The sequence below is a fragment of the Muntiacus reevesi genome, chromosome 3, assembly GCF_963930625.1.
Source record: "Muntiacus reevesi chromosome 3, mMunRee1.1, whole genome shotgun sequence".
NCBI lineage: Eukaryota > Metazoa > Chordata > Mammalia > Artiodactyla > Cervidae > Muntiacus > Muntiacus reevesi.
In genome coordinates, this window is record NC_089251.1 from 86,029,853 (window position 1) to 86,578,200 (window position 548,348).

Below are 548,348 nucleotides of genomic sequence, written 5' to 3' on the forward strand. Positions count from 1 at the left end.
GTGTGGAGAAATGGGAACTCTCCTACCCTGTTGGTGTAAATGTAAGCTGGTGCAACCATTATGGAGAATAGCGTGGAGGTTCCTTAAAAAACTCAAAGTTACCACATGGGTCTGTTCATACATATTTTCAGTAGTAAATACTACAGTACTACACAGTCAATGGTTGGTTGCATCTGCAAATATGGAGGAATCGCAAATTTGGAGGACCAACTGTAACTTATACTTAGATTTTTGACTTCCAGGAGGGTTACAACCCCAATCCCCTCATTGTTCAGTGGTCAACTGTACTCTTATGTGATGTTATAACTGTGCTTCTACCATGTGAAAGGTTAGGTGGACTCCCCAAACCTGCAACTTGAATCTTAGCTTCTCTTCTGCTCTCCAAACCTCCTTTCTAACTGACTATTTAATACTAATATCTTCACTTACACATTCCATAGTAATTTTAAATTCATATGTTCAAACAACTAATTATCATCTTTCATCTAAAATCTTTTCCAATTCACGTTTTCTCTGTTTTTGATCTTCCACAAAGCAGAGCAACACAGAACATTGTAACTTAAGTTTCTTCAGACTACTTTGCCAGCCTCATGTTCATCATGCAGTTCATCCTGTGCAATCATATTTGTACAGTGTCCTTTTTTTAAAATCAAAATATAGTTGATTTACAATGTTCTGTTAGTTTAAGGTATACAGCAAAGTGGTTCAGTTATACATATGTATCTATTCTTTTTCAGATTCTTTTCTCTTATAGGTTATTACAAAATGTTGAGTATGGTTCCCTATGCTATACACTAGGTCTTTGTTGGTTATCTATTTTATATATAGTAGTGTATATATGTTAATCCCAAACCCCTAATTTAGCCCTCCTTCATCTTTTCCCTTTGGTAATCATAATTTTGTTTTCTGTGTCTGTGAGTCTATTTGTTTTGTATATAAATTCATTTGTATCATTTTTTTTTAAGATTCCACTTATAAACAATATCATAAGATATTTGTCTTTCTCTGTGTGGCTTACTTAGTATAATAATCTCTAGGTCAATCTATATTGCTGCAAATGGCAGTATTTCATTCTTTTTATGAGTAATATTCCATTATTCCATAATGGTTGTACTGATTTACATTCCAAACAAAAGTGTAGGAGCATTCCCTTTTCTCTACACCCAATTCAGTATATATCATTTGTACATTTTTGGGTTGTGTAGAGAGAATACATCATTGTAGAGTTTTAATTTGCCTTTCTCTAGTAAATAGCAATGTTCAGCATCTTTTCATGTGCCTATTGACCATCTGTATATTTCTTTGGCAATATATCTGTTTAGGACTTCTGCCCATTTTTTGATTGGGTTGTTTGGGGTTTTTCTGATACTGAGTTGTATGAACTCTTTTTGTGTTTTAGAGATTAAACTGTTGTTGGTCACTTTGTTTGCAAATATTTCTCCCAGTCTTTGTTATGCAAAGCTTATAAGTTTGATTAGGTTTCTTTTATTTATTTTTGCTTTTATTTCTTTTGTCTTGGGAGAGTGATCTAAGAAAATACTGCTATGATTTATGTCAGAGAATGTTTTTCTCTGAATGCCTTCCTCTTCTAGCTGTATGGTGTTATGTCTTTAAGTCTTTAAGCCATTTTGAGTTTATTTTTGTGTATGGTGTGAGGAAGTGTTCAACTTCGTTGATTTACATGTGGCTGTCCAGCTTTCCCAACACCACTTGACAAAGAGAATTTCTCTACTATCTGTTCTTGCCTCCTTTGTTGACTGTACAGGTGAGGATTTAATTTGGGGGCTCTCTATTCTGTTTTATTAATCTATTTGTTTTTAATGCAATACCATCCTGTTTTGATTACTATAGCTTTGTAGTGTTCTCTGAAGTCTGGAAGGGTTATGCCTCCAGTTTTGTTCTTTATTCTCTAGATTGCCTTAGAAATTCTGGGCCTTTTGTGGTTCTGTATAAATTTTAGGATTATTATATTTCTGTGAAAAATGTCATGTGTAATTTTATAGGGATCATATTGAATCCGTAGATTGCTTTGGGTAGTATAGCCACTTCAACAATATTAATTCTTTCAATTAAAGAACATGCTACATCTTTCTATTTCTTTTGAATCATCTTCAGTTTCCTTTATCAATGTTTTATAGTTCTCAGCATATAAGTCTTTCATCTGTTTGGTCAGTTTATTCCTAAGCATTGTGTGTGTGTATGTCTGTGTGATGTGGTCTTAAGTGGAGTTTTTAAAAACTTTCTCAGATATTTTATTAGTGTAAATAAATGCAGCATATTTCTGTATGCTAATCTTATGTTCTTCTACCTTACTGAATTCATTTGTCAGTTCTAATACTTTTTGTGTGGAGTCTTTAGGGTTTTCTATATAGAGTATCTTGTCACCTGCCGGTAATGAAAATTTTGCTTTTTCCCTTTTGATTTGGATATCTTTTCTTTTTCTTGTTTGATTGCTAAATCCAGAAATTCCATTACTATGTTGAATAGAAGTGGTGACAGTGTGGGCATCCTAGTCTTATTTCAGATTTTAGCAGGAGTCTTTCAGCTTTTCACCCTTGAGTAGTATGTTGGCTAGGGTTGGTCATAAACAGTTTTTATTGACATATTTTTTCTATACCCACTTTGGTGAGAGTTTTTTTTTTATCATGAATGGATGTTGAATTTTATGAAATGGTTTTTCTGCATCTACTGATGAACTTGTGATTTCTGTCTCACTGATGTTGTGAATCTCAGTGATTTTGCATGAGTTGAAACATCCTTGTGATCTTGTTGAATCCAATTTGATCATGGTGTATAATCCTTTACATGTACTGTTGGATTTGGTTTGCTGGTGTTTTACTGAGGATTTTTGCATCTATATTCATGAAGATATGGGCCTGTAATAATCTTTTTGGGGGAGTGTTTTTGTCTGGTTTTCGTATCAGGGTGATGGTGATGCCTCTTCAATCCTTTGATTGATATAAGTTTTCCTTTGTATGTTTGGTAGAATTCCCCAATGAAGCCATCTGGTCCTGGACTTTTGTTTGCAGGGAATTTTTTAAAAATTACCAATTCTATTTCAGATCTAGTGATCAGTCTGTTCAAATTATCTTTCTTCTTGATTCAGTTATGGCAGGTTATATGTTTCTAGAAACTTGTCCATTTCTTCCAGGTTGTCCATTTTGTTGGCATATAAATGTTCATAGTATTCATAGTATTTTTTCATGTTACTTCAGTATCAGTTATTTCTCCTTTTTCATTTCTTATTTCAGTATTTGAGTCCTGTCACTTTTCTTCTTGGTAAGACTGATTAGAGGTTTGTTGGGTTTTGTTTAGTTTTAAAATTTTAATTTCCTCTTTGAGTCATTAGTTTTTTAGTAGAATGTTTGATATTCATGTTGCTGGTTTTTTTGTTTCTCTTCCTGTGGTTGATTTCCAGTTTTATGCCATTGTGGTCAGAAAAGATTCTTGAAATAATTTCTACCCTCTTTAATTGTTGAGCGTTTTGTGCCCTAGTTTGTGGTCTATCCTAGAGAAAGTTCCACGTGCATTTAAAAAGAATGTGTTCTGCTTTTTTTGGACCTAGTATTCTATAGATACCAATTAAGTCTAAGTGTTTGGTCATTTAGGATCTCTGCCTTACTGATGTTTCTGTCTGGAAGATTGTTGTCAGTGATGTGTTAAATTCTCTTATTATTGTATTCCTATCAATTTCTTCTTTTATGTCTGTTACTATTTTTATATATTTAGGTGCTCCTATTTTTCAAAACTGGAGTATCACTGATTTATGGTGCTTTGCTAATTTCTGCTCTAAAGCAAAGTGATTCAGTTTTACATATATACACATTATTGTTTAATATTATTTTCCATGATTTATCATAGGATACTGAATATAGAGTCTTTCCTATTGTATATTCTTGGGGTTACTTCTGGGCTTCGTATTCTGTTCCATTGAACTATATGTCTGTTTTTGTGCCAGTACCATGCTGTTTTGATTACTGTACCTCTGTAGTAGTATTTGAAGTCTGGAGGGTTATACCTGCTGCTTTGTTCTTTTTCTACAGGATTGCTGTGGCATTTCTGGGTCTTTTTGACTCTAAACTTTAGGATTATTCTAGTTCAGTGAAAATTTTCATGGGTAATTTAATAGGGATAGCATTGAATCTGTAGATTACTTTGGGCAGTATGCCATTTTAATTATATTCTTCCTATAGTAGAGCAGGGAGTATCCTTCCATTTCTTTGAATCATCAATTTCCTTTGTTAATGTTTTATAGTTCTCAGCATAAGTCTTCAACCTTCTTGGTCAGCTTTATTCCTAAGCATTTTTTTTTTGGTGTGATTTTGAAAGGTATTGTTTTTTCACATTCCTTTTCTGATATCGTTAGTGTAAAGAAATACAACTAACTTCTGTAAATCTGTTACCAAGTCCAAGCTCATTCTGTTCACTGCACTACAGGCCAGTTAATTGGAGATGAGATGTTGAGGCAAGGAATACAACTTTATTTGGAAAGCCAACTGCCCAAGATAGCAGACTCATGTCTAAAATAACCATCTTATCTGGGTCTGGATGCCAGATTCTTTTATAGAATGATGTGTGTGTGTGTTGGGGGGGGGTGCTGGGGAGAGGTGAGGAGGTAAAGTTTAAATGGCCATGAATCTTAAAAACATCTCCTGGAATAGCTAGCCTCGGGACAGGGAGGTGTTAACTTCTTTCTTCCTGTGACCATCCATCCCTGTGGACAGGGCTTTAAACAAAGGCATTTGGTTTAACACTTGGGCAGAGTGGATAGGGTTCCCCAGGGCAAGCCATTATGTATGGACAGTATTCTTTTAGTGAACAAAACCAATGAGAAGCAAAAGTGAAAGTGAAAGAAACAGGTACAACATGGACTCAGTTCTTCCCTATAGTAATTCCCCACTGTCACTGTCCATCCCATAGTCTTGTGGGGGGAAAAAGGGGCCAATGACCATTCTAATTGTTTCTGGTTGTGTCTTGTCAGATGAATTTCTCTGGTAGTGTCTGCCATTGGTGCCAGTCCTGCCAATGTTACTTCTTCTGATCCTATATGGGAAGTTTCTATTTTATACCTGTAGACTTAAAAAATATTTACAACCTAAAAGGTTTTATTTGGTGGGAATTTTGAGGACTTCAAGGCCAGGAGGCAACACCTCAAGTTAAGGAATTCAGTGCTTTTCTATGTACGGGAAGATGTAAGAATCTGGGATTACTGAAATCATTTCCTTGATATGCACCTCTGCTCTCTGGGGTCTGTATCCCAAGTTTCCTCAGGGCTCACCATAGGGAGTAGCAGTAGTCTGATGGCTGCTGGATCGCAGGTACTTTTCTCCTTCCTGAGTTTCCTCAGGGCTCACTGGCTCATGTTAGAGGGCTACCTCAGATCCTCTCCTCTCGGTAAGAAATTTGACCAAGATTTGGAAGAAGACATTTCATGATCACATTTTGTCCCATGGCACTGGGAGGTTCATCCCAAATCAGGAGAAAAATTTTGATATGCCACTCCAGGTGCTAAGTTTTGGATTAGACTCCTATCAATAATTAAAGATTCTTTGGATCTTGTCTATGATCCAGGAGACATTTTCCCTTGTTGCCTCTTCCCATACCTAGAATCACACTATTATAATTATCTTATGTTATAAATGTGATCTATTTCCTCAAGATGTTTAGCCATAGAGGTTTTATTGGAGGCTTGGTTACACACTGGGTACTGTAAGAAACAACACTCATAAATTAAACAGGATATAAGTAATACAGCTTGCAACACTGACAAAAACAGTGCAGCAGGGAGATAACAAAGCATAGTTTGGAAACAAAAAAACAAAACAATGATTAGTATAACTGGTTGTAATCCATTGCAATAATTGAGTGACCAAAGGAACCATAACTGATTTAATGACCTATCTGCAGTTTCACTGCAGCTGTGTGTGCTTGGACGTGTGCGTACTTGAACATGTGTGGCTTTGAGATAAGCATTTGCCACTGGCAGGATCAACTACGTAGAGAAAAAAATAAATGTTTAAATTCTGTTTACAGAGGTATAATCTACCAAATTACTCTAAGTCATAATTAGTTTAAGGAGAAGGCTTTTTTAACACCTGGAAAACACAGATTAAGCCTGTAATATTTTTTTTAGCTTGAAACCCTAAAAATTATACCCATACTTATGAACTGAGATGGTTGAACCCTTTTAAACTAATGTTTATGGAAAACAAGTCAAGTTTTATTTTACCTTCTTTTTAAAATTTGCATTTTAGAAGGACAGCAGAGATGAGGGTTCTTTTGAAGACCGGACAGGATGTTTGCATCTCAAAGATACATGTAAGCTTTTTCCTTTGTTTAATACTTTCAAGCCTCTTGAGATTAACTGAGAAGGTTTTGGGAGTGGTAGAAGGATTGGTAGGCTTTGGATTAGTTTTGGAGACACACTTCTGGTCATGTAAACACTACATTGGTAAACCAAGGACAGATTTGGTTCGGTTTTTTCCCAAAGAATTGGGAGGCTACCTCAATGATCTTCAAGGACCCATTTACTTATGTTGCAAAGTTTTACTTTTCCTCATTTAGTTTAAGGGAGAAGGCTTCTTCTGAAATTCCTATCAGGTTCTGAATATTAGCTATGCTTAGTTTAGTCAGACCCATGGCTTCCCATTTTGTCAATTTATCTACAAACACTTTTGAGGATCTTCCCTAGGTTTTAACCAGTGGCATTCTAGAGGTTATAAGAACAAATGGTTTTGTACTTCTCGCAGAAACTCCTGTGTCAGGGGTATGAAACTGTTTACCTCAGATTGGGACCTGAACCCATGTGCTGGGACTTGAACCCAGCCAAAACCCACAGTACCTAGTTTCAGAACGTAATGAAGCTCAGGTTCTTGATGTCTCATCTCAGAAAGAATTCAGTGAGAGACAAAGTGATAGCTAAGAAATAGATTTATTTACAGACACACACACTCCACAGACAGAGTGTGGGTCATTGCATAGGGCGAGTGCTACAGCTGGGAAGTGTGGTGTGGTTAGTTTTTATGGGTTGGGTAATTTCATAGGTTTATTTGAAATTTGAGTGGAAGGATTATTCCAGCTATTTGGGGGAAGGGGTGGAGGTTTCCAGGAATTGGGCCACCACCCACTTTCTGGTCTTTTGACCCTGCCTTGGAACTGTCATGGCACCTCTGGGTGTGTCATTTAGCTTGCTGACTGAGAATCAAGGTCCAGTTGAAGTTGACTTGTCTGCCATCTTGGACTCAGTTCAGTTCAGTCGCTCAGTCATGTCTGACTCTTTGCAGCCCTATGGACTGCAGCACACCAGGCCTCCCTGTCTATCACCAACTCTCAGAGCTTACTCAAACACATGTCCATAGAGTCGGTGATGCCATCTAACCATCTCATCCTCTGTCATCCCCTTCTCCTCCCACCTTCAATCTTTCCCAGCATCAGGGTCTTTTCCAATGAGTCAGTTCTTCACATCAGGTTGCCAAAGTATTGTAATTTCAGCTTCAGCATCAATCCCTCCAATGAACATTTGGACTGATTTCCTTCAGGATGGACTGGTTGGATCTCCTTGCAGTCCAAGGGACTCTCAAGAGTCTTCTCTAACACCACAGTTCAAAAGCATCAATTCTTCAGTGCTCAGCTCTCTTTACCATCCGACTTTCTTTATAGTCCAATGAGTCAGGTACTGCAATGTAAAACCCATCATTCTACAAAAGAGGTAGGATGAAAATTGGATTTCTGGGAGATGGAGCAAAATAAGCTCACCCAGGGACTGAAACTGCATCTCTTATGTCTACCTGCACTGGCAGGTGAGTACTTTACCACTAGCACCACCTGGGAAAGCCCATGGCCTGATCACATCCAATTTACTTTGATACATGGACCTAACATTCCAGGATCTTATGCAATATTGTTCTTTACAGTATTGGACATTACTCTCACTACCAGACACATTCACAACTGAACATCATATCTGCTTTAGCCTAGCAGCTTCATTCTTTCTGGAGCTATTAGTAATTGCCCTCAACTCTTCCCCAGTAGCATATCAGACACCTTCTGACCTGAGGGGTGTATCTTCTGGTGTCATATCTTTTTGCCTTTTCATACTATTCATGGGATTCTTGCAGCAAGAATACTGGAGTGATTTGCCATTTCCTTCTCCAGTGAACCACATTTTGTCAGAACTCTTCACTATGACCTGTCCACCTTGAGTGGCCTTGCACGGCATGACTCATAGCTTCACTGAGTTAAGCAAGCCCCTTCACTACACCTAGGATGTGATCCATGGAGGGATCACTCCAGTGATTACCCAATAACTCTACCACTAATGTCCTTGTCCCTGCAGTGAGCCACAGTGGCCCTTAGCTCCCCAGGAGACCCTCGAAGACCAGCAGGTAGGTCTGGCCCAGGCCCCTATGAAGTCACTGCTTTTCCCCCTGGGTCCTGGTGCACATAAAGGCTTGTGTGTGCCCTCCAAGAATGACATTTCTGTTTCTCCTCCTCCTGTGGAGCTCCTGTTATCAAACCCTGCTGGCCTTCAAAGCCAAATGTTCTTGGGGCTCCTCCTCCCGATATCAGACCCCTAGACTGCAGAGTCTGATGTGGGGCTCAGAACTCTCACTTCTGTGAGAATTTCTGCAATATAATTATTTTCCAGTTTCTGGGTTGCCCAAGTGGTGGGTATAAGATTATATCATAAATGTGCCCCTCCTACCATCTCACTGTGACTTCTCCTTTGTCTTCGGAAGAATATCTTTTTTGGTAGGTGCCAGTCATTTATTGTTGATGCAACATTGTTCAGCAGTTGTGATTTTGATGTTTTCATGACAGGAGGTAAGCTCAGGTCTTTCTATTCCACCATCTTGTCCCCAGATTGACTAGAATCTTTTCCTCTCTTCTTGCCAGAGGTTTGAGTAGTGAATCTGAGGTGCTCTAATATATGTTTACATCATTCTTATTTGAGAGTTGAGATGATTAAAAGTGCTTTTAGTGCTGCACTTATTAGAGCAATTCCTAAACCCATGGTTATGGTTTCTCCCCACAAAGGGGGTCACACGTCATTAACAGTCATGTAGCATTAACTGTCTTCTTGCACTGTTGACCTAACTGAAATGTTCATGAACCTCATTTTTTTACATTTAGAGTTGTTTCTGCCAACATGAGAACATTAAGTTATACCAGGAGAATTCAAATATATGTTAGAATAGGAAATAGTCTCTTGTGTGTGAAAACACTAAATTATGGCATTCTTTCAAATCTATAAACATTTTTTTAGAGACATAATGAGGTTGTGCAAAAAAAAAAAGTTTATATATTTAAGGGTTTGCTTTGCTGGGTTTGTACTTAGTGCTCATTTCAACTAATATGGCAGAGTTCAAGAATGTAAATTCAAATTGCATAGGCTTAGATAGCCAGGTCTAGTTTTGGAGCAGTATTTGATTTTTATGCCAAAAGTATACAACGTTACTGATTGCTAGTATTTTATGCTACAGAAACAGTCCTGTGGATGGACAGAGGAAGCAACCTCTTATTCAGGCAGTTGGAAAACACATATATTAGCATAATGGGCTATATAAAATTGGACTAGAAGGCACTTACTACATGCCTGTCTCTTCATGGCTAATGAAATAGGAGGACAGCCACAGAATCCCAAACTTGAGACTTGGAGGACAACTGGGCTCTAAAAGTAAAACTGCGATAACTACTGAAAAGAGTTAGAATAATCATATGTATTACAAAAACCTTCTAGGACTGTAAAACAAAACTTAGCTTGAACTGTAACTTCTATTTTGTCTATGTATCTTACTCACATATATAGGCATTTCCTGCTTACTGTCAATTATCTCTGAAAAATTAAAGTTTCTGTGTGAAAATGCTAAAAGAATTTGATACACTGCAGCTAAAATAGGTTTCTCAGGTGGTGCTGGTGGTAAAGAACCTGCTTGCCAATGCAGGAGATTTAAGAGAGACAATTCGATCCCTGGGTTGGGAAGATCCCCTGGAGAAGGGCATGGCCACCCACTCCAGTATTCTTGCCTGGAGGATCCCATGGACAGAGGAACCTGGGGGGCTACAGTCCAAAGGGCCACAAAGAGTCGGACACAACTAAAGTGACTTATCATGAATGCATGCAGCCAAAATCCCCCACTTTCCTAGAAATAAAACACAACGTAGTGATGCTAGAATGTATTATGCTTAAAACACCTTGATCATCAATGAAGTTTCCTTAGTGTGTAGTAAGTAGTCTTTTCTGTTGTGACCCACTCATGTGGGTTCCTTTTCCACAACTGGACATGTGCTCAGTCTTGTGAATCCGTACCTGTTTGTATATTTTCGATGGCCATGGGAAACACTGTGGAAATGTATTCAAGAGCAGCACAGGAGCCGTGGCTGGTCACACCGAGTACAGTGTGCTAGGCCTTTCAGTGTCGGGGATGTCTCAGGGTACATCCCCTTGGTCAGTAGTGTTTGGGCTCTTCAAACATCTGTGATTCCAACTATTATATTTGGGATATAACTTAAGACTGTGCCAACATCATTTAAAATGCTATATTGAATTGTGGGGGGTATAAATTTTCCTATATAAATGTTAGTTGAAAACTGTTGATAGGTACATTCTATGATGCTGGGGTATTGTTTTAGCTTTCCAGTGCTGCTGCAACAAATAACCACAAACTTAAGTGGCTTCAAACAACACACATTTGTTATCTTACAGTGATATAGATTAGAGGTTGATGCAGGCTTCACTAGACTAAAATCAAGGTATCTGCAGCATAGCATTCTGGAGGCTCCAGATGACAATAACTGCACCATGCTTTTTCTAGCCGCTTGAGGCTATCCACATTTTTTGGCTCTGGGTGTCTCCCCCCTTCAACCCCACCTTCAAAGCTACCAGTGGCAGGCAGTCTCATGTCCCATTTGACTTCTGTAGTCACATATCCCCTTGATGCTCCTCTTCTGCCACCTTTTCTTTCCATTCTTGTAGTTACGGGGGGCCCATCTAAATAATCTCAACTTTAAGGCCAGCTGATTACTAACCTTAATTCCCTTTTGACATATATGGTAACATTCATAGGCTCTAGGGGTTAGGACATGGATGTTTCATTTATTTATTTAATTGAAGTACAGTTGATTTACAATGTTGTGCTAATTTCTGCTGTACAAAGTGACTCAGTTATATACATATATATTCTTTTCCCATTATGGTTTATCTCAGGAGATTAGATACAGTTTCCTGTGATGTACAGTAGGACCTTGATGTTTATTCATTCGAAATGTAATAGTTTGCATCTACTAACCCAAACCTCCCAGTCTATCCCTCTTTCCTTCCCCCTTGGCAACCACAAGGCTGTTCTCTCTGTCTATGAATCAATTTCTGTTTTGTAGATAGGTTCATTTGTGCCATATTTTAGAGTCCACATATAAGTTTCATCACATGGTATTTGTCTTTCTCTTCCTGACTTACTTAGTATGATAATCTCGAGTTTCATTCGTGCTGCAGCAAATGGCATTATTTCATTCTTTTTTAATGGCTGAATGGAATTGTACTGTGTGTATGTATCACATCTTCTTATCTATTCATCTCTCAATGGACATTCCGGTGGTTTCCCCGTCTTGACTATTGTGAACATTGCTGCTGTGAATATAGGGATGCGTGTGTCTTTTTGAATTACAGTTTTGTCCGGATATATGCCCAGGAGTGGCATTGCTGAATCATATGGTAATTTTAGTTTTCTGAGGAACGTCCACACTGTTTTCCACAGTGGCTGCAACAATTTACATTCCCACCAACAGTGTAGGAGGGTTTCCTTTTTTCCATGCCCTCTCCAGCACTTATTGTTTGTAGACTTTTTAATGATGACATTATGACTGGTATGAGGTAGTACCTCATTGTGGTTTTGATTTGCATTTCTCTAATAATTATTGATGTTGAGCATCTTCTCAGGTGCCTACTGGCCATCTATATGTCTTCTTTGGAGAAATGTCTGTTTAGATCTGCTCATTTCTCAATTGGATTGTTTGATTTTTCTGTTGAATTGTATGAGCTGTTTGTATATTTTGAAGATTAAACCTTTGTTGGTATCCTCACTTGCAAATTGGGCTTCCCTGATAGCACAGATGGTAAAGAATCCACCTGCAATGCAGGAGACCCTGGTTCAATGCCCGAGTCAGGAAGATCCTCTGGAGAAGTGAAAGGCTACCCATTCCAGTGTTCTTGGGCTTCCCTTGTGGCTCAGCTGGTAAAGAATCACCTGCAATGTGGGAGACCTGGGTTTGATCCCTGGGATGGGAAGATCCCCTGGAGAAGGGAAAGGCTACTCACTCCAGTATTCTGGCCTGGAGAATTTCATGGATGCTATAATCCATGGGGTTGCAAAGAGTTGAATGTGAGAGACTTTCACTTGCAAATATTTTCTCCCATTTCATATGTTGTCTTTTCATATTGTTAATGGTTTTCTCTGATGTGCAAAAGCTTGTATGATTAGGTCCCATTTACTTGGTTTTGTTTTTACTTCTATTACCTTGGGAGACTGACCTAAGACAACATTGGTATGATTTATGTCGGAGAATGTTTTACTTATGCTTTCTTCTAGGAGTTTTATGGTGTCATGTCTTACGTTTAAGTCTTTAAGCCATTTTGAGTTTATTTTTATGCATGGCGTGAGGGTGTGTTCTAGCTCCACTGATTTAGATCCAGCTCTCCAACTTTCCCAGCACTATTTGCTGAAAAGACTTGCCCTTTTCCAATTTTATATTATTGCCTCCTGTGTTAAAGATTAATTTACCAAGGGGTGTGGGTTTATTCCTGGGCCCTCTATTTTGTTCCATTGATCTGTATGTCTGTTTTTGTACCAGTATCACACTGTTTTGATTACTGTGGTTTTGTAGTATTGCCTGAAGTGTGGGAGGGTTAGGCCTCCTGCTTTGCCTTTTTCCCCCTCAGGATTGCTTTGGCAATTCTGGGTCTTCTATGGTTCCATATAGATTTTGGATGATTTATTCTAGTTCTGTGAAAAATGTCAGTTAATTTGATAGTATCAGTTATAGTGTTAGTAGCTCAGTTGTGTCCAACTCTTTGAGATCTTGTGGACTGTAGCCCACCAGGCTCTTCTGTCCATGGGATTCTAAAGGCAAGTATATTGGAGTGGATTGCCAGAGAATTTGATATGGATTGCATTAAATCTGTAGATTGCTTTGAATAGTAAGGCCATTTTAACAATATTAATTCTTCCAATTGAAGAGCATGGGATATCTTTCCATTTCTTTGAATTCTCTTTAATTTCCCTTATTAATGTTTTATAGTTCTCAGCATATAAGTGTTTCACCTCCTTTTCCACATTTATTCCTTGGTGATTTTGAAAGATTTTTTAAAAAAATTCTCTGATACTTTATTGTTAGTATAAAGAAATGAAACTAATTTCTGAATATTAATCTTGTATCCTGTACTTTGCTGAATTCATTTATCAGCTCTAGTAGATTCTGTGTGGAGTCCATAGGATTTTCTATATATAGTATCATGTCATCTGCATATAGTGACAGCTACATGAAGCTCTTCTCTTCCAATTTAGATACCTTTTACTTCTTTTTCTTGTTCGTTTGCTGGGGCTATAGTTTTCAATACTATGTTGAAGAGAAGTGGTGAGAGTGGGGGCATCCTTGTTTTATTCTAGATTTTAGCAAGACTTTTAGCTTTGATCATTGAGTACTGTGTTGGCTGTAGGTTTGTCATGAACAGCTTTTATGATGTTGAGATATCGTCTCTCCTTATGCACTTTGGTAAGAGTATTATAAATGGATGTTAAATTTTATCAAAATTTTTTTATATCTATTGAGATGATAATGTGATTTTTTACTTTTCTTTTGTTAATGTGGTATATTACATTGATTTTCATATGTTGAACCATCCTTATTAAATTGGAGTGAATCCTACTTGGTTGTGGTATATGATCTTTCTTATGTGTTGTTTGGTTTGCTAATACTTTGTTGAATTTTTGCAGCTATATTCATCAAAGATGAATAATTTTCTTTTTTGGTGGTCTACTTGTTTGATTTTGGCATTGGGGGATGGTGGCTTCTTAGAATGTCTTTGGGAGTGTTCCCTCCTCTTAATCTTTTGAAACAGTTTGAGAAGCATCAGTGTAAGTTCTTCTTTCTATGTTTGATAGTGTTCGCCTGTTACACCATCTGGTCCTGGGCTTTTTCTTGTGTGGATTTTTTTGTTGTTGCTATTGTTGTTACAGATTCTATTTCACTTCTAGTGATTGGTCTGTTCAATTAACTACTCTTCTCGATTCAATTTTGTTGGGCTGTGTGTTTCCAGGAATTTGCCCATTTCTTCTATGTTGTTAAATTTGTTGCCATATACTCATTCACAGTATTCTCTTATGGTTTTTTATATTTCTGTGGTATCAGTTGAGAATTTTTCCTTTTTCATATCTTATTTTGTTTATTTAGGTTATATCTCTTTTCTTCTTGGTGAGTTTGGCCAGAGCATTTTCAATTTTGTTTACCTTTCAGAGAATCAGTTCTTGGTTTTATTGGGTTTTGTTTGTTTTTTGTCTCTATTTTATTTACTTTCTCTCTGATCTATGTTTTATTCTTTTCTAATTCTTTTAGGTGGTAGTTTAGGTTGTTTATTTGAGGTTTTTCTGGTTTTTTTTTTTTTTTTTTTTTGAGGAAGGCCTGGTTTTGAGCAAGCCTGTTTTGAACAAGTTCATTGCTAGGAACTTCCTCTAAGAACCACTTTTGCTTCATCCCATAGATTTTGTATGGTTGTGTTTTGTCATTTGTCTCAAGGTATTTTTTTTCACTTCCTTTCTGATTTCGTTGACCTAGTGGTTTTTCAGTAGCATGTTGTTTAGTCTTTATGTAATCACTTTTTCTCATCTCTTTTTGTGTGGTTAGTTTTTGGTTTCATGTCATTGTGGTCAGAAAAGATGCTTGAAACAATTTCTATACTCTTGGTGGAGATTAATTTTGTGCCCTAGTAACAAAGGTCTGTCTAGTCAAGGCTGTGGTTTTTCCAGTGGTCATGTCTGGATGTGAGAGTTGGACTGTGAAGAGAGCTGAGCGCCAAAGAACTGATGCTTTTGAACTGTGGTGTTAGAGATGATTCTTGAGAGTCCCTTGGACTGCAAGGAGATCCAACCAGTCCATCCTAAAGGAGATCAGTCCTGGGTGTTTGTTGGAAGGACTGATGCTGAAGCTGAAACTCCAATACTTTGGCCACCTCATGCAAAGAGCTGACTCATTGGAAAAGACCCTGATGCTAGGAGGGATTGGGGGTAGGAGGAGAAGGAGACGACAGAGGATAAGATGGTTGGATGGCATCACCGATTCGATGCGCATGAGTTTGAGTAAACTCTGGGAGTTGGTGATGGACAGAGTGGCCTGGTGTGCTGCGATTCATGGGTTAGCAAAGAGTCGGACATGACTGACTGAACTGAACTGAAGTGGTCAATACTAGAGAATGTTACATGTGCACTTGAAAAGTCTGTATTCTGTTTTTTTGGCTGTAATGTCTTGAAAATAACAACTAACAGTTCTATTATATATTTCAGGATCTCTGCTGCCTTATTGATTTTCTGTCTAGAAAATCCATCCATTGATAATGAGTGGGGCGTTATAATCTTCTACTATTATTGTATATTCCCATCAATTTCTCCTTTTGGGTGTTGGTGATGAGTGTAAAATCCTCTTCTTGTATTGATCCTTTTATCATTATATAGGGTTCTTCTTTATCCTTCTTAGGGCCTTTGTTTTAAAGTCTATTTTGTCTGATATGAGTATTATGACTCCTACCTTCTTGTCATTTTTATTTGCATGAAATGTCTTTTTCCATCCCCTCACTTTCGATCTATGTGTGTCCTTTCCTCTAAAGTGAGTCTCTTGTAGGCAGCATATTGTAGGTTCTTGGGTTTTTTTGTGTGTGTTATTTTTTTTAAATCCAGTCTACCACACTGTCTTTTGATTGGAGCATTCAGTCCGTTGACATTTAAGGTAATTATTTGATACATCTGTATTTATTGCCATTTTAAACCTTGTTTTCCAGTTAACTCTATGCTGCTTCTTTGTTCCTTTTTCTTTTTTGTGGTTTGATTATTTCCTTTTATGTGTGTATTCTCTTTTTGGTTTTTGTGAATCTATTATATGTTTTTTTTTGGGGGGGGTTACCCTGTTTTTCAGGTATGTTGACTTCTTCCTATGTCAACTTGCTTTATGACTGATAGTCATATTGGCTCAAACATTCTAAAAAGAGATTCTAAATTTTCTTACTTTCCTTCCCCATACTTTATGACTTTGTTGTTTTTTCCATCTTCATGTTTATCCTTTTGCTGTTCTTTGTGTTTATCATTACTTTTACAGTTTTTTCCCCCTTTGTGATCTGTATAATGACTATATGAGTTACTTTGCAACTGTGATTGCCTCTTTCCTATATGTTCTTCTTTTCTGTTTAGAGAATATCTTTTAATATTTCTTTTAGGATAGGTTTAGCATTGCTGTATTTTTTTAGTTTTTGCTTTTCTAAATGATAATCTTACTGGGCATAGTACTCTAGGTTGCAGATTTTTCTCTTTCAAGACTTTGAATATATTTTCCCACTCCCTTCTGGCCTGCAGCATTTCTGTAGAGAAATCAGCTGATAAACTTATGGGGCTTCTGTTGTAATTAACTTTTTCTCCTGTGGTCTTTAGAATCCTTTATTTAACTTCTTCCATTTTTATTATAAAGTATCTTGGTATAGATTTGTTTGGGTTCATTTAGTTCGGGAACCTGGAGAAGGCAATGGCACCCCACTCCAGTACTCTTGCCTGGAAAATCCCATGGATGGAGGAGCCTGGTGGGCTGCAGTCCATGGGGTCGCTGAGAGTCGGACATGACTGAGTGACTTCACTTTCACTTCTCACTTTCATGCATTGGAGAAGGAAATGGCAACCCACTCCAGTGTTCTTGCCTGGGGAATCCCAGGGACAGGGGAGCCTGGTGGGCTGCCGTCTATGGGGTCGCACAGAGTCGGACACGACTGGAGCGACTTAGCAGCAGCAGCAGCAGTTTGGGAACCTCTATGCTTTCTATATCTGGATATCTATTTCCTTCTTTAGCTTTGAGAAATTTTCAGACATAATTTCCTCTTTTAAAAAAAATTTTATTGAAGTTGCTTTAGAATGTTATTTTCTGCCATACAGCAAAATGAATCAGCTATATGATTCATTCATTCATAATCTTTTTTGGATTTCCTTCCCATTTAGGTCACTGGAGAGCATTGAGTACAGTTGCCTGTGCTATACAGGAAGTTCCCATTAGTTATCCATTTTATATATAGTAGTGCATATATGTCCATTTCAATCTCCCAATTCATCCCACCCCACCCCCTTTCCCCGCTTGGTGTCCGTCCATACATTTGTCCTGTATGTCTTTATCTTTATTTCTCTGCTGGCTCAGATGGTAAAGTGTATGCCTACAATGCAGGAGACACGGGTTCAATCCCTGAGTCAGGAAGATCCCCTGGAGAAGGAAATGACAACCCACTCCAGTACTCTTACCTGGGAAATCCCATGAATGGAGGAAGCTAGTGTAGGCTACAGTCTGTGGAGCTGCAAAGAGTCGGACATGACTGAGCAACTTCACTTTCACTTTCTTTCTGCTTTGCAAAGAGGTTCACCTGTACCATTTTTCTATTTCCACATATGAGTTAATAAACGATATTTGTTTTTCTCTTTCTGACTTCACTCTCTATGACATTCTCTAGGTCTATCCACATCTCCACAAACAGCACACTTTCATTCCTTTTTATGGCTGAGTAATATTCTATTGTATATATGTGCTACATCTTTAAATGTTCATCAACAGAGGAGTGATAAATTGCTTCCCATGTCCTGGCTATTGTAAACAGTGCTGCAATAAACATTGAGGTGCCTGTATCCTTTGAAATTAATGATTTTCTCTGGGTATGTGCCCAGGAGTGGGATTGCTGGGTCATATGGTAGTTCTCTTTTTAGTTTTTTAAAGTTGATACAGCCACTATGGAGAACACTATGGAGGTTTCATAATTTCTTCAAATACACTTTTAATCCCCCTTTCTAGTTCCCTTTTCTCTTCTCCTTTTGGAATCTCTATTATGCATAGATTGGCACACTTTATATTATATTGTTTTAATTCTTTTCATTTGACTTTTTGTCTGCTGTTCTGATTGGGTAATTTCCACTACTGTAGTCTACCTTCTAGATCACATATTCTCTCTTCTGCATTTTTAAATCTTACAGTAGAGTATCTCAAAGTACAACAGCTGGCATACAGGGGCTGGCATCAAGTGAACAAGCAAGAAGAGTTACTGATCGGAGGAGGGAGAGGAAACAGGAGATGAGAGAGCCGAAGGGTCTTCAGCAATAGGTAACAGAGGGCAAACTGCATTTGCATTCACGCCTAACACTGATGGAACACACGCTCACCTCTTGGAAAGTTTACACCTCAACGGTTCATATGTAGGGGACTTACTATATTCATTCTGCTAATCATTGCCTTGAGCTCAGCTTTCATCTCAGCAAATGAATTTTCTAATTTTTCTTGGCTCCTCCTCATAGTTTCTAGTTCCTTTTTATAGCAATCTGCATTTCTGTTGATAGTCTTTCTTAATTCCTTCAGTATTTTCATTACCTCCTTTTAAATCTCGGCATATATTAGATTCAAGAAGTCTGTTTGTTCCTTCAGGGGAATTCTCTTGGTCTTTCAACTGGGAGTGGTTCCTCTGCTTCTTTATTTTGTTTATTCTTATTTTCTGTTACTCTGTGAGTTGAGAAACAATTATCTACTGTGATCTTGGAGGGCTCTTTATATGTGGGAGTGTCCCTGTGTAGCTTGTGTGGGTTTAATACAGTTTTGGCATGAGGAATGCTTTTAGTTTGGACGTCTCTTCTCTCAGCATATGCCGGAACATCATCCCCTTGATAGCGGGTGTGCACAGCCTGCACAAGCTCCTGGGAAGTCAGGGACAGAGAGGGGCATGGACATTTTAGGTGCACCATTCTTCCTATGGCAGAAACTAAAATCCAAAAGCCTGTCTTAGAAGAAAATGTTACATGGAGATATTTTCTGCTGAGTATGCCCATACATAGTTTGTTTTTTGAAAATTCAGATGTTCTTTATTAAAAATGATTCTGAAATTCAGGTTAAATAAGACAACTGCATGACTGTGGATGTGTATTAAGCAAGGCTTGGAACATCAAAAACTGTTCTTCCTATGATATCCACCTGTTATTTATTTGCTAGGGCTGTCAAAAGTATTAATACCACAGACTGGGTGGCCTAAATTTATTTTCTTAACCCATTATTGACCAGAGACATTTCAATATTCACTTACATACCAAGTTGCTGGCCACTGGTGTTAGTGTCTGCAAAAATCACCCAGTCGATAAAGTTCAAGGTACTGAAGAATTTTCTTCATAGGCACCTTCCTTGGTTTGCCAATGCTGGCTCCCTGTGTCTTCCCATGATTTTCCTGCATGTGTTTTAATTTCATATAAAGAGCACCAGCCCTATTGAATCAGGGCCCATCCCAGTGACCTTTAACGGTCATTAGCTCATCTAAAAATACAGTCACAGTACTGAGGGGACATGACTCAACATGAATTCTGGGGACACAATTCCACCCATAACAGTATATAACAAATTTAATAATTAACCTGGAAAAGACTCCACATTCATAGAAGACCATTGGTGGTGGGTGGATAACTGGTATGCATATGCTCATTGACGTAACTCTGAGGTAGAAATTTTCTAAAAAAAAATGGTGATTTATTTTGCTTTAACATACAGTGGTAAATATATTGGGATCATCAAGTTTTTAAAAAATTTGCTGGTCCTACTTTATACATTACAATACTAATGTAAGCTCATTCATTAGTTCTTCCATTTCAATGTAGGAAAGGGATCCAATTAACACCTACTAGCAGCTTGGCTAAGAATGGACATTAAAATCAGACAACACATCGTAAATATAAAAAGTCCTTTTCCCCAAATGTGTATAAAAGTTTTGAAACAATCACTGCCTGCTCCACAGGACAATCTGGATTTTAAAAATGTTCCAGACCTGGAATAGCATAACCCTGTGTAACATTACTTATAATAGTTTAAACAATATTTTATCAAGACTTTTGCACTTGACATTTGAAAAAGAAACAGTAGCCAAGTAACTGCATAACCACAAAATGAAAATCTTATAAAATATTTCCACCACTATTTAAATGCCAGATTTAATCAAGCAATAGTAAAAAATATCAAAACAAAAACATAATAATACAACCTTCTGTTTAAAATAACAGCACTGTTCTGCCTCTTTTCCACTGAATTTTACATATGAACAGACTATATATACTGTTTTTTTTTTTCTTTTTCAGAGAAATGTCCATTTGGTCTGTCACACCATTCAGGCTCACACTGAATCCTTTCTCTTCTGAGGATGTACAACTCCATGATGTTTCCTTATTTCCAGCATGTTGGGTTAGGTGCAATGTCTGAAGTATAATACATTTCTCTTTCTCCTTTACACAGTGCAGAGTATACAGGCTTAGGTTATGTTAGCTTCTCTTTTACTCCAGGTCACTGTCTTTTTCTAAATTCAAGGCAGTATTCAATGGAGTGCAGTAGTTTGGCTTGTCGGAAGGTACAAAGCCCGGCAGACACACACACTTATAGGACCCTTCGGTGTTGATGCACTTGGCATTCTTGCAGAGAGACATCCGGTTGTTCAACTCATCACATTCGTTGACATCTGCAGTAAGCCAAACCACGTAGGTAAGCAAGCTTTCACTTCACGCCGGGAGGAGAAACAATGAACAGCTTACCTGAGGCCTCTGCCTAAACACAGCCTGGCTGTTCTGTGCTCTCCCCACGGTAAACTGCGTAGTCTTTCCTATTACTATCTGTTTATGCAAGGTAAATATGACCTTCTACATCACAAAAAGGTGATTATCCAAGGGATTCTAGAATTTCTTTCCCTGTTATTTGACATAACAGGGACCATTTTGTCAGCTTGAGTTTTTATAGTCAAGAAAACTAGAACTATCCTGCTTCTAAATCCCTTTCTGCATATGTAGAACAGTTACGTTGTCAAGAAAAATAGAGCCTCCAAGACGCTTCTCTCAAGGCTTAAGTTACTTTCTGAGATTTCTTTCCACAGGAAAGAAACTGTTTTACGCCCTTGAAACGTGTACCAACCTGGGTTCCTGTTTTTGGACCACCACAGACTAACAAAACTGAAGTGGGAAAACTACAGGAGGGCGAAAAACAGCCACAAAAATAGGAAGAATCCCTGTAAGTCAGAGGTCTTTCAGCATGGAGGCCAGCAGGCTCAGGAACACAGCATCAATTACACAGAACGGAAAAAACACTCATTTACTTTCTCTTAAAGGTAAAAGAGAAGGCTACATGAGAGTTTTATTTAAAAACAAACCTTCTCCAAAATGGAAGTATTTTCTTTTTCATCTATATGCCCCTCATGCTGGTGGCAGGTATTGAGGGGAAAACACTATTTGCTACTGAGTCAAAGGCTTAATTTAAAAGAGTCAAAGTAATCACCCCAAATGTTCTGGTGTTTCCTCCATATGTACCATTTATATGAATTCTTAATACTTCTTTAAAAATCGTGGTAAAGTATATAGAAGATAAAATTGACCATTTTAACCATTTTTGAGTGGATAGTCCAGTGGTGGTAAGTACCTTCACACTGTTATACAATCGTCACCACTGTCCACCTCCAGAATTTTTCTCATCTTCCCCAACTGAAACGCTGCAAGTCTTTAATGTGCTAGACTAGATGATGTCCAACCACAGGGCATCTCAGGAAAAGGATAATTTCCCATCAGATACATATGGTTCTTACCGACACAGGTCATCTTGGCCATATCCAAGTGATACCCATCAAAGCAGTCACAGGTGTAACCTTCCTGCACCCTGACACAGCGACCATTTTCACATCCATTGAGGATGCCACATTCTTCAGCCTGCAACTCCTGAAAGCTGTTTAAAAAAGCTGGAAGGGCACAAACAGGAGGCAAGGTACAAATCTTCATCCTCTTACACCATTTTTTAAAAGAACATGATTATTAAGGTTATGGTTCATCATACATATTTCCAGTACCTTAAAGATAGCATTGAATTTTAGCATTGAGAGCAATTGATAGCATTGAAGTTTAAGCAAATATATTTGCACATGATATTGAGCATTTAAAGTGTATGTTGTTTTTAATATGTTGTACAGATTAGCCCCACATTTTGAATTCTGATGTTCTGAATCAAAATCACATAAAACAATACAGCAAGTAGGTACTTTTTTTTTTTTTTTTTTACTTTAGTTAACATTTTCTTGTCTAAGATTTTGTTTCCCAAGTTCCCAGTAGGGCACACGTCAAAACATCTTTCAGGATGGAACCAATGGAATTCACGATCAGCGTAGGTATTTGCTAGGAGGCACGAGCACTGGAAGCAGTGCTGTTGGATTGCAGGTTCCCAGAGCAGAGAAAAGCCAGGCTGGCCTTGCCTTAATACGGTCTGTTTGTTTGCTCTGGCTTTGGAAGGAGCCTTACAAAAGGGCCCTTGGGGGATCAAAGGCTAAAGGCAGTTAAAGGGACTCCAAACATCCTGATAAATGAGAAAAATACATCATACTTCTATTTAGAAAACCCCAAAACACTTTTTTAAGAAAACAAAGATGCTCTTGTTTAGTTCTGAATCAGTTTAAAGAGAGTCAGTTCAGCAACACAAAAGCAATGTAACCAGGCATTAAGAATATTTTAGCTCTCTTTATAGAGAGGAAAGTTGCAAATACAAATTCATGATGACCCCAAAACACGTGGCCTTTCATCCTCTCCCCTGCTTCTGAAGCTACTACCCAGGATTAGCTTTCAAGGGGGAAGAAAAACAATCTAGCTAGGGCCAGAACTCTCTAACTGGCCTTTCAAGTAATTCTCCAGCGGAACAGCAGGGGGCAGCAAAACATCACTGCCGATGCAGCTGTAAGGTCTAACATCATTTTGCAGCACAGGCTTTTCTTTTTTTAATCGAAGGCTAATTACAATATTGTGGTGGTTTTTTGGCCATACATTGACATGGCTTTTTACGTGTCCTGAGGTAACAATGTGGGATAAGAAGTAGAGCTAGTGAATTAACCAATATATAATTTTGTTGTAATTGATTTAAAAACAGCAGCATCTTGGACATGGAATTGTTAAACTGTCTCAGAAATGTAAATCAGGACTTGTTCATTGGGTTGGCAGCATAGGGGCAGAAGGAACTGTAAAGAGAAGGATGTCTGTGTGTGCGTGTCTTGGCTATACTCTAAGAATACATTGCCATTAATTCAATGGAACTGTACCCCCTTGCTAATACTTTAATAGTTTAGATCAGATCATGAATCATCTTAGAAGCACTATATTAATACTTTATGTACTCTGCTGTTTTATCTTGTCTGTAATTCAACATTAGGGGAAAGGAGCATTTTAATCATACCTCTGCCAATGTCATTATTTACAGACTTATTGCCATTTTTGTCTTTTCTGAAATTTTTACCAAGAGTAGCAAGATTTTATATATATATATATATACACACACACACAGACACACACATATATATATTTCCTTCCAGATTGAGTTGGTATAGTGTATCAAAATACTCATAGCTTTGGGACATTGAAATGGTAAATATTCGTGTGTGTATAAAAGCATGATACGTAACTATGACTTTAATTACATAAAAATGGATGCTCAGTTGTATAACACAAATGAGACTTGAAAGGACACAAACATAAACTAAGGATGACTTTGTTTTTTGGTTTCCTATAATGCACAAGCTAACTTTTAAGAAAGAAATATGGAAAAAACTAATACATCTATGACATGTCATTTTAAAACTTTTAAAGGGAAAAGAAATACAACTAGCCATCAAGACTGTCAGCAGATCCTGAAAGCCAGTTTGAGAAATACAAGAAAGTCAACCTATGGAAATACTTCAAAGTCCAGCTATCACAACAAAATCATTTTTACTTTGTAAGTAGTAAAAAAAAAAAAAAATTTTTATTAGAGAAATTAAAACATGAAATTAAAATTTGAAACTCCTACACACTCATTAAGCAGACGCCCCAAAATACTTCTACAGGACTCTGAAACACCAGCAAAGCACACAGCCCCTGCTCTAAATCGTGCTTGCTACCTATTTTCATAAATGAAATTTTACTGGAATCTGTTCACTAATATCTGTCTGTGGCTGCTTTCCTAATATCGGAGCAGAGTTGAATATCAGCTGCCAAAGAGACTATATAGTATGCAAAGCCCACAAACTGGGCAGCTATAAGAAAAGTTGATCTCTAACTTAAGGGAACACCAGTCATTAGCTCAACTTTCTTAAACAGAAAGACAGGACAGGGTGGATCACAAGGTTGGTAGAAATCTCAGCCTCTCTTTTACTACCTATCCTGTCTTCAGCAGGGGCAAACAACCTGTGATCCTGGTCTGAGAAAGAGAAGCTGTTTCTCTGTAATTCATAAGAATGTTAAAGGCCATTACATAGTTAAAGCTGGGGTCCTGGAACTGCATCACAACTTCCTATGTTGCTAAACAGAAAACTGATCTGATACCACTGTTTATTTTTTAACATTTGTAATGGGTGTTTTTTAAGTTTTAAAGCAATGACAGCATTAAAAAAAAAAAAAAGGTACATAAGCCAATACCTAAGCCAGAACATTTCAACATTAAAATCTGTGGCATCTGAACTGTAAGGCATTAGAGCACACACAAGCATGAGATTGTGTCCGAGTTACATATAGATTTACCCTGTTATTTTGGATTTATCAGCCAGGCAAAGCTGTACTTTCTTTCAATTTTAATATTTATTCTCTCTTTCTTTTTTAAAGTAAATGTTTACTGACCTATATAACATATACACAGAAATGTAGAGATCCTAAGTGCACAGTCTTATAGCCGTCAATGTATTTAAGCATATTTCTTGAAGTAGGACATGGTTATCTGTGGTTGATTAAAAGAAATAATCAAAGGTGTTAGAAGTTAGGACAGTGGTTACCCTGAGAGGATAGCTGGCCAAGGGCACCAGGGCCTTCTGCATGCTGCCAACGCTCTAGCCTCACTCAGATCTAGAAGACCCAACCTCGCTGGTTTAATAGCATGCTGTTTGAATGGAAATTTTAAAGCAGTTTTAGGTCAGCTGAGGGGTCAACATACTGCACTTTTCAAAAAACATAAGGAAAGAAAGGAGGGAGGGAAACCCTCTTGGACTCGAGTGGAAGCAGCTCCAGAGGCAGCCATGAGGCTCGTACTGCTCTGCGGGATACAGATCACGGCCAGGCTGCCGTGTGCGCAAGTGATGAGAAAGAGCAGCCTCACCGTATGTATAGTGTCAGCACCCTGGTCTGCAGGCACCTGGCCGCTTTCGGGAAGGCAGACCACCTCCTGTCTACTGATACTTCAATTTGTACCATCCCATTTTTCAGACTTCACATAACTCATCTGTATTTGCAAGCTCTGGTCTCTCCCACAGACACATTTTTTGCTTGTGTGGCTCCCCGCTCCAGGACACTCTGGTGGTACCTTCAGGCATTTACTTTCTAAATGGGAACAGGATTCACACATACACATTCCACCTCACACTTAAACTCTGCTCACAAATCCAGGAAGAGCCATCACACATCATCATTTCTTACTTAGTAAACCCCCTCACAAATGAATTCTAAAATTCATCTCTGACCAGGAGAGAGCAACTGTTTTACTTCCCATCTAAATGCTTGTAAAGATGCAACCAAACTACTAGGGAAACTCTGGCCCTTAAGCTAGGCCACCACTTCATGGGTAAAGAAATGACTGTCGTGGAAATTATAAGATGATGATTTTCTGTAAAGAAAATAAACATACAGTGTTCCCAGCAGTGAGACTCTTAATATGATCTGGTGGTTCTCAAACTTGAGTGTCCATAAGGATGACTCAGAGGGTGGGTCTCACCCTAGTTTCTGATTCAGCAGGTCTATAGCATAACCCACAAATCTGCATTTCTTACAAGTTCCCAGGCACTGCATTTTGAGAACCACTGACTAAACTTCAAAACCACAAGTTAGTTTCAGAGTAACTAAAAAAATGTTGCTTACGGTCCTGAATGAAGTAGGGATCAGCTTCGGGAGCATACTGTTCACTGACGTCAACCAAGGCATCCCGTCCATATGGCCGCCGGCGTCCCGTGACAGGGATGTTACACAGCTGGGCATAGTCATCTACGAAGGACATGACAACAACCGAGACACACCATCACTGTTTGCTCACACGTGGATGTGTTCACCCACTGTGTGCCCCTGCCTCCCAGGCACACTCCCCGACCCTGGAACATCTCAATATCCTTTATGGGTGCTCTGCACACCCACATACAATTCATACTCGACAGCACAATTAAGATTCCGAACAGTAGATGCCAGTAGTAGCTGAACAGTTGGTAGAATGCATCCCAGGAGAGTAAAGAACTGAAAAACCAAAGCATCGGAGAGTGCAGCAAGCCTCTGGAAGAATGGCTTTACCTGAACCCATCAGGTGTTTTCATCAAAACATTTTAAATGTATAAGGCAGTCATTCTTACAGATACACATTTTCCCACTCACTGGAAACAGAAAAATAATGCATTTCTGGTGATCCAAAAATGAGACACAACCAAGCAAGGATGCTACTGAGTACCATTTGAATTTAGTGGCTACGATTATACTTCTCTACTCAAGACCTGGTCCTTAATCATAACAGTCATCATTATAACAGTGATAATGAAGTAATGGCTCTAGTAGTAATAGCTAATAGTTGTATAATGTTTGCTCTGTGCCAGATACTGTTTTAAGCACTTAAAACATTAATTCACTAAAATATTTACACCACCCTATGAAAAACTACTATCACCTACATTTTGTCAACAGGAAATAGAAGCAGAGAGTGGTTAAATGACAGCTAGTATGAGGCAGCACATGCTTGACCTCAGTCCGGCAGCTCAAGGTTGGACACTTAACGTCTCTTCCTCTCCTACACCTATCTCAGCTCCTCTGTAAACCCCGTCCTTGCCTCTTCTGCACCTTAGCTAAATTCATCTGCAGTCACCACTTCTTGAGGTCATTTTTCCCTTCTCCATGGCCAACTTAAACCCCTCTTTTGGTCCTTCTCACTGGACCCACTCAGCACATGGGATCTTGGTTCTCCATTTGTCATGAGCATGGGGTCGCAAAGAGTTGGACACGACTGAGCCACTGAACTGAACTGATCACGTTTTCACTGCATTTCATGGTCCCAAGCTCTTTCCTGTACGTTGGAGCAGAATTATTCAGAAGATCTATAAAGGAAGGCTTTAGAAGAGACAGCTTCATCTTCTGAATGCACATTTTACAAAAACTGTACTGCCTGAGGACTCATCTAGCAGTTGGTGAAAATTCTGAGGCTCCCCAGACATCAACAGCTCTACCAGAACTGAGAGCTGCAGGTCAGCCAGCCCCAGGACTGGCTGGACACTCTTAGGGGCAGCAGTCACACTTGCCTGGATCACAGATTGAAGTTTTCCTCTATTTTGCTTCCTTCTGTAACAAAACTAAAGAAAAGCACTGATGCAAGAGGGTGAATTCTCAAGGCTTTCTTCCATCACCCCTCCTGAAAGGGGTCAAAGGTGTGTGGATGTGTATGCACATGCATGCATGTGTATACACACCTACACATTCTCTCCTAAAGTGAAAGAAGGGAGTGTAAAGACAGAAAAGACCCTGAACCACTAGACATGGCAGGATTATGGTTGTCCCTTCTTACAGTCTCTCCTTGTGGGAAGCATTCCAGGATCAACACCCCCTCCCGACCCCCGCCCCACCGAGACTGCCCAGGCACTCTTCCATGAAATCATTTCATGAGAAGTATTAATTTTATTAAGGAAAAAGCTAAACCTGGAAAAAGACCCTTGACTCGCAAAAATAAAGCTTCAAACAAAGAGAACACAAATGGTTGTCAGTTCTGCTTAAAGTCTGAAAGGGAAGAATAAAGGATTTCCCTGCGAGGGCAAGATCGCAGAAATGTTTACAAGTTTGACACGCAGATGTCATTCCTGTTCTCTCATGTCTTTTTATATACAATTTCTTGTACATCTGAAAGGGAGACTCAAGATTTTACGCAGGCAACAGCTGTGATCAAGAGTAGATATTACAATTAATTTGCGTTTGTATTTTATAAACCAAGTCCAGAGATGGCTGAGCAGCACACTCCTCTCCAGCACCTGGCGGTCAGGTCTGGAGCCTGTGGCTCTTCCCCTAGACCATGCAGCCTCCACCCTCCAAGCTCTCACCATCTAACATCACAAAAGGAAGGGATCAAACGAGGGAGGAGTGGAGGAGGAACGGACTTCTGTTCTTATGGGATGTTTAGGAACAGCTTCCTGGAAAAGCTAGCACTTCATGAGTGGGATTTACTTCATAGAAGCTATTTGGGATTTTAAAAAGCACTTACCCAAAGGCAGTGAAGAGGAACTAAAGAGTCTCTTGATGAAGGTAAAATAGGAGAGTGAAAAAGCTGGCTTAACACTCAACATTCAGAGAACTAAGGTCATGGCATCTGGTCCCATCACTTCATGGCAAATAAATGGGGAAAAATGAAAAGAGTGGCAGAATTTATTTTCTTGGGCTCCAGAATCACTCCAGATGGTGGCTGCAGGCACAAAATTAAAAGATGCTTGCTCCTTGGAAGAAAAGCTATGACAAACCTAGACAGCATATTAAAAAGAAGAGACTTCATTTTGCCAACAAAGGTCCATATAGTCAACACTTTTTTCTAGTAGTCATGTACAGATGTGAGAGTTGGACATAAAGAAGGTGAGCACCGAAGAATAAATGCTTTGGGATTGGAGTGCTGGAGAAGACTCTTCAGAGTCCTTTGGACTGCAAGGAGATTAAACCAGTCAATCCTAAAGGAAATCAACCCTGAATATTCATTGGAAGGAGTGTTGCTGAAGCTCTAAATACTTCGGCAACCTGAGAAGAGCCAACTCAGTGGAAAAGACCTTGATGCTGGAAAGACTGAAGGCCAAAGGAGAAGAGGGCGGCAGAGGATGAGATGGTTAGGTAGTACCACCAACACAATGGACATGAATTTGAGCAAACTCTGGAAGATGGTGAAGGACAGTGAAGCCTGGTGTGCTGCAGTCCAAGGGGTCGCAGAGAGTCAGACCCAACTTAGCAAATGAACAACAACAAAAACCCAAAGGCATCACAAAAGCAACCTGTGAACTGTGTTTGGGGACCACCAAGTGGTCCTTAAGAAAGGCTCTGAATGTGACCCAGGCTGCAAAGGGAAGCAGAGGATGGTAACGTGGGTAGGGGGACCTTTGGTGTTTGCTGCATCCTCTTTCCCTCCATCCCTGGATATATGTTTTTCTCTCAACTTTCTAGAACTTATTGTCCTTTGCTGCTCCACTTTCTCTAACACATTAACAAGCCAGATGTCAGGGTAGTTCTGGTCAGTTTTCAAAACCTGACTTCTGTGTCAGACGTACTCTTTTGTATTTGAAGATGAGCTGCAGTCCCATCAACACTGGGGCATGCATTTTGAGTTATTTTTCTGGGATCATGAATGGGTCTGTTCTAATCCATCCATGCGGCCTCTCCCACTGCACACATCTGCTCTCATTTTTGGCCAGGGTCAAGGTTGACATGAGCAGGGGGTAATAGAAAGAACATGGGCTTCCGAGGCAGAAGCGGGAGCTCAAGTTCTGATTGTGCAACTTAACTTCCCAGCTTAGCACTTGTGGGTAAGTCTCAGTTTCCACATCTGTCACATGGGGATAATTCCTGTTTGCCTCTGTGTTAAAAATGAGGTGAGGGTCTTCCCTGATAGTCCAGTGGCTAAAACTCCACACTCCCAATGCAGGAGGTGTGGATTACATCCCTGGTCAGGGAACTAGATCCCATAAGCTGCAACTAAGAGTTCACATGCCACAACTAAAGATTCTGCATACCAGGACTAAAACAGCCCGTATCACAAGGAAAGCCAAAGATCTCACATGCTACAACTAAGGCCCAGTGCAGCCAAACAAAAAACAGGTATTTTAAAAGGTGAGATGTTACATAATTGTTCATGAATTCTGAAGAACCAAGAAAATGGAGGTTACAGTTTTTTCTCTTTAGGTAAAAATCACTCGAGGCCCTGCTGAACATCTGGAAGTAAATGAGGATTTTCAATGACAGAATGATTGATAGAAATTTTAGTGTTAGCAAAACTTCAAAGGTAGTTGCCAATGGTCTAAGAATTGCACAAGAAATTAAGAGCAATGAAAGCACATCCTCTAGCTGTTTTTAGATATTGTTTCAAGATCAAGAATTCTTAAATAGATGGGGGGAAATTCCAACTCAGTAAATAGAGAAAGACATTCTCATGCATTTCATCTCAAAAATTAATGACTGCTTGGGAAAATTTAATCACTCGGTCAGACAGTGATAAGGTATGAAAAACAGCACATTTTAACACCAGACCAATAGAACACATAATACGGGGGGAAATTGATGTTCAGCAGTTGTTAGTCTATGCCTGAACCTTTCAGGAATGCCTCAAGTAGCCAGCGGGTTTCTCATTATCTTCTAAGGGACCAACTGGAATATCATGGAATTTTCTAGTGCGTCCTTAACAAGGCATGGCCTTCAGGGTCTGGACACATGCACTTTCTAACATGTGCTGGGTCTCTGAGCATTCCAAGCCACAACCAGAACCCATCGAGCTTGGAGGTACTCCGCCTTGTTCATCCCTAGGGTTGGGTCATGGTTATGGCTAGAGTCCAGTTTGGGGAGGCAGTGATTTGTGGTTGGCTGAGGGCATGGGGCCCACGAACAGCAGATCTCTGTATTTCCACAACTCCTGATGGAAGCCCATGAGAATCTCTTGGCTGCTACTTCATCCACTTCAACACGTAAAAATGAACAAATTTTATTTTTTTTGTCCCTGAAGTCTTTTTCCTTCCGCAAGATATCCCTTATTTAAGCAGGGTACTTAAGAGTATGCCTTACTTAAGAGTTCATATGGTGCAACAAAGATTGAAGATCCTGCATGATGCAACTAAGACTCAGCATAGCCAATAAATACAGATTTGAAAACAACAGCAACAGCAAATTAAGCACCTAGTTGTCTGGGGCTAAATGCAAAGAAAGAGCTTGTACTTTATAAAGCAAAAGTCATTTCTTTTTTATTATGATGAACACAAGCAAAATTTTATTCCACTACTTTATGAAAAGTCAATGTACCATCTCTAGAGAGTCACATTATGATCTGGATTGCTTTGTTTACTCTCTACTTTTAAAGAATAATCCTTTTCATTTTATACATTTCAATTAAAAATTTTATGGTAAAAAGCCATTGCTAGGGAAGGGGAAATTTTCCCACTGCCCCTCTTTAATTCTTTTGACTGGTCTAATAATTAAATTGATACAAGACAGATTAACAGGAGAAAAAAAAGCAATCTGTACCTATGAGGCCTCATTGAAATAAGACCTCCAAAGTAAAGAAAGCAGGCTGTTTTTTAAAAATCATTTTTAGACAAATAGACAATTATCTGTTAAGATTTGACAAAACAAATCTTAACCTTGAATTCCCTAACTGTGATAGTAAGGATTTCTTTCTTTTTTTTTTTTTTTTTTTTTTTTGCAAATGCCATTTCAGGGATACTATACCTGTCCGTCCAGGATCTAGCCAAACATGAATGTGAAAAGAAGTGGAAACAGTCACACCCCTAAGCCGCACTCATTGCACTCCCCACCTCAGTAGGCACAGCTGCTAAGCTCTTGATCAGAGCTTTGAATGACATACACGGATGGTGTGGGCCACCACCACGGGGTCTAAACAGGATCCAGGCCATGGCTCACACTCATTTCCCTGGCATGGCAGATTCACATGACACATGGTGCCGCTTTAATTTTAAATTGGAAAAAGAAAAGTTAAAAAATTGCCCCCTGGAGCCAGGAGATCTGAGGCCCCCACTGTCTACAGCAATAGGAAGCACATATCCTGGCAGGAAATCTCCATTCCTTTTGACAGACACATCTGCAGGGCTGGTCTGGACAGTCACATGTCAAAATGCCACTCTGGCACGTGAGGACACTGGGAGGGGAAGTCTCTGACTGAGGCAGATTAAATTCAGCTGCTTTTAGAAATGATGAAGAGGCAGTATTTTGTTCTCCACACATCAGGGCTAAAAACCGAGTGCTCTGAAGTTACAAGGGCATCATTTTCAAGTAAAGGAAAAGTAAGGAGCTGTGGCTGCGTTACGCAGGAGCAGCCGAGAGGAGCTACCCCACGACCAAGGTCAGGGGCAGCGGCTGCACTTTGCTGGAGGGCGTGAAGAGATACCCCACGTCCAAGGTAAGAGAAACCCAAGTAAGATGGTAGGTGCTGAGAGGGCATCAGAGGGCAGACAGACTGAAACCATAATCACAGACAACTAGCCAATCTGATCACAGGACCACAGTCTTGTCTAACTCAACGAAACTAAGCCATGCCATGTGGGGCCACAGAAGATGGTCGGGTCATGGTGGAGAGGTCTGACAGAATGTGGTCCACTGGAGAAGGGAATGGCAAACCACTTCAGTGTTCTTGCCTTGAGAACCCCATGAACAGTATGAAAAGGCAAAAAGTTAGGACACTGAAAGATGAACTCCCCAGGTTGCTAGGTGCCCAATATGCTACTGGAGATCAGTGGAGAAATAACTCCAGAAAGAATGAAGGGATGGAGCCAAAGGAAAAACAACACCCAGTTGTGGATGTGACTGGTGATAGAAGCAAGGTCTGATGCTGTAAAGAGCAATATTGCATAGGAACCTGGAATGTTAGGTCCATGAATCAAGGCAAATTGGAAGTGGTCAGACAGGAGATGGCAAGAGTGAATGTCGACATTCTATGAATCAGCGACTAAGATGGACTGGAATGGGTGAATTTAACTCAGATGACCATTATATCTACTACTGTGGGCAGGAATCCCTTAGAAGAAATGGAGTAGCCATCATAGTCAACAAAGAGTCTGAAATGCAATACTTGGATGCAATCTCAAAAACAACAGAATGATCTCTGTTCATTTCCAAGGCAAACCATTCAATATCATGATAATTCGAGTCTATGATTTGACCAGTAACACTGAAGAAGCTGAAGTTGAACGGTTCTATGAAGACCTACAACACCTTTTAGAACTAACACCCAAAACAGATGTCCTTTTCATTACAGGAGACTGAAACACAAAAGTAGGAAGTCAAGAAACACCTGAAGTAAAAGGCAAATTTGGCCTTGGAGTATGGAATGAAGCAGGGCAAAGGCTAATAGAGTTTTGCCAAGAGAATGCACTGGTCATAGCAAACACCCACTTCCAACAACACAAGAGAAGACTCTACACATGGACATCACCAGATGGTCAACACCCAAATCAGATTGATTATATTCTTTGCAGCCAAAGATGGAGAAGCTCTATAGAGTCAGCAAAACCAAGACTGGGAGCTGACTGTAGCTCAGATCATGAACTCCTTATTGCCAAATTCAGACTTAAATTGAAGAAAGTGGGGAAAACCACTAGACCATTCAGGTATGACCTAAATCAAACCCCTTATGACTATACAGTGGAAGTGAGAAATAGATTTAAGGGATTAGATCTGATAGACAGAGTGCCTGATGAACTATGGACTGAGGTTCATGACATTGTACAGGAGACAGGGAGCAAGACCATTTCCAAGAAAAGAAATGCAAAAAGGCAAAATGGTTGTCTGAGGAGACCTTACAAATAGCTGTGAAAAGAAGAGAAGCCAAAAGCAAAGGAGAAAAGGAAAGATATACCCGTTTGAATGCAGAGTTCCAAATAGCAAGGAGAGATGAGAGCCTTCCTCAGTGATCAATAAAAAGAAATAGAGGAAAACAACAGAATGGGAAAGACTAGAGATCTCTTCAAGAAAATTAGAGATACCAAGGGAACATTTCATGCAAAGATGGGCACAATAAAGGACAGAAATAGTATGGACCTAACAGAAGCAGAAGATACTAAGAAGAGGTGGCAAGAATACACAGAAGAACTATACAAAAAAGATCTTCATGACCAAGATGTTCACGATGGTGTGATCACTCACCTAGAGTCAGACATCCTGGAATGAGAAGTCAAGTGGGCCTTAGGAAGCATCACTATGAACAAAGCTAGTGGATGTGATGGAATTCCAGTTGAGCAATTTCAAATCCTAAAAGGTGATGCTGTGAAAGTGTTGCACTGAATATGCCAGCAAATTTGGAAAAGTCAGCGGTGGCTACAGGACTGGAAAAGATCAGTTTTCATTCCAATCCCAAAGAAAGGCAATGCGAAAGAATGCTCAAACTACTGCACAGTTGCACTCATCTCACACGCTAGTAAAGTAATGCTCAAAATTCTCCAAGCCAGGCTTCAGCAATATGTGAACCGTGAACTTCCAGATGTTCAAGTTGGTTTTAGAAAAGGCAGAGGAACCAGAGATCAAATTGCCAACATCTGCTGGATCATTAAAAAGCAAAGAATTCCAGAAAAACATTTATTTCTGCTTTATTGACTATGTCAAAGCCTTTGACTGTGTATCACAATAAACTGTGGAAAATTATTCAAGGTTTGGGCATACCAGACCACCTGACCTGCCTCTTTAGAAACCTGTATGCAGGTCAGGAAGCAACAGTTAGAACTGGACATGGAACAACAGACATGGTTCCAAATAGGAAAAGGAGTACGTCAAGGTGGTATATTGTCACCCTGCTTATTTAACATATATGCAGAGTACATCATGAGAAACGCTGGGCTGCATGAAGCACAAACTGGAATCAAGATTGCCGGGAGAAATATCAATAACCTCAGATATGCAGATGACACCACCCTTATGGCAGAAAGTGAAGAGGAACTAAAAAGCCTCTTGATGAAAGTGAAAGAGGAGAGTGAAAAAGTTGGCTTAAAGCTCAACATTCAGAAAACTAAGATCATGGCATCTGGGCCCATCACTTTGTGGCAAATAGATGGGGAAACAGTGGAAACAGTGGCTGACTTTATTTTTCTGGGCTCCAAAATCACTGCAGATGGTGACTACAGCCATGAAATTAAAAGACACTTACTCCTTGGAAGAAAAGTTATGACCAACCTAGACAGCATATTAAAAAGCAGAGACATTACTTTGTCAACAACGGTCCATCTAGTCAAGGCTATGGTTTTCCCAGTAATCATGTATGGATGTGAGAGTTGGACTATAAAGAAAGCTGAGTGCAGAAAAATTGATGCTTTTGAACTGTGGTGTTGAAGACTCTTGAGAGTCCCTTGGACTGCAAGGAGATCCAACCAGTCCATCCTAAAGGAGATCAGTCCTGGGTGTTCATCGGAAGGACTGATGTTGAAGCTGAAACTCCAGTACTTTGGCCACCTCATTCGAAGAATTGACTCATTGGAAAAGACCCTGATGCTGGGAAAGATTGAGGGCAGGAGAAAGGGATGACAGAGGATAAGATGGTTGGATGGCATCACCAACTCAATGGACATAGGTTTGGGTGAACTCCGGAAGTTGGTGATGGACAGGGAGGCCTGTGTGCTGTGGTTCATGGGGTTGCAGAGTCGGACATGACTGAGCGACTGAACTGAACTGCTACAGGAAGGTAATCAAACTTGTCAGTTGTCCAGTGTTGACTTTTCGTGGGGTTGACAGAATTTGCATTAAGAAAATCAGAAAAATTCTGCCCCAAAATGCCCTGGAAGAGGTACCCAGTTCTTATTATCAATGGAGTATAGGCAGATACTATCATATCCATATCCATAAAGGAAAATGGGTCATATTTTGCTGAAATTTCTAGACCAGGTGTTTTTCCTACAGACCTCCACATGTATTATTAATTGATGATGGTGTTTGGAACACATACACATCAGGATGTGGAGGAAGGAGATGGGGAGAATGAAGATTTATCCTAATGGCTGCTGAGCCTGCAGTATAGTAGGCATTTTTCTTTGAAATTAGTGAAAGCTATGGAATTAGATAAATGTTGACCATTTACAGAACATGTTGTCCAATACTGAGGACAGAGGAAGAAACATCAAAAAGGATTATCCTGGCAGCGCCACACCTTGTGGAATGAAGACATCTGACTGCTTCTGCTCATTCTCAGAGTAAACTCTTACCAATAGTGCCTGCTGAACAGACAGCATCCCTGCTTTTCTGATGTCAAAGCCTGCTGAGTTGGGAGAGAAAACTGGGTATCCTAAAAAGAGAAAGGACCTGGGTCAAAAGCCCTGAGTTCTAGTCCTACTGCTTCCTGTTCTTTGGACTGGATACCTTTCTCTGAGCTTTGTCTACTGAACAGAGATTATGGTACTCGGCCTTAGCAGCGTTAAAAGAAATTCATTGTTCCATTCAGAGATTGACTTACTCACTCATCCAACCAGAGGCTGAGAATATTAACAGGCAGAATGGGGTTTGGGAGGAACAGGAAGGATAAAATGACAGGCCACTGACATATGCACTAATGCGTGAAGAAGGGGCAATGCCTACAGTCAGTCAGGAAGAGCTGGGGAAGGTTTCACCTTGGAGGTGAGCATCTATAGGAAGCGGGTCAGCCAGGTGAAGAAGAGGAGGGATGCTACCTCAGAGTCCCAGGCATATAAAATGGATAAGAAAGCCTCGGGAAAACGAAAGGACTGTGTAAACCCTGCCTGATACAGATCCCTGTTAAGGGACAGTCGAAAAAAAGAAAGTTAGTGAACATGCACTATTATCATAGCATCTGTGTGTCAAGTGCTCTATACTTTTGCACACACTTTCACCTTTATTTATTTTTCTTGGTCACACTGCATAGCATACAGGATCTCAGTTCCACAACCAGAGATTGAACCCATACCTCTTGCAATGGAAGCATGGAATCCTAACCATTGGACTGCCAGAGAAGCAGAATCACACACTTTTCCCTTTAAATCTCAGAATCTGATGCAATACCTGTAATTAGCTCCTTTTGTTTCCAATAAGAAAGCTAAGGTTTACAGCACAACTGTCCTAGCTTAGTTGAACAATTTGACTCTTAGTCTGTCTGCAAAACCATGAACTTTCTGTTCCACAGCTGCCCTTCTGAAACCCTGAGAAGAAAATTATTAAATACATTCCTAAGACTATAAGCATCAGGTGAGTACTCAGTTTGGTAATAAGCATCTGAGACTGTAATTCCAGGGAGAGTAATAACCATGAATGCTGATGAGCTCAGCCCCACCAGGGTCAGCTTTATCATTAGCAGGATTTATGTTTATTGAATTTGCTCGATTTATTAGGTGAAAGAGATCAAATTGCTTAATGTTCAATTAAACTGTACTTGTAGAGGACAGGGAAGTAATGAAGTCTAAAGTCTTGGCAGGGTTTATATTCTGCGGGACTCCTGTGAATGTTAAGGCTCTAAGGAAACTCACAGGCCTTAGACCAATCAAGTTCCTCCACCACCAACCTTTACCTAGCTCTGCTCCTTCCAAGTTCAGTCACTCTCAGCGTTTTCCATCATATTGCTGTTTATGTAGCCAGACTCTAACAGGAGACAGAGATTTGTTGGGTATGAACGCCAAAATAATGGAGGCTTCGTTTAGAAATAATTTCTAAAACCTGGATTCAACATTTATAGACTTGTAATAGCATTAAATTATACCACACATAAAGACCTTAAAATAATGATTGATAACCTATGAATTTCTTATGAAGGCCTGCATGAAAGGTTTCCCCCATTTCTAAGTAAATAGGACTTTGGAAATAAAACATTAAATCTTGCATTGAGACAATCTCAAGATAAATTAGCAATGACATAACTTCTAAAATTTGATAAGACACAAGCCTGGACAATACAATGAACAGGCAAGTGGGAGAAAAGTTCAACATGCTAATTTTCTAAGCTGATCTATTTCATATTTTTCCAACTGGAAGGACATATGAGCTGTTTCATTTCCTCCTTGCTTACTTGTTAAGTATGACTCTGAAGTGACAATCTGAGAAGTCAACAATTAGGGAAAACAAACATTATATGGAAGGAATGCATTTTTTTCTGTTTTTTTTTTTTTTTTTTGCATTAACCAAATAAGAATTATTTTTAAAGTCTGAGCTATGTGTGTGCTTAAGAATAAAGGGGAGACACTTCCCTGGTGATCCAGTAGCTAAGCCTCCGCACTCCCAATGCAGGGGGGCCCAGGCTCAATCCCCGGTCAGGGAATTGCATCCCAGGTGCTGCTCTAGGACTTAGAATGCCACAAAGAAGACTGCAGATTCCGTGTGTCCCAACTAAGACCCAGTGCAGCCAAAATAAATACATATTAAAAAAAAAAAAAAACAATAAAGGGGAGGTTACACAACATAGGGAATATACTAAATGCCACTGAATTATTAACTATAAAACACTTACGTCATGTGCATTTAACCCCAATTAAAGAATAAGAGAAACAAAAAATTTATTCTTTGAAGTCCAGTATTCATCTAACCTTTCTACTTTTAATTGGTAAAATGAGAAAACAAGACTAGTTAATCTCTAAGGTCCTTTTCAGCTTACATATTCTATAATTCTAAGCAGAAATATTTTCTATTAGACTGCAAAATATTGGGAAGACAATTCTACAGGAGGCAGCGATCAAGACCATCCCTAAGGAAAAAAAAAATGCAAAAAGGCAAAATGGTTGTCTGAGGAGACCTTACAAATAGCTTGGAAAAGAAGAGAAGCTAAAGGTAAAGAAGAAAAGGAAAGATAGACCCATTTGAATGCAGAGTTCCAAAGAACAGCAAGGAGAGATAAGAAAGCCTTCCTCAGTGATCAATGCAAAGAAATAGAGGAAAACAACAGAATGGGAAAGACTAGAGATCTCTTCAAGAAAATTAGATACCAAGGGAACATTTCATGCAAAGATGGGCTCAATAAAGGACAGAAATGGTATGGACCTAACAGAAGCAGAAGATATTAAGAAGAGGTGGCAAGAATACACAGAATAACTATACAAAAAAGATCTTCATGACCCAGATAACCACGATGGTGTGATCACTCACCTAGAGCCAGACATCCTGGAATGTGAAGTCAAGTGGACCTTAGGAAGCATCACTACGAACAAAGCTAGTGGAGGTGATGGAATTCCAGTTGAGCTATTTCAAATCCTAAAAGAAGATGCTGTGAAAGTGCTGCACTCAATATGCCAGCAAATTTGAAAAACTCAGCAGTGGCCACAGGACTGGAAAAGGTCAGTTTTCATTCCAATTCCAAAGAAAGGCAATTGCAAAGAATGTTTAAACTATCGCACAATGCACTCATCTCACACACTAGCAAAGTAATGCCCCAAATTCTCCAAGCCAGGCTTCAGCAATATGTGAACCATGAACTTCCAGATGCTCAAGCTAGATTTAGAAAAGGCAGAGAAACTAGAGATCAAATTACCAACAGCCGTTGGATCATAGAAAAAGCAAGAGAATTTCAGAAAAAACATCCATTTCTGCTTTATTGACTATGCTAAAGCCTTTGTGTGGATCACAACAAACTGTGGAAAATTATTCAAGAGATGGGAATACCAGACCACCTAACCTGCCTCCTGACAAATCTGTATGCAGGTCAAGAAGCGACGATTAGAACCGGATATGGAACAATGGACTGGTTCCAAATCGGGAAAGGAGTACATTAAGGCTGCATATTGTCACCCTGCTTATTTAACTTATATGCTGAGTATATCATGTAAAATGCTGGATGAAGCACAAGCTGGAATCAAGACTGGCAGGAGAAATATCAATAACCTCAGATATGCAGATGACACCACCCTTATGGCAGAAAGCAAAGAAGAACTAAAGAGCCTCTTGAAAGTGAAAGAGGAGAGTGAAAAAGCTGGCTTAAAACTCAACATTCAGAAAACTAAGATCATGGCATCCAGTCCCATTACCTCATGATAAACAGACGGGGAAACAATAGAAACAGTGACAGACTTTATTTTTCTGGGCTCCAAAATCACTGCAGATGGTGACTGCAGCCATGAAATTAAAAGACGCTTGCTCCTTGGAAGAAAAGCTATGACCAACCTAGACAGTGTATTAAAAAGCAGAGGCATTACTTTGCTGACAAAGCAAAGCTAGTCAAAACTATGGTTTTTCCAGTAGTCATGTATGGATGTGAGAGAGAGTTGGACTGTAAAGAAAGCTGGAAAAAAAAAAAAAGCTGAGCACTGAAGAATTGATGCTTTTGAACTGTGTGTGGTATTGGAGAAAACTCTTGAGAGTCCCTTGGACTGCAAGGAGTCAAACCAGTCCATCCTAAAGGAAATCATTCCTGAATATTCATTGGAAGGACTGATGCGGAAGCTGAAATTCCAATAGTTTGGCCACCTGATGAGAAGAACTGACTCACTGGAATGGGCAAGATTGAAGACAGGAAGAGAAGGGGAAGACAGGGGATGAGATGGTTGGATGGCATCACTGACTCAATGGACATGAGTTTGAGCAAGCTCTGGCAGCTGGTTATGGACGGCAAAGCCTGACGTGCTGCAGTTCATGGGGTCGCAAAGAGTCAGACACGAGCAACTGAACCGAACTGAAATCTGTCCTTGAAACTTGTGGCTGTAATATGAGGTAGTCACCACCAGAGGGCACTATTGCCCGCACGTGGTGCTCACATGGCTGGCTGCAGATGACGACTGACAATTCTGAAATTGCACTGTAGGTAAACATGGACCGTCTAACCTCATTAATTTTCCTGCTGAGGAAACTGAGGTCCAGAGAAACGTAACGATATTCCAAAAGTCAAGTCAGGATAAAATTTCAAAATATTAAGTTTTTTTTTTTAAGTAAAATTAAATTATTAAATTCTAAGGGTAAAAATAATTGTGCTTTACGTTTTAGAACTGTTCAAAACTCTCTTGCTTAATATCCAGAAGTATAGATCTCAAGGTTATGAAATATATATACGCACTGCTGAATCACCATTTGAAGAGCACCGTCTAGGTAATTAAGGCAATGTGAAAGTACCACTAGAGGAACCCGGCGGGTTACACTCCGCTGGGTGGAAGAGAATCGGACAGTGAGCGCACACACAAACATAGTAAGTGGAATAGGTGTGTTTCACTTATTTACAGGAAACGCAATACACCTGCAAATCAAAACTGAACTATTTTAAGCTCTGTAACTCCTGGTTTATAACTTGCTCCTATATTGCATTTATCTTCATCTGAAATGACTCTTCTTACCTGCCCCCCTGATTCAGCATCAGGTACAGTCATAGTAGCTCTTCCTTCTGTCAGTGACTTACTTGGCTACTATGGTAGGCACGTACGTAATCGTGTTGTGAATGGTAACTTCTAGGGTTGAACAGTGTACACCCAGCACAACTGTCCACAAGAGCCACTGAGACCCGAGGCTCCGACCGAAGCGTAAAGGAAAGCCTTCTTGCGCCCTCAGGCCTCCCCATGAGCTCATCTTTTGTCATTTCTTTCTTAAAACACTGGGTTACTGATGCTGAGCAAAACAATTATCATCCTGGTTTCTGCTCCTTGCAGATTTATGCCAACTCACTTCCTAAGCACTCCATAGATGCTTTCCTCCCAGACAGTAAGAGGTACAATCTATCTGCATGAAGGGAGAGGAGATAAACTTTCCCTCATCCTTCCTCTGCCAGGCATGCCTGCGCTGGTCATGAGGTGAGCACATAAAAGGCACGGGCAGCCAGAGGCTTTATTCCAACCATACTTGTCTTACAAGGTCAATTAGGAAAGGGTCAAAGTAAACACACCATTATTTGACTTCAAAACCTCAAACAAAGAATAGGACTTTAAGCAATTACATACAGTGATTGTTCTCATAGTCCCACTCAGCACAGTTCATTTTCTTACCGTACCTTTCAATTATTAGTGAAGAGAGAGAAATGCTATCTGCAAAGTTTATTAAAATACATGAAAGTAAAGCTTCCACTAAAGAGCAAATCAACTCATTCAGGGTAACACCAAAAAGGCATTTCTAGAAAATTGAATGCCTATTCATAATCTCAGATTTCAGTTTTAAGTGAGTAAAAATTTGATTTGAGATCAGTTAGATTGCTTGTTAATGAAAAATAAAGTGCTGCTTTTTGTAATTGGATTTAGTTTGATCCTTGGGTCAGGAAGATCCCCTGGAGAATGGAATTGCTACCCACTCCAGTATTCTGGCCTGGAGAATTCCATGGACAGAGGAGCCTGGCAGGCTATAGTTCATGGGGTTGCAAAGAGTCAGACACGACTGGGCAACTTTCACTTTCACTGTTCATTTTACATGCATGTCTTATTTTCTCTACTTTAGCTCTACATTATAAAGATCCTAATAGATGAGTGCAATTATATTCATAATGCAAGTTATCCTCCAGTCAGAATATTTTCAGTAACAAAGCATGGCCAAATACCTTCTTAGCACTGCAATGTAGTATATAGTTCTTAAGGAAATAAGCTTTGAATAAAATGGATACTTCAAATCATACACAAACTAAAATTTCAGAAGTGTTATTATCAACTTTCCATCTGTCCATCAAACTCCCCCTGCATTTACGTGTCCTATATTGTTGAGGCCGCTGAGACAACAGCTCCAGCCTGGCTGGTCTGCCTCCGCTGGCGGCCCGAACCCTGCTGACTCACTCCCACTCCGGGGAACTGGGTCTGCAGTCCACTTCCAGGACACTCCTCCCAAGTTCATTCGCCAACAGTTTAGCAGGAAATGGAGTACTTTTTCCCCCTTTATAAGAGGTCCACCCCGCCTCCGCTTTTTAACTTTCCTTGCTCTGAGACAAACCATATTTCCTTTGCTAGTGTGTTTCTAATCAACGACTACCATGCCATCATAACCTGAACATGACTTACTTGCTCATGGCTTTCTCTAATGCACCTGCCTACGACAGTGTTGTTTAAAAAAACCCATATTTTGGCTTCATGTCTAGCGTTCTTCTCTGCACAGTCCCTATTTTTCTGCCTGGCCTCTGTGTCATTCATCCTGTTTATTCACTCCCTTTCACAAGTCCAATGTCTCTTTCCTGGTGGAGTGTTTCGCGTCCCAACTCCTCCCTGCGCTTCTCCAGCATACATCTGGGGAAGGAGAAGGAGCTATGCTTAGCTCCAAACCGAAAATAAAGGCCCTTGCTTAAGTATGTATTTGTATAGGATGGCAAATATTTTCTTTAGCTGGTTCTCAATCTTTTTTTCAATCCCAGTTGTGATGGCTAATGAGAGAAAGAAAGTGAAGTCACTCAGTCGTGTCCGATTCTTTACAACCCCATGGACTGTAGCCTACTGGGCTCCTCCATCCATGGGATTTTCCAGGCAAGAGTACTGGAGTGGCTTGCCATCGCCTTCTCCAGGGGGTCTTCCCAACCCAGGGACTAAACCCGGGTCTCCCGCATTGTAGGCAGACACTTTTACCATCTGAGGCTAATATTACGTGTTAAATCAGCCAGGCCATGGAGTGCCCAGATGTCACTGGTCAAACATTATTTTGAGGTGTCCCTGGTGGCTCAGTCGTAAAGAACCCGCCTGCCACTGCAGGAGGACGCAGGTTCGATCCCTGGTCGGGGAAGATCCCACATGCTGCGGGGCAGCTAAGCCCATGCACAACAGCTGAGCCTGTGCTCCAGAGCTGGGGAGCTGCAGCTGCTGAAGCCTGAGTGCCCTAGAGCCCATGCTCCACAGCAAGAACAGCCACCACAATGAGAAGCCCAACTAGAGAGTGACCCCTGCTTGCCACAACTAGAGAGAAGGCCATGCAGCAACAAGATAAAAAGAAATAAATACATATTTTTTAAAAAATCATGATTTTGGGTGTTTCTGAAATGGGATTAACACTGAGATTGGTGGGTTTGAGTAAAGCAAATTACCCTCCATAAAGTGGTTAGGCCTCTTTCAATGGGTTGATGGCTTAATTAGAACAGAAAGACTGGCCCTCCTCTGAGAAGGAGAATTCCACTGCCCAACCACCTCTGCACTTTGGGCTCCTTCTACAAATCCAGCTCTTCCTGATGGCTTCTGACCTGGAACCTCAGCTCTCCTTGGGCCTCCACAGCATCAGGCCACCCAATAGATTTTGGATTTACCAGCTTCTATAATCACGCCAAAAGATGTTCAAACTACCTCACAGTTGCACTCATCTCACATGCTAGCAAAGTAATGCTCAAAATTCTCCAAGCCAGGCTTTAGCAGTACATGAACCATGAACTTCCAGATGTTGAAGCTGGATTTAGAAAAGGTAGAGGAACCAGACATCAAATTGCCAACATCTGCTGGATCATAGAAAAAGCAAGAGAATTCCAGAAAAACATCTGCTTCATTGACTATGCTAAAGTCTTTGACTGTGTGGATCACAACAAACCATGGGAAAGTCTTCAAGAGATGGGAATGCCAGACCACCTGACCTGCCTCCTGAGAAATCTGTATGCAGGTCAAGAAGCAAAGTTGGAACCAGACATAGAACAATGGACTGGTTCCAAATCGGGAAAGGAGTACATCAAGGTTACATATTGTCACTCTGCTTATTTAACTTATATACAGAGTATATCATGCAAAATGCTGGGCTGGATGAAGCACAAGCAGAAATGAAGATTGCCAGGAGAAAAATCAATAACCTCAGATATGCAGATGACACCACCCTTATGGCAGAGAGTGAAGAACTAAAGAGCCTTTCGATGAAAGTGAAAGAGGAGAGTGGAAAAAGCTGGCTTAAAACTCAACATTCAGAAAACTAAGATCAAGACATCCGGTCCCTTCACTTCATGGTAAACAGATGCAGAAACAATAGAAACAGTGACAGACTTTATTTTCTTGGGCTCCTGAATCATTGAAGATGGTGACTGCAGCCATGAAATTAAAAGACACTTGCTCCTTGGAAGAAAAGCTATGACCAACCTAGACAGTGTATTAAAAAGCAGAGACATTACTTTGCCAACAAAGGCCCATCTAGTCGAAACTATGGTTTTTCCAGTAGTCATGTATGGATGTGAGAGTTGGACCATAAAGAAAGCTGAGCAGCAAAGAACTGATGCTTTTGAACTGTGGTGTTGGAGAAGCCTCTTGTGAGTCCCTTGGACTGCAAAGAGATCAAATCAGTCAGTCCTAAAGGAAATCAGCCCTGAATATTCATTGGAAGGACTGATGCTGAAGCTCCAATAGTTTGGCCACCTGATGTGAAGAACTGACTCATTGGAAAAGACCCTGACGCTGGGAAAGATTGAAGGCAGGAGGAGAAGGGGACGACAGAGTTTGGGACAATTGGACGGCATCACCGACTCAAAGGACATGAGTTTGAGCAAGCTCTAGGAGTTTGGTGATGGAAGCCTGGTGTACTGCAGTTCATGGGGTCACAAAGAGTCAGACACGACTGAGTGACTGAATTGACTGATAATCATGTGAGCCAATTCCTTAAAATGAATGAATTAAGCAGTCAGTCAATCTCAATCTCACTCTCTCCTATTGGTTCTGTTCTTCTGGAGAACCCGGACCACTACCCCAAGCTGTCCTTACTGGGACAGGGGAAGTTTGTCATGGTTGTGGTAGGCAATCTCAATAAGGTGAGCACACACCTTCAGCAGAAGGTACCTGATTCTTGACAGGAGTTATGATCCCTGGGTTGGGAAGATCCCCTGGAGAAGGGAAAGGCTACTCATTCCAGTATTCTGGCCTGGAGAATTCCAATATACTACAGTCCATGGGGTCACAAATAGTCAGACACAACTGAGCAACTTTCACTTTCACATGTAGGTATAGAAAATTTTTTATTAATGCTATCTTCTCTATTATTCCCTTGAAAGTCACTGCAATGGAAGATATTGCTTATAAAAACAATGCACGTTAGGAATACTCGGGATCCCCTGTTAACATGGAAACACAGAACGTGCCTTGCGTATCACATACGTGGCTATTTAGGCTCAAGCTGTGAGTACACATGTCTCATGTCCTGATCTTAATTCTCTAATAACTGACAATCACTGTCATCAATTTTCCTTCCCAGTATCCTGAGTTGGCCTACAATGGTAATGCTGCTATGAAGATAATGACATATATTAAGTTTAGAATATTAATACTTTACCATTAAGGTTTGAGAGTAAGGGTTTTTTTTTTTATTGTTGTTGCTATTTAATATGTCTAGAATGTTTAAGAAAACCATATACTGGATAATCTGATAGGCCTTGTGACCTCAATTTGAAATATGTAGGATTTTTATGTTGCATGAGTATTAACAGAACTCTATTAGGTCAGTAAATACTATCTAAATTCATTAGGGAATTCGATTTGTTGCATTTTAAGTTTGGTTTATTAGCTTTATAAGAGCTGCTTAAATACTTAAGGAGAAAATGCTTGTTAGGATTGTAGGCTGCCCTTTCAGCTCTATAAAGTGCTTGAGAAAATCAAATACATAAAGTTTATACATTAGAGGCCAAAGTGTTAAGAGATTTAATTAACAGAGTTTTGATATAGAAATAACTCTCAAGGAAAGTTTAATCTGTTCCTTGAGATACATAAACATCACAAAATAAAAATGGATCTTAACTTTATATAAAAATATTAGATTTATAAACAGAAGGACAAAATATTTAAGTTGAACTTAAAGTCTTAGGTAAGTCTAGATTTTAACACTGATAAATTGAATATACTGAATTCAACTTTGCAGACTTCCCTGGTGGTCCAGTGGCTAAGACTGTGTGTTCCCAAGGCCCAGGCCGGGGAGTGGGGGTGGGGGTGCGGGGGAGGGGGATGCTGGGTTAGATCCCTGCTCAGGGAGCTAGATCCTGCGTACTGCAACTAAGAGTTCCAATGCTGCAGCTAAAGGGTGCACGTGCTGCCAAATTAGAAAAGATCCCACGTGCCACAGCTAAAAGATTAGGCCCAACAAAAACCCCAACCTTGACCAGTCTCTTCCAGGCTTCTCTCAGACATCATAACCACACTGGCAGCTCGGGAACCTCAAGGGACATAAAAGCAGCAGCTTCTTTCGGAGGCTGCTGAGGTGTCTGGCTCTGTGTCAGTCCCCAAACGCACTCCTGCCCCCCCGTCGTCTTTCACTCTTGCTTACTTTCAAAGAGATTTCTAGCACTGTACAATGGGGAATAATCCTTAGCTCAACTCACTTCCTGGAACAAGATTTGATTTATAACCATTGCTAACACCTACGAAGCATTTCCTCCGTGTCAAGCATCTCACAATGCATGATCATATTTTTATCCCTCAGTCAATCCTGAGGCAGATGTTGGACTGCTATTTTACAAAAACGAGGAAACTAATGTAAGGATCACATTAAACACCAAGGTTCTATGTGCATAATTCACTACTAAATTTTATTTTGTAATAAGCCTTTCATAGTAAGAAAAGTATTTTCACTCTTTTCAGGAAAGTAAGGAAAAGCCTTCTAAATAAAGGTAAAGCATCTTTTCAAGAAAAAGCAATATAAATTGCTTACTTGCCATTCCATACCGTATTCAATTTAATCTAGTTCCACAGATACCAAGAATTTTGTCCCAAAAAAGTGGACCACTTACCGCTGAGGGTATACTCTATGTACAGAGTGTATATACGGCAACCACTCAATTGAGGAGATCTTTTGTCTCTTTCCAGTTTGATTTAAATTCTCCACTATCGTTTATTAACAGCTAAACGTTCTTTGATCATAATAATCAGGATTTGTGACCACAATGATAAATGCTCTCATACTTACAGAGTATTAATTACTATAACCTCAAAAGAGTTCTCAACTTGGGATAAAGGAAACTGAAGTAACTCGTCCAGTGCAATCGACAGAAGCAGTGCCAAAAGCAGAACGAGATCCCTGGACTGCCCAAACCAAAGGCGGTGACTATGCACTGTGCCTCACTTGTAGGATGTTCCAAGGTTATTATTAACATTCTTTGGAAACATAGTTCTTGGAAAAGCCTTTAAACCGTGACTGCTGAAAGGCCTTTTGCAACCACTGCCCAATTACAATATTTTTTCAAGTTTAGTCCATGAGTCAAATCCTTGTCTTCCTTCACACCTCCAAGGGTATTATGAAACTTGTTACACTAAGATCTTTGGGAACATGTAATAGCTGTGCACGGTTATAGAAGAAATCACTAGCTCGATTGTTCAAAGAGAGATTCCAGCTAACTTCACTCCTGCAAAACCATATAAAAAAACTGGGGGTAGAGAAGTTATTAGGAAGTATGAAAAATAGTGTGGCATAGGAAATGATGGATTTATTAAAAAAGGATTTCACCTGTGCATTTAAATGTGCAATACTAAGGAATGAACTTCCAGTTTAGCAATACAACATAACTTTATGTCAGTTCTACAGAATTTTACACTTCCTATAAATACAAACTGTATACCTGTTCTAAAATTTATGGCCTAGATGTTACATAGTAGGGTGTTCAAGTAAAAAATGAAATGAAAAAATATGTAAATAATTTAACTGAAACTGAAAACAGACAAACTATAAATAATTGAGACTGCATTTCAGACATGGTTCTTAGCAACTGCATTCTGCATATAATAGTTCCCTAAACTTTTTAAAAAGAAAGAATTAGACATAAATCCATATTAAAATCTATAGAATTCTCTACTAACAGAATTGATTTCAAATTTTTCTTATGCTGTAATGATTATATTTTTCTTCCTGTCCCTGAAGTGGTTGAGAGCATGGATCCTGCTGCCTGGATTTTACTCTGCCACTCCCAGGTATCTGATCATGGCAGGTAATATAATAATCTGCATTCCTGCAACGAGAGTTTTCAAATCAAATCTAACCTATGTATCTGTATCTTTAAACAGCTCTTCAAGCAAAATTGAGAGATCCATGCCTCTGCATTTCAATTAGTAGCAGTTATTTTTAAAACCTTTTAAAGCATTTGTCAATTTCTTTTGTGGTACTTCAGTTTCCTTAGAGATTTTTTTTAAACCCCACTGTCACCTTTCTATGCCTGACTTGCATTAAGTTATTACTTCAGAGATGACACCACCCTTATAGCAGAAAGCGAGGAGGATTAAAGAGCCTCTTGATTAAGGTGAAAGAGGGCTTGGCTTGGGCTCCCAAATCACTGTGGACAGTGACTGCAGACATGAAATTAAAAGATGCTTGCTCCTTGGAAGAAAAGCAATGACAAACCTAGACAGTATATTAAAAAGCAGAGACATTACTTTGCCTACAAAGATCCGTATAGTCAAAGCTATGGTTTTTCCAGTAATCATGTATAGAAGTAAGAGCTGGCCAATAAAAAACGCTGAGCACTAAAGAATTGATGCCTTCGAACTGTGGTGCTGAGAAGATTCGTGTCCCTTGGACTGAAAGGAGATCAAACCAGTCAATCCTAAAGGAAATCAACCTGAATATTCACTGGAAGAACTGAAGCTGAAGCTCCAATACTTTGGCCACTTGATGCAAAGAACTGACTCATTGGAAAAGAGTCTGATGCTGGCAAAGATTGAAGGTGGGAGAAGGAGACAACAGAGGATGAGATGGTTGGATGGCATCAAGGACTGAACTGACATGAGTTTAAGCAAACTCTGGGAGATGGTGAAGGACAGGGAAGCCTGGAGTGCTGCAGTCCATGAGGTCCCAGAGTCCAAAATGACTGAGTAAACCAGAGGTTAAAACACCGGGGGCGCAGTACACTGTACAAACCAATAGGTGGCGCTCTCTCAACACACTAAGTCTCCCTCAAAATTTCTTAACTTCTAAATTTTAGATTGGGCTTCTATCAAGATTTTATCAACTCTTTATGTTCAGTTTTCTCACAGTAAGTGTAATTATTTTAACAATATACTTAACGGAAGTCTATTATTTTAACAAGATAACCACAGACACTGGGATCCCTGAGCACTTTAGATTCCAGTGTTCCAATAATGTGTCTCATTTTCTTTCATTTGCAGGTCAATTGGTTTTTATTTCCATAGGATAACAGCAACATATATATCATGTACATTTTCTCAGAAAATTTAAGTTTATATTTTTAAGAGTAGCAATAAATAAAAACATTAAAAGTTTATTTAGATAAGTGCTAGGCATCATCAACAGTTTAAGTCACTGAGAATTACTGACTTGTTTCAATCCATGAATTCATCAAGAATGTATTGTTATCTAATGTTCTTAACTCTGATACAGAGTCTAACCTGGCTAAGCTCACTGTCTGGCTCTAAAGCTATATAGATTTTCTCTCTTAGAACACAGCAGAGTGAGGAGATGGAAAAAAAATCTCCGCTTTTTATTTCTCATTATCACTTTTATAGTCTAAGTGATACTGTTTATCTGTGATGAGCTGTGAGACCGTGGGGGTCAGGGACTGGAGTAACGCTAGGAGCACGGATTGTGGTTGAGTGCATGGATGCCAATGCCTGGATTTGAATCTGCTGCTTCCTGGTATCTGACCATGGCAGTTAAGGTAATCTGTGCCTCAGTTCCTCTCTCCCCAAAAGGAAGTAATTATATATCTACCTCATAGGATGGCTGGGATAATTCAGTATCTTAATTGATGATAAGCATCCTGAACATGCCTGACATTGAGCAATACACGTTAGCTACCATCATTTTCATTCAGATGGAGACCCAGAAAAACCAAACTCCATAAAACTCATATTCAAATAAACTCCAGATTTCAGAGTTCATGACTTCCTTCTAGCATGACACTGAAGGTTTACAGAAAGATCAAACAATGGCCACCCTCTGTCGTTCATAACATGGATACAATGGTTGGTCTTTCCTGACTCGGTTTTCCAAATAGCTTGTTCTCCGGCTGTGATAGCATGATAAGGAGTCCAAATGTGATGGTCCTCCCAAAGCAGTTCAGCACTTCCCTCCCCAGTCAAGACAAAAAAAAAACAAAAACATTATAAGAACAGGCAGGATTAGAGGTTACTGAGAGGGAAGGAGAAGAAGAGGACCCCGGGACAAGAATAAGAGAAATTCCAGAAGCTGAGGAAGGGGAGGCTGTCCTTATGCAACCACTTCAACAAACTCACCGCAGTGCTGTTCTCAGCCCTCTGAAACCTTTTCCTAAGGCCTGGTGTTTGGCCTCCCAGACTGTAGCTGAGACTTAAAATGGGACCCCAAGCAGTCCCAGAAATGTACTAAATGGTACAACAAGGCAAATCTCACATAAAGTTACCCTGACACGAGCCATCAACCTCCACTCACTCACTCTGCATGTGGTACCAGTCTGCATGTTGCCATCGAGCTTCAGAGAACACTATTTAGGGAGCCACTCCTGCCTCCCCCAACTACCAGAATCCTCAGATGCAGTTGCTGCCTTAGCAAGAATGAGTACCCACGACCTATTGGACCAGAAGTGTGAAAGCCTGTTCTGGAGCCAAGGCTTTACTTTGCACTGCACTTTAATGCTCAAAGCTGATGACAAGCACTGGATTTATTCCTTAAATTCCTCCAGCACTGTTTCCATCAGTAACTAATTGTTCCCCAAAGCAGGGCTGCACTCCTTGGGAAATTGGAAGGCTCAGTGACAGGCTGGGATTCACCCATGGCTTTTATCAATAGATAGACAACGTGGTCCTTTCTGAAATATCATATATCCCTCAACAGCATCATTTAAAAGGTTCAGTAGCAGAACAAGCAAATCAGTTTTAAAATTCACACATTCTCTGCTTCCTCTTTGAAAAATTAATAACAGCATTAAAGGCGGTTTTAACAAAATCAGGTTGAATGCTGTCAGGTATGTCAAGAACCTTGCTAGTGTGGTCCAGGGACCAGTAGCAGCTGCACTGCCTTGGGACTTAAGAATGCAGAATCCTGGCCACCTCCCCTCCACTTAGAAACTAGCATCTGTCTTTTTAAAAAATAAGATGGTCATGTACTTGGCATGCCCATTAATGTTGATGAAGCAGTGGTCTAGAAGAGAAAGTTTTACATGAGGATATTATTTCTGCATTTGTCTATCCTTAATTCATGTCCAGATGCTATTAGGTAGTTGTGTACTTTATAAGAACCCTGGATTTCAGTTACATTTGAAAATTCATTTGGCCTGAGTCACCCACAGTAGTAGCAGTAGGCACTAAAATCTTCTAATGCTTCCTACGTCCTTGCATACTTCCTGGGTAGCTCAAGCAGTAAGGAGTCTGCCTGCAATGCAGGAGACCTGGGTTCGATTCCTGGGTCAGGAAGATCCCTTGGAGAAGGGCATGGCAATCCACTCCGTATTCTTGCCTGGAGAATTCCATGGACAGAAGAGCCTGGCTGGGGCTCCATGGGGTCGCAAAGAATCAGGACATGACTGAATGACCAACGCTTTCACTTCTCACATGTGTCAAGCACTGTGCTAAGCGTTCACGTGTTAACGTATTTGATTCTTACCACAACCCTGTGAGGCAGGTGATATTAGTTTCATGGGAGGAAACTGAGGCCCGGAGAGACAAAGGAACAAGGCTCTGTAGATAGAAAGTTGCCAAACCAGGATTCACACCCAAGCAACCAGGTTCCAGAGTCCACGTGCTCACCCCTCAGCTCTGGCCCTTCTCGCCTGCCATACATACTCCAGCAGAAACACGCTCAGCGGGAGATGGTTTGGTGTAGATATGATCAGAACATCAGGTACAGCAAGGAAATGCCAGCTAACCACAGGGCTTATGCAAAAATTGCTTAGCTTTGCCATGGACTTCTCCCTGGATTCAAGGTATCCCTAAGTTTAGTCCAAGGCCCATAATTTCAGGGCTATGTAAGAAATACTCCTTCTGCGCTATTTACTTCCTATATGCCAACAGAAACAGAATAGTGGTTTTCAATATGTGTTTCTTGGAACCCCAGGGTCCTTCACCAATACGTTGAGAGCCTAACTTTTTGTTCTCCCTACAAGTAGCAGTGTTAATGAATTTATATACTGGAAGTTAAAATAATATTTCAACTGACAAAAGACTACCATTTTTTAAAAACAAAAGTAAAAATCACTGATTTTTCGGAGTTGACTAAGTATAGAGATTCTTTTTGGAAAACTTATCATCAGTACTATGTGTGTTTAAGTTAGGAGGAGTACAGTAGTGATGCTAAACTTTTTAAATTTGGCATGTGGTACCACTATTTCTTCATACCACATACTTTCCTAAAAAAATATTACACAGTATGTGTTTGTTCACATGATTTGTTTGAATTTACACTTAAAATTTTGTTTTGTAAAATCTCAGTTAAAAGTTGGAGAAGGACATGGCACCCCACTCCAGTGCTCTTGCCTGGAAAATCCCATGGACGGAGAAGCCTGGTGGGCTGCAGTCCATGGGGTCGCGAAGAGTCAGACACAACTGGGTGACTTCACTTTCACTTTTCACTTTCACGCATTGGAGGAGGAAATGGCAACCCACTCCAGTGTTCTTGCCTGGAGAATCCCAGGGACGGGGGAGCCTGGTGGGCTGCCGTCTATGGGGTCGCACAGAGTCGGACACGACTGAAGCGACTTAGCAGCAGAAGCAGCAGTTAAAAGTAACTGATGAGGGACTCACCTGGTGGTCCAGTGGTTCAGAATCTGGCTGCCAATGCAGGGGACATGAGTTCCATCTCTGGTCTAGAAGACCCCACATGCCTCACAGCAACTAAGTCTGTGTGCCACAACTACTGAGCCCAAGCTCTAGAGAGCCCTTGAGCCACAACTACCAAAGCCCGAGCACCGCAACTAGGGAGAGCCCACATGCAGCAATGAAAACCCAACGCAGTCAAAAATAAATGCATGTTTAAAACTTGATGTAATATTTCAAAATTAATTTCTAACACCAAAATAACTTGAATAGTCAAATCTAACTTGAACTTAGATTTGATTTGCAAAGGCACTACCTCATCAGATTTACATGCAGCAAATACTTAAATATCACAGGATCAGGACAGGGACAGAATAAAATGAAAATACGTGCAGAACCTTTCATAAAGGAGTTTCCATAACAGGAAGCATGCCAGAACCCAAATGTTGGGGTTGTAAATAGAATATGCAACAATGCTCCTACAAATCAGTAAGAAAAGACGCAAAGTCTGATCAAAGAAATGGTTGAAGGATAGAATAATTCACTAACAAAGAAATAATAAATCATCTATAAACAAGGAAAAGATGCTCAAATTCCCTAGAAATAAGGGAGATGCATATAAGATACCCTTCTTGAGCATATTATAACAATTTTAAAGATGACTAGTCTTTAAAAGTTATTGATGCTAACATGGTATGATGAAAAAGGCATTTCAAATACTGTCATTGGAGAAAATGTAAACTTGTATTTTTGGAGAATAAAAAGTAAATTTAAAGTTCACATACTTCCTGACCTAGTATTTTCATTTGTAGGAATTTTCTTATTGAGTTACTTCCAAAGCTACATATAAGATACATACATGAAGGTTCACTGCAGCATTGGTTTTCAGAGGAAAATCAAGATTGGGGCAGGACGAGGGTGGGGGAAGACAGTCCAAATGTCCAGTGCCAGAGGTGATTAAATAAACCATGGTACAGGCATACCTTGTTTAAATATGCTTTGCTTTACTGCGATTTTTTTTTTTTTAACAAATTGTAGGTTTGTGGCAACCTTGCATCAAGCAAGTCTCTTGGCACCATATTTCCAACAGCATTTGCTCATTTCCTATCCATGTCATGTTTTGGAAATTCTCACATTATTTCAAACATTATTATTTATTATATTCATTAGACTGATCTTCGATGTTACCATTGTAATTGCTGTCGGCTGCCACAAACCCCACCCATATGAGACAGCAAACTTAACTGAATGTTGAGATGAAGGACTTGGAATATCACGTAAAACTAGCTGAGAAAGCAGCAGCAGTCAATGACAGGATTGACTTGAATTTTGAAGTAAGTTCAACATTAGGTAAAAGGCCATTAAACAGCATTGCATCTCAAAGAAATCATTTGTAAAGAAAGAATCAGTTGAGATGGCAAACTCCACTGTTGTCTTCTTTAAGAAATTGCCACAGTCACCCCCGTCTCCAGCAACTATCCCCTAACCAGTCAGTGATTATCAGTATCAAGGCAAGACCCTTGACCGGCAAAAAGATAACTTGCTGAAGGCTTAGATGATGTTTAGCATGTCCTAGAAATACAGTGTTTTTAATTAAGCCATGCACTTTTTTTTTAGACAAAATGCTACTGTACACTTAATATACATAAATACTTTACAATGTAAACTTAAGTTTTATGTGCTCTGGGAAACCAGAAAGTTCAGGTGACTTGCTTTATTGCAATATTCATTTCATTGTGGTGGTCTGGAACTGAATCCATAATATCTCCAAGATATGCCTGTACAGATTGCCAACATCCGTTGGATCATCAAAAAAGCAAGAGAATTCCAGAAAAACATCTACTTCTGCTTTATTGACAATGCCAAAGCCTTTGACTGTGTGGATCACAATAAACTGTGGAAAATTCTTCAAGAGATGGGAATACCAGACCACCTGATCTGCCTCCTGAGAAATCCGTATGCAGGTCAAGAAGCAACAGTTAGAACTGGACATGGAGCCATAGACTGGTTCCAAATTGGGAAAGGAGTACATCAAGGCTGTATATTGTCACTGTGCTTATTTAACTTATATACAGAGTACATCATATGAAATGCCATGCTGAATGAAGCACAGGTTGGAATCAAGATTGCCAGGAGAACTATTAATAACCTCAGATACACAGATGACACCACCCTTACGGCAGAAACTGAAGAGGAACTGAAGAGACTCTTGATGAAAGTGAAAGAGGAGAGTGAAAAAGTTGGTTTAAAGCTCAACATTCAAAAAACTAAGATCGTGGCATCTCGTCCCATCACTTCATGGCAAATAGATGGGGAAACAGTGGAAACAGTGACATACTTTATTTTCCTGGGCTCCAAAATCACTGTAGATGGTGACTGCAGCCATGAAATTAAAAGATGCTTGCTCCTTGGAAGAAAAGCTATGACCAACCTAGACAGCGTATTAAAAAGCAGAGACATAAAATAAAATAAAATAAAAAGCAGAGACATTATTTTGCCAACAAAGGCCCATCTAGTTGAAACTACGGTTTTTCCAGTAGTCATGTATGGATGTGAGAGTTGGACCATAAAGAAAGCTGAGCACCAAATAACTGATGCTTTTGAACTGTGGTGCTGGAGAAGACTCTTGTGAGTCCCTTGGACTGCAAAGAGATCAAATCAGTCAGTCCTAAAGGAAATCAGCCCTGAATATTCATTGGAAGGACTGATGCTGAAGCTCCAATAGTTTGGCCACCTGATGTGAAGAACTGACTCATTGGAAAAGACCCTGATGCTGGGAAAGATTGAAGGCAGGAGGAGAAAGGGACAACAGCGGTTGAGACAGTTGGACGGCATCACCGACTCAAAGGACATGAGTTTGAGCAAACTCTGGGAGCTGGTGATGTACAGGGAAGCCTGGCGTGCTTCAGTCCATGGGGTCGCAGAGTTGGACATGATTGAGCGACTGAACTGAACTGAACAGATGCCTGAACATGCATAAAACAAAGCTTGCATATCCATTTAAAAGTTACCATCTTTCACCAGTTCTATGACACCCTACACTGTAAAATACATCCTGAAATAATAGAAATTAAGATGTGAAAAAACAGCTTGTAGCCATTAATAGATGCCAGTTATACAATACGCCCAATTTCAGAGATGCTGAAGAGTAAACCAAAAAACAACATGTGCCTAAAATCAATGACACAGATTTCAGCTTTAAATACTCTTAAATATAAATATTCTCTTAAATATAAATATATATTATCTTAAATATAGATATTATCTTAAATATATTCTCTAAATATTCTCTTAAATATAAATATATCTTAAATATAATATTTATAAATTTATAAATATTCTTATAAATATAAATGTATATAACTAATATAAAACTTAAAATATAGCAATAATCAATATATAGAATTAAAGATTTGGATGATGACAAAACCAACTGTTAATAGTGAATACTGTACAACATGGGGAATATGGTCAGTTTTTCACAATAACTATAAATGGAGTATAACTTTTAAAAATTGTGCATCATTATATTGTACACTTGTAACTTCTATGATACATCAACACTGTACTTCAATTTAAGAAAAAGAATGAACATTTTCAAGGAGCAGAGTCAGTTGTGATGGGGTAGGTGGAAGGGGACATAACCTCATAACTTTTTAGAAGTGTGTATATATATATATATATATAGTTTTTTAAAGTAAACAATAAAAACACTGCCTAAGTATACTTGAAAGATCTGAGCTATCCAAGTATCATGAGAAGATGACTCAAGTCATATATCTTATATTCACTTCCTCAGATTTCATCTTCCTCTCCTTGTGGCTTCTACCAGGAACAGAGGCAACAGTGATGCTAATAATCTGCCACACTCCTGGTTACCCTGCTCCACCTAATCCTCCCAGTTCTCACAACAACGCAACAAGATTGATGCCTTCACTTTATAAATGAGCTGCACTGGGTGAGGTTCTATTTCCCCAGTTCATGCCGCTGCTGTGGGCAGCTCTGAATTCCAGACCCACATTTTCTGGCCCCAGAACCCACCCTCTTTCCGTTTCTGGGCTACTAGCATTACCATCTCTATCTTTATGTGTTTGTTCTTCCCCCTTTGCTATTCCTTTTCCTTTTCCTTTTATGGCATTTCAAATTACTTTCTTTTTTTGCTACCTTGGTTTTAAGTTATTTCCAAGCTAAAAAGCTAATTTATTAAAAGATTGGAAAATTACATTCTAACTAACAACAAATTAGAGCATTTCCTCTTTCCAAGCAATTCTTTCCCTCTTTGCCATTCTGAGAATTTGTTCATGATGAACTCCTGCACTTTATATCCACACAGAATTTTTCTAGCTTTAACAACCAATTCTATAGTCAAAGACAAAAGTGCTATACCGAAGACTTTCAGGTCTTAACAGGCGATAAGTAGCTGCAGTGGTAAGAAGAGAAACAGGCGATCAGCACAGACCCCAACAGTCACCAAGCAGCCCAGCCTGGAGCCCAGAGCTGGTACCTTCAAGCCCTCCTCCAGGATGAAGAGAAGGCAGGAGACTGAGAGCTTTGCTGATCCTACTTTTTCGGTTTGACCCCCGGTTTAAACCTTGAAGGGCTTCGCCAGTGGCTCAGCAGTAAAGAGCATGACCGCAGCGCAGTAGCCACAGGAGACGTGGGTTTGACCCTTGACTCTGGAAGATGCCTTAGAAGAGGGCATAGCAACCCACTCCAGTGTTCTTGCCTGGAGAATCCCATGGACAGAGGAGCCTGGCAGGCTACAGTCCATAGGGTTGCAGAGAGTCAGACACAACTGGAGTGACTTGGCATGCACACACTACAACTTGAAAGTCAAGAAGATTTGTTCAAACACATTTCACTTACTTCATACTCGTTTCCTTCATGGTTCTGACCCTTCTGTGGAAGCGGGGAACCCTTCTATTCCACAAAGAGGTTGACATAAAAACTTGAGCTTTGACCTATGGAGAGTGCCTAGTCCCTGATACTTTTTGCTCTAAGCAGAAACTATCAGAAGTGAGAAGGACTGTAGGAAGAAAAGAAGTATCAGGAAATAAAAGTTCTCAAGACCTATGCCACCAACTGCTAAGATGCTTTATATTTCTTTGGGTCATTTATCATTCTTTGGAGGGAAATAAAATGAGGGTTTCAAAAATTAATGACAATGTCTGGACTGGAGGCAAACCAGGAGTCAGATGTTATGTAATCTGCTCTCATAATGTGCGCACACACACACACACACACACACACACACGTACACATGCGTGCACACATACCTCTCTGATGAAAGTAAGAGATCAGGAGTGAAGGCGAAGATATTTAAGTAAAAGAGAATTATCAGCTTCCAAAGGAGGGGAGCAGAACCGGGTCACAAACACCTCCAGCAGAAGGACTTGGCCGGGGCTCACCTGAGTCCTTCATGGGGCAGAGGGCGCACTGCATACCCCAGGCCTCCCCGTACAGACAGCAGCACTCCGTGTACGTCGTCTGCTTGCCGACCAGAGGCCGGCTACACACATACTCGTCACTCAGGTGTTCCCAGCACAGATCCTGGTAGACATCGGTTTCTTCAATTTGCTCTGAAAGGGAAGACACGGTTCCATGACAATTGCACTGCTGTTCCTATTTCATAGACACTGTGGTAGAAGCCAGCGAGTCTCAAAGTTTCCATCCCGATTTCTAAGCATGACTTCCAAGTAGAAATCTGAAGCCAGCCTGGTCTTTCCATGGATCAAACCTCTGTCATCTCCAACTGGGTGTCATTCCATCCGCTGAAATTCAACCTGCCCATCATGTTCCAATTAAATCCTTCCCTCTGTAGCTTCCACATTATGTAAAACCCTCCATGATCTTGCCTGTACTTCATAATCCTGATGGACTTCTTATTCTTCCAATATCTGATTTTTCACATTTACTCCTCTGTCAAATCCTACCTTTTCCTTCTGCACAAAATTTTGGGGATTCAGCCTTTTTCATCCATTTCATCTGTCAAAGCCCTGAACTAGTGACACTTCATCCTAGGGTTCTTAATTTTAACCTTTCTACTTTTCAGTAGATTTCAACCAAAGCAGTCTCCTGAATATGCTGATACACTGATCAATTAAGTTAATTATTAGGAGCACATCACCTTTTCAGGGATGAATAGGGACTCCTACCAATGGACTGCGGAGCCCTCCACCACTGATGAATTCCTCCCTCTGCTCTGCCCAGCCTCATCTGTGTCCTCTATCCAGTCAAGCAAACCTAATTATTTTCCCTTCAACTTACATCTTCCTCAGTTGCCTTCGAGGGTTAAATATGATCAACCCTCAGGTATGGAAGAGCTCTGCCATCTGCTCAGTCACTCCTTGTCCTGTTGTCCATTAAAACAGTATGTGCAGGGTGTTAAATCTGCATATTGATGATATGAAACTTATTCTTTCTCTTAGCATCTCATTTTAATTTTTTCAACATACCCAAGGAATCCGTTTTTCTATTTTCCGACAGCTCACATTTCAGTCAAAAGGAAAACCTTATGACATTTATTTGGACACAGACTTGCTTCTCACATCCAAACATACCATGTGATTCAGTTGGTCGGATACATCTTTTTTCCGAAGCATCCAGGACCATTGGGTGGGTACAGAAGCAGTTATAAGAGCCTTCTGTATTAATGCACTGGCCATCAATGCAACTGTTGGGGTCTTGACACTCGTCTATATCTTAAGAGAAAAAAAAAAATGAAAGAAAATCAGCAATCAGTTGCACCTCATACACTTAACCAAACTTAATACACTGCTAAATTTAGTCCAGATTTCAAGGTCTGCCACATTTTAATTAGCTACACATCATCATCCAAAAGAGAACAGCTCTGACTATAAAAATGTTAAACTGTATTGATTGGAAAAATAACATTGCCCTACAGCTGCTGACATTAAATAAGGAAAGAAAACATTTAAGAACAGGATATACTTAGAAATTTAAGATAAAATGCCTTTTTATGACAGTTTTAAAATTATTTCCTTTTGCTATGTTTTTCTGCATAGTATATATGGTTTTCTGCTTAGGCATTAAAGTCTGGGTCCGTATTTAAAAATGACTTTCAGTGTATGGTATGAGTGATGAAACAGGAGGCTCCCCAGACCAAAAGAACACTTCAGTTACACCAGTGACCTGAATTATAATTCCACACTGACTATTAACTCTTCAAAATCTATTCAAACAGTAGTTTGAAGGATTTTTATTTTCTTAAATATTGCTCAAGAAGAAGATGCATAAAACATTTACAGATCTTTTCAACATGGGATTTAGATTCTAAGAAACTTTTTATACACAACAGTACTATTTTTTCCCCATCTGTTTTCACAGCACATCACAAAATATCCTCTTAAAACTTACCAAAGCACTGTAATTTGACAGGATCATAGTATGTCCCTTGCTTACAGTAGCATTCATAACCAGGCTGAGTGTTCATACAGAAACCATTTTTGCAGATCTCTTGTCCAAAAAGTAGGCATTCATCTGCATCTATGGGGGAAAATGGTCATAATATCTCTATCACTGAGATGTTAAAGTGAGTGGTTAATAAGGAATACTCATATGTGTAGTTTAAATTTCACCAAAGTAAAAAATCTGGAATTTATTTTAGAATTACAGGCTAATAACATGAAATGTATAAAGCACATCGACTTTCGCTTTCTTCTTTTCCATTCCTTATCGCTAATCTATGGCCATTAGTAACAGGTCCTAGCAAAGTAGGATGCTTTCTAAAAAATCAAAAATCTTTGCTTTGTTGATAACCATTCAAGGCCAACATAATGATCAAATTTATATTGGTCCTAACGTACGATTTTTAATATTGTCCTGGAATAAAAGAATAAATCTATTAAAGTACAAAATTTTGTATTAAGTACTTTTACATATGTTACCATATTTTATCCTCATGACAGCCTTTGAAACATCATTTCAGAGGTGGAAACTCAGAATCTTAAGTGAAGTCCCACCATCATACCGTCTTACATGTTCTAATTCCCAAGCCACAGTTCTACCGAGAGATTACTGGGTAGAATTCGGACACAAACCATGCTTCTACTTGAATGGTAGATATGAACACTCATTGCAAATTAGTTTCTGCTTGAAACTGACCTTTATAGTTCTCACCATCAACGCCATAAGAGGATTCTTCCGAGGGGACAAAACCTTTCCCTCTAGGACACATTTCAGTGAATTCAGCTGATTTCAGAAGAGACAAGGAAAAAAAAGTTGGGGAAAAGAAAAAAAAGCATCTTCCATGAGTTTTTTTTTTTCCCCATGAGTATGTTTCAAATTCAGTTTTGCTTTCTCAAATTCAGTAACTTAAAGGCAAACCTTGCTATCTAATTCAGACAAATAAATTCAGTACAATCTCAGAATTACAAAGTAGGTGCAAATAAACCTAATGACTTCATAAGTTTACTTATAATTTTTAAAATACTTGCTAGTTCACTCATGTTATTTATCCATGTTTTACTTATAAGTGCTTGAGTGTTATGACTTATTTTACCATTACTATGGTCTCTAGTATTTTACCTGGAGGAGGGCATGGCAACCCACTCCAGTATTCTTGCCTGGAGAATCCCATGGACAGAGAAGCCTGGTGGGCTACAGTCCATAGAGTCACACAGAGTCAGACACGACTGAAGTGACTTGAGCACTAGTATTTTTTTTTTTTTTTTTTTTAAATTTTTTTTTTTTTAAAGTTCATATTTATTTATTTGGCTGCGCTGGGCCTTAGTTGTGGCATGTGGGATCTAGTTTCCTGACCAGGGATCGAACCCAGGGCCCCTGCATTGAGAGCACTGAGTCTTTAGCCACTGGACTACCAGGGGAATCCCTACTTGAGCACTAGTATTTTAAATTTTTAATAAGAATCCAACAAGAAAAATCTTGGCTTAAATATACAAGCTCTAATTAGGAACAACGCTGTGTCAGTGTTAGAAAAAAAATCATTGCTTTTACATTAAAAATGGAAAAAAACTGAATTATCTTTCTGATAAAATATCGTATGGAAAGTCACCATAACATCATATTCTGTGATAAATAGTAGTTCAAGAATTTATATTGAGGTGGGACAGGGTTTGGTTTCCAGCCTTCTAGAAACCCACTAGAAGGTATCTTACCTCAATCTGACTACAGCAGGTACCAGCAGATGTCAGTGCTTTGAGGCTTCAGTAACCCAAATGAGAACATTCCTAGACCCATGAGCAGCACCCAGCAGATACCACTGTGAACCCAGCACTCAGCCGACTCTTACCAGTGCCCAGAACCGGGCAGGGGAAAATCTCACAGTTATCGCCCCACCCGGCACCGGAGGTGCAGCAGCATTCCTGCTTGGTGACATTGGGAGCCAGCACGTTGTCACAAAGACTGGCGTCGTTTAGATTATAGTAGCATTCTTTCTTCTCTTCTCTGGGCTGATCTACTTCTGAGTCTAAAGAGAAAGCAGAAAAGAGCGTTGACAGGATGCATCAAATCTACCTGCATTGCAATAGAATCGAAACACAATGGACTGGATGTGCCAATGGCACTTCATTTACAGAAGGCTGCTTTCTATTCTGTATCAGATTCTTCCACTTCAAGATAAAAATGCACTTGAATCCTGAATTTTCATGGATTTCTAACCCACCCCAACGTGTAAATCTGTCAAAATCATTTCCTTTGACGTTAACCAATTACTACATTCATGTGAATTTGGCTGTGAGTACAGTTTCCATATCTGCTTTCTTGCCAAACATAGGGCCATTCTTTACTGAGCTATAACACCTACTTAAATCAATGAACATTTTCCCTGACACTGAACCAGAGATGTGAGGCCACTCATAATATTTAACCCTTAGATAGTTACTGAGTTAACAGTGCAAAGCAGAGGAAGACAACCAGAAAAACACTGCAGTAACCTGAGTCTATAAAATAATCTAACTACTCAAATTGCTGCAACTGCATGACTTTGAATGAAACAGTAATAGCCAGCTAAGCCTCAGGAGAGCATTTCAAGACCAGGTTCTAGTCCCAGTGCAAGTGTGTCCTAAATAATATATATTCCAACAGAGTCCATTTAACTTTCTGTCTAAAAAACAAGGTGATATGATAGAACACAAATGATAAAGACCTCCAGTGAATTCCCTTGTAGTCCAGTGGTGAGGACTCCACTTTCACTGATGAGGGCACAGGTTCAATACCTGGTTGGGGAACTAAGGTAAGATTCCACAAGCTGCACAGTTTGGCCAAAAAAAACAAACAAACACAACTCCACCTAGTTTCAGACAACACTAATGACTTACTCTCATCAGATTTGAAATCTATGAGCAAGTTTGTGCTTTTAAAAATGATTTTAAAAATCTATTACCTAGTACATGCTATAGAGTTCAAAGTATTGCCTGATCCAGTTAGAATTTATTAAGTTTTAGTTTTATGCTATGTCAAATAAAAAGTTGCTGTAATCAAGATTGCTGGGAGAAATACCAATCTGCATAACCTCAGATATGCAGATGACTCCATCCTAATGGCACAAAGTAAAGAAGAACTAAAGAGCCTTTTGACGAAGGTGAAAGAGGACAGTGAAAAAGCTGGCTTAAAACTCAACATTCAAAAATAGAGATCATGGCATCCAGTCCCATGATTTCATGGCAAATTGATGGGGGAAAAATGGAAACAGTGATAGATTTTATTTTGGGGGGTTCCAAATTCACTGCAGATGGTGACTGCAGACATGAAGTTAAAACACGCTTGCTCCTTAGAAGAAAAGCTGTGACAAACCTAGACAGCATATTAAAAAGTGGAGACATCACTTTGTTGACAAAGGTCCATCTAGTCAAAGCTATGGTTTTTCCAGTAGTCAAGTACTGATGTGAGAGTTGGGCCATAAAGAAGGCTGAGCCTTGAAGAATTGATACTTTTGAACTGTGGTGCTAAAGAAGACTCCTGAGGGTCCCTCAGGCAGCAAGGAGATCAAACCAGTCAATCCTAAAGGAAATCAACCCTGAATATTCATTGGAAGGGCTGAAGCTGAAGCTCCAATACTTTGGACACCTGATGCGAAGAGCCGACTCATTGGAAAAGACCCTGATGCTGGGAAGATTGCAGGCAGGAGGAGAAGTGGGCAACAGAGGATGAGATGGTTGGATGGCATCACGGACTCGATGGACATGAGTTTGAGCAAACTCTGAGAGACAGTGAAGGACGGGGAAACCTGGTGTGCTGTAATCCTTTATGTCGCAAAGAGTCAGACACGACTGAGCAACTCAACGATAACAATTGCCATCACAATTACTTATATTAATACCAATGAAATATTTATTAGAAATGCTATCTACAGATTCTTAACACAAAGAAACTATAGGAACAAAGGCATAACACTTGCCAGTGAGGGTAAGACTTTAAACTCAATACTTGCATTTTTAAAAAGTTGATAGATCATTATACCACTGGGAAAGTTTAATGATTTATTTTCATAACAGTTTCCTATATATTTACTTTGGCAGAGTTAAACTGACTGCAGAAACCTGATGAATACATCACATAACAAAGGTGTCCTTGACGTGTAACTTCATAAAATTCTATCAGAAGAGTTACTACCCTTCCTTTTCCCTTATGGCAGTAAAAACAAGCAAAACAGCAAACAAAGCTTCAACATGTATATTACTCCCAGAATGCATAGTATCAATGAGAAGGTAAAGGATCCCTCTCACCCTTGACTCCAGTTAATTCTCAGGTTATTCTATGTTTGACAGAATTCAGCTTGGACTCTACTTTGAGTCTTAATAGCTGATATCATATTCAAACCTAGAATTAGTATCCAGGAAAAAACTGAAATGCTGATTCCTATGCAGTTTATGAAGTGGTTTTAAATCATTTCTTTGTATGTGAAATTGGATAAAACCTGTCACATCCCCTGTGTCAACTAGCTGTTTTCGAGTGCTGGGGACAGAGTACTTTGCCGGATCTCGGGGAATGGATCACCACCACCATTTCATCCTCTTCAAGAGAGGCCCCAAGCTCTTCCATAGGGTATCATTGGGGAAAATTAAGGGTATTTTTAATTAATATTAAATCAATCATGAACCCTATAAAAATTTTATAAACTTTCTCCCAAGATGTGCAAATAAGTTGGCAGCCTATTACTATGAACAATTCCACTCATTGTATTCAATTTGCCTTAAAATGCAACTACTTATTAATGAATGAATGCCTTTAGAAATATAAATCAACTCAGCAACAGAACTAAAGTTTTGCCAATCAAGTTAACAGTCTGTTAAAAGAGTGCTCAATAATTGTTTTTCTCTTTGTACAAAGTTGTGGTTTCTATGACAAGATGGAATATTTTACAGTAACACCTCAATGAAGCCTGCTGTATTCATAGGTAATTAGAGACCACAGGCTTCTGAGTCAAAAACTTTATATACACTTAAGCACTATTTCTACCATGTTCTTTACATTCACAGAAATAAAATTTTTTTCTTTGGAAGGAAACTCTAAGGTGATTACATAAGAGAAATAATCAATATCACTGTATTATTCAGATTTTACATTGGCTATTACAAGTTCTGCTCTTATTTTCTTTCCAAGCAGTTTGAAAGTTCACTGTTTACACAGCTGAAATTGAGGATTAGTCAGGCCCTCATCTGAGTTTGGAAAGAGATGCAAATTCCTTTAAAAAAAAGAGAAAACAAAAACTGGTCCATAAAGGTCATTCTGTGAAAAGCTACAATTTCCCTATCTTCTTAACCTTTAAATAATTACCTTCCTAGAGCATTTTTCCACCAGGGCAACAATCTGATCAATAAATACATGTAATATTATTTCTTTAAAAAAATAATAAAACAACTCTATGAGTTTACATCACTGCTGCCAGGGGAGGAATTTTTCTATCACAAAATAATTTTGAAAGATCAAATCAAATGATGTAGAAGGTGCCATGCTCAGAAAAGAATTGATTCTATTTTCCTTAAAGATTTTGTTAATAATGTTAGCCATACTTCATATCTCATGCCATAGACTTTTAGGAAATATATTACTTCCCCTTCAGTATTTTTCATATTTGATTTTTCAATATGTATTAAGAGGCTGGCTTAACATCTGTGTATAAAAAGCAATATATGTGTTTTAATCATGGGGGTGTGGCTGGTGATAAAAAATGAGGTTTTGGACCTTCCTACTTGGGTGCTTTTTTTTTTGGAAGAAATTATTACAAATGTCTTTTCATGCAACGTGCAAAGTATTTAACTCTCCATGAGATAAACAGCACAGATTAAATAGCATCTTCATTTTCTGGAGGAGAGCATTTAGCTTGGGTTCAACGTCCTGTGCCTAATGCCTCCCCAAACCTCTTCTGAGGGGCTCAGCTTCCTAGCATCTCAATAAAGATGAGTTTATTTTGCTTTGCCTTTGCCCAGGGGTCAGCAGCTAATTCCTGCTGGCATGGAGTTCAGTGTTAAGCCCACGTACAGTGTGACAGTCTTCTGTTACTCTGGATAGGAAGGAGCGAGTTTGAGCAGTAGGTACCACTGGTGAATTGCCCTTTCTAGAAGATCTCCTGTTTCATCAGAAAGAGAACATGGCTGTTCACTTACGGGACTGTTTCCTGCTTCAGTCTTTCCCTAAATATGCCTAACCTTAGGTTTGCTGCTGGGGTGAGGAGATCTGCAACATTTCCTTGGTTACAGCGGACATTCCATTTGCAATATGTTCTGAAAGCCTTTAGATGCCAATCCCCTCCATGCCCCTGAGACAGGATGATGACAGCAAACGAAGAGTCACAAGTATGCGTGAGTAAACAATGCCCCCTAATCCTGAAAAAGACATCCATTTATAAAAGTCTGCGACAGTGATAATGTTCAGCAAACTGCTTTTCAACAGAATTATTTGGAAAGCTTTTATTCTCTTTATATTAAAATCATCACAGGCACTGTTTTATACCAACTCATACTTCTATGAGAAAAAGAATTCTAATGTAATAGTCCAAGAGTAAAAGAGAACGTGGAAATTCATTTCCCACCCCTAGTTTTCTCATTCAAAGACTTGGAAAACAAGAAGTGTGTGTGTGTGTTTCAAGTGGAATTTAGAAGAAAGCCGTTGGTAAGTTTCAGAAAACAGGCACTGACAATAGGAATGGGCCAAACACAAAGGGATGCAAATAAAAAGGAAGAGTGTAGAAAGGGGGTAACTTCAGATAGTAAAAGACATGGAAGAAATAAAAAATAAAGGTTAAAAAATGAAGTACAAGAGCAAAAATACTTTCGAAGTAGATTCTTCCACACAGTTGCCATCCTTAAAGAGGTCTATCAGGTGGGGACTCAGGCCATGACACTGCAAGAAAAGCAAGTGCTGGGCGTGTAAGCCACACTGCAGAGAACTGTGGCAAGGCTATCCTGGAAGGCTGCCTAGAGGAGCTGACGTTTTCAAATCAAGTCCTTGAAAAATAAACTTTAAAAAATTTGTTCAGAAACTAAGATGTGACAGGTGAGGTTGAATAAAAGTACAACTGTCCTTAGGTCTGTGGGGGTAGAGCAGGCACGGGAGTGGTGGTCTGTGGATGGAGTCTCAGAGGGGCCTGAGAACAGGCAGGGACACACGAATATGTGAATAAGGATAGGTGTGTTCATCACTCGGGTGCTAAGGCAGAGGACAACGCCAATCTCTACTGGAAGGGAAGGCTCCTCAGGGACTTGCCAGGTGGAACAGAGGATTTTTGGTTTTGCTTTTTTAGTGATGAAGAAGTTAGAAGATACTGGGAGGAACAAGCCTGGGAGAGAAGCAGGCTGGGGCGAGGGCGAGGAGAGAAAGTCTCATGGATGGAGGGGCTTCCCTGGTAGTCCAGTAGCTAAGACTTCATGCTTCTGATGCAGGGAGCCTGGGTTAGATCCCTGGTCGGGGAACTAGACGCCACATGCCACAACTAAAAATCTCGCATGCTACAGTAAAAATCTAACATCCACATGCTGCAACTGATACGTGGCACAGCCAAATAAATAAATATTATTTCTTACAAAGGCTTTGCCAGCAAAGGTCCATCTAGTCAAGGCTATGGTTTTTCCAGTGCTCATGTATGGATGTGAGAGTTGGACTGTGAAGAAAGCTGAGCGCCGAAAAATTGATGCTTTTGAACTGTGGTGTTGGAGAAGACTCCTGAGAGTCCCTTGGACAGCAAGGAGATCCAACCAGTCCACCCTAAAGGAGATCAGTCCTGGGTGTTCACTGGAAGGACTGATGCTGAAGCTGAAACTCCAATACTTTGGCCACCTCATGCAAAGAGCTGACTCATTGGAAAAGACCCTGATGCTGGGAGGGATTGGGGGCAGGAGGAGAAGGGGACAACAGAGGATGAGATGGCTGGATGGCATCACCGACTCAATGGACATGAGTTTGAGTAAACTCCAGGAGTTAGTGATGGACAGGGAGGCCTGGGATGCTGCGGTTCATGGGGTTGCAGAGAGTCAGACACGACTGAGCGACTGAACTGACTGACTGACAAAGGCGCACTGATGGAGATATTACTAGAAACTGGAGAAGTCAGGAGAAGAAAAGCGGGCACATCTGGGTGAAAGAAGAGACTCCTGAAAGCAGAATAAAGTGCCATGGAGAAAGAAAACCGAGACAGACACATATGGGTGAGGTGCAGCCAGCAACACAGAAGGGCAAGGGGAGGACGTCAGCGCAGCCCCAGCACAACACCGGAACATGTGCACGGCGGGGCCCAGTGAGGATGACCTCGAGAATAAAACCACATCTGCAGTGACATGTAAAGTGTCTGGAAACGTTTAAAAGGAATTGTAGAAACCATTCCTCTCCAGGCCCTGTTTGTAGCAAGTTCTATGAACCAAGGGCTTCCCTGGTGGCTCAGTGGTAAAGAATCTGCTTGCAATGCAGACTGAGTTCGATCCCCGGGTGGGGAAGATCCCCTGGAGAAGAAAATGGCAACCTACTCCAGTATTTTTGCCTGGAAAATCCATAGATAGAGGCCGTGGAGGGCTACAGTCCATGAGGTAGCAAAGAGTTGGACACAACTGAGCAACTAACACTAGGATCTAAAATATATTTCTAATGCAACAGTGTCTCTTATATTAAGAAGATAAAATGGTTTATACATATATATATAGGGTTTACTCAACTGGTATGTCATTTCATTCAAACATCAACACTTCCTATTAAAAGTTCATTTTAGATACTATATACAGCAAGCAGAAATTTTCATGAAAATAAAAGCACAATTTGGGAGTAAACTCCTCTCACTCTAGTTTTTGGAGGTGGAAAGAAACTTGACCCAATCTTTTTTTTAATAACAAGTGAGCATATTTTCTTCAGCCTTACCTACATTTATGGTATAGATCCACTACAAATACACAATAAGACCTCAGGAGTTTTATGACATTTTACAATGTTTGCATTCTAAATACTGTGGTTTCACTGTCTTTAATTTTTTTTCCTACCAAAGGTCTTTTTTCCCAATCAGAAATTATTTTAAAAAAATTCTTCCAAAGTTAATTTATTTTACAGGCTAGCTAAATACATTTTAAAAAAGTCACTCTGCCAACAGTTGAGTGATATTATACGTGGTCTCCTGCCTTTAAAAAAAATATGTACATACACAAAACCTGCAGTAGACCTCTCCAGGAAGAGGGAACAAGAACGCTGTTTGGGTTCAATTGTCAGAAACACAGGATGATCTGCATGAAGCAGGGACCTGCTTTTTTTTTCTTTTGCTCTACCTGTAATTTTAATGAAAGCACATAGGGGTACTGTCCCTTCTACCTAGACGTGTGAACAGACTATTCCTCAATTAAGTGTGGTCCATTATATCTTTGATAAAACGAAGAATTTTTATTCTACAGAACTAGGAATGAGATGATGGGGTAGAGAAGGAACACTCTTGAATGCAGAGAAACCTATTATTCAACAGGTACTGAGTGTCTCCATAGGGTAGGCACTGTGTAAGCAGTGAGCTGGGTGGCAGCCGATGCAAACAGGAATGACACAGCATAAAGCTCGTCACCCTGCCAGTGGATGCGAGGTTCCTGCTGGAGGCAGGAATAAGCAGTTGAAAGTTTTAAGGGCTTAAAACCAGATTTATGTTTTGAAAATATGAATTGACAGCAGTGTGGAACAGGAATCGATGAGATAAACAGGGAGAGAAATGAGGAGAAGGCAATCGCCGCAGTCCAGGTAAGAGATGCTGAAGGACTGGCCTGGGGCAGGGGTAACAGAGTAGCAGAGAGATTTGAAGGATACTGTTGAGAAAGAGTTGGCAGGATGTTACAGTGGCTTGGATGAATGGGGGTAAAGGGGGGGGGGGGTTAAAGTACGACCTCAGGATTTCCAGTATAGATGTTTGGCAATTAATGAGTATACACCGGGAAAGTAACAAGTTGAAAAGGGAAGGGTAATTCATTTGGTTTTGGATAATTTTAGGCAAAGATGCTTATAAGACACTCCAGGAAGAAGGCCCAATAACAAGTGGCTGGAAATAGAGGAGTGTGGCACAGAGGAGCGGGGTGGAGGCCAACATATTTAATTTGGCTCTCCGCACCAAGTAAGCAATAGTTGACTCAGAGAAGAGGTAAAATATCCCAAGAGAAGAACAGAGAGTAAAAAGAGGGGAAAATATGCAGCTCTCTGGGGCATTATTATTTAAGGAATGGCAATAGAAAGAGTTCAGAAGGAGACAGAAAAAGACCAGCGTAAGTGGTAGGAGGATACGGGGAAGAGTAATGTCCTGAAATCAATCAAAGGGAAAAGGGGGAGTGAAGATGAGAAACTGCCTTGGAGGAAGGAGTTTCACCCAGATGAAGGGTCTGGGGGCCTGATCCAGGACACTGAGGGTGAACTGGGACACAGGTCAGTGGAGGTGGCTGTGTCTCTTCCAAGGATTCGGAGGCCAATATGGGGCCAGAAATTACTCCTGGATGGTAACACAGCAGTGGCAATTTCTTTTTTGATGTATTTTCATATTTGCCAATTTTCTGAGAATCTGCATTGCTTTAAAATGAGAACAAAACAAAGAAATAAAGTAAAAAGGAAGCCGATTTTTAGAAGAATGAGGTATCAAGGGGTCTTTGACCTAGAGAAGCAGGATTAAGTGCAAGGATCCTAGAATTGGGTTCCTGGGCCATTCTGCCAAACATTAGCTATATGACCCTAAGAATAAGATTTAGAAATTCTCTATAGGCCTTGGCTTCCTTCACTTCAGTTCAGTTTAATAACTCAGTCGTGTCTGACTCTTTGCGACCCCATGGACTGGAGCGCACCAAGCCTCCCTATCCATCACCAACTCCCGGAATTTACTCAAATTCATGTCCATTGAGTCGGTGATGCCATCCAACCATCTCATCCTCTGTTATCCCCTTCTCCTTCCACTGTCAATCTTTCCCAGCATCAGTGTCTTTTCCAGTGACTCAGTTCTTCACATCAGGTGGCCAAAGGATTGGAGTTTCAGCTTCAACATCGGTCCTTCCAATGAACATTCAGGACTGATTTCCTTTAGGATGGACTGGTTGGATCTCCTTGCAGTCCAAGGGACTCTGAAGAGTCTCCTCCAACACCACAGTTCAGAAGTATCAATTCTTCGGCACTCATCTTTCTTTATAGTCCAAATCTCACATCCACACATGACTACTGGAAAAACCATAGCTTTGACTAGATGGACCTTTGTTGGCAAAGTAATGTCTCTGCTTTTTAACATGCTGTCTAGGTTGGTCATAACTTTTCTTCCAAGGAGTAAGAAAGCGTCTTTTAATTTTGTGGCTGCAGCCACCATTTGCAATGATTTTGGAGCCCCCCAAAAGAAGTCTGTCACTTTATCCATTGTTTTCCCATCTATTTGCCATGAAGTGATTGAACCTGATGCCATGATCTTAGTTTTCTGAATGTTGAGTTTTAAGCCAGCTTTTTCACTCTCCTCTTTCACTTTCATCAAGAGGCTCTTTAGTTCTTCTTCGCTTTCTGCCATAAGTGTGGTGTCATCTGCATATCTGAGGTTACTGATATTTCTCCCAGAAATCTTGATTCGAGCCTGTGCTTCCTCCAGCCCAGTATTTCTCATGATGTACTCTGCATATAAGTTAAATAAGCACGGTGACAATATACAGCCTTGACGTTCTCCTTTTTCTATTTGGAACCTGTCTGTTGTTTCATGTCCAGTTCTGTCTTTCTTGACCTGCATACAGATTTCTCAAGAGGCAGGTCAGGTGGTCTGGTATTCCCATCTCTTTCAGAATTTTCCACAGTTTGTTGTGATCCACACAGTCAAAGGCTTTGGTAGTCAATAAAGCAGAAGTAGATGTTTTTCTGGAACTCTCTTGCTTTTTTGATGATCCAACAGATGTTGGCAATTTGATCTCTGGTTCCTCTGCCTTTTCTGAATCCAGCTTGAACATCTGGAAGTTCTTGGTTCACGTACTGTTGAAGCCTGTCTTGGAGAATTTTGAGCATTACTTTACTAGCATGTGAGATGAGTCCAATTGTGTGGTAGTTTGAGCATTCTTTGGCATTGCCTTTCTTTGGGATTGGAATGAAAACTGACCTTTTCCAGTCCTGTGGCAGCTGCTGAGTTTTCCAAATCCACTGGCATATTGACTGCAACACTTTCACAGCATCATCTTTTAGGATTTGAAATAGCTCTACTGGAATTCCATTATCTCCACTAGCTTTGTTCGTAGTGATGCTTCCTAAGGCCCACTTGACTTCTCATTCCAGGATATCTGGCTCTAGGTGAGTGATCACACCATCGTGATTACCTGGGTTGTGAAGATCTTTTTTGTATAGATCTTCTCTGTATCCTTGCCATCTTTTCTTAATATCTTCTGCTTCTGTTAGGTCCATACCATTTCTGTCCTTTATTGTGCCCATCTTTGCATGAAATATTCCCTTGAAGGGATCTCTAGTCTTTTCCATTCTATTGTTTTCCCTTATTTCTTTGCATTGATCACTGAGGAAGGCTTTCATATCTCTCCTTGCTATTCTTTGTAACTCTGCATTCAGATGGGTATATCTTTCCTTTTCTTCTTTGCCTTTAGCTTCTCATCTTTTCTTAGCTATTTGTAAAGCCTCCTCAGACAACCATTTTACCTTTTTGCATTTCTTTTTCTTGGGGATGGTCTTGATCCCTGCCTCCTGTATAATGTGATGAACCTTCATCCATAGTTCTTCAGGCACTCTATCAGATCTAATCCCTTGATTCTATTTGTCACTTCTACTGTATAATCATAAGGGATTTGATTTAGGTCATACCTGAATGGTCTAGTGATTTTTCCCTACTTTCTTCAATTTAAGTTTCCTTATCTGTAAATAAAGCTGCTGGGCTGGAAAAACAGTAAGGTTTTTCTAGATGTAGACATCTAGGACTGTCTTGTGACATGAGAATAAGCTCTTACTATTTAAGGAAACCCTACCATGAATTATATACAGAATGCTTATTTTATAATCCAAATTATAACTCCAATTTATACATCTTATAATTTCTGACATTGCCTATGTGCTTTTCTTAAATGAAGAACAATTATTACATAATGCAAATAACCAGCCCAATTTATGTTTTATAATGTCTGATCTTGTTCATTTTCTTTTCTTAAAGAACACCTGTATTAATTATAATACATATCTTTGTGTTCTTTTCATTATACTTTCTATTTTAAAAATAACATTCAGTTCTCCCCCAGAGTAATCTCTGTGCACCAATCAAGCATTTTGTGGGTATGGCTTCAGTGTCCCACACAAAATATTTACTGCTTCTTTTAGAGTGCCCAAGGACATAAAGTTCTTATTGAGCAATTATCACAGGCACTGAGGAAATAAAAACATCAGGCTGTATTTCATAGCCATATCCTTACAGGTGCTGAGTGGTCCGCTATGGACCTTTTTTAGGTATTTCTGTTTCAGGTGCTTTTAGGCAATGTACAGCAATGTAAATTAGTGGTCAAAGGCCCAGGCAGTGAAAACATTCGACCCAGACCTAAAGAATTAGGTGGGAGGCTAGTAGTTCAGAAACAAAATCCTGGGACATTAAAGTTTGAAAGTACCTTCAAAGTCACCTGGGACAAGGCCCTACTGAAGGTAAGAGTCGTTCTGCCAGCCAGTAGGTGTCCGACCTGTTCTCGGACACCATTAGGGAAACACCCACAATTTCATAAGAAAGTGTGACCATCTCTAGCTATTGGAAAGTTCTTCTGCATACTGATCTGAAATCTGTCTTTCTGGCATCCACTCCTCAGCCCCAGTTCTGTCCTCAGTAATGCATCACTTCAGATAACAATGCTACTGCACCTTGTTGGAATGTCTGTTGCCCTGGGGACATTTAGAGCCAAGTATAAATATTATGGCCTACAAAGCAAATGTATCTTTTTTTCCTAATTTCCTTCTCAGGAAGGATGAGATCTAAGCTTTTAGTCTATCATGTAAAGAATGAAATTAGTTTGAATTCTTGATAAAAACCTTAACTTAAATATGGTACAACATGTTTTATTCTCAGTAACAGCAGGTTCTTTGACTGGCAAATGATACAGACTCTTTTAACCAACTTGTTAGATGAACAAATGTTCTCCTGTCCTCCGAAAAACATCCTGGCTAATGCCCACAAGCTAGTGGAGGGCTCATCGCCAGCTGGCTCTTCTCAGGTGGGTCCACACACTTCTGTTTTAATGTGTTGAGCAGTACGCCAACTGTGACTCAGCTATGCTTATTTTCAAACACTCTGTGCCAATGTAACGATTGTTGTAATTACATAAGTAAACTGCATATAAACTAATCAAATATGAGCGAGTAGAAGAGTTGTTTCTAGAACAAGTTTAAAGCTTTTAGAACGACTAAGGTTAAAAAAAAGTTTTAAAAAAAAAGTTATCAAACTAGAAGTGGGTAAGACAACCATAGAAAATTGAGAAAAACTGTGAAAACCTAAAGTGACTTTGCACTGATTTACTTAGCAAAGGCCTTTACATTCCTACTCCCTCTGAAGTGGGTGGTGTAGATAACATATAATAGATGTGGTTTATGCAAGACAAGCCATATGGAATACAAATGGATTTCTACTCAAAGACAGATCTCAGCTCTTCTTTAGAGATCGGGGAATAAACGTATGTTACATGCTTTAAGTTAAAACTTAAATATTGAAAAGACATATTATCATTTTTATGACTGCCAGTTTTAATCAGCTTTTTCAAACAACTGACCATTTTGTCAATTTGATGAAGCTTGATGAAGTCAGAGAGGAAGCTCCTCTTGCAGTTTATAGCTAATCTCCCAGGATAGAGAATTACTAAAATGAACATATTATCAAAGACAAACTTAAGACTCTATAAAATCAGTTCAAGTTTGCCAAGAACCATACAAATTGAGATATGGTAGAAATCAGAGTTGCCAGGGATGATACAAATTAATAAGCTTCACCAGTTACTAAGGCAGATTATACTGACATGGGCCAATAAAACAACTGAGTGTGTACAATATTTGGCAGAAACCAGAGAACTATGGGGAAAATAGGCAAGAAATTCAGAAATTAAAGGATCAGATATAATGTTAAGATGAAAGAGAAACTATGTATACATTGGCAGACAAGTTTTATGAAGCTGAATATTCAAAATGCTGTTCTTTGCAGAAGCAGGAAAATACTTAGGGAACTCTGGAAGAATTTTCCAGAAAGAGTCAGTCAATGAGAGAACAAGGAGATAAAGGGGGCAAAGCAGGTGATAGGGACTTGATTACACAAAAACTTAAAAAGTAGAGGATGAGGAATAAGGCTTACAAGACGAGTTACTATAAAGTTTTAAGTAGCTTACAGTGAGCTTGGGTTCCCTGGTGGCTCAGACGGTAGAGAATCTGCCTGCAATACAGGAGACCCGAGTTTGATCCCTGAAGAGATCCCTGGAGAACGGAATGGCAACCCACTCCAGTATTCCTACCTTGAGAATTCCACAAACAGAGGAGCCTAGCGGGCTACAGTCCATTGGGTCGCACACAGCTGGACACAACAGAGTACCTGACACTTTCACACTGTACAGTGAGCTAATCCAGTTCATGGAAAATGGTTCAGATGGTCTCATGATCTTATTAAGGCACTATTAATCTCTAAAAAAGAAGTGAGCAAACTTTAGGCTCACAGACATCTACCTTAACTGAAACTAGGTGAACTGAACAAACCCCTTCTTGATATTACTAAAGCATTCTAGCAAAAAAATATTTGAAGTCAAAAAACATCCACCATCTCCAAAGGGATCACGAAAGGAAGAGAAGTGCATAACCCTTATGTGTCTGGATTTTAATACTTCACATAGCACTTCATTATTAACAAATGGCTTTTATCTATATACTTTTTTTAAAAACCCATAAAGCTCTGTGAAGCAAATACAGCCTTTATTTTACAGGTGAGAAAATCAAACTCATAGATGTTGAATGATATGCTTAAGCTTGCATAGCCAGAAAACAGTTCGCAGATCAGAACCTGGTCATTCCAATTTAAGTATTCAAAAAAAGTGTGGAAAATAAAGGAAAGAATTAAAATTTCCAGTAATTCCAACAATTATATTTTTATGTCTTCTTTCCATCCCCTTTCTCCAAAGACTGTGATCACTGGACTATCTTTTCTTTTTTTCACTTGACATTGTATCGCATGCATTTATCATGACTACTAACCTCCATACAGATGAGTTAATGACTGCATAATACTGCATCAACTATTCCAGTCACAATAAAACTATGGGGGATGGTGCTACTCTATAGAACCAAAGACAAATAAAAAGGTAGTTACTTCACCAATCCTATTATTGGCCAGCCAGGTTTTTGATTTTTTTTTTTCCCCATTACAAGTAGAGTTAAGGTGAAAAGTCTCTCCTTTATGGCTCATAAGTTGCAGGGATGGTCATTAAAGTAAGAGCAACCCCTCCCTCCAGAAATACTTTCTTCTCTTTCACAGTGTTTTTGAATTACTGTCTCTACATTTAATTCTGCACCTATAACCTTTCTGTATTTAATCACTAAGAAGAAAACGTGTGTGAATGAAAATATTTTTACATTTTATTCCCTACTGCAATTACTGTCTCTACATTTAATTCTACACCTATAACCTTTCTGTATTTAATCACTAAGAAGAAAACGTGTGTGAATGAAAATATTTTTACATTTTATTCCCTACTGCTTGCAAAGATAATTGTCTCACACAGGACAAGTGTACCCTATTGAAGAAGAGCCAAAGCTTTCTTAGAAGTACGGATAAAATCAACTGGGATTGAGCAAGATAGTAACACATTCTATGTTTCATTTTATTTGGGTCTCAAAGGACCATTTAGTCTCCTACTTGCCTCAAAACACAATCATACTATAGCCACATGGCACAAACTAAAAGGGTGATCTGGAAATTGACTGATTTATCTGGAAAAGCATCAGCTCTCCATTTCAGAGTATGCCATGATGACACAGTCTAAATCAAATTTTAAACAAACATAATCACAGCCATTCTCTTGGCCAAATTCTAGGGGGTGTGAGGAGGGGCTGGGGGGGGACCTTAAGAATTCCAAGTGGAAGGAAGTCTTTGTAGATCCCAAGGGACCTATATGTTGCTTTTAATTTAGAAAAGTGTCAAAATACGTTTCTCCAAGGGCCAAGAGAGAAGAATTATGCAACTTAATGAGATGTTGCCATATTAAGCCCTGAGCTGATGGCTCTCAGTTTTAGGCAATTCCCAGCCAATGTTCTCATCATTTTGGATCCTTCACTCTCCCCACGGCGTCTCCGGGTTGGAAAGCACATTAGAGGTCATCTGGCTCCAACAGTCATAACCCACGTCTAAAGTCCACTGATAAGGCAGGCCTGGAAACAGCATGAACGCTTCCAGCAGGGTGGCAAAATATTTGGTCATTTCCTCCTCACTCCCAGAGTCTTTGGCCCAGACCTGTGTGGGTACAGGTCCCCGGGAGAAGCCCTCCGTGCAGACAGCATCACTCACCTGTGGAGAGCCGGGAGCGGCACTGCCCAGTCATGGGGCTATACTCCTGGCTTTCGTCAGCGCACACACACAGGAAGGACCCTTCCACATTTTCACAGAAGGCTTCACCGCATACCCCACTGAGCAGCTCACATTCGTTCACATCTGGAAAAGGGAGCACAGACCAAGTCAGATGTGTTCCTCACTCCTGACCATGCTTTGTTTCACCAGCTGTGCCATGACTGGTGGTGTCTGCTGGAACAAGGGGACTCCCCCCACCCCGGGAACAATCAAACCCTTCAGCTTTTGGGGGGACGGGGCTCCCACTGGCAATGCTGCAGGCTTTGGTTTGTGGGACGGGACAAGGAAAACCCAACGCAAGGCTTGCAAACTCCTACTCCGGTTTTAAGGAAGAACTCAAAACTGTACTGCAAGCATTGTATGTACACTTTGTTTAATTTTCACTTCCCTGAATTTTTGACATTATGAGGGCTTAAATAACTGGGTATTTCTGTCTTAGTTTTTAATTCAAGGAAAATTAGCAGCACTGGCACTTCAGAAACTGCCGAATTCTTGAAATGCATTTTTGGAAATTGTTTACAGTCCACTCACATGTCTAAAGATATAGTTCCCTAGCAGCCAAAATGTTCATAACTTGACAACCAGAAGTCAGGTTGGGTATCTCTTTGGGAAATGAAGGGACAACCCCTGTAAGTAGTTACTGGGTTACATTAATCTTCACTCTCCCCAGGAAGCAAACTGGTCCACTGATATTACCATGCCTTTAAAATTTCTGTTGGTGTTCCACAGTGTAATTTCTACTTCTGCTAGATATTTTTATTTTTAGTTAAATATACTTAACTGAAACACTAAAAATTCACAGATGAGTCCATTTTATTCAACAGTAAGCAAGTACATGGCCCTAAAGAAAGGCTAATTTTATGTTTGCCCTTGTCCAATACTACTTTTTATCTTTTCTCCTCTGAAGAAATGTCATTAATGAGTGCCCAGTAAACAAAGTACCTGACTTGACATCTGAAATGTTGATGTATTTTATGCATTAAACATGATTAAATGTGTACAAACATCAGTTTTCATGAGCATACTCTAAGATGGTCTATAGAAAGTTAAAAATTTGAGCAATTATCCAAGTCATTCAGGGGGAAAAAAATACTATTTTCACCTGCTATACCCAGTTAATTGGACAAAAAGTTTATCTCTGTTGACTTATTTGGATAATTACCTCAGTTTTCCATTTTACTTTGTATATAAACAGATGTAAATCCAATAAGCTGAGTTTTGCTTATGAAAAGATATTATGACAAAGTAAAGCAGAGAGTTGATATATTTAATCAACCTGGACAGTCATAATTTAGACCAGAAAAATTGACTTTAGATATTTGCCAGTTTGCATTTATCAATTTTAGGTAACTGTCAAATGGAATCTTCTACTTTCTAACTTATATTATTTCCATAGCTATTGAAATCTTTCCTACCAGATGGTATTCATTCAATCAAAAAATATTTTCTCGTTTACTTCTATGGCTCAGACTGGGGAGACAATGACGATGTAGGAAGCCTTCAGGGAGCTCCTGCCAACTCCTGCCTTCAGAGAGCTTAATGTCAAGTCATAGAGGCCAGGATAAGTGCTAGGAATGAAAAGTACAGAGCATTAGGACAGCATGCAACAGTGGACCTTAAGTGCAGTGGTGAGTTAAGGAAGTAATACTGGAACCAAGCTCCATCTGAAGGATGAATGGATAAGAAGGGTAAACAGCCAGGATCCAAGCAGTGGGAACAGAGAGGCCAAAGTTTGGTCCCAGAGGGCTGATTCATCTCTCAAACCCTGAGGAACACCCAGTGTGGTGTGGTACATGTAAGAGGTGCTCAGTTAATATTTTTCCAAGAGAACAGACAAATATAACAACACATGTAAGTCTATTAACAGGATAACAGATATTCCTTCTCCAAGGGTGGTATATTGTAGGTCGAAATGAAACATTGGCATGGATTTGGTGCACTCATCTGCCTGGTTAGAAATAAACATTAACCAAGGGCTCAGAAGATAAGTGGAGTCAGTGGTTTGACATCTGATACCACAATAGGTAACAGTAAACATTTACTGAGCACCTACAATGGGCCAAATATTAGGCCCAGTCAGGAGAGACAGACAGACAATGTTCTCAATCACATGGACCTTGTTGCTTTGGAATAGGCAGCTGCAGGCAGCACATACATGATTGATTTATTGCACAAAAGGATGTAAGTATTACAATAGAATTTACCCAAGGTATTTGGGAAGCAGGAGGAAGGATAGTAGCTCAGCTGGAAGGTGAGAAGTGGAACAGGAATGGTACCTGGGAGGAGATGACATTGAACTTCTGGCTTCAGGGGCTTCAGGAATGAATGGGATGGACTGAGGCTCAGGGAGGGGGAGGCCAGGAGGTTATTCTCAGCAAAAGGAGCAAACAACAGCCTAATCACTTCCCAGCTACATGAACAATCATAAGCAGTTTTATGCTGCAGGAGCGTAACCGGTGAGGAAGCAGGCGGTGAGGCTGAGAAAGTAAGTGAGGGCCAGACCACAAGACCTATTAAGTCGACATATTTAGTGAATGGCAGATGGTTTTTACCACTGTAATTTAGTGCATAGGAAACTACAGCAGGAATTGGAACAAGTGATTACAACAGTGTTACCTTAAAGGTGGTTACTATTCAAGTGATTTTATTGTTAAATTTGCAAACCAACTTTGTTTTCCCAGTTCAATCTGGATGGGAAATGAATTGCTGCTTTCATTGCAAATTTCCAAGCTAAAACATTGCTGACTCATCCTCAAGTGTCATCTGCCATGTAACGACCAGAGGCAGATTTTCTTAAATTAAGAGTAAAGAAAAAGCCTTGTTATCTGTGAAGTTCTGAATTAAATAATTTCTTTCCCATTTAATTGCTCTAATTGCAAGTATGCCTCATGATGAATTTGACTTAAAGAAATCACGGCTGATCAGAACATGACATAGGAAGTGGCTATTTTATGTGAGCAAGTGATGGACCATATTCTAGGACATCTGATGATACTCAAGATTCCTTCCAGCTCTGACAATCTCAGGACAGATGGAAGAAGTATGCTTGCACAAGCCAAAGCATCATTTTACGGGTGTCATTCCTGGAAACAGAAACTCCTGCCAACGCGTTTCCTTAAACGCACTGCCTAAGGGAGGTACATTTTGAAGACAGACAAGCTCTACCACACACCAGACTCTATTTCCTGTGCAGGAAGGACTGGAGCGTTCCGCATACCCAGCTAAGAGTTTAAACAGATGCTCTTTTTAATATACATTTAAATCCAAGTTATGCTTCTCTATTTCTTAACATCCCTAACCATTCCAGAAGCTGCGGGGTCACTGTGCACCTCTCCAAACCATACGACAAGATCAGATTATTGATGTCATTCTGCCCAGTTACCTTGCTTCCATCTCTCCTGTGGTTGATGGTTTTGATTTCTTCCTGATAGAGAGATGTCGGGAGAAAAAAAAATCTAAGCACTCACCCACACACCCTTGCCCATCCTGTGGGGCCTGAAAGCCCTGATAACAGAGGCAGCGGAAGGAGCCAGCCGTATTGTCACAAAACCCGTGACTGTCACAAATAGTGTTGTTTACACATTCATCAATATCTGCAAAAAAGACATGGACCATGAGACACAAAACACAGACAGACGACACTAGGTACTAATGGAGAGACAGAGGTGCTCAACACACCCTGGATAGTATGAGATGATCACGTTTACACAGAATGAACTTCGAAAACATTTTATATATCAATAAAATGTTTTGATGAACATATCTCAACAGACAAAATATTGGGTTCTATGAGAAAGAAAACATTTACTTTTCCTCAGGAAATGTTTTGAAACTGAAATGACTGCTACAATTGCCCCAGTCCACGTTTTCTAAATATTTTCGATTTCTTCATTTCCAAAGAGAGGATATTCCTGCAGTGGAAATATGTGCAAGTATTGTCACCTTTTTTTGATTGCTGTAAATACTAATAGTTCTATCTGGCAAATTGGCAGCTGAAATCATTGGCCTGCTTGAGCAACGATTTATTCAGTCCTAGAGATAATGAATGGACAGAGGAGCCTAGCGGGCTACAGTCCACGGGGTCACAAAGAGTTGGATACAACTCAGTAACTGAGCACAAACACTTGGTCAAGTTTAAACAGCATTCCCATGAAGGGAAGGGGGCAGGAGTAGAGGGAGGCAGAGAGGGAGAATCTGATCTGATAAGTTCAGCAATGTAGCCAGCCAGTCCCTGTTACTCTAGAAGAAAGACTTTATTCACAGGGAACGATTTCCTGTCACCAATTTATAGCCACTCGGATCCTAAATGTCACTGCTGCTCCAGCTGATTAGCCAGTGGCCAATTGTAAGTTCACTTTGTTCTCTATAAACTTAATGACAGTGGTCCTGTGCTTTCTATCTCCCGTTAACAGAAGTGTTCTCGTAGAAGTGACGTCTCAGTTTTAAAGTCACAAATGGACTTTTCAATATGGTTCTTTATCCTCAGCCACGCAACTCACTTTCCTCTCCAGCCTCCCATCCCCAGCACTGCTGTTCTCCTTGTTTGTGGCCACACTGCACATTGCAGCTGCCAGGCTCTCTGACCTCTCTGCCTCTCGACCAAACAGGTCCCAAATACAAGTTTTTTTGAGAAATGATCAAGAGAATATGCAATTATTGCATCCAAATACATGTGAAGAAGATCTCATGTTTATGCTGAAATAACAAAATGAGGTAACAAATGATAAAGAACATGACAAGTGAAATCACACTCGACAGAACTCAGTTTGGGCAAGTTCATATGAATAAAGTTAAGTTTTTCTAAAACTTCAAACACTGAGTCATAAATTTTTCAAAGAAAGAAGACGCATGCAATGATATTCAGCAGCTCTCTCACGTCTCTTCCTAACTGTCCAACACGATCAAGCGTAACTTCAGAGACAGTCTCACTTTTGAACTGTAAAATATGAGTGACTATAAAACTTTCTTAATTTTCTCAAAACGGTGTCCCTTCTCCTTAAGGCTGGGCCCTCTCGCCATGCCTACTGGTCACCTCTTCCTCCGATCCCACCTGCTCATCCTTCTGTTGCATCTTCAGTGATTCCTCCCTGTCTCCTTCCCTCACTGCTTTCAAAAACGTCACAGTCTCTTAGAAAAGCGTTCATTTAACCACAGTGTCCCCTACTGTGCTTTTTCCACTTCTTCTATCCCTGCAAAATGTATCAAAAGAACTATCTATGCTCACTGCTTTTATCTAATATACCTCTCATCAGTAAAAAGGAAACAGTAACAATATTAGTAACGCTAATAATACTAGTATGTTTCTAAAATTACTATGGTAATTTACAAAATTAAAATGCACAAGGCGCATAAAACACTGCCTACCATATAACTTAGGAAGTGTACATGTTACTATTACTATTATCATCATTACTCCTCTTCTTACTCTTCCTTTCCTGACCTACACTGTCTTTCTAACTCTTTATCCTTTGAGAAAAACCACCAGCAGCCAACCTATCATTAAATTCAATGATCATTTTCTAGTCAGTCATCATCACATCTGGTCACCTTTCTCCTTAAACTCCCTTTTCACGACCGCTGACGGAGGATTATTCTCCTTCTAGCTTTAGCCTCCCTGGCTCACTGAGCCTCACCCTCTCTCAGCCTGAAGGTGGGGCCTGGCAGGGCTCAGGCCGGCCCTCCCTGCGACCTGCTTTATTCCCCAAAACTCCCTTCTCTTCTGCTCTCCACCCTCTCCACAGACTTCACATGGCATGAATCCAGTCTTGGTCTCTGGCCAAGATCCTTCTTATTCTTGATCATGTCCATTTCATCTTCTGTTATCATCTCAAATGCACTATTCACAGTCTGCCTTCTAAACCCCACTTCCTGACCTTCCTGAACAATCTCTCTGACCTCTACCCTTTTTTTAAACCTCTACATCTTACCTCAACTTGAATGGAAAAACTCAACGAAATGATTTCACATCCTAAAAAAAAAAAAAGTGAATCTTCCCTGCAGCATCTAAGACAAAGAAGACACTCACTAAATCTCTCCTGATGGATTTTCAATGTCTGCATCAGGCTGAGATCACAACTGATTTACTAGTCATAACCACGAGAGATGGAATTGCACTGTGTCATCAAGTCACTTCACACCAGCCACTGCTCATTTTAGACTTCCTGAAATGGGTATGTGTTGAAGAAATTACGTTATTCATTGAACCACAGAATTTAAGGGCTGGAAAGAAACTCAGAAGTGCTCTAATTACCATTTGCATGCTGATGGTTTCCCAGTCTCTCTCAAGGGTCTGTCCTTTAGAACCCTTTATCTAACTAATATCTATTGGACACAGTCATAGTAAATGAACCCCCTACTGCTCCCCACCTCAGCTCACCTCCATTTCTCCTGTATTCCTGTCTCCTGAGAGCCCAAGCTGTCGCCCCAGCCAGGAACCTTAGTGTCAATTCTTCCTTCTCTCTACTCCTCCTTCCTTCCGAATCCTACCCTCTTACCTTTCCTGGTAATTCTCATCCCCCTAATCGGTTCCTTTATCTCCAGTTTTGTCTGCCTCCCTCAAATCCATTCTCTAGGGATTTCCCTGGTGGTCCAGTGGCTAAGAATCTGCTCTCCCAATGCAGGGAGCCCGGGTTTGATCCCTGGTCAAGGAACTATATCCCACATGCAATAACTAAGAGCTCGCATGCTGCAACTAAACATCCTGTCTGCCACAGCTATGACCCAGCACAACCAAATTAATTAATTTAATTAATTTGAAAAAATCCATTCTCCACCTAACTGCAAACCTGCGAGGGACATTCCCTCACTCAGAATGTTCTTTGCCGTTTTAAGGCTAGAGAACACAAACCACTCTCTATAGCAGAGTGCCGTTCATCATTGGGCATCTAGCTACACATCTGGCCACAGTTCTTAGCCAGCTTCTTTCCTAATTCATGCTTCAGCCCTATGAGCATAAGTACTAGAGTTCTTTGAAAACCCTATAGTCTTCAATTTCTCACACTTCGTGCACACACCTTTCTTCACTAGAAATTCTCCCCTCTGCCCACTTTGTTCAGAAACTCTCCCTGGCCCTTGGTCAGCCCAAGAGATACCTCCTCTGTGGCAGATTTCAGGGCCCATCCTTTATGCTCCCAGAGTATGTGGGGACAGTATAGGGCTTAACAAGGCTACTTTTGGGGGTAGGGAACCTTCAACTCAACCTCACCAGCAGCTTATTCCCTTCTAAATGGGACAGTGGACAGTAGAGGAGGACGAAGGGGAAATGGCCCCTAGAAACCCGGTGGCTTTTCGGTCCAGATTCTTGAACTAAAGTCTCTTGCTTTCCTTTTCATTATTTCTTTTATTCATTCAAGATGATGATTTCTTGTTAAAGACAGTCAGCTCAGGCACTGAATAACTGACCTTAAGGTGAACAAGTTCTGCATTGGTAATGAATTACTGGGCGTCTTGCAGTCTCAGATTTACTGTAACAGTGATTAACAGAGAAAGTTCAGATGAGCAATATTTTGGACTTCAATGAATAGGAAAAAATAACCTAAAATGCCTGGAGACCAGCTCTTCAACAACTAATATTTTATGAAAATGATATACTCTAACTCTCTGCAGTTTCATGCTTTCAACAATGAGGTGAGGTAATAGCTTAATAAGAGGATGTTTGTTTCATGTCTCTGACTAATGATCTATATTTAAAAGCCCCATTATTTCATTAGAACTTTCTTTGATGACAAGAGCTCTCAGAGATATTTTTCCACTGTTAGTACTATCTATAAACAGATTCATAAGAACTGCCACATTGAAGATTAACTCTAAGGCTAAAGGTTAAGAAAATGTATTATGCTAGAATAAAAGCCTGACCAAGATGCATACTTTAGTCCATTTCTGCTGAAACTGAACTTTGAATATGAAACTAAATTTTGAATGATTCAAATATTACAGATTTTCCTTTTGCTTAATGAAGGATGACTCTAGTAAGTTACTAAAAGAATTCTGCTTAGGCATCTGTAAAAGTCATATATGATATTGTCTATCACCAGTCACACTGTCTACCAAGTAAGTGATACAGGAGTAACTGTTCAGAGATCTCTCAGTTGACAATCCAGATGAAGCTGACACATCAGTGTAAGCACTGATTTCCCATGCACATTTCTGCTATTTATATTTTACTAAGCAAGGCAGATATAAACATTACCATTTCAATGAAAATGAATTCAAAAAAAGAATTATGCAGACCAAGGGAAGCAGATCATTGATGTGAATTCTCCAATAACAAGATTACCCGAAGGTCAGAAAGGGAAACAGCATAATCCTTGGCAAATGCAACTTCCAGGGGCTCATTTCTAAAGGAGCAGTGTTGCCAATGACCTACGCAACCATACACTTTGAGGATCTTAACCATTGCCCTACTTGGTAGACGAATGATCCTTGTCTGTATGTTTCTTTTTTTTTGGTGTATAATTGCTTTACAATGTGTTAGTTTCTGCTTTACAACAAAGTGAATCAGCTATATGTATACATACACCCGCCCCCTCCTCATGGGCCTCCCTTCTACTCTGCCCCACCGCATCCCATCCCTCTCTACTTAGTCCATTTTCTCAATGGACCAAAGGCTTTTCAAAACGTACTGATTGTTACTAGGGATTCTACACATAAGAGCAGAACTCCAACCTTGTACTGTCCCTCAACTCTCACTTAGGTACAGTGAGCTATGAAATAAGGTAAGAGTACAATGAGGAGACATGATTTTCTAAAAGGGGCTGAAGTCAGGTAACCTTTACTTACTAATAAAGAAATTACAACTGTGTTCAAAGACTTCAACAATAAAATACATAAGACATCAATGATCCATTAAATATTTTGTATTATATGCACAACAGTCTAAGTACATGGGGATAAGGGGGTATTTGTGTATATTCGGTCAATAAAGTGATGTGGCTTTCTTTGCTTCAGATACTTGTTTTGAATTAACAAGCCTTTTTCTCATTTTCTTAACATCTCCTGACTTTGCTTCATTGATTTTCCTTTTTCTTATTCCAAGCAGGACATATCCACCTATTCAAGGAAGGACCTCTCTGACAAGCCTTCTTTCTGCTGCCAGGGCTCTTGAGAGAGGGGGATGATGGGAATGGGGTGTCATTTTTGGTAAGGGACAACTCATAGGAAAATCTCCACAGCCCTTGCATTGTTGGAAAGAAGAAGCCTTCCTCCTGTCATCAGAGTATTTTTAGATGAATGAAAAGGTTCATCTCAATTCGAAGAGGCTTTGAAGATTACCTGGTTTGATTTCCTCACTTTAAGAACCAGAAAGCTGAAACCTACAAAGGAGAAGGAACTTGCCTCAAGGTTACCCAGTCAATCAGCGGTAGAGCTGACAAAGCAGCAGTGCCTAGTGAAGGAACAATCTTCTGAATCTAAGTTTGTGACTGTACATACCACATCTTATCTCCCACCATGGTGATGGTTATTGAAGGTCATCTGAGAGAATGAACAGAATTAACTCAAATGTGAGCCCATCAAGTACACTGGGATGTATGCACTTACAAGATGCAAGTCAGAAAACACACTCCTTGACTTACCACTTACTGACTTGCAGTTTAATCAAGTACCCTCCTCTTGTTCTTTAGCAAGGCTTTAACATTCAGGATCATCATAGCTGAAATCTAAAGATCCAAGGTACTGTAGGTGCTGAAGATACTATTTTTCCAGGTGACCCTTGCAAAGAAAGACCCGTCAAGCACCAAGGGTGTGTAAACCACAGAATGACCCAGGGCCATGTCTAGCATTGGTGCTCCTTGGATCTCTCTGTAAGATGGAATGACCCAGTGTTTCAGCCCAAGGCTTCCTGACCAACTGAATGGGTTAAATATTTGGCACTAGAATATTAGGAGAACAGAGCCACAGAAAGAAGGATCACACTGGAAGCGGGTGCATGACTCCCCCCATGAGGAGCCCTCATACCCTTTACTGAAAGGAATGGAAGCAGGCAAGGAGACAGTAAACCCCAGCCAAGAAGTGGGACTGAACAATGTTAAACCAGCTGAACAGATGCCCAAAGGAATTTTTAAATGGCATGGCTGATGGCCCAAAAGAGATTAAGGTCTCCCTCACAGCAGAGGAGAGAAGCCAGGATTAAACGGAAGATGAGCGCAAGCTGAAAGAAAAAAAATACAATTTAGCCAATAGGAAATTAAAAACTGGATTTGGAGACGATCCAGACAACACAATAGGATATGGAAAGTGCCTTTAAAAAAAAAAGGTTCACTGAGGTCTGGCAAAATCAACAAGGATGAAGAATATGGGCCTTATGTGTTATGGAAAATTACTTTGTTCTGGGAAATGGGGATGAGCCAGAAAACAGCAGACGGCATCTTTGTGCAGAGTGTGACTGCCATGCTGCTGCCAGACTGATGAGTGGGGGAGAAATCCTAAGAACCATGATGGTCAGAAGCATGTTTTGAAAGCCAGCAGCCTAAAGTTCAGCAATGAGAAACGACAGAAGTAGAGCAAATTATTTCAAATCCAACTTTCTAGCCCCCAAATTCTGGAAAACAAGGCTGGCCAATGAGAGGTCAATTTTTTTCCCCAGCCTTCAAACGCACTACTTTAAAACAGATTCACTTAAATCATTCTTTTAAAATTACCCAGAGCAGCCTCCCAAATGATATCTGAGAACTGCTAGAAATTCCCAAGAAACAAAACCAAAACTTTGCTCTGATTTTAATCAATCAATACATGGATAACAGATTAACCAGTCAGAGTTAAAGACAGACTAATGGAAAACCACCCTAAAGTCACAATCATCACCATCCCAGTCAACAAATCCAATGACATAGGATTCATCCTCAATCACCTCCCCATGTACAAGCATTGAGCTCCTCTGATTTTCTCTTTTGTTCATCTCCAAGCTCTCCCCTCTTCTCCAATCTTACTCAGGGCCTCCCCACTATCATTTGAATTCCTGCAAAGGCATTCCAACAGAGTTTAGGCTCTCAGCCACTCACTACAACTCCAAACCCATCCTCCACAATGAGAGAATGATTAACCTATTGAAATGGCCCAGTTGGTAAAGAATCCACTTGCAATGCAGGAGACACTGGTTCATTTCCTGGGTCGGGAAGATCTGCTGGAAAAGGGATAGGCTACCCACTCCAGTATTCTTGGGCTTCCCTTGTGGCTCAGCTGGTAAAGAATTCTCCTACAATGCTGGAGACCCGGGTTTAATCCCTGGGTGGGGAAGATTCCCCTGGAGAAAGGAAAGGCTACCCACTCCAGTATTTGGACCTAGAGAATTCCTTGCACTGTATAGTCTCAGTTCAGTTCAGTCACTCAGTTGTGTTTGACTCTTTGTGACACCAAGGACTGCAGCATGCCAGGCCTCCCTGTCCATCACCAAATCCCGGAGTTTACTCAAACTCATGTCCATGAGAGTCAGTGATGCCATCCAACCATCTCATCCTCTGTTGTCCCCTTCTCCTCCCGCGTTCAATCTTTCCCAACATCAGGGTCTTTTCAAATGAGTCAGCTCTTCGAATCAGGTGGCCAAAGTATTGGAGTTTCAGCTTCAACATCAGTCCTTCCAATGAATGTTCAGGACTGATCTCTTTTAGGATGGACTGGTTGGATCTCCTTGCAGTTCAAGGGACTCTCAAGAGTCTTCTCCAACACCACAGTTCAAAAGCATCAATTCTTCAGTGCTCAGTTTTCTTTATAGTTCAACTCTCACATCCATACATGAATATTGGAAAAACCATAGCCTTGACTAGACGGATCTTTGTTGGCAAAGTAATGTCTCTGCTCTTTAATATGTTGTCTAGGTTGGTCATAACATTTCTTCCAAGGAGTAAGTGTCTTTTTTATTTCATGGCTGCAGTCACCATCTGCAGTGATTTTGGAGCCTGTATAGTCTATGGGGTCGCGAAGAGTCAGACACAACTGAGTAACTTTCACTTTTAAAGCCCCTTCAGGTTTTCTCCAGGGATAACAGTACAAAGGCCCTTGCCACATGGCCTCTGGAAATCATCCGTATTCAACTTTCAGTTTATTTGCTTTTCTAGCTGACCCCTCTGCTCCTGTATCTTCTATTGCCCTCTTTCCCTGTCTACTGGGTCATTCTGTCAGGATCTATTAATAAAATTTCATGCTATTATCCTAAATAGGGCCTCAGGGCACACACTATCCCTTCAGCTAGAGCTACATTTCTCACTCCTTTTAACTGCCAAGATTCTGGACTATTCTGCTAGTTCTCATTTGTTCTTGGGTGGCTCCATTATTTAGGACTCCACCAGAATGGACTTTCATAAGGTGATCATTTTGGAAAATCCAAAGGACTTTGTGCCAGTACCATACTGTCTTGATGACTGTAGCTTTGTAGTAGAGTCTGGAGTCAGGAAGCTTGATTCTTCCAGTTCCATTCTTTTTTCTCAAGATTGCTTTGGCTATTTGAGGTCTTTTGTGTTCTCCATACAAGTTGTGAAATTATTTGTTCTAGTTCTGTGAAAAATACCATTGGTAGTTTGATAGGGATTGCATTGAATCTATAGATTGCTTTGGGTAGTATACTAATTTTCACTATATTGATTCTTCCAATCTAAGAACAGGATATATTTCTCCATCTATTTGTGTCATCTTTGATTTCTTTCATCAATGTTTTATAGTTTTCTATATACAGGTCTTTATAGATCAATGGAACAAAACAGAAAGTCCAGAGATAAATCCACACACCTATGGACACCTTATCTTTGACAAAAGAGGCAAAAATAGACAATAGAGAAAAGACAGCCTCTTCAACAAGTGGTGCTGGGAAAACTGGTCAAATGCATGTAAAAGAATGAAGCTACAACACTTTCTAACACCATATACAAAAATAAACTTAAAATGGATTAAAGATCTAAATGTAAGACCAGAAATTATAGAACTCTTAGAGGAAAACATAGGCAGAACACTCTGTGGCATAAATCACAGCAAGATCCCCTATGACCCACCTCTCAGAGTAATGGAAATAAACACAAAAATAAACAAATGAGGCCTAATTAAACTTAAAAGCTTTTGCACAATGAAGGAAACTATAAGTAAGGTAAAAAGACAACCCTCAGAATGGGAGAAAATAATAGCAAATGAAACAATTGCAAAGAATTAATCTCCAAAATATACAAGTAGCTCATGCAGCTCAATACCAGAAAAACAAACAACCCCATCAAAAAGTGGGCAAGGGATCCAAACAGACTTCTCCAAAGAAAACATACAGATGACTAATAAACACATGAAAAGATGCTCAATGTCACTCATTATTAGAGAAATGCAAATCAAAACCACAATGAGGTCAGAAGGCATCATTATCAGGTCAGAACGGTCATCATCAAAAAATCTACAAATAATAAATCCTGGAGAGGGTGTGGAGAAAAGGTAATCCTCTTATACTGTTGGTGGGAATGCAAACTGGTACAGCCACTATGGAGAACAGTGTGAAGATTCCTTTAAAAACTAGGAATAGAATTGCCATATGACCCAGCAATCCCACTGCTGGGCATAAACCCCAAGTAAATCAGAATTGAAAGAGACATGTGTACCCGAACATTCACTGCAAGCACTATTTACAAAGCCAGGACATGGAAGCAACCTAGATGTCCTTCGGCAATGAATGGATAAGGAAGTTGTGGTACATATACACAATGGAATATTACTTAGGTATTAAAAGGAACACATTTGATTCAGTTCTAATGAGGTGGATGAAACTAGAGCCCATTATATAGAGTGAAATAAGTTAGAAAAAGAAAGACAAATACTGTATATTAACACATATATATGGACTTTAGAAAGATGGTAATGATGATCCTACATGTAGGGCAGCAAAGGAGATACAGATGTTAAAAACAGACTTTTGGACTCAGTGGGAGAAGGCAAGGGTGGGATGATTTGAGAGAACAGCATTGAAACATATACATTACCATATGTAGACAGATGACCAGTGAAAGTTTGATTCATGAAGCAGGGCACTCAAAGTCTGTGCTCTGGGACAACCCAGAGGAATACGGGGGAGAGGGATGTGGGAGGAGGGATCGGGATGGGGGGGACACATGTATACCCGTGGCTGATCCATGTTGATGTATGGCAAAAAACATCACACTCAGTGGTATTTAATGCACTTGACAACTCTCCTCTTCTTAAAGTACTCTCTTCCATTAGATTCCATGGTCATATATGCTCCTGGGTTCTCTCTGGCCACATTTCCACAATCTTTCTCTTTCACTTGACCCCTAAATATGTTTCTCAGGACATAGTCCTAGGCCTTCTTTTCTTCTCATTCCATGGTGTCTCTTGATAGCCTCATCCATTCTATAGCTTCAAACACCATCTATATCTGAGGATTTCAATTCAAATCTCCAGCAAAGACCTTCTTTTCCAAACACCAGATCTAACTTGATCCAATTGCCTGTCACACCCACATGGATATCTCAAGGGCAATTCTAATTCAATACACCCAAATGATACTTTTGATCTTAAAATTTTTTCCTTCATTCTTTCACCATGTGAAGAAATAGTGCCACCAAATATCTACTTGCTACCTCCAGAACCAGGGATCTAGCCTCAATATTCCATTTCCTCCTTCCCCTCCATCCAACTCAACACTATGTTCTAACCCAGTACCAGGGTCTGTCTACAAAACATTTAATTCATTAATCTCTTTCCATAACACTGTGACTGCTCTAGTCTGAGCTACCAATATGTCTGGTCTGAACAACATCTAAGAAGATGCCCTTACTTTTCTATTGCCCTTTTAATCCCACTTCCAAACAGTACCCTGGGCAACATACAGTTTAAAAATATAGAGTATTGAATAACATCAAACCTAAGAGTTTATTTTATATACTACCAAAAGAGAGAAGAGCTCTGCAAATTCAGTTATTTCCTAGTGTTTATTGTTAAACAAATCACATCAACTGAAAGAAACATTCCTATATTAAAATGCAAAAAAAATACACATCTTATAAATGATAGAATATTATCACAGTCCACTTAAAAGCTGCAAGTATGTTTCAGTTATTCTTAGAATGATATTCAAACTTGCAATGTTTCCTATGAGGCTTTGTTCATTCTGTCCCTGACTCTTCAGTCTATCCCTCACTATGCCTCCCTCCAAGCACCAGGCATTGGTCATTCTCACTTCCCTGAAAACTCCTAGCACTTTCTTGCCTCGGAGCCTGTGCCCTTCTACAACTCCACCCAATCTCACTCTTCCACAGGTAACTCACTCCTCAGGGCTCAGCTCAAAAGCCGTCTTAAAGAGACCTTCAGGTGAAATGAATGAGCTTTCCCTTCTCTCTCCTCTCATTGACTAGACCATTCTTTCCCTTGCATCAGCTTAATGATATGCGGTCATATGTTTTTTGAAACGCTTATTTGAGTCTTTACTGCTTGCATCTTGCACATGCATTTCCTAGAGGGCAGAGATCATGTCTGTTTTGCTAATCACTGTGTGTCCATTGCCTTGAACAAAGTCTGGCACATAGTAGGTGTGTAATGGTAACATTAAACATAATACCGTTAAATACCAAAGCAAGCAAGCCTTTCACAATCTAGCCTTTGTTGACCTCTTCAGCTGTATCTTATGCATCACTTTACCCCCCATCTCACACATGCAACTGAGACGACTTGATAGGTCCCAAAATCCATATGGTTTTCATGTCTCCAAGTCTTTGCTCATGGCATTTTTCTGCCAGGACACACTCCTCTCCCTTTCCCCCTGCAGCTCTGAGGCCATATTTTTCATCCAGATCATCTTCCTTTGCCCTCCAAGCTCTTCTAGACTCAGCTGGAGCTTCTTGGAGGCATTTTGACCCAACCTTGAGTCAAAAAATGTATCTACACACACGCTCTTCCTGCCCCTCACTAAACACTTAGAAAGATCTTAAGTGATGACATTAGTACCAAATGCAAGGCTGAGCACTTAAAGCCACAGCATAGGAGAAAGAACCACAGATACACGGGGCTGGACTAGGAAACCACTAATGACCTCGCCACTTCCTGTGCCATACGAAACAACAAAGCTGACCTGCAGACAAGTTAACAAGATCAAACTAAAGCTGCCCTGAAGACAGTTTAAAAAGTAGAATTTATAATGTAAAAATCTGTATTTGAAATTTTCAAATGCCAACTTAAAACGCTCTTCTATATGAAGATAAAAGGACAAAGTGATGGGCAATAAAACATTCATTTTCATATCCCAGATATATGAAAGATTTAACTTTTTTTTAAAAAGCCCACAAAGATTAAAATACTATAAGAAATATAAATATACAGTTGTTCACAACAGGACAGGGAAAATGACCCAGTAGAAAGCAATGAAAAAATAGCAGCATTATAAAATTAAAAGGCAAGTTAAAGAATGAGAAAAACATTTGTAAAACACAGATAAATGATTATTATCCTTAGTACACAGAAATCAGAAAAACACATCAGGTAAGTAAAAAGAAAAAAAAACTCGCAGAAAAAAAGGAGATAAATATAAAAGAAGTTAACCCAATATTAAATGCAAATTAAATGAGATATTATTTTCTTATCAAATTAACAGAGGAAAATATGAATGTGAATTTCTTTTTGGAGAGTGTTAGAAGCTAGGAGGTCTTACTGGGTTCTGGTGGAAGCAGAAACTGGTACATTTCTGGAAAGCAAGGAACCCACATATGTTGTTAAGACCCATAAAGCTGCTAATATTCCTTGATTTTGTAATTAAACGTCTTAGAATCTACTCCAAGGATAGGATAATTGATGAAAAGAAATATTTACATACAAGTTTCTTCATAAAGCATTAAACAGCAGCAGCAGCAACAACAAAGGACAGAGTTTATATCTCCATAATTAGGAGCATGTATTTAAAAATATATGGTATAATCATATGATGGAACTATGCAAAAATTAAGAGGATATGAATATCAGAAAAATAAAGATAAAAAGCATATGATCTTATTATAACGTTTAAATACTGAAAACTATAAAAAAGAAATAGACCAAATAGTAACTGGTTGGTTGACAAATGTTTTTCTTTTTCACTTTTCATCATTTTCTAAGTTTTTCACAATAAACACATGTTACTCTTAAGTTATTTGTCTGCAATCAACTATCTGAAGATATGAAAGCAAAAAACATTCTACTTGAGTATGTATCTTAGTATATTCTACATTCTAACAGCAATGATAAAGTAAAACTGTGCAAAAGTAGAAGAGACATCCATAAATATTCTAAAATATTGAAAAACTTGTAACGTTTAAATAATTCTTCCAGTTGACAATTAAGAAACTGAATGTTGAATTTTAAAATAAACTTTTTTGCTTGAAATGATAAAAAATTACTTAAGAGGGAATGCTGCTGATCATTATTAAGTTAGGAAATATTTTAAGTTAAAAAACCATAGCAATTTTCAACAACTACAGCTGCAATTGAAAATAATGCAGCAAACAAAAAAAAACTTTATGTGCTTTGTAATCTCACCAAGTTTTTTTTTTTTTTTTTTTTTGCATACAAAGCTTTATTTGTTTCCTTTCAAAATCTCTGGAGACCCGGCCATAAGTACAGTCTTCTGTACATGAATTCAGAGATTCTGTTGAATGCAAAATAAATACTTTGGACCCAATTCCTTCCTCAGATATAAATGGTAAACTGCCAGTTATAAATATTTTCTCTCTGAAGATTTTACTTTTCTACTGTATACAGATAAGTACTGTATAGAATTTCACTTTTCATTATGTGAAAGTAGAACTTAGGCCAATATGTTTTAGATCCCAAACTTCATTTTTGGTGCATTTTATTTTCCTTTCATTCACTATTCCGTTAAAAAATCATAGGAAAGCATTCTTTCAAAACATATTTTAAAAAATAGGGTTGGGGAGTGATATAATAAATAATACTCTAAAATGTAGAGGTAGGAAGGAAAGGAAAAGGAACAAAGATGTGAGACAAATGGAAAACAGAGGCTGATGTCGATTTGAATCTTCCAAATACCAGTAGTTAAATGTATACAAACTGAATTGTATACAAGAATTAGAAAAGAACTAGTATATCCTTTTTATAAGAGAAAGAACCTTTATTATAAGAATACAGAAATATAGGAAATGATACCTTGTGTAAAATTTAATGGAAAGAAAGCATATGTAGCTACATGAAAGATACAGTAGATTTAAAGGTAAGATGCACTGATAGAAAAAGTGACACTTCAAAGAGAAAGGTTCGATCCACCAGGAAAATACAAAAATTCTACATCTAGTTTGACTGCCAGAAAATATATAAAACAAAATCCAGCAAACTAAAATCAGAAACAGATAAATCTCCATAATGGAGATTATAAAATAATCCCTCAGTAAATTATGTAATAGGCAGACAAAGAACAGCAGAGTTATAGATGATATGAACAACACAATTTACAATTTATTACCACTTCTATGTAGTAGAGGTACTAGAAAGTATCAGGTAAGAAAAGGCGTAATTATTGAAAGAAAAATAAGACTAACTTTTAAATAGTTGAAATAACACTTTTTCAGCTATAACATAATAGTTTAGGTACAAAATCCAAAAAATCTAAAGGTAAACTACTACAAATAAGTAAATTCAGTATTGTCATGGATACAAGGTCAATGTACAAAAATCAAATGTAGATCAAGACAGTATGGTACTGGCACAAAGACAGAAATATAGATCAATGGAACAAAATAGAAAGCCCAGAGATAAATCCACAAACCTATGGACATCTTACCTTTGACAAAGGAGGCAAGGATATACAATGGAAAAAAGACAACCTCTTTAACAAGTGTTGCTGGGAAAACTGGTCAGCCACTGTAAAAGAATGAAACTAGAACACTTTCTAACACCATACACAAAAATAAACTCAAAATGGATTAAAGATCTAAACATAAGACCAGAAACTTTAAAACTCCTAGAGGAAAACATAGGCAAAACACTCTCTGACATAAATCACAGCAGGATCCTCTATGACCCACCTCCCAGAATATTGGAAATAAAAGCAAAAATAAACAAATGGGACCTAATGAAACTTAAAAGCTTTCGCACAACAAAGGAAACTATAAGTAAGGTGAAAAGACAGCCCTCAGATTGGGAGAAAATAATAGCAAATGAGGAAACAGACAAAGGATTAATCTCAAAAATATACAAGCAACTCCTGCAGCTCAATTCCAGAAAAATAAATGACCCAATCAAAAAATGGGCCAAAGAACTAAACAGACACTTCTCCAAAGAAGACATACAGATGGCTAACAAACACATGAAAAGATGCTCAACATCACTCATTATCAGAGAAATGCAAATCAAAACCACAATGAGGTACCATTACACGCCAGTCTGGATGGCTGCTATCCAAAAGTCTACAAGCAATAAATGCTGGAGAGGGTGTGGAGAAAAGGGAACCCTCTTACACTGTTGGTGGGAATGCAAACTAGTACAGCCGCTATGGAGAACAGTGTGGAGATTTCTTAAAAAACTGGAAATAGAACTGCCATATGACCCAGCAATACCACTTCTGGGCATACACACTGAGGAAACCAGAACTGAAAGAGACACGTGCACCCCAATGTTCATCACAGCACTGTTTATAATAGCCAGGACATGGAAGCAACCTAGATGCCCATCAGGAGACGAATGGATAAGGAAGCTGTGGTACATATACACCATGGAATATTACTCAGCCATTAAAAAGAATTCATTTGAATCAGTTCTAATGAGATGGATGAAACTGGAGCCCATTATACAGAGTGAAGTAAGCCAGAAAGATAAAGACCAATACAGTACACTAATGCATATATATGGAATTTAGAAAGATGGTAACGATAACCCTATATGCAAAACAGAAAAAGAGACACAGAGGTACAGAACAGAGTTTTGGACTCTGTGGGAGAAGGCAAGGGTGGGATGTTTTGAGAGAACGGCATTGAAACATGTATATTATCTAGGGTGAAACAGATCACCAGCCCAGGCTGGATGCATGAGACAAGTGCTCGAGCCTGGTGCACTGGGAAGACCCAGAGGAATCGGGTGGAGAGGGAGGTGGGAGGGGGGATCGGGATGGGGAATACATGTAAATCCATGGCTGATTCATGTAAATGTATGACAAAAACCACTACAATACTGTAAAGTAATTAGCCTCCAACTAATAAAAATAAATGAAAAAAAAAAATCAAATGTAGCTTTATACACTAGTAAACTATTATAAGGGTTAAAAACCATTTTAAATACCATTTACAATAGTATAAAAATATTAAAAACCTCAGCATAAGTCTAAATATGTGGTGCAAGACTGTACACACAAAAACTGCAACAAAACACCTCAGTAGATGAAAGAAAATCCAAACAAACTGAAGGATATGTCTTATTTTTGGGCTGGAAGACTCAATATTGTAAAATATGAAACTTCCCAAATTAACCTGTTGAGTCAATGCAATTCCAGTCAAAATCCCAGAAGTTTGGGGGGTTTTTTGTTTGTTTTTTGGTGAAAATCAACAAGCTAATTATAAAACTTACATCGAAATGCAAAGGGCCAAGAATAGGCCTGACAATTTCAGTGAAGAACAAAATACTATCATTTAGAATTTACAGCACCATATATTTAAATTTACTATAAAGCTACTATAATTAAGACAGTATGCTATTGGTGCAAAGGTAGATAAATAAACCTATAGATAGAATGAAGAAGGAGGAAATAGGCCAATCTACATTTGAACACATGTTTCATGACAGAGTTACCATTGTAGATCAGCAGGAAAGGGGAATGCTTCTCAAATAGTGATGACCCAAATGGAAATCCATTTAAGAAAAAAAGTAAACCTTGACCACTATTTCATACCATATGCAAAGATCAATTTCAGGGCAAGGACAGTTCCAAGTGTAAAATATAAAATAAAGCTTTCAGAAGAAAATATAAAAGAGTATCAAAGATTACAAACACAAAAAGTACTGATCTCAAAATAATCAAAATACTAGAAATTTCATTAAGGACTTGGGTTCATCTGAAGTTACCATTGACAGGATTGTTGTATTTAGCATCTCCTTTGGAAGGGATGTGTTATAAAGAAGCAGACCAATGAAACAATACTGAAAGAGCCAATATAAAGGTACGAAAACTTGTTCTACATCAATCCTTACAAGAGAAAAGCAAATTGACACCATGATGAGATCCCATTACTTAGCATGACTAATCTTTAAAAGGACTAACCATTCCAACTGTTGATAAAGATGTGGCACTGGAAGTCTCACACTTAGCTGGTAGAAGTGTAAATTAATACACTGAAAAACTGGCTATGAAAATGAGACATACATATGATCTATGACCTATAAATTATACGTGTGCATGCTAAGTCATTTCAGTCATGTCCAACTCTCTGTGATCTTATGGACTGTAGCCCTCCAGGCCCCTCTGTCCATGGGATGCTCTAGGCAAGAATACAACCAAGTAATACGCAACAGAAATGAGTGACTATGTCAATCAAAAGGTATGCTCAAGATTAGTCACAAAAGCTCTATTCACAACAGTCCCAAACAAAGTAATCCAAATGCCCATCAACAATAGAATGGATACATAATTGTGGTATATTCATACAAAGAACCATGTGAAGAGGAAGTACTGCTACATGTAACACAGGTGAAGTTTACAAGCATACTGCTGCACAAAATAAGCCAGAGACAAATGAGTAACTACTACATGATTCTATGAATATAGTGTTCAAAAACAAGCACAAGAAAGCCTGGTAATGCAGACGGAACCGTGGGCACTGCTGTGTGTGGGTATTGAGGAGGGGATGGGTAATAATTGGAAAGAAGCTTGAGAGAGGGTTCGGGAGGCTTGCTACCAAGTGTGCTCACTCTCTGAAAGTTGACCAAAAGTACCCTATGATTGATTCATTTTTCTTTATATATTTTAAGCAATTTAAAATGCTTACTGGAAAGAAAAAAAGCCAGTCCACACTGCTATATTTCCTGGTTAAAGACAATCTTAACCATTCAAAAGCTTGTTCTATCTCTGTCTCCTTGGTAAGACTTATTAGACTAAAATATTAACGGACTTAGTAGTAATCCTGGTCGCCACTCCCTAACGGACCATTGTAAGTCATTGAAATTCTCTGAAACTTCAATTTCCTCCATATGTAAATGAAGTCAAATTATTTTTTTTCATACAGGTGAAAATGAGAACCAATGTAACAATACATATTTTCTTAAAATTGTATCATTTCTATGTGATCCACTAAGTCAAGGGAATCAATTGAATACTGTCCAGACTATGCTACTATTTTTTGTCTTGTAGAAGGTGTTTGAGCATTAATTACTATGGAACGAATTTTTTAATCGCTTCTTTAGAATTATAACAGCAATGATGTATGTTCAGAACGGACTGAAATTCTAATGTTCTAGGACATATGGTTTTAGAAATTATAAATATTTAAACAGGCAACAGAAAATGGGAGACCAATACATGTGATGTGTGAAAGGGAGGCCATATTTAAGTACTAAGCATTAATGATAAGACATTAGATTTGGGTCAGTTCAGCTCCCTAGGCCCTCACTGGCAACACTCCCTCCCAAGCACATCTGAACTGCTGAGAGTAGGTTCCTCGGTCTCTTCTCTTTCTGCAACTTGCATACTCTTTCATAAGTTTAAAATTACTACAGTTAGCAAATGTCTTTCTGCATGAGGATAAAATATAAAATTAATGAGCTCTTAAATTTTGTGGGGTTTTCTTGAAGATCTAAAAAAGTCCTAAGAACTTTCCAAATATTTAAATTATATCCCTTGTTCTCATTTCCACATGGCTTTTGAGGACAAGAAAGTGGAATAAATGTACAGAAGATGATTATCTCTATCATACAGACTAAGGCCAAGGATGAAAATCCTCATGAATGAAATCATTTTAAATCAACTGCTTAAAAAAAAAAAAACAAAAAAAAAACCAAACTGAAAAAGCATAGTTTCGCTTTTACATTTTGAACTGTATTATCAAGCTCCTGCAGTGAAAGACTTAGAAAATGGGGAAAGGGATCTGTGGCCACTTCTCCTCATGGAGGCAGCCCACAAAGCTCAGGTTCTGCAGCTGGAAAGGGCATCGGTGTCAGTAAACATCCCTGAAAGCCTCCCGTTTGCACTGGGTTCAGATCCTCCCCCTCAGAGAACAGGACATGAGTGGGGCAGAGAGGAGCTGCCTGAGGAAACCATTACAAGGGCCAGATGTTTGTTCAATTGTGATAAAACCTCGGTACTATAGGTGCAAATCCCAAACTGAGTATCTGTGACATTTAAGGAAAAATTCTGAGTTGAAGAGTAGTATATTTTTAATCAGACACCAGGCACTTTTTCTTTTCAGAAAAGCAAAAGCTATAAATGCAATAAATCATCCATGTTTCTTTCCAGAGAAAGAGAAGCACAGTGATTTCTGAACTTAAAAAGCCGTTTTCCTCTTATTTCTTCCTATGATAGACTGACAGAATGTTATATAAAAACAGAAATTTAAGAAGTATTTGAATTTCACACACACACACACACAATTTCTAAAAATTTATAGAGAAGAAATGAGAAGAAAGCTTAAAAAAAAAACTTTTTCTACTCCCAAAGGTAAACAATAATTCTAATTTACTGTCATGTAACAGAATATCACATAAGTGGGGTATTTAAATAAATTCTCCAAATAAATCCAAGGCCATGCAGAAAAAAATTCCCCAAATTTTAATTGCGTATTTCTTCTACCACAACCATGTGAAAAAGATACTATATGTGAAATATGTATCTTGTGTTTTCACATGGTTCAAGTTTTTTAAATGACAGCAATTTTGTTTTAACATATTTATTTATAACCATTTGGATTATCTTTGCATTCATTTAATGATTTTACATTTTTACACCTGAGCTGTTCTAAAAATACATATAATATCTTATTCTAACTTCAGAGCCATGCTGTGCATTTTCTCTTTTGATATAGTATTTCTTACACCAAGAGGTGCTGCCAGTGAGACTGGGAGAAAACCTTAACCACAGGCCAAACACATCAAACCCCAGATTCATCTTGCTGACACTTAGGCCCCAGAGGCAATGTGAGAGTAGCCAAAAAAATTCCCATTTTTTTACTATTATAATTTTTCTTTCTATATTCATATAGGATGCCAAGAAAGATGAGTTTTGAAACCACAGAAAACAGTACCTCTAGAAATAACAATGCCGATACTTAAATGCAAACAAGAGTTAGCATGGACGATCAGTTTATTGGTAACTGACACATCAAACACTTAAAAACTTGAAATACTTGGGGAGTAAACAGGGAAAGTCAGTCATATGGAATGCTTAGAGAAAACAAAGGGTGAGGAATTAAAGCAAATTATGTATAAATGAGTTACTGAACCATATTCTACGTGACTTTAATAAACTGGGATTTAAATGTAGAAAAAATATAGTAGTAATTAATTTATATCCAGACTTGGACTTTGAATTGCCAGACTATTTAATTCACAAATACACAATTGTGTGTTGCATATTTTCTGAGCACAGATCAAATAAAAATAAATAGGTTTTAAATGCCCCCTTCCTTTTAGGTACCCACATATGAAGGGAAACACATGGCAATAACTAGGGTGTCAGTATAAGAAGTGCTAAAATACTAACAATAATTCACATCCATCGAGCACATTCTAGGGACCAAACTCCATTCCAAGTGTGTGTTAATAGTTGCCAACACCCATTGACATACTTAATTCTTCCAAAAACTCCTACCAAAAAATATACTCGTATGCCCCCCCCCCCCCCCCCACCCCCCCCCCCCCCACCCCCCCCCGAGGTGAGTCAAGTCTACACAGCTTGAAAGTGCTGGAGCACAAGCCCATGTATTCAAATTCCACAGCCCAACTTTTTAGCCACGGCTGCACCCAGCTACTAAGCAGGGTGTGCTTTAGGGAACCAGATCTTCAAAAAATAGGAAAGGCTTTGCACTAAGTCCTTTCATTCATTCACAAAGTACTGGGTTGGCCAAAAAGTTCCTTTGATTTTAAGTAAAAATAAGAGATACTTTTCATTCTCACTAAGAACTTTATTGAACGCATTCACTAACCAAATGACTCTTTTGGCCATCCCAATATTTACTGGCCCTACCTAACATTCTCAAAGGCACAAAATTGTGAACAAAACAGACAAAGATTCATGTCTTATGAGCCTTAATGTCTAGCAGGAAGACTGGACAATAAACAAGACAAAGAAGTAGAATAAAGTAGTTTAAAAAAGAGAGAGAAAACAGGAATGTGGGGAGTGGGTGAAGGTAAGAAAAGGATGGTTAGAGAAAGGTTCACTGACAGATGAATAGAGAGGATGTGATACACATATACAATAGAATACTACTTGACCATAAAAAAGAACTAAATAATGCCATTTGCAGCAACATGGACAGAAGAGATCATCACACTAAGTGTAAGTCAGAAAGAGAAAGTCAAATACCATATGATATCACTTACATGTGGAATCAAAAACATGACACAAATGGACCTGATCAGGGACATAGAGAATAGATTGCTGGTTGTCAAGGGAGAGGGTGAAAGAGAGATGGATTGGGAGTGTGGGATTAGCAGATACAAACTGGTATATATAGAACGGATAAACAACAAGGTCCTATGTACAGCACAGGGAACTATATTCAATATCCTGTGATAAACCATAATGGGAAAGAATAGGGTTTATCACAGGATATTGAATATGAACAATATTCAATATTGATATTGAATAATGTCAACTATACTTCAAAAAATGAAAAAAAAGGACTTATTGAGAAAGTGACATTAAACAAAGACCTATAGTAGATGAGAGGTAACAATCAATATACTTCTTGTTAGTATAATAATTTCCTTATTTTAAGCTGCTCATTGCAGCCAAAGCAAACCAATTAATATTTAACCTACCTATATGTTTGTTGTGAAAATTAAAAGAGAAAATAGGTACAATATAGTTAGCATACATGCCTGGCTCCTAACAAGAACTCAGTGAATGCTGGCTATTACTATTACTGCTTTTGTTTTAATAAAGTCATGAAATCAGATATGTGAAGTTTCTCCAGTCTACTCATACTGGGTGTCCAAGACAACCACATCATACTTCCTGTTAAATGCCTACAAAGTAACTGATTCTGGATTCAACAGCATTACAATTTAGGTCTAAAGTACAAAAATATCATTGACAACAACCTTCCATGATATACTGAGAACTTGGGTTACTGATGACATCCAAAGATTCATCAAAATAGATGCAAGAAGCTCTCGGTGCCCAGACATGAGCTGGGGGGACACAGCAGAAGGTGTGAGGGGCAGCCTGCCTGTTCACAGACTGCCCTTTCTGGAAGCTTCCTGTCTATTTCTTGGCTGAAAGGAAAAGTGTTTACTTCTTCTATGAACAAATGATTTTCCATGGCTCTGGGGTATGAAAGGTCAGTAGCAATGAAAGGCTTAGGAAGAGTTCTCGAATTTTTTTGCCACCATTGTGAATTTCTTTATAAAAATGTTGATATATGGAGGACAATCATGCAACGCATGGAAAATATGTATTCCAGGTCCAAAAGCAGCTTATTCCAGCAAGATTTCCTCAGCTCTCTCCCTAATGATTTAAACATCCATTTCATTCACTTCTGCAGAAGTACATTCACAGAGGAGCAAGTGTGAAGAACAGTAGCCTTTATAGCAAGAGGCCACTTCCCTTCCTTACCTGGAATGCTGTCTGATCCTTTTTCACACAAGGGAGGGAAAGGATCCTGTTGTTAAGCTAAATTCCCTGTCTTTAGAAAAGAAATACTCTGGTTGTATTCTCTTATTAGATTTTTTTTTTTTCACTTTCCAAGCCTAAAAGTACTAAAAAACCTAAAAATCTTTGGGCCAAGTAGCCAGATGTAATATATTATTGTGTCAGGGTACTTCAATGTCCTACTTGGCTAAGTCATTTTCAAAAATATTTTCACTTTGGTGATAGACATAAAGTTCTATCTCCATGCCACAAAACCACCAACTGCCTTGGAGTGCTGTCAACATGATTTTATACTTTCTTTCTACACTGCTCGTGGAAAATGTACCTCAAAGTCTGAAAACAAAACCACACTCACTCCCAGTTCGTTTTTCTTTCTTTGATTTGGCAAAGGTTGTCCTTAGTGTATTTTCTGGTTCCCAACGCACACAAAATTGATCTAAGAGTTTGGACCCAACTTCTTTTCATCTTTCTGATACCACTGTTCTCAGTTAACTTCATGAAGCCAGCCATCCTTATCACTTGCATTTGTTGTGTTTTCCCACCCAAACAAATGAGTTATGAAGAAGCAGTTTACGGGTAGATATCTAAACAGGTTACAGGATTAGAGGCTTTATAGCGGTTCAACAATAGGACTTGACTCTTTGAGTGCTTTGGGTTTCAGAGTTAAGTTCAATGTTCCAAAGTCCCCTTCCAATCCTACAGTTCTCACTTTTTAAATCAATATGAGAGTTGCTTTGAATGTGAGAGCATAAGTTCCTGATCACATACTCCATCTGGGGTGCTTTTTTGAAAAGTAAGAAACAAACAACAACATTCAGGGGAAAAAAGATAGCAGTCGAATACAGAATTGAACCTAAAGGGTTTTTTTTTTTATGAAAAAAAATAATTTTTTTTCAGGTTAATTTCAGGCATGTCTGATTTTTAAAAGCAGACTTTAAAGAGCAGTTTTAGATTCACAATAAAATTTCACAAGAAGTTTCCTTATTCCCCTTGTTTTCCCAAAACCATCCCCTCCCCTACCTTCTCCCACTGTCAACCAGCCCCACCAGAGTGGTACATTTGCTATGACTGATGAACCTACACTGACACAACATTATCAAGCAAAGCCCATAATTCACATTGGGCTTGCTCTTGGTATTGTACTCTGATTTTTTAATCCCGTCTGGACAACAGAACTCACATGTTGGCAACTGGAAAGAGGCCTTCAGCAGACAATCTTACGTCCTCCTGTCTTTTCATTGACAGGCTATTATCATTTAGCCAGTCGAGGACTGGTTTGAAAAAGAAAAGCATTTAACATGGCTTCATCTGTTACTCAGACACAACTGTAGCATTACTTTCATTAATCTACATTTATAGAGGCAGAATGACCAGTTGTGACTACCCTAGTTTGTAACTTTCGTTCTTTGCTCTAGCCCTCAGATTCCCATTACTCTGCTCTCTTTCATGGGGTTTACCACTTTATAGCATATTATACAGCTGACATTAGTTTATGTCTCCAAGAAAGTGGAGATATTCTTTGTTCAGAGACATCACCTCAGTTCCTAGGAGTGGCCAGTATATAGTAGACATGCAATAAATATTTTTCAAATGGATGAATGAACGAGGATGCTTTCTAAAAGACATGATTTTAGGGAGTGATTTTGGTCATAGTTTAGAGGCCTAATTCGTCATGACTAACCAGGCTCCATAAGTCACGATGCTCCCTCTGTGCCACTAGGCTCCTCTGAGGTCCCTGCTAGACCAGTGTGGCGGTGTGTTATGTGAACAGACTAGAAACCACAGTGGAGTCTAGAGATGCCGATGTCCCCAGTTTCATCTTTGTCATACAAGGTCTCCATCGACATGGACAGCCAGCTAGGAGAGCAGAGCCATTCCTGGCCAAGAGCAGCCCTCCCAGAGGCACGTGAAGAGAGTGATGCCAAGTCAGAGGCCAGGAGGCATCTCTCCACGGGGGCCAGGGCACGGACACGGCGCCACTGAGGATTCTGAATGCCATAAGCTTCCCCAGTCTTCTTCCCACTCACTCACGTCCTGCTGCTGATGAAGAAACGAAACTCTGAGTCAGCTTACAAATGGGAGGATACATATTTTTCCTATGAACCCACACTGATATATCATTATCAAGCAACTTTGAATTCTATAATTTAAAAAGTGGGGGAAAATAAAGGAACCAAAGAAGTGGGACTTCTTAAAACAAATGGATAAGCCAATTTAAGATATAAAACAGTGAGCTGAATGAAAGAAATCAAAAGTCTCCTTTGCTTTTCCTACACAATCTCTGGCTAGAGGGTGTAAAGGGGGGTGGCAGGAGGAGAAGAACCACAGTTACGAGAAGAAAAGAAAGAATTACAGAAGTGGAAGTAAATTAAAAGGGCTTTGCTTCCCTGTACTTTCCTGACATCCACATGTAGGACTTGGAAAAAAAACCTCTGTGAGTTATAGATTATATATGACATACTGTACTTTTTTATATCCTTAAAATATAACCATGTTATATTATTTAAATACAAAAACATACTTTCAGTATGTACTATGTACTTATTTATCCCCAAATCTCTTCCTGGAATGTAGGTTCCACGTGGACAAGAACAGGGTGTATCTTGCCCTCAGAACACTAACAGTGCCTGGCACAGATAGGTGCTCTGAGTAAATGAATAAACAAATAGTTGCACACCCGCCACTTACTTCCTATTCCAAGTTCAACTGACACGTGTTCTTTATCTCATGAGGGAAAAGCAAGATGCTTCTCCAGCCTCTCCCACATACGTGCTCCCAGAGCACCGTAAGAGAAAGGATGGAGCCAGTGGTGCTGTTTTTATTTTCAAAGACTCGATCCTGCTCCTTGATACCTGAGACAGTTGATAGTGACAGAACACCTCTGCATTGTAGTTCAGTATCTGTGAGCAGATGCGGACAACTCTCCAAGTCATGGGGGAAGGGAAGGGCCTTCCTCCCCTCAGCTGGGCGGGATTCCTTCAGCCCTGCTTGAAGCAAGGTATGCCAGCCTGCGTGTCCATGTGGCTTCAGCTGCTTTAATGAGAAGTTAGGAGGTAAGCTGATGGATGGGCACGAAGCAAGAGTGCCAGCCACTTCTTGGTGTTAATTCAAATCCTATACACATCAGCTCCATAGCTAAATCCCAGTCACACGGACTGGCTTCGTCCTACACCACGGCCAGGGGTAGAATCAAGACATATTGCTACTGTCACAAGTTTCAAACTAAGTCCAAGAAAGAAAACTTGAGCCAGTTTAATCTATTGGATTAAGCCCATAAAAAATGAAAATCTTGCAAAGCTTATTCAAGAAAGAGATTAACGAGCCTAATAATGAGGGGGCTTTCTAGTTAAACTGCCAGGTATCAGCACAATATTCTCAAGTATCTGCTTTGTTACTTTTGTAAAAATTGTCCAGATTCTGGAGTAAAAAATACAGAACAGGGGTCAAAGACCGTATACTAAATTACAGGAATTTACAAAGCCCTAGAAGTTTCCTAAAAACACAGTTTAAAATTCAAATCCCCACCAAGTAAATGCCTAAACAAATTAGAACTGCAACTAAGTTACAGTGATTATATAACTTTTAGGTTGCAGAAATAAAGATTTTAAGACACAGATTTAAAGAAAAAGTACAAAGTACAAAAGAAAAAAACAAACGTGAGTATGTTTATACTGGTGTATGGCTTTGACTGGTAAGCACTTGAGATGACTTATACATTTTTTTTAAATACAGTTTTTTGCATAGCACAGCTACTGGTATCTGTAACTTGGACCATTGCTCAGTTACTAGCCATGTTTTAGAACTAGCTGAAGAAGCAAACCTGCACCCTTTTAGAAGGCAGGGAAATGAGCATTCTGAAAATTTCATTTTTTCAGTCACTCAAGTCGGCTAGCACCCTATCCTCTCTACCAGGGAATTCTGTGATCCCCCAGAAGGCCTTCATTCATACTCTTTCTTATGAGCTGTGGTCTTAGAGCTCTAAATATAAAATTAATCAAAGCTCAAACCACTGAAACATGGAGTAAACCTCTCATGGGCATCTTCTTTATGATGTTTTTCTCCATTTCCCCACTTTTGATCACTTCCAAACCCCTCATAATCTTTAAACCCTACCCTGCACGATCTCTCTTTCACTTGAAGCCAAATCTGGCATTCATGTTTTGTCTACTCAGCAGGAGAGCAATTTCAACAATCTCCTGCTTTTTATAAGATCAGTTTATTCTTCTCAATAAAATAATTAGTTTCAGATGAACCTGGTTGCCGGTCCTCGGCTCGATTCCACTGTGGAGTGAGTAAGGAGAGAACACACTTCCTGCTCCACTTCTTTGTAAAGCAAAGACACTAAGTCTTAACACAGGCCCAGAACAGAACCTTCATACTTCTTTAAAACAGAGCTGGGTTTTGAAACCTAGATTCTCAAAGGGATGGATGAAAAATTATGATTACAGGATTCTTCTCAGTTTACTTTTATAAAGGTTCAGACGAATTATTATTCAATTTATCAAACTATCATAAGTCATCAAGAATATAAATCTTGTGTATATAACCAGTGCTACAGCCCTGCAAACATAAAGAGGTTGCCAATAGGAAGCCAACATGTTATCTTAATGTCTTAACAATTTAATGTGCTCCTAGGATATAATAAATACTGAAAGGTAGGAAAATATACTGGTTCAGAGCAAAGAATCTTAGAGGAATAACTGTGGAAAATTTCTGCTGACAATGGTACAGAGAAAAACCAAGCAAGGCATGTTTACATACAGAATAATACAGATGATCTATATGAAACATAATCAAAATCAACAGAGTCTTGGGTTACGTTAGGGATGTTGCTTCATTTTCCGGTCTCCCACGTGCACCTAAAATCATCACCTCCCACACATTTTGATTCATTAATTCAGTACCAGTCATGGAATCACCTGTGAGTATTTTCACTGTTATAATAGCAGTTTATCCTGTCTGTAAATCCTAGCCACCTTGAGCTGCATTTCAGGGAGGAGTCCCCTTGGTGCATATGTGCTCCAAGGCCTTAAACTGTGAGTGCCTGTCAGTGTCTCAGAGCCTGTGCCGATTAAAATACAAAGGCATCCCCTCTCTGCTTTATCGTGCAATAATTACATGAGGTCTTACTGTTCTTCTTACCTTCACACGTTCGTCCGTCTGCAGAAATTGAGAAACCCTGTTCGCAGATGCAGTGAAAAGAACTGTCTGTGTTTAGACATTCTCCATGAGGACCACAGAGTCCGGGTTGTTCACATTCATTAATATCTGGAATCAAGAAGAGTTCCACATACTTAAAAAAAAAAAAAATCTGTTTTGCTTTCAGATGATATCAGATAAGACAGGAAGCAAAATCTATTACAAAATGGCCAGACGTGTATTTGGTGGAACACGTCACAGTTTGTATATACACCAGACCACAAGACAACCTGGACTGTCAGGAGAGAGAGATTACTTGGGTTAAATCATAGGAAATAGCCAATGTTCACCATTTTTATCCGAAAAAAAGCAAGTTCATAGGTTCAAATCAAGGGTACCCTTTAAAAAAAAAAAAAAAATATATATATATATATATAGGAGGCTTGAGGGTATCTAATGAATTAAGTCTTTTGTGAAATCTTCTTCAGTGTGAATACTGTGTTCCCCTTTACCTTATTTTACCACAATGCAAGTCCGTGCCTATCCATCCCTGGGAAGTGAACTTAAGGGCAAGGCTGGACATGTCTAACTGTGTCTGACTCAAAAATAGCACTTCTCAAATGTCTGAATATACAAAGGAAATTGACTCCAATCTATTTCACAGAAAATGGATACAAGAAATAAAGTACAAGAAAAACGTGGCCTTTAATAGTTGCACAGCTTAGTGATGATGAAATTAGTGGATGAGCATCTGGTGCTTAGGGTAGTACTCAATACCACCAAGAGTCAAAAAAGTGGTGATGATTATTACTAAGACTCATGAACAAATCATGCTGTAGCTGTGTTGACCATCTCATACTCTGCTTGTTCTCAATGCAGAAAGATTACGCTCCCTCTGGCCAGGGTGGTGATGTACTTAAAGGCTAATAATGCAGGAAGTTTGCTGTCCATGCAATGATGCTAAGAGCACCTGAAGGGGACGATGTCAGGAATCATGGAGAACGGCTCATCTGGTCACGATGGTGCTGACACACGTGACTGCCTGTGTGCACTCCTTTTAACTGCTGCTTGTCCCCTCTGTGTGCCTCTTACTCTGACTGCTTCTTCAAGAGAACTGCATATTTTAAGTCTGAGTCCACCTCCCAGTATAGCAAGTGAAGAGTGTGTTATGAATACCTGTCCACAAAAATTCTCAGTTTTGCTCATTCTGTTCTAACTGAACAGTGATTGATTAAAGTTCTCTTAGTCAGTTGGAGTCATGAAGGTATCACGTGTCCTAGGCACCATCCAAGCAGTAGCCCTACTAAGGTCATTTTCCTGTCTTTCTGAAGTCATTTCTTACTAAAGAGGTCCTCGGGCTTCCCTGGTGGCTCAGTGGTAAAGAATCTATCTGCCAAGGCAGAAGACCTGGGTTTGATCCTTGGGTCGGGAAGATCCCCTGGAGAAGGAAATGGCAACCCACTCCAGTATTCTTGCCTGGGAAATCCCATGGACAAAGGAGCCTGGCGGCTACAGTCTATGGGGTCGCCAAAGAGTCAGATATGACTTAGCGACTAAACAACAAATAAGCCCTCAACACATCATCTTAAAAGTCCATCTTTAATGTGGTACATACATATAATGGAATAGTACTCAGCCATTAAAACAGAATGAAATAATGCCATTTGCAGCAACATGAGTGGACCTAGGAGTGTCACACAGAGTGAAGTAAGTCAGACAGAAAAGGAGAAATATCATATGACATCTCTTTTATGTGAAATCTAAAAAGAAAGGATACAAATGAACTTACTTACCAAACAGAAACAGACTCACAGACTTCAAGAATGTTCTTATGGTTGCCAGGGGAAGGATGCGGGGAAGGGATAGTTAGGGAGTCTGGGATGGACATGTACACACTGTTATATTTAAAATATTTAAAATGGATAATCAACAAGGACCTACTGTATAGCACAGGGAACTCTGCTCAATGTTATATGGCAGCCTGGATGGGAGGGGAGTTTGGGGGAGAATGAATACAGGTATATGCATGGCTGAGTCCCTTCAGAATTCATCTGAAACCATCACAATATTATTTGTTAATCAGCTATACCCCTATGCAAAATAAAAAAGCAATTTTCAAGTCCATCTTAAATTCAATTAAAAACTTTTACTGAGGATTTCCTAAAAGATGGTTGAGTAGCAGGGGCCCACACCATAGTGAAGCTCACAGTATGATAGGGGAGGCAGAAACGAAGACAAATAACTATAAGTTGAATGGGAGCATGGAAAACATATAGATGAGGGGCCTTTACGTGACCTAGAGAACATGCTTAGCCACCAAGCTGGCAGCTCCCCTCCTCCAGAGGGTCACTCCTTTCCCTGTATCCAGGGTTCCTGAGGCTCTTCTTCATGTCTATTCCTCTCATCATGTAACGGGAATTCTGGCAATACTACTGATTTAGCTATCTGTATTTTAAGCCTGAACTCTTTACCCTTCCATCTGCCAAATATTTCAGGCTAGTTGGCTTATCTACTGCTGAACCTAACTAAGAAATCAAGCAGGAATTACTCATTTTCTTAACAACTCTCCCATTCTGGTAATTGTCACGAATTTTAAAATATTTCAAGAAAGAGCAATGAATCATTTTCTACTTTACTATTTCTTAATATGATTCCACTCTGTGAAATCCTTCCCTTCTTCTGTAAATTCTCTGGCTATGTTTGCTATCTACTGAAAATACCTTAGATTGTAATCTTCCCTGAACTCTGACCTTCTTTTACCCGTTAGCACTATTCTTTCTTTCCAACCTGCTGCCTGGAATCTGCTGCCCTCCACCTGTGCAACAAGATGCCATAAAGTTCCACTGGCCCGGGGATCAAGCCCAGGGTCGCTGTACATCTTGGAGAGCCCTAGAGGTTATCTAAGACCACCTTCTTATTTTACCTGTGACTCAGTGTGACCTTTTAAAAACTGTCAGACGTCGAAACTTTGCATAGGGAATCATGTGCATAAACATTTTTGCTTCAAGAGAAGTCACTGATTAACAAATAATTGTCTAAAAAGTCTGATGACAGGAACTGTAGACAAATTCCCAGACTTTTTTCCAGGAAACCACCAAGAAAGAACAACATGAATATCTGGAACCTGAGAAACATATGCATTTAATTTGGGTTGTACTTATTGAGGCATTTCTAAACTATGCTGCTAGTAACTCAGCTGAAAGTCAGACTATATTTAAGTTGGGTTTCTTTCATGGGTCCGAGATTCCACAGAAATTCACAATTTGGCATGTGTAAGTCAAAATGTGAAACTGAGTATATTCTGAAGCTCAAATGCATGCTGCCACATTCCTAAAGAGACTATTAACATAGAATTTCCATGCTGTCTGTGTATCATCATTAATTGTCCTGAGGGAAGATATTCTTACACTTTCAATTGAAAATGTCTTCCTGACTGTGAACCTATCTTCAGATTATTAGGTAAGATTTAAACTTTATGCTTATCACACATTATTTTTCATATATGTTCCATGGTTATTCACATTGTCATAAATTATGTTTTCAGCATTAAAACAAACTCTGAAATTTATGCCCACATACTCTACGTATTGTACTGGGGGGGGCGGGAAATCACTGAATCTGTCTTCTTTCCTTTGGCTATAAATGTAACCATAATTGGCATGGCAATGTAGAGAAAATAAAGGGGAAAGATCTTGGGTTCAAATCTCAGTTCAATTACTTCTTGGTGAGAAGCATGCTAATTAACTTCTCTGAGCTTCCGTTACTCAATCACAAGATGGATAAAAGCTTCCTCCTCAATTCTCTACAAATTAAGCGAGGTAACACAGTAACTGGCCCATAACAGGCATTCAGTTACAATCGTGTTGTGATCGGTGCTGTGTTCTCATTAGGACTTTGTGTCCAGTCAGTCCTCCTTTGTCCCCAGAGAATGCATTGTAAGACCCCCAGCTGGACACTTGAAATTATGGATAGTATCGAACCAGGGATACACTACTTTTTTCTTATATACACATATAATAAATTTTAATTGATAAATAAGGCACAGTGAGAGATTAACAACTAATAATAGAATGAGAACAGTATACCATAATAAAAGTTATGTGAACACAGTTTCTCTCTCTTTCCAATTATCTTACTGTGCAAATTTAATGCCTTTTTCATCTTGTAAGGACTTAGCATGCACTGTGGCCATGACTTTTGCAGTTTGAGAGTCAAAAGCAAAAACAGAACCAATTTCTTCTTCCCTCTTCACAGTATCACAGATAAAAGATTTGTTCCTGCCATTGATCTTAGCAACCTCAGAACAGGATTTTTTTTTTTTCTTTCCTTAGTAAGTCAAGAACTTTCACTTCTTCATTAAAAAAAAAAAAGAATACCCTTATGGCTTCTTTTTGGTATATCCAAATGGTTTGCCTCACTACCCGTGTTCTCTGGAACCTTTACGAGGTAAGATAAGAGTTGCTGGATCACAGGCACTTCAGTACCTCAACAGCGGATCTGAGGACAGCAGAGACGGCGACTAAGTGACTCACAGATGAGACGTGCTGGACAAAGGGATGATTCACATCCGGAGCAGGATGAATGGGATGGCATGAGAGTTCATACACTAGTTAGAACAGCAAGCAATTTTAAAGTTTGTGAATTGTTTCTGGAATTTTCCATATATTTTCAGACCACAGCTGGCTGCAGTAACAAACTGCAGAAAGTGAAACAGCAGATAAGGGGAGGAGGACAGCTGTTTGGGAGATCAAACGTGATAGCACTTTGGAAAAATATAAAATTCTGTCCTCTGTAATTATGACTAAATTATTAATCAAGCTTTTGGGGGGAGAGGAAAAGCTAGATACTGGGTAAAAACAGGGATCAGGAAAAACAAAAAAGCAGAAACATGTTATGGGACAAACTGAAATAGGCCCATGAGGATATGTAAAAGTGAAAAGGTAACCTAGAATCAAATACCAAGCTTGGCCAATGGAAGGAAAGTACAGCAAAGGACAGGTGATCATAGTTACCACAGAAGCACATAAAGCTAGGACGCAGCTCCAAAATGCATGAGTTTCAGCTAGTTTGGTGCAGTGCAAAGCAGAAACTTCCTGCACTTGATGTAGACTCAAAAAAATTATAATACAAATTTGCATAGGTCATTTATATATACAGTGGTAAAACTGTAAACTATTATCAGGAAGCAACACAGAACTGAGTAATTACATAAATTATAAAGCAGAGAAAGAAGTTTACCTTGACATCCTTTATTGTCATTTAGCTGGAATCCATCTGGACAAGTACACTCATAGGACCCTTTAGTATTAATGCAGTCTCCTCCCTGGCAAACACTCTTGTCCTCCAAGCATTCATTGATATCTACAAGTCAATTTACAAGATGTAAAAGACAAACTGTATTAACAAAAACATTTTCCTTATCTTTACACATTAGACTCACATACATAAACATTATTTTATATCTCTGGTAATGCATGATTTTAAATGAATGACTGTTTACCTTTTAGATTTATTAAAAATGAAACATTTTGAAAGGATTTTAGCTTTTAAAATTTATACAGTATAAATACATGCTATACAAGATCCTGTATTACACATCAAAGGAAAGATTTTAAAATATCTGGCATGCTCCCTGCCTCCAAAGAAAAATGATTGTACAAAAAAAAAAAAAAATCCCCAAATTGTATTATAAAAGTAAACACAAAAATATTGAGTTGATTTATAAGTTCAAAATAATTTAACTTAAGAATTGTCAAAGATATATGTCACAAGAATAGTACCAACTTCCAGAATCACATGAATTTAGAGAAGAGATACTGTAAAGATTAAAGGTAGCTTGTGTAATAGAAGGAATTTACTTGAAGCCTTGGCAGCAGGATGAACAGAGGCAGAGGGGTAATAAGAGGAGTTTTTGGAAGGCAAGGGAATGAGCAAAATCAGAAGTCACTTACTCAGAAGTTATCACAAACAGGTATAATGCTGTCTGGATTTTTATAAAGTGTATATACTTATAACATATGTCCAACTAAAAACGGTTTATGTAAGCACGAATGAGTCTTGACTGTGAGCATGTAAGACAATTAATGACCCTGCTCACTGCATGAACCTGAGGCATATCTTTCACAAGGGTTGTTTATAACCTCAATTACTCCTATCAAAGTTCATTATTCCTAACACACTCCATGAGTCCCGATTCTGTTGTATGTGTAAGATTCAAATTATTAGCACTGAGGAAAACTAAAGCACAAAACTTTCTTTGTTTGCTCAGAATTTGGTATGTTGTGCTATTTCTTGCAAATAAGATTGCTACTAAAATACAATTGCACTCATTTTACATGTTAGCAAGGTAATGCTCAAAATCCTTCAAACTGGGCTTCAACAGTTCGTGAACTGAGACCTTCCAACGAACAAGCTAAATTTAGAAAAGGCAAAGGAATCAGACATCAAATTGCCAACATCTATTGGATCATACAGAAAGCAAGAGAATTCTGGAAAAACGTCTATTTCTGCTTCATTGACTACACTAAAGCCTTTGACTGTATGGATCACAACAAACTGTGGAAACTCTTAAAGTGATGGGAATACCAGACCACCTTAACTGCCTCCTGAGAAACCTGTATGCAGATCAAGAAGCAACAGGAAGAACCGGACACAGAACAATCGACTGGTTCAAAACTGGGAAAGGCGTACATCAAGGCTGTATACTGTCACCATGCTTATTTAACTTCTATGCAGAGTACATCATGCGAAATGCCAGGCTAGATGAATCACAAGCTGGAATCAAAACTGCCAGGAGAAATATCAACAACCTCAGATATGCAGATGATACCACCCTAATGGGAGAAAGTGAAGAGGAACTAAAGCTCCTTTTATGAAGGTAAAAGGGCAGAGTGATAAAGCTGGCTTAAAACTCAACATTCAAAAAACTAAGATCACAGTATCTGGTTCCATCACTTCATGGCAAACAGAAGGGGAAAAAATGTAAACAGTGACAGACTTTATTTTTTTGGACTCCAAAATCACTGCGGACGGTGACTGCAGCCATAAAATTAAAAGACTCTTGCTCTTCGGAAGAAAAGATATGATAAACCTAGACAGCGTATTAAAAAGCAGAGACATCACTTTGCTGACAAAGGTCAAAACTATTGCTTTTCCATAGTCAGCTATGGATGTGAGAGTTGGATCATAAAGAAGGCTGAGAACCCAAGAATTGATGCTTTCAAACTGTGCTGGACTTCAAGTGCTGGAGAAGACACGTGAGAGTCCCTTGGACTGCAAGGAGATCAAACCAGTCAATCCTAAAGGAAATCAACCTTGAATATTCATTGGAAGGGCTGATGCTGAAGCTCCAATACTTTGGTACCTGATGTGAAGAACTGACTCATTGGAAAATAATCTGATACTGGGAAAGACTGAAGACAGGAGGAGGAGGGGACAACAGAGGATGAGATGGTTGGATGGCATCACCGACTCAATGGACATGAGTTTGAGCAAACTCCGGGAGATGGTGAAGGACAGGGAAGCCTGGTGTGCTGCAGTCACAGGGTCGCAAAGAGTCAGACAAAACTTAGAGACTGAACAACAACTAAAGTACATGAAAAGGTCCAGAAGAAGTACATATGAAGACTGTTGCAGCCTATTCTCCTTGCTGTCTGGTTTAAAATGTGGGCACATGGAATTAAGTATTTCTCATAGAATCCAAACAAATCATTAACTGCCCTCTGTACCATTCATGGGGTAGATAAAAGAGAAGCACCTTATAATTTCATTCTATCAAAAGAAATTATTACAAAGTTCACCCATTTTTAAAGTGTTTCTGAATACTGATCCTAAAATGTAAACCACAGCGGATGTGACTGTTACAACTAAAATAGTTTACCACATTTTTAGTGTTTCTCCAACTTCATTTAAGTGTAATTTACATATAACAAACGCATCTAAGAGTCCAATTCAATGAGCTCTGACAAATGTAAACACATTCTTGTGAGCACCATCACAACCACGGCACAGGCATTTCTGTATCAATTTATATCTCTTGGGATCCACTGTTGGATTCTTACATCATCGCAAATGGAACATTTTTTAAAGGAATGAATGAAATACCTTTCTAAGAATGTTATTCTGCAGTGACAGACATAAAGTCTGGAGAAGTTTTCCTTTGCCTTTTTGTCTAATCTCCATTCCTGTTAACCTTATGCCTTGGGTGTTTTAATTGCCATCAAAGAGTCAGCAGAGGAAATATGCACAATTAAGAAAGATAATAGCATGGAGGACTAAGTGTCTCTTACAAAGTCTGAATACACCAACAACTGGTTTATTCACTGGTTAAGATATATCAAGATTCCTAAAACCAAATTTAACTGAGAAAAGGCTCTTAGATATAAATTCTGTGAAAATAATTCTTAAGACCAAACTTTCTGCTAATTTCATGATTTTGAAGTAGTTGAGACAAATGGGAATATTCTAGTCTACTGTTGGTGGATCTTTGCCATAAAACATGTATTAAGGGAAAGATTTGGACCAACCATTACCAAAAAATGTACAGGCATTTCCAATGTCCCCAAAGGTTTCCTTGTACCCCTTTTCTGTGTGGCTGCTTCTGGTCAGCGTAGTGTTTTTGAGTCACCCAGGTTTGTCACATGCATCAATAGCTCTCCCCTCATTATTGCTGAGTAGTGTTCTGTTGTATGAATGTCTTGTAATTTGTTTACCCTTCACCTGTGCTGAGTACTTGGATTGCTTGTAGTTTAGCTATTGTGACTGACATTTTTATTCACATGAAAATCTTTGTGTTAACATATGCTTTTCCTTGAGTAGTTTCTGAGGGGTAGAATGGCTGGGCCACATAGTAGATTTAACTTCTGAAGTTTTCTAATACAGTTGCATCACTTTACAATCCTACCAGCAAGGTAGGAGAGTTCCAACTGTTCCATATTTATTCTAATAGCTTCACAGCCATCCTAATGGGTGTTGAGTAAGAGATCCACATTTAGATTTACCTTTCTTTCTTTGCTCTTTAAGAAACTGAGACAAAATAAGAAATTGCACCTATGACCATTAGCATTATGCAAAAAATTTCAAATCAAAATACAGCAAGTAGAATACCAAGGATATGAATTTAAGGAACAACACTCCATTACCTAGTATGCCCTAGCATAATGGAAATCTATCAGCTTTGTTCAACTCTCCCTAAAATAATTTTCTTTCACTTTCCAAAGTCTAGGAGAAATAATATATGTGAAGAAAGCATTTTTTAAAAGTTCAAAAACAATTGGACAGATTTTAAAACAGTTCATTACATTAGAATCTGGTTTAGTTTACATATTTTTGCAAGATCTCTATCTTAGAAAGCAAAAAAAAAAAAAAAAAAAAGTAGCTGGAATATTAAGAGAGCCCAATATGGGATGGTCCAGTACCGCTGTCGATGGTAATATGAAAGAGCAACTTCTTCTAGGAAAGAAAAGATTTCTTGTAGGAGGTGGCTATCAGGCTTTAAAAAAAGCACCAGTCAGTCGTGGTCACCTCTCCACTGAGACTGCTGGCAGTCACCAATGACCTCCACTTTGCTAAATCCCACCAACTTTTGGTCTTCATCTTGCCTAGCAGCAATGTTTCACACAGGTTCATCACTCCCTCTTTGAAATACTTCATGTCTCTTGGATTCTGGTTTTCCTCCTTCACTTGCCACTTTTTCTCAATCCCCTTTGCTTGTTCCTATCACCTCTTCACTTCTAAATGAGAGACAATGACAGTCCTTGGACCACTTCTCTCTTAGGTACATTCACTACCATAGTGATTCCATCCAACTTCATGGCTTTAAACACTGACTATATGCTGATGAATCCCGGCCCAGAACTTAACGCTGAATTCCAAACACATTAAGTCCAATTGCCTTTCAGATATCTTCATTTGGATATTCATCGTAGGCATCACAAACTTAAAATGCCTAAGTTTCTAATTACCTCCACAAAGGTTTTTCATGGAACACTCCCCCCATAATCAAATGTCATCATCTCAGACTAGCTTCTGCTTGCCTACTTATTTAAAACTGCCTCCTTCCCTCAGCACTCCTCATGTACCCTACTTTAATTTTCCCCTTAACATTTATTGCTATTTAACAAACTATACAGTTTACTTATTTATCATGTTTATTGTTTTCTCCCTCACTGAAATGTAAGCTACACAAGGACAAGACTTTTTTCTTGTTTAGTTTACTGCTGTATATCCTGCACCTAGAAGAGTGCCTGGCACATCCTTGTCACTCAAATATTTGGGTTTTTGTTTGTTTTTATAGTTGTTGTTGTTTTAAAAAATTTACTTATTAGTTTCTTTATTTCTCTGTGCCAGGTCTTAGTTGCAGGGTGGGATCTTTAGCTGTGGCAAGCAAGATCTAGTTTCTTGATCAGGGATCGAACCCAGGCCCCTAGCATTGGGCGCATGGAGTCTTAGCCACTCAACTACCAGGGAAGTCCCAAATATTTGTTGAATAAATGCATAAAAGAATAAACGGATGACTTTGACTTGGAAAGAAATGTCAGAAGGTAAGAAATACCAGCACGTCCCTGTTTCGACTTAGTCTGCAAAGAAATGAGCAACAGAGAAGGGCTGCAAGGAAGACGGATTATGAATCTTTTTCTCAGGCTTTGCAAGGGACTAGCATACAGCAACCACAGCGAGTTACTGAAGAAGGAGCAAAGGTAGGCACAGGAGCAGAGGCTGTGCCTGGAGGAGGACAAGTCAGAGGCAGAGCCTTTGAGGACTGAGATGCCAAAGACCTCGAGTAACCAGGACAACTGAGGCCACACAGCATCCCAGACTGAGTGACTGCTGAGCGTGCTGGAGCAAACAGCACACAGACATTAGCGCACTACTCGGGATTCCGACTCCATGAGCTGTCCAGCAGGACTGCGGGACGACAGTGTAAGGGAACACAGTCCCCGCCAGAGTTAGAAGGATATCACACTTGTAAATATAAACGCCAACAAGAAAGACGGCTCTTCCTCTCACAGCTGCGAGAGGCACGTGAACCGTGACAGCTCCGTTAGTTACAGGCGAGCACGACTAGGAAGGCTTGGAAACAGTGCTTGTTGGACGTTAGCGGGCTGAAGTCCTACTGTGGTTTCAAAGGGAGCTCTAAAGTCATTGAACGGACTCCAGTCCTATTTGTAATCCAGAACAGTAGAGAAATTAGCCCTGATTTGAAAAGGGTCTGATGATATGGTTAAAAAGAAGGTTTCTTTCTATCTTTTGAAGATAATCTTTTGATACATTTTCCAATTTCTTGTAGGGATATGGGTAACTTCAGATGTTTTGCTTCTTGGGTTGCTTTTGATGATTTAAATTCTCTTTTAAAAAGTACCTATTTCAATAATTTGATCTAATCTATTTTTAGATGCAAATGTACTACTGTCTTTTCATATTTTAATTTGCTCTATACTTCTCGAATCCTTTTGGATTTCTAATTTTTTCTTTCTTCTGAGATTTACACAAAATTGGTCCATTTTATTATGTAGTTTTTTTGTTTAATCAATTTCTACTTTTCTTTTTTGTACCTCTCAAATTTTTCTTTTTCTGAAAAGAAGCTTTCTTATGGAACGTATATACTAATAATGACAAGCAAGCTGAGTAAAAGTTTTTATTTGGCTCTTCATATAATGGTTCGAGAATAAAATATATTGGACTCCTGGTGAAATGGTTGCACATTAAAACAGCCAAAATAAGAGGAATATATGCTATAACAAGGACCTATTGCCCAAGATTTAGTCAATGACCTGGTTATCCTCTCGGCTAGGCCAGGAATTAGGGCAGAACACATACTGGTGTCAGTGGTGGCTTTCAGAGCCTTATCATGTGCCCTGCCACCTACCCACTTCTAGAGTAGACCCTTCCATGACTGGTTCCTGGGAATACAACTGCCTCTTCCATCCTGGAATGCCATTATGTCGAATCATCAACATTTACCCAGATATTGCAATGTTCCCCATTCACAGTCTTCAGAAAATCAATAATTACTATTTTGACTTATCACTTGATCATCTGCCTATGTTTTTAATAGGTACGTTGATTACAACTTTTCACTGGTTGTATCAACTCTTCAAAGAACATTACCACCTTAGGATAAAATCCTAGCAGATGATTCACTGATTCAACAATAATGTACATTTTAACACCTCGGAAACTGCCCCCACTTGCCCTCCAGACACTCCAGATAAGACGTTACCATCTGTGTCAAGTTCTCTGATCAGAGGAGAAGGATGTTGTATAATACAGTTGATCTTTCCCAACCCACGAACTGAAAAGTATCTGGGGCCACTGAAGTATGTGTCACAAAACCGGTCACTAAACAAGCTCATTCTCTTCTATAAAGAGTGAGTGGGGTTCAGACCCTCATGCATGCTCTACCTTACTGTATGAGGCAAACTCTGTTGTGTTCACATTCCTTGTTTCACGACTGATAGGATCTAACAGCAGCAAATCAGTAGATAAACTGGAAAACACACCATTACTTGGGTGGACAGTGAACCCAGAGAATTCACAAGCACCACGCTGGTGACAGGTGACTAGAGCAACCCCGGCCACTTCAGAGGGGCTCTGAGCCAAGACAGGTAGTGAAAGTGGTTAAAGACTCACAGTGGGATATTTTTTAGAAAGATTTTATGTGAAAAGCTCAAAATTAAAGTCTGGCTTTTAAAATTTTCAGTTATCTAGGAAATTAACTCGTCTTTGCTTACTTGGACTGTTGGGACCACCGGTCCTGCACCCCAGTGGATGCTATACATTATGAGATACTCAGGATAAACTATCCACAGCTGAGAAAAGTTACACTGCTTCTTTATGCACTTAGCTGGCGTAACTTTTCTAAAAAACTGCTCCGAGCAGGGCAAAGAAAACATGGATCCTCACATTTCTTTGCACTATTCGTGTGACCTCGGGGAAAATATCTCATAGGGATCAAAAGTCCTCAACAGTGAAGTCAAAAGTATGGCGTTGAGGACAGAAGCCAGGATGATGTTCAGATTTCCCTGATCCTGATGCTGGCATTTTATGATTCTGTAACCAAGAGCAACTCTCACCTTCACAGTGGTCTCCAAGGGCGGATGCTCTATAACCGTGGTCACAAATGCAGCGGAAGGAGCCCTCCGTGTTCCGGCACTGCCCGTTACTGCAGAGATGATGGTGCTGGCATTCATCAATATCTGTGAGCGAGAGAGTAAAAGAAAACTTAGAAGTGGTGCTTTAAAAGGGAGGTTTTTAAAAAACATTTATTTGCCTGTGTCTGATGGGATCTTCGTTGGTGCATGCGGGCTTCTCTCCAGCTATGGTGGACAGGTCCAGTTGCCCTGCAGCATGTGGGATTTTAGTTCTCCAACCAGGGATCAAACCTACATTCCCTATATTAGAATCCAGATTCCTAGCCACTGGACCACATGGAAATCCCTAAAAGTGAGTTTTTAATCATTCACGTAAAGGAGATCCGCAAAGCATCTGATTTCTAATTAATTTAGAATTTTTATCATGTGACTCAGACTGAGCTCAAGTAGAAAGGTCACTCATGAATATTTCAGTAGGGAAAACCAGATGAGCAATGAGCTAAGAATCTGTACCTATGTATCCACCGGGCACTGAAGAGGGGCACATACTTGGCTATAATCTGGGAATCACAATAAAGCTTCTTGGAATTCCTTCTATAGATTCAACACTGATAGGATCTCTGAGTTATCGCTCAGTGTTATCTCTGATAACACTCTGAGTTTAAAAGCACTATGGCCTATGATAGCCTAATGCAGCAATCAGCCTATCTTATATCTACGTTTCCTCTGAATCTTTCTTCCTTGATGCACACATCTTCTGCTAGAGATTATTTGTTCTGTAAGCACAATCCTGAGCTCAGACTCACACATGTGCCTGCATCATATCCACATAGAAAGGCAAAGTAATGTATTCCATATATTTCATCACTTATTTTCACCATTAGATTTCAAGTTTCTTGAGGCAGAGCCCATGTTTACCATACTCTTTACCGCTCTGCAGATGATCTACTATTTTACCAATCAGCAGGCACTTAATTCATGTAGGTTGCTGATAAACTTTGTTGATTATATTTACATATATGGGCCTACATCTGGCAATGTGATTCCTTATGTTTAATTGAAGGATAATTGCTCTACAATATTGCATTGGTTTCTGCCATACATCAACATGAATCAGTCATGGTATATATACGCCCCTCCATCTTGAACACCCCTCCCACCTCTTCCCACCCCTCTAGGTTGTTACAGAGCCCCAGTCTGAGTTCCCCGAGCCCTACAGCAAATTCCCACTGGCGACCTATTTTACATATGGTAGTCTACGTTTCCATGCTACTCTCTCCACTCATCCCACTCTCTCCTTCCCCCCGTCCTCCCGTGTCCATAAGCCTGTGCTCTATGTCTGCACCTCCACTGCTGCCCTGCAGGCAGGCTCATCAGGACCACCTTTCTAGATTGCATATATGTGTTAATATACGATATTTGCTTTTCTCTTTATGACTTACTTCACTCTGCATAATAGATTCTAGGTTCATCCACCTCATTAGAACTGACTAAAATGCGTTCCTTTTATGGCTAAGTAATATTCCATTGTATATATGTACCACAGTTTCTTTATCCATTCACCTGTTAATGGATATCTAGGTTGCTTCCATGCCCTAGCTATTGTAAATAGTGCTGCAATGAACAGTGGGGTACATGTGTTTTTTTTTTTTTTTTCCAATTTTGGTGTGACCCTATTGCTAACCTGGTGAGTGATTCTCCCGTGTCTGACTTATCTCTTGGAGTGACATCACAGGCTCTTCAAAAGAAAGGCCTATGAACATGATAGCCTTATTATGTGTGGACCTCTACTCTTACCACACATTCATTTGTACAGATCAGTATTCATAAAATAAAGAACTTTGAAAGGGACTAGAATTGAGAGCAAATCACCTAATTAATCTGTGTACATGAGTGTGCTTGTATGTGTCTGATCAGTCTTCACTGCTAGGTTAGGTACTGTAATGACTTTCTATGTTCTAGACAGCGATAATAGAAGGTTATGATACTATTGGTAGATCCCTTTATAGTATCATTATACCTTGTCTCTTTTATAACACTACCTCAGGAAACCTTTCTACTCATTAAATATCTTAAGTTTACATACAGACACTGATAGAAATTGTTTCCTTATAATAAAACAACTGATTATGTACCGTGTGTATTCTGTTCTTAAATGACGTTTCTTTTCAAGACCTCTGAATATCTGTGCTTGTCACAGGCGATACCACAGTATCTTTAAACTCAGGAAACATATCCTCCTTACTGAGAAGTACAGTTTACCCTTGAATAACGTGGAAGTTACGAATACTGACCATCGCACAGTCAAATGTCCACATTTAACCTGACACCTGTTCTTCTGTATCCACGTTTCTGTATCTGAGGATTCAACCAACCGCAGATGGTGTAATACTCTAAGTATTTACCAAAAAATCTGCATATAAATGGACTCATGAAGTTCACACATGTGTTGTTGAAGGGTCAACTTGTCATTCTGTATGAAGTTCAACGAAAAAAAACTAACTTTTTAAAGTCTAAGGTCAACCCCAGCAAGGCCCAGTACCCTCACTGTCACCTGTAGGAACAGAGCACATTGTACAAACTTTATCCCTGAGTACAAGGCAGACACTATTTCAGTCTTCCTAAAAAGTCTTTTTTTTTTTTTAAAGGAAAGATTTTAAAAGCTCGTGCACACAAAAACTAAATCATTAATATTCCACAACGTAATAGCAGGTGGACATAATTCCCTTGAGTGTTAATCCTATTGTGTGAAACTTTCATATAATTTTAATAGAACTGATTTTCTGCACATAAGGAATTACACAGGGAGCAAACATTTTTCTTTCCAATAGTAATGCCAGCCACTGATCACTAATACCATGTTTTTCAAATTCAACCTTTTTCGATCCTCTTTCATTGATTTTCCTGACTGAAGTGTAAGTACCTTGCTTTCTGGCACAATAAAACAATCATCTGGGTAGTTTCTCAGAAACACACTCACACACTTGCTTTACTGAGTGCACATTTTTTTAAGGCAGGCGCCTTAAACTGAAATCACAGTCGTTCATGTTGCCACACGCCTACCTTCACACTGGTCTTTCGCTGCTGACAGCTGGTAGCCCTGCCCACAGGAACACCTGAAGGAGCCGTCGGTGTTTCTGCACTGCCCATTTGTGCACATCGTCCCTTGTTGACATTCATCAATATCTGTAAACACAAGGACAGTTGCTTTACCTTAGTCTTATATCTAAACACCCATTAGCTCAAGTTTGAGACCCTAATCCAAGCTACTGCCCTCTAAGCCTTCCATTTCCAGGATGAACTTTTACAGCATGACCCAAAACAACAGAAAATTTTCAATAAACATTAAAAAAAAGTTCTGCCCCCTATAATGCATTCTGAGGTTATTATTGCAAAAATAATAGTACTTCTGCTATGTGAGGCACTATACATTTTAATTTGAATCAGCCCACTAATGTTCTTCATATCAACCTCAGTGTGCTGGACTGTAGAAAAGAAATAATTACAGATAGATGATAAATTTATGGTGAAATAAAAGTGCGTTCACTAAAACATCAAGCTCTTTGCCATGTCTCTCTCTCATACTCTGGATATAACACAAACATAATATGAAATATTTTACAGTTGATAAAGAAAGAATCTCAAGCACAAAATAATGGCTGTGAAACAGCTTGCAGACCTATGGAGTTTCAAGAAAGAAGGCAGAATTAAAGCTCTACCAAGAACTTTAGAAATCAAACCAGAATGGAGGCAGTTGTGGAGGGAAATAGACACTTCTATTATATTAGAAGAAGTTGGAAAAGTATAAGGTCAAACAGTTGTGGTAAAGGACACTGAGCTCATTTTCAAAGTAACAAGGAAAGCCAAGAGAAACGATCATGTTTTGATGTCAGATGTTGGAAAGTCAAAGAGAAAGTGATGAGTGAGGAGTTTTCAAAATACCTTGTGTAAACAAAAAGCTATTGACTGAGAAAGAACGGAATTCTTTATAAGTGTTTTAATCATGGAAATGAATTTACATAAATGAAGAAAAGACGGGACTCATCAGTAAGTTGAACACCTGAGGTTGAAGCAGCACTTATTTTCTAAATGCTTTTGTTTGGACATGAGGTTGATCCAGTTTAACCGGGTCTTGTCTTGTCTACGCAGAGACAGCCTCAGAATGTCCTGCTGAGTAGCTACTCAGTTTGTGAGAGTATATGATGATTAAAATGTGGTAGTACTGAACTTCACCACCTGTACCACAGGTTTGTTGTGACAATTACTGGAGAGAGTGGATGAAAACACACCAGCCCTATACTCAGAGTGGGAGAAAGAAGTCCTAATCTAAAAAGGAAACCAGGTCCCAAAGATTAATGTCTGACTATTGCTTCCTTCTGAAAATATCCTATTATTTAATAAAATGCATATACAAGTTTTTGCCAGGAGAACTCAACCAGCTGCACAGTCCTTTCCCTTACACATTACTGACAATTACCTGCTTCCTAAGCAAAGTTGCATTTAACCTCCAATGAGGTATTATTAACCTTTTGAACTTTATCCTGATATAAGCAAGGTGAGCCAGGTTATCCCGCGTAAACGGAAAAAGCTCACATTGACTATTAATGTATTCAGAGTTCAGGAATTTGTTTCTGATTTAATTTCTTCTAGCAATTAGTTTACTAGAAACTTCTGTTTCACTTCTTGTGCAATCATTCCCTTCTGTTTGTATATTATTCCTAGCTGTCAACCATTGACTACCAACAGAGAAATTAAGTAAGAATTTTGCTTTGCAAATGATTCAACACCTTTCCAAAACTCTCAGTCTACTGGCTTTGCAAGTGGTCGTCAGCAAAAAAGGGCCCACATCATATTTTCTTTCAGCACATTTTATAAAATACTTGAGACATCAGTTCAAGAATTTAAGACCAACAAAAGCTCATGTAGCTGGTTGGATCTCATGTAATGTCTGACGACATTTTTAGTGCTTTGGCCTCTTTCTGACTTTCTCAAAGAAGATGACAAACTAAGCATTCCCATGTGACAATGTCTGCTGCAAGAACATACCCTCCATTCCAAGTACTGTCAGGATACACCAGACATCCTACATAAGTTACTCATTTATGTTGGGAAGACTGTCACAAGTAATTCATTATAATTAATGATGTACACATTTGGAATAACTCCAGGCAACTCTGTTATCTTGAATAAGGTGATCTCTAGGTCTTTAAAAGGACCAAGGGGAACAAAGGCCGCATGATTCTATGCATTTAAGAAAAAAAAGCATCTTTTTCTTTATTGATTGAGAGAGAAAATTTCTATACAAAAGAACACTTTCCAATAAAATAGGCATGTGGGACAAATGTCTTCTCTTTCTTGTGCCAAGGGATGAATAGAGAATATTTCATAAAAGGTATTTTTCTTTGAAGGACTTTTTGCACATAATTCCTGGTAGGAGTTAAAATAGAGGCTATCTCTGGTTATTTATACATTTAGGACATATACCAGCAAAGTGTACAAAAAGATGCAGAGATACAAATACAAAAAGATATAAACAAGTAATGGACTAATACTGGCTTGGCTAAAAAGTTTGTTCAGGTTTTTCTGTAACATCTTAGGAAAATCCAAATGAACATGTTGGCCAATCCAATATGTTAGATAATGTATTAATATTTACCACCTGAAAAGAGTTAGTGAGGTGAAGACACTGATAATAGTGAGGACTCTCAACAGAGTGAAACTGGCAGTTACTGCAGTTCTGAGTAGAACATAATCTGTAAGTTGATGTCATTTGGGAAAGATTAGAAAATAAAGAGAAAGGATGTCATACAATTTATTATTGTGAAAAGGAAGGAATTTGGGGAGTAAGAAACGCAACTAGTGCGTACGCAGGTTTCTCAAGTAGGTGACAGGGACCTTGCCTGATCTTATCCCAGGTTGTAATGGAAAGACACCAGGAAAATGAGAGTAGAGGGCAAGCTTAAGTGGCAAGTGGAGAAAACAGTTCTTTCCCACCTCCAAGCTTTCATATGTGCTGCTTCCTCTGCCTACTAAGGTTCTCCCCTCTGCACTCAATATTTTAAGACCAAGTTCAAATAGCAACACCTCTGTAAAGCCTTCTCAGAAGCATGCAAGTAGAATTAGTCACACACTTCCTGGCTGCAACAGAACTTTGTACATGCCTATTATTTGGTGAATAACAACATCCACCACAGAATGTCATGCTCTGCCTCTGCCTTCTCTCATCTTCCATGTATTACCTCCATATTTCTCCAATATCTTGTTATCCTATTATCTCATACAATCCTCACATCAACCCTCCGAGGTGCCATTACTGCTACCTTCCTGCAGATGAGCAAGTAAGGCTTGGTGAAATGAGATTACTCATCCATGCTCGCACCGCTCCAGACTATCCAAACTAGAATATGATATACTACCTTTAAAAAAATCCAAAAACTAAACTCCAGAATTCTTTGGATTTCACCAGTTTTTCCATTCAGGTCCTCTTTCTATTCCAGGATCCTATCCAGGGGACCACATCATATTCAGGTGTCTCATCTCCGAGTCTTTCCTTGTTTTAACAATCTTAATTGCCTTGAGGATATGGGCCAGAAATCCATAATATGTCCCCAAGTTGGACTCGCCTCATGTTTTTCTCATGATTAAGACTGGAGTAAGAGGGTTTTGGAAGAAGAGTACAAAGGTAAAGTGTCCTGGTGCTCACATAATGTCAGGAATACATGACATTCACATGCCATCACTGATGACTTAACTTTCATCAATTAGTACTTTGTGAACTCTAGTTAGCTGTTGCAGGTATGCATCTCTTTCAATGAATAATACATCTTTGAGAGATTATAGTCTCTTGGTAACAGATGCAGTGCCTTGAATGCATTGGTTCTTTGATACACTTGACAGGAAGGATGGATAGAAGCATCAGCCCAGCACAGTGTCCCAGAGACCAGAAAATACAAGTGTTCCTAGGGGGTGGTATCAATTGATGGTGTGAATTCTAGGGTGGTAGGGAGACAGATTAGAGAGGAGCAGGCTCATCTGGGATGGTAATGCCAGGAGAGAGAAGGTGGTCATGAGTCATTCATTCAACATGTATTAACTCTGCATTTTCCCTCTAGAGTGTCTAATCCCCAGATTTTTGAGATGGCATGACTTGGGGAAACCTGAGGTTGTTTTTCCAAGGTTGTACAGTGGATCACTGGAAGAGCCAGGATTTAGGCCAGTAGTGAGTAAAAAGATGGGTGTGCCAGCCAGGATAATCCTGGGCCAAAATAAGCAGAGAATACTCTCAGGGCAGTTGTGACATCAATTTGGATGGGTCATGGGTCAGAGAATGCAAGTTGAAGAAAGTAGGGGTGACAAATATAGAATATGAAGTGGACACAGATTAGAAGCATTTCTATGAGTAAGATGAAAAGAAACAGGCAGATCAACAAGAGAAAGTAACATGACAGGATATGGCAATAAACCAGATACAATCATCAAATAAAGATTAATAACAGCTAATAATGGCTTCTAACACTGAGGCCTTTAGTCACCACTAGCCCTGTGTATGAGGAAGTTTTTCTTCCATCAAACACCCAGAATACCTTTCAAGGGATTCTTAAGTTTAATTTTTTCTGAGGAGATGCTTGGCAGAAGAGATGTAGTCAGAGGGCAAGCTGTGGATGTGGGAAAGCACCAGGAGGAAAGGGAGCTGTGCTGGCTGTCTATGCTCTCCTGGGAGTGGCTAGGACTCTGCTGTGTGAAAGGAACAAGGCACCAAAAACTCAAATGTCTGTGATCTCCCTACTGCAAGTGGGAGACGCTTCAGTTCTTACAGGTCAATGGTAGGCTATCTGTTTACTGCTTCCCTACCACAGTGAAAAATTAATCACCACCCGAGACCCTTCACTTTATTGAGACAGTAAAGAAAAAAAAAGGTTCACTTATTTCCTCTTCCTTCCTTTGAAAGAGCATCCTTTTAAGTATAAAAGTGATGGAAGAAAGCAGAAAGGAAACACACTAACCAGAGAGAAAATGAAAACTTCTTACAAATTACTTAAAACATTAGAGAAACCATGGACAAATTACACTAATATTCTAGAGGAAAGTGTATATGTTAAATATATACACTTACATGTATATATATCTTATATACAAAGTGTTCATATACACTGACTTAAAAACTTGACTAATGGGAAAACATATTAACAAATATACAAAAGAGGAAATATAAATGCTTAACAAACACATGATTAAGTATTTAACAATAAGTATTCACACATTTTAAAGTTAGAAAGTAGTGTTCTATTGAAATAAACACAGAGCACTTTGCCCACTTATTCCACCTTTACAAAATCTGAAGAACAATGAAAATGCAAAAATAGGAACACACTGGAATATTACACTGTCTTTAAAACTAATTTCTGAAATGAGTTATTAATGAAATGAAAGATGCTCATGATATACTATTAAATAACAAAAAGCAAGACTGAAAATTGGACACAGTACATAATCTTAATGATACAAAACACCCTTGAGATATGAATATCCACAAATGAGGCTGAGAGATTATCTGTTTTACCTTTCGGCATTTGCTACATTTTCTATAGCAAATGCATTTTTAATAGCAATGTTATTGAAATAAAAAATTATGTATCACATAATTTATCTATTTAAAGTGTACGATTCAATAGTTTTCAATATATTCACAGAGTTGTGGAACTGTTTTTACAACTAGAAAAAACCAAGTAGATCTGTAGTTTATAGATGTTCTCAAAAAATTCACTGTTTTTCTCTAGGTAAATAGATAGGAATTTAACCACCATGAGGATTCACTTTCAGAGGCCAACCAACATGCGCTCTAGGAAGCTCAGTTAAATAAATGACAAGTAGTACGGTTTCCTTTCTTAAGGCTAGTTACCCTAACATGTTTTCAAGTGTAGTTCAAATAAGATGAGAAATCTGATCACAGTATTTACCTTTACAGTGCTTGTGGTCTGGAGTTGGGCTGTAGCCCTTATGGCATGAACACATGTAGGATCCTTCAAGGTTGGAGCAAGTACCATTTGTGCAGATCTTTGGTTCCAGGCATTCATCCACATCTTAAAGAATGCGGCATAATGGAAAAGAGAGGGAGAAAAAAGAAATAAAACATGAATAAATTTGAATGTGGTTAGAAATGGAAACAGTGGGTCTTCAAAAGAGGGGCAGATTCTTCAACATAAGCTTTCAAATTAGCTCTTTAGGAGGAAAAGAAGCTCTGGTATGAAGTGCATGTATAATGGTTTCGTGGCTTTATTTACTTTCTACAAAATAACCCTAAAAAGGAACCAAACATGCTCTATGAATAAATTCAGTGGAAGGCTTATTATGGAAGGGAGGGAGGAAGAGAGGATAGCTGTAGAGCAGCATCCCCTACAAGATAAAATATTCCAAAGAATCACAGATGTGTGGAGGTCTAGTTAGGGAACTGATGAATTTCAGTAGAATGTGAGGGGTCACTGAAGCAAGATATATGACACATGACTCATGACTCTGGGAAACCATGGGAAAATCTGCAACAGGTGGAAAAAAATATTTCAAAAATTCTAAGATGGCATTGAATCTGATTTTAAAAAAATCTAGGGGACAAACAAAATAAGACTACTGGGTGGTCTGAAGGTGGAGTATAGGCAGAAAAGGCAGATAAAACAATAGTAGCTACTGTTTATCAAGCACTTACTGAAGTCACTGAAGGCTTTACATATACTCTCTCACTTAATGCTAACAAAATCCACATGGGCTAACCGTTCACAGAGGAAGGACCTGAGATTTAGAGAAGGTCAGAGCTTGTCCCAGGCCACCTAGTTAGAAATTGATGGCTCAGATTTGAACCCAGTCAGCTTAACTCCAAAGACCATCTTTTAAACGTGACTATAAGGTTCTGTCATAGGCAAAGTTAAATCTAGAGATGGAAACAGCTGAAGAGAGAAAGTATGACTTCATTTTTATTATTTGCTAACACAGCATGATATCAATAATCACTATCTAATCATTCAATGGTCTCATTCAACAAACGTTCGTGAAGCTCCTACTAGAATACTGTTAATTCAAAAGGAAAAATCTGAGTTCTCTGCCCCATCTGAATGCCCCAGGGTAAGTTCACTGTATATTGCAGTAAGAAGGCATATAATGAGCATAAACAACCAAAAATTGAAAGAAAAACTTTAACTCCAAAAAGTACCCAAAATACACAAAGCATCACAATTTATGTTTAATTTTAGAATGGCCTGGAGACAGGAATGGCAACTTACTCCAGTATTGTTGACTGGAGAAATCCATTAATAGAAGAGCCTGGTGGGTACAGTCCATGGGGTCACAGAGAGTCAGACACAACTGAATGACTAACACTTTACAATGGTCTGTAACTTAATCAAGGTCTTTTATACATAAAGCAGAAAACAGTAGAGAGGGAAAGGCTCCTGATTAAATCCATTTCCTTTCACGATGCTCACCACAAAAGCAGTACAGCTTTCCACTTCAGTATTAGCAGAGAATCATGGACACATTAACAGAGACCTAGTTTTACACCAGCGACCATTCATTTGCACTGTAATTTATTAAAACTAAATCTTTCTTATTATGGAATTCAGAAATAGAGAACTATCAATAATTATCATTAATCAAATAATGCACAGGGACATCTTGTGTGTGTGCACCATATGCATACTGAAAACAGCCAAGTAACTGACACTGCCTAGGTAGTCTACTGCACTTTCACAATATCACTAATTATGGTAAAGTGACCCTAACTCCATGGCAAATGGAAATATCACTTTCAAACTGACCCATTGTCCATCCTTTCTTTGGTTGTAGGAGTTCACTCTCGTAAACACTTAAAGCAAACTACTTAAAAGAAGCAGACAAAGATTGGAGCCAAAATAAATAAAGGGACAGAACGAACTTAGATACTAGGCATGGAAATTCCAACAGCAATGTGAAAATGTCATGTCTAGGATCTGGTTTGGTTTCAAAAATGTTAAGCTGAAAATTGTATGAACTGCTCTCTTTAATCATACATGCACCAGAGACCGCAGAATATAAGAGTAAAATTAATTTCTAAGACCATATTTTTCTCTTGAAGCAAATTAATAGGCATTGCAGATTACCATTCACGAGATACTTAAATAAATTCTATTTTGCCAGGCTACTACCATGATAATGATGAACCAGAATGCTCTGAAATATCTAGGACAGCCTGATGTGTTTATTTCCTTCTTTACTTACCACAGTCATAACTGCATGGAACCAGAATCCTGTAGATTGAATAGTTTGAATTGAATAAGTACATAAGCTTAGTGGCACTTATGATCTTAAGGAAACAAATGTTATATAGTAAAATATCATTAAAAATTCCTTGATTTAGAATCAAAAGGCAGATACCTCCAGCTATAAAATAAGTAAGTCATGGGGATGTAATGTTCAGCACAGTGGCCATAGTTAATAATACTGAATTGCATATTGAAAGTTGCCAAAAGAATACAGTTGGCCCTTGAAGAACATGGGTTTGAATTACGTGAGTCCACTTACACACAGACTTTTTTTTCTGCAGAAAATACTACAGTACTATACAATCTGCAGTTGGGAGCAACCATGGATACAGGAGGTGAACTCTAAGTCACATATAGATTTTCAGCAGCACAGAGGGTTGGTACCCCAAATGTCCACATTGTTCAAGGGTCAACTAGGGGTCTCAAAAGTCCTCATCACAAGAAAAAAAAAATGAAACTATGTATGGTGATGGATATTAACTACACTTATTACGGTGATCACTTTGCAATGTATACAAATATTGACTCATTTTGTACACCTGACATATAATATTCTCTGTCAAGTATACTTCAATCTTAAAAAAACAATATATGGAAAGAAGGTGTCCAAGATGGAGCCTCATTTGGTGGATGTAAAAGGAATGAAATAAACTCGGTTTTGTATCTTTAGCCAGACCTCTCTCCTTAACTGCTCACCCCCACACTTTGTTGGTTAGTCTACTAGGACATCTCTATTTGATGTCACTCAGGCACCTCTGAGTCCTCATGGCCGAAACATCTTTCTCTTGCCTTCTCTCAATGCTGTCTCCCAGGTCAACACAGGTTACCCCTATCCATTGAAACACACAAATCAGAAACTTGGGAGTCATCCTTAGTAGAGTCCTTCCTCTCTTTCTTTCCCCACATTCAATTTACTACAAAGTCACAGAAATTCTACTACCCAAATCTCTCTCAAATACACCCAACTTTACTTAATTTTTACCATTACCATTCTCTCATATGGGTTACTGGCATCGTCTTTTATCTATTTAAAATCTTGCCCTATCAAATCCATTATCCAGCCTGCAGCCAGAGCAATCTTTCTAAAACACAAATCTGGCCAATAAAGTTGTTCCTCTACTTTAAAAACTTTCAAGTTTCCAGTGTTCATCAGTTTAGTCAAGGATACAAACTTGTGGGGCCTTGAGTGGTACCAATAGAAGGTCAGGTTCCCATAGTTCCTACCTCTGACCCTTGGGAGAACTAATGCCATGGGAAAGAAGGTGGTCATATCCACCCTACTGTCCATCACCGATCATCCACCTCTTACCCCTACATCAGAGGAAGATGGTTGTATCTTTGTTTTCTATATTGGAGCTCAAAATTCATTCTAGCATTACAGTCCTATAGACAAGCCATATCACCCAACTTCTTATACAAATACATAATGAATTCAAAAAGGAAACTGTCCATAGAAAAATGGGTTACAAATTCAAAAACGAATTTACCAATGGGACCTGGGGACACAATCTGGCACTTGCCATTCAATAAATTAATTAAACTTCCCACAGCAAGGAAATTGCCAGGAGTTATGAATCCACCTCACTATACTATCATCCAATCTGAATTGATCCTTCTTGTCTACAATACCTTTGTATATCTCTCACAAATGCCTGCTGAAAACTAGATATTCCATGAATACAGGATTTCCTGATCTCCTTCCCTAATAACCCTATCAGAAGAGGCAGTAAGGACAGTCTGGCATAATTTGTGCCCTTAGTGAACCCTGGCTAATTCTTATGATCATCACATTCTTTAAAAAATGTTTCACTTCATCATTGAAATCCTGCAGTCTACAGTTCTTTGTCAAGATCAACATGAAGTTCAATGGTCATTAGTTCCTGAACTCCACCTTCTTTCTTCTTTGGGGAAAATGAGGACATTAATCTCTCTCTAGCTTCCTGGCAACTTTCCATCCTCCACAGTTTCCCAAAGATGATTCCCAGCTGGCCTGCAATCCCACCTGCAAATTCCTGGGTCAGGAAGCCTTTAGAAATTTCCCTTTCTAGGATTCTGGGAACACACCAGTCTGCATGAAGCCCCTGCCTCATGGGCAGGACCTGGAAGGTGCTGAGGACATCCAGGGGCCACCTTCCCATGAGTCAGCCCATGGCGGTGTGCCCCGCTTCACTCCACCTAGCAGTTCTTGAGGTTGGTCAGAATTGGGTCCAGGGCAAGAGTTCACCTGCATTGCTTCATTTCCTTTCAAAGAGTAAAGGAAAGATTTACTTCAAAGATTGACAAGGTGAACCAGTCATTTTTCTGAGACCATTCAGCCTCATTTAATTCCTTAATGACCAAGAGACTTCCATGAGTGAGCACCATTTGCTATGGGATGAAAAGTCTTATTCCATCACCACAACTACATGAAAATATAGGATTACTCCCAAGGCAAACATTACTTCAATTATCCCTCAACTATTCTTCACACATCATCTTTATACTAAAGATGATGGGAGAACACATTTGACAGAAAAGCAAGCATGGTGAAAATGAAAGACAGACTCTAGTTAGGCCAGTGCAATGGCATCCCCCCCACCCCCCTCACTGGCACTTGAGGTATATAGTAAGTCCTTAGGATCTCACCCTCTGTCAATTCTGACCAAATTTTTAAATGTGCAGTAACAGAGCTGTCAACAAAAATATATTGTCTGTTCCTCAAAGACTCATCACGGCTTTTTTGGAACTGGAAAACAGCCAATGCTGTGTACATGCCAGATGAAGATCGGAAGATCTCAGAAAATCGATCCACTGATCTCAGCACATCACTGGTTTCTTGCCTTGGCTTTACAAAAGATCATTTTGTTTTCCAGCAAAACTCATCTGGGCTACCTTGTTCAAGTCTGCCATCTCAGACTCTCAAGCCAAAACTACTGCTGCCTGCAAGGGACGATTCCAGTTCCCATGGATCTTTCCTATGAACTTTAATTGTCCTTACTATCTTAATCATATTGCTTTGTCCTCTGATTTTCTTAGGTGTACATGAGAGGTACATGAGCTATTACATAAAACAAAACAATATTAGCTTTGATGCTAAAAGATGGGGGGTCATGTCCTAGCTCTTCCATTTATTACCTATGATGGGGAGCTACCCCATTAACCTACTTGAGAATCAATTTCTGTACCACAGGTAACTGTAAACTATTAACATATAAAGTTATTACAATATACATAAATTATAATAACATATACAGAAATCTGGAAAAGGCAATGGCACCCCATTCCAGTACTCCTGCCTGGAAAATCCCATGGATGGAGGAGCCTGATAGGCTGCAGCCCATGGGGTCATGAAGAGTCAGACACAACTGAGTGACTTCACTTTCACTTTTCACTTTCATGCCTTGGAGAAGGAGAAATGGCAACCCACTCCAGTGTTCTTGCCTTGGAGAATCCCAGAGACGGGGGAGCCTGGTGGGCTGCCGTCTATGGGGTCGCACAGAGTTAAGACACGACTGAAGCGACTTAGCAGCAGCAACAGTATACAGAAATTATTACAATAACTAGTATTCCCACACAGGCATAGTTCCTGCCTTCAAAAGCAGTTTTGGGGGTTTTCCGTTGAGATATAACTGACATTAAAATGATATGTAAGTTAAGCACCAAGGGTATAATGGGCAACATAGGGAAATACAGCCATTATTTCATAAAACCTTTAAATGGAGGATAATCTTTAAAAATACTAAATCATTATGTTGTCATGTGAAACTAATATAATACTGTGAATCAACTATGAAGTGAAGTCAAAGTGAACTGAAAGTCACTCAGTCGTGTCCAACTCTTTGCGACCCTATGGACTATAGAGTCTGTGGCATTCTCCAGGCCAGGATACTGAAGTGGGTAGCCTTTCCCTTCTCAAGGGGATCTTCCCAACCCAGGGATGGAACCCAGGTCTCCTGCATTGCAGGCGGATTCTTTACCAGCTGAGCCACAAGGGAAGCCGTAAATCAGCTATACTTCAATAAAAGACAATACTGTGCAAGCTTAAGGAATGATGTGACATACCTATCTCAAAATTATTAACATTTACTGGGGTATTACTAACAGTTCTATTATGTCACACAATTATAATTTCTTTCCTGATGAAGACGATTAACTTCTAGTCTCTTAGAAACTTTGAGATTTCTAATACAGTACTGTTGATTATAATCATTAAGTTGTGCATTCCATTTCCAGGGCTTACCTACTAGTTGCAAGTCTGTACCCTTTAATAACATCTCCCCAACTCCTCTACCCTCACATCCTTGTAACCAACATCCTACCTTGTTATGTTTTGCTTCTTTACAACTTCACATCTTCTCTGGCATCTAACAGATCTTGTAGGCAGTGGTCAGTCATGTCCCAACTCTTTGTGACCTTATGGACTGTAGCCTGCTAGGCTCCTCTATCCATGGAATTTTTCAGGCAAGGGGAGTGGGCTGCCATATCCTTCTCCAGAGGATCTTCCTGACCCAGAAATCAAACCCTCATCACATGCATTGGCAGGTAGACTCCTTATCACTGAGCCACTTGGGAAGCCCATATGAAGGCAGGTGCTCTACTAAACTATTTATTGACTGATTAGAAGATTCCTTTAGCACATAATGACTCAAGGATAAGACTGATACTTGCACATTATCTACAAAAGGTAGACCTTGAGCTCAGTTGCCATCTGATATAAGAATAAACGTAGGACTAAAGTCTTCAATTTCATTTAAGTCTATGAATATCATATATTCCATAAAGGTTAACAGTGAATTGTAAAATCTGAAGAGAAATCCTAGGGTGAAAAGAACTCCCGGAACAAGGAGCTCTCCATATCTATCCTGCAAGTTTTCTGTACCTGGTTTTGGCTAAGATTGCAGCTAGCCAGTTGTCAAGTGGTTTGAATGATATGAAGTTCTTCAAATGCTGAAGACCTACTACATTTACAAAACTCAAATGAGAGTCATAAAGTCATCATTAACTTAATTATGGCCAGCAAAGGATTACTTTGATTAAAATCTCAGAAATTTGTGTTTCTGGGAAACACATGGTTTGTCACAAAGTCAACTATAAAGCAAGGTAACAAACTCAAAAAAGGCTAGCTGACACATCTACCAGGTGATAGATACTGTATTTTGTGAAGGTGAGCAAAGAAAATGAAGCCAAAGAAAGATGTTAGAACTGTAGAAGTGGAAACATTTGTTAGGAATGATTAATCTCCCTGCAGAGAAACCTTGTGATTCTCAAGAAGTATATTTCAGCAAAACAAAATGCTCAGAAGTTGAAAGAAAACTAAGATGAATTAAATGTATAAGAGAAAGCTTCTATGACAGAAAGTCTATGAGATGCACTTAAAGAAAGCCTAAGAAAAGATAATTATCCACAGAACTCTGACATATAATTTACTTTAACAGATATCAGTTATTATTCCATTCCCTCTCTGTCAGGACAATGGAAATAAAACAGAGGCAACAGGGTTGGAGAAGAAGAATGATAACATTTCTTGTGTTAGTTGTTCAGTCGTGTCCAATTCTTTGTGACCCCACAGAGTGTAGCCCACCAGGCTCCTCTGTCCATGGAGTCTCCAGGTAAGAACACAGTTGGAGTGGATAGCCATTCCCTTGTCCAAGGGATAGTCCCGACCCAAGGACTGAACCCAGCTCTCCCACATTGCAGGCAGATTCTTTACCATCTGAGGCAGGGAAGCCCCATATTACATTTATTTCTGATAATAAACCCTGTGAGGAAAATACTTCAATTCCCATTTTACAGATATTAAAACTAAGCTTCAGAAAGGTCATATAGCCCAAATCTGCTCAAATTCAGGGAAACATGATCTATATACCAGAGTTACTGAATATACCTTTAAACAATCAAATGTTAGACAAATTTCCTTTGGGAGATGGCTCTAGTCAGGTTTGAATCAGGCTAGTTTAGCTTTCCTGAGACAAGCAAAACATGTAAATTGAGGACTTGACACATTGGCTTCTTTCAAGAAAGATTCTGATTGAAAGCAGCCAGAGAAAACTGGCCAGAACTCAAGGTGATGAAATAATTCTAAGAGGTGGGGATCACATGGGCAATAGCTCCAGGCTGAATGTGAGGTCCAATGAATACAGTGCTACATGATGAAAGTGGCTCTCAAGAGAGCACCAAAATCCACAACTTGAAAGAAGAAGCTTCATTAACAGAGGAGCCAACAAAGGTTGCCAAAAAAGCACTGAGGGACAGATATTTTGAAAGTGCACAATAAACTATTGAGAATGAAGGATCATATGCCCTGAACTAAACATAGCAGGCGTTGCCTGAGGGTTCATGCTAGGAAAAAGGATGAACCCTCAGACAACACCTGCTAACATTTTACTTGTTTCTGCACCAAACAACTCCTGCTCTAATTCATAAATCAAGGAGAAGCATCAAATAGTAAGATCCAGTATACATGGCATGAATACAAAAAGGCCATTAACGGTTTCAGTAAGTTCACCATTTAGTTAGCAAAAGCAGCAGAAAGTGTAACTAACTGGCATTAAATCCCTGTGGAATAGAAGGGTCAAAATGGTCATTCTTAATTCTTAATGAAACTGCTTAACAGAAAAAAGAGCCAAATGGACATCAAGATCAATGAGTTTTAAATATATATATATATAAGCATAATGTCAAAGAAAGTATTACTCTGTACAACAATGTGTAGGTTTAATTATAATAACTTAAAAATATGCTGTGAAAGGAGAGTGGTAGAAAAAGAAGGTTACTAAGATCTACAGAACAGCCTTGCAAGGTAGAGACTGTCATCTCTCCAGATGAAAACTAACAAATGCCCTGTGTAGAACTTTTCTCCAAACAATGAGATTTAGGAATTTTTTTTTTTAGTCTTTCATGTTCTCATACATTAAAAATTGAAGGACAAAGTCTCATCAATGTACCCTAAGGTGTCTATACGAAAAGGATAGCTGCTGCTGCTGCTAAGTCGCTTCAGTCGTGTCCGACTCTGCGCGACCCCATAGACAGCAGCCCACCAGGCTCCTCTGTCCCTGGGATTCTCCAGGCAAGAAGGATAGAGGAAGCCTCAAACTAGTCACATTTAACGGTTAGACACAAGAACAGTTGAACAGCAAGGAACACTTGGTAAATCATTTATCATGTGATGCTTTCCCTGACCTCCATAGAAGCTCTAACACTCCCTAATCCCTTAGGCTGCTTTTTCCTTCATAGGACTCATCACCCCTGACATACCCTATACTCCACTTTTTCCCTTGTGAGCTCTAGAGTCTAAGTGCAATGAAGGGAGGAAATTTATTTTGTCCACTCTCAACCCCCGGGGTCTAAAACAAAATACTTGACTCATAGTAGGAATACAGTATTCAATGATGTAAGTGGCAAATAGAGAAATAAATATAGGTCAGGTTGTGTTATGGATGAGCTCAACTCAAAGACATGCTTAGGTAGGACTACACCCTCTGAAAAGTTTAGAGTACCAGAAGTACAAACATGAGAAATAGAATGAATAAAGGAACAAAGCCAAAAAGATATGATGGGGTATTCATGAGCATTGTCAGAGTGCTGCAGAAAAATCCAATCCATTCATTGGCTCAATCTGAACAGAAAGGTATTCTGCAATCTCTGTTTTTCGTCACATTCAACTCTCCCATTTGAAAGCTCGACTGCCATAAAATATTAAGATGGGAAAATCCATTTTGGTACAATCTGCAAAAGCCCATAGGAGAAATTTACAAAAACTGCAAGTTCAAAATGAGCAATGGATGGCACTGCAACTACATCACAGACAAGAAGCTTGATCAACAGATGACATAGAACCTAAAACTCTACCCAAAGCAGAAGGAAAAAAAGCACATGGCCTATTTGTAATGGGAAATGTGTGACCTTAGTTAGCAATGCAAAACTGCTTGGCCAAGTGGCCAAGTGTGTAATTGGGGTGAGTAACACGGTGACCTAATAGCTTTGCTTATGATTCTGCTAATCGGGTTGGCAAAGTGAAATGGCTGCTAAATGAGGTGCTTTGTTTCTGTCACTCAACTGGAGCAGCGTGGTCACGATCAGATTGATTGCACACATCTAGGTGTAAGAACTCATATATTATTATTCCCCAACCTGGATCCATGCATTTACACTGAAGAGCAATCACTTGCCAATTTGGTCAGTCACGTTCCATTAGTAAATTCATGAATCAGGGCTGTGTTTACGCCATGGTTGTGAGTTTTAGTTAGTTAAGGTAAAGTTCAGGCTCTACTTTTGGATTATAATATGCATTGGTATGTGAAAATGAGTACAAGAATGGAACCTTGATAGGCAACTATGAAATTTATGCCAAATGGGAAAATTAAAACCACATGTACTTTCTGACCAGCACTGATTATATAAACAAAAGCTTATCAAATAGGCAAGTAATAAACAAACAAAAAAAACCTGCTTCCCAAAGATCAATACCTCACAAGTCTACTGATAGAGATCCTTGGGAATGGGCATAAGATTGAAGGCAGAGGGCAATCTGCACCTGGTCCAGGGGCTCAGCTCATGCTGCCTCGTGAGGAGTCCAAAGCATTGAAAGTGCACATGCTTCTGCCAAATCTACCCATCCCATCTCCTCTAACACACCCACACATCTCCTCAGAGATGTATGAATAAAGACCAACACTTTTAATAGGACCAAGAGGGTCTGGCATGGTCTTTCCCCTCATGGTCTTCCCCCTGAAGCAAATCTTCCCTGGTACTCTGTCTTACAACCACACTAGCTCTTCAGCCTCTAGAACATGATCTGCTTCCTCCTTCCATGAGCTCCTTGCACATACCAAATGTCCAAAATGATCTTCCTTCCATATCCTTCCCCAGACAAAGCCCTGGTTAAACCTCAACTCAAGAATTTTCCTTGAGGCAACTCATTCTATCATGTACTCTTGTAACATCAAAGAACCCTCTTTCCTAACACGTCTCTTTTGCACAATGAAAGAAACTATAAGCAAGGTGAAAAGACAACCCTCAGAATGGGAGAAAACAATAGCAAATGAAACAACTAACAGAGAATGAATCTCCAAAACATACAGTCACATAACTCAATACCAGTAAAACAAACAACCCAATCAAAGAGTGGGCAAAAGACCTAAATGGACATTTCTCCAAAGAAAACATACAGATGGCTAATAAACACATGAAAAGATACTCAACATCACTCATTACTAGAGAAATGCAAATCAAAACCACAATGAGGTATCATCTCACACCAGTCAGAATGTCCATCATCAGAAAGTCTACAAACAATAAATGCTGGAGAGGGTGTGGAGAATAGGGAACCCTTTTACACTGTTGGGGGTGCAAACTGGTACAGTCACTATGGAGAACAGTGTGGAGACTCCTTGAAAAACTGGGAATACAACTGCCATACAACCCAGCAATCTCACTGCTGGGCATACACTCCGAGGAAACCAGAACTGAAAAAGACACATGGACCCCATGTTTATTGCAGCACTGTTTACACAGCTAGGACACAGAAGCAACCTAGATGTCCATCAGCAGATGAATGGACAAGGAAGTTGTGGTGCATACACACAATGGAATATTACTCAGCTATAAAAAGGAATCTTGCCTGGAGAATCCCCATGGGTAGAGGAGCCTGGTGGGCTACATGTGGTCACAAAGAGCTGGACACAAGAGAATGACCAAGCACATAAAAAGGAATGCATTTGAGTCCATTCTAATGAGGTGGATGAACCTGGAGACTATTATACAGAGCGCAATAAGTAAGAAAGACAAATACTGTATATTAACTCATATATATGGAATGTAGAAAGATGGTACTGACAATCCCACATGCAAGGCAGCAAAGGAGACACAAAGAACAGACTTTTGGACTCAGAGGGAGGAGAGGGTGGAACGATTTCAGAGAATAGCACTGAAACATATACATTACTGTATGTAAAGCAGATTACCAGAGCAAGTTTGATGCATGAAGCAGGGCACCCAAAGGTGCTGCTCTAGGACAACATAAAGGAATAGTGTGAGGAGGGAGGCAGGAGGAGGATTCAGGATGCAGATGGGGGACACATGTATTCCTCTGGCTGATTCATGTTGATATATGGCAAAAACCATCACAAAATTATAAAGCAATTATCCTCCAATTAAAATAAATAAATTAATTTTAAAATAAAAATAATTAAAAACAAACAAAAGAAGAAGGTACTTTGTTTGGTTCCTCAGTGTATCCCAGCACTGAGTACCACTCTGTATGTAAGTAAAGTGAACGTCGCTCAGTCGTGTCCAACTCTTTGCAATCCCATGGACTGTACAGTCCATGGAATTCTCCAGGGCAGAACACTGGAGTGGATAGCCTTTGCCTTCTCCAGGGAATCTTTCCAACCCAGGGATCGAACCCAGGTCTCCCACACTGCAGGCAGATTCTTTACCAGCTAAGCCACAAGGGAGGCCTAAGAACACTGGAGTGGGTAAACTATCCCTTCTCCAGGGGATCTTCCCAATCCAGGAATCAAACTGGGGTCTCCGGCATTGCAGGCAGATTCTTTACGAACTGAGCTATCAGGGAAGCCCACCACTCCATGTATAGACAGTGAACTATACAGTATTTGAGAAGGAAAGAAAGAAGACATGAAGGATGGGAAAGTTTAACTCACACTGTCAGAATGTGGCATGGGGTGGGAAAGAGTTCAGCTTTTGTGAAAAAGATCACACGGTAAACAGAAAGGTAAACAAAGGAAAACCATTAAGGGGGAAAGCTGACTAGAGCACAAATAATCAGGAGCAGAGCAGAGTCGTTATCTTCCTCAGTGCCTTGAGGAGGAGGTACTCAGTATTCATTAAATACTTGAGTGAATGAATAAATGAACAAAATATAAGGGGTTGCTGTTGTTCAGCCATGTCTGAGTCTTTGCCGCCCCATGGACTGCAGCATACCAGGCTCCTCTGTCCTCCACCATATCCTGGAGTTTGCTCAGATTCGTGTCCATTGAGTCAGTGATGCCATCCAGCCATCTCATCCTCTGTCGTCCCCTTCTCCTCCTGCCCTCAATCCTTCCCAGGATCAGGGTCTTGTCCAGTGAGTCAGCTCTTCGCGTCAGGTGGCCAAAGTATTGGGGCTTCAGCTTCACCATCAGTTCTTCCAATGGATATTCAGGGTTGATTTCCTTTAGGATTGACTGGTTTGACCTCCTTGCAGTCGAAGAACTCTCAAGAGTCTTCTCCAGTACCACAGTTCAAAAGCATCAATGGGGAATCGGTCAGGATTTCTCTTTCTATATTTGCTGCTTTGGCTGCAGGTTTGTGTGTATTTCTTGATTCTGTAAGTCTGTAGTAGCTCTGTCTCATACCTTCTCTTTTTAAGCATTTTGCTCTCCACCTCTCTCCTCTTTGTGGCACTTATTATCAATATTTTATTTGGTTTTGAGTATTAATCACATCAGGGATAACAATTTGTTTCAATCAGAATTATGTTTCACGTAAAACCTTACTTCCTTCATGTCCACTCAATTTCTTGTTTTCTTCACAGTTAAAAGTTACTTCGAACTTTTCTCTGAATGACATGAGTTTGTTATATTCCTTTTTTTCTCTCACCTTTTTCCATTTTGAAAGACAGCGCACTTGGCATTATACCACTCTGTCAGAAAACCGGCCAGACAGAAGACACACAACTACGATAAGTACGCTCTGGTACTCACCAAGACACTGCCCATTCCAGCCTCGAAACCCTTCCGTGCAAGGAACACACTGGTAAGATCCGGGAGAATTCACGCACTGCTCATCTGGACAAGTACTTGGCGTCAAACATTCATCAACATCTGAAAAAATCAAAAAGCTGGGTCACAGACATTTTACCAGAGCACTGAAGCACGGGCTGACTTGTGTGATAGAGGGGAAAAAGATTGGTGGGGAAAACAATAACTGGAAAAGAGAAGTACTAGGTGTGCACTTAAACACTCAGTGGGAATGCATGGCCAGGTATAACTTGACTGAAATAGTTACATATGTTTCAAGGGAGAACTTGGCCCCAATTCTCCAACTGGCAGGCCCAGATCTCTCCACTCTGTGAGTTGGCAGTTCTCTAGGACCACTTTTTGGACATCAACATCTTTCAAGTAATAGTCTGGTTTGCCAGAAAGAAATACAAGAAATGAACACAACAGTGAGGAAGCCATTTATCCACCTGGCTAGAGGTTCTCTCTGCAGACAATGGGGTATGCTAGGGAAACCCTTGCTTTGGCTTCATGGTCCCCAAAACATTCGAGGCTTGAATAATTTAAAACTTTTCATGTGATAGGAATTCCTTGGAGGTCAAAAAAGAACATTAGGAGAGAATGAACTCACCAAATACTTCCAAGATTTTCCAGAAACTATGGTGAATAATCATAGGGTAATATATTCTGGTTTAAAATACACCTTGCTTTTCACATTCACAGCTAACTAAAGTTATTAATCATTGTTCTTTTCAATGTGAGGAGAAAAAAATCACCTTAAATATGGACAGAACTGTGGCAGAGATACAATAGCTTCAGACTTTTTAAAGAATGGTCAAACAATGGGAGATGTGGATGTAGAAGACTTGTAGACACAGCTAGGGAAGGAGAGGATGGGACGAACTGAAAAAGAAGCATTGATATACATACACTACTATATGTAAAAGAGATAGCTAGAAGGAAGCTGCCACGTAACACAGGGAGCCCAACCGTGTGTCCTATTGACAACCTAGAGGGTTGGGATGGGGGCAGGAGATGGGAGGGAGGGTCGGGAGGAAGGGGGTATACGTGTATATATAGAGAGTTCTGATTGATTTGAGTTTTGTACAGCAGAAACAAACACAACACAAAGCATAACCTCCAATTAAAAAAAAAGAATGGTAACACAATAAAATCGGGGGAAAGGTAACAGAGGTAACTTTCAACTGTTTAATGAAACGAAAAGGTAACATTTCAACCATTTAAAATGAGTACTAACACCTGGGTACCAACCCCAACTGAAACAGGTGTTTTCCAAGTGAGTGGATTCAATGTCTAAGCGTCATGATGTAAGATGTATATAGGACCTCTAATCACACTTAAAATTTAAACAAGGTTTTTCAGGAAAAAAAGTGAAAGAAATATATGATGAATACACTGAACATGCAGGGGTATTTGATGTCATCATTCTGGTAAATTCTCAAAAATCACCTCCCATTATGTATCATTAGCGATGTATGAAAAGTTGCTTAAAGTAAAAGACGTTATTAATAGAATAAGCACCAGGTCAGTGTTGCAATTTTTTTTTTCCTATCAGCAAAAAATCCTTGCCAATAGACAATGACACACAGTGGTTTTTTTTTTTTTTTTAGGTCAGATGTTCTGGGACTTCTTGTTCTACAAAAAGATGATGCTTGCCAGTTTAATTTTCCAAACAGCATTACATTCTTCTCTGGATGGGATTTAAAAAAAAAAAAGAAAGAAATGGAACTACAACTGCTAAGTCAGAGAAGGTCATTGAGATAGGCTGGTCTGATAAATAAGCAAGCTGAGCAACATAAGACAGTAACATCCCTGGATTTCCTGCTGCTCTCACCTGTTTGCTTGTTCCCTCATCTATAAATGAGGACCTACCTGCCTGGTAATACCTTCAGAGAATAAAGTAAGGGTGCATGAGATAATGTCTGTAAGCTACAGTAGACTCCTTGGAGACTGGTGCTGTTTGAAAGCAACTTTGTCAGTGACAGCTGAGAAAATCTTCAGTGAGCCAGAAGCCCAGGGACCTCTGGTTCTGGTCCATGGTGAAATTAGAAAACAGCCACGTTATTTGGCTCCTTCATTTCAAGCTTTTTCATGGGGTAAGAATTATATAATTATTAACTCAGGGGATGCTGGTGAGATTTCTGTTAAATAATTTCCATGCACTGAATATTACTGAAGAGTCTCCTTCTTTCCATTTACTTACTTATCCTCAACTTTCTTTTCTACTCCTTTCTACTGTGCATCCTTAACCTGTAGTAATTCCTTAAATATTTTATCTTCCCATCCTGAGTCAGTGTGTAGAACCTGAGGATCGGTATTTGACTTTTTGGGGAAGCACAGTTTTGCATATAAGTGCTTTCTATATAAACCCAATCCCCATTTTATTCTTAAAAAACTCCCACAATTACAGATATTCTGAAAATATCTATGCAAAAATAAAAGGAGTCAGGGAAAGGGGAAATTTAGGGAAACTAGCACTTCTTGAGAGCTAACAAGGTGACAGGCGCCATATGACATACTGCAACACCCATTTACCGCACAAGCCTAGAAGTTAACTGCATGACTCCCATTTCACAGATGAAGAGCTAAGTTTTGAAGGCCCTATGTAACTGGCCCCAAGCTAGACAGTTACTGAGTGTGGGGATCATGAGCTGAAAAGCCATCGTCTGCATTCTACCCGTCCTCAAGCGGCCTCCAGAGCAGAGGCCAGTCCCCTGTAAGAGAAGAGTGGGGACACTTCACACCTGCACTTTCCCAAGGCCCTCAGCCATCAGGGGAAGAGTTCATATCTCTGTTCTGATGGGAGCTGATGCAGTAACATAAAATGCTCCCCACTTCTCTCCAGATAACTCAGGGGCTGAGGCAAGGGGCCAGCAAGTGAGGCAGGTGCAGGCTGCCAAAAAAGTGTCTAATGAGCTCTCCCTCCAGGCCTGGTCATTAGGACTGTGAAAAAAACCAACATATCAGAGCCAAGAAACAGCAGAGAGCAGCCTTCCCCAACCAGCCTATCCCTCCCGAGCTCTGGAGGCTCAGCCATGTCTGAAAACAGGCTAAATGTCAGGTAGCCAGGCAGCGAACATGTGAAACCAGCACCAATCCCACACCCAGGCTCCTCAGAACATGTCCAAAGGCCTCTGATCCTTTGTCTTATTCACATTTCCATGAAGACTGAAGCAGAGGTTCAGTGTATTTCTTCACAAAAATCATTATTCAAAGTGTACCACGGTGGTTTCAAAAAGTACCCATGTGACTTGGGACACGTGCACAAACAGAAATAGTCAATGGTTAATCATCTTAACTTTGAAATGTTCAAAGCTCTTCAAGACATTTTTGCAACAACAGCAAATCCATTGCTGGGGTCAGCATTAAAGAAATTTTATCTGGCACAGCTGGAGTTTGACCTGTAGTTGGTCAGACAACATTTCTGTAGAGTCTGCAAGCAAGTCCCGGAACACAGGCGAAAGAAAGAAGCTGAGACAACAGAATGGACCAAGAAGAAAAGGTTGAAAACAATCAGTTCACACAGGTGACACCTGCACCATGTCCCCAGGTGAATGATGCAGACAGACACTGTGATTAAGTCTGGGTTTGCACTAAGATCCTCTGCAGTTCATTGTTACAAAGTGATATCACTCCACCTACCAGGGAAGGCAGATATTGAAGTGAGTAATAGAGGAAGAAGATAGAAAAAGACCCAGACAGAGTCACTGAAGGGAGGCAAAGAGGCTTTGATTCCGGGAGGCAGCCAGAGCCCGGGCGAGCTGATGTCCTGCACGGATCGGAGATGGAGGAAAACTCGTCCCAGGCCAGGCGCCTACAGGCCCCGAGTTCTGGAACCAGCCCTGCATTTCATGGACACGTGTGCTCCGCACTCAGAAGGGCTGTGGTCTCCCCACCCTCTCAGCAGACTCACCCTCGCAGTGGCCTCCTGGCGTCATGTGATACCCGCTATCGCAGTATTCACACCGGAAGGCCCCCATGGTATTGACACAGTGCCCTTCCCCACAGACATCTGGCCTCAGACACTCATCGACATCTAAGCAAAGCAGAAAACACTGTCAAGTGTGATTTCCCAAAACCTAATTTCAAACCTCTCCCATCTCCCACGTTAGTTCAAATTTAAGAAGGAAGTAACTGATTCCTACTATCTCTCTTTGATTTGTTCCAAAAAAATTGAGTGATTTGGATTTACTCGAATCCAAAAGAAATATTTAACACCACTGGTCTTTGCACACATTTGATATTCTTCATTCAAAAGTGCTGGGGGAAGAAATTCCATTCTTTAATCTTCCAGAATCTAGCAGATTACTGTGTTGTAATGGGTTTAATAATAAATTCCGGGTTGTCTGAATGGGCCCTGGACTGATGGAATCAGGGGAGCTAGAAACCCACATGAGGGAATTTATGCATCAGAAAGAACACTGTTATTACCTATGCAGTTAGTACCCTCCTCACTGGCCATGAATCCTGCTGGGCAAATACACAAGAAACTTCCCTCAGTGTTTTCACAGCGTCCCTGGGAGCAAAGGTGTTGATCCTGAGCACATTCATCAATATCTGTTAACAAAAAGACAGACAAAAGAATTAGCATAGCATGAATTCTCAGACTCTCTGTTCATGAAATACTAGCATTCTATCTCCTCTGTCCCACCTTATAAGTGAGGAAAACAGTAAAAGGAACACAGTCAGTTTCCCTGAATACCTGAAGGGCTGCTATTGCGAAGATGGAATACATGTATGGCATACTGCTTTGAAAGTTCAAGCTACAGCTATGATATTGGTGTTTCAAAAGAAAGATTTAAGGTCAACACAAAAGGACCTGCCTGATAACTGGAGTCATGTAAGTGCTGGAATTCACCGTGCAAATCCCAGGCCAGCTCAGCAGAGGCAGTGAACAATGTCATGACAGGCACTCTCTTTCACAGTGCACATGGGTAAAGCGAGACTGAATCATCTTGACTGACTGCCCTTCTCAACTTTACACTTGGCGATTCTAAACATAATTCATCTCATGTATGCAAATTCACAAGAAACAGTCATACTATAGAGCAAGTGGATGTCCCCCTCACATCTCACTCCCCATATATATTCAAAACCGAACAGCAAAAGTCATATTTGCAAATGGAATTCCGCATAAAGTGGATCTAATTAGGTATATCCCTTTGTTGCTCCATATTTGCCTTATAACTGTTACTGAACTTCCTTTTTCTAAAAGATATTAAATTTAGTCTTAACACATTAAAATGACTTAATACATTTACACCCCTTTGTAAGATATATTTTTCCCCAAAGACGCATATATGAACTCCCTACATTATAAATCCATTAATAGTCTCTTGTCAGCATATACTGATTTTCAATATAGAAATTCCAACAAAGGTACGTAGAGTCAAAGCTATGGTTTTTCTAGTAGTCATGTATGGATGTGAGAGTTGGGCCATAAAGAAAGCTGAGCACCGAAGAATTGGTGCTTTTGAACTGTGGTGTTGGAAAAGACTCTTGAGAGTCCCTTTAACTGCAAGGAGATCCAACCAGTCAATCCTAAAGGAAATCAGCCCTGAATATCTTTGGAAGGACTGGTGCTGAGCCTGGAGCTCCAATTCTTTGGCCACCTGATGTGAAGAACTGACTCATTGGAAAAGACCCTGATGCTGGGAAAGATTGAAGGCAGGAAGCGAAGGGGACGACAGAGGATGAGATGGTTGCACAGTATCACCAATTCAACTGACATGAGTTTGAGCAAGCTCCAGGAGTTGGTAATAGACAGGGAAACCTGGCAAGCTGCAATCCATGGGGTCACAAAGAATCAGACACGAATGAGTGACTGAACTGAACTGAATAGAAATTCCTTTTAAAAATCAAATTTTATAAACATATGAACATATTTTTATTGTAGGATATATTCATATTAATTTTTGCTAAATATGTTTATAGATAGCTATTCTAGACCTCTTAACTATTGTCTATATTCTTTACCTGAAAAACTTTGGGAAATGATTCCACCTTGATGTAACTGTACTACTCTTGGCAAAGCAGGCAGCATTGAACCAAGAGGTAAGAGCCTTCTAGGAGTTAAGCAAGCCTCTTTTTTGAGTACCTTTAGCTCAGGGAGAGAAATTTTTTTAATTAAACAGTACTTTCCCCATGATTAAAATGCTCTTAATGTGCAAACATTTGATATTTAATAATCTCATCAACCAGAAGTGTCTTCTTACCAACACATTTCCTCTGTTGCTCACTGAACTTGTAGCCGTCGTAGCATATACAGGTATACCTCACTGGCAGGTTAATGCAGTGTCCTGCTCCACAGATGTCAGGGTTCACAGTACATTCATTGATTTCTTTAAAAAATAAGAAAATGTGGGACAAAACAGATATAAACAAAGATTTCATTGCACCTTGCAAACGATTACTTTTTTTCCCCTGAATACCTTATTGCCAGTTATGCATTCAGAAAACAAAATTTTACACTCTAAAATCAAGTGTAAACTCATCTGATTACATTATAATTGATCAGTCAGTCACAGCCAAAGCCATGAAAAATTCTTAATGAGACAACTTCTAAGATGAACTGGAGTAGGTGGAAATTTAGAAAGAGGCCATCCCGGATGTTATCATCAATTGTGAACTTTCAAGATAGCCCATCAGTGAGTTTCTATCCTCTCCAGTTCATTGTGGATGACGGACTGAATCACATGATTCCTTCTGATAAGAAATAGATGGCAACTTTCTACTATTTGTTAGCAGGCCAAATTCAAGTTCCAAAAAACATACTCAACCTCCTCCCAAATTTCTCATTAATTCTCCAGAAAGATTTACCACTTCTAATCAAAGCAGAACTTCTGGATGCAACATATTCTTAATTTGCCAATTTCAACAGAAGCATATTTTATTTATACTAGTAGAATATAGAATCTTATTCCAAATCTTCTCGGCTCAGTTCTTCCCTTCCTTTCCTCCTGATTCTTGCATGAGACTGGCTTCTTCTATGAAGTCCTTGCTCCACTCATAGACACAGGCTGTGGTCAAGGCAAGGGGAGGGGAGTTTCCAGTGGGTGAAGGCCATCACAGCATGCTTTATTACCAAAATGACCTGAAAACTCAAAGGTGACCATCTGAGGTGAATTACTCCAAGACAGTCTGTTGATTTCAATGATCCTTGTAAGGATGTATTTAAGTATAGCAGGCAGTGAGTGGTACAGTTGGTGGTCAGGGCCCAGGCTTGAGACGAGAGTACAGGTACCAACCTTGCTGCCCCTTCCTTGCTCTGTAACAGCGCACAAATTACTTAAACAATCTAAGCCTCACTTTTCTCTGTGTATAAATGAGAATGACCAAAGCACCAACTTCAGAGTGTGAGGTTCAAAAGAGATAACCTAAATAATGCATGTAGCTCAATGCCTGGCACAGTATATGTGCTCAATAAAAATTAGCCACTATTACTGATTACTGTGGTTGTTCCTATTGAAGTTATTTAAGAACACATAACAGGGTCTTTCCTAGTGGTCCAGTAGTTAAGAATCCGCTCTGCAATGCAGGGGACATGAGTTCATTCCCTGGTCCAGGAAGACTCCATACGCCACAGGGCAACTAAGTCCACACACCACAACTACTGAGCCTCAGGTCTATAGTTCATGAGCTGCAACTACTGAAGCACATGTTCCCTAAAACCTGAGCTCTGCAACAAGAGAAGCCACTGCAATGAGAAGCCTGAACACCACAACTAGAGTAGGCCCTGTTTGATGTAAATAGAGAAAGCCCATGCACAGCAATAAAGATCCAGCATAGTAATAAATAAATAATTTGGAAAAAAGAATATATAACAAAGAAATAGCACATGAATAATACTACTATCTATTTTCTCACTGTCATCATGTAGTAAACAACACTTAAAACAGATGACACCATGGATAAGCCCAAATGGCCCAGTGGAGGAAGAGCAGGGGCTCAAGTGTGACAAGCTAAAACACACCTTTGTTAATGGGGTCTATGGTTTGAATGAAAAGAAAAACAGGCACACTACTGTCATCAATAACCTACTGTGAATTCTGAAGAAAAATGTGGAAAACAGTGCTTTAACAAAAATTCACTATGGAAATGACCTAAATTGGGGTTGAGGTTACTCTCCAAAACCCAAACCACATTCATTTTTCATCAAGTGTTATTCACTGCGCTGTGATTTTAAGACAACTGATGCAAGTTATTTGAAAAGTTGCTAGGCTTTAAAAGGAAGCATATGACTACAGAGCTGCAGTATTTTGCATAAAATCACTTAGATTATGATAAAAGCACACATTTAAAATTATTTATATCTTTAGTGAACCTATTTATGCTAATTCACTATCAGAAAAATAGTTTATAGTCAGTATAACGGCAAGTTACAGAAAAAAATAATCCAAAGACTAAAGACATAGGTAATTAACATGACTGCTTAAACTTAAATGAATGATAATAACCATATAAAACAATAAATTATGAGACATACACAGTATAGATTATATAATAATCTTTAGCAGGATAGAAAATGCTTATTTTTTTAAGAAAATATAGTTAGGTACAAATTGTAATATAGGATATGATCTAAATTATTTTATACACAGAGAAGTAGATTGGAAGAAAATAAACCTAAATTACGGGGATTGGTATTGTCTATATTTTTCTGTATCTTCCAAATTTTCTACAGTGAACAAGTGTTATTACTTCTATAATCAGAAAAGTCTTTCTTAAAAAATTATCATTCCTATGTGCTGCAAAAATCTGAAGGTAAAAAACATAATTTCCTCCAGGTTCTACTTCTAGACCCTTAGGTAAGAATTCTCTTCTCTGTTTACAAGAATTCTTTAGTAGAATAGTGTGAGAAGCAGTTCTTTAACCATCTATTCTTAATGTAAGCAGATGCCGCCTTTTAAAATTAATGGTATTTAGATTTCTTGATTTTCTTTGCAATTATTTTCTTTATGTTCTTCTCTGCCATTTGCTTAAATCAGAGAAGACATATTGATCAGATTTGCAAAAAGAGAAATTATAAGATGACTTAATATACTAAGAAGTAGTAGTGAGAATTAATTAAAAGATTGTACATCTGGGGTTTTCAGGAAATGCTTGATGGATACTCACTGCTCTCACTCCCAAACATATCAATCTATTGATTACCAAATATTTATCTGTTCTTTTTCAGGCACAGTTCTAGAATGGAATGTTTACATGTGTAAATAAAGTCTTCAAAAATATGTGATGCTTAATTCAGATGAGATACATTCTTATGCCAGTGTGCCAATATTTATATAATTTCTTCTTAAGTCACCTCTAAGATAGAAGAAATGATTAAGAATTTTAACTCTTCTGTCTTAAGAAATGAACAATAACGGCCTTTCATTCCAATTTAGTACCTTAAATAGAAGCTATGAGGTTGAAATATTTATGAGGAAAGCTTGAGAATTCTTAGCTGATTACCTCATAGATTATGTATATAAAACTGCAGTTTGAAAACGTTGATCCCAACTGGCACTAACATATGTAAGAAAATGCTACTCCGACACCACTAGAGGGTACTAAGAGATACGTCAGTGTGAGGGGATATTTACTAACATATTCTAGATTTCTACAGTTTGTCCCATTTTTTATACACATGATAAATTGTAACGTATCAGCTTATCCCCAGAGATCTCGTTTATCTATTTGCTATCCCACCCTTCTAAGTTCAAAAATAAAAATTAACAACTTTAAAATACCTCTGCTTCCTCTTTACCACTCAAAAAAAATCAAAAAATTTACCAGATTATAATCAACGATCCTAAATCTTAACTGTTCTCAACACACAGGAAAGCATGTGACGTGACAGAGGTGTTAGCAAACGCTTTTGTAGTAATCATAGTGCAACACATGAATGCATCAAACCAGCACAGTGTACACCTTAAACTTATACAATGTCATATGTCAACCACATCTCAAAAAACAACAAAATTCATCAACACCATTTTTAAAGTTAAAAAAACAATATTGATACTCCTAAAACTCAAAAGGTGTTTCACGCCACCTCTTCCTCCACTTCCCTTCTGGGTCTGTTACACTTTCATGCTTCATTGTAAGTTACACAGAAAGGCAGTCCTGATGGTACTGTCTTAAAGCTGAAACAATTAAACTTCAGGCTTAGAAAACAAGCTCCTGGCTTTCTCTGCGTTTTGGGGGACAAAGCCATTACGCTTTACATTCTTCTAAGAGGTCGCTCACAGAGCCACGCTAGCCTGCTCCCACAGAAAGGATCAGCTCAGGTCAGAATATGCATTCCTGCATATGTGCTGAAGGCATCGACACAGGCACTGCGAATACGCTAAAGCCTTGCACAGAGAGCACTCATGACTGGTCTCTGGGGCACTCAGGTTAATGACCATGCCTTCTCTTCTGAAGCATGTGTGGCTTCCCAGAGACAAGAGACTGTTCCCACTGGACTCTTGGAAGCATCCCCCTTCATAATGCCCGTCACATTTCCCCTAGGGTGCAGGACCGCCCTTACACACGCGGCCCCTGCAACAGCTTCACCTACATCAGGCCAAGGACTTCGTTCTATCTTTCCCGGGAGTCCATTTAGAATTTGGAAAAAGGAGTCATGACCAAAAGCCAATGGAAAACCAAATGGTCTATTTGTCCCAGAAAGACGGCCAGAGATAGATTTAAGAGTCTGGTGTCTTTAAGAATTAAATGAAAAAGAAAGCTTCTGGCAAGATATGAAAATGAATACGCTGACCTTTTGCTTTTTTCCTGCTCATGTGATTACTCAAAATAAATAAATAAATAGAGTTGGAAATATTAAAGCGTGATGATTTTACTTGCAACAAAGTTCATCTTCCATGAGCCTACATAGTTTATTGAGGCTGTCATGACACTGGTAATATGCTTCAGGGACAAAGGTTTTTATAAAGGGGTCACTGATGAGTTCTGGAAAAGATCTGATGAGCAAAATAGTTTTTACAGCGTTTGGGCCATGATGATTACAAAGGTTTACACAAAGCAGTCATGAAAGTCAGAATAATTTCTGGCTGGTCTGCAAGGGCCATGGAGAAAGTTTAGGAAGAGCTGGCAGAGGAAGGCATCAAATGTCAACTCATGGAAAGGTTTACAAAAATGCCCTGGCTTCCTAACTGCCCCACAAAGAGCATAAATTGTCCCACAACAATTGAAGCAGATGTTTCCACTTTGTAAATACTCGCCAGAGAAATAAAGGTTTGATTTTCCAACCTATCCTTGAGCTACTAAGACACTATGCTAAATCAAGAATTTATATGCTGAAATGTATCATTTCTTTGGAAACAGTGTGCCAATAATATTGCAAGCCACCAACTCAGCTGCTCAGAGTGGAAAATATCACCCTTATTCCCTCCAAATATGTGGCTCCCTTTATAATTATTGCAAGTTAAAGTGAGTCTGATGAAATCTACAAAGGCTACTTCCAATTTCACCATCATAAAGATATCATTGCTGAGCAATGTGAGGCTGAATTTGGTTATTTTAGATGTCTACTTATTATTCTATTCCTTTCTTCAATTCATGGAAGAAACTAAGAGTAACAAACATCTACCTCCTTTGTGTTCCAAGTTAAAAAAAAACAAAACAAAACTATACCTAATGTTCCAGAGAGACTCAATCAGATTGCTCCTTCAATCTACATATCTGGCTCTCTTATCAAAATCAATGGGAACATCTATATTTTGATTTCAATTAAATTTGATACAAAACATTCTTCTTGTTCTAGAGTAGATTACAGATCATAGTATAGCTCCAAAACTGCAAATTATTTAAATTCAAAAACTATTTAAAATGTTCTCCCCATGGATTAGTTCAGAAAGATTCTTTTACTATAGGAAGTCAGAGCACCTATAAATGCTGTGTGAAAATGAAATTTCAATGTCACTTGTTTCCTGGAAGGAAATATTTGTGCTTCAAACATGTGATAGCAGATGTTAGCCCTGTATCTCTGCCAAACTCAAATTAAGCTGTCTTCTAACAACTTCATATAGCACAACTACTTTCATTTTTTTTCAATCAGTTCCACAGTTCAGTTGAAGCTGAGTTAACTGCAATTTGTTATTCTTCACAGGGCTGCATTTAAATGATCAAACTGTGTTTATCTAGCCAAACCTCTACAAAGCTAAATGGCAAGAAGTCTGTCTGTTAAGTCAGCCATTGTTAAAAAGGCACAAAATGACAGTGTGTCTTCATATTGGAAAATGGAAATAGAGTACTTGAAAGAACTAGCACATTGACAGACTACAATTTTCTTTTTTAATGCAGATATAAATAACGAGAAGACTTGTTGACCAAGATGGTGCATTATATGTTTGTATGCCTTGCACAGTAGCCATGCATGTGCTGTGCTTCGTCGCTCAGCCGTGTCTGACTCTTTGCGACCCCATGGACTGCAGTCCGCCAGGCTCCTCTGTCCATGGGCTTTCTCCAGGCACGAATACTGGAGTGGGTTGCCATGCCCTCCTCCAGGGAATCTTCCCCAACCCAGTGATCGAACCCAGGTCTCCCTCATTGCAGATGGATTCTTTATCATCTGAGCCACCAGAGAAGCCCAGTCTTTCATAGACGGGTTTAATGAAATAAGTAGACACAGCTGTGACTTCAGAACAGAGAAAAACAATTTTGGCCACAGTCATTAAAAACAAACAAACAAAAATCACTAACATTTCACTCTATCATTAGAGATACAGGCTTTGGCCAGAAAATTCATTTGATTCAACCCACTACTTAGAATAGCTAACATTTCTCTATCACTCTGTTCACTATTTACAGTAAAACCAAAGAGCAGTTGCTCTGCAGCCATGTGGGAAGGCCATGACTCTGGGTGCAGCTGCGCCTTCAGGGTATCGCTGAAGCAGCTGAGAACACGCTGCTGGGCCCCTGATGTGACTCTGCACTACTTGGTCAACTGCACTTCACCTCAGGACAGGGGGTGGTTTAAAAACGCCCTCCTATCTGCTGTATCAATTCAAGCATCTAAGAGAAAGTGCATCCACAATTCTGAGAAAATAGGTCAAAGCTTTGGTTTTTTAAAACATATAAAAACTGTATGTACTTAACAGCGTACAACTTGGCTTTTTAATATCTATACATTGTGAAACGATCACCGCAATCCAACTAATTAATACATCTAACCAAGCATGTTTCTGTTTGAAATAATGCAATGTCAGCTAGCCGGAACAGCTCAGTGTGGAGAGCATTAGACTGAAATGAGGCAATGTCATGTTTCTTAGGAGGCAAAACTCTGAGAGAGGTTGCACATTCCTCTATTAGCTTCTCCTGTATATACTGCCAACCTCATCCTGCAATGGTATCATGAATTTATGCTATTATGATGCACCTTAGTGATACTTTGTCTGATTACAAAAATATTTTCCCACGTCAGAATATGTGGAATACGCAAAAAAATTCCACAATGAAACAACACCCAAACCCCTCAGACTCCACTCCCAAAATAACCACTGCTGATCTGGTGTTTTTTCTTCTAGCATTTTCTCAATGTATGTCTTTTTTTATACCATTGGTTTAATACTCTATATCGTTCATTTTTACTTACTTTGTCTTGTATTTAGCAGTATCTTGTGCCTATTTTCTGGTATATTTTTAAAAATTCTTCAAAAATACTGCAGTAATTGGTGGTAGCATAATGTTTCAATGTAGATATAATGATCTATTTCCCTACAGTTAAATATTTAGGTTTTTCTACTTTTTCTCTATTATACACAGTGCTGTCATAAGTGCTCATTTATACAAACCATTAGAACAGTGTTGGGGGGACATTATTTCCTTATACTAGTTATCTTAATGTGGGATTTCTGAGTTAAAAGTCTTGAACATTTTTAAAGTTCTTGATACATATTGCCAGTTTGTGCTTTCCAGAAAAGCTGAACTACTTTACATTCCTTCCCAAAATGTGTGAGAGCCTTGACTTCACTCTAGTAAATACGAAATATTACACTGATAAGAATAAAGAATTCTCACTTTGATTTGCATTTCTTTGACTACTAGTAAAGTTGAAATTTCCTATTACATACATGTTTCTTGGTATGTTACCTATGAATTATCTGATGATAGTAATTTCACTTTCTATTAGTATTTTTATTGCTGATTTATAAGACCTCAGTTTACATTAAGGATATTAACTTTTAAGCTGTTGGTTATAAATTATAATAAATCTTTATAATTTCTCACTAATGGCTGAAATAACATGTTTATTAAACAGAATTTTGAAAATATATAAAAATATATTGAAGAGCAGAAAGTTTATCCATGATCCTATTAACTGAGGATGGTTAAACACTTCGATGAACTTTCTTTTTCTGTGTTTATAAACATTTAAAAAATAAAATTGGAATCACTATGTTCTGTATTTCTTAATATTATCCTATAAGCATCTCCTCATGACATTACTTTTAAAACATTAGCAGCTGTGTGATATTCCACTACATATGTGCCGTAACTTATTTAAACATATTCTTCCTTCAAAAAATATTTAGATTATTTCCAAATATTTGCTCTCATGACTAACTCTGCCATGAGTGATCTTATACATGTGATACAATTTTGACTTTACATTTAAAATGTTCACATCCCTGTATCCTCCACAGACTCTGCAATATCAATACTGCACTTACCTGTTACTTGAGTAGGTGCAATGACTTGGCTGGCGCTTGATGTTGAAGCTTCAGGAGCTACTTCCACAGGCATAGGAGGTGATGTTTTTTCAATCACTACTATATGAGAAGGGAGAGAATAAAATGAAAATTAAAGCCTGTTATATGCATTGAGATCCCATTTCAAAATGTAAGCAAAATTTAGTCTAACAACATACCACAGTTAATTCTTGGATTTAAGAACAGCTATAGGTCCCTAAAGGTCTTGATATTAACCTATAGCCCTGCTTTCCACATTTAGCGACAATATCTGAGAGCAATTTGGAAGTCAATAAAAATGACCCTTCATCAAATGATGAACCCTCAATAATGTTCTAATAAAATATATTACTCCTGACCACAGAAAATAGTGAAAAATTTTTTATCATTATAACATTTATAATACAGTAGTCTCCCTTTATCCATGGAGTACATGTTCTAAGGCCCCCAGTGGATGTCTAAAACTGCAGATAGTATCAAATCCTATATATACTGTGTTTTTCCCATACTAATGGGCAGGAAGCACATAGAACATATCCATGGTTCTGGACCAAAGGATGATTCACGTCCTAGGAAGGATGGAACAGGATGGCGCGAGATTTCATCATGCTACTCAGAACAATGCACAATTTAAAAAGTATGAACTGTTTACTTCTGGAATTTTCCATTTAATATTTTTGGGCTGTAGCTGACCACAGAAAGTAAAACCACGGATAAAGAAGGATCGACTGTACCATACTTACAGTAACATTATATGAGGATATTAATATACATAAGTGTACTTCACATTTCACTTCACTTAGGAATTCTCATGACTAAAACTTTAAAACCAGAGACATACAACAATCTTCATCTTACTCTTTTATTCAGAGTATTCTCACAAATGGTACAAATCAACACAGACTACCTGGAAACTGTGGATGCAGATGAATGGTTGAAATGCCTGGAGAGAGCTGGGGTTGACCAGGCTCAAGTTTGGTTTTCTCTTGATCCAGTGAAGGTATTTCCTGGATGGTTGTATTAAAACGGGGGGAAAAAAAGAGAACTGAGAGTAGGAATTTTTAGTTTCTACATATTACTATTTTTATTTCATTAATTCTACTCTTAGAAAGGCAACAAATATCACAGGATATTACACAACTTGTGCAACTGTGTAAAAAAATTTTTTTAAACGTACTATTGATGTGCTACTCTACTGAGCCCTTGAGTTTTCCTAGCAGTGCTGATCCATGCTCACACCCTCACCCATTTCCCAGAGGCCCAAAAGGTCTCTTACACATTTTAAACAAATGCCTTGGCTCAGAGGCCCATGTTTGGTCTGGAACAAGGCAAAACTAATCCCAGAGAAGACCTAAAATAAGCCGTCACCTCATTCACATGTGGCTTCTGCCCAAATAAAATGACCAGCCCCATCCTGCAGATTAAAAATGGATACAGGTGTGTCATAAGAAAGAACACACGAGACTCTAAAGTATGGTAAGTCTGCCAGTTGCTTCTCCACCTCTCAGAATGCTGGTAGTCAAACAGCAACAGAAAAATAGGGACTTGGAGGGGACCAGGGATTTCCCCACACATGCTTTGACCCACTCTTATCTCCTGAACCACAGACTCGCACCCAGGACTCAGTTTCCAGTTTCAGCTCCTTTCAGGACTCCTGCAGACTGAACCATCAGGCTAGGTAAAGGTCTGTGACTTTGCCCACATCAGTGTGGGGCCAGAGCACTCACGTCACCACTCGCGTAAAAGTATTCATGAGGTTATCCTACACACTCCCTCCCTCACTTTAATTACTGTCATCTTCCAGAAAACTCACTCCCCTGGCCTCTCCCTTTTATTCAGTTCAGTTCAGATGCTAAGTCGTGTCCGACACTTTGTGACCACATGGACTGCAGCATGCCAGGCCTCCCTGTCTATCACCAACTCCCAGAGATTACACAAACTCATGTCCATTGAGTCAGTGATGCCAACCAACCATCTCGTCCTCAGTCGTCCCCTTCTCCTCCTGCCTTCAATCTTTTCCAGCATCAGGGCCTTTTCAAATGAGTCAGCTCTTCACATCAGGTGGCCAAAGGACTGGGGTTTCAGCTTCAATATCAGTCCTTCCAATGAACATTCAGGACTGATCTCCTTTAGGATGGACTGGTTGGATCTTCTTGCAGTCCAAGGGACTCTCAAGAGTCTTCTCCAACACCACAGTTCAAAAGCATCAACTCTTCAGCGCTCAGCTTGCTTTATAGTCCAACTCTCACATCTATACTTGACTACTCGAAAAACCATAGCCTTGACTAGACGGACCTTTGTTGGCAAAGTAATGTCTCTGCTTTGTAATATGCTGTCTAGGTTAGTCATAACTTTCCTTCCAAGGAGTAAACGTCTTTTAATGTCACCATCTGCAGTGATTTTGGAGCCCAAAAAAGCAAAGTCTGTCACTGTTTCCACTGTTCCCCCATTTATTTGCCATGAAGTGATGGGACCGGATGCCATGATCTTTGTTTTCTGAATGTTGAGTTTTAAGCCAACTTTTTCACTCTCCTCTTTCACTTTCATCTACAGGCTCTTTAGTTCTACTTCACTCTGCCATAAGGGTGGTGTCATCTGCATATCTGAGGTTATTGATATCTCTCCCGGCAATCTTGATTCCAGCTTGTGCTTCTTCCAGCCCAGCTTTTCTCATGATGGGCTCTGCATATAAATTAAATAAGGACGGTGGCAATATACAGCCTTGACGTACTCCTTTTCCTATTTGGAATCAGTCTGTTGTTACATGTCCAGTTCTAACTTCTATTGGGTTGGCCAGAAAGTTCATTCAAATTTTTCCGTAAGATGTTAAAGAAAAACCTTCTCTCCTAGCTTTCTTTACTTATCACCTTTTCTGCTCTTAATAAAATAGATATCCTGCCTGAGTACCTCAAACACCCAATTTCGAAGGCATGAGGGCTTACAGGGTAACTCCATTTAGATATTCTACAAATCCCTCAAACCCATCCCTTCCCGAAAATATCCGGGCTCTGATTCCAACTTCTTCATCTCTGTGAACACCACAGTCATTGATCTGTCCAGGTTTAAAGTTACTTTTCATTCCTCATTCCAAGCCCTGCCTATTTCCACTATTCCTTATATTGGTTCATCTTTTTCCACATCCACAGCCCCCTACTACCTTCAGCTACACTCACCCTCATTCTCAGTTCACTGTAGTTGTCTAGTCGGCCTCTCAAGCTTCCTCTTCCCCCATCTCAGTTAATCCCATTGTGTTGCATCTTCTTGAAACACAGAGCACTTACTACTTTTCCCCTCACATTTCCCCATCTTCTTAAGAATATAGACTAGCTTTCCTACTACCCATTGAAAGGTGACCCCAATCAGGCTCAACTACACCCTACCCCCTGCAGCCCAAGGTCAATGCTACCAAGGAGTGGACCATAACCAGGCGCCAATCAACTCCTGCAGCTTACAGACAGGATTCCAGACTTGTGCCCTCCCTCCCCGACTACCCTGGGGCATGGGGCAGTGAACTTCCTCCTTCCTGATCCATGCCACTTCTCCACTTGACAAGTGGCTCCAGCTGAGGAAGACAGTATTTCCCCACTGATTACAACTGCAGTTTGGTATTCCAAGCCTTCCGAAGCACCTCCCAAGTTCTCTGAGTCTTTCCTGCTCCCCTAAATGACCCCGTGCTGTCCCCACCCTCCACTGCACCTTTGTGCACATAATTTCTCATCAGTGGATCACCCTGCTTTCTCTTCATTGATCTTTAAGAGCATGAGATCTCCACAGAAAGTCAAGACCACAAAGTCCACGGCTGCAATGTCCCCGCTGCCTCCTCTCTGAACGTATGCAAGAAAATTTTCAGGCCCTCTTTCAGAGTCTTTATGAAAGTTTCACAAGCTCAGTCATAAACAGAGGAGAAGAAAATCAGATAAGATGAGGTTGTCAGGGAGCTGGCTGGACCACTTATGTGCTAAAGGATTCCTCCCATTTCTAAACCAGAACTAAATTCAAAATCAACAAAATTGCAAACTACTGTACGTCACTGATCTTTAGAGATGCTCTCCAAGAGCAGCAAATTACCCATGTAAAATATGCAAATCTCTTGTGCTTCTTTTGGGGGTCAGTATTAAAAACATTTTTCCTTACTGGATGCTATCACTCTAAAATCATTCCTTTTTTTTCTGGATTCTGCCAGCACCTTTAACTTTTGTGTTATTCTATTCCCATACTTATAAACTAAAGATTTTTAAAACTATTTATAATATTTTACATAGGTCTATGTCCCCATCTAAATCCTAAAACTGCATTCTTGCGAGAGAATGAACACTACACAAATGTATAAACATAAATAATTACCTAATTTTCATGTTACCAATAAATCTTCAGACAAGGAACAATATTATATAAACATGACAAAGCTTCAGCAAATGCCAGTATTTTCTACTAATAAATCTCACAGTTCGGTATCCTATTTCATGGTCCCCAAAAATGAAAGATTAAAATTTCTCTAAAATTTTAAGGAAGCAATATCCCAGTACTTGATTATAAATTTCAAGGGTAAGTTCTGCTTATACTCCAATTTAAGTCAAACATGCATATCAAATTTTAGTTGAAGTAAGAAGTACATTACTCAGTATATATGAACTGAGAATACACAATTACATAAACATGTCAGAATATTTCTTTCCATAGATGTTCCAGGCCATAAACTAACTCTCTGAATTTCACTTAAGTCCCTGAGTCCCATCAGGCCCATCATTTTCATCTCCCCAGATTTAAGTTCCATGAGAACAAGGAGATTTGTCTGATTTGGTCTCTACTATTTCCCTAATATTCAGCACAGTGCCAGTCATATAAATGTCTATTGAATGAATGTTATTCAATATATTTCCTTAAGTGAAATAATGTATAATAGACATGTTACTATATTTAAGTCTTAAAAAATCACACATACTCTAGAAGAAAATCATTATGAAGGTAACAAAAGACAGCTTGCAAACAATGAATAGATTACCTTCTCAGGAGGTACAGTTGCCACTAAAACCAAAAAAGAGAGAAGGACATTAGTACAACTCAAAACAGTCTACTACATAATAGTCCAATTTTTAAAAAGCAACAAAAGTTCAGTCTCCAAAAGGATTAAGAATCAAACTAAATCAAGTGCAGAATGATAGTCAACTACCATTTTGGAGCATTTTACACATGATTGACAGGGGGAAACTATATCATTCCTCAATTGCAGGAAATCAGGTAGTAGATGTGATGCAGTTCTTTCCAACTCACTATTAAAGTTATAGGAGGCAACACTTCCTGACAGTGTCTCATGCCTACTCACAATTTTGTAGCACTTTCCATGCCTTAGGAAAGGAACATTTTCATTACAGTTATCCTTAACATAATAAACTGTTTGAAATGCTTTCTGATATCAATGTTAAAAAATAAATAAATAAATAAATAAATGCCCCTGTTTCAATAAGAGACCCAAGAAAGGGTGCTGCATTCTTGGTGCACACTGATCCTTAATGAAGCCCTGTGAGCATTTTCAGAAGGATATTCTAACAAGATTACAAAAAGAAAAAAAAAAATCAAATCACAAGCCAGCAAGATTCAATGAGCAATTAGTATCACTATGTTGAACAAATCACAGATTACACAATCACCAACATTATTATAGGGTGGTGGTGGTAGTGATCATGCCTTTCCATTTTGAAACACTTCAAAAATCAGTTGTAGAATTAGTCCTCAAATCTTAGATCAATAATCACAGGGATTCTGCTCATGGGTCAACATCTCCATAAACATTAGTATAAGATATGGTAGATGCATTACTCCTAAACATAATCAGGGTACCAGATTGCTACCACTGCTGCAACATTCTTGTGGTTAGAAAAAGTCAATAAACCTTCTATCCTCTCTAACCCACCACCAAGAAACTCTTGAGGCAGAATCTGGACCACAGCCCATTTTCTCCTGCTTATGAAGAGCAGGAGGAATTGCAACCACCTGGGTAACCATACAGGAACAAACTGGCCAACACTGTCAATCTTAGGTGAGGTCCTACCTCATCTGCCTAACCAAAGAGAAGTGCAGCAAGTGAAAGAGCGGACTTAACTAGGCTAGAAGGTTCAGAAGCCCTGAAAGGAGTCCTCTCTTCCTTGCCACGCTTCCAATGCCTCATCTAACTTGAGCACCTTATCTCCTCACAAAACCCATAAAAGCACACCCTGAGTTCCCATCCAAGATCCAAGTGTGAAAGAAAAACAGAAGCTTTTTTAAAGCCAATACCTATCCCACACAAAGTTAAGATTTTTGTTCATCCTATTTGGGGTGAGCACTTCTGTGGTGAAAAAGATATTCAAAGTATTGGACATGCTGGCTTCTATGAAGAGACAAAGATAGATAATCCTTCTTGCTGAAACAGAACCAATTGTCTCTAGTCTCCTTCTGGAGGAGAAGGCCTTAACCACCTCCTGGGAAAAATGTGTTCCTTGGTTCTATCACATACTCTTCGTATGACATTTGCAAGTCAGTTGCTCTGTCTCCAGTTCTCAAAATGCAAACCAAAGGACTTCACTTAGGTGAACTCTTTCCAAAATCCCTTTCATGGACCCTATCTTCCTTCATTTTGCTGCCCATTATCCCTGACTGCCTGTGAAACTATTTCATGGAAGCTCAGTTGATGCTTCAAGCCCGTGGACTCCACTTTTTAAAGTAAACACATATTTGTTAAACAGCTCTCTAGATACAGAAGTGAATTTTGGCTATTCCCTGAAAAATCTAAACCACTATCCAGGAATAAACACCAAGAAAAAGTAGCTCCCAAACATAAGACAATTTCATTCGATTATCATGGAATACTGTCACAACTGTTCCGGAGGATTGGTTCTCAATCAGGGGTAATTCTTCCCCCAGGGGACATTCAGTGGTATTTGGACATCTTTTTGGTTTTAACAACCAGGAGGGGGAGGGTGCTACCACACTAAAGGTCAGAGGTCAGGGATGTTGCTAAACATCCTATAATGCACAGAGCAGCCCCTCATATCAGAGTTATCCACCCCAAATTGTCAATAGTGCCGAAGCTGAAAGCCCCTATTGGAGAAGTTACATACGAGGAAACCAAAGACACACAAGACAGATGGCTAGCTCCATGATTCATTTCCACTCTCACCTTCTGGCTCCACCGCTCCTGGCCCCTGTTCCTGGGAGAAGGTCAGGGCCTCCACTGGTTCTTCCTTGGCTGGGAGAGGTGGAGGATGAGTACTTTTAGCAACAGGTTGAGTGTTCTTTGGCTTGACAAATACAGGTCCTTTACCTACATGGTGATGGATTGGCCTGCGTCTATGAACGCCAGAAACCGTATAACCCATTCCACCAGGACAGATTTCCTTAAAAGCAGCTAGATTTGGGATGGGAAAATATTCCTTTTAAAAATCTAAAAGTGCAAACTTATACAGAGGAAAACAGTATGATGAATATTGCTTAATAAATCATCACTAATTTATAGTTACATTTAAAAACTTAAAGAACAGGTGCAAAACGCTCTAATTTCTCTCAAACTTGCATATTTACAGGAAAAAACTCAATTCTTTTAGTAAACATTTCTCTGTTAATTCCTTATCTTACACAATCAGAATCTTATATATACAGAGACCACATATTTTGTATATTAAATTATATATATCAGCAACAAATTAAGAGATAGTATACATATATTTTATATTTAATATTCTCTACCACACTATGTATTACACACAGAAAATATATGTAATACATGAGATTTTTAAGTACAGAACATACCATATAGATTATATATATATCTTGGAGGAGGGTATAACATCAGTAAAAATCAGATTTTTCACTCTTGCTTTTGTCTAATTTCATTAACTATTAACCAGGAACTTAGTAACATCTAAATTAAATGGTAAAAGAAAGAGCAATCACTACTGAGGGAAATGAGGTGTTGAAATCATTCTAATTTGATTCCTATTGAAGAAAGCAAAGATGAAGAAGCCAGAGTGGGGAGTATCAGCTGATATGCAGAGGTTGGTTAAGAAGAATTGAAAAGGGCAAGTGGTTTCGAAGAAATAGTCTCAGGATGGTGAAAATGAAGCCAGTCAAAGACACACGCTAAAGAGATGACAGGGAGACATCAAGGGAAAAGGACACACCAAGTTAGAATGTAGTTATTTTCAAGGGGAGGGGTGACAAGTGAGCAAAAGCCAGACCACAACCAACTGGTCGAATTATGGTGAGGACAAGGAGATATTCTGTATCCTGTAACCACTATTCCTGCCAGGAAAGTGGTTTTGTACACTTAAAAAATATCAGCCGGGCACATGTGATTTCCTAAGCTTCATTGCGTAATCACCAGGAATAAGTCAAGGGGGAAGACAAGGGAGGCAAGACCATGTGTGGCCTGAGGAGGAAAAATCCACCTAATCTCTTTGGTGTTGGTATTGGAGGCAAGTTACCAAACGGAGACAGAAAGGGGCTTACACTCAACGCCTTTATTTCTACCTTTAGAGCTGAAAGTAAAATAAGCCACTTTTCACTTTCACTGAACAAGAGATCTCCTATTGAATGTTCTGGACCTAAAATTAGTTCTCAGTAAAAATAAAACTCTAAAGTACTCCTTAAAGCATGCTAAAATACTGTTTTTCTAAGGATCACACATTAAATAGTAGAACCTCATTTTTATGTGCAACTATGAAATACAATTTTCATGTGAAAGAACAGAAGTTTCTAGAAAAAGTTTTTCTATCAAATACTTGAGGTATATGAAAAAACTAAGCATTACTTTTATGAAAGTCATCTTATAATCAAAAATTGGTTAAGTCTCCAAATTTTATCTTTAATATTATTTTCAAGCTTAGTGACTACTTTATGGGAAAATCTTCCTGTGTTACATTCACTTTCTTGATTTATGCTTCATGTAAGGGCTACAAAAGTTATCAAAATGGAACTTGAAGAAAAATGGGTCTGTGAATTATCAAGATCATTAATTTCATTGATTATTCCTTTTTAATACTGAGCAGATCAGACTCCTCAGGAGGCTACTAGGGCCTTCCGGAGATGTCTCAAGTCATGCAGTATACCAAAACATCATCAACATTATACTATCTCTGCCTCACCAGTTCTTTCTGATCCTAGGCAACAACCAAAGTGGCTTGTGACCATTACATTTATATTTAAACCTCGTCTGCAACAGTGCAAGTTATAGGCTTAAGACATTAAATGTCTCTGTGAAAGTGAACACACTTCCCTAGATGGGAACCAACTTATCAAACAAGAAATCAGGTTGACATCTTATACCCACCCCATGTCGGTGAAACAGGGACACCACTTTTTTTTTTTTAAATAATATCATGCCTAGTATTTGCGGGTATGTTTCTTTCTCTTCCATTTAACTCTACTTGACCCTGCTTGAGAAGTTGGTATTGCCTTGGGATACATAAAGCACTTAGATAAATTTATGATTTCAGAGCATTAGGCAATCATGTACTCAACTGAAGGATAAAGAATCATCACTTCTTATACTGAGTTCCCATCCAGAAGTTCATAGGAGGATCTGCCCTTGAGTTATGAATTTTCATAGCATAAATTCAATTGTGAATATAATTTTCTCTATTTCCACCTGGAGAAATCAAGCACGATGTTCTTAATAGAACCTGACAGGCACCCATTCAATACATGAGTTAAAAGAGTTAACCTACATCAGATCTAGTGACCATGCAGGCAGTGAACAGTCAATCATCAGAAAAGTGCAAGCCCAACACGGCCTTCTGCTGTCTCCACACTTTTAAACAGCAGAAACTAGGGACAGAAACTAGGGATAAAAAGCAATGACTTAAAAAGCAATGGCTTTTCTTAACATCCAAAAGGAAGTCTAATGTTACACACAAATGGGAAAAGCTCTTTGCATGTAACTTTTTCCACTGATTCAACCTCCGTACATTCATGGTTTGTTCAAAAGGATAAAAACACATTGTATTACTAATAACTGATTTAAAGTCAGAAACCACAAAGAACCCATGCTGTCCAAATCATCCTGTGTGGCCGGGAATGAACACGAGCATGTGGTGGGGCATGTCTTACCTGTGCCTGGAAGGGGACATTTCTCACAGTGTGGGCCCCAGGCCTTGCCCACGCTACAGCAGCAGAGCTGCCTGGTGAGGTGGACAGACAGCGGGTGCATGCACTGCCTTCCGGAACTGACAAGCCGGTAACAGGGCCCTTTCTCTTCTGAGATCACAGGGGTGTCCGCTGAAGCAGAGAGATAAGGCCTGATGTCACCCAAGAAACGACAAAAACCAGTTCAACATTTCACATAAATACTAAAATGAGCCTTAAAGTCTGGATTAGAAGCCATACTTCAGGATAAATCTATCTAGACATAGGGCATTACCCTTCGTGACTGAGGGTCAGCTGACCTACTGAGTCTTAGGAGTCAGGACCTCAAACATCCCTGTCGTTGCCTGGTCCTTTCTTCCATTTTAGCTAGAGTTAAAAATCAGTTATATGATCCTTTAATTAGAAATTAAAATTTAAAAGTATCACTTATGTGTGCATGAATGAAAATAAATCACTGCAACCAAAATAAACCTGCCTAAACAAACCTAATTATCAAAATCATGATCTCATTTGCTGGCTTGTAGTTAGCCATAATAGAGGTTATTTTGGGCTTCCCTGGTAGCTCAGCTGGTAAAGAATCCACCTGTAGTGTGGGAGACCTGGGTTCAATCCCTGGGTTGGGAATATCCCTTGGAGAAGGGAACAGCTACCTATTCTAGTATTCTGGCCTGGGGAATTCTAAGGACTGTATAGTCCATGGGGTTGCAAAGAGTCAGACACCACTGAGCGACTTTTACACACACACACATACACAGGTTATTTTAGGATAGCATCTACTGAATAGCCAAGTACCATGGAAAATCAGGAATTGACATAATTGATACAAGTCCACCGTTAGGCTTCTCACGTGGAGGACAGTGAGAGCATGCAGGGTCTCATCCAGCCTCATTTGAGGCCAGCGGCCAGAACTAGGAGGCCGAGGGCAGCTTCTGACTGGCACTGCCACAAGGGCCCCTGCCCAGCCAGAAAGCACACCAGAGCAGGAACAAATGACATCCCCACACCTCAGAAAACATCATAAAAAGCACATCAGCCCACATCCATCCAATATCTAGGTCCTAATTCGGGTTCTTCTAAAATTTAGTAGATGAGACTTCATTAAACTAACAGCTACTGGGCAAATGAGGCGAATATGAGAATGGGAAAGACGCATCCCTGTCTTCACAAAGACCACTTTCTAAAGTAAACATGCATGGAGAATGTTTTCACAGGGCCAATTCCAGGCCACGTCAACACTGCTGAATACACCAAGCTTAATGGTCACCTCTCAGTTCTTTCTTCTACATCAAGACAAGCTCTTCTCTATCGCGTTATGGTCCAAATGAGGTTTTCCCAATTTGCCTTTCCCTTACCCAATTCCTCTAGCACTTGGAGCTTCCAAGTCAACTTCCCTTTCCCCTCAAAGCTATATATTCATTCTCACAAAAGGACTGACATCTCTGCTACAGGAAACAACCTGACTCAATGAAGGTTCTACAGTACAGTGAAGACAGCAAGGGTTTTTAGAGCCAGACAGACCTGGGTTCACATAGTAGGTCTAACACTTGCCAGCAGCATAACCCAGGAAAGTGACTTTGACTGGCTGCAATGGTTTGTGTGTGCCAACTTGACTGGGCCATGGTAACCCAGATATCTGGTTAAAGACAGGTCTCAATGTTGATGTGAAAGTATTCTGCACATGAGATTAACATTTAAGTCAATAGATTTTGAGTCAAGCAGATGACTCTAGAATGTGGGTTGTCCTTATCCAAGCAGTTGAGGTCCTTAGGAGAAAAGGCTGATCTCCTCAGAGTTAGAAGACGTTTTGCCAGCAGACAACCTTCAAACTCTGACTGCAACATTAACCCTTCTCTGGGACTTCCCTTCCCTGCCCGCCTACACTGAAGATTCGGGGCTTGCCAACTTACTCCTTGGAAGGAAAATTATGACCAACCTAAACAGCTAATTAAAAAGCAGAGACATCACTTTGTCAACAAAGGTCCGTCTAGTCAAGGCTATGGTTTTTACAGTGGTCATGTATGGATGTGAGAGTTGGACTATAAAGAAAGCTGAGTGCCGAAGAATTGATGCTTTTGAATTGTGGTGTTGGAGCAGACTCTTGAGAGTCCCTTGGAATGCAAAGAAATCCATCCAGTCCATCCTAAAGGAGATCAGTCCTGGGTGTTCATTGGAAGGACTGATGTTGAAGCTGAAACTCCAATACTTTGGCCACCTCATGCAAAGAGCTGATTCATTGGAAAAGACCCTGATGCTGGGAAAGATTGAGGGCAGTAGGAGAAGGGGACAACAGAGGATGAGATGGTTGGATGGCATCACCTACTCAATGGACATAAGTGTGAGTAAACTCTGGGAGTTGGTGATGGACAGGGAGGCCTGGCGTGCTGTGGTTCATGAGGTCGCAAAGAGTCAGACACGACTGAGTGACTGAACTGACTAAACTTCCACAATCACGTGAGCCAATTCCTTCAAAATCCCTTCCCATCCACCCACCCTGCTGGCTCCATACCTCTGGAGAGAATGTTAATACAGCAGCTGAGCTTCAGCAACTCCCTGACTTATAAGTGACAAGCTCAATGTATAGACTAGATATATCATATGCTAAACATTTGGTTCAGAGTAGACACAAAACACAGGTCAGCCTCCCTTATTAATAAAGCCAGGTATCTCCATCCTCTCAAGGGCATCTGAACACATCCTGATCACTATTTAGTGGCAGAATTTCAGCAAACCAAAAATATTCAGAAAAAAAAGATATGAGTGAACTGGAAGAGGGGAGCAGTGGACTGAGGGGAGCAGAGGGAGGCCTTCCTAAGGCTTCAAAGCTTAGTCCCTCTAGTAAAGCCAAGTTTGCCCAAAACTACTCAAAATGTGGTACAAGGGAGAAGCTTGAGTCTTTTCTCTCCCTTTTCCTACTCACTTTCTGGAGTCTGTGCCAGTCAGCTGTGAAAAATCAAAGGTCACAGAAGTAAAACGAAATGTAAGAGAAGAGTTATTATCCCCAAAAGGATAGTAAATTTCTGAAACGATTGACCATCACTTATACAGCATATATATGTGTATTTGTGTGTCTGTCTGTTTCTCTAAGTAGGTTGTATAATCTTAAGAACATATACATAGTTCTAGTATAGTCAGCTCACCAAGGATTGTGCTCCAAAATTTCTCCTCTGAAGTGTTTGGAATTCACAACACATATTTCCATAGAAACAGTGTCGGATCAACTCACAAGAGCCTATTTTACACACGTGCTGTGTGCTTAGTCACCCAGTCATGTCTGACTTTTTGCAACCACATGGACTATACAGCCTGCCAGGCCCCTCTGTCCATAGGATTCTCCAGGCAAGAACACCAGAGTGGGTTGCCTTTCCCTTTTCCAGGGAATCTTCCCCACCCAGGGACTGAACCCTGCGTCTCCTGCATTGCAGCTGGGTTTTTTTTTTATCATCTGAGCCACCAGAGAAGCCCAATTCACACATGGCAGGGCTTAATGATAACACTAAGAGCATCAAGTTCTAGATCCAAAGAACAAGGGCCATTTAAAGCAGAGCAGAGTTTCCCCAAACCCTGGACACTGGCAAATGGTGACACTGGCCCCTTGCACTGACTTATCCATCTTCACTCCCTTGTGTCCACTCACCTGCATATCCAGGTGGTAACATTATCTCAGGCACCAGCCCCATTACCCTCACCCTGGTCCCCTAGCTAAGGCCTATACTCTGAAGGAGCACATTGGGCCTGCTGCCCAAACTCCCAATCAGCAATTCAGTTTTCAAGGGATTAGCATGCATACTGGTGTGTAAGTGAATGACAAGAGATTGCTGGTTCATTCAAGCGAGTCTCTAGTGGAGATTCCCAGGCATGGCATACACAAGTAAGTAAACTGTTAGGCATTTTATCATATGGAAAATAGCTAATTCCTAAGTATCTTCTCCTGAAAGGTCTCTTTTATAGGTTTTTGTTTTTCCCTCATTTCCTAACACCAAGAATTTCCCTAAGTGCTGGGGTACTGGTGTTTTTTTTCCATGACAGCTTCCAAAGCACTTCAGGTTGGGGGGCGGTATTTCAGGGAATAAGAATCATCAGCTTACAAAGTCATCAAAACTCAACTGTTGTACTTACTTTTATCAAGATTTTTTTAAACTAATCATTTTGGTGTGTTCGAAATGTACTTTATTAAAAACTTTATTTACACTTAAAACTCAACTGTTGGTGTGTCGGAACATCAGACCATGTTGCACCCAAACATTTTGCTTCATCCCAAGTACACATAAGAATAAGCTAATAACTAATAAAAAATCTGCCCCTTTGAAGATGGAAGAAAACCCAGGAGGAAGCCAGTGAAAAGGCTTAGGTTACATACCTAAATTTTACTGATGTTCTATGATTCAGATTTTCAAAAGTATTAATTTATGCCTCCCTCAGATTTCTAATAGGATGTGATATTTAAAATGGCCTCTATTGTAATACCTAACTCATCTGTTATTCTTTTATCACTTCAAATGACTTAGTGGCAATTTCACTTACTTCATTAAACACTTCTATAAACTCAGGAACAATACGCTACCTAGAGTGATGCAACACTGGTGTTTCTATTGTCTGAGTACTATCTTTAATCATAGATTGGAAGCCTGGTTGTAAAGGATAATTCATTAATATTAGTATACTACATTTATTATTTAAAATATGATAAACGTGATCATAAGAATTTACATTATAGTAAAAAAAAAAAAAAGGAAAATGAGTATTGCCCAAAGATTGCTAAAGGATTGGTGGAAGTGGGAATGGGATAGAGTACTGAGGAGGAATTACAAAGCATGCTGATGGATTCACATATGTCAGTCAGTCAGACAGTTCAGTCGCTCAGTTGTGTCCCACTCTTTGCGACCCCATGGACTGCAACACGCCAGGCCTCCCTGTCTATCACCATCCCCTGGAGTTTACTCAAACTCATGTCCATTGAGTCAGTGATGCCATCCAACCATCTTATCCTCTGTCGTCCCCTTCTCCTCCTGCCCTCAATCTTCCCCAGCATTAGGGTCTTTTCAAATAAGTAGGTTCTTCGCATCAGGTGGCCAAAGTATTGGAATTTCAGCTTCAACATCAGTCCTTCCAACATTCAGGACTAATTTCCTTTAGGATGGACTGGTTGGATGCCTTTGCAGTCCAAGGGACTCTCAAGAGTCTTCTCCAACACCACAGTTCAAGAGCATCAATTCTTCGGTGCTCAGCTTTCTTTATAGTCCAACTTTTACATCCATACATGACCACTGGAAAAACCATAACCTTGACTAGATGGATCTTTGTTGACAAAGTAATGTCTCTGCTTTTTAATATGCTGTCTAGGTTGGTCATTACTTTTCATCCAAGGAGTAAGCATCTTTTTATTTCATGGCTGCAGTCACCATCTGCAGTGATTTTGGAGCCCCCAAAAATAAAGTCTGACACTGTTTCCACTGTTTCCAAATCTATTTGCCATGAAGTGATGGGACCAGATGCCATGATCTTTGTTTTCTGAATGTTGAGTGTTAAGCCAACTTTTTCACTCTCCTCTTTCACTTTCAAGAGGCTCTAAAGTTCCTCTTCACTTTCTGCCTTAAGGGTGGTGTCATCTGCATACCTGAGGTTATTGATATTTCTCCCAGCAATCTTGATTCCAGCTTGTGCTTCATCCAGCCCAGCGTTTCTCATGATGTACTCTGCATATAAGCTAAATAAGCATGGTGACAATACACAGCCTTGACGTACTCCTTTTCCTATTTCAAACCAGTCTGTTGTTCCATGTCCAATTCTAACTATCGCATCCTGACATGCATACAGATTTCTCAAGAGGCAGGTCAGGTGGTCTGGTATTCCCACCTCTTTCAGAATTTTCCACAGTTTATTGTGATCCACACAGTCAAAGGCTTTGGCATAGTCAATAAAGCAGAAATCGATGTTTTTCTGGAAATCTCTTGCTTTTTTGATGATCCAACGGATGTTGGTAATTTGATCTCTAGTTCCTCTGCCTTTTCTAAAACCAGCTTGAACATCTGGAAGTTCACGGTTCACGTATTGCTGAAGATTGGCTTGGAGAATTTGGGGCATTACTTTGCTAGTGTGTGAGATGAGTGCAATTGTGCAGTAGTTTGAGCATTCTTTGGCATTGCCTTTCTTTGGGATTGGAATGAAAACTGACCATTTCCAGTCCTGTGGTCACTGCTGAGTTTTCCAAATTTGCTGACATATTGAGTGCAGCACTTTCACAGCATCATCTTTTAGGATTTGAAATAGGTTATCTGGAATTCCATCACCTCCACTAGCTTTGTTCGTAGTGATGCTTCCTAAGGCCCACTTGACTTCACATTCCAGGATATTTGCCGTAGGTGAGTGATCACACCATCATGATTATCTGGGTCATGAAGATATTTTTTGTACAGTCCTTCTGTGTATTCTTGCCACCTCTTCTTAATATCTTCTGCTTTTTGTTAGGTCCATATCATTTCTATCCTTTATTGAACTCATCTTTGCGTGAAATGTGCCCTTGGTATCTCTAATTCTCTTGACGACATCTCTAGTCTTTCCCATTCTGTTGTTTTCCTCTATTTCTTTGCATTGATCACTGAGGAAGGTTTTCTTATCTCTCCTTGCTATTCTTTGGAACTCTGCATTCAAATGGATATATCTTTCCTTTTCTCCTTTGCTTTTGGTTTCTCTTCTCTTCTTTTCCAAGCTATGTGTAAGGCCTCCTCAGACAGCCATTTTGGTTTTTTGAATTTCTTTTTCTTGGGGATGGTCTTGATCCCTGTCTCTTGTACAGTGTCATGAACCTCTGTCCATAGTTCATCAGGCACTCTGTATATCAGATCTAGTCCCTTAAATCTATGTCCCACTTCCACTGTATAATCGTTTGGGATTTGATTTAGGTCATACCTGAATGGTATAGTAGTTTTCCCCACTTTCTTCAATTTAAGTCTGAATTTGCCAATAAGCAGTTCATGATCTGAGCCACAGCCAGTTCCCAGTCTTGTTTTTGCTGACTGTATAGAGCTTCTCCATCTTTGGCTGCAAAGAATATAATCAATCTGATTTCTGTGTTGACCATCTGGTGATGTCCATGTGTAGAGTCTTCTCTTGTTTTGTTGGAAGAGGGTGTTTGCTATGACCAGTACATTCTCTTGGCAGAACTCTATTAGCCTTTGCCCTGCTTCATTCTGTACTCCAAGGCCAAATTTGCCTGTTACTACAGGTGTTTCTTGACTTCCGACTTTTGTGTTCCAGTCCCCTTTAATGAAAAGGACATCTTTTTTGGGTGTTAGTTCTAGAAGGTCTTGTAGGTCTTCATAGAAACATTCAACTTCAGCTTCTTCAGCATTACTGGTCAGGGCATAGACTTGGATTACCGTTATATTCAATGGTTTGCCTTGGAAATGAACAGAGATCATTCTGTCATTTTTGAGACTGCATCCAAGTACTGCATTTTGGACTCTTTTTTTTTACTATGATGGCTACTCCATTTCTTCTAAGTGATTCTTTCCCACAGTAGTAGATATAATGGTCATCTGAGTTAAATTCACCCATTCCAGTCCATTTTAGTTTGCTGATTCCTAAAATGTCGATGTTCACTCTTGCCATCTCCTGTTTGACCACTACCAATTTGCCTTGATTCATGAACCTAACATTCCAGGTTCCTATACAATATTGCTCTTTATAGTATTGGACCTTGCTTCCACCACCAGTCACATTCACAACTGGGTGTTGTTTTTGCTTTGGTTCCGTGTCTTCATTCTTTCTGGAGTTATTTCTCCACTGATCTCCAGTAGCATATTGGGTACCTACCGACCTGGGGAGTTCATCTTTCATTGTCCTATCTTTTTGCCTTTTCATACTGTTCATGGGGTTCTCAAGGCAGGAATACTGAAGTGGTTTTCTATTCCCTTCTCTAGTGGACCACATATTGTCAGAAGTCTCCACCATGACCTGTCCGTCTTGGGTGGCCCTACACAGCATGGCTCGTAGTTTCATTGAGTTAGACAAGGCTGTGGTCCATGAGATTAGATTGGTTAGTTTTCTGTGATTGCGGTTTTCAGTTTGTCTGCCCTCTGATGGAGAAGGATAAGAGGCATATGAAGGCTTCCTGATGGGATAGACTGACTGAGGGGTATACTGGGTCTTGTTCTGATGGGCAGGGGCCATGCTCAGTAAATCTTTAATCCAATTATCTGTTGATGGGTGGAGCTGTGTTCCCTCCCTGCTATTTATCCTGGCCAAACTGTGGTGAAGGTAATGAAGATAATATTGACTTCCCTCAAAAGATCCCATGCATGTACTGTTACAGTCCATGCCCCCAACCCTGCAGCAGGCCTCCACCGACCCACGCCTTCACCAGAATCTCCCAGACACCCACAGGCAAGTCTCCTGTGGGTTCACTGTTCCTTTCTCCTGGGTCCTGGTGCACAAGGTTCTGTTGTGCCCTCCAAGAGTCTATTTCCCAGTCCTATGTAAGTTCTGGCAGCTCTGTGGTGGGGTTAACGGCAACCTCCTCCAAGAGGAGTTATGCCATACCCACACCCAGAGCCCCTGTTCCTGCAGCAGACCACTGGCAACCCATACTTCCACAGGAGATATTCAAACACAGTTCACATATGTAAGAAGCCTAAAATATGGGTTTTGCAGATTCAATTTTTTTGCAGGGTATGTTGCTAAGACTAGGGTACACAGATTCAGGTACTCGGTATAGAGGGAAAACATTTCAGAAGCATAAAGCCTACTAGAAATGCCATGGTCAGTCAGTCAAGAAAATAAATCTTTTGCTCTTGGCAACACACATGGGAAAAATCTTCCAAAGTAATAAACACACAGCTCTAAACCCAAGTGTAGTATTGAATCATCACCATATATTCAATACTGATGGTGATTCCATTACAAACCACAGTAAGAAGGGAAGACACTATGGTTCTCACAGTTAAGCTCCCCAATTATACATTCAACAACTTATGAGTTAATTATAGGGTTGTACAACCAACTCTAACACCCTCAAAGGCATACTGCTCTTATCGATTCAAACATTACTAAACAGACATAAATTAATCTGGTACTTGGAAGAAGTTGAAAACTACAGCAGACTTGAGAAGATAGCTAGCCTCTCCTAGTAGTTTGTTTTCACTCCTCCCCCACCCCAGAGACTTCCAATATCCTTACTCACTTCTTGGAGGAAATGCCACATTAGGGTTTCATGTCTTTAAAGCTTAGAGTCCCAGTGGAATGAGTGTTGGGATGCAGGTGTGGGAATCAGGTAACACTGTTAGGAGGAGTCCAACAGATGACTTTACTAAGGAAGTAAGAGCCACTGGGTAAGAGCCTTTTCAGGAAATGGGCTATTAAAAATCAATTCTGGGAGAATCAAAATTTTAAAAATGACCCTGAGGCCACTGCAGAGTCAAACTAGCTATTATACAGTGAGACTAAACAGTGGCTCCACAAAAATATATGACTTGCTCCTATCAATTTAGACCAGTTTTCTCTTCCTGATTAAAGGCTCAACTAGTGGCATGAGAGTTTCAAATTTGGGCTCTACCACTTACATGCTGTGTTACTTTTGAAAAGATCCTCACCCTCTCTGTGCCTCAATTTCTTCATTTCCCAAATAGGAAGAACAACAATACAAGCCTCACAGAGATCCAGTAACTATGATATTTGGTAATCCATACAAAGTATTCATCACAGTGCCTGGGCACTTAGTAAGTACACAGTAAAGATTACTACACTAGCGTCACAGTTTGGGTTGTTACTGCTTTTATCTGGGAGTAAACACTTGGCACAGATCTGTTAGGGTAGCCTCAAGGCCGTGATGCTGTGCTGTCACTAAGTGAGGAAAACTAGGGGTCTAAACTGAGACAGCCACAGCAGAGGCTGGAGGAAAGGAAAAAGCATAAAACAGATCATGAAGATTTAATGACTTTCTTGAAGACCAAATGAGATGAGAGAGTCAGGGGTGACAAAGAGGCCCCCAGCCTCACTTCTGGGGAAGAACAATCTTACTATGGAGAAAACCACCAGGTCAGGAAGGAAAGCCCATCTTGCTCTCTCTGCTAGAGAGATCTTGGTGGTCCTTTACCCCATCGGTTTTACAAAAACGTGTCTAGAACTACGAGATCCAATTCATTAGCCCCTGCCCACATACTGCTCCTTTGATAAAATTTAAATGAAATACTGCTCAATGTTATGTAGCAGCCTATGAATGGGGAGGAGTTTGGATGAGAATGGACACATGTATGTATGTATGGCTGAGTCCCTCGGCTGTTCACCTGAAACTACCACAACACTGTTTAATTAGCTACACGCCAATATAAAATGAAAAGTTACAGATACAATTAAAAATTCAATCTTTTTGGCACACCAGCCACCTATGACTAGTGTCTATCACCTCAGACAATGCAGATACAGAACATTTCCATCATCACAAAAAAGTTCTATTGGACAGCACTGATCTAGCCCAAAAGTCTGAAATCTTTCTCTGTGAAAGGTAAGATAAACATTTTAGGCTCTGTGGTCCATATGGTCTCTATTGCAACTTCTCAGCTCTGCCAACGGCTTTTTCACAGCCTTGGACAGTATGTAAATGAATGGACAAGAATGTGTTCCGATAAAACTATTCACAATAACAGACATTGGGGCACATTTGGTTCATGGGCTATTATTTGCCAATTCCTGATCTAGAACCCTAAATTTAAGGCACAAAACCCAATTCTATAATCTCAAATGTCAAGGATGAGCTATATGATCTTGAAAAGTTACTTAAACTCTCCTGGCTTCGGTTTTCCTATTGTGTGAAATAATTCATATCTCAAGGAAGCTGAAGAAATAAAAAGAAATGCTGTTCATGAATATAACTGGCTTTTTGAAGGAATATGTTCGACATCTCGTGACTTCTAGAGTTAGGGTAGGAGCCCATCTTCTCTCTAACCCTCTATACTGGCCAAGGATATAATGGAACAGCAAACATGCAGGCTCAGAATTCAGATGCTAAAGAGTCTACCTGCAATGCAGGAGACCCAGGTTCCATCCCTGGGTCAGGAAGATCCCCTGGAGAAAGAAATGGCAACCCACTCCAGTATTCTGGCCTGGAGAATTCTATGGACAGAGGAGCCTGGTGGGATACAGTCCATGGGATTGCAGTCAGTCAGACACGACTGACTGACTTTCACTTCACTTTGAACCTGTGGCCACACCCTTCCCAGCACTCATCCTAAAAGGTCTCAAGTTTCTGAAGAAAATTAATTGCAGTTTAAAAAGTCAGAAAGCTTCCCTACTCACTCTTCACAGGTTATTACACTTTTCTTGGATGTGCTCTGAGAGTCAGCCTTCCCCACAGATAGGTAGAAGCAGGTCTAGAGAATGCTACTGCAGCAGAGGCCTGATCCACAGATGCAGAGGCGGCCAAGGCCAGATCCCTCCTACCTTCCTTTCAGCTTGGCTAAGTCAAGCACAGGGAGCGGGCAAGGAGAGAAAGTGAAGTGGTTGCAACCTTTGGCTGAAGTCAAGGAATTCTGAGGGTGTTCACCTCGGCGTATTCGAGAACAGGGAGAGCTTCCCACTGCTCCTCGGCCACTGCCAACTGCATTTCTCTGAGTTCACGGAGTCAGCCACACCTTTTACGGCCTGGATATGCCCTAGATTCATGCTGCCTGAGCAAACACGGCCAATCACCTCCATCTGCTTCCACCATCTATCCGAGGCTGTTTTTCTCTCTTGCAAGAGCATTTGTTTCTAACGATATTGCTCAGTGCCCTGTGCGTCAGAGCGCGTGTGTGGCCCCCGGTCTCCTCCTGCTATTTCCTCCACGACTATCAAAGGTACCACCACCCTGCCAGTATTTTTCTCCCCTATGTTATAAGTATCTCACTCCAGTATTCTTGCCTGGAGAATTCCATGGACAGAGGAGCCTGGTGGGCTACAGTCCATGGGATCACAAAGAGTTGGACACGACTGAGCGACTAATACACGTACACGTTGTTAAGTATCACCTTCTCCCCTCCTTCTTTCTCAAGACATTCTTTCTCTTCAGACTTCCCCCATAGACTTGTTCAAAGTATAGTTCACCCACACATCGGACTAGATTGAACAAAGTCACAAATCCTAAAGGACTCTACATATTTCTATGATATTACATGCGGTAAATTCAGAGGAAAGAGAAATAAATCTGCCCACTCAACGCTGGTAAGAGCCCAAGTTTTAACTTCAAACTCTAAACTGGAACACTTAACTAGCAACAAACATCTCCTAATACTTATCATTTCAGCTGTTGTAGCTGAACCATAAAATTGAATTATTTATTTTTCAAATACGAATGGATGGCTGTTTAATAAGTTCAGTATTATCTGGGCAATGACAAGGAAAATAAATGCTAAGGAAATGTGTAAGTGTTTCAAAAATCTCATTGGCAGGTTTCTGCAATCTCATTAAAACCTGGATGTCTGCCCTTAGCTCTAGACATCAGATCTAGTCAAATAAAACACTTTGTGACCAGTCCTCCAAGTTTACCTAATCTACAACGTTCAACGTAGCAATTTTAACCAGACTACAAATCAATTTAACAGAAAAAAAAATTCACAACTCTATATCCAAACTCTAAAAATCTTTTATGCTTAAATTATAAAAATATATTTGTAATACTTACTCATGTAATTCCAATCACCCAGAAATTATCCCTAAATTATCTGGATATTGTCAACAATGTGATTTTTGGCATGAAATTTCCAAATCCTTGCATCAGTTTGCAAATGTACCTTGTATGCAAGTGTAATTTGACAGTCTGATTTCTCCACCCATCAAAAAAGCCCTATAATTAGTAGGAATCTGTCTGCTGCGTGATCAGAACTGTCTGTGAAAGAACATGGAGGAAAGAATTTACATGCAAAATTTCCTAATCTGCATTTGACAGGTTTTAAAGGAAAATAATAGTAATTAGTAACAATGTTCCAAAACCCTCAATGAACTCATCTAAAAGTAATGAATGAAGTTGTCATTTTATTTTACTACATCTGTCTTTACCATTTCTACCCATCAGCTTAGGGCACAGAGTTAAGAGATACACAGTTAAAAACAAATGATAGTACCTTCATGAAAAAAAAAATGTCTCGAAGATACAGCAAATTTAAAACTGGGGATCAGAAAGATACCAAATAACAAATACCAAAGCCACATTAAAAAAAATAGGCAAATAAAAATAGAAACCCAGCAAGACAAAAATTAATCAAGAATTGCTCATAATATTATCTTGACAACTTTCTGCCACGCATTAGTTTAAAATGTTTAACATTTAATTGTATATGACTTTGAAAAATCTGTTGTGTTTACCTACTTTGTAACAATGGGCACAAATACCTTAAAAATTTGGCTTCCCTGGTGGCTCAGATGGTAAAGAATTGCCTGCAATGCAGGAGACCAGGATTGATACCTGGGTGGGGATGATCCCCTGAAGGAAATGGCAACCCTCTCCAGTATTCTTGCCTAGCACTTCCATGGAAGTGCTACAGTCCATGGCGTCACAAAGAGTAGTCTACAGTCCATGGTCAGCTACAGTCCATGGCGTCACAAAGAGTCGGACACGACTGAGTGACTTTCACGTTCACTTTTCACCTTAAAAAATAAGGTAGTCAAAAAAATCTCTGTGTTTGAGCACTTATCTAAAATGCATGCATCTCTAATTGTCAGGTGATCTGTAATGACTACACTGGATTGGGTTTTGTGGCAAGAGTGTCTTTTTGGAGAAACTACATTTTCCATACCAGTATTAGAACGTACAGAAGGTTTGATGAAAGATCTTTATCTTTACCAAGTCGAAGAAAAATTGTAGAGACAGATTCGTAAAGCAAAATACTTTAACTTTAGGGATACATTTTGGTGGTTTTTAAGGACAACAGAATAGAATATTTGAAATTAGAACTGAATAAAAAGTCTGAAACACAGGGCCTTGCTAACTATTTCCCAGACTCTTCCAACCAAGAAAGTACAGTGAAACCTCATTAAATCAGACACAAGTGACTCAGAATTTGGACTAATTAAAGACAGAAGCTGGAACAAAGTTTAACTCCACCTAAATAATGCTTAAAATACTCATGAAGGAAAAATCTGTTTTCATCTCTTAGGTATGCTAATTTTAATCAACCGCTTTCTTTGCATTAAAGTATCTTTTTTCTGTGTGCCTGCTCTTTTTCTTGAGTTTTAGCTTTCATTTTCTTCTGACCACAATAAAAATGAAAAGGCTTCATAACATAGATTTACTCCAGTATATCAGGCCACCTCATCTCCCTTATCATTTTAATGACACCTTCCTGCATATTTACAATATTTGGTTGACCACCAAGCTGTTACCTTCTTTTGGATTCTCCTCCCACACTCTCTCAAAGCAAAATAAAATGAAACAAAAAATCTGATCCAAAATAGGAATAAAAAGTGATCATTACTTACGAATACAACTCGAAAAGGTAGGATCTGGCCCAAATCCCATTTTGCAGGTACATCTGTAGCTGCCCATGGTATTCAAACACTCACCATTAGGGCACACACCCTGTAGTTGGCATTCATTAATATCTGCAGGAAAACAACTCTTTTAGAAGGAGAAGTCAAGCACTGTTGAACAGATTCTAGCTGTAAAATTCATACCACCCTTCTTTTTTTGTTCCCCCACTATAATATCTCTCAGTTACGGTAAGTATGAGATGCTAGCAGCTTTTAATGCATTAGCATTTTAATCAAATCAAACATTTACTGAGCATCTACAATTTAGCAAATATTTACTATGAGCCTATTAGGTCCCTGGTTCAATTCTAGATACTAGAGCCTTACCACTGAATAAAACTGACAAAAGATCCCAGCCTTTACAAATCTTCTATTTTAGTGTCTGTGTTATTAAGTAGTATAGAGCATACAGGTAAGGCAAAGACCCTTGCCCTGGAGATTTTATATAACTATGTAAAAATTAAAGAACTGAAAATCAGTCAAGTTATCACCATCAGAAGAAAGGTCATAACCCTGAACAAGTTATACCATGAGATTGCCTATCTAGACAAGTAAGAGCCATGAGCGGAGGGTGCAGGTAGGGGAGGCTGCAGCCTGGCAAAGGAGGTGAGACTTCAGCAGGCAGTGAATCTGCGGGGGAGCCAAATGCACGGGCAGGAAAGGGTGAATGATCTGCATGGGTGGACACGAACATGAGCACAGAGACGAGAAAGAAAGGGGATCAGGAAATCATGAGTCAAATCATCGGCTGGAAAAGAAGTTTCAGGAAGGTGAATAGCTGGAAAAAGAGCTGGTTAAAGCCAGGAAAGGTTTGGATTCAATTTTACTGAAAACAGAGAAATATACTAAAGGTTTGTGAGCAGGAGGAAGATGTAATCAATGGCAGGCGGTAGGGAATGCAGCTGGCCAGCACATGGCTTGGTGAGATGAGATTTAAAGTTTGATCGCTGAAGGAATAATGCAAGTATGAGACTGGTGACAAGCCAGGTTGGTGACAGTGAGAATAATCAGAAAGAGAAGGAATGAAGTATTTTTTGTATTTTTGGAAGGAACAACTGATACTGCATGGTGTTCGGTATTTGACTAGCCAACACAGCACTGGACAGGAAGAGGGTCAAAGATGCCTGCAAGGCTTCTAATCTGAGCAAAGAGGAAAAGACATTGTTGGTTTTCTGCAAAGTTCTCTGAAGGAAAGAGGCAGATGAAGAGATAAGTTTGACACTACAAGGTCACACTGGGATATTCAAGTATAATTATCCAGCTGCAGCAGCAGATTCAGGAGTAAAGTGAAAGGAGTTACGGCTGGAAATAGAGACTTAGGATCATCTACATAGGGTGACTGCTATGGTCTCAATGTTTTGCGCCCCACCCCGCCAAATCTGTTGAAATCCTAACCCTCCCCCCAAAGGTTAGGGCTTCCCAGTGGCTCCACAGTAAAGAATCCGCCTGCCAATGCAGGAGACACAGGTTCGATCCCTGGTCCAGGAAGATCCCACATGCCGCAGAGCAACTAAGGCCATGCACCACAACTACTGAGGCTATGCTCTAGAGCCCGGGAGCTGCAACTACTGAAGCCCATTCACCTGCTCTGGAGCTGAGGAGTTTCAACAAGAGAAGTCACCGCAATGAGAAGCCTGCACACAACTAGAGAGTAGCCCCCACTAGCCACAACTAGAAAAAAGCTGGCATAGCAACAAAGACCCAGCACAGCCAAAAGTAAATAAAATTATTTTTAAAAGATAAACATATTTTTAAAAAAGGAAACAGTATTAGTAGGTGAGGCCTTTGTGGTGTGCTTAAATCATGAGGGAGAAACCCTCACGAGTGAGATCACTGCCTTAATAAAAGGGGCTTCAGGGAGACCCCCAGTCCCTCCCACCATTTTAAGAACACAACACAGGCACCTATAATCGGAAGAAGACCCTCACCAGAAGGCGACCATGCTGGTGCCTTGATCTTGGACTTCCCTGCCTCCAGAACTGCGAGCAACAAACACCTGCTGTTTTTAAGCTACCCAGTTGGTGGTATTTTATTATAGTGGCCCAAATGGACTAAGACAGTGACCCAAGGGGACATCAAAATGACTGAGAAGAGGACAGACAAAAATGTGGCAGCTTTTTAAAAAAAAGATCATGGAGTCATTTGCAAAGATAATTAAAAATAAACAGAATGTGACAAGTTAAAATTAAAAAAAAAAAAATTAGAAGTCATCTATTTTATTCAGCGTGACTTATGAAGCTTAACAGTTAACAAACTTGACTCTTAGTGTCTCCATTTCAAATTATACTTACTTCTTACAATCATGAATTCTAATAAAATTAAGGACCTTAAAATGCTAATTTTCTACCTTAAAACTGAACACCATGGTAGTAAACAATTACTAGTAGAATCATCACATAAAGGCAGATACAACCTGAAATAAATCATTATTTGCTTATACTTCATATTCAAAGTAGCCAAAGACATGTATATGGATGTATTTTACCTAACATATGCAATTTTTAACTTCAGTGACAATATGATGTTTTCAATGGCATTCAAATAACAATCCATATTTGTTGTATAAATTCTACAGCATTCCAGGTTTGCATCTAGCTGGAAGCTGGTACAGCTAGATGACACCTGGCCCAGCATATGGTCTAGCACCTGCCCATCTCATTCTTGATCAGAGTCTGTGTTTTACTATAAAGCACATTTATACACAACATGTAATTGAAAACATTCCCCTATAATTCATTCTCCTTAAGAGAAGCACCATAGAGAAGCAGGAAGAGTGCCAAGTCAAGCTGAGGTCCACATGGTACAAGCAAAGCCCTATCGTACATCCCCACTTAAACCTCAAATTTGGGTAACCAGTCAACTGGGTCAAAAAAGATGGACAAAAATCTGTTTCCCCTCATGTTCCCATGATGGTGTGATCATCAGCCTTCCTCTTTCTCCAAGTGGACTTGACTCCTAATCACTGGTTGCACCATTACACCATCCATGCTTACCTCTTAGGACCCAGAATCTCCCCTTACCCGGAAGTTTCTATGACAGTCCCATCACAGCCTCCCTGCTGGCTAACCTCCCTGCAGGTTAAAGTAGTGTCTCCCGTCCCCCCAACCAAGACACAGATACCTGACACACAGCCACCGCCTTGTACCCTCATCCAACGCCCCCTTTTGACTACCAACATTGCCCACCACCTCGACCATGGTGCCATGGGAATGGAGGACACGAGTCAGGACATAATCAAAAACACTATGGCTACAGACAGGAAGAAGCAGAATGAAGGAGAGGAATCACGTAAAACGTTTCCTTTTCTTACCATCTCTATTCTGATCAGCTTGTGCCACCAGCACTAGCAACACCACTCCCCCTACTTTTGGCTCCAGAAACTCAAAAACATGGACACATGCTAATAGCTTCCAGAAAAATTCCTGTTTCCCTAAGCTGCTTCAATTTCTTTTTATCATATTCTCTAAAATACCATAAATGAAATTAAATTTCCAAGATTTTTTCTTTATAAAGTTATATAAAGCTAAGAATATCAATCTTAAGTATACAGCACATGAGTTTTTTGCATCTGCGTACACGTATATATACACCTGGGTATGTGTATATGTGTGCGTGCAAACACTGTGTAACCACCATCATTACTGAGCACATTTCACTGCCTCAGAAGGCTCCTTCACGGCCCTTCCCTTTGCCCCCACAGGTAAGTACTATTCTGATTTCCATCGTTATTTATTAGTCTTGCCTGTTCTTAAACTTCATACAGAGGAAATATCACTACATATTCTTTTGTCTGACTTTTAATTATTATGCTTATGAGATCGATCAATGTTGCTGTATGCAGTTCATTTTTAATTGCTGTTGTCTTTTATTATCTGAGCACAAAGTTAATTTACCATTCTACTGTTGACAGACATTTGGAGCGTTATTTCCAACCAAGCACCTGTGAACATATATATATATACACACACACACATATATAAAGAATATAGATGTGTGTGTGTGTGTGTGTGTGTGTGTGTGTGTGTGTGTGTGTGTGTGTGTGTGTGTGTGTGTGTGTGTGTATCTTTTGATAGGCCCAGGTACTCATTTCTCTTGAGAGCATATCTAGGAGTAAAATTTCTGAGTCACTAAACAAGGCTCATGTTTACTTTAGTAAATACTGTCAGTTGCCCAAAGCGATTATGTCAAGTAACATTTCCAGTACCAACTGCTCCACTTCCTCAAGTTATTGCTGGTTTTTTCATTTTAGTCATTGAGAGAGTGTGTAGTGTTATCTCATTGTGGCTTAGACCTGCATTTCCTTTTCATATATTAATTAGCCATTTATATCTAAAAACAATCTCTTCTAAAATGTAAATACCTATAGGAATGTGGTAGGTCAGTTAAGATAGCTTCCCTCTTAGGGCTCAGGGAGAATCAGTTGATTCTCAGAGGAGGATATGCTTGTTCCAAAGGCTGGGAAGCACTCACTGGGTGGACACTAAATAGCTAAACAAACTGTGGTTAGTCCCCCTTGGCCAACAACTCTTCTGCCAAAATGTCAATAATGCCTTCACTGAAAAACACACAAAGAGGGGATGAAAACATGAGCTTATAAGCACAGAAAGAACAGCCTCTGAAGTGAGGCTGTCTGAGGAATGATGGGGTGGAGGCAGGTGGTGGTTCCATGACAGGATATGGAGGCTTTCATTCGCTCAACTCAGCATCTATACTGTCTACATCTGGATGGTCTCCTACTATCTCTGAGGAGGTTCTCCAGGCTGAGCAAGAAGCAAAGCAGACTAGGTTCCCCAGATTGCTGAGTATGGGGCTCTGTGCTTTGTGATCTGCAGACCAGAGTCCTAGCATCACCATGTCTGACTAGGGCTCTGAGGTAAATTCATCAGATTTAACTGTGATCTGCAGACCCATCCCAGGAGCCTGGGCATCCTGCCTACCTCTTTTAAGCAAGACAAAAAATTGAACTTCTAAGATGGTATTTGTCAAGAAAATTTGAACATCACTGACATTGTTTCTGTGAAGAATCACATTCTGGTTTCAACAACTCACAAATAAAAGTTTTAAAAGTATTCCATTCATATATTGTTCATTCCTAATATGCCAAATTTCACATTTAAGATTGGATAGAAATTCTCTTATCTTTGCCACGTTATTCTTCTATCCTCTGCTTTGTTCCTGAGAGGATTATGGGTAGCTAAATAGGGTATACCCTTTGTGTTTAAAAGAAAAAAAAGGACAAAAAACTTATATCCCATTGTTTTTAATTTAGAACTCCAGAATTAATATGAAACATGAACAATTATCTAAATGACTTTCTGAGGTACTCAAGTTCTTTAGTTCAGTTACTCAGCAGTCTCCAACTCTTTGCAACCCCATGGACTGCAGAAGGCCAGGCCTCCCAGTTCTAAATAAGCTGAAGGAAAGTAAAGATTCACAAATGCATTAAGAACAAAACTGGGAGTGAACTATCTGGATGTGAGTGGTTTATGGATTATGCTGAGAGAAGGCATTACCAGGTCAAAGTTTAACAATTATATGGAATGTAACTGACCCATTATGAATTATAATTCTATTTAGACTACAATTCCTTGGGCTATTTTCTTATTTAAAATTAAATAAAAACTTCTAACTTGATTATAATGTCTATAAATTACTTACATTTGACAAATATAACTGCTTCAGAAGTGTCATATTCTATAGGAACAGCCAATTTCCTTTAATGTGTTCTGATTTAATTGAGAGTACTGTAGTGCTTAGTTTAAAAAAACAAAACAATGGTAAACAAATGAATTTGGTCATTGTTTTCCCCGGTGGACCACCAAATTTCTCTGGACAACTGTGGAATTCTATTCTTTGAAAGAATGGTGTAACCACTTACAAAAAAACACAGTTTACTGAGTTCAAGAATGAAGGTCAAAATGAATGGCTGAAGGAGCTGGCATTCAGAGCCATCACCCACCCCCATATCTCCATCTGAGCTGCAGTGGTGGGCAGTCTAGACGCTTACAGATGCAAAAAGGAAGGGAGAAACTCATCCAGCCCAGTGTGCACCTTTAGAGAAGGCAAAACCAAGGGAGGGGCTACAACTCGTATGACTTAGATACCTCTCCATTCACTTAGAGCATTTATAGCATTCTCTGCCCAGTACAGCCTACCATGAACCTCTGGCCACTTATCAAGTTCACTAATACAAAACTGCTCTTCTTATAAATCTAAAAGAGTTGAACATTGGCAGCATTGCATATTGGGAAGTATGCATAACAAGTGACTGTTTAAACAACCAAATATAACACAGCCTCAGCATTTCAGCACCCAAGAATGATACAGTAACCCAGTACAGTGAAGCAAGGATCGTCACCATCATCTTTTGCAGATGTATAGCACAACTTCTCTCAATGGAACTTTGGAACCATTTTGGACCAAGAGCAACATAACAGTTATTGCCAGCTTATAGACATAACTCAGTCCAAGTTCTTATTTTAAAAAAATAAATAAATAAAGGGTTAAGGGAGAATGGGGAAATCTAACAGGAGAAATATCTCAGTATGACCTAGTCTGGTAACTAGGATCTTAAACCATGTCACCGAGAGCAAGTCATTTATTTTCTCTTGCACTCACTTTCCTCTCTCACAACACAGATAATCCCCAAGGTTGCTTCCAGCTTAAATATCCTGACTTCACAACAATCTGCCAGTTGCCAAAGTTAAAAATGCCAAGGAATAAATAAAGTATGACATTTACTGCGGAATATATATCATGACTAGTATAAGTACCCTGTGGGAAATAAACACATTTTTATGTATCCATGCTCCTACAGGAAGGTATGTATGTTTCACCGAGTGCTAATTTACTGCCTTTTTAGTGACGCACGTTTCTACAGGAAATGAGGCATGTCCAGTAACCGACAGGAATTAGGCACAGGTGAGAACAGGACGTGCAGATCTTTACACTGCGTGAAAATATGAAGCGCTGTGGAGATTCTGCTGTGTCGACTCTATTTTTGCTGATGGGCAGAAATTCCATCACAATTTAGCAATCTGACTTCCAGTTGAAAGCAGAAAGAAAAGAAAAAAAACACCTCTTGAGGTAAATACTTTTCTTAGCCAGACAGACCATCTGGCTATTCAAGAGGGATCACTTACTTTAGAGAAAGGAGTTCACTCTCTTAGGAGGACATATGTAATTTTTAATCCTTCCTTGCCCCTCTTCTTTCCCAGAAGCAGCTTCACACCAGGTACAATACCCCTGAAGGCAAGTGACAGGGGACACATGTGCTTGAATACTTCTTTTAGGGAATCAATTTCCAGATCTTAAGCCTTCACACGTTTTCTTCTCTGTGCTCAGTCATGTCTCGTTGCCACCCCCATGGACTGTACCCTGCTAGGCTCCTCTGTCTATGGAATTTTCCAGGCAAGGATACTGGAGTGGGTTGCCATTTCCTTATCTAGAAGTGCTCTAAAATCACATATGCCAATCTCCTTTTCTCTCTCTACTTTACTCAGCGTCTACTTTCCCTCCAAGGCACACTTCTTACTCATCTGGAATCTCTCTAGATACACTTTCCTACAATGTGAAATGATCAGACATCAAACAAATGAACAATTCACAAATCTCTCTCCTGAAGGAGAGTCCCAGGACAAGGGATAAACCTGATCTCTTTCATAAGAAGGTCCAGTTTTGCCAATTATGTTAGATGGCAGACATTATTCATAAACTAAGTAAGCCAACTCCGCTGCTCCAAAGTTTTGAAGAAAATGTTTAAAGTCTATACCTAACATCAATGTCAAAAATGAATCTACTATGCTCATTTAATTTTTGACTTTAAAAATGTAGATGTCAGGTTAAAAATGTGTGAACATCTAAATTTTTCAAAATTTAGGAGACAAGGCAACAAAAAAAATATCTAAAGATCAACATTCTAGAGCGATTTTACCCAAGGTATTTTATAAAACACAAGCTCTGTGAGACTTCTGTCCAAAGAAGGGTTTTGTGGTTGAATATGATTGAGAAGTGTGACATATTCTGTATAATTAGCACACTAAAGACCTTGAGACATTCTCTGGCGAGGACTCTTGGCTTTCTCTGTTTAACCTGGTGTTCTCCACACATTTGGCCATGGGCTCTTTTTTCACACACCATCTATTAACATTCAGCTGAACTGGTGGTCTGTGGAGCACATTGTGTGAAGTGCTGCTCTCTTGGGTCAGCCCCACAAACTATTATATGGGTCTCCTCGTGGCTCTGTTTCTTTCAAGCTGGGCCCTGATGCAGCTGCTTATAAAACAATCATCAGGCTTCCCTAGTGGCTCAGTGGCAAAGAACCCACCTGCAGACACGGGTTCATCTCTTGATCCAGGAAGATCCCACATGCAGGGGAGCAACTAAACCTGTGCATCACAGCTATTGAACCTGTCCCGTAGAGTTCATGGACCAAAACTACTGAAACCCACACACCCTAGAGCCTGTACCCCACAACAAGAGAATCTGCCTCGATGAGAAGTCCATGCACCGCAACTAGAGTAGCTTCTGCTTGCCACAATAGAGAAAAGCCCACACAACAACAAAGACCCAGCACAGCCAAAAATTAATTAAATTTAAAAAACTGAAATCATCTAACATGGGATGGATTCAATCACTGGACTCATCCAAAGGAAGCAAACTACTGTGGAACAATTCCCTGCTGCCCAATCCTTCTGTCTGCAGAGTAACATGATAAAAAGAACTATTAGAGCCCAGAAAACAGTCTGCATTTATTTCTCAATACATGTGTGCTACACATGGAAGATGCGCATCTCTGCTGGTCTTGGATTTCCGACTATAATCTATAGACACTACATTAATTTCTCCTTGAAACATTCACAGTAACATATCTATCATGGGCTTTTCTCATCACTCGTGATTCAACAGGCATCTTCCCATTGAGTTTATTGCTCCCGAGATTAAGGTCAAAGAGAACTATTGGAAAATACAATGTGCTAATGACTCACTTCACCACTGTCTTTCCTGAAGAAAAGTGAATAAAATAAACAGACATTTCCTTTTTGAATCCTATCCCAGTGATAGAGGCATAGTAAGAGGACACATTAGAAAATGATTCTACAATGGATGGGAATGGGTCCCAAATTGATTTTAAATGCTAAAATGATACTCACTCAGGTCTGGATCAAAACTGTTTAAATTCTTACCCAAAATATTGTACCTATTTAGACTACAAAGAGCAGCAGGAGTTCCAAGAGAATGTCTAGGACAGTAAAATAACCTCTTCAAATCAGCAAAACATATCAATTGCTTTGGCCATCACTACTGCAAAACATGATTCAGCATCACATTAAGTACCCCCACAATTTCTGGCATTAAATCACTAAATACAGCACAGCTCTGTGATAAATCTGATAGGTAAGTTAAAAGAATTTTAAGCATTTTAAGTACGTTGAATAATTTAATTATCAAGTCTGGTTGACTCCAGCCTTAGTTCATACCTATTATTTTCTACTATAATTTCCCAAATACATAGCAACAACAATGGATCCTAAGTTTCATTTTTTTCACCCACACTACTCTCCTGTACATATTGTTTATTTCCTCTGGAAAAGAAAGAAACATCACAACAATCAATTTCCATATAATAACAGAACTAAAGGGAACTATAGAGAAAACACTAACTGTAGCGAATGTTGCATAAACTACAAAATCACAGAAGAATGAAGGGAAAAGGCACTGAAAAACTTTTACATGAAAACATCGATTGATATTACCACTTCACTAGTCAGCGTTCTGAATATTAAGAAAAAGTAGTATTGGCCACTTTCACTATTAAGTGAAAGAAGTCATGAAACATACTGGATAATTTGAAAATTCATAAAAAAGATAACACATCTATGCTTAGAAGAGTTGGCACAGTGATCACTTCTGAAAAGGGGGGATAAGGTAAAAATTGAGAAGAGACACGGTGGATTTTAGGGTGCAGGGGATCTTCTATTTCCTGATTTGAGTGGTAAGTACAGTTATGTTCATTTTGTGATATTCACTCATTGGGATTTTCACTGTTCTACACATTGGTTACATTACTAACAAAAATTAAATATATAACAAACTACATAATCTCTGATATCAGACTTTTTTCACCAACAACATGGCCTCTGAAGTTTAAACATAAAATGACCTCCCAGGTGGCACTAATGGTAAAGAACCTGCCTGCCAAAGCAGGCAGATGTAAGAGACTTGAGTTCGATCCTGGGGTCAGGAAGATCCCCTGGAGGAGGGCATGGCAATCGATTCCAGTATTCTTGCCTGGAAGGTCCCATGGACAGAGGAGTCTGACAGGTTATCGTCCATAGGGTCGCACAGAGTCGGACACAACTGAAGCGACTGAGCACGAATAACCCCCCAGTGATATAAATACAGATCTTCATTTCCCCTTTTCTCAAGCAAGATATAAACCATCAACATGTTACAGAATGATTTCTAAAATAGGCCCAATTCTCTACCTCTCTCTGTATCCATCACCTTGTCTATATGACTTTGTAGCTTCTCCCAGTAAAAAGTAGAGTCTTTTCCCCACTCCATGAATGCAGGTTGGCCTTATGACTTCCTTCAGCTACTAGAATATAGATGAAGTGGCACTGTGTCAATCCCAAATCGAGGCCTGAAAAGTTTTAGATGAGAAGAAGGCTGAGCCATCCTAACTGAAGCCATCCTGGACCATCCAGCATAAGGCAACCATCAGCTGATCACAGACCCTAGATGGAGCCTGGCTGAGATCATCTACAGCCTGCCTGGGTCAGCAGAACTGTCCAGTTGTCTCCAGCAGCATGAGAAACACATGATTGTTTTAGCAAAGTAACTGTTAACTTTCAGGGGAAGAGGAGAGACTCAGGAGGAGTGCCCAAGAGGAATGCGAGCTTAAACAAATAGCCTCTAGATCATCAACATTCTGCTAGTTAAGGACTTCAGGATAAAACTAAGATTCAGTGCTAATAATGTAAGAGAAAAACACTTTTCCTACAAAGCAGACACATTTAAAACCAGAAACTTTGCTATTAAAAATAAACAATGAAATGTGGAGAACTCTGATTTCTAAACCAAACTACTGAAAGCATGTAACAGGCTAGTACAACGTAAAGACTAAAAGAATCAGAGAGCATTGAATATCCCTCCCAGCACTGCTGTTTATTGATTAAGGCTTTAAGCCGTGATTTTCTAACTGTAACAAGCAGATGCAGTTGTTGTCATGAATTAACAACATAGAAGCCACCTTAAGAAGTACTACAAACTAGGGGGGAGGAGCCAAGATGGCGGAGGAGTAAGACGGAGAGACCACTTTCTCTCCTAGAAATTCATCAAAAAAATAACTGAACGCAGAGCAAACTTCACAAAACAACTTCTGATCGCTAGCTGAGATCATCAGGCACCCAGAAAAGCAGCCCATTGTCTTCGAAAGGAGGTAGGACAAAATATAAAAGATAAAAAGCGAAACAAAAGAGCTAAGGACGGAGATCCGTCCCTGGAAGGGACTTAATAGAGGACGTTCCCAGACACCGGGAAACCCTCGCACTGGCGGGCCTGGGGGAAGTGTTGGAATCTCAAGAGTTTGAATCTGACTGGGAGGGATAGAATAAATAAAACCCACAGATTACGAGCCTAAAAGCAACTCCCAGCAGAAAAGTACCCCAGACGCCCGCATCCGCCACCAGCAAGTGGGGGCGGATCGGAGAGGAGCGGCGGCATTACTTGGGGCTGGATCCGGGCCTGAGCGCCCTGAGGACAATCAGAGGGAGCTTTTGTGAGTTGCCAGCTTGAACTGTGGGACAGCAAGAGAGAGAGAAAATTAACCGGCCAGAACACGCTGCCGGCCGTTCGCAGAGCAAAGGGACCGAGATTCTGGGCGGCCGAAGTCCGCCGGGAGGGTCGCGGCGAGACGGAGGGCGCGGGCGCCCGACCGGCGCGGGCGGGAACTGGGGCTGGGGACGCGGAGGGCAGAGGGCGCGCACGCCCGACTGGCGCCGGCGGGGACTGAGATTCGGACCGCGCAGGGCAGAAGACGCGCCGCACCCGGGGAGAGAGCGCCCGTCAAGCGCCTGGCTGCCTGGGCCGCTCGGGCGGCGTGGGGCCGGAGCGCGGGCCCAGCTTTGTGTGCCGCGCTTTTGTGAATCGCCCGAGGGCTGGAGCCGCGCGCAGCGTGGCGCACGCTTCAGACAGAACAGCCGGGAGCCTGAGCAGCGCAGACCGAGAAAAGAGCGCAAGCCCCTCCCTGGAGCGCCGGCCCCTCCCGGCACAGCCCCTCCCCACACAGCCCCTCCCCGCACAGCCCCTCCCCGCAGCGCAACGAAACTAGCTACCTGAATAAGAATCCACCTCCGCCCCCTGTGTCAGGGCGGAAATTAGGCGCGGAAGAGACCGGCAACTGAACCCAAATAAACAAAGGGAACCGCTTCAGAAGGGACCGGTGCAACAGATTAAAATCCCTGAAGAAACCACCGACTGACTACACCGGAAGGGCCTGTAGATATCGAGAAGTGTAAGCTGAAACGAGGAGCTATCTGAAGCTGAACCGAACCCACACTGACCACAACAGCTCCAGAGAAATTCCTAGATACATTTTTTCTTTTTCTTTTCTTTTTTTTTTTCTTTTTTTTCTTTTTTTTTTTTAAGTAAGGAAAAAAAAATTTTTTTTTTCTTTTTTCTTGGTTCTCTTTTATTTTCCTTTAAAAATTCCTTATTACTCCCCCATTACTCCTTAACTTTCATAGATTTTTACGATTTTTTTTAATTAGGCAAAACAATTTTTTTTCTCTTTCTTTTTTCTTTTTTTTCTTTTTCTTCTTTTTTTTCTGTTCTTTTTTCTTCTCTTCTATTTTCTTTTTCTGTTATTTCTTTTAAAGCCCTCTAGCACTCCTTTTACTACGCCTTAATTTTCATTTTCAATCCACTATAACCTTACAGAAGAAAGGGGAAAAAAAAAAAAAAAAAAGAAGAGAAGCCCTATTTTTATACCAAACTTCATATATATTTCTAAAATTTCTTTTGTGTGTTTTGGTTTTTGTTTTTAATATAGTATTTTTAAGAGTCTAACCTCTACTCTAGATTTTTAATTTTTGTTTTTCAGTATATGATATAAATTGTGAACATTTAAGAATCCAATATTCAGCTCCCATTTTTATTCACGAGTGTGTTGATTATTCTCTCCCAATCTTGACTCTGTTTTCTACCTCAGAACACCTCTATTTCCTCCTTTCCCCTTCTCTTCCCAATCCAATTCTGTGAATCTTTGTGGGTGTCTGGGCTACGGAGAACACTCTGGGATCAGACAACTTCGTAGATCTGTCTCTCTCCTCTTGAGTCCCCCTCTTTCTCCTCCTGCCCATCTCTATCTCCCTCCTCCCTCTCCTCTTCTCCATGTAACTCGGTGAACCTCTCTGGGTATCCCTAACGGGGGAGAAACTTTCCACCATTAACATAGAAGTTTTATTATCAGTGCTGTATGGTTGGAGAAGTCCTGAGACTACAGGAAGAATAAAACTGAAATCCAGAAGCAGGAGACTTAAGCCCAAAACCTGAGAACACCAGAAAACTCCTGACTACATGGATCTTTAAGTAATAAGTGACCGTACAAAAGCCTCCATACCTGCACCGAAACCAACCACCACCCAAGAGCCAATAAGTTTTAGAGCACGAAATACCACGCAAATTCTCCAGCAACCCAGGAACATTGCCCTGAACGTCAACATACAGACAGCCCAAGGTCACACCTAACACATAGACCCATCTCAAAACTCATTACTGGGCACTCCATTGCTCTCCAAAGAGAAGAAATCAAGATCCGCATACCAGAACACTGACGCAAGCTTCGCTAATCAGGAAACCTTGACAAGCCAATCGTCTAACCCCACCCACTGGGTAAAACCTCCACAATAAAAAGGAACCACAGACCTGCAGAATACAGAAAGCCCACTCCAGACACAGCAATCTAAACAAGATGAAAAGGCAGAGAAATACCCAACAGGTAAAGGAACATGAAAAAAGCCCACCAAGTCAAACAAAAGAGGAGGAGATAGGGAATCTACCTGAAAAAGAATTTAGAATAATGATAATAAAAATGATCCAAAATCTTGAAAGCAAAATGGAGGTACAGATAAATAGCCTGGAGACAAAGATTGAAAAGATGCAAGAAATGTTTAATAAAGATCTAGAAGAAATAAAAAAGAGTCAATTAAAAATGAATAATGCAATGAATGAGATCAAAAACACTCTGGAGGGAACCAAGAGTAGAATAACGGAGACAGAAGATAGGATAAGTGAGGTAGAAGATAAAATGGTGGAAATAAATGAAGCAGAGAGGAAAAAAGAAAAAAGGATCAAAAGAAATGAGGACAACCTCAGGGACCTCTGGGACAATGTGAAACGCCCCAACATTCGAATCATAGGAGTCCCAGAAGAAGAAGACAAAAAGAAAGGCCATGAGAAAATACTCGAGGAGATAATAGCTGAGAACTTCCCTAAAATGGGGAAGGAAATAGCCACCCAAGTCCAAGAAACCCAGAGAGTCCCAAACAGGATAAACCCAAGGCGAAACACACCAAGACACATATTAATCAAATTAACAAAGATCAAACACAAAGAACAAATACAAAAAGCAGCAAGGGAGAAACAACAAATAACACACAAAGGGATTCCTATAAGGATAACAGCTGATCTATCAATAGAAACCCTCCAGGCAAGAAGGGAATGGCAGGACATACTGAAAGTAATGAAAGAGAATAACCTACAACCTAGATTACTGTACCCAGCAAGGATCTCATTCAGATATGAAGGAGAATTCAAAAGCTTTACAGACAAGCAAAAGCTGAGAGAATTCAGCACCACCAAACCAGCTCTTAAACAAATGCTAAAGGATCTTCTCTAGACAGGAAATGCAGAAAGGTTGTATAAACGTGAACCCAAAACAACAAAGTAAATGACAACGGGACCACACCTATCAATAATTACCTTAAATGTAAATGGGTTGAATGCCCCAACCAAAAGACAAAGATTGGCTGAATGGATACAAAAACAAGACCCCTATATATGCTGTCTACAAGAGACCCACCTCAAAACAAGGGACACATACAGACTGAAAGTGAAGGGCTGGAAAAAAATATTTCACGCAAACGGAGACCAAAAGAAAGCAGGAGTCGCAATACTCATATCAGATAAAATAGACTTCCAAATAAAGGATGTGAAAAGAGACAAAGAAGGACACTACATAATGATCAAAGGATCAATCCAAGAAGAAGATATAACAATTATAAATATATATGCACCCAACATAGGAGCACCGCAATATGTACGGCAAACACTAACGAGTATGAAAGAGGAAATTAATAGTAACACAATAATAGTGGGAGACTTTAATACCCCACTCACAACCATGGATAGATCAACTAAACAGAAAATCAACAAGGAAACACAAACCTTAAATGATACAATGGACCAGCTAGACCTAATTGATATCTATAGGACATTTCACCCCAAAACAATCAACTTCACCTTTTTCTCAAGTGCACACGGAACCTTCTCCAGAATAGATCACATCCTGGGCCATAAATCTGGTCTTGGAAAATTCAAAAAAATTGAAATCATTCCAGTCATCTTTTCTGACCACAGTGCAGTAAGATTAGATCTCAATTACAGGAAAAAAATTGTTAAAAATTCCAACATATGGAGGCTAAATAACACGCTTCTGAATAACCAACAAATCATAGAAGAAATCAAAAAAGAAATCAAAGTATGTATAGAAATAAATGAAAATGAAAACACAACAACCCAAAACCTATGGGACACTGTAAAAGCAGTGCTAAGGGGAAGGTTCATAGCATTACAGGCACACATCAAGAAACAAGAAAAAAGCCAAATAAATAACCTAACTCTACACCTAAAGCAATTAGAGAAGGAAGAAATGAAGAACCCCAGGGTTAGCAGAAGGAAAGAAATCTTAAAAATTAGGGCAGAAATAAATGCGAAAGAAACTAAAGAGACCATAGCAAAAATCAACAAAGCTAAAAGTTGGTTTTTTGAAAAAATAAACAAAATTGACAAACCATTAGCAAGACTCATTAAGAAACAAAGAGAGAAGAACCAAATTAACAAAATAAGAAATGAAAAGGGTGAGATCACAACAGACAACACTGAAATCCAAAGGATCATAAGAGACTACTACCAGCAGCTCTATGCCAATAAAATGGACAACTTGGATGAAATGGACAAATTCTTAGAAAAGTATAACTTTCCAAAACTGAACCAGGAAGAAATAGAAGATCTTAACAGAGTCATCACAAGCAAGGAAATCGAAACTGTAATCAGAAATCTTCCAGCAAACAAAAGCCCAGGACCAGATGGCTTCACAGCTGAATTCTACCAAAAATTTAGAGAAGAGCTAACACCTATCTTACTCAAACTCTTCCAGAAAATTGCAGAAGAAGGTAAACTTCCAAACTCATTCTATGAGGCCACCATCACCCTAATTCCAAAACCAGACAAAGATGCCACAAAAAAAGAAAACTACAGGCCAATATCACTGATGAACATAGATGCAAAAATCCTTAACAAAATTCTAGCAAACAGAATCCAACAACATATTAAAAAAATCATACACCATGACCAAGTGGGCTTTATCCCAGGAATGCAAGGATTCTTTAATATCCGCAAATCAATCAATGTAATACACCACATTAACAAATTGAAAGATAAAAACCATATGATTATCTCAATAGATGCAGAGAAAGCCTTTGACAAAATTCAACACTCATTTATGATTAAAACTCTCCAGAAAGCAGGAATAGAAGGAACATACCTCAACATAATAAAAGCTATATATGACAAACCCACAGCAAGCATCACCCTCAATGGTGAAAAATTGAAAGCATTTCCTCTGAAATCAGGAACAAGACAAGGATGCCCACTCTCACCACTACTATTCAACATAGTGTTGGAAGTTTTGGCCACAGCAATCAGAGCAGAAAAAGACATAAAAGGAATCCATATAGGAAAAGAAGAAGTGAAACTCTCGCTGTTTGCAGATGACATGATCCTCTACATAGAAAACCCTAAAGACTCTTCCAGAAAATTATTAGAGCTAATCAATGAATATAGTAAAGTTGCAGGATATAAAATTAACTCACAGAAATCCCTTGCATTCCTATACACTAACAATGAAAAAACAGAAAGAGGAATTAAGGAAACAATACCATTCACCATTGCAACAAAAAGAATAAAATACTTAGGAGTATATCTACCTAAAGAAACAAAAGACCTATACATAGAAAACTATAAAACACTGATGAAAGAAATCAAAGAGGACACAAACAGATGGAGAAACATACCGTGCTCATGGATTGGAAGAATCAATATTATCAAAATGGCTATTCTACCCAAAGCAATCTATAGATTCAATGCAATCCCTATCAAGTTACCAACGGTATTTTTCACAGAACTAGAACAAATAATTTCACAATTTGTATGGAAATACAAAAAACCTCGAATAGCCAAAGTAATCTTGAGAAAGAAGAATGGAACTGGAGGAATCAACCTGCCTGACTTCAGACTCTACTACAAAGCCACAGTCATCAAGACAGTATGGTACTGGCACAAAGACAGAAATATAGATCAATGGAATAGAATAGAAAGCCCAGAGATAAATCCACGAACATATGGACACCTCATCTTTGACAAAGGAGGCAAGGATATACAATGGAAAAAAGACAATCTCTTTAACAAGTGGTGCTGGGAAAACTGGTCAACCACTTGTAAAAGAATGAAACTAGAACACTTTCTAACACCATACACAAAAATAAACTCAAAATGGATTAAAGATCTAAATGTAAGACCAGAAACTATAAAACTCCTAGAGGAGAACATAGGCAAAACACTCTCCGACATAAATCACAGCAAGATCTTCTATGACCCACCTCCCAGAATATTGGAAATAAAAGCAAAAATAAACAAATGGGACCTAATGAAAATTAAAAGCTTTTGCACAACAAAGGAAACTGTAAGTAAGGTGAAAAGACAGCCCTCAGATTGGGAGAAAATAATAACAAATGAGGAAACAGACAAAGGATTAATCTCAAAAATATACAAGCAACTCCTGAAGCTCAATTCCAGAAAAATAAACGACCCAATCAAAAAATGGGCCAAAGAACTAAACAGACATTTCTCCAAAGAAGACATAGATGGCTAACAAACACATGAAAAGATGCTCAACATCACTCATCATCAGAGAAATGCAAATCAAAACCACAATGAGGTACCATTACACGCCAGTCAGGATGGCTGCTATCCAAAAGTCTACAAGCAATAAATGCTGGAGAGGGTGTGGAGAAAAGGGAACCCTCTTACACTGTTGGTGGGAATGCAAACTAGTACAGCCACTATGGAAAACAGTGTGGAGATTTCTTAAAAAACTGGAAATAGAACTGCCATATGACCCAGCAATACCACTTCTAGGCATACACACTGAGGAATCCAGATCTGAAAGAGACACGTGCACCCCAATGTTCATTGCAGCACTGTTTATAATAGCCAGGACATGGAAGCAACCCAGATGCCCATCAGCAGATGAATGGATAAGGAAGCTGTGGTACATATACACCATGGAATATTACTCAGCCGTTAAAAAGAATTCATTTGAATCAGTTCTAATGAGATGGATGAAACTGGAGCCCATTATACAGAGTGAAGTAAACCAGAAAGATAAAGAACATTACAGTATACTAACACATATATACGGAATTTAGATAGATGGTGGCGATAACCCTATATGCAAAACAGAAAAAGAGACACAGAAGTACAGAACAGACTTTTGAACTCTGGGGGAGAACGTGAGGGTGGGATGTTTTGAAAGAACAGCATGTATATTATCTATGGTGAAACGGACCACCAGCCCAGGTGGGATACATGAGTCAGGTGCTCGGGCCTGGTGCACTGGGAGGACCCTGAGGAGTCGGGTGGGGAGGGAGGTGGGAGGGGGGATCGGGATGGGGAATACGTGTAACTATATGGCTGATTCATGTCAATGTATGACAAAACCCACTGAAATGTTGTAAAGTGATTGGCCTCCAACTAATAAAATAATATTTAAAAAAAAAAAAAAAAGAAGAAGTACTACAAACTACTATATAAATGTTAGTAGTCCAAAGTGGGGAACCCATGCATCCGAGGTAGACCCTGGCATTCTGCAGGTGTCTCATCTTCCATTACTAATTTCTCTGAGACTCAGGGCTCAGCTTCACTGCAAATTTTAAGAAAAATAGCACTATCTCACCGGGTTACTGTGAGAATGGTGACATAGCTGCAGCACCCAACCCAACAATTCCACTAAACAGGCATTCAATAAACACTAGCAAAATACATAAATAGAGAAAAAGATGTGTAGGCAGTAATAACCAAAAAGGAAATTGCTTATCATGAGCCTGGTGGGCTACTGTCCACGGGGTCACAAAGAGTCGGACACAACTGAGCGACTTCACTTTCACTGTCAGTAAACAGAGAGTTATCATATTTTTTTATGCAAGTGTTAACATAAGGAGAAAAGCATCACATAAATAAAATCAACAGTCGTTAGAGCAGCAGGTGGCCCAGTTCACCTCTGGAGAAAGTCTGGGGAAAAGGTGGGTGAGAACCTGGGATTAGCAGAGAAAGAACTTAGGTTAAGGGTTAAGCTGGCAACAAGGACAGGGACCTCTGCTCAATGTCATGTGGTAGCCTGGATGGGAGGGGAGTTTGGGGGAGAATGGTTACATGTATATGTATGGCTGAGTTGCTATGTTGTCCACCTCAAACCATCACAACGTTGTTAATCAGCCACACTCCAATATAAAGGTGTTTTTTTTTGTTTTTGTTTTTTTTTAAAGGTTAAGCTGGGTTGGAGTGCTGGTGAACTTAGCACACGTTTAGTACTAGATGTTTCAGGATCACTGTCACTAAGAGCATAATTATGTCTACAGTTCTTCGCCGTCTACTTTGTTTCTTGACACCATCACTGCAATAAGGCCCAGAACAAGTTGAGTGGGCCTTGAAAGAGGGAGTGGCGGACAGAGAAGGAAAGAAGACTGAGGAAGATGGGTAAGTGGAAAAAGGGGAGGAAGAATCCAGAGCACTCATCACAGTTGTCCCCCGTATCCCTGGGGGACTGGCTACAGGACCCCTTCTCTTCATGCAGATGCCCAAATCTGCAGATTCCCAAGTCCCTGAAATCAAAGGGCATAAGACAATCAGCCCCGCATATCTCCATGCAGAACCCACAGATACAAAGGGCAACTGTACTAATCTGAAGATATATAACTTTTCAGAAATATTTATGTTTCTGAAGACATCCATGAAAATTTGGTCACAATCCAAACTCTTTGAAGGAAACCAAAAACATCAATGGGGGAATAAAAAAAGTTAAAAGTTAATTCACAAACATATCAGCTTCCCATGTATTTAAAATAAAACCTTGAAAGAAGCTGACACTCACTAGCCTGAGGCACTGTACCAAACCAATTTTGAATTCAGCCCGCCTCCACCCCCAAATACCTTGACAAGCCTCACCCATCCCCAATGGTGGGGTTCACCAGGCCCAAGCTCGGGGCATGTTCTCCCATGCCTGTGTCTTAATTCTTTCCAGCCCTGATAACCACCCTATCCCATATCACCATCTTGCCCACATCACAATTACTTGAAAGTAAAATGATTTTCCTACATAGAAAACTCAGATGAAATTATTAAAACCAACAGGAATGTGCTCCAGTAAGACACCTAATATTTTTTAAAAAATAACAATCTTGCTCACAGCCATACTCAAAACAAAATATCTGGGGAAAACCTAAATGAAAATGTACAGGGCCTATGTGACGAAAAACATACAACTTAACTGCTCTTTTTGTGTCTTCAAATTTGTCAAGGAAAGAGAAGAAGGATGGAGAGGAAGGACACAGTCCGAGGTCTCTCTCCATTTAGTGGGAAGGGAAACCGTATGCCCTCTCTGAAGTCTAATGCACACAGGATGAGCCAAAGCTTGGGGACCGACTGCGTTTCTTCTAGACACATAATCATATCTTTATGTAAAGGTTTACATTTAAGTATGCCCCCATATATAATACGCATTATATATAAAAAGAAAAAAAAAAGAAACTAACCTGAAAATCTATTGTTAGGGGAAAGGTTAAGTGAATTACCCTATTTCCATTAACTGGGATTCTATGTCAGCATTAAGATAATTTTAGAAGGTTAGTTAATAATATCAGGTGTTCATTATCTCTTAAATGAAAATAGTTCTCACAACTATCCATGAAATATAATTTCACATATATATACACACATATATATGTGTGTATTGGTAGAAAAAACAAATCTTATTTGGGAATTTTTACTTTTATATATTTCTCTAGGTTCTAAAAATTAAACAATAGGTATAAATTATTTTTATAAATAGGAAAAATGTGACTTTTTCTAAAGGAAAATGTCTTTAAATGCCATCTTTGATTTTCCAACTCAATGGGAAATTTCCTTTGACATTGCATAGTATCTGGTTCATTTTTACAGTGCTTACTACATGCTGCCTTGATGTTATAGACTGACATGATGCCTTTCAATTATTTGTGAGAACAGTGATTTTTGTAAGGGTATGAACTGAGTGTTATTAATATATTTCTCAGAGTGCTCCCACTTAAACTGTCATTAAATATCCATAAAACAAAGGAATGCATGAATGCCAGGTGGTGAATAAACTTGTGTTGATGGGCTGCATAATTACAACAGACAAAAAAGACTGAGGATAACTGCTAATTATATAATTTGAAGTCTTCTGAAAAGCTTTTCTATACTCACAAAGAAAAACAATTTATTATATATATGTTAGAAACCACATTCTGATATTGATTTCTTTAAATTAAAAAAAAAAAACCTTAATCCTGATATGGACACCTTTTTTTTTTTAAGTAACACAGTAAGTTCATGCTTTGGCACTCACCCCTGTTTCTAAATATATAACAATTACTGAAATATTAATACACAATACAGGGTAGCCACTGAAACTCTGGGTCTACTGTCTAGCAAGCAGCAAGGGAAGCCAGGGTATTATCAACTAAAGGTAACAAATTAAATGTATCTATGAAAACACTCCTTCCTCAGCAGCTGAAATCCAGCTAAACTTCTCAGCATGCTTAAAATGTTGAATAAATACATTTTTAAAAATGAAACAAGAATAGATTAGCTATGACAAACAATGAGATTTCAGAAATGAAAAATAATCTTACAATGAAAAGTGCAACAGATAGGGTAGAATCTAGCTAGGCATAATAAAGCAGCAATTAGAAAACTGGAAGACAGAACTAAGGTATTCATGCTTAAAGCAGCAAAAGAGACAAGAAGATAAAAGGACAAAAGACGTGTTATGAGAGACATTGAAAAGAGAGTCTTCAACACTTGTCTAAAAGGAGTTACAGCTGGAGAGCAAGGTGGAGAAGCAATATCTGAAGAGATAACATCTGATCATTTTTCAAATATGAAGAAAGACTGGAGTCTTCAGATGGACAACACACTCTGCCTACTGAGTAAAATAAAGATAAATCCACATATAGACACATCATGGTAAAACTACAGAACATAAGGAATTAAGAGATGATCTCCAAAGACAGAACCATTCTCTACTAAGGAAAACAGTATCAAAAATAAGTCAGAAATACAGTGGTATTCTGTAGGTTAAAAGTACTGCTGGAAAATAACTGTTATCCTAAAATTGTATACCTGATTACTCTCATTACAGAATGAGTTCAAAATAAAGATATTCTCAGATATGTAAAGTATATATTTCCTAGTGATCCTCACTTAAAGAACTGTTAAAGGCTGTGATCTTAAAATATAAATTAGCAAATAAAAATATAGGACACCCAGTTAAGCTTGAATTTCATGTAAGCTAATACTTTAAGAATGTATATCTCAAATTATTTGCTGTTTACCTGGTATTCAAATTTAACTGGGCATCCTACATTTTATCTGACAATCCGATCACAAAAGAGAACGTGAACCCAGAAAGCAAGGATACAAGAAACAATGCTGAGTGAAAAAACTGATACCATCTCAGTAAACTCATGTAACTATTAACCATATAAAAAGAGTTGTTTCCATTAACTATACCTTTGAAAATGGTTCTAAAATGATAATCTCTTTTCTAAGAAAGTTATCACAAATCTATTTTCTTTTCAATATGCAAGCTGTTGTCATAATGGCCTTTGGACATCTCTACATTAAAAGAAGTGTAAATCCAATAACTGTTTTCCCAGCATGTACCAGAAGTTCATTATATTACAAATGATGCATGCAATTAATCATAAGAAAAATAAGAAACTGGTCTTAAAATTAAGTATCACTGTATCTCACCCTACCTGTCTGTTTTTACCCAGCAGTACACCACAGGCCAATTCTTTTCTCCAGCCAAGTCAGTTTACTTGAGAATCTTTCCTATACTTTCTGGCCTCCTCAACCCACTCAAAGACCAGTCTTCCTCTACATATTCACCATAGTGCAGTCACAGCAATTTTTTTATGTTCACTTAAGAGGCCTGAAATGTAAGCTACAGTCCAGACAACCTCTTTATAACCAAGAAGTTCCATGTACACCTTCTTTACATGGATTATTAATCAAGATTGGTCAGTTTCATTTAATGACAGAGGTATGCCCCTGGGCGGGGGCGGGGAAAGTACATTATCTTTTCTATGATCGGAATACAATTCAATTTCAGATGCACCTCGGGGCACTTTCTAGCAAAAAGAAGTCCAGCAGTGAAAGTTTTAGTAGAGTATTATTGCATCTTAGTGTATCTGTTTTGTAATTTTATTTTATTAGAGCAGAACAACCAGTGCAATAAAATCAAGCCAAAAGAAAGTTATGTGGACAGCTCTTTTATATTTGCTTTAATGGGCTCATCTGGAGTGAGCTGAAATTCAGCTAGTTGGATGACTGAACAAAGCAAATTACATCCTGCTGATTCAAACTGATTTAATTACACTAAATCCAAAGGGCAAGACTGATGTCTTATTCATCATTCATCACATATCCTCAGTCTGTAGTTCAGGAGTGCCCCGCCAACTCATGTTTATGGGCTATGGGATATTTTTTAAAGATTTCAAGATTCATGAAACGGAAACATACATACACTGGATTCTAAAAGCACAGACACTGCCTAGCTACATATTTTGGCATTGCCCATATCACCCCAGCACATGCTAAAAATGTAGAAAACAGTAGGTTGATTTTAGAACTATAAACTAATGAAACAAGTAAGTGATTTTAGCATGTTAAAAGAGATATTTGCTTTAAATAAAAGATTTCATGGAATAGACTGGTCCCCAAGTAATTTCAGAACCCAACTCTAGAAGTGAGATTTACACCTAACTTTTAAGAACACATTTATTTCACGGCAAAGTGATAGTCAAGTGTTCAGTCATGTCCAACTCTTTGTGACCCCATGGACTAGAGCCTACCAGGCTCCTCTGTCCATAGAATTCTCCATGCAAGAATACTGGAGCAGGTAGCCTTTCCCTTCTTCAGGGGATCTTCCCGATCCAGGGATTGAACCTGGGTCTCCTGTATTGCAGGCAGATTCTTTGCCATCCAAGCCACCAGGGTAGACCATGAAACAGGAGTTCCTATGATAACTGCCATGAGGTATTTCTTCATTTAATTCTAATTCAACATCAAACCTTTAGCATAATCATGAAATGACAAATGCTGCTCTAGGTATCCACCAGGAAATTTAATTGAATTGTTTGTTTTTATAAATGAAGCAAATTACAACAATTCCATAAATGCTGAGGGCAGTGAGGGCAGGTTTTAGAGCTCCATGTGTGTATATGCAATAAATCATTCCTTTGAAAACATAATTGCAGAACCACTAGAAAGGAGGGGAAAACCCAACTTTTAGGGCAATTATTTGAAAGCTCCTCAAGTTAACTTGTGCACAGTTGGCTCTTTGTTACAGAGTACACTTTGTGAAAAGTTGTTTCAGGCATTAATTCACTTAGGTGAAGGAAATAATGCAATTCTAGTTATTAATCACTTTAATTTTAAATGTGTTTTGTAAACTGAGAAGACGTTAAACTCTAAGAACAATGTGGAATGCACAAGTAATTAGATGGTTAACAGGCTTCTTTTGAAAAACTTCAAAGTAAAGAGCTTCAAGGCTCTAGGAAAATCCAAGTGTACATATGTAATGTGAGAAAGTTCTACCTAAGTTTAGTGGCCAATAATATCACAAAAGAAATGAAATTAAGCCCTTCGCTCAAAAGTAATGTAATAGATTATGATGAATGAAATCATATGATGTTATGAGTCAATCTACTCTGTAGTGTAATTTAGCAGTGCCTACTCGAGGCAGCATGAAATAGAATTTTCTGTGATACTTCACTCCAGAATTCATGCCAAAAAGTACAACGCTGTTTTGCAAATATTCTCCTAAGACAAACATAAGCCAGGATTTGGCGTTACTGAACATCAGTATGACTGAGGTGGAACCATTTGATATGCTCAGTATGAATAAAACTTGTTTAAGGTCACTCCATACCAACCAAACCAGAAAAGGAAAAGTCTAAAATCCTCAGGGAATTAAAGGCTTCTCCACTTTATTTGGTAAATGAGATGACAAATGATTACTTGCAAATTTTCACTTCCATTTCTATAGCGGCATTTTTATGAACATGAAGTGTTAGAACCTTGAACTAGCCAGTAGAAGGAATATATTAGATAACCATCCTTTCTTATTAAATCAAATAAACATTAATTTCTTTGACTTCTATTAGTTCTCAAAACAGATAGTATATCATATTTACATTAGTAATACTTTACGGATATATACAAAATTGTTAAAAGAGGCCATGATGCACATAGAAACAGAGATGGCTTGGGAATTTAATCCTGGCTGGGCCTCCTCATTATCTTTGCGATCTTGGGCACTCTCTTTCAGTCCTAATTGGAATTAATAATGTCCAAATCCTATCCCACCCCAAGAAAATGAGTATACTCTTCATCATTTGACATTCAGAGAAATCAGGAACATCGGACATTTCTGGAGAGTTTCTAACAAGTAGTCATGCGGACTTAGAATGGCGAAGTATAAATATGGATCCTCCTCTTTCTACAGCTTAATGGAGCAACCAGATATACCTAATCAAAGGAACACTTCAGGAAACTACATGACTAGGGTCTAAAATTTGTGTGACAGACCAGTCATTTCTTTCTTCTTATGCACAACCTCCATCCCAGGTGACAGAATAATATTGCTATCAGAGCACTAAAATAAATTGACAGAGTCCTTTAACATTACTTACTGCACAGCAAAGCCCCCCTATAGCATCCTGGGCCAACAGCTATTAGGGATCTGTTGGATCACTCCTAAGTGCTGGAAACTCAGTACTTCCAAAAGCATCTCATTACAATGATGGGGAATTCTAATCTACAGAAAAGGTTTGCATGTAGTTGTTATAAACATGCCTCCTTATAACTCCAGGCTATTGACTTTAGCTTTTCAAGTAATTTATAAGTCTTGCAGGACAGTCGATTAAACATTTAAAGGCATATTTCCAAGGTAGCCACTATATTTCTCCTCAGTCAACTTGGTTTACATTTCTCTTCAGTCAAACAGCTTGGTTTATATGGTAGAATATACATTTAGCCATCTATTCATTCTTCCACCCATTTAATTCAGCTTTCTATCCATACAGTATGAACTTTTTATGATATCTGAAATTCTACTGATTCTTACATAATGTTGATTAATCCCCTACTCCCACATCCCTAGCAGCACTGCAAGTTTGCAGATGTTTCTCAAAAAGCATCTTGAGCACCCTCTCCTTTGCCAACATTCTTTCATCTACAATGAGGGCTTAAAATATTTGAAGGAAAATGTTTTTAAAGACATGGTATATCTATGTGCATTTCAAAAGAAGATTCTTTTGAAGTCAGCAAAAGCTCTTCAAATCATCAAAGTTATACAGATACAATATTGAAGAGACAATTCACTTCAGAAAATTCTCAGATAATTAAGATATTCCTTTGACTTGAACCATTTTGACAGGTATTAACATATATATTGTTAACACTACATTAATCTGCTGTTGCTGCTGCTGCTAAGTCGCTTCAGTCGCATCCGACTCTGTGCGACCCCATAGACGGCAGCCCACCAGGCTCCCCCGTCCCTGGGATTCTCCAGGCAAGAACACTGGAGTGGGTTGCCATTTCCTTCTCCAATGCATGAAAGTGAAAAGTGAAAGTGAAGTCGCTTAGTCATGTCTGACTCTTCGCGACCCCATGGACTATAGCCTATCAGGCTCCTCCGTCCATGGGATTTTCCAGGCAAGAGTACTGGAGTGGGTTGCCGTTGCCTTCTCCGATTAATCTGCTCTGTCCCTATAAACACATACTGGTCAAGGATAGAGAGTCTCAGAACACAAGTCAGAGGACATGTGCTGTGTTTTGATATGGATTTTGGTTCAATAAGACTCTTGGAGGCTCTTTCTCTGTTTATTGCAAAGTACACATATTTCCAAGTTACCACCACCACCTTCATCATAGACATGTACTCGGAAATTAGGAGCACTGACTGCACATCTCCCAAAGTAAATGAAATGAAATTTGCTGTCATATACGGGTACTATAAGCTAGGCACTGGTAAACCTGAATTATAACCTCAGATCTATTTGGCCACAGAAAAGTCACTTAACTAGTCTGGACTTGAATGTCCTCACTTGTAAAGCACAGACACTGAACTAAAGGATTTTTGAAGGTCCCACTGCTTGTATGCTTCTATATAGATTGAACAAAAGCAATTATCCTTCAATTAAAAAATTAAAAAAAAAAAAAAAGAAATGTGTTTGCTCTGCTATTTAATACCTTAATAGTTAGAGTAGCCAGAAACAGTCCAATGAGAGAAGAAAGGGAACTCTGTGGCCCAATCATATGTCAGTAAAGAAGTAATACTTCTAGGAACATGCATGTGCTCACATGTGCACACACCCACATGTGGATTGTGCACTCCATAATGTAATCCAATCTGCCATGGATTCCAACACAAATAGATAGAGGGGGGTAAGTTCCATAAGGTTTAAATGGGAGTGATGTAATTCTAACAACCATACACTAAACTTTTTTTTCTAAACGGAGTGAGTAAGAGGTGATTCTCTGTGTGACCCTCACAAGCTGGGTTAACGAGCAAAACATGGCAAAACAACTCAAGTTTCTAAAAGCAAAACAACTGTTGAGCTCACACACCAATGAATTCACAGTTGATCTTACCTTGACAAAAGGTGTTGTTAACCCGTTTATAACCTTGTAGACATTCCATCATTTGATTATATCCATGATAAGCTGTATAAAAGAAACAATTTTGTTACATGCTTAAATTCTTACAATCCTAAACTACTGTATGTGATAAGCAAATTGATATAAAGCATGAGTGATCTTACTTCTAAGATATCAACCCAATGTATATTCATTTTCTGTTGTTTTTCAGTATATCTCATGCTTTGCAACAGACATAAATCTCAATTAGTTTTCAATCTTTATGTTCATTCAAAAGCCATAAAACTGTTCTATATTTTCTTCTAATTAGTGACTATTACCAAAAAATTCAATTCCTCCCCAATGATTAACTACTGGCAGTTGAATTTTCTTATAAATTCAGAGAGGGTGATTAGACATCCTGGTCTGCCTAGGACAATCCTTGATGATACCTGTTGCTCCATCAAGGTTCATTAATAGCATTCCACTTCACTCTGAAAAGTTCCCCAGTTTAGATAATAAACTATATGCTCACTTTAATTATAGGCTCACATATTCTAGTATATATTGATTCTCTCTACCATGAAGCTGAGAAGAACAGGTGTTAAAGGAAGCTAGGAGATGTAAAGATATGCTCTGATACACTGTCTGATTCAGCATTCAGAAAACTCAACCAGTCAAATGTTGAAGCCACCAATTTACCAACAAAACCCTAGCCACTGAAATCTTGACATCCTACTGTGATACCTGAGAGACTTCTTGGCATAAGTGCCAGAACCAGTTTGCTGCTGCTGAGTCGCTTCAGTCGTGTCCGACTCTGCGCGACCCCATAGACGGCAGCCCACCAGGCTCCCCGTCCCTGGGATTCTCCAGGCAAGAACACTGGAGTGGGTTGCCATTTCCTTCTCCAGTGCATAAAAGTGAAAAGTGAAAGTGAAGTTCTTCAGTCGTGTCTGACTCTTCGCGACCCCATGGACTGCAGCCTACAAGGCTCCTCCATCCATGGAATTTGCCAGGCAAGAGTACTGGAGTGGGCTGCCAGTGCCTTCTCCAGAACCAGGTTGACCTAGGTTCAAATCTTGGCTCTGCCTTTTGACAGCTCTGCCACCTTGGAAGACAAGCTTCCTGGTTCCAAATGGAATTCTGTACAATAGGAGTATTTCCAACTGTTGAGTAAGTCAGGGCTGTTGCAGAGTAGAGAGATACTTTATACAAAATGCCTACCATTGGGCCTGACAAAAGTATGCACAGATATCACTGTTTCCTGCAATAAGGTGTTCTTTTATTAAGATAATAATGGACTGTCGTGAAAATAGGCTGAATGGTTAAACCACTTAGAAGACCTAAACAAGCAGTGAAACAAAAAAATTCCAAGTAAAATGAAAATTTTCCTTTGAAAAATAAAATTATTTTGCCCCTAACACATGGTCTTCATTCTCACCACTAAGGAATAGCATGTAAGTATTTACTAGTCACATTCCTCTCCTCTATTACTTCCTTTCTTTGCCTTATTTCCTCTGCTAGAAAATAGTTAAGGTGAGGAAACTGGAAATACTGGGTTAAAAGTAAAAAACTAGTTAGTATGTGGGTAGTCACCCATTCAGCCCCTTGGCCACATGTCCACTCTTGTCCCGTGTAACGAGGACACCCTGTAACAGGTTACCTACAGAGATTGTGAGATCTCTCTCAGTGACTTGTTCAAAGGCAAAAGAGAGATTATTATCTCATTTAGAAATTAAGTCGTCTACCTCAAGGCAGAAAGCCAGACCAGATGATCTTAAAGTCTTCCTCTGTTTAGAATTCGATGCTAATTTTCTTTGAAAAAAGTTTAAAGGGCAAGCAACTTGTTCAAACCAAGTACATTTTTAATAGATTACAGACTCTTTAATGAAATCATTTGCAGATTTAAAATTAAGTTTTCACAGTAAGAACTGATCAACAATGAAAGGTCTTTCTGTATGTGGCTAAACAAAAAATTCAAAACATTAAATAAGAGCCACTTGAAAATTACTCTGAGTGAAAAAAAAAAAAAAAAGCATGGAGCACAAAATCCTAGCTTCTAAAGCCAAGAAAAGTCTGCTCTCTTCCAAAACAAGTATGATTTTAAAACAAACAAAGTTTTTTAAGTGACACAGGAAGAATAGGACTCTGAATGTGTTTCTTGGGAGTGGGCTATATGGTAGGATGGCACAAACGGAGTAAAAGTCAAGATGTCAATAGCTTACTTCATTGATAATCCATGTTGCTCTTCAACTTACATATTAGATCAACCCATACAGACCTTATTTTCATTAGTTAAAAGTGATAGCAACTTTGTATTTTACTTTCTACTTAAATTATTATCAACATCAAAATATAGAGCTAACAAAACCATATAAAGTATTGAATTTATCCCCAGATGATACAATTCTAGATAGAAAATGACACAACTGTGATTCTCTTTACTCTTCACTTCTGTCCCTGTCTTGCAACTTTGGGCTTTGGAAATAAGAGGAAAGAGAAGCTAAATAAGCAAACAATACACAGAGAAGGGAAAAAAATGAAAAAGAAAAATAAGAGATAAAATGAGAAAAGTACTAGAGAACATAAACTTAGCCTCAAAACCAAGCTGTAAGAATTGGATTTCTCTTTCTTCATTCCTTAGACTCAGCAGTGGAAAACATACTAACCTTCACATTATTCTAAACTTACCCCCAAAATGATGGGGAGACATTTTTTGAAAGGCAATGCTTCTTCAACATTTTAGATATAGATTTGTTTCACGGTCCATAGGACTTCACAACAAATGACAGAGCTGGGAGTCAAACCCAAGTCTACCTAACTCCAAACTCCATGGTCTCGAAATCATACAAAACATCCCTGAGATGTCCCTTTGGTCAGGCTGTCATGATAATTTTATGTAGATAGATCTTTTAGTGAGGTGGGACCATCACACTCAACCCACTGTTGGAAATTGCATGGCTAATCATTATTGAAACCCAGAGAAAATTTACCGGGGACAATGTCTCAGTTCTGAATGTTCTTGTTTATGTGGGTTTTTTCCCCTCTGTATGAATAATTCATTAATTATCAGAAACTTCAGTAGGTGTTTCCAAAAATTATTTTTCTAAAGGAAGATAGGAACAATTATCAAGGCAAAAAGTAAAATTAAATTAACTTTAAACATCAAAAGATTTAGAGAACAAGTTTGAGAGATAAGAAAGAATCATTTATGATGATGGAAGAATAGTATATAAGACAGACCAAAGGAGCAGTGATTCTTAGGGGGCAGATTCTAGACTGAATAGGTTTTAAAAGGCAGTTGAGAATACCATTCAAATCAACAGATGTTTGTTGAGAATACCATTCAAATCAACAGATGTTTAACGAAGGATAAATAAAAATTATCCAATGAAAGCAAATGAGAAACTCCTTGCAGCATAAACTATTAAAAAACAACTATAAAAACAAAAATGATAACATGGAAAAATATCACTTGCTTTCTTGGCAAAAACATGACAAATAAGAGGGAAAGCTCCACTTAAAACCAGCTACCTCTGTCTTTCTAAAAAGTACTAGGTTTCAATTATCCAGAGCTAACACTATATTCAAAAACTAGGGGGGAAAAAAACTGGGGGGAAGTAACAGAAAGAGGTAAATCTGGATTTATTCACATCAACAGGTTCTGAGAAACAAATTTTATAGACTAATCAATGCATGTAGATGTCAGTAGAGATTTATGTCTTGAAAAATGTGATCGTTTAACAGCAGAGACTAAGAGGAAAAGTGAGGAAGCACCGTGTCCTTGTGACTAAGTTTCTCTTTCAAAAATCAGCATTCATTTCTTTATTTTAGCTTTTCTTTTCAGTAAAATTTGAAAACCTATAGTGTAATAAAAACTACAAGAGAAGTTGTGGATATTAATAAACATTTAAGGAATGTAACTTAACAACTGCTGATTTTTTATAGCAGCATTTAATTATCATTTCATTATCATTTTAAAAGAGATCTTATTTTTCTTTCATCTTAGAAAACAGAGCCTACTTACAGCACATCCCCTTTTAAAAGATTTTTTCTTTAAAGTAATCCAGCTGAACAAAAGGCAACCGATAACTATGTTTATTAAAAAACAGAAATCAGTATGAAAGCTTTCTCAGACTTGCAAGATTTCTGGAGATGCAAATTACTGTACTACATTCTACAATTCAGTGTGATTTCTTTGAAGTCTAATGTCTCACCATTAAAAGAGTCATCATAAGAAAACAGACACGCTACATTAACTTGCAAAAGAACGATGAAATGTCACTTACATGGCTTCTTGGGGCATTTCTGGCATTTGTGAAAGCCCCAGGAGGTGCCCACAGTTCCACAGCAGTCCTCCTGCTTTGAAAGGCCAGGGAGCGCTTTGCCACACTGCAATGATGAGGTGTGAAACAGGAAGGTTAATTGGACGCAGGATGCCCAGCGCCACAGCACTGGTGTGCTTCACAGCCACATTATAAAACAGTTCCCTTGTTGTTGACACAGAACCCGGGGGAGGGTTGGGAGTGGGGGCTCTAAAACCTCAGAATGAAACATCCACACACAATCAGAGGGCACTCAAGCAAACAAGCACATTTCCAAGAGCTCCTTGGCATTTTTAGAGTCTTCATACAACCTGTCACTGTTCTGAGCACTTTATAAAACTTAATCTTCCAATGCCTTTTTTCGCATTTTTTCCCCCTTAGTAAGAAGAAACTTATAAGATACTTTGAACTTTTTACATTTGAATTTTAACTGTCTACTGAGATGTCCGCTGTGGACACTCAGGGAACAGAGCTGTAAGGGTGAGGCATGTACGAAGACCTTGAGAATACGGCACAGACCCCACCTACAAGAGGCCATGGGTCCTCCTGTAACACCAAGGCCTGGGCAGAGACAGGGTAGGACCACGGGCTGAGCCAGACCAGCCCTGGGTGAGACAAACACTCCAGACATCCATGCAGCCTGACCCCAGGAAGCCAGCCACGCTGGGGAGGTCCTGGCAGGTTTAAATCAGCCCAGCAGGCAGAGGAGTCGGGCTTCAGGATCACCTGAGTGCCACAGAGATGACAAATGCAAGGATCCATCTCATGTTCCAGCCAGCCAAGGTCAGAAGAGGCCAAGGAGCAGAATCCTGAAGTTAGACCTGCTCAGTGGCATTGACAAGACTTTAGAATGACAGACTCTGCTTTGCGCACTGATTTCGAGGCCAATGGTGCAGGATAGGGCTGCCCGGCTCCTCATTCCTAATGTGCAGGCAAAGCCCAGATCTAAGGGGCCACTCTGCCTTCCTCTGCCTCAGCCTCTACAAGATTCTCCAAGTGGCTTTCAGAGTCACCTTGGCTTCCCTTGTGGCTCAGCTGGTAAAGAATCCACCTGCGATGAGGGAGACCTGGGTTCGATCCCTGAGTTGGGAAGATCCTCTGGAGAATGAAAAGGCTATCCACTCCAGTATTCTGGCCTGGAGAATTCCATGGACTGTATAGTCCATGGGGTCGTCCATGGGGTCGCAAAGAGTCAGACTGAGCGACTTTAACTTTCACTTTCCAAAGACACATCTGATCACATTATTCTGAATGAAAACCTTCAGCCACTCTCCCCTGTATGAAGACTGCAACCTCCCCGATACAATCTGTGTGACCTTCTAGTTCTCACCTCAGACAATCTCTCTCTGTCCCCTCCCACCCCTCTCCATCCCTCCTTCAGGCACACTCAAAGACGCCTTATCTTCTGTACAAACTAGCTTGTTCTTTAGTTTCCTCTGATTGTTCGCTCCTTCCTTCCTTTAACAGACTCAGAGAATCCTCACCATGAAACCTCCTGTCTCCTCAATTTCAGCGAGTTCCTCCAACCATCCCCTTTACTCCAGGATACTTTCTACACAGTTCTGCTGCCTCCACTATGTATTTTAATAAAACACAGATGTATTTTACTTATCTTTATAACCCCAATGTATAGTATAAGTTGCAAATAAACACTCAATAAACGTTAAGGGAAGGAAGGAGCAAACAATCAGAAGAAACTAAAGAACTAGTTTCAGTCCATTCAAGCAAGCAACGGTCCTGGGGAAAACAATGGGAATTAGCAAACTAGCCCAGGCTGGTGAGCAGAACTCAGGGGCAGAAAGTTGGGACAGGTGGCGACTCGTAGAAGGGCAGCAGATAGTGCATACCAGTTGCCTGGCAGGCCTCCAGGGACCACACTGCCTTCCCTCCAGGTCCACCCATGCAGCATTCCCAACAAGGCTCTGACTACATGTCCGACTTGTAAAACAAAACCAGAGAAGGCAGGGCTCAGCTAATGAAGTTGGAGTTACATCATAGCTTTGAAGTCCTTAGGTTTTTGTGGGTTTTCAAGATTTCAACAGGATGTCGTATTCTCTCCAAAAATAGTGTATGATGAGCAGGAGGAGGGGAGGGGGGCAATGGGGGAAGAGAGTGAACACATGTACAAATGGAGAACCTCGGGGAGGAACAACACATACTGGCTGCATTCAGGTAGTTCCCAGACTCCTTCAGCTTAATAACAGAAGGCTTAAACCTGAAATATGAAGCAAGAAAGAAGGAAGATGGAATAACGCTCCAGGCGTTAAGACTAGAAAGAAAATTACATGTGAAGAACACAGAGGTCTCCACGGTTGCAATCAGCTGCCAAAGCGTGCTTGTGGTTTACTCCCAGTATGATCAGTCAGATTTATGTCAGACACCAGTGCATATCACATGTAGACCATTCTCGTCCCAGCCCCTCTAGGTTCTTCTCTTCATCAAGCAAAACTCTCAACACTTGCCGATTTTATATGCTCCAAATGCTGGTAGCAGTTAAAATCCAATTTTCACCTTGGATTCCTAGAATGTTTGATTTGGGAGGGCAAAAATAAATCATTTCTCCCGACTGGGCCTCAAAAAAACGGTACAAGGTTTTCATTACAGGATTCAGGCTGCTTTATCCTACGGCTTTGTTTTTGCGGGTCCACAGCCAAGAGCAGCACAAGCCATCCAAGTCGATTAAATAAATGGCAGGGTAGGTGGTACCACAACGCTGTGTGTTCCTCTCAAAACTGGGTCTGCACAGCATGAGGACAGACTGCAAGGGATAAAGTCAGGTTTGCAACAAGGCAAAGGGCGCCCCTCTAGTTAGTTAACTATGCAGAGATTTCAAAGTGCAGCAAGAAACTCCACCTGAGACCTTTGCAGCCAGATGTAGGGCTTTTGCTCATACAAGAGATTCCTCAGCACCTAATATTACCTGGATGCTGGAAGCATCTAGAACAAAAGAAGGTAGAGGAAGGATCTCCCCTCCATACCAAAAGTCCACACAGGAGACAATGACATTGAAAAGGACATTAGAATCTTAAATGCCCTCCTGTCAGCCTGGAAGATTCTACTTCTCAATAAGACATAATCACATGGACATAGGCTGATGCTACTGAGCTACATTTTTATTCCCAAATTAAAGTGATTTTTTTACAAGTTAAAAACACAAATGGAATTTCTCTTGTGTGAATCACTCACCACATTTTCAGAGAAAGCCTGTCTCTCATTTCAAGGCATATCTTATTAGAAATCCAGGAGAAATGTGCTAATCGTATAACCCAATATTTAGTTATTTCAAGCCAGAAAGGAAAACCTATGCTGTCCATCGAGCAATGTGATAAAGCTCAAAAAGTTCACACAACTCTGGGCTGCACATTAGGGGACTCTTGGACCCCATACGTCCATGCTAGGATTCAGCAAATGCATGGCCTACCTAGACTGGTCCAAACAGAACAATAAAGGTTCAGGCTACCAGGTTCAATGACTATCAGCTGAAGAAAGTAGAGATGATAAGACAGACAGCAGAGTTCAGACATGTTCAACAAACATGTTCAACATGTTCATGTTGTTGCTTGAAGTTATCTGCATGGTGAAGGTATTAGCATGACTACAGGCTCCAGATCATAAAAAAAGAAGATTCCACTCATTAAGCAGGAGACCTTTACAACAGCAAATTATCCTCAACAATGGAAGAGGTCAATACATTCACTGATGCTGAAGGCTGAAGGATCATCTCGTGGGAATGCCCAGGGTAAGAAGCAGATGTCTCTTAGGGTTTCTGTCAGATCTAGGGTTCCATGCTCAATATACACTGATAGGTTGCATTACTGACAAAGGAAATACTAGAGCCAACCACAAGTACTTGTGTTGCGGAGAGCAGGAAATGTCTCTAGCAGGACAGTGTCTGGGCAGATACGCTCCTACCCAGCTTCTATGCTTCACCTTGTCCCTCAAATCAACACCACCAGGGATGCTCATACCAGTCTGAGCTTACTCCTACAGGACCTATGCAAACTAGACAGAAAAAGAGGAAAACAAATAGAACTCCTCTCAGCACTAATCACCATGATTCTTAGAAGACTGGCTGCGTGAAAATAACTCATCAAACATTACTACCTGCATATCTGGACTAGCACCATACATTAGAGGGTAAGACTATTTAGAAAGCATCACAATTACTCCATGAATGTTCACGGTACTACTTTTACAGCAAAGAAGTTATTACAAGCAATGGTGCAAAAGGCTTTGTTAAACATTGTTAAGAATTAACAGACTGCAAAATCATGAACTCTTCTAAATCTTGACCTGATTGAGAACACTTATCTGTAGACTTATCTGCAGCACTCACCTGCAAATTCTCGCTTTTAAAACATCATAACGCTTTCCTGCCACTCAAAATAAAGCTGTGATGACAGCTGGTTTTAGATTTCCCTATAAATATATGAGCATTAAGTCTTAAATTTAATGGCTTATAATTTTTGTCTATTACAAACTCGCCAATGGAATTGCTTCATAGATGAACAATCACTTGAAGGGAGTGTGATAAATATTGGAGTATGGTGTCAAAAGATTCAGTTTTCACACCTTAAAATTACTAGTACCTATAGTATCCTTATTTCAAGAACATTTGTTGCACCAGGCCAGTGGATCTTCCCCAGGAAAGATTCAGCCATGGGGGGAAAAAAAGGAACACTGGTGTGGAATCATTCCTTACACCTGGACCTAAACCCCAAGCCTCTCTGACAAGATGTTCCACAGACCATCCAGCATCTCCAGACTAGTTCTCAGACAAAGGGATGGTAATTCCAACTTCAAAGGACTGTGGTGAGATTCATCAATGCATGTCCAAGCGTGGCTGACCTTATCCCGTCAGCCCCGGTGCAGGGACTAGTAGACAGTGATCTTCTGGGGTGTGTTCTGCACCAGGACAGAGTGTTTGGGAAGCAGAGCAAGGACTGACTGGATCTGCACCATCCTCCTCAGCTTGTATCTTGTGTGGGTGCAACCTACCGAGCGTTACAGTGCTGGCCAATTTCTTAGGCTCTCGGGATACATTTCTCAAAAGAGTTCAGATACTCTAGGAGTAAAAGGGCTGCTTTATGAAGATGGCCACCATGTCAAGGACTCACAACTGAAGACATTTGAAGATGTTAATACTGAAATACTCTTACAAATTATCTTATCATGTGTATGTAACTCACTTTACTTTGTTATCAGGAACCATTATATACTGAAGTATAAAAGACTGAGTTTGAATAAAGAACATTTTTCTCAACGAGATTAAGACACTGGAACCAAAGAAACACAGAGAAACTAAAATATTAAAATAGTATAGATTTTTTTAAAATGCTCCTAGAGATTGTACCGAAGTAAAACATGAAAGAAAAGAGAGGCTGGTTCACTGCAACTCTCTTTCTTGCAAGAGGATGCAGAGCAGTGTTTGGGCAAGAACTGAAACAGGCAGTGACTCAACGGCTGGACTGGGGAGAAGAATTCCAAAGGGATGGAGCAGCATTAGCTAAGCCCAATACCTAACACCAACTGGAAGGGGCCGAAGGGCGGGAGCAGGCGAAGGACAGAGGAAGGCGGGCCAAATGCAAAGAAACAGTGAGCCGGTGGGGCAAGTCATAGAATGAAGTGGAGCTAAGGCATGGAGCATTCTCCCAGTCAGCTTGTAGCGGGACATCAAAATTCATTAGGAGGCAGGAAAAAGGAAAGGTCAAAGCAACAGAGTTCTGGGTTGCTTCCAGTGAAGTATCTGGCATCTGTGAAGCAGCGTGGCAAACAGAAATATTGATCAAGAGGAGGAGGAAGAGAAAGAAAAGATTAAGTGTTTTATGAAAGTATAGTGTGTGTGCGTGCGTGCTGTCACTTGAGTCATGTCAGACTCCTTGCAACCCCATGGACGGAGGCCCACCAGGGTCCTCTGTCCATGGGATTTTCCAGGCAAGAATACTGGAGTGGGCTGCCACGCCCTCCTCCAGTCTACATCTGATACTTCCCCTCAAAAGTAAGTACAAATTATTAGGATAGAGTACATCATTCATGGAGAAAAATGGAAGAAATTGCTGATCAATATGGTCAGTAATCAGAGCCCCATAACAAAATTGGGTAATTATTAAATTATTAGAGAAGTGTTGGCTATATTTCTCCTCAAAGAACTAGCTGAAGGGAGCTTTTAAGTTCACTGCAAAAGATCTCTTTCCCAACAAATTCTGTCCCAAACAAGAGCCATCCCAACACAAGCTGTCAGGCATCTCCATGTTTGGCAGAATTACTGCATTATGATTGTGAAACTGACCTACCCACACAATCCGATTCCCGCATGTGGGGCCAGTGAAAAGTGGTGAAAAGATGACCCAGAACTCAATAAAAGACAAGAGTTTAGCTTTTGAAGTTGGATCAATATGCGTCAAAATCCTCACTTTACCCATCACCACCTACAAGGCCACAGGCAAAACTCTCAAACTCTCTGCCTATTTCTTCCTTCAAATGGAACTAAAAATGTCCATTTCCACAGAGTTCTCAAAACTTAAACAATACATGGAAGCAGATTCTACATGAGACAGCCACGTGTCCAGACATGTTTGGCTCAGAATCAATATTAGACCCCTTCCTCTGGGTCACTTGTTTAAAAACCTGGGCTTATTTAACAAATGACTGAGTAATCTAATAGTTACTCAATATAATACAATGTCCCAACTTACAGAGAAGAGCTGCATTAAAATAAATTAGATCTGGAAATTTAAAGGGCTTCCCTGAGAGCTCAGTTGGTAAAGAATCCACCTGCAATGCAGGAGAACCCGGTTCAATTCCTGGGTCAGGAAGATCTGCTAGAGAAGGGACAGGCCACCCACTCCAATATTCCTGGGCTTCCCTTATGGCTCAGCTGGTAAAGAATCCAACTGCAATGCAGGAGATCTGGGTTGGGAAGATTCCCTGGAGAAGAGAAAGGCTACCCACTCCAGTATTCTGGCCTGGAGAACTGCATGGACTGTATTCCATGGACAGAGAAGCCTGGTGGGCTACAGGCCATTGGATTGCAAAGGGTCAGACATGACTGAGTGACTAACATAAAAAATTTAAAAAGAAAAAGATGTTCTTTTTGGTTTTTTGTTTGTTTGTTTGTTTTTTAAGTTGCACTGCACAGCAAGGGGATCTTTGTTCCCCCATCAGGAACTGAATCCATGCCCCCTGCAGTGAAAGTGTGGCATCTTAACCACTGAACCACAGGTAAGTCCCAAAACAAGATATTCTTAAGATTTTGCTAAAAAATGTTCCAGGTTTTTAAAAAATAAAGATCAGGGGGTTAATGCTGTGGAAAGTTTGTGATTTTCAGTTCAGTTCAGTTGCTCAGTCGTGTCCGACTCTTTGTGACCCCATGAATCACAGCACGCCAGGCCTCCCTGTCCATCACCAACTCCCAGAGTTGACTCAAACTCATGCCCATCGAGTCGGTGATGCCATCCAGCCATCTCATCCTCTGTCGTCTCCTCCTCCTCCTGCCCCCAATCCCTCCAAGCATCAGGGTCTTTTCCAATGAGTCAACTCTTCGCATGAGGTGGTCAAAGTACTGGAGTTTCAGCTTCAGCATCAGTCCTTCCAATGAACACCCAGGACTGATCTCCTTTAGGATGGACTGGTTGGATCTCCTTGCAGTCCAAGGGACTCTCAACAGTCTTCTCCAACACTTCTACTCAATAAGGACAGCATGGTATCACTGAATCACAGTGAGTTAACCAGCTAATATCAGTGTTTAAGCAACAGATGACTTCACTTTGGGGACATCAAGACTCTTCTTGTCATACGTCATGTCTTGGTGAAAGAGGATCAAAACCATGAAACCGTAATAATGGAGCCTACTACTCTACATCCACTCCCAAGCATCATGGCCCAAGGACAGACACTGCAGAACATGGACTCGCTGAGACAGGTCCCAGAGAACATGTCTGTTTTTTCCTGCTCAGCTAGTATCATGGACTGAATATTGTTATGCCTCTCTGTGTATATTCACATCTGACCCCTAACAGCATGACATGAGGAGGTGTGGCCTTTGGGACATAATTAGATTTAGATGAGGTCATGAGGGTGGGCCCTTGTGATAGGATTAGTGTCCTGATGAAGAGAGACACACTAGAGCCCTTTTTCTGCCCTATGAAGACAGAGAGAAGGTGGCCACAGACAAACCAGGAAGACAGCCCTGAAGTGAAGTGAAAGCCGCTCAGTCATGTCTAACTCTGTGACCCTGAGGACTGTAGAGTCCATGGAACTCTCCAGGCCAGAATACTGGTGTGGGTAGCCTTTCCCTTCTCCAGGGAATCTTCCCAACCCAGGGATCGAACCCAGGTCTCCTGCATTGCAGGTGGATTCTTTACCAGTTGAGTCAGAAGGAAAGCCCAAGAATACTGGAGTGGGTAGCCTATCCTTTCTCCAGTGGATCTTCCTGACCCAGGAATTGAACCGGGGTCTCCTCCATTGCAGGCGGATTCTTTACCAACTGAGCTATCAGGGAAGCCTGAAGAGAGCCCTACCAGGAATTAAATCTCTCAACATCTTGATCTTATACTTCCAATTTCCAGAACTGTGAGAAAATAAATTTTGGTCATTTCTACTACCCAGTCTATAGTATTGGGTTGACCAGAAGTTCATTTGGGTTTTTCCATAAGATGTTACAGAAACCTGAACAAACTTTTTTTTGCCAACCCAGTATTTGGGATGGCAGCCCAAGCCAACTTCTACAGAGAGCAATGGTTCTTGTAAATCCTCCATACCCAGAAGAAATGACCTAAGAGCCTGCATGGAATAGTAGAAACAATACTGGAGTAAGACCCAGAAAGCCTCAGTTTTAGTCTTTACCTACCATAAACTCAAAACAAGACATGAAACAAGTTTATTTCTCTCTGGACTTCAGCTTCCTCACCAATCAAATTTTAAGGATAGACTAACAGTGCATGTTCACTGATGTGCCTAGAGTCTATGATTTTATGAAGACTCTAGCACAGGGGTGAGGGTAACCTGTGAAGGTCCATGTTCATTGAATGCCCCCTGCCTGTCAGGCTAATACACTAGATTCTCTGCTGCCATGTTTCCACATCCTAACATCATATCCTGATCTAGACCAACTCAATCAGTGATAACCAGAATGGGCTTCCTCTTCTGGACCTTGTTTCATGTCCTCCCCTTTTCCTGCTAGTCGGCACTATCCCCCCCCCCCCAAAACACACACACACACACACACACACAGTTCTTTCTAAAAACAGTTGTAGCTTTTCAATGACTCCTTTCTAAACTATAAGAATTATAATAAATAGATAACTGCCAATAAGTGAAATACATTATTCAAGATAGGCATGGAGAGGCAGACTTTCCATGCCTTGAGGTATGACTCATTAGAAAGTCACATTATGGTTGATCAACCCACACTGCACAGGTGTCCCATGAATTATTCCATGTGTGAAACTGCCACACTCACCTCTACCACACCCAGAAGTACCTTATTCCAATGTTCTGGCAAAAAGCCTCAAGGTATTCTGGCAAGAAGAAACTACACCCTCAGTTCTATGAATCTGGTTGAGGAACATGAATCCCACTTATTAAAACAAAACAAAACAAAAAAAAAACCTCTGGGATTTCTCATAAAAACCAGAATGAGGACCCTCTTGGGAGGAGCTCTCCCTGCAAGTAATGTAACGATTAATCCAAACTCCTGTCACAGCTCTTCTTTGTTTCTATTAATATTTTCACTATGATATAAACACATCTCCCCTCTGGTAAAATGACTTCTGCCCATCTTCTGAGCAAAACAGTCCTCCTTGAGCCTGTGGACCAACTATGGCTCCAAACCAAACTACAAAACCTCATGAGAGCTCTTCAGCATCCATGTACCAGAACATTAAATATGTTTATGTCTATGTGCCAATAAGAAAAAGCATCCAAATCTCTGAACCCTATCACTAACACAACATATTTGATCAACTTGTTCTAAAGGCCTGTTGTCATAAAGGGGAATATTGTTCGATGGAGCACTGGCAGGGTAACAGGCATTGTCTCATAAGAAGAAGAGGAAAACGCTTAAATACTTCCAGATTTTCTAAAAGAACTTGTAAAAAATTTGCTTTGGCTTGAGTAGAACATTCTTTATAGGAAAGGTTTTTTTGTTTTTTTTTTAAGTTCACCCAGCTTTCTTTTATTAGAGTAATTAAAACAATGTTAGGCATTTGGGGTATCTGATACAACCTTAATCCTCTGATATTTCAGGGTATTGATTTTACAAAGTATCTACTGTGACTAGGGCATTAACTGTTGTAAATGTATCCACATTGATTTCTGACAGTGTATTTGTTTAAAGCCTGCTGAAGCCAAACCATGGGCTTCAAGGAATTCCAGACAACTACTTTAGTTTTATGAAACAGTATTTTTAAAGTTACACTAAGGCAAAAAATGGTTTTAAAGTAACATAAAAGGGGGGAAAATTCTTAAGCATGAAACTTATGATTCTACTTGACATCTTTTCTAAATAAATGATCAAATTTGGGCTGCCTATTTTCTCCACCTCTACAATGATTGGAGGATTTCAATAGTCAAGTCTAGCAGGCTATGATATGTGTGTCTTGCTATTCTTAAATTGCAAAAAGAATAATTATGTTTTGTCATGATTATATTCCTACATCATAATTCCCTTAACCTCCCCTTGCAGCAAAACATAAACAACATCATAAACTCTAGTACTAGATGATACAAAGATGAAATTTATCCTAACTCCACTACCAAGGATCCTTCCTTTATAAAGACAGACTCAAGATGAGGATGGAAATTAAGACAGGCAGATAGGCATGACATGGTTATTACTACAGTAATCGGATCTCTCCCAAATGATGAACATAAATGCCTATTCTGCCCAAAGCTTATTTCCAGAACTGTATTGAGAGAAATTCTTTCTATAAAGCTTCATTGCCTGTCAGTTTCCTTTTTGTTTACAAAGAAAGATACTAACAGGAACATAAAACCGTTTGGGGCGTTATAACACTACGTAAACTGTAACACGTGCCTCATTTGGTTAAGCTTTCAGTTTTTCTGTATCTCATCCAAGTACACAGAACTCAAAACTAATAATTACCTGTGGTTTGGTTGCAAGCAGTACAGAAAAACTGAAGGCCACAAGTCATATTAATAGGTTTAATTCCCTGTGAGCAGGGAACCACGTCTGTCTTGACCACTGCTCTGCCACTTGTGGCGGGAACGTTTGCTGCTCCCCAGAGAACCACTTGCCTCCCCACATGTTCCGGTTCCTAACCCTTATTAGCCAGCGTGGACTGCCATAACGAAACTCCAGAGACTGGGTGGCTTCAGCAACAGACATTCATTTTCCCGCCCAGTTCCAGAGGGTCGAGATCAAGGTGCCAGCGTGGCCAGCTCTGCTGAAGACTCTCTCCCTGGCTTGCAGGAGGCTGCCATCCTGCCCTGTCCTCACCTGGCAAAGAGACGGGGCTCTCTGCTTACAAAAGCACTAAGCCTGTGGTATCGGGGCCTCACCCTCATGACCTCATTTACTCCTAATTACTTCCTTACGGACTATCTCCAATTACAGGCGCACTGGGGGTTAAGACTCCAGCCTATGAGTCTTCCTTGTCACAAGAAGTGCGAGGCCATGCCTTCCACGCAGCGCAGCAGAGAGCCGTGGAGACCGCCGTCGGCCTGAGTCCCCGAGAGATGTGCAGCGCGGTCCCCGGCTCACCTGCCCGACATCGAGTGTGCACAAAGCGTAAGCTTTTGCAGGATTTATGACTACCGTCAAACTTTGCCTACTCTAACACTAATAGATCTGTGATGACTCAGGTGTGCCTAGCAATGAGCTCAGTTCCTAAGTGGCCCTGTCCTCATGAAAAGCACAAGTTTGTGGGGGAGAGAGGAGAGGCACAAAAATCAACCTTAGGACAATTAACTTTGAAATGGTCTGATTGGATTTTACATGCAGCAAAAGGTCAGGGAGGAGGGATCGATGTGCATTGGAGGAGGACTGAAAGGCTTTTTGGAGGAGCCAACACTTGACTCTCTCAAGCTGGGGTAGATCTGAAAGATCATTCTAGGTACTGACTGTGTTTGAGGTTTGTACAGTTTGCTTTGTCCATTGATACTATGAGTAAGTATAAGTGGCCTCTAAAGTTGTGGAAAAGAAGAAAGACGTCAAAATCATTACAGTCAGAGCACTGCATGGCTAAAAGGAGCCTTGATAGTCTTCTCAGCCAAACCAGTTATTTGAAAAATAAAGAAACCGAGGGCCAGAGACATGATGAATTTGCCAACATGGAAAAAGAGTGATTGTCTTGGAAATACTAATATAAGCTAGTCCCCTCACATCTCTGAGCCTCAAGGTTCATTTAAGTAAATGGGAGACAAGAATACCTACTTCTCGTTATTTTGAAGTTGTTTTGAAGGTCAACTAAGGCCACAAATGTGAATGCTCTCTATCAAATATTTTATAAAAATACACTGCCTCATTAAAATGCCTGCCCCAAAGCCACAGACTGTTAGACCATTTTCTTAACTCCGTCAAAGCTTGCACACTCTAAAGCAGTCCTCTTCAAACTACCATCTTGAAAGCACTGCTCTTTGTTCAAAATACTTAGAACTCCTCTGTCTGGATTTCAAAATGCAGGACTGATGTTACATTATTTGAAATATCCTCAATGGTGGCAAATCCTGTTCACCAAGGGGCTGACCTGAGAGCATTGGACGCTTTTGAATTCACTGAGAATACAGTAAATGGGTGGACAGAAAAACAGACATATTTTCATGTGCAACTCATTAACGGGTTCTGAAACACTTCCTTCAAAACCAATTTCCTATCTGCAAACAGCAGTGTTACTAGAGTAAATTGCACAGTCTCAAAGAATGAGCTCATTGAAACAACATCCAATTTCATATATAAATCCTTTTATATATGAAAAGAGAAAAAGGGAGAAAAACTGGGAGGATAAGAAAACAATGTTACCATCATTGTGGGGGAAGGTGCAGAGCAAAGTGGGGGAATCCTTTTGATAATCTTTCAACAAAGGGTAATGCTGTTTTTTTCACTGAAATTTATGAGTCAGGTTCTGAAGGATGGGGTTGTTGCTTATGTTTGTGCTTTTAGTAAATCAGATGATTCCACTTCATTTTAGCATGTCTCAATTCCAAGGGGTCATGTAGACAAAGCCAAGAAACAACATCAGACCCTAGAAATGCCAGCTGTGACTCTTCAAACATTTCTGTAATGTACAAGAGCCTACACCAGCCATCAGTTCAAGCCATGATCTCTTAAAACCACTTCCAACATGCTCAGAACTGTCGTCTTCAAGTGACCACAAAACCTTGCCACTTTGCTGATATCAGAAGTGAAATAGCATGCATCTACTCGGAATTGCCCCATCATTATTTTCAATGCCTACTTCTATGCAAAAACAAGAGTCTAATTAAAACGGTATTTAATCTCAGTAAGCCCGAGAGATATAAAATACGGAAATTTGATATTCCATGTCATGATAAAGGCATTTTCACTGCCAATAAAATGAAAAACACGTGAGTGGACTGAAGAAGCATAAACGTGCTTGTCTATTAAATAGGTCAGGGTGAGTGAAAACTCAAAACTGACAGCCATTTTGGTGCCCAGAAGGCATTGGCCGGGGTAAAGACGGGATGATAGGCAGTAAGAAAGGTAATGTCTGGGTCATCACCCATTCTCTGAATTACTCTACTTCAGTTCTAAGAATCTATATTTTGATTATCCTAATGTCTCAGTCCTACATTCTCAATCCAAGTAAAACCAGCAGTTCTTCCTGCCGCTGGCAGAAGTCCAGTGACATGGAGACGTGTTCTCTTTCACATGCAGCGTGTGTTTCCCCTTTGGATCTTACCCCTGGCTCTATTGATCTTTTTGACTCCAAGAAGAGGGCCCCTGCCTGAAGTCCATCTGGCAGAGGTGACTAGAGCAAGAGCAGGTGACACTGCGGAGGTCCAGGACCTCTATGCAAGGTGTCATGTGTGTGCGTCATGCTGTTGACACAGGTAAGGTTTGGCAAAGATGGGCATTTCAGAGCCACTGGGGACAATCAGACTCCCTACTGGTCAGTTAAGTATTTCTTAAATATGTCAAAGGGCTGTTTGAGTAGGACACTGAAGCAAATCTCAGATGGCATAGGAAGTGTCCGGTGGCTATGATTTATTCCACCTGACGGAGGCCTAACTGCAGTAAATGCAATCAACACACCCTCACGGGACTCTCTGCTCCTGGAGAAGGCAGATATTTGGTAACTCTGGCCCTACCTTCCCTCATCATTGCCCAGCAGCACCTCTGCAAGGTCAAGTTCACCCAGGAGAGCCCTGACCCCAAAAGCACATTGCCTGGGGAAGTGGGGAAGAGGACCACATACAAACCTGCCCCCACTGCTGACCCAGCCTGGCTAACGCAGCCCATAACACCACGACACAGAAGTGAGAGGCCGAGAGCCTGCAGTAATAATGCTTTATATTAATAGTTGTTCCTTCCTGAAACTTCTCATGTATTTATGTAAGTTATGGACTCAATTAGGGAATTAACCAGTGTGAAAGTGTTACAACCATTCTGGCATTATCCTCCCATCAGGATAAAATTAGTATTTCATCCTCGCTTCAGGCCTCACCCCAGTAATGCTCATCATCAGTGCAGAGAAGAGTCTGAAAAAATCAAAGAAGAGGTTTCTAAGCAGAATTTCATGTCCTAGATCCCTTAATTGAGCACTAAATTCCTTTCTCATCAATGAGAAGAGATATTCAAAGTCTGAAGCCCATTGCTACGTCTACTGGGCTGGCCAAAAATTTGTTCAGCTTTTTCTGTACCATCTTATATGTGCTGTGCTAAGTCGCTTCACTCATGTCTGACTCTGTGTGACCCTATAGACTGTATCCCACTGGGCTCCTCTGGTCATGGGATTCTCCAGGCAAGAATACTGGAGTGGGTTGCCATGCCTTCCTCCAGGGGATCTTCCTGACCCAGGGATTGAACCCATGTCTTTTATATCTCCTGCATTGACAGGCAGGTTCTTTACCACTCATGCCACCTAAGAGGCTTATGGAAAAACCCAAACAAGCTTTTTGGCCAGCACAATACATTTCTACTTACCCATCTCTGTTTTTTCTGCTGTGTAGAGTCAACAGACAGCTCTATTTTTTCATTGGCTTCTATGTGGTAGAAACCAGGAAATTTTTTTTTTTCAAAGTCCTGAGACTTTTTTAAAAAGTACTTTCAGCTATGAAGTTAATATACTTCCCCACTTTAGTGAGCTCACACTTTCATGCTAGTTTCTCCATGATGCTCTTTTTTTTTTTTTTTTTTTTTAAGCTTTCTTCTCATTTTTAACAAAAGCAAGTGAATCTGTTTGGTCCTTCAGAAGTGTGTGTGTGTCCCGGTATTGTGGTTTAGAGCATGAGGATGTTATTGAATTTATCTGCCAAAAAGACCAATCTTCAGTTAAAGAATCTCTTTTTCCAAAGGCCCATTGTTTCTATTTTCCTGTCCAACTTCTAGAACCTCTAAGAGGATTGCAAACTCTTTACTTTTTGCCCAAGGGCTTATTATTTATATGACCAATAATTAAAGGAAAGAAAGATTTTTTTCAATGATACCAGGATTTCACATCAAGAAGTGGTCCTTTTCTTTCTAATACACATAAAAGCTTACTTTCTTCTCTAGAATATATATTAGAGAATTTAGAGTGTTTCTTATGGTTTTTAAAATTAAACTTTCCTTATTTTTTTAATTGAAGTACAGTTGCTATATAATATTATATAAGTTCAAGTATACCATATAGTGATTCACGATTTTTCAAGTTTATGCTCCATTTATAATTATTGTAAAATATTGGCTACATTCACCATGTTGTACAATATATCCTTGTAACTTATTTTATACCTTATAGTTTGTACATCTTGTACCTGTATGGAGCTTTTTTCCCCAACAATACAGGGATTTTGTGGTTGCCAACCATGAAAGTGAGTTTGAGTGTTATTTGATTACCTTTACCTGTGCTAGAGTGCTGTACTAAAAATACCCTTTCTCTTCTGTCTACTTCTACTTCAGGTTTTCTAGTATTTCTGTTCTCTTTAATGCAAGCATTCATATGTGCAATGTGCTGCTCTTTTGGCACTTGCAATAGGAAAGTCTTGAGGCACCTACATTTTTGTCTCATCTTGTACAACATTAGGGGCACATTCCCACAATGAACAAAAAACACATGATTTCACAAGGCGGCAGTGGCACACCCAACCTGGAAGCTGGACTCCCAACCCTCCATCTCACACAAGGTCTTTTCACACCATCTGGCATCATTAGGTCACTGTAAATGTTCATTTCCAGTAATTGGGCAATACATAAAACATGTTTGAAACAACCAAAAACTCTCGATGCCAAATAAGTCTCCAACTTGGGTCACTGTTAAGAAAATCCATTTAGAATAAAAGACACCCTTGAACAATGGAAAAAGTGTATCCATTCAATGATCTTATGGTGCAAAAATAGATTTGAGGGGTGTTTTCTGAAATTTGGCTTCTCCAGTATTCTTGCCTGGAGAATCCCCATGAACAGAGGAGCCTAGCAGGCTACAGTCCATGGGGTCTGTATCAAGGCTCCATCAGGTCCAAAGAGTCAGACACGACTGAGTGACTAAGCACACGTTAGAGATGAAAACTTGCTGGAAATGTTGAAATAACTATAACCACTAGAAATGTAATTCTAATTTGATCTATACATTGCGCAAAATATCAGAAATATTTTCAAATATTTATGGAGTACCAGTGCTTACTGGAGGTAACACAGATACCTATCTTTGCCAAAATTATGACTTTTCAACTATTTCAAACTTGATATCATTTTTTATTGGAGTATAATTTATTTTTAATATTATGTTAGTTTCTGCTGTACAGAAAAGGGAATCAGCCATACATATACATACATCCACTCTCTTCCAGACTCCATTCTCATATAGGTTCCTTATAGAACACTGAATAAAGCTCCCTGTGCAATACAGTAGGTTATTATGAGTTATCTTTTATTTATTGTAGTACACTTCAAACTTGATTTACATTCAAGAAACCAGTTCCTCTTGGCCATCCCAAGCTTAGTTGCTCAGTCGTATCCGACTCTTTGCAACCCCACTAACTGTAGCCTGCCAGGCTCCTCTGTCCATGGGGATTCTCCAGGCAGGAATACTGGAGTGGGTTGCCACGCCCTTCTCCATGGGATCTTCCCAATCGAGGGATCAAACCCAGGTCTCCCACATTGCAGGCAGATTCTCTATTGTCTGAGCCACCGGGGAAGCCCAGGAATACTAGAATCAGTAGCCTATCCCTTCCCCCGGGGATCTTCCCAACCCAGGAATTGAACAGGGTCTCCTGCATTGCAGGTGGATTCTTTACCAGCTGAGCTGCTGGGGAAGCCCTGATCACTCTATGTGTTCTATTAATTTCTGTTCTCTTAATACTTGAAGGTGAATTTAGTGATTCCTGTACCCAGCCTGATTCACATAGAAATCAACAGTCTATATAATATTAAGAATAAATTATTTTTTAGGACTCTGAAAGATGAAACATCACAATAGAAAGGCATTTTCCCCTTTATCTTGACACTCTCCATCAAGGTAAAAAGCATTTTAGATATTTCTAATCACATTATTCCTATTCTTTCCACTTTATAATATTAAGACAAGTATAAAAAATCTGTATTATTTATCTATCATTACTAGGTCTATTCGCTAACCACTGAATTTTCTCCATTAATCCTCTCTCACTTCATCTCTAAAACAGCTTTGGATTCCATGACTGTTACTCAAGAATACCTGATTCTTGACATCAATCAAAGATAGAACTGGTTAAAACAAAGATGTAGCTACTCATCTTTACCTCATAATCCTCCCCTGCAAGGGTCAATTAATCAATCAGACAGCACATTTATCTGATTTCTGAAGCCAGAAAGTTCAGAACAGTCCAGCTCATCACCATCTTTTTCTTCACAACAGCCTATAATCAAATCCTGATGCTGGATCCTTCACAAAAGCCTCTGCATTCAACTCTTCAAGTTAACTTCTTATATTGGACCCTGATCATTTCACAATTGGACCAAGGCCAACTTCTCTTCCCTGGCTTCCTCATGTCTACCATGTCCACATTCACTTCCATCTCATTCAAAAGTTGAAACTTTTAAAATTTTCTAGACATTCAGTAAATGTACTAAACTTAGAGCTTTTAAATTTATCTTAAAATTATATTATTCTATTCATAAGTCAAGAAAATGTTCACATTTTCTTTCTTTTTCTTATAAGGAATTTTCAAATATGCTGAGATAACCCAAAGAATAAAAACAGTAATCACTTGTATTTCCACTTCTGAGTCAATAGCTATTACAATTTTGCTATATTTGTGTATAAAAGGCATTTGAAAGTAAATTATAGACATCATGGCATTCCTCACTCAAGAATAAGGACACTGCCCTACATACCTCTAATACCATTATCACAGCTAAGAAAAGAATAGTTCCAAAATACCATCTAATACTCAGCCCATATTTAAACATCCTCAATTGTTCTTTAAATGTCTTTCAGAGCTGTGTGTTGATTTTTTTTTTAAAGCCAAGATACGATTAAGGTTCATACATTAGATGTGCTGTTATCTCTCTAGTCTCTTTCTGGGGAAGTCAGTGTGTGTGTGTGTTGAATGATATGAATGTCTTAAGGAAACCAAGCAACAATTTATCAGTCTTTCTGCTGTGATAGCTTTGGCTTGTTTCTTCACCTTCAACATTCCCTATAAGCTGGAGGTTAGGTGTAAAGGCTCAATTAGATTCTGCTATATATTTCTGGCAAGAATCCTTTTAAGGTGTTGCTATACATTTCATACTGTAGCCCATTAGGAGGAACATAATGTCACTTGTCCTGCTTTTAATGATTCTGAATTTGATCACTTGATCAAAGGGGAATCATGCTATTTTTAATTTGACACCAAGTTATTGATTTTGCCCTACACCTAAGGTTTAAAAGACTTCATATCTGTGCCAACATCTGCCAGGAACTCTACTCTAGTTGACTTCTCTGGTCCCTTCTGATGCTTCTTCTTCACCTGTTTCTTACAGTGTTCTCTTTCCTCTATTTAATTTCTCCCCTCTTCTCTGGGAGCTTAGTTTCCCAACCAATCATCCATTTTCCTCCACCATCCAAGCAGGTCCCAAAATTCTATTCTTTGAAAGTCCCATGAATTCGAATACACTGATCACAGTTCATGTTGGATTTTCAACCTCAAGTTTACTGGCTCATTGTTAGAATGTGCTACAGAAACAAGAATATCTTTACCAAATTTTGCAAATGACCTCTAATGGCAATACATAAACATAGGTGCTTACTGATTATGACATTGAGTTCTCAGTAGGTATAATCTCAGTAAATAAGAATCTTCCTACTGAGCAAAACACCAGTATTTATTTAAAATAAATAATAAATAAAATTCTAAGTACTTGTTAGGGTTTTCTGCCGTTCATTTAAAATCCACTTATACCTCCCTCTGTAGCTGTATTTGCAAAACAACCATAGCAAGCAAGCACAAATATTTCCAAACACCTTTGTAGGACGCATCTTATATACTACTGACTATTTTGTCAGTAATCTCTTTAATGCCTGGATCATCCTAACTGCACAAATTGGACAATCATAGGCATTCAACATTTCTCACCAATAGGAAAAAAAAAATGTATTCTGAGAATATTTTGAAGCTGTTTTTACTGACTACACATGCAAAATGAATTAAGCATTGAGATCATTGTCTGGATCATTTAGATCAGAAGTCAGAGAAATATCCAGATAAGGCAAAAATGTGTTCCAATGAGTCTGAATTATTTGGATAATTCCACCTACTATCCAATTCATGTGAATTGTATAACCCATCTTAGGCCTAAAAGTAAATTTGTTTATATTCTTTCCAGTGAACAACTATCTGCCTACAATTACATGTACAAGAATAACAAAGTCTGTTGACATCTCATTTTCTTGCTTTTTACCATGTGTGTTCCAATTTGGAAACTAAGGAGAAAGATACTGGGCACAGAATTTTAAAAGGACCTGCTTTTTCCTCATGATTGACCTAAGCTGCAATGACGAAACAATGCAAATGACACCAAATTTGTCCTCCTCCTCCAAGGCTTTTCTGGGGCAAATTGTGCCGTGCATGAGGTTTACTTCAGCCCCACTGCCCCTGTAAAAACTTGCCCTTAACACAGTAATCCAGTCCTTACTTCTAAGCTAAATGTAACTTGATGATATTCCTTCTGCAAAAAGCATGTTTAAACCTGGTCTTCAACTGAGGAAGAAAAAGCCCCCCTTTCAGTAGGCATTTCAGGCAGACCAAGGTTGAGTGGGAGATTAAACCTTCCCTGCCTTAGTGAAGTTACATGACATAAGCAATCACCTACTCTATTTTACATTTGACTCTCTCAACAGGTAAGCATTTTCTAAGCTAGTATTTGTATAGTTCTGTAACATTTGCAGAGCATGTCACTTCGCCTAGTCTAATCTTGCCCAAGCCCCATATTCTTGTCTCCACTTGACAAATAAGGAAGCTGATTCCTTGCCACCAAGTTCTGAGCCCATGGCTCTAACCAAGGTCTTATAACTCTACATGGCTCTTCTTTCCATCCTGGTCTACAAACCAATTTTGCTTCTTCCTTTAGGAGAAAAGGGTTTCCCTGGTGTCTCAGTGGTAAAGAAACCCTGCCAAAGCAGGAGACACAGGTTCAATCCCTGGGTCAGGAAGATCCTTTGGAGAAGAAAATGACAACCTACTTCGTTTTCTTGCCTGGGAAGTCCCATGGACAGAGCAGCCTAGCAGGCTACAGTCCATGGGGTCGCAAAAGAGCAACTAAACAACTAGAAGAAAGGAGATGGCCTAACCATAGACTTGCCCAGCACCTAAAACCTCCAGGTTCAAAAGCAAGAACGATTGATTCTATTACCAACAGATATCACACACACTGACACACATAATTTTTTGAATATTCAGATAACAGTAGATAAACAGATCTCACCTATTCTTCTCACAGGGGGTTAAAACCATAATCAAGTGACAGGAGAAGAACCACAGAAAAAGCTATGTCATTATAATTCCAAAGCAGGAAGCACCAAGTAACTGTGGTAGAGGAACCAGTAATTTTCTGTTGCTTTTACTATGCACAATCAATGCTGAGTTTTGAAGAAAAGTCAACTTCTCTCTCACTTAACGATATATAGACCTACAGTTACACATAAATACAATATTTAAAATACACTTCAAACAACTCATACACTGCTATTCTAGTTATATAGTTTTATAAGAAAATAAAAGATGACAAATTATTATTGGGTTCAAAACTTGACTATATCCACTAACCAGCAAACTACTGCAAAAAGGCATGAAAATTTTCAAGCATCTCTGTCAAATATATCTCATGTACCGTATCTCATGCCTGACACATGCTTTAAACACAGATCACTGTAACTGAAAAAATACCAATAGGCAATCATGGACATCTTGCAGCATTTCTGGAAGTTCAATACATACTACTATCTTATAGATACTTCCAAATATCTTACAATGCTTACAGTATCTTATATATCAGAGGTTGGCAAACTCTTCCTGTAAAGGTCTTTGCAGACCATATTTTAGGCATTTCAGATCATATGACCTCACTGAAAGTATATAATCCTTTTGTCAATATCATGAAAGCAGACAGAGACAGTATGTAATTGATGGATCTGGCTGTATCTAATAAATCTTTATTTATAGTAACAGGTCCACAGGTTGCCAATTCCTTCTACAAAAACCCCATTTCATCAAAGCTGTCTTTCCTATTAAATGAGACTATCTAGAACATATCACTAAAATGGGCTGGGGTGCTGCTCACCTGTGACCCAATGGTTTCCTGGAAGCACCGGCCCAGCTGGGTCTTAGCAGCCACTGGATACACATGAGGAATGACTTGCTGGTATGAGGAATGGACCGTCTGGGTCTTCTGGACAGGAAGGCCTTGGTAAGGGACTTGGGACTGGCCTGGTTGAGCTTCTTTAACCTTCTGACCTGTTGGGCCATCCACTCTTGAAACCTGATGTATCTGGACCGAGGCCTCAGGAGGGTGCTTCACATGGATATTGACTATGTTAGGAGGAAATTTCACTAAAACAGATTGGGAGGAAAACTTATCAGCTGTAAATAATTAACATGCATGTCACAATGAAAGTAAATTTTCATGCTCATCAGCATGAAACTAAATTTTATACACACACATATACTTAAGTACACATATATTATGCTGTTGTTTTGTTGTTTAAGTCGTGCCCAACTCTTTTGTGATCCCATGGACTATAGCCCACCAGGTCCTCTGTCCATGGGATTTCCCAGGCAAGAATACTGGAGTGGGTAGCCATTCCCTTCTCCACGGGATCTTGCCAACCCAGGAATCAAACCCATGTCTCCTGCATTGCAGGTAGATTCTCTTTACCACTAAGCCACCAGGAAAGACCACATATATATTATGCATAGGATAAATAAAAGATTTATAGTGTGGATCTAGTTTTGCTGCACAGCCATTAAAACTCTTGAGAGTAAAAGGGGACACTCAAAAATTAAAGCTGAACTTATATACTTTAAAGAATAAAACTACTTTTACAAAGCAAAATTTAAACCTCTCACAATAACAGATTCATGAAACATTTTTTTCAGAAGAGCCACAAGACTATGAAATTTGTGCTACTTGTGGTCATACATTTTATCAAACAAAAGTAATTAAGACTCAAGAGTTAGATTATTTTCTAATTTCTCACAAAGTTTCCATCAGAGAGACTGTAGGATTTATAACACAATTTCACAAAACAGTTCTTTTACCCTTAAACCTGGTATGTACATACTCCTGTGCTTCTTTTGACACACACAAAATATTTTAGTGTGACATTTTATATCAGTATTTTCTTTCTCTGCAGGTTTCACACAGAAATTTATCTTCTGATGCTAAGATTCAGGTTTTAAAGAATAAGAGCCAGTAACACTTCTCTGACCCCTTTTTTAAAAATTGTGCATGTGTGAGAGGTGCTAGGTTGAAAAGAATGAATTAGTCATAGAATTTGAGCTCCAAGTGACCTAGTTTATCTTCCTCTACAGATGAATAAACTGAAGCCCAGGGAGGTTACAGATTGTTTAGAACTAAAACCAAGCACTCTGACTACAAAATAGAATTGGTATTCAACAGCAGGTACCGTGTGATCTACTAAATGATTAATGATCATAAGGGTCAGAACACCATCTTGTTCATCTTCCCCTTTCCCAGGTCCTGCCAGAAGAGCACCATGTACGCTTATTAGCTCTTGGTCCTGTGTCACCAGAGAAAGATGGGCTCCAAATTCTCAGTTCCTAGGTACCATTCTCTATGGCCGAGAAAGCACTATCACCATATAACTGGGCCCATATCCTGTTCCAATGCCAACCCTGCAGGCACTTGACTTCTGAATATATATAGGTTTGGCATGTTAACAGAGTTCTGACGAATAGGCAAAATCAAAACAGTCAGCTTACCTTTTACTCCTTGCTGGCTGGTCATGGTCAGAGGCAAAGTGTGTGTCGAGTGGACGACATGTGTTCCCAGCGCCTTGCCTGACTGCTGGGAATGCTGATACACCTTGGGCAGGCTGGCCCCATGGACCGGGATCTGACAGAGCTTCCCTGTGAAATTTGGAGGGCACTGGCATTTGTCCCTTGAGCTGCACTGGCCTCCATTCATACACGGAAGATGGCAAATTACTGTAACGGGAAGAGGAAATGTGAAGAGTTGGCTAGCTTCTCAAAAGCTAAGTAACAATCAACCAATAGAACACCACCAAAGCATAGCCATTGTATTACCAATGACTCTAGAAATGGTAAACCAAGGAGAACCTACACTGGGTTCAAAAATACTTCCTTTTTTTGTTTTTTTAAACTACCTTTTTCTTTCCACCTTAAGTAAGTCATTTAGCTCTCCAATTGCTTGTGGTTGTTCATCCACAATGCTGGAAAGAATTCATAGGAAAAAATATACATATATGTAAATATACAAAGCTACTCAGGATATCTCCTACATTCTATACTTACTTTGTTTTCCTATTACTAGCTTATTTACTGTCTTTCTAGATTATAAACTCCTTGGGGGAAAGGAATGCCTGGTTTAATGAGCTTTATATCCTCAGCAACTAAAATAATGTCTGACGCATAGTGGACATTAAATATTTCCTCCAAGAATAAACAAATGAAAGTGCTAAAAATAATATCTGTCGAGAATTTTCTCTACATAAAGAACTGAACAAAGTGCTACCCAGAATAAGGGAATAGAATAGTTTGAAACCTGCTTTACAAGAATTTGCAATCCCATTAGGATAACAAGGCGACAGTGAAACCTAGAAGGAGCAGAGTGATTAATAGTTGGGAATTTATTTAGAATAGCAAAAGGTAAAAGGATGTGTTTGGGTGAAGAATTTTATGAAGAGTTTTAAATTCTGGCTAAATTCAGCTTATGGCCAACCTCTTTACGACTAATGAATCCTTCCCATCAGACTTTAAACTGATCAGATTTCCAGCAGCTTAAAAAATAAGTCTTTCAACTCCATTGTCTTTCAGCTTCTATTCTGCTTCAATCCTCTCCTCCATGACCAAACTCCAAAAGAATTATCTGCTCACTTCTCTGCTCACTACTAGCTAGCCAGCACCAAGTTGTATTTCCTTCTTTGTGTGTGTTCCCTTTTCCCATCCCTCTCCTACGCTGAAATTCCTCTTACTCAGGTCACTAATGGTCTCTGCATTGCTAAATCCATTGGTTGGATTTCAGTCTTCCCTTGGCTTCTGACATCTCACCCACCCGGTTTGCTCTTTCCTCTTTGTCCACAGTCTCTTACTATTCTTTGCAGACTCCACGTTTTCCTTATCCTTTAAACACAGACGTGCTTCAAGATTTGGTCTTAAAATCTTCTGCTTCACTAACCCTACACGTTCTGATTTCATCCTGTCATATGATGATGTCACTCAAAACCATATTTCTGAGCCAAAGCTTTCTGCTGCACTCCACACTGCCTACATCCTGTAGATCTTCTATAGACATTTCAGACTTACAATGTCCCACTTGGAACAGGATCATCTTCCCCCTAACGTCTCCCATTCACTGAGGGATGCTTAACAGAAATCTGATGGTCCTCTCAAACCACTCAAATATCCAGTTCTCCAGGTCCTGCCTTCTAAACATTTATCAAATATGCCCACATCTTTCTCACCAGAGAGATCCTGTTTTCTCTGAAACCTCATTTCCTACAATTCAGCTACACTGAATTTGATTCCTGAGTGGACAGGGCTCTCTCACCCCTCCTCATGTTTTATCTACCCTGCATCCTTGGCCTGGAACACTCTTTCCATTTGCTTCCCAATACCCTCCCCACTTGCCCACCTAACTCCTGCTCACCATTGAGACTCTGCTTAAACCTCACTTCCTGGAAGCAGTTCCAGTTGACCCTCATCTAGGTTTGGGCCTCTCCTCTGTGCCTCCATGGGCTCTCATTCACTGTTCATCATGCCCCTTGGCCTACTGCATTGTAATCCTCTGACTTCATTTCTGTATGTCCCATTCAACTAGAGCTCTGTGAGGTCAGGGACTTCGATGTTTTACCTCTAACGTGTAGCTCAGCTTTTAGAAAAAATGCCACAGCTCAATAAAAATTACTAGATAAAAGAATGAACAGATTTATGGCTACTACTTTGTCAAATACCATTCTAGGTACTACAGAAGAAAGTAAGAGCTAACTGCAACTGTTAGGTAACACATGATAACTAGAAATACACATCAACAAGTAAGTAACGCTGGAAAATACAAAATGCAAGTTCTATGGAACTTCAGAGAAAAGTCATTTCTGGGAAGTCAAAATAGACATTTTAGGAGAGCTCACTTGAAATAAGTCTTTGAAGCTGGGGATTCAGAAAAACAGAAAGGACTGAATCCCAGGAGGACGGTGTGTGAAAGGCCAGAGGTAGGCAAATTTGGAAGATAATGAGAAAGCCTGTGTTGTTGAAACCCTAGATTCCTTGGGGAGAGGAGTCAGGTGATAAACTGGGAGATGTAGACTTAACTCAGAGAATGGTTAAAGGTCTGATAAAAAGTTTGGATTTTACTCTGTAATTAATAAATTATTTTGGAGACTTCAAGGAGAGAATTTTCCGGGAAGATTACTCTTGTGATGGCATGTGGCATTAGCTGGAAAGGAGAGTGACCAAGTAGAGAAGTCAGACAGGAGAATATTAAAATAACTGAAAGACAACTTGAAAAACCCATGGATTAGGATCATGGCAAAAGGAACTGATAGAAACATGAAGTAATATTATGATAGACAGGCAATCAGTGAAACGTGGAGATGGGACACAGGAAGTAAACAGAAGGTGAAGGAAGAGGTAAGACACTGAATGAGAAAGGAAAGAACTGGGAAAAAATGACCAAGGTGACTGCCAAGAACTATGTCCAGGGTCTGACTATGGGGCAGATAAAGTCAAAACTCCCATGCAAGATAGGGTCTGGAATACGCTTCCTCAAGTGTCTAGTCTACAGTGAGATGCTGAGTAAGAAGAGTCAAAGCTGACTCTGAGGTTGAGTCAAAGACTTCATAATTCCCAGTTCAATTCTCAACTGAACTTCTGCTAAACAACAGCTTGTTGCTGGATGAGTTCAATGTGCATGCCTAGCCAAGATTTTCAGTCAGTTCAGTTCAGTCGCTCAGTCGTATCCAACTCTTCACGACCTCATAGACTGCAGCATGCTAGGCTTCCCTGTCCTCCTGGAGCCTACTCAAACTCATGTCCATTGTGTCAGTGATGCCATCCAACCATCTCATCCTCTGTCATCCCCTTCTCCTCCCGTCTTCAATCTTTGCCAGCATCAGGGTCTTTTCTAGTGAGTCAGTTCTTCGCATCAAGTGGCCAAAGTATTGGAGTTTCAGCTTCAGCATCAGTTCTTCCAATGAATATTCAGTACTGATTTCCTTTAGGATGGACAGGGTGGATCTCCTTGCAGTCCAAGGGACTTTCAAGAGTCTTCTCCAACACCACAGTTCAAAAGCATCAATTTTTCGGCACTCAGCTTTCTTTATAGTCCAACTCTCATATAGTCCAACTCTCATCCATACATGACTACTGGAAAAACCATAGCTTTGAACAGACGAACCTTTGTTGGTAAAGTAATGTCTCTGCTTTTTAATATGCTGTCTAGGTTGGTCATAGCTTTCTTCTTGGTCATAGCTTGAGGAGGAAGCATCTCAAATAATTTATCACTGGAATACAAGCACACTTTACTGTGTATAGTCGATCCCTGGGTCAGGAAGATCCCCTGGAGGAGAACATGACAACCCACTCCAATATTCTCACCTGGAGAATCCCATGGACAGAGAAGCCTGGCAGACTACAGTCCATGGGGTCACAAAAAGTGGGACATGACTGAAGTGACTTAGCACAATATGCATGAATTTCAGTTAATACAGTTTAATTAAATAATACCAGTCTCCCAAAAACATGGTCTGAACTTCATTTGCCACAATATTAACTAGGTAACTTCACTGCTATTCTCCTTGGTCCACAAATCACTACATAAATAACAGGTGTGCATCGCGGCCAATAACCAATCATATCACTTCCTTCAGAGCCTGTTGGCAACTGATCCCGGCATATTTGTTATTCAGTTCATATGTCCCCTCCCTCTTGAACCTCCCTCATACACAGACAGCAAAGCAGGTAGTTGAGTTGCCTCATCACTTCACAAGGACAAACTCACATGACATTTTACAGAAGTGTATTATCCAAATGGCCAAAAAAAAAAAAAAAAATAGGCACAGCAAAGAAACAAAAAGTGCTAACACTGGAAATGAAACTGGAAAGTGGTTGCGATGTGGGAATAAAGATGGTCCCAAGGGAATGACATTAAAGGCACTCAGATATTCCACAACCTGGAAAGCGCAAAGGTGAGTTGTTGAAACTTGATTCAAACTTAGAAAGGTTCACTAACAGGTTCACTAAAGCAAAGAAAAGATACTCACTCCACATCATACAGTATACGAGAAGAAAGTGAAAATATTCAGGTTACTCTTAAGTTCTACTCAAAGAAATAAAACACTTCAATTCTCAGTGTTTCTAACATTTTACATCATAGGGCACTTGATGTACATCTACATCTACTATTTTTTCCACTTTCCCGATACATACATCACCTACAGTAAAAGAATTTTAATGTTTTGACAAAAAGAAAAATTTAAGGCGATGGAACTAGTAATTTTCCCAACGATTATTAAGATTGTTTTCACAGTTACAGCTTCCACGGTCATTTTTATGGTGCTGCACCACTGTGCAAAGAGGTCTACCTATCACCTTTACTAAAATACCATCTTTTTTTTTTTTTAACAAAGCTGATGTTTATTTCTAGTATCAAAAGTAGATTTTGAAATCTGAAATTAATTTAATTAGCTTTGTTTCAATCTATTTTTAAACCTTTGAGATAGCTTCCACACAAATATTTCAAAAACAGTACCAGTCTAAGTGGATACAGCAATAATCCCAAAATAGAACTCCAATAACCCTGTGTCTCTCTGGTCATAAAGGAAACCACATCTGCTGACTTATTCCAAACAGTAACTGGCCACTATTTATAACCATTTATGAGTGAGAAATAAAATACCTATTCTACTGTTCCAGCATTTTCACAAAAATCTAAATTACAATCTAAAGTTCTTTTTGCCTCAATTCAGTCACTGTGCATTGAGTCCTTTGTGGCAGATTGATCTTTTTAAAGCTAAATAGTCTTTTATGTCAAAGAAAACAAATTTAAAATCACCCTACAAAAGTTAAGGATTTGACTATGAATAGTTTCTTTCTGTTTCAAAAGTTCCTGCCACTCTCAAAACATTGCCTGGTGATATATAGTCTGGGGTTCCAGTGTTCTATAAAATGTTCTCAACACATGAAGAGGAAAAAGAGTAAGTTATCTTTAAGGTTGCCTTCAGAAGCCTGTGGTATGCTAGCTGTAAGTCTAGCTATGGCACATATATTTTAGACCATATAACTGGAAGGTGTAATATAGAATGCTGGCTGAGAAATTTCATAACCTTGTCAGCTCAACATCCTGTTGGTCATCACCATAATTCACTTCATTGCATCATACGGTCACCTGGGACCTACCACAAATAACAAGAGGTGCGTGTGCCTTCAGCCTGTTATTCCAAAGACGGTGATTTCATGACAACCACTCCAAGCATCTCATGGTACGACTATAAAAGGTCACAATGAGCAAAAGGATCCAGGCTGGAAGAAAAAGTTGGAGGGTTTAAACATGCCCAGCGTTTCGGTACATTCCACCATTGACAGTGGTCTATAAAACAACTTGCAGGCCTCAACAAACTGGGCTGAGAGGATAATATTCACAGTCTACACCACAAATTGGAACTTAGTTTAAATAGATACTGATCTGTATACCAATATGGGTAAACTGAATTTTCTACACATTGGGGCTATAAAAAGCTAGACTCTCATTCTTCCCTGTTATCTTAGCTGACTATAAAAATATTTCAGCTGCTTGTCCCCAAAAGGCGCTCTAAGAATGTACATGACTTTGCTAATGCAACTCCCAGCAACACCCTGGCCCCTCCACCCGCCCCCTCGCTTTCTGTGCCAGCAGACTATTTCCAGTTATTCTGGTTAAGGCAGGGGCAGGGCAAACAAACTCCCATCTGAAGGAAAACCTACATCTGTCCTTTGGTAAAGAGACACACACATGATTTTGATTTGAAGAGCTACTTCCACTTTCCCACTTGTGTCTCATTAGGAGAATAATGTTCCCTTAAAGGCTTTCAAGGTTTCAGTTGCTGTACCTTGCAAGGTGAAAAGAAAAATAATATTTTTAGAAAGTTCAAGTTATCACTTTATCTCTCTCCTAAATATACCTACCTTGCTCTCTTTTAAAGGGTACCCACAGATTCTTTTCAGCCAGAAAGTAGGTTAATAATGTGGCCATTTAAAGCTTTCAGATAACAAATATGTCAGATAAGAAACACTGCAGCAAACCACTGCTCATTTTTTAAAATTTATTTTTAATTGGAGGATAATTGCTTTACAGTGTTGTGTTGGCTTCTACCATACAACTATGTGAATCAGTCCCTCCCTCTTGAACTTCCCACCCTTCTAGGTTGTCACAGAGCACCAGGTCAATCTCCTTTTCCACTATCTGTCTATTTAATATATGGTAATGTATATGTTGCTGGGCTACTCTCTCAATTGCCCCGCTGTATCCACAAGACAGTTCTCTATGTCTGCATCACTATTCCTGCCCTACAAATAAAACCATTGCTTATTTTAAGAACCTATCCCTCTTCTTAAAAATCTGCATGCTTCCCATTTAATTCAGTATGCATCACCCCACCTCCAACCCCCACTGCATCAAAAAATAAAATAAATAAAACAACTTAAGCCAAAAACCAAGATGGAGAGGTCACATCTCTCTGGAGCGAGCACAGAGGCGCTGTCCTACACATGAGCCAAGAAAGGAAGTACAGAGATTAGTAGGCATTTACTAAAATCTAAGTTTGAGTTTTTTGGTTTTTTTTTTTTTAATGCAGAGATCTACCATTGCTGTGCTCCAAAATTGCTCAGAGTCTATTCCTGATTATCTGTCTGATAACTGAAACAGAGTCCCAGACAGAACCAACAAAACATCTGCGATCCAGGTGGTCTGGAACAACCTGTCCAAGGGAGGTGACACTGCACCTAAACGTGAAAGGGGAAGAACCTAGTGATGTGAACACTGGCAGAAGGGTGTTTGCAGAAGAAGAAATAACGGGAGGGAAGATCTTAAGGTGAGATATGGTTCAGAAAGGCCCAGAAACTGAAAGGAGGCAGGTGTGGTGGGAATGTCAAAGCAGGAGAGAAAGGGGGAAAAGCTGGCTGGAGGGACAGAGCAGGGGCAGACTCTTCTTTCTTTCCACAAAGATATTTGCTGCTGTTCAGTCGCTCAGTTGTGTCTGACTCTTAGTGACCCCATGGACTGCAGCATGCCAGGATTCCCTGTCCTTCACCATCTCCCAGGTTTTGCTCAGACTCATGTTCATTGAGTCAGTGATGCCATCCATCCATCTCAACCTCTGTCATCTCCTTCTCCTCCTGCCTTTAATCTTTCCCAGCATCAGGGTCTTTTCTAATTAGTTGGCGCTTTGCATCAGGTGGCCAAAGTATTGGAGCTTCAGCTTCAGCATCAGTCCTTCCAATGAATATTCAGGATTGATATCCTTTACAATTGACTGGTTGGATCTCCTTGCAGTTCAAGGGACTCTTAAGAGTCTTCTCCAACACCACAGTTCAAAAGCATCAGTTCTTTTGCGCTCAACTTTCTTTATAGTCAACTCTCACATCCATATGTGACTACTGGAAAAACCATAGCTTTGATGATACGGACCTTTGTTGGTAAAGTAACATCTCTGCTTTTTAGGTTTGTCATAGCTTTCTTCCAAGGGGAAAGCGTCTTTTAATTTCATGACTGCAGTCACCATCTGCAGAGATTTTGGAGCCCAAGAAAATATAGGGCTGCCTATAAAGCTTTCCCAGTGGTGAAAAATCCACCTGCAATGCAGGAGCCGCAGGAGACATGGGTTCAATCCCTGGGTTTGGAAGATCCGCTGGAGGAAGGCATGGCAATCCATTCTAGTATTCTCACCTTGAGAATCCTCATAGACAGAGGAGCCTCACAGGCAACAGTCCATAGTGTCGTAAAGAGTCGGACACGACTGAAGTGACCTAACACACATAATAATGTTTCCATTAAAACAGGAAAAACTAAGTTAAAACCGAGGACCAGGATAGATTAAGACGTACAAAAGACAGAACCAGGGGAAGAGAAAGGACAAAGGTGAGCAAGGTTAAATAGAATCATCTATTTTATGTACGTGGAATGTGCACTGTAAACTTGGCTTTGAGCTCGTGGACCTCATTTTAAATTTCTGAATAACTATTTAGCCAAACTGAAGTTAAATTCTTAATTTAAGACTCAAATAGATAATGATCCTATAAGGTAAGATGACTTCAAAAAAATTCTCTTTATTGATTATCTGTGCACATGGAAATCACAGTGGGCTGAATGGTGGTCTCCCAAAAGGTATGCCCATGTCCTGTGAACACTCAGAAATCTGTGAATATTATTCAGGTGGTAGATGAGTAAAACAAATGTGACTAGAATCTCTGAGAGGAGGCACTCAACCTGACTTATCCAAGTGACCTCTCATGTCAATGACAAAGTCCTTTTAAGAGTGAGGTCAGCGCAATTTTGCCAAAGAGGAAGAAGCAGTATGATGGAGGCAGAGATGGAAATGATGCAGCGAGAAGTCGAGGAGCACCAACAGCCATGAGAATTGGGAAGAGTCAAGAAAGGGACTCTCCTCTTAAGCCTCCAGGGGGAGGGGAGCCCTCTACACCTTGATTTTGACTTTCTGGTCCCCAGAGCTATGGGAGAACACATCTCAGTTGTTTTCAGTAAGAGGACTGTTATCTTAATGTGTGAGACATGAGACTAATGCTCGTCATAGTACATGTAAAAGGGGGAAAAAAGAGTCCAAAGAAGTCTTGGGGCAAGGGGAAAATGCTTTCCTAAAAACTAAAAATGCACCCACCACAATCTATGTTTTACTTGCTCTGTAAATTAAGATGACCATTTCCATCCCATCCCCATCTATCAAATACTACACTGGACTAGAATGAAAGGAAATGCACATTTCAACAAATGCAAACCTTAATACAAACAAAAACCCCACGAATCTAATTTTTAATGCTGGTGTGCATTAGCAAATGCTTGGATAGTACGCTCTGTTTATAATAGGGGAGATAGGAAGCCCTACCACCCACAGGCTCACCAGAGCTTCCAATCTGGGATGAGGCCATTCATCATCTCCACTTTGTTTATGGCTGTCTGCTCACTGACCATCAACCTCACCATAGCTGTGGGCTATCTCATTTGATCCAGTTTTATATTTTGCATAACCGAGGGAGCTTTCTGGGCTTCCCAGGTGATTCAGACAGTAAAGAATCTGCTTGCAATGCGGGTAGACCTGGATTCAATCCCCAGGTTGGAAAGATCTCCTGGAGAAGGAAATGGCTACCCACTCCAGTATTCTTGCCTAGGAAATCCCATGGACAAAGTAGCCTGGCAGGCTAGAGTCCATGGGGTCACAAAGAATTGGACACGAATGAGCAACTAATACTTTCTTTCAGGGAGCTTTCCATATCAAGCAAATCATAAAATTCCACTTTATACCCTTCATCCATAGAGGCTTGCTCTCAGTAACTCCCAAACCTAGGGCTCTTTGGCCTTTAGGAATAACACAACAACATCTTCAGGTTGCAGAGTAAACACATCAACACCATACACCTTGGGAGACTGAGGCAAGTCATTTCACTTTTGCGGATTACTGTGCCTGCCTCTGCAAAAGGGGGGTGGTCCAATGACAAAATCCACAGGTTCTTTCCTATTTCTGTAATTATGGTTCTCAAAACTCTAGCCAAGGTAGTAGAGTGAAATTCAGATTTTCTCATCTCAACTAGTGTGACTGACACAATATAAATTTTTTGAAAGGAACAAATACATATTCGGTCACTTGTAATTTATGTAGAAGGGGCTGGGGTTAATTTGCCACATGATGTGCTTTCTTTTTATTTTAATGTATAGTCAGACACTGATTCAAACATCAGTTGCCTACTTAGCGACAAAGCAGTTTATAAAATGCCCAAATGTTTATGAAAAGCTGACTTCACTTGAAAGCATTATGTAAACATAATGGGGGAAGTGATAGAGCTGTAGACTAATGGACAGGGGAGACAGGCTTTATAAAAACGATGCCATGCTTCATCCCTAAAGACTATACCTTTTACAGTGGTATCACTGCAACTATCTTCAGAGAAACAATGTCATTTCAGCTATTGTAGCTGGGCATTTTCTTTAATATCATTGCAAAATGCTTTCTCAAAAAACAATACCACATAAGCTATAGATGATATTAAAAATAAGTTTAAAAAAATGTACTACACCACTATAATTTGCAAAGTTGGTCTGAGAACCAAGTTCATACTCTCATTAAGTTAATTATTATCTGCTTGTTATTTATTCTTGAGCCATTAGTATAGGACTAGAGATTAATCTAAATTTATAATTTTAAAATATTTGCTGTGTCAAAACCTTGACATAGAGACTTCCCTGGTGGTCCAGTGGCTAAGACTCTGCCACACTGTCAATGCAAGGGGCCCGGGATTCCATCCCTGGTCAGGGAACTAGATCCTACATGCCACAATTAGTTCACGTACTGCAACTAAAGAGCCCGCATACTGCAGATAAGACCTGGTACAGCCAAATAAGTATTTTTTTAAAACAGTAATTAAAAAAAAAAACCTCGACATACATATCTAACTTGAGAGCACATATCTAACGGCCCTCAACCTCCTGACTTCACAGCACATCCTAATTTTTGCAGCCCTTTCAAGTCTGGTCTAAATATGGCCTCCAATAAAGAAACTTTCCTCCAAAGAAAGGGAGATGCTGAATAGGAAGAAGCCTAGAAGCACTTGCAAACACAGAGGGGGCATCTAATATTTAATAATTTCTATGTCATTTATCAATCTGCCTTGTATTATTATTATTTTTCTCTTCCTCCCACTGGATTTTAAATATAAGAAGAAAGAGGCCATAATGCTTTCTCTTCTTTGTACTGCTCCCGTATTTCATAGCACAGCATTTTGCAGACAAGAACTCAACATAAAAAAGTATTGCCATTAATTCCCTAAAAATTCAAGATGGAAAAAAATGCAGCATTTATCTCTTCTAACACTCCTCATTTCTTTCTGATGCCGTTTAACTTAAGCATACACAGGACTTCTTCAGCTTACAATGGGGTTATGTCCCAATAAACCCATCTATAATATCAAAAGTTAACAAGGCATTTAATACATCTAACCTAGAACCATCCTAGCTGAGCTCTGTCTACCTTAAATGCGCTCAGAACACTTATAGTTGGGCAACATCATCTAACAAACCTATTTTATAATCAAGTGTTGACGATCTCGTGGACCGATTAAACACTGTACTGAAAGTGAAAACAGAATGGGTGCATGTGTACAAAGAGGGTTATGTGTATACAGGTGGTTTACCCTCATGACGGTGTGACTACTGGGAACACAGCCGCTGCCACTGCCCAGCCTCATGAGAGGATCCTAGCACTTACCGTTAGCCCAGGAAAAAGATCAAAATTCAAAGTATGGTTTCAGCCAAATCTACATGGCTTCCGAACCATCGTCAGGTAAGCCGAACCACTGTAAATTGGGGCGCTTTTGTACTAAAGCAGTAGTTTTCAAATGATGTTCCATAAAGTGTTACAGTTTCCACACAGGTGCTAAAAAGGACCTGTTAACTAACTTAATTCGATTACCTTATTCACCAAAGAGTGAGCTACAGAGATTGTGTGTGCTTAGGTTTCAGGGCCAGATTGTGACAGACGTGGGATCGAGCCCATATTTCCTAAACCCTGAGCCGGTGCTCTTTCCCACATAGATCTTATGATGGAAAGACCAAGAGGTATCCTTCGGTCTCACCACATGGTCCTGTGCCAAGTCTTCCTTCCTTCTTCCACAGAAACAGTTTTCATAACTAGTCACCAGATGTGCAAATGGGACAAAACCTAACTTAGATGGAGATCTGGCCAGTTGTAGATGAGGTACACTCATGAAATCCTCCAGGGGTCGAAATACATGAGCTGAAACATATCAGGGCTTCTTTTTTAAAAACAGAAGGATGCACAGACATCAGAGGAAGAGTCAGAACAAAGTCAAAAACAGTGGAATGAAAAAAGACTCGGACAATGCTTGTGGGCAGCACAGAGAACACTCCCACGGGTGCAGAAAGTGCTACGCACTCTGCCGATCCATCACTGTCCCCCTCAGTTCCCGGAGCTGAGAAAGGAAGGCATGAACCTCAAAAAGTGGTGTCGGCCCATTCGGTGAAGTTTCATCCTATGTCTGCCATAGCAAGTACTGTTCTAAGCCCATGGCAAACATCAACAAACCAAGCAAACCAAAATCTCTGCCCCCCTGGCTCTTTCCTTCTGGTGTATCATCATCTTTGTGAGACTCTGGGCATGAGGAGAATCTTGGTTTGGGGCCCAGGAGCAGGACAGGGTTAGAGAAAGGGTTATTCTCCCAGTTCCACAGGTTATCAGCCACCTCTCTCTGAGCGTGAGGCGAGGTCAGGCAGGGCACTGAGCTGGGTGTTCTGGGGAGGGACCCTCCGCAGGGCGGGGTGAGGTCTCTCTCTCTCTCGGGGCTTCATCTGCAGCGGGCCTTGAAGAGTCTGGAAAGAAAGACCTGGGCAGATGGTTTGTGATGTACAGCTCACCAGTGCTAGGTGGGGAGGGGGGAGAACCCTTGGTGATCCTTAGGTATTCTCCCAAGGGTTGCAGTAGGGATGAAGTTTCTGCGTAAGTAGGCTAGCATAGCTCGTGTTTATTATCATCATTATACTATCTATATCCCATAAGTTGATGCCTAGAGGGACATCCAGGTTATGGTGTGGATCACCACATCTCACATTTGTATTCTTTTGCTCCTATATAGCCAAGATACTATTCCATGTTATAAACTGATATGGAGCCTAAATAGCTACATAATATCTCATTAAGTTGATAGATGGTAAATTATATAACCATTCCTTTTTTATTTGTTTAGATTGTCTGAATTTCTTTTTAACTATTACAGATAAAGCTGCAAGGAATATCCTCAAGCACATAGTTTCATCTTTCTTAGTAATTCTTTCCACTATGCATTCAACTAATATTGAGCAGCCACTTAGTATATAACAGGCAATGTGCTATGTGATGTATCATCAACAAGAAAAACATAGGAGCCAATTAAACCAATGTAACCATCTTATCACAGGGAGGACAAGGAACACAAGCAGTAAGAATAAGGGCCTGGAATTAGATCTCAAGGGGGTGTGGATGCCAGTTTCACCATTTCTTAGTGATATGACCATGAGCAAGTTATTTAACATTTCCCTGCCCCTCATTTCTTCACCTATAAAATGAGCATAAAAACTGAACCCAGCTCATATGGTTGTTGTATGACTTGAATGAAGTCACATATTCAAAGCACTCAGCACATAGTAAGTACCCAGCAAAGGTTAGCCATCAACATCAACTCCCCGATTAGGATATGTTGGGAACATATAAAAGGGGAAACCAGGGGCTTCCCTGGTGGTCCAGTAAATAAGAACCTGCCTTGCAATGCAAGAGACACCAGTTCAATCCCTGGGCTTGGAGGATCCCACATGCTTCGGAGCAACTAAACCCATGTGCCACAACTACTGAGCCCACACCCTGGAACTACTGAAGACTGCTCACCTAGAGCCCATACTCTGCAAGAGAAGCCACTGCAACGAGACGTCCTTGAACCTCAGTGAAGAGTGGCCCCCACTTGCTGCAACTAAAGAAAACCTGCGTGCAGCAATGAAGACTCCCCCATAGCCCCAAAAAAATTTTTAAAAGGGGAAACCAAACCCATGCACAGGCAAGGAAGCAGTGTGCATATCCTTATAACCGGTCAGGTCATGCAATATACTGCATGTTATTTCATTCACTACTCTGCTCCCAGTATTCAATAAGGAGACACAGAACTGCTGAGTACATCAATAGATGAATCCTCTAATAAGAGTTTATCAATTATTAACATCAACAGCAGTGTATGAACATATATCCAAATTCACATCTTGTCAAAACTGGATTTTGTTCTTTAATATTAGCACCAGTTTAACAGTTTCAGAATAACTTCTAAGCCATAATATTCTACATGCAATCAGGTTACATTATCACAATGCTGATTCTACACGACTATTTACTAAAGATTTCTAACACTTCCTGTAGTTTTTTTTTCTTTTTTTTTTTTTTTTTACTGTTTTAACTATCTTTATATTAAATGGCAACCTACTCCAATATTCTTGCCTGGAGAATCCCATGGACAGAGGAGCCTGGAGGCCTGCTGTCTATGGGGTCGCACAGAGTCGGACACGACTGAAGCAACTTAGCATGCATGCATGCATTGGAGAAAGAAATGGCAACCTACTCCAGTATTCTTGCCTGGAGGATCCCAGGGGCAGAGGAGCCTGGTGGGCTGCCGTCTATGGAGTCTCACAGGGTTGGGCATGACTGAAACAACTTAGTAACATATTTTACCTATCCGATAAAATCTTCATGATTTTTAAAATTACTTTTATGATGGTTTTTATAGATAACAGATTTAAGATTTTGTCTTAATGATGAAAATATCTTTGTAAATGTATTTCCTATTCATTTTAGTTTATTTAGATACAGATATTTTACTAATTCCATGTAATTAAGTTTATAGGTTCTTTTCTCCATAATGTTCTGTTTCATTCCTTTAAAAGCTGCTACCCCTCTAAGTGTATGACAAATAATCTATTTCTAACCAGCTCTTCAGATGATTTTCATCTTTCTTGCTTATTTAACTTGTTCCATCTGGAGTTTTTACCCACTGCATAAATATGGGTTATCACTCACTTTGCTTCAAACTGCAATCTAAATAGCTTACCATTAGTTATCAATACAATTTCTTTTCCTTTTTTTTTTAAGGTTAAGTTATTTTGAATGGAAGTCTTCAAAAGGGGGAAGACATAATATGGTAGAAAAAAAGGAAAAGGAGGAAGGGCAGTTTAGGGTGGAGTCAAGGATGGGAGGGTGGGGGAAGAATGCAGGATAACACAGTGGAGGCCCAGGAATAACACAAAAGCAGAGAAACATTCCCTGAGAGGCGTGAAAGAAGAAACCCACTGGGTAATAAAACGAAATGGGGTCTGTAAAATTCAGCTGGATGCCAAAAGGGATAAATTCTGAGTAGACAATGTTTGGGAACCACTACTATAAACAAAAATCTGCATGGCCCGTCTACAGCTTCCTTTTATTCCCTCCCTCCATGGATCATTACTTTCCCATGGCTCCCACCTAACTACGCCACCCCGGGAGAGCATATTTCTTTATCCTGGTCTTTTATTTTCTTTTAAAGAGAGGGGATTCCTCACAGTGTTCTCTTCCTGATAGTAAGCCGTCACCAAGGAGCAGAGAGGAAGGTGACGCTGGGGTGCAGTGCAAGGCGTCACAAACACCACGACTAGGAAAGTGTCCAACACAAAGGATACGGAATATCCTGTGTGGCCACCGAAGGAACGTGCATTTGAGGAAGGCAGCCACAGATCTTTCTAGATATCTGAACTAGAAAATTCTTAGAGAAACAGACTCCTAATGCCTTTTTTACATACTTAAGAGTATGACAGATTGTGACCTTTAACCTCTGTGTAACACAAAAGGTGACAGAATATATACACAGGTATAGAAAGAGATTGCGTAAACTCAACCATCAAAATCAGCTGAACAACCACCTGCCAACTGCTGTCATGATGAGGTAACAGTTTCTGCTTCAGTTAGTAAGAACTGATTTCTCACTTCTTTGACTTTTAGACTTATAAGGCCTTAGTGAAAGAATTGAAGTTAGAGGGAAAAGAAGAGCCTTTTTACAAACACTCAGGACTAAAAATTTATAAAGCTGTATCACAAGTTGCAATTCTACAATCTGTTAGAATAAAAGAAAATTCTACCTCAGATTTCTCCTGACACGGCAGCCCATTTTTGGTTCTCTTACCTCGGGGCAGAGAAGAATGAAATGCCTAACAAGAATGAGAAGGTAATTTATAGATATGATCACACAGTAGGGTGGTAGTGAAGAGGTTCCCCAACAGTTTTTACTGGATAATTCCATCTGATATTCGGGTTCATTTGAGCTAAAAGCCAAACGCATGAATCTCCTGCTTCACAATCTCAGAGATGGAAGACATCTAAACCCAATCATGACAGGAGGCTGCTTCTTGATCTCGTTCCCATCACCTGCCGGGCCTCTGTGGTGTCCCCACCACATGCGTCCATGTGTGTCTAGTGGGTCCCCTCCATTGAGGTCACGTTCCCTGCAATTCCAGTCATACCCGACCCTTGGTCTGTTCTCAGCAGGCCATTCTCCCTCACCCACATGTGGTTCTGTAACAGGCGCTTTCCTCCTCCCAGCTCACCACCCCAACCCTACCATGCCAACCCAAGCATTGGCCTAAGCTTTACCTCATCACTAAGGCCTTTCCTGATGACACTAGAGAAAAGCCGAGCTCCCACTTCTGCCACACAGTCTCAGAGCGATGTATTCACGTGCACAGCCAGCCCAGCACAGATAGCATTCCACTGTAATTGAGTGCATGTCTGACTTCTCCAGAAGGTCATGAGCGCCTGGGAGGGAAGAAACCTTGTCTCTGGGATCTTGCCTGTTTCAGCTGTCCAGCCCTAGAGCTTAACAAGATGCTAGTTACAGGTCGGTAACTTGTTGTTGTTGTTCAGTCACTAAGCTGTGTCCAACTCTTTGAGACCCCGTGGGCTGCATCACGCCAGGCCTCCCTGTGGGTGGGTACCTAGTAAGTGCTTTTTCAATGAACAAATGGGGCTTCTTAGAAAACAACTGTGGAGCCAGCTGAATGCCGAATTCCAGCTTATAGTTTCCTTTCCAAGTTCTTAATGTTTTCTTACCTGACCCTAAACTGACAGGCTATATCAGTGATTTGCTTTCTGAATTATTCACTGAATTTTTACAAAAAGAACCCTTTTTTGATCAGTTTACATACCATTTAATTGAATGATGTTATTTCCAGTCAGAAACAAAAGAACTGACCCTTGGAAGCCATAATATTCAGACATGGGAGGTATAATGTGTGGGAAGAACTAAGAGCTAGGAATATTCAGCATGCCATGGGCATCAGTCAGTGTATTTTTAAAGAGGAATGGAGGGAATTGGTTAATTTGCAAATTCAGCTACATGGAGATCGTTTTAGAAAGCTTCTACTGCAGACAGCTTAAAATCACACACAGCAGAACTTTCCAGAGTCAAATGCTAAAGCTATTCAAAGCCACGTGATTCATTACTGACTGTGAGATGAGCCAAGATGTCTTCTTCCATTTAACTTAAATAACTTGATATGTCAAGTTCAGGTTATTAAAATATGCCTATTCATTCCTCGGGGCTCCATATATACTTCCTGAATCTGGAACATTCCATTAAATCAAGACAATATGTATCAAAACTGACTTCCTGAAGATAATTCCTTTTAATCCCCAGTACTGGCCCGTGAATATGTTTCTAATTAATTCTCTTGAGATGTAGCTCAGACTCAGACTAAGTTGACTTTTGAAACATCCTAGTGTATACTCTACTACTCAGTTACCACAATAAAACAATCAGAGGTCTAGATTTTGCACAGGATAAGAATCAGAGACATGGAAGAAAAAGTAAATTAAAACTACTACCATTAATCAGGACTAGAAAAATTTCCAAATTCTCCTGGCAATGTTCCTAAATAAACCAAGTATCATCAGGGAAACTACTTGGGCATACAAAGAATTTCAGAAACTTTTCCCTAGTATTCCTCCTGTTTCATTCTCCTTTCCTTTTATGGCCAGTCAGACACTGAAGTTAAGGAAACTATATAAGGATATTTTAATTCAGAATTATAAAGCGCCATACAATGATTGCTATTGATAAAAAATGAGGTAAGTTAATAAACAACAATCACTTCGCTGTCATTTTCACAAACTAAAAGATTTTACTAGATTGATTTCAACATGAAGTGGTAGAATTTATCACAGATTTGACCTAAACAATTAGAAAAGTCTATACATTACTTAGAGAGATATGCATCTACTTTCTGAATTAATGCTGTTCTGGAAAAGGTAACTGCCACAGCTGAACTGGCAACTTGAAAAAGTTACAGAAGAGGAAAGAAGGAAGCACTTTACACCCTTTACACCTAGTAATACACTCAGTTCCATGGGCGCTTGAACCCCAGCAACTTCAAACATCTATTTTCACAAGCCATTTGGACCACAGCATGATCTCCACTTCACTTCTGAAACTCTATTAACTCTCTTTGTGGAACCAATGTATTTAATCAACTTTACCACATGATTCACATTTTCCAGTCCATTATTTTTACCAGGAAAGAGACCCAACCAATAAATAATAATAATACTACTACTTCCTGGATGTGAGACAAGTTTCAAGTCTAGCGTGTCAGAAGGTCCATGTACTGTGGGAGACCAATGACCCGAGTTCCACTTTGTAGGTCTACATCACACAGCTAAACAACCCTCAGCAGTTCAGTGTTTTTCGAGTAGGTAAAACAACAGATTGAACTGATACATAAATTTTTTATGGTCCTAAATTCTATTAAATACGAAAGAACACTGCCTAGAAGCCACAAACATTGGCTTCTGGTCTCTTCATCATCCCACCACACACACACAACTATAACCAAATTCTACCATTTCTCTCTTCAGTATTTATTTCTACCTTTCCACCCCAATGCCTTTGTCCAAGTTCAGACTCCAGTGGCCTGCACAGACCATGACAAAGCTGTTCTGATAGCCTCCCCACCTCCCTTCTTACTTTTCTCCAGTATGTACTCTGCATACCCTAGCTGGAAAGTACTTTCTGACAAGTATGCTAAATCAGCTCATTTCCCTACATGATTTATCTATAGTTGTCACCTAAAGGAAAACAATCCATCAACCAACCAACCTGTTTTCTCAGTGGAATGTAACAAGTCGGTGGGCGGCCTCATGGGGTCTGTGGTGAGCATTAAAGGCCTGGCGGTGCACTCCATGCCGGGTACTGCCAGTCTTACCTCCACCACAGAGGTAATTCTAGACCTTCGCCACCTCAGGCATCCCAGACCACAGAACCGATCCACCTGTCATTCCCCACCCCCCACCCCCACATCTAAGCCAAGGCACATGTGACGCCTCAGGCTACCTTCTGGAAGAATCCCTCCCTCTTCCTCACTTCCCGAGCCCCAGTCTCTCCCTGCCCTCCCCCCGCCCCCACTGACCCCCCCCAGAGGCCCAGGTGCTCTGGCGCCCTCTGCACCTGGCGCGCCCTCAGTGGGCGCCCAACAAACATCAGTGATCTGAAGGAACCTCAGCGGAGCCAACTCTTCAGCCTTCTGCCCAAAGCCAGAAGACCCCAAGTTAAATGCTCCTGGATTATACATGGACCAATTAAGAATGGCTTTTTCCAGGACATCTTTGCATTATCCCTTTTTATTCCAAATAACTCCAAAATATGTAATGTTTGAAGTGAAATGATAGTTTTTGGCTAGTATTCCATGATGTTTCAGATTGTTTCCAATGCTTTTTCCACTAAATATTGGGTTGGCCAAAAAGTTCATTTGCGTCTTTCTGTAACAACTTAGGGAAAAACCCGACTGAACTTTTTGGCCAACCCAAGATGTAGCATCAGTCTGGGAAAGATTTAACTTCTGCTACTTTAGACACAGCCCTCAAATAGTCTTAAAACTTCTAATATTATATCCAGAATACTTTAAAAGCCATATTTTGTATTCTTTCCATCATCTTTAACATACTGGCATATTTCCAATGTCAAGTGATGATCGAAAGGCTCTTAGAGTTTCCTATTTCTTAGGTCTAAAATGAACATTCTCTCACTCTCTTTACCAAAGCCCTTCTCATTTGCGTCTCTTTTTATAAAATTCAATTAATTTTAGCTTAATTTGCTGTTCTTTTTAAAAAAAGAACACTACAACACAATTTCATAAATATTTCATTAATATTTCATTTTCAAATACAAAGCATCTATCACTGGAAGAGAAAGGCTATACATGTGGATTAACTTACAGCTTATTCATTATCTTCATAAGTGATTTATGATTAGATCTTCCAGCTGTTAGCAAGCTGATCAACAGCCAAGCAGAGGAAAAATACTGAATCCTACTTGTCAAAACGATATGCAATCAATGTGGTCTAGATTAGGAAAGCTTAAACTTGATTCAAAGGCAAGAAAAGAATTTCTGCTTTCACCATTAGCATAAAATCATAGAGTTCTTACTATTAAAATGGAAAATTCAGGTTTTCATAGCCCAGTACCCCAGGGAAAAAGGAAAAACCAGAGACTGATAGAATTTTCCAAGTAAGTATTAGATATATGATCATGATATCCAGTTAGAATTCCTAAAGCCAAGAAGAACAACTCATTTTGATTTTTAAGAGGTTATCTGGCCACTGCCTTTATATATGCTCTCTTATTATGTACAAATCTACTGACACACATACAAACACAAGTCTACTAAACATTCACAATTGATAAATGTCACCCTCTATTTCTAGTACCTTAAATTGAACACTATAGCCACAAAAGGTAGGTCAGAAAGACACTGTCTCCCTCCAAATTTGCACTTCTGAGTCAAACAAGTTATTATGACTGTCAGACTGTACAAAAAATGATTGAGTCTAACAAGTAAGTTCCTCACCACGTGTTTTTCAGGCTCCCATAAGACTATCAAGGAATGCCAGCAAGGATGCTCTGACTTCTACCAAGTTACTCCATTCCCATCTGACAGAAGCAATCCAAAAGCCACGAAAGATAGAGAATAACAGCAACAGCAAAGTTCCATGAACACTGTCTAAAAGGACAGAAGAGATTATTTACTAACCAAATGATCCAAAATTTCTAAAACTGATCAGTAAAGTTATCAACTGAATGTTTATTCCAAGATGAAAGTTCTTTAACATGCCCAATATAAACCTGTTGAAAAGTTTCCACTTACTTTGTTAATAATTAAAATATATTAACCCTTTTCAGCTAATATATTTAGTAGATAAAAGTGACGGAAATGACATACCTATCTGAAAATGTTTTCGTACCTATCTTGACATTATTTGCCCATATTAAAAAAATTGTTTTCAGAAGGCAAGGACAATAAAGTTTCCATAAGGAAATGGCTATATGGCCTCTACACAAAGGAAAGGTACTACCAGTTGCTGGACTCCTACTCTTTTATTATATTTAGTATCCCAGCTACTTCTTCAGACAACTCAGTGAATGACATAATTTTATACCTACTTATACAAGAATTAACAGACTTGAGACATTTAGTTTTCTTCCCAAAGTACCTCATTAATAAATGGCAGAATCAATATTCAAAGGCTACCACACTGTCCCCAAAATGTGCATGTTGTTCCAGCAGAATTTAGAGAGGCCAGGAGGGGATAGAAAACCCAGTCATTATTGCTATGACAAGTGGCTGGTGCAAACACCCATGGAAGCAGCAGCCACAACATAGATGCTATACTCTCTCCCTTTTTATAAAATTAATTTTTTTAATTTTATATTAGGCTAAAGTCAATTAACAAAGTTGTGGCAGCTTCAGGAGGACAGAAAAGGGAGTCAGCCAAATACATATATACGCACATATCCATTCTCCTCCAAACTCCCCTCTCCTCCTCTATCTTTAACAAAAAATACTTGTCTACCACAGCTCTCGCTAGGCCTAGAGACACTGAATCTTTCTCAACACACTACACTGGTCAGTCACAGGCAGACTTGGTGGGTAAAATCTACTTTCCATCCCGAAGTACTGCAATCATCAATCATGAAACAGAATAATTGCTACAAGTCACAAGGGCCAAACACAAGTTGATAGTATGCCTGTTTACAATACAGAGTTATTCTCAACAGCACTGAAAAATGCCTATTTTTACAGTAGGTCAACTCACTGCACTGAATTCCCATACTTTTCCATTTATTTTATTAATCATTATTATTGAAACAACATAAAGAGAAGATTGGTGCCTCATCTGTAAAAGCTTGAAAGCTAGCTAGAGGAAACCAAACTGACATAGGCATTCAGGCTCTTGGGCAGGCCACCCAAGGACACTGACACAATCAATCAAAATACTCCCTTGGAAGCAGCGCTGCCCTAACCACATGAATGACCCGCTCAAACACAATTCCAAAGCACTTGGATTCCATTAACTTCAAGTTTTGCTATTCATCCACCAATTAAAAAGGACCAATCTCCTCAAGACCCTAATAAATTTTCCCTATGTGGCTATATTAACAGTTTTCTCGATTGAGGGCTTTACCCAAATCTATTAGGCCTCTGTTTTCTAATTAGTAAGTGGAAATGATACCTATCATTCTCAGGATGAAGAGAAGTTCTATGTGAAAATACCTAAAACTATGATGCTACTGTGTGGATCACAACAAACTGTGGAATTCTTAAACATATGGGAATACCTGACCACCTTACCTGCCTCCTGAGAAACCTGTATGCAGGTCAAGAAGCAACAGTTAGAACCGGACATGAACAATGGACTGGCTCAAAATTGGGAAAGGAGTACATCAAGGCTGTATACTGTCATCCTGCTTATTTAACTAATATGCAGAGAACATCATGAGAAATGCCTGCTGGATGACTCACCAGCTGGAATCAAGATTGTCAGGAGAAATATCAACAACTCAAATATGTAGATAATACCACCCTAATGGCAGAAAAGGAAGAGAAACTAAAGAGCCTCTTGATGAAGGTGAAAGAAGAGAGTGAAAAGGCTGGCTTAAAACTCATTCAAAAAACTAAGATCATAGCATCAAGTTCCATCACTTCATGGCAAATAGGTGGGGAAACAATGGAGAGAGTGGCAGATTTCATTTTCTTGGGCCCCAAAATCACTTCAGAGAGTGACTGTGGCCATAAAATTAAAAAATGCTTGCTCCTTGGAAGAAAAGCTATGACAAACCTAGATATAACTTTGCCCACAAAGGTCTGTATAGTCAAAGCTATGGTTTTTCCAGTAGTCATGTATGGATGTGATAGTTGGACCATAAAGAAAGCTGAGCACCTAAGAATTGATGCTTTCAGACTGTGGTGTTGGAAAAGACTCTTGAGAGTCCCTTGACTGCAAGGAAATCAAATCAGTCAATTCTAAAGGACATCAACCCTGAATATTCATTGGGAGGACTGATGCTGAAGCGCCAATACTTTGGCCACCTGACGTGAAGAGCTGACTCATTGAAAAAGACCTTGATGCTGGGAAAGACTGAGGGCAAGAGGAGAAGGGGGCAACAGAGAACGAGATGGTTGGATGGCATCACTGACTCAACAGACACGAAAGAAAAGAAAGTGAGTGAAGTCGCTCAGTCATGTCTCTTTGTGACTCCATGGACTGTAGCCTACCAGGCTCTTCTGTCCATGGGATTTTCCAGGCAAGAGTACTGGAGTGGGTTGCCATTTCCTTCTCCAGAGGATCTTCTTAACCCACGGAATCCGGGTCTCCTGCATTATAAGCAGACACTTTACCATCTGAGCCACCAGGGAAACCATGTGGTCAACAGACATGAGTTTAAGCAAACATCAGGATAGCAAAGAACAGGGAAGCCTGGTGTGCTGTAATCCATAGGGTCCCAAAGAGTTGGACATGACTTAGCGACTAACCAACAACTATGATGGATACAGAGAAGGTACTCAATGAACATTAGCTTTCCTTTCCTTATAGCTCTGAACAAGATCTTTCCTAAGTATTTTACACTGGGAACTTTTCTTTAATAATCCATCAAGTTATCACACAGGAAGCTAAAACCACCTAAATTGGACCAACCCATAGACCCAAGAGGCAGAGTCAGTAAGGAGCATCAGTGGTGGTTTAGTCACTAAGTCGTGTCCAACTCTTGTGATCCTATGGACTGTAGCCTGCCAGGCTCCTCTGTCCACGGGATTCTCCAGGCAAGAATACTAGAGTGGGTTGCCATTTCCTTCTCCAGGAGCATCAGTAGGTGTCTTCAAACAAGCAGAATCATTGGTATTTCTATGATTGTAGAGTATCACTCAAAGAGTTGAATCATCAGACATAAAGAATAAGAAACAGATCAGGAACAGAAATTCTTTCTTTAGTGGTAGCAGTAGTGAGGTTACATTTATAAGGGACAGGAAGGGATGGCTATGGTGGCTTTTTGATAACTCGAACTCAATGACTTGATGAAGTGGCTGCTGAGCTGGCTGAGATTTGACTCTTTAGCAAGCACTCAAGGTTTGGAGGGACTATTATCACTAATTTAGCTGCAGCCTGGAGGGACCCATATTTTTCGTTATTTGTGATGGGAAGCCCTCGAGTCACAAGGCCACAGCGGCAGCAGGCTGCTCCTCTCTGTGACTAGCAGGGTTCCGTCAAGGCCAAGGGGAGGGAACCAAGCGAAGTGCAGCTGTTGCTGCTACACTCACTCACCAGACTGCAGCTTTGCTCCCTCACTCACAGAGGCCCTCTCAGGGCCAGGATTAAGCAGACCCTAAGCCCCCTACATTCCCATCTCATTGCATTCTGTCTGGCCATGAGACAAGGCAGCACAATAGACATTTTCATCTCACCTTCAATGAGCTCTCCACGGAAACGTAATTCCTGTCTCACTATATGATGTGCTAAACTAAGAATGTGTCATCGGGTCTGCAGAAGAGAAAAAAGGTACACGCTGTGTTTTTGCCATTTTGAAAATCAATCGTTCTTTGTCTCCATTTAGTTACAATACTTAGGTACCTTATGATGCATTTGAAGAGTAGGGTTATAGGGTAGTGGGGAGGGAAGAAGAGGAGACAGGAAGGGAATATTCATTGATTTCTGGTGTTCAAGAGTTATTGCCAGGATACCTCAGTTTATATTTTAAATTCCAGAAAGCCAAAGTGTTCTGGGTAATACATGTGAATCACTGGAGAGAAATATTCCATTTCTTAGCGAGAAGGTGACTCCTTTGATAACCACAATGTCCATGAATCACAGGTGCTTTATTACTTGACTTCCTCTAAATGAGCTAAAATGTTGCTCAGGACTCTTCTAGGAATTAGCTAAGGAAGAGTGAGTCTCCCAGACCTGAGTTCATTTGAAATGTCTTCTCTCAATTTCTTCTTTAGGTTAAATCCAGAAAAATGGCGCAGAACTGGGACATCCAGTCTTGATGAAGCCCTGTGGAAGGTGCAGTGGGCAGGGAGAAGCCCTTTGTGGCTGGGACAGAAGGACCCATCTGCCAATGCCCCAAGATACTCTTTCTGCATGATTAATTGTATTTTTAGTTCTTAATCCCTGGATATCTGGGTTAGGTATTCCACACATCACTCTCTATCTAAAGTTTACACAGCATAATCTACTTATTCTTTTGTTGAGGTTCATAGTGATTTGGGAATAGCGTACTTAAGTTGGAGTATGGTCAGTCTATCCTTGTTCAATTACCCAGGGACTCATCCTCGCCTTATTTGCATGGGAATGGGGGCAGTAGGGAATGGCTGGAGCAGAATCTCTCAAAGATTCTCCACTCCTGTAATAATATAAACTGCATTAGAGATCACCACACAGTAGCAGTGTCCAACAGAAGGCCACTGTACAAAATCTCCAGATACAATAATCTTACAAAAACAATCTAATTGGCAATGGAATGAGGATCACAAGGCAGGGTCTGAATCTGAGTCCTGCAACTAGCTGTGACCTTAAGGTCATCCCTTTCCTCTCTGGGCCTCAGTTTTTTGACGTGTAAGATGAAAAGGGTGAGCTAATGATACAAGTTCTCTAAGTCACTCTCAGTGTGAAGAGTCTTGCATTCACTTCATGAAACAAATCCCCACAGATTTTCAAGAAATGATGACTCCTCCTACGCAGAAGATTATTTGGTACAATTATACAATCATAGGGCTTCCCTGATAATTGCATTGGTAAAGAATCCGCCTGCAATGCAGGAGACCCCGGGTCAATTTGTGGGTCAGGATCTGCTGGAGAAGGGATAGGCTACCCACTTCAGTATTTGTGGGCTTCCCTTGTGGTTCAACTGATAAAGAATCTGCCTGCAATGTGGGAGACCTGGATTTGACCCCTGGGTTGGGAAGATCCCCTAGAGAAGGGAAAGGCTACCCACTACGGTACTCTGGCCTGGAGAATTCCATGGACTGTATAGTTGGACATGACTGAGCAACTTTTACTATGATCATAGCTTTTGACTTTTCAGAAACACACTGATATTGATAGTAATAAATAACACCTGTGAAATGTCACTTTCTTCATTGTTTACCATCCTCTCAGCTCTTCATTTCCACACATTAGTCACATAATAATTCTATTTGCACTAACAACATCTTAAACAATCCCAAACAATAACAAGTCTGTTTGACTTATTTTTCAGAATCTATAATTTTAACGTTAACTTATGTGTCTCAAAACTCAAGTACTTCAAAAGGGAGGGAAATCAGCATGTGTTTTCCATGCACTCCCTGACTTTAAAAAATCTGATCTTTAGTCCCCTATGGAGTGACTATCAGCTGTGTAAAAATCTGTCATTTGCAGAACTGTGAAGTGTTTAAATTCTTTATGAAAACTGCAAATGGTAAATTAAGGAAACAAAATTCTTTAGAGTCTCCTAAAATTAAAGCTATGAATAGGAGAAGATAATTTCTTGGTATCAGACTTGAAACTGCAGCTAAATGATGTAAGACCAAAGTACTGGGCTACCAATTTGGTAAATTTTAATGTACACAAGCAATTCAATATATATTCATAACGTCAGTTAATGCCAGTCTCTTACGTCTTATAGTATGTTTAAATAAGTTCAGTGCTGTGGTTTAATGAATTGCATTTTGATGTAATCAAATATATGATGTGTCATCATCAAGCAATTAATAAGAAAAATAACATGATAATATGGACACTGTTCTTATCATAAAAAAAAAATTTTTTTTTAAACAAGCCATACTTCATATTTAACCATGACAACAACTCCATGAGGTGGGTATTAATCCCTCCCATTCTAGAGATGAGGAAAGTTGGGTTTACATACAGATGTGACAGAGCTTGGGCCATGACTGAAGATTCAATGAATGACTTGAGTCAGATGAAATGGATCAAATTACACTGTGGGCCTATCCAAGCCCAGCAGAAAGACAATGGATCTCAGGAACACATCAAATGCACCCTTCCCCCGCTGCCCAGAGAGGTGACCAGGAGACATTTCGATGCAGGGTGGAGCAGGGCCCTGGGTCTCCAGTCTAGCTCTGCAACTTGCTTGCTCTTAGACCGTGGGCAAGTGACTTAACCTCTTTGTTCCAGAGGTTCCTCAACTACAAACTCATAATAAAAACCTGCTGACTCAAGCTCCTCTAAGGTTAAAATGTACTAAAACATGGAAGGTGACCAACACAGGGCTGGGCATGCAGAAAGCACTCGAATAAGTGCTAGGTGAAGATTTCTAATCCGTTCAACATATTTATATGCCACTCAACGAAATTCAAGGCTTACCTAGGTGCCCCTCTCAGAGGTGTCTTTGCAGATCAAAAGAAGATGAACTAGGAACCTTAATTCAACTTAATTTTACAAAAACAGATTTCTTTACCAATTTTAAGTGGTAAGCCACAGACTGGTGAGTCTGATTATATAAAAATTCAAAATTTCTGCATGGCCAAAAAAAAAACCCTACCATAAGCCAAGTTAAAGCACCAACAATCCAATGGAAAAGAAAAACTGGAAAACAAGAAAAACTTTTAGACCAGTGGGTTTGCAAACAGTGGTGACATTGACCCCAGAACTGTTTGCCAACAACCGGACACATTTTCAGTTGTCACAACTTGGTACGTGGGAGGAGTGGGGAGTGGTATCAAAATCTAGTGAGTAGTGATCAGGATGCTGCTGAACAGCGTACAGGGCACAAGAATTACCCAGCCTCAGGGGGAAAATGCTGAGGCTGAGAAGCCATAGTTTAGACACATGAGGAGACTTATTCTCATGCACAAGTAAAGTACAAATGAGGATTCTTATCAGAGTTGCAGAGTTCAAAATGCTTAATCATCTATTTTGCAAAGAGTATGATGACGCAAACTATCTCTCTATTTGGAGATGGAAATTAGGGTTCTAAATCCTAATTGAGTTTCTCAATATTGTGAGTGAGCATAAATGATTCAGCTTTTATAGGACATGACTTTATAGCTTTTTTTTTAACCAGCTTTTATAGCAGGTAAATATCTATTAAAATTAAATCAGAACATACCCTCTGATGTAGTAATTTCTGTTTCTAAGCAATTATCCTCAGATAATCAGAACTAAGAATTCATTATTCACTGCAGTTTGGATGATAGCAGCAAAAGTTGCAAAGGCAAATGTTGAACAATACAGTCTAGTTAAATACATTATAGTATATGCCAGGATGGAGTATTATACAGCCATCAAAAATAACAAGACCGATTTATTGGTACTGATATGAACTGCTAGATGAACAAGGCATAGTGAAATACAGTAAATAAAATATTCTGGCGGCTTCAAGGCTCCATTCAAACGAAAGAAGAATACTCAAGAAGTGGCTAAGAGTATTTGCCCCTATAAAAGAGAACTGGACATCAAGAAGACAAAGAAGGAAAAAGGCTTTGTTTTCACTCTAGAGTACGCTTTCTTGTGTCTTTTAAAATTTTGTACCATGTATCACATAATCAAAAAAAGCTAATAACATTTTCCTAAGTAGGCGCCATACAAATTTACCATTTAAAAAAATCTGCCATCAGGTCTTTTAAGTAATTTTAGTATGAGTCAAAAGATAATCAGGACAAAGAGGCACATTACAATGGGGAAAATGGAAGTCAGTCTAATAAAGACTCTTGACATAGGTATCCAGGAACTTAGCTGGGTTCTGGAACAAACCACGGTGAGAAAAGTATCCAGGCAGTGCAGAAGTAAGGACTTGGCTCTGAATTGATACCCCCACCTCTCTTTCCATCTACCCCCAATCTTCTGAAGGAAAAGGGAGCTCCCTGATGCCTCCAGAGGGAAGCAGAGCACGCTGGATTTCCAGCACATGCACTGTTAAACTCTGTACTGTGACTGCTGCAGAAAGCTCATGCATCTGGCCTTTTCTTTAATTCCACGGGAAGAAAAAAATTCAAGGCGCTGTTAATCCAAGTAAATTAAAATAACCCAGGGAACTGGCAAGAGATAAATGAGCTCCAACATGTATCAGATGGAAAAGGTAGCTCTTCAATTACAATAAAAACTACGTTCCTCAAATTTAAAATTGGTTTTGACTTTATCCTCCCCGTAAGGTGATTTAAACCCTTAGAGCTCTGATTTTTAATCCTAAACCACACATTTGTTACAGTGTGTAGAAGGGGCCCAGCTCATTCTAAGGCATGCAGGCCTTCATTTCAGTGTTCTCCACCAAAAAAATAAATAGCTCTCTACAAACTGGTCCAGCCCAACTCAACTTCATCCTTTCATCTCACTCCATACAAGCTGTGCTTCCTTCAGGCCACCATGGAGTCATTCTGTTTCTGGCCAAACTCTTCTGAGCACTCTGATCTCAATGACTAGGCAAGAAAAATACAGTTATTTGTAAGTTTGTCAAATGTTTCAGGCCTCTAGTGCTCTGATCAACCTTGTCAGGCTGATGACACATCACCACAAAATATATTACTAAACTTGTATAAAATCATCCTTTGATTTAAAGTAGAAAGTAGAGCCAAAAAACTACAAAAGGGAACACACTGTACATATTTGGAAATCATAGTAAGTATTTTCAGAATAAAACGTACTAAAGATAGCCTTATTCCATTGACACTCCTAAAATCATTCTCCTAAAACAGGCTTTGTATCAGACAGAATAACAGCATTTCAGGCCTGCAAGAGATCTTGAACATCTACTCTTTAAGCTCCTCTGTTGCCAAATTAAAATACTAGGACTTCAAAATCACTCTCATCCAAATGACAAGACCAGGACTAAAACCTGGGCCTTCCATAAGATTCACAATTAGTATCAGCTATCGATAACACTGTAATTAAATGCCTAACTTGGTTAAGTGGAATCCCAGCTTTTAAAAAATTCAGCACAGTAAGCTAACCCAAAATTGGGCAAAGGATTAGAATAAGTATTTCTGCAAAGAAGATATACAAAAGGGTGACAGAGTCCATGAAAAGAGATTCAACATCATTAGTAGTTACAGAAGCATAAATCAAAACCACAATGACATAGATACTACTTTATACCCACTAGGATCACTATTACCCAAGAGACAAAAAAAAAAAAAAAAAAGGAAAGTAACAAGCATTGGCGAGGACATGGAGAAATTAGAACCCTAGTGTACTGTTGTTACCACCGAGGAAAAGTGTGACAACTCCTCCAAAAGTTAAACAGAATTACCATATGATCCAGCAACTCTATTTCCAGATATAAACCTCAAAGAAATGAAAGCTGAGCTTCCTGCAGCCACTTCTACACCCAAGTTCACAGCTGTCTTTTTCACAGTAGATGGGAACAATCCTAATGTCCATCAAGAGATGAATGAATAAACAAAAGGTAGCATATACATAAATGAAGAATTATCCAGCATTCGAAAAAGAAATTTTGACACAGGCTCCAACATAGAAGAATCTTGAAAACATTATGGGAAGTGAAATAAGCCAGACACAAAAAGACAAATGTTGTAGAATTCCACTTACATGCAATACCTAGAGTAGGCAAATTTACAGAGACAGAAAGTAGAAGAGAGGTTATCAGAGACCAGGCAGGAAGAGGGAGAGGGAGTTACTGTTGAGTGGGTATTGAGTCTCTTTTTGGGACAATGAAAAGTTCTGGAAATGGATAGTGGTCATAGCTATACATCACTGCCAATGTACTCAGTGTTTCTGGAGTAGACACTTAAAAATGATGAAAACAGTAAATATTATATTTTACTACAACTAAAGAAAAGACACAACAGAAAAAAGAAATCAGCGACTTGAATTATGTTTGGGTTCTTAAGAAATAAATCACTGCTATATTGGTGGAATTAAGAACAGGCATTCCATTCAAGTAAAAAAGCACCAAAGTATCAACTGTGAAAATTCCAAGTTTCCTGGGCAAGATGACCAAAACATAATGGAAAACTGCCATAAGAGGTTATAGACAGGTGAAGGCGATGTCTTTACTTGCTCTCTCGGGCTCTTTCTCATCCAAAAGTGAGCACTTGAAAAACATGATATATACATCACTGTCCAGCTAACCCAGAGTGTTTTGGCCACAGCAATTTTTCTTTTTTTAAGAAGTTAAATGACATGTCAGACTTTTAATGCTTGGATCGCTTCTTCCTCCAAACTTGGCAATAAAACCCTTCAAAAGGCATGTGTAAAGACATTTGGGTTGGAAATAACAAACCTGTCCTCGCCCAAGATGCTATGCTTATTTGAACATGTGATGATGCTCTCATTCAAACAAACACACTTGGCTTTCTTTCCTCTCCCGATAGCCACAGCACAGACACTTTTCAAATAAGTATCCACAGAAGCAATGGTTAGTGTTGAAAAGTGGTTTCTATTGTACAATCACTTCTGAGATGTGTGCTTTAAAAAAAAAAAAAAAAAAAAAAGCCTCCTGTGCTGTTTTCCCATTTGTTATTTCTTTAGTTTCTAAAGAATCCTCATAATAAAAGCACATCAATCCTCCTTGTTGAGTCATCCTGAGTCATCCTAAACCACCTCAATCCTCACACTCTCTGAAAACCAATGAGATCTCATAAAAGCAATCAAATGCAAATCAAGCCTACAGGAGGCGCTATCCAGTTTTTTAGGGAACACACAAGCGACAAGGGCTGTCAGAGCCACAGGACCATCACGAACACATTTGTGACAAAATGTTGGAGGCTTTACCTAGAGAACAAGCTGGAGATTTAAGAGGGAATATTTCCGGTGACCCAAACAAAATACCAGTGAGTGTTCAAGAGGCTGGCCAATGGGAGAAAAAGGGTTTCTTAACTTTGGCACTGTGGACATTCTGGACCAATAATTCGTCACTGTGGGGACTGTCATGTGTGCTATAGGCTAGGAAGCAGCATTCTTGGCCTCTACGCATTACATGCCAGGATACCTCTCCCCGTTCTCCCCCAGCATGCACAACCAAAAACTTATCCTGGCACCAACAAACCTCTCTCCTGGGAAACCAAACCTCTCCTGGTTGAGAACCATTAGACAAATTCAACATTTTCCCTTCCCACCTACATTAAGGGTATGAACCAGATAATTCAGAAGAAGAGAAGAAACTGCGTGAGCGTTCAGGTAAGGATATGCCCACTGGATATGGGTAAAATAAGAGTACATCACAGACAAAGACTAAGACACAGAACCCAGCTATCAGTCGACAACACTGGAAGAAGAGGGGTCCAGACTGAGGTGATGGAAATACGGCGGACTTTTGAAGGCACAAAGAAAGGGGAGTTTCAACTCTGCTGCCCCATTTAATAAATTCATGTTGACTGCTGTCCATTAATTCAACTTCTCTGCAGGGAAGAAAGTGCTCTCAAGCACCATGATCCTAAGTTAAAATCCAGGCACCATCAGTAGGAAAGTTTAGGGTAAAGGCTGTATGTTACCAGAAAGTCAGGACGATGATCATATGACAGGCTTAGACAACCTGGTATCATTCAAGTGTATCTTCTCTTAAAGACTAACCTCAAATGCTTTCAAAATACTTACCATTAATCACAAGTAGGACTTACCTAGAATAAGAATAGATCTGTGCAAATATATCTTCCTGTCCACTGCTCCTGAGAAAACAAATCTATGCCCTAGTAATAGTAAGCCAAGACTATCATCCTTGCATACAGATTATGGAATGGAACTTCTGATAATGGATTTGGGCTGCGTCCCAAAGCTGAGGACAAAGGCCAGTAACCGTCATCTCACTTCCTGGAATGCTGTCTACACTGCAGAAACCAGTTTGTTGCACTGGAGAAAAGAAGGTAAAAAGTCTTTAGAGAGCCTGATCACATTTCCCTTGGAATTCAGGGCAAATGGTGAACAGAGAGACTTTCTCACTGTCTCCTGGAAAATTCTGTAGGTAGGAGGCAGACTAGAAGAGACAGAAATGTAGGGTAAAGAGAGAAGGTAGTTTGTGCCTCAGCTTTCACACGGCAAGGATGCAATCCTAGTGGGACCCTGCCAAGAGGCTTCCTGGAAGGGTGAGGAAATCTCAGCTTTAAGTGGGAAACTGAGATAGGAGAACTGCAGAAGGTTAACATATCTTGATTACATGGTTGCATCTTCTCTGGCATGTGTAAGTCATTTCCTAATATAGTCTGAGACTCATACAGGAACACAATAAATAGGTATCATTCATTCATGATACTTTATCTTTCTGAAAACCACTATTTATTATAAACTAATGATACCTTAAAACCTTTGCTATGAGAAGGGTGATCCTTGGGCCAAGCAGTATCTCATTCCCCTGGAAACTTATTAAATATACAGAGTATCAGGTCCCACTCCAGATCTACTGAAACAGAATCTGCATCTTATCAAGAATGAAAGTGATTCTTATGAATAGGAAAGGATGATGAGCACTGGCTTAGACCACAGGTCTCTCTCACAGCTGTATATAACAATCATCTGCATCGTTTGCTGTCAAACTCACGTACCCCAAAACACACCCAGAAATTATGATTTAGGAAGCCAGAGCATGGGCTGGCCATCTGTACCTTCCAAATCCTACAGGACATTCTGTTGTATCCTGAGGACCAAGACCACTGATTCAATGGTTGGAGAAGGCAGGCATTTGAAGCCAGGGTTTACCAAGAGCTCCTAATGACTGTCCCATCTCCCCATAGCAAGCATCTTTACACAGGTGACCCTCTTGTCCTTCCAAAGGCTTCATTAAGTCACCACCAACCTGTAACAAATCATCCAGTTAGCTACAATTCTCCTTTTGAGAGCAATCAGGGCTCCCATTCAAAATGATCAAAAGGGACAAAAATGGCACCCCCAGTGGGGACATGCAGAGCAAGACAGGTTGTAAAGACACCAGAGGCCTCGAGCTTGAGCCCTGTCCACGGCTGCCTGGGATATGTCAGTTTGACTCGGCACCGACTTCTCATAAAAGGCTTGTTATTTGTGAATGAAGATGAAAAGAACCATTCACCAGTCACCACCAAATGCTAGGTTTTCTTGTCTAGATTTTGTCTTGAGAGAAGAGTGAACAGGACCTGATTTAAATCAGACCCTGACTTAGCCACTGTGACTGCTGCAGACCCAAATGGTCAAACTCTGCCACCATCGGAGCAGATCAAATTTCAAATAACCAGCTAAAATAGAGCCCAGAACTCTTGAATCCCAACCCAATTTCTAGGATAGACTACTAGGCAAATTGGGCACGATTAGTCCCTGGGGCAGTTTGTTTCTAAGAGTTAATTTCCTTAAATGAGATCCCTCAGAATTCTAAGGTTTTTAAGCAACTGCCAGGTAAAAGGAAGAAATACTTCTTCTGGCAGAAAATGGTCTATAATATGATGAAGTCTGACAGAAGGGAAATGATAATTACTGTATGAACAGCACAGTCAGGAGTCTTTTACCAAATAAGGTTATGATTTCTGCAGTGAGTGTATTTCAATAAAAGGATATTTTCAGCCTGAAGAGCTTAGCCTCTTTTTCAAAAAACGGTGCAACAGAGTAAATTTTGTTTAATGCTAATGCATCTATTTATCAAGTACACAACTTAGGCATGCACATTTTTTTTTTTCTTTTCCATACAACATGATGGTTTTCCAGGCACATTACGGGACTCTCAGATGTTTCTAATTACCCTCTGTATACACCCAATAAAACAACTGGCTTGAGATATTATTAATACCACAAGAAGATCCAAAAGGCTCATAAATCACCCTTTCTTTAGAAACAGACAATGCAGTGGCAAAAAGTGACATATTTTAATCTTGCTAAATAGCCTTAAGAATGTTCTAGTGCACTTACCTAATTTGCCAAGGACAGAGCAGTGGTCTGCTTTCCTCACAGCAAAGAATTTTAATGTCAAGTTGCCCTTTTACCTCTTCTAGGGAAAATCTGATGAAAATTAGGCTGAGTTTTTGTACTAGGAAAGCCTAGAAAGTCTCCATAATCCAGAACAAATTTTTATTGAATCTGATGGGCATCTGAAGTTTGGTCTCAGAGCGAAGAAATATCTCATTACTGCATAAAGTTCTTTCTTTTTTCCACCAAATCTTACCAAAAGCCAATACTGCAGTCATGCCAGTTTTTCAGTAAGTATTGTATGAGTCTAAATTCAAGATAATGGAGTCAAGCAGTAAGCCATTCCTCAAACCAATGCCCTTCAACTAAACAGAAAATCGAGTTTTAATAAGTGCATCAGTGACAGCATTACATTAAATTGGCAAAGGAAGGGCATCTGGTTCGTCTCATTTTCTTTCTGATATAACTTTGGGAAATAAATCGCAAACAAACTTCCTCACTCACTTAATCCTTCTCCATTTGGTAGTTATTTTATTTTCCTGGACTGCATAGGCTGAAGAGGACTGTGTGGCTGCCCTCAGAAACATTTTCACATCATCTGTAATGTTAGTTCCAAGAGGTTTTTCCAACAATACACAAATTCATTATTCCTCCTCCACTTGGAAGAAGTGTATATACCTGAATATCAAAAGCTGATACAAATGTTCAACTTTTAGACAATAGATGCAAAATTATTCCCAACTCATAAGCCAATAAATGCTGCAGGTATATACTGTATCACATAAATATGACTTCAGTGTCTATTTTAAGGCCGGCAGTGTTTTTAAATTGACTCCAACCTAGGAACCCAGAGGTAAAGGACACAGACGAAGGCCAAGCAAAGAAACCAAAGCAGGATCAAATGTTAGAATCACACATCACTGGGGATGTCCCATCTATTCAAGATGATAACTTATCCTCCTGACCATAAGCTTTGGGTTCTAAAGTACATTACATGGTTCAAATGCTCTCAACCCTTGCCAGCTCATAAAATGCAAGAGCTTCCTGGGTAGACCCCTCTCAAACAGGTGGTACATGATCCAAGGCAGAGAGGGGCACAATGCTAGTAGGCTGTCTCTGCCATATGACGATGCTAACTAACAATCCTTTGTGGGTAGCCTAACTCACCCAGAGAAAGCCTAAATGTAAGGAAAAGAGCCTTCCATGTACTAGGAGAGTTGGTTCTAACAGAGTACCAACATGAAGGAGTACTGGATACATACTCTCGGGTCTTTCTTAACACTACTGTGCTATCAGGAGGTCCCTCACCTCCATGGGACATGGCGGCATATCCTCTCCAAGCTCCAAGAAAGGCAGTACTCTCTCTCAGTACACAGGAGGTAGGGTTTGCTAAACAAAATGATTTGTTATATTTGGAAGTAGAGAAAGATCTTTAAGAAATCCACATAAAGCTCCAGCCTGTTTCTTCCCATGAGCCTAGGAACAGCTCTACAAGGAAGGTCAAGGCATCAAGGCATTATAGGATTCATTTGACTAGCGTGGAATTAAAGAGGTTCAATCACCAGCCCAGGGGCCTGGTCAGCAGCCACCTGACCTAGACGTCTGAGTGTCCACTAACATGGTAATGACTAGAGGTGAAACAGGAAAAGAAAAAGGCAAAAAGGCATCACAGGTGGAAATATTTGAAATGGAACTTGAGGTTGTTCCTTAAAAAAAACTGTCAGTATTCAGACAAATGCAGAAATAGGGAGCAGGAATTCCATGTAGTGGGAAATTATACTAAAGATCTAGAAATTTAACTGCATTTCACACTGAGTAGCAAGTACACTGCAGTCAGTGTTAAAAGTGTAAACTCCAGGACTTCTCCGGTGGCTCAGTGGTAAAGAATCTGCCTGACAATGCAGGAGACACAGGTTCGATCCCTGGACCAGGAAGATCCCACATGCCAAGGGGCAACTAAGCCCGTGCGCCACAATTACTGAGCCTGTGTTCTAAAGCCTGGGACCTGCAACTACTGCAGCTGCATGCACTAGCGCCTGTGCTCACCAACAATAGAAACCACCACAATGAGAAGCCTGCGCACCACAACTAGACAGCAGCCCCTGTTCAACTCGACTAGAGAAAAATCTTTGCAGCAACAAAGAGCCAATATAGTCAAAAATACATGAATAAACTTTTTAATGTAAAATTCAAACCTCAGGCAAAGTGTTACAAACATACCCTTTTTCATGCATCTTGCAGACACTGGAATGTGTTCTTCCCTAGGACCCCAAACCCTATAGAGATTTCTCAGATGATTATTCCACTCCTGTAACTTCAGTTGCCCAAGAAGTCACAAGGAGGCTGTGCTGGCTAGGTGAGTGCATGCCACCCTCACATGGGCATCTGCAGAGACAATGTACTCTGTCCACCAGCACGCGTGAGGCATCGCCCACGTGCAGCACCGCACCCACACTGGGGATGCCAACAAGAAGGACAGGGCCCTGTTCTCAGGCAGTTCAGGGCTCAGGGGAAGAAACTGGCATGGCTACTGATAAGGAGAGTGGGGCCCTGCAGCCAGAGCGGTGCTTGGCTGACTCCTGCAAAGGCAGTGGGTGATGTCCAGGCAGAGCAGGCAGGGGAATGTACCACCCCCACCCCAGCAGAGGCAGCAGTGTGAACAGGGTCACTGAGGGCGTGGAGCACTGGGGGACCTCAGTACCTCTAGAGGCTCCGTTTAGCAGAAGCAGACAGAGTTTCATGAGCTGAGCAGTTTAGAGCTTTCCCAAGATCATTCCACACGCTGAAGCTGACAGACGAGGAAAGAACACACACTTTGCGACACTGTGTTGCAGACTCCAAGGAATTTTGAAAGGTCATTTATCCTAGGCTAGCCTAGACTCCTCTATGAAGTCCCATCCACCCCCATGATATAGGCCAGACATGGCTTAAAAGGAACAATCGATCACACATGCCTTTCTCACAGCCTCACAGACTGCTGAACCCTCTTTTACCTAAGGCTTTTTCTCAAACTGTCCCAACTACAGACATACGTTCTATCCTACCCACTCTGACGTCCCTCACTTTCCCAGCTTCAGGAATCATCACCTTCAGTCAAATAGCATCTCATTTTCTCCTGATTTTGGCTTGCAGTGTTAACCTATTGGTCCTCTTTGGTTGAACCACCTTTCCATGAAGCCCCCTTCCATTCACTACCCTCCCCCAACACAAACACACACACACACACACACACACACATCCCTTCCCTGGATCCACCTTTCCATGAAGCCCCCTTCCATCGACTACACTCCCCCAATACACACACACACACCTGCCCTGATGAACAGAACCAATTTTATTTCCCTTACTTAAAAGCTGCATGCCAAAAATCATGTCACCTGTCTTATATAAAATAATGTTGAAGAAGTGACAGCTTTTCTGGTAATTTGATTCTACATTTAAGACCGTATCCTTTTTGCTATAAATAACCAAGACCCCTTTTGCAAAACTTCCAGGGCCATTTTTTCACCCAGAGGACAAGGCTCACTTGCCTCTATCCTCTGTGGATTAGGCTCTTTATCTACAGGGACTATTACATGATTTCCTGATATAATACACATTGCTAAAATCTAACCCCAAATGAAAAAGTGTGGGTTTGGAAAACCCAAAATTTGGAAAAGTTTGAATAAATGCTTCTCACATCAGTCTTTGGAGAGGCTCTACAGCTTAAATAAAACAACAAACACAGTCACAGAGTTAGATTAAAAAGTTTGTGATGTTCCGTCCAAGAGCTCATCACTAGCTTCATTTGTCTTTGTTTAAATTGTGTCTCAGAGAATCCTTCCTGACATACTTGAAGTAGTGATCCAGGCCTTCCACCAACACTCCCAAGCTTCTCCCCCCTCAACGTTTCATTATAGTATCTATCACTACATGACATTATATCATTTATAATGTTTCTGGCAGAATATTTTTGGTTGTATACATTTGATAGTAGTATACACTCACTCAGTTCAGTTCAACTGCTCAGTCATGTCCGATTCTTTGCGACGCCATGGACTGTAACATGCCAGGCTTCCCTGTCCATCACCAACTCCCAGAGTTTGCTCAGATTCATGTCCATCAAGTCGGTGATGTCATCCAACCATCTCATCCACTGTCTTCCCCTTCTCCTCCTGCTTTCAATTTTGCCCATTCCAATGAGTCAGTTCTTCACATCAGGTGGTCAAAGTATTGGAGCTTCAGCTTCAGCATCAGTCCTTCCAGTGAATATTCAAGACTGATTTCCTTTGGGATTGACTGGTGGGATCTCTTTGCAATCCAAGGGATTCTCAAGAGTCTTCTCCAACACCACAGTTCAAAAGAATCCATTCTTACGCATTCAGCTTTCCTTATGGTCCAACTCTCATATCCATACTTGACTACTGGAAAAACCACAGCTTTAACTAGAAGGACCTTTGTCGGCAAAGTGATGTTTCTGCTTTGTAATATGCTATCTAGGTTTGTCATGGCCTTTCTTGCAAGGAGCAAGTGTCTTTTAATTGCATGGCTGCAGTCACCAACTGCACTGAATCTGGAGCCCAAGAAAATAAAGTCTCTCACTGTTTCCATGGTTTCCCCATCAATTTGCCATGAAGCAAATGGACTGGATGCCATGATCTTAGCTTTCTGAATGTTGAGTTTTAAGCCAGCTTTTTCACTCTCCTCTTTCACTTTCATCAAGAGGCTCTTTAGTTCTTCTTCACTTTCTGCCATAAGGGTGGTGTCATCTGCCTATCTGAGGTTATTGATATTTCTCCTGGCAATCCTGATTCCAGCTAGTGCTTCATCCAGCCCAGCATTTCGCATGATGTACTCTGCATAGAAATTAAATAAGCAGGGTGACAGCATACAGCCTTGACGTACTCCTTTCTCAATTTGGAACCAGTCTGTTGTTCCATGTCCAGTTCTAACTGTTGCTTCTTGACCTGCATACAGATTTCTCAGGAGGCAGGTAAGGTGTATTCCCATCTCTTGAAGAATTTTCCACAGTTTGTTGTGATCCACATAGTCAAAGGCTTTGATATAGTCAATAAAGCAGAAGTAGATGGTTTTCTGGAACTCTCTTGCTTTTTCGATGAACCAACGGATGTTGGCAATTTGATCTCTGGTTCCTCTGCCTTTCCTAAATCCAGCTTGAACATCTGGAAGTTCTCAGTTCACATACTGTTGAAGCCTGACTTGGAGAATTTTGAGCAATACTTTGCTAGCATGTGAGATGAGAGCAATTCTGCAGTAGTTTGAACATTCTTTGGCATTGCCTTTCTTTAGGATTGGAATGAAAACTGACCTTTTCCAGTCCTGTGGCCACTGCTGAGTTTCCCAAATTTGCTGGCATATTGAGTGCAGCACTTTCACAGCATCATCTTTTAGGATTTGCAATACCCTCTTGGAGAGTACCCTCACTAGTTTGTAGTTTTTTAAATTTTGATTGAATATATGTGACATAAAATTTACTATCTTCACCATTTCTAAGTGTACAGTTCAGTAGTGGTATGTATATTCATATAATCTCTTGATTGTTACCTTCAAAACAGAAACTTGGTACTCATGAAATATTTCCTTATTTCCCCATTTTCAGCAACAACTACTACTATTCCAAGAATCTGATAATTCTAAGCATTTCATAAGTGGAATCATGATATTTGTCTTCTCATGATTAGCTCATTTCACTCAGCATCATGTCCTAAGGTTCATGTTGTATTGCAACGTATTTTTAATATAAGAGGAGAGCAAGGACTTCACTTATCTTGTTCATTGCTATATTCCTAAGGCCTAAACCAATCTCTGGCACACAGTAGGTGTTCAATAAGTATATATGAGATAAATGTCCCCAATGCAAAGCCTTTAACGATGGTTCACAGCTTAAATAAAGGAAATGTTCTACATCATTATATTTACTCAGTATTAGAAGATAATTTGAGAATGCCAAACATATTTCAGAGTAGTTGACAAGTTCATAACCACTCTAAATTATCCAAATGAAAGCAACCATTTTCTTAGTATTGTATTGGCTCATCTTTCAAAAACATAAAGCCTGCACAATACATTAAGGAGGAAATATATGTGCCAATTCCAAGAGTGACGTGTTGCTTTCCCCTGGTTTCTGTGCCGGATGACTCAAGGGATCTGAACAACGACAAGAAGGCGAAGGACTGAGTGTCTCAACTAAGCTGCTCCCCCAAAAGTCTCAATGCCTCCCCCTCCTGAGCAGTGATGCTGGTTTATTTAATGCCTCATTAAGAGTGAATTTCCTTACATTCTTATGAGGAGAACCTACATAATGAGTACATCATGGAGGCTTCCTTTCCACCCCACAACACTATAGTGTTGAGATGGCTTTGTGCCACACATGGGGAGATCCCCCAGTGTAGGGCAGCAAACCAACCTCAAAACAGGTGAAAGTGGCTAGAGGCTGCTGTCATTATTAAGGGCTGTTTGGAGCTTAGATGATCAGACCACTAGTTTCCTGCCTAAAAAACTAAGAAACCTTCCCCCCTCTTCTTCAAAATGATAACCGTTTCAGAGAACTCTCTTAGTAAGTTCTGAAAGACTAAAATCCAAATGCTTAAGCTTGAAATTCAAGGTGCTCCATGGTCTGGCTCCAGTCTACCTTCCCAGCCCTGTCATCTAGTATATTACCACCTTTTGAGTTTATATGTAACTCTTCTCAATTTCCATTTACCACCTGTGACCTCTTGTTTCCAGGTCTCAGTCTAAAGGGTTCATTCTTCCTTCCCATCCACCCTTATTTTGGGATGTATCACCATGTCAAGCTGCATCATCCCCATCAGTCTATCATCACACCACAAGCATTTACCCAGCTCCTCCCGGAAGCCAACATGTTTAGCCGCTGAGGAGAGCATGAAAAACTAAACAGAAAAGTCACAAGCCATCCCTTCTCTCTCAAAGTATTCTTCCTCAGCTACAAGTGGTATCTCCTCCTCTGGGGTCCTGCTGTGCATTTTCTACCTTAAACGGGGGTCATTTACACACATTCCTCATCTCCGCCTCAAGCATAAGCTCTTAGAGGGCAGCTTTATGAATTTTTTGGTTCTGGAAATTTTACCCCAGTGTCGTCTACTTGATTCCTTAACATAGGAGGCACCACAGAAGGATAAGAGGCTTTTAGACTCTGGAATAAGAAAACCTGACTTAAAGTCATCTTTGACCACACCACTAAAGACTTGGAACTCATATCTACAAAATATAGATATTTACCTCTCTCAGGGGAAACAGGAACCAAACGAAATAACATGGGATCAGAGTTTTTACTGGGTTAGCCAAAAAGCTCATTTGGGTTTGTCCATTAACCTGAACAAACTTTTTGGCCAAACCATACATTAGCAAATACTTTTTGTCAGTATTCAACTGGTACTAACAGAACATAAGACCCTCATGTTCTCCTTAGAGAAAGCAGCATCACAGAAACCACATGTGCTAGTTTAACAATCATGATTGCCTTTCACTCTCTCTCTGCAAGTAAGTTATGCCAGACAACAGTGTTATTTTATTTGAAATATTCTGGTTGTGACAACATAGAATTTCTATATTCTTCTTACTAGAAGAACTTATAACTATAAACAACAACTTAAAAGTCCCAGGAGGTCATCTTCACTACATCCCCATGAAATGCAAAGAATCCATTAAAACAAACAACAGTTAACCTGCTCGCCCACCCAACTCGGGATATGTGTCCATCTTGGAAAAAAAGCAAAGGCACTTTCTACACCAAAAGCTGCTTTTTGAGATAGTGTGCAGGGCTGTGTGGTTTCTGAAAGCTTCTACGATGGCACACCGGGCCCAGGGCCAGATGGTGAAAAGGTGATGGTGCAGTCCATCGACCTCATCTTCAGACACTTGCAAATAGATCTCTGATTCAAGTGCGGCTTTATGAGCAAGTAAACATGCATACAGAGGGCTGTCTCACTGGTTTTGATGAGCATATGAACTCACATTAGATGATACAGAAGAGATTCATTCTAAAAATCAAGAAAACTGGGTCAGATCATGCTGAAAGGACAGAAACGTTACTCTGTACCACAGTGTCTCCAACTAGGAATGATCAATGGAGTGAGAAATCACTTGGCAATATGGTGTGTTTTTTAGGTATCCTCCCTTAGAAACGTTCTAAAGCATGCATTCATATTGTTTAGCTCACCCTCATGTTATTACCCTCTGGAGGAGGGCATGGCAAGCCACTGCAGTATTCTTGTCTGGAGAATCCCCATGGGCAGAGGAGCCTGGTGGGCTACAGTCCATGGGGTCGCAAGGAGTCAGACACGACTAAAGCAACTCAGCAGCAACAGCATGTTATTACCAGAGGACAAAAAATGCTGTGGGATTGTTTTTATAAAAAAAAGAGAGAGAGAGAGAGAGGTAAAGGCAGGAAAGTGCAAGGAGGCACAGGTCTAAATGCCACCCAAAAAAAAGTCATATTTACAGTTTGCTTCACAGAGGATTCCACTTAATGCAAGTATTCTGTTACATCATGTCAACATCACATTCACAAAATAGAGTTTATCCTAGAATCTCAGAGTATTTCTTGTAGACATCGTCTTCATTCAGGCTTCAGTCAAATTAAGTAGAAGTTATAGTTATTTCTCCCACTGAATTACCAGGAAAGGAGACTATATGCTTAATGGTCACGAGAAAAGCGCCTGCCTCTCGCATCTGAACAGCGCAGACTCACAGTCACCACCGACCAGAAAGACAACACAGAAGCAGCACCAAGAACCAAAGAAGGAGGGGACTGCCCTGGCGGTCAAATGGTTAAGGCTCTGCACTTTGATTGCAGGGGTTGTGGGTTCGATCCCTGGTGGGGAACTAAGATTCCACATGCCACAAGGTGCATTTCAAAAAAAAAAAAAAAGAAAGAAGGAACCAATGTCACCCCTGTGCCTGCAATAACCCTCAACCTACCCACTATCCCCTGCATTGTGTGAACGAGTGACCTGGACCAGGAGAGGACCGAGAGCCAGATGAGCACGACCCATGGACACGAAGAAGCCAGTGTGCAGACCCGGGGCTCTGAAACACAGGCTGCTTATTCTCTGTGGTAACATCCAGCCTTCTCAGAAAACCCAGCTCCCTCAGGTTCTTCCTTCACTTTATCCCTCCTACACATCACAGTCAGACGCCAGGGAGGTAAAGCAGACATGAGGGGAGCTGGGCTCTAGCCCCAGCTGACTGACCCGCATAATGAAGGGAGGCTCACTGAAGCCAGCGTGCCTCGGCTTCCTTGTCCAAAAATACGGTGACGCTAACATCTATTCTACCTGGACGTCACCATGGAAATGTTAAAACTTATTTCTGCTATTCTGATCATCAAAATGGATTATTTAATTAAGGTGCCTTAACTACAAAATCTATATTGTTTTCCCTGGATTATTTTTTTGGCTCCTTGGGGGCAGGAGTCAGCAAATGCTGGCACTAGAGTCAAATTCAGCCCATCGACGGCTTGTATAATGCAGCCACACCCATTCCCATATCTGCCATCTATGGCTGTTGTCACCATACCACATAGGACAGAGTGCGACACACACTGGGTGGGCTGCAAAGTCTAAAATGTTTACTCTCTGGCCCCTTAAAAGTTTGCCAGTCCCCACATTTCAGTAGCCTTAAATACCACAGGCCAAAAAGTAGCTGACAAATTACATTTTGAATTTTCCTCAAACCACTATTTTCCATGTAACACATCTGATTTGTCAAAAGATTTAACACCCTGTACATATATATATATGTATATATAGTACATATATAGAGTGAGGAAAACCAATTAGAAAACCACTTTCTGCAAGTAATAAAATCATCTTAAACCAGTAAATCTCAAGAAGATATCTTAGATGCCTAAAAACGAATTTCTGAAATTCTTTATTGCTAGAGAATCATAATCTCCAAATTCTACAAAATTACCATCTTCAACAAAATAATTTTAAAAACTTTTCTGCCAAATCACCCTGTATGGGAGTTAAAGTAGAGAAGAGAAACAGCTCAGGGTATAAATGAAACATTTCCCATGATTTCCGATGTGAAACTATTCATTCCTCTGCCCTCTCCCTTTTATTATTACTTCTTAACATCAAACTACCTTGTCAGTTCTCTTGCAGCAGAGTTGAGCCTGGTTCTGAGATTTTTCAGTAAATAGCTGTGCTCCGTTTTGTATTTTGAACAGACTGTGTGTATCCTGTCCCTAAACATCTGCTTAAATGCCAGAGAGGAAAGTGTGCAGCATGTTTTAACAAGTAGACTTCCTCTGCTTCTCAAAGCCTTCAAATATTTAGTTTCGAAGTGAATACACCATAAGCCAAAAAATTACCACCCGCCCAATTACTCTGTCATTTCTACTGTGAAGGTTTATGAAAAGAGACAAAAGGAAGAGAAGCAGGCATTATCGATGACGGAGAAGGAAGAAAAGCAATGAGAATAAGGAAGGCAATCAAGGAAAGTAAAAACAGAAAAAAAGTCATTTAGCTCATAATAACCTAATTGGGAACTTCTTTTTCCTTTCCTTGTCTATAGCCCTCCAAAAAAGCCAAAAAACAGTTTCACTTATTACTGATAAAGAAAAAGTCCTAAGGTTTTAGAAATGGGACTGAATTTTAGAAGCCACTAAATATAAACCATTTATTTTATGGATGGGAAAAACTAAGGTCCAGAAATATTAACTGCCACATCTCATGTATTAGTCAGTTAGCAGCAGCACCAGGATCAAAATCCAGTTTCCCCGATCATCAGTTTAAACACACTTCCCATTAGACTGAGCTCCCTGCCCTGCTAAAGCATGATATGCCATTTGGCACCTAACAGCTAAATTCTTAAAAATATGTCCGAAGTACCCCTATCATCACCAGGAAATTAACAATACCCCTTTAAATAGTATCTATGGGCACATGTTTTTTCCAAGTATAGACTATCAAGAACAGTGCTTCAACCTCCAAAGAAACCCAAGTCACAATAAAGCAGCAGGATAATCAAAGAGCTAATGAGGACTTAAACTGCCTCCTTGTATTTTGTCTTGATGGAAATCAGTTTGAAATAGACACCCCCCACCCACCCACTAGACACATGCTCCCAAGACTAAACAGCAATATTCCATAAAAAGACCAGATCTAGCCAGTGTTATTATCTGTCTGACATTTGGGTTATTCTTGTGAGTAACTCATAAAGTAACGTGGGTGTCTGTGATTATTTGAGTACACATGGCAAACCATAATTGGTCAAAAAATAATAAAAGACATTTTTCCGTGACAAAAATACCGTATTGAATGACAACATGGCAGTGTGACAGCATACAGTGGACCGCAATACTTTCTCCATTTACAAAGTAGTAAAAAGAAACAAGAATGTAAAAGGAAAAGTCTTTCTGCAGTAACTACCATAGTTCATATTTAGATTATGAAAGATTAAAAGGTTTTAAGTGCTGACAGTAATCCAGGAGCATATCTTCCCCCAAATCCATGTCATACATCAAACTTATAATTTTGCCTTTTGATACGCAGCAGAAACGTGGCAAAAGATGTAAGTCTGTATCCACTTCTACAACTGAAATACACATATTTGACAATTTTAAGAAATTTTTTAGAACCTGGCTATTTATGAAAGTTTCATCACCACCATCCAAATTTTCTCACATGAGTCAAATCTAACATAAATTTGACTTATCACCGAGCAGATAAAATTTGAAATGGATCAATGCAAGCTGTACACTGGGGTCTTAACTTAGAGCCTCTTTCCTCCTGTCCCCCGATACCTCCCCATCACCACAGGCTGTGTCCATGATAAGTAACCAAGGGTAAGGCTCTCCTAGCCATCTCTCTCAGAAACCAAAAACCAAGTTAAAAATGATACCGAAAGTAATTTAAAAGATCTCGTGAAGGCAGCATATTCGTACTGGTAGACAGAAACCCATTCAAGCAGAGAGCGGTGTGAGTGGAGGGGGTGTCTGAATGCTACGAGCTCATCAGACGCTGGCCGGGCAGGACAGTTAGGGACCGTGGAGGAACTCACCCACTCGGAAGTTCGTGGCTGTCAGGGTGTCGGCAGCGTGACCATTCTCACTAATGAGAGTGGTGGTGTTCCCCTTCTCGCAGCTGTTCTGACAGCTGCCCTTGGTGCAGGTCACTTTACAGATGCTCGGAGTAAAGACCACCTTGATGCGGCCAGTGTGGTTACTCACTAGGAGCGGAGGCAGAGAGAAAAAGAACAACAAACACATCAGCTTAGTATCCATGAACTTGCCTTGGAAGGTTTAAAAAAAAAAAAAGGAAAAAGAGAAAGGAAAGGAGGGAGAGGGGAAAGAGAGAGCCCACAACCCGGCAGGTTTAAGGAAAGAGGGAAGCCTTCAGTGCTCGCTGCTCTGTATCCAGTGGTGTCTCTGAAACAGGAGTAGGAAGCTTAGCAAACAGAACTCTGGGATGCACTCCAAAACCACATTTGAAGTCGAGTCACTGGAGTGGGATTACTAACCACAATGCTGCACTTTATTCACGGGCAGACAAAGCGCAGTACGGAGGGCACGACAGATGAAAGAGCCAGCCCTGACAGGCAGATGTAACGCACAGAGGTTGGCCATGCACCTAGCGCTGAATAAACTCCTGTGTCCTCGGCTTGCATACTTTCCCTGCTCCTCCACTTATTAAGTCACTATTTGCAGCCCGACCCCTGGAAATGTTTTAGGCATGCGGCATGTCTGAAAACATCTGTCTCAAATCTCCTGGCACTCCCAGCTGAAGTGATCAAATCCTGTGACGCAGCTGCGGGAGCCCAGTGCTTTTTGACAACTCTGGGGCACTCTTTCTCCATATAAAATTTTTCAACCTATATTTTGTTTTACTGTGAACAAGGTCCGTCTGAAAAAAAGAGGGGGAGGCCAAGTTCCTGGGGCTAAAAGGTTCATCTCTGGTAAAATGCCATCCCGGAGCTCTCACTGTGGCTCTTCACACGCCACCTAAAGCAAGTATTTCTTTCACTCATACAGCCCTTTAAAAAAAAACAACCCAGGTGCTACCACCTGTTATACGGCAGAGGCAGCACAACATCATAGAATTGGCAGTCATCTTCAAGTCAGATTCTGGCTGGAAATCCTGGCTCTACCATGCTGTGACCTTGGACCTGTCATCTCACCTTTTCTCCAAAATTTGAGAGAATTAGCACTGATATTTTCCAGCCAGTTTTAACTTGCCCTGTTTATCAGGGGCCAGCAAGCTATGGCCCTGGGATCAAATCTGGCCCACTGTCTGCTTTTGTAAATAAAGTTTTATTGGAACACAGCCACTCATGCATTTCCGTATTGTTTACGGCTGCTTTTGCGTGGTAACAACAGAGCCTCACAGAGAAGAGACGACTTCATCCAGAACTGCCACTTGCAGCCAAGCCCCAGTATAAAACTCTGGCAAAGCACAATGCAGAAGCCTTATTTGGGTATCCACATTTGTGAAATGCCCCCAGGCAGGTTCTTCCACTTCTCAGGGGCCTAGGCAGAAAACAAAGATGGTAGCAGCAGCTTAAGAGAGTGGAAGAGAGATGATTCTTCTCTGAAGCTTTAAGGCTGGGTGGAAGCAGTGCGCTTCCTGGTGTCACTGTGTTACTGCTGTGGCCATAGGAAAAGCCTGCCTTTGGGTCAGCCTATCTTCTGCCATCCCCTGCCCAACAGAAGAGATTCTTCCCCCTTTACACTGCTTTGCTTTGACCAGGATTGCATTTTCAGACAATCACCGAAGAAGTCTCTATAGGCCCTCAACAAAATGTGGTCAAATCTGAGCTTGGAAACAAAAACATTACACCAAAGGAGTCATCAGAATTTCAAGGTAGGAATGGGGCTTCAAATACATTCTGACTTCTTTTATTTGAACATCTGTAGGAACAGGGAGCTCATTACCCACTAAGATGGCACATTCTAGTCATGAGCTGTTTCTCACAAATGCTATTCTTAAGCTGAAGTTATGTCCTCACAGTCAGCTATACTCATTAAACCTAGTTCACCTCCCCTCACGATCTAATGCCTCTTCCACATGGCAGCCCTTCAACTCGTCAAAGATATTACAACAGAAGCCAAGAAGGCTGACGTCACAAGGGATCTGAGAAGATCCGCTTGGGTTGGCCCTCTCACTGAAAAGAAAACGATTCTTCTGGAGCAGAAATACCCTCAATTCTTTTCAAATGTTTTTCTAAGACTGTTTCTCATTCACCAGTGGTTCTAACACAGAAGATCAGAATACATACTCTGGGGTGGGGGGGGGTATTTTAGTGGCCTACCAGGTCTTCCAGCCCCTTCCAAGAAGGCACCCAGAAACTTTTTCTACAAAATCTACATAGTGAATATTTTAGAGCAGTAGACCTACAGGACTCTGCTGCAACCAATCAACTCTGCTGCGGCAGCAGGAAAGCAGACTGCAAAAAACCATATGTCAATGAATGAGTGTGGCTATGTTCCAATAAAACTTTATTTAAAGAAACAGTTTTCAAACTAGTACTTCACATGCTTTCAGGACATTTAAAATTTTGGGTGGACTACGAAAGTGAAAGTGTATTAGTTGCTCAGTCGTGTCGACTCTTTGCGACCCCATGGACTGTAGCCCACCAGGCTCCTCTGTCCATGCAATTCTCCAGGCAAGAATATGTGTTGCCATGCCCTTCTTAAGGGGATCTTCCCCACTCAGGGATCAAACCCCAGTCTCCTACATTTCAGGATTCTTTACCATCTGAGCCATCTCATACATTTTAAAAACTACAATGGAATGCTGATTCTAAAACAGACAAAACTCACCTAGTTTGATTTTTTTTTTTTTTTTTTTACAGTAGAAGGAAAAAAAATCAGCTTAAGTTGTCAGACCACGCTTACAAATATCTTGAGAATATTTTGTGTGTCTAAGTGTGTGCAGCCCAGGGGAAAAAAGAGACAACATCGTCCCACTTCAAAAGAATATAAACTTCTATTTTTTCTGGCTCCTAGTACAATAATGAAGATGGAACTGTTGTGCCAAATATTTTGTCTTCTCTGGCATTAACTCGTAGTACCAGCAGCTGCCATGCAGATGCCCACACCGTTACCTAAATTATGCTCACTTAGGTGAACTGAGACATCCAAAGAAAGCAAGCCCTTCATCATTATTCCCATTTTACCTTCCAGCTACAGTAGTCACTTTATAGGCACTGGAGATTCTCTAGGCCTATTGTTTTTAGTATGTTTCTTTGCCAAAAAATTTCTTTTTGGCCTAGAATTATCTGGATTTTCAAAAGACAGAGACAGTTTCACATGCCTTAATTCTGAGTTTTTAACACTCAACTTCTTGGAAGCAGAAGATATATTTTCTATTTCCCCCCTTGTGTTTCATAAGCATTCTGTTATAAAGTAATCTAATTCTAAAATAGACATTTGTATTCTCAGTGGATCCCCCTGTGTCTACAGAAAGCATTTATAATACTTCTTCATTATAATTAGTTTTAGTTTTCCACATCAATCTCAAAATCAATACTGAAAAACTCAACTGTTTGACATTTTGTCATCCAGAGCTCTGAGAGGATCTGTGTAGACATTAAATGCATTAGAAAATAGTCTCACCTATGTTCACTCTTTCCAAATCATTTCCACTCCTTTAAAATCATTTCATCATATCTAGGGTATTACGTGAAGAGTAAGTTTTAAAGTACATACAACTATGATACAGTACTGAATTTGAAATTCTTGGTATGTGATGAGCTGAATTTACTCATCTCTCAAGAGTTCAGTGGAAAATTCATTTGGTCTTTAAGAGTCATCTCTCTCAAACGCCTTGAATAAATTAATACCCAAGGGCCCTGTGAAAGGGAAAGTGAAAGTCACTCAGTTGTGTCCAACTTTTTGCGACCCCATGAACTATAAGTCCATGGAATTCTGCAGGCCAGAATACTGGAGTGGGTAGCCTTTCCCTTCTCCAGGGGATCTTCCCAGCCCAGGGATAGAATCCACATCTCCCGCATTGCAGGCAGATTCTTTACCAGCTGAGCCACAAGGGAATAAAGTAGGTAACCCAATAAATGTGGAATAAACAAAGCGACAAAGACTAAACAACCCCACAAAGACCAGGGGCTCACAGGTCTCTCTGGTCCACCACTGGGTTTACCAGTGATGAAAGCGAAGCCCATGGTTCAGATCAGTGGAAGAAGATCATCCCTAGCTGCACCCATTGGCTGACTGAAGTATTTCAAATCTCTGAAGCCGAAGTCAGCCCAGTCAGAAGTTAACGGGGCAACTGTTGGCACAGCTTTCATGCTCAGTCCCTCTAACAAAAACATGTAATTTGTAGATCCTCGTAGGTAAATCAGTCCCAGAAATCTTTACCAGGCGCTTTCAAACTTTGGGTTTCAGAGTTCTTGGCTACAAACAAATTGCCCGAAGCAACATAGCGCCTCCACCGAGCCTTCGAGTCAGTCAGTCAAGACACTTGAGAGTCCACATCCCGTTTACAGCTTCTGCCAGACCCTGGGTGCATTCACACCACCAAGAGGAGGTGCTGGCACATGGGTTAAAACAAACCACAGACATTCAGACTGAAAGACAGATGAGGTGGAAGCGAGGCCGATACCCTCCCCAATACAAAAACCTTTCATTTCTGCTTCCCAATCTTAACAACAGAGCAAAACTTAAAAATGCGAACACTGTCCTTGACAAATGGACTTCAGTCTAGAAAAAAGCACAGCTGCCATCTTTCAGTCATGAAACTAGGATGTGACCAAAAGCAAAGGCAGCCAAAGAAATAAATACAACAAGTTCAAGACTCACATCAGAGGTCATGAACAAAGTCTCTCCTCGCATCCAACCAGAATGCTGTGACTCAGCACTCATCCAACGTCAACAAGAGGGGCCAACCAGCACCTGCGACATCCTGGGAAGAAGCGTGGTCTCCGTGGGTAAAAGGCACCATCCTGCCTGGGGGGCGGGGGCCTATTTAAAGAGGCTGAGGAGCCGATTCAGTACCCAGGTCACGTGGGAGAGAAACAACGTGAACAGCTCATTCTCCAGCTTGGCAACCCACTGCCTGCCCCCAGGTCGAGGATTCTTTGAAGGACAAATCATAAACACATTAAATAATGCTTAGAACAACAGGACTTGATTGTTCACCTCTCTGGCCTTGCTTAACTCCTCCTGGACTATTAAAATAATGCCAATAGAGTCCTCTGTTCTCAAGAAAGGTGCTATGTAAACAGAAATCAGTATCAAATCCATTACTTCATCAGGTTGCCCCAGTCATGGAAAATTCTTCAAGAGGGAAACAGAGGTAACTAGTTCTGCTGTGGGCACTTTCTCAGATGAGAATCTAGGGTTACAGTCCAGCACCATCTCTTGGAGCTCTTCCACAGAGAACTAACTGAATGAAGAGGTACGGAGATACAGTTGCTACGCTGGTGATATAAACTAAAACATCTGTGCTCCCTCCTTTCAATGCTCCCTTAATATTCACTGAAGGAAACTCTATCAGTTCCTCACCTCTTACAGAGGCCTCTACGATTTCCTTACATTTTTATACATGTAAGAAGATAGATATATAAAGAGGCAAAGGAAACAAGTATATTAAATCATTTAAGAATACATTTCTGGATATATTCTGAGTTTCTTGAAGAATGGCTTATTTCTCATAAAGCAGGTACTAAACATATGCCATGTTTAAAAATGTACATACAGTCCCCAAAATATTCGTTTGGCAGAAATGCTGCAGCTAATTAACTAGCTGTGCTCAAGTGTGACTTCACTTATTATTTCATGGAGAAAGGAGAAGCTACAGAGCTAAGCTACCAACTTACCTGAATCGACAGTTATCCTGCGTTTCTCCCAATAAAGGAGGTGGTCCTCCCTAAGACCAACTCTCCATTAAAGCAATGGATCCCCTTCCCCTCTTGCCCAAAGACTTCCTCCCTGTTTGTTCCCGTTAGCAGGCACACCTGCCTTACCACATCCCATCCGTCAAGAACACCTCTCCTCTCAACATCCCCATTCCACTGCCCTGCAGGTACCACTCTATTTCCCAGCTCTCCTTACAGCCAAAGCCCTGAAGAGAGGCTCTGCTGGTTGCCTCCACCACCTCCCCTCCCATTCTCTCTTGAACCTGCCAGAGCCAAGCTCTTGCTTTCAACACTTCAAAGCTGCTCCAGTGAAGGTCGCCACTGGCCTCCAAATCCAACGGTAAATCCTCTGGCTCCTTACGAGTCAAGCTTCCAGCCTGTTTGACACAGAACCACTCTGGTTCATGATACACTTTCTTAACTTGGCTTCTAGGTTATCCTGTCCTCTTATGGTTCTCTCCTACCTCACTGATTCTGTTCAGGGGAAGGCTCCAGAGCTCAATCTCTGTAGTCCTTTCCTTTCTATATCGACTTGCCGGATGCTATCATGCCACTTCATGGATTTAGATGCCTTACACAGATTTCTGGATAGAGAATGTTTAGCTCTAGCCTGGACCCCTCAATCTTGTATATGTGCATACAGGCACTGGAGATGTGTGTATTTATGTGTATATCCAAGTACCCAACTGTACCGCTGCTTCCGGGACTCTGCCAGGTAGATGTCTAAAGTCTAGCGGTAATCCCAAGCAAACATTCAAAATTAAGCTCTGGTTCTTTCCTGTACCCACAATCTAATCTGTTCCTCTTCAAGTCTTCCCCTATCTCTGAAAATGGTAAATCTATTCTTGATCTTTTCTCGTTATGTGAGATGCAATACAACATGCAAGTCCCGGTAGCTCTATGTCCAGGGGGATGATTTCTCACCACCTTCATGGCAAACACTTTGGTGCAATTCACTGCCATCTTCTGTCTGGATTATTTCATGTCTCCCAGCTTGACTTCCTGCTTCCAGCTCTGCCTTCCTACAGCTTTTACCCCCAGAGCATCCTTAAATGTACGGCAGTCAGATCACGGCACTCCTCCCTTCAGTGACCTCCCATCTCATTCAGAATACAAGTCACAAGACCTCCCAAGGGCCTGCTGAGCTCTCCACAAGCTGTGAGCGCCCCCACACCCCGACCGTGCCTCTCACCCCTGTTCCCAGTCCACTCTGGCCTCCGTGCCTCCTTCAAATACTGTGCATATTCCTGTCTCAGGGAACTTCTTATTCCCTCTGTCTAGAATATGCTTCCCCAGAGATACACAGTGTCTTCCTCCCCTTCAAGACTGCTCCAGAACATCACATGACCAGAAGATTTTTCCCAACCACCTGGCATAAAATTGCACATTACTGATTCTTTCTGTGCCCCGTTTTCCATTTCCTATTTATTCTAAAGACACTTTATAGATTTGGTATTTCACTACTGTCATTAAAAACACAGACTCCATGAGGGCGGGAATGTGTCTGGTCACTACTAAATACTGAACATGTGTTTCATAGCAAATGTTCAAGAAATATCGAATGAATAAACTTCACTGACAGAGAACTAAGGAAATAATATTTATCTAAGGGATAATTGTCAGTAATTTTTTTAAAAAAATAAAGAAACTTCTATGAAACCTTTAGCCTCAAAACATTTATTTAATGCTATATTTGTCAGAGAAAAATATTTTAGTCATAAAAGTTTCAGATTAAGGGAAAGCACAGTTGTTACTCAGGAAACCCTGCAATAATTACAAAAAAATTTTTTCCCAAAATCATTAAAATGTTACCAAAAAATGGTCAATGACATAAAGTAAAAAATTTCAATTAAACATGCCAATGACCGAATAACTGAACAAACAGGAAATAGAAATTTCTCAAGAACTTTTTCAAAAGAAAAACAGACAATTACTTGCTCCCAAAATTTCACAACATATTATGCAAAAACCAAAATGACACATAATGGAAATTTCCACTAATTTTATAAATAAAATTTAAGATGATGTCTAAGGAGTTTAGTTTTTGAATATATTTCTGATTTACTTAGCATTCATTCTCTTTGTTAGGCTAAGAACAAGTAGGAAATTAAAAACACTTCTACTTAGATTCTTCAAGACTGATGTGAATTGCCATCAAGCCATAAAATCCACCCAGAAAGAGAAATACACTTTGGTTCGCAGTTCAGGCAGACTGGCAGAGGAACTAAGCAGAGGCCCAGCAATTAGATGGTAGATTTCATCCCAAATTTTCATTTATTTTAGGAGTTGGGTCTCATTCCCCATTTCACTCATTTAAGCTTTGTTTTAGCTTGACTTGAGCTTTAAGGACCAAAACTTTCACTTAGAATCGTACATTTTCTCAACTTCAATCTTGCCTTGCCAGCCAGTCTCCACTATCCCTAGCAAGAATTTAAAAGGCGCACCTTGAGTCTTCGGGATTGTTTTAATAAGCTTTCCTTTTTCTCCTTGGAGTTTTCCCTTCTTAAATAACAAACCTAGGTTCTCTTCTCTAGAAATACAATAAAAGGTCCTATTTTCATCCCTGGAACAAAATCCAGTATGTTTGAAGGTATAATATATTTTATAGTCAAAGAGGCTCACTGTTACCCAACAAGTAATTTATTCACCCAGCAGACTCTTACCAACCATATTTGGGAAAAGAAAATCTAATTGGTAGTTGAAGTAGAGAACTAGCAAAACAAAGCAATGGCTCTCTGATATTTTCATTTTCTGATCTTTTCAGTAAAATATGTTTCTTTAACATTGTAGACCCTGAGGGGATTCAAGCAACTGACCAGCCATCCTTCATGGGGTACCCTCCTCATTTCTGGGGTCCTACAACTGCAGCAGGCCATCGTTCCATGGTGCTTTCTTCAACATGACTTGAAAAACACTATCTAGAACATGTGGGAATCTCTCCTCTGCTCCTAATCCTTAATACCAGAGAACCAGCCCCTCCAGAATGAACTGTGGTTTTTGAGATACGGTGACTGCAGAGTTGAAGAAACACAAGACTTAAGTTCATAACTTTAAAAGTACTAAGAATACTGGGAGGAGCACAGTAGACCCACTTTCTCAATCCTAAATTGAGGGTGCAATTCTCTGCCTGGATCTAGAATTCTGACAATCATGGCAACCATCCTTAGTGAGTGTTACATGAGTTTGCCTAGGGATTTTTAGTTCTTTGGCATCGTGGTTCAAGATGTTCAAGACTTTATCTCCTGAGGGATAAATACCATTGAAGAGATGCACTTTTTCATGTGAAAAGTCTCCACTTCTCTCAAACAGCCTACATCAGCCTTCACAGCAGCACAACTCTCTAGATTCCACACTGACCAGGGCAGTGGAAGAGGCTTAAGAGGACTTTTTCCAATGTTCCTGAGTCAAAAGAACAAGTTGCAGGGCAGTAAACACTTACCTGTCTTCCATCCCTAGCCCTCATTCGATCTGGCTAGATTGTGTGGGCTCCTTACAGAAGCAGGGGGCTAGACACGCTTTACATGATTCAAATTTTCTGTCCCTTAATTTTAGAACAGAATCAGGTTTTATTTATCCCCACATTTGTTGTTTTTCCAAAGAGAAGTCAATGAGGACATTTGTTATCGGTCTATCACTCACCATTTCCATAAATAACATCTGCTTGTTTTGCACATGAGAACCAAGTCTGACTAAAAGGATACATATCTGCTGGGCTTCAGGTTTACCAAGGAACAAATTTCACGGCTTGTTCACAAGCCTGATCAAGTGGGGGCCATTCCTCATGAGAATCTCCAATGGTCTCTACTATCTACTTGGAGAATTAGGATTCCACATAGTCTATGCAATTGTTAAAAAAAAATATATATATTCCCAACAAAATCAAACTCCTTCAAAGGAAATGAAGACTCCTATCCATCCACATTTGATCTACCTCAGCTTCTGCAACCACTTATAGCCAAGACATCAGGCAAGCAGGACCATCCCACCATCCTCACTCACACACCTGCTTCCTTCTCACGCAGCTTCCTCTCCCCTCCGCGCCCCCAGAAAACCTTTCCTCCTTTCTGTCCAGCCTTCATTCTTTCACTCCCATGCATGATTCTCACCAAACTAGGCAGGACCAAACATTCCAACCTTCGACTTTTTCTTGGCTCTTTGCACATATTTCTATTTATGTATGTTTCTCTCCTCCAACCTTCCCTTGGCCACAATCAAGCCAAAGAAAACAGTTTGTCTTCTCATCCTCCTTTGCTATTTTTAACATATGTCCCACCTGGTGATTCTCCCTTTTTGGGAACGGGAAAGAGTATGTGGCAAAAGGGGAGTGACAGGGGAAAGAATGCAGGGGAAGGAAATGAACTCAGGCTGGGAAGACAGGGGAAGAAAGACAATGGAAAGGGCAGAGAAGTGACTTTTACTCAAGTAACTAATACCTGGAAGTCACAAGACATTAGCGGAGTTGAATGCCATCAAGGTTCTCTTAGTTCCATAAGGGCACTTGGAAACTTCCCTCTTATATTAAAGGCAGACACAAAAGAAGAAAACGACCCGCTACACTTTACAAAAGCTAAATTTGCTTGAAAGAAAAAGTCAAAAGACAAGGCAGAGAAGGAAGTCAAAACCTATTGTACCCTGGACGGGCAATCTGAATCACTGGAGTTGCCAGGCCAGGAGTAGACACCTTGATGTGCCTCTAATAGATCGCAATGCTTTTATGTAGGTAATGAGAACCCACTGCAAATAAATATTATATATTAGAAAGCCATTTGAGAAGTACTAAAGAAGTTGAACATATGAATATTTTTGTTAACTATCAAAACTCCTCCAAAAATTGATGAATTCAACTGAAAGAAAAAACTATTGAAAAAATTAGTTATATAGAAGAAAACTGGCATTTTAAAAATCTCTCAAGTAATTTAGAACTATAGAATCAGGGATATTCAAGTTTGCAGAACACCAATTCTGTCATTTCTTCTTTCCCCAGCACAAATTTCTCTCTGGCTCAGTTTTTAAATGACTCCATCAAATGGCCCTAGCTACTCTCCCCAACGGATTACTGCCAAATTCAATATATCTCATCATTAGGCAAGATTTCAGCCTAAATATCCCTTTTCTCAAAGTCTTCATATTATATCTAACTATGCTCTAGTATCATGTGATAAATAAAATTGAAAACTGATTAGTTGCCAATAAAAAATGAATTACTGATGTGTAACTACACATCATAAGTTTTTCAGCTGTCAGCTAATTCTTTTTAGGTTACTCATTTTCAACTTTTCCCTTTTAACTCTCATCAAGATAATGCCTCTCCCGTTGAACATGGATGGTTTTAAAATGTGTCTGCAAATTCTTTTTATGTCTTTCTTCAAGAGATGATATCCAACTCCTCTCCCCTTGAGCCTGGACTGGTCTGAGCAACTCATGTCTAAAGAACAGAATAAAGCAGGAGAGATAGTATGTGACTTCAGAAATCAGATCATAAAAGGCACTGCACTGCAGCTTCTGTCTTGCTCTCTTTCCTGGATCACTCATTCTGAGGGAAGCCAGCTCCCAGGCTGTGAGAATACTCGAGGAGTATATAGAGAGGCCTGTGTGACAAAAAATAAGCCTCCTGCCAATCCCCATGTGATTGAGCAATCCTGACTGCACATCTTCCGGCCTCAGACAAGCCTCCAGGTGACTGCTGCATTTCCCCTAGAGAAGGATTTGAGCCAGAACCAATCAGCTAAGTTGATTCTTAATTCCTAACCCACAGAAACCATAAGATAATGTTTGTAGCTTTAAACCACTAAGGTTTGGAATGATCTGTTACCCAGCAATAGATAATGTAAACACACACACACACACACACACACACCTACCTTCTTCTTCTTTTCCTTTTGCATAGATCTGAGAACATAGAAACAATATGTATGGACCTTTCTAAATGTACAGAGCACTGTCTGCATGATTGATGAACTCAAGACACATGTTGTTCAGTTGATCAGTTGCTCAGTCGTGTCTGACTCTTTGCGACCCCATGGATTGCAGCACACCAGGCTTCACTGTCCACTATCTCCCAGAGCTTGCTCAAACCTCTGTGCATTGAGTCGGTGATGCCATCCAACCATCTCATCCCCTGCTGCCCCCTTCTCCTCCTGCCTTCAATCTTTCCCAGCATCAGGGTCTTTTCTAATGAGTTGGCTCTTCACATCAGGTGGCCAAAGTGCTGGAGCTCCAGCATCAGTCCTTCCAATGAATATTCAGGGTTCATTTCTTTTAGGATTGACTGGTTGGATCTCCTTGCAGTCCAAGGGACTCTCAAGAGTCTTCAACACCACAGTTCAAAAGCATCCATTCTTTGGCACTCAGCCTTCTTTATGGTTCAACTCTCACATCCATACTGACAGTGGAAAAACCACAGCTTTGACTGTATGGACCTTTGTCAGCATGAAACGTATTGAGCACTTTCTAAGCTACAAAGTTCACATACACACCACAACCATGTAAGTAACAAACTCACAGCCATTTCATAGACTAGGAAACTACAAAGACATTCATCAGAAATTTGACTAAAGTCATTTTGTTAGGAAATGATAGAAACTGGGTTCAGTGCAAGCGCCATTCTTTCCTCAAAATCCCAATGCTTCTCCTATACTTTTAATGAGCAGTACTATGAAAATCACATGACACTAAATACTTGGAAAGGTTGGAATGAATGAGAAAAGTCAAGATGGAGGACATAAGGGAAGGACAGGATGAAGGAGGGAAATTAACACAGAGTGGAGCACAAACAATGTATTTGGCAGTATGTTCAGTGTCCTGCCCATCCTCTCAGCTCAATTTTACAATAGTCTTATGGAATACGTTAAAATTTTTATTTGACCAAGAAACTAACAGAGGTTCAGCAAGATAGGACACAGTGAAACCCTCACTAGCTCCACCCTCCAAATCTTTCAAACAAGAGTAGAAAAAAAGACATGTACAATAATGCCATTCAACCCATCTACCACACAAGGTTGTGGTGGAGGCCATATGAAATAATTTGTATGGATATGATTCATAAGCTGTTAAATATGCAAATTACATGCAGTCAGCTCTTAGTGGGAAAACTCAAATGACCAGCAACACTTTCCCCATGATATTATATATTATAGAGCAAAACACCCAAGAGCTTGTAAACATGGGAAATTTTCATGTCGAAATGTTTGCTTTCATGATCATAATGATTACTAACACTCTACAAAAAAGTAAAATTCTACTATCAACTTTGCTCTCTACACCATCTTCAGGTAAGATCTGACTGCTTCACTTTGTCTGAGAGGTATCAAAATGGAACTCAAATAGCAGTAGGAACCCACTGATTAGAAAGGTTTCTTCTGCGTATGGACTATTTTTTTATTAGAAGCCTCTGCAATGAGAACCCCAGGCATCACAACTGGAGAAAAGTCATGCACAGTAACAAAGACACAGCACAGCCAAAAGTTAATTTTAAAACACAGACAGGAGCTCTATATTTAAATAATTTTTGTAAAGTCTTTACTGAATCTGTCACAATATTGTTTCTGGTTTATGTTGTGGTTTTTGGTTTCTTGACCAAGAAGCATATGGGATCTTAGGTCCCAGAACAGGGATCCAACCCCCTCCCTGTGCATTGAAAGGTGAAATCTTAACCACCGGCCCACCAGAAAAATACCCAGGTAATTTCTTAAAAGTGTCATCAACATTAAAGTCCTACATATAGTAAAGGTGAAAAATTTTCAAATATAGTCAAATTTTGACTTTGGACTCCCCTAAAAGTAACGTAGGCTAACTGAATTCTGCCAAGAGAATACACTAGTCATAACAAACACCCTTTTTCAACAACACAAGAGATGACATGGACATTACCAAATGGTCAATACCAAAATCAAATTGATTATGTTCTTTGTAGTCACAGATGGAGAAACTGTACACAGTCAGCCAAAACAAGACCTGGAGCTAACTGTGGCTCAGAGCATCAACTTCTCATACCAATATTCAGGCTTAAACTGAAGAAATCAGGGGAAACCACTAGGCCAGTCAGTTCAGTTCAGTCGCTCAGTTGTGTCCAACTCTTTGCAACCCCATGAACCACAGCACGCCAGGCCTCCCTGTCCATCACCAACTCCCGGAGTCCACCCAAAAACACATGTCCACTGAGTTGGTGATGCCATCCAACCATCTCATTCTCTGTCATCCCCTTCTCCTCCTGCCCCCAATCTTTCCCAGCAACAGGATCTTTTCAAATGAGTCAGCTCTTCACATCAGGTGGTCAAAGTATTGGAGTTTCAGCTTCAGTATCAGTCCTTCCAATGAACACCCAGGACTGATCTCCTTTAGGATGGACTGTTTTGATCTCCTTGCAGTCCAAGGGACTCTCAAGAGTCTTCTCCAACACCACAGTTCAAAAGCATCAGTTCTTCTATGTTCGGTTTTCTTTATAGCCCAACTCTCACATCCAAACATGCCAGCCATGTATGACTTAAATCAGATCCCCTATGAATATGCAGTGGAGGTGACAAACAGATTCAAGGGATTAGATCTAGTAAATAGTGTGTCTGAAGAACTATGGATGGAGGTCTGTAAAACTGTACAAGAGGCAGAGAACAAAACCATCCCAAAGAAAACGAAAAGCAGGAAGGCAAAGTAGTTATCAGATGAGGCTTTACAAATAGCTGAGGAAAGAAGAGAGGCCAAAAGCAAGGGAGAAAAGGAAACATTTCACCCAAAGATGGGTACAATAAAGGACAGAAATCGTAGAGACCTAGAAGAAGCAGAAGAGATCAAGAAGAGATGGAAAGAATACATGGAAGAACTGTACAAAAAAGATCTTAATGAACTAGATAACCACAACCATGTGGTCAGTCACCCAGAGTCAGACATTCTGGAATGTGAAGTTAAGTGGGCCTTAGGAAGCACTGTTGTCAATAAAGCTAGTGGATATGATGAAATTCCAGTAGAGCTACTGAAAACTCTGAAAAACGATGCCATCAAAGTCTTGCACTCAATCAACAAATCTGGAAGACCCCAGACCCCACAGGACTGGAAAAGGTCAATCCGCATCCCAATTCCCAAGAAGGACAGTATTAAAGAATATTCAAACCATCAGACAATTGATCTCATCTCCCATACTAGTAAGGCCATGCTTAGAGTCTTCCATGCTAGGTTTCAGCATTATGTGAACCAATAACTTCTGGATGTCCAAGTTGGGTTTAGAAAAGACAGAGGAACCAGAGATCAAATTGCTAACATTTGCTGGGACCATAGAGAAAGCAAGGGGATTCCAGAAAAAAAACATCTATCTACCCCTGTTTCATTGACTAGGCTAAAGCTTTTGGCTATGTGGATCATAACAAACTACGGAAAGTTCTTAAAGAGACGGAAATACCAGACCTTTTGAACTGTCTCCTGAGAAACCTGTATGCGGGACAAGAAGCAACAGTTAGAACCCTGTACAGAACAACTGGTTCAGGATTGAGAAAGGAGTATGACAGGGCTGTCTGCTGTCACCCTGTTTATTTAACTTATACTCAGAGCACATCATGAAAAATGCCGGGCTGGATGAGTTACAAGCTGGAATCAAGATAGATGGGAGAAACATCAACTACCTCAGATACGCAGATGATACCACTCTAATGGCAGAAAGCAGAGAGGAACTAAAAGAATCTCTTGAAGTGGGTGAAGTAGGAGAGTGACAAAGCTGGTTTAAAACTAAACATTTAAAAAAAAAAAAAAAAAAACTAAGATCATAGCATCCGGCCCATTAGTTCATAGCAAACAGAAGGGGAAAAGGTAGAAGCAATGACAGATTTCTTCTTCTTTTGCTCTAAAATCACTACGGATGGTGACGGCAGCCATGAAATCAGAAGAAGATTGCTTCTTGGTAGGAAAGTATGACAAACCTAGACAGTGTGTTGAAAGCACAGACATCACTCTACCGACAAAAGTCCGTATAGTCAAGGCTGTGGTCTTCCCAGTGGTCACGTACGGTTGTGAGAGCTGGACCTAAAGAAGGCAGAGCACCAATGAATTGATGCCTTCAAGCTGTGGTGCTGGAGAAGACTCCTGAGAGTCCCTTGGACAGCAAGGAGATCAAAGCAGTCAATCTTAAAGGAAATACTGAATACTCATTGGAAGGACTGATGCTGAAGCTAAAGCTCCAGTATTTTGGTCATCTGATTTGAAGAGCTGACTCATTGGAAAAGTCCCTGATTCTGGGAAACATTGAGGGCAGAAGGAGAAGAGGGTGTCAGAAAATGAGATGGCTGGATGGCATCACAGTGCAATGGACATGAACTTGGGCAAACTCTGGGAGATGGTGATGGACAGGGAGGCCTGGTGTGCTGCAGTCCATGGGGTAGCAGAGTCAGGCATGACCGGGCAACTGAACAACAAAAACAAAAGTAACTTACACAAAGAGCTAAAGTGGCAATCTTGTCAATAAACACTAATTGTTTTGGCAATTTTCAACTCACTATACTTTTGGTTTCTGACAAATACATGCGTAACGTGTAAGGTGATGGTTTAAATAGTCAAATAATGTATGAATGCTACTGATACAATGTAATACACTGAATGAGTGCATATGAAACAGCTAGGACAGTGGATGGCAAGTAGTAAGTGCTAAATAGGTAAGGAGAAAGACAAGGATGCAATCCACATATTGTCTTTGGGGAAGACAAATGAGCCTATGTCCAAATTTCCTAATTAGCTGACCTTCAGAGACATGCATGTAACTTACAATGCCAAAAGCAGGTTTTTTAAATATATTTTTTATGTTCCTGAGGTATATTAAGGTGTGGTTTGGAAACTGGGATCCCTGACAAGAAACATTATGAATCACTTTCTCCACTAAGAGTATTTTTAAAACTCCTTTTTAAAAAGGCATCTAATTTTGCTGTATTTCCAGGTTCAAGACATGGCAGGGTGTGTCTGATATGAATTTATACTCTCTCCCCACCAAGCACCTGAAAACCCATACCAAAAACAGTGATGAATGAATAAAAGGTATAATGGGGTTTCGGAAGTCTTACGGAAAGTGTTCCTACTCACACTCACTAACGAACTGTAAACTGGACATTCTCCATTCCATATGAGCAAGAATCCTGAAACCAAAAATCCTAATGGCTGCTCAGACATAAATGTGGTAAAACAGCAGGTCTTACTGAAACCAGGCCAGGCAGAACAATTCTTTACATGTTTCAATAGTCTTGAGGAAATGATGGAACTGACTCATCCACTTCTTTGTCCATTGCCGGCCCACCCCAAGTTTTCTTAGAAGTAAGGGGGTGGACAGGAAAAAGAGCTAGAAAATAGAGTGAAGAAATATAAATCGACTGGTGTTTCCTTCTGTAAAATGCAACATCTGATGCTCTGAGATGTCAAGACATGCAGTGTTAAGAGGGAAGGATATAAACAGGACATGTGTTAGCTATAGTCTCTGCCCACAATGCAGTGTGTGTGTGTGTGTTAGTCATTCAGTATTGTCCAACTCTTTGCAACCCCATGGACCGTAGCACACTAGGCTTCTCTGTCCATGGAATTCTCCACGCAAGAATACAGGGGTGGGTTGCCATTCCCTCCTCCAAGAGATCTTCCTGACCCAGGGATTGAACCTGGGTCTCCTGCATTGCAGGCAGATTCTTTCCCATCTGAGCCTCCAGGGAAGCACACTGTGAGAGGTGCAGATTATATCTCAAGTGACGGAATGGTACAGTAAAGCTGTGTGGGCAACAGTAAGGGTGATAAGCCCCAAGAAGATCCAGAACAGCCAGCACTCACGGAGACTAGGCATATTTCAGTAACTGTACTGACGGTGAGAACCCACAGGACTTTCAGCACCCCATTATATGCTGCCATGTCCCCAATCCTTTTCAGAAAAGGCTCATAAACTCCTTCTACCCAACACTAATGTGACAAGAAGTTTCTCTCTGGTTGCTTCTGCGTCTATGCGGTGTTACACTTTTGTCACAAATGTGTACTGCTCAGCTCTAACTTACATATACCTTAAGAGAGATTCTGATTCGTTTCCTCAATATCATCCCTGCTGGGGGAAGCTCATCTGCCAAGATACCTTCTAAGGCAGCTCATCAGCTCAGATCACTTTTCATGACTTAAACACCTTTCAGTTTTCTAATCCACTCTGGCAAGAAAATGAAGTCACCCATAATAGATTTTGTTCAACTATATATATCTTATCTGATTAAAACAGTATTGTCTACTCTGCTGGACTAACAGACTTATCCAGATTATTTCACAAATTAAGTCTTCTGCCCTTCTGATAAGGTCACCTAAGTTAAGAGGTAGACATTAAAAAAGATAATGCATCAGCAGACCAGATACATGTCTTTCTCAGTAACAAAGAGTGGAACCACACCAGGCCTCTCACTGGCTCCCTACCATTTTACCCACACTCCATCAGTCAAAGCAAGTCACAAGGCCAAGACCAAAGTCAAGGGGTGGGAAGGTCTACTAGACCCACTGGGAAGCTACAGCAAGAGGGAGGACTCAAGAATATAAGAAATAAATAAGATGTATATATTTTTATTCATTCTAGGATGAATAAAATGTCATGGAAAAAAAAGTTTAAAAGGTCAGGACAGCATTAACAGAAATATATGCACCTCCTTCTCATGCTATAAAAACAAACCAAAGCACACTTAAACAGTTCTCCATTTTCATTAAATCTTTACGGTCAAACAAAAACAAAGGGGAAAAAAGTCTCAGGGCAAGAAAATATCTACCTAACTGAATCACAAAGGGAAAAGATAAAATTAAAAGGTTTTGTTTAGGGGAAGACTACTCTGTAACGCTGAAAACCAAGGCAGAGGCCCCTGCAGCAGCCTGCTGTGGAATGTCAGCTGAACACGTGGGAGGAAGCCCTCTGGTTTCTGCTGGCTCTGAGGCAGGCGGCCGTGATCATGAGATGCACCTGTAGCTGTTAAATGGTGATCATTAAAACAAGCAGCGGCAGCTGTCTACTGCATGTGGTTCTGGGCGTCATTAAGGGACATGGCTCAATCCCACACAAGAAGCCCAGTGGCCATCGACCAGAACCACGACCAACACCCTCTCACCATTCCTGTGGATGTTAGCTTGCTTGCTTGCTTTCAGAAAAGCTTTCCAAATCTGTTTCTAGGATACAGGGATTTTTTTTTTAAGTAACTATGATGTTTTTCCCAAGACCAACCACTGCCTACTTAAGATGTTTTCATTTAGTTAAACCAGTACCTTGAGAGAAACTTGTGAAATACAGATAGGGCTACAAGAATTTTTTTTTTTAATGGACACTTGAAAAGTGAAGAGTGACAGTTGCTCAGTTGTGTCCAACTGTTTGTGACCCCGTGGACTGTTGCTCGCCAGGCTCCTCTGTCCATGGGATTCTCCAGGTAAGAATACTAAAGCAGGCAGCCATTCCCTTCTCCAGGGGATCACCCTGACTCAGGGATTGAACCTGGGTCTCCTGCATTGCAGGCAGATTCTTTACTGACTGACCCACCAGGGACCTTGGGAGAAACGTGTGAAGCACAGTTAGGGCTATAAGAAATATTTTTTTAATGGATACTTGCTATATAGATAATGTAAGGAGCTTCAAAAAGTAAATGTTTAAATAGTATATATTTATATATTTGATCAAATATATTTGCGTGTTTGTGTGTACAGACACACACTTCCTCATTGAAAGCTTACCTGCCAGAAGAATTACTCATACAACCATGCTGCAGTTACCTCTTAGAGAAAAGGGTTTTCCTCCTACTTCAGCCATGTATTAACTTCTACTTTTGCATGAGAGGAGCAAGGGAGAAAAAGGGCAGCTGGCTTTTAGCTTAGGTACATTTCAATTTCACAAGAGGCTAATACTAAGTCAAGACTGAAAGTTAATGTGCAACTAAAATCACAGAAAATTACAACACAAAAACTTCTTTAACAAATGTCATATAAAAACACACGCAAAAAGGTCCTGAGGTCTTTACCTCCACAAAGTGGGTACAGATTCACCACAAGGCCACTATTTCAAAGCTAAGAGAACCTTTCTATAAGGAGACTGACCCACAAGAAAACAAAGCATTCTAGTTTAATTCCTTTTATTAATATGACATCTCATGAACAGTATTCTTGTATCAAAAGTATCATTCAACTCTAATGATGATTAATTCTACAGCAGATTAGTTTCCCATTTAGAAGAAAAATCAAGGCAAGCCCTGGGTTTCTGGTAAATAAATCCTAAGGCTGAGTAGGCACCAGCTTTTTTCAAATGCAATTTTTCTCCTCCCAAAATGCTGCCTTGTAGTTTGCCTTAGGCAAACCGTAAATTCCTGTGTCTTATTTTTCCTTAGAAATATCACAGTTTGGTCACAGAATATTCTGGAGCCACACAGTGTTTCTCAATATCTTGAACTCAGTCTCAACACCCAGAAATATCCTTGGATTGGTTTATTTGTTATGAAATCTTGGGCCTTTTGGGATTAAAGAGCCTCTTTCTCTGGCACGGAAGGCTACCCACTGGGGAATTTAAGTTACATAATCCTCTCACTCTAGGTTTTCCTCCACTGTTTTCATATTGCTGGATAAGCCTCTTGGCAGTGTTTATAATCAATCTGTGTCTACCACTGCCTGCTATCTTAAACTGCGCATGAGTAATCAGGCAGCAAGAAGTTCATGTTCACATACCTTCTGGACTGAGATGTGACCAAACAACCCCTGGATGAAACAAACCACGCACCCTCACCCCTCAACTGAGACACAGTGGCCACAGCGAGACCACACATGAAACTAGTTCTACAACTACTTCCCTTTAATGGAATCTGAATCCTTAAGGACATCAACTCAGCAAACCCTGGGTTCCCTCACATGCACCTGCCTGCTTTCTCAGCATGCTGATGCCTTGCTGTCTAGGCTTTCAGGCCAACAAGGATATTACCGGGATTACTGAAGACTGGGTGATTTTCTTCTGGCCATCTCAGTGCTAAGAGCCACACTGCCACATGGCTGGGAAACTGGCTCAAGGTTCTCGATTCCCACTCAGACTATGTGGGTGACCAAGTAGCTTCAGGAACTTGTTGATTTTACAAGGGAAAAAGCACAGAGTTTCACCATCATTCCTTCTTCTTCAAGGCAGTAGGTATCTTAATATCCTTTTTAAGTGCTAAACTGCTTGTTAGTTTGCTTCATGTAAGCTAGTCAGCTTCATGTGAGGTCATTTCTGGCTAGAACAACTTCCACTGTCACTTAGCGCTGGCTGGACTGGGATGGGGCTATTCCCTCGAGACACTAAGCTGCACATGACAAGCTCAAGCTGTTTCCAGGAGACCAGGACTTTCAAGCACTGAAGAATGTACATCTACAGGATTCTCCTCTCTCCAAAGTGCCCACTTTGTCCATCTGCAAAGCTTTACCCTGGTGGGGCTCCCGTCCAATCAGGATCTATCAGAGAGGGCATCTCAGAGACCTGGGACTGCCAGCACACTTGATTTCTCCTTCTCTTTTCTCCCTTCACCAGGGAGACCTTCCCATCCATCCACTAGGATGATCTTCTTATTGTTCGTATCCTAAACTTTAACACCCAGATGAGGTGAGGGTGGTTTCTCAGGACCAGACTCTTCTTCACTCACATTTTCAAACTGTTCCCCCTCTAGAGGTCTCCCACACTGCAAATTCATCCTGCACTTAAGAATCTGCTTCCAACGCTTCTCATCTGTATTTATTATGTCTACATTTGCTTCATCTAGCTGCCACTTCCTGGTTTCTCCCCTTATTTTTGCAAAGGCCCAATGCATGGAGGATGAATTGGGTCTTCCTTACCCTAAAGCCAACTTCCATCTACAGTGGGTGCTCTGAACTTCACCACTGACTCCCTCCCTGTGAAGATTCTGCAATTGGCATTGGGCATCCAGAGCCTTTAATGAATATTCCTGCCACCGTCTTGAAATGGCTGGCACAAGCACAACCGTCCAGGCCAAATACTGCCTGCCTGTCCTTTAAACTTCAGACTTGTTTTGCTAAAGCAAAATTCTTGGATGTTCTCCTCTAACCTTCTGCAGAACTACTCTCTTCTCTCAGGACAACTGGGAAGATGCAATTTTAATGGTAACATCTTCCCTCTATCAGTCTGCAACCACAGAAAATCTTCACTGCAGACACAGGAACTTTTTCTCCAGGGGAGATACAACACCTGTCACCAAATCCTAAGATACTTTCAAGTCTTATCCTTCTTGGTGGTAGTGCGAACATAGCCTGACAGCTAATGCTAGTTTCAACCACAGTTTTGCTAAAAGAGGAAGCCATGTGCCCAAAGGGCCTGTGCAGCTCTCAGTATGGGAACACGGATGGCAGGCTGGCAAGAACTGGGCTGCAGGGGCCTGGGCAGCGCAGTGGCCCACTCGACTCTGCCTCCCTCTCAGACCTGCTGAGGGGGGCTGCCCCATCTTCAAAACAGGTAGCCAGGAATTCCAGTCAGCCCATGACTGACGGGGACAGAAGCCGGGCTGACTGGCTTGTTGCAAAGCCTGGGAGGAGTCAGCCCAGACCACAGGATCCAGAGCTAAGTTGTTTCCTGGGGTCCCAGTGCAGGCAGGATAAGGTTTTCTTCTGTCACAGGGGGACTAATGGGGCTGATACATACTTCCTGCATCACTAACACTGCTTACCTAGGCAGAAAGGTTATGTTTAACAATTTAAGTAAAAATTAAAAGTGAGCTTCCCTGAACTTTTTATAATTGAACAGCATCACGTTTGCAATACCAATAATCACTCACTCATGTCCCTCAACACATTAGGGGATAACCTAGTATTAATAACTCTTTTAAGAGTCTGATTTGTATCAATTTTAAAAACTTTAGGCAGTATATAGAAAGATGGTGTTTGCCTTTACAGAAATTTAAGATTTTGATTTTGCTAAATCTGAAGTAAAATTTCAATAGGCAACTTTAAAATATAATTAACCTTTTTAAAAGCTAAGAGCATCTTGATAGGAAAACAACTGGAATAAACAATGAGAAGCCTGATTAGAAAAGTCTACATTTCTAAAAATTTCCAAATATCAAACTGAGGTAAGAAGGGAAAAACGTTGAGAAGGTAAATATTTAAATCAGAGATTCCCCAATTTCCCATCTCAAGGACTCTTTGTATAATTTGCAAATTAATAGTCTAGGGAACTATTCCAGCTAAAAGGATATTTCTGCTCATCCTAAAGCACCCTTTTATAAGTAACTCCACATTCTACCTAGGAAGCTCTCCATTATTAACCCTGAGATTAAAAAAAATGTACTTCCACCATTGACTATAATATAAATATTATTTTCTGGTTTCAATATTATTAAGCATCCCATGGTGGTTTTTTTTTTTTAAAGCACAACAGCAGATGGTCTGGGGTGAATACTTAATACCCTCAAGGTCTTTTTCTAGTACTTTATATCAAACTAATCTCTTTAAGTGTGAGATATTTGGGTTTGCACTTCAGTAGATACTAAGATGGAGAAGGCAATGGCACCCCACTCCAGTACTCTTGCCTGGAAAATTCCGTGGATGGAGGAGCCTGGTAGGCTGCAGTCCATGGGGTCGCTAAGAGTCAGACACAACTAAGCGAGTTCACTTTCACTCTTGGAGAAGGAAATGGCAACCCATTCCAGTGTTCTTGCCTGGAGAATCCCAGAGACGGGGGAGCCTGGTGGGCTGACATCTATGGGGTCACACAGAGTCGGACACGACTGAAGTGACTTAGCAGCAGCAGATACTAAGATAATCTGAACTGTTTTTATAAAATCATCTTTAAGTGTCATCATCATGTCATTTCAACTTTCCTCCCTCTAGACTAAAAATGTGAATTCTACTAAACCAACCAGAACAGAATTTGGTTTACACAGTCAAATCTGTCCTACAAATTACCAAAGAAAGTATGGATAAAAGCAGACCTCCTCTACCCAACACCATTCTGAGTACTTCTCAGAGAACCAGTGGCCTCCATTTCTGGAAGTTTTTGTAATTATTTATTTACTTGCAAATAACTAAGACTTTTCATGTTATTTTTAACATAACATGGGTTTACCATATTCACAGTTTGTGCAACCATCATAACCATTTAATTCCAGAACATTTCCATCAGCCCAAAAGAAACTCTCTACTCATAAATGGTCATTCCCCATGGCAGTTGGCAAACTACAGCCCATGGGCCAAATCCAGCCAGCTACCTGACTTAAAAAAAAACAAACTACCAGCTAAGAATTTTTACGTTTTAAATGTCTACATTTTAAATAGTTACATAAATACCTATATTGTTGTTGTTTAGTCGCTCTGTATTGTGTCTGACTCTTTTGTGACTCCATGGAATGTAGCCCGCCAGGTTCCTCTGTCCATGAGATTTCCCAGGCAAGAATACTAGGGTGAGTTGCCATTTCCTTCCTTAGGGAATCTTCCCAATCCAGGGATGGAACCCACATCTTCTACTTTGACAGGCAGATTCTTTATCATTGAACCACCAAGGAAGCCCAGGTACTTATATACAACATCCTCAATTTGCATATTAGTTCCCAATGCCTAAAATATTATCAGGCCCTTCAAGAAAAAGTCTGCAGACTTCTGCTCTAGATGATACTCATGCAAATTAAGCTCTATTAAGACCAACGAATAAAGAGAAGCACTATATTAATTTATCACTAGAGATATCCAGTAACCAGAGAACACTCAACCCAGGAAGGAAAGTTACGAGGAAGTAACCCAGAAAATTGGTAAATGAATTAGATCAAAATAGGAAAAGCAACATGCAGACACTGGAGAAGGATGGTGAGTTATGTCATCAAAACCTTAAAAGATTCCAGTGAATTATTGATTGCCCCTAGCAACTTGACAGTCTGTGTTTCCCGACCTAGGCTGTTCTACCTGGTGAGTGCTACACTGAACACTTAAAACACATCTTGCCTTACTAAACTGATCACATACCTCCTCAACATTTCCCTGCTATTCTGACCAACTCCCTTCTCCCTCACCAAAGGGCAACAGCAAATCTTTATTCACTTGTTCTTGCAGGGTTGCTGCCTCCTCCTATGATAAGCTGATTAAGTTACTCAATGCTTAGAGCTCTAGGTTCACATCCTTATTGAACAACTGTTGTGGCATGTGTCACATTCCTTTTAATGGCTGAACAACCAATTGTAGGATACAGTACATTTGTTTGTCCACTATCAGCTGAGGAACATTTTGGTAATGTTCACACTCTTTGGCTATTAAGAATAATGCTGCTATGAACATTTGTATATAAACTCAATATAAAATAACATTTGTATATAAACATCAATATCATACCAAGTGGTAACCAGTTACTGTAGGCTACCTTTTAAAAACATATGTATATATATCCCATTTAAAGGGGGAAACATTTGTTCTTGTTCTTAGTGTTTTCTCTACTCCTCTCTGCTTCTCAAAAGCACTAGCAGTGGACTATTATGACACATTAACCCCTCATTTTCATCCCAAGATACAGCATGTCCACCTGATTGTATCACCTTCTGTTTTTCCAGAGTCAGAATTATCTATTCTCTGTTGTACCTTCAAATTCTTCAGCATAATAAGCTAATCTGTTTGCACTGGATCCCTTTTATAAAGATTAAAGTGAAGTGACTAAACATTTCTGCCTTTTGCCTGGGGGGGCAAACCATATACCTACTGTACAGCTGGATGTAGGGCAACAAGACCTTTAGGTCCTTCGACTGACACAACTTTCACCTCTTGGATCGTAGTTTTAATCTTCCTACTGTTGCTCTCACTCAGTTTTGGTATTTTAGTCTCCTTAATAGTCCTGCCAAGTTGTCTGTTCCTAAAACTCTGATTAGCCCTCCAGCTCCCAGTAGCGCTCTGGTCTCCACCGAAAACAGCCACATCTCTCACATGGTCCTTCCTACACACCTCTCTCTCTGGCTTAGTTTCTTGGCCTCTTTTTTTCTTTTTTTTTTTTTTTTAATTTTTTTATTTTTCAGTGGGTTTTGTTATACATTGATGTGAATCAGCCATAGAGTTACACGAATTCCCCATCCCGGTCTCCCATCCCACCTCCCTCTCCACCCGATTCTTCTGGATCTTCCCAGCCCAACAGGCCCGAGCACTTGACTCATGCCTCCCACCTGGGCTGGTGGTCTGTTTCACCACAGAAAATATACATGCTGTTCTTTCGAAACATCCCACCCTCCCCTTCTCCCACAGAGTTCAAAAGTCTGTTCTGTACTTCTGCGTCTCTTCTTCTGCCCTGCATATAGGGCCATCGTTACCATCTTTCTAAATTCCGTATATATGTGTTAGTATACTGTAATGTTCTTTATCTTTCTGGCTCACCTCACTCTGTATAATGGGCTCCAGTTTCATCCATCTCATTAGAACTGATTCAAATGAATTCTTTTTAACGGCTGAGTAATATTCCATGGTGTATATGTACCATAGCTTCCTTATCCATTCATCTGCTGATGGGCATCTAGGTTGTTTCCATGTCCTGGCTACTATAAACAGTGCTGCGATGAACATTGGGGTGCACGTGTCTCTTTCAGATCTAGATTCCTCAGTGTGTATGCCCAGAAGTGGTATTGCTGGGTCATATGGCAGTTCTATTTCCAGTTTTTTAAGAAATCTCCACACTGTCTTCCATAGTGGCTGTACTAGTTTGCATTCCCACCAACAGTGTAAGAGGGTTCCCTTTTCTCCACACCCTCTCCAGCATTTATTGCTTGTAGACTTTTGGATAGCAGCCATCCTAACTGGCGTGTAATGGTACCTCATTGTGGTTTTGATTTGCATTTCTCTGATGATGAGTGATGTGGAGCATCTTTTCATGTGTTTGTTAGCCATCTGTATGTCTTCTTTGGAGAAATGTCTGTTTAGTTCTTTGGCCCATTTTTTGATTGGGTCATTTATTTTTCTGGAATTGAGCTTCAGGAGTTGCTTGTATATTTTTGAGATTAATCCTTTGTCTGTTTCCTCATTTGCTATTATTTTCTCCCAATCTGAGGGCTGTCTTTTCACCTTACTTATAGTTTCCTTTGTTGTGCAAAAGCTTTTAAGTTTCATTAGGTCCCATTTGTTTATTTTTGCTTTTATTTCCAATATTCTGGGAGGTGGGTCATAGAAGATCTTGCTGTGATTTATGTCAGAGAGTGTTTTGCCTATGTTCTCCTCTAGGAGTTTTATAGTTTCTGGTCTTACGTTTAGATCTTTAATCCATTTTGAGTTTATTTTTGTGTATGGTGTTAGAAAGTGTTCTAGTTTCATTCTTTTACAAGTGGCTGACCAGTTTTCCCAGCACCACTTGTTAAAGAGATTGTCTTTTTTCCATTGTATATCCTTGCCTCCTTTGTCAAAGATAAGGTGTCCATAGGTTCGTGGATTTATCTCTGGGCTTTCTATTCTGTTCCATTGATCTATATTTCTGTCTTTGTGCCAGTACCATACTGTCTTGATGACTGTGGCTTTGTAGTAGAGTCTGAGGTCAGGCAGGTTGATTCCTCCAGTTCCATTCTTCTTTCTCAAGATTACTTTGGCTATTCGAGGTTTTTTGTATTTCCATACAAATTGTGAAATTATTTGTTCTAGTTCTGTGAAAAATACCGTTGGTAGCTTGATAGGGATTGCATTGAATCTATAGATTGCTTTGGGTAGAATAGCCATTTTGACAATATTGATTCTTCCAATCCATGAACACGGTATGTTTCTCCATCTGTTTGTGTCCTCTTTGATTTCTTTCATCAATGTTTTATAGTTTTCTGTGTATAGGTCTTTTGTTTCTTTAGGTAGATATACTCCTAAGTATTTTATTCTTTTTGTTGCAATGGTGAATGGTATTGTTTCCTTAATTTCCCTTTCTGTTTTTTCATTGTTAGTATATAGGAATGCAAGGGATTTCTGTGTGTTAATTTTATATCCTGCAACTTTACTATATTCATTGATTAGCTCTAGTAATTTTCTGGAAGAGTCTTTAGGGTTTTCTATGTAGAGGATCATGTCATCTGCAAACAGCGAGAGTTTCACTTCTTCTTTTCCTATCTGGATTCCTTTTACGTCTTTTTCTGCTCTGATTGCTGTGGCCAAAACTTCCAACACTATGTTGAATAGTAGTGGTGAGAGTGGGCATCCTTGTCTTGTTCCTGATTTCAGAGGAAATGCTTTCAATTTTTCACCATTGAGGGTGATGCTTGCTGTGGGTTTGTCATATATAGCTTTTATTATGTTGAGGTATGTTCCTTCTATTCCTGCTTTCTGGAGAGTTTTAATCATAAATGAGTGTTGAATTTTGTCAAAGGCTTTCTCTGCATCTATTGAGATAATCATATGGTTTTTATCTTCCAATTTGTTAATGTGGTGTATTACGTTGATCGATTTGCGGATATTAAAGAATCCTTGCATTCCTGGGATAAAGCCCACTTGGTCATGGTGTATGATTTTTTTAATATGTTGTTGGATTCTGTTTGCTAGAATTTTGTTAAGGATTTTTGCATCTATGTTCATCAGTGATATTGGCCTGTAGTTTTCTTTTTTTGTGGCATCTTTGTCTGGTTTTGGAATTAGGGTGATGGTGGCCTCATAGAATGAGTTTGGAAGTTTACCTTCATCTGCAATTTTCTGGAAGAGTTTGAGTAAGATAGGTGTTAGCTCTTCTCTAAATTTTTGGTAGAATTCAGCTGTGAAGTAAGATAGGTGTTAGCTCTTCTCTAAATTTTTGGTAGAATTCAGCTGTGAAGCCATCTGTTTGCTGGAAGATTTTTGATTACAGTTTCGATTTCCTTGCTTGTGATGGTTCTGTTAAGATCTTCTATTTCTTCCTGGTTCAGTAAAGTTATACTTTTCTAAGAATTTGTCCATTTCATCCAAGTTGTCCATTTTATTGGCATAGAGCTGCTGGTAGTAGTCTCTTATGATCCTTTGGATTTCAGTGTTGTCTGTTGTGATCTCACCCTTTTCATTTCTTATTTTGCTAATTTGGTTCTTCTCTCTTTGTTTCTTAATGAGTCTTGCTAATGGTTTGTCAATTTTGTTTATTTTTTCAAAAAACCAGCTTTTAGCTTTGTTGATTTTTGCTATGGTCTCTTTAGTTTCTTTTGCATTTATTTCTGCCCTAATTTTTAAGATTTCTTTCCTTCTGCTAACCCTGGGGTTCTTCATTTCTTCCTTCTCTAATTGCTTTAGGTGTAGAGTTAGGTTATTTATTTGGCTTTTTTCTTGTTTCTTGATGTAAGCCTGTAATGCTATGAACCTTCCCCTTAGCACTGCTTTTACAGTGTCCCATAGGTTTTGGGTTGTTGTGCTTTCATTTTCATTCGTTTCTATACATATTTTGATTTCTTTTTTGATTTCTTGTATGATTTGTTGGTTATTCAGAAGCGTGTTATTTAGCCTCCATATGTTTGAATTTTTAACAATTTTTTTCCTGTAATTGAGATCTAATCTTACTGCACTGTGGTCAGAAAAGATGACTGGAATGATTTCAATTTTTTTGAATTTTCCAAGACCAGATTTATGGCCCAGGATGTGATCTATTCTGGAGAAGGTTCCGTGTGCGCTTGAGAAAAAGGTGAAGTTGATTGTTTTGGGGTGAAATGTCCTATAGATATCAACTAGGTCTAGCTGGTCCATTGTATCATTTAAGGTTTGTGTTTCCTTATTGATTTTGTTTAGTTGATCTATCCATAGTTGTGAGTGGGGTATTAAAGTCTCCCACTATTATTGTGTTACTATTAATTTCCTCTTTCATACTTGTTAGCGTTTGCCGTACATATTGCGGTGCTCCTATGTTGGGTGCATATATATTTATAATTGTTATATCTTCTTCTTGGATTGATCCTTTGATCATTATGTAGTGTCCTTCTTTGTCTCTTTTCACCTCCTTTATTTGAAAGTCTATTTTATCTGATATGAGTATTGCGACTCCTGCTTTCTTTTGGTCTCCGTTTGCATGAAATATTTTTTTCCAGCCCTTCACTTTTAGTCTGTATGTGTCTCTGGTTTTGAGGTGGGTCTCTTGTAGACAGCATATATAGGGGTCTTGTTTTTGTATCCATTCAGCCAATCTTTGTCTTTTGGTTGGGGCATTCAACCCATTTACATTTAAGGTAATTATTGATAAGTATGGTCCCATTGCCATTTACTTTGTTGTTTGGGGTTCACGTTTATACAACATTTCTGTGTTTCCTGTCTACAGAAGTTCCCTTAGCATTTGTTGAAGAGCTGGTTTGGTGGTGCTGAATTCTCTCAGCTTTTGCTTGTCTGTAAAGCTTTTGAATTCTCATTCATATCTGAATGAGATCCTTGCTGGGTACAGTAATCTAGGTTGTAGGTTATTCTCTTTCATTACTTTCAGTATGTCCTGCCATTCCCTTCTGGCCTGGAGGGTTTCTATTGATAGATCAGCTGTTATCCTTATGGGAATCCCTTTGTGTGTTATTTGTTGCTTCTCCCTCGCTGCTTTTAGTATTTGTTCTTTGTGTTTGATCTTTGTTAATTTGATTAATATGTGTCTTGGGGTGTTTCGCCTTGGGTTTATCCTGTTTGGGACTCTCTGGGTTTCTTGGACTTGGGTGGCTATTTCCTTCCCCATTTTAGGGAAGTTTTCAGCTATTATCTCCTCGAGTATTTTCTCATGGCCTTTCTTTTTGTCTTCTTCTTCTGGGACTCCTATGATTCGAATATTGGGGCGTTTCACATTGTCCCAGAGGTCCCTGAGGTTGTCCTCATTTCTTTTGATTCTTTTTTCTTTTTTCCTCTCTGCTTCATTTATTTCCACCATTCTATCTTCTACCTCACTTATCCTATCTTCTGTCTCCGTTATTCTACTCTTGGTTCCCTCCAGAGTGTTTTTGATCTCGTTCATTGCATTATTCATTTTTAATTGACTCTTTTTTATTTCTTCTAGGTCTTTATTAAACATTTCTTGCATCTTTTCAATCTTTGTCTCCAGGCTATTTATCTGTAACTCCATTTTGCTTTCAAGATTTTGGATCATTTTTATTATCATTATTCTAAATTCTTTTTCAGGTAGATTCCCTATCTCCTCCTCTTTTGTTTGACTTGGTGGAGTTTTTTCATGTTCCTTTACCTGTTGGGTATTTCTTTGCCTTTTCATCTTGTTTAGATTGCTGTGTCTGGAGTGGGCTTTCTGTATTCTGGAGGTCTGTGGTTCCTTTTTATTGTGGAGGTTTTACCCAGTGGGTGGGGTTAGATGATTGGCTTGTCAAGGTTTCCTGATTAGCGAAGCTTGCGTCAGTGTTCTGGTGCATGAATCTTGATTTCTTCTCTTTGGAGAGCAATGGAGTGCCCAGTAATGAGTTTTGAGATGGGTCTATGTGTTAGGTGTGACCTTGGGCAGTCTATATGTTGACGTTCAGGGCTATGTTCCTGCGTTGCTGGAGAATTTGCGTGGTATGTCTTGCTCTAAAATTTATTGGCTCTTGGGTGGTGGTTGGTTTCAGTGTAGGTTTGGAGGCTTTTGGACGGTCACTTATTACTTAAAGATCCATGTAGTCAGGAGTTTTCTGGTGTTCTCAGGTTTTGGGCTTAAGTCTCCTGCCTCTGGATTTCAGTTTTATTCTTCCTGTAGTCTCAGGACTTCTCCAACCATACAGCACTGATAATAAAACTTCTAGGTTAATGGTGAAAAGTTTCTCCTCCGTTAGGGACACCCAGAGAGGTTCACAGAGTTACATGAGGAAGGGGAGAGGAAGGAGGGATGAGCAGGAGGAGAAAAAGGGGGACTCAAGAGGAGAGAGACAGATCTACGAAGTTGTCTGATCGCAGAGTGTTCTCCGTAGCCCAGACACCCACAAAGATTCACAGAATTGGATTGGGAAGAGAAGGGGAAAGGAGGAAATAGAGGTGTTCTGAGGTAGAAAACAGAGAGTCAAGATTGGGAGAGAATAATCAACACACTCCTGAATAAAAATGGGAGCTGAATATTGGATTCTTAAATGTTCACAATTTATATCATATACTGAAAAACAAAAATTAAAAATCTAGAGTAGAGGTTAGACTCTTAAAAATACTATATTAAAAACAAAAACCAAAACATAAAAAAAAAAAATTTTAGGAATATATATGAAGTTTGGTTTAAAAATAGGGCTTCTCTTCTTCTTTTTTTTTTTTTTTTCCCCCTGTAAGGTTATAGTGTATTGAAAATGAAAATTAAGGAGTAGTAAGAGGAGTACTAGATGACTTTAAAAGAAATGAGAAAAAGAAAAATAGAAAATAGAAGAGAAGAAGAAAAAAGAAAAGGAAAAAAAAAAGAGAAAAAAAATTGTTTTACCTAATTAAAAAAATCGTAAAAATCTTATGAAAATGAAAGTTAAGGAGTAATGGGGGAGTAATAGGGAATTTTAAAGGAAAATAAAAGAGAAAAAAGAAGAAGAAAAAAAAATTTTTTTTTTTCTTACTTAAAAAAAAAAAGAAAGAAAAAGAAAAAAGAAAAAAATATATCTAGTAATTTCTCTGGAGCTGTTTCGGTCAGTGTGGGTTCGGCTCAGTTTCAGATATCTCCTCGTTCCAGCTTACACTTCTCGATATCTATAGGTCCTTCCGGTGAAGTCCGTGTTTTCTTCAGGGATTTTAATCTGTTGCACCGGTCCCTTCTGAAGAGGTTCCCTTTGTTTATTTGGCTTCTGTTGCCGGTTTCTTCCGCGCCTAATTTCCGCCCTGACACAGGTGGGCGGAGGTGGATTCTTATTCAGGTAGCTAGTTCCGTGGAGCTCCGGGGTGGGGCTGGCGCTGCAGGGAGGGGCTGGCGCTATTTTCTCCGTCTGGGCTGCTCAGGCTCCAGGCGGTTCCAGCCCTCGGGTGATTCACAAAAGCGCGGAACACAAAGCTGCGCCTGCGTTTTGTCCCTACGCCGCCCGAGTGGCTCAGGCAGCCAGGCGCTTGTCGGGCGCTCTCTCCCCGTGTGCGGCGCGCCTTCTGTCCTGCGCTATCCCAGCCTCAGTTTCCGCTGCGCCAGTCGGGTGCGTGCGCCTTCTGCCCTCTGCGTCCCCAGCCCCAATCCCGCCCGCACTGGCCGGGTGCTTGTACTGTGTCTAGCCACGACCCTCCCGGCGGATGTCGACCATCCAGAATCCCCGGAGGTCTTTGATTAGAAGGCGGAGGCCCGTTTGCAGTGTGGCAGGGGATGCGGTCCTTGGGGCCGAGCCTGCCCCCTTCCCCTCCCCCCTGCCTCCTGCCTCTGGCGGGGCTGGGCCAGTCCGCAGCCTGCGAGCTCTTCTCAGGACTTTCTCGGTCCCTTTGTTCTGCGAGCGGCCGGCAGTGTGTTCGGGCCGGTTAATTTTCTCTCTCTCTTGCTCTCCCACAGTTCAGGCTGGGCACCCACAAAAGCTCCCTCCGATTGTCCTCAGGGCACTCAGGCCCCAGACCCTACCCCAAGCAATGCCGCCGGCTTCTCTCCGTTCCGCCCCCACTTGCTGGTTGCGGATGCGGGCGTCTGGGGTACTTTTCTGCTGGGAGTTGCTTTTAGGCTCGTAATCTGTGGGTTTTATTTATTCTATCCCTCCCAGCCAGATTCAAACTCCGAGATTCAAACACTTCCCCCAGGCCCGCCAGTGCGAGGGTTTCCCGGTGTCTGGGAACGTCCTCTATTAAGTCCCTTCCCGGGACGGATCTCCGTCCTTAGCTCTTTTGTCTCACTTTTTATCTTTTATATTTTGTCCTACCTCCTTTCGAAGACAATGGGCGGCTTTTCTGGGCGCCTGGTGACCTCAGCTAGCGATCAGAAGTTGTTTTGTGAAGTTTGCTCTGCGTTCAGTTATTCTTTTGATGAATTTCTAGGAGAGAAAGTGGTCTCCCCGTCCTACTCCTCCGCCATCTTGGCTCCTCCCTCTTGGCCTCTTTTTAAACACCAACTTTTGATAGGTTTGAGAGAGAACGCAAGAGTGATCATGATCAGCCTAAATTACTTAACTAGCTCCCCACTATAGAGAAACCACATTTAAAAACATGATCAGTGGGACATTTATGGATAGTTCACATTCTCCTAAAATGTAATTTCATCTCCCCAAACATAGTTCAATAAAAGTTTGAGAGTTTAAAATACATACAAACACACGCGCACACACACACAGTGTGAATTTTCATTTCAGTAATAATCGATAACCAACCCAAACCACAGTCTAGTCTCCAGTCTTAATATCAAGAGATTCTCAAAGCATATTTTTTTTCTTTCAAAGCATATTTTCTTGACACCTTCGTGAAATGCAGAATTCTTTAATCAGTTTGATAGTAAGCTTTCAAAACCTCTTCCCATTACATTCTAATTTGGAGAGCCTCTACAAAATACAATCTACCTAAAGCTCCAAGAAAGTAAGTTGTAGCTCTTTTTGATTTTTTAGTATGAGATTAGAAAAGTATTGTATACGCAGGAAGACCTCTACAGAACAAGCTATCAAGCACTGATATCAAAGGATCTTTAAAAACAAGATGGATACATCTATTGTTTTGCAAATATAACTTGGAAGTTATCTTGCCTAAAGGGCAAGGAGATGATCTATACAATTTCTCTATTCTTCCCTCATCATCCCAATAAATCACCTCAAACCATTACTCTGGGGTCCAGCCTCAACTCAAGAGCACAATTTTCTCAAAAGATGAAAAGTGTAATGTACACACCTTATATTAGCTACTCTTTTTGTTAACTGACCAATTCTGGGTGGTGGGGGTGGGCCTTGGGAGTCAAGTCTGTAGAAACACAGTCTTCTGAAGTGCCAAACAGTAGTAAGAATTCCCTCAGCTCTCCACACTACCCTAGGTGGTGAAAGACAGTCCTTTTCAACCTCACAACTGGCATTCTCTTTCATTACTTATGGCGCAGGCCATCCGTCAACAGGAGACGGAGCAGGAAGCTGCTGGAAGGCGCGAGCATCCAGCTCTCCCCTTTGAACGGTCTGCCGCCTCACTGAAGAACATTTTCTCCAGATGCTGCCAGCAGACACTCTGTAATACCTAAACCACAGATCATCCATTCCCCACCCTCTGCGCCAGGGCTTGTCCCTCAGCTTCCCCCACAGTGAGATATTAACCACGCTGGCCACTGATGCACTAGCTCTTCACAGACTTGGTAAAACCTGCCACTCCGTCTAATCGCTGTAACAAAAACGTGGCCCTCCTAACATAAACACACTCACTGTAGGTGAACCTCGGAGTAACTCTGGACACTGCAGACGTCTCACAAGGAACAAATCCTGGCTAACTCATCAAGGAAAATATTTTATCAATGTAAACATGTCAGCCGTACAACTGTACAGAAAATTAGAGCCAGTATATTATGGAAATGAAACCACCTTGCAGAAACAGATTTACAGGTGGGTCACTCCAGAGTTTTCTGCCCTTCCTCTGAAGAAGGCAACTGTCTTGCTGTCTGATGGTTTTAGGAACCAGCATGGGTTTTTCAAAAAACAATTCTTGAATTTTGTCTTCTGTGACACAATAAAGCCATCTACACAGAGCAGTGTTTCCAAACCGTGACACTGAAACTTAGAAAGATGACTCATAGGACATACTCACACTGAAAAGGTGCTGCCATATGATCCTGCCCGAATCTCAAAGGGAATGAACCTTCAGTGGACTGCTCTCCGGAAATCACCTTCTGGGCTGTGAAGTATGTGGGCTTGAGCACATACTCCTGGGTCTGGCCATGATGTATCATCACATTCTGTGAAGAGAGGGGTGTCATCCTGCAAAGAAACAAAGTAAGGATAAGGAAATTAAAAACGGACTTTTAAAAGTCAACTAAGAACGAAGGAATAAGAAACCAGTTAAACTTGGAGAGGGGCATAAAAATGCCATGCCGGGATAATTTTTTCCTTCAAAACTGTAGTCATGGCACATAAAGAACTAACCGCTGACCTCCAACAGAAAAGGGATCCTGTCTGTCTAGTCAAGAAGGATAAGGACATACAGGCCATCACTGATGGAGTTTATCAAAGTATTTAAAAAGTGTAGCTACCAGGACTTCCTTGGTGGTCCAGTGGTTAAGACTCCGACTTCCCAGTGCAGGGGCCTGGGTTAGATCCTTGGTCAGGAAACTAGACTCCGTGTGCCTGAAGTAAAGATCCCACATGCCTCAACTAAGATCTAGTGCAGCCAAATAAGTATGTATTTATAAACATAATATTTAATATATTAAATTAATATAATTTATGTTAGGTATATTATATAATATAAACATGTAATATATATTAAACATAATATTTACTATAATATAACATATAAATATAATGTATACCATAATTGGAGGAGGTCTCACTCAGTCACGTCCGACTCTTTGCGACCTTATGGAAGGTAGTCTACCAGGCTCCGCCGTCCATGGGATTTTCCAGGCAAGAATACTGGAGTGGGCTGCCATTTCCTTCTCCAGGGGATCTTCCCAACCCAGGGATCAAACCCGGGTCTCCTGCATTGCAGACAGACACTTTACCATCTGAGCCACCAGGGAAGCCCTTATACCATAATTACTAGTCCTTAAGAACAGTAAGAATAACAGTTTATGCTACCATTTAGTCCCTAAGTCGTGTCTGACTCTTCAGCAACCCCACGGACTATATTAGGGCTGTCCCTGCGATTTCCCAGGCAAGAATATCGGAGTGGGTTGCCATTTCCTTCGCCAATAACAATATATGAAAATCTTATAATTTCATCAACGACATGAGTCAAGATCTGAGACTCTCCCTCCCAGCCCCCACCCCAAGGGGATATATATACATACACACACATATTTATATATGATTCACTTCATTGAACAGCATAAACTGGCTTCCCAGGTGGCTCAGTGGTGAAGAACCCACCTGTCAATGCAGGAGACACAGATTCAATCCCTGAGTTGGAAGATCCCCTAGAGAAGGATATGGCAAGCCACTCCAGTATTCTTTCCTGGAAAACCCCATGGACAGAGGAGCCAGGTGGGCTACAATCTATGGGTCACAAAGAGTCGGACACGACTGAGTGACTAAGCGTGAGCACAGCAGAAACTAACAACGCTGTAAAGCAATTATACTCCAATAAAAAAAAAAACACCTCTGAGGACTCCTGAACACAATTACTGTGTTTTCACCCTCCTGGGTGAAAACACCCTCCTTTTTGTCTTCTATGACAGTTCTCCACTGCTGCATGTACTGTACACTTTAAAATAAGCCTTCTCGTCCAGATTTAATCATTCCATGAGGGACTGAAATCATTCACTAAGACAAACAATGGAAAATATAAAGATATACCAATTAATTCCAGAAAATGCAAACTTGCTATTAAAATTGTTGGGACAGAGCATTTTAACAGCAAACCGAGATTTTGGAAGGAAACCTGCTCTCTAGTGTGGTCTTGAATTTGATCAACTGTGACACATTAAAGCCATTTGAATTGAGTATTTCCAAACTACCATAAGTTGGGAAAATGGTTGACTGGGTTATACTCAAACTAATAAAGTGCCAGGAAAAGCCCAAAGACTGGCCCTAATGAGGGCTTATATGAACAAGACAAAGAAATGACACAACTGGTGAGTATGAATGATAAATCATCGAGCCACCAAAAACACCCACACTGTGTCTCATCAAAAGCAGTAGCAGAGTCTTGAATAAATCCAGCCTTTTGGAGTCATTCCAGTTGGGATGGATGAGCTTTTCTGTGAGATAAGGCATCCATGAGACAAAGGAACAAAAGAGGCTGGGATTAAGGGTGCTTCCCTCTTAGCCAGTCAGTGATTAAGTCTGTTACTTTCAACCCTGTAGTCCCAGGAAAGCCTAGGAAAATACATCTTGTGCCTAGATTTTCCCAGACTTAATGCCATGGAAGGACATTCTCTTTGTCACCAGACAAATGACTTAAGTTACTAAAAGCCTAAGGCTTAACATTGTAAACACTTTTGTTTTGATGATGTAAGTGTTGATTTGAACTTTAAGATTGTTTGACTGGGATGAAGTAGAAAGTGGAACAGCTGGACACATCTGGTGGTGACTGATAAGAACCACAAGGCAACTCCGTCAGTCGTGTCGAAAGGAAAAGTCCTCTTTTTCATCTCAAGGGCAACTTGCTCCCCAGCCATGCCGTCAACCTCATGACTCTACCGCTGGGACCTGCTGAGAGACGGAGAGGCCTGACTCCCCTTCGGAGGAGGACAGCCCAGCATTCCAAGAGACCTGAGAGCTGGAATAACTAATTCCTGCTCTGACTACTGCCAAGGAGACCGTGGGCTCTGCCTTCTAAGGTGAGGTCCTCCCTTTCTCTCCCCTCTGAATCATGGAAGTGAGAGGCAGCAATAAATGAGCTGAAAGTACATGTGTGTAGAGGCTGATTTTCCCTAACATAACAGAAAGGTAATGAACAAATAAGACAGCTACACCAGGTCTAGAACTTGAATAACAAATCTCAGCCACCACTAATCAACGGAAATGGATAATACACTAGTAATGGCATTAGATCTTACGATAGTATAGCAATCCTGTGAGTGACAAACACATTACAAATATGAAATAGAGCTGTGCTTCCTCACCTTCCATGTCCTTCACTTTCCTCCAGTGTGAGGACGTAAATAAATACTTGTGCTCACAAAGACACACAGACATATGAACAGACAGGCCATTTCATCTCATAGCCTCATGAAGAACCCAAGCCACAAGTAACAGCACGTGGGGGCAAGTCAAGTCCACTCAGTCATTCCACTAACAGATAGTAAGTGAAATCACCATTGTACTCTCTCTTCCGCATTTTCTCCTTCATGGTTGGCATCTATCTTTTCCTCTAATTTCACCCTTCACAGTTATTGCCTCTTTGGACCACCTCTCAGCCTTCCAAATATATATATACACACATATACACACACACATTCAGTTCAGTCACTCAGTCATGTCCAACTCTTTGCGACCCCATGGACTGCAGCATGGCAGGCTTCCCTGTCCATCACCAATTCCCAGAGTTTATGCAAACTCATGTTCATCAAGTCGGTGATGCCATCCAACCATCTCATCCTCTGTCATCCCCTTCTCCTCCCACCTTTGATCTTTCCTAGCATCAGGGTGTTTTCAAATGAGTCAGTTCTCCACATCAAATGGCCAAAGTATTGAAGCTGAAGCTTTAGCATCAGTCCTTCCAATGAATACTCAGGACTGATTTCCTTTGGGATGGACTGGATTGATCTCCTTACAGTCCAAGGGACTCTCAAGAGTCTTCTCCAACACCACAGTTCAAAAGCATCAATTCTTTGTTGCTCAGCTTTCTTTATAGTCCAACTCTCACATCCACACTTGACTACTGGAAAAACCATAGCTTTGACTAGGCGGACTTTTGTTGGCAAAGTATGACCATTGCTTTGGGAAGGAAAAAAATCTTTCAATTGGGAGTTTTCTCCTCTCTTCCCTCATCCCTTTTCATTAAAAACAAAACAAAATTCAACAATCACTAATGAAAATCAGATTTCTCATAGCATTATACAAAATTCAAGGGAAAGGCAAAAATGTTTAAAGAAATTAGATTAAAATGAAAACTAGAGGACCTCTGGTTCAAAATGTATTTGGGGCACCCATATATTTTCCCTTCCTGCAAAAAAGCCCCAAAAGTTATAGGTAAGGATAAAAAAAGAAATCCAGAGTTGACATTTGGCTATTAATCAACAGGACAGCCATATTCGTCACTGAAACATTGAAACACTGTTCTGACAAACATCTACTGTCCCAAGCCCTCAGAGTTCCTCCTTCCTCAAGACACTGGCCTCCCCAAGTATCAACTCAGTCTCACAAGTAAGAAATTCACATATGACAGAGCTGGAAAGCTTGGGGTCTCGGCTTCAGCATCCTCTCTAATGTGTGGTACAGGTACTGACCAAAGATATTAAAAAGTTTCACATCGTTCATTCAACACACAGGAAACATTTCAGCAAACCTGTAGGAGATCAAGGCAGACTGAGAAATGTTGACTGTTGTAGCAGGAAGGAAGCCATGCCTAAGCATTTTAACTTCTTTTATCTCAACTGACAGTAAGAAGAACATTTTACATGGAGATCCAGTGTACATTCATACATGTTTTTTAATACAGCTAAGTATTATAAAACAGTATCTTTCCTTATGACGCAAATGACACAAATATCCTCTAATCCTTTTAAATGCCAGTCTTGAACCACTACACTGATGTCATGACTTTCTGACTCCTTACAGGTCACAAGGCAGCTTAAGGATGCTGGTCTAAAAATCACACCATGAGTGCAGGCTCAGAGGAAGCTGTCTTCCCAAGAGACCATGGGCAGGTTCTGGATACTCACACCAAGGAAAGCACAGGGTGACAAGGAGAAGTAGGGCTGAACACTGGTGTCTTCACTAAAAAGGCTGCATATGAAAGCAGCCGTTCTGACCAATTCAAGCAAAGAAACGGCCAAAGTCAGGATTCTACCCCCATCAGGGAAAAAAAAAAATGAGTCCTCTTCTCTAAAAGAATGGAACTGTGTGGTATAAACCACAAAATTTATTCCCCCAGAGTAAGGCCCTCTCATTCTGGTGTTTGGAGATCCCCTAGCTTCCAGACTAGCTTCCCGTGTTTCTCCATAAAAGGAAGGTTGCCAGGCAACCAGGAGGACAGGGAGCTTCAGGAGAATAATCCCAGGAGGGAGAGGGGGAGTCATGAGAATGGAAAACATGATTGAGATGTTGGAGAAACCTGATCCTATATATTTGCAAATGATGGAATGGAAACAGGGAGAATCCATACCCACTTGACACTAGGAACACACTCCTTCAAAAAGCACAGAGGTGTTGGCAATGGACACACACAGAGGGAGCAACCTAAGCACCCTACACTCCGCTTTGCCTTGAGTGGGACGCCCACAAACAATATCGCGAAAAACAACTCATGTATCCAGCTTAGGTGATATAAATGCACATGTTCAGCTGGAGGAGGTTGGCAGGTTCTGGAAAAGGAAGAGGAGAAGAGAAGGAAGGATTAGGAGAGTCACTGCCCTCATCTTGCAAAATGTAGGGTCATGAGAGACCATTCACAACCTTAAACGATGAGGATGACAGCAGAGGAAACAAAGGCTGCAAGAGACAGTGAAACTCTGAAAAGTAAACAGCTCTTTTGAGAGGAAGGGTGGGGAGCAAGAGGTGAAATGAGTAAGCTGAATCTTCATCTCCTATGGCAAGAAGTTTTTAGACAACATCTAAAGGGAATAAATCTCCAACTGGCCAGAGGTCACTACCAGAAGGGGTAATAGGACTTGAGAATCAAATTAAGGTGGGGAAGATCAACAAAAGGAAAAAGAGGCAAGTGAAGATGAAGATTTCCAGCCTGGTTGACTGGACAGGTATTTTTGGCTCAAGTCCAAGACGAAAAGAAAAGGCAAAGAGATCTGCAGTCAAGGTGGTCAGGAAATAGGGCTCGTGTGCAAGGAAGAGAATTATGTTCATTTGGGAGATAGAAATGTGGGGTGGCTCTCTGGGGAGAAGATACAGAAAGCCTCTGGGTTTAGGAAACCTCATGTTCTAGGAGGGGCCAATTTATTCAAAGTCAGAAAGAAAAACTACAGAACTACCATGTTGGAGGATAGTCACACTTAGTGGTGGGGATATAAAGAGAAAATGGGAAGAAAAACTCAGAAGGAGATAAAAACAAGAGTAACACGGATGCAGAAATGACAAGCGAAAGAAAGTTTCTAGGTGGAAGGCAAAGAGAACCACCTGAAAACTGCTGTAAAAAAAGGCAGGGAAATAATCAACCAGTAAAAGGCCTCTGGGTTGGGTGGTAGGTCGCCAGCCCGCTCGGCAGTGTTATTTTATCAACAGCAGTGACACTGCGTTGGGTCCTACTAGTAGTGTACTAGCGACACTCTGAAAAGGAGAAAAGTAGGCCAGAAGGTAGGGGTACAGCCGGTCATCCAAAGACCTGAATCTGTGGAAACCTCTGTATCTTTGTGAGCAGAAGGGAAACAATTACATAAAACTTCTTTCCTTCAAAGAAAGGATTAGTCACACACTGTTTACACTTCTGCCTTCATAGTGGCAATTTTTGGCCTAAGAATGGTCTAACTTTTTCCATATTTCCACTAAATCCATTATTTGACCTGTGGAGCGGGTGGGAGGATCTGGCAAAACCTAAGCCCCTTTCCACTTAAGAGCTGTGGACCTCACAGAAGGGAGTCTCCAACAGGCCATAAAATGTTTCCCACAGGAGGCAGGTTCTGATGGAAGCGAACTCTTTCCCCTACAATTAAGGCACTCAGGTTTATCACCAGGATGAAAGAAAAAAAAAAAAATCGGGAGAGCAAACTGCTGCCACAGAGAAGTCATCTCCCGTCTTTCAGCGCCTGCTTCTCGTCACAAAATTCATGCTATCATATGTACCCTGGTGTGTTCCAAGCTGCTCAGAAGCGTGGGTGAATGCTCTTCAAAGAACAGAATGCACCAAAGTAAATGAGAAATGTGAGCTACGATTTGATGGAGAAAGGCTCTTTCCTGCAACGTTCAAGGACAAAATCCACATAGAGATGGACAAAGACAAATAAACCTTTAGGAAGAGGTCACAAGGGAGCTTCTCTCTCACACACACACACAGGTAAGAAGGGACAAGTGTTTGTTGTCAGTGGCCCCATTCATAAGAAATTATCTATCCAAACCAAAAAAAAAAGAGAGAGAGAGAGAGAGAGAGAGGAGGTAAAAGGCTGCTGATGAGACTAAAAGACAACACAGACTTCCAGTAACAGTAAGTGAGGGCTGGAGAATGCCAGAACAAACACAGTGAAAGGAAAACGAAACAAGCCAACACAGTGGTGAGAACAGGAGGAAAGTGAAGATTACACTGAAAATATCCATGCAGGGAACAGACTAGGAAAAAGTCTTAGCCTTCAAATGAGATGAAAAAGAGATTGAAAAAACACAATGGAAGAAGGTAGATATTAGGGGAGGGGTGGAAAAGACAGGAAAATTAAGGGAACTTGGGGGGTCATGAATAAACACAGTAAACGCAACCAAGTGGAACCAATTTTCTTTTTATCAGTGGTTCTTAACTGGGGGTGATTCTACCTCTCAACAAAGAAGAAGCATCTGTAATTACCAGGAGTGGGAGGTAAGGTGCTACATCTCATGGATAGAAGCCTGGGATACTACTAAATATCCAACCATGTACAGGACAGTCCTTCACAAGCAAGAATTATCTGGCTAAAAATATTAACAGTTCTGAAGTTGAGAAACACTGCTGTAACCATGAGCAATTATCACAAAACAGGTATAATGGACACCTGAGAAAAGAGCCTCTGGGGGTAGCAATGAAACTTTCCACAGAAATGATGCAGTCAGGCACATAATGATCTAATAACATTAGATTTAACAGTAAAGAAATGTATAAAAAAAATACAGCCTCCTCCTGTGCCTTTTGGAAGCCCCATTAAGACAGGAAGGTGGCCCAATACTCAAGTTGCTGGGGTGGCTTGGGGATCAGGAATGCTAGCACATCACTGGGATGGCCAAGAAAAAAGTCATTTTTATTAGAAAACCTCAAAGGAACAGTATAGAATGTGGCTAGAGAAAACCATTTATTAAACTGCCTAGCGATGGAATGAGGGCATGCCATGAAGACATGTAACAGCTGGACAGTCACTGAAGTGCTTTCTGAGGGAAGTGAGTCTGATCGACTGTATGGCTTTGGTTAGGCCAAGAAGGTCAGACACGTCTAGGGCCACACATGAACCAGCTGGGACAGTGACAGAGAAAGCCTCGGTGCTGGGGCGTCACCTCTGCACGCTACTCTTCCCCTCAAAGCCCTCACACTCTCCACGGAAGCCATCCAGCTGATCGCCTGTGCCACACGCTGGCCTGTTCCATGTCCTGGAACAGCCCTGGTTAGCAGTCTTCAGGACCTGACTGCTCCATGAAAACATTCAAGCAGTTCTCCAACCCTCTAATCCCAAGTTCCTAGAGGAGAGGAGACATAATAAAAAGAGCTGTAACAAAGAGACTCCAAGAAGCAGAGTGAGCAAAGTCTCCTCTTAGGATGTTTAATAATCATAACACTTGGGAGACTTTTTAAAAAATAAAGTGTTGAATTATTTGAAATATGTTTAAATGTATCCATGCATTAAAAAAAAAAAAAAACTAAGTCACCACTGGAAGATATCAATCAATTCATTTGAAAACTGGTCAACAACTAGCATTATACCCTCAAGTGATAGTTAATTTTATGTTTCAACTTGGAGGGTATTTTTGGATGAAACTAACATTTAACTTGGTGGACTCTGAGTAAGCAGACTGCCCTCCATCATGTGTGTGAACCTCATATGACGAGCTGAAGGTCTGAACAGAACAAAAAGACCAGCTTTTCCAACCAGGAAGAATTCTGCAGCAAACTACATTCTAACTTTACCCATACCATTGGTTCTCCTGGGTCTCTGTCGGCCCTCATTTCAAGTCTAGACTTGCCAGCCTCCAAAACAACATGAACCAATTGCTTAAAATAACCTCATTATATATAGTATATACACACATGCACACACACACTCTCATATATGCACATATGCAATTGATTTCCTCTGAAGAAGCTCAATACTTATACTTGCTACTTTTTTTCTTTTTTTTTTACTTTTACTATACAAACTGAACCTCAGGCAAACAACTGAGGAAAAGAAAGCTGGTTTGCAAAGTTTTTCTAGCAGAAAAAGGATAGAATTAAAAGACCATATTTGCTACCCCTACAGAAGTGTAGGCAATAATGAATGATCGCTGACCTCACAAGAAAAGATAACATGCCCCTTGATGGAAGAACAAACTGCCACTTAGGAAGTAGTCCTACCAAAAATCAAACCTGCATATTATCAAGCTCCTAGACCTACACACCACTTACAGCAAATTCAAGGGGCAGGATATATGTTAATTTCCCAGCATCACAGTCAGCAAAATCACAGTTCAGTGAAGAGATTTCAAGGAAATAGAGAGAGAGGGAAGACGGACTCACAGATCAAAATATGTAAGACACATAGACTGTCATCACAATGAACATTTTTTTAAATTCCAATCTAAACTAATAAGCCTCAGTGTGTATGCCCAGCAGGGGGATTGCTGGGTCATATGGCAGTTCTATTTCCAGTTTTTTAAGGAATCTCCACACTGTTCTCCATAGTGACTGTACTAGTTTGCATTCCCACCAACAGTGTAAGAGGGTTCCCTTTTCTCCACACCCTCTCCAGCATTTATTGCTTGTAGACTTTTGGATAGCAGCCATACTGACTGGCATGAAGTGATACCTCATTGTGGTTTTGGTTTGCATTTCTCTGATAATGAGTGATGCTGAGCATCTTTTCATGCGTTTGTTAGCCATCTGTATGTCTTCTTTGGAGAAATGTCTGTTTAGTAGGCATACACACTGAGGAAACCAGATCTGAAAGAGACACGTGCACCCCAATGTTCATCGCAGCACTGTTTATAGTAGCCAGGACATGGAAGCAACCTAGATGCCCATCAGCAGACAAATGGATAAGGAAGCTGTGGTACATATACACCATGGAATATTACTCAGCCGTTTAAAAGAATACATTTGAATCAGTTCTAATGAGATGGATGAAACTGGAGCCCATTATACAGAGTGAAGTAAGCCAGAAAGATAAACACCAATACAGTATACTAATGCATATATATGGAATTTAGAAAGATGGTAATGATAATCCTGCATTAGAGACAGCAAAAGAGACACAGATGTATTGAACAGTCTTTTGGACTCTGTGGGAGAGGGCGAGGGCAGGATGACATGGGAGAATGGCATTGAATCATGTATATTATCGTATGTGAAACAGATCACCAGTCCAGGTTTGATGTATGAGACACGGTGCTCAGGGCTGGTGCACTGGGATGACCCAGAGGGATGGAATGGGGAGGGAGGAGGGAGGGGGGTTCAGGATGGGGAACACATGTACACCCATGGAGGATTCAAGTCAATGTATGGCAAAACCAATACAATATTGTAAAGTAAAATAACAAATAAAGTAATAAGCCATAAAAAACTTATGAAACACTGAGGGACATTTACCTGGATTCTTAATGATAATTTTATTAATTATATTTTGGTGGGATAAAGGTCTTGGGGGGATGTGTTAAGAGCCCTTATCTTTTACAGATATATGCTAAAAATATTTACAGATTGACTTCAAATAATCAGGGAGAAGAAGAAAAGCAGGCAGAGTACAGAGGAACACAACCAACTCTGAACTGATAAAATGGTACTTTGAGGTTTCTTCATTCTGTTTTCTCTGTTTCTATGTGTTTAAACCATTCTCAAAGAGTTTACAAAATACAAGTCTATGAAATAATCTTCTCTAATTTTTTAAACCTGTATCAAATGAGATCATCTATTTACAAGTACCTTGAAAAGTGGGGGGGGGGGGGGGGGAATCAATAAAACTGGAAGAAAAAAGTTGAAAACATTACTTATGTGTTAGGTAGCAATATTACCTAGTATTTACAAAAAGAAACAAATGGCAAGAGAGAAAAAAAAGACCAAAAGTTCCAACAACGCCCCTCCCCACTTTTCTTCTAAGTATCAAAGCTACACACTAAGGCAGATATCCTATCCACAATGGATGAGGTAACTGTTCAAAATCTCCAAAAAGCACAGATGACTATACTTATTCAGTTCAAGGTTTTGATGATTTATTTAGCAAGTCACCATGGAAGGAAACATTGTTAATAACCAAAGTCCTTAGTTTTGTCAAAAATGAGCTGCTACATTTGGTTACTTGGGACTGAGCACCCCTAAACACAAATTTAAAAGCAATTACAGCCATGTCCTATTTATCTAAACAAAGAGAGGCCAGAGTATATCTAACTAAATATAATCCAAGAAAAATGCAAAATGTAAACAGTAATTAAGGGCTTCTATGCTACTGAGGAAGTGTCAACTGCAAAACCTTTTCATCAAATTCTAGAAACCAAATTCTAACTCTACCACCTGCCGAGGGAAGGAAGGGAAGAACTGTCTCAATTTTCTCACTGCAGTATAAGGGGAATGACACCTACCTCACAAAGTGAAAGACAACATGAAATGGAATTCTTTTTAAATGTAGGGCAGTACCCAGCACAACACCTGATGCACACACAGGGGTGTCAGACCCGTTCACTCCCCTACACCAACAAGGACAACAGAATGCTGGGTTTCACCCCTCTATCAGAGTTCATGTTCGGAGACTGTTCAGATGAATAGTTAAAAGCAGTATTTATTTCAAAAAAATGTTTATTAAAAAAAACTCTGAGGTTATATGTAAATATTGAGTTTGGAATTTACAGTCCCATTCAGCATCCCTGAGGTCAGTTATCTGTACAGTTACACCTACCCCTGAGAGACCTCCACCAGTTTCCAATAAAGTGAAGGAACCCAGCACCACAGCCATTATGGAATATAGTTTGGCAGTTCCTCAAAAAGCTACAGCCAGAATCATCAGATAGCCCAGCGATTCCACTCCCAGGAACATGCCCCAAAAGAACTCAAAACAGAGACCCAAGCATATACTTACACACCAATGTTCACTGCAGCATCACTCATAATAGGCAAAAGGTAGAAACAACCCAAAGAATGTCCTTTGACAGATGAATAAACAAAATGTGAGATACACACAATGAAATGTTACTCAACCATAAAAAGGTATGAAGTTCTGATACATGCTGTTGCCTAGAAGAACCTGGAAAACATAATGTGACGTGAAATAAGTCAGACACAAAAGGACAGACTCTGTATGATTCCACTTAAATGAGGTTCATAGACTAGGTAAACTTAGACAAAGACAGGATAGAGGTCACCAAAAAACAGTGGGAGGGAGGGGGAGCTGTGTAATTTAACAGGTAGAGAGCTGCTGTTTGCAGTGATGAAAGTTTTAGAAGAACAGAGGTGCTGGCTGCACAACAACATGAATGTAATTAAGGCCAATGACTTGTATACTTAGAAAGGTTAAAATGGCCAATTTAGTTATATTTACCACAATTTTTTTTTAACTATGTAAAAAAAGACCCCAGATTTCTTACAAACAAACCCAAAAATAAATTTAAAAATTTAATAACAGTGGAAGAGGTAAAGAAAAGGCAAGTTTCTTATGCTTCCTATTCCCCATCCTTCAGTATTTCTGGACAATAAAAACATAAGTCTTGTTCATCTCAGTCATTTTCAAATGTTTTCATCTCCTTTCAGCCTGCTGCTTAAGATGTAATTCAGAGTAATAATCAGGTATATGCATCTAATTCCCCACGTTATCACTTCGATTTTTTCCCCCTCCTGCTTTACTTTGGTAGCCACACTTTGGTAGCTGCTCTGTACACCACCTGATGAGATTTCAGCCTCAGCTGCCATAATGTTACATTCTCCAGTGACCCACGTCTTACAACACTGCAAGGAATTAAAGTCTGGTGGGCCAGATGTGGGAAATAAATATCCACTTGTCTGGAAAGCCTTTCATAGCTAACTTTGCTCATTCTCCAAATTCTTCTCCCACAGCATTGTTAGAGCTCTTGTATCTACATGAATTTTGAGTTGGTTCTCCATCATGGACCCCAGTGGCAGCTACAAGAGACATTCATGGCTTTAGGGTTGGGATGTTAACACTACACACTCCCTCTCGTTACCTATAGAATGAAAACAATCGTGGGAACATGTCAAACAAGTGTTCTTCCACAATCTTTCCACTTCCTAGCCAGAACCTTCCTTATACTGAGCTCTGAGACAGGCATCTAGAGAGTCAAAGATGGATATAATGGAACAAAGATCCAAGTGCTCATTCCTCCAGGACATGGCATCCACAGCACTCAAGATGGAGAAAGGAAAAACACTGGATCAGATTTTGGAAATTCAAATTATCCTTCTGCCTGTGCCACTGAATCCCTGAGAGCCATGGATTAAATTCCTCTAAGTCTGTTCCCTCATTTATAAGGTGTAAAGCTCTGAGACGACCTCAAAGTTCCTAAGCTCTGAAACTCAGTTATAAGCACATCAAGAACTGTAGCTGCAGGACTGTCCTCTGGTCATATCAACAAATATTTCATATGGGAAACTACTTTTAATGAAGTATACATATAAAATACCTGTTCAAAGTGGGAAGAGAATCTCTCAGGGCTTTATTCCCACGTTCAAGCTAAATAAAATAAAAGGGGGAAAGTTTTTTGATTTTTAAGGTGAATGCAATAAACTCTGTTTTTCCCAAATGGCCTTGCTTTTTTTTCTATTACAATTGCTGCTAAACTAGGTCACCTAAGTAATAAATATTGAAAGCATTTAACCAAATTCAAACATCTGTTCCATTCCTCTTTCGGAGTCTGATCCAGCTGAAATAAAATATCCACTGCCCTACAGGACCTGCAAGATCCACGCTGCTGGAAATGATGTTTTCCTACAGCCAATATCACCTAGGGTAAAAACACAGCCTATTTCAAGAAGTCTGAAGCAAAAGGAGGACAAAACTATAGCAGAGGCAGCAAAATGCAATCAGGTAAATCTTGCCCTGTTGGATATTCCCATAGTAGGGCAACGGGCTCATAACAAGCCTTGGTTAAGCCCAAGTTAAGCCCCTGCGCGGCAGGCTGATCTAGAGAACACGGCGAAAAGCAGTGCCACCTCGGCTCCCATGTACATGAGAGAACTTGCTCTCACCGCAGCTGCAGTATTTTGCATTGGAATTTCTAAGCAGATAATTCAAATTTAACTTTGGGAAAAATTATGCTGACCTTAGAAAACAGAACTTAGCTTGTGTATAAAGAGACATCATAAATAAAGTTAATAATTATATAAGAGATCAAAAAAGATACCTGCAATGCACAGAGAAATAAGGGAATGAGATGCCAAGGTCTCTTATAAGTTAACAGCACAAATGGTAACTCAACGGGAACAAAACCCAGTAAGAAAATGGACAAAGGACATGAATAGGGAATTCCCTGAAGAGAAAATTCAGAAGACTGATTAGATGCCCTGCCTCACCAGTAATGCAAACTTAAAACTGCATTTTGCACCCACTCTGCCAAGACTTTTTCAAACCACCAAAATGTGAGGGGAAAAAATGGAACTATGGCTGACACGGGCACAAAATGGGAGAAGAGTACTCTCTGGCATCACTGGGGGAAATATGAGTTCTAAGACTTTGGAGGTCAATCTATAAAAACCAATTCAAGATATCCAATGACCTAATAATCACATCCTTTATACTTTAAAGAAATAAATCCAAATACATAAGAGTACATATACTTAACACATTTACTGAATCACTGTTTACAACAGCAAAAAAAAAAAAAAGTAAGCATACTGGAAATAAGCTGAATGGCCAAGAGAAGAATAGTTCAGTAAGTCAGCCCATTTACAGCATGGAACATTATGTAACCATTAAAAATGAGTTTTGCCTATGTTGGAGGATTTTCTACAACCTATTTTAAGCTATAAAATCAAGATGCAGAAACATTCATACACTATGTCCTTATTTATGAAGCAATGAAGAGCTATAAATGACCATACGGATACGGGAAACACAGTGTAACTTATTCACTAGGTTATTAGGTTATCCATGGGGGGTGTAGTATGGTTCAAGTCAGGAGGAATGATAGTGAAGCTGAAAAACAAGATTGAATTTTACAGCTGTACATAATTTTTAAAGACATATGATACTCTAGTTGTATAAAATTTTGTATATACTCCATAAATAGAAATATAGACAGATAAGCCAAAACAAGTAATTCCAAGTACATCCCAGTATTGTATTCTCACTGCAGAGGTCTTCAAACTAGAAACCATCTCAAAAGCTACAAAATATAACACTGTAATCCAATAGTATTAGAACTTTTTCTACTTTTGTTTCTTTGTATTTTTCTTCCTTTTTATCTCCTGTTTAAACTGTTTCATAACATCATAATGTATTAGCTCAATAGTTCATGGGCTACATATGTAGGGTACATACTAACACGTTTTTGCTGATACCAGTTATACAATCCAAAAGTTTGGAGGCTATGTTGGATACATTTGAGCAAGATACTTTTTTACACCAAAACTCCTTCGGGAACGGTTTGATCACCTAGTCACCTACGGATTCTGTAGATGACCTAATTCTAGATCATCTAGATCCAGGCCACTGTTTCTACTAAAAGTGACTTATCAGTGGCTTCCTCTTCCCCTTCATCCCCACTTCTTCCCTCCATCCCTAACCCATCTACCCTACCAGAGTTATTGTGAGAAGGATCTCTCAGAACATACAGAAAATAATTTTGTAAACATTTTGTTGCCCCTGCAACTCTCAATACTTCTGGTGCTGTCAATAAGTGGTTGATCTACACTCACTACACACCATTATTTTCTTTTCTTTTATAATCTGATTCTCACATTATCTAAGTTCTTCCTCCCAAACAATCCTATGACAATGATTTAACAAATGACCTACACATTTTTTAAAAACTAAAAGCTACAAAACACCATAAAATTCTTGTTTTTCTTGCAAGAACATGGATGGTTTCACAGATCTCACTATCCTTAAGATTTCTACAGCACTCGTAATATATATTAAAATGTAAGAATTTTATCTCTACTTATGTCATAAAACCCCACACTATTATGCTCAGTTCCATCTGGTGTCATTTCCCTTGAGCCTGAAGAACTTCCTTCAGAATTTCCTGTTGGACAGATCAACAACAAATTGTCTCCATTTTCATTTCTATGAAAAATATTTTTTATTTCACCTTTGTTTTTGAAGGATTTCTCTTTGGACATAAAATTTTAAATAGATTCTTGTTCCTTTAGCACTTTAAAAATGCCCCACCACCTTACAACCTCCTCCCTTTTTCCTGATGAGATGTGATCCATCATTTGTATCACTGTTCTACTGTATGTAATTCATCTTTTCACACTGGCTGCTTTCAACATTCTTTGATTTTCAGCTGTTTTCTAGAAAGTGTCTAGGTGTGATTTTCTTTGTATTCATCTTGAGCTTTCATCTTTGTTTCTCACCTAATCTGGGAAACTGTCAGCCATTATCTTTTCAAACACTTTCCTGTCACATTCTCATATCTTCTGAGGTTACAATTACACATGTACTATTTGATATTATCCCAACAGCCGATATTAGGATAAAATCTGTTAGGATAATAGCACCAAGACACTTTTCCATTTTTCTTGAATCATTTCTCTTTGTTCAAGATAGAATGACTAAACTTGAAGAGAGTTGATTGAAATTCTTACTTCCAGGCTTCCTTGGTGGCTCAGATGGTAAAGAATTTGCCTGCCATGCAGGAGACTTGGGTTCCATCTCTGTGTTGGGAAGATCCCCTGGAGAAGGGAATGGCAACTCACTCCAGTATACTTGGCTGGGAAATTCCATGGACAGAGGAGCCTGGTGGGCTATAGTCCATGGGGTAGCAAAGAGTTGGTCATACCTGAGCAAATAACACACAGGTATCTTACTTCCTCTTGGGTTTTCTGTTTTCCATTTTTCTATTAAAATTCCCCATCTGTGGTTGCATTGTGACCATATTTTAAGTCTACTGTATTTATAATAGCTGCTTTTAAAGTTCTTGTGCATTAAATTCCAGTATCTTAGTCATCTTGGGGTTGTTTTCTAGTGACTGTTTCTTCTCTTGACTATGAGTCATTTCCCTTTTCTTCACATGATTGGTATTATGGGAAGAGTATTATGAATACTATATTGCAGAGACTATCTTTTTCTGAAGAATAATGACCAGACAGTTATGTGGCTAGAATAAAACTCTAAATTCTGTCTCCCTATGGGGTATGGTGACTGGAACTACTTGATTCTTTCAGCTTTCCAGCTGTTTCTTTTCCCTGGGAACTTCAGTCTTTCCATGAATCAGACAAGAATTTAGAGAGAATTTATGTACAGAAGTTGGAGTTTCCTCTTCTGTGACTTTCTCCTTTCCTGGATGTGTCTCCTCACTTTCCAGTCACTCTGGCAGCCACAAATACCATTTATTTCCTAATTCCTCCTGCCAGTGACTGTCATTTTCTGCTCCATGTCTAGCCATCCCACTGTGCACAGACTGGAGAATGCCAATAGGCAAAACAGCATATAACCATTAACTTTACCCAGTACAATTCACATCTCTCAAGAATCAATTTCCCTCCAATTTCTGTCAGCTATCAGTTGCTCTTCGATGGCTTCAAATAATGGATTTTATATTTGGTCCACAGTTTATAACTGTTATCTGCATCAAGGTTCATCCAATAAAAGCATGGTGTTATTGGCATGGCCAGAATAAGAACTCTCCCACAGTGATATTTTAGAAACGGATTTTTCTTTCATTTCATTTAATATTCTTATATCCTTAAAGACGAGACAATGAAATTTGGTTACACTAAGCAAAAAATAGTATAAACTTGGAAGTGATCACATCTTATTATACATGTTTACATTTGGTAATGAAATTTTTTTAAGTGGGGAAAATATGTTCTCTTTAGAGAAACAGGGTCCACCCCACATTTGGAAGATAGCATTACATCGTAGTTAGCTCAGAAAACCAGGAGGTTTATCATCATGTGCTATGAGACTCATGACACATAACTGCCAAGGCCAGAAGATTCATCATGGTTTTGGCAACTAGGGAATTTGTAAGATCTAACTCACTGAACAACAAAACAACATCATTAGGTGATACACACTGAGCATGGCAAATCAATTAGAATAGTGGCTTTATATAAGTCCCCAGACTTACTCTGTAATTTGGGCTTCCCTTATGGCTCAGCTGGTAAAGAATCCGCCTGCAATGCGGGAGACTTGGGTTAGATCCCTGGGTTGGGAAGATCCCCTGGAGAAGGGAAAGGCCACCCACTCCAGTATTCTGGACTGGAGAATTCTATGGACTGTATAGTCCATGGGGTCACAAAGAGTTGGACATGACTGAGCAACTTTCACTTTCACTCTGTAATTCATAAGATAATGATCTTGTAATCTACATTCTGCAGGGAGGCCAGTTACACCTCCACTGATGAAAAGCAGGGTTCAAAAAAAAAAAAAAGAAAAGCAGGGTTCAGACAACGAAGATTTGGATATCATTTAGTCCAATCACATCTACTCTCAGATGGGGAAACTGAGTGCCAGAGGAATTCAGTAACTTATTCAAAACCAAAAAATTAAATAACTGTCAACAATGGCAGAAATAAGACTGGTGCCAACTTGTTGCTCCTGTATTTCACACTACTTGAAAATTAAATATAAAAGACAAAAATATTAAGGAAACAAAAAGCCCTATATGTTTCCCCCTCACTGTTTCACAAGATTGGGCATTTAACCTTCTTGTGTCTTTAAAAACTAAAGACAGCAAAATAAAATTATTCCAAAAGAGAAGTCTTACAAAATTGCAAACAGTTCACAAATATGAACAACTATAAGAGCTCCACTGAAAGCTGCTTATCATGAACTTACTTTACTAACCTGTACCTTTTATCGACAGAAACCATTGGTTGTTCCCTGTTGCTTCCCTGCTAGGTCAGATGTAAAAAATATGCCTGCAATTCAGGATACCCGGGTTTGATCTCTGGGTTGGGAAGATCCCCTACAGAAGAAAATGGCTATCCACTCCCGTATCCTTGCCTGGAGAATCCCATGGACAGAGGAGCCTGACAGGCTATAGTCCATGGGGTTGCAAAGAGTCAGATACAACTTAGCGACTTACATTTGTGCTGTTAAAATTTCTTTGCAGGTAATTCAGCTCCCATATGGGACCCAGAAGATACTGAATTCTAATTTGTTGAAGTGCTGAAGATAGAATTAATAACTTTCTCCAACAGCATTTGTTCATTTCATATCTCTGAGTCACATTTTGGTAATTCTCACAATATTTCTAACTTTTATTATTATTTTATTGTATTTGTTACAGTGATCTGTGATCAGTGACCTTTGATGTTACTACTATGACCCACTAAAGACTCAGATAAAAGTCAGCATTTTAAAGCAATAAACCATTTTAAATTAAAAAAAAAGAATAACTTTCTCATTTCTGTGAAATATTTCATAAACACCAAAGCAAGCCCATGAGTTCATCATTATCATTACTTGTACCTGATAATACTATACTGCATAGAAACACTCTGCAAGGAATTCAATTAGTTGACTTCTGATAGTTAACTTCAGTCACCACTTCTCAACAAAAATAACTGCATTTTTAAACTTTAAAAAAAAAAAAAAAAAAACCCATGTATCCTTTGTGTGTATATACATTAAACCAGTTGCCTAGGTTCTTAAGAATGAAATCAAGAGAACAATTTGGAAACATTTACACTGGCAAACACAGAGCTCGCTAAGGTAAAACATTTTTTTAAAAAAATATTCTGAGCAGGCCTTTCTCAGCTGCCAAAAATAAAAAAAAAAGAAAAAAGAAAAATCCAAGAAACTGTTTCAAAATGCCTGTATTGTTCTAACTGCTTCCCCTACCCCACCTTCCAAGTGTTTCCAGCAGGCAGTAAATAAAACCCCATCAGCGTCCCGGGGCAACAGGCTATCTGACCACCTGGGAGGGAGCACAGAGGCAGGAGAGCAAGGAGCAGGGCAAAGGGGCGAGCCAAGAACGTTTGCATTTAGCCATCCTAACTGCTGTAAACCAAATATTTGATTTTGCTCACTTATTTCCCTTCAAAAATACATGCAAGTGAAACAAAGGTTTGATTCAAATGTACGAGGGACTGGTTAGAATGTTATGAATAAAATGCTCGTCTGTTGAAAGGTATGTTCCACTTTAGAGAGAGTCTGCTGGAGTGAGTGCTGTGGGTACCACACCGCTCCTCGTGCTGGGAGATGCCCATGAGGTGGTCTCTCTCTCCCATGCCTTTGGTTTCCTACCTCCCATCTCAGACAGGCATGAAAGAACATATGTAAAATTCTAAGTGACTGAAAATTTCCCTGTGATTGGAAGGAGCCCAGATCTCTGAAGCAGCCCCAGAAAGGTGGGTGGGATTTGTACAGAGACCAGAAATTACTGGCAAAAAAAAAAAAAAACAAGGCCAAGAAAGGCGGTGGGATGTGAAGAGGTTCAAAGCGTTGAGGGTCATGGGAATGGGGACCCTTGGTGGGTAGCCGCTAGGTGCAGAGATCAAGAGGAACGAAGAGAGAAGATTTCAAGTTTTTCTGTGGGATCCAAGAGCTCTTCAATGACTCACCCATTAAGTGTGTAAACGAGATAAATTACTGATGTTCCCCATAAGGCTAAAACTCCATCCACAAAATATCGCTCCACTATTTACTCCTCCAAGAAAAACACATTCATCTTTTGTTTGTATATAACATTATAGATGAGAACATGGGGTTAAGAGTCAGAAGGAATAATCCAGAAGTCTTAAAGTCTGGAGTTGTCAGCACCTCTTTGATAGGAGCCTACACCAAAACCCTCGATCTTCTTCTGTGTCAGAGCCCAGGTTGAAAGGCTTAGGAATTCGACTAGTCTTAATACAAACTGTCTTGACAATAAATCTGCTAATTAAAAAGAATGCAATGTTACTGTGGCATGCCATACACTGTCAGAGATGGAGACAACCCAGTAAAGAGATCCTTCACATGGCCTAAGTGGTAGATGGATGGGTTTTGTGTGAGGGGGAACCTGAGTCCCACAGAATTATGCGTTTTTAACAGATTCTTAGAGGTTAAATGGCAGGGGCGGTGGGGGGGGGGGGGGGGGGGGGGCCGGTACTATAGAAATAGACTACCTGCAAGTCCCCCACTTACAGGGGAGAAACTTGAGAGGCAAAGAGGCCAGCCTCTCTTCCACAGTCCCACAGCTCGAGGGGCCCCACACCTGGACCCGGGGGTGGGCAGGCCTTCCCTTCGGGGAAGTAGGGGAGCCACCATCAGGGAGTGTCAGAATGAAGAATCAGACTGAAAGTCAAAGTCCAAACGGCATCAAGGAACATTTGGAAAGTTTTCCCTGGAAGGGCTCCAGAAGCCAATTCCGAAGCTGCACTGAAGCCTGGGAAATCCAGACCTGACAGACACAAAAGGGCGGAGGCCCTGAGCAGACAGGGCTTCACTCTCGCTTTATTCTGCAACTCTGCATTGTGTTCAGGTGAACGCGACTCTTGGCTTCCAGCTGAAAGGGCCCAGGCATCGTGCATTCCTCCAACGAACATTTATTAACTACCATATGCCAGAGATGGAGAAGAAAGTGGAGAAAAGATGAAAAGGGGGTGAAAAAGGTCAAAGGGGTGTTGACCTCAGACCATCCCGTTTAGGAATCTCAGCTCCTCCCCTCCCTGGCTCATAACTTCAGGCAGTTGCTGATCCCTCCACGGCTCCATTTCCTTGTCAAATGGAGGACCTAGAACACATCAGGTCTCTATTATGACTAGTATTAACACATCAACCAACCTAAGCAGCTCACAGACCTGAGATGACTAGGCAGAACTAACTGGTTACACTCCCAGGGGGCTAAGTTCTAGCAGGCGAGCACCCAGCACCCACAGGAGAGGCCAGTGGGAGTCTCGAGTCCTACACACACACACACACACACACACACGAAGCAGAGTGGGAGTCTCGAGTCACACACACACACACACACACACACACGAAGCAGAGTGCAAACCTCAATTCATTTAGCTTCTGTCAACTACATATTGGCACTTGTCAAGGGCATCTGCCAGCTACTGAACAACTAGAAGGGCATTTGCCATCTGCCTCTGGGAAGACTGAACCCTGTGCCGTTGCAGCTGCTGACCTTCAGCACCCTCTGAGGGGCATTCAGGGTGGAGAGTGAGGTACTCTGTGCTCCAGAGAAACGGGTGGGACAGGTCTTTAGATGGTCAGATATTTTCAGGAACTGATTTCATGATCCCAGTTCTTGCATCTCTTTCTATCTAGAAAAGCAATAAATCCCTTCCTGGTGACATCAACTCCTCGTGACTAGCATAGAACCTTTTGTAAAGTAAGCATGTGATTGCACTGAACTCCTCCTTCACCAAAATGTATATTGACCTTCCCCCTCCCTGGAGCAGTTTCTCAGACCTCTCTGAGGTGCTGTCTCCCAGGCTGCAGTCCTCATTTTGCCCCAAATAAAACTCACAACTCTCACATTGTGCATCTTGTTGGTTGACACTTCCTAGACATGAAAACACTTTAGAGGTGCTTCCAAACCAGAGATACTGCCATATCCTAGACAGTCATCAGGCACAACTGGAGGGTTGTGTGGCCTGCAGAGGTCTGTCGAAACGGAAGCAGCCAGGCCAGGCAGCTTCTCCTCAGGTCGTCGATGTTATTGCAAGTCAGTACCTCCCCATTCTGCCCCCATTGCTGAGCAAAAGGGAGGGACACCGACTTTACAAGGTGATCCTTTTAAAACTTCATTTCCACAACCTAGAGGGGTGGAATGGAGTGGAGGTGGGAGGGAGGGGATACATATATACTTCTGACTATTGATGCTGTTGTATGGAAGAAGCCAATGCAACACTGTAAAGCAATTATCCTCCAATTAAAAATAAAGAAAACGGACTTCCGTGGTGGTGCACTGGATAAGAACCCACCTGGCAATGAAGGGGACATAGGTTTGATTCCCGGTCCAGGAAGATTTCACATGCCGCCGTGCAACTAAGCCAGCGTGCTGCAACTACTGATCCAGTGCTCTAGAGTCCACAAGCTGCAACTACTGAGCCCGTGAGCCACAGGCACCGAAGCCCGCTTTTCTAGAGCCCGTGTTCCATGACAAGAGAAGCCGCTGAGAGGCCGCACGAAGCAACTAGGGTAGCCCCTGTTCTCCGCAACTAGAGAAAAGCCGGGGCAGCAATCAAGACCTAGCACAGCCGAAAATAAATAAATAAAATTGTTAAAAAAAAAAAAAGAAATTAAAGAAAAAAATACATTTGGGGAAAAAAAAATTCTTCCACCAGTAAGTGCCTTCCCTGTGGTCCTGGCAGAGCTATAAGAAATGGTGGTGCTCTGTAGTTCATGTATTATTTCTGTTGCATTTTAGGGTTCATGTCAGATCTGGCTCTGCATTATCTCACTCAAGGTACACCACCATCACCAAGACTCCCTCCTCAGAAGAAAGTGAAGGTCATTAAGCTGGCCTGGCCCCACCACCCTCTAGGTCGTATTACAACCACAGATAAGTCACTTGACCTCTCTAACAGGGGAATCATAAGAATAGTTATACTCCACAGCATCGTGATGAGGATAAAACAGATAGATCATGAAAAGCCTTTAGTGTTGTACCTAAAACAAACTCAAGTACTAAGTATCATCAGTGTCCACTACGAGAAACTATTCCTGAGACTGCACCCAGGAGTTGAGCACAAAATCACAAGAGTGAAGGATTGAGCAACATCAGAGCCCCTTCGGAGAAACATCAGACCACCAAAGTCAACAACTGCTACCCTACCAAGTGAGTAACTGATGTGTCATGAAACATCCAGGGAAAAGGGTCAACTTTTAAGCCAACAATAATAAACACAAAATATATCTTCAAAGTCTCTTCCATTCTGTACAATTAATTCAAACATGATATGCCGCCCAATGTCTAATGAGAAAGGAAACAGTGGAATTACCCAAATTTTCCAACTCTCTTCTCTTGCCTCAGAAATCCACAATATTCTTCCAGGGAAGTAGAAATCTTATTTTAATGTTTAAAAAAAATCAAGAGCTTACCAGATTTAGAATGCAGGCTAGGTGCCTATGAAGCAGATAACGTCATCAAGTTTCATGTCATCATTAGCTAATCAACATTTGTAAACCGATCAAATGTATTTTGATCAAACTAGCAAGTTAATACTTTCAGTCTTCTGTGGCAGTTGTAACTGTATCAAATAATACTGTTTGCTGAGCTCAGCAATGATTCACTAGGCATTTGTTTATGCTACTGTTTAGAAAGCAAATAACTTCTTAACATATATAAATATATTGGTAAAAAGAATCCCTGATATTGACAGAAACTAGGAAAACTAACTTAGGTCAGGAGCCAAAGTATCAAGAATTGAAAAAAATTCATTTGCTACATATTAACAGAATAATATCTTATCCAACTTAAGATATGCACAGTGATATTTTTTAATTTGCTCAATACTTTAATACTATACTTTCATGCCTGACTAAGACAGTTTTTCAAGCTCAGCACTATTGATGCTTTGTATCAGAATTCTTTATTGTAGTGGCTTATCTTGGGCATTGTGGGATAATTTAGAGGCCAGTAGTAGTCTCCTGGGTCCTGACAAACCACATCTCCAGACATTGCCAAATGTCCTGTGGCACCAAATGTTCAAAAGGACTCTCAATGAGAACTACTGACTTAACACATGACAATTTCCTTCTCAGTTTTGTCCGAAAAAGCACTAATGAGAACAGGAAGAAATTGTTCTATGCTAAGGATTCTACACACATATGTCCTATCTCACAGCTATATTTTTTCCCATTAAAGAAAAACACGGCCAGAGCAGTCTTTCTAGCCCTGTATCCCAAACTTTGCCTGTCATTATGCAGTTACAGTGTACATACTTAAATAATAAATTTAAGTAATAAACTCATATCACTATGATCATGCTCAAGACGCATACAAGCCCGGTTATTAAATGTATGATTTCACATACTAGTCCATTAACAAAGACGTACCTTCATTTCTTGCAGCCTTTATATACGCATTCATTAACTCACTCAACAAATAATATTAAGTCCCTATTTTGCACTGTTCTGGGTCAAGGGATTCACCAACGAACAAAACTATCAGCCTTGCCCTCATGAAGTTCAATCCCATGAGACGTTTCTGAACAAAACACACTGAAGGCACCAGCATAGGCAAAACAACAATCTGCTTTCGTATTTTCTGCTTCAAAATCTTGAGTCCAAGAAAGGCTTCTATTTCATTACTCTGTACCATGAAGACAACCACTTTCAAACACTTTTTGTGAAAGCATTTATCCTTTATGTGCCTGGTCCTATCCAGGAATTTTATCAAAGTGAATGCCTAAAGACCGAAGTTTCCTATTTAGTACCAAAAAGTCTAGTTCTTTGAAACTGTATGTAAATTCTGATGCATCAGACAAAAATCACTTCAAAAATTTGCACCCCTACACCGTACTTCTACGCACAAGTCACATCCAATTTTTGGAATTCTCTAAGATAGCAATCAGAACTCGATGGTATGGCTTATCAAGTAAACTCATTTCAATTTCTGCAAATTGAAATGTGCTTAAATAATTAAGGTAGGACTTCTCTGGCAATCCAATGGTTAAGACTTCACCTTCCAACTCAGGGGGTATGGATTTGATCCCTGGGTGGGGAGCTAAGACCCCACATGCCTTGCAGCCAAAAAACTAAAACATAAAACAGAAGTAATAATGTAACAAACTCAATAAGGACTTTTTGTTTTTAATTAAGGCAAAGCAAATTCTGTTTGGATAAACTCCATTGGCATATTTTAAACAAAATGACAGATTTGTGTCCAACTTTCCAAAAGATGATTTCAGACAAGGCTACCATTTACATTCTGCTTCCTCCCTTGCTGGAAGCTGGGAGCTGGGTGGAGGGTGGGGTGGTAAGTGATCTGCAGGAAAGAATTAGAGGTTTCTGACCTTGGGTCTAACATTGATGTACTATATGCTACCTCCAAACCTTTATACTAACAGAAGTGAAGTGTTCGTCACTCAGTCATGTTCAGCTCTTTGTGACCCCATGGACTGGGGCTCAGCAGATTCTTCTGTCCCTGGGATTCTCCAGGCAAGAATACTGGAGCAGGTTGCCATTTCCTTCTCCAGGAGAACTTCTCAACTCAGGGATAGAACCCAGATCTCCTGTATAACCAGACTCTTTACCATCTGAGCCACAAAGGAAGCTCATACTAATAGAGTGCATAACCTACTCCTTAGGATGATCTGAAGGATCAAATGAAATCATTTTTAGAAGACTTTGAAAGCATTAAAAATGAAATATTAGGGTACAGATAAATCGTTATCACATGAGATTGTCCTGCAACCCATCTGTCCAGAACCCAATGTGACAGCAACGTTGGAGACCAAAGAAGTCTTCAAGAAGTACATCTATGAGAAAGTGCACAGACCAGTCAAGTTTGATTTGTTTTTTTTTACCTCATTGCACAACTTACAGGATCTTAGCTCCCCAGCCAGGGATTGAACCTAGGCGATAGCAGTGAAAGCCCCAAATCCTAATCACTGGTACGGCTTCTCAAGTAAACTCATTTCAATTCCTGCAAATTGAAATGTACTTAAATAATTAAGGCAGGACTTTCCTCATGATCCAGTGATTAAGACTTCACCTTCCAATGACAGGGGTATGGGTTCCATCCCTGGCTGGGAAGCTAAGATCCCACATGTCTTGGGAACTCCCCAGCCAGTTTCTATTTACACCTGTAGAAGCTAAAACACAACACAAGATGGGGATATTTTCCCACCAAAAAAAAAAACAAAAAGTGTTATTCTATTTTTCTTTGCCAAAAGTTAACAAAAGATGGAACAAGGCCCAGTGAGACAAGGAAGTAAAAATAATCTGGCTGCTGAATCAACAGAAACTCTTCTAAATGTTCCTAATCAATTAAAAGACAACAGTAAAGGCTATAATTTTACTGAAGATAAAAATTAAGCAAACTTAATCATTAGGTTCACAGAAAGCCTATGTTGTACTGCTCGGAAGTTGTGTGGCTGAACCCTCATGTTTCCTAGTTATAATAAAAAGATAAATAAGAAACCACACTGACACCAAGTGAAAGTCACTCAGTCATGTCTGGCTCTTTGCAACCCAATGGTCTACACAGCCCTGGAATTCTCCAGGCCAGAATACTGGAGTGGGTGGCCATTCCCTTCTCCAGGGGATCCTCCCAACCCAGGGATCGAACCCAGGTCTCCTGCACTGCACGTGGATTCTTTACCAGCTGGGTGCGCCCTTGATAGCTCAGTTGGTAAAGAATCCTCCTGCAATGCAGGACACCCCAGTTCGATTCCTGGGTCGGGAAGATCCCCTAGAGAAAGAATAGACTAGCCACTCCAGTATTCTTGGGCTTCCCTTGTGGCTCAGTTGGTAAAAAAAACAAAACAAACAAAAAAAAACTGCCTTCAATGTGGAAGGCCTGGTTTTGAAAGATCCTCTGGAGAAGAGAAAGCCTATCCACTCCAGTATACTGGCCTGGAGAATTCCATGGACTGTAGAGTCCATGGGGTCACAAAGAGTTGGACACAACCGAGCGACTTTCACTTCACTTCACTTCTTTACCAACTGAGCCATCAGGGAAGCCCAAGAATACAGGAGTGGGAAACCTATCCCTTCTCCAGCGGATTTTCCCAACCCAGAAATTGAACCAGGGTCTCCTGCATTGCAGGCAGATTCTTTAACAGCTGAGCCACCAGGAAAGCCCAGGGCTTACTCAAAAAACTTCTGGACTGAATGTAGGTCACCTACACCATCAGGACGTAACCCTGGGGGTTTCAACAGCAAGCTCTACCTCTTTCCCATCAGCCTGCAGCTGCTCCACGCTTCCTGGGGTTCCCCAATGACGTCTGGACTTGGTGTAAGTCATTCTTGTTGCACGTTCACCGCTGGCTGCAGACCCCAGTTACGCTGAGTTGACAGCCTGAGCCAACATCTCTTTCTTGGTAATCTACCTGGTACACCGGTTCCTCCTAAACAGACTTCTGCTGCTTCATGCCCTGCCCTCACTCGAGAACTTCTCTGCATAATGATGAAATCAGGTAAGTGTACATAACCTCACAAGCTGGAAAGGTGGGCTGATTCTTCCTTCACCCAGCAGCCCTAGCTGGCATGACCTCAGTAAGACTGGGAGAGCCTCATAGCTCCTCTGAGCATGTGCTTACCAGGCATAGACTCTAGGGAAGCTACGTCCACATCCCTGTTCTAGCATTGCAGTCACGGATGCTGCCACACTTGGAGCTTTTCGATAACCCATAAAAAAAAAAAAAAAAAGAACTTCTCTGTACCCGAACTCCAAGAAGTAACACCTCACAACTTACAGACGGCCCCTTTCGGTGCTAATGTATTATTACTTGCTTCACAATGGGCTGCTAAGTCACTTCAGTCGTGTCTGACTCTGTGTGACCCCATAGACGGCAGCCCACCAGGCTCCGCTGTCCCTGGGATTCTCCAGGCAAGAACACTGGAGTGGGTTGCTATTTCCTTCTCCAATCACAACAGGCTAATATGTGCTAAACACTTAGAACACCACCTGGGATATTAAAAAGGCTCATAATAAAGTTATTATTGGTGTTCTCACTCCTGGATTTTCAGTTCACCTGCTGGCACCCCACTATCCTATCAAGGGCCATGCATGGGGCTGTTTTACCAACACCGCATGCCCTATGGAGCTCACATCCTGTCAGACCAGACTTCTTCCTGAAACTGCAGCCAAACCTGTCAACACCCCACACGCAGCGGCCAGCCACTGTCCACACAACATGGCGCCCCAAAATTTAAAATGTGCTTTATTTTTCAACCTAGGCCCTGTCTCCTACTTACTTATGATCTTACACAAGTGACTTTAGTTCTCTAACCCGCAGTTTTCCATCTTTAAAATGAGATGCCAGTAAGTACGTGAAAGAGTTGCTATCGGTGTAGACACAATGCTTAACACACAATGAGTGTTCAATGCAGTAGTTGCTTTTCACATGATTCCTAAGACAAGGATGCACATGATACATTTGAGGGGGAAAGTATTATCAGGACTCAGAATGAGAACTCCACTTGTGGAAACCTGCCCTATTGATGAGCTCTAGAGGGTGGGCATGGATGTGCCTTGGGAGAGAGTGTTTGGTATCTTTCAGAACATGGAGAGAGGTCTTCAGTAGTAAAAGAATCTGCCTGCAATGCATGAGACACAGGAGATGCAGGTTCAGTCCCCGGGTCAGGAAGATCCCCTGAAGGAGGAAACGGCAATCCACTCCAATATTCTTACCTGGAAAACCCCATGGGCTGAAAATCCCTGGCGCACTGCAGTCCATGGGGTCGCAGAGTCAGACACAACTGAAGTGACTGAGCAGAAATATGAGTTTTCTAGGACTGCCATAAAATTACCATAAGCTGAGGCCTTAAAGTAGAAATTATTCTCACAATTACAGACACCACAAGGACCCCCGCTCCAAAAAAATCAAGGTGTTGGCAGGACGGCACAACCACCTCCAACGACTCTAACGGGGGATCATCCCTGCCTCCTCCGGCTTCTGGGGGCTCCAGGCAACTCTTGGCCTTTGGCTTCATCCTTCCCAAGCTTGCCTCTGTCTTTAGGTGGCCTTCTCTTCCTCTCCCTGTCTTGTAAGGATATCTGTGATTGGATTTAGGGACACCTGGTTAATCCAGGACAATCTCATCTTAAAATCCTTCGATGAATGACCTCTGCAAAGACTTCTGCCAAACAAGGGCACCTTCCCTGGTTCCAGAGATGAGAATATGGATTAAGCTTTCGGAGGCCACCATTCAACCCACTGAAGGCTGGAAACCGGGGACAGCTGACGTGTTGATTGGAGACCCTGGTCAAACTACGGAACACCGTGGAATACGCCCAGTCACGGGAGACGCTCAGCAGGACTGACCTGCCGAAGGCAGCACCTGAGGACAGGACTGGCATTTGCACAACAAAGTGTCAGGTGGCACAATCTGAATGGGGAAAAGACTACTCGGGTTTTTTTTAAAGGTGCATCTATCTGTGCAAAGAATTTTTGTTTAAAGCAGGAATGACGACAAAATAGGTAGCAACTAAACAGTGGGATACAGTGAGAAGATGACCTTTACCTTTTTTTTTTTTCCACTTTATTTTTTAATCGAAGAATAATTGCTTTCCAGAATTTTGTGATTTTCTGTCAAACATCAACAAGAATCAGCCATAAGTACACACATGTCCCCTCCCCTCCCATCTCCCTCATCTCACCCTTCTAGATTGTCACAGAGCCCTTGTTTGAGTTCCCTGAGCCATACAGCAAATTCCCACTGGCTATCTATTTTACAAGTGGTATTGTGAGTTTCCACATTACTCTCTCCAAGCATCTCACCCTCTCCTCCCCTCTGCCGTATCCACATGTCTGCTCTCTCTGTTTCTCCACTGTTGCTCTGCAGATAAATTCATCAGTTCTCTCTAGATTCCATAAATATGCATCAGTATATGATATTTATCTTTCTCTAACTTACTTCACTCCGTATAACAGGCTTTAGGTTCGTCCACCTTATTAGAACTGACTCAAATGTGTTCTTTTTTATGGCTGAGTAATACTCCATTGTGTATATATGTACCACAGCTTCTTTATCCACTCATCTGTCAATGGACATCTAGGTTGCTTCCATGTTCTAGCTACTGTAAATAGTGCTGCAATGAGCAATGGGATACATGTGTCTTCTTCAGATTTGGTTTCCTCAGGGTATATGCCTAGAGTGGGACTGTTGTGACCCTTACTTTTTATATTACATCCTTTGGAAGAGTTTGAGTTACCTGCTTGCTGACAGAAGATCCAAGAGAGTTCCCTAAATGCAGGTTATTACCACTGCCCAGGATCTACCAGCAACCCTGCACCAATTAGCACAGAAACAATGAGGAGACACACAGAAGCCTGGGGACACCCTCACTCACAGCATCCTCCCAGCGCCCAGGATCACCTGCTTCAGTTCCCTCCACATTCTGAAAGCCTCCCTCCTCCTGTCTTGCCCCCTGAAGATGCCTAGCTGAACAATTTCGGTAATTGAACCCAATCTCAAATTTTAAAGCATAAATACCTATCTGGGCACACACACGTAAATCTGATACATGCATGTGCCACAAATATGGGATCATCAAGTTTCACCAAGAAGTTTTTAAATTACATCCTATAAAAGCCTTCTTTGTCTGCTGTTTTCTGAAGAATCACAAAGAGTGCCTTGAAGATCCACAGCTCAGCTCACCCTTTGAATGAAAGGAGAAAGCATTTCTAGACCTTGGAATCCTCCACCAGTAATACAAATTTAATTAACACTGCTCCTCAAGTCAGCGAATTTAGGGAAGGCCCTGATCTTCTTAGAGGAGCTTCCTCTGTTAGAGTGTCAAATGTCCTTCCAGGTCAAAAAACCACTAGGAATTTAAGCTTTCTCCATTTTACAGTGCATCAGGAGGTCACAATAGAAAAAGGACATTTCATTTTAGTGACCTTCTGGAACTTCCTTTTTCAGTAACTGATTGGTTCTTGACCTCTGAAGTTTCCCATTCAAATAGTGACATTCTGCAATCTGAACAGCCCTGCCTTAAGGGCACATCCAGATAAGAGCTGATACAACTTTTCTTTGAGATTTCCAGGAACTAAACCCTTGAGTGAGGCTTGTGAGACCTCAGTGGTGCACTGTCAGGGAAATTCACCAAGGCACAGAAAATGACCCCTGCGCATGGCTGCAGGGACCACAACTCAACCCAGCTTCCAGACTTGCCACTGCGGTCACGTGCATCTTCCCAAAGCACAACACCATCCCGAGTCACTCAGGCTTCCTGTCTGTCGCCTCTCAAGTGGAGTCCAGACACAGAGAGACACACACCCAGAGATACAAGGACACACAGACACAGAGATACATCCCCCTCCACACACACAGAGACAGAGATACACAGAGACAAACACACACAGAAAAATGGATAAATAAAACTGCTTTCAAGGGTTAATTCCTATGTCAGTTATTTGAAACAGAACACTTTCATAGAACATGTTTTATATATAATACCTAATATGATGTAAATGTATAACTTTTAAATGATTTTATATTTAAAATAGAAATGCATTTGAGTCTATTTTGAACCCAGATATAAAAAGAAGAGCTTAGATTTAAGGAGATGATGGACAAACAGATTAAGCCATGGAGATTTGAAATAGAACTTCTGGAATTTTTCAAGGGCTTAAACTAACGGGGACATGGCTTATAGTTCAAAATGTGGTCCGCCTTAACAGAGCAGTAACATTTGTGTAATTTTCATTATCTCTAATCATAACTAGGGTTTTTTTCTGGTCTACATTTGCAACACAGAAAGGAAGGATATCAGGTCAAAAGACTAAGAAGATTAAGATTAATCAAAAGATTAAGAAGAACATTTTTTAAAAGGCCATCTATCAGGGAGTTAGTTGCTACGCATGTAGTTAAAGAATTTCATTCTATGATCCTAATACCAAAACCAGACAAAGATGCCACAAAAAAAGAAAGCTACAGGCCAATATCACTGACGAACATAGATGCAAAAATTCTTAACAAAATTCTAGCAAACAGAATCCAACAACATATTAAAAAGATCATACATCATGATCAAGTGGGCTTTACCCCAGGAATGCAAGGATTCTTTAATATCCGCAAATCAATCAATGTAATACACATTAACAAATTGAAAGATAAAAACCATATGATTATCTCAATAGATGCAGAAAAAGCCTTTGACAAAATTCAACATCCATTTATGATTAAAAAAAACTCTCCAGAAAGCAGGAATAGAAGGAACATACCTCAACATAATAAAAGCTATATATGACAAACCCACACCAAACATTATCCTCAATGGTGAAAAATTGAAAGCATTTCCCCTAAAGTCAGGAGCAAGACAAGGGTGCCCATTCTCACCACTACTATTCAACATAGTTTTGGAAGTTTTGGCTACAGCAATCCGAGCAGAAAAAGAAATAAAAGAAATCCAGATAGGAAAAAAAGAAGTAAAATTCTCACTGTTTGCAGATGATATGATCCTCTACATAGAAAACCCTAAAGACTCTACCAGAAAATTACTAGAACTAATCAATGAGTTAATAAAGCTAATCAATAAAGTTGCAGGATATAAAATTAACACACAGAAATCCCTTGCATTCCTATACACTAACAATGAGAACAGAAAGAGAAATTAAGGAAACAATACCATTCACCATTGCAACAAAAAGAATACTTAGGAGTATATCTACCTAAAGAAACAAAAGATCTATACATAGAAAACTATAAAACACTGATGAAAGAAATAAAAGAGGACACAAACAGATGGAGAAACATACTGTGTTCATGGATTGGAAGAATCAATATTGTCAAAATGACTATACTACCCAAAGCAATATAGATTCAATGCAATCCCTATCAAGCTACCAATGGTATTCTTCACAGAACTAGAACAAATAATTTCACAATTTGTATGGAAATACAAAAAACCTCGAATAGCCAAAGCAATCTTGAGAAAGAAGAATGGAACTGGAGGAATCAACCTGCCTGACTTCAGGCTCTACTACAAAGCCACAGTCATCAAGACAGTATGGTACTGGCACAAAGACAGAAATATAGATCAATGGAACAGAATAGAAAGCCCAGAGATAAATCCACGAATCTATGGACACCTTATCTTTGACAAAGGAGGCAAGAATATACAATGGAAAAAAGACAACCTCTTTAACAAGTGGTGCTGGGAAAACTGGTCAACCACTTGTAAAAGAATGAAGCTAGAACACTTTCTAACACCATACACAAAAATACACTCAAAATGGATTAAAGATCTAAATGTAAGACCAGAAACTATAAAACTCCTAGAGGAGAACAAAGGCAAAACACTCTCCAACATAAATCACAGCAAGATCCTCTATGACCCACCTCCCAGAATATTGGAAATAAAAGCAAAAATAAACAAATGGGACCTAATGAAACTTAAAAAGCTTTTGCACAGCAAAGGAAACTATACGCAAGATGAAAAGACAGCCTTCAGAAAGGGAGAAAATAGCAGCAAACGAAGCAACAGACAAAGGATTAATCTCAAAAATATACAAGCAACTCCTGAAGCTCAATTCCAGAAAAATAAATGACCCAATCAAAAAATGGGCTAAAGAACTAAACAGATATTTCTCCAAAGACGACATACAGATGACTGACAAACACATGAAAAGATGCTCAACATCACTCATTATCAGAGAAATGCAAATCAAAACCACAGTGAGGTACCATTACACGCCAGTCAGGATGGCTGCTATCCAAAAGTCTACAAGCAATAAATGCTGGAGAGGGTGTGGAGAAAAGGGAACCCTCTTACACTGTTGGTGGGAATGCAAACTATACAGCCACTATGGAGAACAGTGTGGAGATTTCTTAAAAAACTGGAAATAGAACTGCCATATGACCCAGCAATCCCACTCCTAGGCATACGCACTGAGGAAACCAGAACTGAAAGAAACACGTGTACCCCAATGTTCATCACAGCACTGTTTATAATAGCCAAGACATGGAAGCAACCTAGATGCCCATCAGCAGACAAATGGATAAGAAAGCTGTGGTACCTATACACAATGGAATATTACCCAGCCATTAAAAAGAATTCATTTGAATCAGTTCTAATGAGATGGATGAAACTGGAGCCCATTATGCAGAATGAAGTAAGCCAGAAAGATAAACACCAATACAGTATACTAACACATACATATGGGATTTAGATAGATGGTAACGGTAAGCCTACATGTAAGACAGAAAAAGAGACACAGATGTACAGACTTTTAGACTCTGTGGGAGAAGGCGAGGATGGGATGATCTGGGAGAAGAGCATTGAAACAAGTATATTATCAAGTGCGAAACAGATCGCCAGCCCAGGTTGGATGCATGAGACAAATGCTCAGGGCTGGTGCACTGGGATGACCCAGAGGGATGGGATGGGGAGGGAGGTGGGAGGGGGGATCGGGATGAGGAACACATGTAAATCCATGGCTGATTCATGTCAATGTATGGCCAAAAAAACACTACAATACTGTAAAGTAATTAACCTCCAACTAATAAAAATAAATGAAAAAAAAATTAAAAGAATTACAAAACAAGGTTTCTAAAGCGCAAGAGAGGTGACAGGGTGAAGTTGAGGATGGTGCAGTCCTTCTAACAGACCCTAGGTGGCGCCATTGGTCTAGAATAGCTTGGTTGCCTTTTAGCAGGAGTTCAGCTCTACAATTGGGAGTGCAGAGTACAATTGGTTCCTTTGAGATATGGATCCTTTTTAAGTCAGTAATAGAAGTATGCCTCATGGTACATTTACCTATCACAAGTTTCACTCCAAAGGTTCAGATTTTATCACCTAGAAAAAATGGAAATGCTTCTGGATAACTAACCTCATATACCCCATTAACATACTGTTTCCCAATATTTGTTCTATATTAATTCTCCATATTCCCTGGTTTGCTGAGATTAAGATATATAATCAGTCCAATTAAGTGAATTACATTCCCAGCTGCTGGTTTTGCTGTTTTAGTGCAGCAGTAGCTGGAAACATCTAGAAAGCTTCCTTCATCCTACATCTGGACTCCCATTTCACTGACTATGATCATTCCTATTCTGTGTCCTATGAATCTGGTTTACAGTTTCCTCCACTAGAATATTCCATCCCTGAGGACAAGACAGTCTCATTTATGTCTTTATACCTCCTGCACCCAATACAAACAAAGTGCTTGATTAACAGTGAGTTAATCAGGGTTAAAACAATTAGTTAGAATATACAAAATTAACAGGTAAAATGAAAATGTAATTATCTTATCTCAATGCCACAGGAAGGTTAAAAACATAACCCTGCTCAACAGACTATACGCAGTCCAACTTAGTGATTACTTACTTGAAGATTTCTACTTTTAAAAGTATTAAGGGACTTCCCTGGTGGTCCAGTGGTTAAGAATTCACCTTTCACTGCAGGGGATATGGGTTCCACACCTGGACAGGGAACTAAGATCTGACACGCCACAGGGCTACTGAGTCCGCTCGATGCAACGAAGCTCCCACATGCTGTAACTAAGACTTCATGCAGCCAAATAAATAATTTTACATATATAAGTGTGTGTTGTTGTTAAGTTGCTCAGTTGCATCCAACTCTTTGCAACCCCATGGACTGCAGTCCACCAGGCTCTTCAGTCCATGGAATTTCCCAGGCAAGAATACTGGAGTGGGTTGCCATTTATCTCCAAGGGATCTTTCTGACCTAGGGATTGAACCCATGTCTCCTGCATATATATACATATATATATATATATGAAGGTATTCAAGATATTCATTAAAATTAGCTCAAACTCACCTTTAGCTAAGTTGTGACTACAAAATCTGATATTATAAACATTTTGCTTTCCTTTGAACTAACAATAATTATCTAGATAAAGGTTCACTGTTCTGCCAATTTTTCTCCAAACAGATATTCCCACAATTATTTACCTCGCAGTAAAGATACACATATTCAAAATGAGTGTGACCTAACTGCTTCAAAATTCAGGTCGGTAGACCTGTGCTAACTGAATGGCGGCTTCACTAAAATTCTGTTGACCCTGTCCTGCAGAACACTTGTGAGGTTAAAAATGCAGCCTTTTCACTTCCTTGAGAGAAAATGTTGGGTGTGTTCCCACCATTTAACATCAGTTAAGTGACCAATTCCAAGTTTATGGTATTACAACAAGGGTTATCGCATTTCATGGTGAATGAGCAGACTGAATCATCTCAAGTATCTGGTTACACATAAATGTCTTCAAAATGCATATATCTAAATAGGACCTTCCTAGCTCCCCGTATCAGCAACTGTATGCTAGGCATCTCCATCATTTGAACATCCTCCTGCAGGCAAGTTCAAATGCAAAACATCCAACAATGAATTCATCAGCTTCACTTCCAGCTGGGTTCTCTATGAGTGAACTGGTCCCTAACTGCCCCACCACCACACCTCACTGCCCACATCTACCAAAAGTTAGGTTTGAAAAGAAGACACAATTTATCAATACTACCTAATTACAGTTTCAACAGAAGTTTTTAAACATTATCTCTGAGAGTAAAATTCAGGAATAATGATGCTTTCCTAAAAGCAGATAAGCAAATGGGAGAAACTTTGAATCATCCTTCTTAATTCTTTGGAATATATAAGCAAAGCATGCGAAACCATTCCAAGCGGTAGGAAGAACTGTTACCTGGCTGTCAGTTTGAGAAGTTTAATTGGGGATATCCTGTTGAGCCACATGATCTTCTGAAATTAGTCATGGCTGACTCTGTCCAATTTTAAGACTGACAGCTTGCCCTCCCTATGTAAGAGGTAGCAATACACCTCCCTTCTGCTATCACTTTATCTCCACTGGAAGAGCAGAGACACAAACTCTCCCAACTACTCATTGTCAAACTATACACAACCTCCATCATGCCCTTGGTACTGCTTGGTAATCATTTCAACAGCTCAAAGGAGGTTTAATACATTACCAAAAAATCAGAGGCTCTGGTTGTCTAATTACACTAATAATTTAATCACTGAACTTACATAATAACTTGGGGGGGGGGGGGAGGTGAAAAGGCCCAGTGTCTAGCAAAATAAGCACATGTATACTAGAAAAAAAAAGAAAAGGACCTTCAGAAGGATTTGCTTCCTAAAGCAAATCACTTTAAAGCACCTAGAAATGACTTTTACCAGAATACCATCCTATCTTAAGAAGTATGGATTATATCACTTGCTTAGAGTATTAAGTTTAATAACCACCTTTGAATAAAACACAACACCTAGTAAAATCAGTAAATTGGTAACAGGCAGCTGGTTAACTTCAAAGTCAGATGTGGGTTCAAGCACGCATCAGGCCATTTTAATGGTGCAGTTTTACAGCCCATCATGCTTGCATCTTGCCAAGAAGGTGGGAAGGAATTTTTCATAAACATCATTCCAGTATGATATTCACAGCTGAATAATGTCAATTTTTTGATGGGACCAAATGTTTTTTGTAGTTATCTCAAGATTATCTCACATTATTAGCATAACTTTTACTGCATTTCAAATTTTAAAGTTGAAAAACTGCAAGGCAAATGAGTAAGCAATCAAAATATATACCTCATATTTACTTCTATTTCAGAAGTCAGCTCCCTCCAGCCCTTATCTGTTACTTACTTGAAATTCTACTGCCTGAAAAGAAATGGGAGATTAATGAGAAGAAAATGGCAGCCAAACAAAATCATAGACTTGATTTATAAGCCACAACTATTCTTGTTCAATTCCTATATGTTAATGAAGTGCCAACTTATTTAAATGTTTAGTTCAGGACAACATATTGCATATTAAATCTACTTCATGAAGTTCTGTGAAGTATAACTGATGCCCCATCACCAGTTTCAGACCATCTGCATCTTGACTTCAGGCCATTAGCTCACTACAGGAACAAAATGGTCCCTCCCTTACTTTCTGAGCCCCAAGAAATCATGGAAAGAGAGGCAACAACTTATCACTTTACAACTTACCCAGTACTTTCAAACATCTTGGCTTCAGTACTGAACTCAGCAGAAATGGACAACTGATGTTTCAGAGCAAATTTGGAAAATGAATATGATCTAATTATTTCTAAACTTCCAAAAAGTCCTTAATAAAAAAGGCAACATAAAGAAGAGCAAATGTAAAGTTCATTTCCTCAAAAAGCTTGGCAGTTCTCCTAATACCCTGACTTTGGCACAATAGGAAAATTTAGAAAAACAGGCGATTTCTTGTTTGAATACAATACTGCAAAGGAACACAAAGTTGATTCAACTCCCATTGGTTATTTCTGAGATTATTGAAGCTTAAGTGCACAGCAGTGCTTCAAGGTTAAGGAATTACCTGTTGAGATGTGTCTGATACCCAAAAAGAAACCAACGTAACACCAGTCAATGATTAAATCAAGGAGGAGGAGGAAAGACTAGCGATCAGAGCTACTTTTCTGCCTGGTGAAACTATTTCTCCAGCTTCCTCCTCCTGCCTCTCTGCACGTTCCTGTCTGCCATTCTCTCCTTAACCCACTGCAATTGGGGAATACCTCATCTGTTCACAACCACCGCCCTGGCTGACACAACAAGGACCACATCACTGCCAATTCCAACACCGTGTTTAGTTGGCACATTGCCCCTCTGTAGGGCGGCACTCCTGACTACTTGCTCGGGGGTTGACCCCAATGCCAATCACTAAAAGTCTCTGAATCGCCACTCTCGGACACGTAGTGAGAGTACATTTCCTCACTCCCTTTGAGGGGAGGCCGGTCCCATGACATGATTTATGTCAACGAAATGTGAAAGGAAAGAAAGTGGGCTGAAATTCTGAGAGCTAATGCCTGGATCTCTCTAACTTTTCCCCTCTGCCATGGCAACCAGCACTGTTTCAGATAATGAAAGTTTCCCAAGCTGTCAGCTTAGGTCCCTGAATTACCTTCATGGACGTGGTCCAGGGATGATTATGTGACACAGAGCCCAAAGTAATCTATGATGAATACTCGCATGAACCAGAAACAAATCTTGTTTTTAAGCACCTCAGATGAGTTATGTTGCATCATAACCTAGTCTGTGTCTGAATTCTTCCCTCTGTCCCATTAGCTTGTGGGACCACACTCTTCTGCTGCTTCTCTTACCTTCACAGGTACCACTTCTGCCCTAAAACCCACTATCAGCCCATCTCCTAGATGCTACGCTAGTCAGTCTCCAAGGGGCTCCCAGAGACCCCCACCTGCTGTATTCAGGCTTTTGCGTAATCCCCTCCCCTTAGGAGGGGGGAAGACTAAGTGACTCATTTCTAATCCATACGGCAAAAGTGATATGATGTCACTTTGGATACTGACTAGGTCTCTAAAACAAGCAAATTGGGAAGACGCTGTTGTGAGAGGCCCAGGCGGTGAACTAGAAAGAACTAGGAAGCCAACAGGCAGCAAGGAACCAAGACCTATCTAAAACCACCAGGGACCTTGAAAGTTGGTCCTTCCCCAGTCGATCCTTTAAATGAGACCATAGTTTCAACGGCTTGACTACAATCTTACAAGGGATTGAAACAGAGGTTCCCAGTTAGGCTGCACCTGGAAACTTGACTTACAAAAAGAGAAATAACATGTTCATTGTTTTAAGTCACTAAATAATGACTGCATCATCTGGGACATGTGGGCCTGGCATGCTGCAGTCCATGGGGTTGCAAAGAGTCGGACACGACTGAGCAACTAAACTGAACTGAACATCTGGGACAATTTTGTTACCTAGCAATAGAAAGTGAAAGTTGTCTCCAACTCTTTGTGACCCCATGGATTATACAGTCCATGGAATTCTCCAGGCCAGAATACTAGATTGGGTAGCCGTTCCCTTCTCCAGGAGATCTTCCCAACCCAGGGATCGAACTCAGGTCTCCCGCATTGCAGGCGTATTCTTTACCAGCTTAGCCACAAGGGAAGCCCAAGAATACTGGAGTGAGTAGCCTATTCCTCCTCCAGCAGATCTTCTCAACCCAGGAATCAAACCAGGGTCTCCTGCATTGCAGGTAGATTCTTTACCAACTGAGCTATCAGGGAAGCCCTAACTTTTGCCTCCTCCTTCGAGCTGGAAACGAACCAGCAACCTAAGGATACCCCACATCCAAGGGCAAAGGAGAAGCCCCAGCAAGACGGTAGGAGGGGTGAAATCACATTTAGAATCAAACCCCATACCTGCCAGAGACCCTCAGAGGGCTCAAACATACCTTGTGAGCATCAGGACCCAGAGATGCCACAGAGACTGAGACAGAACTGTGTCTGACTGTCTCCTGAGGAGGTGCGGGTCAGCAGTGGCCTGCTGCAGGGTCAGAGGCTCTGGGTGCAGCAGTCCTGGGTGTGGCATAAGCCCTCTTGGAGGAGGTCGCCATTAACCCCGCCAGAGAGCTGCCAGAACGTACACAGGACTGGGAAACAGACTCGTGGAGGACACAAACAGAACCTCATGTGCACCAGACCCAGGAGAAAGGAGGAGTGAGCCCACAAGAGACTGACCCAGTCTTGCCCGTGAGTGTCCAGCAGTCTCCAGCGGAGGTGTGGGTTGGCGGTGGCCTGCCGCAGAGCTGGGGGCACTGGGTGAAGCAGTGCGTGCATGGGACCTTTTGAAGAAGGTCGCCATTATCTTCATTACCTCCACCACAGTTTGGCCTCAGGTCAAATAACAGGGAGGGAACACAGCCCCACCCATTGATAGAAAATTTACTGAGAAGATTTACTGAGCATGGCCCCGCCCATCATAACAAGACCCAGTATCCCCCTCAGTCAGTCTCTACCATCAGGAAGCTTCCACAAGCCTATATCCTTCTCCATCAGAGGGCAGACAGAGTGAAAACCACAATCACAGAAAACTAGCCAATCTGATCACATGGACCACAGCCTTGTCTAACTCAATGAATACTATAAGCCATGCCACTTAGGGCCATCCAACATGGATGTGTCATGGTGGAGAGTTTTGACAAAATATGGTCCACTAGAGAAGGGAATGGCAAACCACTTCAGTATTCTTGCCTTGAGAACCCCATGAACAGTATGAAAAGGCAAAAAGATAGGACACTGAAAGATGAACTCCCCAGGTCAGTAAGTGCCTAATATGCTACTGGAGAAATAACTCCAGAAAGAATGAAGAGATGGAGCCAAAGCAAAAACAACACCTAGTTGTGAATGTGATTTGTGATGGAATTAAAGTCGGATGCTATAAAGAGCAATAATGCATAGCAAACTGGAATGTTAGGCCGATGAATCAAGGCAAATTGGAAGTGGTCAAACAGGAGATGGCAGGAGTGAACATCGACATTTTAGGAATCAGTGAACTAATATGGACTGGAATGGGTGAATTTAACTCAGATCACCATAATATCTACTACTGTGGGCAAGAATCCCTTAGAAGAAATGGAGTAGCCATCATAGTCAACAAAAGAGCCTGAAATGCAGTACTTGGATGCAGTCTCAAAAACAACAGAATGATCTCTGTTCGTTTCCAAGGCAAACCATTCAATATCACAGTAATCCAAGTCTATGCCTTGATGAAGCTGGAGTTGAACAGTTCTATGAAGACCTACAAGAACTTCTAGAACTAACGCCCAAAAAAAGATGTGCTTTTCATTATAGGGGACAGGAATGCAAAAGTAGGAAGTCAAGAGATACCTGGAGTAACAGGCAAATGTGGCCTTGGAGTACAGAATGAAGCAGGGCAAAGTCTAACACAGTTTTGCCAAGAGAACGCACTGGTCACAGCAAACACCCTTTTCTAACAAGACAAGAGAAGACTCTACACATGGACATCACCAGAAGGTCAATACAAAAACCAGACTGATTATCTTCTTTGCAGCCAAAGATGGAGAAGCTCTATACAGTCAGCAAAAATGAAACCGGGAGCTGACTGTGGCTCAGATCATGAACTCCTTACTGCCAAATTCACACTTAAATTGAACAAAGTAGGGAAACCACTAGACCATTCAGCTATGACCTAAATCAAATCCTTTACAATTATACAGTGGAAGTGAGAAACAGATTTCAGGGATTAGATCTGACAGACATAGTGCCTGAAGAACAATGTACGGAGGTTCATGACATTGTACAGGAGGCAGTGATCACGACCATTCCCCAAGAAAAAGAAATGCAAAAAGGCAAAATGGTTGTCTGAGGAGGCCTTACAAATAGCTGAGAAAAGGAGAGACACGAAAGGCAAAGGAGAAAAGGAAAGATATACCCATTTGAATGGAGAGTTCCAAAGAATAGCAAGGAGAGATAAGAAAGCCTTTCTCAGTGATCAATGCAAAGAAATAGAGGAAAACAATAGAATGGGAAAGACTAGAGATCTCTTCAAGACAATTAGAGATACCAAGGGAACTTTACATGCAAAGATGGGCACAATAAAGGACAGAAATGGTATGGACCTAAGAGAAGCAAAAGATACTAAGAGGTGGCAAGAATACACAGAAGAACTGTACAAAAAAGATGTTCATGACCCAGATAATCACAATGGTGTGATCACTCACCTAGAGCCAGACATCCTGGAATGCAAAGTCAAGGGGGCCTTAGGAAGCATCACTACGAACAAAGCCAGTGGAGGTGATGGAATTGCAGTTGAGCTATTTCAAATCCTGAAAGATGATGCTGTGAAAGTGTTGCACACAATATGCCAGCAAATTTGGAAAAGTCAGCAGTGGCCACAGGACTGGAAAAGGCCAGTTTTCATTCCAATCCCAAAGAAAGGCAATGCCAAAGAATGCTCAAACTACCACACAATTGCACTCATCTCACACTCTAGCAAAGTAATGCCCAAAATTCTCCAAGCCAGGCTTCAATAGTATGTTAACCGTGAACTTCCAGATTTTCAAGCTAGATTTAGAAAAGGCAGAGGAACCAGAAATCAAATTGCCAACATCCATTGGATCATCGAAAAAGCAAGAAAGTTCCAGAAAAACATCTACTTCTGCTTTGTTGATTATGCCAAAGCCTTTGACTATGTGGATCACAAGAAACTCTGGAATATTCTTCAACAGATGGGAATACCAGACCACCTGATCTGCCTCCTGAGAAGTCTGTGAGATTTTAAAGCAGTTAAAACTAGATATGGAACAGACTGCTTCCAAATTGGGAAAGGAGTACAGCAAGGCTGTATATTGTCACCCTGCTTATTTAACTTTTATGTAGAGTACATCATGAGAAATGCTGAGCTGAATGAAGCACAATTTGGAATCAAGATTGCCAGGAGAAACATCAATAACCTCAGATATGCAGATTACATCACCCTTATGGCAGAAAGTGAAGAACTAAAGAACCTCTTGATGAAAGTGAAAGAGGAGAGTGAAAAAAGTGGCTTAAAACTCAACATTCAGAAAACTAACATCATGGCATTCAGTCCCAACACTTCATGGCAAAGAGATGGGGAAACAGTGGAAACAGTGACAGACTTTATTTTCTTGGGCTCCAAAACCACTGTAGATGGTGACTGCAGCCATGAAATTAAAAGACAATTATTCCTTGGAAGAAAAGTTATGACCAACCTAGACAGCACATTAAAAAGCAGAGGCACTACTTTACCTGCAAAGGTATGTCTAGTCAAGGCTATGGTTTTTCCAGTGGTCATGTATGGATGTGAGAGTTGGACTATAGAGAAAGCCGAGCACCGAACAATTGATGCTTTTAAACTGTGGTGTTGGAGAGGACTGTTGAGAGTCCCTTGGACTGCAAGGAGATCCAACCAGTCCATCCTAAAGGAAATCAGTCCTGAATATTCATTGGAAGGACTCATGCTGAAGATGAAACTCCAATACTTTGGCCACCTGATGTGAAGAACTGACTCATTTGAAAAGACTTTGATGCTAGGAAAGATTGAAGGCAGGAGGAGAAGGGGAAGACAGAGGATGAGATGGTTGGGTGGCATCACCGACTCAATGGATTTGAGTTTGAGTAAACTCCAGGAGTTGGTGATGGACAGGGAGGTCTGGCGTGCTGCAGTCCATAGGGTCACAAAGAGTCAGACACAACTGAGCGACTGAACTGAACAATAGAAAACTATCATAGATTTAGGCATTTCTTCTTCCCCTACTCTCTAAAAGTACAGCAATTTTATTCTTTTCTGTGGTTGTTAAATTCTCATTGGTCACCTCTGAATCAGTATTTTGAGCACTGACTCCTTCTCCAAATGCCTCTCTTCTTACTCAAACGCCTACTAGGTATTTTTGCCTGAAGGTCCACACATCTCTTTGATCTCCCCAATGGATACCTTCTCTACTTACCTGCTTTCTACCCCTTGTAATCCACATGTCAAATGATGTCCAAGCCTTCCTCTTGGCACCCACCCAGAAACCTAATAACCAGCCAGGACTTGTCCTCCCCCTTACTTTCTAAATCCAATTACCAAGCCTTACCAACTTAGATCAGGACCACAATACCTCTTTCCCAGACGTCTCTCTTGCACCCACACGCTGACCTCTCACATTTATAGTCTTATTAGTCACTGCAACCTCTCTAGACAGCAGCTCTGACTACATCCCTCTCCTGCTACCAATATTTCAAAGGTCTGGGATATGAAATCCCATCTCAAAGTCTGGAACCCGAGGCCTGTGATGATCACCTGCCTGGTCTTCTAACATCCCACCAACTTCACACTCAACTATCAAGAACATCTGTCGTCCTCTCAGCTCCGTCTGTGACGCTTCTGGTCTTGTACATCTCTGCACCCTGCTTCCTCTCACCTCACACACTCACCTGCCCCAGGCTCCCGAGTGAACTCCTACCCTGCCTTCAAAACCACTCAGGCTTTATGAAAAGGAAGGAAGTTGGGTCATTTGTGGAGATGTAGATGGACCTAGAGACTAGCCTACAGAGAGAAGTCAGTCAGAAAGAGAGCAGATACTGTGTATCAATGTATATGTGGAATCTGAAAAACACTGCATAGACAATCTTATTTACAAAGCAGAAAGAGAGACACAGATACAGGGAAAGAGGAGGATGGGATGAATGGGGAAACTAGGAGTGACATATACACACTCTTGACACTACGTATAAAACAGACAGTAAGAACTTACAGTGCAGCACAGGGAACTCTACTCAGGGCTGTGGGGACCTAAGTGGGAAGGAAATCCAACAAAGAGGGGATACATTCATATGTAAAGTTGATCCACTTTCCTAAACAGTAGAAGCTAACACAATAGAGTAAACCAAGGATGCTCCAATTGAAAAAAAAAAAAAAAAACTACTCAGGCTTTACTTGTCTAAAGCCTTCCCTGATAACCTCCCACTCCCAAGAGTAAGTTATTCCCCTACTCATTTATCACTGCTTAGCAGGTTGTAGCCTAATAGTTACTTTTTCCATAAAAAAATCCTGAGAATCTCAGGAACCCAGCATAGACTTCAGCCCACAATAGGATGTAACAGGGTATCTGAATTTTATTAGATAGCCTAGGAACACTCCCCTAGGTGTTGAACTCAACACCAGGGAGTTTTGTCTGAGAATCAAAAGGATCAAAAACACAAGAACTACCTTCAAGACTTCCCTGGTGGTCCAGTGGTGAATACTCTGTGCTTCCAATGAAGGGAGACATAGTTCCCTGAGCAGGGATAGAACCTAAGATCCCACATGCCATGTCATTTAAAAAAAAAGAGAGAGAGAAAGAGAGGCTTCCATCTTTACATGAGAGACCAGAAATCTCAACCCAGAGCTCAGGCATCCCTATGCCACCTCTCCTGCTATTATCCCTGAGCTCTAGCCCCATCCTCTCCTCTGGCCTGAGTCTTTCCATTTCATTCAACACGATGCTCCACCTCCCAGAGTCCAGACAACAATTCAGATGTTTCTTTTTAAGGAAAAAAGATTTTTTTTTAAATTTCTCCCTTTTCAGTATTTTTAAAACCTGACCACAAGGTCCTACTTAAGATAAGGAAACCTAAAATAAGGTATGTTAACTACCCAGTCTTTGCTCCTATTATTTAGCCAGTTCTGAAATTAATTCATAACAGGCAGGTAGGACTCTAGGCAGAGGCCCTCAATTCTTACCATAAGGAACTTTGGCAAACTATGCACTCCTCAGGCTCCACCCAGACCTGTCAAACCCACCATTGATGTAGAGTCCAATCACATGTATTTAAATAAGAGTTCACAGGTGTTTCTGATGCATAAAAAGAATATGACCCATCGCTTTATAGCATCTCTCATTCAATCTAATAATCAGATAATGAACTGTCAGATAATAACCAGATAATTATAATAATCTAATAATGAGATAAAGATCTTACGGCTACTGGCCAACCCAGAGTTCGGGTCTGGTTCCCCAAGCACTACACAGGGGTAAGTCCCCCATACCACACTGCCTTCCCTACCAGGGTCTGCTAACAGCACAGGCAGACACAGGAGGAAGACACAACTCGGCCTTCAAGGATCCACTTGCAAAAAAATCTGTAAATTAGTAAGGAAGGAGCCAGTCAGAACATGTTCCTTCCATGTGCTGTAAGAATAAACTGTAGACTGGAATAGATGTTCTGTTTCTTGTAAATTAGGTGTGGTCCTCGGGCACTGGGAAGTTCCTAATGCAAGCGAGCAAGTCTAGGCATTCTCTTGGCATAAAACCACTAAACGGTGAAGAGGTATCCACTTAGGTGAGGAGCCAGGCAGGCAATTAAAGGGCCTCTTTAAGCAAATCCCAGCCACACTTGAAGCAAACGCCTGTGGCCACCAGCCATGGCCAGTCACCCACCGTCTAGCACCGGTTAAGAGGTTCCATCTTCCCAGAAAGGCACGCCGCCCTAGTTTATTTTACCCTTCACTTAGGGCCACAGTCACCTTGCCATGGCCCTAAGCAAACCATCCTTGGCAGGGCAATAACCAACGCCAGACGGAGAAATGACAAGGCACGCCAAAAAACTTTTCAAAGAGGAGAGAAAAAAAATATCTGAGTTTGTTTTTTTGTGGACAGCTGGAAAAATAAATAAATAAATCTACCAAATACCAACACCTCTCCAAAAGTTTTCCTGCCAGGACCATGATGACTGGCGTCAAGAATGCAAGTTTCCGGCAGAGAGAATGTGACACATCGCTGAGTCAAAGGCAGGTCCGGCCTCGGCTGCAAATCCTCATCAGGACTGGGTTACACTTTCACTGTGAGCAGTTCCAAATGAGGGCAGCGGTGAAGTCACATCGATGAGTCATCTTCCCAAAGAGCTAGGCTCACCTTTCAACACAATCAATACACCAAGTTCTCCAAGACCTTCCTTGCGGTTGGGAGCTGTGTCCGGCACTTTAGAGGGTAGTGTCTGACATTCTGAAGCACCATCCTCACTCACTCCCCACCAGTAACCCAAAGAAATTAAGACTGCACAAAAAAGTCATGACAATAAAAATTTGTGAACAAGAAAGAGAGAAGAGATGAACACTGAAACTGCACTGTATTCCTTCTCTGACTTCTGTGAGAAGACTCGTTTAAAAGCAGACATCGGTGCTATGGGAACTTAAAGTTGTGATGCTTGAGGATAATTGCAATCCAGGATTTGCAGCCTGTTGCATGTCTGCATGTGGGCTTATGCCCTTCCCTGTGGGTTTCTAGGACAGCAGGGTCACTGCGACCTGCTTACTCATCCCTCTTATTCCCAAGGAAGCCTAAGGAGACAGCAGAACTCCAGGGCAAGCAGCTCTGACTTTCTAGAAGGTAATGTCATCCTCCAGACCAAAACAGATTATCCAGAAGGGGAATGGCTGCTGACCCATGGAGGTTGGTACCTGAGGAACTAGTGGTGGGAGTCCATTAACAGGAGGAAGAACACTCAATGGAGTGGAAAGACGGCAACATCCACAGGGCTCAGGGCATCCTCCCCTTCCTCAGTCCAGACTCCTAAGAAACCAGCCATGACTGGGGCCAGCATCTCAGGGCAGCAGGAACACGTAACAAGCACAGGGAGACGGGTCCACCCCAACCATCTTGTTCAGTGCTGTGCCCTCAACACAATTCAAGAACATGAGTAAAACTTGGGTGAGAGTAGCTTCTAGAGCAAAGCCACCTCAGCCTCCAATGAAATTTCCTTCACGTTGGTTTCTGAAACAGATCTTGAAACAAACACAAGAGCATTCATTCCCTGAATACAGATAGTTAGAATAGTGAACACAAATATAAACCAGAGGTTAGCAAACATTTTCAAATAAAGGTCATGGAGTAAATATTTGAGGCTTCTGGACCAAGAAGTAATAAAGGCTATTATACTTAAACAACAAAAGAAAATTTCCCACAAACAACACTTGAAAAAGTATAGTGTAATTGTTTGTAAAAGAAACCTCCTAATGTGAAGAATGATACCTGCGGAGGACAATTTGCTTAACTGGGGTTCAAAGTCAGTGCCCCTTGTCAAAATCAAGTGTAAATATTAATCTGTCAGTGCTGATCTGTAATGCAATTTTATATATTTCACCTTCGAAATGCCTTTTCACATATATAGACAATACCAAATACTTATATCCATGAGCAAAGTGTTTTAGTTAAATATATTCATCATCATTGGGATAGCATTTAATAAATACTGTTACATGTCTCTCTTGACATTTTCCTTTTGGCATGTCATTCAATTACAGATTCTTCGCTTCCAATTGAAATTAGGAGGAAGTTCTTCATCTGCACAGTTAAATGTATTTTGATATCTGGAAATTTCCTTTGTATTTGCGTTGAGGTCTGAAATGCAGTACTGATATGACTTTAAGAAAATGTATTTGCCACAATTTTGTTTGAAATAGATCTCTTAATTTTTGACAGCATAGGAAGCACTAAAGCAGCTTGACATTACTAGTGAGATGACAACCAATATTGGTTGACTAAATGACTACTTCAATACTAAGTTTCACCTGTAAGTGTTATTTCTCGAGTCTGCAGCAAAAATTTACATAAAAAGCCATTCACTATTCAGTGATGGTGGCTTAAAATTCTTCATTTTAAGAATTTTAAGAATTTTCATTTCAATCCTGAACCTAGTTTTTTGCAAAGAACACACACACTTTTACCACACTGTTAGGCCACCAAACTGTGTGGTCAGGCAAATGAGGACATTCAGCTTTCATTTTTGATAAAAATTCAAAGAGGTGGTCAACATTAACCTGAGGAACAAATAAAGTTCATGGGCATTGCTTGTTCAGTAGCACAGGACAAATTCAAACGTCTGCAAAATCCTGGGGATAACAGTGGCCAAAGGCTCTAAATATATTTCCACAAGCTTTATAGATTTATCCAACCAAGCCTTTTTCTGCTTTACATGTATCTCCATCAGTCCTAAACCATCTTAGATTCCACTTCAGACTGTACTGAATTCAAGTTCTCCTGGTTGGTTTTGTTTCGACAATCTACTGTTCTATAGAGACTATTCAAAGAGGCTAACTTCTTTCACTTCAAACTCTACACTGATCCCTCAAGAAAACAGCGAGTGAGTTGGACTGGTACTACTCGTGAACTCATCGGAGAGCCCAGGAAAACCATCCAAAACCATCTGCTGGGTTAATTAACTATTGACATTGAGCCCAAAGTCCTCAACCCCTTCAGCAACTGTTGCCTCCTCAGGGCTAATAGTTTAAACAATTTTGTTCGCTCTGAGCACATTTCTTCAGCTGCTGCAATCAAACATGGTTTCATTAACCCATTGTCAAATGGCTTTTCTGGCTTGGCTAACAAGCCACTTGGAAACATACACTAGATGCACCTCATTTTCAGTTTTTATTTTTGGGAAGAAACACTGCTGTAATGAGATACCTGGTTTTAGGTTTTCCCATTTTTTACTGTCGCATTCCTGTGAACTGGGTATGTTGTAATGAGGGCTTAATCTGCTGATGGAGATGTGTATTCGTTCAGGGCAGTTATCCTGTTATCATGTAATAAACGCGATGCTTTGCTGTCTCGTCAATAACAAAGTAAGCCTCATGTGTACACCGTGCCTCTAGAGCACACCACTCACAGCCCACTTTTCTCCTCTCTCCTTGTTCGGACATCAAGGATATGCACTGATAAATGAATACAGCATCCCTGCAAAGCAACACGCGTGGCAGTCGGCACTGCTGAGTGAGACCTTCGTCACTGATGTGCAACACGCAGAGGCAGTGCTGAGTTACAGGGAAGCTCCGCACAGCCTCGGCCACAACGCCCCAACTCTGCGGTTGCCACGAGGAAGCAGCTGTAGACAATCTATAAACAAATGAGCACGGCTGAGCTCCAGAACACGTTACTTCTGGCAAAACTTTCTTGACTTTCATAAATTTTCACATTCAGTCAGTTCAGTTGCTCAGTCATGTCTGACTCTTTGCGACCCTATGGACTGCAGCACACCAGGCCTCCCTGTCCATCACCAACTCCTGGAGTTCACCCAAACTCATGTCCATTGAGTCGGTGATGCCATCCAGCCATCTCATCCTTTGTCGTCCCCTTCTCCTCCTGCCCCCAATCCCTCCCAGCATCAGGGTCTTTTCCAATGAGTCAGTTATTTGCATCAGGTGGCCAAAGTATTGGGCGTTTCTGCTTCAGCATGTGTCCTTCCAATGAATATTCAGGACTGATTTCCTTTAGGATCGACTGCTTGGATCTCCGTGAGGTCCAAGGGACACTCAAAGAGTCTTCTCCAACACCACAGTTCAAAAGCACCTAATTTTCACATTATATATCATAAAACTTATTGATTTGTTTCAGTCACTTTTAAATGAAAAAAGCATTGCTACTTGCAGCTAGTACAAAAGCAGGCAACTAGCCATTGATCTACACTGATGGATTTGTATCCATCAGCAAGGTCGTGTCATCACCAGACTCTCACCCTTTCCATTTCAGGAAAGTGACCAGAAAGCAGGATGCCGCTGCGTCCATGAAGGAGTAGGCATGATGCCAATAGAGAATGAAGAAAAAACCGATTAGAGACGCCACAGATAAACCTCGCCCATTTCGTAGTTTTCTGAAGGCAAATGGCCTAGACCTCGGCAAAAGTTTCAAATCACAAATTCCCTGACACCTGATTAACAGGTTTGGTTGTTATTAAGGTAACCACCACCATCTATGGACTAATGTCCCAGGCAATGATCTTGGAGTTTTATATTTAAATCCTTTCTGTACAATGACACAGGTGGTGTTATTCCTCAATGAGAAAACCATGGATGGTTTATTCCAACCACAGAGTCAAAAGCATACAACACTTAGGAAAATATTTAACAAAAGATATTTTAAAATGCCTATCTGAAATTTATAAAACATAATGTAGAGATACACTGTACTTATGAATTGGAAGAATAACTATTATTAAGGTGTCAATTATTCATACTGATCTATAGCAACAGTTTTCCATCTCTATTCTCAGGGCTCCTTTGACACTTTTAAAATAACTGAACACTCCCAAAAGTTTCAATTTATATGGGTTATATATAATAAATTTTACCATGCAAAAAACTTAAAATGAAAAAAATATTTTAAATTAACATTCACTAAAAGCTACCATATTATAAAAATTCATTCTTCCTAAATTTTAGTGAAAAATAAATTCCATTTCTGCAAATATTTTTAATATTGAGAATATAAGACAGCTGGATTTTCCGATCTGATTCTGTGTCTAGTCTATTGCATGCATGCTCAGTCACTTCTGCTGAGTCCAACTCTTTGCAACCCTATGGACTGCAGCCCACCAGGCTCCTTTGCCTATGGGATTCTCCAAGTAAGAATACTGGAGTGGGTTGCCATGCCCTCCTCTAGGGGATATTCCCGACCCAGGGATCGAACCAGTGTCTCCTGCATTGTAAGCGGATTCTTTAGCGCTGAGCCACCCAGGAAGCCCAATCTAATCTCTTACAATATCCCACATTACACAGCCTCTGGAAAACGCATAGTAGACTCCTGATAGAATGAAAGCAAGAAAGCAAATGGCAGCTTAGTATTATGAACACGGTCTTGACTTGGTAAATGCCAGAGTTTGGGGATTCAAGACAATACAAGTTGTAATCCCACTGAGCTTTTAAAAAATAAACATGGCAAGCTGATGCTATAACTTATATGGCACTGCAAAAGGCCTACAAACTTCAAAAACCAGTTCTGAAAATGAACAAATTTGGAACGTGTTTCTAGCATAAGAAGATCAGACCTATCAAGAGAATAGGCTAAAGTTACCACAAACCACCACAGATATAGCTGAGTGATTTTTCATGTAAAAGGTGCAAAAGTACTTCAAAAGGGAAAAAAAAAGCCTTCTTAAAATATGATGCTGGAACCTAGACATCAGTATGAGAAAAAAAACAACACACAAACCTGGATCCTTACCTCACATCACACAACTCAAAGTCAGTCACAAACCTAAATGCAGAAGTTAAAACTATGAAGCCTCTAGTAGAAATCACAGCAAAATAGCTTTCTAATTTGGGGATAGGGAAAGATTTCTTAAAAATAAATGAATAATGAATTAGACTTCAAAATTAAGAACTGCTGCTCAAAGTCACTTTGAAAATTAACAGACTGGCCACAGATGGGAAGGAAAAAATGCAATGTATGTGTGACAAAAGGCGGCTATTCAAAATATGTAAAGACGCCCAACTCAATAAGGAAAAACTCGATAAACAAATGGGTAAAACCCTGAATAGACATTCCACTAAGGAAAATATATAGATGGTCAATGTGTGCGCTAAAAACCATTCACAATCATTAGTCATCAAGGAAATGCAAGTGCAAAACACAATGAGATATCACTATACACTTCTAAGGAAGGTAAATATTCAAAAGACTGACAACATCATATGTTGGCACAGATATGGAGCAACCAGGAACTATCATCCATTCTTGGCAGGACAGTCAAATAGTAAAACCACATTAGAAAAAGGCCTGACAGTTTCTTATCAAGTTAACCGAACATTTACCTTTACAACACAGCAATTCCACTCCTAAGTTTTTTACCCAACAGAAGTGAAAGCATATGCCCACAAAAAGACTAGAAACAACCCAGGTGTTCAACAAATGAATGGATAAAGAACTGCTGTATTAACACAAAGGAATACTACTCAACAGTGTAAAGGAATGAAACTACTTACTCAGAAGACAGTATAAATGAATTTCAAAAACAGTACAGAGAGTAAAAGAGAAGGGTATACACACTGCATGATTCCATTAATACAAAGTCCTAGAATAGGAAAAACTCATCATGAAAACAGAAGAACAGTTCTTTCTGGGGTAGAAGGTAGGATTGAGTGGGAAAATCACAGAGAGACCTCCTAGGTAACATATACACATTTCTCAAAATTCAAAGGGTGTGCCTAAGAACTGTGCTTTTCAGTACATGTAAAATTTATATTTAAGTGACCAGCAAATATTGACCTCTACTTAGTGATATGTGTGCTAAAGCATTTTACAAGTAAAAACATACTGCTAATGTAGCAGCTTAGCCCGAAAAGCATCAGGAAAGCAGGAGGCATTGATGGGTGAACACTGTACTTCCCAAGGTAGAAAACCCACCATGAGATAAACACAGACTAAATTATACTTCATAACTACTTTGGGGAATAATTATGGGCAAAGCATTCAAGGTGAAAGGAACATATACCAAAACTAGTAGTTCCTCCACCTCAGAACCAGGTAAAAATTCCCTGTTATTGTTACAGGATCTGACATAACCAAGTACATGGCTACAATTAGTTTTCAGTTTTGATTTGTTCAACTGTCTCCAAGAGCCATTACAGGAAAAAAAAAAAACTATGAAAATATCTTTTTTTTTTTTTTTTCAAAAAGCTGCCACACACAATAAAATTCCAGCTGCTATAAAACAGAGGAGTTTTTCGAAATGTAAACATCATACTTTAACTTAAAAACCAGAAGCCTTTCTGACCTAACTGTCCGTTGAAAATGAGAATACTCTTCCACTGATCACTTTGCTATTGAAGACCACAACGATTTCAGTCTTATCCATCAGAAATGCATTTCTACCACAAAAAAAAAGTGAATCTTAAATTCAGAAGTTACCAATGGCATTTAAGTTCCCTCCCCCCCTCCCCCACCCCACATACATCATAGACACACACACACACACACACTCAAGATCACAACACACAAGCGCAAGTTAAAATATAAACCTTAATGGCAAAATAATGTGAGACAGAGACCCTCTACAGGACTAAAACAGCTGAACCAAACCTCACCCTGAGCCTTCAGATTTGAAAGGGCTGTGGTTAGGAAGTCGGGATCTAAAGAGGAGGAAAATGGACAGGGATGTATTCACCTAGGGGTACTCACATGTTCCTGCACCAGACAGGCAAGGAAATCATAAGATGATTTTGCAGGAGAGGAGGTTTTTTAATCATTCAAAATGCCATTATACATTGAATTTAAATTATTCCCGATAAGAAGCAAAAGCAACACATTACCTAAAGTTTATCTACTCCAAATGCATTTATTTATACAGATTTTAGAACTAAATACCTCTGTATATTACGACTAGAGGTCTTTAAAAGGGGGAAATTGAAAGAAAACAGATCCATATGACCAATGTCACTTATTCTCTCCACATTTCTTTCCTCTCAACCTGCTTCTCATAACTTCAGAAACTCAAATTCTCAACTCATCATGCACCAGCCCATAAACTAACTTAAATAATCCCCAGTTTTAGCACTTGAACAGTAGAAGGGTAAAGCATGTGGGAGTGAAACAAAGCCTGCAGTTTAAAAATAGGCCTATGTGCACAGTCCAAAGTCAGCTTGCAAGAGAGGAACCATGAAGAATTTCTAACGCTGCTTGAACCAACAACATCTAGAAGAACTTGGATCTTTTTTTCCAAAAACTTCTCTTGCCTATTTTCTTTTTGAAAGAACTGAATGAAAGGTCAGTCTGCCTGCCAAAAGTCTAGGAATAGACTGTCTTCAAATTTGCCATAGACATATCTGAAGTCCTGAAGGCGTTCTGTTTTTCAGGGATGTGTCTGATTTATTTACAGAAATTCACATCGTTTTCCTCAGTCTTAGTCAAAAGCTTTTATGCTCTTATTTTCTTGCCCCCAAGTCAGTTTCAAAACCCCACTATAATTACATGCTGAAGGAAAAACATTCTCCCCTCCTGCAGAACCACCTTAGGATTTCCTTACCTATTTGGTGCAGGAGCATGTGAGTACCCCTAGCTGATACATCCTTGTCTATTTTCTTCTTCTTTAGACCCAGACTTCCTAACCACAAACCTCTCAAATTTGAAGGCTCAGGGTGAGAGTGTTTGGCTCAGATGTTTTAGTCCTATAGAGGTTCTCTGTCTTACATCTAGATCTTTCAGTTCAGCCGTTACTCAGGGCACCACGGTCCTAGCAAGTCTAAACCAAAAAAGGAGTCCCTTTAAGGTGTTTGAAATTAGATCCCAAGACTTGCTTGATGTTCCCATGTTCATTCTTTTGATTTATGGATCTCATTACTGGGGAAGGCTGAAATAGCTCTCTTCTTTCTCTCCACCAGGGCTTCAAAGCACTATATGCTTGGTTACCCAAATACATTAAAACTAATTTAAATCATCTTAAGCACCAGTGTGCTCAACAAACCAGAAAAGACTCTGGAATCCAAAATATATGGTCACATCTTATACTGAATAGGACACAAGATGGCAGATCCATCAACATAATGGTGCAGCTTGTTATGGGCACAAGCAAGACATTTCTGAAACACTGTACTACCTACTGCTGCCTTTTAAAGATGAAATTAATGTCATCCTTCAGCTGAAAGGCAAACTTAATGATGATCACTTAAAAGGATAACTCCAAGTGACCATGAATGTGTATGGCTGTGAAAGGATAAATGCTTACATATATGTAAACCACGAGTAAAAGTAACAAGTTGGCACCATGTTCCATTTATCCTTAAAGCACAGTCACTTCAGTGCACACATGTCATGTCAGTTTCTGCATTTTTTCCCCCTGCTACAGTCCACAGGATTGCAAAGAGTTGGACACAACTGATTCAACTGAGTCTATGCCCTGACCAGTAATGCTGAAGAAGCTGAAGTTGAACAGTTCTATGAAGACCTACAAGACCTTCTAGAACTAACACCCAAAAAAAGATGTGCTTTTCATTATAGGGGACAGGAATGCAAAAGTAGGAAGTCAAGAGATACCTGGAGTAATAGGCAAATGTGGCCTTGGAGTACAGAATGAAGCAGGTCAAAGGCTAACACAGTTTTGCCAAGAAAACGCACTGGTCACAGCAAACACCCTCTTCTAACAACCCAAGAGACAACACTAAAAATGGACATCGCAGATGGTCAATACCAAAACCAGACTGATTATATTCTTTGCAGCCAAAGATGGAGAAGCTCTATACAGTCAGCAAAAACAAGACCGGGAGCTGACTGTGGCTCAGATCATGAACTCCTTACTGCCAAATTCACACTTAAATTGAACAAAGTAGGGAAAAGCACTAGACCATTCAGAGATGACCTAAATCAAATCCCTTACAATTATATAGTGGAAGTGAGAAATAGATTCCAGGGATTAGATCTGATAGACAAGAGTGCCTGAAGAACTATGGACAGAGGTTCATGACACTGTAAAGGAGGCAGTGATCACGACCATTCCCCAAGAAAAAGAAATGCAAAGAAGCAAAATGGTTGTCTGAGGAGGCCTTACAAATAGCTGAGAAAAGGAGAGACGTGAAAGGCAAAGGAGAAAAGGAAAGATATACCCATTTGAGCGCAGAGTTCCAAAGAATAGCCAGCAGAGATAAGAAAGACTTCCTCGTTGATCAATGCAAAGAAATAGAGGAAAAGAACAGAATGGGAAAGACTAGAGATCTCTTCAAGAAAATTAGAGATACCAAGGGAACATTTCATGCAAAGATGGGCACAATAAAGGACAGAAATGATATGGACTTAACAGAAGCAGAAGATATTAAGAAGAGGTGGCAAGAATACACAGAAGAACTATACAAAAAAGATCTTCATGACCCAAATAATCATGATGGTGTGATCACTCACCTAGAGCCAGACATCCTGGAATAAGAAGTCAAGTGGGCCTTAGGAAGCATCACCACGAACAAAGCCAGTGGAGGTGATGGAATTCCAGCTGAGCTATTTCAAATCCTGAAAGATGATGCTGTGAAAGGGCTGCACTCAATATGCCAGCAAATTTGGAAAAGTCAGCAGTGGCCACAGGACTGGAAAAGGTCAGTTTTCATTCCAATCCCAAAGAAAGGCAATGCCAAAGAATGCTCAAACTACCACACAATTGCACTCATCTCACACGCTAGTAAAGTGATGCCCAAAATTCTCCAGGCCAGGCTTCAATAGTACATGAACTGTGAACTTCCAGCAAGCTGGATTCAGAAAAGGCAGAGGAACCAGAGATCAAATTGCCAACATCCGTTTGATCATCAAAAAAGCAAGAGAGTTCCAGAAAAACATCTACTTCTGCTTTGTTGATTATGCCAAAGCCTTTGACTGTGTGGATCATAACAAACTCTGGAAAATTCTTCAACAGATGGGAATACCAGACCACCTGATCTGCCTCCTGAGAAACGTGTATGCAGGTCAAGAAGCAACACTTAGAACTGGACATAGAACAACAGACCGGTTCCAAATCGAGAAAGGACTATGTCAAGGCTGTATGCTGTCACCCTGCTTATTTAACTTTTATGCAGAGTATATCATGAGAAATGCTGGGCTAGAGGAAGCACAATTTGGAATCAAGATTGCCAGGAGAAACATCAATAACCTCAGATATGCAGATGACACCACCCTTATGGCACAAAGTGAGGAAGAACTAAAGAGCCTCTTGATGAAAGTGAAAGAGGAGAGTGAAAAAGCTGGCTTAAAACTCAACATTCATGTCAATGTATGGCAAAAACCACTGCAATATTGTAATTAGCCTCCAACTAATAAAAATAAACGAAAAAAAAAAAAAAAGAAAAAGTTGGAGGAAAAAAAAGATTAATGCAACAATCATGAAGTTAATAAATAAGAAAGAATGTTATCACTGGGGAAAAAAAAAACTCAACATTCCGAAAACTAAGATCATGGCATCTGGTCCCATCACTTCATGGCAAATAGATGGGGAAACAGTGGAAACAGTGACAGATTTTATTTGGGGGGGCTCCAAAATCACTGCGGATGGTGACTGCAGCCATGTAATTAAAAGATGCTTGCTCCTTGAAAGAAAACTTATGACCAGCCTAGACAGCTTATTAAAAAGCAGAGACATTACTTTGCCAACAAAGGTCCGTGCAGTCAAAGCTATAGTTTTTCCAATAGTAATGTATGGATGTGAGAATTGGACTATAAAGAAAGTTGAGCGCCAAATAATTGATGCTTTTGAACTGTGGTGTTGGAGAGGACTCTTGAGAGTCCTTGGGCAGCAAGGAAATCCAACCAGCCCATCCTAAAGGAAACCAATCCTGAATATTTATTGGAAGGACTGATGCTGAAGCTGAAACTCCAACACTTTGGCCACCTGATGCGAAGAGCTGACTCATTTGAAAAGATCCTGATGCTGGGAAAGATTGAAGGCAGGAAGAGTAGGGAACGATAGAGGATGAGATATTTGAATGGCATCACCGACTCAATGGACATGAGTCTGAGTAAACTCCGGGAATTGGTGATGGACAGGGAGGCCTGGCATGCTGCAATTCATGGGGTTGCAAAGAGTTGGACACCACTGAGCGACTGAACTGAACTGAAGTCCTCCCCAATAGGCATGTGAGCAGAACTCTCTACTTCTAATTATAGAACTAAGAACCCGTTAGACCATTTCTTGAAACAAAAGCATAACCAAAAAACTTGACACCGCTTTTCCTTGCTAAAAGCCACATCACAATATGAAATTCAATAAACATTGTTTCTTAATGTGCCATTAAGGCAAGCTATCACCTTGAAATGCAGATGTGCAAAACTGGGCTTCTTGGGTTATTTACTATATAGCAGCTATGTATAATTCTATATCTGGAAAAATATTCTAGTATATTCATCTTTTGAAAAAGAAAAAATGCATGCTCGATTTCATAGGAAGAACTAGGTTTAAAAGTTATTTGAGTTGTTTTAGTCCTGGCTTTTCTCAGGCAAATCATTTAGACTTTGGATGCTTTAGTTTCTCATCCATTGAGGAAGGTTAAGTTCACTTCCAATTTCCTGTAAGAATCTATAATCAATGGTCTTTTGCAGGCATTAACCTCTTTGAAATAATAACATTCAATGCTAAATAGAACTCCATGACTAAATGCTTATTACTTTCATAAATACTGGCAAGTTTCTATATACATCCTTGTAAATCATTATTACAAAGTCTCCAAGAACTTTAGAAACACCATAAAATACTGCTCATTTAACAGTTACCACTTGAGGAAGTGGAGAAGTCCAAGTTCACCCAAGCCAAAGTAACTAGAATCCAAAGACAGAAATATATTTAGGTTTCTTACTTTTTACCTAGGAATCAAGCTGAAAAAGCTCCCAATGGCCAAAGGTGGGATAATTTCAACAAAATAATGATCATATAACCAAAAGAAAAAAATGAGGCTAAATTAACATAAGTAAATGATTGAATAAGTGGGGAAGAAGGGACAAACCCTGGAATTACAAATGATCCATGAAGATATGTCCCTGTTTCCTTCTTCCAGAGAGAACTTAATCTCCTCCCCAGGAGTATAGATGGTATTCAGTGACTTGCTTCCAAAGCACAGAGTATGAAATGTGGAAATATTAATTTTACAGTAGGCAAATCTGACAGACAATACTTAATCCAGTGGTCAAGATAAATATAACCAGTGTTAACTCAAGTTTCTTTCACAAACACTCTTGTGTGATATGATGAAAAAGGCACTCTACCTTTGCAGTATTCTCCCAAACCCATAAAGCTAGTCTAATCATAAAAAAAAAAAAACACTGATAAACCCAAATTTAGAGACATCCTACAAAATACTTTCAAAAGAGTCCAGGGAAGACTGAAAAACTGTCGATTATGGGAGATCAAGGAGACATGACAACTGAGAGTGAAGTGTCACCCTGGAATGGATCCTGGAACGGATCCTGGAACAGAGAGTGAACATTCATGAAAAAACTAGTGCAACCAGAATAAAATCTATAGCTTATAACACTATACCAATGTGACTTTAAGTTTTGACAAATGTACCATCATTATATAAAATGTAACATTGGGAGAAACTAGGTGAAAGACATGGGAACTCCCAGTATTATCCTTGCAACTTTTATGTAAAAATGAAGTTATTAATATTAATACATGGAATTTTTTAAAATATTTAGAGTCAAATGTACTACATGGTGATTCAGATCCCAAATCAACTCACTCCATTAAAATATGCTAATAATTCAGGGAATTTTGATAATATGGCAAATAAAACAAACATTTTAACACCTCAAAGATATTCTCTAGAGAAAATTTTAAGAGATACACCCACCATTTCAAAGTACTATTTCACAATAACTCATGATTTTGTGGAATAACAAAATAAGAAAAGCCTCCCATTTTCCATAAAGGAAAACTCTCCTCAATGCCAGAAATACCTATTAGGTACTTGGACTTCCTCACCTTCAACTCCAGGACTGAACTTTAAAGGACAGGACTGAGAAAGGAATGCAGAAAATTGTCAAGTCAATGACCTCATGCAGAAATTATCTTCCTGAAAGTCAAATAAGAGAGAACACGGTGATTCAACCTCTTGTGCAATATGGGATTTCCCACAACACGAGGCATCTAGCATTTGTGCCTGAGGCAGACATTGGCTTAGGCAATGCCCTGAGCGATCGGTGTCCCCTCCCCTGCCGGACTTTACAGGGGAGAAAAGTGGAGAAGCCAGAGAATGAAGAAGAGAGCTTCAAGACCTGCCCTTCCATCAACTGCAGGGCAAGGAAGAGTGAGCACCCCACGAGTGAGGCAGACACCACAGAGGATAAGCGGGTCAGTGATGACATCCCGTGTTTGCCCCAGTATTTCCTTCTCCCCCGGCACCTAGAGGGGCTGCATTTCCCAGCCTTCCTTGAAGTCAGATTAGGACCTACCTTGTAAGTCCTCCCCAGTAGGCATGTGAGCAGAACTTTCTACTTCTAATTATAGGCAAGTCATTCAGTCATGTCCAACCCTTTGGGACCCCATGGACTATACACGGAATTCTCCAGGCCAGAATACTGGAATGGTTAGCCGTTCCCTTCTCCAGGGGAATCCTCCCAACCCAGGGGTCAAATACAGGTCTCCCTCATTGCAGACGGATTCTTTACCAGCTGAGCCACAAGGGAGGCCCAACAATACTGGAATGGGTAACCCATCCCTTCTCCAGCAGATCTTCCCAACCCAGGAATCAAACCGGGGTCTCCTGCATTGCAGGCAGATTCTTTCCCAGTTGAGCTATAGGGAAGCCCAGTTATAGGCAACTGTGAGACAATATACTAAACCCAATGAACTGGACACTTAAAATGGATAAATAGTGTGACATGTTAATATACTCTTTTAAAAGATCTTACCAGGAAAAAAAAAAAAGTGGGTATGAATCTTAAGCTCTCTTTCCTGAACTCAGAGTTGGAAGTGAAGAACTATAGGATGAGGGCTTGCACATGGAAGCAACTGGGCTTTGATTCACTACTGGAGAAGAGTCAGCATGGGGAGCCACACTAGACTGCTACATGAATGTGTTAAGACACTGAGATTGTACTTGTTATTATAGTGAAACTTGGGCTACCCTCATTAATGCAAAGGTGGCTTACGCTTTCTTGGTTAGTATCATACTAAAGGTACATATCTCCAACCGACACTCATTTCTCACCCATCCCTCTATCCTACCCCAAGCCTCAGACGACTGAAAGTAGTCCATGCACCACTTCCTCCTTCCATCAACTCTAGTCCCAACAGAGACTGAAAGAGCAGGGGAATTTTTCAGTCCAGTTTGGGATTGGGGTTTAAACCTGAAAAAGACCCAAAAACCATGGAATTTAACCAAAATGTTGGATTTTGACAAAGTGTAATTCTAAAACAGCAGTTATGAAAAATAAAACCATTTATTGTTAAAGACGCCTCAATAAATCTATTTCCCTTAGCATTTCAGTCTCTGCCTTGTGCTAAATCTTGGCTCTAGGTATCTTTATTGTCAACAAAAAGCATGGTTGCAAAATAGTACAACAGGTCCCTAGACACACCTATGTTACTAGATAGTGACAATTTGGATTTTTTAAAATACACTTCTCCTAGATCTCAATAAAGGAGTTTCTTTGTTTTGTCAATATCTTCCCATTCACTTTTGAATAGAAAATGTTTAAATATGTCTAAAGAATCAAATAATCTTAGCTAGATATGAACATTAAGAATGGCTCACAATTTAATGAACATTAGCAGATATCTCTGTCAAAGAATCAGCCCACCATTAGAAATGTTTTCCCCTGAAGCTTTCCAAATAACACACGTGCATATATTTGGCTATCAGCAAAATATGGATTATGAGAGCTCATGGTTATTTCCCATAGTGACAAATGACACAGCCTTCCAGTAGACAGCCAGAATGCTGCCCAGGTCTTGGCTGAAATGTTCTGGAAAGAAAAGAACATGCAATAACACACAAGTCTGTTCACCCAAAGCAGCAGCTTGAGACCAGGCTATGCCCTTAAAAGTCAATGACTGTAAAACCGGACTGATATACGCAAAGCTGACTCCCAGCTTCACACACATCTGTTTAAAATTCAAACAGCTTGTGCAAACCATGGATTGGTATTCCAATAAAACTGTAAGGGACTGTATTCATTTAAAAAGGAAATGAACGTATGTGCCCATGGTTCGACATTTCCTGGGGAGAGCTGACAGGCCTGCTCAGGCTGAGGTGCCTGTAAGCCTAGTAGAACAAACAAGGTGTGCGAGCAGAAATCAGCCAGCTTTTGACAAGAAATCACCAGCATCCTCAGGCCCACGAAACACCAAGGTTGCATGTCCGCAGCAACTTCACAAAGATCCTGAAACTTGAAAACACAGGTTCTGGAACCCAAGAGTAGCCCCAAAGGCAAGTGAGCCATCACAAACAAAACCTAGCTCTGAGGCAATCCTGATATATTGACAAGTACATCTAGACAAGTCTCCACTTCAGCAATGGCAGGACCACCTTAGTTGGGATGAAGGCTACCTGCTTTCATGGCACTTTCTCTGCCTTAACTCACTGAACTTCACAGTAAGAGGGACCATGCTCATCTTCTGAGTTGAAGAAACTTCATAACTTGGTCAGTGTTAGTCACTCAGTTATATCTGACTTTTTGCAATTTTATGGACTTTAACCCATCAGGCTCCTCTGTCCATGGAATTCTCCGGGCAAGAATACTGGAGTGGGTTGCCATTCTCTTCTCCAGGGGAACTTCCCAACCCAGGGATCAAACCTGGGTCTTCTGCATGGTAGGCAGATTCTTACCATCTGAGCCACCAGGGAAGCCCCAGATTATAAAGCTAGGATGAGGCAAAGAAGAGCCCTGACCCCAAATGTTCTAAGTCCAGGGCTTTTTCCCTAGACCAACACTCTCCTACTCCACTTTTAGGACATTCAGGTGACAATATAGATTCAGAGATGAGTTTCCCTGGTGGCTCAGATGGTAAAGAATCTGCTTGAGTGCAAGAGACCCAGGTTAGATTCCTGGGTTGGGAAGATCCCCTGGAAAAGGGAATGGCTACCCACTCCAGCATTCTTGCCTGAAGAATTCCATGGACAGAGGAGCCTGGTTGGCTACAGTCCATGGGGTCACTTTCACACATGGAATAACTTCTGTTCTCTGAGTGGCTGCCAAAAAGTAAGTAGTAGCACCTTGGTCTCTCTGTCTGGAAAAAATTGATTCCAGAAAGAATACACAATTCACCTATATGCTGGCTATCAAAACATGTCAGTTAGCAATTACATATTCTTTAAAATATAGGACTCCAACTATTTTTTTTAATGAAGGTAGTAGAGGATCCTGAAGCCAGTCAGACATACAAACCATGAGATTAGATGATCTCCACTTTCAGCTTCACGGTAAGGTTCCTGACTGCGTTTGTTTTCAAGCTGCACTAACTCTGCCTAACACGTACTTGAAATGAGGCTAGTCCAAACTGGATGAAAGTTTAAAACTACACACTGGTTTCCAAGACTTAGCATAGAACCACCACTATACGATCTCATTCTCTATTGACATGAAATAAGGTTTTCAACATATGGGGTCACACAAAGTATATTGAACAATTTCATCTTTTTGCTTTTTAATATGGCTACTAGGAAACTCAAACTTACATACGTGGCTTGCATCCATATTACTACTGGACAGTGCTGTGGTGAAGGCAGAGGTCAGGATCAAAACTGTCGCTACCCGAGATGGGGCAACAAGCCCCGCGGAACCCCTGCAAGGCTTTCCCTCCGTCCCTCCCGGCTGGCTGCCATCAGCAGGACACAGTCTGGCCTCCCGAAGGGGGCACTCCTGCAAGGCCCTCCCCACACCTGCCGGACTCTCAGGAGAGCAGCGCCCCACTCCATCTGCGGGCGCGGCCGTCTCTTCTTCCTCCTTCCCCTCTCTGGTCACTGCTGCCCCCTTTCCAAGGGCAGGAAAAGACCAAGGATGTTTCAGGGATTTTCAGTCTCTCCAGACCAGGATGATTTTGTAAGATGTTCCCAGCACATTTCCTTCTGTACATCAATGGCCTCCCTACTTTTATAATCATAGACCACATGAGAAATAGCTTAGTCCAAACCCCAATATGTGGTTATTTATAACTTACACACATGTTCTACTGCATTAATATGTATATTATACAAACAGAAATTTGGAAGCTGAGATAAAGATGAAATAAAGAATTTTAAAAATAATGTTACTGCATTTATCTTTTTTTGTTCTCACTAAAAACACTTCAGTGAATAAAACATACCATCTGTTTGATTTTTTTTTTTTTTAATCTTGGTTTAACACTTTTTGATGAAGCAGCTCAAAGGTCTAAATTCAGTGTATTTCAATATTTAGCTTCAAGGTCTTTATCTATTTAGCTAAAATAGATACCTGACAAAGACAGATACAGAAAGAAATGTGCTTACAAATTCCTCCTGTTTCAATCTCATATGCTAATTACTCAAAGTCTTGGGAAAAAAATAAACACTGCAATTAGTAACTTTCTTTTTTCCCTCAGTCACATCATCTTGCAAACTAACTGGATGTTTTAATTCAGTTTGAAAATCTTTGTTTCCAAGATTTAAGTACCCAGATATGAGTTTTATATATAAACACTACTGTTTTCCAATAAAAATCACGTAACAATGGAAATACTTCTACATGCTTATTTTACAAATCTTCTTTCCACTATTAAGTATTTACAGGGCAATAATACCATAGCCATACACTGCATAAAAGGCCAACTATTTTGAAATGCCTGTCTCTGCAAGAAAAATTCTTAATCCACATTCAACAACTCTCCTTTAAGTAATTTGCTACAGTTACTATCTGTAGTACAAAAGATTATGAGGATCATTCCCCATGTCATTATGAAGTACGTAATATCTTTTGGCCATTTAAAATGGTATAACTTGTAAATCTTTACAATTGGGTCGAGTTAAACTTCTATCAACAAAGACAGCTCCCATGTTGACAGAGTACACTCTTCCCTTAAAATGCTGAGGCTGTAAACACTACCTTCTCGAATTCGGATCAATGAAGGCACCAGAGTCAGCCTATATACTGACTGACCATCAGTAAAGTTTAATTCCTATTTTTAGACAGAAGTATGTATAAGTGAAATGTCTACTTCTCCTGCATCCTAGTGGAAAGTCTTACACCTGTCCAGAGTACAAGCATCTCATTTTGGAAAGAGCTGCTGGAGACAGCAATGTGCCAGGCCAACATCTGACTGTTGCAACCACTTCTAACCCATCCTGTTTTCCTCTCCTAGAAGCCAACAACACTGCTCACCCCCAGGAGAAATCTGGAGCTCCTGAACTGCACTCCCAGAATCCCATCCTGGATCTAGTTCTGTCTTTCCTGCCAGTCCTCAGTCACACACGAAGGAATAGGTTCTATTACGGTCACACACTTTCTTGAAGAAACGGTCTCAGTCTCTTTCCACCAATTACGGTCACACACCTCCTTGAACTGAATGAATGGTCTTAGTCTCCTCCCACCAAGGCAACTCATTACCTGAAATCCTTAGCTTCCAAACTCCTGATGGCTTTTTGTTATTTTCACAGTCAACCTCTAGAATACACCACTCCAACTTGGCACCAGGTAACCACACTACGGCTCTTACCTAGTTTATCCCACATAGTTTAAGTTTTTTCCTTAACAGCTACTTAATAAGATGTCCAGAGCACTTTTCCTTCTGAACATTTAAAAAGACCTTCTACAAAACAAGTATAAATCTATACTGAGTCAGATCATCTGACTCTAACTCTCTTCTTTCTGTCTCTACAATACATATGGCCCCTCCCCACCAAGGTTTTCCCAAAATACCACTTCACGTATGCTGTATTCTCATCCTCACTTGTATCTAATTCCCTTAATAGAAATACTCCATGTGAGATAGTCTCAGACCATTTTCTCCTCAAATTCCCTCCCCTTAGCAAGTGCTTACACATTTTCTTCCAACTAAAATGCCACTTCCTCCACTTTCCACCTCCTGGATACTACCCATCCATCCACAGCTAAAACCTGCCATACAGTCAAAACCACTCTCCTTCCAACACTCTTTGTCAGGCTCTGTGTTCTGCTTGTGGACCCCATGTCTTCTCAAAAAGACTGTGCTGTACACTGTTTTGTTATCTCCAATAAATAGCATGTCTGTGTGTGTGTGCATGCTCAGTCATGTCTGACTCTTTGTGATCCCATGGAGACTGCACCCCGCCAGGCTCCTCTGTCCATGGGATTTTCCCAGCAAGAAGACTGGAAAGCGTTGCCACTTCCTCCTCCAAGGAATCTTCCCGAACCAGGGATCGAACCCACATCTCCTATATTCATAGGCAGATCTTCTACCTCAGAGCCACCAGGGAAGCCCATAACATATTATCACAGTACAGAACATAAACCAGGCTCAACCCATAAGTTGGGTTAATCTTTATTAAACACAAAAATATAGTTTTTGTAATTGTAGCTATATAATCAAGAACACACATTATCTGGGGTACTTCTTTCATTAAGTTAAAAAGCATTTTCTTGGCCAATTATTAATTGTGTTGGGAAGAGAATCAAAGCTGCCTCTACAAGAGCTGAAAAGACTCCTGGCTCAGTCCCACTACTTGAATGTACACCTAATTTCATCCGACGCAGGACTTCCTGCCATAATGTTTTCAAGCTGAGACATGGAACGTTTGCTGTGCCATCGCTACAGTGAAATTTGCCAAGCACGCCCTCTAGGGCAGTGTTTCACAGCCATTTGGGGATTAGAGGGCTCTTTGAGGCTGAGGAAAGCAATGTAACGACCCCCATAAAAATACTCGTATACAAAATTGTATGACAGTGCTAAGAGAAGGGGGGTCAGATATCCCAAAGGCCTCGAATCCCAGTCAAAGTAGAAAATGAAGCCTGGGTGGTTTTCCCAGCATCAAACAACCTGCAAGTCAGCCAACAGGGAGCGTTTTATCCTTGTACAGACTCCTTCCCAGAAGTCTTTACATAAGTCAAATAATAAACTGATATTTTTAAAGGAAAAACAACTACCAGTATAGCTGTTGAAACTACATACATCTGGTCAATATCGAGGCACAGATTAAGGCATTCTTACCCTTCTTAGAAGTATTTGATATCTGCTTGGATGACTCGAGGGTTACAAAACTAATTTGATATCACTGCCCAGTGATACGGACCTCCCACTGGTCTCGCCTCATCCAGTTCCTGGCTAAAAAGAATAAGCATCTCACAGCCTCCCTGCATTTCTTCTTCTTGTTGTGCAATTGCTTTTATCATCAGAGTAAACCATCCTTTGGTATTTCTAACCCTCCCAGTTTCCACTGGCAACTGAACAAATCCGTTTTCCTTTTTAGACTGAACATCAAAGTCCCTCCTGTGCTTTCTGGCTTCTCTCTCTCCTTTTCTCTGTCCTCCTGCTTCAAAACCACACTAAGCCATGTCAAATCTCATCACCACTCGTGCTCCACTCAGGATCAAAGCCCTTTTCCGTTTTCCTTGGCAATCACTCCTAGACCATCTTCTCTGAAGTACTTTATCAATTGTTTACATCAAAAGGCAATGAAAACCTTATTGCTAATGCTTGAAAAGGAAGTTCTCTTTAAGATCAGTCACATCAATAATAAGAAAGTCAATAGCCCAATTGAAAACATGGGTGAATGATTCAAACATTTCAAAGAAGATACATGGATGGCAAGTAAGCATATGAAAAAATGCTCAACATTTTTAATCTTTAGTAAAATTCACATTAAAGCCACAATGAGAAACCACTATACACCTACTTGAAAGGCACGAAGAAATACCAACACTACCAAGTGCTGGTGAAGATGTGAATTTACTGGAACTCACACTGCTGTCAGCAAAGCAAAACAGTAGAGTCACTGGAAAATATTCTGTCAGCTTCTGATAAAACTAAACATCCACTTATCAAATGACCTCATCCAGTTCACCTATCCCTGGTGGCGCAGATGGTAAAGAATCTGCCTGAGATGCAGGAGACCTGGGTTCGATCCCTAGGTTGGGAATATCCCCTGGAGAAGGAAATGGCAATTCACTCCAATAGTCTTTTAGCCTTGAGAATCCCACGGACAGAGGAGTCTGGTTAGTTAATTCCATACATAGAGGAGCCTAGAGGGCTATAATCCATGGAGTCCCAAGGAGATGGAGCAACTAACACTTTCACTTATTCAAGAAGATACAAATAGATGTGTCTGGTATAAATTTCCTTCACTGTATTTATCACAGGGCTCTAGAATTATTTCTAGATACTTTCATTTGTGTGTGTGTGTGTGTGTGTGTGTATGTGTATAGGCGGCACTCCACATCTGAGGGTTCTACAACTATGGTTTCAACCAACCACGGATGGATCAGCAGAGAGCTGACTGTACTATATCATTTTACATAAGGAACTTGAACATCACGGATTTTGGTATCCATGGGGGTCTTGGAACCAACACCCCAGAGATGGAGCAATGACTGTATACATACATGCCTTATAGTAAACGGTGAGTCCTTTAAGGGTAACTATCCTGTCCTATATATCTTTTTATCCTTTGCTTATGTCTTAACACAAAGCTTGGCATCTGAGCATTCACTGAGGCTGAATAAATAAAAGCATGAATGATATTTACCATGTGCTCCATTCCAGACAAGGCACTGGGAATACAGACCATGGAAGACATGTGGTCTCTGTCTTTAGAAAGCCATCCAGCTAGAGAAACAGGCTTGACCAGAGAAAATGGTGAACACCACACTGTAGATGACTGGCCACCAGCTGGGTTAAGTGACATGGTCATAAACAGCTCTCCGTCACTGGTTGCAGTCCGACAGACTTGGGTTCAAGGTCTGATTCTGGCTTACAAGCTGTCACTTTGGCATGTTACTTGATGCTTCTGTAACCAATTTCCCTAATCTATAAAAAGAGCAGGTTAATGATGGGGTTGTTGAAAGGCAGTCTGACAGTCAGCTGGTAGGTATCAGACAGTGCTACCACAGTAAAACTGATGAAATCCTTCCATAGCAGATGGCAAATAGGTGCGGTTTTGAGCCTCCCAAGTGCTGTTCCCCACCAGGAACCTTCCTCAAAACCTCCCTACAATTCACCACCAAAAGAATAACTTCCAGGACAGCAGGTAACCTTGAGGACCCTGTCTGCCCACACCACAGCGGGCTGTTCTAACTGCTCCTGCCTGTGTTGTAGAGCAGTGATGTGAACATCACCCGTTAGGAGATCATGCATGCAAAACACCAGATGAGGAGTAAACACTGTTCTCAATAAATGCTGCCTATTGTGAAAGTCCAAGGGAGGCTCTTCCAAATTGAATCATATCTGACAATTCAAGAGGGATTTCACAGGGAGACGAAGAGATCACAAAAGCAAAGCAGAAAAAGATTATGAGGGATGGGGGTGGGATGAGAAAGGGGTAACAGTGAGCAGACTGTGCCAGGAGGAGAGGGGGACATGGACTGGAAAGCAATGAAAAGTAAGGCTGAGCAAAGGTAGATGGGACCATATTATGGGAAGACTCTGAAATGGGTTTAGGTTTGATGGAGTGGAAAATTGTACATCACTCTTCTTTCAACTGCGAAAGCACCTGCAGCAAAACCTCTCCCATTACCTTTATCACAATGATATACTATTCTCTGTATGCACACATGCCTGCCACTGAACTGAGAGCTCCCTAACTGCAAGGAAGGGACTCTGCTCATCACCATGTTGGGAGAAGGTCTCTCTGGAAATGAAGTCCACACAATGCCTACTGCTCCAAGTACCTGGGTGCACGCCTCTCCAAGGATCCCCTGTCAATTCCCTCTGACAGGCCTCCTTCCCTCGCCTGCAGATCCTCACTGACACAGATTATTATCTCCTTTTAATAAATACTCATGATCACAAATCCAAAGCTTATCAAGTAACCCTTGCTCGTTTTCTTCCACATCAGGAGATGAAGCCTCTATGAGTGTTTGTCCCGCGTTACCCCCCATACTACCTGTAGCTGCATCTGGCTCTTGTCAGTCACTCCCAGTCTCCAAAACTGGCCCCATCAGATGATAGTGCCTTGATTCCTAGCCTACACTTCAAGATTCTACACCTAGCCTCCCTCCTCATCCTGTGTTAGACCCAACCTAAGTCACACATGGAACCAAGCTTTCATGCATAAAATCTCATCTTTAAGCAATCACTATTGGCCTTTCATCGACCCAGGATCTGCCTTTTCAAACCTTTAACCCCCACATTTGACAATAACATACTAAACTGATGGTTATCAAATTTCAACTAAGATTCCTGAAACAAAAATAATTTGGGGCCAAAAAAACAGTGGGGGAGGATTTAATTCACTTCCTCAATTTAATTGCCTGTGATTATAATTATTATAGCCCCCCACAAGTGTAACATGCAATTTCTCAATGATTTACACAAGCCCGAGATTAGAAACGGTCAGCCAAAAATATACTGGATCTCAATTTTGGCTAGAAAAGACGTATTACTTGGTGTCCTGGTGTATTCAGCCATACCCCCAGGCTGCCAAGCTACAGGTGGTCATTGCAAGGGATGAGTCTAAAACAGCACTAAAGCTTGTGAATTTAGATTCAAGAAGCAGTGAATTTAGACGCAAGAAGCAGCACATTCTAAACTAGTGTAGTACTGTTTTCATTTATAGCTCTACAGCCATACTAATTCAGAAGTAGTTAATGTATATCTGGAGAAGGGAATGGCAGTAACATATATACACCCATGGGGCTTCTTCCACTCTCTTGTAAGGGCAGTTATGTTTTTTCTCCTGTCAGATGCCATTGGAATAGAAGCAACAACTATGTGTCTGCCCTTTTCCTGCTCCAAAATTACAAGCCCTCTCCTCCTCCTCCCCGTTTAATAATAAACAGCACTCCAGTTTTCTCTCGTCAAACCCTGAAAGAGAGGAGTGGGATTATAACACACAAAGGCCAATTTAACCTCTGAATACACTCATCAGGACTCTAAAAGAACATGTCTGTGAGTGCTTAAAAAACACCCAGATTAAACTATCAAGCAAAATGAAGCAGCAGGAGACAAGGGCCAACTACTAGGCAGGAGACAAAAAGACAAAGGGCAGGAAACGCAGGCACAGCCCAGAGCACAGGTGTCCCGTCAGGGTGCCAAGGGGCTGATGCGGGAAAGCGCCCCCAAGAGCCTGCAGGCCCCTCAGGATCATCCGCTGCTTGGCTGGATGAGTCCCCCTGCCCACACACCAAAGAGGGAGGTTTCTGTAAGACTCCTCATGCCATAAACGACAAGAATGCACGGCTCTCTCCAAAGACCCAGAGTATAATTATTCAACTGAGATGAGCTGCTTGCAGCACAGGGAACTTCAGGTTTATCCTCCAAATATTAGGTTTCTGATTTCTCAGAACCAAAGCTCTTTAAAATAAATTAACTCAGATCGCTACTTCGGGCAGAACAGAGGGTCAGATGTCGACAGGAAATCTGCCAGTATTGGACAAGTAAAACTGCTGGACAAAATACCCAACGATGGCTGAGCTGGCAACGGATTACGGGAAACTCTGACAGGCCACACACCACCTGAGAGCGTGAACCCAGGGAAGTGAGTTGGCACCACAAGGGGTATTGCCCTGAAGGGACAGCTGCCATTTCTGGATGCCTAGATTACAGGTTGTAACATGCTGCGTGGGGCACGGGGACAAACCCACAAGCCAGACGAGGTAAGAGGTCCCACGCCACAGCACCCAGCAACACTTCAGCAGGTGACCCCAGAAAACCACCCGACGGACAGACTGTGCAGATACGCGCCTGGGTCAGCTTGGGCTCTGGGTAAACACGAAGTTACAGTAACAAGAATAATCTGGGGCATTTCTAATTATAAATCCGCCTTTAGGCAGTTTCAGCAGCCAAATTAAAAAATACCTGAAAAAAGGAAGAAAGAAAAACACCTGAGTGACCGGAACAACGGCAACCCAGATTTAAAGGTAGGCCGGGATTGTCAGTACCCTCAGAAACTGGTTAAAAGCAAATACAAAGGCCTCCGTAGGAATGTATCTTAAAAACTGGATCTGAAGGAATTCTAGAAACAAATTCTGGTGAACATTTACTCACAGTCTGAAAGCACACAATGTACAAGGCCATCGGTCACAATCAGAACAAAAATCAGACTGCAGCCTCAGGCCAGTAACAACTGCATGTTATTATGCTCTGTATCTTACGATTCTAGTCTGTCGAACGCGTGTAAATAATAATGACACTGAAATTACGACTAATTGATAAAAGACTTAAAGACTAGGGAGAGATGAAAAAAATCAAAACAGAACTTTGAGATATAAAAATATGTAATATTTGAAAAGGGTAACCCCAAAAATGACAGCAGGTATGGTAGAACTCAATAGAGAATTAGTAAACTACTCCCATGTGCAACACAGAGAGACAAGGAGCATATGACAGAGAAATTGAGAGAAAGTGTAACAGTTGTCTAACCACACTTACAAGAATCCCTTGGACAGCGGAGCCTGGTGGGCTGCTGTCCTTGGGGTCGCACAGAGTTGGACACGACTGAAGCAACTTAGCATGCATGCATGCATTGGAGAAGGAAACGGCAACCCACTCCAGTGTTCTTGCCTGGAGAATCCCAGGGACAGAGGAGCCTGGTGGGCTGCCGTCTATGGGGTCGCACAGAGTCGGACACGACTTAGCAGCAGCAGCAGCAACCATACTTACACAAAATGAGTACTGCAGAGAGGCGACAAAGAAAAAAAAATGACGAAGACACTTCCAAAAGGCAAGAACATGAGTCTTCTCATTCCAATAAATCCCAAGCAAGATAAATTTTTAAGATCCAAGAAGAAAAGAGAGATTACCTATTAAGGAACAGGAACCAAGCCCATCATCAGCTGATTTATCAACACTCAGCAAGGGATTTCAGAAGACTATGGAACAAAGCTTTCAAATGCTTACCAGAGCATTAGTTGTCAAACTACAACTGCGCACCAGGAAAAAAACAATTCAATGAACTCAAGACCCTTACCACCAGATTTTCTGGAAGTGGCACTTAAAGAAAAAATTACCTAAAATCCAAGTAGTAATGGTGAACAACAAAACCAAAAAAGGGTCAATATGTGGGACAATCTAAATAAGCATTAATTATATGAAGGAATTATATAATATTCAATTTATAAAGTTTTTTTCATTGAAATGTTGAAAAATAACAGCCCAGACCTCTGGAGGGAGTGGTCCAAATGTAAGCATCCTACAGCCTTATGCTATTTTGGTTGGAGGTAAAAATACTGAATACCTTTTGCCTTTGTTAACTTAAATACACATGTTATTTGGGGCTAATCACTAAGAACAGCAAAGAAGTATATCATCAAAAGCACTTTGTGAGGAGGGAGGAAAGAACAGCAGAAAAGAAACTAAATCTAAAAAGTAGAACAAAAAAAAATCAAGTACAAATAAAACAAAATGTCAATTAAACATTAGATCATCCTACACGGAAAATACCTAGATAGTTTTATAAATGAGTCTTACCAAACATCCAATCTTACACAAAATTTTCTCAAGAAAGGACAGAAGGAACACCCCGCCATCTCATTCTATTATGCTAACATCACATTAACACCAAAATCATAACAAAACAGTATGAGAAAACACCAGTCTCACGCATGAATACAAACTGAAAGATTAAAAAAGACATCATGGCCAAGTGACGTTTATTATATGAATGCAAGTTTGTTCCAACATTAGCAAATCTTTTAATATAACTCCCCACATTAAAGATAAAAGGAAACCATATGATCAAATCATATGATCCAATTCAATATATGTAGAAGATACCTTTGGCATTCAAGCAATAGAGGAGATCTCCTTTAACATGATAAAGTGAAAGTGAAGTCGCTCAGTTGTGTCTGACTCTTTGTGACCCTTTGGACTGTAGCCTACCAGGCTCCTCCGTCCATGGTATTTTTCAGGCAAGAGTACTGGAGTGGGCTGCCATTTCCTTCTCCAGGGGATCTTCCTGACCCAGGAATCGAACCCGGGTCTCCTGCATTATAGGCAGACGCTTCACCGTCTGAGCCACCAGGGAAGTCAACTTGATGAAGGCTAACTACAAAACAATCTACAGCAAATGTGGTGCTCAGCGATTAAAGGCAAAACTCTTCTCAAAATAAGGAACCAAACTCACTAATATTAATCTGCCTCACAATGAGCTGGGGACCCCAGGCAATGCAGAAAGTCACAAAACTTACAGATATGAAGGTTAGAAAAATAATGTCTCCCCACAATATAATTTTCCATAGAAAACCTAAAAGAATTAGACAACTTACTGGAATTAATAAGTGAGTTGAGTAGTCTCAGTGTACCAAAAACATGCAACCTCATTTTTTTTATGAACACATGTTTGAAAATGAAATTTCGGGGACAATTCTACTACTAAAGCAACCAGAAATATAAGGCCAATAGGTCTCACAAAAGATCCACAAGAACTTCATGAAGACAGTTATAAAAATGTATTAAGACATGAAAGACCTAAATAAATAGAGGGACATACTTAGGGACAAGAAGAGTCAGTATCAAAAAAATGCATATTCATCTCAAAATTATACACTGATTCAATAATCAAAATTCCATGCAGATTTTTTTTTAAGGTGTGACAAATTGATTCTGTAATTATATGGAACTGCAGCTGAAAAAAGACAGAGGAATCGCCTACCAAGATCTACTGTATTAATACAATTACAGTTCTTAAGGTACTGACTCCAGGATAGAAACCATCATTAACAGGATAGAAAATCCAGAAACAGACTTACATCTATTTAGAAATCTGCATATGACAAATACAGTATCACAGTTCAAGGGTAGGGGGCGGAAGTGGAGTTTATCAATAAACAGCACTGAGCCAGAAAGCTACCAATATGGAGAATATATAAAATCACACCATACTCAAAAAATCAATTCCAGGTGTACGAGACAAATGTGAATGGAAGAGCTTTTAGAAAAGAAAACAATCTAAGGGCAAGGAGATAGGGGAGGACTTCTTAAACAAGATAACTATTTATAAAAGAAGACATTGATCAATTTACTCTATATGAGTGGTTTTAAACTCTTGTGATGAGCTTATCTGTAAAAAGAAAAAAAGTCATTTCATATAATAGAGTATGTGAAAAAATTGTCTAAAACAAAAAGCTTTGTGAAACAAAACTTACTATTAAAAACAAGTGGAATACTTGGAAGTTTTCTTATTTCATTCAATAGAAACTTAATATTTGACAGAAGACTCATACAAAAGAGCCCTTAACTCAACTGCTGGAAGCAACCCAAATGCCCATCACCAGGAGAATGGATATAAAAACTGAGGTATATTCACAAAATGGAATTATATAAGAAGGAAAAATAAATGAATCGCAACTATGAAGCATCAGGGTAATCAGGGGCTCTCAAAGCGCTGTCCCGGGGTCAACGGCATCAGCATCACCTTCAAGGTTGTTAACTAGGCAAACTCTCCTCCCTAGATCTGCTGACTTACTCACCCTGCGATGGGACCCAGCAAGCCATGGCTTTAAAAGGACTCCTGGTGAATCTGATAGACTCCAGTTTGAGGGCCACTGCTACAAAGGGCAGAAAAGCTACTCTCAGAAGAAGACAAACAACATAACTTATTTTAAAAGTGAAAACAAATTGCTACTGAAGTAACAATGTTCAGAAGTACCAAAATATAAGGTAAAGCTATAAGGAGAAGTAGAGACTGACTCATACAAATTACTTTGTTGGAGGGAGAGGATAAGGAGATGAGAAGGGCCACATGGAGTGCCTCTAAGACAAGATAGTGTTTTACCCAGTTAGACAGTGGGCATAAGCATTTTGCTTTTTCATTATCCTTTATAAACTCTTCTAATGAAGTATATTTTGTAAATATGATTTGTAACATATAAAAATGCAGGGCTGGAGTAGGAAAAAGGTTAAGAACAATTACGAACATACAATATAGCCCATATGAATTCAATTCTAACAAAAGGTCTAGAAAACGATTTAAGTACCTAGCAGGTGTTGAATATTTATAGACTATTAAATGTTTACAGTGATTCATATGCTTCTTCATTCTATTCTCCCCAATTTTTCCATAATGCAAAAAACGATCCAAGAAGAAATATTTTTATAGAAAGTATAAACAAACAGTCTATAATTTGGTGCCCACTTCACCATCACTCCCATCTTGAAGCTTAATCTTTTTTCCAGACTTGAAATTCAAATCTTAACTAAACACACAGTATAGCCTAAGGGAAGACATGGGTTTTCAATTCTGGTTTCAAAATGTATTTTTCTCCAATTTTCCAAAAACACTTCCATGGAACGCTGTTCAGTTCTGTTTAATTACTTTTCACACCTAGGTATCAAGGTACCTAGCCAGTAAGAAGTGATTTTTTTAAGTGAAATTAAAAAAAAAAAAAAGACAAACCAAAAGGTTATCTATGTAAGATTTAGTATTAAGTAAAACAAAAAACCATACAAACAAAACGTGTAAATCATACAGGGACTACCCTAAGAAACTCATTTGTTTCTAATTCATTTTTCCATTAGCTTTTAAAAATCACGAGAGAATAAAGCATAACTCATATAAATTAATTCTTATCCATCTGCAACATGGGACTCAGAAGGCTGGCTTTAACAACCAAAGAAAGGCAATTATGCACGATGAGCGAAGGAGGTGGTTCAAGGTCACACTGCCAAGAAATGACATATTCCTGTGGATTCAAACCACCCTCTTCAAATTTGGCATCCTTTGGTGTAAAAATAAAACCGAAGTTCATTGAAAAGCAAAGCTTGCCACCTGCTGCCCAATGGCAAAATCATAAAAGTTCAACTTACGTTCATATGTTTTTGACTTGAACCCTTTTATGAACTGATTGGTATGGATATTTGTGTTTTCTGTATTCATTAACTCATACCAGTCTTTTTTTTTTTTTTTTTTTAAGAATGTCAGCCCCAGTTTTTAACCAAATGCTATTTCAAACCCTCTACAAAAATCAGCTACAACCAGTGCACCTAAAACAAAAGGAAAAAAAACAACTTCCAAACTATCATACATGTTGTCTATATAATAAATCGACCAAACTACAGTTGTGTTTATTATAGTATCCAGACCAGGGAAGAATTCCTTTGAAAACCTGCCAGCATTGTCCCAGGCTTCCACGGCCTGTCATCATTCTAGAGAATATGGAATACTAAATCCATTTTCTGATCCACACAGACTTTAAAAACCAAACATTAACAGTTTAACTGCACTGTATATACATTTATATGATAAAGTTTTAGGTAGCAACCCCACTAACCAAAAAGAAAAAACTCACCTCGAAGATTTCACCCGTGCTTTGTCAGTGCTAAACATTTAAACTCCTAAGTATCTTCACTATATTAATTTCAACAAGCATTTCATAGGTTAAAATACTCCCAATATTTTTTCATTTGAATTCATTCTAAGAAAATCTGAGAAGCAAAACCATTTAGCCTTTTTCCCCTTTAAACAAAGACAACAAACCTACCAATTTTGCCTCATCCTTCAAACTCCATAGCTTTGTCTATCCAGGCCTCTCATCCCATAGAGAAAAAAACAAGAAGACAGATACAAAGCACTCTCAGGAAGAAAGTGGACCTTTGAATTTACAGGTTAAACACCATCTGAGAGAAAAAGAGGTGTCCTGAAAATTCATCACAAGTCAGACCAAGAGAGAGAGAGGGTAAGGACCCCACCATATACGTGCCTTGCACAAAGCCAGGCAGGCGCGGGGGTTCCCGGGAGCTTTACAAGAAGCAGTCTCATCACACCAGATGGATAACTCCTGAGGCCCCTTTGAAATACAACTTTAAAGGCTTCTGCCTGTGGAACTAGTCCATATGCAAAATAATTAAAGTTTTTTAGCTGTCTGGAAACTGCTTTAAAGCAGTCAATAAAAAATAATTCATTTTCAAGATAGATGGCACCATAATGTTACACAATTTTCCAGTGTGCATTTTTTCCCTAAACACTAGAGGCAGTGTCTCCATACAAAAGGAAGCCGGGCCAGCTGAAGCCAGTCAGCATTCAGATTCTGCTCTTCCTGGGAAATCTCCCACATATAAAATGCCCCCCTTCTTTTCTGTGGTTGGCTTACCCTTCAAAAACTCTACAGAAGCTATTAACTCATGCACTATCCTTGCTCAAAGTCTCTAATCAGGCAAAAATATCCTTTCTCATTCTCATTTAATTGCCCACACCAGCAGTGGTTTGAGATTGAAAGGCTAGATAGGGGTTAGTTACATCTTCCCACAGTACTGGAGACAAGTCAGAAGGGTGCCTGGGATGATGTAACAGAAAGCTAATCAGTTAATTAACCAATTTCAGGCCTCTTAACACCAGAACTGGACTTTGATGGAACAGGTCAAATATTTGATTTAATATCAGTAGAGGGAATTGCATTATAGATGTTTTGTCCTATAAAAATATAACTCTTTACTAAAAACAAATAAAAATTTAACTTCTCATCCTAGAAATAATAGAAAGAGAGGAGAAAAATATAACAGATATAGATTATTCACTGAAATTAAAGAATTGTTTAGCCACTAGTATGGTACCTGGCACACAGTAAGTACTCAATAAATATTTGAGATTCAAAGTCACAAATCGTTCCCTTTGGATTCTTGCTAAAGAATTCCTAATGGGTTGATCAAATCTTTACTTTGTAAAAGATCATCCTTAATTGATTTGAACCCTAACGATGACATACATAAGTTTTTTGAAAGAAGCACTGGGTTTGGAAAGTATTCCCAATTCTGTGAAAGAAAACACTACTATCAAGTAGCATGTTGCTGGACTGATTACTTCACAAAGCAAATCATAAAACCTTTCCTAGCAACACTAGGCCTCAATAGCTAAATTAAACAACATATACAAGTGAAGTAAACAAAAGTGCACTATTTATTATTTAACACTGTAGAATATAATAACACAATTGTTTCAGACTTTAGTTTTTTATAGTTGCTGTTTAGTCTCTAAGTCATGTCCAACTCTTTGGGACACCATGGACTATAGCTCGACAGTTTCCTGTCCATGGGATTTCCCAGGCAAAAATACTGGAGTAGGTTGCCACTTCCTTCTCCGGGAGGTCTTCCTGACCCAGGGATCAAACCCACATCTTTTATATCTCCTGCACTGGCAGGCAGGTTCTGTACCCCTAGCACCACCTGGGAAGCCCTTCTTTATTACATTGTTTTAAATAACAACTAACGATAATACAATCCAACTAGAAACTAGATAATGTGATCCAAGAAAGATATTTAAAGCCTATCATCATGTAGGTTGTTATATAGACCTTTGTGTGTGCACACATGTGTGTGCATATACGTGCATATGTATCAAAGACTCCTTTCCAGCTCATCATAAAGACATCATGGAAGATGTGGAATTTCAATCCTAGCAGAAGAGGCATATAGCTGAATTGATCATTCCTAGCATAGCATGAAAACCACAGAGAAGATGCACAGAGATTTATGCTCAAAGAGGCAGAGATAACATGAATGGCAAAAGCTGTTGAGCCAACAAAGGTAAAGGTAAAGAACTGGAGTCTGATGAACACCTGAAAAAGTAAAAAGGGACCTCAATTTCTGTACAGAGAGTGAGGCAATGTCACCAAATACGTTCTGAAATGTCAGCATGATCAACATAGAAGGAAACAGAATCTGGTTCTGATTACAGGTGAATGAATTTGAATACAAGGATAGAGTGGAGTCAGAGGGAACTTTTCAAAGACAGCCCCACATTTTCCCATTCCTCATGTGGATACAACTATATATCATTTGATTTAACATATCTAGAGAGAGAGAGAGAGAAACATACATGTAATTCCTTAGCCTGGATCCAAAGGAACTATTTTCTTGACTTCTGGTCTGTAGTCCTTCTGTTTTAAAGAAAATCAAATTTGCTCTCAAGAAGCTACTATAAGGGGTGGGTAGACTCAGCTTCTGCAGGCACTGTTTTCTACAATCCGCCCATCAACCACAGGCCTTCCCTCCCACGTTCACAGCACTGCACCTGATCTCACGTCCCACAGGCAGGTCTTATATTTCTCTAGTGGCTAATATCTCTTATTTCTCAAGACAAAAAGATCCTCTCCCCAGTTTTCAGGGCTTTCAATAATCTGGATCTGCCCATATCACCCTATCTCCTGGGCTTCCCTGATAGGTCACTTGGTCAAGAATCCGCCTGCTATTCTTCAGTCACCTGATGATCTCCTTGGGAAACAGGAGACTCATTCCCACCATATCTTCCATCTTGTTATTTTCCTTTACTTAAAAGCCAGCTTTTCTTTTATTATTCTAAGTCCCCCAGATTCTAGTATGCTCTCCTTTACTCCAGTCCTCATTGATAGCCCACCTACTCATTCTTCACTTGAATTTATACTTTACCAGTCAACTGGGTAACTATTTAACTATATTATTAACTATTTGTTCAGCATTTTAGCATGATCCCTCTAACTGGAGTGCCTAGAACTAGAGTGCCTACTGTGTCTAGAACAGTACCTAGCACATGGTCAGTACCCAATAAATCTTTGTCTACAGACTGAATGAATCAACTATAGCTAATTAAAGTTCTGGACTGTGGAGGTGAGAACAGAGCTTCTAACTTCATTAAGGAAGATGAGCCTGGGTTAAGGCAACCAGTTCAAAATGCTCAAGAACTATTTAGGCTTGGATAGTTATAGATAGTTCACAAGAACCAAAAGATGTCTGTCTTTGTCAATCGACAAGCCTCTCGTCGGACATCAGAATTTCGAAATAAATTACCCAATGAGTCACAGACTATATTCTTGTCCTCATGTACAAGTGGGAATTTTCAAAAATCCAATTTAAGAAATTTCTTCCAAATTGGGGCATAAAAAGATTCGATATATACTAATAACATTCTTTGCATTCTTTCCAGCCGTCTTTGAGAGTTCTTGAAATGTTTAACAAAGGGATTGTTAATATGAAAAAAGCTCTTATAAATTAAAAAATATATAATTACAGGAACATGCAATATAAATTACATGTAATTTAAATTGGCAAAGGATGTAAATAGATTCTTCACATAAAAATACAGAGGGCTAATAAACGTGGGAAATGTTCTACCTCAGCTTAAAAAACTAAGAAGAAAAAATTGAAATTATTCTGTGAGCATGTGATAATTTACTTCATAAGAAAAGGGAAAGAAAGGGAAGTCACTCAGTCGTGTCCGACTCTTTGCGACCCCATGGGTTGTAGTCTACCAGGCTCCTCCATCCATGGAATTTGCCAGGCAAGAGTACTGGAGTGGGTTGCCATTTCCTTCTCCAGGGGATCTTCCCAACCCAGGGATCGAACCCGGGTCTCCCGCATCGCAGGCAGACACTTTACCATCTGAGCTACCAGGGAAGCCCAAAACCACTAAGACTTTACAGACTATAATTTACTTATCAGTCTTATTTGACAATGACCACACTTACTCTGTTCAAAGCATTAAGGATCTGAAACAAATATACATATCACAAATATACATCATATCACTTCCACATAAAAATAACATTAAATTAATACAAAACAATATGGCAGCAAGAAATTAATCAAGGAGATTGCAAAGTGATTCAACCTTGCATAAAATATTTCTAATATATGCATATTAAATTTTACAATTATTTGGATTCCCAGCTCCCCTTTCAAGACATTAAGCCAATTAAGTTGTGAAATGCTTGCCTCATCCATGAAAATTAGTTTCTTAGACCTTTTTTTTTTTTTAATTCCTTCGAACAGCTTACTTAAACCAGGAGATAAAGCGGAACCACAGGAATGGAAGAGAAACAGAGAGAGAAAAAAAGTTCCACAAAAGACCAAGAAGGAAAATGGTCATTTGTGCCCAGGGAATGAGAAATGGAAAAGAGAATGCCTCCTTTCAAATTTCTTTTCTCTGAGTAAAGTGCATCCTAATCTCCTCAAAATGCCCATGTCATCTTCCTGTTTGAGTTAAGAACATCCTTCCTAGAAATATAATTAGGAAGGATTAGTTGGTTCAAAAAGAGGCTTTGAACAAATTAAGAAAGAATGATGTCTCACGTTAGGTTCTGTCCATCAAATTTCCAAATACCAGCACTTGGCAAAACACCAACATCAGGCAAAAAAAAAAAAAAAAAAAAGAGGCAATGCTTTAAAGCATAAAAGTGATACCCATGTCAAGAAAGCCCTAACATGAGAATTTTTTTAAAAATAACCTCTGTACCTGTATCAGGCTAGCTAATTTTTTTTAAATTTAGGGACAGCTTCTACATTGGTAACTTACTAAATTGAACTATCACATTTTCTTCATGAGACAACACACTTTGATTAAATGAATCCTGATTGTTTTGAAAATAACTTTTTGTCCAGTAAGAGTGGTTTGCTTCAGATTCCATGCAACAGCTAAAATTTTTCACTCTTCCATCCTTTCTATTTATATTCAGCCTTCAAATTTACTGTGCATATTGTTTTTTATTATTTGGTAAAAAAGAGTCATGGGCTTCCCAGGTGGCGCTAGTGGTAAAGAACCCACCAGCCAAGGCAGGAGATATAAGAGACACAGGTTCGATCCCTGGGTCAGGAAGATCCCCTGGAGTAGCAAATGGCAACCCACTCCATTATTCCTGCCTCGAGAATCCCATGGACAGAGGAGCCTCGAGGGCTACAGTCCACAGGGTCACAAAGAGTTGGACACAACTGAAGTGACTTAGCACACACACACACAGTCAGACCATGGCGTATAAACAAGGGCGGGAAGAGCATGGACTAAGAGGTCAGCTTCAAGTCACAGGTCACTGCCACCTTCCTGTGGGACTCTGGGTAAGGTTGTTGCCCCCTTAAGCAATAAAACTTTATGGTCTGTGCTGGGTGAAAAATGTGGACGATGAAAAAAAAATCTGTACCTAATACACTCTTGTTCTATTTTCTGTTATGCTCAAATAACTTTCAAAAGGGACAAGTTGAATTATTCATCCCAAGGTTAAATAATCCTATTCAAAGATACTGATAAAATATTTCTCCTGTGTTTTACTAAGAGCTAACTCCATGAATCACATCACTCTGGAACCATACGAACCCTGAAAAAAAAAAAAAAAAAAAAATAGAAGTATGCCTAAATGTCCTTGTTTACTTTCTATGAGAGTTGAGCCAATCCTGAGTCAGGTTCAAATCAATTAATATTTAATTAAGTACTCATGAGTACTTCAAGCTCATTAACTGGATTGATTTATAGTGTCAGTTCCAGTAATTTCCCCAAGAGACTGGCTGCCGGGGCTCTGCTGTGACTTTCCTGTTTGTTAATGTGCCTTGTCTTTTATGGCACTCTAGGAAGTGTAAGGAGCAAGAAGACTCGGCATTGCAATGTCACAAAGATAACATCCAGATAACTAAGTGGAATCTGATCAGTGCAAGTTCCTATAACATGCAGAGATGTTAGGATGGGGTCCCATCATCACCTAGAGGTAGCACAGAAGGCCAGGACGCCAGACTGAACTACTGTCCTGGAACAGTAAGTGGGATGACTCAGTGAACTTCTGCCTACTCTGATCAGTGACATATTGAACTTATCTCTTCTGATTATTTTGAGGAAACTGAGACAGCAGAAGATGGGTTAATGCCTGCATTCCTGAGTAATCAGACTTTTCGATTCAGAGCAGTTGTAATACCGCCTACATTTATTTGCTTGCCAAGTAAGCACTGTCCCTGGTAGAGTAAATCACACAAACAGAAATGAATGCTACCAAGGGAGGAGATGGGAAGATGTGGTGCTAGGAAAGCATCTTTCAGGGAGTAAGGTATCGGGGAATGCTTTCCCTGGGAAAACAGATCAGTGGAACGAGCAGGTGTTAACAAGAAAGAGGAACATGTATGTGCACACACGGGTGCAGACAGAGAAAATGTGTCCGGAAGAAGCTGGGCAGAATGGGGGAGCTGCCTGTGACACAGGTCGGGAAAGGTGAGACCATGGAGTCCCCTCCCCGAGGTGTGTTGTGTGTTCAGTCGCTTAGTCATGGCCGATTCTTTTAAGACCCCAGGGACTGTAGCCCACCAGGCTCCTCTATCCATGGGGTTTTCAAGGAAAGAATGATGGAGTAGGTTGCCATTTCCTCCTCCAAGGGATCTTCCCAAAAAGAAGTGAAGTCTCAGTCATGTCTGACTCTTTGCGACTCCATGGACTATAGTCGCCCCCCCAGGTTCCTCAGTCCATGGGATTTTCCAGGCTTGACTACTGGAGTGAGTTGCTATTTCCTTCTCCAGGGGATTTTCCCGACCCAGGGGTCAAACCCGGGTCTCCTGCATTGTAGGCAGATGCTTTACTGTCTGAGCTACCAGGGAAGATCTTCCCAGACCAGGGATTGAACCCCACATCTCTGGCATTGGCAGGTATTAGAAGGCAGATTCTTTACCACTGAGCCACCTGGGAAGCCCCATCCACTAAAGAACTAGTCTTTACCCACAGAGCACTGAGAAGTCAGTGAGACTCATGCAGAGCAAGACAAGACAAGACTCACATTTTTAAAAGATCCCTCTACTCTGAACTAGACCTCATACTTCAGAAAGACCCCAGCACCTGGCATTCAGGGGACAGTCAGAGCCTTTCCACCCACTTGTGGAAAAGCCCCCCGACTCTGATGGGTACAAGAACATTCTCCAATCCATGATTTAATTTCACCCAGTCCTTCTGGTTCCTCCTGCTATCCCCGATGAACACAACTTGTCCAAAAACTGCAGTCCTAAAAAATGAGGGACATTCTTTCTGGACCAGCAAATCCAGGGTTTTCTTTTCTCCATGGAGTTTAAGTAGACTTTCTTTCGACTTAAAACTTCTTTTCTGTCGACCCTAGGATCAGCTCTTTCTGCTAGGTCATCTCTAGTATGATTAACAGATAAATAGGTAAAAAATACACTCAACTTTGAAAACCTCAGTGAAAATATACTAACTTGAGGCATATTTACCACACAAGTTATTTAACTCAGATTTTTATTTCCAACTCACGCATATTTTGTATAATGTGAGGTGTACTTGTCACCTCCCTCGCAGAGGACTCACGTCTTATAGATTCTTTAGCCTGATCCCAGGCAACTCCAGGGCAGAGAACTGTTACAAAAATTTAGTCTTTATAATTTAGTCTACACTTTTCTCAAACACAAACAAACGCTTAAGCCAAGAAAAACAAGGAAAGAAGATTTAGCACAACCCCAGAGGCACCTTGGAAGGATTCACGGGTAGTATCTGTGGAATGCCAAATGTATCCAAACGTAAAGGGGAATCTTTAATCTGCACAACCCACAATCAGGCATTGAGCATCATTCTCATGCTTGGCATCCACCACGCAGGCCAGGCCTAAAGCTCATGTGTCCCACATGTGAGCCAAACTATGTTTTGTTCCAACTGCTTATCAGTGAATGCGTGTGTGTTTCAATCCCAGTTCTATTGTCCGTTCGCAGCAAGTGCTCTGACAAGTAATTAATTCAACTTTCAATGCACAAATTTGTTTCAATGCAGAAGAATAATCACATGGGAAACACTTTTTTGGGCTCAAGGGCCCCAGTCTAATTGTTGAAGGGAAGGGTATTCCTAGCCCTCTCCCCACTCCTCCCCCCATCTGCCCACTCCTTCCTCACTGCCCCCCCCAAGAAAGCTGCAATCAGAGTCCACAGGCCACTTTGTCTAGTGGGTGGGGCCATTATATGTCAACAGTGGGGTTGACTTTTCAACCCCTCCTTCCAGGAGGCTAAAAGCATGAGGACAGCCAGCCCCTCCTGGTCCCTGCCACCTCTAGGCTCTTGATCTCTTGATTCCCCTCTCCCTTTCATCTACCACAAATGGCTGAGTGTGCTGGGCCCAAGATTTCTGAGAACACTGGGGGCCACATTCAGGCCTTCAATGTATGTGGTGTTTCCATCGAACACTATACGAGTCCTGAGGGCTGTCTCTGCTCTTCACTAAAGAATACCGTGATGATTACCTACCATCCCTCTGATGATGGCTCACTCGAGAGTAGCAGAGAAGACTGCCAGAACAGGTCCCTGGTAAAAGTCTGTGGCAGCCAGAATAACAGCCCTTGTAGATGTCCACATCCCAATTCCCAGAACCTCTATGTTAGCTTACATGGTAAAGGGGAACCAGAGTTGCAGATGAAATTGGAGTGGCTAATAAGCTGACCTTGTGATGGAGAAACTGTCCTGGACTATTCTGATGGGCCCAATGCCATTACAATCATCCCTGAAAGTAGAAGAGGGAGGCAGAAGGAAGAACCAGAGAGTGGCAGTGAGATGGACTCAGTCCAAGATTATCAGCTTTGATGCTGGAGAAGGGGCCACGAGACACAGAATGCAGGCAACCTCTAGAAGCTGGAAAGGGCAAGGAGAGATTCTCTAAGATTCTCTTAGAGCCTTTGGAAGGAAGGCAGCCCTGCCAGCATGGTGATTTGAGTCCAGTGAGATCCATTCCAGACTTCTGACCTCGGAATTATGAGAAGAGATTTGCACCATTTGAAGTCCCTAAACTTGTGGTCATTTGTTACAGCAGTGACGGTGGTGACAGTCGCTGAATCCAACTCTTGCAACCCCATGGACTGTAGCCTGCCAGGCTCCTCTGTCCATGGGATGTCCCAGGCAAGAATACCAGAGTAGGCTGCCATTCCCTTCTAGGAAACTAATAAGAATGCCATCAAAGGAAGAGGCAGAATAAAGAGGCTAACTTCACAGACTACCTAAATTTGAATACTGACTCTACACTTACTAGTTGAGTGCATTTAGGCAAATTATTTCATCCTCCTGCATCTGAATTACCCCATCATATGAAGTGGGGATAATAATGATAATGTCTATCTCACACTCCTTTGAGAGGGTTAAATGAGATAATATAAGACAAATAATAATTTTAAAAGCCACCTAGCACAGAATAAACAATAAATATTACCTATTGTTATTATTATACTTCACCAAAAACCATCCTGATTTCCAGCAATTAAACTGGAGAGCAAACTATCCCAGCACTTGCCCTTTTCAATTGCAAACTTTGAGTTTCCACAAAATTTCTTATATACCTTTGACCAGAACATAAACCCAGGCATTCACTGGTTCTATCTCAAAACCACTTTTGGCCAAGGCTTCCTCATAGGACCCAGCAGTGTGCAGACAGCGTGTGGGACAAAGGGACTACGCTGACTCTCCCCCTGCCTCTCCACCCCCACTTCACAGTCTACTCTTCCTGCCAAGCCCTGCTCAGGAGGAAAACATTGCTTCCAGTTCCTCAAACACTCTCTCACCCCGTCCCTCTCCTCATGTGACTGTTTTTCTCAAAAAGCCAAACAGCACTGACCAACAGAAACGAACATGATCAAACTTCACATGATGGATCATGACCTCCTTCTCCTTGACGTTGCTACATCGAGTTGGGCTGGTTTTTCTGATGACTTAGTTCACAAAGGTCTTTTTTGGAATTTGCATATGTTCACAGCATTCTTCAGAAGAGCCAAAAACTGGAGAAGTTCCAAACATCCATCAAGTGCAGAATAATAAGTAGCAGTATATTTATATGATGCAATCATCTTTGGAATATAAGTGTGAACTACAGTCACACACAATTATGCAGATGAATCTCATACATCACAGTGAATGAAAAGATACACACCGTGAGATTCAATTATTGTTGTGGTTGTTGTTCAGTCACTCAGTCATGTCTGACTCTTTGCAACCCCATGGACTGCAGCACGCCAGACTTCCCCGTCCTTCACCATCTACCAGAGCGTGCTCAAACTCAAGTCCATTGAGTCGGTAACACCATCCAACCATCTCATCCTCTGTCGTCCCCTTCTCCTCCTGCCTTTAATCTTTCCCAACATCAGAGTCTTTTCTAATAAGTCAGCTCTTCACCTCAGGTGGCCAAAGTTTTGGCGCTTCAGCTTCAGTACCAACCTTCCAATGAATATTCAGGATTGATTTCCTTTAGGATTGACTGGTTGGATCTCCTTGTAGTCCAAGGGACTCTCAAGAGTCTTCTCCAATACCACAGTTCAAAAGCATCAATTTTTCAGCACTCAGCCTTCTTTATGGTCCAACTCTCACATCCATGCATGGAAAAACCATACCTTTGGACTACTGGAAAAACCATAGCTTTGACTAGACAGACTTTTGTTGGCAAATCAATGTATCTGCTTTTTAATATGCTGTCTAGGTTGGTTATAGCTTTTCTTCCAAGGAGCAAGCGTCTGTTAACTTCATGACTGCAGTCACCATCTACAGAGATTTTGAAGTCCAAGAAAATAAAGTCTGTCACTGTTTCCATTGTTTCCCCATCTATTTGCCATGAAATGACATGACTGGATGCCACGATCTTAGTTTTTTGAATGTTGAGTTTTAAGCTATCTTTTTCACTCTCCTCTTTCACCTTCATCAAGAGGCTCCTTAGTTCCTCTTAGCTTTCTGCCATAAGGGTGGTATCATCTGCATACCTGAGGTTATTGACATTTCTCCCAGAAATCTTGATTCCAGCCTGTGCTTCATCCAGCCTGGCATTTTGCATGATGTACTCTGCATATAGATTAAATAAGCAGGGTGACAATATACATCCTGACATACTCCTTTTCCAATTTGGAACCAGTCCGTTATTCCATGTCCGGTTCTAACTGTTGCCTCCTGACCTGCATACATTCATTTACATATAGTTAAAACAGACAGAACCAATCTCTGGTATGAGAAGTCAAGATAGAGGCTCCCTTTAGGGAGAAGGAAGAGGGCAGATCTGGAAAAAGAGGGTATTTGGGGTGCTGGCAACATTCTACTCTGATGTGGATGGTACTTCCATTGAGTATGGGATAATCAGCAAGCATGTGCACTTTTGATCTGGTACTCTTCTGTATATAACTTCAATTTAACTTCTACTTTTTCAAAAAAGTTTAAAATACACACACACACATAGCACTTCCCTGGTGATTCAGTGGTTAAGACTTCACCTTCCAGTAGTGAGGGGGTATGGGTCCAATCTCTGCTTGGGGAGCTAAGATCCCATGTGCCTTGTGGCCAAAAAACCAAATTATAAAAACAGAAGCAATAGTGTAACAAATTCAATAAAGACTTTTAAAAATGGCCCACATCCAAAAAAATGTTTAAAAAATAAAAACTAAAAATATTAAAAGCACACACATCAAATGATAAAAAGTCATTGGCTCATAGTTTTAGTTCCCATCGCATCCCTAAAGTGTCATGAATGCCTAAAATCACCAGGATAAGCTCCTCTTCTTCAACTTTCATCTTTTTTTCAACATCATAAAATAAAGTTCAAAACCTTCATCTGGTAGACTTCGTGGGCAAACATAACAAAGAAGGCAGAGTATCCAAGAGAATAAGATCACTCCTACAGTATCAGAATTTAGGCAACAATCCTAGGACAGGGATTTAGACATTATTAATATTTTTTTCTGCAAGAAAAATTCAACAAAAATGTATTAAATGTTTATTGTAGCCTTTCTATGTACCTATGTAGATACACAGATGACTGTACAAAGGGGAAGGTCAGCAGAGTTGGGGGGAAAGCAGTAAGCAAGGACCCCCCCAAAGTCTTCAAGACCATTTGAGGAAACTACGTATTCTAGTACTGACCATTTCCTTGGCTTCTTTAATAAATTCAGACCAGGTTCCAATCTCAACTACTAAGTGCTACAAAAAGCTTGGAACTTCTCCCTAAAGCTTTACCTATTAGTGTAGCTTTATAATGAATTTTCTTTTTTCTTTTAGGGGTAATATGAGAAAGTTCAAATAAAGGGCATGACCTTATATTTCGTTGCTGTTGCTGCTACTAATTAGAAGAGCAGAATATTTCAAGGAGCATTCCACAAGGTCTTCCATCCTTGTAGATATCATAGCATATAGTAGTTTTTTGCTTTTTGTTTTTAAAGATTCAAACAGAAAGCTAAGCACAAGACAGAGATAAAGGACAGTGAAGTCCTCTTCTCCATGGCACAGACATCACTCAACGCTACTTCCTATCAACCTACAGGTGGTAAATGTGAAGTATCATTTCTTTTTTTTTCTTTTTCCAAGTGCCTTTTAAAAAATTTTATTGATTTTAATTGGAGGATAATTACTTTACTATATTGTCATGGTTTTTGCCATATATCAGTATGAATTAGCCATAGGTATACATGTGTCCCCTCCATCCTGAACCCCCCTCCCAACCCTATTCCTCCAGGTTGTCAGAGCACTGGCTTTGGGTGCTGAGTCATACATCAAATTTGCACTGGTTTTCTATTTTACATATGGTAATGTATATGTTTCCATGTTATTCTCTCAAATCTCTCCTTCTCCCACTGAATCCAAAAGTCTGTTCTTTACATCTGTGTCTCCTTTGCTGCCCTACACATAGGATCGTCGGCACCATCTTTCTAGATTCCATGTATATGCATTAATATACAATATTTGTCTTTATCTTTCAGATATACTTCACACAGTATAATAGGCTCTAGGTTCATCCACATCATTAGAACTTACTCAAATGTATTCCTTTTTATAGTTGGGTAATATTCCACTGTGTATACGTACCACAGCTTTCTTATCCATTCATCTGCTGATAGACATCTAGGTTGCTTCCATGTCTGAGCTATTGTAAACAGTGCTGCGATGAACACTGGGGTCCATGTGTCTTTTTCCATTTTGGTCTCCTCAGGGTATATACTCAGCAGTGGGATAGGTTGGGTCATAGTTTTAGTCCTTTTTTTTTAAGGAATCTCCACACTGTTCTCCATAGTGGTTGTATCAGTTTGCATTCCCACCAACAATGTAAAAGGGTTCCTTTTGCTCCACACCCCTTCCAGCATTTATTGTTTGTAGACTTTTTGATGATGGCTACTCTGACCGGTGTGAGATAATACTTCACTGCGGTTTTGATCTGCATTTCTCTAATAATGAGCGATGTTGAGCATCTTTTTATGTGTTTATTAGCCATCTGTATGTGTGAAGTATCATTTCTTTAGACCTCTGAGAGTGGAACCCATCATCTCAAGGTGGATTTTAAAGGGCCTTCCCTATATTTACAAAATAACTGGTGTAGTGTAAGCTCACTTGATAAACAGAGAACACAGTTGAATTATGGCTGTCTTAAAAGAACCCAACCCTGCAAAAAAGATGACAGAAAATGGATCATCAATGCCATTAGGTAAGTCCAAGCCCCCTGCCCTGGTCTGAGACAGGACAAATCTAATTCTTCCATAGAAACTAACCACCATCCTTTGAAACATCAGGACAGAAAATGGTGAAAATGGCCATCAACAGGCAAGAAAAGAAGACCAGATACATGTGAGCTCTTCAGATAGATGTGACATCCATATCCTGAGTGAAACCAGACTTCCTCCTCAAGCTCAAAGAGAGGTGACTGAGCACACTGTGTCCCGCGCAAGTGCCTCCTCCTTTCACAGCACAGATAACAGCTTCCCATATGGCAAAGCAATGGTCATTTGTCCTTATGTTCTCTAAACAACCGGAAGATACCAGCAGCTGATGAATGCCCCTAACGACCTCCACCTCGTAGGTCCAAGGTTGGCGCCTGTGGCAGCCATCATGATTAACAAGGAAAAAGATAGACGTTTCCCATAAGACAAAACAGCCTCACTGAGCAGCAGTGAGGGGTGAAAGCAAACTCTTGCGGGAAACTTCAACATACATGTAAAAAATGATACTGACAGGTGATGAAAAAGCTCTGGAAATCTGAACAGTTTTGATTTTTGCTCCTCTGTGAAGTTCCTGGCCACAACACACAAGCATTAATGCCCTTCCACATCTAGAACTAAAGACAGACATTGCAGGTGCACCTGTGACCTAACAATGACAATTCCTCAGTAAATACTGAAGCTATATATAGTAAATGGATAGCTATATATGAACAACATCTATAGGATGCAATTATGAAAGGACCCTGAAGTGTTCACATGGACTTTTCAAGGAATGCAGGATTATAAAGTGACTCAAAAGTTTAAAGAATAAGAAAAATGACTCCCAAAACTTATACACAGGAAAATGAGGCATCATTTGGTCTTTTCTCTAGCTCATGGAAGGTCCAAGATGTGGCCTGGAAAACTGGAAAAAAGAACACCATAATAGTAAACTTCAATGAAAAGCATGAATGGAATTACCAGCTATTGCAAAGACCACTGCCAGAATGCCATGACCAAGGTCTTTCCAAACCAATACCTGACCAAGTGGCCAGGTATGTACCACTGATACCCACTTGCCTTTAGTCCCTGATGGGGTACAGAGGATGATCTTGGCTATTCAGCCATAAAGTTCTGTCAGAAATCATCCATTCACCAAGTATCAACCATCAAAGATCTTGGAGACCCATGAAATTACCAAGAAATCTTGAAGAACAGCAAAATAGAAAGACTTCACATCCTCCCTTTTTCCCACAGTCCTAAGCCTAGATAATACCCGATTCTCGTTTTCTTTGCCTCCCACCAGTGATTAGGTGCCCTGGTGGCTCAGACGGTAAAGACAGTAAAGAATGCCTGCAATTGGGAGACCTGGGATTGATCCCTGGGTCGGGAAGATCCCCTGAAGAATTAAAGGGCTACCCACTCCAGTGTTCTTGCCTGGAGAATCCCGTGGACAGAGGAGCTTGGCAGGCTACAGTCCATGGGGTCACAAAGAGTCAGACACGACTAAATGACTAACACTAACACAAAAGGTGTTTAACAATAACTCCTGGGACTTGCCTGGTAGTTCAGTAGCTAAGACTCTGCACTGCCAAAGCAGGTGGCCCAGGTTCAATCCCTGGTTGGGGAACTAGACCACAAATGCCACAGCTAAAGATCCTAATGCCACAGTGAAGACTGAAGATCCTACATGTTGCAATGAAGACTGAGGATCCCACATGCCGCAACTAAGACCTAGTGCAATCAAATAAATAAATATATTTATTAAAAAGTAGTTCCTGAGCTCACATCTTTCCTCTACATTACCAACACTACTTCATCTGTTACAGAGTCACCCTCCAAATTACCAATTACCACTAGTTCTAATCCATTTTATGTGCTATAACCAGATTAATCTCCTGAGGCAGAAGAAAAATCCTAGCAGTCTTCCTACTTGAATCTTTCTCTTTTTAGTTACTTTTTATTATAGAAAGTTTCAAAAATACATTTTAAAAAAAGGACTGCATAATAATTGTGTGCCTATCATCTAGCCTCAATAATTATCCCCTCAAGACTTGTTACCTCTATACCTCAACCCACTGGGTATTTCAATCAAAGCTCAGACATCAGATAATTTCATCTGTAAATAGTATTATTTCCCTTCCTTAAATAATGACAAGGTTATCATCCCAGCCCTCCAAATCAACAATCACTCTTCCATAGCATCAAATTTCCAATCAATGTCAGCATTTTCATTATTGTCCTGTAAGTCATCATCATTATCTTTTTCTTTCATTTGCAACTTATTTGCATCAAGAGAGACATAATCTAAATATTGTGATTGGTTAATCTGCTTCTTAACCCTCTTTTAAGCTATTTAGGTTCCCCCTTAATTACTTTTTCTATTTTGTTTTGTGTCTTTTCAAAATTGTTTTGTTGAAATTGTAGTCTTTAACTTGGTTTTTAACCAACCTTTAACAACTTTCAGTACCACTAGTCTTCATTTATATCAAGTTTCAATTAAATGATATCCTAAATGTGGTCACTTTAAACATTCACGAATTCTTTCCTATTTCTCTCTTCAAGCAATGCAGCTTATTAACTACGGTCCCTTTGAGAGTGGACTCAGCTAAGTGACTCATTTCTAATGAGTGGAATAGGTGGAGGTGAAGGTATGCCATATAGGAGTATAACGGGCCTGTGGCCCGGGGTTCACTTGCTCAGGAAGAAGCCGGTGGCCATGCTGTGAGGATGCTCAGGCAGCTCTGCGGAGAGTCCATGTAGAAAGGAAAAGAAGTCTCTTGCCGACAACCATGGCAACAAGTCACCTTGGCAGTGGGTTCTCCAGCCCCAGGCGAGCCACCCCTGCTGACTGCAACCTCACAAGAGACCCTGAGCTAGAGCTTCCAGCAAGCACCTCCTGGGTTCCTGACCCACAGACTGTCAGACAACAAATGTTTATCGTTTAAGGCTGCCACATTTGTGGGGACCTATTACACATCAGTAGACAACTAATACACCAGCCTTTCTGGTGTCACATCATTGTTTTTCCTATAAATGCTCTTCTCCAGTTCTTTGTGTCCAAATTTAACCATCTTTTCAATGTCCTCCACATCCTCTGTGCTCCAAAATCTGTAAATGATTATTCCTTCCTTCAATTTCCTAAAGAACTTTGTATCTGCTTCTAAGTCAAGCTGTCTAAAACCAATGTGGCCAAACATTAAACAAATTCATCTGACCCTCACCTGCCTAAAATGTGTAGTTTCAACATTACAGTTTTACTAAAGCCCCCGTTCCTCGAATAGGCCAGGCATACCCCGCTCTGGAGCTTCTGCCCCAGCCCCACACATCTCCATGATCCACACCCCCACCTCCTCCTCACTTAAATATCACCTTCTCAAGAGAACCTTCCCTGACAGCCTATTTAAAGCCATCAGAGTCCCCCCCTCCTCCCCATCTCACACCCACCCCACACTCCCTGCCCATCTTTGCATGTTTATTCTCTCCACACCACCAACCACAATCTAAGATATGCTTTAAATACAGCACTCATTATCTCCCCGCTTCCAGACTATAGGCTCCAGGAAGGAAGACATTATGTTTGGTTGTTCAATGTATACCCCGAGCCCCTGAACAACGCACAGTACGTTGACCAATAAAAACCACAACGATCAACACTGTACATGATCAAGACTGTAGCATCTCACATGGCACATTAGGGATATAACACTAACCACATTTTTATATTTTAGGTGTCTTTATGTCTACAAGAATTTTTTTTTTTTTTTTTTGGCCACACCTCTCAGTATGGTCCTCTCAGGGATCTTAGCTCCTGGACCAGGGATTGAGTCTGTACCCCCTGCAGTAGAAGCACAGAGTCTTGACTACTGAGCTGCCCGGGAAATCCCTGTCTACAAGCATTTTATGGAGCTTAATAATTTCCTCCTTCATTAGATAAAAACAAAACGAAGGCCTGAAACACCCTAAAGTAAGCAATGGTAGGAAAGACGGTTAAGAATGGTTGCATTTCTCAAAAGTAGCCAAAGTGATCCTATCACATGTGCCTCCTTGGCAGTTTACATTTCAGGTGATGTCTCCTTACCTAAATTCATCCCATGAGTCAACCACACCACTCCCTTGGGACGCCTCTCAAGTGAGAACATCTGTCATTTCAAAATCTCCTTAAGAACGGAACTGGGTCTTATACGTCTTAATACTCGCTGCAGTGCCCAGATAACAGGGCAACTGATGAAGGTTTATTATGAAACCATCAGAATTGTTAGCATCTTGGGCCATCTCTTCTCCTCACCCAAAAGGACACAGTAGTAGCCACACCCACAAACACATAAAATAATATTATCATGAAAAAAGCATCTTCATTCAGCCTAAAGTATATTATCTAATGACTTCTATTTTCCCCAAGCCAAATTAGAGCTGAAACCTTAGCCTCCTCTTCGACTCACAACATTCTCGTCTAAATTACACTGCTGCTACCATAAAAAGAAAGAGGGAGGAGGGAAAGGTTTATCTGACATCTGACACATGATTCTCACTAATAATCCACATATACACATCATAGAGGGTCACATTCTAACAGGGGATGATGATATTCAAGATGAACGAAGTTGCTCGTAAATGACTTCACAGTTTATACTAGAAAAAAAATAACTGCAATGCACAGTAGTCTGACTCCTGATTGCCAAGGCATAGTTCAACACAGAATTGTTCTTTGTTTTTAAGAAACAGAACAACACTGGAAGAGGGCTATCTGGCTACAATATACCCAAAGTTTTATTTCATTTCAAAGATGCGTAGTCACATTTGTGTTCTGACACACAAAAAAAGGGCTACTATCCTTTGGAGAAGGGGTCAGCAAACTACACTTCAAGGATCAAAGCTGGCCCACAGTCTGTTTCTATATTGCCAATAAGCTAAGAATGATTTTTACATTTTTTAATGACTGAGAAAAATAACAGTATAATTGGGTGCATGAAATTTATCTGAAACTCAAATTTCAACATCATCAACGTAAGTGGATGAGTTATACTTACACACTGTCTCTGGCTCCTTTTGTGAGGAATTGAGAAGCTGTCACAGAAACCCTACGTCCCACAGAGCTCCAAATAGTTACTATCCAGCCCTTTACAGAGAACTTTGCCTCTGCTTCAGGGTGTGGACGCTGGAGCCTGGCTGCCTCCATTTAAGCCCAATATATATTCTCCTTGCTGCTGCTCTGTCGTGTCCAACTCTGCGACCCCATGGACTGTAGCCCACCAGGCTCCTCTACCCATGGGGTTCTCCAGGCAAGAACACTGGATGGGTTGCCATGCCCTCCTCCAGGGGATCTTTCTGACCCAGGGATCAAGCCCGCATATCCTATATCTCCTGCATTGCAGCCGGATTCTTTACCACTGAGCCACCACGGAAGTCCATATATTCTCTTTATTCAGCCTCTATCTTAACACTTATATTCACTTATTAACTGTGTAAGCTTGAACACATTGTTTAACCATTCTGCACCTCAGTTTCCTCATATGTAAAATAGGGTTAATAATGGCACCTACCTGCTGGGGTGTCATTGTGAGTTATAAACAAATAAAACATGCAAAGCATGTGAAACAGGACCTGGCAAGCAGGAAGCAGTTTATTAAGCGCAAGCTATAACTACCATTCCTTCTTGCTGAGGGCTAGAGGATGAGTTTTCAGATGAAATGGTAGCAAAGTGGTTAGATTCCAGGGCAACATCCCAAATCTCTTCAAAAAGGTAGAACTGAAGCAGGAGGCAAGAAGGAATGAGAGGGGAGAAAAATAAAATCAGAAAGAAGAGAACTGAGGAGGGAATAAGAGAAAGGAAAAAGTTATCAGGACCTCACTAGCAAGGACAGTAGGTGGCCTATTCACAGGGGAAGTATAAATTAGGATAATTTCATCTGCAGTAACAGATTAAATCACTTCTGTGGGCTGATGGGATACTAATCACCAGGTGGAAGCTATCTCAGGGCTGGGGGGCGGGGAGCATTCAAAATTCTAAGCAAGTGACTTACAGATGAACTGCTGGGTCATTTTTAAGTTGAGCACTTCCTGTATTTTACATTCCTAGACAAATGACAAGTGATAGCTATAGTAAATTCTGCATCTTGTTATCCACATAGAGTAGCTAATTAAAAGGAAACAATTTGTGTAAGGACCCTGTCTTTACAGAGTGTTCATTTTGTTCAGAATAGCACTGACTTCCTAATGCTAAAAAAAAAAAAAAAAAAAGAAAAAGTTCCTATAAATAAAACACAAGCTCATTCACCAAAAATGGACCTGCATAGCAACTGGGAGGTAAACAGGGTGTTTACTAGAAGATACACTTCACTTGCTACCGAGGTAGAATAATTCTCTTTCCCAAGATGCACTTTCATTTGAATCCCTTCTCTGTGCAAAGTTGAGTTCCTACCTTTTCCATGTACCTATAAAATTACACTCACCACTTCTCTTTTTGCATTATGACTTCAAAAGCTTTAAAGCACCCCCCACCTCAAAAAAATAAAGACTTTTTTTAACTCCACCATAATCAAACAACTATATTATTCGCTTCCACCCTTGATCCCCTTAATCCTCACCACTTCTTTGCTTAATGCTTGTGGTAAATCTTCCCTGCAGAGGCTAAACACGCATATCAACTATTTTAAAGAGACTTGATATGTAAACATAAAATGCAAAATCTTAAGGAAAGACATTATTATCCACGTGATTTCTGCAAATTGTGCAGGATAGGAAGAGTGATTTAAAGCAATACATCCAAGAGAACATTAAGATGCTCCCGAGCTGAAGGCAAGTTCAAAACACTCACTGAGAATGGATCTGCTGGGAGAGTCCCACTGAAGGCTTCGGCTTGAGGGTCAAGGTCATCTGGGCCACGGGGCTGACTCTTGGGATGAGGTCTGCCTTCTTGGATGAAGTGTGCTTTGTGGCTTGCTCAGGAGGGACCCAGGAGGAAGCGGCCGCAGGACTCTGCCCTCCGAAGACTGGGGGCGAGGTGTCCTGGGCAACTGTCGTCTCACAGGCTTTGCCCTTGGTCCCTGGCTTACACACACACAGCTGAGGTCGGAGACACATCCCTCCATTCTGACATGGTGGGACACAGCTTGCTGTGGGAAGACAACAGAAGACACGCTTTGAGGGAGAGCAGTACAGACTTCACTAATTTTTCCAGATGCTTACCACTAGCATTGGGCTGTTCCTCAATGAAATAAAATGATGGTGATGATAATAGCGAATATTTATTAATGGTTTCATATATGCCAGGCATTGTTCTAATAGATACTGACAAATGTACCCCCTCCACCCCCAGCAACTGATTTAAGGAGATGTTTTATTTTGCCCATTTTACTGATGAAGAATCAGGCACGGGGTTATAAAATTTGCCAAAAGTCCCACAATCATCAATAAATAAAAGAGCTTGGATATGAATTCAAGTGAACTGGCTCCAAAGCCATATTTTTGACCACTTTACTATAGCTGCTGCTCAGAAATGCATCAGAAATACAGGGGGGAAAAAACAAAGTCCTCTGTCCTTTTTTAAGTCGTGTTCCATGGCTTAAGTTTAAACTTTAGGTATCCAAACAAGTCTTGGCAAAAAAAAAAAACAGAAGCCCAGTCCCAAACCCAAACCCCCCAAGAGGGTAATGGCCTTCATCTGGCATTAAGCTATCAAAGTTTGGAGTGACTGTTCAGAAGTTTAGTCAACCTATTTTTTTTTTTTTTGAAAGAAAAAGCAAAGGTAGAAAGATTGAAAGTCATCTAACATACACTTTTATACATGCATTATATATTTTAAAAGCCAGTATACCCTTAATCTTCTAACAAAAGACAATCAAAAAGAAACTACCTATTTATCTCCTATTAGCTAGGATGCATTTACTTTGGGTTTTTGTTTTGTTTTTTTTTTAATACGGACCATTTTTAAAGTCCTTATTTAATTTGTTACAATATTGTGGCTGTTTTATGTTTTTGATTTTGGGCCATGAAGCATGTGGAATCACAGCTTCCTGATCAGGGATCAAACCTACACCCCCTGCATTGGACGCCAAAGTCTTACCACTGGACGGCCATGGAAGTCCCATGAACGCATGTACTGCATCACCAGACTTGTGGCCAAGCAGAGTTTTAAAGTTAGCAGGGCGATGGGTCACGGGCAAGGTGAGTGGATTTTATCACAGGCAAGGTCCCTGGGAGTTTAGATGTTATATGTCATAAAATTCATGACTTAAATTTTATTAACATCATAGGCCTACAGACATGATTCCTTCAGACCCTTCTTTATTTGTACCATTTATTTACACCAGCCTTTTGGTATCAGCCCTCTTTGACTAAACTCTCTGTCCTGAGGCAGATCACAATACTAAACCTCCCATACAATTCAACCTAGGATTCAGTCTAGAAGCAATTACAAAATAGATGAAGAATACACACCAGAGGAGGCTCAGCCATGGAGGAACCAATGACCAAGACCTAAAAACCCTGAAACCCCCTAATTTCCTATAAAAGAGAGAAGATACTTTTCCTATTTTCCTATAATTCCTATTAGCTATAGCAAATGATAAGAAATAACTGTCAAGCATCAGAATACCAGGCTGACAAATTTTCTAAGAGTTGAGAAGGATTCTTAAAAAAAGGAAAAAAAGGAAAGAAAAACGCCGCCAGCTCCCGAGGTGACCCTGGGGTGAGTTACTTAAGCTTGGCCTCTGCACCTACACAAGTCCCAGGCAGGAGGAGGGCAGTAGCCGCTTTTCTAAAATGGTCCCCAAGGGCTCTTTCCATATTAGGCTTCTAGAAGCCAAAGTCAAAAAGCTATGCCCTTCGAGAGTTCAGGAGTCTAATTCATCCGTGCTTTCCTGGCCAACATGATCATCGGTCCCTCCTCAGGGACCGTCACAGGAATGGAAATGGGCTCCACCCAGAGACAGCAGAAGTGGTCACCAGCGGGAAAGGACGGGGCTTTCAAAGCTGAGCCTCTGCCAGAGATCACCCCCCACCCCCAGGCACTTTCATGTACACATTCTCTTCATGCTTTCAATTAGAAACATGTCTCGGTTTAACATCTGAGAATGATTTCCGCTTCTCCCTCCCAAGGTGTATTGCAAATGTCTACTAATCTCTCAGGAAGGCTGCTCGAGTGGCTGACAAAAGCTGGTACCTAGGTGGAAGCCAAGCACAGACATCTCCCCCAAAACACCTAGAATAGCCAACGAGGGGCCGTCTGGAGGATGAGTTAGAAGTATAAGGGTAGCCTTGTTTTTTTTTTCCTAACTCTTCCAATTTTGCATATGGAAGGATGAGGGGAGCAGGGAAAAAATAATAAAAGAAAAAAAAAAGAAAACCTTTAAACTCACACCAAAAAAGGACACTTTACATAATAGTAGTTACATATATATACAATACTATCCTTTCACAGTAAGTTTTAAGAGACAATAAGGAGACTGATGAGATGACTTTCTCTTCCACCTTCCCCATTTGGGCCTCCTGGAGAACATAGGTAGGGCTGGCTTACACTGCGGGAGTCGGGGGGTGGGGGAGGCGGAGCAGGTAAGGGAACAGATTCCCCAATGGCCAAGAAAAGCCCCTCCCCTGACATGAAAAGCAAAACTGACGTCCTGCAACCACATTTGATCAAGCCGTTTTTCCCACCACATTTGGACTTCGTGCAATAGTGGTTCCCACATGTCACTTCTCAATGTGTGGTGCCTGGACAAAGCCGCAGCATCACCTGGAAACACTTTAGAAATGCATATTTGGCTGGCCCCTGGCCTGCTAAATCCCAAACCAGAGCCCAGCCATCTGACTGCCTGCCAGGTGATGCACAAACTAGCGGTCTTCCCCCAACACCTTTTTTGAGAATTTACATTTTTGTCACTGCAAGTTTGTTTTCACACTGCAGTGGCTTACTGAATTCTTACTCTCATGGCTGTGTCTGTTTTATGTTGCCCTTCTGTTTTTAACACAAAAAATTAAAAAATTCTTCCATGTGACTAAATTCTCAAGATAATTATCAGTCCCTTTCAAAAATTTATACATTTGTCACTACTTCATGGTCAGTGTAAAAATTTGTAGGCGTGTATGAGAAAACTGTTTTTTTTAAATTCAAGTATAGTTGACTTACAATGTTACATTAGTTTCAGGTGCCAGCACAGATATTTAGTATGTTTACAGATTATACTCCAATATATCCTTGTTGCTTCTCTATTTCATACACACCAGTTTGTATCTGCTAAGCCCATACCCCTAATGTTTCCCCCCTCCTCCTCTCTCCCCTTTAGGAGTCACTGGTTGGTTCTCTGTGACACTATTTCTGGAGAAAACTGTTATTCTAACTGAGATATTGAACTATGTGGAATATTTTAAATCTTACGGAAGTTCTTTAAAAATGTTATCCATCAGTCATCCTGCATTTGCCCAGGCCAGCTGAGGTTCCACACAATGAGTGAACACTATGGAGATCTTATCAGTGGGTGGGGCAGCGGTTCTCAGGCTTTGCAGCACAGCAGAACTACCTGGGGAGCTTTCACACCGGCACAAAACCCAGGTGTGACTCCAGGCTGGTTGAATCAGAATCTCTGGGGAAAGGGGCTCACTGGTCACTTTTGTTTTTCGGTTTTTTAACTCCCTGCTAAGCTGCTAAGTCACTTCAGTCATGTCCAACTCTGTGAGACCCCATAGATGGCAGCCCACCAGGCTCCCTCGTTCCTGGGATTCTCCAGGCAAGAACACTGGAGTGGGTTGCCATTTTCTTCTCCAATGCATGAAAGTGAAAAACGAAAGTGAAGTTGCTCAGTCGTGTATGACTCTTCACGACCCCATGGACTGCAGCCCACCAGCTCCTCCGTCCATGGGATTTTCCAGGCAAGAGTACTGGAGTGGGGTGCCAGTGCCTTCTCCTTTTAACTCCCTAGCTGATGGCAATGTGCAGCCAAACAGGAGACCCGACGGTAAGGGAATAAAATCCTACCAGACTTGCTGATCATCTTCCCAAAGAGTTGCTTTTTGAATTTTTTCTCCTTCATTTAAAAGTTTTCAACATATTCTAGCTGCCAGGAGATACATTCAAGGCCCTCATCTGGAACCCACCCCCTCTTTCCATCCTCATCACCCACCGCCCCCAGTCCACCCCTGCAAAAGCTCACCCTTTCTTGCCTCTGTACATAGGGTGCCCTGTCCCGCAATATGGGCCAGCCCCCTCAAGCGTTTATTCATCTGAAACGTCCTGCTTCTCTGTGAAGTCCCTTCCAAATGCCCACTCACCCTGACCTGCGCCATTTTCATCATTCACTTCACATCTCACCTGTATGGTCACATATATTAACCATCTTTTAACAAAGCTCTTTTATTTCCCAACTAGAATGTAAACCATGAAGTCAGATAATTGACTAAGACAGAACTTTTTGTACTCAAGGACAGGAGCCTGCACCTCATCTTGGTTGACTGATCAATGTCAAAGTAGATCCATCTCTTTCCAAGAATGCTGGAACTTCAGGACATCTATAAAAGGAAGATAATAAGTGGGTCCATAATAACATCTACACCCCTGGATGTGGTTTACCAGTTATTCAGTCAGTCTCCAAGCTTTCAAAGATGCTTTTAAATCAAAATTAATATCTAAGTATACTTTGCTAACACATACGGCCTGCAGTGGCATTTAGCAGCATGTATATTAAACAATTACAGAGGCTCAGATTCAACCATTCTAGAAAAACTCTGAATGGGAAGAACCCTCTGAAACTGGTCATGAACTCACAAGAAAAGATCACAAAGGGATGATAGGAGCTGTGATAAGGTACTAAACCTCCAATTCAAAAGTGCATTAAGAGAATTAGCCTAAGACATTCAGGTGAAGTTGGAAAAAAGCTTCTGAAAGCTTTTTTTTTTGTGAAAAGGAATTAGAAATGGGGGAAGCCCACAATTTATTAAGTAGATAATCCAATAAAAGGACTTCTGCTCGAGATAAGCACAGTGAATTAACCTCTACCACATCTCCCATTCCAAACACAGAACAATCATTTTTAAAGACTTTTTTTTAGATTAAAGAAACAGACTTCCACAGCTGGGCATGATGGAATAACTGTTACCAAACAAGCCTTTTTGCCATGACAGCTCGAAAACTAGATGAAAGATATAAGACAACTGTTGTCAGATACCGGACAACTGGCAAGAGAAGACTGTGAATCCTAAGAGAAGGGCATCAAGAGGGGAGCCTAGGATCACCGTAACCGCCTGCAGGAGGCACTTGGTCGACCACTATGCAGCAAGGATCACCACGCACAGTGTGATAAAGGCTGAGCGGCTGGGATCTGCAGGCAGAGTCCTGAACAGGAGAGATCTGCGGAGAGTCCTGGAGTCTTCACCTGATACTGAGCTGCACAGGCATAGAGTGCAATAAACCACCCAGGACCTGTACGCTGCAAATTCCCAGTCCTGGCCTGCCAGAGTCAGGATGTTCAGTACAGACCCCAGAACTCGACTCCCTTTAAAAGTAAAACCTCAACGTCAAAATCAGGCAAGAACTGTACACAGACACAAAGAATCATACACAAAAGAAAACTCACACACAAATCACAGTTAAGAATATATACATGGACAATTCCTAAAAAAAAAATTAGTAAATCTAATATAACACTATTTCCAAGCCAAATTAATTCAAGAAATATAAGGATGTCAGTCACTCTTTCCATGGAATTCCGAACAATAAAAAATTAGATGAGAACTTGTCTCGGTGAAGGCAAAAATTTTCCAATGAAATTCATCACTTATTCATAATAACAAACAAAAACTGTTAAGACAACTAGGAATACAAAAGGATTTCCTTGTTCTGATAAACAGTACCTACAGCAAATCCCAAATGAAGTGAAGTCGCTCAGTCGTGTCCGATTGTTTGCGACCCCATGGACTGTAGCCTACCAGCATCCTCAGTCCATTGGATTTTCCAGGCAAGAGTACTGGAATGGGTTGCCATTTCCTTGTCCAGGGGATCTTCCCGACCCAGGGATTGAACCCAGGTCTCCCGCGTTGTAGGGAAACGCTTTACCATCTGAGCTACCAGGGAAGCCCCCCACATACCAAAGAGGATACCAAAACCTACAGCAAATATTATGTGGAAATTGTAGAAACGTTCCTATGATAGCTGGAAACAAGTCTAAATGCCCACAATAGCTTCTATAGTTGATGTTATATTGTAAGTCCCATGGCAAAACAAGGAAAAAGAAATAAAAGATCTAAAATGAAACAAATGTAACATTATTTCAGTTTATCTAAGTGGTTATGTAGATAATCAAGAGATTCTACAGACTATAATAGCAGATAAGAATGTAGTACTTGTTCAAAGAGAAAAACAGATCATTGAAATTTAACAGAAAGCTTAGAAACAGACTCAAATATAAATGGAGGCTTGATACATGATGGAGGAGATATAACAACCCTGTAAAAAAAATAGACTAAATAAATGGTGTTGAAAAAGAAAGAGCCACCCATCTAAAAAAACCAAAACTAGATCCCTACCCAACATAGGAGTATGCATTCTGGTGTGTTCCAAGGCCTTCAGTTGCGTTCAACTCGGTGAGACCCCATGGACTGTAGCCCACCAGGCTCCTCCGTCCATGAGATTCTCCAGGCAAGAACACTGGAGTGGGTTGCCATGCCCTCTTCCAGATCTTCCCAACCCAGGGATCAAACCCAAAGTTCTTCTGTCTCCTGCACTGGCAGGCGGGTTCCTTATCACTAGCACCACCTGGGAAGCCCGTGCATTCTAGATCTATAAAACTTAAGAAAAAATGTGACAGAATATCTAAGATTTGGGACAAGGAAGAATTTCTCAAATGTGAAAACAGTAAGTAAAAATCCAAAAGGATTGATGAACTTGACTGTATTAAAACTTAAAAGACAGCATACAAAACACTGAAGCACAAATGACAAAAAGACGACCCTCGCAGTATATTTAACAAAGGACTAATAACCAGATATATCAAGAATTCCTAAAAATAGATAGGAAAAACAAAGCAAAATATGGACAAAGGATGTGAGCTGGCTATTCACAGATGGTGAAATGTAAAATACATGTGAAAAGATACACAACCTCTCCAACAATCAGAGAACTGCAGATCAAAACAACACTGAGATGCAATTCCATACTTAGGAGACACAATAAGTCTGTTACCACCAAGTGATAGCAAAGATACGGGGAAATGGAAACTCATATACTGTTCATGGAAGTGTATAGGATACTCACCTCTCTAAGAAGCAATATGGCAACGTTTAGTAAGGTTATGATGTGAAAAACCTAACGCCTAGCAATTTCACTTCTAGGCTGTCATTTGCTCAAGCAGACATATATACCAATTAGTAGGAAAATAGTGACACTGACAGATGAATTGATAAACTGTGGTATATTCATATATGGAATTGTTTACAGCAGTTAAAATCATGATCTAGATCTATACGCCAAGCAACAGGGATGAACCTTGTGAAAATAATGTTGACCGAAGAAAGTAGTTATAAAATGCTACTTTGTAGTACTATTCTTTATATGATACTATAATACTGTTCATGTAATTTTTAAAGACATAAACTACTACTCCTTGTTTTTAAGGATACATATGAAATCAACAAACGCATTAAAATATGTATTGGATTCCCACTAAATTCATAACCATGACATCTCAGGGAAGGACATGGAACAATTCCAGAGAAGGAAATAGGTCACTTTATTGGAATTGTTTTTCTTTAAAAAATAAAAAGATGGGGGACTTCCCTGGTGGTCCAGCAGTGAAGGCTTTGCTTTCCAGTGCAGGGGATGCAGGTTCAATTCCTGGTCGGGGGGCTAAGATCCCACATGTCTCATGACCAAAACACCAAAACATAGAAGCAATACTGTAACAAATTTAATAAAGACTTTAAAATTGGCCTACATTATTTTTAAAAAATATGTATAGAAAATATGACAATGGGTGTTAGCTGTTGGTAGTAGATACACAAATGCTAGCTACTATACTCTTTTTACTTTCCTGTATACTTTACAAAATTTTTTCAAAATCAAAATAATTTTTTTTTAAAATAAGCCAACAAAAGGCAATTGAGAATTGAAGACAGTTAAAACCTGATTCTTAATCATGGGGTGAAAGGGTGATCACAGGGATGAGGTCGGTCAAAGGGGCAGAAACTGCCAACATCACAATGCGGTGCTCTGCTCAGTCGTGTCCAATTCTTTGCGACCCCCTGGACTGTAACCCACCAGGCTCCTCTGTCCATGGAATCTTCCAGGCAAGAATACTAGAGCGGGTTGCCATTTCCTACTCCAGGGGATCTTCCTGACCCAGGGATCAAACCAGAGCCTCTTGCATCTCCTGCTTGGCAGGTGGATTCTTTACCACTAAGCCACCCGGGAAGCCCCACACGACAATAATGAACCCAGTGTGCACACAGTGGGCTTGCAGAAAGCCCACATCAAGACCTGGGTGAGAAGAATGGACCACAAAATGCTACCCCATTGTGGCCACAGAGATGGTCTTAGGAAAACACTCATCTTTTGAAACAAATCCTCAATTTTTGCTCCAAACAGTAAATCCTCTCAGATTTCTTCCTACATTTGAATCCTACTCCAGTTTAACAAGCTGATCCTAATGTTCTTTAAAAGTTTAGTGACTGTATTTTTAGGAAGTGTCCCATGCCCTGAACCTCAAGCTCTATTGCTCTTAATTCTAAAAAAGTAGCTCTTAGTTATATTTAAAACCCGTCCCAGCCCACACAGGGCAAACAGAGTGAATCTCTGCCCCTTGCCTAACTCCAAGCAAGTTACAGCATGTCGACTGCATATGTCCCAGGGAGAAATGTAAGTCTAACTGTGTCTCCTGTGATCAGAGACAGCAGGTGAGAAACTGCTTTGCTGTGTGTGTGTCTTCACAGTAATTCCCAGCTGCCCTTTGAAGTCATTCAATAACACTAAGTGATATCAGATCACAAGACTCATAGGATGAGGTCACACATTTTCGTCTGCTCTTATTCTGTATGCCCCTTGTGCCAAACTTAAACAAAATGCTGCACGTTCATGGTGAGTATCTCTGGGTCAGCTTCCTCCAAAATCCCTAAGGAGCAAAAAACAATAGTATAAACCCCAACACCTTTTCTATCCAGCCTTGTGGAATAATGAAGAGTTCCACAAAATCAAACGCTTTACATAGGTGAATCAAGCACCAAGACGTTTACTAACTCATAGGTTTTGGACAGCTCTATGAAAAGTGTGTGTGAGCTTTCAGAGTGCCCCGCTCTTCAAGTCAGGATCTCTCCCCAGCCTTTCTAGGCTGTTTGCTTTTCTAATCTACTCTCAAGTGACAACTTAACCAAGCAGATAGTCAGATGGCTAAGCATAGCACAAATTACATGGAATATATGAGACCCAAAGGTTGAGTGAAGAATCTCAGGGCTTTATGAAGCCTTCACTGCCTTTATGTCAAGGACTGAGCCCTCGTCTGCCTAATACCCCGGGAGCTGTATTCTGGAGGGTGGAGGTTCTGGAAGCCTGAGTTCAGCAGGAGAAGCTTGTTACCAAGTGATTTAATTTAAAATAGATGGTCGGCCTAGGCCAAGCACACTCCTCCTGATGCCATCAATAACTGTGAAATCATTCACAGAGTATAATAATTAAGTCATAAGTTACCTAATGAAAAAACCGCCAGCAATTTTTATGGGTTCTGTTTCTGGTCTTATTACTGCTGTTTTATGAAGTTTTGTTGTTTTTTCTTAAGTCAGTGAAAAAGAAAATAAAGTTAAGGATCTACAAGTTTTTACTATGTAAATATTTAATTTAAAATAGCAAAAGAAAAATGAGGAAAAACCAGAAAATTTTCAGAAAATGATATTATGTAGGAAGAATTAACAAAAGCTGTCTTTAACAAATTAAGACCAAAATTGAAAAAGTGAAAAAAGGCCAGAAGTAGACAATTGAGACAAAAAAAAATACAATTAGTAAGTAAACCTGTGGTATACTGTCTAAATTAACGAAGTCATCAAAAGAAATGCCAACTAAACCAAGGATGTACAATATTATGGCTACTTTGTATTTTTTTAAAAAGACATGTAGAATATTAATACAAAGTGTAATAAAGGGTAGTAAAATGATACAAGCCTTTTAGAAAGCAATATGTTTCAACAATATGTTTCAGGCTATTTTGGTAGCTTCATTTCTAGAAATTTACCCCAAGAAAATAGTTTAAAAAAGAAAATAACTATACACACACTTACGCCCAGCTGTCCACAGCAGTGTTATTTATACCAATGAAAAATGCAAAAGCAGCATATAGATTGAGTAAAGGATGGTATTATATAACCTTTCAAAATTAGAATTATAAAGTGATACTGTAAGTTTCTAAGTGTTATTATTAAAATGTATTGAAAACACAAGGTTATTTTGCTATTCAGTCATTAGTTAAGCTTCTTCTCTGAAAATAGTATAATTTTATTGTGTGTACTAACACTGGTACACATGTGTAATAAGCACAGGGCTTCCCCGGTGGCTTAGACAGTAAGGAACCCGCCTGCCAATGCAGGAGACGCAGGAGGCGTGGGTTCAGTCCCTGGGTCTGGAAGATCCCCTGGAGAAGGAAACGGCAACCCACTCCAGTACTCTTGCCTGGGACGGAGGAGCCTGGTGGGCTACAGTCCACGGGGTCTCAAAGAGGTGGACATAACTGAGTGAGTAACAACACACAGCACGACAAACAAGTTCCTGACAAATCTTGGGTTTTACAAACTAAACTATATGCACATGTAAAGTATAATTACAAATGACTGTCATAATTCATTATAGGGAGACCATAAATTTCTAAATAATAAATCTTTGATCTGTTTTAATACCATATCTCTCTCCATTCATTATTCAAACATTGAGCCCATCCCCCTTACATGCTAACACTGAGCCAAGAAGTGTGGATTAAAAGACGGAGAAGACAAATTTCCTGCTCTCACGGAGATCAGACACCAGTATGGAAGACAGACAAGTATATATATATGTGTGTGTGTGTGTGTGTACGTATACATAAAACTTCACCATACAGTTATATGTTGGAATAATAAAGGTATGGAAGAAATGAGAAATGAAGGGCCCTAAGTGAGAAATCTGGAGAAGGAAATGGCAACTCACTCCAGTATTCCTGCCTGGAGAATCCCATGAACAGAGGAGCCTGGCAGGCCATGGTCCACGGGGCCACAGAGATTTGGACACAACTGAAGCAACTAAGCAAGCAAGTGGGAAATCAACCAATATTCTCAAAATTATATTCAAGGGGTTAAAAAGGATACAGACAATTCTCAGAATGGTTTGTCCCCTTGAGGAGATGTGAAATCCACCTACGATGGAAGCCGGCAGTGGGGTGACGTGAAGGTGGACTCAACGTCCCACAGACCTGAGCCTGAACCCCTCCCTGCCTCCCCAGCTGGGTGCCCTGGGGTCAGTTCTAAGTCTGACCTGTGCTTCAGACCCTCACTCAATGAAGTGACAATTCTGAGTGACTCCTGAGTGACAATTCTGCACTCCAGGTTGCACCAGGCGCCATCGCACGCCCCATGACTATAACTATAGATAAGAAAACACTATCTCTGCCCAGTGGAACTCACAGCCCAGCCAGGGGACCAACAGAAAAAGTGATTATAACAAACATTTCAGAAAGGGAAGAATAAATACTGTGCAGCGGGGAACTATCCCTAGGGGATTTAGGGTATTAGGAAAGACCTCACTGAGATCATGAACTTACTATCAGATCTGAAAGCTGAGAGAAATAAATAACTCATCTGCCCAATCCCAGAGTATGGGGCCAAATGGTGAAACCTGCCACAAGCCATCAAGAAGCAAAATGCAACTCGACTCCACTGATTCCAGACTGACTCTTCATAAGAGATGGGGTTCAGGGGAGAGGGAAGGAATTAACATATATTCTTCAACATATGTGTCCAGAACGCTGACCTAGTACGATCTAATGTAACCGGCCAGAGACATTACCCTGTAAAACAGGAACAGAAACATTGATGTCCGTTGTCACCACTGTAACTTAACACTGTTGTGCATGTTCTGGTCAACTCTGTTCTAGCATACAGAAGAGAGGTGTGAGCAAGCCAGCTCCTACACTGCCGAGGGGGTGTCCAGGGTACAATCTATAAAGTGATCAGCCGTATTTAAGATTAAGCCCTCAGAACACTCATGCTATTTGTATTTCATCATTGCTAATCCAGTAAATTTTCTATTCAAATCTGTCCACTGCAGTATTACAATCAATACGGTGGTTAAAAGAGAGAGAGAGAGAGAAAGAAAAGAAATAACCTACCTGTAAAAACAAAGAAGAGACAAAAATCATGAAATGTGATGAAGTCATCAAAACCAATGTCCTAAAAACTTTTTAATGACTTGGGATAATGCTTATGAAGTAATGCCAAGATTAAAAAAATAAATAAATAACCCTCCACTCTCTCCACAACACACTCCAGTCAGCCTTGCACCTCTGCCTGTCCACTGAGTCACACTCACGAGTAACCTCCTGGCTGCCAGTTCCATGGCCTTCTCCCTTCTCCACCAAGAGCATCGATGGACCAATCCCTCCTCCCTCACTACCTTCTTCCCCTGGCTGAGACACCCCACCAGCCTCTGCCAACCTCACCATCAACCTTCACAGCCTCCCTCCAGCTCCCCTTTCCCTTTTTGATCTCTCCACGTTGACATTTCCCAGGGCTTTCTTGGTCCTTGGGCCCTTCCTCTGATGACCTCATTCAGTCATGTGGCTCTGATTTCCAATTAAACTGGGCCCTAATTTAGACCTCAGGCCCTGTCCTTCTATCTGAACTCCACATTTCCACGTCCAACTACCTCCTCGACAGCTCCGAGTGGATGTCTACCAGACGCTCAAATTTAGCACATCTTGATTCCTGCCCGCCTCTGCTGAATGCATACAGCACAACCAGCTCCTCCTCAGCATTCATCTCGTTAAAAGGAACCACCTTAGAGGGAGGTGAACTCTACTGTAGAGGGGGGTGATGTACGTATAATTGTGACTGATTTGTGTTGTTGCATTGCAGAAACCAACACGACGCTGTAAAACCGTTTTCCTCCAAATAAAAATAAATCGAAAAAAATTATATACCAATCTAAATGGGAAAAGAATTTTTAAAAGAATCAGTTCAGTTCGCTCGCTTAGTCATGTCTGACTCTTTGCAAGCCCGTGAACTGCAGCACACCAGGCCTCCCTGTCCATCACCAGGTCCCGGAGTCCACCCAAACCCATGTCCATTGAGTCGATGATGCCATCCAGCCATCTCATCCTCTGTCGTCCCCTTCTCCTCCTGCCCCCAACCCCTCCCAGGATCAGGGTCTTTTCCAATGAGTCAACTCTTCAAATGAGGTGGCCAAAGTATTGGTGTTTCAGCTTCAACATCAGTCCTTCCAATGAACACCCAGGACTGATCTCCTTTAGGATGGACTGGCTGGATCTCCTTGCAGTCCAAGGGACTCTCAAGAGTCTTCTCCAACTCCACAGTTCAAAACCATCAATTTTTCGGCACTCAGCTTTCTTTATAGTCCAACTCTCACATCCATACATGACCACTGGAAAAAACCATAGCCTTGACTAGACGGTCCTTTGTTGGCAAAGTAATGTCTCTGCTTTTTAATATGCTGTCTAGGTTGGTCATAACTTTCCTTCCAAGGAGTAAGCGTCTTTTAATTTCATGGCTGCAGTCACCATCTGCAGTGATTTAAAAGAACAGATACATGTATATGTACAACTGAATCATCTTGCCACTCACCTGAAACTACCACAACTTGTTAATCAACTGTCCCAAAACAAAAGAAAACCAAAACAGGGCACCACCATCTGCCAAGTTGCTCACCAAGCACATTAGTTTTCTAGGGCTGCTACAACAAAACACGACAAAATACATGCTTTAGACAACAGAGGGTCACTGGTTAGAAGTCTGAAATCGAGGTGTTGGAGGCGCTGGTCCTTTCTGAGGGCTGTCTGGTTGCTTTCTCCCAGCTTCTAGTGGCCTTGGGCATTCCTTGGCTCCCAGAAGCTGCTTTCGCAAGTCTTCCTTCTATGCACGTCCCACCACCTGCCCTCAAACCCTCCTCCCAGCCACCTTGTCCCCTGCAACCTATTCTCACCAGAGCAACCAGAGGAATCTGTAGAATCAAGTCAGACCACACCCCTCCTCTGCTCCAAACCCTCCGAAGGCTTCCACCTCACTCGGTAAAACGCAAAGCTTTTATTTTCACCGTCACTTCCTAACCTTGCGCACCATACCCCTGTCACACTGGCTTCCTGGCTCGCCCCTGGCAGACAGTGCCTGCTTCCACCACAGGGCCCTTGCATCTGCCTGTAACACGCTTCTGCAGATACTCACGGGCTACCTTTCTCACATCACTCAGCCTCCCTGTGACTATCTGCTCCAAACAGCAATGTAAAGGCCTCGATTAGTCCATTTCATTTTTCTTCAAAGCACTTATCCCTAACCCTACATTATATTATTTATCTATTCATTGTTTCCCACTAAAATATCAGTTCCACAGGGAAGACAACTATTTTAGTAGCTGCTTTTTCCCTTGGACCTAAAATAATGTCTGACTCAAAGAAGATAATAACTTAATGTCTGGTCTAACTCAAAGAAGATAATAACTAACTGCAGAATGAATGAACATGTGAAGGCAGGCTGGAAGAAAAATATATTTAAATGCTAACATGAATTACAATCCTAGGAGTAGTAAAATTATAAGTGATTACTTATACCATATTATACTTTCCATATTTGCTACGATGGCCTTCACAGCATGGCAAATATCAATACTTTATCAAGAAAAAATGTTAATTCACTTAATGGCTAATTTAAACATACTTAAATTTTTAAGGGGTGTAAATCCTACAATCTAAACAATACATGAGATGGAGTACCATATACTAGATTTTATGGTAAATGTATGATACTGAAATATACATTATTTTTACTTTGAAACTTATTCTTAACAAACTTGGTAACGATTGGGTAATATGTCTAGCATTATTATATACATGCTTAACCTGTTTAAAAAGCTTCTTATTTTCATCAACCAAAAATGCAGAGAAGCTTTTCTGAAAATCATAGAAATAAAAAACCAAGATTTATAAGGCCTAAACGACTGCCAACTTGAGAATCATGTAACTGAAATTTGGATTAAAGTGAAGGTAAAAAAAAAAAAAAAAAAGACTAACACAGAAAACATAACTTTACTCTGATTAGGAGGCTAGAAGTAAAGAGCCCACTAAAGTCAGGCAAGCCCATACCAAGTCCATTTCAGACACTGGCTAGCTGTGTGCCCCTGGTTATATTTCCATTACCTTTTTTGGCATCTCAGTTTTCCCATCTGTAAAATGGGAGTGATTTTTTTTTAAAAAGAGGGTTTCTGATGGATTAAGTAAATGCATATACACAAAGCACTGGGACAGGGCCTGCTTCAAAGTAGCATTTGACAGGTGTCAGCTATTATTATTATTCTGCGCATCAAATTCATCCCACACATGCCCCAAAATAGCCTTTAAGGAAGCTTTTGAAAAGCAGGTCACATCTATATCTGGGATAGAATTTTATTTCTACCATTGGAATTTTAAATTTATGCAAGACAGCCTTTCACACTGAATCAAACATAATAAGTTACCTTTTCCCCCTTTCTTTCCCACATTTAACCATTCAGAATAAAGCTGTGGGAGGCAAAAAAGTGATAAAGAGCATCAATCTAAAATAAAATTTTACATGGTTGTTACTATGCTCAAGACTCATATTTCCAAACAAATTTTCTTAACTTAAAAAAGAATAATAGCTACATGAGTGAGATAGAGCCTTTAAAATTACCATTTATCTTGACAGCATTCCTTTAGGTAAATTAAGAGTATTATGTGACCAAGGATGGGAACACCCTGGAAGAGATACAATCCAGGCCATGCCAAAGGCTCTCCTTGCTAAAATAAAAACACTTGTAAATGTCACTGATGCCCGAGCATCACTGTAGAACACAAACATTCAGTGGACTGTGGACACGGCCCCAGCTACAGGGATCACAATAATTAGGCTCTAAAACCCCAAACGGGAGCAACAGTTGAAGCCTTACTGTGAAATACCAGGCCATGCCTCTAAATGGAAGGAAGAAGCAAAGCAGATGACGTTATTTGCAAACACTTAGCCCTATGGCTACTAGCTCTATCATTGTGAAATGTGATACAACCATTTTCAGAATTGAAGCTGAAATAGAACTATGGACATCAAGGACCCATCAGCAAGCAGTTGAAAAGAACAAGCAAAGCTCTGTTTTCAAAACTTGAATACACAAAATTAAAATTGTTTAAATAGCATTTCTCATTTCTGACATCCTTCGGAATAGAGCAATTATTTTAGTAAACATTGTGAATGTAAAATGCTCCATTTAGTCATATACTGGGCCTTCCTTCCACATGCATTTAAATTGTTGTTTGTTTTTTTTTAAGTAGCTTCCTTAACAGCTGATCATCTCAGAACTGAAAAGAAATGGATAATCAGCAAACAAACAGAAATTTACATAACTATTAGGACAGAAATCAACAAGAATGATCTTTCTGTTAAAGCTGTCAACTTTAAACCATTCAAAAAATAAATAAATAAATAAAATAAACCATTCCACCTAAAACAGGAAGCCAAGTGTTAAACAATGGATGATGTTCATAGGGTGTTACTCTTCCCAACTTCTTAATGTTTTTTATTTTCAAGAAAATAAACCATAAATTAAAAAACTATACATTTTCTAAGACTTAACCCAAGTAATTATTTTTCTGTTTCAAAATATGCTATGAATAACCTACTTGTTTTAGTAGTAATTTTATTTGTTTCTGTTTTCTTACAAAATAGAATCACTAAATTTCCTGCTAGTCAATTCTGAAAAAACGTAATTAAGAGAAAGAAAATAAAGAAACTTTATACAATTCTGGAAGTAGAGATTTTAAAATACAATCACGAATGTGTGTGAAAAATACAATTACGAATGTCTCACAACTGCCCGTTTAACAGATTGGTTATACAGTCACTATTCTCAAGCCACAATCCCCTAAAGATCATGTATTCCTAGTACCCATTTTTATTCTTAGATTTCTTCCCGTTATTTGTCATCACCAGTTCATAAAACAATTAGGGGTAGGCTTCTGTGGAGTTAGAATGAGAAAGAGAAAATGTTTGTGTTCTATAGAGATGCTCAGGCATCAGTGACATTTACAAGTGTTTTTGGTGATAGATACTTTCTAAAAATAGTCCCAAATCTATCCCTTCCTATCAGCACATGCTTCTTCTCCCATCAAAAGGTGACTCTTATGTCTCTCCTTGTTGAGCATGAGGCTGGGTCTGTGACGTGTTGTTTCAGTCGCTAAGTCAAGTCCGACTCTTTGTGATCCCATGGACTGTAGCCCACCAGCCTCCTCTGTCCATGGCTTTCCCAGGCAAGAATAATGGAATGGGTTGCTATTTCCTCCTCCAGGGAATCTTCCCGAGCCAGGGATCGTACATGAGTCTCCTTCTTTGCAGCTGAGCCACCTGGGAAGCCTATAACTATTCTACAAAAAAAAATGCAGAAGTGCCCTGCTGAGAGCCTCCCAGCCCAGGCTTGAAAAGGCCAGCAAGCAATCCTTCCTCCCTCTTGAAACCTAGCTGCCATGTCATGGGGAAGCCCAAGCAACCAAGGAAAGAGGCCCACATGGAAGAGAACCGAGGCTCTCAACCAATAGCCCCTGCTAAGCTCTCAACCAGCACCCAGCATCGTCTTGCCAGCCGTGGGAGTGTTCCAGCTGATGCCATGTGGTATGGAGACAGGCTGTCCCTACTGAGCCCTGCCAAATTGCAAAACCATGAGTAAATAAATGATGATGTTTGTTTTAAGCCACTGAGTATTAGGATAATTTGTCTCAGAGGCATAAATAGAAATAGAAACAATCTTCCTGAAGAAGTCTCATTATCTCTCATTCCAGGGCTTCTGCTAATTCTATCATGCTAAATTACCCTGCATTAAGCACTTAAAATCTGTGGTTGTGTAATCAAGTTTTCAAAATAAAAATGAGCATAGTTTTGATTAACAGCCTCCTGAAGCCTACGAGGAAGGGAGAAGACCCAGCACAGGCCTCTGCACCTATGCATTCCCAAGTACCGAAGACGATCAAAGACAATAACCACTTTCTCCAGTGATTTCCTGGCAAAGTTGCCAGTGCAGAAAAACACTCATCTTTGATAACAGTAGCCAAAACTGAATACTATTCTACAAATTTTATGTTATATATACTTTACCACAACATGTAAAATAATACACACACACTCAAAAAAAAACCACTGTACACTGTACGTGGGAGAATTAGATGATATGTGAATTAAATCTCAATACAGCACTTTCCATATAGTCCTCCACATGGTAAACAGTCCAGCTCATCTTTGACCAGCTCTATCTTAAAAAGGCTTTTCTGTGTTAAAATGTGCCTGCCCACAGCTTTCATTCGTCAAGTCCCCTTTCCACAGTATTGAAGCTCCACCATCCCGCCTGTGACTTCCCCTGAATCACGCAACCCATTCCCGCAGCTCCTCATGTCGGCTCTGTTCCCTCCATCATCCAGCTGCACAGCTTCGTCGATTACAGCAGCTCCTGGTACTGGAGAAGAGCATGCACTTTGGAGTCAAAAGGCCTAGGTTTAAATCTGAGTTCCATCACTTCCTAGCCACGAGACGCTTCGATTTCAACACGTGTAAAATGCAGATGGGGAAAGAAGTCTCATCTTTGGGAAGGAGTGGGGCAGGGATTGAAGTCAGGGCTTGAGATGACAATCACTTGTACTCGAAAATGACGCTTGCAAATTTACTTAGTATGTACCACATACTGTCTCTCAGTATGTCTTTCTGCATTTAACAAGCCACCATTTCTTTGTTTAAACACCATCTCGCCCCCTCTGCCAAGCACGTGTAGTTAATTCAAGCTCATTAAATGCACGAATGATGCAACTTCATAGAACAGACCCAACCTCAACATTAAGCAAGCAGCAATAGGGTCTGGAACCCAGGAAGCCCACCAAAATGACTAGCTTTTATTATTTTATTGCAATTCTGGGCTTCCCTGGTCATTCAGCGGTAAAGAATTCGCCTGTCAATGAAGACAAGGGTTCGATCCCTGGGGCAGGAAGATCCCCTGGAGAAGGAAATGGCCTGGTGCTCAGATGGTAAAAAATCTGCGTGCAATGCAGAAGACCTGAGTTTGATCCCTGGGTTGGAAAGATCCCCTGGAGAAGGAAATGGAAACCCACTCTCCATATTCTTGACCGGAGAATCCCATGAACAGAGGAGTCTGGTGGGCTACAGTCCATGAGGTCGCAGAGTTGGACACAACTGAGTGACTAATACACACCAATATTCTTGCCTGGGAAATTCCATGGACAGAGGAGCCTGGTGGGCTATAGTCACGGGGTCACAAAAGAGTCGGACACAACTTAGTGACTAAACAACTGCAGTTCCAGGAGGGAAGGACAAAATCTAATGTGATGTCTCCAAAGCCATCAGCCCAGGGGGCGTGGAGTGGGGCAGAGTAGGACAGTGCTGGAAATGTTTTTTTTTTAATGTCATGGCAGGACCTCACTTTATGATTTTGATTATTTGTACTTCCTCCAGTTGGCAGGACAGAGAAGTCTGGAACATCCACCCCCAAGAGCCCCGGAGAAGAGACTCAGTCCCCCACTTCCAGGATACTGCCCCCGCCCCATGCCCATCTCACCTGCGAGCATGCATGCTGATTCTCAGCCCCCAACCCAGCCTCACAGGCAGAGAAGGGAAGGGTGGTTTTTGCCTAACCCCACCCCACCCAACATTAAACACACATTTTTCTTTCACCATCCCACAGAGGTCCACCCCATTATCTGCACAAATGTAATTACCTTCCCAACTAAACTTCTGCCCTTGTTCCAAAGGAGCTGATGGACTCACCCAGGTGTACTGTTGAAAACTGAAATATATTCCACAACAGAGGTGAACCACTACAGAGGTCAAAATGCTCAAGGTTATTTTTTAGTGTAACAATGATGAGAGTCATCTGCCTGATCAAAACGTCTGATTGGAGGGAGACTCCAGGCAGATTAACCCCCCAGTGGCTGCTGATGACCACCAGGCCAGGCAGCAAGGTCCTTGATCCCGTGTCTACCTGGCCACTGGGAGGACAGCTCTCTCTGCCTCGTCACCACACCCAGCTCAACGTGAGAATGTGGGGCAGTAAGAAGGGGAACCCTTACAAAGATCATTTAATACAGGACACTTCTGTCCTATAACATTTCAGGGAGAAGAAATTACTGCCTTTCTGATAACCAGTGTTTGGTGATGGCTTGCCACTCTCTCGCCTGATCAAGCCCTGGGCCACAAGAAGCCACTGACAGATCCCTGTCACAGGTACAACCCTCCGCCAGGGTCTGTGCGATGAGCGACAAGGGGAACATACCACAAAGCTGGGTCCAGCAGAACCCCGGGGTAAAGAGTTGTCGCCTGGGAAGTGAGCCCAGCAGAATCTACTGAGAACACCAAGGACTGAGCCATGATCTGAATACAGAGTTCTTTAGCCCTGAACCATTTACTCCTCAAGCAAGATATTTTCTCTCATCATCCTTCCTAACACCCAAGGAAGGATAAAATCTCTCTAGTAGGAAAACTGGGCCCCAGGTGCATCGGCATTATTTAATCTCAAGGCAGAGGTTCTCAGTGTGGTCCCTGGATCAGCAGCATCACCTGGGATCTTACCACACATGCAGGTTCTAGTAGAGTCTTACCTCAGCCATGTGGAGTCCAGGATTCTGTGCTTTAACAAGCACTCTGGATGACTCCGACGCATGAAGAACTTTGCCAGCTACAGTCAGATTTGCAAGTTACTGTCTTAAGGTACTAAGAGTCGACACAAAGGGGATTTCTGGGGTGACCAGCATTCATTAGCTGCGAAGTAGTCTGGGACTTGGGACAAAAGGCAGAGTCAGGCAGTCCAATAACATGAGCGGAGTCAGGGTCACTCAGGACCATAAGCATCATGGGCAGCTCAGGGACTAACCGCCCAAGTCACAGAAAGACGGGTGATCCGCCCTGAAGTATGGCTTGAAAGGTAAGACGCTGCCAACTTCAGGGACATCCGACACCTCACGGGACAGCCTTGACTCGTTTTCAACATCTTATAAAAAACGAAATCCTGACTTTCCTGGTGGCACAATGGATAGGAATCTGACTGCCAATGCAGGCAACAGAAGTTGGATCCCTGGTCCAGGAAATATTACATATGTCTCGGAGCAGCTAAGCCCATGTGCCACAACTCCTGAAGCCTGCACGCCTGGAGCCCGTGCTCCACAAGAGAAGCCACCGCAATGAGAAGCCCACACAACCCAACAAAGAGTCGTTCTTTGTTCCCGCTTGCCACAACGAGAGAACGCCTACACCAAGCAACGAAGACCCAGCAACGCCAAAAATAAAATAGATAAGTAAATTAAAATTATCTTTTAAAAAATGAAATCCTCTTTTCAAATGCAGTCTTACACTGAAGCTTAATATACGAAACTGACAAGCACCCTCCCCACAGCTCCTCTTACCTCTCCCCCTTTGTAGCCCCTGCGAACTTCAGTGGAATCTTGAGGGTTTCTGTGAGTACAGCTTGAAAAACATGGGCTCCTCACAAAATGGGCTGCTTCTGGAGCTCCACCAGACGTACTGAACTAGAAGAGCTGGGGGTGGGGCCTCGGGACCTATCTTTTTCTTCGGGTAACCCTGATGATCAGCCAGCTCAGAGCCACTAAGCAATGCCTGTCTCAGAATAGAGCCTAGCCTTTTATATCGGTATCATCTGCGGGAGCCTGTTAACCCTGCACACTCCTGGGCCCTCCCCAAGCCCTATTGAGGCTGGATCTCCGGAGCAGAGCCCGGAATCCACAGTGGAAGATGGTTCTCACGTGCATTCGGTACACGCGGTCTTGTGGTGTGCTGACTCCACCCCCCTCATCCTCTCACCTGAAAATATAAAGAGAATTCAGCCCTCCTGACTAGCCCCTGAACCTTCACTCCTAGAGCATGGGTGTCAAATCACTCTCTGAGACGCCAGAGGAGCAGGAAGGAGCATGTCTTGGAGCCTGGACTCCTTTTCAGTCTCAACTCTCAACACAGGAGCACTGGGTCGCTGACAACCAGGCACCAACACCCGGGCCAGGGGGTCTCAATGTGGTTTGCGTGATTAGAATCACATGACGAACATTAAAAACAAGGCATCCAGGTGCCACCCCTCCCCAAATATTCTGCCTAAATTGCCTTGGGTGGGGGCACGGCATTGACATTTTTTAAAGACCTCTTGGGTTAAAATGCACAGCCTGGGGAGAATATCACAGCCTAGTGCAGACGTGTGCAAACATGCACAGATGCTGTTACGGTGAAGATTCTGATTCGAGGGGTAGAGGTGGGGCCCAAGGCCTGCGTTTCCAACAGCATCCCAGGTACTGATGCTCGGATGACATCTGGGGCACCAGGATCTCATGGTTCTCAAACTTCTGAATCATCTGGCGGGCCTGTTAAAATGTAGACGGCTGGGCCCACTCCGACAGTTCCCAATTCAATATGCCTGCAGCGGGATCCTAAAATTTGCATTTCTAACAAGTTCTCAGGGGAGCTCAAGTTGAGAATCCAGCAACCACACTCTAAGAATTAAGAAGGCCATGGTTTTCAAACATTAGTGTACATGAGAACAGCTTGGGAGCTTTCTGAAACAGAGGTGAGCAGGCTTAGTCCAGATGATTCCCATGCCTGGGGAGAAGCCCAAGAATTACAGCTCCACAAATTCCGGAAGATAGTGAAGGACAGGGAAGCCTGGCGTGCTGCAGTCCATGGGGTGGCAAAGAGCCGACACGAGTTGGCGACTGAACAACAAAGCTTCTCAAGGGACTCACGTGGTCTTCCAGGCCAGGGACCTCATTCAGGCCTAGAATTTGTATCCTACCAACGCAATGACATATCTGGTACTAACAGCAAGCTTTACTGGAAAGAGAGGCTGGACACCATAAATGTCCTTTATAAAGCGCCACCACACTGCACATGTAAGACACTCTCATAAACCAGGCCCAACCTAAGGAAAAAGAGAACGCCACGTGGAACTAGACAAGTTCCAGATTACAGCTGGGTTTCCTGGAAGCCTTGTCTCTAGGGGTCCAAACCTAACCTACAAGGTTAGAAGAGAAAGACGACGCACAGAAACTTTGCTTTAAACAATACCTATATGCACAAGGGAAAGCAACTAGCAGGGTAGTTAATCGGATAGATGTTAGACTCAGGTTAGGACTCCGGCTAAGCTCTAAAGTGGGGGAAATGATATCTCACTTGGGGGTTGTTGAGAGGACATAATAAGGAAATAACGTATGTAAGATACTTAGCCCAGGACTGTCAGTAAAATCATGAATATATGACGTTTCTGACAGCAGTGCCATAAAATCTTGGAGCCAGAAGGGACCTTGATGTTTAGCCTTCAGCCAATAAAGGAAACCCAAAGACCAGGAGGACAGCATCACTTGGTTGTGCAGTATCCCAAGCCCACCTCGACCTTCTGAATCAGAATCTGCATTTTACCACGACCTCAAGAACATTCCTATGCACCACTGCCCAACAACAACCCCACCGGCTAGGGCGTATATCAGTGGTTCTCAACCCTGCCGAGTTGTAATCATCTGCAGGCTAAAAAAAAAGTTAGTCATGCAAAGTCAAATCCCCTGAAAGTCTGATTCAACTGGTTTGGGAGGTATCCTGAGAACTGAGGGTTTTTTTAATCTTCTTAAGGCAGCAAAGGTTGAGAATCACTAGAACAGAATAAGGGTGAGGAGGAACTTCTGTGGCAGTCCAGTGGTGAAGACTCCACACTTCCAATGCAGGGGCTGAAAGTCTGATCCTCTGGTTGGAGAACTAGGATCCCACATGCCATGTGGCATAGCAAAAAAATTTTTTTTAATTTTTTCTAATTTTTAAATTATGTTTTTAAATTACACCTTAATTTTAAAAAAACTATTGTACAATATATTTTTAAAAAATAAGTGTGCAGGCTCTGCAGTCAAATGGATAAGTTTAATCTTGCACCTGGAGCAGGTTACTTACTCCCTCTGGTACTTCAGTCTCCTTGTCTATAAAATCAGCATAATAATGGTTGTTGTTGAAACTGCAGTTTAGTTGCTAAGTGGTATTCAACTCTTTTGCAACCCCATGGACTTTGTAGCTCCCCAAGCTTCTCTGTCCATGGGATTTCCCAGGCTAGAATACTAGAGTGGGTTGCCATTTCCTTCTCCAGGGGGCCTTCCCAACCCAGGGATTGAACCCATGTCTCCTGTCTGGCAAGCAGATTCTCTACCACTGAGCCACCAAGGAAGCCCTAATAATAGTGGTGCCCAATCTCATAAAGATACTTAGAAGACAAAAGGAGACATAATCCCTGAAAATCCACAAAACAGCCAGGCACAGAGTTTGTCCTTGTTAACAAGCACTAAGTGCTAACCTGAGCAGGGGAATATTTAGCTTCTACGTGAAGGCTTCCAATGACAAGGAGTTCAGAATTCACCTTCCTTCACTTTAGCACCTTCCTTCACTTTAGCACCTTCCTCTGTGGGGTGCTTACTAGAAAGTTCTAACTATGAGGGCATTGCAATAATCACTCGGGGTGGCCTTTCCCACAATCCAGCTCTAACCTCTGTAGCTGGAAGCTCCCTGAATGACACACCCGCACACACACACACTCCTAGGTGAAGACCGCTTCTGTCTGGGCCATCGCTGTGGATGCAGCCCAGACGTCCTGGCCTGGGATGAATGCACCCCTTCAGGCAGCAAGAACACCTAGCATCCAGCCGCAGGCTCTGCCTCCACGGAGCTGTGTGACTCTGAACGGGCCACAGCGCTCCAGGCCTTGGCTTCCTCACCCCCTACACACAGGGTCAGGCCAGGCAGTCCCACGTGCCCCCAGCATCATGCACTTGGGTTCCCTGGGCTCACAGTGCCAGAAAGGGGCACTCACAAAGGCCTGGGTTGGGTTTTCCCTCACCACGGTCTTCCACAGTGCAAAAGAGGCAGCCCACTGCCCACCCAGCACAGACGTGTGATGGACGCTCCTGCAGACTCCTAGTGACTCCCCTGCACACTCAGACCGAACAATGGGCTTTCTCTGAAAGTCTCCTAAATATAGACACATTCTCCGGGTGAGCAGAGGATTTCCTGAAGGGTTTTTCTGGGGAAACAGACCTAAATAATAGATGGGTGTTTGGTTTGTACTTGTATATATGAGTGTGAGTGACAGTGTGTGCGTGAGTGTGTATGTAAAACAATCTGGCGATTGTGTTGGGTTTTTTCCCTGAGAACACTAAGACACCAGGAATCATTCATCAGGCTGTCTCAGCCAATTTTCCTTTCACTGCGTCTCTTGAGTTCAAACCTTTCTTTGCTTTTAAATGAGCCCCTTTTCAGTTCCAGCCCCTCCTGCAGCACACCCGAGGCCGGCCTGCAACTGGGGCTCCCACCGCCTGCCCGTGGCCAGCACGCCCCCCTGCACACAGTGAGCCTCCCCTAGCAGCGCTCTCCCACCTCCACAGCCCTGCCTGGGGGGTGCCAGCTCCAACACACCCAATACTGGCCCCCCATTTCCTCTCCCTCCCCCAAAACGTGAGGTGACCTCTCTCCCCTCTTTCTCCTGCCCCAAACATTAAACCTACCTCCACCTCCTTGATCAGTGCCCCGGCCCTCTGTTCCATTCCCACTGCCACCACTGTCCTATATACACCTTCCTTTCTTTCCTAGAGCTCCGCCTCTGAAGCGGCTAGTTCTCCTCTACAAATCGCCCTGCATCCCCACAGCACGATTGGCTGCTGCCCCTCCCAGGCTTCTCTGCACCTATCAAACATAAGAACATAACAACTGTTGTTTATCAAGCCTCTGCTTCCTGCCAGTCATGGCACTGGCTTTTTCACTCACCCACCCTGCAATCCTTACAACATGCGTGGATCTCCATTTTTGGACCAGGAAGCTGAGGCTCCGTGACAACACCTGTATTCCAACCCAGTGGAGTCATGGTTCTACTGGACAAATGACTGGGAAGCAGGGGTAGAATCCACCTCTCAGAGCCTACCACGAGGTCCTTCCACCTGCCCTTCCTCCACAGGGCTTCCCAGGTGGCTCAGATAGTAAGGAATCTGCCTGTGACGTAGGAGACCCAGGTTTGATCCCTGGGTTGGGAAGAAATGACAACCCACTCCAATATTCTTGCCTGGAGAATTCCATGGACAGAGGAGCCTGGCGGGCTACAGTCCATGGGATTGCAAAGAGTCAGACACAACTGAGCGACTAACACTTTCTTTTTAACTTCCTCCACAAACATCCTGTAAGCTGAGTAAACCCCCACCTTATGGACACATCTCATGCTTCCACCCCCAGGCTTGGTTCACCCTGTTCTCTCTGCCAAGAATGCCCTTCTCCCAGTCTCAGCCTGCAGAAGCATCCTACCCACCGAACTCACCTCCCTCCGTGTGTTGCTCTGCAACTTCTCTAATGCACTGTGTTTGACACAAATCTCTCTCCTTTGGATCCCATGGCCCTTGGCTTCCCTCTTAAACCAATCCACGTGCTTTTCCAATCCATTTCGCACTGCAGCATACTCTTGGGTGGCAATAACCAACTCATCTGTGTGTCCCCACAACCTCCACTCTAGCACTGAGACGGTCTCGCGTGTAACTGATCCTCAACAAACACTTGCTGAATTGGGCAGCTGTTGTAAGATGCTATCGAGGGGCAGCACGCGGAGAAAACCAAGAATCAGAAATCACATGTCAATCTTCCTCATGTCCCTGAAGACTCCTTTTGTCACCTACAAGTAGTGGCTACCAATATTAGGAAATGAATGAAAATTTCATTATTTAAGTGAAAATTATTTAAGACGATCAATATTAGGAAATGAATGAAAATTATTTAAGCATATTTAAGCTCTACAAAATCAATTTAATTTTTCACAAATAAATTGTTAAAGAAAAATAAAAAGCTCAAGAAGAAGTGAGCTTCGTGTCTCTAGAAGGATTCAAGCAGTGGCTAAGTGTCCCGGGGCAGAAGTGCCTGGAGGATTCCTAGACCGGAGTGGGGATAGGGTAGATGATTGCCTTCCTAGATCATTTCCAAATAGGATTTCAGCCACCCTCTTCCTGCTGTCAGGACACCCACTGAAGATGACAGGCATTTTCTGTCATGTATCACAGCTGAAAACAGTTCCCTAAAACCCTACCCCATGTCATTCTGCCAAGCATCAGTGTGTCACTGAAGTTGTGCAACAATTAAAAATCAGTCAAAGCAGCCAGTAAGTTCATCTTCTGATCCCAAGCCCTTATTTTTAACATGAAAATCTATGTGTGACTTTTACATACTTTCCAAACCCACCAAAAGCCAGCTTAATATTTAGATAGTTCAAGGTGACTTAAATTCTCTATGTGTGTGCTAAGTCACTTCAGTCATGTCTGTCTTTGCAACCCCATGGACTGTAGCCTATCTGACTCCTCTGTCCATGGGATTCTCCAGGCGAGAATACTGGAGTGGGTTGTCATTTCCTCCTCCAGGGGATCTTCCCGACCCAGGGATTGAACCCAAGTCTCTTACGTCTCCTGCATCGGCAGGCGGGTTCTTTACCACTAACGCCATCTATAAATTCTCTATAGTTACAGATATTTATGTGGGCAAATATTTAAAAAGAAAGATAAGCAAATATGAGATCATATTTTGTTCTGTAACCGTAAGCAACAAGTTCTGTGATGGGAGATAAAAAGCAAAATGAGGAACGAATTCAAGCAAAAGAAAATAAGCACTCTCTTCTTCTCAAGTCAAAGTTTTGCCATCACACTCTCAGAAATCTGCTACAGCCATCTTTATTAACTGCATAATCCAACTTGAAGCCAGAGGTAGTAGCTATTATAATCCTTGAAAGTAAACTGTTTATGTGTGAGTGATGGACTGTCCACCATGAGCGACAAACAAATGCCAGGGCTTCCCAAGAGAAAGGATTCTCCTTGACCGCCCTACAGTTAAAGAGGTGACTAATCTCTTCATGGAAAGCTCTGACACGCACCTTCCTTTATGTGGCACCCGAAAGCTTAGTTAATTTGTCTCAGATGAGAACGCTGCACAGACAGGTAGAGTCCTAATACCAAACTGAGTCATAAAAATGACTAATGAAATGGAGGACTTCTCCCCACACAGCTGCTTTGCAGGACTGCTATGAATCAGAGGAGGTAATCTGAAGATCGCTCCCCCACACACGTTCATTTATTTAGCAGATTATAAACCAGTCATCAAAGAAGGTATTCAAGAAACCTAGATGAAAAGCATCCAAGTTCACGAAAATGTGGTTAGTGACCAAGACACCAGTCTTCATGTAAACAATACAAGCAAATAGTAAAGAATAATATGACTCCAAACCAACAGTGTAAAGCATTGGGAAACTCACACCATGTGTTTCTAATTGAAATTCTTTAAATGGAACTCCATTAGAATTTTATGGAAAAGTTACTCAAACTAACACTTAAAAAAATTTTTTTTTAATCTCCTCTATACTTTGTCTTCATATGATCTGATAAAAATAGTCATCACTGGGTTGAAATTTAAATGTGAGCTCTAGAAGCACTCCAGGCTGGCAAAACACCCAGAGATCATGATAACTCCCAGCAGACACAAGAGACTGTAAATTAAATGGCCCGAAACCTTTGCAAACTGCAGAGGCAGAGTATCAGTGTGTGCAGTGAGCAATGGATGCAGAGAGCAGCTCTCCAAGTGGTAAAATGCAGAACTTACTCCTGGTTATTACTACTCTTGCTCGGAAATTAACAACAGCTAACACTTAACCTACTCCCAGGTAAATGTGTTTTAATAAGGGTTCCCACATTTTCATTTTGCCCAGAGCCCTGCAGATGATGTAGTTCATCTGGTCTTGATATGACCATTCAAATCCTCAGATACAGTAAGACCTAAAGTCAGCATCAACCTTAGGTTTCCAAGTTACCTGGCTAAAAAAAAGAACAGCCTCTCTTCCTTCAGCTAGTCTATGTAACTTCCACTTAACAAAGACAGGGTCCTACTTAACCCTGCCTTAAAGTTCAGCCCCGTCTCCCACCACACCTGCAGAGACCAGCTCCACTTGACTCTAGCTTCCTCTGCATCATCCTCCAGTCAATTTACATCCTCACCAACATCGTCCCAAAAGTCCTAGCTGATCCACTACCCTGGCAGCTGAGAGTCTAGACTTCCCTAAGAAACATGAAAGAATCAAATTCAATCTTCTATGCTTATAAAACCTAATTGTGTCAATAGGGTCAGAGATTCATCCATTCATTCAAAAATATTTTTTTTTAGTATCTACCATGTACTAGGCACAGGAAAGATCAAAGAAACCTTCTGAAACCTGCAACTGACCGAAGAAACACCCTTGGGAAGCTTCACATTACCTATGGGTCTTCCTTCAGGAATAGACAGAGAAGCTTAAAGGTGTGGGAAGGGGAAAAAGCTGATCAGAAGCCAGATAAAGAAGGGGTAGAAAAAATAACTTGGATCTTCTTTGTGGTTTCCAGAAGAAACAAAGATGTGCCCCCTAGAGGATTAGACAGGGCAGAATCCATCCCTAATATCCTGATTCTCACCCCTCAATGTCCCCAGACCCGCCTACAGGACCCCTGCCAAGCCCACTCCACAGGTGCAGCTGAGCTAAAGTATGCCAGAGAAACTGCTCCCCTGTTTTAAAAAACACCATCAGGAATGAAGATTCCACAAGGTCACACAAGATCAGAGAAGCCCTTCAAAGCCATGTGTTTTACCACCAAGTTGAGTGATGAGAACACATCAGGAGAGATGAAAGGGGAACCTGAAATGTATTCAGATCTGAAAAGAGACAGCCAAAAGCACTCATCGTATCAGCAGCAGAATGAGACAATCATGGGAATAAAGCAGAAGCTGACAGTCTTGTGCTTGTCCAGGTACTCACTGGACAAAAGATACATACTGGTCCTCTAGGAACTGAGGAACTCAGAGCTTTGGGCGAGGCTGCCTACCATTGACACCACCTTCTAGCAGGGTAGGTACCTTCTGAAAACAGCATCATTGGAAAGGGTCCTTGGAGGACCTCACTTGAGAGTTCTGGGTTAAAAGCTAAAAACATAACAAATGTAAGCTATTGTCTTCATTATTCACAAGTCCCCCCTCAGTAAGAAAAAAAAAACACCATACGACAAACAGCTTAGAAGAAAATTATCCAGGACTATTTTGACAATCCAGCTTTATAACTCTGTGGCCCACATAGGATTTGAATGAAAGGATTATCAGAGGATGTTTCCGTGCCCTCACAATTTGTAATTTTATTGTTCTTAAAGTAAAATTTAATGCTGTCCACTTTGACCATAGAGCTTACCCCTTTAATCTAAGGATGCCTTATTCATCTGCTACAATGGTATAGTCTTCCTCTTTAATAAGACTTGTGATTAAAGCAAATCCAAACCCTCCAAATGGGAGAACCCCTTTTCCAGCCAAACTATAAAGTCAGCACCATCCATTGATGGAACAAGAGTTTTCCCAGCAGACTCCCCAAGTCCAAATTCTATCCTCAAAAGCCGTTTCAAACAATTCCTATTCTAATATCTCACCAAAGGGGAGAAAGGTCCTTCCTTCAAAGCGTCACTACTCCAGACTGGGAGCTACCTGAAGATACAACCATGTTTTACTCATGTTTGCTTTTCTAGTACTGGAAAGTGAATGACACAGAGAATGTGTTCACCAGGTGCTCCTCTGATGAATGAATGAGCCTTGGGGCCGGGCTGCTCTTCTGGCATCTGCATATTCTTCCTTACCATGCCTAACAAAGTATCACCGTTTCAAAAGCTAAGAACCATATACATTTACTATCTCACAGATTCTATAAGTGAGCAGTCTGAGCACAAATTAGCCAGCTCTTCTGCTTCAGGGTTTCACAAGGCTGTAACCAAGGCTGTAACCAGTGGTGCTGCAGCCTCATCTGAAGCTCAAATGGGAAGGAACCTACTTCCAAGATCATCCAGGCTGTTGGCAGACTTCATGTCCTTGTGGCTGTCAGCCCGAGGGCCCCAGCTTCATCCTGGTTACCAGCCAAGGACAGCCCACAGCTTCCTGCCGCACGGTCCCCTGCACAGACGAGCCACAAGCCCAATAGCGCAGCTTACTTTTTCCAAGCCAGCAGGCAGCCTCTCACTCCAGTCCTCTAAGACAGAGTCACACATAACGTAACATATTCAAGGAAATGACATTCTGTCACTTTTGACATATTGTGCTGGCCTGAAGCAAGTCCCAGGTGCTTCCCACACTCAAGGGCAGGGAATCATACAAGGGCGTCACCACCCATCGGGGGCTGCCCAGCGGCGTGCAGCCACACTGCTAGTGTTAGGGCCGTCGTGGCCTTTTCCACTGCGCTGTCAGCTCCACGGAGCACGGCCTTAGCCATCAGTACAATGCCTTCTATATAGTACTTTACGAAAAGTTTAGTGAGTTAAAATGAAAGGCTTAAAAAATAAAAAAATGAAAGGCTAAGCAAATGTAAGGTATAGGCCTCTAGGGATACATATAGAGATATAACCCAGCTATAAAAATGTTAGCAGTTTTTTTTTTTTTTTTTTTTGTAAAGTGTTTACCCATACTGAGACTGAAGGAATGAGAACTAATTTTTTAATCCATATTCTAAGCCATTCTTCAAATTTGGGTCTTTTCAAAATTTGAGCACCATTTTCCGTATTGCAGCCTTGTCTACACGACATTTAAACTTCTGGCTTCTTTATCAAAAGTAACATATGGGTTTTTGGAAATAACTACATTTGCATTGGGAAGAAAAGACAAAATACTTACTTTTAACCAGGTGTAACTATTATCACAGTAACTGATGATTTAAATAAGGACACCCGCCCTTCCCGAAAAAAAGTATTTCTACTTGGAGAAAAAACAGATTTTTTTTAAAAAAACTAATTTTCCTTCCATATACAGATAAAGTATTTTTGCATCCATTATTTTGTAGAAAAAAAAGACACATGATGGGGAAAACAGTCCCTATTTCACAGGACAAGCAAACCAACTCCGTATTCATTTTCTACAAAAGCTCCTAGTTTTATGATAGGCAATTCCTTTCCTAAACACACATCTCATAAAAGTGTGTGTCACCACTAAAATTCTTAACTGGGCTAATTCCAAAGATCTGATGCATTCCTCCAGCAGCTTCCAGGAATGAGTCAGTAGGACCCCAAGGAATGGCCGAGCAGCACTGACTTGTCCCTTCTCCATCTGAACTTCCTCATCTCCACACGAGAAGGCTTTGTCCTTGCCAATGCTGAGGGCATGTTCTGGACCAGAGCTTGCTCTTCATTTCACTTTTAAATCATCTTGGACTCGAGAAACAGTACCTGCCTCCAAAACAAGATGTCACATTCGCTCCTGTTCCTTTTATTAATTTTTTAATACCTTTCACATCATTCCTTGCCTGTGACATCTTTTATTTCAGTAGACCCACTTTAAACCCAGGGTCCTCAAGCCTCCTTGTGGATCAGCCGGCTGGGTACTTGTGAAAACAAGAGTCGTGGCTGATCCCGCTGGGGCTCCACTGTGGTAGGTCTGGGATGGGCCCTACAACCTGCATTTCTTTTTCTTTTATTTTGAGTATGGTTGATTTACAATGTGGTGTTACTTTATGGTATACAGCAAAGTGATTCAGGTATATACATCTTCAGTTCAGTTTCAGTTCAGTCGCTCGTAGTGTCCGATTCTTTGTGACCCTATGAATCGCAGCTACGCCAGGCCTCCCTGTTCATCACCAACTCCTGGGGTTTACTCAAACTCATGTCCATTGAGTCGGTGATGCCATCCAGCTATCTCATCCTCTGTCATCCCCTTCTCCTCCTGCCCCCAATCCCTCCCAGCATCAGGGTCTTTTCCAATGAGTCAACTCTTCGCATGAGGTGGCCAAAGTATTGGTGTTTCAGCTTCAGCATCAGTCCTTCCAATGAACACTCAGGACTGATCTCCTTTAAGATGGACTGGTTGGATCTCCTTGCTGTCCAAGGGACTCTCAAGAGTCTTCTCCAACACCACAATTCAAAAGCATCAATTTTTCGGCGCTCAGCTTTCTCTATAGTCCAACTCTCACATCCATACATGACCACTGGAAAAACCATAGCCTTGACTAGACGGCCCTTTCTTGGCAAAGTAATGTCTCTGCTTTTAATATGCTATCTAGGTTGGTCAAAACTTTCCTTCCAAGAAGTAAGCGTCTTTTAATTTCATGGCTGCAGTCACCATCTGCAGTGATTTTGGAACCCAAAAAAATAAAGTCTGACACTGTTTCCACTGTCTCCCCATCTATTTCCCATGAAGTGATGGGACCAGATGCCATGATCTTAGTTTTCTGAAAGTTGAGCTTTAAGCCAGCTTTTTCACTCTCCTCTTTCACTTTCATCAAGAGGCTTTTTAGTTCCTCTTCATTTTCTGCCATAAGAGTGGTGTCATCTGCATATCTGAGGTTATTGACATTTCTCCTGGCAATCTTGATAGAGAATATATATTACATGTATAGAATATATATTTTTCATATTCTTTTCCACTATGGTTTATTACTAGATATTACTGTAATTCCCTATGCTATATAGTGGAACTTTAAAGTTTACATATTTTCTATACAGTAGTTTGTATCTGCTAATCCCAAACTCTTAATTTGTCCCTCCCCCCACCCCCTTTCCCTTCGGTAATCATAAGTTTGTTTTCTATATCTGTGAGTCTGTTTCTGTTTCATCAATAAGTCATTCCCACAACCCACATTTCTTACACATTCCGCAGGGGGGTGTGAGGCAGTGGGAGGCCGTGTACCCTACAAAGCTGATAAATGTAGCTTTGAGGAGTATGAAGTGTGATTTCAATACCATCCACAGTAAAGAACAGAACTAGGAAGGCCCAAAAGTACAAAACGCATATTCATGGACTGGCAAAAATGGCTTTTCCAAGTCTCCTGGGTGACTCTGCAGAACAGACTGTCGGCACCTGCTCAGGCCCGGGGTTCCCGTCTGGGATGAAGGAATGGCTCCAGTCCCTCGGGCAGAGAAGAAAACCCAAGCTCCCAGTCCCCAAGGCCTGCAGCCCACAGGAGCCAATCTCCCTGGACTCCTCCCCGCCACGGGTGATCAAGGAGAGGGTGCACGACGGAGGATCATGGAGGGGTGGGGGAGCGAGGAGACGGGGTCTCAGAAAGGGAGGAGGTGGAAGTGGGTTTGGCCAGAGCAGTGGTTCTCAAACCACAGCTGTGTCGGCAACCCCCTGGAGAGTGCATTAAAACAGAGTGCTGGGCCCCAGCCTCAGAGCTTCTAATTCAGTGAGTCCAGGGTGGGGCGTGAGAGGCTGCCCTTCTAACAAGTTCCCGGGTGATGCTGCTGCCCCTGATCCAGGGACCACGCTTGGAGAACCACTAGGTCTGTGACGCACCATTCAAGCAGTCTATTACAGGAAAGTATGGGCCAACTGTACCAGAGAAAGGCTCTCAAACATTCAACAGTGGGCAGTAAAAACTGTCATCCAGGAGGTTTGCTGTAATATATATTCTCTCCTAACAAAAGGAATGGCTTACTAACATAATCTCGATAGCCACTGAGTTAAATGAATTTCAGCTGGTCTTTCCTTCAAAACAAATGTGACTTGTAATGCTTATTAATCAAGCAACTGAGGGCCTATTGTATATGCAGAAATGCTGCAGAGGCCAACTTCCCAACCGATAAAAAGTAAAACAAAAACAGGGACCCTGCCTGTCATTTAACTTATCATCTGTATTATTTCACCCCTGATTACTGAGAAACTTTGGACTAAAAACACAACCTTCTCATTATCACAATAAGAAAGAATCAGAGCTTTCTTGAAAGAATGGTTGTCTTTGCCTGCACTCTATCTTTAAGAGAATAAAGCAAATCAATTGTGCATGTGGGTAAGGGAAGTAAAGTGGCGATTTAGGTATTTTTGCCTGTTTTCAAGCCAGCTTCTAGGAGTTGTCCCCCAGAGACTATAAACCATTGGCAAACAGGATGATCAATGTAAAGACGTAATACACAAGATCTGTGATCCCCCAAAACTTAACAAATATATTAAGTCTTCTCACTTTCAAGACAAGAATTATACCAACACATTACAGGAAACAATTTTCACTAACAATTGAAAAATTTTCACAAGAGAGTCAGAAATCATTTTAACATCACCTTATGTTTATAGGGCTCTTTTGTGAAATATGTTCATGAACCTCATTTGATCTTCACTACAAAATGGGAGATGTAGCCAAAGGGTGCTATTAACCCCATTTACAAATAGGAACAAAATTACCCAGGTTGCCTTTGTACCTACCTCAGGTTCACCCCAAAATCTGTATATTGGGGGGAGAAGGGGCACTGAAGAACAGAATTCAAATGCAGTGCTAAAATTTCACACTCTTACTTAAATACATCCTAACCGCTCTCGGTGAATTTCCTACAATCACAGGACTGGGATTTTTATCTTTAAACTTGTTGAAGGATTTAACATTTTACTTTTTATTTAGTACCACGTGAAGATCCCCCTAATTGTTAACATAGCCTTAACCAGAGACTTTTTTTTCTGTTACTCAAACTTTCATCCGGTCTCAGCCTCATGGCTCAGCTTGGCTGAGGCATTGAAGTCCAATCGGCATGGGGCCGGTCTGGAGATCTGGGTACAATGCAGGCAGTTGGACTGTGACCATAATTTGGGTGTGAATTTGGGTACTTCACTCTTCTATATGCCGCTTTTCTCATCAATACAAATTGGCGATAAAGGGGATTAAAATTTCTATTTAAAACACTATTTTTCAATTAACAATGGAATCTGCTGTATTTCTTTACACTAACAATAAAATATCAGAAAGGAAAGTAAAAAAAAAGTTCTCTCTTTTAAAAGCACATCAAAAAAAAAAAAACTTGATCAAGGAGGTAAAAGACTTGTATGTTGAGAACTATGAAACACTGATAAAGGAAACTGAAAATCGTTTAAAGAAATGGAAACATATCTCATATTCTTGGATTGGAAGATTTAACATAATCAAAATGGCCATACAGTTCAAAGCAATCTACACATTTAATTGCATTAATTCCTATAAAATACCCATGACATTTTTCACAGAACTAGAACAAATAATCCTACAGCTTATATGAAACCATAAAAGACCCAGAATTGCCAAAGTAATCCTGAGGAAAGAGAAGAAAGCTGGAGGCACAACCCTCCCAGACTGCAGACAGTGCTACAAAACTATAGTAATCAAAACTGTGTGATATCGGCACAAAACTGACATCAATCAATGGAACTGAAGACAGCCCAGAAATAAACCCACACACCCAGTCACCCCATCAATTAACCTTCAACAAAGGAGGCAAAAATATACAATGGAGAAAAGACAGTCTCTTCAGCAAGTGGTGGTGGGAAATCTGGACACCCACACGTTAATCAATGAAGTTAGAACACTCCCTCACACCATAAACAAAAATAATTCAAAATGACTTAAATATGACACGACATTAAAACTCCTAGAGGACAACATAAATAAAACATTCTCTGACCTAGCAATGTTTTCTTAGGTCAGTCTCCCAAGGCAACAGAAATAAAAGCAAAAATAAAGAAACGGGACCTAATTAAACTCACAAGCTTTTGCACGGCATAAACAAAATGAAAAGATAATCTATGGAATGAGGAAAAATATCTGCAAACAATGTGACCAACCAGGGCTTAATCTCCAAAATATACAAACAGCTCACACAACTCAGTAACAAAACACCAACCACCACCCAATCAAAAAATAAGCAGAAGACCTAAACAGACATTTCTCCAAAGAAGACATACAGATAGTCAATAGGCACATGAAAAGATACTCAACATCAATAATTATTAGAGACATGCAAATCAAAACTACAGTGAAGTACCACCTCATACTGGTCAGAATGTCCATCATTAAAAAGTATATAAACAGCAAATGCTGGAGAGGGTGAAGAGAAAAGGGAACCATCCTCCACTGTTGGTTGTCGGAATGTAAATTGGTGCAGCCATGGAAAACAGTATGGAGGTTTCTTTAAAAACTAAAAATGGAGTGGCCATATGATCTAGCAATCCCACTCCTGGGCATATATCTAGAGAAAACTATAATTCAAAAAGATACATAAACCCCAATGTTCAAAGCAACTATCTCCAATAGCCAAGACATAGAAACAACCTAAATGTCCATCAATAGAAGACAACGTGGACGGACCTGGAAATTGAACTTCACACTAAATGAAGTAAGTCAGACAGATAAAGACAAGTATCACATGATATGATTTATATGTGGAAATAAATACGTTAATACGAATGAACTTATTTACAAAACAGAAGCAGACTCACAGACATAGAAAAGAAACTTATGATTAACAAAGGGGAAAGGGGGTGGGGAGGGGTAAATTAGGAGTTGGGATTAGCAGATACAAACTACTATATATAAAATAAACAACAATGTTCTACTGTATAGCACAAGGAATTATATTTGACATTCTGGAATAAACCATTATGGAAATGAATATGAAAAAGAATGTATGTGTGTATCTCTGAATCACTTTGCTGTATGCCAGGAACTGATACAACCCTGTAAATCAACTATACTTCAATTTTTTAAAAAAAAAAGGTCAACAAAACAACAACAACAAAATTCTTTTTCCAAGCTTTCAAACTGGTGGTGAAAAATACCAAATCCTACAGTGTTTATTCCTGAGTAATAAAATCCACTTCTATCTGTAACTTCCCTGTTTATGGTTTTCCATCGACTACAAGGCCTGACTGGGGCTCCAGCCCTGTCTCCCTCACCACCTATCACTCTAGCTCTCACTGACAACCCAGCAAAACTCACGTCTGGAGTCCTATACAGGGTCAGGCCTATTCCCAGCCCAAGGCCTTTGTGTTAGCTGTTCTCTTGGCTGAAAAAGCCCTTCCTCCACACCCTTCATACCACACAGGTCTCATAAGTCATTTCCTTATAGAGACCTTGCCTCACTCCACCCCTCTCTCCCAGCCTCCATCACTCTTGAGCCTTTTTGCCCTGTTTTTTTCCTTCTTTGTGCTTAATACCTTCTGTGAGACATTATCTAGCACACAGGGAATGAATGAAAGTACAACAAATGAATCACTCATTCATTCATTCAATCATTCCATCCCTTCCTTCCTTCCCTGAAAGTCCATGTACTTGCTAGATCCTGAGGATAAAAAGGCAGCTATGGTACGATCCCTAACCTCACAGATAGAGCTCACATTCCAGCTCTATTCCAGGCTGGGAAGTACACAGCCACACATGCACACGTGCGGCTGTGACGCAATGTGGAAAAGGGTAAGACAGAAGAGGATGTGTTTGCCTGATAGTCACAAGAATGACTTGAATTGGGTTGGGTGATGAATGACCCTCTGCCCATTCATTTCATTCATCCAGGTTGAAAAAAATCTCAAACGAGTTAGGTAACTGATCTACTTTAAACTATACAGTCAGTGGCAGAGTCAAAAGTGCCCCCACTCTTGAACCAATGTAGCAAATGATTCATCAAGGTGAGGTGGTACCTCTAAGCTGATTTAAATAGCTTTTATAATGAAATATTTTGAAGATGCTAATTGTTAATGGTCCACTTGAGAGGATGTTAAAATAAAACACATATCAGTGAAAGGATGGCAATTCTACTTTTACCTTATAATATTAGCAATAATAAACTGAAGTTCCTGCAAGAGTGAAAGGGCAATTGGAATTGTTTGGTAATCTTATAAGAAATACAAACATTTTAAAGTCTACAAAGACAAAGGGTCCTTATTATTATATTTTCCTTATTTTATTATCCTCTTTTCCTCCAGTGGTTTTTTCTGGTTACATCTTCTATTCCCTGCAGAGATGCTCCCTTAATTCATTACCAAAATACCTCTGAAGGTTCCTCTTCAACCATTTAGTTCTCACCTTTAAATAATTGATGAGTAAATCAACCACATGAACTTCAGTTAAAAACACCCCCCTCCAATTTGTCTTCCCATCCACTGACCAAACTCATCCTTCCTCTGGTTGAGCAGAACCAAGAGCATGTATTAAAAAACCAGCCCATCCATCTCCTAATTTACAAAACACAACATTTCACAAACTGTTTACTTAGGTCTGTGCCAACAATATTGCTCAAATGTGGTGGAGTGAAAAAACCACAGGGACTAGTGTAGTTGGCCAAGAGCAGTATTTGGGGATCTAAAATTACAGGGAAAATCATACAACATTCATTATACTTAGTCCCAAATCTCTATCAGATGATGTTGAGCAGAAAGATTCTAAAATTGGCAGTGAGAAAGGAAAGCTGTCTTACAGTTTGGGCCATGCCAGGGTAGCCTTCGGAGAAGCAGGAGGAAATAGAATAAGGTGGTATACCCTTGAAAAGCTGTCATAATAAGCAGTGTCTGTCGGGCAAGGGATAAACACACAGAAATATATAGTGGAAAGAGAACCAAAGGGGAATTACCACCTAAAGGTGAGAGGAAACAGAAAAGGAGGTGGAATTCTTTATGTAGTATTTAGAGGAGAGTATTTACAACACAGCAAAATCAGAGATACTTGTTCAATTCAATTCTACTCAATTCAGTGAGCATATGTCCTACGGCAAGGAAGGGAGTCTGGGTACTTAAAATGATACAGAAAATCCTGCTTCCCAGGAGGTCCACGTTGATGGTGGGGGCACATGCCTCTCCCACCTGGTCCAGCCATACCCAGAGCGAAGTAAGAGTGAAATCAGAGTGCTCCAGAAGAGGGGAAGGGAAAGCGACAACAGGGCGTCTGCAAAACACCAAGAGGGGTGTGTAAAAGCCTGGGGTGCCCACGAAGGGGAATCCCCCTAAATAGACCAACGGGAGCCCTTGAGAGCTCACATCTGTCAAATACTATTGTGTGGGGGCAGCTGCTCTCTAAGCACTCTTTGTGTATTACTTCATGCGGTCCCCTAGTAGCCTCTAAATGATGGCAAAAACCATCATCACACCTACAATGTGAATGGGGTAACTTAGCCTTGCCCCAAGGTCAAGTCCAACATCAAAGAGTGAGGATGTGTTGGCAAAGTGTTAACATCAAGTTAGGAGCCTTGTATTCTAGCTCCAAAGACTGAACTTGTAACCACAAAACTCTACCACCTCTAGTTCAGGGCAAGTAAAACTCTGCCCCAGTAAGGGGAGAAAGAGGAGGAAGGCAAAAAGGTGGGTAGGATGGGGGAGTAACAGACAGCATTTTCTTCACATTGTCTTGGGTCTAAATGACAGTATGCACACACATGCTTACTGCCCATGGACTGTGCCTACATGAAATGTCCAACCTTAATAATAAGCTAGGCAAATAGGTGCATGGAAGCATATACAAATACAGCTCTGTATTTTTCCACAAGTACCAAAACAACCAATTTGTGTCACATCAACCAATTATGCACTGTTTTCTCTCCACTAGGAAGACAGGAAACATCATTAGTAAAACATGCAGTTAAAGCAAGATAAGACCTTCGTCTCTCCCTTATCCATAAATCATTATACTTAATTACCACGTCAGGGAGGTTTTAAAAACACGAGCCCAATGAGCAGCTGCTGGGTGTATTATTGTCTGCATTTTTGGGTATTTAAAATATTTCATAATTAAAAATAAAACAGTAGGAAAAAAGCACCCAACATGTTCGAAAGTGTTTAAACCTTATTTGAAACCACTTTATTTAACCACCATTAACAATTTTTTATCATTAACAATTTTTGCAAATTTCCAACTCTTATAAAAATACATGTATTGGGACTTCCCTGGTGGTCCAGTGGTTAAGAATCTGCCTGCCATGGCCTCCATCCCTGGCCCGGGAAAATCCCACACGGCTCGTGGCAACTACACCCTTGCGCCACAGCTGCTCTAGAGCCTGCCCACGAGCCAGAACTGCTGAGGCTGTGCATCACGACTATTGAAGCCCATGAACCGAGAGCCTGGGCTCTGCCGCAAGAAAGCCAGCACACTGCAACTAGAGAGTAGCCTCCACTCACTGCAACTAGAGAAACCGCGCATGCAGCAATGCAGACCTAGCGCAGCCAAAAATAAAATTTTTTTAATGTATTTATCATTCAACTAACTAAAGAAAAACTGGGTGTAATAACCCTATATGCAGAATTTCTTTAAAGCAGACCAAGTGGAAAAGACCAGAGGTATAACCAAAATCATCAGTGGCCAATTCCTTACATTTCCTGCTCCCTGGAGGAGCCCAAGCTTCTGCACTCTGGAAGAAGCCACATTCGATCCACAGTCAGACTGAGTGGGAGAGGCCCAACTGAGCCTCTACCCACCCACCCTCGGGTCACTGCAAGGGAACCCCCAGGTGCCTCAGGGATGGCCCAGGGCTCTGAGTAGCCCACTTCTCAAGCCCATGCGCAGAGCATCTATGGATTCTACTGTGAGCTGAATGATTCCCCCCACAAAGAACTGTAGAGTCCTGATCCCTAGTACCTGAGTGTGTGACCTTATCTAGTGGTGCTCAGTCACTCAGTAGGGTCCAACTCCTTGTGAACTTATCTAGAGCTAGGATCTTTACAGAGGTGATCACATCCAAACAAGGTCATCGGGGTGAGCTCTAATCTGATATGCCTGGTGTCCTTATAAAAAGGGGCAACTTGGACCCCAAGATAGATGTGCATAGACTAAAGGAAAATGAGGTGAAGAAACACACTGAGAAGACAGCCTACTGCTAGCCAGGGAGAGAGGCCTGGAACAGATTTTCACTCACACCTTCACAAGCAACCAGTCCTTCTGACATTTTGATTTTGGACCTCCAACCTCCAGAGCTCTCACTCCTGTTGTTCGAAGTCACCCTGTTTGCGGTACATTGTTACGGGCTAGGGAATTCACACCATGAACTCTGGCAGGGAAAGTCGATCCAAGGCAGGGAGGGCTGTCAGGGGAGCTGAAGACCAAGACCTCAAGAGAGAGGTTTCAGCATCAGGCTGTCCAGGAAGCAGCAGAAAGAACAACAAACCAAGAGTCACAGAGCTGGGTGGGGTCTGGGCCCTGCCCCCCACTTAAACAGGGGTAATAAATCATGCCTGCCTGGCCTACACCCCCAGGGGTGTGGAGGTCAAGGAATGCTCTCCAATGCCGGCTTCGGCACATATACTAACACTAGAAAGACACAAAGATAAGGATGATCCCTGCGCAAGGATAAAATGCAAATTCATGAAGCCTTTTTTTTTTTTTAAGTAAAAGAAACAGAATGCCCTCTGCAGGCTCCAAAGAACTGCACAAATGTGCACAAATCACCCTCCCTCATCAGCAGAGCTTCAGTTTCTGCTGTGATTTTGCTCCCTGTTCCCAGAATGGGGACACCACCCTTGCACTTCACCCTGCTCATCACTCGGAAGGACTTGGAAGCAAAATCTGCATTTTAGGAAAACTGAATTCGAGCTCCCAAACATGTTTGAGTCTGTTTGGAATATCCAAGACAACAAATAATAGGGTCAGAAACAGCAAACTCCTGCGGTGGCCAAAGGTCCTTTCAACAAGTCAGGCTTCCGAAGGGCCCGGGGTTCACTGGACAGAGAAACAGTTCCCTGACACCCGCCGGGCAGGGACAGGGTGCACAGGCTGGCCCGGGGGGCTTCAGGACTTTGTCATGAAGGTTTCAGTATGATCTCAGCCCAGAATTTATGGTTCCTAAATGTTTGTTTTAACCAGCGCTGAGAACACACATTTGACCCGGTGTGAACTTGACCTCTTGGTCCTTCCTTCGCCGGGCTGTCTGTGTCGCATGACAAGACTTTTCCAGCCAACCCTTGGGCCCCTGCTCCTTGCACTGGGGCCGGGGCCGCCCTCCCAGCAGCTGCCACAGTAAACCTCACGGCAGATCTACCGGCAAGGCAACTGTCAATGGCCGTAGCAGGCTGACGAAAAATGTGTGATCACTCCAGGCCCGACTCCCGCGCTTAGCCAGCACAATGCTGAGCCAAGAGGCATAGAGCCTCTCCATCACCTTGGCAATCCAGCCACAATGCACGCTCACGGATGGTGCCACACACTCATGGACGATGCCCTCGATGCCCACAGCCCCAAGCGTCAGGGCATGCATAACACTGTCTCTTCTGTATATAATTAAGGAAAATGTCTAGAGTTGGCTTTTTTTCCTTCTCCAAAGCACTGTGGGCTGAATGCCAGTGGAAAAGCAATGGAATATCGATTTTCTGTTTCTTGCTAAGGAGAGAACAAGTCATTTGATGTGCCATGAGTTAAGTGAGTAAAAACAGACTGCGCTCCCTACAGCTGGCTGCATTTCTCCTCTATTCATAGACCCTGGCACATGGTAAAAGCTCAACAGATACCCATTAAATAAATGAAAGAACCATCCATGCGTTTAGGCAGGGCCTGCCCTGTGCCAGGCACCCGCTTTGGATTCAGATATGTTGTCTTTCCTGTTCCGTCCACCTCATTCTGCCAACCCGGCCTCACTCTCATCTCGCCTTTCTTCTTTTGTGTTGTCTGTTCCCAAGTCCGGTCTCCTCTTTAAAGCTGAGCTCACTGGCAGGCTTTCTCTCTGGCCTGCACTTACACTGAGAGGGAGACAAAAAGATTGGAACAACCAGCAGGGGGTGGGTTCAATTTAGGCAGAGGGGAAAAAATGCAAACATAGGGAAAGGAAAAAAAAAAAAAACCTGTTAAAACCCTCCCAATAAATGTGAACCCCTTAGAAAGAAAAGAGAGGCAGTGCCATCTTCTCTGCCCAAAATGGGCATCACTCTCAGCAGTCACTCCACGCATGCGTGCGTACTCAGCCACTTCAGTCGTGTCTGACTCTTTTGTGACCCCATGGACTGTAGCCCAGCAGGCTTCTCTCTTCATGGAGTGGGTAATCATGTTCTCCTCCAGGGATCTTCCCAACCCAAGGCTCAAACCCTCATGTCTTATGTCTCTTGCATTGGCAGATGGGTTCTTTACCACTAGCACCACCTGGGAAGCCCTAGTCACTCCATATTAATAACTAAAATGCCATGTCTCATGCTGGGATTTCAACTCCTAGAGACCCATACACAAAGGGTGTTTGCAACAGCAGCATTAATATGCAATGGGGCATCTCTACATGGAGACTGGGTGGCAAAGCCCTCACGCCGCCCTTGCGGACACCCACAACCATTCTCTGCCCGTGTGGGTCTGCGGCTGCTTGTTTCACATCTCTCTGATTGGCAATTTCAGGTTCGCTAAATCTTCAGTCTGCAGAAGCATTTGTCCGTGGCCCATTTAAATTAAGCCTCAACCAACTAAAATCAATCCAGTATGCCTCGAAGGGGCACCTCGTTTTCCTCACAAGATTAAGCAAAATGAACAACATAAACATATCCCATCTCCTATGCAGAAACATTTTTTGCATCAACTGGAAAACAGCCTCTACAAATTTAAATTCTTCAATTAAATCCTTTCAATTACCCTCAAAATAGAATTGACAATTAGCATCCTCGGCATTAATGTGCACATTCAAACTGCATACACACTGTGTTAGGACTACTATCTTTTTATTTGAAGTATAGTTATTTTACAACAGTGTGTTAATTATATGATGACTACTATCTTAACAGGAAAATTGATGTCGACGTGCCATTGCCTTTGGTATTTTAAGTGTAACAAACCATACCCAAGTGTAATTGTTCAGTCTCAGCATAATAAGGAAGTGAGAGGGGAAACAGACCACAAACCCATTTCTTCTGCAGCCTAAATTTCACTGGTATTTACCAAAGTAGTTGTAGTCACAAAAACCGGTATCAGAATTTTTTCCATTCAATTTATGAATGCCTTAGGAGAGTATTTTCCATCTAAACAGCAAGCTTTACACCAAGAGAAGTAGAGATACATAAATAATCAAATATTTAGTTCCTTTTAAAGTTCTTGTTAAAATAAATCATTCTGCGCTGCAGAACAATCCAACTTACTTTATTTCTTTTTTCTCAGTAATCAAAACCAGGCAGGATGGAAGTGACTGGCTTTTTCATCTCTTCCTTTTTTTTTAATTCATCTATATTGAGGTATAATTGATAAATAAAAATTGCATATATTTAAGGTGTATGATGATGTTTTGATATATGCACACACTATAAAATAAACATCACAGCCAAGTTAATAAACATACCCCTCACCACACAGTTGACATTTTTTGTGTGTGGTGGGAACACTCTGAGGAAATTACAAGTTTATAATACACTATTGTTAGCTACAATCACACTGCTGTACATTAGATCTTCAGAATTTATTCATCTTAAGGGACTAAAGCTTTGTACTCCTTGACCATAGTATCTCTGTATTTCCCCCTCCCCCAACCCTAAACTACTTTAAAAATGTACTATAAAAAGGGATCCACATGTACATTCTTTGAAAAGAAGTTGACGACAATAGCTGGGGAAACATACATATGGAAGGGGCTTCCCTGATGGCCCAGTGGGTAAAGAATTCACCTGCAATCCAGGAGACACAGGAGCCACGGGTCAAGAAGATCCCCTGGAGGAGGACATGGCAACCCATTCCTGTATTCTTGCCTGGAGAATCCCGTGAACTGAGGAGCCTAGTAGGCTACTGTCCAAAGAGTCACAAAGAGTCAGATACGACTAGAGCAACTTGGCACCCATGCACACACATACATATGGGGGAAAAAAACACTGAGTAACAGATAAATGAGACAAGGTTTACCTGGCTTGATTCAATAGTAAACTCTTAACAATCCTTCTGATTTCATCAAGGCTTTCAAACCTATAATTCTCTTTCACCTTCATACCAGCAACAATCCTGCAAAGTAGTCAACTTTTTTTCTTTTGGCCTCACTGCCTGTGAGATCTTAGTTTCCTGACCAGGGATCAAACCTGCAACCTCTGAAGGGGAAGCATGGAGTCTTAACCACTGGACCACCTGGGAAGCCCCAATAGTCAAGTCTTTAGCACAGTCATTTCACAATAGGAAAATATAAGGGTCACAGAGGTCAAATGAATTCCCCAAGGCCACACAACTAGTGAAGGCTTGAGGATTTAAACTCAAGTTTCCTGAACCCAAGGCCAGAGGTTTTTCCCAGTGTCACACTGTTCAGCCATGGACACAAGTTTCACTGCATCAGTGGTAACACTGGTTTTCCCATGTGAAGGCAAAAGGCTCCCTCATCTCTGGCTCTGCCAGACAAACACAAGCCCCCCACTGAAACTTATCCATCTAGCAGATATAGTACTTTGGAACAAGCACTGACCTAACACAGCATCATTTTTAAAAACAAAATTATTCTTGAAAGGAGTTGTGATTTAAGCTTCCAGCCTTGGGGCCTGAGTTAATTTGTCAGATTGGGCAGTACTGGAAGGCTAATGTCGCACTGATTACTTAAATCCCGGTGCTGTCCAAGGACTACCTTCTAGCAGCTGGAAGGATAACGTGAACCAAAAGCCAGAAGCATTTGTAATAGGTATTATGAGACTAGACCAATGGTAACATCCTCTGGAATGCTGCGGACAGTAACTATTCAACCCTAACTCTTCTGACTGGTAGCTTTTTGCAGCCTTATATTTTCTGGGTCACCAGAGGGCAACTCTGGCTAAACCTAGGCACACTCATGCCCTTGCACCCTCACCTGGAGAAGCAGGAAGCATAAAGTGATTCCTCAATACAAGGATATTCCAGAGCATCTTTGGATCACCAAATCCCCAGACAACCTAAGAATGGGGTATTACTATTATCTTTTCAGAGAGGGCACTCAGTTGAATAGCTTGCCAAGGAAACTTCTTTGAAAGTCTTAACATATTCTCTCTAACAGGCATCAAGGAGCACTCACCCATGACCTATAAAAGAATGCTCTCTATGTTCACTCTTTACCAGCAATACCCCCACTTTACACGGCAGCAGTGCTGTCATGGATGGGCTGTCTCCATGTAACAGGCAAACCATATCATATCAGGTTTTGAGCCGGAGTTACTGGAGGGAGGAGAGGATGTGTAATTTGACCCGAGCAATTGTAAACTCAGGAAAATACTGGTGCACTATTGTCAAGTGTAATATAAGAAGAAGTGAAGGATTATGAGTTAATCTAAAATGCCTACAGCCCTGAGTGTTTCTGATCTAGCGGTTTGAGTTCCATAATGAGGAGGCTGATTAGTGAGTTCATGTCTGCCACTACTCCTTGATCACAGCCAAACCATAACCCGTCTGGACATCGCTCTTTACAAAACTAAAGTCACTATGCAAAAATCCTATTTCTTTCAGGGACTGAAGGCACCTTTCAACAAGCAAGTTCATCAGAATAACTGTAAAAGAAAAAATTTTTTTAATTTATTCACCAGTATTTTGAAATCCAAACCATATACAAGACAAATTGCTGAATTTGATTTATTACACTGAATACTAGTAAGCAACTAAAATTTGGACGATTCTAATCCACATGTTTATGGTTCAAGCTCTGTGCAGAGAACATATAAGAATGCTTAACTTTTTCTGAATGGAAATAAGATTTCTTTATGTCCAATTAGCACCAGACAGAATCAACTTGTCAAGAGGATTCTCGAACTATATTGAAACTTTCACAACACAGAGGGCAAATATTTTCTGATGTTCTCAAATCTATATGCATCATTAATACATTTCAAAACACTGCTAAGCATGTGTATTAGTTTGAGAAGCCCTGCAGGAAAACCCACCTGTCAGTTCTAAAGAACAGTAGAGTGGTTACCTCCTAGGAATGGACCTCGAGGATGGCAGATTCCGATTGCCATTTTCAGAAAGCATTAACGCTACTGATTCCAAAGCAGGGTCTCCTACTTACCATTCCCCTCCTGCCATCAACTTAAAGAATGTTTTTCATTTGTCAATATCCACGTTTAAGTTAATTGTACTGGTTCTGCCAATACGGCACACCTCCAATGAGAATTTTCTTCCTAGACCCCCATGGGTGTAACAGAGGTTAAGTGCAGGGGAATCTTGGATGCAAGGCACAGTTGTATCCAATGAACCGTTGCTGGCATTGATACCGTCATTACTTTGGCCCAGCCCTTCCTGGGTGGTGATGAGGCTCCAGATAACCGGGTGGATTGCACTGCAGCTATCAACTTCCTCAGGGCAGCATTAGCCTCTTCAGATGCCCCCTATGTGATCCCCACCCGCATGTGGACTGCAGGGGAGCTGGGCACATGGACACTTACGTTTGGTGCACCTCTGGGAGCCGGGGGCCTTACTCCAGCCATGGCAGCACTGTCCACCACAGACATTGACCCTGAAACAAAGCAAGACCCCTGAGTCCAGCAGCAGCAACACTCTCCTCCAGAGAACCCAAGCCTCCAGGGGACTCCTGCAAGCCCAGCCTCCTGCTTCCACCTTCCTCTAGCTTCCAGAGAGTCCTAACAGGTACCCAGGAAGCCCAACCCAAAGCTGCCCAGGTAGGAGGCGATCGGAGCAGTACCGGAGAATCAAAACCTGCGCAACCTGGAACTAGACAGAACAAGGTCCAAACTAGCGGTTTTCTTACAAAAGTAAAGACAAATGAATTTGTATATTATCTGTGCCCACATTTTAAATTGAATCTGAGTTTCAGAGAGAGGAGTCCAAACAGAGGTGAGATCACAACGCCTGGAACCACCCTTGAAGGAAAAAAAAAAATAAGCAAAACAAGTTTCCCTCCACACCCTCAACCTATGATTAATGGGGAGGGGGGCAGGGAAGACGTTTAGGAAAGCCCAATAACAGAAACTATTGAACTGAAATTCCTGTCAATGCTAAGACATCCCCGTCCCGGGAAAGCAGACCCCACAGGTGCAGGGAAGCCAAGCCCACAATTACTAGGATGCTGAAAATTCTAGGTTACAGAACAGAGGTTGGATCTTTATAGGCAGCCCTCCTCCAAACTTTTTTTTCCCCACTAACTCAAAAAAAAAAAAAAATTAAACTGAGTTGCAAAGGGAAGTTTAATTGATGATGAGGGATTAAGTTGTAGTGACTTCATGTTGACGCCCATCTTCTAGGAGTAGTTTGGTTCGCGCACAGTAGGTTACGCCCCAGGCAGAAATGCCTTTTGTGTTTACCCGCAGCTCAGAAACAATGTGATCGGAGTTTTTATGCTCCGAGTTCCCCTGCTTCCCCGCACGCCGCTCTTCCCGCCGCACTCCCGGGAAGGAAGGCAGAGGCGGGCGGGGAGGAGACAGCAGACCCACGGCGGACGCTACCCGCGGTCACCGCGGGGCTCCGAGGGGCCGGACCCCGCGTGTCCCCGCGCGGACAGCGCGCGCGAGGAAGGAGGGAGGGGGCGTGTGGGCTTACCCCTGCAGCTGCTGCTTCTGGTGAACCTGCAGCCTCGAGCCCCCGCCGCTCTGGGTCTCCTGCGGCACCTTGGAGCGCATCGCTTGCCTGCCGTGTTTGGCGAACGGGGCGGCCGCCGGGTGACCGCCGGGCTTGGGGTGGAGCGGCCCTCCGGGGCCCCCGGGACGCGCCGGCTCCGGCGGTGGCGGTGGCGGCCGGAGCCCCTGCAGGGCCGCGCCGCCGGGCGGGCTGGTGCGCCGAGTCCGCTCCGAGGGGGCCCCGGCGCCGGCCGAGCTGCGGCTGTACCTGGCGTTGAGCGCGACGTTGAAGGTCCGCGGGCGCGGGGGCCCGCCCAGGGGCAAAGCGCCCGCCGCCAGGCCGGGGCCCGGGCGCACCACGTACGTGATCCTGCGCACCCGGCCGTGCGCCGATGAGGCCAGCAGCCCTGCCCACAGCAGGATCCCCCACCTGAGCCAGGCCCCCGCCATCGCGGGCCCCAGCCGGCGCCCCCGGCCCCCGCCCCCGGCCGTGCCGCCTGCTCCGGGCGGCCGCTCACGCGCGCTCAGGATCCCCCGGAGGACGGCCGGGAGCCCGGGAAAGGCGGGGAGGAGGAAAACTCGGTTGCAGGAGAGGAAGTTCCGCGGGCGGCTGAGCAGCCCCAGACCCCAGCCGAAAGCGGCGGGGAGGAGGGGGCGGGGTGGGGGTGGGGAGCGCGGGGTCGGGAGGGGAGGGGCGAGGGGCGCGGGCCGCGCAAGGTGAGGGCGGCTCTCCCAGCCGCCGGCGCCGGGGGTGCCCGCCCGGGACCGGCGAGAGTGGGCGAGGGCGGTGTGAGCGCGCGGCACGCTCAGCGGCAGCCCCGGCTGCAGTCTTTAAAAAGTTTCTCTCGCGGTGGAACCGAGTGTCAGATCTGAACAGCCAATCTGGCAGACGTGACGTCAGGCAGTAAATCCTAATTGGGGAAAGCGTGAGATGAGCCCGAAAACGCGCCGCCACCCTCCACATCCACAGAGATTGTTCATGTGGGTCGGCAAAGGCAGAGGATCCCGTCTCCCGTGGAAAGGACAAAGGACACGGCAAAGTCACTGACCGGTCCTTTCCTTCTAGAAGCCCCAAAAAACTCGTTTCATACTGTATGCACGGCATCTCCAGTCATTTTCTTATGTGGTTTGTTCGGGTACTTGCTGCGGGTATTGGTTTAAAATACCAGATCGGGTCTCCGAAAGGACTGCTCGGGGTGTGTTGAATGTCCCTTGGAAAGTGCTTAGATGGTTCACCTTAGGTTTGTAAACTTCGCGGGTCTGCAGCTTCTGGTACCCTACTCCTCGCTTGGCATGCACCAGGGTGGGCACCAGGGGGCGCCCGTATAGACTGGGAAAACTGCAACAGGAATCAATCTGGGAGGCAGCCCTACCCTTGGTGAAAAGGCCTTTATGATGGGAGTGCTCGGCTTAGAATCCATAATAATGCCAAGCCGTTATTAGCATCTTTTTAAAGTCAGATCAATGGGATGGGGAGGGAGGTGGGAGGGAGGTTCAGGATGGGGAACACATGTCCACCCATGGCTGATTCATGTCAATGTATGGCAAAACCACTGCAATATTGTAATTAGCCTCCAATTAAAATAAATAAATTTTTAAAAAAAGAAATGAAAAAAGAAAAAGTCAGATCAGTTCCCTGGGCCCCTATTGAAAACGAGGATCACTCACTGGAGATAAACCAAAATCACATTAAGGGAGATGCAGAAATGTCCCAGGGTACAGAGGATCTGGGGTCAGGATGCTTTGGGGGGGGAACCATGAAATAATAACATATTTACTTCTAGCATTTGAATTTAAAACAGTGTCTCCAGCAGAATTCATGCTTTAATTACATGAATGCAATTAAAAAAACCTGCATTGGCTAGTGGACAGTTGGTAGCAGTTGACAATAGTTTAAAAAGAATTAAGGGAAAAGAAGGTTGAAACTTAATCCCTTAATCTATTTTTTCTGTAGGTTGGAGAAAGACCTCCGATATTTGATTTGGCAGGAGAGAGCTTCAGTCCATCTGCCTGAGCCCCAGTTTCATGTGAGAACACCCTCTGAGAGCCACAGTCGCAGAAACAACAGCATCTGGCTGGAGGGAGAGACCTCAGTTCAGTCCTAACCGCCGCTAAGTAGCCGAAACACAGGCAGCTCACCTCTCCTCTCCTCTCTGCACCTCAGCTTGCTCCTCTACAACACAGAGAAGTTGGATTCAAACTTCCTTCCAGCCCTATGAGTCTGTGGCTCTAAGAACATCCGGGGTCCCTGTGGACAAGCTGAGTGAGGTCACTCGAGGTCAGTCTCTGAGTCAGGCCAAAGAGAACCAGCTGAGAAGATTGAGGAAGGAGGATGAGTGAAGAAACTGTCTCCCAGCCTGGGATCCTGGAGAAAGGACACAGCGCGAGCTAATAAATATCTCCCAAGTGCTACTCTGGAGGCAAGCAGAGAGGCTGACCCTTTGCAGAGACAACATATCAGAGGCACAGCCTTTCTATTCTGGTAAAGTTTCCTATGCTATTGGAGAGAAAAAAATGTAAATAAACAAAAGCTTTTTAAAAAGACAAATAACTCAATGAAGCAACAGTTTGAAACAATCACAGAACCCTCACAAGACAGGATTTGATTTATGAGAGGCCAATACAACAGTGGGTTTCCCTGGTGGCTCAGAGGGTAAAGAATCTGCCTACAATGCAGGAGACCCAGGTTTGATTCCTGGGTCAGGAAGATTCCCTGTAGAAGGAAATGGCAACCCTCTCCAGTATTCTTGCCGAGAGAATCCCATGGACAGAGGAGCCTGGCAGGCTACAGTCCACAGGGTCGCAGGAGTCAGACACAATTTAGCGACTAAACCACCACCAGTGTCACAGTACAACCCGTAATTCATTGTCATCTCACAGAGAATCTGCAACATGTACGGAAAACATTTTCTACCTGCAATTCAAACCAGTTTATAGAGATTTTATAATCTCTATAACCTCTCAGGTAGGCAGCAGTTGAAATGGATGAGGGAGGGGGTGTCTAGAAGCACCAGCTCCATTCTGAAGAGTCTAGACTGCAAAGAATGCATGTCAGACAGGTGAAAGCTCAGGAAATAGTGATGGACAGCATCACCAAAGGACCAGACTTTAGTCTGTGGTGGTGGGTGAGCTGTTCTTGTGAGTCACTCCAGGACCCAGATGGACAGCACACATCAAAGCCCATTTTGGTCAATGAGAGGCAGCTGCCTGCAGAGGGCAGAGCCTGGACATGGAACCAGAGGGCTGGGCTGGAGCGGCCTGGCTGTTTCACTTCCCACAGGAACTTGAGCAAGCCATTTCACCTACGAGCCTGTTTCCAGAGGGCCTGGGGGTCCACCCAAGGTCCTCACATCTGAGGAGGGCAATGGCGTTAACCATACTCTGTGATTCTGCAGGAAAATGTTTAAAAAGCAATCTTCCTTTCTCTTGATGCACAGAGGTATTTCACCCCAATCTTCAGTCTGATTACAACCTGCGTTGTGACATATTTGGATACATCACAGTTAAACCTTCTCTGAAACATAACCACAGGAAGAATCTCTAATATTAATGTTAATCTTATCAATAAATGATCCATATACATTTGTATACATGTGTGTTTATTTATACACAACCATTAATGTGGTAATATGGTGGCGCAGTGATAAAGAATCTGCCTGCCAATGCAGGAGACACAAGAGATGCGGATTCGATCCCTGAGTCAGGAAGATCCCTTGGAGTAGGAAATGGCAACTCTAGTATTCTTGCCTGGGAAATCCCATGGACAGAGGAGCCTAATGGGCTACAGTTCATGTGGTCGCAAAGAGTCGGCCACCACTGAGCATACACACGTGTACACAGAAGCAAGCAGTCTAGTCGAGAAACTCTAGCAAAGTCACAGTTTTTCCACGTCAGTCTCTTGCTATCTACATAACTAGCAAGATAATCCTTGAAAAATGTGTTGTGCACCCTATGTACTATCGTATGAGATGGTCACTCATCTAAAACACTGAACTCACTGTTACTCTGAAAGTGAAAGCCCAGTTTCTGTCAGGCTTGGGGACCAGCCTTTGCCAAGTCTAGACCCTGTTTAATGCCAAGCCCCCTAGGTTTTAAGGTTCATTTATATTGGCAGTACACAACTTCCTGGTTCAAAAAACAAGTCTTTAAAGATCTCATAAAACTTCTTGGACTTCAGATGGTTTTTACAAAACAATACTCAGATGAGCTAAGTGCAAATGAATCAGGAAAGGGGATTATGTTTCGCATAAAAACTCATGGGTTTGAGGATTAGGGGAAGAAAAGAAGGCTGGCAAATGCTAAACTTTTAAAGCACTTTGAAACCATTAGTCAAATTAAAAAAATGCAGCCAGTTTCCCTCATCCTTACGTTTTATGAGTTTTGTAATTGAAAATCTTTCCCTATGTTTAAGATCAGCTACAAATCAACTTAGCGGCTGCGTATGATCAGAACTTCTTCCACTCATATTTTCTTCCAGCCAAGGATTTCATGGAACCTCTTTTAGTTCTCTTCTAATTTCATCAAGAAATTCTTAGAAAGAGAAGGGAGAAGGGGAAGAGATAAACAAGAATTCGGTGAGTTGTAGGTAAAAGAAAGAGAAAAGGAGAGTGAAAGCAAGAGAGAGACTGAGGAATGGAAAAGAAAGGGAAAACAAGAGAGGAAGTGTGAAGACAAAAAGAGAGGAGATGCAATGGAAGGAGGGAAAAGAAGAGATGGGTGGAAGGAAGGGCAAATTGGAGAAGTGCAAAATGAAGGAGAAATTAATGAATGAGAAGTGGGGGCAAAGAGGCAGGAGGAGGGGGAAAGGAAAAAGGAACTATAGGGTGAGAAGGATCATACCCAGCATCTGTGAGCTAATCTTCTCAGGTTGCTCACCAGGATCCTGCCATTTCTGAACCTCGGCCGGTTCTGACCTGAACATCAGCTTGTCCAGGTTTGGGCGAGATTTAAACCTGTGGCCTTAGAAGGTGCTAGAATGGAGGCTGGCTGGCTGCCACACACCACACGCAAAGCGGGAAGCACAGGAAGTCTCGTGTTCTCTCACACAAGCAGGAGGCCAAAGACCGCAGCTCCAGCTCCAGATACCTGCAAGGAGATGCTTCATTTACTCTTGTTCTTCCAACCATTGCATCAGAAAAAAGCAGAGGTGAAGGAGAGTAGAAGTGTGGGACTTCCTCCACATTTAACTCAGCATCCATGAAAAATCACACAGCTTTTCCAGTGAGGAATTAAAGCAGAGACACATCCAGTGAAGGTATGCATGTTTCTCCTGAGATGTGTCAGCAAGATGGAGATGGGGCCCATTTGCAGAGAAGAATGAGGTGCTCCTGGGACTGAGCAACAAGTGGATCCAAAGTTTACCCTAGGCTGTCCTTCCCTTGAATGCTTCAAGTTTGAAATCTAAGCATCCTTAGTCGTCATTCAACAAACATTTAGGGCCCTAAACCCTACAGCCCTCAGAGAGCCTACATAACTCTTAGAGTAAAATCAAAACAAACTTCCATTTCAGGTGGAGAAGTTTAAATGAAGCCTGGTTGGACTGCAACCCAAAATTGCCCCTGGGCCAGCGAGTGTCTTTGTGCTGACCCTGAGTGTGCAGCCGTAGCAAGATACACCCCATTCACACAGAGTCTAATGAGGTATAATTACGTGTATGGTGAGTATTGAATAAAGGACTGCGGAAAATGAGACCCAGAAAAGGAAAAGGGTAAGGGGTATCAGTTACTACTCTACAAATTTTGAAGAGCCAATCCACAAAAGGGAAATTCACCAAAAGGAAATTTGGGGTATGCTAAATTTCCCTTTCTGATTATTTTGGTCCTTTCTTACTTACCTTGAGTATAATCAAGGGTTAAGTATCACACAATGGCAGCTGCCAAAGGCAATGAAATGCCTCTCTGTCTACAGGGAACCAAAATCTGTTCCTTAATTTACTCTCATTGAGGTTTTTCATACCCATTTATTCAAATTTTTGGACATTAAATATGAAACCATGTAATAATTAAGTAGTTATCAATACAATTTTATTTACACTTTGCATTCATTGGGTCAGTCAGCTGGGCAGTGTTCAAGAGGGCACATAGGAAATGTGTTCTTACTCTCAAAGAGTTTGCGTCTTGGAAAATAATTGGATGTACACTGAACTGACATGCACCTCAACTCTATGAAACACTTGCCTTTTGATCACAACATAGCCCCCAAGAAATTACACTTCACTTTGATATCTCAATTATAAACACCTTGGCCTTCCATTAATCCATGGAATTTTACTTAAATTCCCTGCTTAAATCTAACTTCAAAGATGCCCAGACACCTGCAAGTTTGGTTTAATGCCAGGTAGGCGAGCAGAGTAACACTCTCTCCCTTCAAATGCAGCTTCGTTAGAAATCATGATCCAATTTTAAGAGGAACCTCCTGTTTCGTGTCAGTTTCTGTGCTTCCCAGGTTGTAGAGTTGCTGTAATTGCTTCTTTATGTAAATTTCAGAGCACTAGTCGTTCTCTTGCCTACATTAGGATTTTCACCCAATGGCATAAGTGCATGATGCTGCTTGAGTTTAATGTGCGTGTGCATGCTCTACGTTGCTTAAGTTGTGTCCGACTCTTTGCGACCCTATGTACTGCAGCCTGCCAGGCTCCTCTGTCCATGGGCTTCTCCAGGCAAGAATCCTGGAGTGAGTTGCCATGCCCTTCCCCAGGGGGTCTGCCTGATCCAGGGATCAAATCTGCGTCTCTTTCGTCTCCTGCACTGGCGGGTGGGTTCTTTACCACTGGTGCTACCTGGGAAGCCCCGCCTGAGTTTAATACTTGATCCTAATTATATTTTTTTTCAAAATATTCTCTCTGCTCCCCAACAATTGATTAAAATATCATACAGTGAATAAAGCAGCCAAGAAAAAAAGAAGAAAACAAGGGAAGTTATTGTACCATTTCTACATATCAATTCCTAGCCAGTCTGTCTGATCTTCTAAGACCCAAGGCCCTTTAAAGATTGCCTCCTTCTCCTTCTTTTGATCTCATCTTGGGTTACTCCCCCAAATGAACCTCTGGTCCAACTACATTTATCTACCCATTTTTCTTCTTTCTCTTTGAAAGAAAAAAAAAAAAAAAAAAAAGGTGGCTAGCCACTAGTCTGCAAAGAAAGAATATCCACATTCCTGCCTCTAACCACCGCTCACATCATTCTCCTGACAGTCTGTCATCTCTTCAGCTAATCCTCTCCTCCTTCAAATTAGAAGTCAAGATCCTTTACTTCCACGAAGGTTGTTGAACCATCCTAAAGCGCCATGGGGTCACAAAGATTCGGACATGACTTAGCAACTAAACAACAGAACTTTAGTTTATTCTCACTTCCTCTTAGAGCATTTATCATCCATCTCAGGCATTAAGCACAGAACAAGTGCTTTGCGGGAGACATCGAGCAACTTTTAAAGCCAAAGCCTTTTTTCCTTCTTGGTCTTATTAAGATAAACCAGAACTAAAGCAAGTTCTGGTTAATAACAGTTGAGGTTTGGTTACGATGACCAGTGACAAAGTGACTTTTCTTTAGCTCGTTAAAGGCAGGGTTCTGCTGAGCAATGGGGTTTGCCCAAATTTTCCCCCAAACCTAAATTAAGTTGAAACAAGCCACGGTAGGGAAAAAAAGTTTTCTACCTCTGAATTGATGGCTTGAAACGTTCTATAGAAAGCATTTTGTCTTATTTCTGTATGAAAACTGTTACATTCCCAGTAATACCATTAAAACAGTCAAGGCTTTTATAACCTCTCTGTTTTGTTGCCCTCTCAACTTACTCTGTTATGGGAGGCCAAGACATACTCTGAGAAGGCAGCTAGTAAAAATCTACATAATATGGATGAACGGAGCAACATAACAGAGGTGACTCACACCACCAAGGAAACCAGCTGTGCTGTAGAGGCCTGGCTTTCTGCACAGTGAGGGGAGACCAGTAAAACCAGCCCAGTGTCTGGGACTCCTCCAGGTTTCCCGGTTTTAAAGCCCAAGCTACTGCTGAGAGGGATCAGGTTACATCTGCCAGCCGCCCCAGAACTTTCCACTTAACCCTTTTCAATCCACAACCTGCTTGTTACATTTGCAATTCACTTAGAAGAACACCTTCTGGCTTTATATTTTCCCCCATGTTTTCTTCCCAACACACAAGTAGCTGGCCGACCCCTCTGAAGCTTTTCTTCCCCACCCCCATGAAGCTACCTGCACCAGCGCTGACTTCCGTGCCTCTGTTGCAGGAAGGGGGACCCCTTCCAGGGCCCGAAACTGGACTCTTGTCTAACACTCGGAAATGAATTGTCCGAGGAGACACGTGCTGACAAAGCAAGAGATTTTATTGGGAAGGGCACCCAGGTGGAGAGCAGGAGGGTGAGGGAACCCAGGAGAACTGCTCTGCCGGTGGCTCAGTGGCTCACAGTCTTGGGTTTTATGGTGATGGGATTAGTTTCTGGGTGGTCTTTGGCCGATCATTCTAATTCAGAGTCTTTCCCGGTGGTGCACGCATCGCTCAGCCAAGATGGATGCTAGCAAGAGGGATTCTGGGGAGTGGACTGACAGGTAGTGTCTCCTTTTGACCTTTCCCGAACTCTTCCGGGTGGTGGCTTATTTGTTCCGTATTCCTTATCGGGATCTGTCATAAAACAACTCATGCAAACGGTTACTATGGTGCCTGGCCAGGGTGGGCTGTTTCGGTCAGCGTGCTTCCCCTGACACCTCCACCGTCCCCGGAGGCCTGTGCTGAGGGTGCACACCTGGGGTGTCATAGTCCCAGCGCCTAACACAGCTGCACATCATAGCAAATGTTCAGTGTAAGTGAAGGCACAGTGTTTGTTGAGTGACACCTAAATGCTGTCAACAGTCCCCAGTAAGAAATCTCCAACTATCTTTTTTTTTTTCATCCTAAGAAAAAACCTTTCTCAAGATCCATAATTTGCCAAGGTCTGGAGACAGATTCATTGACTCATTGATTCATTCAATAACCATTTTTGAGAGCCAGTTGTGTGTGTGTGTGTGTGTGTGTGTTTTGGTCATGCCATGCAACTTGCAGGATCTTAGTTCCCTGACTGGGGATCAAACCCTGCCCCTCAGCAGTGAAAGCACAAAGCCCTAACCACTGAACCACCAGGGAATTCCCCAGTTGTTTTCTAATTAAGTAATAAGGGGGAATGGATTTTAGACATTTTTGCTAAGGGATCTAATATGTCTGAATATATGCAAGGATTCTCTCTGAAAACTGAGTACGTTTTCTTTAGAAGACATGGGATAAGCAGATAAATAGATGGAATTTCTTCCTCTTGCAGCTGCTTGCTAGAAAATCATTGGCAGAAAATCTATGAGCACTTAGAACAGCATCTGTAGGATGTAAGTACATAATCCTGGATATTTGCTTGCCAAGAAGGAATAGAATATATGGTTAAAAGCACAAACTTTGGCATCAAAGAACCTGGACTCAGTGTTTCTTTTTTTTTTTTTTTTTTAATTTTTATTGGTGTACAGTTGCTTTACAATGTTATTTTCTGTGGTACAGCAAAATGAATCAGCTATACGTATATACATAAATCCCCTCTTTTTTTTGATGTCCTTCCCATTTAGGTCATCACAGAGCACTAAATAGAGGTCCCTATGCTATAGGTATATAGTAGGTTAGAAGCCTATAGTAAGTTCTCATTAGATATCTATTTTATATGTAGTATATATGTGTGTGTGTGTGTGTGTGTGTGTGTGTGTGTGTGTGTGTATCTGTTTTGCTTCTAAATTTGGAAGTAGACTCGGGTGCCTCAGCCTATGTTCTTGATGAATCTAGGAAGCAGCTACTGGGAATTAAGGAACTAGACCCCTGAATCCCCCTTGACCAATCACTTTTATGAGGGGATGTATTTGAGCTACTCAGTGCCACTTTGGGAACTGCTTCTCAGCTGGAGGCAGTTGGAAACAGATAATCTCAGCCTTAGATGTGTGAAGGTTGCTTTTCTTTCTTTCTTTAATCACTTTATGGTTCAGCATAAGAGTAATTTCTTAGTAATCATGAAGTATTTCCTCAGCCTCTACACACTTACTGCCCTAATTCTTCCAATTGTCACTTCTGGAAAAATGGAGCTTCCTCAAGGACTTACAGAGTCAAAGATATAAAAAACTAATGAGTCTCTTGTGTTTCTCCCTCAGTAGAGTCTTAGTGTGTGTATGCTCAGTCATGTCTGACTCTTCTGTGACTGTGGACTGTGGCCTGCCAGGCTCCTCTGTCCCTGGAATTCTTCAGGCAAGAACACTGGAGTGGGCTGCTGTTCCTCCTCCAGGGGATTTTCCCGACCCAGGGATCGAACCCATGTCTCCTGCTGGGCAGGTGGATTCTTTGCCACTGAGCCACTTGGGTAGCCTGCAGAGACAGGAGAGGAGACCTCAGTTTTACAAAGGGAGATGGTGGAAGGGAGGGAAGGGAAGAGAGCTATTCATATCCGTTCTCTGAGCACCTACAAAGGTCCACAAACGGCCCAGGAGGGGTCTGCCCCTGCTATCACTGAAGGGGGACATGCCACAGACACTGGCTTCTGTAATCAAAAAATGGCATTCCATCATTTAATAAACCATCCACCTCTCTAAGCTTCTATTTTCTTATCTATGAAAGTGGGAATTTTCTTATCTATGAAGTGGGAATAATACACACAAGGTTTAGCAAGCTTTTTTGAAAAGGGACGGATAGTAGATACTCTCAACTTTGTATACCATGCAGTCTCTGTCTCGCTAAAACCACTGCAGACAGTGACTGCAACCACGAAATTAAAAGAGACTTGCTCCTTGAAAGAAAAGCTATGACAAACCTAGACAGAGTATTAAAAAGCAGAGACATCACTTTGCTGATAAAGGTCCACCTAGTCAAAGCTATGGTTTTTCCAGTAGACATGTACGCATGTGACAGTTGAACCATAAAGAAGGCTGAGTGCCAAAGAATTGATGCTTTTGAACTGTGGTGCTGGAGAAGACTCTTGAGAGTCTCATGGACTGCAAGGAGATCAAACAGTCAATCCTAAAGGAAATCAACCCTGAATATTCATTAGAAGGACTGATGTTGAAGCTGAAGCTCCAATACTTTGGCCACCTGATGCGAAGTGCTGACTCATTTGAAAAGACCCTGATGCTGGAAAAAATTGAGGGCAGGAGGAGAAGGGGATGACAGAGGATGAGACAGTCAGATGGCATCATTGACTCAGTGAACATGAGTTTGAGCAAACTTCGGGAGATAGTGAAGGACAGGGAAGCCTGGAGTGCTGCAGTCCATGGGATCACAGAGTCAGACATGACTTAGCAACTGAACAACAACAGGTGTCTCTGTTACAACTGCTCACCTCTGCCATTCTAGCATGAAAGCAGCCAGTTCATGAAAGGACAGTTCAGAAAGGAACGGGCATGAGCAGGTGTGGTCCACAGGCGTAGTTTGCCATCATCTGGTCCAATCCCCTGGTCTAACACATAGGGTGTAAGGAGGATTACATAAGCTAATCCAAGCAACAGATTTTTGTACAGCATGCAGCAGATCAGCACTCTATAATGAAGATTAACTATTATCATTGCTCAGATTTTAGACCCTCCTGAGTGTGTGTGCTACCTCTGCTTACCTTAGTGAGTGAAGTAATCCTCAGAGCTCCCTGGGGGATATTTCTGGACCTTACCATCTTGGGTGTAACCCAGTGGAAAGAAGGAGAAGGAAGGAGGGCTGGGCAGAGGGAGAAGTGGAGCTGCCCAACAGCAGGCTGAGCCGAACCTACAGGGATCTCGGAAGCTAACATGGCCATTAGCATTGTCCCACGTGGGTCAGAGTGGCTGGGCCTTGGTACCCTCCCCTGGAGCTGTCACTGGATGTGGGCTGCCCTGGGAAGGGAGGCCGCTCTGTAGCGCAGGCACTCTTGGAGGAGCTGACAGGCGACAGCATGCCCAGCAACTGGGGAAGTGGGGGCGGGGGGGGGGGGGGGGGGTTGGGCGGCGGGGCGGTGGGGAGATGTGACCAATTCTGACCTTGAGTTATGCATAGGAATTGCAAACCAAGCACTGAATTGTTGTTGAAGTGTTCAGAGCTCCTTCTGTCTTTGGTGACCAGCAATCTCAAGATGGTGTGTGCTCCATCAGCCTGGGTCCCAGAGGGACCACAGTGAAGACAGATTCCTATCAATTGTACTGGATCCCAATGTGAGCAAGACTTAAATCTGAGTTCTGTAACCACTGGGATTTTAAGGTTGTTTGTTGCCAAAGTGGTGTTGTTGTTGTTCAGTCGCTAAGTCTTGTCCAACTCTTTGTGACCCTATGAACTGCAGTATTGTTAGCTTTCTGTTAGGAGTCCTTGGCCTGCTGCACTGGATGTATCTGAAGGTTTTAAAGTGAAGACACACTTGATAATCTTATGAAATCAGGGGACTTGTTTGAAACCACTATCACCATTGCCAGCATCATCATTTTAATATCAGCATTTACATGAATTTTCTAATTTAATGCTCATAACAATCTATGTATAATATAAGTTTTATTACCCTCATTTTAGAGATTAGGAAACTTATGCTTATAGAGGTTCATTAGTTTGCACAAGGTCACGGGTCTGTAAACTACAACCTGCAGACCAAATCCAGCTCACTGCCTGTTTTTGTAAATAAAGTTTTATTGGAACACACCCATGCCCATTCATTATACAGTATGTAATTCTGGCTGCATTCATGATATTGTGGCAAGAGCTGAGTAGTTGTGTATGGCCAGCAAAGCTGAAAATACTTACCATCTGGTCCTTTTCAGAGTTTGTCCACTCTCCCTGTCTCCCCCTACTCTACACCATACCTGGTTCCAAACCCAGGTTGTCTGACTCCAGAGACACTGCTCATAATTCAGATTTAAGTAAATACTAGGTAGGCTTGAAGCCTGCAGGGGCATTATAAAACTTTCACATTTCCATTATTCTAACATTTTTTAATTTAAACTTTTATGACATTTATTTCTAGCATTGAAAGACTCCATATCATGAAAATCTTTCTCTGGAAAACACTTAGAAAATTCTGGATAAAATGAGTAGCTGACTTGGCAAGAAATTAAGGTAAACCTTCAGGGTTTATAGCTGAAGTAGAAGCCAAAATCCAGAATGGGCATAGTAAATGCTCGCTCATTTAGGCAGTGGGCCCCTCATGGCATTTGCCAGTATGGGGGGGGGGGGGGGACATGACAAGTGTCTTAGTAGGGAGACTTTGGAATGCGGTCCCCAAAGGCCCAAATGTTCAGTAAAAGAGTGGACTAAAAAATATTTGCCCTGCAAAGGGAGAGAGGAAAAGAAATTGTGTCCTGGCTTTGATTTGGGTTGGAAGAAAAAGAGAAAGTCCCTATGTACCAACCAGAGGTAACAACTATAACCCAGGCCTCAAGCCTGAGTTCAAATTCACTCTACTTGCCCATTCTGAAACTATTTTAAACCAAGGAAACTAATTTAAAATTGTCCTAGATTATTAGCTTCCCAAGCACTTAGCAAAGTTGACACAAAATAGTGAATATTCTCTTAAGTCCCCTAAAACTCTCCCAGATAAGGCCACAACAAAAATGAGCTCACAATGAAATATCACAAGACCACTCACAGAGCAAGACATCACGGGACAGAGTCAGCAGAAGGATCAAGCAGCAGAACCAGACACATGAGGTCTTCAGAGGGCAGAGCATCCTATGTAGCAGGGCCTGGCCAACTTTTTCTGTAAAGGCCCAGGTAGTGTATATCCCAGGCTTTGCAAGCTATGTAGTCTCTATCAGAAAGATTCAACTTTGCCATTCTAGAGTGAAAGCAGATAAGCAATATGTGTAGGCTTAGCTGTGTTTCAATAAACCATTATTTACAAAAATGAGGAAGATGTCAGACTTTGCTCTAGTTTTTAAAGTATGCTTCCAATATTTAAAGAATTTAATATATGAGCAAGGAATAAAACTCTATCATTAATATTCAGGCAGATTCTTAATTTCTGGAAGTAAAACATTTAGTTGAAATCTTAGGATTCAACATAGGAGCTAACAAGCAGATTAGAACAATTAAAAAACATCATTAGCAACTTGGATTTGGATATGACAAAACTACCAAGAATTTTGTACAGAGAGACAGAGGAGGAAAATATGAAAGAGAGGTTAATAGACATGAAATCTGAGTGAGAAGTTCTAACATTCATCTAGTCAGAGTTCCAGACGAATGAGAAGAAAGAATGAGAGAGAGAGAAGACTCAAGAATTTTCATGGATCCTAATATTTATGATCTATAAAATATTCCCAAAAACTACACTCAAACTCATCGTTTTGAAACTGCAGAATATGTAAGACCAACTGAATAGTTTCAAAAGACCCCTTGCCTCCCACAAAGACGCCTTATCTGCTTTATATCTAATTTCTCACAAACAATTAGCAGATACAGAAATACTGTAAGACAATGTCTTCAAAGTGCTAAAAAAATTATCTATCTATAATTGCATATCCAACAAAATTTAAAGAATGAGGATGAAATAGAGACATTTTTATACAAACAAAAGCTAAGATAATTTATTATCAACTGAGCCTCTTAAGATTTAATACAGAAAAAAAAAAAAGAAAGGAGCTTCTTAAAGGTACATACTTTAGAAAGAAGGAAAAGGACCACAGAAGGGAGATTTGAGATTCAAGGGTGGTAACCAGGTGAGCAAAGACAGTAGTAATCATATGGATAAATCTAAACAAGCATCAGCAATAATAACATCTAATTTGTGAAGCTAAAAAAATGGGGAGCACATAAATAGAGATAATATTCTGTCTCTTAAAATAGTAGATACAAAAAGTAGTAGGCACATAGATGTTCATGAATGCATGTAGTGTGCATGCTGTATTCTCTTCTATGTATGATACGTTTTGCAAAGCATTTTTAATAGAAATAAAATATTGAATAACAATAGTCTATAAGCTGAAAGAGTTAAAGCCCTCTAAGTTTTAGGAAGAGAAGAACTTCCCAGGTGGTGCAGTGGTAAAGAATCTGCCTGCCAGTGTAGGAGATTCCAGACACATGGGTTCAATTCTTGGCTCGGGAAGATCCCCTGGAGTAGGAAATGGCAACCCACTCCAGTATTCTTGCCTGGAGAATCCCCATGGACAGAAGAGCCTGGCTGGCTGCAGTCCATGGGGTTGCAAAGAGTCAGACACGACTGAACAACTAAGCACAGCACCGTTTGGGTCAAATTTCTTAAAAATGGATTTTACAAAACAACCAGGAACCATTTCAAAATAACTTGCATTTTGAGGCAAAAGATGGTGAAATCACTTTTCATTGTATTAATGAGACATTGTTCATTTAAATATAAGGATTCTAGGGGGAAATATATAATAAATCATTTTGAAGTACAAGTGGATTTGAAGAGTTGGGGACAAAATTTATGTATAAAGGTGGATGTATACATAAAGGATAAAAAATTATGTATTTTACTTGCTGCATTAAAATAGAGAAATATTAGAAAGAACCTAAATGAACAACACAGGAATGGGTAAAGTATGACACTCGCATAGAACGAAATGTTTTTATAGCTACTTAGTGACATGGTGAAATATCTATGATATAATTAGTAAACAATATATAAAACTGTAAATACAAAATGATCACAAAAAATTATTAATGTAGTAAAATGTGTCTAGAAACAGGATTAGGAAGAAAAACAAATATTAAGAGTGATAGGGAAATGAATAATTTGTATTTTATACTTTATATTCTATTTCCAAGTTTTTACAATGAGCACTTTCATAATCAGATAACAGACTAATTTTATTTTATTTTAAAGTTTTAATGTTTTTTCAGTTTATATATATATTTTGTGTGTGTGTGTGTGTATATATATATTATGGCCCAGAATCTCTGTGAATGAAATAGTACAGGAAAAAGGAATTCTGGAAACAGACAACATGGCAAGCCTTTAAGAGAACATTTTTAAGAGGCAGGAATGTTGCTGTATTTCTAATCAGCATGTAACTTGATATAAAGTAACTTCCTCACTTAAAAGTATCATGAATGTGCAACAAAGCCTCACTGGCTATCAAGGTAAACCTGATTAGGTTGGCATTCACTCGGCTTCCAGGGGAGGCAGGAGAAGAGAGGGGCTTCTTAGAGGCACTGGGAAGGAGACACATCTCCCCTCTGCGCCTCTGTCTTGTCTCGTCTCCCACCTGTCTCTCTTTCCTCCCCCGCCTCTCTCCTCTACCATCTTCACTCTTTATTTCTAGCCTCAGTGCAGTCAACACCATCAGACCCCCTCTGCTGCTCTTCCTTACCCCGTGCCTTTCTGGGCCTCCACAGGAGGCGGCACTTTTCTAAGCACCTCCCTCACCACAAGCTCTGGGAGGCAGCATTTGTTTCCCGCTGGAACCTTGGTGCCGAGGACCTGTCCGTGGTGGGTGCCCAGTAAATATTTGTTGACTGCATGAATGAATGGAGGCTCATTCTCAGCGTCTGTTGTGGGCTCATCTTCATCTGCTCATCCTTAAATACAGTTATTCTTCATGATTCCATGCTCAGTTGCTTTTTCTTTCCTTTCTTTAGGTTTCTGCTGGATGATCTCTCCCCTCTTTGTTTTAGCTAACATTCATAGGAAAATGAGCCCAACTTTTCAACTCAACTTCGTCTTTTTTCCTCATCTGTATTTCCAACTGCTTTCAGTTAGATCTATAGATCCTCCTTATTCTCATCCATAACTCATCATCTTCCTCCCAGTCATCTTTCCTCCTTGGACCCCAACTCACTTAACATCACCATCCCTTCAACATTCCCAGATGGAAGCTCAGAGAAGCCTTTTATTTTCCTCCCACCCCCTCCCTGATGAGGATGGAATTGTGTCCCTCTTTTCTCTTCCATTCCCACTGCCCCTGTTCCACGTCTCACCAAGATCATCACCAAACACTGTGGGTTTCCTTACTTTGAATCTGCATCTCCCATGGCTGCTGCTGGATTTATTTTCCAAACTATGGAATGCATTGTGTTCCCATCATGCTCAAAACCCCCTGATGTTTCCCATTGCCTTCAGAGTAAAACTCAAGCATGCAAGGCTCCCCCCCATCCTCATGGGAGATGAAGTCATATCACTTCCATGACTGCTCACATTTCTCCACCTGCCTGGATACAATTTTCCCTCAACTCTGCCTCTCAACTGGCTCAGCCCCCTGCAAAGCCCATATCAAGCACCACCTCCTCTGAGAAGCCTTTTCCCAAAGCTTCAGTCAGGACTCAGGCTGCTCTCCTTGGTGGTTGGATAACCTCTTGATGATAACTCTGTTACAGCAGTGGTCAAGGTTGTGAGCTGCTGGTGGCTGGACAGAGGAAAACGTAAGGAGCCATTGAGAACGCGAGCATGAGGCATGAAGATTTCCCCCCTAGAGTGAACTCAGGTCTACTTCTTCCACTTTACCACAACTAAATAATCCATGCCCTACCTCATCTCCTCACTAAGCAAGATATGGTCCATTTCCAACCTTTAAAAAGGTCAAAGTTAAATTCTGGTCCATTCATCCTTCTTCCCTTCCCTTCCCATGTGTGGCTATTTGGTAGAACCATGAAACAAAAGGGAGGTTCACACACTTTTAAGAAAAAGTCACTGCCATAGGCAGCTAAAGCACCAGAATATTTTCTTTATAAAAATAACTTTGGCAGAGCTGGTTGTTTTCTGTAGACATTGTGAGCAACCAAAATAAGGGTTGAAACTGTACTTCCGAACAAGTGAAAGCTGCCTCTGTCAGCGCATGTTTTCCCCTACTCTCTAGGAAGTGGAAAATTTACAACAGAAGTCATCCCCTTCATCTTTCCATTCTCTTCACAATGCAACCCCTGACCTTTGGAGCCTCCACCTCCAGCCAGAGGTAGATGACTAAATAGGGGAAAAAATGCAAACCTTAGGAAATAAAGAAGGCATCATACAAAGCGTTACGTTCAAGTCATTGTCTCAGATGTTTTGGATAACTCTCGTCTTTAGTTTAGGGAAGAAAATCTGAAACAGAGCAATTACATCACAAATGGAACATTCATATAGTCACTGGGATAACAAAACATTCGGTGAAGGAAAAGGCTATATGATTTCAATGAGATCCAGGTGGAATATCCCTCTCAGCGAATGTCCACACACCAGCCCATAAAAATGGTGGAAAAGGCACAAGACAAGAATAAAAGCAAGAGTGCTGGGTGCTCATCCTCCTAAACCCACATCCTCTCTGCGCTACTCCTGCCAGCCAGCCATCCTTCCTCCCGAGGGCTTGGATCACCCTCATGTCTTCTGGGATCTTCTGCTCATTGGCTTCCTTCCTTCTCTCACTGGGCAACCAAAATCTCTCCTGACCCACAGCTGGGGACGGCAAGAGGGAAAACAAAATGACCAATGTAACTAGTAAGAGCAACAACAGCTTCAGAAGCCCCTGCTAAGCATCAAGTGCTGGGTTGGTTGCTTTACATGGTTTATCTCATTTAATCATGACAACCCTAAACAGTAAGTTCTACAATTGTTTCCATTTTATAGTTGGGGAAAATGAGGTTTAGAAAGATTAAGTGTCTTGCCCAATATCACACAGCTTGTTAGTATGGCAGAACCAGCTCTCAAATTTAATCTGACTCCAAAGTTAGTCACTCTAACTAACAGAGTTCTTAGAGGAACACATTTCCATACACAAGATAATTAACAAAGAAAGGAAAAAAATATATTAGGAAGGATGAAGCACTAGGAAGTCAGAGGGAAAGCCTTGTGAAGAGATGAAGGAGAATGGGAATCAAGGGTGAGGAGAATGGGACAGTCTGGAGAAACGGCTGGACCACTAAAGGTAGTTGCTGTTAAAATCGCTCAGTCGTGTATGACTCTTTGCAACCGCACAGACTGTAGCTTGCTACTCTCCTCTGGTATTCTTGCCTGGGAAATTCCATGGACAAAGTGGGCTACCATTTCCTTCTCCAGGGGATCTTCCTGACCCAGGTATCAAACCTCCATCTCCTGTACCGGCAGGTGAATTCTTTACCACCTAAACCACCACGGAGGCCCACTACAGGTGATACGTGCTAAGTCACTAAAGTCGTATCTGATTCTTTGCGGCCCCATGGACTGTAGTCCTCCAGGCTCCTCTGTCCATGGGCTTTTCCAGGCAAGAATACTGGAGTGGGTTGCCATGCCCTCATCCAGGGTATCTTCCCAACCCAGGGATCGAACTGCATCTCCTGCAACTCCTGCATTGCAGGCTGATTCTTTACCACTGAACCACTGGGGAAGCCCCACTACAGGGGGTAACTCATACGTAATCCTTAGTTGAAAATGAGAGAAGCATCAGGAGAAACCCTTATGTACTAAAAAATTTCTGACTTTGATTCACAAAGGATGGGATTCAAAGAAAGAGAACTTGGAATGTTAACGTAAGCATGGCCATTCTCACACAGGTGAGATGAGTCATCTGCCTGAAATGCAGGAGGAGAAGGAAACAGCAGGTTCAAAAGAAGCAGGAAGAAATAGACGTGTGCATGAAAAAGAGATGCCAAAGATGCCATTGCCCTATACAGAAAAACATTCAGGAAGAGTGGAAGCAGGATGGAATTACAGGAGAAATACAGACAGGGGTGCTTCTGAGATGAGCCTTTACCATGAATGGTCCCAGATAAGGATGAGGCTTTCTGAAGGCAGATTGCATAACTACAAGTGAGTGATCACAGGAAGGGGGACTTGAACTATCCTTATGTCTGTTGGAATTCACAGTTTGCTAAAATAGAGTTGCTTATAAAAATTTTTAACATTCCTAGCTAACAAGTTCAGCTCAGATAGAAGGAGAAACCATCATTCTGGATATAATTTTAACCAATGAGAAAGAACTAGTTTCTGTGCAGAAATTACAGGGACCTTGGGAGAACATGCCTTTTGGGAGTTGATAATAGCAAGGAAAGGCAGCATTACATGCACTCTCAGGCAATGTAGTAATGGGGGTGCCAGTGAAAAGGAAAAAGACAAGTAAACTCTTAAGCTAGCGTGATCACACAGAAAGCTTTCTCACGAACTCATGTTTTTCAAAGAACCAATTCAAGAGAGATTATGAGGGACATACAGTCAAGAACCAACACACAAAAATGATGATTTTCAGGAAGACTGAAGACTTAACTAGTGGGAAATCCAAGAGACATGAGTGATTTAAAAGGTCTTCCATGACAAATTCAGAGAGAAAGAGAATGGGCTGGGAGAGAAGGAAGGAAGAAAGGGAAGGAGGGATAGACGGAAAGGTGGGAAGGAGGAAGGGAGAGAGGTGAGAACAGAAGAAAAAAGAACATAAAGATAGAAGAAAGGAAGAAGAAGGAAGGGGATGAAGAAGAGGACGAGGAAGAGGAGAAGAACAAGGAAGTGACAGGTTCAGGAAGATGGTGTCATGTTAACAAGCAACTAAAGGTCCAAACTGCTAAATACTCAAATTCCATCTTCTAGAGAAAGCAGAATAGATTTTGAATTCAAACTGTGCAGCAAAGGAGACCATGAAAAGAATAAAGTGGAGCCTATACTATGTTAGAGAATAAGAAAAATCTAGGCATACAGATTATTTCAAACCTCCAGATTCAGACAAATTACATTACAAAGTGCAAAAAGAATTTGCACATATAATCTCAGAGCCACTGGCAGTGAGTTTGAAAAACCATAAAGAATGGGAAAGATGCCAGAAACCTTGGGAAATGTTCTATTTTGCAATATCCTGGAAACTAAAGATCCATAAACTGGACGTGATTCTTAAAGAGGGTGAGCCCTGCTGGACCTGTAGTGATCAGAACACATGCTTTGCCAATGAGGGTTGTCGTGAAACTAGAATCTTCCAACAAAGAATGAACACTGATGAGAAAGTTGAAAGCCATGCTGAACAAGGGAAGGCTCAGTGTTATGTGTAGCACAGAAATCAGATGACCAAGAAGGGTATCAATGATTTGAAATGTTTGTTTAAAGAGCCGTAGGATCATTTTATGCTGCCTTCAAAACCAGAACTAGAACCAACAGTATAAACTTTAAATAGTCAGATTTTTCCTTAACATTTGAAAGTACTTTCTGTTCATTCAGCAAGTGTTTACTGAGCACCCACTTTGCACCAAATACTATGCTAAGCACTGAGGATGCATGATAAATACAGGTCTCACCTTCATTCAACTTAGTCCTGTGAAGGAAAACAATAAGTAAAGAAGAAACACAATACAGATTACAGCAAAGCCAGGAAGGAAAGAATGGGGGAAGCTGGAGAATAATAGTGAGTATCCATATAAAGATGGTTTTAGGGAAAACTCTGAGGAGGTGCCATTTATGCTGAGACCTATACAAGGGTAGAGTTGGACGAAACCTGGGAAGCAGAGAGAATTAGCAGGTGCAACGGCCCTGAGAATGGAGAGAACTTGACTTGTTCCCAGAACCAGAAGGAGCCAGGAAAGTAACCTCAGTGAGCACAGCAGAGGAAAACAGGAGACTGTGAGATACGGTTGAAGAGAGAGGCAGGAATCAGGGAATAAGACGTTACCATCCTAAGGAATGTAGGATGTGTTCCAAGAGATACGGGGAGCTGTTGAACATTTTGAGCAGGAAAGTCACACGACCTGATTGATGTGTGTGTTTTAATGGTTATTCCAGATGCTCTGTGGTAAATGGATCTGTGTGGATTGGGGGCGGGGTTGCGGGGAGGATGCAGGGAGAGCATTTAGGAGACTACTGTGGTATTTAGATGAGGCAAAGTGTGAATTGGGGGTGTGCAGTCAAGTTGGAGAGAAGTTCATTTGGATTTTTTTAAAAGTAACATACACAGAATTTACTGATGAACCAAATATGGGGTTTGAGGGAAAGGAGGAAAAATGACCAGAATGATACAAAACTGGACTTGGGTGGCAGGAACTGAAGGACTGCCTGAGCAGATACTGCAAAATGGGACCAGGAACTGGGCTGGCAGGATGGAGTGGAAAGATTGAGGCTGCACTTGATTCAATGATGACAACAGAACTCAAATACCTACTTCATGCTCTGGGTCTACTGAAAGCTCCAGAAAACAGGCTTTTGGTTCGGCACAATTCTTAAACTGCAGTTGGTTATAAAGTTTATCACAAGCATGCTTCTAGGGAAACTCACAGTGCTCCCGGCGAAAACAAGAAGAAAATTAGCAAAGTTGCATATATACTTTGCTATGTTACATAAACATTTTATATTATTATATGTACTATATATTGCATACACATATGGCTTATAAAATTGTAGTCCTTTGCTCAAAGTTTAAAATACAGAAGGCATCCATGCTTGCAATGCCCATAATGAACATTAATAATCAACAGACACAAATGCTGCAAATTTTGCTAAAGACAGCATAACATTCTCATCTTGCTACGTCATCAGGAGAAGCTCTCTCTTGAAAAGAGGAGTTTTTGAAATTTAAGACTTAAGCTTTTCTCATATCAGAAGAGATCCCCCAAATGAGTCTTCTCAATCCTACTTCACTCCCAATAATCTCGCTGTCCATTACAAAAAAAAAAATTCCTACCTTCAAGTATCATAAATATTGGGTGCTAACAGCCATGCACATAAGAATGTAACTGCGGCAAGAATTCTCTGCTGGAATATATCAGTCTTTACAAGATAACCAGGCCTGAACCACAGATAACCGTTGAGACTAGATCTGTTGTCCTGTCAACCATCTATGTCACAGCCTTCTGGCATCAATCAAACATTACGGTTTAAATTCCAGATCACGAATAGCGTGACCTCAGCCACACCACTCAAGCTATCCAGAGTTAGGCCACCTAAAATATCACTGATGGAAAGAAGTTTATGTGGGAACCTAACCCCGGGTCCTTTTCTCAACATTAAATTCATCTGACGTTTCACGTTCTTTGTTGCAAAGGAAAGAGAGAGGAGGGAAAGGAGAGGCAGTGCTGGCTGGCAGGTGTGATTTTGCATGTTTCTCATTCAGGGGCCTAGGCTGCGGTTTCCACGCCAATGGGGTGTTTTGTCTAACTGTCTGGGCGTGATGTGTGTTGTCCCACAAACAATTTGTCACACCATGAGAGTTACACACCTGGGAACAAAGACAGCTCCTGCCATATGGCAAAAAGCACAACTCTTGTCAATTATCGTCTTTGGTGGCAGGTAATTTCTTCAACTGCACGTCATGATTTTGTCAGAACTTTGTGTCTTTTGAGTGCAGGGGGATAACTTCATCCAGGCAAAGTCAGTCAGGAAGACACGGCTGTTAAAAAAAACCACAACCTACAAACGGCTAGAGGACTTTCTCACAGTAGCAACATTTGGAGGGTTCTTTGGAGAAAAACAATGTTTGAAAGAGACAGATTTTACTACCAGACACCGGTTTTGGCATAGACAACCTTAATGAGGTTAAGGATAGGTCTTACAAATATCTACTTCTGAATTTTTTTTCCATTTGACATTTGTTTTATCCGGCTGTACTGGTGAAACATATTTATAGAAAAGTACACAATTTAAGAGAGAACAGAGTCAGCCAGTTGAATAAAACATTGCAAGATGATGCAGCGTCAATTAAGCACACTCCCCTAAGAAGGATTCAATGTAGTCAGGAGTGGTGGACATTTGGGGGATTCTTTCTATTTGAAAACCATCCTTCTGGCTTTCTGCTTGTTTTTATCCACAACAGAAAAAAATACTTTTGAGCTTTTGCGCAAATGGGAAAGAGGAGCCCAGGCAGAAATCTGGACCAGCAACACAGAGAAAGGCAGAGTATGGAGCGGCAAGTTGAGAAAACTCTGAAAAACAATCAAAAAGAGATTTAGAGAACAGCAATAGGAAAGGACTGAAGAAAAACATGTTGGGCCCCTCTGGGAACTCTCTCTTCCCAAGTCTTAAAACCCTCTGGTTTCCCCTTGTCTGAAATCACTGTCCACAACAGTATGTTCTTAAGTTTTCTGTTTTGAAAAGACAAATAACCATGGAAACAGTTTTAGGTTTTAGTATAGAGGAGAGAAAATTTTCTTTGCACCAAGTTAATTAGGATGTGCGGGAAAGGGACAAATGTTCCCAGGAATATCACCCCACGACTGGCTTTCGCTCACGGCCGCCAATGCACCAGCCTTAGGGAAGAGTACTGAAGAATGGGGCTGCTTTAGAGCTGATTCCATTGAGCAGATCTGTAACGAATATTTATGACAGCCTTCCTGCAGATTCAGAGAACTTCGTGGCCTAGGCAGATTTTCTAAGGCAGTGCCGACACTTTGATCTTCTAGGGGCTCTGACATCTGTTCTTGTCATCTGCACATTTGTATGTTCCTAGTGAAGTTCAGAGCAAGACCATAGAACAGCAATCTGAGGCCCCAAAACTTGTCCAAAACCAACAGAGTGGAGATTTACACTTATTGAGATAATAGCATCGCACTAAGGCAAGCCAAGAGGCCATCAGCCCATTTGGATTATAAAATATTCTATGTGAATATTGTTTTAGAAATGAATCCTAAATTTCCCCAGGCGTGCTGGCCCTTGAGCACAGTATTATGACCCAAGTTATGATGGCTCTTAGCCGCCTTATGGAACTTTAGCCATCACCTCCTCACAGATGAACGAAGGGGTCCTGGGGTAGCAGTGCACATGAATCAGGAAAAGCCTGCCCTCGCTCACTGGTTCCATTTTCAAACCACTGTAAGGGGCTGGTGCTCATGAAGATAGGCCACCCTGCAAGGTCTGGTGCTCTGTGATGACATCTCAGCCCTCAGGATGTCAGAGCTAGCCCCTGGACCATGGGGGCTAGCACGGCCCACGCACCAAAACGTTTAGGCTGAGTCGAGAAGCCACCTGTTGCTTGACTTCGAGCTCCCAGACTCTTTCATGAACACAACTCCTGCAGCTCCTGCCCTGAGCACCTTCGTGAGGGGTGTGTGTCCCAGCCTGCCAGCTCACCCAACTTTGCTCTCTCCCAGGACCCTCGACCTTTCATAGGGCTTCCCACTTGTGAGCCCTTCATTAAACCAAGGGATGGGTTTGGGATTACAGGTACCACAGCAAGTTACTGAGAAGGGGATGGTTTGGAGGAGGTAGGGGAAGCCTATTCCCCTCTCAGATCCCACTCTGGGAGAAATCTTCTCCATGGGAGTACTTCCCTGCCAGATTCTTGCGAGATTGATGTCTCACTCTGGGTAAGACGCACTGGCTTCATGTGGATAAGCATCATTTGTTGAAAAACCTATTTCCCTCTATTGAATTGTCTTGACACTCAGGTTGAAAAAAATTAGCCATAAATGTATGAGATTTTTTCCCCTGGACTCCTTGGATTCCACTGGTCCACACGCTTATCCTAAACCTATACTACACTGTCTTGATTACTGTAGCTTTGTAGTAAGTTTTGAAATGGCAGGGACTTCCCTGCTGGTCCAGTGTCTAAGCCTCCGCGCTCCCAGTGCAGGGGGCCCAAGTTCTATCCTTGCTCGGGGAGCTAGGTTCCACATGCTGCACCTAAAGATCCCACAGGCTGCAAGTAAAGACCTGGCACAGCCAAATAAATAAATAAATACATTTTTAAATAAATGAAAAATAAATTGTGATTGTTTATTTTTTAAAAAAGAAATGGAAAACATGAGTCTCTAACTTTGTTCTTTTTCAAGGTTGTTTCAGCTATTCTAGGTTAAAAACCTTTACTATACCTTCCAACCAAGTTGGAAGTGTTCTCTCTTTGAGATGCCTCATATAGGAAGTAAAGAGCAAACAATGTCAAAATAGCTTTGCATTTGTACTCCCTTTTCTCTGACTTGGTTATACTACTTCATTTTTAAAATACAATAAGAAAAAATTTTTAAAAATTAAATACAATAAAATCTTCCTCCTTCTCTCTCTACATTTCACTTCACTATCCCTGTGGACTTGTACACTATTTCCCTATTTGCAAAACCCAAAATCCATGTTCATATAAACATGAGCAAAGGTACCTATATTCCCTTTCTGCCAATGTCGTACTTCCTGGACAAATTCTGTGATGATTCTAAAAGACTAGAATCCCTTAGAGCCTTGTATTTCTCATAAAGAACAAGTTTAGTTTAGGGGCCAATTATTTCTATCTGAGGCTAATGTCATTAAGACATTTAACTCTTTCTAGAGAATGACAACAGATTGCATACAGCAGTGACAAAGTGAGAGAACAGAAGAAAAGCTGTTTTAAGAGTCAAAAGCAATGTACCTTTCTGGAAAAAAAAAAAAAAAAAAAAAAAAAAACGTGGTCCCTCATACTTGAAATTGAGCAGAAATTAAGGTCTTGACCAAGCTCCCCTTCACAGATAAAATATGGTGTGGTCATAGGCCCTGGAAACAATTGTGTATTTGAATTAGGTACTTGGCAGAATATGAAAATAAAGAAATTGTTTCTTTATGTTTCTCTGAACTGATTTTGCCATCCATACTCAAATGTTTTTTCTTTCTGATACATTTCACTAAACTAAGTCTAACGAGGGTTTTCAAGAAGTCTACAGAAAATCATAAGGCAGAATCGACGGGCTGCCAGAGGGGCACAAGAAGCACGGGCAAGGCTTCCCTGGTGGCTCAGTGGTGAAGAATCTTCCTGCCAATGCAGGAGTCACAGGTTCGAGCCCTGGTCCAGGAAGATCACACGTGCTGGGGAACAGCTAAGCCTGTGCACCACAACGACGAAGCCTATGCTCTGGAGCCCGGGAGCCGCCAGCTGCTGAGCCCGTGTGCTAGGACTACTGAAGCCTGGATGCCCTGGAGGCATGCTCTGCTGCAAGAGAGGCCACTGCAGTGAGAAGCCGGCACACTGCAGCAAAGAGTGGCACTCTGGTTGCTGCAGCTAGGGAAAAGCCCTCACAGCAACAAAGACCCAGCACAGTCAAAAATAAATAAAATTACACGTATATACATATACACACAGAGAAGCGGCTCTGGCAGCTCTCTGAAGCGTTCTAAGTGTAGCAGCTATACTGGGGGCAACAGAGTTGGTTCTAAGGGACTTTTCTTCTTTAATGGGCCTTCTTAGAATATTCCAGAAGCCCCTCAGCAGCCACACCAGAGCAAAGCACAAGCTCAGGGAACCCTGCCACTTCAACTGCTCCTGAATCCTTCCACCCTTGACAGGAGGACTTCTCCATAAAAGGAAGAACTCAAACTCTGGATGCAAGACCTGTGTTTACAGAGGTGTGGACTCTGGGCAGCTGAGAATCCTTTATCCCTTTTATCCTTCACAACAGAAACAGCTCTGGAGAGATTCTCAGAGATGAAAATAACTTCAGCTGAGGAACCTCAGCTGGGAGTGAGTGGATGTGTCCAGCTTGACAGAAAACATTATGAGATACAGCAAAGCTAGAAGCCCGTGACTGCATGGGATAACTGCATGAGATAAAAAGTAGCACAGTTTTAATTTAGAAATATATTCTTCAAACACCAAGCCAAGTACAAAGAGCAGAGACTAGCAGGAGATGGGGAGTTTAGTATTATGCCCTAATCCTTGAAAGTGAAAAAGAAAGTAAGCAACAATGTTATAGTATCAACCCCAGTTGTAAAGTTAGGAATGATTTAGAGGGGGAAAAAGTGTTATTTTTAGATTCTGTTTAATAGGCTATTTAATAATATGGCAAACATTGGGATCAAATTTGATGACAATGCTGGCCTTGAGAAGCAGCAGGTGGTGTGATGCTAAACATGTTTGGGGTGTGGCTGCTTACTGAAATATTATGGAATAGCCAAGAGAGGTCAGTAGAGGTACTGACCACGTTCTGTTTCATACTAACTGTGTAGAGCTTGGGTTTGCTGCTCTGTGTCCATGTAAACTTTTCTGCCTGAATTTTTTTTAAAATCCTCTTTCTTCCTCTGAACTTCGACCACACCACAGGGCTTCCTTCTAGTGTGGGGGTGGATTTCCCTCAAAGATGGGAGCTTCTCCATCTTAATGTCCTCGCCCCTCCTAAGCTTCCCCTCCTGACCTTGGCCCATGAAAATTTTCCTCTGGATCCTGCATTTCCTCATTCTTTAGAAAATTACACTCCTGAAGACGAGGTCAAAGGAGCACAACTCTCTGAAAACCATTCTGTTTGGGAGTGGCTTTCGACTGTGGATGGTGATCACTACAGGATTCGAAATAGCAGAGTACTCTTCATCTCTACAGGAGACCATCAGCCTGGGATGGACAAACACTACAGAAGGTTTTAAGTTCAACATAAACCAAGAGCATACTAATAGCAGCTATAGGTCTGCTCTAATGTTACACAGAGAAGATTCTGGAACTTCTCCCCAAACCAATTATGTGTGATAAAGGGGCCTACGAGGATTAGATAGAGGTCTGTTAAAACACAAAAGGTCTAGAGCTGTGCCATCCAATACAGTAGCCACGCTGCCTGTAGTTGGTGAACTCTTGAAGTGTGACTGAGTTTTAAATTCTTTTCAATTTCAACTAATTCAAATTTTACAAAAGAATGTAGTATAAAATATTTTTATATTAGACAAAACGTTGTATTGGTTGGACTACACTTGATTTTAACTGTTGGATCATGGAAGGTGTTACTATCTAGTGCATGTCAGTATGTGTATTATTTCTAGTCTTTACTAATAACTTTTAAGATATCAATTACATGTTGAAGTAAGATTTTTTTTATACTGGGCTAAATAAAATATATTGTTAAAATTAATTCCATCTCTTTCTTTTTCTTTCTCAATTTGGCTACCAGAAAGTTTTACCATGTACATATGGTTTAACTTATATTTTAATTGAATGGGGCTTGTCTGTAGGACAACTGAGGTCTTTGAATATAGAGCAACAAAGTTGTGCAGACCCAGAGAGGACAGGGGGTTGGGAGGAGGTTTACAATACTATTACCAATACCTGGATAAAAACCAAGGATTTCTTTTAAACAACCAGGGATATGAAAAATGTTTAAAGTTTACATTTTTTATTTGTGTAACAATAATGTTTAAAATTTTTCATATATTGCCTACTGGCCCTCTGCCCCTCAAATAAATTCTTAAGCTGGGGAATAGAAGGGCTTTATGCATGAAGGGTCAGGGCAGGGCTGTCTGACCTGTAGCCTCAAACTCTTAGGAGAACTTGGAGCTATTGTAAAGGGTCCACAAATCCATGTGGGCAAAGCAGTGTCTGCAGATTGAGTAAATAACCTCTGGCTTATACTGGCACTACAGTCTTTCAAAACTGTAGACTGATTAATAAAATGTAAATTCACTTTAACAAGCTACCAAATTCAGAGTAGTGAAGGGGTCATCACATATTTTCTCAATCAAAAGACTCTAAAGTCAGCTATGCAGACCTGAAGCATTGGATTTTTGCTAGCTCATTTGGTGCCTTTGTGCAAATCAGAGCAAGACAAGCCAGAGAGTTCAGCCCCAACTCATCCCCAAGCATGTGACCTGCATGAAAATGCATTGCTGTCATGATATATTTTGGCATTCAAAAAGTTCTTCAAACTGGAAAAGGATAAATTTATAATCTGGAGAATGCTGTGGACAAAAAAAAAAAAAAAAAGAAAACACATTGCCTGCCATTTCAGTGAACAATGAATGTTGCCCAGCATCAAGCCATCAGCCACTCTAGCCGCCCCTGGAGTGGTATGCCCTGCAGGGAATTCAGGATGGAGAAAAACAGGATACTGGCCTTAAGACAGTTAAGATGCTTATAAAAAAAAAAATTCCAATAAGCCCAAACTTGTGCATTTTCCCATACATAAGAATCATTAAAATCATGATTTTGAGATGTCTGAGTTTTGTGATTAGCAGCAATCTTTTGATGTTTGACTACATGTTTTTTGTTTTTCTAACAAAAACTCCTAAATTTCCTGGCTCCTCCCTTACCTCTTTGGAACAGTTCCTCAGAGCTATCTATCTAACAGGCTGTCTCCTGGGCTGCAGTCCTCAGCAAGTTCCCTAAATAACACAACTCTCAGGACTTCCCTGGTGTCCCAGTGGCTAGGACTCTATGCTCCCAGTGCAGGGGGCACGAGTTTGATCCCTGGTCAGGAATCGAAATTCTACACGTCACAACTAAAGATCCTACACTCTGCAAGAAAGATGGAAGATCTGTGTGCTACAACTAAGACCTGGTAGAGCCAAATATAAATTAAAAAAAAAACAAACCTCTCAACTTTCAAGTCAGTGTGTTTTCAGTGTTGTTGCTCTTGTTTTTCAGCCGACAATACCCAACAACTACCAAGTAAGAAGCAGATGCTCTGCCTCCGAGGAGCCCTGCCCTTGCCACTGTCCTGGGCCAGTGTTCCTGCTTTAGACCTGGTGGCTGGGGAGGTAAGCTCCTATGGTCTCAGCTGAGCCTCAGGGCCACGGTGGGACCACCAAAGGCTCTCACGTCATGCAATCCATGGGGACTGCAAACAAAGCCTGTGATCCCATGACCCATCAGTTTCTGGAATGAGCAAAGTAAAGTTGGAAGGAAGTCATAATCAGTATCCTCTGACCTTCACTCTAGGAATTCATGGTGGAGAGGAAAATACGCTATTTCTTCAAAATGAACAATTTATTTACAATTTAGAACAAGGGTTCCTAACCTCTGCACTCCTGACATGTTGATAATTCTTTGTCATGGGTTTGTCCCTAGATGCCAACAGCATGCCCCTCCCAGTTGCAACAATCAAATGTCTCCAGACATTGCCAAATTCCTAAAAGGTGAAACTGCCCCAGTTGAGAATCACTAATTCAGAACATTAAAACATTTGTGGCATTAGCTCATTTTCATAACATCTCTGCTCCTCAACTTTCTCATTGGTAAAACAGCAATAACTAGGCTGTTCTCCTAGAAATGTTGTGAGGATTAATAAGACAAACCTCTCAATGCTGTTGTTTAGTTGCTAAGTCATGTCTGACTCTTAGAGACCCCTTGGACTGTATATAGCCTGCCAGGCTCCTCTGTGCATGGGATTTCCCAGGCAAGAATACAGGAGTGGGTTCCCATTTCCTCCTCCAGGGGTTCTTCCCAACCCAGGGACTGAACCCACGTCTCCTGTTTGGCAGGCGGATTCTTTACCACTGAGCCACCAGGGAAGCCCTCAATAGGTGATGATAAATATCAGCTAGTACACTCCCAAGCTCCTCTTGTACTGGTCTAATGCCTGGTATTTGTGGGTTTACTCTAATGTCAAGGCTGCCTCTGTGTCTCTGTGTTACTGCGGCAGCTAAGAGCCCCCGAAGTCCGAGTGCCGAGGGTCAAACTCCAGGTGTGATCAGGAATATGTTGCTAAACCTCTGAAACCACAGTTTTTCATCTATTTTTAAAGAGAGACAGATAATGAAAGACTCTCCCTTGCAGGGCTGTTGTGGGAGTGAAATGACATATTCAGAGGTTGAGCTTATTAACCATTATTAAGTGCTGCAAGGCTACATGTGTATGCAGGGGAAAGCAAAGGGAGATGTTTTCTAAAATTCCAACAAATTAATAGTTTTTCTCAACCTTTCTCCCCCACTGTCCCACACCCCACCCTAAGGACTTTGCCAGAACCCCAAAGTCCTCACACATCTTGCGAACCCGAAGGGGTCACACCAGTTCCTCCCAGCTACCTCTTGAGGGTCCTCTTCCTGTCTCCAGAAGTCCTCCTCAGACTTGTGGGCTGCGTTTGCCCAGGTCCACTCCGACGACATCCAGGCTCTTACCGGTGGTGAAGCCAGACCTCTCTTCATGCCACAGTCAACTGAAGTGGAGGCAAAGCCCTTCCCCTGCCGGCGCTGCAGTCTGTGACTGGCCACAGATTCTCTGCTGAGTCTCAATTTTCTCACCTGCAAAACGGGGCAACTCAAACAACCTTTTCTCCAGTATCCTCACCTCCCTCCAGGACCACAGGTGCTTCTCATTCCTGCTACGCTGGACATTTCTCTATCCCTGTAATTCCACCCTCTTTAAAAGAAACCCTTTTCTTTTCATAAACTATGATCTCCCTTAAGTAAAGGACTCTATCCTATTCGTATTTACGTACCATAAAGTACTTCCTACCACAATGCAGATCCTCAATAAACAATTGTTGAATGAATGAGTGGGAGAGATTTGGACATATGATCATGTTCAAAGCTTTAAGTGGGACAGACTGGGGTTTTCTTCCCTTCTCACCCTTCTCTTGCCTTCACTTCCCAGATATCTGCTGGGAAGATATCTTTCGTAAGACGAAGCAGAGACTGATGCTTGGTTAGCATAGTAACTCACGGATGCTATGCCGTGAAAAGTGGTTAACATTGGCAAGATAAATGTGGTTTGAGTTGGGGGGTTTGGTTTCTCTGGCATGCATGTATGCTAAATCACTTCAGTTGTGTCCAACTCTTTGAGACCCTATGGACTGTAATCCTCCAGGCTGTTCTTTCCATGGGGATTCTCCAGGCAAGAATATTGGAGTGGGTTGTCATGCCCTTCTCTAGGGGATCTTCCCAACCCAGGGAAGAACCTGACACGTTGAACCTGTGTCTCCTGCAGCTCCTAGCATTTCAGGTGGATTCTTTACTGGTGAGCCACCAGGAAAGCTCTGGTTTTCCAGGGGAAAACCAGAAGAATCTACTGCTGCTCCTTCAGCCGAAAGCACTCAGCTGAGACAGAGGGCCCTGGGAGGGGTGGTCCAAGAGCAGAGGGGATGGGAGGTGAGAAGGGAAATCCCAGTAAGCCCCCAGGGCGGGCTCCAATATGCACAAGCAGTGCCCTGATGGGGAAGGAAGCAATAATCTGTGTCATCCTCTGTGCTCCATGAGTCTTCAAAAGCACCTAGGAGTAAGCTTTTCTTTCTGGAATTCACCATACCTGGAGCCTCCCACCATCACTCCCAACAAAATAACTTGACCTAATTAAGATGCTACATTAAGAAACTGGACAGAGTGGTGTTGTGGTTTACCTGGTGTGGTTCAGAACTACAAGTCTGTCATTTTGGGTTACCCAGAGAGTGAAGATTTGATTAACATTCTCCAATCCAGGGACTTCTCTGGTGGCTCAGTGGTAAAGAACCTGCCTGACAATGCAAGAGACACGGGTTTGATCCCTGGATGGGGAAGATTCCCTGGAATAGGAAATGACAACCCATTCTAATATTCTTGCCTGGGAAATCCATGGACAGAGGAGACTGACAGGTTACAGTCCATGGGTCACAAAGAGTCAGACATGACTGACATGACTAAACAGCAACAGCTTCAACCAAGGAGACCACAGTTCCAGTCCTATCGGCACAATTTAGAATCAGGTCAAAACTCAAATGTCTGGGTCTCCATCTCCTCCCAGCTTGCATAAATGAGAAGATTTATAACTTCACTGTGGGTCAACTGGATGAACTAAACATCAACATCACAGTGTTGGTGTCAAGGCAAGGAAAACAGAATAAGAAATGGATCCTAACATGAACCCAACCAATAATTCAATTCATGACCTTTTTTAAGTCACAACTGTCCCAGACTTCAATTTTCTGATCTGTTACTCCTAGCTAGGGATTCCCCAATGGCTCAAGTGGTAAAGAAACTGCTTGCTACACAGGAGACACAAGAGATGAAGGTTTGATCCCTGGATCAAGCAGATCCCCTGGAGAAGGGAATAGCAACCCACTTCAGTATTCTTGCCTGGAGAATTCCATGGACAGAGAGTGGGTGGGCTACAGTCCATGAGGTTGCAAAGAGTTGGACATGACTGAGCTACTAACACACCCACACTACTAGCTAATACTGCTGCTGCCAAGTCGAGTCAGTCTTGTCCAACTCTGTGTGACCCCATAGACAGTAGTTCATCAGGCTCCACCATCTCTGGGATTCTCCAGGCAAAAACACTGGAGTGGGTTGTCATTTCCTTTTCCAATGCATGAAAGTGAAAAGTGAAAATGAAGTCACTCAGTCGTGTCTGACTCTTTGCGACCCCATGGACTGCAGCCTACCAGGCTCCTCCATCCATGGGATTTTCCAGCCAAGAGTGCTGGAGTGGGATGCCATTGCCTTCTCCGACTAGCTAATACTGAGTCCAAAGGGAAGTTAGAGAGAGAAAAATGAGATGTTGGATTTAAAATCACATCAAAATGGTTAGGTGCTGTGCACATAAATGATAATTTTGTTACCAATTTGTTAAATAACTAATGTGTGAAGGTTTCTATTCATTCAATGGACTGCATATTACTAGGAATTGCAGCAGTTGCTAGAGTGTTATTAGAGAGCCAAGGGTGGTAGGCAAGAGGAAGGAACAGGAAAATGAGAAAGATGGTTGAGGCTCTCCCTGCATCCCAGGAGAGCTAAGAGCACACACAAGTGGAATATGTTAAGGGGCTTCCCTGGCCGCTCAAATGGTAAAGAATTTGCCTGCGATTTAGGAGATCCCGGATCGATCCCTGGGTCAGGAAGATCCCCTGGAGAAGGGAATGGCCACCCATTCTGATATTCTTGCCTGGAGGATTCCATGGACAGAAGAGTCTGGAAGTCCATGGATATGTTAAACAATCAAAGAAGATAAAGTATTTCTGGGGAATATCTGAGGGAGTGAGCTGATACAGATCAGTGTCAATTCATAACAAATCAAATCTAGATTGATTGGATTTGATGAGACTGGATTGATGGGATTGATTTAGTTTGACTTGGCTGGATAAAAACAGCTATTATAAATGGGCCTTTAGTGATGTGGCTGAGCTGTGGGGGAGGGGAAGTGTTCAGGGGTCCTGTGATTAGGTCTCAATCTTTGGTGAACTTATGCACACCAGAACTGTGAACTTCATAAATACTTCTGAATTGTTTTTCTACCCCCTCAGGTGAGACTTGGGCTTCCTTTATAGCTCAGTTGGTAAAGAATCCGTCTGCAGTGCAGGAGACCCTTGTTCAATTCCTAGGTCAGGAAGATCCCTGGAGAATGGATAGGCTACCCACACCAATTTTCTGGTGCTTCCCTGTGGCTCAGCTGGTAAAGAATTCGCCTGCAATGTGGGAGACTTGGGTTCGATCCCTGGATTGGGAAGATCCCCTGGAGAAGGAAAAGGCTGCCCGCTCCAGTATTCTGGCCTGGCGAATTCAGTCCATAGGGTTGCAAGCAGTTGGACACGACTGAGTGACTTTCACTTTCAGATGAGACAGGATGGCACTGTCTGTTTGTAACACAGCAATATGATCTCTTTATGCCTAATTTCCCCTCCCCCTTTTCCCTCTTTGGTAACCACTATATTCTGTATCTGTGAGTTGTTTCTGTTTTGCATATATATTCATTTGTATCATTTTTCAGATTCCACATGTAAGTAATATCATATTTTACTTGTCTTTCTCGGTCTGACTTGTTTCACTAAGCACAATATTCTCTAAGTCTGTCCATGCCGTTGCAAATGCAGAATTTCATTCTTTTTATGGGTGAATAATATTCCATTGTTATATCCCATACCTTCTTTATCAATTCATCTGTTGATGGGCATTTGGGTTGCTTTCATATCTTGGCCATTGTAAATAGTGCTGCTACGAACATTGAGGTACAAGTAACTTTTAGTTAGTGTTTTGTTTTTTCTGATATATATCCAAAGCAGCATTGCTAGATCATATGATAGGTCTATTTTTAGGTTTTTGAGGGACTTCCACACTGTTTTCCACAGTGGCTGCACCAATTTATATTCCCACCAACAATGTACAAGGCTTCCCTTTTCTCTACACCCTCTCCAGCATTTATTTGTAGACTTTCTGATGTTAGCTATTCTGCTAGGTGTAAGGTGATATTGCATTTTTTTGATTTGCATTTCTCTAATAACTAATGATCCTGAGCATCTTTTCACGTGTCTGTTAGCCATCCAAATGTCTTCTTTGTTTTTTGTTTTGTTGGGGTTTTTGTCTGTTTTGCTTTTGGCTGTGCTTGCTGGATCTTAATTCTGCAACCAGGCCCCCTGCACTGGAAGTGCAGGGTCCTAACCACCGGCCTGCCAAGGAATTCCTGTATGTCTTCTTTGGATAACAGAATGTCTATTCAGGCCTTCTGTTCACTTTTGATTTGGTTGTTTATCTTTCTGATTGACAGTAGATAACTTTTAATCGATCCGATATTATATCAGTAAATGGCATTTAGACCACTTACAGTTAACAGAATTATCTATATGGGGTGCTGTGCTGAGGTGCCCCAGTTGCAACTCTTGGTGACCCGATGGACTGCAGCCTGTCAGGCTCCTCTGTCCATGGGGATTCTCCAGGCGAGAACACTGAAGTGGGTTGCCATGCCCTCCTCCAGGGGATCTTCCCAACCCAGGGATCGAAACCAGGTCTCCTGCATTGCAGGCAGATTCTTTACCAGCTGAGCTACCAGGGAAGCCCAATTATCTATATGGTTCAATATATACTCATCTTTGCTCTTTGTTTTCTTTTCGTCCCATATTTTCTGTTTTCTTTTTCTTACTTGCACCTTTTCTGTTATTGTTGCTGTCCTACCAGCCTTATTATATTATGTTTATTAAACTTTGAATTTTATAATAGTTTTGGATTTCTAGAATAGTTGTAAAATAATACAGAAAGTTCTTGTATATCTGATTCCCAGTTTTCTTTGTTGTTAAGATCTTACATTTGTATGATACATTTGTCACCACTAATGAATGAATACCAATACATTATTATTAGTTATGGCCCACAGTTTATTCAGACTTCCTTGGCTTTACCTAATATCCCTTTTTTTGTTCCAGGATATTTAGTTGTTATGTCTCCCTGGACTCCTCTTGGCTGTGACAGTTTCTCAGATTTTCCTTGTTTTTGGTGACCTTAACAGTTTTGAGGAGTAATTTTTGAGCCAGGTTATTTTATAGAATATCCTTTAACTTGGGTTTATTGATGTTTTTCTCAAGACTAGACTGGGTTTTTGGAAGGAATACCATAGAGATAAAGCACCATTCTGATGGCATCCTATCAGGGACATGTACCACAGTACATGACTTACTCCTGTTGATGTTGCCCTTGATCCCCTCTCTGAGCACTTGTCAGGCTTTTGCACCATAAAACTACTCTTTTCTTCCCACTTTTCACCTGACTTTTTGGAAGGAAGCCTTTATACACATCCCACACTTAAAGGTAAGGGGTTATGTTCTCTCTTTGAGAGAGATATAATTTATTTAGAATTCTTCTGCAGGGGAGATTTAGCTCTTCCCTCTCATTTATACTAGTAGAAACTTAAAGATATTTATTTACACTTTAGGTTATAATTTAGTGCTATGTTATTTATTTTATTGTTTAAACTATTCCAGCTTTGATCCTTGGAGCCTTTTCAGTTGGATCCTGCATCACTTGAACATATTCCTCTAGACAGATAGATAGATTTTAGCACTTTCTTACTTCCTGGTACTAGAAGCGTTTCTTCAACGTTATCTGCCCAGTTCTAGAATATTCCCCAGGGAGCCTTTGTTGCTTTTACTGGAAAAAGATTTTAGAAACCAAGATCTGCATGCTAGTTGTGCTTGCTTGTTGCTACTGGATGTTGTTACTTCTAGGCCCTCTCAGCTGACAGAGCAAGTAAATAAATTTATGTATATTTACATATATATAAATACACATAGTTACAAAAATTCTCTATGCGACCATCTGTACCTTTAATAAGCTAAACATGAGTTCAAACTGATGTCTTCAGCTCTAACCCAGTATCACATGGCTCATTCGAACCTTCTCCTGCTTAAGAGCAGTTCTTTTAAAATGTGATTTCCTGTCCTAGTCACTTCTTCCCTCTTTTCCTTCAATTATCCCACTCAGAAATGTTTTACCTTAGTCTTTATAAGACCTCCATCCTGAGCCAATAGTATACATTCGCTCAATATCAGCATGGAGCCCTGAAAATTCTCTGCTTAAATATTTAAAAGGTAGAAGATCAGGAATTCCCTGGTGGGCCAGTGGTTGGGACTCCATGTGCTCTCTGCCAAGGACCTGGGTTTGATTCCTGGTGAGGGAACTGAGATAAAATAATTAAAAAAATAAAAGGTGGAAGATCTATACTGTAAAGCATCAGACGATAGATGTGTTGACTTATGGATATTCTCCTTGCCTACGGATTGAGTCTTGTTTAGTGTGTCAGTCACTGATTCGTGTCCAACTCTTTGTGACCCCATGGACTATGGGTTGCCATTCCTTTCTCCAAGGGATCTTCCCAGCCCAGGGATTGAACCCAAGTCTCTACTGAATCTTAAGGGGCACATTTAATTGCTCAGCACCTCAATTTCCACTTTGGGCTTCCCAGGTGGCTCAGTGGTAAAGAATTTACCTGCCAATACAGGAGAAATGAGTTCAATCCCCGAGTCAGGAAGATTCCCTGGAGGAGGAAATGGCAACCCATTCCAGTACTCTTGCCTGGAAAATTCCATGGACAGAGGGGCCTGGCAGGCTACAGTTCATGGGGTGGCAAAGAGTCAGATACAATTGACCACACACACTCAGTTTCCAAAAGGGACAAATGTTTAATTTATTCTCTCACCAGCTTGGGAGAAACACAGTATGAGGATAAAAATAACTCTGTAACATAAAATGCTTTGATCATTGACAGCCTCTTCAGTTGGCTCAGGTGTCCCTTCAACATACCCTCACCTATTTAAAAAAAAACACTTCCTTACTTTCTGGCATTGTAGGCTCCTCTACTATGTTACCTGCCCAGCTCATCATTCATTTCGCCATCATCATTCATTTCTCCATCTTCAAATGGAGGATCATTCATTTCTCCAAGGAGAAATGAGAATTAGATATGGAATCACAATGACATTTGACCAACCTCCTAACACCACGCCTGAAGTCATAAGGAAGGAACAAACACTGTCTCATTTAATCCTCAAAAGGGGGCACCTTTTATTATCCTCATTTTACAAATGAGAAAATTGAGGTTTATAGAAGCTAAGAATCTTTTTAAATTTTTTTTTGATTGGAGCGTAATTGCTTTACAATGTGTGTTGGTTTCTGCCGTACAACACCACGAATCAGCTGTTAGTAAACATATATATCCCCTCCCTCTTGAGCCTCCTTCCTACCCACCCCAGTCTTCTAGGTCATCACAGAGCAGGGAGCTGAGCTCCCTGTCCATGCGGCAGCCTCCCACGAACTGTCTATTCCACACAGGGTGGTCTGCTACACATCCGCGCCACTCCCCTAATTCATCCCACCCTCTCCTGCCCCCTCCGCGTCCACAGGTCCGTTCTCTACAGGGACATCTCAATTCCTGTCCTGCAAAGAGGTTCATCAGAAATTAAGAAATGAATAGTGGTGGTAATGATAATAAACAGCACTTCCTGAGGGCTTCCTATGGGCCTAGCAATGTTCTAAGCGCTGTTCACTTAGGCACTCATTCAATTTTCACAACCACCTGATGGAGAAATTTTCTATTATCCCCACTTTACAGAAGAGGAAACTAAAGCACAGAAAGCATTCCACAGCTGGTAAATGACGGGGCTGGCATTCTTCTGAATGAGTATTTATATTTACTGAGAACCTACTTCTTAGTTAGGCTATTCTTCCAACTAGATACTGCAGGTGAACAAGTTGAATAGACAAAACTCATGTTCTCAAGCTGCCCATATTACACAAATAGAAGGCAATATTATTGTGTTACTATGGAAAATATCCTCTCTACCTAAAGAGGCTTCTTTCATTTAAGACTATTTTCGAGAAGAGATTTTGTCCTTAAAACATTACGCCAGCAGTGATCTACGGGGTGCAACATCATTTTCACCTTGGTTTCACTTGATTTTCTGATTGTTTTATCCCAGAAGTCAGAAAACAGTGACTGAAGGCGGGTGTGTCTTCAACAATTGGGGTTGATCTCCTTACAATTATGCGTGTCTTACTTTTTTATAGCACCTCAGTTTTTTCAACCTCAGCTGTCCTCAGTGGCAGCTGATTCCAGCACCTCCTCATTGAGAAGAGTCAGCACAGGGAACTACATTTAATATTTTATAGTAATATCTTAGGTAACATATATATAATATATCACTTTTTTCTATACCTGAAACTAACACAATATTGTAAGTCAACTAATACTTCGAAAAGGAAAAAGAAGAGTCAATCCCTGAGATTCCCTAGTGAATATGAGCCTGTCCAGCAAGACTGGGGCTAAACAGACCACAAAACACTATTGTGCTCAGAGCTGCTGCAGAATGAGGCCGACACAGAGAAGAGGACAAATCCAAAAAGCCACAGAAAGGCGCAGCAGTGGCCCGGCATGACCTGGGCGGAGTGTGCCCACTTTAGGACTTGTTATGCAAGATAATGAATCTCCTCATGGCTCGAGACATCCTGAATCAGGTCTGAGTTTTCTTGAAGCTGAAAGCACGCTCACCCACATAGCATCCCAAAGCCTCTTTGTTACTGAGAACATGTATGCCTGGGAATCTTGCTATAACCATCCTATTTCCCAGAGGTACTAGCCAAGGAATTTTTCCACAAACCAATGAAATTCTCAGTCTTTGTGGTCAAATGCCCTCTGTCTACCCTTTTCTTCTCCTTAGCTTTATTCCCTTAGACATCTACTCAAAGACACTTGGAACACTGAAATCACTCTAGCAATACCAAAAGCTACGTGATGCTGATTGAAGACACTTGAAGAGGAAACAGTGCTTTGAATTAAAGCATGTTTCCTAGTGTTAGTGAATAACACAAAAATAGGACCCACTTAGCCATATACCCCCACTGGGTAATTCATCGTCTGGCTGCTTTGGAAGTGCCAAAGTGCTTTTGGGGGGCCTTCTAAGCACTTCTTTCCATCCCATTCCTTTCCTTGATTGCTTTCAAAAGAACCAAAAACAAACAAGATGTTAATTACTATGGGGTAGTCATTATTTCGTTCAAAGCTTCAAAGCTCAAAAGAATCAGAACAATTTATTTTCTGAATTCACTTACCCCAGTTTCCGAACCAGCCAACATATGGGACAGTCTTCACTATTTGTTGACAATGTTCTTTCACTGTAAGCGTTACTTCCCCTGAAGCAATGTTATAAGACCATCCTTGGGCTGAATGCAACAATTAAGTCTTTTTTCAAAAGATGTGCAGATAAGATTGCTTGGGAGTCTGGAATCTACTTTAGTCTAGGAAGCCCAGTCAATCCCATATTAATGGAATGTTGAAATTTTCCTTGCTTACCCCTGAAGGATAAGCCTGCCTGCTTTGTCAATTCTCTAAACTGTAAATATTCATTTTTTGTCCTAGTAGATCCAGAAAAATATAGAGAATAGTAAAACCAACATCCATATAGTAGCCATAATGATTTAACAAATGCTAACATTTTGCCATATTTCTGTCAAAACCAATTATAATGATGGATATCCCTACTTGACTCATGAAATAAGTTAAACCATGAGTTCCATTTCCATTTTTCTCCTTAAGGGACATTTTACAATGAAACCTTTCAATTCTGACCCTTTTGCAACCATGATTTCAAAACAGAAGAGACATGGGTTCAGGAATAGACCGTAAATTTTCTAAACGGGACTTCAACGGGGCTTCACTGCTACCTAGAGATGGGCTATGGGCAGTGAGGGAGCCTTCAGGGGACATTGAATAGGGCATTTAGGAGAGACAAATGTTCTATAAACACCCAAGTGAAATCTGATGAGCTGGCGCTTCAGGGAAACAAGGCCTAAATTTACTCAGGTCTATGTTTTGTTGGTTTCCTTTAATGCATATATACTTTGAGGTTTCATTTTACAAGCATCTTCATTTGACATAACATCCATACACAATTTGAATTGCAGAAGTTTAGGAACTAAACTCCTGGGCTTCTCTGGTGGCTCAGTGGTAAAGAATCTGCCTGCCAACACAGGAGACACGGGTTTGATCCCTGTTTCAGGAAGATCCCGCATGCCTCGGAGCAACTAAGCCTGTGCACCAAAACTATTGAGCCTGTGCTCTATAGCCCGGGAGACAACGACTGAAGCCTGTGAGCCTTAGAGCCCATGCTTGGCAACAAGAGAAGCCACCACAATGAGAAGCCCAAGAACTGCAACTAGAGAGTAGCCCCTGCTTTCTTCAACTAGAGAAAAGTCTGCGTGCAGCAACATAGACCCAGCACAACGAAAAATAAATAAGTAAACAGAAACTAAAGTCCTATCTATCCCCTTCTTTTGTTAACACACATAGTCACATCTAACCATGTGGGTCTTGAATGACTTTTCTTTCTTCCATATATGATCATAATAAACTCAGCTCCCACACCGGTCATTTAGTTCTGTTGAAATTTCTTTTCAGAGCATGTACAGGTTTTTGTAGCTTTTCCCTAGTTGACAACTATCCCAGATTAAAAGGTGAGTTCAAAAAAGGTTTAAGCACAGTGCATTGACAATTACAGACATACCTACTAGGAGCTATCTCAGTAAGCCTACATTCCCAGGCAGGAAGAAAGCAAATAGCTGCTTACTGATCTCACTTCAAAGCAAAATCATGTAGTTTTTCCTCTACACCAAACTGTTATACCTTGAAGAAGTTTAAAAACTTAGAAATCAAGTACTGGAAATAGATAGTGGTGGGACTTCCCTGGTGGACCAGTGGTTAGGAATCTGCCTTGCAATGCAGGGGCATGTGTTCGATCCCTGGTCGGGGAACTAAGATCCCACATGCCATGGGGCAACTAAGCCGAAAAGCCACAACTAGAGAGAAGCCCACTCACCACAACAAAGATCCTGTGCGCCTCAACTAAGACCTGATGCAGCCAAAATAAATAAGTAAATAAATTTTAAAAATGATGGTGGTGATGGTTTGTGAATGTACTTAATGCCACTGAATCATACACTTAAAAATTATTACAATGGTAAATGTTATGTTTTACTACAACAATTTCTTAAATTAGAAATTATAAAATACTTAAAGAAGAGTTGAAAGTATATCAAATGAAATTTTAAAAAAAATTAACCTTTTGGGCAAACAGAAAGACTTTCAGAGTTGGTAAGATAAAAAGCTAGGTAGAATTGACAAAAACCACAGAACAGAATTTGAGTAGTTCTATTTCTCAAACACTCAGTGTATTGAGGTCCACTCACACTTTTTGCTTCCTAAACCAGAAAAAGAACAAGATATGTGGTGATTAAAACCATAAGAGAGTCCAAGCTTGAAATATGATTTTACTCTGCTTCTGGACAGGACCCTCTCTTCTGTCTTCTCCTGTCTGAACACACTCCAGTCACAGGTATCTGGTCACCCATGTCCACGTAGCATTATTTGATATTAATAAAAATGCAATTTTAATCTGTGTTAGGTCATACTTGTTTACTTTGATACACTGTCTAAACTGTGTAGGTCAGGTTGCTGTAAAAAAAATCTCTAAGAAAGTGTTTAGGGCTTTTTAAAGTTTAACAAATTTTTTGTTTAACAAATTTTGTTAAACATTCAGCATCTGTTTCCCAAAATCCACTAGTCAAGGACTCCAAAGAGGTAAGAGAGCAATCTGGTTCATTACTGCAATGTCCTATCACCTGGGAAGTGTGTGCTTTATACGCCCCCCAAACATCTGACTACACAACCAAACAGAAAAGCAAGTCACTAGAACTTCTCCCTGGCGTGGCCTTCGTTTATAACCAGCCAATATATGATGAAAGTTTATGCTCCTTTTCCACATAAGTCATTTTTCCAATTGAAAATTGTTCCCAGCTGTTCTGACCCAGATGTGTTGGCAACCCCATGCTGTGAGGACCATTTTACAGGTGATGAAGCCCTCAGACAATGAAGTTTACACAACTTGTATACAGCTGGTCTCAAAGACGACTTTGGACTTCTGACGCCACCTCCTCAAAAAAAGAATAGGGAAAAAGCAGTGACTTCCTGACACTCCACTTGGGGCCCAGTTAAAAGGGGATTTCAATGCTGCAGGCCTACATTTATGCAGAGTCTAGGCTTACAAAGTATAACAGTAAGATAACTGACCCAGTCTACCCCTTCCCTTTGAGAACTCAGCCTGCTTTAATTGGAAATCACTCCAGAGCGGTAAGAAAATGATCAGAAATTGTCCCTGGGACTGAGCTTCCAGGAGAAGGAAGTCACGATGTCGGAATGAGCCTGAGTTGCCTTTCATCTTTTAGGTTTACATGATCCCATTCTAGACTGCACCAGCTTCAGTCTGCTTCACATTTAAACAAAAGGCCATTTTTATCACAAACAAGTTGTGTGTAAAATTAGTGCAAGATTACCTTTCATTGGCAAGTCATAGGAAAACCAGAACAATGGTTGATAACCTGGGTGACTATACGGCCCAGTTTTCCTAGGTCAATCCCAGGCAATTTAACATATATCAGATGTTTCATTTTTTGAACAAAACTTATATATAATAGTGGGATTAAACTATTTGGGATGGGTTTAGTAGACCTCCAACAACCTTCTCTCTCTTCCAGCTGCTTCCTGATGAGCTGCACCTGACACCCTCTGGGAAAACATGACAAAATACTGGAGCCGGCCACCAGTTCCGAGGAGCTCAGGGTGGCCACAGACCCTGCTGCCTGCCACCTTCCCCTCGTCCCTGCGGGAGCTGGGGAAGTCTATGAAACTGCTTGGCCACACCTCAGCAGAGTCAGTGGGAAAGGTGAGAAAGGGCAGGCTATGTGTAAGTGAAATAACACCCAGGAAGAGGAGGCGGAGAAGTTTCATCAGAGTGTAGGAACTATAGTTTGAATATTCTTTTTTACAGTGGTTTTGTCATTGACCACAAATTGTTATCTGCAACAAGCAATTTTTGCATTGTTGGGTAACAGTTTTTCTTTCACAATAATCTCTTTGGGGAGCAGTCAGCTTCAAAGGATCAAAGTATATTTTTAGAGAAAATGAAAGTATTAAAATTGTAGATTAATGTATAACTTGTAAAAATATTTGTTGGCACCTTGCTTCCACTTTGGGGATATCATACTACCATTGTTGGCCACAGGAAAGCCAGAGAACATAAATTTGCTGAAGAAACATCAGCATTTGCTTCAAAAGTTTATTACTTTTAGTAGCTCATGCTCAGAGATGATCATTTAACACTAGAAGCTGCAAAAATTGTGTTTTCATCACTCCGCAAAGCTTAATTTTTCATTTAGATGCAATGACTGTTCTTCTAAACTCATTTTACTTCTTGCGCATGCACGAAAAATGAAGCATTAGCGGCTAATGGCTCCCTTTTAGAAGAAGTAGAACCGTGTAAACATTGAAATAATATAAGGTTTATATCAAGGTCATCAGATGCTTCAAATGAGAAATCTGTTACTTCTAATGAGGGTTCGCTTTTTTCAAAACCCAATTCATGAAGTATAACTAAACCTTTGGAAAGTTCATTCCATCAAAGGTGAAAAGTCTGACATTATTTTGGTTGATGTTATAAATACAGTTTAATAGTTCATCATTGAAGAGAAACTGTGTTTTGTGGGTGATAGATCTTGATTCCTGTAGTCCTGGTAGAAACAATATTCTTACTAAATTAAGAAATTAAGTAATTACTAAATTAAGTAATTCTTAATTACTAAATTAAGAATATTCTTACTAAATTAAGTTTCTGTGGAGCAGAAACTTATTTGGACGAGGTAGTGAAATGTATGTATATAATTAGTACTTTTGTCCAAACAAGCTGTGGTGGTCTACCAACGGAAACAGAAGCCAAGACGCCAAATTTTACACACACAGTAACTGTATCACAAAATTCTCCTTTATGCCTATCAATTGATTTAGAATATCTGAGTCTTCATGATGAACTAGCTTGTTAAAGTCAACCTAAGTGTCATACAATGCTCTGAATTTTGGCTTCATTTTGTTCAAAATCATTTGTAAGTCTTCACAGTATAGAGTGAATGGAGTATTTGGGGTTTTTTTTTTTTTTTTTTTTTTTTAATGCAGCTTTTGAGTTTGAATATTTTAGAAAGATACAATGATTGAAAATCAAGCTGACAAATAGGCAGGATCACTTACATAGATTTTAGGGCCTGGTACAAAATGAAAATGCAGAATTCTTTGTCAAAAAATTAAAAATTTCAAGATGGCAACAGCAGGGCCATAGACCAAGTGTGGAACCCTTCTCAGCACTGGGTTCTATGCAACTGCACAAATCACAACCCACAAAGCCAGCTCTTCAAACAGGGAGAAAGTGAAATGCATCCTGCCCAGTAAGGGGAGTGGTGGATACCATGTACCCTCTGATAAAGTACAAGATTTAATTTTGAAATTCTGTAATTGTGTCCTGGTTGATCTCCACCTATGAGAAGATTTTGATGGAGCCCCTATTTTTATCTGAATAAATTTAGATTCTATCCCAGAATAGGCTGTAACTGAGAACTACCATCTTGAATCCTCTAAATTTGGGGAACCATTCAAAAGAATCATAAATAGAAACAACTTACTCAGCAAGCTATATTATAATAATAGTTGTCAAAGAAGGTACTCTGAATAGAGTACAAAATTACCTGAGGAAATATTTGGACTGAATTATTTATACATTTCAATATTTTTAAGTTAGAATTGAGAATAGCCTTTATTTAGCAGAATTTCTCTTGGCTTATCAGGTACTTCATTACCAATAGAGAGCATTTTCTTTATTGAATATATCATGGTCTGTAGAGAAGTCAATTGAAGAGTAAGGGGGTTTCAAATTTATTAAACATACAATGCAGACAATTTTATGAAAAAAGTTAAAAATAATAAAACTATTGGGCTTTCCTGGTGGCTCAGTAGTAAAAAAATCTGCCTGCCAATGCAGGAGACATGGGTTCGATCCCTGGTCCAGGAAGGTCCAACATGCTGTGAAGCAACTAAGCCTGTACACCTCAACTATTGAACCCGTGCGCTAGAGCCCAAGGGCTGCAACTACTGAGCCCACATATCACAAATGCCGAAGCCCGAACACCCTAAGAGCACGCGCACTGCAGCAAAGAGCCCTCGCTCACTTCAGCTAGAGAAAAGCCCTGGCAGCACGGAAGACCCAGCACAGCCAAAAATAAGTAAATAAAAATTATAAAACAAAATTACCGAAAACTGTATTCTGCAGAATAAGATGACTGGTAGGCTAAGAAACTGATTAAACTACATAAGTCCCTATCAAGAATAATTATTCTGCTTAAATGTTTTGTAAGGTTCACATTATCAACATAAAGAAACATTTTCAAATTTGCTTTAATGGACAGACATGGGTTCGATCCCTGGGTTGGGAAGATTCCCCTGGAGGAGGACACGGCTACCCACTCCAGTACTTTGGCAAGGAGAATCCCATGGACACAGTCCATGGAGTCGCAAAGAGTCGGACATGACTGAGCGACTTTCACTTCACTTCACAGAGCTAGGTGTTCTTTTATTTCTTCTAAGGAATTTTACATTTGAAAAATCACTCCTGAATAGAAGCATTTTATCTGGTCTACCAAAACAAGACACCAATTTGTTGGTCAGGAAGTAAACTTTTCAGAAAAAAATATCATCCTAATTGCTTTTATGCCCCCATTGGCAGTCAAAGTATCCTGACTTGGATGATGTATTATATGTATTATATGGCCACCATTTACTAAGCACTTGGGGTGAGCCTGATGCTTCGCAGACGTGAGCTCATCAGACTCGTAAAACAGGTCTGTGAGAGGCAGCACTGGATCCACCGATTTAACCACTGAGCAAACTGTGCCTTAAGGTGGTTTGGCCACTTCTCCAGGGTCACGTAGCTGGGGAAGGACCTGAGCCCAGGCCTCCTCTGACTCCCAGACGAGTGAGCATCATCCACTAGATGAGTTCACCATAGATTCTGATTTGCAAAGGACACTTGCCCAGGGAAGTTTCCAGGAACAAACCCAAGATCTCTGATATAACAGTCAACATCCTGCTGCCTCTAAGGATGACTAATTTGTGGCACTGATCAGTGCTGCTTGGCTCATATTGTCACTTTCTGGCAGTTAATAGGGGTAACAGGAAAGTCCATTCAGCCCCCAGCTCTATCTGTGCGGGGCCCTGCAGAAACACAAAGGGAATTCCATCTGGCTCCTGCCCCCAGACCTTTCCCTAGAGTGAGGAGGCAAGGGTGACCTGTGCTATTTAAGACCCCTGGGATGATGGGCCTTCACCTCCCTTCATTCTTTCTGCAAGGGCTGTTTCCCTGGCAGAGCTTCATCCTTGGGCCTTCCAGGGCCCTGAGTTGGCTTCTTCCCTGTTTCCCCCTCCCATGCTGAGAAAGCCACAGCTGTCTGTTAAGTCTGGAGAGAGAAAGACAAAGATAGAGAGTGCTGGAGGACAGTGACCAGCAGGGTTGAGCTGAACCCGTCCCAGTTCTAAAGAGGATGAGGGGCTCGTGCCCTTGTCACAGATGTAAAAGTTTCTAGGTCAGTCTCTCTCTGTGTTAAGTGTAGGCACCCAGCCTCCCCCCCCCCCCCCAAACATCCAGCATGGCAAAAAGTGTGTATCAAGCTTTCTGGCAGAAAAATCTCCTTAATTTATGAACATTTCTCAAGTTATCATTTCATCGTCACTGTGTACAATGGAGCTGTATCTTTATTTACAAACAAATTAAAGCAAATAGTTGCTTGGATAACTGGCCAAAGAACTTTACTCCAGAGACTTAACACACCAAGGAAACTTATTTCAATTGACTCCGAAACTCATGACGTTTCAGAGAACAGATATGCTTTACTTTAAATATATATGATCTTTGCCTTATAAAAGGGGACACGGTCTCATAAATGTTTATAGATCAAACGAACTGAGTTTACCATACGAACCGTCAGGATCTTAACCCACATCCACTGAGTAATCAGAATAAGACTGTACTTCTTAGGTTGGTACTTTCAAAATCCCACTATCTGTTCTATCTCCAAGCAGCTGTGCATGGGGGAAAAGGCACAAAATGGGATCTTTCCAGCTAGAGATCCAGTATCTCTTCATTGGTGTCTCCAAGGGCCTTAGCTGAGTGTCAAGACTTCCAATAGGTTTCCAGCTTTTACTAAACACACATGATTACTGGTAACGCCACTGATACCAACTTGTTCTTGGCAAGCCAAGAAGGGATTTCTTGAAAAGTTATTAAAAGTCTGCCTCCAAATCCCACTTCAAGACAATCCTTACATGGGGCAGGATAGTACAAGATGGATTTCTTTCATGGGGCTGGCAAAGAGAGTTTTAGGAAATTCCCTTTAGCAGCTAGAAGGAAGAGTAGGATCCGCTGCTTTATTTTCTCTTTCTCCCAAAATAGCAATTCCTGAAGATGTAAACAGATTCCCTTCAATGGTCTAACAGAAAAGGAAACAGCTTTTTCTAGGGTTATCAAGCCATTCACATGTGCCTGTGTTTGATGTGGTTAACGCATGGGAGGATGAGGGACCTATGAACATTTCCCCTTTTGATGTCCCCCTTCCTCAGAGCCATAATAAAAACAGTGAGCACAGCAGACGCAGTGAGACGCTGTCCGAATCCTCTGGCAGTGCAGAAGCTCCCAGCTGGGTCTGTCCTTAGGCCTCGCCCTTGGCTGAAGGGAGCCAGCCTGCCCAGAGTTACCCTCTTCCCTCAGAGCCGCCCACATCCAGTGGCTAGTTGATGCAGAGGCCTGAAGGCCTGTCATCGTGCATGCTCAGTCATGTCCGACTCTTTGCAACCCCATGGACTGTGGCCCACCAAGCTCCTCTGTCCATGGACTTTTCCCAGCAAGAATACCGAATGGGTTGCCGTTTCCTCCTCCAGGCAATCTTCCCAACTCAGGGATCGGACTTGCGTCTCTTGCACCTCCACACTGGCAGGCAGATTCTTTACCACTGATCCACCAGGGAAACACAAAGGCCTAGGCATCTTTAAAGGCCTCCCTGCAGGATCATCTAATAATTCTTGTTACAACTGCATCATAGTTTCACCTTCTCCTTCTTGCCAGTCCTCTGTCCCAACTAGTTCATAAGTGTGGATCCCTTGAGCAGGCGCCATAAATAACCTGTAGGCGGATCTCCGTCTCAGACTCTGTTTTCTGGATAATGTGACCTAAGACACTGGCTGTGGGTAGAGAACCTGTGAGGGATGTGTCAGGCACTTCACCTTACCTGTGTAATATCTCTATACCCCAGTGGGTAGAGATTATAGTTGCATTCTGTAGCTAATAAAAACCAAGGCTTGGGACTTCCCTGGCGGTCCAGTGGTTAAGAATCTGCCTTCCAATGCCAGGGATGAGGGTTTGATTCCTGGCTGGGGGAACTAAGTTCCTACATCCTGTGGGGCAACTAAGCCCAAATGATGCAACCACAGAGCCTGCACACCACAACTAGAGAAAAGTCCACATTCCACAATGAAGATCCCACAAGCCACAGCTGAGACCCGACACAGCCACAAATAATAGTAAAGAAATAAGTACTAAAATTAAAAAAAAAAACACCCAAGGCTCAGAGAGTCTGCATTCCGTCCCTAAAATCACACAAGTGAGCCACAAGTCAATGTTTATAGTGAGTCTTTCAAGCTTAAATCCCACATAATTTACTACATTCATGGCCCTATGCTCAGCACTAGTGTTTCCAATCATGGACATTTTTAATGAAGTGTCATTTTCATTGAATTTAAAACTATTTTATTTTTAAAAGATGAATGGAGTACAACTATAAAGGGGTAGCACAAAGGAGTTTCTTTATGTGTCAATAGATTAAGTACACTGTGTACTGTTAACATTGCACTAACGTCAGTTTCCCAGTATTCACAATGGACTATGTCAGGTAACGGGCTTCCCTTATAGCTCAGACAGTAAAGAATCTGCCTGCAATGCAGGAGACCTGGATTCGATCCCTGGGTCGGGAAGATCCACTGGAGAGGGGAGTGGCGACCCACTCTAGTATCCTTGCCAGGAGAATTCCATAGGCAGAAGAGCCTGGAAGTCTACAGTCTGTGGGGCTGCAGAGTCAGATGCTGCTGAGCGACTAATATTTGTTACCTAACAACTACTTTGTTAGGTAGAGGGGCTTCCCAGCTGGTGCGAGTGGTAAAGATCCCGCCTGCCAATGCAGGACACACAAGAGATGCTGATTGGCCCTTGGATTGGGAAGACCTCTGGAGAAGGAAATGGCTACCCACTGCGGTATTCTTGCCTGGAGAATCCCATGGAGAGAGGGCCTGGCAGGCTACAGTCCATAGGGACACAACGAGTTGGACACGACTAAAGTCACTTAGCACATACACACACATGTTAGGTAAAACATTATTATTGGGGGAAGTTGTGTGATGGGTATACAGGAACTGACTCATTGTCCTATATTTGCACCTTATTTTTATTTATTTTTTCATCTTTATTAGTTGGAGGCTAATTACTTTACAATATTGTAGTGGTTTTTGCCATACATTGACATGAATCAGCCATGGATTTACTTGTGTTCCCCCTCCTGAACCCCTCTCCCACCTCCCTCCCCATCCCATCCCTCCGGGTCTTCCCAGTGCACCAGCCCCGAGCACTTGTCTCATGCATCCAACCGGGGCTGGTGATCTGTTTCACACTTGATAATATACATGTTTCAATACTATTCTCTCAGATCATCCCACCCTCGCCTTCTCCCACAGAGTCCAAAAATCTGCTCTATACATCTGTGTCTCTTTTTCTATCTTGCATATAGGGTTACCTTTACCATCTTTCTAAACTCCATATATATGTGTTAGTATACTGTATTGGTGTTTTTCTTTCTGGCTTACTTCACTCCGTATAATGGGCTCCAGTTTCATCCACCTCATTAGAACTGATTCAAATGTATTCTTTTTAATAGCTGAGTAATATTCCATTGTGTATATGTACCACATCTTTCTCATCCATTCATCTGCTGATGGGCATCTAGGTTGCTTCCATGTCCTGGCTATTATAAACAGTGCTGCGATGAACATTGGGGTACACGTGTCTCTTTCAGATCTGGTTTCCTCGGTGTGTATGCCCAGCAGTGGGATTGCTGGGTCATATGGCAGTTCTATTTCCAGTTTTTTAAGAAATCTCCACACTGTTCTCCATAGTGGCTGTACTAGTTTGCATTCCCACCAACAGTGTAAGGGGGTCCCTTTTCTCCACACCCTCTCCAGCATTTATTGCTTGTAGACTTTTGGATAGCAGCCATCCTGATTGGCATGTAATGGTACCTCATTGTGGTTTTGATTTGCATTTCTCTGACAATGAGTGATGTTGAGCATCTTTTCATGTGTTTGTTAGCCACCTGTATGTCTTCTTTGGAGAAATGTCTGTTTAGATCTTTGGCCCGTTTTTTGATTATGTCATTTATTTTTCTGGAATTGAGCTGCATGCACCTTCTTTTTAGTAAAGCATTTTTTCCAAATAATGTTAAAAAAGTTTCTAAAGCAAAAAAAAAAAAAAAAAAAGAAAGAAAGAAATGAGACATGAGAGATTCTGATGTCTAGAACATTCCTCAAAAGGAGCTTTAAAAGGTATTTCACAATAATTGCTAAGGAGTGATATGAATCAATTATCAATAAGAATGTAATACACATTTTTCTATGGTTCACTGGGACTTCCCAGGTGACTCAGTGATAAAGAATCTGCCTGCCAATGCAGGAGATGCAAGAGACAGGGATTCCAAGGGTCAGGAAGACCCCATGGAGAAGGAAATGGCAACCCACTCCAGTATTCTTGCCTGGGAATCCCATGGACAGAGGAACCTGGCGGGTTATAGTCAATGGGGTCACAGCAGGTTGGACACAACTTAGTGACTAAAGAACAACGATCAACTAAACAACAATTCATGGAGGGTTGAGTCAGCCCACTAGGGAGCCAGCCTACTGCACTCAACTGGCTTTAGCCTCCCACCGTGAGAATCCAAATTCCTTCTGGGTCCCTGAACCGAACAGCAGTGCTGTCTCCCCCAAGGGTATCATCCACGGGCAGCTGTCCTGGGGTCACCCCAGCCCTCCCTGGGTGGACAGCTCTGTGAAATCTGTGGTGGCACTCAGATGTGAAGGGCAGGACAGTAGCTGGAGGAAGATGACAAATGGGACGGAATCAGTGTGGAGAGGAGGACTCCCGTAGCCAGCGCAGGGAGACCCTGGTACACAGACAGACACGAGATTCTGGCCCAGCCCCATTTGCTAATCTCCCCCCCACCTCACCGGAAAAGTCTTTAAGTAGCGGGAAGCTGTTTCGCTCGTGGTGGCATTTACATGTTCTCGAAAATTTCAATTTTTTCTTGAAGTTCGGGTTTTATCTTTGGCAATGCGTACTGACTGATACTCTCCTTGACATGCCAGGATCTCTTCATTCAGGTTCAAGAAAATATCTGCCACACACCTAAGTCTGAATAACCACCATCTGCCTGTCATTTGTTCCTTCAAGTAGAAATGAAATTCCATGGAAAAAACAACCAATTCCACTCGCAACTCATTCATTCAAGTGCTTTGCCTCGAGACAGATATCCTACTTCCATGTACTTAAGAAAGGGTTTATGCATACTTTCCGATTTGGTCTCTCAGAAATTTAAAAGAACAGATATTTAAGGGTCAAAATGAACAGTTTTTCCTGCCTAATCAAACTAATCACAGGCATTCTTAAGTGAAGCTGTTTTCTTTTCTATTAGTACACGGTGAGGAGGGACCCGGTGTCCCGTAGCACAGTTTGGTATCACTGCCTTGATTCACGTTAAGCAGCTACAGTTTTACTCACTGCCACTTTTGTATTATCAGTCCTGCGCTGCTGCTGCTAAGTCGCTTCAGTCGTGTCCGACTCTGTGCGACCCCATAGACGGCCGCCCACCAGGCTCCCCCGTCCCTGGGATTCTCCAGGCAAGAACACTGGAGTGGGTTGCCATTTCCTTCTCCAATGAGTGAAAGTGAAAAGTGAAAGTGAAGTCACCCAGTTGTGTTCGACTCTTTGCGACCCCATGGACTGCAGCCCACCAGGCTCCTCCGTCCACGGGATTTTCCAGGCAAGAGTACTGGACTGGGGTGCCAGTGCCTTCTCCGATTATCAGCACAAATGTCCCCAAAGTGGGAAAGGAAACAGTGTCTTAGGAGGACGCTCCAGGGGTTTGCTGACCACACTTTGGGAGCTATTGAGGCAAGATGATGGGGGCAGAGGTGGGGATGATGTTTTATTAGAAACAAAGTGGGTACTCTGGTCCTTTGGGGTTGAGATATGTAAAAAGGATGGAAGTTCTATGTGAGAATCAAAGGAGGATGACAGGGTACGCAGAGGAAACAGCATGTACAGAAGTTCAGAGGCATGGCAGGCATGAGGCAAGGAGAACTCAGACCACAGACAGAACTTCACACTGCAGACAACTCAGTGGCCACCACAGCCCTTGCGCCTTTAAAGTTCACAGCCCAAGAACAAACACCCACCTATTAGCATTTAACATTTGCCTGGTGTGGTTCTAGGCATTCACTTAATCTTTGAAACGACTCTATGGTATTGATGCTATTATTGTTATATCCTTCTACAGAAGAGGAAACTAAGATGGGAAATGAAGATGTTAAATACCTCAGAGCAGATTCCAGAGCTAGTAAGTGACACAGCCAGAGTAAGGCACAGGTGACCTGACTCCAGAGTCAGCTAGGATATGCTGCTTCTCACGAGGAACAGAGAGATGTGACCGGTTTCCGGTCTGGGAAATCCCAGTTGGCTGACACAGGCCACAAGTCCATCCCTGAGACCAATGCTGTCAAGGAGGCATGCCCACCTCCTCCGGGGATGTCTCCAGTCATGCGGGACAACACAGTGGATACTAGACAGAGCTGAGGAGGAATGATCTATCTACATCATACCTTCTTAACAGAACACTGGACAGAGGCAGACCCCAAAGAGCACATCCTGTGTGATTTATTTATCTAAAGTCCAGAAACAAGCCAAATAATTTTGTGTTATTGAAGCCAGGATTGGTCTCACCTTTCTGGGGGTGATGAGTGACTAGACTGTGTTCAGGTGGGGCATGGAGTATGGAGAGAGGATGGTAACACTGTTTTTTGATTGGTTCCATCCACATTAGAATGATTCATTAAGCCACACACTTGTGCACATTTCAGCAAATATATTTTTCACTTTTATGAACTGTTAAATTTTTAAGTCTTAAATGTAAAGAAAATTAGAACTTGGGTGGGTGGAGGGGGGAGATCTATGAAGAAGTTTTATTTAGCCAGGGTGGTAAATGGACCTCTCAGGATGAATAAAAGATTGATGCCCCACCTGCTAAAGGATTGCTGGAATAACAGTGAAAACCCAAGGATGAAGGGGCAATGTGTTTCAAATGGTTGTAAGGAACGTTTGTTCAAGTTTCACTCATTAGCATTACAAAGCCGAAGGAAGGGTCCAGAACACAGAAGTACCTGGGCAGGTGCCAGCTTTTTCCAAATAGTCTAACTGCAAGGGCTCCTGGGCTCCACCTGCCCACTGCCAGCCCGGGGATGGGTGGGCCTCTGCAGCGGGCTGAGCAGAGGTGCACAGGGCCACACCTCCCTGTGCCTGTCCTCTTCCGGTGCCGCTGGCTGGGTTTTCCAGGTTGTAGACGAGCTTTCAAGCTTTTAAATGCAAGCTCCCTTCTTGAATAGATGTAAATATCTCACACTTTCCTTTAATGTTATTTGAAATTTCAAATTTAATTAAGTATTATGACAAGAAACAGTCACAGGACAAAGTGCTGCTTGTTTTTGAGGTGCCTGTGCAGCCCCCACGAAGCCTGAGTGTGTGTTCCACTCTCCCCCCACCCTTGAGAGAAGCCTTGGCTTATAAATTACAAGCCTTTTCATTTCCTCCAAGGTTTTTGATGAGAGGTATGGGGATGCAGCCACCAGGTGGACGCCGTGCATTTATGAGCTCGTGGCTTGCCAGAGGGATGAGGGACGAAGAAGCAGACGTACCTACTTTGTTTCTAATAAAACCACAACTCCTTACTTATTGCATAAGCATCATTTCACAGTAATAGCTAATATTTATTGGGTGCTTCCCATGGACCACACACAGCGTGAAAGACCCTCCTGTGCGTCCCCATTCTTCCCACAACCCCAGGAGGCCGGGGAGCATCACCATCTCTTTGTTTTATGGCCGGGAAAACCCAGGCTCATGACGATTATGTGAACTACCCAAGGTCTAACAACAAGGGAGACAAGGATCTGGAACGTAGGTCCCAGTCAGTCTGGCTCCAAAGCGCATGCCCTGATGAGCAGGCCACGGAACTACACAGTAAACCAGGATTGAACCCCCTGTTCAATTCCAGAAGTTCCATATGCATACCTCTAATTATTAGAATCACTGATGATTATTGGGCCCAAGTGCTGATCAATGGGTGAAAATGACATGCGAGGACCCCTTTGAGAGAAGGAGAGACCGGCTAGGTGACCCCTGACCTCAGCTCCATCCCAGGACCTCAACTGTCTGGGGTGAACTGTGATGAGGACCCCTATGGTGGGGCCTCTGGGCGGTACTGATGTGAGTGGAAACCCACAAGTCTACAGCGGCCTTGGACCCAGGCTTAGAGGTGGAACCATCTACTGCCCCCAACACCCCGAGAAGGTGCTCTCACTCAGCAAAGCTCACAGACACCCAGCTTTTGGAAAAATCCCAAATGATGGCAAGGCTGACTCACCAGCTCCCAGCCTCCTGGATGATGCGGTGGCCAGTCAGCACTGGGCCTGGGCTGTGCATAGGGCCCATGAGCCCCACAGTCCAGAGCAGCACCCAGCCTTCTGGATCCAGCTGGAGCTCTGACTTCAGAGTTGAAACTAGAAGGCTATCCCAGGAGAGGAAAGAAGGCTGTACTTACACAGCCCAAGTTAGTGGATGGTGGTTCTGAATACTACCGATTGTTAAGAGAAATATGGCCTTCTTTGTGGTCTAAGATAATGAAGGGGGATAAACAGTTACCCCATATTTATAAGTGGATCACTCAAAATGTGGACTCATGCACACCCTTGTCCAGCTCCAAGAGAAGAAGCTCAAAGCCTGTTCTTCTGATTCACACAGAGGCCAGGGGTCTCTGCCACTGGTGGGCTGGCATGAAGCTGCAGCTGGTCTCCCCAAAAATGAAGAGCCTCATGCAGTAACAGGGACTGAGGGGGAAGCATTCTTCAGAGCTGTGGGGAGGAGCTCTGCAGACAGGAGGCCGTCAGCCTGAGTACCCACTGCAAACACGGCAGTGGCTGCTTTCCTCTGGGGACTGACCCACCACCAGACCTCCAGGCCAACCCCAGCCCCTCCCAGGCTGCATCCTGACTTCAGAACACTGAGTCACCATGCATTCAAGGATCTGCCACTTCTGAACACTACTCTTCCTCCCTTCTAGTCCACCAGACCTCAAACACAGAAGAGAAGCTTCTGGAACAAAGGGAGGGATCCACTCCCTGAACCCAGGGCAGCCATGGGCTTTGTCTCAAAGGGTTGCTCACAACCAAGCGGAGTCTCCTCTGAGACCTTGGCACTCACAACACCTGGTCACACACTCTCTCTGGAAAGAGGGCCAGTTTGCATGGGTCAAGCTAGAACCAAAAAATAGTTTATGTGTCAGGTTCTTGCTGCATTGAGAATGAGATTTAAAGAAATGACCACACTAAGAAACAACCGAGTCGCTTTCTCAGATTTTCAGCTGTTATAAATCATTGCCTAAAACCAGCAACTGTGTCTTTCTGGCTCCGTGCTATTCAGAGTGGTCCCTGGACCAATGGTGTGGGCCTCAACACAGGTAACTTGTTAGAAATGCAGGGTCTCAGGCTCCACCCAGACCTGCACGTTCAGAATCCGCATTTTTTTTTTCAGTGGGTTTTGTCATACTAGAATCCGCATTTTTACAAGATCCCCACATGGTGTGCATACACATGAAATTTTGAGAAGTGCTGCTGTAACTCAGCCAGAGGTCTTTTCTCCTGATCAGAGTGTTTTGCCCGACTGAGGCCACATACGCTGTCAGACATTAGGATGTACCCCACCACCCCCGTGTGTCCATAGACTTCCACAGACAGTCCTCTGCCTCCGGCTTATGGGGAGGACCGTCTCCTGAGCACCACGGAAGGTGCCACTCACCTTCCAAGTTTCCTGTGTTTCTTTGTTCCCCCCCTGCCTCCCCAGCCCACCATCCTACTCCTGATGCCATATCAGCCTTCAGATCGGTGACAACCTCTGCGCCACCTTAGCAATCAGCTTCACTCCACCCTCACTGCACACTAAATGATGTCCAGTCTCCCTGACCTGAGATTTCTGGATGGATTTATCATGCCCTCTCCATCTCACTGTACTCCCCTCCCATGCCCCGAACTCCTCTACCCCTCTTTGCAGGCTCCTGCTCACACACTGGGCGTTGCCTGCCTTCAACACCCCGCACCACACTGCTGCTAACTCAAAGCCTCGGTGTCCTGCACACTGGCTGAAACACTTCCTCAGCTTGGCCTTTCTAGGCAAGCATAATCTTCTCTGAGCAGCCCAGTCAGTTCCTCCACACACCTGTCCCTCTCCACCTTCTATTACAGTTACCGACATACACGCCTCCCATCCTCTGCTACATGTGAGCAGTTTAAAGCAAGATCTTGCTTTATTCATCTCTGCTTCTAACAAAGACATTAATACAACTGAGGTGTTCAGACAGTCATACTTCGAACATGGAACACATAACTTGACACATTTTTGTTTTCCTAATCTGTATGTTTATAAGAACCTGGTGGCTCAGATGGTAAAGAGTCTACCTGCAATGCAGGTAGAATGAATGCCAGGGACAGAGGAGCCTGGCAGGCTACAGTTCATGGGGTTGCAAAGAGCTGAACATGACTGAGCAATTAACACTTTCCCTTTCAAATATTATTAAGATACAGTTAACAAATTGCTTTTATGGAAAGTATCAAAATTTCTTTACATGAGGCTATCTTGGAAAATCTAGACTGTCTGGTAAGACATTCAGTAAATGGTTGCTGAATAATGAGAGAATGAGAACAAATTATTTGCCTTCAGTAGAGTGAGACATTCATCCTTAGTTCTCCATTCTAAGTGAAACAGTGAATTTTCAGATGAGACAAGCATGTAGTTACAGACTAATGGCCTGATGAAAGCAGAGAAGTTTCTCCCTCAAGGATCCAAATGACAGTGAAGTAAAGAGGCTCTTCCCCGAGTGGCTGCTAGAATCTCCTGGTCACCATGGGGTCACACACATTCCCACTGGACCTCAGAAGTGAATGTGCTGACTGCAGGTTCCCATTCCCAGACTAATTAAAGAGCGGCCAACATCTAAGCTGCCATTGAAAACTAAAGTTACTAGCACTGGAGTGTGCTCTTAAGGACGGAGGAACACTTCCCAGGTTCAGCTGCCAGGGAAGTGGGGATGGAGAAGATGCAGAGAACACAGCCTCGGAGTTCTCTCATTCTGGCGACACTTGCTTTTGTAACTTTAATAATTTTGGGGGGACTTCCCTGATGGTCCTGTGGCTAAGACTGCACTTCCAATGCAGGGGCCCAGGTTTGCTCCCTGGTCAGGGAACCCACAGGCTGCAACTAAGACATGGCACAGACAAATAAACAAATATATGTTTTTAATCTTTTTGAAAATCTTTAAACAATTAATCTTTTACCATGACCCTGTAGAAGAAAGTTTGGTTTTAGAGTTCCATGGCACAGAATCACCTATATAAGGGGAAAAGAAGTGTCTAGATTTGCCCAAAGCAGAAACAACTGGGGTTCAGGTCTCTTCCCTCAGAACTGGGCTGAGGTTGGTTCTTGACCTGGAGAAATGACTGAGATGGATGACTGTTCCTGTCTTGTAAAGGTTTCAGAGCAGGGGGCTGCCTGATCAGCTTGAACACTCCTGTGGAAAACTTAGAAAACCACAATCAGTCCACAAGAGTGAGCAGACAATATCAGACTTTCAAAGTAACTGAAGTCTTATTAAAATAATGAAGTGGAAAGTATTGACTCTTTTTTTTTTTAAAGACCATTCTTAAGATGCTAACTTCTCTTTTTAAACAAAGTTATAAAGCTTTAACCTTATCTGAGCAGCAGATCTCCTGGGAAGAGCCAATAAACAAAACGCCTTCAATATTTTGTCATTGGAAATTCAGCTAGAAAAACAAAACCCAGCAGTTTTAGTGTTTGGTCACTGAACAGACTCTGGTTTTGATTATAAACACCAGGGTTTTTAGATGCCAAATGTATTCGGAGCTGGGGGCTGAGTGTCTTTGCAGATCTTGCTTTAAGAAGCATGGAAGAGTGAACTCAGTGCATATCCTACCTGTAATCAGCTACCAGCAGATGGAAGTTCTGCTTAATTAGCCAGGAATTGTTTCCATTAAAACCTTAATGGCATTCAAATCAGCTAAATTAACAGCTAGAGAAACAACCACAACTAAATTACATTCCACTGTTTCCAATTAAGTTGGAAGCCTTGGGTGCGGTAACCACCAACATTACAAATGAGGGGTCTTGGCCAAAAATGAACTCCTTCAGTTTTTCTTAGACCATCAACAGCCTGGGCTAATAGAATTAGCTCACTGAATATGTGCAGAAAAGCAGAGTTAAGCAAGTCACTTAAAAGCATTTATTTATTCATAGAAGCACTTCATGCCAAAGGCTGTGCTAGGTATAGGTAGGACTTGAAATGTGAGGCTCAGATGGAAGACCACCATGTCAGAGGAAAGGAGCATCTCTTGTTTACGATCTCCATTCCCAACACACTTAAAGAATCACTGGTCTTTTGAAATCAAGGAGAAAAACTCTCAGACTGGCCAGTCACATTGAACCCTCAGGCTCCTCTGCCATTGCTGGTAGTTTAGGGTTACTGAGGTCAAAATAACTATGATGTCAATATTTATACAGCAGTTTTCAAAGATTCACATATCCTCCAATCTCTGAGAGAAGCTGGACCTCCAGGGAAGAGTGTAGTATCTCCGCAGTAAATGTAGCTTGGACATCCATTAGGAGGCTGTCAGCAGATTCTACTACAGACCTAATTTGTCATTTTAGGGACTCTAGGAAGTCTCTGATGCTCCCAAACCTATTCCCTTCCTGCTGGTATGCATCTAAAACTGTGCTATTGTAGATACATGGCTTTGCACTGAGATTCCTATTAAGATCCCCTGGAGGAGAGATACTTGGGTCATTTATTATCTGCAAAGGACCTAAGCAGGCCTGGTAATATGGAGACTTAAACAGTGAGTGAGGTAAGTTTTGGGCTCTAATCTTGCCACCCAGCCTGTCTACCCACCCGTCCTTTCCTCCCACTTTGAGTCACAAGGCTTTGAAATATGTCTTTTTGTCAAATTATTAAAGATCACCTAATTCAAGTCTCTCATTAGTATTAATGTGTAAATGATTGATTTAAATTGAGTGTGACTTCTTCAAGGGACTATTGCATTTACTGAGATTCAAAGCCTGCACATGGAAAAGCTTCAGCTAAAGGACTTGGCAGAAGCAGTCAGCCAAAAACTATCTACCCTTATGATCTACAGGGTTTCTCTGGTAGCTCACACAGTAAAGAATCTGCCTACAATGCAGCAGGAGTCCTGGGTTCAATTTCTGGGTAGGGAAGATCCCTTGGAGAAAGGAATGGCAGCCTACTCCAGTATTCTTGCCTGGAAAATTCCTTGAACAGAGGAGCCTGGTGGACTATAGCCCATGGGGTTGCAAAGAGTTGGGCACGACTGAGTGACTAACACGTTCACTTATGGTCTACATGCAGATTTTGTAAAAGGTGGATTTTGGTAGCTATGTTGTGTTTTCATTTTCATTCATCTCAAAGTATTCTCTCATTTCTCTTGTGATTGCTTTTGACTCATTGGTTATTTAGGAGTGTGTTGTTTTAATTTCTATACATTTGTGAATTTCCTGAGTTCCTTTCTGTTATTGACTTCTAGGTTCATTCCATTGTTGTTGTATGATTTCAATCCTTTTGAACTTATTGTGTTATGGTTTAGCATTTTGTGTATAGCTAAATGTATAGCATTATGCCCTATTCAATCTAATAAGTTTATAGTATAGTTCAAATTTTCTTTAACCACACTGGGCTTCTATTTGTTCTGGCCCATGGTTTGATTTAGTCAAGAGAAGCTGTGATGCTTAGGTTTATAAAACAACTGGACTAGGCCACAGGGTGCCCAGATACTTGATCAAACATTATTCTAGGTTTGTCTTTGAGGATGTTTTTGAATGAGATTAATATTTGAATTGGTAGATTGAGTAAATTTCCTCCCAAATGAGCCTCATACACTCAATAGAAGACCTGAATGGAACAAAAAGGCTGAACAAAAAGAGGGAATTCCTTCTGCCTGACTGTTTGAGCTACAGCATTGGTCTTTTTCTGTCTTTGGACTCAAATAGAAATATTGGCTCTTTCCAGGTCTCAATCCTGCCAACTTTTGGACTGGAATATACATGACTAGCTCCTTCTGGTTCTCAGACTAGAATTGTTAATACATCATCAGCTCTCCTGGGTTGCCAGCTTGTTGATTACAGATCTTGGAACTTCTCAGGTCCATAATCACATAAACCAATAAGTTTCTTTATATACAGCACGTTTCTCTGGAGAACCTTGACTAATAAAAAAATGACTTTTTCAACCAAATATTAAGATGGCCTGGAAGTTTTCCCTCTTGCCCTTTTAGGAGTCCTGAGATACCATATAAGCAATCTGGCAGACTTCCCTATGGTAAAGTGGTTAAGAATCCCCCTGCCCATGCAGGGGACATAGGTTGGATAGCTAGTCTGGGAAGACTCCACATGACTTTGGATAACTAAGCCCACTAAGTTGTGTACCACAGCTACTGACGTCCACGTGCCCAGAACCCATGCTCTGCAAAAAGAGAAGCTACTGCAATAGGAAGACTGTGCCCTGCAACTAGAATAGGCCCTGCTTGCCACAAGTAGAGAAACAACAAAGAGTGTTTGCAACAAGGACCCACCGCACCCAAAAGTAACCATAAATAAAACTACTTTAAAAAAAGAAATCTGGTGGGAGAAGGCAAGGGTGGGATGTTTCGAGAGAACAGCATTGAAACATGTGTATTATCTAGGGTGAAACAGATCACCAGCCCAGGATGGATGCATGAGACAAGTGCTCGGGCCTGGTGCACTGGGAAGACCCAGAGGGATCGGGTGGAGAGGGAGGTGGGAGGGGGGATCGGGATGGGGAATACATGTAAATCCATGGCTGATTCATGTCAATGTACGACAAAACCCACTACAATATTGTAAAGTAATTAGCCTCCAACTAATAAAAATAAATTGAAAAAAAAAAAAAAAAAAAGAAGAAATTTGGCTAGCTTGCTGGAGAGAACAGAAGGGAAGAGGAGGCCCTGACACCAAGGAGAGGGTGAGAGAGGCCCAGATATGATGCTGTGCCCGTTTAGCCTCTGGATGACAGGCCATAGGTAACATCTAATGTTGTGAGACATTCCAAGTGAAACTAGCAGAAACTGCCAAGTCCAGTCAACACAGAGAATCATGAGAGATAACGAACAATGGACAACCAAAACACCCATCACAAACGACCGTTATAGTTGTTATTATAGTCACATTTACCAAGTTTTTTGCTGTTTACTGCTTATATCCAAGACTTTCCATTTAGAATAATTTTCCTAAAAAAAAAAAATAATAATTTTCCTTTTCTGTTGGCAGCAAATTACTCCTGTTGTTTGCTAAAAATGTCTTTGTTTAACCAGCATTCTTAAAGGATATTTTCACTGGGTACACAATTCTAGGATGGCAGTTGTTTCTTTCAATACATTATAGATATCATTTTACTGTTTCAGCTTCCATTGTTTCCACTGAAGTGTCACTCGTTAATAAGTAACTTGTCTTTTTTCTCTAGCCTTTTTTAAGACTTCCCATTTGTTTTTTAATTTTCTTTAGTTGATGTGTTTGGTATAAATTGGTTGCTACTGTTTTCTCTTGCTTCTTTGTGTACTCATTATTTATATTATTTGTTATTAATATATATCTACTCATCTTATTTTGGATTTATTTGGCTTTTTGAATCTCCTTTCTTTTTAGAACTTTCTTCTATCTGTTAAACCTTCTCATTTTACCCTGTATAGTAATGCAAACAGTGTGGTATTGGCACAGAAATAAATAGACCAATGGAAAAAATAAATAATAAATAAATAGACCAATGGAACATAATAGAAAGCCAGAAATAAACTTGCAATTATATGAACAGGTGAGATGTAATGGAAGTGACAGAGCTGAACAGTGGGGAAAGGATGAACTTTCCAATAAATGGTTCCAGGGAAAGTGCATGTCCATACTGGAAAAGAAATAAATTTGGAGTTTCATGTCACACACAATTCCAGATAGTCCCAAGGAAACTTTTCAAAGATAATAAAGGAAAATATCTTCTCATTGTGTTAAATTAGGAAGCATATAATTTGTTTCAGTTGAGGTGATGCTAATTTTTTTCACTTGGATGTATCTAGTGTCATGCAGGTCATTTCATTATAAAGGTATCAATTTTTAAAAATATTTTTAAAGCTATTGTTAAACTATGATGTGTCCTGTGTATAAGTTTTTAAAAAATATGAATCAAGAGGACATTTGTTATTTTCCTGCCAAGCACCTATTCTCCTTCACCTGGTAACAGATGTCTGAATGCTTTTGGAGAACCTCCTACCTCAGACAGTATATTTTGGTGGCACTAACTCTACCTTCACTTCCAGGGTGGACAAGCTGGACATCATTTTGGTCTGGTCCTCATTCATAAATTTAGAGGTGGGAATGTGGCCCAAGTCAACTTAGCTGTGTATTTTTTTTTAATTTTAAAAAACTCTTATGTAGTATTTATAATATGTTTAGCACCATTCTAAACACTGTACAAATATTAACCCATTTTGCATGTGTAATCCCATGGAAGAGGAAAGGCCATTGTCAATCACTGTGCAGATAAAGGATCTATGGTACAAAGGGATAAGTAATTCAGCCTTGGTCATACAGCTGATAAGGGACTGAGCTGGGGTGTGAACCTGGGTGCTCTGGGGGGAGAGTCCATGTTCTTAGCCACTATACAACGCACCTGTTTTATTTGAGTATCTAGAAAAGAGCTGTTTTCTCTTCTACTGGACATGAGCTACAGGGCTGAAATCTTGGTGTAGACACTGCAGGTAATGGCAGCCATCTTACCACCAGGTGGCTAAAGACTCTGAGAATGGGGTCAACACAGAGGAAGGAGGAGGAGAGAGTCTAGGTCCTGGCGAACACTCCGAGTTCCTGGTTCCAGTGTGCTTAAACGCCTACCTCTGGACTTCAGTTTCACCAACTCTCCCATCAGCAAAGTGATTACACAGATACACTTCTCCTCTCCTTAAACAATCTTAGTGGGGCTTTTTATAGCTTGCAACCAACATCTTTCTCCAAATGGTATCGGTAAAGGACTTGAGTTATTTTTACATTATTCTGGTTATATGAACTGTATTCTATCTAACTCTGGCACTGAACCACAGTGCTTAGTCACTCAGTCATGTTTAACTCTTTGCAACCCATGGACTGGAGCCCACCAGGCTCCTCTGTCCATAGGGATTCTCCAGCCAAGAATACTAGAGTGGGTTGCCATGGATCTTTCTAACTCAGGGATTGAAACCAGATCTCCCACATTGCAGGCGGATTGTTTACTGTCTGAGCCACTAGTGATGCCCAAGAATACTGGAGTGGGTAGCCTATCCCTTCTCCAGAGGATCTTCCCGACCCAGGAATCCAACTGGCGTCTCCTGCATTGCAGGCAGGTTCTTTATCAGCTGAGCTACACCTGCTCTAGACATAAAATGGCTTTGATTCCAGTGGAAAATGTCATGCAAGGCAAATGTCCGTCTTAGATGCTGAGATGTACATTTGCATGCAGGAAATTATTGGGGAGTGCTCTCTGAAGTAACAGTAGTTAGGGAGTGAGGAGACAGGAGAAGGCAGGAGAGGCTGAACACTGAAGCAGTCACAGAAAGGGCCACAGCAGATCCCATGGGAGTTACAGAGCTGGGATACATTAAAAACTGCCTTCGACTGAGGTAAGAGCACTGGGCCTCTGAGAGAAATGTAACTTTGGTCCCTCAGCCATGGCAACATCCAGGAAGAAGGGACTCAGCAATGAGGGATCAGCCCCCAATATCCCCAGCAGCTGGGGAATGAGTTTTAGCCGGGAAAGGGTAATCTGGATGCTGCGCTACATTCTCTGTTACAGCTCTGACTCAGTCAGTCCTTAATCACTATTGTCCTTACGTTACAACCTGGAGTCAAGTCCTAGTCTTTGCGGCTCTAATGCCGGGTCATCTCCACTGCACATCCCTGTTACGCCAGGCTGGTGTTCCATTCTGGGATCATTAAGATCCTGCTGCCATGTCCAGTTTCGGGCTAAACATGCTTCCATGTTTACCTGGAAGAGTACAGATAGAGTTCATCATGGGAAGATATATTCTACCAAGTAAAAAGATGCAGCTACTGATGAATATTGCTACCTCTCACCTGCTGCTGGGAAAAGTTGAGGGCAGGAAGACAAGGAGGCAACAGAGGATGAGATGGTTGGATGGCATCTCCGACTCAATGACATGAGTTTGAGCCAACTCCAGGAGATAGCGAAGGACAGGGAAATCTGGCATGCTGCAGTCCATTGGGCCTCAAAGAGGCAGACACAACTTAGTGACCGAACACCCACACATTTCCCAGGTAGCCTATTAAGAAAGGTTCATGTTGGGTAGAAATTTATAAACAAAATGATGAGGGCCAAAAGCGTCATGGAAATCTCTCTAGCTATACCAAACACAAACAGAAAATGCTTTTACACTATGCCAACTAGCTCAGACAGAGTTTAAAGATGAAAAGTTATTAGTTAAGGTTGAAAGGAAATTGGCAAGAAATGTATATGGCCTGAGGCATCTTTGTTCAAGAGTAGAACTGAATGTCCTTCCAATTACCATGCTTATGCTACAGAATGACCCTTTACGCCACTCTTCCCAGCTCTCCCAGACATTTTTTCCTATGTCTCTCTCTTTACCCTCCACTAATCATACATTATTAGAATCTGGCGTCTTGCTTGGTACCATGCTGGCTGTCTATGGTGTGTCTGCTCAGCCCGTCTTCCTGGGATCTGTTTCTCTCTTCCCTCCAACTAGTGAGGGGTGGGCTGCCTGCCTTCAGAGGTGTGTAGTTGAACTTGCCTTTCTCTAGAATGTTTTGGTCTGGAACCAGAGAAAGAGAGGCAGCTCCTTTTTAACAGTGCAGAGTCAGACACAAATCCAGGCCTCTCGGTGACTATGATTTTTGCTCTGAGAAAGGATGTGGTGTGAAATAGAGTGTTGGTGGCAAACCACTCCCTGGTTCCAGGGGTCCCCAGGCCATTCGCAGACGTGCCCCATTGGAGATTGGTTATGAGCCCTATGACTGTCCCTCTGTCCATGCTAGCCAGACTGGGGTTTCTGTTCTCACAGTCCTAATATATCACAGACTTAAAAATAGGTGGACTTTTGAGAGGATAATTGATACAGCCCTCTGTCTCCAGGCAAGAGCATCCTTAAAATAACAAATGTGGCTCCCACACGTAAGACTCTCCATGGAAATTCCACTTTTTATTTCATAGTGTTTAAATTATGTGTTTCCTTATTTGTCTCTTATCCACTATGTCTTTCGAACTTCCTGTCTAGAATGGAGCCCCGATTCTATATCCCCTGTGGTCACCAGGTAGGCCCAGGCCCTTGTTTGCGTGGATCATGGAGAGTGAATCTGTTTCTTGGTCCCAATCCACAGAACTCTCAGGGTCTTCCCTTAGAAAATGCTCTTATTCAGTGCCTACACTACGCAAGATAGAACCTCATGGGAGTCAGGCAATAAAATCATTTAATTGGCTGACAATAGAAAACAAGCACTGTTTGTATCATCAGCCTTCTTTTACTTCAACACACCGATTTCATTGTCCTGTGGCTTTCCTCCCAATACATTTAAACATTCTGCATAAGACCTAATCCATCCTTTCTTTTCATTCTGGTTTTCTTCCATCTTCTTGGAAGCTCTTTGGATACTTTAATCTTTCTCAAAATGTAGAGTCCAAACCCCAAGCCGATGTGTGGTGAGGGTTTGAGCAGTGGCCAGGGGAGTGGGGAGGTATTTTTCAACTTCTGTATGTCAGGCCATTAATACATCCAAGGATCAAGTTTGAGTTTAAAATAACATGGTGACCTTTCCCTCTATTCCCCTAGGACTTGCTGAGTCAAAACATGTGCCCTGCAACCCCTGATAGTCTCCCAGGAGAATGAGTCCCAACCTGTTCTCAGCCACGACCTCTTATCCAACATAGCACTCAGGTCTCTTGCTATGACAAGGAACTGGGCTAGGACATTCCACTGGGGTCCCACTTAAAGCCCAGGGCTCCTCTGGGCCTTTTGATTTTTGAGATGATGTTCTGGGAACTTTTGACAGGTTCCTCATTCTTTGGGGACTAGCGAGAGTTGGAAGAGAGCTGTTCATGCAGCTGTGATTTCAGGAACATTAATTCATAATTTCCATTCTGTTGAACACTTTTGATCCATCTTTGAGTATCCTTTCTGTGCCAAGATCAGGCCCTTCCCTGCTTCAGGGAAGGAAGGTGTGGGCACATGAAAGACAGGCAGGTGTCCACAGTCTTCCCTCCAGCTGCACCCCTACTGGTTTCTTCCACCCATGGGAGTGAGGACGTGCTCAGCTGTCCAGAAGCTAAAGATGGTTCAGCCAGGAAGGCTGGAAGTAGCCTTTGGCTTAGGCAGCAACCTGATAATTATAGGCTAATCTTGGTAAATTCGGTCAGCTGAGAATCAGGGGTAGTTTGTTTGTTTGGTCCAACAAGCTGCTGCTGCTGCAGCTAAGCCGCTTCAGTCGTGTCCGACTCTGTGCAACCCCATAGACGGCAGCCCACCAGGCTCCCCTGTCCCTGGGATTCTCCAGGCAAGAACACTGGAGTGGGTGGTCCAACAAGCTACTAGCAGGTTAAAAACGTCTGGGGCATGTGTGTATTTGACAGCCTTTAACAACCCTACAACAACAAACCCTTTTAGGGACAGGAAAGAAAAGAATCATGTGACCACTGACATTCTCAAACTCCCCAAACATTTCTAGTCTAGAAAGACTGGGAGAAATGCAGTTTATTTTAAGAACTTTGTCAATGACTGTTTTAAAAAAGTAATGCATTGATTTCCCACTTGGATTATTTATCTAAAGAGCCCTTGGGTAGGTGCAGGTGTGAGACCATCGGCAGCACAGTAACCAGGGAGACTGTGTGGGATGCCGAGCCCTGGGAATTGAGAATTCCTTCTCTTTCCTCACTCTGACCTCTGCTACTGCTGCTGCCAAGGTCTAGGAACCTTCATCATTTATTATGTGAGTTTTCTGTAGGTGGAAACACTTTGGAGGAAAATTTTCCACACTCAGAAAGTCATTAACCTTGAGTCTCTAACATGGTACATTCTTCCACTCTTACGTTATGCATTGAAAGCCTTATTGTCAAGGGTGTTCATTTTGGATGCAGTGGAACCAAGGAGGCACAAGGAAGTCCCCCCACCCTCCCCATGGTTCTGGTCCCTGGGGTGGGGAAGATGCTAAAATGCAAACTTAAGAGTTTTTTAAGTTCAGCTGCAAGTGGCAGGCTCTGCGTCTCTTGGAGGGTGGGATGGAGATGAGGGGTGGTCTGCCTTTTCAGCGTCCTCTGTGCTTCCACAGTCAGGAGTTTGGCTCAGTCTCTGAAAGGTTTCTACCCTTCTCTCCCTCATGCTGACAATGAGTCACTTACATAAGCAAATCAAGGGGGATTTTTAAAAATGAAAATTTCTTAGTTCTCATGACAAAAGCTAGAACATGTTTATATCGGGAAAATACAAATAAAAAGCAAAGACACCCAGAATCCCCTCATTTTAGAGGAATCACTATTCACACCTATGGAGGCATATCCTTCCCACCCTTCACCTATGGAAGGATAATGATACAAGTAGTAACTCACCGAGGGTGCTGGTATCGGGCTATGTGGTTTACACCCATCAGGCCACGTAATCTGCAAAGTCCACCGGGCACTCCACTGTGTCCCAGCGTGAGGCATGGGCAGGTGGGCACTCCGGAGCCAGACCACCCAGAAGCCGAACGCGCTCTACCACCCACAAGCTGTGTGGTCTCTGGCAAGTTGGTTAGCTCTCTGTGCCCCCAGGTCCTCACCTGTAGAATATGGGCAGTAATGGTGCTGGCATTGTATGGGTTGTCCAGAGGACTGAGTTAACACATGTGAAGCATGTTAACATACGTTATTGCTTGCTACCTGTGAGTGCCCAGCGTCCCCTTTTTAGAGATATGGGAACATGTTCAGAGCAGTCAGGGACTTGGTGAAGGCTCCACAAAGAACAGGTGACAAAGTCAAGCATGCAACTGAAATCTCTTCTGAGTCTGGGTTCTTCATGATACAATAAACTTGCATGTGTGTGTGAGAGAGAAGGGATCTCCTTCACTGAATTCTCTACCGTGAACGTCTTTAGAGTATAGTGAATACGCTGGTGCCTGCATGTGCCCTGAACCTCATCTTGGTCAGTGGATAGAGTCGTGGGGAGTTGGCAAAGGCTGGCTTCATGCAGAATTGAGCTGCTCAAGCTGGATCTGCATGGGAATGCCCTGGGCTCTTGTTAACACACAGGCTCTGAGGCAGGCAGGTGGGGTGGGGTCTCTGACTGCATTCCTAACATTCCAAGTAAGACCTGCATTCCGAGTAGGACCAGCACAGCTGGGAACCACAATGCCGCTTTGACCAGTGAGTCTGCTTTCTCTTGCCCCTCCTGCAGCTGCCTCTTGTTTACACAAGCTGCGTCCAGTCTCCCCTCACATCCCGTGTCTGAAATTCTGGTTCCACCTATGTTGCTCTGCCCAACACCAGAGCTCCGGAGGCTGGTTCCCTGGCTGGAGGCTGGAGCTTGGCTGGGCCCACCTGGGAGGGCTGAGTCCTAGAGTGCCCATCAACAGCCTCAGCCTGAGGGGGCACTCTACAGACACTGCTGGGACTGCCACTGACCCCGGAGGTCCAAAACACTTCTGGGGCACCCTCATGTCTATGAATTCCAAAGTTTCACCGTGGGGCCAAGCACTGGGGGTGGCAGGGGGCACGGGGGCTGTGGCAGGCACCTGGTGAAGGGGTCAGCCACCCACAGGCCCAGTCCATTTGAGAACTCTGCAGCCTGGAAGCCCTCTCATGCCCATAGCAATATGAATCATGACCCTTCCAAGTTTAACATCCAGGGCCATCCAGAAGTCCATCCCTCAGACAGGACTATCAGGACATAAAGAGGAAGTGACATCTGACACCCTCTGTGGAACTTCCAGTCACGGTCGGCGAGTGAGAGCCAGGCTGAGAAGCGTGTGGCGATCCAGAGTGTTTGCTCGCGGAACAACCCCAGGCGCCCAAACACTGGACAGAAAGGAAAATTCTGTCTTGAAAAGGTCTTGCACTGCGATTTTTCCACGACGTAACCAGCTTCTCACTCTGTTGTTTTTCGCAGTAGGGACCAGGTAGGTGTCCACAAAACCAGAAGTGTGCAGAGCGAAGCCCTGGGAATGAGGACTTTTCCTTCCTCAGGACACACTGTTTCCACAGCAGGCAGTACCTGTGGGGCTGGTTGAGTCTGCCACTGTTTTCACCAGTTCAGAACTAGCTCCCTCTCTACTGGGGATTTTTCCATGGTGACATAAATCTCTAGGCCTCCCACTAGCGCGGTATACTCACAGCTACCTCAGTTAGAAAAAGTGAACTCTGGAAATTCCCATGGCCTTGGCCAAGACCTGAATGGAGCAGGTTTTTTAAACTTCCGGATTCTCTTCTTTCCATGCCAGCCATGGGCTGGCTTCCCTGGCACAACATGACATTCCCTTCAAAATATAACACGCCTGGACTGGAGGCCCCTGTCAGCCTGCCTATTTAGGCCCTGAACCTAGCAGGAGGCGGCACAGTGTACAAAAATAAGCAGAGCAGGAAGGTCGTTTGTCACCTTGCAGGGTTGGCAACGCCTGCCAGTGTTGGGACGCTTCCTGTTATCAGATATCTGAGAACAGGGTCAGGTCTGTGGTCCTGTGGTCCCCCAGGACCTGTGGTCAGGACACTGACTCAGAACCAGACTCTGAATGCTCTAAACGCTGGGCAGTGCCAGCCAGAGCAGGGAGAGCAGTCAGGAACCTAACGTGGACTTCACGTCAGGTACAGCCCACCGGGCCGTGTGACCTCTCAGAGCCACCGTTTCTTTAAAATGGAGATAGTGGTCGTGCCCTACTTACTCTCCTGGGATTACATGGAGAGGAAGACAACATACTTAAAAGTGACTTGAAAGCTATAAAGTATTATTCCATGCAAAAAATCTGAGTTTATTGTGAAGATTAAATTAAATGGGAACATCACACACATACACACACACAGGTGTTTAACAACTGGCTTTCTAGAAAGGGAAATGCCAGTTACTTTTTACCATTTACCACTTTCCATGGTGTAAACAATGCCTCCATGGCTGACTTCAAAGTATCAATGTGATGTCACTGCACGTCAAGGATCAAGAAATGTGCATAACTGATTCTTGTGAGCTGAGCTGTGCCAGCACATCACTGTTTACTTATTTTACCTCTTCTTATGTGAGGCCCTTAGTGCTGGGGCCTCCACAAAAGGGGCCCTGACTGCCTGCTCATTCACTAGGTGGGGAAATGGCAGCCCTGCCCTGTCTGCTGAGTCAGAAACGCTCCGAAGTTCCAGGGAGACTGATTTGACTGGGAAGCTGCCTGCCACACCTCAGGAGCTGGGATCACGTCCTAATTTTGTTCATATCCCCAGTTCCAGAGAATGAGACGGTTGGATGGCATCACCAACTCAATGGACGTGAGTTTGAGCAAACTCCGGGAGATGCTGAAGGACAGGGAAGCCTGGCGTGCTGCGGTCCGTGGGGTCGCTAAGAGTCGGACACGCCTGAGTGACTGAGCAACAACCACCAGTTCCAAGACAGGGCCTGACCCACTGGATGTTCCCCAAGACAGAAGCTCATGATGAACTGTAACTAAAAGGATCCCAGAAGGGGTCAGACCCACAGACCTGTGAGAGGAGCGGACCCTTGCCGGCTGCATCTTCAGCCCTGGGTTTCCTCTGTGTGGGTCCCTGCTGATCTGTGCTTCTTTAGGTGCCACCCACAAGCCCCCAGATCCAGGCCTCATCTTAGTTCTCCTGCTTCCCCTGGAGGCCTCAGGTGCCTGCATCCATTCTCTCTTCTCCTCGAGTCCTGGGGGCCCCCTCTCTCCCCCTGTACTGAGAGCCTTAAGGCCAGAGGCTTCACACTCAGACGAGGAATGCAGGCAGGCGTGCCTGTCTTGACTGCCTTCTGCCCAGCCACCAGTCCCTCAGCCCCTGAAGGGAATAAGGGGGCCCCCTCCTTTTTCTACATGTACCACTTCCTTCTCTTGTGTACATAAACCCCAAAACTTCCTTTTCTCTCAAAAAAAAGTATTATTTGAATAAAGAGAAATAAGTCATGGGGACAGGATGAAAGGAAGGGAGGAGATGATGGCATTCCAGGTGAATTAATTACTCCAGGAAAGACCTAAAGTAATTGGTGCTTCCTTGGCCTGATTACAATAGCAAAAGAAAACTGATGTGTAAGCCAAAAATATTCACATCTCCATCCATCACTAAAGATATGTCCCACCCATTTTTATGTTCTCTCTCAATCCCATGTGCCAACATAAACTACCATCTCCTCTGGCTGTCTCAAGGTAAGCTGGAGAAAAATGAGATGGTGGAATTCTCCAAGAACAGAACAAAAGTTTCCACATCACCTGTTTTAGATACAGATAAAATGGCCAAATTGTCTCAATTCCAACAGAAGAGGAAAAGGGAACTTTTCCAGCACTTACCAGGGAAAGGGAACAGTCTGCCTATAACCATGGTCACTGTAGAAAAATCCAGCCTTCAAAGCTACATCAGTGATCCTGATGTCTGAGCTCCTGAGCTGAAAGTTAAGCGTTCTTCTTAATACACTCTGAACACATGTGCCTCCGCTTTAAAGCAAATGAGGGAGAGAATTAGCATTAATTAAGCACCCACTAGAGCTTCCATGAAGACTGTGCTTAGCACAGAATACCATCCGTGGATGTCCCAAGAAGTGTCCTTTTTACCCCATTTTAGAGATGACATAAACACACAATGGAACTTAGGAAATGGGCCCAGGGACATACAACAACTGAGCAACAGACTCAAAAGTACCCCTGACTGCAGCCCTGGACACATGTTCCAGATTCAGTTACCGTTGTCGCTTTACTGTAGGCTGTCCAGAATGAGTCCCAGGTGCGGTGTCATCAAGACCACAAGAAGAGGCAAGCCCCCCTCCTTTCCCTTCCCTGCAACTGCCCTTCATGGAAGTCAAGCATGAGGAGAAAGGATGAGGAGGAGGTTAAGGTGGGGAGTATCAGAGACCAGATGGAAATTCTGAATCTCACAGCTATTAGGTCTTTAGGTTTATGGGCTCAAGTCACTGAGAGAGATGATGTTAGAAAAGAGTAGAGGCAAGAAATGATTGCCTAAATGAAAATGGAAGGTTCCTCTACCGGCAATTCATCACACGGTCCTTGGATTGCATGTGCCCATTAATCAGCCCCTCACCTGACCCCCATTATAAGCGTCATCTGACCTCTGCCCCCACCATCCCCAGTTAAGGTCCCGGACGGAAGGGAGTGTGTCTCATTCATCTTAGAACCCTTAGGACCTGGCAGACAGAGTTGTTGGCAGAGAGTGAGTGTTAAAAAAACAAGTCTGTTGAATTAGACTTGTTTTTTCCACCTTTATTCCCAGAGTAACCTTTTGGCATCTTTTAACTGCCTTCTCTAGACTGTCTCTCCTCCTCCAGTCTTGCTTGTGACCCCGTGCATATCAGGATTTCAGCACTCACAGAACTGTAGGAGGAGAATCTGTCATGTTCTGAGTCAGGCTATACATCCTTTAGGGTAAGAACTGTTTATTACTAAGTTTTGTACCCTCAGAACCTAGCAGGTTGCCTGACACACAGGAAATGCTTATTAAACATCGGTTAAGTAGGATTGACTCTGGCAAAGGTTGGTGAAAAGGTGAGTCTCTAACATCTGAAATCTTTAAATACGGTTTCTGGAACTTTGAGGAGATAATCCAAGGAGGACAGGGTCAAGTTAAACCAGTTATCAAACACAGTTTGAACACAGTGTGGATAGCTTCGTTCCTAACAGTAGGATTTGTGTATTTTCAGGAGTTGAGCATCCTTTCAGAGCATCATGAATTTAAACCATTCTGGACTCGCCTGTGAATAAACCAGAGGAATGAATGACTATTTAGCTTGATAAACACAGTCTGACCACGAGAAAAGCCACCATGCTGCACCCACTGTGAGGTGAGAGCCAAGTGGGCAGTGGCGTTGTGGACACATGACTAGGCTGCCTCCAGTTCTCCTGCCAAATCCCAGCATGACACAAACCAGAGCCCGATGTTGGGGT

General features: G+C 41.0%; 1 protein-coding gene and 1 pseudogene across 12 annotated transcripts; one reads left to right on the forward strand and one right to left on the reverse strand.

Annotated features, from left to right (window-relative positions):
• Positions 1 to 20,214: 20,214 nt before the first annotated feature.
• On the reverse strand, positions 20,215 to 473,736 carry LTBP1 (latent transforming growth factor beta binding protein 1). Of its 12 annotated transcripts, none has more exons than XM_065929445.1 (34): positions 473,128 to 473,735; positions 472,017 to 472,087; positions 423,538 to 423,835; positions 324,427 to 324,596; positions 289,114 to 289,281; positions 241,928 to 242,152; positions 240,267 to 240,535; positions 218,312 to 218,414; positions 214,038 to 214,109; positions 185,685 to 185,807; positions 171,204 to 171,371; positions 168,277 to 168,504; positions 166,123 to 166,145; positions 162,028 to 162,127; positions 161,103 to 161,198; positions 152,661 to 152,786; positions 150,877 to 151,002; positions 150,359 to 150,481; positions 146,410 to 146,529; positions 132,398 to 132,520; positions 126,504 to 126,626; positions 123,423 to 123,545; positions 115,588 to 115,710; positions 110,353 to 110,478; positions 81,929 to 82,054; positions 78,402 to 78,545; positions 62,733 to 62,909; positions 61,586 to 61,672; positions 60,839 to 60,967; positions 60,022 to 60,162; positions 58,870 to 59,040; positions 26,136 to 26,258; positions 21,869 to 22,018; positions 20,215 to 20,758 (listed from the first exon to the last, which is right to left on the reverse strand). In XM_065929445.1, the coding sequence occupies exons 1-34, from the start codon at positions 473,592 to 473,594 to the stop codon at positions 20,577 to 20,579; spliced, it is 5,124 nt and encodes a 1,707-aa protein (XP_065785517.1). In that variant the 5' UTR covers positions 473,595 to 473,735; the 3' UTR covers positions 20,215 to 20,576. The 12 variants fall into 12 exon arrangements, with proteins under 12 accessions (XP_065785517.1, XP_065785519.1, XP_065785516.1 ...); XM_065929447.1 differs by having other exon boundaries at positions 161,103 to 161,201; positions 168,277 to 168,345; positions 473,128 to 473,734; XM_065929444.1 differs by having other exon boundaries at positions 161,103 to 161,201; positions 473,128 to 473,734.
• LOC136165746 (U6 spliceosomal RNA) lies at positions 465,967 to 466,067 on the forward strand (annotated as a pseudogene).
• Positions 473,737 to 548,348: the final 74,612 nt, after the last annotated feature.

Excerpts from the sequence above, each read along its gene's own strand:
- LTBP1 (XM_065929444.1), bottom strand. The coding sequence starts at position 473,594 with ATGGCGGGGGCCTGGCTCAGGTGGGGGATCCTGCTGTGGGCAGGGCTG. Across the intron at positions 152,787-161,102 it reads TGCACCTACTCAAGTAACAG|AAATCAATGAATGTACTGTG; the intron begins GTAAGTGCAGTA and ends TATTTTTTAAAG. Across the intron at positions 115,711-123,422 it reads CCTTGGAGACCACTGTGAAG|ATATCAATGAATGCTTGGAG; the intron begins GTGAGAGTTGCT and ends ATTGACTTGTAG.